The following is a 576,716-nucleotide window of genomic DNA, read 5'->3' on the forward strand; positions in this document are numbered from 1 at the left end:
TGGTGTGTCCGCTGTGCTGTGCGTGTGATCATTGCTTGTACAGCCCTCTCGCAGTGTCCGGAGCAAGTATGGTGGGTCTGGCACACCGGTGTCAGTGTGTTCTTTTTTCCATTTCCAGGAGTGTAGATACAGAAAGCTGGCTTAAGCCAGAGATAAATTCTACCGAAATTTTTACAAAGGTACAGACGGTGTTTAGAAAGAATAGATTGCATGCAACCGGTGGTGGAGTGTTCGTCGCTGTTAGTAGTAGTTTATCCTGTAGTGAAGTAGAAGTGGATAGTTCCTGTGAATTATTATGGGTGGAGGTTACACTCAACAACAGAACTAGGTTAATAATTGGCTCCTTTTACCGGCCTCCCGACTCAGCAGCATTAGTGGCAGAACAACCGATAGAAAATTTGGAATACATTTCACATAAATTTTCTCAGCATGTTATAGTCTTAGGTGGAGATTTCAATTTACCAGATATAGACTGGGACACTCAGATGTTTAGGACGGGTGGTAGGGACAGAGCATCGAGTGACATTATACTGAGTGCACTATCCGAAAATTACCTCGAGCAATTAAACAGAGAACCGACTCGTGGAGATAACATCTTGGGCCTACTGATAACAAACAGACCCGAACTTTTCGACTCCGTATGTACAGAACAGGGAATCAGTGATCATAAAAGGCCGTTGCAGCATCCCTGAATATGGAAGTTAATAGGAATATAAAAAAAGGGAGGAAGGTTTATCTGTTTAGCAAGAGTAATAGAAGGCAGATTTCAGACTACCTTACAGATCAAAACGAAAATTTCTGTTCCGACACTGACAATGTTGAGTGTTTATGGAAAGTTCAAGGCAATCGTAAAATGCGTTTTAGACAGGTACGTGCCGAGTAAAACTGTGAGGGACGGGAAAAACCCACCGTGGTACAACAACAAAGTTAGGAAACTACTGCGAAAGCAAAGAGAGCTCCACTCGAAGTTTACACGCAGCCAAAACCTCTCAGACAAACAGAAGCTAAACGATGTCAAAGTTAGCGTAAGGAGGGCTATGCGTGAAGCGTTCAGTGAATTCGAAAGTAAAATTCTATGTACCGACTTGACAGAAAATCCTAGGAAGTTCTGGTCTTACGTTAAATCAGTAAGTGGCTCGAAACAGCATATCCAGACACTACGGGATGATGATGGCATTGAAACAGAGGATGACACGCGTAAAGCTGAAATACTAAACACCTTTTTCCAAAGCTGTTTCACAGAGGAAGACCGCACTGCAGTTCCTTCTCTAAATCCTCGCACAAACGAAAAAATGGCTGACATCGAAATAAGTGTCCAAGGAATAGAAAAGCAACTGGAATCACTCAATAGAGGAAAGTCCACTGGACCTGACGGGATACCAATTCGATTCTACACAGAGTACGCGAAAGAACTTGCCCCCCTTCTAACAGCCGTGTACCGCAAGTCTCTAGAGGAACGGAGGGTTCCAAATTATTGGAAAAGAGCACAGATAGCCCCAGTCTTCAAGAAGGGTCGACGAGCAGATGCGCAAAACTATAGACCTATATCTCTGACGTCGATCTGTTGTAGAATTTTAGAACATGTTTTTTGCTCGAGTATCATGTCGTTTTTGGAAACCCAGAATCTACTATGTAGGAATCAACATGGATTCCGGAAACAGCGATCGTGTGAGACCCAACTCACCTTATTTGTTCATGAGACCCAGAAAATATTAGATACAGGCTCCCAGGTAGATGCTATTTTTCTTGACTTCCGGAAGGCGTTCGATACAGTTCCGCACTGTCGCCTGATAAACAAAGTAAGAGCCTACGGAATATCAGACCAGCTGAGTGGCTGGATTGAAGAGTTTTTAGCAAACAGAACACAGCATGTTGTTATCAATGGAGAGACGTCTACAGACGTTAAAGTAACCTCTGGCGTGCCACAGGGGAGTGTTATGGGACCGTTGCTTTTCACAATACATATAAATGACCTAGTAGATAGTGTCGGAAGTTCCATGCGGCTTTTCGCGGATGATGCTGTAGTATACAGAGAAGTTGCAGCATTAGAAAATTGTAGCGAAATGCAGGAAGATCTGCAGCGGATAGGCACTTGGTGCAGGGACTGGCAACTGACCCTTAACATAGACAAATGTAATGTATTGCGAATACATAGAAAGAAGGGTCCTTTATTGTATGATTATATGATAGCGGAACAAACACTGGTAGCAGTTACTTCTGTAAAATATCTGGGAGTGTGCGTGCGGAACGATTTGAAGTGGAATGATCATATAAAATTAATTGTTGGTAAGGCGGGTACCAGGTTGAGATTCGTTGGGAGAGTGCTTAGAAAGTGTAGTCCATCAACAAGGGAGGTGGCTTACAAAACACTCGTTCGACCTATACTTGAGTATTGATCATCAGTGTGGGATCCGTACCAGATCGGTCTGACGGAGGAGATAGAGAAGATCCAAAGAAGAGCGGCGCGTTTCGTCACAGGGTTATTTGGTAACCGTGATAGCGTTACGGAGATGTTTAATAAACTCAAGTGGCAGACTCTGCAAGAGAGGCGCTCTGCATCGCGGTGTAGCTTGCTCGCCAGGTTTCGAGAGGGTGCGTTTCTGGATGAGGTATCGAATATATTGCTTCCCCCTACTTATACCTCCCGAGGAGATCACGAATGTAAAATTAGAGAGATTAGAGCGCGCACGGAGGCTTTCAGACAGTCGTTCTTCCCGCGAACCATACGCGACTGGAACAGGAAAGGGAGGTAATGACAGTGGCACGTAAAGTGCCCTCCGCCACACACCGTTGGGTGGCTTGCGGAGTATAAATGTAGATGTAGATGTAGTCTGCGCGAGAGGTGTTTACGTTAAGTGTGTAGCGGTGTGCCGCGGTATACATAGAACGAATCATGGCCTTGTCGTTCCGCAAATCGACACTGAAATTTAGTTTTGTTAACGAATATGCTCGACCAAACGTTATTTACGGGAAGAGGTGAAAATCGAACCTGACGTTCTAGTTGGAATACACTTATCTATAGTCAGCAGCCTGGTCTACGTGAAGTTCATAAATGAAGCAGCATGCGACGAATCACTACTTCGACACCGACAGGGACTTCGTTTCTGTCATTCGGACGGGAATATTGGAGCGGTAACAGTTGAACACGCCGGCATGGGACTCCAAACGATCCGCGTCTTTGAGCTTCCATTCGAAGTGCCAGAAGAAATGGTGACAGACGCCCTGCGTCCTTACGGAACGGTCTTCTCCCACGTGGCTGAAAAAATGGGCGAGTTTCAAGACATATCCTGTCCTCAATGGCGTCAGATAAATACGGATCGAACTCCGAAAACACGTTCCGTCATACTTGTACATCGCTGGTTGTAGGGCGATTGTCATCGACGGACAACCAAGGACGTGCTCTGGGTGTGGGAAGGAGGGACACGTACGTTCTGAGTGTGCTCAACGAAGGTTATTACAGCTGCCACGGGATGATCCACCCCTCATGCCGCATCCGACTGTGCTCCCCATGACTTATGTCGCCGCAATACGCGATGACGTGGGCCGCGAGACAGACGCGTACCAGAACACACAGACAGCGGCGGCTTGTGGCGAGCCACAGAAAGACGACGATGCGCTGGACCGCCTGCAGCAGTCACAGGACGCCCTCTCTTCGGTGCCGCTTGCGCCCCCTTCAGATAAGGCTCTTGGAGACGTCGATAATACGACGGCGCACCATTCCGACGTCCCCAACGAACAACTGGAGACCATGCTGACCTCTGATTCCGAGGCCCGGCAACGTAAACAGCGATCACCAAAACGCCGGAAGAAGCGCCGCCTCACGGTGGAGAACGACCACTCTGATCTAGCAGACAATTTTGAGACGTTTACGGGTACAGAACAGACGACCATGGATACAGAAGAACTGCCTAGCGTGGATGCAACGGTGGCCAGCGGGACGGCGACACGACCTACCGCTGACGATGCTGCAGACACAGCGAAGGAGTTCGATCGACGGCAACAGGCTACTGAGGAGGCTACGGCGCCTGCACCGCACGACAACGTCGGGACACTAGGGGACTGGTCAGAAGACCCACCCCCATGGGAACAGATGATGCCGGAGGAACCGCTCCCACGCACTCTCCCGGTGTAAGACCGGAAGAGTGCCAGGAATAACGGCAGACCATATGAGGGGACGGCGGGGGACGTTAGTACGACAGCAGCCTATGTACGGAAAAATTAGCGACCGTACGGTACCCTATCTACGTTGACAGCCATGCAACAAGCTTATCGGATAGCGTCTGTTAACATCAATAGCATTGTGACTCCGGTAAAAATCAGGATGCTCAGTGACATGATAAAGGCTGCGGATTTAGACATAGCACTATTACAGGAAGTTCGGGTACTTTCCCCCTCGGACTTTTACGGTTACGACATTTACTGTTCTCCGTGTGACGAGAGAGGCGTTGGCACAGCTATACTATTAAAGGAAGGGATACGTGCAGACGAAGTAGAGTATTTGCCTTCTGCCCGTGGTACGGCTGTGACCATAGGTGGAATACGTTTGATCAACATATACGCACCGTCAGGCTCGGATAAGGGAAGGGACAGAGCAGATTTTTACGTCCATGAGGTTACACCGTTGTTCCAGGGACGATACGATGGTTACATACTCGGCGGAGATTTTAATACTATACTACTATACTACTAGCCAAGAACTTAGGGAGCTGGTCAACGGGATGGAATTAGTCGATACATGGGATCTGAAGTATCGCAACCAACCAGGATATACATTTTTGCTAGCCACTCCGCGAGCCGTTTGGATCGGATCTATGTTTCAAGGGCGTTAGCAATGTCGACGGTGGACGCAGAAATATGGCCGACAGCGTTTACAGACCACGAGGCATATATTTGTACGGTTAACCTTGATAGACAGCAGGTATGGAGACGGAGGGGTAATTGGAAGATGAACGTCTCCCACCTGCGAGATTCAGAATGCCGACGCATGGTGGAGGACGCGTGGCATGGCTGCCTCCGTCGACGAAATTCTTTCGGTTCTGTCCTACAGTGATGGATCGAGTGCGCGAAGCCAGCTTTACGGAGGACGTTAATAGGTTACGGGAAGGAGGTTTGTCAATGGCAGCGCACGACCACTGAGTTTTACTTTACGGCTCTCCGGGAACTGTTAGCTCAACCACCTACACGAGAACGCCAGACGGCCGTCCATCGAGTTAAGGCGAAGCTAGTACAACTTGCGACGCTGAGGATGGCAGGTACGATGATACGCGCGAGGTCGCAGGATTTCCTGCCCAACGAGGTTCCCTCGATGCATTATGTGATAAAGGAAAGACGAAGAAGACGCAGGAATTTAATACATGAGATCGATCTCGGTGATGGCCGTCATTTTACAACACAAAGGGGCATAGCACAGGCGTTCACGGATCATTTTCGCAGATTCTATGCGAGCAACGGGGAGGGTCAGAGGGAGCTGGAGAACGTCCTGGAAGAGATCCCAGACGCGACGAGTGTGAACGGGGAAGCGGACGGGTTATCTGCAATTACGAGTGAAGAGCTGGAGGAAGCGATTACACGAGGTGCCTGCAACAGGTCCCCAGGTCCAGACGGATTCCCGTTGGAATTTTACCGTGCCTTTGTGACCATTATGACACCGATGCGGCTATGCATGTTTAATGAGCTTCTGCAGCAAGAAGTACCGGTTCACATTCAATTCACGGAAGGGCTCATGATACCAATACCGAAGCCCCGTGGTGGCAAACGGCCTTGTGATTATCGCCCCTTGACCCTCCTTAATAGTGACTACAAGATCTTCATGCGCATCCTGGGCAGTCGTATCAAAACGTCGCTGGAGAATCGAATACATGCCGATCAGACTTGTCTTGGCGGCATCACTAATATCCACACAGCCTTGGGAGACTATCGTGACGTCGTCGCCCTCGCGGCTGCATGCCGCCTCCGGGGGGCGATGGTCGCAGTAGATTTCGATCATGCTTTTGATCGCGTGGATCATGTGTACCTCGCGGCAGTGATGAACGGGATGGGTTCAAAAATGGTTCAAATGGCTCTGAGCACTATGGGACTCAACATCTGAGGTCATCAGTCCCCTAGAACTTAGAACTACTTAAACCTAACTAACCTAAGGACATCACACACATCCATGCCCGAGGCAGGATTCGAACCTGCTACCGTAGCGGTCAGGCGGTTCCACACTGAAGCGCTTAGAACCGCACGGCCACACCGGCCGGCACGGGATGGGTGTCTCGCCATTACTGACCACTGCTGTGATGCGGCTGTTGCACGGCGCCAGATCAGCGATGGTGGTCAACGGAGGGAGAACTGAGTATTTTAAGATCTTAAGATCAGTGAGACAGGGTTGCCCCTCGTCGATCCTCCTTTATGCGATCGCCTTAGAACCGTTCCTCGTACGAAATGAGGGGGAGACTCAAACAGCACTGGATTGGCTACAGACGTATGGGATGGCAGCTGGAAGTGTGGTCAACTACCGCAAGTCACAATTCATGCATATGGGGCGTGGACTAGAACCAGGAACGGAAGGACCCTTACCTGCAGTGGAAATCCTCCGCTGTTTGGGTATCACCTTCCATAAAGAGACAGCGGGAACGGCTGTGGACAACTACCGACGGCTGTTACTCAGAGTGCGCACGACAGTACGACTAAACGCCCTACGGTCGATGGATATGCTGCAGCGAGTGTTACTCGTCAACCTTTATCTCGCGCCCATGATGTGCCACCTGACACACCTTCTCCCCTTGACGCGCACGATGGCTATGAGGATTCAGGCGTCTTTTGGGTACTATGTATGCCTGGGACAACTCTTTAAGGTACAGTACAACACGCTTACCCTCCCAGCGCGAGAGGGGGGCGTTGGTTTAGCGAACGTGCACGAGAAGGCGCGTGCCATGTATATTAATACTATGCTCAAACGGTGGCGCAACAGGAATCACTCACTTACGAGGACGATCATCAAAGAACTAGTACCAACATCGCATCTTCCTCCAGTCAGTGTCGGCCATATATCGCCGCCCCCTTTAACGTATGTGCGCACGTTCATCGTGGAACACAGTTACGTTCGAAAGCGTTTACCGACGACCCGACAGTCGACATCGAAGGACGTGTACCATCTGCTTCTTCGAAAGATCGCCCGGAATAGGGTGGAACGGAAACATCCAGCTGTTAATTGGCACGTGGTGTGGCGCACGGTCCACCGCCCCCACCTGCCTACAACAGTCAGATCAACATGGTACATCGTCGTGAACCGAAAATACCCTACAAATGATAAAAAGTACACAATACATTTGGCGGATTCGCCCTTGTGTCAGCAATGCGGCGTGCTGGATACGGACGACCATCGGCTGGTCTGCGGCGAGGCATTGGCTGTCTGGACTCTCGCAAGAAAGATAATGGCGTTCATGCGGCGCACTGTCTATACAGCAGTCTGTTCTGCCATAGTATTTTTTCCAGAGGAAACGCATTTTCCGCGTCATAAGACGAACGCAGTGGCGTGGATCACAGGTATGACGGTCCATTACATCTATAGAGACACACGTACGAACGTACTGAACGTCCTGGATTACTGGCAATACTTGCAAGATGGACACACCAAACTACAACTGCTACAAAAGTACAAGGATTGGTATGCCAATTTCCTATTAACGGTTTTTGCGGACCCGCCATATACTTGGGGTGTTCCGGGTGCGCAAAGATGAGCGGCGGTGCTTTCGTTGTGAAACCGACCAAGTAAAGTGATCGACTAAGAACACTATCTAGAAAACAACTAACGCTTGCACGGTTAGCAAATGGATGTACTTCACAATTTATTTTCATATCTATAAATACTTTTCTTTAGGGTGCTGGAGGTGGCACCACTTTGATTTTGTTGTTATTTCATGCTGCATGGTAGGACGGCAGCGAGGTTCCTTCCAGGACAGTTATCATGTGTCAGGACGTACTATGTTTATTTTGTGAATAATAAAGGTATCTGTTTCTCCTACATTCCTTAATAAAAAAAACAATAATTAAAAAAACCACACTCCTGACAAGAAAGGTGGTTCCCTTGTAAAAAATAAAAATAATAAAAAAGTGGTTTTAAAAAAAAAGTGGTCAGCGCGACAGAATGTCAATCTAAAGGGCCCGGGTTCGATTCCCGGCTGGGTCGGAGATTTTCTCCGCTCAGGGACTGGGTTTTGTGTTGTCCTAACCATCATCATTTCATCCCCATCGACGCGCAAGTCGCCGAAGTGGCGTCAGATCGAAAGACTTGCACCCAGCGAACGGTCTACCCGAAGGGAGGCCCTAGTCATACGACATTTACATTTACAGGTGGATGTTGTGTAGGTTGACGGTACCACCCCTCGTCTGTGAATAGGATGGATGACACAAATCCGAATACCGTGATGGCCTATGCGACGAACAAGCGTCAAAATCATTCTTGCAGAAGCATGTCCATAGGTACTAGATCCTCTGGTGTTATTACGGATGCGAACGGTGGCAAATGTGGAGAACCAAACGGTGGTCTGACTTACCCCATGCTGGTGGGCCATCTGCCTGATGATAATACCAGGGTTATTGTCAAAGAGTGTTCAACTCCACCTCAAAGTAGGTGTGCGTCCGGCGTTATTTCCGTACGACCTTTCTGCTCCTTATCTTCGAAGGCAACGTCTTCTGCAGTTTGCCTTCATTTAAAAAAATTACCCTGTAGCTTGAAGCATAATCTTTAAGTGATGAGTCTAGAAATGTACCGAAAACCCACTACATACGTATCTTTCCTGCAGCAATGGCGAGGACAATATTGCACTAATTCTAGTGCATGGAGAAGCATTTAAGTAATCATTTTTCTCGCACCTCTTAAGTGTACGTAACAGAAAGAAGCTATAATAACTAGTACAATGCCAAGCACCCTCTGCCATGCTCTTCACACTGGTTTGCAGGATACGGATGTAGCTGTAGATGTACGAAGGGCGTACAGTAGGGAATCCAATACATTTTTTCCTCGGCCAATTTCGCTCGAAAAACAAATGCATAATTTGTTATGAGACAACGTGGAATATTCCCGCTTCAGCCCCTACACCTTCATGAAATGAAATGGCGTCCGTAACGGACGTGCGTTCCAGCTGGAGTTCCTTTTGGCGGAAAAGCAGAGCATCGTAGATACTCACAGGAGACTGCAGAGTGTCTAAGAAGAACTGACAGTGAACAAAAGCACGGTGACCCTTTGGGCGAGGTGCCTGTCATCATCGCAACAAGGCTGTGCAACCTGTCAGATCTCCGGCGTGGCGGCCGGCCGCACGCAGCTGGGACACTACACACCGGAAGCAGCTACTAGGGTAGCAGAGTACGTGTGGCGTGCACACGGGGGTTTTTTAGGTGAGAAGGACCCCCCCTTGGGCGAAACGATAAAATACCTGACGGCTTACCAGAGAGGACATTATCATCGTTGATAAAGAACGTCCGTCCTCAGAGACCAAAAACAGGAAAAGTTAACGTAATATTGGTAAACTGCAGGAGTATCCAGGGCAAGGTTCCTGAATTAGTATCTCTTATTGAAGGAAATAGTGCGCATATAGTATTAGGAACGGAAAGTTGGTTAAAACCGGAAGTGAACAGTAACGAAATCCTAGACACAGAATGGAATATATACCGCAAGGATAGGATAAACGCCAATGGTGGAGGAGTATTTATAGCAGTAAAGAATTCAATAATATCCAGTGAAGTTATTAGCGAATGCGAATGTGAAATAATCTGGGTTAAGTTAAGTATCAAAGGTGGGTCAGATATGATAATCGGATGCTTCTATAGACCACCTGCATCAGCAACCGTAGTAGTTGAGCGCCTCAGAGAGAACCTGCAGAACGTCGTGAAGAAGTTTCGTGATCATACTATTGTAATAGGGGGAGACTTCAATCTACCAGATATAGAATGGGATAGTCACACAATCAGAACTGGAGCCAGGGACAGAGACTCTTGTGACATTATCCTGACTGCCTTGTCCGAGAATTACTTCGAGCAGATAGTTAGAGAACCAACTCGTGAAGCTAACGTTTTAGACCTCATAGCAACAAATAGACCGGAACTTTTCGACTCCGTGAATGTAGAAGAGGGTATCAGTGATCATAAGTCAGTGGTTGCATCAATGACTACAAGTGTAATAAGAAATACCAAGAAAGGAAGGAAAATATATTTGCTTAACAAGAGTGATAGGGCACAAATCGCAGAATATCTGAGTGACCACCATCAAACGTTCATTTCTGAGGAAGAGGATGTGGAACAAAAATGGAAAAAATTCAGAAACATCGTCCAGTACGCCTTAGATAAGTTCGTACCGACTAAGGTCCAAAGCGAGGGGAAAGATCCACCGTGGTATAACAATCATGTACGAAAGGTACTACGGAAACAAAGAAAGCTTCATCATAGGTTTAAGAGTAGTCGAATCATAGCTGATAAGGAAAAGCTGAACGAAGCGAAAAAGAGCGTAAAGAGAGCAATGAGAGAAGCATTCAACGAATTCGAACATAAAACATTGGCAAACAATCTAAACAAGAACCCTAAAAAGTTTTGGTCATATGTAAAATCGGTAAGCGGATCTAAATCCCCTATTCAGTCACTCGTTGACCACGATGGCACCGAAACAGAGGACGACCGAAGAAAGGCAGAAATACTGAATTCAGTGTTCCGAAACTGTTTCACTGCGGAAAATCGTAACACGGTCCCTGACCTCAGCCGTCGCACGGACGCCAAAATGGAAAATATTGAAATAAACGATATCGGAATTGAAAAACAACTGCTATCACTTAGTAGCGGAAAAGCATCCGGACCAGACGAGATACCCTTAAGATTCTACAGTGATTATGCTAAAGAACTTGCCCCCTTTCTATCAGCAATTTATCGTAGATCGCTGGAAGAACGTAAAGTACCTAGCGACTGGAAGAAAGCGCAGGTCGTTCCCATTTTCAAGAAGGGTCATAAATCAGATGCGAATAATTATAGGCCTATTTCGCTTACGTCAATCTGTTGTAGAATAATGGAACATGTTTTGTGTTCTCGTATTATGACGTTCTTAGATAATACAAATCTCCTTCATCATAACCAACATGGATTCCGCAAACAGAGATCATGTGAAACTCAGCTCGCCCTATTTGCCCAAGAAATTCACAGTGCCGTAGACACTGGCGAGCAGATTGATGCCGTATTCCTGGACTTCAGGAAGGCATTTGATACGGTTCCGCACTTACGTTTAGTGAAAAAAATACGAGCTTACGGAATATCGGACCAGGTTTGTGATTGGATTCAGGATTTCCTAGAAGAAAGAACACAACATGTCATTCTTAACGGTTCAAAATCTGCAGATGTAGAGGTAATTTCGGGAGTACCGCAGGGAAGCGTGATAGGACCTTTATTGTTTACAATATACATAAATGACTTAGTTGACAACATCGGTAGCTCCGTGAGGCTATTTGCAGATGACACGGTTGTCTACAAGAAAGTAGCAACATCAGAAGACTCGTACGTACTCCAGGAGGACCTGCAGAGGATTAATGCATGGTGCGACAGCTGGCAGCTTTCCCTAAACGTAGATAAATGTAATATAATGCGCATACATAGGGGCAGAAATCCATTCCAGTACGATTATGCCATAGGTGGTAAATCATTGGAAGCGGTAACGACCGTAAAATACTTAGGAATTACTATCCGGAGCGATCTGAAGTGGAATGATCACATAAAACAAATAGTGGGAAAAGCAGGCGCCAGGTTGAGATTCATAGGAAGAATTCTAAGAAAATGTGACTCATCGACGAAAGAAGTACTTACAAAACGCTTGTTCGTTCGATTCTTGAGTATTGCTCATCAGTATGGGACCCTTACCAGGTTGGATTAATAGAAGAGATAGACATGATCCAGCGAAAAGCAGCGCGATTCGTCATGGGGACATTTAGTCAGCGCGAGAGCGTTACGGAGATGCTGAACAAGCTCCAGTGGCGGACACTTCAAGAAAGGCGTTACGCAATACGGATAGGTTTATTATCGAAATTACGAGAGAGCACATTCCGGGAAGAGATGGGCAACATATTACTACCGCCCACATATATCTCGCGTAATGATCACAACGAAAAGATCCGAGAAATTAGAGCAAATACGGAGACTTACAAGCAGTCGTTCTTCCCACGCACAATTCGTGAATGGAACAGGGAAGGGGGGATCAGATAGTGGTACAATAAGTACCCTCCGCCACACACCGTAAGGTGGCTCGCAGAGTATAGATGTAGATGTAGAATGTTGGAAAGTGCGGTCAATTTCGTTGGAAGTGATCGACGGAGCGCAGTCGAACACCTCGCTGCTCAGCTGGACGTCTCTAGTGCTGACACACTCGTCCACCAGTTGGGGTACTCAAAGATAGGTGCCCTCTGGGTTTCTCGCCGCCTAACAGAACCCCAAAAAGAGCAACGAAAGACCATGTGTGCGCAACTGCTTGCGCATTCTGGGGCCGATCGTGACAATTTTTGTTGAACATCGTCGCAGGCGACGAATCAGGGTCTCATCATTTCGAACTGGAAACAAAACGGTTGAAATCTGGAGTCGCAGTACACAGCGGATCAGGTTGTGGAAAGGGGCCCAAATCAGTTGCTGCTAGTTGCGCAGACATACAAACTTTGTTTGCTAAAAACACTTAATCACACATGCCCTTAAAGGAATTCAGAAACAATACAGCTGAAGGCCAGAAGACAAGTTATTAAAATTGCATTAAGGAATACACAAGGCTGAAGGCCTTAGTTACAAAATAGAAGAAATGAGGGATTAAGGCCTGGATAACAAGAATTCCAGTAAGGAAATTTTAAAAGGTTTTAGACAAAGGTCTTTCAAATTTTAATTTAAGTAGGCTGAAGGCCTAATCTTAAAATATTTCACATAAGGTTCGGCTGAAGGCCATATACTGAACAAAGAACAACTCAAGGCTTAAGGCCTGGATAACAAATTAAGATAGAGAGGAAAATTTTGAAATTTAAAATGATTTTTTCTTTCACGGCTGAAGGCCGTGTCTTAAAATTCAGAAACAATACGGCTGAAGGCCAGAAGACAAGTTATTAAAATTGTGTTAAGGAATACACAAGGCTGAAGGCCTTAGTTACAAAATAGAAGAAATGACGGATTAAGGTCTGTATAACAAGAATTCCAGTAAGGAAATTTTAATAGGTTTTAGACGAAGACCTTTCAAATTTTAATTGAAGTAGGCTGAAGGCGTAATCTTAAAATATTTCACATGAGGTTCGGCTGAAGGCCATATACTGAACATAGAACAACTCAAGGCTTAAGGCCTGTATAACAAATTAAGATAGAGAGGAAAATTTTGAAATTTCAAACGATTTTTTCTTTCATGGCTGAAGGCCATGTCTTAAAATACACTCCTGGAAATGGAAAAAAGAACACATTGACACCGGTGTGTCAGACCCACCATACTTGCTCCGGACACTGCGAGAGGGCTGTACAAGCAATGATCACACGCACGGCACAGCGGACACACCAGGAACCGCGGTGTTGGCCGTCGAATGGAGCTAGCTGCGCAGCATTTGTGCACCGCCGCCGTCAGTGTCAGCCAGTTTGCCGTGGCATACGGAGCTCCATCGCAGTCTTTAACACTGGTAGCATGCCGCGACGGCGTGGACGTGAACCGTATGTGCAGTTGACGGACTTTGAGCGAGGGCGTATAGTGGGCATGCGGGAGGCCGGGTGGACGTACCGCCGAATTGCTCAACACGTGGGGCGTGAGGTCTCCACAGTACATCGATGTTGTCGCCAGTGGTCGGCGGAAGGTGCACGTGCCCGTCGACCTGGGACCGGACCGCAGCGACGCACGGATGCACGCCAAGACCGTAGGATCCTACGCAGTGCCGTAGGGGACCGCACCGCCACTTCCCAGCAAATTAGGGACACTGTTGCTCCTGGGGTATCGGCGAGGACCATTCGCAACCGTCTCCATGAAGCTGGGCTACGGTCCCGCACACCGTTAGGCCGTCTTCCGCTCACGCCCCAACATCGTGCAGCCCGCCTCCAGTGGTGTCGCGACAGGCGTGAATGGAGGGACGAATGGAGACGTGTCGTCTTCAGCGATGAGAGTCGCTTCTGCCTTGGTGCCAATGATGGTCGTATGCGTGTTTGGCGCCGTGCAGGTGAGCGCCACAATCAGGACTGCATACGACCGAGGCACACAGGGCCAACACCCGGCATCATGGTGTGGGGCGCGATCTCCTACACTGGCCGTACACCACTGGTGATCGTCGAGGGGACACTGAATAGTGCACGGTACATCCAAACCGTCATCGAACCCATCGTTCTACCATTCCTAGACCGGCAAGGGAACTTGCTGTTCCAACAGGACAATGCACGTCTGCATGTACCCCGTGCCACCCAACGTGCTCTAGAAGGTGTACGTCAACTACCCTGGCCAGCAAGATCTCCGGATCTGTCCCCCATTGAGCATGTTTGGGGCTGGATGAAGCGTCGTCTCACGCGGTCTGCACGTCCAGCACAAACGCTGGTCCAACTGAGGCGCCAGGTGGAAATGGCATGGCAAGCCGTTCCACAGGACTACATCCAGCATCTCTACGATCGTCTCCATGGGAGAATAGCAGCCTGCATTGCTGCGAAAGGTGGATATACACTGTACTAGTGCCGACATTGTGCATGCTCTGTTGCCTGTGTCTATGTGCCTGTGGTTCTGTCCGTGTGATCATGTGATGTATCTGACCCCAGGAATGTGTCAATAAAGTTTCCCCTTCCTGGGACAATGAATTCACGGTGTTCTTATTTCAATTTCCAGGAGTGTACTTCACATAAAGTTCGGCTGAAGGCCATATACTCAACATAGAACAACTCAAGGCTTAAGGGCTGGATAATAAACTAAGATAGAGAGAACATTTTCAAATGATGATTTTTTTTTTCTTTTTTACTTTAGACGGCTGAAGGCCATATCTTAAAATATTTCACTTAATATTGGGCTGAAGGCCACATACTGAACTGTTAAACATACTAAATTAATACACTGCTGAAGGCCTCGCAAAGTACCCGAGACAAAAGAAAATCACAATCCTAAACAACAGAACAGTGGTGCTCAGAAGTGTTACAAGGGTCGGCCTGGATAGGAAACTCTAACAACAGTTTAGGTGAGACAGGCAGCCAAGCGTAACACTAAACAACCGGGTGGCAGCACGACCTAGGGCCGGCTGAAGAACCAACCAACAACCTAATCAATTCCCTTCCACACAACCAATGTCACGACAACCGAAAATATCAGCTAGGACGAAGGTCGCAGCAGCACTACATCTCGATAATTGGCATCTAAACATAGTCAAGGCACAATAACCACTCAAAGAAAAAAAAGCTATCGAACTACACGCCGTGCCAAACAGCATTAACACGGGGAGTAAAACACACTACCAGAAAACTACGCTAACGACCAAGGCAGGTAACCAGAACGTTAACGGCCACAAGGCAGAAGATACCGCTGGTGCACTTCACTAATAAGTTACAATCATTTGAATAGTTAAACACCATACCCAAAGAGGGGTGAAAAATTTGCTGACTCCAGCACAGCATACGTTGCTGCTTGCAGGAACGGCCTAGGAAGGAACAACTGGCAATGAACGAAGAGATGTCACAGCAGTTGAGGTTTCGTAACAGGTTAAGTGATTACTAAACTCCAGTATCCAGGTTCGGTGGGTGACAAACTTTGCAGCTCTAGCAGCTGGTGCCTCACAACTGCGACCACACGTGCACGCCACCAGCAGCCCCGGCCTGACCACATGCCGCGGAGACTTCTTCGCTGCTCTCGCGCAACCAACCGGCTGCCCACAGACACCACCACACGGAAAATGTCGGTCACAGCAGTACTAGTATCGATAAGCGCTGCTTCCGCCACTGACGGAGGCAACTAAGCAACTCATTCAGGTAGTAACTGAGGGAGCGTAAAGGTGCCACTCGATGGTGAGAAAGTGCCAAAAAGAAAAAATGGCATCGACGCGAGCCGGCCACGGCTCAACGGTAATCCCTGGAGTGGCGCCACATCACCACTCCTCCAAAGAGAAAGTTCAAAGACGCACCCTCAGTCGATAAAGCCATGGCGACCGTCTTCTAAGACTCTGAAAGAGTCATTCTGTTTGATGTACTCTCTCATGATGCAACCATCAACTCTGAAGATTATTGTGCCACAATCAGGAAATTGAAGAAACAACCTGAGCATGTTCATCGCCACAAAAATACAAACTAACTTCCTCTCCATGACAACACAAGGCCCCATACAAGTCTGCGCATCTGAGAAGAGCTCAAAAATTTGAATGGACTGTTCTTCTTCACCCACCCTGTAGCCCGGATCTCACACCTTCCGACTTCCATATGTTTGGTCCAATGAAGGATGCACTCCGCGGGGAGCAGTATATGGATGACGTTGGCTCCGTCTTTGACCAATAGAATGGTCCGGGTGGGTATACAGGCCCTCCCAGTAGGGTAGCTCAAGACCATCGCGCTGAACGGAGATTATGTACAGTTAGTCTCCAACTGCAGAAATGATTAGTAACAATGAAAATTTGTGCCGGCCCGGGATTCGAACCCGAATTCCACACTCATCTGTAATGGTCATCTCTCCTACTTCGGATATTCGAGCCCGCCTCCAAGACCAACCTAAACTTTCATATTTCATTGTGTGTTTACGTCCTGCAGTCGCTCATTTATTGTGTTCCCCGCAAAGGGAGAGACTTTCATCATTATTATTATCACGATCTTGCCTAGGCGTTCTCGGATAGCCGAAGAGGTTAAGGCGATCTATCGCGATAAGCGGGAAATCCGGGTTTGAGTCCCAGTGTGGCGGAAATTTTCATAGTCATTAGTAACTCTACAGCTGGAGGCTAATTGTATTCGCAATTTCTTACAGTTGTCGATTGCCGCATTGTCTGTTCCTTCAGACATCCATGCATCGTATAATACAGACACTGGAAATACTATTACATGCCTAGGCAAAGACGCGACAGTAATAATGAAAGTCTCTCCCTGTGCCGGAATCACAGCAACTGTGCAGGTGCAGAAAGTAGACGCACAGTGACATATGGAAGTCTGAATCGGCCCTGGAGGTGTGCTCGATAGCTAAGGTGGTAAAGGCGATCGTCCGCGATAAGCGGGAAATTTACGAAATTTGTAAGTAGAAATTTAAACTATTATTAAGACACTGAAAATGAGGAAGTGCTAAAATTGTTTGTCACATCAATGTAAAATGTCCCATTTGTAAAACAAAATACACTGCCGAACACAATTAAATGATAACTTTTTCGAAACGCCCTAATTATCTCTCTTTTTTTTTAGTTTGAGTGTGCACTGTCCTTTCTTTCGAAAGGACAGACACCACGCAGATCCTGCAGCTGTGAAGCACAATATGTAAATTGATGGAGATCACGGCTATCAGCTGCAGCGGGACACTAAGCGGAATCAGCAGCGATGATGTGTACCGGACCAGGATTCGAAACCGGGATCTGCTGCTTACTAGACAGGTGTGGTTACCACTGCGTCACCCAGGACACAGCGTTATCATAACTGCGCGAACTGTCTTAGTACGCTTCACGGCCGATCCACACTCCCACCTATGCGCAGTTCCCGCCCATATAAATACTAATTACCTCCCCCTGCGACACATGTTTGAAATTTGGCTCAAAGGTGGGTAGACCTTTCTATCTAATCGTTGAAAAAGGTGGCGTCCTACGACGCTTCAAACAGCAACACATGCGAGAAAAGGCCACAGCTCTGAAGTAAGGCGAGTTAGTGATGTCACACTGCCACAAACTTTCAGCACAATTACGCCCAACGCCACGCGATGGGAAGGTCGGCACATCCCCTCTCACCCATATTCAACCACTTCTTTTGAACTTCCATCGTTGAAATCAGGCTGTTTTCGAATGGTTGGCCCAAGAAATCGTTTAAACGCACCGCCGCAGCTCTGAATCTACACGAAAAGGCCACAGGAAGTGCCATAAATAGTGTCAATAAAACCACCCTTTCGCTCGGGGCGTAGATTCCCACACACTACGCTGTCGAAAACGACAAATCGCCCTGTGATGAGCAATAGGACGACGTTCTTGACAACGTTTGACATGGCTCACACCCATTGAAATATTCAACCCTTCTCGAGGGCCAGCAACCTTATGAACGTGATGGCACGCCTTTGAAGTGCAATGAGATAGTAACTTTTGCTCTGGTGCACCGGATGGGACCTCTAGGAAACGTTCAAAACCATTCGTCGAAATTTCAACCCTTTCCGAAGAAACAGTTGGTGCTTGTGCTTATTAAACCCTTTATAACACTAGCTCTCGCTTGCTGTGACACAAACTAGTGTTACCCTCTGGGAGGATTTTGCGTTTTGACCGTGCATGTGTCTAACGGACAAAGTATCTGGCAGTAATTTCAAATATAATGTAATTAATACAACACTAAACAGACTTTACTTTGGGATAATGAAAGTAGAAAAGTTCATACGAATGAAACAATAAAGGGTCGCCAGCCTAATTAGGCACATTAATTTGAAACATTGTGTTCAAGGAAATTCAATATTAGTAGTTGTAGTGACTTTCTTTAAGATTCCCTTTGAATAGTACACTGGATACACACGACTACAGGGCGATCTAAGTTGTGGGTAGCAGTAGTTACCATTAATGCACAAGCCAGTAATCATAGTAGTGCCCCACCCATAATAGTAACAGTTACAATCACTATCACTACTTGAGATGTTACTACAGGAAATACTGAACTAAAGTTGGGCATGAAAAGATTTCTGACTTAACTGACATATAAACACCACAAATAAAATTAAATAATACTACATTTACACTTTTTATACTCATTTATGGACATGCGTCATATATCTCTAGTAGCTACAATATTCCATTTATCTTTCTAATATGAGAAGAATATAGTGGGGATTCATAAACTGATGTTGTCTCAAATGGTTCAAATGGCTCTGAGCACTTTGGGACTTAACATCTGAGGTCATCAGTCCCCTAGACTTAGAACTACTTAAACCTAACTAACCTAAGGACACCACACACATCGATGCCCGAGGCAGGATTCAAACCTGCGACCGTTGCGGTCGCGCGGTTGCAGACTGTAGCGCCTCGGACCTCTCGACCACAGTGGCCGGTGATATTGTCTCAATAGGCAACTCTATGATTGTTTCAGTAGGAAAGTTCAATTCAGCCAAAATTAATGTTTAACCCCACTTGGAATAATTTATCTTTTCATCCTTCAAAACAAATTACTCAGCACTGAACTCGATTAACCTGAACAGAATTATTCATGATAGCAATCAGTGCTAAATTACGTTTCAAGTAAGTTTAATTCACGTTCCTTTTTCCATCACCTGTGAAGAGGTATTTTAGATAGCAACATTTACACACTCTGACGCAGAATTTTTGCACATTTAACACACAGAAACAAATCACTATTTTGTTAGAAACAGGATACTTGGTTTTCTGCACACTTAGGAAGGACCCTGCTTCGGTTCAAGATTAGGAAAAAGTTAGGGTTGAAACACAAGTTTATAGTACTTGGATTATTATTGAAAACACACAAATTAACTGGTCCATGCTACAATACATATCAGTGTACCTAAAGTTGGTGGGGCAGTGGCGAAGTAGTGGTGGCAAGCGATGTGGTGGCAAACTGTACATATTGAATGTTCTTTAGAATTTCTTCTTGGTGACGGATTTGTATCGTATTAGATCCATTCCTTATTGCCCAGAGCACCATGCAACAGCCAAATCCACATCCTAGGCAAAATTCCATACAAAACTGCTTCCAAATGCCCTCCTTGGCACCCTCGATGTATAGTGTACAACGGCTAGCCACTGACTGCGTACCGTTCCCTCCAAGGAGCCGCCCAGATCGACTGCCAAAGCCACATTTTACACCGGGTTAAGCCACTTCCGTTGCGGAGGGAGTTCCCTACAGCTTTTACTTTTCACAATACAAGTTCCCTAAGCATGAACCAGCTTCCAATATACAAATTTTTCTTTATGCACATACATATATTATAAAATCTCACTCTTTTAAACATCAACTTTTACCGTACATGCATTACAAACTTTAAATTTCCTGTCACAAGTGAATGACCTTAACTAACAAAGAACAAACGCTTCATAATTATAGATACATAGTTACATAGTATAAACCTATTTCTAATCGATTTTGGTGTTATACATTCTGTGGCGTGATCACATAGGGTGCGACATTGTCACTTGTGTGAATAAAACAACCAAGGATTCTTCTAACACCCCTCAGTTCGAATACACTCTCGGTACTACCCACCGACCTCTGCTGACCATCTTATAAATGTGCCTACACAGACAGAACCCATGGCGAGAGTCCTAGACGCCTACAAGCAGGCCACACTGTTGACACTTTGCCTGCTAGTAGCCCATCTTGAATCGGAGGGGGTCGATGACGTTGTCTTTTTGCAATCGCATAGGACTTGGTTACAGATTATCTCTGTTCAAGTATATCTTTTAAGTGCTTGACAATGGCGGGTGCGTATCGCCGAAGGTATGGCGGAACTGGGTAGTCTTAGAAGGGCCCTTTGCCGTTTTGTTTACTCATGTGTCAATGTCGTAGCCCCCTGTGATCGCGGCAGGGGAGGGAACGAAAAGGATAAGCACCCTTTGCTGCTTCGGACAGCGCTAATATTTCGTCGAATGTTTTTGAACACCCCCTAGTGGCGCCAAAGTATACACTATAGGAAAATATGTGGTGGCGCTGCACTCCAAAGGCGTGTGATCTCCTTTAATGGGGACGAGGCTCCACAACGTCCTTAAAGAAAAGTTGAAACGTCTGAGGATACCACCAGTGTCAAATGTTATCAAGAGCGTTGTCGTGCTGCCCATCACACTTCGAACTTCCGTTTTCTATCGCGTAACTTCTGAGAATCAATGTAACGAGGGAAGTGGTGCTTTCATCGGCGCCCTTAATGTCACCTATAAGGCCATTTCGAGTCGATTCTTAGCGGGAGATGTATGAAATGTTTTCCTTGGCCAACTGAACGAAAACCGCGTGATTTCAATGCTGGGAGCCGCGGTTCTCACCTCCACTGCAGAGCCGCAAAAAGTAGGGGTGAAATGTGGGTAAGAGGGGATGTGACGACCTTTATATCGCGTGGCACTTCCACGGTGATGTTGAGTGTATTTGTGCTGAAATCTGGTGACAATGTAACATCATTAACCCACCTTACACCCCACATGAACTTCTGGGCTGTGGCCCTTTTTCCACATTCCTCGAGATCTTACTGTCTGAAGAGCAGTCAAGTTCGATAGTGACGTCACAGGGCGCCACGCTTTGGCACTATTAGAGAGGAAGGTGGACGCACCTTTGTGACGAATTTCAAACATTCGTCGCAATGGTAAATAATTACGGCGTTACCATTTCATTGTGTTGAGCAGTGTATTTTGTTATACATATTGGCCATTTTCCATTGATGTGTTAAACAATTCAGGCACTTCCTGATTTCGAATCTCTTAACAATTGTTTAAATTTCAACTTATAAATTTCGTAGCTGCTGCTTCACGTGTTATCTTATTCCGGATTTGGAACTGTTCTTCTGCTGATTCTGCTTGTCCCACTTACGGCAATAAGCAGAAGTAGAAGAGCTTTGAAACCGGAATAAGAAAACACCGATTGCCAAGTATGTGTGCAACGGTTCGAAATCACAAATTCTTCGATTTCCCTCCAATTATTACCTTACGAGATTGATACGTATAACATTTATTCTTTCGATTTTAAAGTGTTGTAAGGATACCATCTGGACCGTAACGGATCCAGTGTCATAACCTTTGACCTTGAAAGCCTAATAACGCATCTGTAAAGGAAATCGCATACAACGCACTAGTGGCACTAGTTCTGGACTACTGTTAAAGTTTTCGGAGTTCTTTTCGAGTAAACATAACAGCAGACGTCGAACGAATTCAGGGACGTTCTGTTAGGATTGTAACATGTCGATCGATATACCTCATACGATACGGTAACAGTTATGCTCGGGGAATTTAAAATGTGAACCCATGGAAGAAAGACGACATAGTTCTCGTGAAACTCTGTTAAGTATAGTGATTAAAATTCTTCTGGGTATCATGCCGCGTCATTGCTAAAACACTAACAACCATAATAAACTAAAACCGACGTTTCGGCCGAATTGCAACGGCCTTCCTCAGGGCACGACTCGGCCGAATCGTCGGTTTTAGTTTATTTTTGTTGTTAGTTTTTTAGTAATGACGCGGCATAATACCCAGAAGAAATTTAATCACTATGACACCGGCCGCGGAAGCCTACGTTCTTATACCTGTTAAGTATATTTAGTACATGAGAACAATTTTAGGGCACTTACCGAGACATATAGTCATTTCCCATGACCAATATGCGAACAGAATGGATAACATTGTTACGATGCACCCTTAGTCATGCACAATACAGCGCCTTGCAGTGTATGTATGTAAATGTAGATTTAGTGGCACAAGTCCTTTCACAAAAGTTGCTTTGGAGTGGCTCACTACTAACTTGATTATCGAGTGACACCCAGCTCGCGCTATTCGTCCACGCGACTCAGAGGGCCATAGACACGGGTTCCCAGGTAGATGCCGCGTTTCTTGACTTCCGCAAGGCGTTCGATACAGTTCCCCACAGTCGTTTAATGAACAAAGTAAGATCATATGGACTATCAGACCAATTGTGTGATTGGATTGAAGAGTTGCTAGATAACAGAACGCAGCATGTCATTCTCAATGGAGAGAAGTTTTCCGAAGTAAGAGTGATTTCAGGTGTGCCGCAGGGGAGTGTCGTAGGACCGTTGCTATTCACAATATACATAAATCACCTTGTTGATAACATCGGAAGTTCACTGACTTTTTTTGCGGATGATGCTGTAGTACTCGTATATCGAGAGGTTGTAACAATGGAAAATTGTACAGAAATGCAGGAGGTTCTGCAACGAATTGACGCATGGTGCAGGGAATGGCAATTGAATCTCAATGTAGACAAGTGTAATGTGCTGCGAATACATAGAAAGAAAGATCCCATATCATTTAGCTACAATATAGCAGGTCAGCAGCTGGAAGCAGTTAATTCCATAAATTATCTGTGAGTAGGCATTAGGAGTAATTTAAAATGGAATGATCATACAAAGTTGATCGTCGGTAGAGAAGATGCCAGACTGAGATTCATTCGAAGAATCCTAAGGAAATGCAATCCGAAAACAAAGGAAATAGGTTACAGTACACTTGTTCGCCCACTGCTTGAATACTGCTCACCAGTGTGGGTTCCGGACCAGATAGGGTTGATAGAAGAGATAGAGAAGATCCAACGGAGAGCAGCGCGCTTCGTTACAGGATCACTTAGTAATCGCGAAAGCGTTACGGAGATGACAGATAAACTCCAGTGGAAGACTCTGCAGGAGAGACGCTCAGTAGCTCGGTACGGGCTTTTGTTGAAGTTTCGAGAACATACCTTCACCAAGGAGTCAAGCAGTGTATTGCTGCCTCCTACGTATATCTCGCGAAGAGACCATGACGATAAAATCAGAGAGATTAGAGCCCACACAGAGGCATACCGGCAATCTTTCTTTCCACGAACAATACGAGACTGGAATAGAAGGGAGAACCGATAGAGGTACTCAAAGTACCCTCCGCCCCACACCGTCAGGTGGCTTGCCGAGTATAGATGTAGATGTAGATGTAATATACACTAGTTCGTCGAAATCGTAGGAGCTGGGTTCTCTTTGTGAGTCGGCAGGAGCGTAGTCCTCGGAATGCGAGCCAGAACGACTCTTTTAGAGTGTTGTACAGGTTCGAGCTAAAGATTTTACGAAGTCCTTTTGCGGCCGCATCCAGAAACCACACACTCTTAAGGAGATGTGGTGTGTGAGACGAAACTCGGAAACTCTTACTGCCGCACCAGATTAATCACCAACATTGGCCCGCAGTCTAAGGTCGCCAGTCTGCCTTTAACCCGCGATGGTGCGTCAAAGTACTCTGAATTATTTTCAGTAGAAAAAGCAGTCTAGGCTGCAAAAACAGCATAAGCTTTACTAACGGTTTCGCCTTTTTGAGACGTCTTCAAAATTCATTTAAAAACAGCGGCTAACGCATTAGTCATAAATAGTCGAAATTTTGTTGTGCACCTTCGGTGAAGGCATGCAGCTATACTTAGATAGAGCCACACTTCCAGTGTTGGCACAAATATTGATGCCAGTCTCTCGTAGCCTGCGCTCATGCGGTCATTTACGCCGATGAGCCAAAACATTATCACCATTTGTGTAATAGCGTGTTGGACCATAATGCAAACACAAAAAAAGTCCTTGACAGGATCCCAGAAGTATGTGGTACCCGATGTCTACGCATAGGCCAAGGAAGTCCCACAAATTGCGAGATCGTGGTTTACGGGCACACATCTGGGGCCCATATGTGTTCCAATCGGTACAGATCAGGCACATTTGTTGGCCAAAAATTCAATGTGAGTTCACTGTAATGCCCGTCAAACCACTGTAGTAAGATTCTGATCTTGCAACACCGATTGTTGTCCTGCTGCCTGCCGGGGTGGCCGACCGGTTCTAGGCGCTACAGTCTGGAACCGCGTGACCGCTACGGTCGCAGTTTCGAATCCTGCCTCGGGCATGGATGTGTGCGATGTCCTTAGGTTAGTTAGGTTTAAGTAGTTCTAAGTTCTAGGGGACTGATGAGCTCAGAAGTTAAGTCCCATAGTGCTCAGAGCCATTTGAACCTTTTTTTTTTTATCCTGCTGGAATGTCATTTCCGTAGGGGGAGACTTCAAGCATGAAGCGATGCAGGTGGTCCGCAATAATGTTCACATAGTTCACGGCTATCATGAATTATGACTTCGATTACCATCACAAATCCTATGGAAGCCCAACTCAATATAACCGTCAGCATAATTCTGCCCACACTGGGCTGTACCTGTGGCGCGATACATGTTTCGTGCAGCCATTCGGCTGGCTGACTGCATATGAGGACCCACCATCGATCTGGTGTAACACAAAATGCGATTCATTCGACATGCGACACTTTTCTATTGATCCACGATGAAAATTCAGTGATGCTGTGCCCACTGCAATCATAACTGACCATGTCGTTGGATCAACACAGGTGTACATAGGGGTCGTATGTAGTGGAGCTCCATGTTCAACAATGGCCTTTGAACGGTGTGCTCCGAAACAATTGTGCCTGGATCAGGATTGTACTCTATGGTCAGATCTGGCACTGATCGCTCCCTATCCTGGGTTACACATGGGGGATACTCAAACCTCAAATGGTGCAAATGGCTCTAAGCACTATGGGACTTAACATCTGAGGTCATCAGTCCCCTAGGCTTAGAACTACTTAAACCTAACTAACCTAAGGACATCACACACATCCATGCCCGCGGTATGTTTCGAACTTGCGACCGTAGGAGCAGCGCGGTTCCGGACTGAAGCGCCTAGAACCGCTTGGTCACAGCGGCCAGCTTCTCGAACCTCTACGTTACATGATGCGACGTGGTCGTTCAATACCATTCGGCCCACTGGTTGTTTTGCCATCACTTTCCATAGATACGAGAGTAGTACGTGAATAGGCGACCAGCTTCGCCATTTCAGAGATTCTAGTTTCCAGCCGCAGCGCCGCAACATTGTGCCCTTTGCGAAAATCGCTTATATCAGTGGATTTCCGCATTTTCAGCCCGTATCTTCGCTATAATGACTGCCCATTTGTCTCTCTTTCGCTTACATTCTTACTAGGCCAAGGGCCCGAAACACCACCAGGAGGCATTTAGCTCGCGGTACAGAGTGGTTATAATGGTTTGACTCATCAGTGTTTTGACGCCCCCTATAACTTGTACATCAATATTTGTATCAAAGCCGGAAGTGACCCTATAGCTGCATCCCATCGCTGAAGGTTCACAACAACAACTACTTATGACTATGTCCTACCCGCAGTTCCTAAACGAATTCTGAAGATCCTTCAAGAAGGCGAGACGCGTCAATAAAGATTATGCTGGTTTTGCAACTAGACTGCTTTTTCGACTGAAAATATATCATGGTCGCTGCATCAGGGCCACAGAGTGGGAGGATTTATGCTCCGAAGTAAGTAATTAAAGGCATGTAGCTATCTGACCACTTGTAACACTCCTAGTCTAATATTATTTCTCCAAATTGAGCTGACTGATGCCGATCTCTCTATTCATGAATTGTCCGATATCATTTTTGGACGTACTTGCGCGGTACGTGATTTTGCCAGGTGAGCTTGGACTTTTATTCCATTTATCCATTATTTCCACTTCTTTATCCCATTTGAAATTGTGAAAACATTCGGTATGCGTTTTTTTTTCTGAAGTGTGTGCACTTGAGAAAGCTAGTGCTCCTGATATTTATTACGATCAGTTTAAATAAAAATTGTTGATACCATCGTAAAATCACAGATAACATTTTGTTTCCGTTTCAATAGCGAATATGTGTATCTTTGGTGGAAGACTGTCTTTGGAGATCGCTGGTACCACGCGAGGCGAGTAGTCGTGGTTATGTGTCGGCTGTGAGAAGTCATGGCGTATGTACGCTGCTTGTTGTAATTGAAAACGAATCAATTATTTCAGTATATTCAAAAGTCTGTCACGACAGTGTTTTCAGTCAAGAAAACGTCGCAATATAAAAATAAAAAAACAAGTAATTAGCTGCCAGACATTTCATGAAACAAACCCGTATCTCTTTAACGGACAGTAATGGATAGATTGCGTAATTTCAACCCCCATGCTGCTCTTTGTCATCTCCCTAGAACCATTTCTCCGGCTAGTACAAGAGCACATGACGGGCATAACGATCGCCGGGAAGAAAACTGCAGTTGGGGCATATGCTGATGATGTCGGCATCGTCGTGAGGAACAGGGAAGATGTGATTCAACTGGAGGCAGACCTCAGAAGCTATTGTTCCGCTTCTGGCGCAAAAATGAATGAAACTAAAAGCAAATTTCTCCGTATATGGGGACTTGACGATGTCGGCCTAGAATGGGCTAACCATGTTACGGAACACAAATCTCTTGGGACGATACTGACGGTCCCCCCACAAAGGATGATAATGGCAAATTGGCGGGATGTCTCGCTCAAAATCAAGGGTGCTTTAATAGATGACGTCCATCGCAGCATGGATCAATTTCAGAGGGTTAAATTTATAAATACATGTATCCTGTCGAGAGCATATTATGTGGCACAGGTCTTTCCACTCCCCACCGTCATAGCCAAACAGACAATGAGCAAGTTGAACAATTTTCTGTGGCGGGGGGAAATATTTCGAATTGACGTGAAGACTGTGACCCTCGGCCCTCTGCATGGCGGTATGGGTCTAACCATTCTGAACGCCAGAGCAACGGCTTTGTACATTAAACGGATGACATCCTTAATCCAAAGCTACTCTGACACCCTTACGGCTAAGTTGTTTGAGGCAGTCGCGCCAAAAAGCGTAGAACCGCCGATCAATGTACAGACGATCGACTACCAGCTCTCCCACATCCGCACATATTATCTGGAAAAGAGCTACTTGAGCGAGGTCCTTCTCCAACATCGCCCCTAACTGCCAAGGACATTCTGGAGCACAGGAAACAATATGAGGGCAAGAACAAACTCGAACAAAAGCATACTGGTGTCAACTGGGATGTCCTGTGGGCGAACATCAGCACCACTGTACTTTCGTCCTTGGTCAGGTCGACGTGGTACAAAACGGTCAATAACATTATCAGCGCAAATGAGCGCCTGCATGCGATTGGGCTAAGCGACACAGCCCATTGTCCAGATTGTCACCAAGTGGATACTGTTCTCCACAGATATACTTGCAGTCACCGCATGCGCAATTGGCAATGGGTTCGTCAACAAGTCGCCCTTATAACTAGGACTTCTGAAAATAACATAGACACGAACTTACTGCACAGACCAGACATCAAATATTTTCCGACAACTAAAAATAATGCCGTCATGTGGCTGTTGGGTCACTATACAAGTCATGTATTCAATCGGCTGACGGGCGACGATTACAGCGAATTTCTATTACACATGGAAACGGAATATCGTAAAATTAAAAATTACGCGGATCACCGTCGCAAGTACGGTAATATGCTCCATTTGCATTCAGTAGGACAGGGATTGGATAGCTGTTCGAGCTCTCAACCTTCCCCCGTTATGTATCAAGCGAATAGTCTGGCTCAAAAAATCAATGTTCCTTTAGAGTCATTGTGAGTGGTGACGAGTATGGGGACGACACCGTGGCCAGGCCTCGGACTAGCTGACCCCTGACCTCCTTGCCGCCACCTGCCTGCCACGCTCGTCGCAGGTCTCTAAGTCTCTAAGCTTCTAAGCTGAACGTTACCATTCACCTAAAAAAACCGGAAATGACTCAACAAGAAATCCGTAACTGAACGCGGGAGTGCAGTTTCGAATTCTCTGAGTTTTCAGTATTATAAATAACTTAGTTAATCCCTAAAGATCACGTACTATTGACTTCAGTAATACACAACGAAAACACCACTTCTGCTCCAGAGGGCACACGATTGCTACACCCCATCAGAGCAGCTGGCTGATTCTTCGATATCACATGAGCCCAAACGCACGACGGAATTACACAGGTGTGCAAGACTTAAGGACGAAAGTAACTGTCACAAACTGTGTCATTGCCTTGTAATATACCTCGATGGAACATGGGCCTTACATAGAAAAAACTGTTATAGTATATTACAGAAGGTCACTGGAAGAAATACGCAGTGAGAAGAAAAAAACGATACACTCCGATCGAAAGTGTCTTGTCACATTGTACTCCTTCCCATGAGCTTCTTATCAGTGGTGCAATCCGCCTTGACTTCATTTTTACGGGTGACAGTGCGCGACTGCATTGAAGAGCGCAGGTGAAGGAGATCTTGGAACGAGAGGATATTTGGCAAATGGACTCGCTTGCCTGCCCCTCCCCCCATTTCCGTTCCCTTGTATTCTAGTAGCTTGCTCTGTCGTAGATCATTTCTCTCTTATCCTAACGCGGGACCCGGTACAAATCGAGAAACTGGTTGTCTTACACAAGGCTTACGATTTATAATAACTATTTATTTTTACGACTACTCTTAGCTCTCTCTCTCTGTTATATTCAAACTTCACAAAATACTATACGCCACTGCTTTTTACTGAATTTGTGATCAGGAATTAAACTTTCAACCATTTCGCGCGACCACTTTCTTATGACCCAAGGCAAATCATCTCAGAGTCAAACTCTCGCGACATATCTGGGCAATCATTCACTACGATCACTCACCGATGACTCCTCCAACCAATTCCTACTGCCCGCGGCAGTAAACACAACGCAAACCATCCCGTTGTGCTGGTCGCAGTGGCCGAGCGGTTCTAGGCGCTTCAGTCTGGAACCGCGCGACCGCTGCGGTCACAGGTTCAAATTCTGCCTCGGGCATGGATGTGTGTGATGTGCTTAGGTTAGTTAGGTTTAAGTAGTTCTAAGTTCAAGGGGACTGATGAGCTCAGAAGTTAAGTCCCATAGCGCTCAGAACCATTTGAACCAACTCGTTGTTGTGGCCAGTGGTGCAGATTTAATTACTGTCACAACTTGCCAGCGTTATAACTTGCTGTTCTCGTATGCGCCAATCGCTGTTCGGAAGAGCGGGGACAACAGTAACCTTGTAAGCTACTGTTTCCTGCCAGGACATTCAGAACTTTCTTCCTAACATGTGTTGGAAAGCATTGACCACTAAACCATCAAAGGAAATCACAAGTCTTTAAGCCAGACTGGTCTATTTCGAGCACAATACATTTGGAAGGACTATAAAATGACGTACCAATCGTTTCAAGGACGAACAAAACCCCTATTCCCGAGATTTCGGGAATCGGCTAAAGCGTCCACAATGGCGGACATGGACGTAAGCGTGGCCAGGAAATTATAAACTATCTGGTTAAAAGTAGCTGGACACCCTGTTTAATGTGGAATTGACTGCAAGGTGCATTGACAAGTGCACCCAACAGAATAAAAGAAGGCAGGGAGTATAGCTTTATCAGACGAAATGCAGTGACAACAGAATCTGTCGGTCACGAGAGCTCAATGACGTCGAATGTGGATTAATCATTGTAAGTCACCTGAGTAACAAACCCACCAGGGACATTACAAAACTTCTAAAGCTACCCAAACCGACTGTGATGTGATATAATTGTGAAGTGGAAACACAGCTAAACCAAGGCCAGGTAGAACTACCGGAGGGCTGTTGTAAAAGTTAGTAAGAAATCAGCGGAAAGAATCACTCTTGAGTTCCTAAGTGCTATCACCAGTCCAGCTAGACGACAACTGTGCATAGTTCAAAACAATAGGGTACAATGGTCGAGCTTCCCACCAGCCACACATTTCTGAGGTCAGAGCTAACCCACGCTTGAGGTGGTGTAAACAAAGACGCTACTGGACAGTGGATGACATCAGTGCAGTGCCAACAGCAAAGTACGCAGGATATGGCGTTATGGTGGAAGTACTTTTCGTGGTTTAGCAGGAGGAGGGGATTAATGTTTAACGTCCCGTCGACAACGAGGTCATTAGAGACGGAGCACAAGCTCTGATTAGGCAAGAAAATCGGCCGTGTCCTTTAAAAGGAACCATCCCGGCATTTGCCTGAAACGATTTAGGGAAATCACGGAAAACCTAAATCAGGATGACAGGAGACGGGTTTGAACCGTCATCCTCCCGAATGCGAGTCCAGTCTGCTAGCCACTGCGCCACCCCGCTCGGTCGTGGTCGTGATTTAAGTGTCTTCCTGTTGTTGTGCTTAAGAAAACGATATATTAGGAAGGTTATGAACAAGTTTTGCAGCGTTGTGTACTGTGGATGATAAAGGAACAGTTCGGAGACGACGATCATTCGTTTCAGCCCATAGTGCATCCTATAATCAGCAAGGATCTGTGATGCTATGGCCCGTGGACAGTAACATTCCTGTGATGCTGTGGTCTGTGGGTCATAGCATTCCTCAAACGGACTGCCCTGTCCAAGGTCCCACTGTCAATCCAATCGAACACCTTTGGGCTGAGTTAGAACATCGACTTCGTTCCAGAACCCACCGTGCGCAACCTTCTCTGCCCAATGGGCTCCCATTCGTCCAGAGACACTCAGACACCCCACTGAAAGTGTCCACAGCACAGCAGAGTCCAAAACTCCATAAACGCTGTGTTTTTGTATGTCCATCCTTGTGAACGATGGTCTGCAGGACTTGGCCCGTACAGTTACGTAATTAAATGAAATCCCTACAATCGTCGTTCTGATGTTATTTTATTACACTGCAACCAGTTTCGGCGACAACTACGCCATCTTCAAGCCTTAACTGACACTGAGGTGTGAACTCAAATCGCATCCACGATCGCCGCGCGGGATAAGCCAAGCGGTCTTAGGCACTGCAGTCATGGACTGTGCGGCTGGTCCCGGCGGAAGTTCGAGTCCTCCCTCGGGCATTGATTTGTGTGTTTGTCCTTAGGATAATTTAGGTTGAGTAGTGTGTAAGCTTAGGGACTGATGACCTTAGCAGTTAAGTCCCGTAAGATTTCACACACATCTGAACATTTTTTTTTTTTTCATCCACGATCTAACGTCTGCGAACTGACTTCTGCAGAATACTGTAAAGACAATATTGTGTCTGCAATCATCAACTACCACAACAAAACATCGCTTTTACGGTATTCTACGAAAGCCAGTTCATAGATATTGGCCACTGATGGGATCGTGTATACGATTTGAGTTAACACCCTCAGCATCAGTTATGGCTTGGAGTCACCGATACTGACTGCAATATAATAAAATAACATCAAATCGACGGTTGTAGGTGTTTAATTTTATTACGTAAAGGTGGAGGGTGGACACGTCCCACAGTAACATCCACTAACAGGTGACATTGTATGTTACAAGCATTAGCTGCCAATACGTTCCAACAAGTTACATACCTTGCTACAGTGTGAAAGTTTCATCTGGAGTACCAATTGCGACTGGAGCCCTGTCATGGACTATTGCCAGACCAGCCTGAGCTGTGAGCGCCGCATTACCAAACGCCCATTGCTCACTTTATGCGGCCTGGAATTCTGTTGGGCAACTCGGGAAGAGTTGAGTGACGGACGGTGTCAGCCGCTTTTCATCCGCCTGTGTCGCGAGACGTATTCTGAGCCGAGGTCGCACCCAGGAAGTAAACACCGGCCCCCTGGCTGAGGAGCGCTCCCTCTGGAGTGCCTTGTCCTCGGTGACAGCAGAGCGATGGCTGGTGGGCACGGAGCCAGACCGGCGTGCTAAACCAGGGGAGCCCCCTAACCTGCTGCCGGTTGCCGGCCCGCGTCCCCGGAGAGGGTGCGACACGCATGTCCACTCGCTACACCGCCCCCGCTCTGGTGCCTTGGGCCGAACCTGGCCATTAAGCGGGTCAGACACGCTTCACCAGCGATTCAGCAATTCGTCCCTCTTTTTCTCACTCGTTTCGACGTTAGTGTAGGTAATCGTGGTAAGCAAAAGGAAACTTGAAGGCAGTTGTGGAGTTGTCTATCTCTACATACAAAATATTGAAAAAAGTTATCATATTTTGAGATGGACGAAAACAGGACAAAACTGTCCAGTAAACAATGGCTCTGGAAAGCATACTTTAAGAGTTCTGAGAACTTGTTCATATTCGCTACTCTGAAAAACACCATTTCTGCTGCAAGCTCTTTGCTAATACGAACAACCTACAGCATTCAGTAAACAAATGAGGACCAGGGACGGAGATAACTGATCGGTTAAAATCGATACCGGTATTTTAGTTCGTAACAAGAGGAATTTTTCGGAACCTGTTTTGATTTTTTACAAATAACCCGATAAAAAACCGAAATATCAGATAGTCATAGCAGTAGTGCTAAAATTTTCCGTTTTTAAGTAACTACTGCTACTACTGCTGCTACTACTACTACTTCTATGTGATCAGACCCAGTGGACCGCACGCATCTACAAGTTTCCTCCTCCACTGTATTCTGTCCATTGCTCCTATCCGCCATCCGTTCACATCTATTGACACTTGGTTTAAATCTTCATGGAATCCATCCCTCCAACGCTTCTTGGGTCTCCCTGGCGGTCTCTTTCCTGTAGGTGTGAAATTCAGGAGCTTCCGAGGCCATCTGTGATCCTCCAACCGGGCCACATGGCCGGCCCACTGCATTCGTTTGGCTTTGACAGTTCCTGCTATGTTGGGCTGCTGGTATAGTTCCTGAAGCTCTTGGTTGTATCTGATCCTCCATTCCCCTGTATCTGCATCCAGGACCGGACTGAAGATCTTCCGAAGCACTTTTCTCGCAAAAACAAGGAGCTTATGGAAGTCCTGTTTCCGGATACTCCATGTCTCACAGCCATATAGAACAACAGGCTGGATCAGGGTTTTGTACAGTCGAATCCTGAACTGTCTGTTCAACTTTTCCCTCGAGAAGATCGTACGCGAGACCTTCCAAGAGAACGAAGGGATTGAAATCGAAGGAAAGAGACTGGCATACTTAGCCTATGCAGACGACATCAGACCTTTGTAAGTAAACCTTTTTTAAAGAACGAGTAATTTTTATTCGTAAAACTTGCATTGCTTTGAAATTTTGCGTTATTATAGAAAATACGAAAAGCGATCAGCATAACAACGCCGACAGAAACGAGCAACAAACACATGCCATAAGAACTGGTTCAGCATTGCCGAGACAATAATGTTCTTGTTATCGTGTGGTGTGACGTATTAGATGGTACAAGTGTACATCACTTGCCACATCTGCTCTATATGGTAGTTTCTCACTGTCGTCGTCGGCTATCAGTTGCATTGCAGAGTGCCACTATCCCTAGTCTAGAACTTTTTACGAAGTGCGCTATCAGTGAAGTACAATGCTCCATTTGCTTTAAAAGGTTAAAAACCGGAGGAGCCACAACAAACCTGTGACATAATATAAGGAAAAACTTAAAGTTCAAAAAATGGTTCAAATGGCTCTGAGCACTATGGGACTCAACTACTGAGGTCATTAGTCCCCTAGAACTTAGAACTAGTTAAACCTAACTAACCTAAGGACATCACAAACATCCATGCCCGAGGCAGGATTCGAACCTGCGACCGTAGCGGTCTTGCGGTTCCAGACTGCAGCGCCTTTAACCGCACGGCCACTTCGGCCGGCCTTAAAGTTCATTCACAGTTTACAATAAAAATAGAAAGCAACTGATCTGCTGCCTGTTTCTACATAACATACCTCTTCTGCTTGTAACCCTTGAAAACGGACAAATTTACACGAAAAATAGTCCTTCGACCTCAGTTTTCACTCTTTAGCACATGACATTCGTGATGTCCAAATGGAGGCATAACCCCCGATTAAGACATGATTTGTGAGTAGAATTTCCAAAATTTGTATCGATAGGTGATTTTTTTAAGTAACCACTTATCACTTTTCGAGAAAAGCAGCGAATGATGGACGGACTAAATTTTCTTTTATTTGCCTATTTAATTTAATATTTCGATTCTATGTATCTCACAACTGAGGAAGTCAACATTTTTCAGTCGTTGTTGGATTTCTACGTTTAATACAGGAAATAATCTACTCACTCTCCCCTATTGCATTCTTTTCAGATCATTATTTCTGCGGCCGGCCGAAGTGGCCGAGCGGTTCTAGGCGCTACAGTCTGGAACCGCGCGACTGCTACGGTCGCAGGTTCGAATCCTGCCTCTGGCATGGATGCGTGTAATGTCCTTAGGTTAGTTAGGTTTAAGTAGCTCTAAATTCGAGGGGACTGATGACCTTAGATGTTAAGTCCCATAGTTCTCAGAGCCATTTGAACCATTTGAGCTATTATTTCTGCGTGTAAATATTCTCACATGTACCTGTGAATTACGTTAGCGTAATAAATAAGTAGAGAAGTGTAGGACAGATGCACTTAAATGATAAAACACTAGACTTCCTGCTACACGTAATTGTTTCAAAATGTCATAACTAGGACCGGAGTGGAGCGCTTTAAGAAGAAACGACGAGATTTCTTTTTCCTCTCCTCTGTGATGCAACCATAAATGGAAAGAGTACGAAACGAGAAGGAACATAAATATTATTTCCCGTCTGTAGTGCCTCGTTGCTGTCTTTGAAACACCAGCGACAATTTGAAGAACGCCGTGAATTTGTGTGTCACGTGAGTGCAAGAGTAATAACAATGAGAGCGCAGCGTTCTAACTGCCTTGCCATACCTCCTAGAAGCGTAACAGTAACGGCGGGAGGCAAAGTTTCCCGCCGCACATCACCAAGCCACCAGGTGGCTGCGCAGTTAACCCAGTTGGCGCTTAAAGTAGCGGCAGGCCTATATAGCGGAAGAGCTCGCCCAGCCAGCAAAGCAAGCGGAGGCAATGTGACGCTGTCTTCGTTATAGTAGATTCTCATTTGTCTCATCTATTCAGTGAACATACTACGAATGTTCTTGACACTGTGACACGGTAAAATCACTCACTTGTTTGTTTTTTTTTTTGTTGTTGTTACAACAGCCAGGTCTTTCGACAAGTTTGATGTTCTCTGTCTGTTCCAGTTGTAAGTAGGCTGTTTAGGTTTTTTTATTGGTAGCGCCACGTAGCGCTCTGTATGAAAATCACTGGCTGTGCTGTGTGCAGTCTGCGGCTGGTTTGCATTGTTGTTTGCTATTGTAGTGTTGGGCAGCTGGATGTTAACAGCGCGTAGCGTTGCGCAGTTGGAGGTGAGCCGCTAGCAGTGGTGGATGCGGGGAAGTGAGATGGCGGATTTTTGAGAGCAGATGATCTGGACGTGTGTCTATCAGAAACAGTACATTTGTAAGAATGGATGTCATGAACTGCTATATATATTATGACTTTTGAACACTTTTAAGGTAAATACATTGCTTGTTCTCTATTAAAATCTTTCATTTGCTAACTATGCCTATCAGTAGTTACTGCCTTCAGTAGTTTGAATCTTTTATTTAGCTAGCAGTATTGGCGCTCGCTGTATTGCAGTAGTTTGAGTAACGAAGATTTTTGTGAGGTAAGTGATTTGTGAAACGTATAGGTTAATTTAGTCAGGGCCATTCTCTTGTAGGGATTATTGAAAGTCAGATTGCGTTGTGCTAAAAAATATTGTGTGTCAGTTTAAGCACAGTCATGTATAATTTTTCCAAGGGGACGTTTCACAGTGTTGTGTTGTAGTCTTAAGTCAGAAAACTGGCTCGGTACAGCTCTCTACGCCTGTCATTCCCACATTACTATTGCAACCTTCATCAGTTTCAGTATTTCCAACCTTTTAGCAGGAGGTCTCTGGGACGACAGCCGTTTACTATCGTGAAAATAAAAACACCTACAGCCGTCCTTATGATTTTATTTTATCTTGTCTCTACCACTTTCAACGCTTCAGTGTGTAATCTTCAGGCTGTTTTTGATGCGGTACAGGTTGATATGATCCCCATGCATAACACATCAGTTGCCAGCATTACTGGATACGCAGATAATGTGTCAGCACTCCAGCCATCAACTGCCAACTAACTCAAGTCAGTTTTTGGACCGGTGTATGGTGAAAATGACACGGAATGGAAGATAAGAAAAATGAAGAATTAAACTGAGCGAGGTTGCGCAGTGTGGTAACACAGTGGGCTCACATTCTGGAGGATGGCTGTTCAAACCCGCCTCCGATCATCCAGATTTATGTTTTCCGTGACTTTCCTAAATCGCCCGAAGAAAATGCCCATTTCCTTTTCCATCCTTAACAAAAATAATCCAGCTTCTGCTCCGTTTCTAATGACCGTGTTGTCGACGGGATGTTAAACTCTAATGAAGAATTAAGAGAGCAGTACAAACACCATAACATCGTCGAAGTCTTCAACAAGGGGAAGTTGAAGTGGGCCGGCCCCGTAGCAACAGTGACGGAAAATAGGCGACCTAAAATAAAATTCGCAGGACAGTAGATGGAACTAGAGGAAGAGAAAGACACAGAATTAGGTGGGGAGATAACATCCGGGAAGACACACCTGGAGTGAACATCAACATCGAATGGACAAACTGTGCTCTAGACAGAAAGAAATGGAAGAGTCTCGTAGAGCAGGCCTATGGCTGTTAAAGAAAGCTCTTGCCACGTGTAAAGTACGTAAGTGAGATTCGAATACTTATCAGCATTTCAACAAAAAAGCCAGTCTGCAGCTGCACAAGAAAACCTTTATCTGGTTCACTTTATCAGTTTCGACAGTTTAAACTGCCATCTCCAGAAGTGAAATAGGCTCAAATCATTGGGAAGCCAGCATCAAAATAAGAATCGGACGGTAGCAACATAAAGAAAACTAATGCCATGAATTTCAGTTTGAAGAGGAAAAATGACAACGTTAAATTAAATGTAGATGGCACCTCTATAGAATGTGTAACAAATGCAAAATTTCTAGGAATGAATATTGATTCGCAGTTGAAGTGGTGTGAACACACAAAGGTACTTGTAAAGAATGTCATTAGCATGTTATGCCCTTAGAATCCTATCGTCAGTGTGTAACATGCAGTGTCTTCTAGTTACATATTATTAGTATGTAGACTCAATTCTTAGCTATGGCATTCTTTTTTGGGGAACAAACGCACAAAATATGAACACAATTTTCAAACTCCAGAAAAGAGCCATAAGAATAATAACCAAAAATACTAGCCGAGCTCACTGTAAAGATCTGTTCAAAACACTGCTTCATGTGAATACATTTACCAGTCAGTTGCACACATCAAAAATAACATTGGTAATTACTGCACAAACAGCTCTGTCCATGACCATGCAAAAAGAGGTAGACTCAACTTACATTTACCAAGAAAAAATAAATATAAAACTCAAAACAGCATTTTCTACCAAGGAATAAAACTGTACAATAAGTTACCAAAAGAGATTTAAAAAATTAAAAAATACACTTATTTAAAAAGGCAGTTAAAAAGTACCTGTTATGCAATACATTTTATACATTGAAGGATTACTTAGATAAAACAGAGTAGGATTTTATCACAAAAATGTTATACAAATAAATAATAATTATAAAACATATAGCATTCCACATAACACCTTCACTTTATGCATTTTTCTCTTCTTTCTTCCTTTCTAGAAACACCCCCAAGCTATGCATAGCACCATACTAACACCTCTTCCTCTTTCTGAGCTCAACATCTCACTCATTATGGAGGGATGCTGACTCAGTTTTTCAGGGTAGCAACCACCAGTATGTCCTATATCCTTGTAAGAAGAGATCTACGGATGAATAAAGCTACTACTACTACTACTACTACTACTACTGCTACTACTTGTGTCCTTTGCCAGAAAATCAATAAAATATAGTGACATCGTTAAAATATTTGATATATGCGTTCAATCTATTGGTTGACATTCGTCGCACATGCTATGTACGCCGCGTAATGGAATGACAATGAAAATTTTTGCCGAACCGGGACTCGAAACCGAATTTCCTACTTATCGCGAGCGGTTGCCTTACCATTAAGCAATTCGAGCACGACTCACGGCCACACACACACACTTCCATCTGTTGTGAACTGTGTGTCTACAGCCTGAACTCGTACATCCATTACGTATATTCCCGTACAGGCGAGACATGTTTAATGTTCGGGTAGCGTAATGGTAAGGCGACCTCTCCGGTCCGGCATAAATTTTCACTGTCGTAACTCCATTCATTGTCCGTATTCGTAATTGTGAATCCGTTTCATATATTTCATAATGGCTGTAGTCGCCGCAGTGCCTGTTTGCATAGTATTTCTGAACGACATGGGCATATGTCCTTTTATTCTCCGAAACAGGGCAAGTGACTTTCAGTTTAAAATGTCTCACCTAAACGGGAATATACAAGGGCTATTTGTAAAGTAAGGTCCGATCCGTAGATAAATGGAAACCACAGTGAAAATCAAAAATGATTTATTTCTATCAGTTTGCTACATCCCCAGCTACTTCTCTACATAGTCGCCGCTCCGACGTAGACATTGTCGTAGCGTTGTATCACGTTTTTACGAGGCCCACGAGAAAGACAGGCCGCGGTGCGTACATCACGAAGGTGGTCCTGAACTCGCTCTCTCGCTCAGCTCAGCAGACAAAATGAGTTTCTAAGCCTGTTAACTCGCAGGTGGGCGTGTAAGTACTAACGAGAATTGCATCTTCCACTGGAATCTGCTATTATGAATTCTTACTAATTAACAGTACTACAGCAAAATTTAATTTAAGATCAATAATCTATATAAATGGTATAACGGCTTGTTTAGAGCATTTAGTCTCTTCTGCTTAACAGTACTCATTACATGCTGGAAGTGGTGCCTCGTGCTACTGATAATCATTTTAGCATGATTTTATTTTATTGTACGCCAGTACAGCCGTAACAAATTATAAGTAGGACCATGGACTTCCCATCATTATAGGACTAAGTTTCCATAAAAGGACTAAGTTTCCATAATAGCGGATTCGAGTAGAAGATTCCGTTTTCGTTTGCACAGACACGCCCAGTTACGAGTTAACAGGTGTAGAAACGTAGTTTGTCTGCGGATTTGAGCGAGCGAGCGCAGGACTACCTTCGTGACGTACGCGCCGCGGCCTGTCTTTCTCGTAGGCCCCTCGTTTTCAGCACCACTGTCATAGAAGGCAGCAGCCTGTGCTTTCCGCCACTTGTCTACGCTGGTCTGCAAGTTCGTTGTCTGTGCCAAAAAGTTGTTTCCATAACCACTGTTTCATGTGAGCGGAGATGAGCAGATATGAACATCAGAGGAAGCCAAGTGCGGGCTGTATGGTGGATGATCAAACACTTCCCATTAGAAACAATGCACGTACGAAATGTAGTGTTCCATGAAATCAGGTGCATCCTGGCAGCGGGCGCCCATTCTTGGCGGGAGATACTATTGTTGTAGGGGTCTTTTGTGGTAACTGTGTGCTCAGAACTGATAAGAGTGACGTGGCGCGATCGATAGGCATGCTAGAGACACTGCCCAACACATCTGTGCAAAACATCGGAGTTTCATTGTCGTTTCTGTTTCACGACCTATCGGCCGTTACTTTCCGAATAGCCCGCGTACATAGCGGACGTACGAGTGCAGATTTTAGACACACAGTTGACGACAGATGGAAGTTTGGGTGTGGTAGTGCACCGTGCTCGGATAGCCCAATGGATACTGCTCGCGATAAGACGAAAATGCGGGTTCGAGTCCCGGTTCAGCACCAATTTTCATTGTTGTCATTCCATTACACAGCTGAGGGTTGACCAAATTTGCAACTGAGAGTATATTTCAGAAAAATGCCATGTACCCTAAGTCTACAAGGAGCTCACATCTGGCACAAAAAGTACACTCATGCTCATAAATTAAGGATAACTGCAGAATGTGGTGCCACATAACGTGGAACTACACAAACCTGGCTCTAATAGCATAGGCACATAGGGAACACACGTGAAACAAATATGTAAGTCCACGGTATTGCTGATAAGTTGAGAAAACCGTCCCGAAACACATGTGCTGCACGCGTACCCCGACATCAATATGGGATATCAGCACCATGCAGGCCGCACAACGGGTTGGCATACTCTGGATCAGGTGGTCGGGCAGCTGCTGGGGTATAGCCTCCCATTCTTGCACAAGTTCCTGTCGGAGCTCCTGAAGTGTCCTAGGGGTTTGAAGACGTGCAGCGATACGTCGACCGAGAGCATCCCAGACGTGCTCGATGCGGTTTAGGTCTGGAGAACAGGCAGGCCACTCCATTCGCCTGATATTTTCTGTATCAAGGTACTCCTCCATGATGACAGATCGGTGGTGCCGTGCGTTATCATCCATCAGGAGGAAGATGGGACCCACTGCACCCCTGAAAAGGCGGACATACTGGTGCAAAATGACGTCCCTAACTGTAGCAGTTCCTCTGTCAAAGACATGCAGGGTTGTACGTGCACCAATCATAATCCCACCCCACACCAAACCAGACCTCCATATAGGTTCCTTTCAAGCACATTAATGGGTTGGTATCTGGTTCTTGGTTCACGCCAGATGAAAACCCGGCGAGAATCGCTGCTCAGACTATACTTGGACTTGTCCGTGAACATAACCTTGGACCACTGTTCCAGTGACCATCTACTGTGTTCTTGACACCAGGCTTTACGGGCTCTCCTGTGACCAGGGGTCAGTGGAATGCACCTTGCAGGTCGCCGGGCGAATAAAATTGTCTGTTCAATCGTCTGTAGACTGTGTGTGTGGAGACAACTGTTCCAGCGGCTGAGGTAAGGTCCCGAGCTAGGCTACCTGCAGTACTCCGTGGCCGTCTGCGGGCACTGATGGTGAGATATCGGTCTTCTTTCGGTGTTGTACACTGTGGACGTTCCGTACTGTAGCGCCTGGACACGTTTCCTGTCTGCTGGAATCTTGAGATCACACTCTGTGGCACACGGAGGGCCCGTTCTACGACTTGCTGTGTTTGACCAGCCTCCAGTCGCCCTAGTATTCTACCTCTGATAATGTCATCAATATGTGTTCTTTGAGCCATTTTCAACACACAGTCACCAATAGCACGTCTGAAAACGTCCACACACTTGCTCGCTGCACTGTACTCTGACATGCACCAGCACACCTCTGCATATGTGGACTGCTGCCACCGCCACTGTGCGACGACCGCAGGTCAAATGCACCGCCTGGTCATACCCCGAGGTGATTTAAACCCGCAAACCACCCTCCAGAGCATTGTTTCACCATGTACCAGCACTAGCCTCAATTTATGAGCATGAGCGTATAGTGATTCATATCGCTAGAATGTGAAACTTTATTATGTTACACTTCAGAAACATATAAACACTTGCACGTATTATATTACACTTATGAAAAATATAAACACACGAGCACTTGCCATCACTATACGTTACAACAATCTTGCAATACATTCCTTTCTCCAACAAGGTTCTTTACACTGCATCTGAAACTGAAGAAACAGGAAATCAACAACAGAAACATTTTTGTCCAAAGACACATCTGTTAAAGATTAAAAAGTACTCAACAGTACATGAGGACCTAGTATTTCTGTAACCTAACATACTAGCTTACATTGTAGAAACAATTTTGAAAATGAAATATTTTTAAATCTGCGCTAAAAGGTGTTCTTCTCCAGCCTCTTTATGTATGTTGGCAGGACAATTCTAAACAATGACACCGAAGTGGCTCACATGTTTTCAAAAAGCTACAGCGATTTCCGAGTAGATAAATTTATCTTCAGGGAGTCAGAAGCAGAAAGAGTGGCATAACCTGGTGCTCCTCCAGGAACAGCCAGTTACCGAGGTAGGGAATATGAGGAGCGTGCAGTGTAAGACAGAGAGAGATCGCACACATGCGACGACACCAAGTACCCTCCATTCCGTTCTGCGCAGAACGCATCGTGCTCCCGACGTCTTGCACCACTAAAAAGCTGAATTTCCATGAAAACTTACACATAAATTTCCCGCACAAATATCTCCACACATGTGATCAGTATTTCTGCTGTCGCTATTTCCATTTCAAGATGGCGTCAGCTCAAATAGTTCGTATGGGTGTAAATGTAATTGTCCAAAGTGTTCCTGAAGACCTCACAGAACGACGCTCTTTATTAGCACCATACTATGCTTACGCCACTCTTAAAAGTATGATTTCAAAGTTTTGTATTCAATTCTGGGCGCTATGTACAATACCCTGCGGCTACATCAGAAAGTAAGACTTACATATCAACAGTCTGCCTTGCTTTTATTCATTTAGTCAGGGTTCTGAGAGGTCATGAGCACTGTAAATACAACGTTTCCTGTACCTAATTTTGTATTCAAACATTGTACTATTGTGCAGAACTAGCGATCATTCAGTGATTACATGAACAAGAACACTGTTCCGGTGAAGAGTAGCGTAAAAGCACCGATAATTTCAACTTCATATTAATATTTATATTTAATGACTAAAGCAACACTTATTATTAGAGTCGTAGAATTGCTGTACGCTTTGGTACACTAACATAAGTAAGCGTGACTATGGTAGTTTTCCTAGTAGCTTTGGTCAGTTAATCGTAGCTGCATTACCAGTGCGTTAGGGGTGTTGCATACGTATTGGGCGTTACTTTATTTCGCTCGCTTTGTTTGCGTATGCGATCAGTTTCTCAATAGATTCCTCTACAAACTGCCAGTGTTGAATCGCCTAGAAGCTGTGTGAGGATGTGCAAAGGACCCGCATAACTTATGGAACAGTTTTGTTCTGCATAGCTATCCTCCTGTCTGTTAATTAAAAATAAACAAAATTTATAGCAAAATTTAAATTGGGATGTTTAATTCAGGTTTTATTCGAAAATTGTCGATCTGTAATTCGAAGCAGAGGGATGTTGTAGTAAAAATCAATAAAACAATACAGATTTATTATACAGCACTTGTTGTTGTTGTGGTCTTCAGTCCTGAGACTGGTTTGATGCAGCTCTCCATGCTACTCTATCCTGTGCAAGCTTCTTCATCTCCCAGTACCTACTGCAACCTACATCCTTCTGAATCTGCTTAGTGTATTCATCTCTTGGTCTCGCTCTACGATTTTTACCCTCCACGCTGCCCTCCAATGCTAAATTTGTGATCCCTTGATGCCTCAAAACATGTCCTACCAACCGATCCCTTCTTCTAGTCAAGTTGTGCCACAAACTTCTCTTCTCCCCAATCCTATTCAATACCTCCTCATTAGTTACTTGATCTACCCACCTTATCTTCAGCATTCTTCTGTAGCACCACATTTCGAAAGCTTCTATTCTCTTCTTGTCCAAACTGGTTATCGTCCATGTTTCACTTCCATACATGGCTACACTCCATACAAATACTTTCAGAAACGACTTCCTGACACTTAAATCTATACTCGATGTTAACAAATTTCTCTTCTTCAGAAACGATTTCCTTGCCATTGCCAGTCTACATTTTATATCCTCTCTATTTCGACCATCATCAGATATTTTGCTCCCTAAATAGCAAAACTCCTTCACTACTTTAAGTGTCTCATTTCCTAATCTAATCCCCTCAGCATCACCCGATTTAATTTGACTACATTCCATTATCCTCGTTTTGCTTTTGTTGATGTTCATCTTATATCCTCGTTTCAAGACACTGTCCATTCCGTTCAACTGCTCTTCCAAGTCCTTTGCTGTCTCTGACAGAATTACAATGTCATCGGCGAACCTCAAAGTTTTTATTTCTTCTCCATGGATTTTAATACCTACTCCGAATTTTTCTTTTGTTTCCTTTACTGCTTGCTCCATATACAGATTGAATAACATCGGGGAGAGGCTACAACCCTGTCTCACTCCTTTCCCAACCACTGTTTCCCTTTCATGCCCCTCGACTCTTATAACTGCCATCTGGTTTCTGTACAAATTGTAAATAGCCTTTCGCTCCCTGTATTTTACCCCTGCCAGCTTCAGAATTTGAAAGAGAGTATTCCAGTTAACGTTATCAAAAGCTTTCTCTAAGTCTACAAATGCTAGAAACGTAGGTTTGCCTTTTCTTAATCTTTCTTCTAAGATAAGTCGTAAGGTTAGTATTGCCTCACGTGTTCCAACATTTCTACGGAATCCAAACTGATCTTCCCCGAGGTCCGCTTCTACCAGTTTTTCCATTCGTCTGTAAAGAATTCGCGTTAGTATTTTGCAGCTGTGACTTATTAAACTGATAGTTCGGTAATTTTCACATCTGTCAACACCTGCTTTCTTTGGGATTGGAATAATTATATTCTTCTTGAAGTCTGTGGGTATTTCGCCTGTCTCATACATCTTGCTCACCAGATGGTAGAGTTTTGTCATGACTGGCTCTCCCAAGGCCATCAGTAGTTCTAATGGAATGTTGTCTACTCCCGGGGCCTTGTTTCGACTCAGGTCTTTCAGTGCTCCGTCAAACTCTTCACGCAGTATCTTATCTCCCATTTCATCTTTATCTACATCCTCTTCCATTTCCATAATACTGTCCTCAAGTACATCGCCCTTGTATAAACCCTCTATATACTCCTTTCACCTTTCTGCCTTCCCTTCTTTGCTTAGAACTGGGTTGCCATCTGAGCTCTAGATATTCGTACAAGTGGTTCTCTTTTCTCCAAAGGTCTCTTTAATTTTCCTATAGGCAGTATGTATCTTACCCCTAGTGAGATAAGCCTCTACATCCTTACGTTTGTCCTCTAGCCATCCCTGCTTAGCCATTTTGCACTTCCTGTCGATATCATTTTTGAGACGTTTGTATTCGTTTTTGCCTGCTTCATTTACTGCATTTTTATATTTTCTCCTTTCATCAATTAAATTCAATATTTCTTCTGTTACCCAAGGATTTCTATTAGCCCTCGTCTTTTTACCTACTTGATCCTCTGCTGCCTTCACTACTTCATCCCTCAGAGCTACCCATTCTTCTTCTACTGTATTTCTTTCCCCCATTCCTGTCAATTGTTCCCTTATGCTCTCCCTGAAACTCTGTACAACCTCTGGTTCTTTCAGTTTATCCAGGTCCCATCTCCTTAAATTCCCGCCTTTTTGCAGTTTCTTCAGTTTCAATCTGCAGTTCATAACCAATAGATTGTGGTCAGAATCCACATCTGCCCTTGGAAATGTCTTGCAATTTAAAACCTGGTTTCTAAATCTCTGTCTTACCATTATGTAATCTATGTGATACCTTTTAGTATCTCCAGGATTCTTCCAGGTATACAACCTTCTTTCATGATTCTTGAACCAAGTGTTAGCTATGATTAAGTTATGCTCTGTGCAAAATTCTACAAGGCGGCTTCCTCTTTCATTTCTTCCCCCCAATCCATATTCACCTACTATGTTTCCTTCTCTCCCTTTTCCTACTGACGAATTCCAGTTACCCATGACTATTAAATTTTCGTCTCCCTTCACTACCTGAATAATTTCTTTTATCTCGTCATACATTTCATCAATTTCTTCATCATCTGCAGAGCTAGTTGGCATATAAACTTGTACTACTGTAGTAGGCATGGGCTTTGTGTCTATCTTGGCCACAATAATGCGTTCACTATGCTGTTTGTAGTAGCTAACTCGCACTCCTATTTTTTTATTCATTATTAAGCCTACTCCTGCATTACCCCTATTTGATTTTGTGTTTATAACCCTGTAATCACCTGACCAAAAGTCTTGTTCCTCCTGCCACCGAACTTCACTAATTCCCACTATATCTAACTTTAACCTATCCATTTCCCTTTTTAAATTTTCTAACCTATCTGCCCGATTAAGGGATCTGACATTCCACGCTCCGATCCGTAGAATGCCAGTTTTCTTTCTCCTGATAACGACATCCTCTTGAGTAGTCCCCGCCCGGAGATCCGAATGGGGGACTATTTTACCTCCGGAATATTTTACCCAAGAGGACGCCATCATCATTTAATCATACAATAAAGCTGCATGTCCTCGGGAAAAATTACGGCTGTAGTTTCCCCTTGCTTTCAGCCGTTCGCAGTACCAGCACAGCAAGGCCGTTTTGGTTAATGTTACAAGGCCAGATCAGTCAATCATCCAGACTGTTGCCCCTGCAACTACTGAAAAGGCTGCTGCCCCTCTTCAGGAACCACATGTTTGTCTGGCCTCTCAACAGATACCCCTCCGTTGTGGTTGCACCTACGGTACGGCCATCTGTATCGCTGAGGCATGCAAGCCTCCCCACCAACGGCAAGGTCCATGGTCCATGGTCCAGCACTAGAAAACGCAAATTCGTCAAAAAGGGTAAAATTTTAAAGAAACGCAAAACAATAGCATATCAAAATTGCTCAATACGTCGTCGAGCTTACGTAAAACATGTTTCTGTTATTTATAAACAGCTTTCGCACTTATCAATAATAAGAATGTTACAATGAGTACAAAGTAACAATAACAGTTACATCGATTTTTTTGCTTTTTGTGCACGTATACTGCACTTGTATCAAAAGTAATTGCTTTCATTACATAAAAGCGGAAAAGTTATGCTATCAACTAATTTTTATTACTAATAAAATGCAGTTTATGTCTTGCAAGGACATAAAATACACATGGAGTAACACTGAACGATGTGGAGTTTTAATCTTGTGCAAAACAAAGGAAAGTAGTCAGCTCCCCGTTTCTGTCGCGTACTCATTTATGCTTCTTTTGATACCAATAATTACTGTAATACTACCGTTCACTAAGTCAGTTACGTACTGTACCAAAACTACCGAACCGTTACAAAATTGACAGTTCTGGAGTAATGTAACACTCACCTGGTACACAGTACTTATACAATAAGTTACATTACTGAAAATAGTGCTGTGTTATTGCACACTAAAAAGTCATTAAAAGGAATTGCTGAAGCCTAGAATGAGGTTGCTATCATACGATAAGTATTTATTTACTTAGATGAAGACAAATTTCATTCTTTACCACTACAGTATTCATAAACAAAAATAAACGTCTGAAAACGAACGACCGGAAACAGAAAAAGAACAGATCCACATAGCGACAAGCCAAGACGTGATGGGCGTGGAAGGTGTACGAGGCTAGAAAATTAAACAGCTTATGTGATTTAAATAGTAAAACACTGTACGAGTTTTTTTTTTTTTTTTCAGGCAAAGCAAAAAACTAAATTTCATGCCTGACTACCAGAAAAATAGTAGAAGTTCCTTGATTTGTGATTAGAAAAACACATAAATGTTTCAAATGGCTCTGAGCACTATGGGACTTAACATTTGTGGTCATGAGTCCCCTAGGACTTAGAACTATTTAAACCTAACTAACCTAAGGACATCACACACATCCATGCCCGAGGCAGGATTCGAACCTGCGACCGTAGCAGTCGCGCGGTTCCGGACTGAGAGCCTAGAACCGCTAGACCACCACGGCCGGCACCCATTAATGAAGACCATTTCAAGATGGACAGGGCCGTCAGAGACAGCCTAAAAAGCTTGTGAGGGTGTTGCAGAGCAAGTTGTGCTGAGAAATAATTGTTAAAGAAAAAATTCCAAACTTGCGCCGTTTCCGAGTTAATTAGCATTGAAGTTAGCCAATCAGGCCGTTGCATGCCTTAATTCGAGCAGCCCGCCAAGTACAGTAACATGGTTAAATGAATGCGTGGTGTCTGAAAGTACAGACAAAACTCATTCATATAATTGATTCGCCTCGATGGACAGTGAAGTCACCACCTTCAGTGTGGATGCACAATTACGTTCGGCCTCCTGTGGAAGTCTCAAATTAGCGGAGAACTGCGGATAGATGGCGCTAGTTGGGAATGTCTGTCGGCCGACAGGTGTCCCGAGATAGTCCAAGCAAGGGCGCAAAACATGGCGTCCTGGTGGCGCCGTGGTTAACGCAATCCTCTCATAAGCAGGAGATCTCGAGTTCAAATCCCGGTCTTTCACACAATTTCAGTCGTTGCCTATGATTCCGCATAATGTACTTGAAGCTGACATCAGTAGCCCCTTCCTCTCCCTTTCATTTCAGCCTCCGCCTACAATTTACATATTAAGTAATGTTACTGTCAGTTCTTCTCATAGAGTGGATGACAGGGCTTGGGACTGTTCAGCCTTTGGCTCGGGTTCTGTCCTTACAACCGTCACATGTCCAGTTTTCCTATCGGCCTCTTGTTCGGTGTTAGGAAACCAAACGAAAAATACGTTTGACGACACCTTCTCTGGGGGACCGCTTGAATTTGCCTGGCTGGTTAACTGCAATCCTAATTAACAAGGAAACGGCACAACGTATCGAATTCCTTTTCGTAACGGCTGAATACAAAATGTTGATACACAGAGTAAACAATATTCCTTTAAACAAAGAGAACAGTGAGGAGGAATTAGACATAATCAAGCAAATTACATTGCCTAAAAATTTCTCCAGCTCAATGGCCAATCTAAATATTTGCACTTGATAATGAAAACAAATTCTCGAAACGCCTCATGCTGTGCATGAAAAAACGTAACTGGTGCAGTGTTTTAGTATTTATATCGTGAACGACACGGTTACTGACTAACATCGATCATGATGAATGAAACTAAGTTAAATAGCTTTTAATTTTTCAGTCACTCCGGCTGTCCAATAGGATGTTTCCACAGCTTATAATATTTCTGGCTTATTCAGCCATCATATTAGTCTCCAGGAAGCTATTCCCAGGGCAGTGGAGATGCAAGAAGCATAGAGACGACGCAATGTGGGATGAGGTACCGGTGTCAGATGTTAGATTCGGTACCATTCCCGTGAGAAAGACCTCCTGCATGATGCTGCTGCTCTATGATTGGCTGCTGTGTTCGGCGGTAGGGCGCCAAAACGTTAAACTTTAGTTGCTATTATTACTTAAACCTGTCATCCAAGTTACTTCATTTTTTAGATAAACATTTCTCAACAGCCAGCTATCAATCAGTCATTTCAAAATTATTAAAATCAAAGTATTACTAAAACAAAAGACTGACGATATTACTGCCGATGCACTTCGGTGGCGTTCGGGTCACGCCTTGCTGGCTTGGCGCGCGAAGTAACTCGGGTAGTCCGGCTCTCCAGTTCTGACCGTTCCGGCAGACAGACATGTTGTCTGTTATAGTAGTATTTGATTCATATAATTTTATTCTCCAATTCTGACAGTTCCAGTAGACAGACATGCTGTCTGTGGCAGGATGTATTTCATGTTACGTTAGCCAGATATAATGACTGTGGAAAGATATGTTCAATACATTGTGATCAAGAATAGTTTCTCGTGTCTGTATCAATAAAAATGCGAGTGGCATCCCAAATGAGTTATCGTTTATTCGTAGTAGCAGTTCCTTGCGAAGTTAATTTCAGCCTCAAGAAAAAGAATCCACAACCTGTGTGCTGTTTTCTGCGCTGGGTACATCATCATCATGAAGACAGCAGGTTAGTGAAGTGTACAAGAACTTATGTATTCCACACAGGGCAGTGGAAACAACTAGGCACCTCACGTGTACTGCATGCACAGTACAAATGTGCTCAGTGACACGTCATCTGCAGTAACGCAGAGGAGGTAAAGAAGGATGAAAGTATTAACACTATCTCCATTTTGTTCCTTTTTTTCTTGCCGTAAGCTCAGTTGCTGGAAAGTGTGGAAGGACACGTGTCTTAGTTTTTGCTACCGGTGGAAATGCGGCTTAAAATACCTTGAAATGCGCTACAAAATCGGGGGCTACTGACTCGCAAAAACTGTCGCACGTGGAGTAAGAATCGCTGTTGCTGCCTCCCACGACTGCTACCAACCACCCTCCGTCGACTGCTAGGCTGCTTCCCAAAAGAAAGCGGCGGGTGTTTTTTATGATAACTCTGGTGCTATTCCCCTTGAAAGATTCTCTCAATCCAACCTGCAACAGCCAGTCCTCTCCGCTGTTTACGTCACGGCCTGGAAGGCAAGGGCGTCCGCAAAAACTTATTCAAGAGGGAGAAATCATCTAAAATCGCTATGTTTTTATATAACGTACTCGGAGTGTGTAAAAGTAATTTTGAGAGGATATATACGAAACTTCTTTTATCTGTAACAATTGATAGTTATACATTAGTATGTAGATCGGTTTGGTACCTAAATTTTAAGCATATTTCAATGGCATCTGCAAGTATATATTTTTATACTAAAACTGTGAATGTCGATGTCAGTTTCTTATTCAACGATCTGAAATTACATACTCTTATGATTCAATTCAGAATACACAGAGAGCTACGAAAATAGTTAGAAAATATTCACAAAATATTATTTCGTATTCCAGCAATGTTAGGTCGACACTGAAATTTAAAAGAGACAAAACAGTTAAGAGAACCCGGTTGAATATCAACAAAAACAACCAAAAAATAATGACACTAACGCTCCTCGATGTTAAGAAATATCGAATGAACTGTAAAAAACCCTACTGAACTTTGATGACACTTGTCTGCATTCAGAACTTCACAACTGACCACGTTAATCTGTTCATTGCATTACTTTCATTATATGTTTTTCTCTTTTACTGTAAACTGGCATGAATAAAACTGAACAAAATGCGTTTTGTGAGCTACATTTTTTGGGCGAGTATACGACTAGACGAATGTGGGAAACCTCCCAAAGCCACCCTCAGATTGCCCTCTCCTCGTACCTCCTCTGTGTCACATTACTGTGCAACCATCCCAGCCACGGTGCCGAATTCACAACTCTGTGACTGCATAGGGCACTGTGTCGCACCCCACAGAGCTAGAGAAGATCCCAATTCATGGGATGGACATATTTTCGACCTTGAATTGTCTCACTTTTTTTCGTTTCTCCTGGTACACAAAATGACATTTTATTTGCAAGAAATTCGTGAGGATCCCATTATGAATAAAAAATCTGGCCACCAGATTCCAGGAGGGGTCTAATATCCCCTCTTGTCCCCTTTCGCGGACGAGTAGGCTTGAAAGCAGCGCCTCACTGCAAGTGCAGTAACGCTAGAGAGGCACTCGACTGGAACCTCAAAGTGCCATTACCGCAGATCCGTCCACAATGGGGTAGAGAAAGCACTGTTCCTGTAATTGAGGCGTGCAGTGAACGGTTTTCCTTATACGCCGAGAAAACACCTAATTTTTCTAACAAACATCTGTATTTGAAGTGGGCATTTTGCCACTATACGACCTGTAGCAGGCCTTACAGCGTGTGGCTTTTTCAAGATGCGAGTTAGCCGTCCCTCTGCCCTGCTAGCCAACGGTCATGCGCATCACTTAAAGGCGACCCTTAAGCCATCGTCACACGGGCTGCAGAATTCAACGTGCAACACATCTCAGCTTAGTATACGCGACTGCAGCGCGCTCCAGCGCCAGTTCGGGGGCTCCAGGTAACGCACGTGACCTGCACAGACACGATTTCCCGAAATAGACAAGCATAAACTATCTGCGATGGCTTTAAGCCCTCCTCGCATGGAACGAAGCAGCTGACGTCGACATGGACTTGGATGCTAAACCAGCCATACGAGACACAGTGCCCGCGTGTGTTTAACGTCGTTTGCTTATGTACATTGGTGATTTTCGACTGCAGCGACCTCCAGCGGCAGTTCTCTGCTGTATCTGTCTCGCAAATCACGCTATTTACGAAATGGACGGGTTTAAGGTGGTGGTGGTGGTGGTTGGTGTTTAACGTCCCGTCGACAACGAGGTCATTAGAGACGGAGCGCAAGCTCGGGAAATGGAAGGATTGGGAAGGAAATCGGCCGTGCCCTTTCAAAGGAACCATCCCGGCATTTGCCTGAAACGATTTAGGGAAATCACGGAAAACCTAAATCAGGATGGCCGGAGACGGGATTGAACCGTCGTCCTCCCGAATGCGAGTCCAGTGTGCTAACCACTGCGCCACCTCGCTCGGTGACGGGTTTAAAATTCGTACCCTATTAAAAAGCTGATTTCCTCCCTAGTCCTTATGCTAGTGATGTTGTTCGGTTTGTTGTATACATAAATAAAATTTTCAGTATCCATGAACATGTTCTAAGCTGAAAAGGAACGTACCATGTCCAGTCAGTAAGGACATCAGCTTCCAAAATTTCCATTAGAAGTAGTGTTATACAAATTTACAAGTACAACCCTCGACATTAAAACCTCACCCACTAACCATGCAAGATAAATCCCTCAATAGACCAAATTATTAAAACAACGAACAGGATGGACTTAGCGATTGCATCCTTCCATTGTTGTCCACACCTACAAAACGTCAATCCAACTCATCCACTGCTATGCAAATGTTGCATTGATCTCCACGTCACCAAAGTTGTATAAGTCCCTCCAAATTCTCGAACACCATGCACTCCGTCTCACTTTCTGCATCTGTTTTCGTTCTCCCGCATGGATACGCTACCATCTCATCACATTTCCACCCCTTCGCATCCACATCGGAAACGTCCACATCTCGCATGCTGTCTGGCAACCAGATTCCAATAATCCCCTTGCCTCCCGTCTGATCACGAACCCTACATCCTGCCGCGTCTTTACAAATACGTCCCTCTGTCCCTACCTTTACACGTTCTCCATATCCTGTCCCAACGGAAATTCAACCAACTCCCTCTCCCAGACAATGAGAACCCTCTGATATTCACCCCTCCTATCAACTTAAAGTCTTCACCATCTATTCCACTCCACATCATGGCTCCTCTATCCTTTTCCCTTTCCAGCCATTCCCATCCCTTCCTCTTGTAACCACCACCCAGCCACACGCCACATTATTCCCTGTCCTCTGTCTTCCCCACAGTCTGTACTTTAACTGTCCATCTAAACTCCCGCCTATCATCTCCATATTTTTCCTACCTAACAGATCCTTATCTTTTTACCCAAATCCATGAACCCTATGGAACATTTTTTCCTCTCACAATACACTCAACCAGTGCAGGTCCTTCGGATTTTAAGTGAAAGTGAAGTGCTTCAGTAGTTTTTCGTAGAAGAATCACACCAAGTTACAATTGCGTTTTTAAACTGTATGTATTTCACGTCCTTTTAGCGCACTGTCTTTAATCTTTTTAATTTAAAAACGAATAACAGTCATCGCATTTTCTCTCATATTTGCTATATTTTTAAGAATGCACTTGGCTAAATAGTGGAGTATTGTACCACTTACAGCCCATCCTCCGTCCATATGGAGCGAGGGGTGAAATAAGAACAAAGAAAAAAAATTCGAGTAGAATTGTCTTCCATATACGACAAAAATTATTTCATAATTCTCACTTTTTAATAGAATCCAAAGGTCATTCTTACTTAATGACTGTTTCTGATCAAAGCAGACTCTTCGAAACATCTTTAATTTGGTAAAAAATTGAAACAAGGAAGTGTAAAATCTCTTATTGCAAGCAGAGCAAGTCCTCTGGTGGATGAACTCCTGAGAGAAGCATGCTTATATTTACATAACATCGAATATTAAGAAGACACTTTATTAAATTACGATGACAGTTCCAGAATCTTCTAGAAAACACGAAGACCAATTAAAAAATGTTAGATTTACCCAGACGAAAACCACAACCGGCATCATATTGCATCATAATCTGGCGACTCGCGCATTACAATACACTAAAATTTGGTAACGCGCAACCTTACAGTGATCAGCAAGAACTTTATGACCGCGTACCTAACTGCTGGTATGTCCACCTTTGGCTCGGATAAGTGGCAGCGCATTGTGGCGTGAAAGTAATGAGGCCTGAACCACACACACACAGGTGAACTATTTCCCGTAATTTTCGGAGAGCGGGGCGATGAGTTCCGACGCAACGTTCAATAACATCCCTCATGTATTCGATGGGGTTCAGATCTGGCGAAATGGGGGGGAGGGGGAGGGGGGGCAGCATATCAATTAGATCTCTCCACTGTATTCCTCGAACCGCTCCATCACACTCCTGGCCTTGTGGCATAGCAAATTATCTTGAAAAATGCCAAGGCCGTCGGGAAACATGATAGTCATTAAGGGGTGAACCAGTGCACGATACCGTTGGTCGTCATGGTGCCTTGCATGAGCTAAATTGGACTCATTGATGCTCACGTAAATGTTCCCCAGAGCATAATGGAGCCGCCGCCAGCTGGTCTTCGTCCCGCAGTACAGGTGCCAAGGAGCTGTTCCCCTAGAAGACGAAGAATTCGCACCCCCCACCGGCATGATGAAGAAGGTATCGGGATTCATCAGACCATGTTTCGCTAGGTCACTGCGCCAACGTCCTGTGCCGATGGACATGTGCCCATTTCAGTCGTAGTTTCCGATGTCGTGGTGTTAACATTGGCATCGTCACAGGTCGTCGGCTGCGGAAGCCCATCGTTAAACGTGTTCGGTGCACTGTGTGTTCACACACACACACACACACACTTGTAATCTGCCCAGCATTTAAGTCTGATGTTAGTTCCGTCACAGTTCGCCGCCTGTCTTGTTTTACCAGTCTGTCTATCAGCAATGGAGGTGGCCGCCCAAGGGCTGGACGTGTTTCACCTTGGGTTTTGCCACCTGTTGAATACAGTCACCGCAGCACTTCTCTAATACCCGAAGAGTTGTGTAGTTTCCTAAATGGTCACGCCGAGCCTCCGGGTCATCACAATCTGCCTTCGGTCAGACTCAGATAGATCGCGCGCCTTTCCCAGTCTACACACGGACAGCAAGCTCTCTCATAATACATCAACAGTGCGTGTATGTGACTAGCACTCATTCCTCGACAAGTGACGCTGCTATCGCCTGAACAGGTTTATATCGACGGTAGCTCGGTGGTCACAGTGTTCTGGCTGATCAGTGTACCTTTTATGTTAGCATCTGCTGAAGGCTTCAATCAACGGTATAGTACTAATTGAAATTTAGATGACAAATCATATGAAGAAGAAAGCGTTTTTTATGTAACTTCAGTGTCATGCCTTCTACTCAATCCATGAATTTTTAGATATACATTAGTAATCACACAATTATTAAAAAAAAAATTAAATTACGATAGGTAAAGAGCAATACAAAGCGTCGTATCAGTGATCTATCGAACAAGTATTAATCTCTCTTTCCTCGTGCCTGTGCCCCGCACTTTCGCAGGGTCGGCATGGTTATCGTCTGATTTGGCAAGGTTAATTTAAGGGGTGGCCGGATGCCCTTCCTGATGAAGGCAACACAACACGATGACGAGGACAACACAACACCCAGCCCCTCAGCCGAGAAAAATCCCCGACCCAGCCGGGAATCGAACCCGGTCCCCTTGTCGCGGCATTCCGTCGGGCAGACCACTCAGCTATCGTGGCGGACAGCGAACAAGTATTAGTCTAATCTAATCTACTTCCGTAACATGCAATTTAGAAAACGAAAATTCCTTAACCACCTGTGTGAGGTTTCCTGTCATTTTATTACAAGTCATACCAATAACGATGTGTTTCGAGAGATACTCACAGTTGTAGCGTTTTGAAAGGGCATATATCCGTATGACGTAGGTTCTTACGTAAAAACACCCACATGCGGGCTCAAACTGAAATCCAGTATGGCGTCTCAAAACTCTGTATTGAAAAGACAGATGGCCTTCATGTGACGTAGGTGGCGTTTTTCCACCTCATTGGTGTACGTTCATGTGCGCATCCAGAATATCTGACAAGATTTACATTGCGCTGCACGTCCGGAAAGACTCCGCGGTGTTATTCTTCCACGCTACGACGTCATAAACTCGGCACTCTCAACGTTAGCCTTCTAATGCACGGTCCGCGCGACGACGGTTTCGAGCCGTGTGAGACAGATTTAACGTCAGCCTCGTTGCCCCTCGCATTGTGTACGACTGCGCCAACGGAGCGGACGTTCGAGCAGCGGGCTCGCATCGCGCGCCATGAATCACGACGTGACGGGCGGTAGGGCGCGCCGGCCGGGCCATTCACTCACCTGCGGCGGCACCACGTGGGACAGCAGGCAGCAGCAGGCTGTCCCAGTCGCCGACTGTCCCAGGCCGCCTTTTGGGAGCTAAAAGCGGCCGCACCGGAAAGCGGGCCGAGCGCAGTCGGCGCCGTTCGCGATGATCGATGGTCGCCCCCGCGCCGCCAGCGCGTGGCACGTCGCCAGACCACGAGGATGCCGCAGCGGCAGCAGACGCTGGAAATGAGCTTGCCGTCGAAAATCTGGAGCCGTTCTTGGAAGTTAACTCTCCGTCACTCCATAAAGCCCATATTAGATTAGCGACTTCCATGCCTCATTCTGCTATTTGAAGAGACAGTCTGCTGCACTCACACTATTTGAGCAAAGTACTTTACTGTATACCCAATAAGAACTCACACAAAAAAATTAAATTCTACTGTATGGGAGGTGCTGCTCTAGCTCCCCTTCAGTACTACTTAGGCCGGTATTACACTATCATATTTCTTTGACAAAGATTTGACCAAATATAAACTACTGGCCATTAAAATTACTACACCAAGAAGAAATGCAGATGATAAACGGGTATTCATTGGACACATATATTATACTAGAACTGGCATGTGATTACATTTTCACGCAATTTGGGTGCATAGATCCTGAGAAATCACTACCCTGAACTACCACCTCTGGTCGTAATAACGGCCTTGATACGCCTGGGCGTGTACAGGTACAGCTGCCCATGCATCTTCAACACGATACCACAGTCCATCAAGAGTAGTGACTGGCGTATTGTGATGAGCCAGTTGCTCGGCCTCCATTGACCAGACGTTTTCAATTGGTGAGAGATCTGGAGAATGTGCTGGCTAGGGCACTAGTCGAACATTTTCTGTATTCAGAAAGGCCCGTACAGGATCTGCAACAAGCGGTCGCGCATTATCCTGCTGTAATGTAGGGTATCGCAGGGATCGAATGAGGGATAGAGCCACGGGTTGTAACACATCTGAAACGTAACGTCCACTGTTCAAAGTGCTGTCAATACGAACAAGAGGTGACCGAGACGTGGCACCCCATACCATCATGCCGTTTGATGACAAATACACGCTTCCAATGTCCGTTCACCGCAATGTCGCCAAACACGGATGCGACCATCATGCTGTAAACAGAACCTGGATTCATCCGAAAAAATGACGTTTTGCCATTCGTGCACCCAGGTTCGTCGCACCATCGCAGGCACTCCTGTCTGTGATGCAGCGTCAAGGGTAGCGAGCTGATAGTCCATGCTGCTGCAAACGTCGTCGAACTGTTCGTGCAGATGGTTGTTGTCTTGCAGACGTCCCCATATGTTGACTCAGGGATCGAGACGTGGCTGCACGATCCGTTACAGCCATGCGGATAAGATGCTAGTGATAAGAGGCCGTTGGGATCCAGCACGGCGTTCCGTATTACCCTCCAGAACCCTCCGATTCCATATTCTGCTAACAGTCATTGGATCTCGAGCAACGCGAGCAGCATTGTCGCGATACGGTAAACCGCAATCGCGATCGATTACAACCCGATTTTTATCAAAGTCGGAAACGTGATTGTATGCATTTCTCCTCCTTACACGAGGCATCACAACAACGTTTCACCAGGCAACACCGGTCAACTGCTGTTTGTGTATAAGAAATCGGTTGGAAACTCTTCATGTGAGCACGTTGTAGGTGCCGCCACCGGTGCCAACCTTCTGTGAATGCTCTGAAAAGCTAATCATTTGCATATCACAGCATCTTCTTCCTGTCAGTTAAATTCCGCGTCTGTAGCACGTCATCTTCGTGGTGTAGCAATTTTAATGGCCAGTAGCGTGCTTAGGCCGGTATTACACTATCATATTTCTTTGACAAAGATTTGATCAAAGATATGGTCAAATATTCGTCAAATTTGTCTGACAAAGATATTTGATGTAGCGCTGTCATCATATTTTTCGTCAAAGCTCAAGATGGCTGACAACAACAATTTGTTATTATGCACAGCAGTTGCATGTACCACAATTTCACTGTGTGCGCATATGGAAGACAAGTGTGTGTGTGGGAGGGGGGGGGGGACGGACAAAAAAATAAACGTACCTGGTTAAGCCGTGGCTTTTTCGACGAGACGATTTAAACCTTCAACAGAATTTGTTACATGAGCTTCTAGTGGAATGAATGAGCATACATTTCAGTATTTGCTCAGTGATGTGTCTCGTCATATCACGAAGCACATATGTCAATACGTACCTTGTGCTTTCTCGTGAGAGTAGCTTGAGCGGAGGCCATTAATTTTCTTTTTTATGTTGCCAGCCGTGCACCCGGGCCGTATCTCATGGCTAATGACCTCTGCAATTTTTTGTAGCTTTCCAGTCTTCCAGGGTGCCTCAAGTTGTAAAGCGGCTGATCAGCTTCATACATTTCTATTAATTATGTAGTTGATGGCACATACGAATATAACTTCACAGCCATGTTTACAAACCCACTACTGGTGACAGAACGCTGCAGCGATGCTAGTGCTCCTAGCGGCAACATCTCATTTGCAGTGAACAGAAGGCAAGCGACTTTTATGATCAAATCTACAGTGAGGCTGTAGATTTGATCATGTTTATTTGATGACAGGCAAGAGCTGACAAAGTTCCCTATTACACCATCAAATTTCTTTGACATAAATAATTGACATATCAACTTTGACAAAAAAATATGATAGTGTAACACCGGCCTTACAAGAACATCACAAGGCAAAGCAAAGAAGTCCCAAAGAAACTGGCATAGGCATGCGTATTCAGAGATTTGTAAACAGGCAGAATATGGCGCCATGGTAGGCAAGGCCTAAATAAGACAACAAGTACCTGGCGCAGTTGTTAAATAGGTTACTGCTGCTACAATGACAGGTTGTCAAGATTTAAGTGAGTTTGAATGTGGTGTTAGTATTGGGGCAAAGCTAGTTCTACACCACTTCCATTTTAGCCAGATGTACCCAATATGGCGGCGATGACGTCGTCCAAGATGGCGCCGATGATGTCATCCAAGATGGCGGTTGTGACATCATCCAATATAGTGGATTTTGGTGGGGAAGATAGGTCAATTGGGCAACCTCCACTAACCTAACTCCCATCCCCTCCCTTCCCCTAGAAAAAATTACAGTCTGAAGGTGATTCACGAGCTCTACATTTAAACTTATATGTCATAGTGATGGAATAGCTGATGACTCAACATTCCGTTTTAACTGATTCCTCATATTGCACTCACGTACACGAACACTGTTTTGGTGCTATCCACCCCAGAAGGTATGGCCCATCCGCCAAAACTCTTTCTGCAACTTAAACAAGCGATGTCAGTCAAGCATTATGTGGTAACCAACAGCGTACCATTGGACGGATGGGATGGGAAAGACAACATTGGTGTACTCTAATAATAAGCATCACAGTTGATAGTGCGAACAATTTTAGCTATTTTACACTAATTTCAACACCGACCTATGATGCGACAGAGTGTTTCTCAATTTCAGTATCATACTTAAAGCACCCATTCTCCACTTTGCGAGTATCATTGCGAATGTAGATAGATGACTGTGCAGTAAGTCCATTCATTGTTAATTCTCGAACACATACATAATCAACACTCTACATATTTCTAACACCCTGAGCATAGTGCATAATTTATGCTGATGGGAGTCACAGAGCATTCTTGCTGTCTTAGGGTAAAATTATAGGGTGAAAGACCCTCTCGCACTGTCTTTGACCAAACCCCCCCCCCCCCCCCTGCAGCACCGATACCGATTTAATCTGCATCCGACCAGAATAGGCCGCTACATTCCACGTCCCGTGAATGAATGGAGCTTGTCGAGTCCTAGCCCATCCAAATGAACAAGATTTCTCGAGATGCGCCTATGTCGAGGAGGTTAGTACTCCTTATCAATGTATAGTAACAGATTTGATAGTGTTGTGATGTAATAGCAGGCCGCTAAGAAGAACAAGAAACGAGCGATATTTATGCGTGATGGATGGATGTAGTTCAAAGCATTTTTGATTAAATCAATTTTAAACTATTATTCCAGAGTCTAGTATCAGGAAGGTATTGGTAAGAGAGAACATAAACACACGCACTCCTAAGGCTACAACATTCTGCACTTAAAACGGGCTATAATGATAAATCGCTTGCGTTTTCGACCTATCAGTCATTTCCACCACCCCAAGGAAATTTCGTCAGATGGGGAAACAAAAGTAAAAATCTAATGTAAAACGTGCTTAGAGCCATTTGAATCATTTGAACCTTTGGATCAAAGAGAACCACTTGCATGAGCTCAGACGGAAAACCAGTATTAAGCAAAGAAGGAAAAGCACAAAGATGGAGGAAGTATATAGAGGGTCTATACAAGGGCGATGTACTTGACGGCAATATTATAGAAATGGAAGAGGACGTAGATGAAGATGCAATGGGAGATATGATACTGCGTGAAGAGTTTGACAGAGCACTGAAAGTGCTAAGTCGAAATAAGGCCCCGGTAGTAGACAACATTCCATTAGAACTACTGACGGCCTTGGGAGAGCCAATCCTGACAAAACACTACCATCTGGTGAGCAAGATGTATGAGACAGGCGAAATACCCTCGGATTTCAAGAAGAATATAATAATTCCAATCCCAAAGAAAACAAGTGTTGACAGTGTGAAAATTACCGAATTATCAGTTTAATAAGTCACGGCTGCAAAATATTAACACGAATTCCTTACAGACGAATGTAAAAAACTGGTAGAAGCCGACCTCGGAGAAGGTGAGCTTGGATTCCGTAGAAATGGAACACGTGAGGCAATAGTGACCCTACGACTTATCTTAGAAGATAGATTTAGGAAAGGCAAACATAAGTTTCTAGCATATGTAGACTTAGAGAATGTTTTGACAATGTTGACTGGAATACTCTCTTCCAAATACTGAAGGTGGGAGGGCTCGAACACAGGGAGCGAAAGGCTACTTACAGTTTGTATAGAAAGCAATGGCAGTTATAAGAGTCGAGAGGCACAGGGGAGCATTGGTTGAGAAGAGAGTGAGACAGGGTTGTAGCCTATCTCCGATGTTATTCAATCTATATACTGAGCAAGCAGTAATGGCCACAAAAGAAACATTCGGAGTAGGAATTAAAATCCATGGAGAAGAAATAAAAACTTTGACGTTTGCCGACAACACTGTAATTGTGTCAGAGACAGCAAACGTCCTGGAAGTGCAGCAGAACGGAATGGACAGTGTCTTGAAAGGAGTATATAAGATGAACATCAATAAAAGCAAAACGAGGATAATGGAATACAATCGAATTAATTCATGCGATATGGAGGAAATTAGGTTAGGAAATGAGACACTTCGGAGCAAAATGACTGATGATGATCGAACTAGAGAGAGTATAAAATGTAGACTGACAATGGCAAGGAAGGCGTTTCTGTAGAAGAAAAATTTGTTAACATCCAGCATAGATTTGTCAGGAAGTCTTTTCTGGAAGTTTTTGTATGGAGTGTAGCCATGTATGGAAGTGAAACATGGACGATACATAGTTTAGACAAGAAGAGAATAGAAGCTTTCGAAATGTGGTGCTATAGAAGAATGGTGAAGATTAGATGGGTAGATCACGTAACTAACGAGGAGGTACTGAATAGAATTGGGGAGAAGATGAATTTATGGCGCAACTTGACTAGATCGGTTTGTAGGACGCGTTCTGAGGCATCAAGGGATTATCAATTAAGTATTGGAGGGAAGCGCGAAGGATAAAAATCGTAGAGGAAAAGACATGAGCATACTAAACAGACTCAGAGGGTTCGCAGTAGTTACTTGGAAATGAAGAAACTTGCACAGGATTGAGTAGCATGGAGAGCTGCATCAAACCAGTCTCTGGACTGATGACCACAACAATAACAAGGACAGGTCAAACTAATTAATGAGTTATAGTGGCATGGAAAAGTCGCACACATGTAAATAAATGTGTCTGTAAAGACGAATTGCCCTGCACTCGCTCGACCAGCCACCGCACAACTGCACCATAGATATCACCGACAAACAATGACACCCGTAGTATCGTGAGGTTCATTGTTTGGGAAACATTTTGATTTCTCAACAGAAAAGAGTTTTCATTGCAACAGGATCTTACAAGTTCTTCTTATGCAAGTGTTGTAGACGCATTTTGTGGGAAATACGAGACAACACAATGCTAAAAAATTCGAATAACAAGATTAATTTATCTGTATCTGGGAATGCGGGTCAGATGCAAATGAAGAAGGCAATCTGGCGGACTGGCCATTTTGACGGGCGTTGAACTGTGTCATGTGACGGACGTGATGCAGTGTCCGCCTTTAAAAAGGTTGAGATTATCTGTCGGATCTCTAATTTCGTATCCTATCGTTCGGAAAGAGATGCAGAAGTTGAAATTTCGTGCTTATCTTGTAGTAGTGAGCAACAATTGACGGTGCTGCATAGAGAAAGCCGTCTAGCGTGGTGTATATGGTTCCGGTCGTTTGTTGACATCCATGAAATTGCAGAACTGGATGAGGCGTGGTTTCACCACAAGAAAAGACAAAACAAAAGAATTTTGTCCAAAAATTTGACATATCTTTCAAGAGAACACATTACACTTTCACTATGCCCGCCCAGTTAGCTGTGCGGTCTAACGCACTGTTTTCCGGGCTGGAAGGCGTGCCGTCCCCGCCACGAATCCGCCCGGCGGATTAGTGTTGAGGCCCGGTGAGCCGACCAGTCTGTGGATGGTTTTTAAGGCGGTTTCCCATCTGCCTCGGCCGAATGCGGGCTGGTTCTCCTTATTCCCCCTCAGTTACACTATGTCGGCGACTGCTGCGCAAACACTTTCTCCACGTACGCGTACACCACGCAGACATTAGGGGTTACACTCGTCTGGTGTGAAACGTTCCCGGGGTGTGCACTGGGGGACCGAACCGCACAATAACCCTGAGTTCGGTGTGGGGCGGCGGAGGGGTGAGTGGACTGCTGTAGGCTGTTGTGAGGTTGTGAACCACTGAGGGCTACGGGGGGAGGGGGGGGGGGGGACGAAGCCTCTCACTCGTTTCTAGGTCCCCAGTTCAATGCATTACTATTAAGTACAATACAATACACTGTCGCTAAACTGGATTGTGATATGGCGTATGGCATCGTCGAATAGTGGTCCGTATTTTCTTTGAAACTGCAGTGAACATTGTTGTGTACCAGGATAACATTGCACACTTTATTTCGATTCTTGAGGGAGAATAACGTTATTGCCACTTTTCACATATCTAATGAAATAATATATGGTGGTCAAAATAAATGTTGCATTCTGCTGAAACTTTAATGTTGAACGCGTCATTGATATCAGTTGATTGGTCTGTCTGTAATGCAATTGTAACGGAAACAGTTCATGTTTCTACCGCGAGGGAGCAGCATGTGCAGTCTATAGCAACCGTGCCGCCTCCACGCATTCCTGTACTTGCACTGTATGTCATAACGAGGGTTGTGCTACTTCCGGATGGTTCGGACAACAATAACGTACAATCAGAGCCTCCGTAGCGTCACTCTAATGGAGCAGGGAATGAGACAGGTGGATGTCTCAGCGAATATCACTGTGAGTCGAAGTTATGTCTTTCGAATCTGGAACGAGTTTCTAGCGACAGGATCCATTCAGGATCGTAGCCGCAGAAGAAAAACAGCTGGTGTGAAGGATGAATATCTGCTTATAACACAATGCTACACGTCTACGGGTGTAGTTCCAAACAGCTACAGGACTGCACGTATCAACACATATCATACGAAATAGGCTGCATGAGCAACGATTTCGAACCAGAAGACCTCTCAAGGCTCCTCCCCTAAACCGTGTTCGGAGAGGGGCTCGTGTCGCATGGACACGAAACCATTCTTTGCGGACTAGGCAGCTGCGGGATACAACGCTGATTCAGATGAGAGCCGTTCCAGTCGTCATTCTGACAATACTGATAGGGACAACGCTTACACAGTAACAGTACCATAAACCGCCACTCTTATCACGGCGGTTCAGGCATGTTTTGGGGTGAAACCATACATGTCCGCAGGGCACCATTTGTGTCAGTACGTGGAAGGATGACTGGAATGTAGGATCGGAACGACACCCTTACACGCATTGTGGCTCCATTTGGTGAACATATCGGCGAAGGATTCACATTGATGGACAATGGACGCCCCCGTTGTCACAATCTTGTGAAAACCTTCCTAGTGAAGGACCGAATAAATGGGATGGAGCATCTTCCATATTTTCCAGATTTGCAATAGTTTTGTCATAAAGATGCATTACAACGCATTATAGGCTGTAGTCTTTGCAGTGAAATGTTTTGTAAGTTTTTTTTTTTGTTTTCTTGTTTGTATTTATTAAGTGGAAACGTGCTATTACGTTTATGTTTGTTTTGTTATGACTGTAACAGTGAGAAAAAAATCAGTTTTTTATCAATGTATCCGAAAAGTGTCCTCAAACAGGGCAAACCGAGTTCGTGTGTGCTTTACAGAATAGGAGACCATTTTGAGCGTATATTATGAACAATATGTGTAAGGTTATGAAATTATACATATGATTAATTATGTGCGTAATCTGGAAGATACCACTGCTTTCTTCATAAAACAATATGCATGTATAGGGGCACGGCACAGAGCGAAAGTTACCGATAATTAACTAACGAGTGCTATAGAAAGGGAAGTATAAATGGATCGAAAAAAAGTATTGATACATCGAGGTACAGAAATTTATCTTTGGTAAAAGATTGCAACAGATATTTTCTGTTGGGTCTAGTCTGTCGCTCTCTGTTTATAAAATTTATCTATAATAGAGAGAGAGAGAGAGAGAGAGAGAGAGAGAGAGAGAGAGAGAGAGAGAGAGAGAGAGAGAGAGAGAGAGAGAGAAAGAGAGAGAGGATTTTCACAAATTTTAAATAGAATAATAATATCGTTAAATCAAGCAGTGTTTATGTTTTTCTTACAGATTACAATTTTTAAAAATTTGGAACTTAAAATGTAACATGTATAATTATCCTAACAATTGTGTATCGCTCTATTCACTCTCTTATTATCCTGTTAAGTAAATAGATGTACCTTGCTGTTGTGGTAGGACGTTATCTGAAATGTTTTTTTCATGTTTGAACTATTTCCCAAAGATCTCTAACTTATAAAACCGGATTTGCCACTGTATTATCATTCAGTTTACCAAAATAGTGCCAAGCTTCACTTTCAGCAGGCATCGTTCCGCCCACTAACTCAGTAACTCTTTCACTTTAACTGTTTTAAACAACAAAAACAAATATGGAAGTCGAATTGCGGGTATTAGATTACAAATGAACGTATCCGAACGAAACCTTTACCACCACTGGCAAAGTGTGGCAAAGTTTTCGTACACTCACCCGTTCATTTGGTGGTCTGTCGGCGCTCGTGCGTACAATTGTTGAAAGTAATGGGTCTGAGTCACCCGACCAAAATTTTTGGTAGATAATAAAAATGTAATAAATCATTATTAGTATCACACCATACGATACGTCCTATAAAATAATGATATGAGTGTAAGTATCAATTGAAAAGTATCGTGGGAAAAAAATTTCGGTACCGAGACGAAAGTACCCGACAACAAGAAAAATCGGTATTTTTTACGTGTCGTTAACTGAGTCATCAAGTGAGTCACAATACCTATAATTGTATTGTCCTTCGTTTAGATCTGTATGTAAGCTGAAAATATCAGTAGCAACAATAATAATAGATTTTTGTCTCACCCGTGGTGAAACAAATTCATCACACTGATGAAGACCTACGGAATCAACAAGCTCTTTGCAGTTTGTTCGCACGTGCTACCGAACACTGCCAGTGATGAAAAGCGGTCGGAGGTCTTGAGTGTCGTTTGAACTTCAAAGAGCTACGTCACGCCCTTTGAGCTCATCTGAGCGTTTGGATCCCCGAGAGGAACGTAGCCTGATACCACAGTACGCTAGGAACGCTTTTGAACATTGCACACCTGGCTGTTGCCCGCTGCATGTTGTTCGTGCCATGGCAAGCAAGCGACGTGTTCGACCTGGTCAGCACTTTAGAGACACCTGCCACACAGTTATTTCATTTCTAAACACCACATGTTGTACTAAAGCTGATATATATTTGTCAATGAGTATATCGTTATTGTACAGTCTTACATTCGTTTCAAGGAAAATGCGTTAGGTCGCTCACAGAAACAGCGATCGGTCTTTGACTTCGCCAGTCATCCTCCTCCATCTTCTGCGGTCCGAGTATTGTTCTCTACTTGATCAAAAAAACTGGCTCAAATGGCTCGGAGCACTATGGGACTTGACATCTGAGGTCATTAGTCCAGCAGAACTTAGAACTGCTTAAACCTAACCAACCTAAGGACATCACACACATCCATGCCCGAGGCAGGATTAGAACCTACGACAGTAGCGGTCGCGCGGTTCCAGACTGAAGCGCCTAGAACCACTCGGCCACAACGGCCGGCTCTCTACTTAGTCCCATCGTATTCATGTCCTGCCCTAGTCAGTTACCTTAGAAGTCTTCTTCCGCCACCTGCCTGGTGATCTGGACTTCACGACGCATTGCTTGCCTATACCACTTCAGTCTCGTCTCTCTAAACGAAATGGCGAGTGAGGAGTTCATGGGTAGGTGACGCTACGTCAGTACTGTGTAACAGGCTGGGACTTTGGGTGAGCTCGAAAGAGTGCTCGGATGGCCGAGGCGGTTAAAGCAGTCGCTTGCGTTAAGCAGGAGATCCGGGCTCGAGTCCCGGTCTCGCAAAATTTTCATCTGTTGTCATTGATCCGTTTCAGTGCCCAGAAGCGGCTAATGTCGTTGAAAACCTTTCAACCGTTCCATTAATGTTAGACGCGGCTACAGGAAATATGAAAAATAAGTTCGCATAGGGATGCAATTTCACTCAACATATGCCACCAGCCTGGAAGTACTGCAGTACCAGTTTGGCAGCGTTCATGGTGCGACACTTTCCATTCCCGTCAATGCTTTAAAGTAAAATTACTTGACCTGATTCTTAAAAATGGAACTTAGATAACCACATACGGGTAAGGACAGAACCCAGACTGTAAAACTAGGTCCATTTTTGAAGAGGGCCAACAAAATTGAGAAACAGTTCAGACACAAAAATATAACACATTATGTAAACTTCCTGTGCTTTAGCAAACTAGAGATTTTGTTTCCTTTGGTTTGGAGCTGAGTAGATGATCTCAACCAAAGGCTTTGTCGACCTAGCTGCAGATTTCTGGACGTGCGTTATCGGGTGGGCAATTGCAAGACTCCCCTTGATAGGTCAAGGATGCGCTACACAAAGGAAGCACCTACTCGGGTAGCAGACTACTTCTGGAGTACACATGGTTTTTTTTTTAGGCTGGGCGGAAGTTCGGAGTAGGCCCTACTCTGATGAACACTCGCCAGTCGATACCCAGGTAACGAAAATCAGACCACGTGCAGACTAAAGACATATCAACTATCAAAATTTTATCAGTAAATTGTCGAAGTATTCTTAACAAAATACCCGAATTTACTGCCCTCAAGAAAGTCCTTGCGCTGAAATTATTCTCGGTACCGAGAGCTGGCTGAAACCCGAAGTAGCAGGCTTTGAGATATTTGGTGAGTCATGGAAAGTACACTGGAAGACAGATTAGACGCCGTAGGAGGGAAAATGTTCATTGCAGTTGAGAAAAATAAAGCTTCTATTGAGGTCGAAATTGAGTGTGATACTGAAGTTATCTGGTCGTATATGACAGATCTAGGTGGAACCAAGTTAATTATTGGATGTTTTTACTGGCCACCCGATTTCACTGTGACATTTCTAAAGTCATTCAAAGAAAGTCTACGGTTAGTAACGTGTAAATACCAAGATCATTCAATACTACTTGGACGCGTCTTCAGCCTGCCGAGTATAGACTGGTGTGTCTGTGAATTCATCGCAATGGGTACAGACTGACAGTCTTGCAGTGTACTATTGAACACGTTTACCGAAAACTGTCTTGAGAAACTAGTTCGGCAGCCCACACGCAATGGAAATATGGAAAGAAGACATTGTAGCTACAAACAAGCCCGACCTTACTGACTATGTCTGTATAGATAGGGGGTTTGGGGTCGTGACGTCACCATAGCGACAATGGTAACAAAAGTTAACAAACAGTCAAAAAGGCTAGGAGAGTGTTTCTGCTAGAAGGAGCAGATAAGCAGATTTTAGCATCTCACGAAGACAATGAAATTAATCACTTAGTTCCATTATCATAGACAGACGTAAAGGAATTATGGGCAAAACTTAAATAGATTGTGAATCGTGGTGAGGAAAAGTATGTGGTGAGTAAGTAGATTAAGGAAGGGAAAGACCCACAGCGGAAAATGCCTGGGAACCAAAGGCTGTTGCAGTCTCGGTTCAAAAGAGAACGCGCAAGTGATGACAGGGAAAGGTTAGCAGAAATTCGTGCGTCTATGAAAAGATCTATGCGTAAAGCATACAAATACCACCGTGATACCTTAGCGAAAGACCTGGCAGAGAACCCGAGAAAGTTCTAGTCCCATGTGAAATCGCTAGGCGGTCTAAGCTTCCATAGAGTCACTCGTTGACCAGTCTGGTGCTGCAGTTGCAGATAGCAAAACGAAGGCCAAAGTTTTAAATTTCGCGCTTAAGAAATTGTTCACGCAGGAGGATCGTACAAACATACCGTCGTTTGACCATCGAATAGACACAGATATAGTGATAAACATACAGGACGCCAGTGAGGTTATTCTTGCCTGGTGCACGATTGTTTGGAATCCACACTAGGTCGGACTAAACGAAGACATCGAAGCAGTTCAGAGGCACGTTGCTAGATTTATTACTGGTAGATTGGAACAGGATGCGCACTGATAACCGCGGCGTTGAACGCACGTAAACTCCTACTTCTTCGAAGTATTTGCGGAGATGCTTCGGGAACTCAAATGGGGATCCCCGGAGGGAAGACGACGTACTTTTCTAGGACCACTTTTTAGAAAATTTAGAGTACCGCAATTTGAAGCTGACTGCAGAATGGCTCTACTGACTGCAAATGGTTCTATTGCTGCCCACATGAATTTCGCCTAAAGACGATGAAGATAAGAAAGCGCAGAAAGGAAGGTACAATGGGTTTAATGTCTCGTCAACTTAGATGTCATTAGAGACGGAGCACAAGCCTGGATTTTGTCTAGGATGGGGAAAGAAATTGGCCGTGCCCTTTCAAAGGGAGCATCCCGACATTTGCCTGGAGCGATGTAGATAACCACGAAAATCCTATATCTGAATGGCCGGATGAGAGTTTGAGCCGTCGCCTTTGTTATATTCACAGATTACCACCCATGTGCGAACAAAAATTTTTATTAGGAGGAGCAAGGCCACCGCTTAATTTTACAAAAAGATAAACTTTCTTCGAAAACAAAAGCTTCTTCTCCTACCAAAATTTTATAACAAGGCAAAGAATATGCAACCTTATTGAATTGAAATATTTGCAACTGAACTGAATTTACGTTCCTTTGCCAGGTTTTCTCTCGACGCTTTCCCGCGAATGCCGAGGAAGTACACGGGCGCAGAGTCCGGGGTCGATGGCCGGCGTTGCCTGGACGTACCGGCTGCGTCGAAGTATCTTCTGGGCGGCAGTCCGCGGCGGGTCGGAAGACGCCTGCTTCCCTTTCTTCCGGCTGTTTAACACGGCGGCTCAAGTCTTCCTCCGCTGATTCCGGAGTGATGATTGGCGGCCATTGGCGATCCCTGACTGGTGGATGGCGATGTCATAGTGTGACCATCCGCGCCGGAAAAAGGCTCGTGCGCTTGCGTAGTTCGCGGCTGATTGAATGTTAATCGGGAACGCCTCTAGCGCCGGCTGGAGGAACGCGCGGGCATTCGCTGCCTAACTCTCTGCCGCGGTAGCCGGCCGTTGAGCGTTTGTGTGGCTGTGCTCGCCACGACAGTCTTCATAATCCGAGTCCAACGTGCTAACCACTGCGACAAAGATATTAGAAATTAAGGCTCACACAGAGTCATATGAACCGCAGCTCTGTTTACGAGTGGATCTGGAAATGAAATAACTAGTAGTTGTACAAGGTACCCTCCGCCGCGCACCATACGTTAGCGTGAAGAGTACGTATGTAGAGGTAGATGTAAACAGATCCTTTCTAGAAAAAAATAGGGCTTTTTCTGGTAAAAGTTGAATGACATGCGAATAATTGTTTAAGGAGATATGTAAAAATTGCTTGCTCAACTTCCTCTTAGAGGTTAGTTTAACATTGACTGTGATTCCGAAGTAAGGAGGGCCTACGTGTACTCCCTACAAAGGCGGCAAAACTGATGAGCTGGAATGAGGCGGAGGATAGGCTACTGTACGATCGTCGATCACCAATCGAGATACCATCATAGGGCGTATCTTTAAAAATATGTGATCGGCTCAAGTTGACTAATAGAACCCAGGATGATATACGGAATGGCGAATGTTCACCTGAAACCAAATTAACATTGGGTGTTGCTCAAAGAAAGGTAATAAAACGTTGACGAAAAAAAATCACAACACAAGAAGAAGTTGTGCGACGTAAACAAATGTTGTTAGGCGTGTTTCTACATCTGAAAGACGACGTCTATTCATATTTCACGCCAGTTGCCTAAGAGTGATGCTAGTAGCACCGCTACGAGGATGCAAATCAGGTTTGCTTTAAATGCGCGCTGTAACGGTCGTCAGCGTTAGTTACCTTGGAGATTGGACGAGGTGAGTTGTTGCTAGTCAATAATGCCTTCAAGGCGACAAACACGCCGTTATCAACACGTCACTACGTTTGAACGAGATCGTGTAATAGGGCTACAAGGAGCTGGATGTTTACTAGATGTTCTTTCTGCTGTACTTCAGAAAAACTTGGCTGCAGTGTAGCCACTGCTCCTGATAGCTGGCTTACACCAGGAAATGCGTCTGCTAGCACACCTTCGACGTTTTTCTGGTTTAGACACTGATAGTTGTGGCCTAATTTTTAGTTGTTCTGCAGCACTCTGCATTTCTCTTGCTTTCCACACCACTTATAAGCAAACCATTAGAAATGCATAGTGCTGTAGAGCAACCAAAAGTTACACCACAACTATTAGCGTCTAAAGCAGAAAAAAATCAACGGTGTGTGCTGTCAGACGTCATTTCTCGACATAAGCGAGAAATCAAATGAAAATCACCTTAAGTACAAACAAACATATCGTTGACGAACTGTTTTCAGTCTTAAAGCAAAACAAAATGTAAATAACTTAATTACAGACCACTAATGATGTTTTACATCAATAAAGCGAAAGACCTCTTGTGGGAAAAAAACATGCATTTTTGCAGTTGCAACGACAGAACAAAAATACCATCAAGAATTGTAAAGCAAATACGGACAATATGGCCACACAAATGAAATTTTATTTCCATGTCAGAGATTCTTTTTTACGACTCTTCAACACGCTAACCATCTACTTTGTAACGAACCTTCATCCATGAATAGCCGCGCGGGGTAGCCGCATTGTCTTAGGCGTCTTGTCACGTTTCGCGCGGCTGCCCCCGTCGGAAGTCCGACTCCTCCCTCGGGCGTGGGTGGGTGTGTTTTCCTTAGCGTAACTTAGATTGAGTTAGATTAATTAGTGTTCAAGCCTCGGGTCCGATGACCTCAACAGTTTTGTTCCATAGCCCTTACCACAAATTTCCAAATTTCATCCTTAAATAGCACATTTGAACTAAAATTAGGGTTGACACATTGCTGAATGAACCATTGACTAAAGTGGACACGTGCAGTAAAACAGCTGTTGATATTGCCTCTACACGCTGTACATGGTTCTGATACAGCAGGTTCTCTCATAGCTCTCTCCAGACAGTCATGTAAGGAAACTGCTACGAAAGCCATGGGAACTTCATTGCAAATTTAAACGTAACCAAAGCCTCAGAGACGAACAAAAACTAAAAGTAACCAGAATTAGCTTAAGGAAAGCCTTGCGTGAACCGTTCAACACTTCCGAATGAAATATTCTGCCTACCGACTTGACAGAAAATCCTAAGAAGTCAAGGTCTTATCTTAAATCAGTAACCAGATCGAAACCATCTGTCCAACACTTCGTGATTATAATGGCACTGAAACTGAGAACTACCCAGAAAAGGCTGAAATACTAAACATTCTTTTGCAAAAGTGACTCACAGAGGTAGAGTGCACTCTAGTGTCTCTTTTTATGCACCCACTGACGACAAAATGGCTATTATAGAAATAAGTAACTGGAATCGCTCAGCAGAGGGAAGGCCACTCGACCTGATTCCTCATAGAGTGTGGTAAAGAAGTTCCCCTCTTTTACCTGCAGTGTACCGAATGGCTTTCGAGGAGCGAAGTATTACTCATTAATGAGAAAAAGTACAAGTCATTCCCGAATTCATTAAGGTTCGTCGAACCGACGCACAAAACTAATAAGCCTCTGTCTCTGAAGTTGGTCTGTTGTAGAATTTTGTATGTTTTATGCTCGCTTATTGTGGCATTTCTGGAAGCCGAAAATCTCCTCTGTAGAAATAAACATGGGCTCCAAAAGCAATGTTCATGTGGAACCCATCTCGCTCTGTTCGTCCACGAGACCCGGTAAGCAATAGATACAGGCTAACAGGCAGATGCCCTGTTCCTTGACTTCCGAAAGGCATTCGATACAGTTTCGTACTGGCGCCTAATGAACAAAATAAGAGCGTAGGGAGTATTATATCAACCACGTGCTTTGATCGAAGAGTTTCTAGCAAACAGGACACAGAACGTCATTCTGAACAGTGTTCTGAAGTCTTCAGACGTTATAGTAGCTTCGGACATGCCCCTGGGAAGTGGTGTTACTTTTCAGAAATATATAGAAATAACTTAGTAGATAAAGTCAGAAATTTCATGACGCTTTGCGTGGATGATGCTGTTCTATACAGAAAAGTCACTGTACTAGCAAATTGTGGGGAAATGCAGGAAGACCTGCAGACGATTGACGCTTCGTGCAGGGAGTGGCAACTGGGCCTCAACACACAAAAATGTAACGTATTTTATCTACATTCACATCTGCATGGCTACTCTGCAAGTCACACTTAAGTCCCTGGCAAAATGTTCTTCGAACCACCTTCACACTATTGCTCTATCGTTCCTCCCTCCAAAAGCGCGTGAGAAAAATGAACACTTAAATGTTTGTGTACGACCTCTGATTTCTCTTCTTTTATTAAGATAATCATTTCTCCCTTTGTACGTTGGCGACAGTAAAATACTGTTTTCACATGCAAAGGAGAAAGTTGGTGATTGTCATTTCGTGAAAAGGTCTCGTCGCAACGACAAACGCCTTTGTTTTAATGATTGTCATCCCAACTCGCTTAATATATCCGTGCCACTCTCTCCCCTGTTCGCGATAATACAAAACGAGCTGTCCTTCTTTGAACTTTCTCGATATCGTCCGTCAATCCTATCCAGTAAACATCCCTTACAGCATAGCAATTCTCCAGCAGAGGACGAACAAGTGTATTGTAGGCAGTCTCTTTTGTAGAATAGTTGTATCTTGGAGGTGATCTGCCAATAAAACTTAGTCTTTGGGTTATTATCCCCACAATATTACCTATGTGATCGTTCCAACTTAAGTTGTTCGTAATTGTAATTCTTTGATATTTTTTAAAGGAACACATCGTCATTTGACTTCTTTATTATTTATTTAAGTACAACATAGGTTTCGACCCTTTATGCCATTTTCAAGTATTTCATTTTATGGTCTTCAACATATATTGATGGACACTTGACATGTTGTCAAGCTCAAAGTTGACCATAAATTAAGAAAAACATTGGCTCCCCACGAAATGCCAGATGTAAATTCATCATCTTGTAGCAGATAAGTAAATAACCGTGGAAGCACATCTAAATATTTACTGATCTGTGACAAGATGGTGACTTTACATCTGGCATTTCGTGGGCAGCGAACATTTTTCTTAATTTATGGCCAACTTTGAGCTAGACAACATGATAAGTGTCCAGCAATATATTGTGAAGATCATAAAATCAAATACTTGAAAATGGCATAAAGGGCAGAAACCTATGCTGTACTTAAATAAACAATAAGAAAAAGTCAAATTGCAGTGTGTTCCTTTAAAAAATATTGTATGACTGGGGCTCAGCAACATCAGAAATTGTTTTCTGGATATTTATTCGAACTGACACCCTTTACATTTGGGTGAATTATCATGTAATCGAAATTTAACAGATATTTTTCCTTATTAACAGAATCTTCCGTCGGTTCTTGGTAGAACATCATTATAATAAATGAAAAGCACTAGTTTGCTTTTGTTCTACAATATTGTAGAACAAAAGCAAACTGGTGCTTTTCATTTAATATTTTTCCTTATTGAGAGACAACTGCCACTTTTCGCACCATTCAGAAATCGTGTTTAAGTCATTTTGGAACAGCACAATGTCTATACCACTTCCCTGGGGAACGCCGGATATCACTGCTGTTGAACTCAATGATTTTCCGTCGATTACTACGTGCTGTGATCTTTCTGAGAGGAAGTCACGGATCCATCTCACAACTGAGACGATACTTGCTGGGCAGGCAGTTCGAAGTCTCTTGTGATGAACAGTGTCAAAAGCCTTCTGGAAAGCTAGACACATAGAATAAATTTGAGATCCTCCGTCGGTAATACTCATTACTTCGTGCGAATATAAAGAGATAGTTGTGTTTCACAAGAACAGTATTTTCTGAATCCGTGATTATTGTGTTTCAATACAGCATTACCTTCGAGATAATTCACAATGTTCGAACACAGCGTATGTCCCAGAACCCTACTGCAAATCGACCTTAGTGATACGGGTCTGTAATTCAGCAGATTTCTCCTGTTTCCTTTCGTGAGTATGGGTGTCACCTGTGCAGCTCTCCAGTCCTTTGTTACGGATCTTCCGTCAAGGGAGTGGTCGTATGTGACTGCTAATTATGGGGCTATTGTATCAGCATACACTGAAAGAATCCTTATTGGTATGCTGTCTGGACCGTAAGACTTGTCTTCATTAACCACTCGAACGTGTTCAATGAAATGAGTTCGACCTGCATGGCAGCGCTGTGATGTGTGCTCGACGAACGGCCGTCGGGCCCGCAGTTGGCCACATTCGGTACTTAGATTTTTACACCAGTCGCAAAGGTCCCCACGGTATTTTCACATTCGTTTTAGACGATAGGTTGTTCGCAATAATGAGACGAATAGCCGCGACCGCTCCGGTCGCAGGTTCGAATCCTGTCTCGGGCATGGATGTGTGTGATGTCCTTAGATTAGTTAGTTTTAAGTAGTTCTAAGTTCTAGGGGACTGATGACCACAGCTGTTAAGTCCCATAGTGCTCAGAGCCATTTGAACCATTTTTTTCTTTACTGGAGTAATTTCGGAAGACTGTGTATAATAACTCTGCTTTAGTGGCGCTGTCATCGCTTATATTACCACTGGTATCGCTCAGTGAAGCTATTGATTCTGTCTTTCCGTTGGTGTAGTTTGCATAAGACCACAATCTATTTGGATTTTCAGTCAGATTTCGGGACAGTGTTTCATTGTGGAAACTACAGGATGGCGCACGAAATGTGTTACCAATTGTTTCTTTCATAATTTACGACGCACATTAGATATCCCGCTGGGATCTCTACAGCAGTACCAGCAGAGCTTGGAAAAACAAATGAGTTACAACATGACGTGTAATTCACGCTACTGCCGCTAGGAGACTAGTAAGCAGCAATGGCTGACAATGGAAGACTGACGACGCAGCAACGATCGGCAATTGTGTTACTTTTTCATGAAACGAAAAGCCTTGTTGTGACTCAGAGGCGTTTTCGACAACAGTTTAACACACGATGGGTCCCTTGCAAGAAGACCATCCACAGGTTGTACGATAAATTTGTACGGGAAGGAACAGTATTGGAAGCGAAGCGACCTCGGCCTAAGCCTGTTTCTTCGCCGGAGAATACTGAAGCTGCACGAGTTGCTGTACAGAGAAGTCCCGGGAAATCGTGCAGAAAGGCAGAAGTGCAACTGAGAATATCCAGACGCTCCGTTCAACGCATTCTTAAAAGTGACCTCCATATGTACCCAACAAGATGACCTGTGCACAGAAGCTTACTGAAGAACACAAGCAGGAGAGACTACTGGTTGCTCAGTGGGCGGAGGATAGGGAAGAAACTCTCAACAACGTTTGGTTTTCAGACGAGGCGCATTTTCATTTAGACGGTGTGGTTAACAACCAAAATGTACGCTTTTGGGCCACTGAAAACACACAAGTGCTTCATGAACGACAACATTATGCTCCGAGGATTACAGCGTGGGCAGCAATTTCCAGTCACGGACTTATTGGACCCTTTTTCTTTGAACAAACTGTGAACAGCGAGTGTTATTTGAGCATGCTTCGCAATAGCTTCATTCCACAGCTTCTTGCTACTGCCTTGCCCTTCAACACGCAGTGGTTCATGCAAGATGGAGCTAGGCCACATACTGCAAACACTGTGTTGCAGTTTTTACACGAGCATTTCGACATTCAAATCATTTCACTCAGTTTTCCAGGTCGCTTCAATGACGGACAAAATTGGGCCCCCAATAGTCCAGACGTCAATCCCTGTGACTTTTTTCTTTGGGGGTAACTAAAGGGAAAATTTTTCCCGAAACGTCCACGTGATTTAATGGAGCTCAGAAGACTTATTCTTCAAGCTTGCAGTGAAATTACGGAAGACGTGTGCCGTAGGGGAATCACTAACATCAGTGTTCTTTTGAAGGAAGTTAGGAAACGAAATGGTGGACATAGTGAGCATGTGCTGAGCTAGAACAAATCTCCATAGACGGCTCTTCATTGTAGTATAAGTTCCTTTCAGATTGTATTGACAATAAACTTTATATTCAAAAACAAAATGGTAACACATTTCGTGCGCCACCCTGTATTACAAGTATCTCGCACTGAAGTCCGCACCAAGTTTCAGGCTGCCTTAAAACATCGTCGCCCTTGGCGATTTTGTGTTCTTTTACATTTGGCATACTTTTTTCGTTGCTTCTGCAACAGTTTCCTGACCTGTTTTGTGTACCGTGGGGGATCAACACAGTCTTTTACTAATTAATTTCGTATAAATCTCTCAATTGATCCAGAGCTATTTCTTTGAATTTAAGCCATATCTCGTCTACACTTACATAGTTAGTTGGAAAGAGTGGAGGCTTTCTCTCAGGAAGGAGTCAAGCAAGTTTTTGTCTCCATTTTTAAAAGCACTCCGTCTTCAGGCCACAAGTGGCCCATCGAGACCATCCGACCGTCGTGTCATCCTAAGCTAAGGATGCAGATAGGAGGGGGCTGTGGTCAGCACACCGCTCTCCCGGTCGTTACGATGGTTTTCTTTGAACGGAGTCGCTACTATTCGGTCGAGTAGCTCCTCAATTGGCGTCACGAGGCTGCGTGCATCCCAAAAAATGGCAACAGCGCCCGGATGGTCACCCATCCAAGTGCTGGCCACGCCCGACAGCGCTTAACTTCGATGATCTGACGGGAACCGGTGGATCCACTGCGGCACGTCCACTGTTCAAAGTGCCGTCAATGCGAACAAGACGTGACCGAGACGCGTAGCCAATGGCACCCACCCCATACCATCACGCCGGGTGATACGCCAGTATGGCGATGAAGAACACACGCTTCCAATGTGCGTTCACCGCGATGTCGCCAAACACGGATGCGACCATCATGATGCTGTAAACAGAACCTGGTTCAAATGGTTCAAATGGCTCTGAGCACTGTGGGACTTAACATCTTAGGTCATCAGTCCCCTAGAACTTAGAACTACTTAAACCTAACTAACCTAAGGACATCACACACATCCATGCCCGAGGCAGGATTCGAACCTGCGACCGTAGCAGTCCCGCGGTTCCGCACTGCAGCGCCTAGAACCGCACGGCCACCGCGGCCGGCTCAGAACCTGTATTCATCCGAAAAAATGACGTTTTGCCTTTCGTGCACCCAGGTTCGCTGTTGAATACACCATCGCAGGTGCTCCTGTCTGAAGAAAAATTTAAAGAAGAGCAGCGTGTTATGTTGCAGGTTCATTTAATAGACACGGAAGCGTCACAGAGGTGATCAAGCAACTCCAGGGGCAGACGGTGCAAGAGAGGCGTTCGCCATCTTGGTGTGGTTTATTGTTAAAGTTCCGAGAGCGTACTTTCCTAGAAAAGTCGACCAATACATTGCTTCCTCCTACGGATTTCTCAAGACCATAAAGGTAAAATTATACAGATTCGCGCCCACGCTGAGCCTACCGGCAATAGTTCTTCTCGCCAAGTATTCGCGGGTGGTACAGGGGAAATGAAAGTGGTGCACAAAGTAACCACCGCCACACACCGCAATGTGGCTTGCAGAGCGTAGGTGTAGACGTTCAAGATTACTTGTTGCAGCTGTCTTTCGTTGAAACCAGCGTCGGGTTGACGTCAACGGCACGGAGACGTTCGTCCTCCAGTTGCGGTGCCCTCTTCCAGGTGTCCACAGGTCGTGGTCTAGGGGCTAGTAGCGCTGCTGCCTCTGGATTACGGGCTCCCGGGATCGATTCCCGGCCAAGTTGGGGATTTTCTCTGCCTGGGGACTGGGTGTTTGTGTTGTCATCATTTCATCATCGTCATCATTTGTGAGTGGCTAGATTGGATTGTGAAAATAAAATGGACTGTGTAAAAATTGGAACTTTTTACAGGCGCTGATGACCGCGCAGTTGAGCCCCCACAAACCAAACATCGTCATCATCACCTTCTTCCCGGCCTCCCCCAGTCGCGAGCTGTAGGCTTAAACTTTCGGACACGTCCGAAAGAACAGACAGCATATCCATATAAGTATATAGTTCTGGCGATACCGGCAATGACCTCCTTCTTCTGTGCGGATGCATACATATTACCCGAACTCTTACGGGACTTGGTAAGAATGTCTTCCACGAGTAATGAGTGTGTTGGGTAGGAACGCTACGAATGTAGGTCGGGACATACAAGGTGAGAATGTGGGTCTCGCGGGAGGCGTGCGCCAGATAGTCCCTGCAGTCACATTATCCTCTGTGCTCTCGTTGGCTCGTCGGATTCGAGTCCCGGTCGGGGCACACATTTTCACCTGTCCCCGTTGATGTATATCAACGGCTGTCAGCAGCTGAAGGTATTAATATAAGGCGGCGATCAATTTCTTGCAACGTCCTCCTATCGGAACACTATCGTTCTGGAAATTTCTCCCAGTACTGCCATTACCATCTGTTAATTCGTACAGCAGCAAACGGGCATCTGCCAACTGCACATTTCAGTACACATCCATTGCACAGAAACTAAAACCAATTTCGTGATGAACACTAAACAGTTGATACTATGTGCTTGATATTAGTATAGAAGAGAAGATGGACCCATGTCAACATGACCAATGAAATGAGTCACCTGTTAACATTACCTTCGTTTCTTAGAACAACAAATACTGGCGGTGAACCAAAGAGTTACAACTAACTGTCCGTTCAAACCAAACGTAACCAACGAGGAGTTCTGAATATTTCATGTAAGACTGGAACATTCTGTTTCTGTGCGTTTCCCGTGATCTGATTATGTAGAGAGGTATAAACTGAGTTCTAACATGGAAATAAATCATTTAGAGTCACATGCCGGTGTAATACATTTCATTCCTCTATGTGTGAAGAACGTTTTTAAAAAGTTTGGTCGTAGCTATTCGTTACAACCTGTAATCTATTTTTCTTTCATCAGTCTTCCGAGTGGTTTCATGCGACCTGCAACGAATCATTCTCCCGTGCCAACCTCTTCGTCTAAGAATAGCACTTGCAACAAACGTCCTCAGGATATATTCTAATCTCAGTCTTCCTCTACGGTTTCTCCCCCCACAGCTCCCTCTAGTAAGTTGTGTCTTAACAGATACCCTGCCATGCTGTCCCTTCTTCTTTTCAGTGTTTTCCATATATTCCTTTCCTTGTCGATTCTGCGGAAAACCTCCTCATCGAATAGCGTATCAGCCCATCTAATTTTCAACATTCTTCTGCAGCACCACGTGTCACTTGCTTCTACTATCTACTGCTCTGGTTTTCCCAAAGTCCATGCTTCACTAACGTACAAAGCTGTGCTCCAATCGCAAATACTCAGAAATTTCTTCCCCACATTAAGACCTGTTTTGATACTAGTAGATTTCTCTGGCCAGGAATGCCCTTTTTGCCAGTGCTAGTCTGATTTTCATGGGTAATTTGGTTCTCTACGTAGCAGAATTTTTTAACTTCATCTACTTCCTGATCACCAATCCTGATGGTCAGTTTCTCGCTGTTCTCGTTTCTTTTAATTCTCATTACTTCCGTCTTTCTTCGATTTACTCTCAGCCCCGTACTCATTAGATAGTTCATGCTTTCAACACAATCTGTAATTCTTCTTCACTTTCACTGAGGATAGTAATATCATCGGAACGTAACATTGATCCCTTTTCACCTTGAATTTTAATCTCGCTCCTGAGCCTTACTTTTACTTTCGTCATTGCTTCTTCGACGTATAGATCGAATAAAAGTGGCGAAAGACTACGTCCCTATCTTACACCCTTTTTAATCCGTACACTGTGCTCTTGGTTCGTCCTTATTGTTCCCTCTTTGTTCTTGTTCATATTGCATATTACCGGCCTTTCCCTAAGGCTTCCACCTATTTTTCTCAGAATTTTTAACATCTTGCACCAATTCATATTATCGAACGCTTTTTCCAGATCGACAAATCCTATGAACATGTCTTGATTTTTCTTTAATCTTGCTTCCATTGCCAAATGGAACGTCAGAATTGCCTCTCTGGCGCCTTTACGTTTTCTTTCCGGTAATCCATACGAATACTTTAAAGAAATTCTCGAAGAACATAAATAGTAATCCTCAGAAGAAAGACATGTTTCTCGCGAAACGCTGTTGGTTAAATTCACTTATGCTGTATTCGAAATAGAGAGTGCGACTCTCGTATATCTCGCGAAGGGATCATTAGAATAAGATAACAGAGACTAGGGCAAGTAGAGAATAATTACTCTGTCACTCCATACGTGAATGGAAAAGGAAAGAAAACAAACGATACTGGTACCACGTAACCTTCGCCATGCACTGCATAGAGGCTTTCAGAATATATATGTTGACGACGTAGCCAGAATTGACGTCATATCAGTGCACTCTGTGACGTATGACATTTACCCCTCTGTGCTCAGAGCAGCTTACGTCCCATCCGCACTAATTGAACCTCCTGACGTCACAACGAACTCTCAGGTGGCTTTGAGGAGCGCTATATCGTCAGTCCTATCTACTTGCCACTCCAGAGTTCGTTGTCTGTAACAGTCGATGACCTCGTCTCCCTCGCCCCAATAACACAGCCCTGCCGGCATCAAGCCCTACAGTAATTACAGGTACAGCTGAAATAAAAGCAAGAAGAGGTAAATCTTTGAGATGTTGTGGCGGACATGTTATATTATTTACATCGCAAAAACGTCACGACATTCTTTGCGGAAGGTTACGTCCAGATGGCTGGTTGGATTAAAAAATGATGTTAGGCGTTATTGCCATCTGAAACAGGAATTGTCAATACAGCTGGGTCCCTATATATAAAGGGTGACCTTCAGATCTGCACGGAAAATCAGACGACGTACAGGTGCTGCTGAGAGGAACCAAAACGTTATCAGCGAGCGAGGAGGCGCAGTTGTAGGCACACCGGGCTCCAGGCTGTCTAAGCTGCAGTATAGGTGTCCGCCCCACCAAAATTCAAATATAATGTCTGTTTTAATAATAATGCAGACAGAATTACTTTGTATGGGCTTATACGACTGAATTTTTTAATAGACAGCTGCTACGAACAAGTCAGCATTCACCTCTGAAACTCTCTGCTCCATCGCATCAAATTCACCAGCGGCGTCCAGTCAAAAGCGTAGCACTTCTTTTTCCAAAATCGCTAAGTCCTTACGAGATTGGTTAACGTAATTTTCACTGTTTGAAATGTGTTAGATTTCACAGAAACCCTGCCTTTCCCACATAAAAAGCAAGACGCATAAAATTTTTGACGTCTTGCTGTATTTTTCAAGCTCTTGAAGCTGGGGAAAGCCATTTGTAGATTTCTTTATTTGTTACCGGGACATTGCGCGAAATGTGCTTGATGTCTTAACCGTAACGTCTGATAGACAGCTTACTGACTGATGATTTTTGCCGGTACAGAGCAATAAATTTAAGAGTTGACAGGACAGTGGGTGTTCAAAAGGAGTAGTCGAAATAAAGGAGGGAGTCACTGTCAAGTGTATTCATAGATACAGCATACAACCGAGTGCGCCCTGCGGTTGAAAAAAGATCGCCAGCCTCTCAGGACGGTCATGGAAGGTTTCGTTTTGCAGCGGAACGACGTCCGAGAGCAATCAGGAGTGAGAGGAGAGGATCGACGTCATGTTAGCTGAGACCCAGAGCCACAGAGAATGTTCAGTTCTGGCAGCGACTTAAGCCAACACATGATTGCACTCCCACATTCCTTATTGGCTGTTCTGGTAGCATGTGGACACTTCTCTGTCAGCGTATTCTATTGGAACAAACAGTTTCCGCTGATGCGATGCATTTACTTGGCACGTAGACCACAAATGTATGTAGGTCCGCGAGTACCGAAAACTAGAATTATGGTTTGATAAGTATGGTAAAAAAGCAAGACAAAATGCTTATTTCGTTAACAACTAACCTTATTTCTCGATATAGTCTCCTTTGAGGGATAGACACCTCGTCCATCGAATTGGGAAAATAGATTCCGTCAGACTCTGCAAATTACTCGTTGACTATAGCTATAAATTCCTTATTTGATGAAAATTTCTTCCAAGCATGCCAAAATTTGAAGTCAAGGAACTGGAAGAAATTACTTGGGACTAAGTCTGGTGAGGAGGGAGGATGAGGAATAATGGTGCCAATGATTGTGCAATGTCCGCTTGAACTTCATCTAGTACCTTTTTGATTAGTGCGGCAGTCCAACCTTCCGAATAAAAATTTTTAATAACAGCACTAAACAGGGTTTTATCCATTTTCAATCGCAGTCGACACTCTGACCAATTGAGACGGCGTCAACAATGAACTGTAGGTTGCACATTGTTGAAATTCTTTATACGATCCTTGAAATTATATAGCTTACCGACTATGAAGGTGCAAAAAATATTACATTCCCTCATGAAAATTTATCAGCTTTATCAAACCACCCTCATAAAGTGAGAAAAAAATTAGATCAGTATATCTTATAAAACTGAATGTGTGTATGTATGTACTTTCAACGTCTTGTAAACTACCGTATCAGTTTCAGCCAAACTGATTAAACACTTTTTTTGAGATATCAGTCTTCTGCTGGGTTTGATGTGGCTCACCACGAATTTCTCTCCTGCGGCAGCTTCTTCATCTCAGAGTAACACTTGCAACCAACGTCCTCAATTATTTGGTGAATGTATCCCCATCTTTTACTTCCTATGTAATTTTACCTTCTACAGTTTCCTCTACTACCATGGAAGATATTCGCTGGTGTCTAACAGATGTCCTATCACCCTGTGCCTTCTTCTTGTCAGTGTTTTTCATACATTTCTTTCCTCGTCGATTCTGTGGAGAACCTCCTCATTTCATACCTTATCAGTACATGTAATTTTCAACATTCTTCTGTAGCACCACATCTCACATTCTACTATTCTCTTCTGTTGCGGTTTTCTCACAGTCCACATCTCACTGCCATACTAGGCTGTGCTCCAAACGCGCGTTCTCGGAAATTTCTTCCTCAGTTTAAGACCTATTTTGGGAACTAGGAGACTTCCCTTGGTCAGGAGTGCCATTTTTGCCAGTGCTAGTCTTTTTTTTATGTTCTCCTTGTTCCGTCAGTCATTGGGTATTTTACTGCCTAGGTAGAAGAATTCCTCAACTTCTGATGTTAAGTTTCTCGCTGTTCTCATTTCTTCTACTTCTCATTACTTTCGTCTTCCTTCGATTTAATCTCAATCCATATTCTGTACTCATTATACTGTTTATGCCATGAACACTTCCTGTAATTCCTCTTCACTTTCACTGAGGATAGCAATGCCTTCAGTCAATCTTATTATTGAAATCCTTTCACCTTGTATTTTACTTCCACTCTTGAACATTTCTTTTATTTCCATTATTGCTTCTTCAGTGAATACGTTGAATAGTAGAGGCGAAAGACTACGTCCCTGTCTTACACCCTTTTTAATCCAAGCACTTCGTTCTCGGTCTTCCACTCTTACTGTTGCCTCTATGTTCTTCAATGTATTGTATATTACTCATCTTTCCCTATAGCTTGCCCATGTTTTTCTCAGAATTTCGGATATCTTGCAACATTTTATATTGTCGAACGCATTTTTCCAGGTCGACAAATCCTACGTACGTGTGTTGATTTTCCTTCAGTCTTGCTTCCATTATCAACAGCAAGTCAGAACTACCTATCCAGGGCCTTTACCTTTCCTAAATCCAAACTGATTATTATCTAACACATCGGCAATTTTCTTTTTCATTTTTCTGTATATTGTTCTTGTCAGCAAGTTGGATGCAGGAACGATAAGCTGATTGTGAGAGGATTCTCCAACTATTCGGCTCTCGCAGTCTTCGGGATTGTGTGGGTGATGTTTTTTCGAAAGTCTGATGGTATATTGTCAGTCGCATATATTCTGCACACTGAATAATCACTTTCTTGCCACATTCCCCACTGACGTTAGAAATTTGGATGGAATGTTATCCATCACTTCAACCTTATTTCATTTTAAGACTCTCAAAGCTCTTCTGAATTCTAATTCTAACACTGGATCCCCTATTTATTCCCTATAGAGTTCTGTTTCTTGTTCCGTTACATCATCGGATAAGTCCTCCACCCCCCCCCCTTACCCCCCAATGAGGCCTTCGATGTACTCTTTCCATCTATCAGCTCTCTCCTCTTCATTTGGCAATGGAATTCGCGTTGTACCCTTAAAGTTACCACCCTTGCTTCTGATTTCACATAAGGTTGCTTTGATTTTTCTGTACAGTGAGTCAATCCTTCCGGCAATCATTTCTTTTTCCATTTCTTCACATTTTTCATGTACTCATTTCACCTTATCTTCCCTACACTTCCTGTTTATTCCATCCCTAAGTGACTTGTAATTCTGTATTCCTGAATTTCCCCGAACTTTTTCCTACTTCCTTTTTTCGTCGATCAACTGAACAATTTCTTCCGTTACCCATAGTTGCTTCGCAATTACCGCCCTTGCAACTACGTTTTTGTCTCCAACTTCTGTGATTGCCCTTGTTAGATACATTATGTGAGCAAAAGTATCCGGACACCTGGCTGAAAATGACTTGCAAGTTCGTGGCGCTCTCCATCGGTAATGCTGGAATTCAGTATGATGTTGGCCCACCCTTAGCCTTGATGACAGCTTCCACTCTCGCAGGCATACGTTCAATCAGGTGATGGAAGGTTTCTGGGGGGAATGGCAGCCCATTCTTCACTTGCATGTATGTCCGAAGGAACAGGGTGCTGCTGCAAAAGACATGAAATGTACTCGCAGCTGCGAATATGGACCGCCTCCAGCAGTATAATGGAATGACGACAATGAAAATTGGTGTCGGACCGGGACTAGAACCCGGATTTTCCGCTTTACGCGAGCGGTCTACTTAACAGCTTTGGCTATCCGAGCAGGATAGACCCAGACCTCCTTATGTCGCCGTAATTTTACCTGTAATCGTACATCCCATTAATGTTATTCCCGTACAGGTGAAACACTTTATTTGTACGCCGCAAGCCCGGTATCGGCCAACAATACGAAATTGCAGTACTCGTGTTGTGCAGAAGTACGATGCAATATTCCTTCTAATAAAATATCTCCCTTGTACGACAAGAACATTAATGGTATGTACGAGTACAGGCATGACACGTGGATGGCGACATTTGGAAGTTGGGGTCTGACCGTGAGTTGTGCTCGGATAGGCAAAGAGGTTAAGGCGAGCGCCCCCTTAAAGTAGCAAATCGGGGTTGCAGTCCCCGTCTGGCACCAATTTTCATCGTCGTCATTCCATTATTCTGCTGGAGGTGGTCCATATTCGCAACTGCGAATACAGTTCATGTCCTTAATAGCAGCTCTAGTGGCCGCAGTGCCCGTTCGCTACAGAGGTGCATGCATGTCCGAAGGAAAATCGCATCGTTGTTCTCCACAACGCAAGTACTGCAATTTCGGACCTACGTTAAAAGTCTCCTCCTAAGCTCCTGGCTCGATTTTTAACGAAGCCGAGTGCACATGCTACATACTATCTGATAAGAAATACTGCGGGGGTGAAAACCACAAACCCCCCATTCTGGGTCAGGGTGGATGTCGTAATGTGGTGATGAACAGAGATTGGGAGGATGAGGAGACGATGGACATAGAGAGGGGGGATGAAGAGATGGACAGAGGGAAGGGGGCAGGTGAAGAGGGACAGAGAGAAGGAGATGGTCACAAGGGAGATGGACAGAGGTAATCAGTGATAGACAGAGAGAAGAGAAGGATGGACTAACGGAGGATTGGAATATATACCTACACGCAACACCTGGTTTCTCAGCTAGGTAAGAATAAAAATTAGCCATACCCCAAGGACTGGCCTTGTGACCGACGCAATAGCAAAGTCACGCGACCACCGTCAGCGTTTTAGTCGGATGATCAAAACTCGTTGCCCTTAGCTGGTTTCGTGACATCCTCTAGTGTATCAAATAGAAACATTGTAGCGTCACTTCCTGGAAGATTAAAACCGTGTGCCGGACCGAGACTCGAACTTGGGACCTCGAGTCTCGGTCCAGCACACAGTTTCAATCTGCCAGAACGTTTCAAACCAGCGCACACTCCGCTGCAGAGTGAAATCTCATTCTGGATTGTAGCGTCAGTTTATCACACTAAAAACCACGAAAATCGTGGAACACATAGATTGCTGTTGATTTAAACAGCCTACGGCACTACAGCCCAGCTGTTCTGTTGCCACGATTGTACCAACGCGTGGGCCAGCACGATTTTTTTTTTTTTCATCACTCTTCTGACTGGTTTGATGCTGCCGGCCACGACTTGGTCTGCTATGCCAACCTCAACTTCTGAGAGTACCACTTACCCATCGTATTCCTTGTAACACCCCACCCGTCACTTATCTGGTTTTGGCATGTCTTCACCCCAGCTAATTGACTAACAGATCAACAGAGAGTGCAAAACTGCCGCAATATCGGATAACGCAAAGAAAGTAATAAGGCCCTGTGACTCCTGATTGAACGGTGGTGGCAGTGTTGACATTGATTGATTCAGAATTGATCACTTTTAATTAAAAAAGGGGTGCACATTGATGTTATATGCAGCTATTGAACACCAGATGCAAATGTTGAACATAAAATTAATTAAAAAAGTGACTTGGGATTTCAACTACTTGATTGAAAACAGATGCAGTCGATTATCACAAATTTATTTTAACTCACTACCTCCAATCATCACATTACATGACTCTCCTACCAGACAGTGGTAATAAATTGCGTTTGAGTGGAGTAAAGCTCGATAACTCAAAAGTAATTCCTATCGACTGACCCAGGCGTAATGTGAAGTGCGAGAAGAATTCTACAGTACATGGCCCATGAAACCCTCGTGGAAACTTTGTCGACGTGATCCAACAAATTAATCAGTGGCCAGAGCGGGCGCAATATCACCGAATACAGCGTGGAGGAGCGGCGTCGTTGCGTGGACCTCGGCCGGCCTCGTGGTGCTGCAAGGCTGCACTCATCTATTCACTCCTAGCTATCTTGCTCAGTACATAGCTGAACCAAAACTTTCTATCTCCAAGCTCAATCGTTCCATTTGCTAAGTCCTAAACTGAAGAGTTGCTCACTCTTTCTCATGCAACCTGAATAAAGAACGCCACGTCCGCACTCTAGGCAAGCTGGGAATGGAAGACCTCTACGGAGACTTCTCACAGTCCACTCTTCACCTCGGTTTCCCTTCCAGAAAAATCACTTACACCAATTGCAGCACAAGTCATGTTAATTATGCATCGCCTCCCAGCACCGACCAATGCCTGCTCTGGGAAGTGAACAAATTCTCACAAAATTTCCCTTCTTCTCAACTTCTGCTATATAGCTCCTCCCAGGCCACCCATCAAGGTTAGCGTCTGCACAAACACCAAGTTTCCACGAATTCCGACTCCCAGGAGAGTACTTCAAATTCCTTGGTCCTACGTTCCCATCGGAGGCCGGCGTATTTCATGCTGTCGCTCTTCACCTGATTTACTTCAGGCTCTGCGGACCTTGAATTCACCGTGGAGTTGCTATAGTCACGAACACGCATATTTTGACCTCTGTTGACCGCTCCACCGTAGCTTTGCGCGGCTTTGTCGCATGTTTTACAGAAAACGGGACTACGGGCATTTATCAACAGGCGTACAAGTTCTCCGTCTGTTTCCTGGCACAACAGCATGGAGTCGGGGTCAACCACCCACTCACTGTCACTCATCTTAAGGTAGCTGGAGGCCGCGCACCATTACCGCTTTCTCAGAGCTTGAGCCACCCTAAGCTGCCTATTGTCACTTCCCTTAGCCGCTCTCCTGGCTGGCCACGGTCAAATACTTCCCTGGGGTAAACTAGCGTCCAGTAAAGTGACTCGTTTCCACGAAGTTTTCATGTTGTGTGAATTACTTTAAAACCATCACCCGCCATTAATTATTCCACTATGTCCATACTATACCCTCTACAAGATGCATTGTGCCTTGTCAGTCATTTTGTTCAGCCCTACTGTTCGCTCAACGAGACTTAGGTGATCTTTAATGACTTCATGTAAGGGGCATAGTTCTTGCCATCCTACATCCTGAACAGTTGTTATCTTCTACAGCTTCTAATAACATGGTAAGTATTCCCTGATATCTTAACATATACTCTATCGTCCCGTCGTTACTTCCAGTCATGTTCTTTTTCTTCCCGATTCTGAAGACAACCCATTCATTTCTTATCAATCCACCTAATTTTTGACATCTTTCTGAAGCACTTCGCAAAAGCTTCGATTCTTATCTTTTCCGACTTTCCAATAGTTAATGATTCACTACTATACAATGCTGTGCTCCAGACATTCATTCTCAAAAATTTCTCCCGAAAATTAAGGCCTATATTTGATACTAGAAGACTTCTATTGCCCAAGAAATGTCACTTTTTCTGTGCTAATCTGTGATTTACGTCCTCCTTATGTCCTTATTTACGTCTACCATGTGCTATTTTGCCCGCAAGATAGGAGAGTTACATTAATTCATCTGCTTCGTGATCCTCAGTTTTGATGTTTAGTTCATCGTTAACCTCATTTTTCCTACTCCCGATTAGTGTTTCTTCGGTTTTCTCTCGATGTATATTTTGTGATCATCAGACTGCTCATTCCATTCAACTGGTCTTGTGACTATCTCTGATATTCAGTGTTCAAGATACCTCGTGTGGGAGGGAGAAAGAGATGTGAATTTTATTTAAATTCTATGAATGAAACGCAAGGAGTGTTGTTCAACATATAAGTGGTTTATTCAGTGAAACTGCTTTAAACTGCATATGCAATAATTATTGAAATTTTATCAATTCATTTAAGAATCACTCACAAATTCTTCAAATAACTATAAACAAAAATAAAAAATTTGGGTCGCCAGATACTGTATAAAGTATTTAAAAAATAGAACTGAATTTTTGAACAGAAGAAATACTTCAGTTGATTGATGAAAGGAGGAAGTACAAACATGTTCCGGGAAAATCAGGAATACAGAAATACAAGTCGCTGAGGAATGAAATAAATAGGAAGTGCAGGGAAGCTAAGACGAAATGGCTGCAGGAAAAATGTGAAGACATCGAAAAAGATATGATTGTCGGAAGGACAGATTCAGCATACAGGAAAGTCAAAACAACCTTTGGTGACATAAAAAGCAACAGTGGTAACATTAAGAGTGCAACGGGAATTCCACTGTTAAATGCAGAGGAGAGAGCACATAGGTGGAAAGAATACATTGAAAGCCTCTATGAGGGTGAAGATTTGTCTGATGTGATAGAAGAAGAAACAGGAGTCGATTTAGAAGAGATAGGGGATCCAGTATTAGAATCGGAATTTAAAAGAGCTTTAGGGCTTACGGTCAAATAAGGCAGAAGGGATAGATAACATTCCATCAGAATTTCTAAAATCATTGGGGGAAGTGGCAACAAAACGACTATTCACGTTGGTGTGTAGAATATATGAGTCTGGCGACATACCATCTGACTTTCGGAAAAGCATCATCCACACAATTGAGAATGCGCTAGGTGACGATCAGTTTGGCTTTAGGAAAAGTAAAGGGACGAGAGCGGCAATTCTGAAGTTACGGCTAATAATGGAAGCAAGGCTAAAGAAAAATCAAGACACTTTCATAGGATTTGTCGACCTGGAAAAAGCGTTCGACAATATAAAATGGTGCAAGCTGTTCGAGATTCTGAAAAAAGTAGGGGTAAGCTATAGGGAGAGACGGATCATATACAATATGTACAACAACCAAGAGGGAATAATAAGAGTGGACGATCAAGAACGAAGTGCTCGTATTAAGAAGGCTGAAAGACAAGGCTGTAGCCTTTCGCCCCTACTCTTCAATCTGTACATCGAGGAAGCCATGGTGGAAATAAAAGAAAGGTTCAGGAGTGGAATTAACATACAAGGTGAAAGGATATCAACGATACGATTCGCTGATGACATTGCTATCCTCAGTGAAAGTGAAGAAGAATTAAATGATCTGCTGAACGGAATGAACAGTCTAATGAGTGCACAGTATGGTTTGAGAGTAAATCGGAGAAAGACGAAGGTAATGAGAAGTAGTAGAAATGAGAACAGCGAGAAACTTAACATCAGGATTGATGGTCACGAAGTCAATGAAGTTAAGGAATTCTGCTACCTAGGCAGTAAAATAACCAATGACGGACGGAGCAAGGAGGACATCAAAAGCAGACTCGCTATGGCAAAAAAAGGATTTCTGGCCAAGAGAAGTCTACTAATATCAAATACCGGCCTTAATTTGAGGAAGAAATTTCTGAGGATGTACGTCTGGAGTACAGCATTGTAAGGTAGTGAAACATGGACTGTGGGAAAACCGGAACAGAAGAGAATCGAAGCATTTGAGATGTGGTGCTATAGACGAATGTTGAAAATTAGGTGGACTGATAAGGTAAGGAATGAGGAGGTTCTACGCAGAATCGGAGAGGAAAGGTATATGTGGAAAACACTGATAAGGAGAAGGGACAGGATGATAGGACATCTGCTAAGACATGAGGGAATGACTTCCATGGTACTAGAGGGAGCTGTAGAGGGCAAAAACTGTAGAGGAAGACAGAGATTGGAATACGTCAAGCAAATAATTGAGGACGTAGGTTGCAAGTGCTACTCTGAGATGAAGAGGTTAGCACAGGAAAGGAATTCGTGGCGGGCCGCATCAAACCAGTCAGTAGACTGATGACAAAAAAAAAGGAGAATTGAATTTACACCAAGAGCTCACAACAAGTGAATTATATAACGTGCCTGCCCTGGTATTTGCCTCTCAACATGAGCATTGTATGATTTCATTCTAATTTAACATATAAATAAATTACACTAGACGGGTTGACCTGGTGTAATAAATGAGGAAGGAATACAAGAAAGACAACTGAACATATGACTCTCTTAGCGGGCAAACGGTGAATACTGTGCCTTGCTTCTTTATGAGCATCTAATACATTGCAAAGAAATTGAAGAAAGCGAAAGAACAATGCGGAGCTAGGAAAGCGGGCGTTTTCTGTATTACCATATTCATAGCGTGGTCGGCATGGCGATGGAGTTGACTGATTGCGTGCGGCTGCATCAAGACTCTGCCGGCGACGTAGTTGATAGCGTCTAACATGCCTTATGCTGAAAATAGTGACCTAAACCTGCTACTGGAAGTTATCATTACTCGACGACGGTATACGTCCATCTTCAAGTGCAAACCTACGTGAAACTGCATTAAACGAAGCTCAAAACTGTTCTAACAGTACTACCGTCATCGGACATGTAGTAAATCAAAATGTTATCCTGAGTTAAGCTCTTGATAACGCGCACAGTGAGTGAAACTCGCCTACTTGGATCTAACAAACTTTGCTCTCTACGCTGTTTGCGACGAATGCAAAGTGCATTGTCTCATGACAACTGATAAGAGAATCCTTGCGACTTATCAGAAGCACTCAAGAGTGAACTCTTGCCTCCTCAGAAGCAATATTCAGACTGCCCAATACTAGTGCGCTCCTCGTACCTGGAGAGAGAGAGCCGCTCCCCTCCAGCGTCTTGTCTCCGCCCTTCCGCAGATTACATAGCTCGTACTATTTTTCAAAGCGAACATCAGATTCTTGCCAATGAAGAGGTCTCTTTCAAAATTTCCTCCCTCCTTGTCGTCGCATTCCGCAAAGAGAGGAGAGCGATACCCTGTGTGAGACAGAGTATACAAATAAACCAAGACTTCTCCCTTTGAGTACTGCCGCTACGTTCCCAGTTGTTCTGCTCGCAGGAAACGGCCAAAATTCCCCGGGCCACTTCAGATTCTTGGACACTCAAGTCGTGCTATTACTATTCAACTCGCCGCTCTAATGGCTCTGAGAACAATGGGACTTAACTTCTGAGGTCATCAGTCCCCTAGAACTTAGAACTACTTAAACCTAACTAACCTAAGTACATCACACACATCCATGCCCGAGGCAGGATTCGAACCTGCGACCGTAGCGGTCACGCGGTTTCAGACTGTATCGCCTAGAGCCGCTCGGCCACTCCGGCGGTCTCGCCGCTCTGTCCGCGTTACCTAGAATCGTGACAAAACTGTTTTTCGCTCTAAGTTTGTAGTTTCCGCTGCCTCGGGCACTCGTGCGGATGTCCACGGCTTCCCGTGGCAGCGTGTTGATGTATGCAGCGTCTTCGCCTGTCGCTAATCCTCTGGGGGCCTGCCCTCTGTGAAAAATACCGACATGGGCGCGCGGCCGCCGCTCGTCCGTGGGCGCACTACCTGTGTCCACCTGGTCGCCGGGCTTCCCAGCTAGGAACGCAACAGAGAATTCCTTTCATGCACAAAGTGTACCAAGTTTGCAAAGAGAAGAATCATGGCCCTTTACCGATGCTTAATGACACAACAATTCACCTCCATCCCACTTCATATATTGCAATAAACTAATGACTGATTTTAAAAGCAATTATCTCCTTTGACGCTTTTCAAGTGAGATACCTGTATCATTAGGAATCTCGTCGTTGATATCCTTCCACCCTGCATTTTAATCCCACTCAAGAGTATTTTATTTTCTTGACTGATTCTTTGAGGTATGATTGAACATTAGGGACGAAAGACTGTATCCTCGTGTGAATATCGAATGGGGAAAAAAATGGTGCAAATGGCACTTAACATCTGAGGTTATCAGTCCCCTAGAAAATGGCTCTGAGCACTATGGGGCTTAACATCTATGGTCATCAGTCCCCTAGAACTTAGAACTACTTAAACCTAACTAACCTAAGGACATCACACAACACCCAGTCATCACGAGGCAGAGAAAATCCCTGACCCCGCCAGGAAGTCCCCTAGAACTTAGAACTACTTAAACCTAACTAACCTAAGGAGGCAGGATTCGAACCTGCGACCGTAGCGGTCGCGCGGTTCCAGACTGAATCGCTTAGAACCTCTCGGACACCCCGGCCGGCGACTGGTAAAAACCTCACGGGTTTGTGATATCGTGATGTTTCGACAAGTGTGATGGACTTCTGGTGAATTGTCGAGATATTGCCGGTGTCTCAGTATTTACACTACTGTTTCGCTACGGGCGGCTGGACGCTGTGCGGCGGGCGGTCGTGGAGGGGGTTGGTGGGTAACCGGAGGCTGCGCTCGAATCTCTGCATGGGCCTTCTGGCTGCGTCTTGCGTGCTGGACACCTTTGGGAGTGCTGTCGTCGTATTGCCGCTAAATCGGGATTCCATGCTGAATTATGGTGGTAACCGTCATACCTACAGACAAGATCTCGTGTATTCTTATTTCTATAAACGCCATTACAATGTCGTGCCAGTAACGTGCTGCTCGGTATAGAAACTTGGTGTTCTCTGATTCCTGGTATCCCTGTGTTACACAGTGTTAATCAGAGTACAATTTTCCATTCCTCTTCCTCCCTCTTAATTCTTGTACATATTGCGTAGCAGCGGAAAACTTCTGCTATGGGGGCACAAAAAAGGCGAATATACTCCTTCTTAAAAGACTCTGACTGAAAAGCGGAGTACCAGCTGCCTCATTCTAAACCCTTCAGCACGTTTAAAATTTTTCCCACAAACTTTGGCATGCGAAAATATTCGCACTCTTTTAACATGCAACTCACCTCCCACTCCCACAAGCTCCCCTACCTTTACCTCGCTCACATCCAGTAGTCCACCGGTTAGTTGCTCATACCCGTCCACTCCCACTTGCCCATTCTAATTCAACCCAATTCAGTGTCATTATCTCTTAGTGCCTCTCCAGTTGCCACTGTCTCCTGTCTCACAGCCACAGTCTCCCCCATTCTGTCTTACTATTATAGTCTCCTGTCTCTTGTTCTCTCTTACTGCTAGTATTTCTCCCTTCTTTCATCTCACTGTCCTAGCTCTTTTTCTGATTATCACTGGTCCTCACCCACTTCCGCTTTCTCCTCTTTGTTTCTCTCCCACTACCACTGTCTCTTCACTCATTTCCTCGCGTTGTTCTGCCAATTATGTTCCACTTACACTTTGTCCCTCTCATTCTCTCACATTGCCATTATCTTCTTCGCTCTTTCTATGCCACAAGCATTGTCAACTTTCTTCCAGCATTTATTATGTTTATGTCTCTTTCCCACTGTCAATGTCTCCTTCTCTCTGATTGCATGTCAAACTTTTTGCGAAAATTTTTAAAGGTGCTGACAGAGGTAGAAGGAGGCAGCTAGCACCACATTTTGCAGTCACAATCATTTAAACAAACAGGAGCATATTCGCTTTTTTTGTGCACCTATACGAACATTTCTCCGCTGGTTCCATTCTTCTCCCTGTTACAACAGACCATGCCATTCACATGATAAGGAAGGGTTGCACATCTGTCACGTTGAACGATTCTCTTCAGTCGTCGTTGGTCCCGTTCTTGCGGGATGTTTCTCCAGCTGCAGCGATTTCGGAGATTTGATGTTTTACCGGATTCCTGATATTCACGGTACACTCGTGAATTGGTCGTACGCGAAAATCCCAACTTCATTGCTACCTCAGAACTGCTGTGTCCCATCGCTCGTGCGCCGACTGTAACACCACGTTCGAACTCACTTAAATCTTGATAACCTGCCATTTTAGCAGCAGTAGCCGATCTATCAACTGCGCCAGAAACTTGTTTTCTTATGTAGGCGTTGCCGACCGCAGTGCCGTATTCTAGCTGTTTACATATCTGTGTGTTCGAATGCGCATGCCTAAACCAGTTTCTTTGGTGCTTCAGTGTACATAGAACGGCGTCACATGAGTGTAATCTCAACATCGGTGTTGCACATAATGAGACCATACTTACGTGATGTCATACTACGAATTAAGGCATTTTGTCTGATGTTCTGAGAATGGGCGATGCCCGAAACGCATCGAATGTAAGTTTTTTACAACAAAGGACCTTTATATGAAAAGGATCTGTGTATAAACAGCACCCATGGTTTACGTTATAGTCGCAGGCTTCCTGCGCAACATAATGCGCAAGTTGCAACATAATGATTACTATACCTTTAACAGTTCACGTCGTGCATCCTTTATTATCAAAGAAAAAAAAGATAATTTGAATAGGGTGCACACGGCCCTTGTACCTAAAACATCCTTAGCGAAGTATGCGAACAGCTCAGCTCTTTTTTCTGGAGATGTCCAGTCACTAATACCTAGCTAATGTATATCCCCAGTACTTACATCAACTATCATAATACATAAATACATAATGTATGCTTCTTTGAGGAAACAGAATCTAAATGGCTATATTGGGAAACACGGTCATCTCACTGATAGGAGCAGCAGAGAGTTCACCTCTAAAATAAACTTTGGGCTTGCAGCCAGCAATCGAAGCGCAGATCGGTGGCGAATGTTTTGAAGAGTTTAATAAACGGCCTCCAGGATTAGCGCCGTCCGGCCGCGGCCAAGCCGGAACTCTTGTGATGGCCTCTTCCCCGACTGGTTCATTGCGTCACAGCGCCAGGCTGGGAAGGACCGAGCTTTCAGTGGGAATCGCCAGGTGCGTCATTCCTCACGTCAGGCGCCAGTTCTTCAGATGTACTGACACTTCACTGCCTTCCCTTCCAAAATGTGTCACAAGTATGAACTTTACGCTTCGGCTTCATGTAGTGTTATTCGTAACGAGGGAGAACTTAATCTCCAACATGGGATTAACCCTTACAATTTATTATGTAAATTATTTCTGTGATGGGAAATAACAGTGAATATAATGACTGGGTGATACAGACTTCCAAAGGCACATATGAGTAATGAGCTTACTGGAATATATTTGTGTGGGTAACGAACTTAAATGATTAAAATTGCAAGCTCATAGGTAAGTTTAAGCGACAGATAAGCCATTGCACATATGAAAATGTGGTGCATTAAAAACTGACGTAGCCGCCAGAATATATAGGGTGGTTATAATTAAACTTTCCCTCTTTAACATGTTATAATGCAGAAACTAATCACCGTACGATGACCAAACTAGGAAGCATTAATGTCAAGGATATGGGGAAGAGAAATAATGCAGAATCAATTCAATTGAAACACCTTTTATGTGCTGCTATGATACATCATACCATTACGCTCAGGTACCATTACTGCTACAAAAGGGGCTCAATATGGCACACGTCAGTGGCCAGAAGAGTCTGAAAGCGCAGGATTGCATTCTGCGCAACAGAACGAAGCATGTCCGTAGGTCCGCAGACTACCTCTGCTGCACTTCAGATCAGCACTTGTGTGGATATTCCCCTGCTAAACGCTGTCCTTTAGGTAGCCCTACAACCAGAAATCACAGGGTTCAAATGGTTCAAATGGCTCTGAGCACTATGGGACTCAACTGCTGAGGTCATTAGTCCCCTAGAACTTAGAACTAGTTAAACCTAACTAACCTAAGGACATCACAAACATCCATGCCCGAGGCAGGATTCGAACCCGCGACCGTAGCGGTCTTGCGGTTCCAGACTGCAGCGCCTTTAACCGCACGGCCACTTCGGCCGGCCAAATCACAGGGAGTGAGGTGATCGTGTGGCCCAAGCATTTGGGAACGACTGACAATCCGATCGTTTCCAAATGTGTTTCACGAGTGATGCCCCATCTTGCATGAAAACCATTGAGTTCAGTGTTTCTCTCTCCTGTAGGGCGGGTATGACATGCTGGCGAAGCATATCGCAAATAACACTGGCCAGTCACACTGCACGCCTTTGGTCCTTGAGCGCCAACCTGTTCAAAAAAGAATGGGCCAATGATGAACGTAGCTGTGAAGCCACACCGTACGGAGGAACTTCATCCACAGTGACTGAAGGTGAAGATCCCCACTCTCAGCAACTCTGTGTGTTCACCTCACCTGCCGCAGAAAAACGAGCGTCATCTGTCCGTAGGGTGGTCCAGGGCCAAGCCTCGTCAACTTCAGTCCTTATGAGAAAGTGGAGGGTGAAGTCAAATGTCGTTATGCGTTCTGTGGTGCAAGCTGCTGTACGACATGGGTCTTGTATGGATACCATTTGAGAATGGTTCGAAGCACCTTCCGTACAGTGGACCACGGAATGTTCAACTGTCGTGACACATCAAGCGCACTCTCTGACAATCGGGAATTGGGCGCGGCTTTGTCTATCATAGCAACAGCGTCCGCCCCGGTAGCTGAGTGGTCAGCGTGACAGACTGTCAATCCTAAGGGCCCGGGTTCGATTCCCGGCTGGGTCGGAAATTTTCTCCGCTCAGGGACTGGGTGTTGTGTTGTCCTAATCATCACCATTTCATCCCCATCGACGCGCAGGTCGCCGAAGTGGCGTCAAATCGAAAGACCTGCACCAGGCGAACGGTCTACCCGACGGGAGGCCCTAGCCACACGACATTTCCATTTATAGCAACAGCGACTTCGTCAACCACTTGTAGTGCAACCGGGCGTCGGCCTCTTCTCGGAGCGATGCCCAGTTCTCCAGTTGATTCGAACTTCTTCATCATGCTCCACACAGCAGGTGGAGAAAGAGGATCCTTCCGTAATCCTTTCAGCCGGCATATTCTCGAAGTGGAGCTGCAGCATTACTGTTGTTTTGACAACAGAGCTTCACCAAAAATGCCCTGCTCCTTTCGCCCGGGCTCATGTTCACACGTCAACAAGGGCACTGCGACTGGTCAGGTGTATGAGACTGAATCATGATGACTGATCACGGCACCTGGTGGTCGTAGTTGGAACTGGACGGTGACGTTGTGACGCATGGAAATGATGCACCCCATACTCTGAACATTAATACTACCAAGTTTGGTACTCGTATGATAATTAGTTTCAGTGTTATAACGTGTTAAATAGAAAAAAAACACACCGCCTTCAAGCCACGAGCGGCCTACCGGGACCATCCGACCGCAGTGTAATCCTTAGCTGAGGATGCGGATAGGAAGGGCGTGGGGTTAGAACACCGCTCTCCTGGTCGTTATGATGGTATTCTTGGCCGAAGCCGCTACTATCCAGTCGAGTAGCTCCTCAATTGGCATCACGACGCTGAGTGCACCCTGAAAAATGGCAACAGCGCATGGCGGCCTGGATGGTCACCCATCCAAGTGCCGACCACGCCAGACAGCGCTTAACTTCGGTGATTTACGGGAACCGGTGTAGCCACTGCGGCAAGGCCGTTGCATATAATGTGTTAAATAGGGAAAGTTTAATTATAACCAGCTGTTAGAATGCAAGCACGCAGACATGCATACATTGTGTTGTACAGGTGCCGGATGTCAGTTTGTTGGATGAAGTTCCGTGCCTGTGGCACTTGGCCAGTCAATACAGGGACGGTTAATGTTTTTTGTGGATGACGCTGGAGTTGTCGTCCGATGATGTTTCACATGGAGACAGATCTGGTGATCGAGCAGGCCAAGGCTACATGTCGAAACAGCAGTATGTGGGTGAGCGTTATCCTGTTGGAAAACACCCACTGGGGTGCCATTTATGAATGGCAGCACAATAGTTTGGATCAACAAACTGATGAAGAAATTTGCAGTCAGGGTGCACGGGATAACCTGCTGTCATACGAAGTTGCATCCCAGACCACAACTCCAGGTGCAGGTCGAGTGTGTCTAGCACGGACGCAGGTTGGCTGCAGGCCCTCTACTAGCCTCCTTCTAACGCATCACTAGCATCAATGCAGAACCAGCTGTCATCAGAAAACACTACAGCTGCAGACCTCCACCCTGCTCTCTAGTTAGCTGTCGCTTGACATGACTGAAGCCGCAAAAAGAGGTGTTCTGTGGTCAGTGAAATGAACGCTACAAGCTGTCTAGCTCGGATCTCTCCTTGCCGTAGCCGATTTGTAACAGTTCTTGTGTTACTTTGGTATCAAATGCTGTTCAGTATGATGTGCCAGAGCCGTACGCCAAAATGATGTTCTCCCCTCCGGGTAGAGGGACGTGGCCCTCCGGAGTCCGGCCTTCTTGGCGACCGTACATTCCCGCGACCACTGCTGCCAGCAGCCGTGTACATTGGCTCCATTCATACCAAGTCTTTCCGCAGAATGTTAATAATGTGTGTGAAATCTTATGGGACTTAACTGCTAAGGTCATCAATCCCTAAGCTTACACGCTACTTAACCTTAATTATCCTAAGGACAAACACACACACCCATGCCCGAGGGAGGACTCGAACCTCCGCCGGGACCATTTCCGCAGTGTCACAGACAGAACATCCAGCTTCTCGCAGCCCTGTTACACGAGTCAATGGAGTGTTGATAATGGCGTCTTTGTCGCCTTAAAAGCATTCTTGTCTAACATCAACTCACCGTGTCCAGTATCAAAGGTAACTAACGCTCACGACCGTTGCAGCGTACATTTAAAGCAAACCTCAATTGCATCCTCATAGTGGCACTGTAAGCGTCATCTTGTGTGACTGGCGCGAAATCTGAATAGGCGTCATCTTTCAGATGTAGAAACACGCCCTTGGTGTTGAGATGTTTTTTTCGTCAGTTTCTTTTGGGACTGGAGAAGTGCACTGACGGTCCAAGTCTTTGTTTCAGTCTGAATCATTCAATCCGTCATTAGCATCATATCAGGAACCTTTCTTTCTTCTTTTCCAAGAGAAGCCTCTAACAAGCATCAAAGGGAAGATTATGCCAGTGTAAAATCACATTACAAACTGTGCTACAAAATTCTGAGGCAAGCCATTATCGGAATGTACATATACTTCCAAGACAAAAATTCTTCTCCAGCAACAAGGTAAGAACTATTTCTAACACAGTAAATTACGAGGCAGGAGAAACGCATCAGGAGACACGGAAATTTCTTTAAATGTCGATACTGAACTAAACAAAGATAGCCACAAACTGACAGGCTCTTTTAACATTTATTTTCTGACAGTAGCAGATCGTCTGCGTATGAACACGTCATTAGTAGATAATTTATAGTTCCAAAGAAAATCATGTCAAAATAAGTTTGGAAAAATTTAGTTACATCCTACATATCAAAAAGAAGTTTTCAATGTCACCACCTCTCTTGAAAATAATTGTTGAAGGGATTATGACAAAATCAGTAATAAAATAACAAAACATTGTTTGGTTAAATGTAATAAATAAATATTCATAGTGGAATTTTCCTAGGCAAACTTAAATAGTTTCGTCAAGCCACGCCATACAATAGGAGATACACATTAGTACAGAATTAGTGTCGCTTTTGCCAGTATTTGCAAATATATTCGAGAATATTATGTACAGGAGACTTAAGAACCACACAACAGCAAGCAATCTGGACTTCAAAAAGTTTGTCAATTGACAACGCTATATTTATCTTGAGAGATGATATACTAGAATCAATATATCACTGAAAATATTTTGTGACGTGGCTAAGGCTTGCATGAATCGTGATCTTCTTACACAGCACTGTTGGTGAAATGTTATGTACCAGTAGATACAGCAGATTATCTGCATGACAGAAAGCGTAGTGTATCATTTCCATGTCGATCACAGAGCAATAGTCACTCGGAAATTGAAGATACCAGTAATGGTGTACTACTGGGTCCTAGTTGGTTCTTTGTTTTTACTAACCAGATTCCACTTTCATTCCAGACTGAGATTTTCACCATCCTGTGGAGTCTGCGCTGATATGAAACTTACTGGCAGATTAAAACTGTCTGCCGGACCGAGACCCGAACTCGGGATCTTTGCCTTTCGCGGGCAAGTGCTCTACCGTCTGAGCAACCCAAGCACGACTCACGCCTCGTCCTCACAGCTGTACTTCCGCCACTACCTCGTCTCCTACCTCCCAAACTTTACAGAATCTTGCCCGCGAAAGGCAAAGGTCCCGAGATCGAGTCTCGGCGCGGCACTCAGTTTTAATCTTCCAGGAAGTTTGCACTTCCATTGTCAAATGACGGTAATTTCATATTTGATGTGAGCGCACGAATAAAAAAAAGTGTAGAACCAGCCTTCTTCCTGAAAAGGTGACTCATAAAGTATTTGAGAACATCAGCAAGTGTTTCGGGGCAAATGGATTAGCACTAAATTTTCGCAAGATTCATTAGAAACAATTCAGTAAATCTCACAAAATTCAACTAGATCTCAATAAAGAAATAAATGTGAGAGGCATAAAGTGTAAAGTTTTTGGGATTACATACATTCACAACCTTATTCGTAATACCCACAATCTAAAGTTAATGGAGTATCTTTGTTCAGCTGTATTTGCAGTGCTCTTGATTATTGTTGTAAGGCCTTGAAAAATCAAAAAAACTTCTTTATTCCGAATATTTTCATTCATTAATGACCCACGAGATAAATTTTTGGAAAAACTATAATATATATAATGTGTGTGTGTGTGTGTGTGTGTGTGTGTGTGTGTGTGTGTGTCCGTCCTTAAAAAATTATAGACAAGCATGAACTAGTACCAAACATAATAAATACCAAGACTTGAAAGAGGATAATTTTAGTACAGATAGGAGTCAGATAAATGGATACATATGTATTCAACAAACAGCCAGACAATATTAAATGTCTTGTAAATAATTTGGTGGAATTTAAGATGTTATCGAAAAAAACACAGAGGAATTACAGACCTTGGCTGCGAGTCGGCATTGGTTTAATTCAATGGAGAAAGTTAAAAATTTCTGCTGGACAAGGATTCGCACTTGGGTCTCTCTTTCACGATGCAGATGTGCTGTTTACTGTAACATCTGGACACAGTGGTCAGCATCCCTCTATGGTCTACCCTAGCGCATCTCCTTTCAGGTCGAAATTCTCAACTAGCACGAATCTAGTGCCTCTTGGCCATTACGCTCGTTTTTCGCGGCATTTCTCAGATTCCCGTAAGAGTTCGAACATAGTGTGCATCTGCACTGAAGATACAATTGGTCGTCCTCACTTCAGCTCCAGAGACACCACATATAGATATAATTAAAAAGTGAGATTGGTCAATGTTCTGTTCAATGCAGATATACGACAGGCTCGAACTCTTATGGGAATCGGCGAAATGTAGCGAGTAATGAGATTAATGGGTAAGGAGCACTACTGACGGAGGGCGTGCTAGTGTACGACGAGCAGTTACCTGGCAGTTATGAGTGCATGGCGCAGTGGTCAGCTTATCTGCCTAGTGAACAGCAGATGTGGGATCGGATCACAGTCCACTACAATTTTTTTTTAATTTTCACCATTGATTTCAGTCGATGCCTACTCGAAGCGAATGTTAGTTATTATTTCGCGTCTTAATTCACAGTGGCTGCTGGTTCAAAATTGTGTCTGTTCTTACAGACATGTCCAAAAGTACAGACATCGTATATATATTTATAAAAAAACCATGGTGTACAACTTCTTCCACTTCACTGAACAGTATCTTCAAACAAACTGTTAAAATTGTTGTTTAAGCCCATTTGATAATTAAGTTTAGCTCTTTTATACAATATTTCATAATTTCATCTATGTACGATCCGTAGAAAATGACTTATGCAATGTCTCACGTCAACTCATGAAACCTACCACACACAATGTCTTCAATGATCTATTTTATATATTATAGCTTTTGCATACACACATAATTTCCAACCTCTTTGGCTTCTTGCAATGTATAGTTAACTATATGGCTTGGGATACATTGTTATCGATTTATACAGGAAGAATTACATTCTAAAATTATGTATCACATGGAATTAAACCTAATTACTTATTATTGTTCTTGTTCCAGGTAATCAACTCCCTCCACAGCAGAGTTTTCAAGAGCGAGCAAAAAGGTACGAAATGTAGCAGTCAGTTGTTGAAAATCAGTGCCGGTAGAGAGAGACTGGCATTGTAAATTAGTGAGAAGCGATCTCTCTAGGAAACACTACGATCTCGTTCAGTGTAAGAATCTGCAAACAATGCTGGTAGTTCCCAGGATTATGCAACAGAAACCATAAAAACGCCATCTGTTAGGCACTGAGAGCAAAACTGCTGCTTCATCCCTGGAATTTGTATTCTCGCTTAGGACCTTTTCCTTAGAATTTTAATTATTGTATGGAATTCTCATAGATCTGATCTGGCATGATATAACATCGACGAACGTTGTAGGTCCTTATCTGCTAACAGATAACTCGAACACTAAATGTTATGCGATTATGCTTCAGAACACTGCTTTACCTACCATCAACCAGTTGGATTATACAAGAGCAGCTCTGATAACGAATATGAAAATAATAAAGCGAATAAGATTCTATGAACAGCATAGTGAACACCTTGTCGTGGCCAAGATAAATACAAATCTACTACCCACTACAGCAGCATATGTTTGCATGCCGACTAGCACCGCAGATGGTGAACTAACTGAAATGATGTATCATGAGATAAAAGAATTTAATAAGATAACTAAGAGAAATTAAAATTTAATTTTGATGGGCTAATGGAATTTGACAGAAGGAAAAGGACGGAAAGGAAAAATAGTAAGAGAACGGGGAGTGGGGAAACCGTGAGATAGAATTTTGCATAGAGTTTAATTATTACTAATACTTGGTTTAAGAGTCATTAGATGAATTTGTAAACTTAGAAGAGACATAGAGAGACCCAAAGGTTTCTGACATCACATAATAGTAGATCGAAAGGCTCAATAGGAGGTAACGAATGAAACTGGAGAAGGAAGTATTTGGCACAGTGTAAAACAAGGGTTGGATTGACAGGAGACATCTTAAAGCACCAAGGAATCGTCCATTTGATGGTGAAGACAAGCTTGAAGATAAAGAGTGAAGCGATACCATGTCTTGACAACTTTTTTTTTATTCATCAGTCTTTTGACTTTGACTGGTTTGATGCGGCTCACCACGAATTCCTCTCCTGTGTCAAACTTTCCATTTGCAACCTAGGTCCTAAATTATTTGCTGGATTCCTCTACTGTTTAACCTTCTACAGCTCCCTGGTATCTTGACAAATGTCCTATCATCCTGTAGCTTCTTATTGTCAGTGTTTTCCATATATTCCTTTCCTCGGCTATCTTGCGGAGAACCGCCACATTCCTTATCGTTTCAGTGCGTCTAATTGTCAACATTCTTCTGTAGCATCTCATCTCAGTTGCTTCTGTTCTCTTCTGTTCTGGTTTACCCACAGTACACATCTCACTGCCAAACAATGCTGTACTCCAAATGTACATTCTGAGAAATTTCTTCCTCACTATGACTGATACTAGTAGATATCTGCCGGCCGCGGTGACCGAGAGGTTCTAGGCACTTCAGTCCGGAACCGCCCGACTGCTACGGTCGCAGGTTCTAATCTTGCCTCGGGCATGGATGTGTATGATATCCTTAGGTTAGTTAGGTTTAAGTAGTTCTAAGTTCTAGGGGACTGATGACCTCAGATGTTAAGTCCCATAGTGCTCAGAGCCATTTGAACCATTTTTGAGTAGATTTCTCTTGGGCAAGAATGCCCTTTCTGTCAGCGCTAGTCTGCTTTTTATGTCTTCCTTACTCCGTCCGGCATGGGGTATTTTGCTGCCTAGACGGCAGAATTCCTTAACTTCACCTTCTTCGTGATCACCGATTACAATGTTAACTTTCTCGCTGTCTTCATTTCTGATACTTCCATTTACTTTCGTCTTTCTTCGATGTACTCTCATTCCACATTCTGTACGTAATAGACTGTTCATTCGGTTCAACAGGTCCTGTAATTCTTTTTCACTTTAATTGAAGATAGCACTGTCATCAGCGAATCTTAACATTGACAACATCCTTTCACCTTGAAGTTTAGTCCCGGTCCTGAACCTTCCATTTATTTTATTTTATTTTATTTTTTTAAATTGCTATGGGACTTAGCTGCTGAGGTCATCAGTCCCCTAGAACTTAGAACTACTTAAACCTAACTAACCTAAGGACATCACACACATCCATGACCAAGGCAGGATTCGAACCTGCGACCGTAGCGGTCGCACGGGTCCAGACAGTAGCGCCTCAGTTTGGTCCCTTTAATCCTCAAACCAACCAACCAACCAACCAGTAGCGCCTAGAGCCGCTAGGCTACACCGACCGGCTTCCATTTATTCCCGGCATTGCTTCTACGACATGCGAGCTAACATCCCATAGATGTTCGGGCTCACATGCGGTTCCTCTTTGAAGAAATGTCCCGTGGTCGAACCGCACGTGTTCCATTACACGTCCTAAATTAGACACTTGTGACCCTTTGGTTAAGTTGTCTGGCTGATGGCGAAATACAAAGTTAATATAACATATAATGACAGTAATAATAATATCGGGAACTAAATTAACGACCCGTAAATGATGTAGGCCACTCAGGAGCGATTTGGTTTGAATAATGTCTATTCAGAAAGCAAACTAATAGCGAAAGTGGTCGTATTTAGAGTTACTGTTACACTCGAGAGCATATCCATTTGCTACAGTTCAATCATTCACAATCTCATCGGGAAAAGTTAGAGTTCACTCCATGCGCGCGGCTGCTTACCGCTCAGAGGCTAAGTCCCGCGATACCACACAGCGTGAAATTTCCTAAGTCGTTTCACCTCCTACCTGCCTAAAGACCTACCGTCCGCTTCCGCGTCTCCACCAGCACTGTACCCTTTGGTGCCTACAGCCGACCTGTCCACTTTCGCGTCTGCTCCTGCGCTCCCTGCCCGTCCCCGCCCAACTGACTAGCGTAGTTCCCTTTCCTGAAGCTGTCCATCTGAGTGGCTACAGCTTATTCTAATTTATTCCACATTTTAACATATTTAAATAATCAAAGCCTAACCACTTTCGGCCGGCCGTGGTGGCCGTGCAGTTCTAGGCGCTCCAGTGCGGAGCCGCGCTGCTGCTACGGTCGCAGGTTCGAATCCTGCCTCGGGCATGGGTGTGTGTGATGTCCTTAGGTTAGTTAGGTTTAAGTAGTTCTAAGTTCTAGGGGACTGATGACCACAGCAGTTGAGTCCCACAGTGCTCAGAGCCATTTGAACCATTTTTTGACCACTTTCATGTTCTAAATAAAGTAACAATAATATCCATTGTTAAATTCTTTTACATAAAACCAATACAATTTCCTTCTTAACTTTGAATGTCACGGCCAGTAACCTTTCTGATAAATAAATAAAGAACAAAAGTAACTATTATACACTGAACTTCACAACAAATAGTCTATTACTTAATGTTTCAAAAAGTTGTCATGCTGTCATCGTTCAATGTGTTTTGTGTGGAAGAAATGATGATATTATGTTTAACTGAAAATACTGATAATTTAAATTTACTATATATTTTAAACAAATAAAGTTACAGAGTTGATATTAACAACGTTTGTCATTTTAATGATGCGCATCTATATGAAATGTCGATCGTTAAGATCGATCAAAACGTTCAGCTTTTAGCATTCAGGTCATTGTTACAGAACTTGTCAATTTTACTTTAACAGTAAATCCTAAACTATTGTAGATATGATCAATATTCAAGTTTAACAGGGATCACCATGAACATTTATGGAGGATGGCAGATTAAAATTACTGTGGCTTCACTTCTTGCATTACTACAGAGTTACATAGTTTTCATAAATGTTTCCCTTTATGTCCTATCTTAGGTCCGCCATATTTAACACTGCTACGTCTCCTTAGCCACAAACGGATTCTACTGGGTTTCCCTATACCGGAGGTTCTCATCTGTCCCACTCGCAAACTACAGCACTTAGGCCTCAATAGACAATAGACGCCTGCGAGTTTCCCCATCTCGTGGTGAATCTGCGCTCTTTGTGGCAGACAGTCCTCGACGACAGGGTTCGTTTCACAGTTCCTGTAGGCTGACTCTTTCGGCCATATATTTAAATGAGAGCGCAATTCTCGTTAACCCACAGACGTAAAGAATGAACAGCAGAAGGGAAAGACTACATCCCTTGTCTTGCACCCTTTTTAATGCGTGCACTTCGTTCTTCGTTTTTTACTCTTATTGTTCCCTCTTGGTTCTTGTACATATTGTACGTTACCCGTCTTTCCCTATTGCTTACCCCTTATTTCTCAGAATTTCGAACGTCTTGCACCATTTCACATTTTCCAACATTTTTTATAGGTCTACATATCCTATGAAAGTGTCTTGATTGTCTTCAGTCTTGATTCCATTATCAACAGCAACGCCAGAACAGCCTCAGTTTTCTTTTCCATTATTCTGTATATTATTCTTGTCAGAAGCTTGGATGCATGAACATTTAATCTGATTGTGCTCTTGCAACCTTCGAAATTGTATGGATAATGTTTTTTTTTTTTTTTTTTTTTTTCAAAAGTCTGATAATACATCACCAGTCTCATCATTCTATACACCAACATAATCGTTTTGTTGCCACTTCCACCAATGATTTTAGAAGTTCCAATGGAACGTTACCTACCCCTTCTGCCTTATTTGATTATAAGTCTTCCAAAGCTCTTTTAAATTCTGATCCTAATTCTGGATATACTATCTCTTCCTTATGGACTACTGTTTCTTCTTCTATCACGTCATCAGATAATAAGCAAGTTCAAATCTATGTAGGTTGCAGTAGTTAGATGAAGAGGTCTGCACACGGTAGAGTGGCGTAGTGAGGAGCTGGGTCAAACTAGTCATCAGGCAAGACATCACAATAACGAGGCAGCAGATTCGGAATGTATGCAGGATTAGGCGCCTTTGCATTCCATTGACCAAACTCGCAACTGACGTGTCACCCACTCTGCAGGACGACGGATATGTCATCGCGGACCAACTGAATCGTCTTCAAGAAGGGCAGAGCTTGCTCTTTCGAATTTTACAGTCTGCCGAGAGAAAATGCTTGTAATACTCGCCCACATACTTTCGGTGATAATGAGGGCAGAATCCTTAATATTTTATGCACAGTCTTCCTTGAAAAAATTTAATTCGAATCGGTGTAATTGTTCTACTGCTCTTCAGCAGAAACAGAGTTCACTTGTATGGTATACTGTTTACTTGTGCACAGTTTTCCTGAAAAGAGATTTAATTGGAATAGGTGTAACTGTTCTATTGCTCTTCAGCCGAAACAAAGATCGGCTTTCTATATTGTTTGTTTAGAAAACGTTTAAGTAGGTATTTGACTTTCCAGAAACCCAACCCTGTGTTTCTGTATTCCGTAGACCATAATCCCCTGACCTGGCCCTTTTTCTGCTAAAGGTTTTCGATATACGCCTTCCCTTCCATATTCTTTCTAATATGCTGCATTTATTACTTCAGAATTAAAAAAGTACAGTTCTACAGTCGTCTGCTACGGAATGATCTTGGTCTCCTTCGATGTAAATGTTGATAGATTCTTTCTATGGGTATATTAACAAGCAAACATCTTTCGCTACTGAATGCGGGAACTCCGTTTTACCCACACTGTTTCGGGCTTCACCGTTTAATTTCTGATAATTCAGCGGATGTTTGCGCCCAGTATTTCGTAGAAACGATCTCCTCCCTCCTGTAAGGATGAGCCAGACAGTAGGGGATTTTACCTTATTTTATTAGCTTTCAAAAGGTAACTTTATTTTTCTTGTTACGCCAAGCCTCAGCCGGCAGCTTCGGCTGCCTGCTATTTTCCCGTCCCACGGTCCACCAACAGCAAGTCAGCAAGCATCTCGATCAGAGCTTCCTTCGTGTGCAGACAAGGTAACGCCGTCTCTGCGACGCTGAGCCGGCGGCGCTCTGGAAATTTCCATGCCGCCCCCGCGGGTTTCACAGCTTCTGACCAATCAGGGCTGGACGCACGCCCTGAAGCAGTGAAGATCTCCCGCTTCTCCCTGTGCTGCGGCACTGTGGACTTCGTTTCGCAGCCGGTATGCCGCTCGAACTTGCCCGACTGGCAGACACCAACTTTCGTTAGCTTTGCGAAATATGTTTCGCCAAAGTCTACACTCTGGCTCACCTTCGCCTCCCTAGGTCTGGCTATGAGACCCATTTTTAACATGCTTTCGCCAATAAATGGCCTTTGTCTAAGTATTATCCTGATGATTTAATTACGCCCACCGCCTTCCCATCCGCCCGTCTTGTACATTGCACTACACACTGGGTTTTGATGTTGTTGTTATACTGTTTGTATTATGTATAGACAGACAAAATATTAAATAAGAGGCAAAGTCCCGGAGGTGATTTCTGACAGTAAAAGAATAAAAATATTCGCCGTATGTCCGCATATAGACGGTGAGTCTGCAGTATAACAACACAGGCACACTGCGTCGCACATTACAGGAAAATCATTGCTTCCATGTCGAAAAAGATGTCCAAAGCAACCGCCACGGTATGCAGTGGAGTCACTCACACTTTGCTTCGAGGGTTGTCTCACTCCGTCGAATGTTCCAGGCTGTACCTGAACAACGTCACAAACTAAACGCTTTTGAAGCCTCTGCACATCAGCAACTGATCAAGCTACACGTAATTCCACATAAGTGTGCCCATTTAGGCACTGTGACAAAACAAATGATCCATGAAAGTGGTCCCCAATACACTTTGACCAAACATAGATGTGAGGATTCAACAGCTCCCCGAGGACTTCCTATAACCCACAACGATGGTTGTGTAGGTTTCATTTCTGCTAAAAAATGTCTTCACTGTTCAAGAGCACTGAGCGATAGATATCCCAAAATAAATGTGGTCTGTTACAGTAACTGGCAACGAAATCTTTGTTGAGGAGGAAAATCCACTGCTGATAATCGCCACAAGAGCTGCGTACGGAAGGGATATTATTAGTTTTCATGTAGCATAACGCAACACCGTCCTTTGGCTTACTACACGCTGACGGGCCACATCCATGGAGCATACTCTGGATTGCGTCTCGTGTTAAATGTGTTGTTCCAGAGGTGGTGAACGAACATCCCGTGATCGCCCAGATTGTTCATCGCTCTGAAATGACTCTTGCTCACGCAAACACCGAAAACTAGATGCAAAGCTTTTGCGAGATGGCTTGCGCAGTCTATCAGGGTGAGTGGCTAGGTAAAGCCGTGCACTCACGCGTCTATTTCCACGTCTATGACCTTACATACACGAAAACCAACTCGCCCTGCTGCGGGAATGAGTAACTAACAGTTACACTTTGACTCAGCTGAAATCGCACAACTTGCGAATAAAATTGTTCATTTGTGCTGCCTTCGTTGGGAAATATGCATTACTTAAATAATGTGCAATATAATTCCAGAGCAATAATTGCTTTATAGCAGACTCAGCACCCATTCTCATTATTTTATTTGCGTTTTTTTTTCCTTTTCCTGACACTATATCCACTTACTTAACATTCGGCCGGTATAATGTAAACATTTATTTATTGATGAAAATGTGCACAATGTGCAAATACAAAACAAGCACAAATACAAATACAAAACCGAGTTACCGTACTCTAGTCCTAGTTTCATGATTGATATTCGCCTTTTTCTGCACTTTTTCGCGCGATATCTCTCACAGTGTTCATTGCACAATTCACACCTGTGGTCCTCATTCCTCTAGTGGAATCTCTTGTTTTCGCAGAACTTGTGGCGGAAAACATCTGTTGTGTCTCGTGCTGCTACTTGTCACAGTTCGTGGTATACCTGTTGCCACTCTTCTGTCGTTATGGCGTCATTAGTAGAAGTTGTTCAAGATAGATTTTTTTTTTTCTATAAGGATTTGGCGTGTGCTTTCTGCGTTCCGATGCGTGATATGAAGGTTTAATTCAACAAGAAGTAAGCCGGCCTTGAAGTGCTATCTTCCTGATGCCCAGTATTCGTTTCATAAACATTACATTATAAGACAAAAAAACAGCGCACGGCGAAATAATTACCCTAATGGTACGGAAATAGACAAACAAATTATTATAATTTCAGAGAAATGAATGATTTATTCAAGAGAGAGCGCTTCACAAACTGAAGCAATATATTCGATACCTTATCCAGAAACGCTCCCTCTCGAAACCTGGACAGCAAGCTACACCGCGATGCAGAGCGCCTCTCTTGCAGAGTCTGACACTTGAGTTTGTTAAACATTTCCGTAACGCCATCCCGCTTACCAAATAACCTTGTGACGAAACGCTCCGCTCTTCTTTGGATCTTCTCTATCTCCTCCGTCAACCCGACCTGGTACGGATCCCACACTGATGAGCAATACTCAAGTATAGGTCGAACGAGTGTTTTGTAAGCCACCTCCTTTGTTGTTGGATTACATTTTCTGAGGATTCTCCCAATGAATCTCAACCTGGCACCCGCCTTATCAACAATTAATTTTATATGATCATTCCACTTCAAATCGTTCCGCACGCATACTCCCAAATATTTTACAGAAGTAACTGCTACCAGTGTTTGTTCCGCTATCATATAATCATACAAAAAAGGATCCTTCTTTCTATGTATTCGCAATACATTACATTTGTCTATGTTAAGGGTCAGTTGCCACTCCCTGCACCAATTGCCTATCCGCTGCAGATCTTCCTGTATTTCGCTGCAATTTTCTAATGCTGCAACTTCTCTGTATACTACAGCATCATCCGCGAAAAGCCGCACGGAACTTCCGACACTATCTACTAGGTCATTTATATATATTGTGAAAAACAATGGTCCCGTAACACTCCCCTGTGGCACGCCAGAGGTTACTTTAACGTCTGTAGCCTTCCCTCCATTGAGAACAACATGCTGTGTTCTGTTTGCTAAAAACTCTTCAATCCAGCCACACAGCTGGTCTGATATTCCGTAGGCTATTACTTTGTTTATCAGGCGACAGTGCGGAACTGTATCGAACGCCTTCCGGAAGTAAAGGAAAATGGCATCTACCTGGGAGTCTGTATCTAATATTTTCTGGGTCTCATGAACAAATAAAGCGAGTCAGGTCTCACACGATCGCTGTTTCCGGGATCCATGTTGATCCTACAGGACAGATTCTGGGTTTCCAGAAATGACAAGATACAAGAGCAAAAAACAAGTTCTAAAATTCAGTAACACGTCTGGCACTTACACGAGCAGTTATTCGTCTTGGCTATGACTGATGTTGTTGGATGTCCGCCAGAGGGATGTGGTGAATTCTGTCCAATTGGCGCTTTAGATCGTCAAAATCCCTGTCTGGTTGGACAGCCCTTCTCCAAACGTTCTCAACTGCCGAGAGATCCGATGACCTTGCTGGCCGAGGTAGGGTTTGACAAGAAGGAAGACAAACATTTGGAGCTTTCACTGTGTTCGGGCGGGCATTATCTTGCTGGAATATAAGCCTAGGATGGCTTGCCACGAAGGGCAACAAACTGGCGCGTAGAACGTCGTCGACGTAAAGCTGTGCAAGGGCGCCATGGATGACAAACAAAGGGGTCCTGCTATGACAAGAAATGGCACCCCAGACCATCACTCCTGGTTGTAGGGCCGTATGGCTGATCGCAGTTCGAAGTGGGAGTCATTGCGGAAGACAATTCTACCTCAGTCAGTGAAAGTCCAGGCGGAATACTTGTCTGAAGACGCCCAGGGTAGCCGTGGGATACATACCGGGCTGTCGCCCGCCTTAGGCCCGTACAGCCAAGAGTGATGGTCTGGGTGCTGTGTCATTTCATAACAGGGGATCCCTTTGTTTGTTATCCGCAGCACCTTTACAGCATAGCGGTAGGTCGGCGACACTCTGTCCCGTTGTTCCCTTCACGGGAAGCCACACTTGTCTTTGAAACCTGTAGTCAAGGAAGGCAGGATTCGGTTACAATTGTGGATGGGGCCATAATCAGTTACTATTGGTTCCCTTTTGCAATTACACACATTTATTTTAGAATGGTAATTCCAGACTCAGCAATAAATAAAGAATCACATGTTATTAATGAAGGAATAAACAACTGTGTAATTAATAATGCTTTCAGTGGGTTACAATTTATTAAATGAGCATAAAATACAGACACAGCAAATAATGTTTTAAAAACAAGCCAATGTGATGCCAATTAGAATTTTAAGGCAAGTAACCACAGTCATGACTGAAGGCCTTTAACGGCAAGAACGGCAATTATAAAAAATTTAACAAACATACTGTAAAACAGCAATGTAATAGCAGGTTAATTTAAAAAGACAGGCAACTAATCACCAAACGGGTCAGACAAAATGATGGTAAACTTGGTAGCACAATTATTTAAACCTGCTGTAACGCCAAGAATGGCAATTATATAAAAAAATTTAGAAACATACAATAAAACAGCACATACAATAATCAAACACAAGGGCTAGTCACAGACGGTGTACCAGGAATCGTTCTCTGAGTAGGCCCAGCAAAAAACACTTTCGCGAGCGATGAAATAGGCAGCCAAGAATTGCATTCACTTCACAAGATGGTAGCTCAGACTAGTGGCAGTCTAACGAATGACTAATAATAATCTTGCTGAGGCTACCTATCGTCCGATAAATCAAATGCAAAGACGTAAAAATACGCCAAAGCCGGAACTGGCGGTCTGGACTCCGCCTGCGGAATACTGTGCTTAGAGCGCCTGGAACGAGAAAGGAATCATTACCACCAGAGTAGGAGAATCGCCAACCAACCTACAATCATGAAAGCTGTCAAAACTACACTCCTCACTGGACAGCAGCGGCAAGGAGAGGAAACGTACACTACCATTACATACACAAACCCCCAGGGTAGGTAAGTGGGGCAATTAGCTGCCACGAGACAAGAAAAATACCGCTGGTTGAACTTAACAAATAGTAACAAATAGAACGCAATAAATAATAATTAGAAGTCCAGGAAAGCTAATCAGATCCGCCTTCCCCAAGCACTCCACTCGCTGCTCTTCGCCTCGGCAACACTACGAGCAGCAACACAAACCCAAGTCACTGGAGAATCGCAAGAGCTCACAATGGTGGAGGTTTCTCTACTTCAAATGCACTCAACTTTAAGCTTGCAGGATCCGGTTTACGACGAGGTCGTGCATCCTCGTGACCACGTTCTCGCACTGTGCGGACCTGGCTCCACCTGAGTCCCCCCCTACTGAACTGCACTCTGACTCGACCCGGAAGAACAACAACGTCGCCCCAAAGATAGGGCCACAGTTACTACGTATCGATAACCGCCTTTGCTGCCACTAGCGGACAGGCAACGCTTGCGAAACCAAGTGGCTCCAGTCAACACGAGAGGAAGACAAACAACCGCAACCATGTCAACTAAACGATACAGTCTGGCCTCCAAGAGAGAACAGAAGCCTACAAACAGCACCAACGCGAGCCGCAGCATGGCTCATTTATATTTCAGCGGCGTAATGCCCTGCCACATACAGTGAGAGTTTCAGCTGATTGTCTTCATGCTTGCCAAACCCTACACCAGCCAGAAAAGTCGCGGGATTACTCCCCAACTGAGAACGTTGGAGCATTACTGACAGAGCTCTCCAGTCATCTCGGGATTCTGAGGATCTAAAGCGCCAACTGAGCAGAATCTGCGCGGTCTCCCTAAAGAGGACATCCAACAATTCTGTCAATTGACTTGCTCAATTTGTCGAATTTCTCCTCTTGACCAATTTTTCTTAAATTTTGATCATTTGTTTGTCCGTACTTTTACATCACATCACAGGTTTCTGCCTCATTTGGATAATTGCTTCGTGTGCATCGTTTTTATTGTCTCAGAGTGTAGCGTGACTGGACTTTCTCTAATGTTCCGATGTTAGTTTCTCCAAGACTATGTAGATTCCGTACGTTGCTGTTGGTGGTATGGCCATTGTAAACAATGTCAACGTCGCTTTATTGAGGCTTTGGGGCTGGTGGATATTGTAAATTGATTTTATTGCTGCTGTTCCTCTTTCTTTCACGTGGATTTTGAATGATGTCAGTGTTGTTTGCATAGTAACTAGGACATATTTCTGTTCTGATACCACGTTATTGGTTTGTTTTGAAGAGCCAGTGTTTCTTTTGGTGAAAGTTTTTCACCTCTTCTGAAAATCATCTGTTTTGTTTTGCTGTTTGGTTTTGTCGGTGATTTTCCAAACCCAAGACGTGAGTTTGTTAACGCCATTTGCAGTTCTCCTTTGTCTTCTGACCCTAACAATGTCATACGCACAAACTATGAGTGTTTCTGAGCTGTCCATAACGAACTTATGATGTCTGCTGTCATGATGTTGAACAGCGTCAGACTGATCGGGTCTCCTCGCAATACTCTATTTGTTTGTGTTAATTTCTATGGTACGGAGATATCCTGAGATATTTAGATGTGTAAATTTCCTTTAATTTACGTCTATGGCCACAAACTTTTTGTTCACAGATTACCGGTTTCGGTCTATAATGACCATCTTCAGATCTGCAGCAAAAAATATGGAAAAGCATATACACTCGCAAATTGTCTACAGCATAAAAACAATAAATACACCTTAATGAAAAGTGCTACTGACATATATACACTCCTGGAAATGGAAAAAAGAACACATTGACACCGGTGTGTCAGACCCACCATACTTGCTCCGGACACTGCGAGAGGGCTGTACAAGCAATGATCACACGCACGGCACAGCGGACACACCAGGAACCGCGGTGTTGGCCGTCGAATGGCGCTAGCTGCGCAGCATTTGTGCACCGCCGCCGTCAGTGTCAGCCAATTTGCCGTGGCATACGGAGCTCCATCGCAGTCTTTAACACTGGTAGCATGCCGCGACAGCGTGGACGTGAACCGTATGTGCAGTTGACGGACTTTGAGCGAGGGCGTATAGTGGGCATGCGGGAGGCCGGGTGGACGTACCGCCGAATTGCTCAACACGTGGGGCGTGAGGTCTCCACAGTACATCGATGTTGTCGCCAGTGGTCGGCGGAAGGTGCACGTGCCCGTCGACCTGGGACCGGACCGCAGCGACGCACGGATGCACGCCAAGACCGTAGGATCCTACGCAGTGCCGTAGGGGACCGCACCGCCACTTCCCAGCAAATTAGGGACACTGTTGCTCCTGGGGTATCGGCGAGGACCATTCGCAACCGTCTCCATGAAGCTGGGCTACGGTCCCGCACACCGTCAGGCCGTCTTCCGCTCACGCCCCAACATCGTGCAGCCCGCCTCCAGTGGTGTCGCGACAGGCGTGAATGGAGGGACGAATGGAGACGTGTCGTCTTCAGCGATGAGAGTCGCTTCTGCCTTGGTGCCAATGATGGTCGTATGCGTGTTTGGCGCCGCGCAGGTCAGCGCCACAATCAGGACTGCATACGACCGAGGCACACAGGGCCAACACCCGGCATCATGGTGTGGGGAGCGATCTCCTACACAGGCCGTACACCACTGGTGATCGTCGAGGGGACACTGAATAGTGCACGGTACATCCAAACCGTCATCGAACCCATCGTTCTACCATTCCTAGACCGGCAAGGGAACTTGCTGTTCCAACAGGACAATGCACGTCCGCATGTATCCCGTGCCACCCAACCTGCTCTAGAAGGTGTAAGTCAACTACCCTGGCCAGCAAGATCTCCGGATCTGTCCCCCATTGAGTATGTTTGGGACTGGATGAAACGTCGTCTCACGCGGTCTGCACGTCCAGCACGAACGCTGGTCCAACTGAGGCGCCAGGTGGAAATGGCATGGCAAGCCGTTCCACAGGACTACATCCAGCATCTCTACGATCGTCTCCATGGGAGAATAGCAGCCTGCATTGCTGCGAAAGGTGGATATACACTGTACTAGTGCCGACATTGTGCATGCTCTGTTGCCTGTGTCTATGTGCCTGTGGTTCTGTCAGTGTGATCATGTGATGTATCTGACCCCAGGAATGTGTCAATAAATTTTCCCCTTCCTGGGACAATGAATTCACGGTGTTCTTATTTCAATTTCCAGGAGTTTATATCACACAGGTATGCATCTTCATACTTACAGCGCACAAATGCATTATAAAACACAGGTATGCTTCTTCATACTTAAAGCGCACAAATGCATATATATGTCAGGAGTACTTTTCATTATGGTCTATTTATCTTTTTAAGCTTAGACACTTTGCGAATGTATTTATGTTTTTCCCATATTTTTTGATACAGATCTGAAGATGGTCATTATAGACCGAAACCGGTAATCTGTGAACAAAACGTTTGTGACCATAGACGTAAATTAAATGAAATTTATGCTATATACGGGTCACTGTTTTATTCGCGACAATGTCGGAGATTGTGAAAATATTTTGATGTTGTTGTTCTTAGGTTGTGTGAGAGTGCCGGGCGCGGTGGTCTCGCGGTTCTAGGCGCGCAGTCCGGAACCGTGCGACTGCTACGGTCGCGGGTTCGAATCCTGCCTCGGGCATGGATGTGTGTGATGTCCTTAGGTTAGTTAGGGTTAAGTAGTTCTAAGTTCTAGGGGACTTATGACCACAGCAGTTGAGTCCCATAGTGCTCAGAGCCATTTGAACCATTTTTTTGTCTGAGAGTAATATTTTTATTTGGTGTGTGTGTCACCAGTTAACAGACTGATTTTTCGGATGAGTGTTTTTCTGTAAATAGTGTCGAAGGCTTTGCTATGGTCTATAAAACTATAAAATATTTTTTTCGCTGGATGTCTTAGTGTGTCTTCCACTTGTTCTATTAAGCAGTTCACTGCATTTAGGGTGCTTGTTCCCGTTCTTAAACCAAATTGGATTTTTGGTCTTTGGCCATCTACTTCAGCGGTAAGTCTGTTGTTTAATGTTTCCACGAAAATTTTGAAAGATGATAATTGATCTACATTTCTACTTCACCCGGTCTACGTACACACATGTTACATACGAGAGACAAAGTAACTTGCGTAGTACGCTAAATACATTGCATAGAGAAAAGAACTTAGCTTTTTGGAACTGAGCTCTTGCTGTCAGCATAGACACGTCACACCGTGACTACTAATATCTTATTCGAACGCCACTGGACTTAACTTCCTACTTGCTTCGCGGAGGCCATGTAGCTCTACTTATTTTCCTTAAAAGCAGCTATTAATCTTCGTATTTTCACTGAAGACGGGAACATAGATAACGACCACTTAAAAGATTAAGTTAACCAGCCTCAAGCGTTAGCGTATATACGTACCACGAGACTACATTTAGGAACATTAATTCTGTTGAAAAAGGGTCGATATACTTGCTGATGGTTCCAAATTAATCCTTGGTCAGATCAAGACATCAGATGTGCTTAATATATTCTTGCTACGCTGAGCCGACGTTTGTGAGGTAAGGCAAAAGTTTCCTCGTTAAGTTACGGTCCTCGATATCTATATTATTAAACCACTAACTCGGTGCACCGTCGTCGGTTTCGGTCGCAGATTGCCTATCTAATGGCATACAGGGGCAACAAAACTTGACTGTCAATATTTCATGTAATTATTGACCGAATTAAAAAATTTAAAGTGTTATGGTGATCCAATCATTGTGAGGTATAATCTTATGTTAGGTACAGCAGAAACTGTGTGTTTGTCCTGAGGCAGTGCAGTTCACGGCGCGCAAATTACCCAGACCATATTTCTCCACTATTTGAAAATGAGAGCACTTAGGTACTTACAACAAACTTAACATGTAATTTCAAACGTTTAAAAATCTTTCTCTCGCTGACACCTGACACAAAAAGTTCATCGTTTACTACATTTTCGCTGTCCGCGCACTAAGACTTCAGCATCAGGCACTACAGTTTATTATTTCTTTTCTAATAAGTCTATGCGCAACACATTTTGCAGACAGTATACACACATACCACTGAATGTACCTGTAAAATTATATAATTGGATGACATGTAGTACAGGAGATATGACGTCATAAACATTGAGATAAGTGAAAAGCGAGGTTTTCATGGAAGGGAGTGCAAATTACCTAGACTACACTCATCCAGTGTTTGATGATGACAGCACTTAGCGACTTTCAACACACATTATACATAATTTCTAACCTTTTCTAAACTTTTTCAGTATTTCATGTGTGAATGATCCTAAACTAATAAAACCAACAGACTTAGGATTTTGCTTCTTCGACGGGCTTAAAGTCAAACATTTAACACAACAACTCATTTACAAAGTAATCAGACGATTGCAGTTACTTCATGCATGGGAGTTCGATTCTTTGAAGGATTTGACGTGGGTTCCTGGTTGTAACACATAACCTTTTTAGGGAGGGCTACACAGTAGACGTGAATTTGTTGTCTTACGTGTGAAGTGAAAACTGTTTCAACGTTTATACTTTTTGTGGAATGCCTCAAATTATAATGCAGCATATGTGACGTTTTTCAACCAGAACAAAAGGTCGTTTCAAAAAATCGAAATTTGACATTCTGAACATTTTAGCGAAATGAACGACGATACTCGAAATGTTTACGAAGATTGTAATGTAAAATGCTGTTTTGATAGAACGCTGCACTCGTACATGCACTCGGAATGAAGGAGAGTGACTTAATATCCTTTTACCACGATCCACAATTTCAGTTTTTCGTTCCAAATTCCCGTTTCCATCAATGAGTTAAAGTTTATTTTTCCCCCTTTCCTAGCCAAAACACAACGGTAGTTGATTCTTTAAGAAATAGAAGAGATCATTAAAGAGAAATAGAAGTTACGAAACGGGAAAAGTTATTATAATAGGATTAAAAACAGCCGACCAGTTGCAAAGGATAAAGTAATCTTCACCTAGGTTTCGATAGATTTAAATCTATCTTCTTCAGAAGTCGCTTATGCGCTCTCCAACTTACATGTACTTATTTTTATTTGTCTGACAAACCCTATTCTCAGGGCTATATTTTATTTGGACTAATGGAGCTATGCAGATGTTTGTAAAAACGATAATGACATATCACTCCATGTTAATGTAATACTGCCGCCTTCTGAAGAAGATAGATTTAAATCTATCGAAACCTAGGTAAAGATTACTTTATCCTTTGCAACTGGTCGGCTGTTTTTAATCCTATTACGTGGAACCGTTGCTGTTGCGCAGCTATGTTTAAAATACCAAAAGTTATTATGTTTTAGTTCGATGAGAACGTATGAAGTACGTTTAATTTACTACACATTATCATTTGAAATAGAATACGTTACTCGTAAGCTGAGGACATAAGATAATCTGTAATTCATGAGAGTCAATATGAAGGAGCTCTACATCGCATTTCTCGTCGTGCGTACAAGATATGGGGAGGGATGAAGAAATCCTTAGTAAAAGTAAAACATAACCAGTGCCAAAAGACAGAGCCCCCACTATAGGAAAGAGGACGAATTTTTTGCCTTTAACGAGGCCGACATTTTTACTAAGATCAGTAAAGGTCAAAACTCTCTCTTACTTTCCGTTCCAGAAGTGTCGCTCGATTGCACCTCGTCCTTCCGCCAGCGGTTCATTCACGGAAGCCCTCTCGCTCGCCTTTGATCGCAGCCGCCACTCGGGCGGAACCTCACCCTTTGGATGTTCCCTTTGATCACCGTCCTACCATTCCTCTCAGCAGAACCAGAGGTGTAACTTCAGCTGAGCAACAGTGTGTCTACGTAGTAACTATCGCGATTTTCTCTATAACCAAATTAGTCTCCTTTCTGAAATGCACGTAAGGAAACATACGCTCTTTCGGGCAGTATCCTTTGCTATACTTGAGCCAAAATGACTTTAGGATTGACAGCTACTAAGGAAATTGAGGGGTGACGCTACGCGGAGGGATCAGCACCCACTCACCCAATCCACCAGACCCGCAGCTGCGAACCCGTCCGCAGTTGCCAAACCTTCATCCCCCCACTCACCACCACAACACTATGCCTTAAGCACCTTTCTTCGTAGCGTGCTGAGATTGTTTTTCTATTTCTTGCTATTGCAGTGTTGTTACTGCTGATTATTATGTGATACTGAAAAACGTCAGAAACAAGTGATTCAATGAACAAACTTTTTGTTGTTCTCTCCGCCAGAGCATTGACCTCTGAGATCAGTAGACGAGTTGCCAAAACCATATAGGCATAGAGTTATTAGGCTGCCACCTTACCATTGCCACTTCCATCAAATAGAACTGATATGGTCACAAATTAAAGTTTATGTCGCTAAGAATGACAATTTTTTTCTGTCAAAAGTCGAAGCACAACTGACGAAGCTGTTAGGAAAGCCATCCTCGAAGATTGAAACAAAGCAGTCAGTCAACACAACCTGTCATGGAAAGTGCATGGCAGAATCAAGCCATTTTAGAAACTGAGTAGAGGTAATGATGATCAAATAACGATGGTCACAATATTACTTCAATACCTGTGACAGCGATTGCAGTAACGTCAGCATTAGTTTTTAGGTGAGAAATAAGTAGGAAGATTTAACGAGAAAAACATAAAAATAAGTTAGCTATAACAATAGCTGATCTGTTTAACATAATGAAAGCAAACGGGTAGCTGCTTGTCTTTTAACGCGCGAGATGGGCAATATGCGTAATTATTTCGTGTTAGGGATCTCTGGCAGAATTGACTACCTCGTATAGCGTAACGCGTAGCTCACGAGACAGGTAGCTCAACCAGACCCGGACCAAATCCGCAAAGCGGATCAGCGACCAGGGGCTGGCACGCAGGCCACGCTGAGCGTACATTATCTGATCAAAAGTATCCGGACACCAATTAGTGGACATTCATATGGAGTGTGTGTCCACCCTTCGCCTTTATGACGGCCAACTCTGCTGGGGACTCTTTCAACGAGGTGTTCCAACGTCTGTGGAGGAATGTCAGCTCATTCTTCATCAAGACCGAAACTAAAGAAGGCAGCGGTGGTGGACATTGGTGTCTGGAGTGGAGTAGACCTTCAGGCGCATCCCAAAATGGTCAACTGGGTTCAAGCCGGGACTCCTGACATGCCGATCCATGTCCACAAACCACTGCCTCGCAGATGATGCTTTATGACAGAGTGCTTTGTCACGCTGATAGAAATTATCATCACTTCTGTAATCTCCCTCCTCCTTCCTTCTCCCATCTATTGTCCATATTAAAAAATACGCAGTCCCAGTAATTACTAAGCGAAGTCTTTTATGAAGATTCGAGAGGAGCGAAATTACAATGAACTCTCAAGTTCACTTAGCTTGTCACGTTGAAATGGCTCCAGTTCTTCTTGTCTAGGGGTCTGATTCTTGAAGCTGAAAATCTAATATCAGGTCCTCACGGTTGGTTTGAACTAAATAAATTGGAAGGTTGTTGTTACAGAATTTTTTTACGTAAATATGTTTCCCATTGATTTCGTCACATTTTGGTATATCATCCAGTATTTTGATTTTTCACATTAACAAAGGCGAAATTACATCGGTCGCACCTGTTATACAAAAATACGTCCGATCACATCAGAGGCAAGCTTATGAGTCTCATCCTCTATGTAAATAACAATATTCTAAAGGGTTTACGATTTTTCTTAACATATGAATTCCTACTAGTTTTCATTACATTATTAATTTCGATTATTATTTCACAAGTGAATCTAGAAATAAACATAGTAGACACTACAGGATTGCGTAATTAATACTAGAAATTTAAAGTGTGCAAATAATTCGTAATTTCAAATGTTTCTAAAAAAATAATTTTAACTATACATACAGAACTTGTACTTACCGATTATAGCATCGAAACTAAAATATATTATAAAGTAATTCCTTTTCATAAATTTTAGCTTGAAATATAACATGCTGTGTATAAGATTGTATGAAAGTTTCCAGAAAAGCAAGTGAGTTAATACTGACCTGACCAAAACTCCAAAAGTAAGACTGGTATCGACAACTACTGTTGAGGAAAAGTAATGCAAGTGGAGGATGTCCCGTTAAACCTCCTAACTGTTACTTTATTGTACACAGTACACAATGCTGTAAAAAGTTTTCTTAAGTGCAATAAGGGAACCACAATCTAACCACAAGAAACAGCCCCATGTCGTAACACCACCTCCTCCGTACTTCACAGTTGGTAGTACAAATCTTCTCCAGGCATTCGCCAAATCCAGACCCTACCATCGGATTGCCATAGTGTATAGCGTGATTCACCACTGCAAATCACTCGTTCCAATCATCCACTGTCCAGTGGCGTCGCTGTTTACACCACTTCTAGTGTCGCTTAGCATTGGCTACAGAAATTTGTGACTTATGAGAAGTTGCTCAATCATTTTACACCATTATTTCTAACTCACCTTGCTCATTCACTGTGCTAGCTGGACTGCTGATGGCACTTTCGAACTCTCGAGTGATTTTTTCTACTGATTTCATTCGATTTTTTACAACCACACGACGCTATGCTCGATGGTCGCTGTCCGTCAGTACACGCAGTCTGCCCGGTCTCGGTTTAGCTGCGTTTCCCCACTCGCGTTTCCACTTCACAACCAGGTCACCAACTGTCGACTTGGGCAAATTTAGAAGGGTTGAAATGTTCCTGACCGACCCGTTCTGCTGTTACTGCTCCTCTACTAACAACAAAATACTCCCCTCCTACTTTTATACTGGCAGGTGCAGCTCTCGTCAGTTCCGCATTACATAGGGATCTCCTGATACCTTTGATCAGGTGGCCTATCCTCACGAAATATTTTCGTCCATTCAAGTTACGTTTACACACAAACCTTAGCCGGCCGGTGTGGCCGAGCGGTTCTAGGCGCTACAGTCTGGAACCGCGCGACTGCTACGGTCGCAGGTTCGAATCCTGCCTCGGGCATGGATGTGTGTGATGTCCTTAGGTTACTTAGGTTTAAGTAGTTCAAAGTTCTAGTGGACTGATGACCTCAGACGTTAAGTCCCATAGTGCTCAGAGCCATTGCAACAATAAAACTCATCAACGAAACGCACATTAACATCATTTAGTTGCAGGTGACAAGATAACGGATTACAAAATATAAAGAAGGTCCTGCAGAGGCTAACAGTGCAGCAAAAATAAGATACACTACTGGCCATTACAATTGCTACACCACGAAGATGACGTGCTACAGACGCGAAATTTAACCGACAGGAAGAAGATGGTGTGATATGCAAATGATTAGCTTTTCAGAGCATTCACACAAGGCTGGTGCCGGTGGCGACACCTACAACGTGCTGACATGAGGCAAGTTTCCAACCGATTTCTCATACACAAACAGCAGCTGTGGGTTCAGGAGGATAATACGGAACGCCGTGCTGGATCCCAACGGCCTCGTATCACTAACAGTCGAAATGACAGGCATCTTATCCGCATGGCTGTAACGGATCGTGCAGCCATGTCTCGATCCCTGAGCCAACAGATGGGGACGTTTGCAAGACAACAACCATCTGCACGAACAGTTGCAGCAGCATGGGCTATCAGCTCGGAGACCATGGCTGCGGTTACCCTTGAAGCTGCATCACAGACAGGAGCGCCTGCGATGGTGTACTCAACGACGAACCTGGCTGCACTAATGGCAAAACGTCATTTTTTCGGATAAATCCAGGTTCTGTTTACAACATCATATGGTCGCAACCGTGTTTGGCGACATCGCGGTGAACGCATATTGGAAGCGTGTATTCGTCATCGCCATACTGGCGTATCACCTGGCGTGATGGTATGGGGTGCCATTGGTTACACGTCTCGGTCACCTCTTGTTCGCATTGACAGCGTTTTGAACAGTGGACGTTACATTTCAGATGTGTTACTACCCGTGGCTTTACCCTTCATTCGATCCATGCGAAACCCTACATTTCAGCAGGATAATGCACGACCGCATGTTGCAGGTCCTGTACGGGACTTGCTGGATACAGAAAATGTTCGACTGCTGTCCTGGCCAGCACAGTCTCCAGATCTCTCACCAATTGAAAACGTCTGGTCAGTGGTGGCCGAGCAACTGGCTCGTCACAATACGCCAGTCACTACTCTTGATGAACTGTGGTATCGTGTTAAAGCTGCATGGGCAGCTGTACCTGTACACACCATCCTAGCTCCGTTTGACTCAACGTCCAGGCGTATCAACGCCGTTATTACGGCCATAGGTGGTTGTTCTAGTTAATAATTTCTCAGGATCTATGCACCCAAATTGCGTGAAAATGTAATCACATGACAGTTCTAGTATAATGTATTTGTCCAACGAATACCCGTTTATCATCTGCATTTCTTCTTGGTGTAGCAATTTTAATGGCCAGTAGTGTAATTGCTGCTACTGAAAATCTGTTTTTAGGTATAATTTCGTCAGAATAACTTGCACTTAAAACATGTTTACATTTTACAGAACTGAAAAAAGTATTATCTGCCCATAGCACAGATCATATTTGCGTATTTATAAACAACTGTTGTTGCATAATAGGCAGTCCTGAATTCCCATAATTTGGTCTGAAAAACAAAGCTGCTGCCTGAGCCTCTACGTTAATCAGAATTACCATGCAGGCGTTGCCATATTTTGTTCTTTTTGCGCAACTGCAGTCTACTGACGATTGCAAAATTCCTCTAGGCATACTGCATTCAGCACAACGAATATCACTTGTTAAAATAGTTTATTCAGTAATTTTCTAGTATTTCTACTATCGTAAGTTACCACCCATAGCCACAAAAGCTACGTCATTTATTAGCTTCTTCCCTCGATTTCCTTAACGAAGTAACAATAGAACAAATCATTTAACAGGGTAAAATGCGTAACTGGACATTCGTTTTACTAGTCATAAGAGAACTGTGAAAATTAGTTTGCCCTACAACGAACAGCCTCCAGTTACATTCCGCGTAGTCCATCCAAATAATGGAACACGATACCACGCTTAATTGGGCTTTAACTGATCACATTGCAGGCGCAATGCGAGTCAAAGTTGGATATCGAATTTAAGTTAGCGAAACTCTCTCGTCACGACACTCGGATTTAATTTCGTACTTGACATAAAATTTTCACAATGGCACAAGCCAACTTTAAAACAAAAAGAATTACATTAACTCCTGAAACTTGATTGAAACGAAGCGCAATCCAGAGAATTTAAATTAACTTAGAGGCACTTTCATAGACAACAAACACCCACAGTTCTATATATTGTTGCTGGCCACAGCAATCAGTCAAGAAAAAACGGACAGTGGAATGAAGACGATAATTATACAGTATCTTCTTAGTCATATCAGGACATTTATGAACAATCACTCAAGCAACATGGTATTACATAATTAAGAACGACTCCCTGGTGTAGCCCATCATGTCAATCTTCGTGTTACAAACAAGACTGTGTAAAAAAGACTCGATTCGAAACTAATGGAACTACTGACTCCATTTTGCTTGCATCCAGCTCACCTCTTTTTGGGTTTATAAAAATGCTAGATGAGTACTAGGCGTTGCATGAGTATGTATTTCTACTAATTTTCTATTACTCCATCAGCTCATTCCAAATCTCTCCGTCTCCTCCTGCTCCCTCTCTCTCCTTCTCACCTTTCTAACCTCACCTCCTGCCCCCTCTCTTCGTCCATCTCCTCCTCCCCCCTCTCACTGTCCATCTCTTCCATCCCCTCTCCGTCTGTGCGTGTCCTACTCTTTCCTTTCTCTGTCCATCTCCTCCTCTCCCTCTCTCTCTCTCTCTCTCTCTCTCTCTCTCTCTCTCTCTCTCTCTGTTCTTGTCCCCGAATTTCCCTTTTTGTTCATTTTCCCTCTCTCCTCTCATAATCCTACCACTAGTATTGTATTTTAGTATACTTTTACCTAAATAACACAAACCCTGTCTATGTTGCCACGTATAACACTCTTACTAAAATTAAGTTTTTTCCAAATAAAGTACACTATGGGAGAATAGTCCGGTTTATCGGAAAAACTAATCAATAGAGTTACCCTTTCTACAGGATTTGTGCTGTGTCTAATGGATAAATAAATCAGACTATTCACCTCTTTTCCTAAGGTCTTAACCAGCGGTTAGAAAGAAACGCAGAATGAACAGTATTATACTGAAGCTAGGACAAAGCAGTTACAAGTTCTTTTAGTGGTTTAAAACAGGCACTAATGGTCGCCAGCCTACCCAGGTAATGAAACAGTGAAGAATTGGAAAAGCAGAAGTACGAATTATGCCTTTTTTTTTTTTTTTGCTTCTGTTTCATTTGGTTTTTCAAATAAAAATTCCTCCACTTAAACAATGTTGTTCTACACCTTTATACATTCCGTTTTTTAAAGCCCAGTAGATAATTTCAAGGAAGATAAAAAAATGGTCCAGGAGGACCTTTAAAAATACACTTTTCATAATCAACAAACTTAAATACTAAAATACTTAGATATTAAAGCACATTTCACTTCAAGAAAGCCTCTTTCTTACTGGAGTTTACTTTCAAAAGCTATTTCTCTTTGAACTAATTCTTTATAGTCATTTAACAGATTCTAGAAACTTGGCTTCACTCTGATTGAATTTTACGTAAGCAAACTTTCACTATGACACTTTGCAACAGTAGCGTTCCAAAGGATTGGGAAAGGGCACAGGTCATCCCCGTTTTCAAGAAGGGACGTCGAACAGATGTGCAGAACTATAGACTCATATCTCTAACGTGTATCTGTTGTAGAATTTTTGAACACGTATTATGTTCGAGTATAATGACTTTTCTGGAGACTAGAAATCTCCTCTGTAGTAATCAGCATGGGTTTCGAAAAAGACGATCGTGTGAAACCCAGCTCGCGCTATTCGTCCACGAGACTCAGAGGGCCATAGACACGGGTTCCCAGGTAGATGCCGCGTTTCTTGACTTTCGCAAGGCGTTCGATACAGTTCCCCACAGACGTTTAATGAACAAAGTAAGAGCACATGGACTATCAGACCAATTGTGTGATTGGATTGAAGAGTTCCTAGATAACAGAATGCAGCATGTCATTCTCAATGGAGAGAAGTCTTCTGAAGTAAGAGTGATTTCAGGTGTGCCGCAGGGGAGTGTCGTAGGACCGTTGCTATTCACAATATACATAAATGACCTTGTATATGACATCGGAAGTTCACAGAGGCTTTTTGCGGATGATGCTGTCGTATATCGAGAGGTTGTAACAATGGAAAATTGTACTGAAATGCAGGACGATCTGCAGCGAATTGACGCATGGTGCAGGGAATGGAAATTAAATCTCAATGTAGACAAGTGTAATGTGCTGCGAATACATAGAAAGAAAGATACCTTATTATTTAGTTACAATATAGCAGGTCAGCAGCGGGAAGCAGTTAATTCCATAAATTATCTGGGAGTAGGCATTAGGAGTGATTTAAAATGGAATGATCATATAAAGTTGATCGTCGGTAAAGCAGATGCCAAACTGAGATTCATTGGAAGAATCCTAAGGAAATGCAATCCGAAAACAAAGGAAGTAGGTTACAGTCCGCTTGTTCGCCCACTGCTTGAATACTGCTCAGCAGTGTGGGATCCGTATCAGATTGGGTTGATAGAAGAGATAGAGAAGAACCAACGGAGAGCAGCGCTTCATTTAGTAATCGCGAAAGCGTTACGGAGATGATAGATAAACTCCAGTGGAAGACTCTGCAGGAGAGATGCTCAGTAGCTCGGTACGGGCTTTTGTTGAAGTTTCGAGAACATACCTTCACCGAGGAGTCAAGCAGTATATTGCTCCCTCCTACGTATATCTCGCGAAGAGACCCTGAGGATAAAATCAGAGATTAGAGCCCACACAGAGGCATACCGCCAATCCTTCTTTCCACGAACAATAAGAGACTGGAATAGAAGGAAGAACCGATAGAGGTACTCAAGGTACCCTCCGCCACACACCGTCAGGTGGCTTGCGGAGTATGGATGTAGATGTAGAACAGTTAAAAAACTTTATTATTTACACAAAACCAATTTAAATGGTGCCTCTTTATATTAACTTGGCACTTCATAAGTCTATAAAACAGGATACTCGGATTAATCAAACGCCAGGTAGGAGCCCTATATAGGTGTATGATTAGGATGAAATAAGAGGGTGAATCAGTTTCTTTAAAGTCCAAGAATGATTATTAAAACACAGGTTAAATTAATGGTTCACGCTATACAAAAGTAAAAATAGAAAAAAAAAAAATCTTATCTGGTGGCTCTAGGCTTGGGTGTGGCGAACAATTATGGCGGCTACACTACCCACAGTATGGCCGGCAAGCATCTTGCTGTATGGGCTCAATTACTCTTCTTACCGTCATTCAATTTTACATACAGTAGACCAACAACTCGCAGCTATGTCGTAAGCCGTTTGCAGTCTTCATCCGAGGCATTTTTGTGAAATTTGCCAGCGAAGCTTCTCCTACTCCACAAAGATGTTGCCTCAATCACTGCTGCCTACCCTTCCCTCGCTTGCTCTAGGTGGCGCGCCAACTGGCCCTTGCCACCCTTTCCATTGCCTAGAGCCACTTTCGTTTTAAGCAAAAGCACACTGGCTTTTACATAACACCGATTTCTTATATTGTTACGAAGCGTGACCATTTCTTAAACTGTCAAATTTACACTAACATGGACAATTTTTACACACAAATATTTTCGAATACAAAATGTCATCACGAAATTATTTAACATAATAAAAAATTTACATAGTATTTCACATACATTGTTCACATACAATACAAAGAACTTCAAACTCCAGTACAGCACACTTTACATCCAAAAAATATAGTAAAAATATGCGAAAATTTTAAAGCAAAAAATATATAAAAATTTAAATGAACCATAAACAAATAATGTTATACTGTCTGTCGATCTCCTTCTCCCCAGTCCTACCTGTTCCCATCTCCTCCGTTCCCCCCCCCCCCACCCCTCTCTCTCCACGTTATCACCCCCACCCCAACAGGGAGTTGCAGGTACTTACCCCTTCAGTTTTCCTTTCTAGATAGTATGTAGCATGTGTACCAAGTTCGGTTGAAATCGATCCAACGACTTAGGAGGACTTTTTTTACTCGTAGCTTTGCCCACGTACGCACTTGTCACATGCTTATCATTTACATTTAACATACACCGACAGAAAAAAATAGTAACACCAAGAAGCATCTACGCGACACGAACGAAAACTGGTAGGCGCGTTTATACATCTGAAAGATGACGTCTATTCCAATTTTGCGCCAGTTGCGAAAGCGTGGCGCTACTAGCACTACTATGAGGATCCAAATCAGGTTTGCTTTAAATACACGTTGTAACGGTTGTGAGCATTAGTTACCTCTGATACTGGATGCGGTGAGTTGATGTCAGTCAAGAGTGCTTTTAAGGCAACAAAGATGTTATTATCGAGACCGCGCTGAGTGTAATAGAGATACGAGGAGCTGAATGTTTTCCTGCAATATTGCAGAAAAAATGGAAGTGGGTGTTTGGCGTCATTTGCCGGGAGGCCCCTTACGGGGCAGGTTCGGCCGACTTGGTGCAGGTCTCATTACATTCGACGCCACATTGGGCGACCTGCGCGACGTATGGGGATGAAATGATGATGAAGACAACACAACACCCAGTCTCTGAGCGGGGAAAATCGCCGACCCAGCCGGGAATCGAACCCGGGCCCATAGTACGGCAATCGTCCGCGCTGACCTCTCAGCTATCTTTTTTCCTATATTGTTCGTTGCGTTTGGTCTGGGCGGACGTCACAAGACATCCGTTCAAGCTGATCGTTGATTCCTTTACTCAGTTTTCTTATTACAGAGGGCGAGCTGTCGGAGTGGACATATTGCAGAAAGACTCGACAGGAATGTAGCCACTGTACATGATTGCTGGCAGCAGTGGTCACGAGAATGGACGGTCGCAAGAAGACCGGGCTCCGGACGGCCACGTGGCACTACCGAGAGGGAAGACCATCTTGTTCGGCGTATGGCTGTGTTGCGTCTTACTGCATCTGCAGTAGCTACTTGGACAGCAGTTGGCACCACAGAGATACGACAAAACTCTTACAAATCTGAACTTCCTGGTAGATTAAAACCGAGTGCCATACCGAGACTCGAACTCGGGACTTTTGCCTTTCGCTGGCAAGTGCTCGTGCTACTCAAGCACGACTCAGGCCCCTTCTCAGAGCTTTATTTCCGCCAGTACCTCGTCTCCTACCTTCCAAACTTCACAGAATATCTCCTGAGATGCTGCAGAACTAGCACTCCTAGAAGGAAGGATATCGTGGAGACATGGCTTGCCACAGCCTAAGAGATGTTTCCAGAATGAATTTTCACTCTGCAGCAGAGTGTGCGCTCATATGAAACTTGCTGCCCGATTAAAACTGTGTGCCGGACCGGTTGAAGCCGGCCGGAGTGGCCGAGCGGTTCTAGGCTCTTCAGTCTGGATCCGCGCGACCGCTACGGTCGCAGGTTCGAAACCTTCCCTCGGCATGGATGTGTGTGATGTCCTTAGGTTAGTTAGGTTTAAGTAGTTCTAAGTTCTAGGGGACTGATGACATCAGATGTTAAGTCCCATAGTGCTCAGAGCCATTGGAACCATTTGATTTGGACCGGTTGTGGGAAGCCATGTCTGCGCAGTATTCTTTCTTCCAGGAGTGCTAGTTCTGCAGCATCGCAGAAGAACTTCTGTGAAGTTTGGAAGGTAGGAGACGAGGTACTGGCGGAAATAAAACTGTGAGGACGGGGCGTGAATCGTGCTTGGGTAACTCAGATGGTAGAGCACTTGCCCGCTAAATGCAAAGGTCCCGAGTTCGAGTCTCGGTACGGGACACAGTCTTAATCTGCTAGGAAGTTTCATATCAGCGGACACTCCGCTGCAGAGTGAAAATTTCATTCTTTTACAAATCGGTTACTCTAAGGACACCGCCGAACCAGACGACCTTTAACGTGCATTGCACTGGCCCCAAATATCGCCATTTGCGACTTCAGTGAAGTCGAGGGAGAACTCATGGGAGGGCAGGTGATGGTCTGTTGTGTTTTCTGATGAAAGCTGGTTTTGTCTCGATACCAGTGACGGCCGTGTTTTGGATAGGAGGCCAGTTGAGGGCCTGCAAGCAACATGTCTGCGTGCTAGTCACACTAGATCTACACCTGAAGTTATGGTCTGGGGTGTGATTTCATATGACTGCACGATCACTCTCGTGATTATCTCATGCGCACTGACTGCCAAATTGTATGTCGGTCTGGTGATTCGACTGTTGTGCTACCATTCATGAACAGCATCCCAGTGGGTGTTTTAGAAGATACTGTTTTTGTAACCCTACATTTTCTACAGAGTGTGGACATGTTGTCTTGGGCTGCTCGATCATCAAATCTGTCTGCAGTCGATCACGTATGGGACATCATCGGGAGACAGCTCCAGCGTCATCCACAAACAGCATTCACCGTCCTTATAATGAATGGCCAAGTGCAACAAGCAAGGAACTCGAGCAAACAAAGTGACATGCGGCAGCTGTGCAGCACAATGCATGCACGTTTGCATACTTGCTTTCATCATTGTGGGGGCTACTCCCGTTATTAAAGTACCAGCATTTCACATTTGTAATTGCTTAACTCGCGCTTACGTGAACCTGTGATGTTGTAATGTCAGTCACTGAAATATGATTCCTTGACAAATGTATTTACGAAATTTCATTTCTCTGCATTAATTATTTTTTGGTGTTGCTATCATTTTCCGTCGGTGTATTTCACCTGTATCTGTAGTGAATTTCGCGCTGCAGTTCTGTTGCCACGCAGCTCAATGTGTATGGTGTCATATTTCCTGAACTATGTATCGTACAGTTTCATCTGAGGCAGTCTAAAGAGAAAACTGTACACCAAAAAGCAATAACGTCAGGAGACTTGAAGAAGAATATTCGTCATGAAATTTTTAGAACTGATGACGCAGACAAGCGCAAAGTGTATAATTAACACGTTAGGGGGCGCGCAAAAATGCTTTGAAGCACAAGGTCATTTTCAGCACTTCACGTAATGTAATGTAAAAGACAAAATCAGTAAAGATCTTTTTAGCTGATTTTTTTATTTCTTTATTATCTAATTATGATATGTTTCTCTATGTTGTTTCTTGTGCTCGTGGCGCGCAAGTTCATGATCCGTCCGCGACTGCTGCTCCGTCGCGACTGCACTGCTGGTGCGCCTCCGACTCACTTCCAGACACACGACGGCGTAAATACTGGCTGAAATACTGGCTGAAATACTGGCTGAAATACTGGCTCGGACCCAACCATGCAGAGAAAACACGCCCACTGACCTAAATGACATCGCTGCACCAGGGAAGGACCGACCCAAGTTCCACAAGATGGTAACTGAAGGGGCCCAGAAGCGCTCAGAGAACCAGTTACACGTCGCCCGATCCGACGACCGACCTCTCAGAGCCAGTATGCCGACAACATTTAAAATAGCTCGTCAAAGGAAATCACGCCAACTACACACACAACCTGACAAACACTTGTTCGAAGACCTGAACGATACCCGACAGTAACTAAGCTCGCACGAAGACAATCGGGAGTCGATGCGCACACACACTCAGCCGACTCATGAGCGATCGAAACGCGTCGTCCGGTAGGACGACCGACCGACGATCCACCAAGACCGTGGCCCGGCTCGGGTGATGCGTGGCGGCAATGGTCGGACGAGCCATGTAGACACAGACCTCACTGCTGCTCCAACCCGACTGCACTGGTGCCGCATTGCAACTCTCCGACTGGAGGTCCGGACTGCGCTCCAGACGCGTTCCAACTGGCTGGCAGACCCGAACTCGCTACCCGAACTCCCAGCCCGAACTCCACTACGACAGTCAACGACCGGGAAGTCGTAGCAGTCAATCAAAGACACTACGCGAGGGGATATATCGATACGAGCTGCTAACGGCGCTCATGGTCAGGCAAAACAGCAACTCAGTGACAGTAGTAACTTAAATTAACGTAGTGAGGTGGAAGTACGTTAAAAACATGGTGTAAAACACCTAATGGCGGGAACATGAGCCACGCACGGCTCAGAAGCAAAATTTTTCAAACTGTTAAAACTTATCTCAGATAAAGTTTCGATACACCGGTGAACAAATTTGAACCATCAGTCCTGCTCCAGTATGGTGTTATTTAAAGGTGACTGTGTAACAACAACGACGTTGTACTATTGTACACATAAATAATTTTTTTTTCGTCTGATTTTTTGTTAAACTTGAGTAATTGATGTTCTGATTTCATTTGTTTTCTTGTTTCATGCCATTGTGTTAAGAAAACTGTAAACAATTTTCAATGTGAATATTAATGTTTATGTCACACGTCAAGCAGTATTGTAATAGAATTGAAATGTAACAAATGTTGAAACTGTTGCAACATGTTTAAAATTGTAACTGTGCGTCTGGTCCATACGTAGGCAATGTATTAAGATATGTAGAATGCAAAACCTCGGGTGAATACCCTGCCTGTAAGGGAGCGGTAAAAGGTGGATGGCAGGCGAGCGCGGGAAAATGCACGCGGGCACTGCACGGCACAACGGGCTCAGCAGTAGTAGTTGGAGTTTGGCATTGATCTGAGCAACACGTTCTGGAGCGAGGAGGCTCTCCTGGAAGACGTAGTTTCATTGAGCCTCGGGTATGCCGTTCCAACGCCCATACAGCATGGCAAAATCCCATAGGCACTAAATGGAAAAGTATTGCGACGCTATGAAGAAATAAAGTGCCGATACGTCAAGAGCCATAGCTGTGGTTGTACGTGTGCTTTGTGCCTCGCCATCTCGCCGCCTGCCAACCGCCGCATCGATACAAACAAGTTGAAACTTTTAGTACTGTATTCGTATGGACCAGTGTTACTTTTGTTCCATACTGTTCAATAACAACTTAAATTTTACCAGAAATTTCCTATCATTTAATTATCCTCACAACTAACCTAGACAGGGTCCTTTCCAAATGTTGTGCAATCCGAGTGTCCCGAAATGAAAAATTAAATTTTGTGTTAATAATAATTACTTGCAGACCTAACTATGTAAGAATGGTGTTTAAAGAACTGTTTCATTAATGAACCAGTAAATTAATAACGAAGGTCTGACAAAGTTGGAAGATAACTTTGATATTGATTTAGTAATGAAGTTTAATTATTTCGAGACAGATAAAAAGGTATTTAAATAAGCAGGAAATAAGATAAAAAGAGTAGTAACTCATATACTGGAAATCTTGAGCGCATAATGAATTCAGTAATTAATTTTTTTAATACAGTGATCACAACAGTCTCAGGTTCCTCCCCCCCCCCCCCCTTTTTATTCATTTGAATTCTGAAGTGTTCTAAACTGATTTGACCAGCAAAGTTAAAGTCAATATAAAAGCCAAAATTTATCAGTGTTTTACCTTTATCAAAATTGACATTGTGTGTGTGATTCGAAAGTGCTGTTTCTAGGGTAACCTACGCCCGATTTTAATCAGATCAATAGACAGTACGAAGTTTTGTAGTATACATTATAGTGTAGTGTTATGTATTTATGGTTTTTTCATATCAGTACAGAACGTGAAAATATCACTTCAATAGATTTTCTGGTTCTAAAATTCTACTATATTATGCAGTGTTCCTACTTGTTGCTTTGCACGAATATCTGCCAACTTGTACAGGTAAGAAACTCAGTTAATGCCTAATTAGGCTGGCGACCGTATTATTAACAAATTGGTAGCATCTTCCGTGTTGCTTTTTGTCCGTCCTTACGTGTAGTTGCATTTCGGACTTACTTGACGTATCATTGTTATTATAGAGTGGGTGTAAGTCTGATTTGCCACCATTCAGGTACACGCGGTCAATATCTATAGAAAAATCCTGTCTTGTAAGGTGAACCCCACTTACTTACCATAGTACAGGCTTTAATGAGTATTGTGCGCCCCACGCGCACGTTACAACTGTTTTCACAAGTAAAATCCGAACGGTTACATTAGCTGATCATAAACTGCAGCCGAATTAAAATATTTTGCCAAAGGAATCAACTGATTCGCACAATTTGCCTAGGCCCCAGCTCCGGTTCGTCATTCAAACCTTGCTTAACATACTGTAACACAGTTACAGTAAGGCAGATGTTCGAACGGCTATACATACCGCCGCTGCTCCTGGCTAAACAAAAAACTTTTACCCCATGCTCCTAGCTCAAATAGCCACCGTGCACCAAGACCCCTCTCCCCACCCAAACGGCGATTCTGCGCGCATCTTTTCAGCCTCCGCGCTATAACTATTGTGCAGTAGTGGATGGATATGTTCGCCTGTTAATGCGCAGAACGTTACATTTATTTACGTTGAAGGTCAACCGTCGATCCCTGCACCGATCGGCGATAAACTGCAGGTCGTCCTACATTTCCTTACTGTGTTCTGTCGTCGCTAACTTCTTATTGACACTTGCATCATCTGCAGACAGCCTCACGCAGATATCCACTAGATAATTTACGGCTTTGTAAACAGAAATCAAAGGGATACTCCTTTACATTTGACCATTTTCTTCCCTTAAGAGCGACCTGTTGAGTTCTGTCTGCAACGAAATCGTGGATCCAATCACAAATCTGGTCCGATACTCGGTAAGCTCGTATTTTTCTTCCTAAACGGCAGTCCGGAACTTTATCAAATGCCTTCTTGAAATCAAGGAAGACGGCATCAACCGGAGCGTATTTAACTGCGACTATCTGGATCTTATGGATGAACACAGCGTGCTGAGTTTCGCAAGATCTCTGCGGAATTCATGTTGGTTTTCATACAGGAGATTAGCTGATAAACCCGGCATTTCCCGGGTATTCCTTTTTCCAGTTTTCTATTAGAAACGAAACCAAAGAATGAACTATGTAATGAAGTATCGAAAAAAATTCACTTCCATTTATTCGCGAAAATAACTCTGAAATCATGAAACAGTTCTACAAAGAAATATGCAGAATGTACGAATGTACAAGGTCAGTACCGAAATTAAGATAAGTGCTCCCGGACAGTTTCTGTACGCTGAGCGTAACTGCTTCGTTTGTCAAAAACGCATTTTTAAACGACTCTACGGTAACGCCTTTTTGTACCTATATGGAAGGCAACTGTTTTCGCCTACAGCCGTTTACGCTTCGCGGTTGAAAGCTGGCTGCTAGGTGTCAGGGATTTCCTTAAGCTGACTACTGTAACGAGTATCTTAGCAGTGAAGAATAGATGTATGAAAACTTCACACATGATACGAAAATTTTTCACGCATTTCAGTGTTTATGATGTCATATCTCTTGAACTATGTGTCGTGCAGTGATATATTGGCACAGGTACATTTAGCGGCATATGTGAACACTATCTGAGAAATATGTTGAGAGTAGAGTTAGTAGCTAAGAATTAATAAATTTTAACCTCATGCACAATACGACAGTTTTTCACGCATATCGGTGTTTATGACGTCATCTCGCTTGAGCTACGTGAGGTACTACGACATACTTTTGTAGGTGCATTTAGCGAGACATGTCTGTGAAATTTATTGCTTCATACATTTCAACGTAACGCATGATGCGGCAGTTTATCACAAATCTCATTGTTTATGACGTCATATTTCCTGAATTATGTTAGGTAGGTAGTTCTTACCCCCAAGGCGATTGTTGCCTGACAGTAAACGATGTGTGTACCACACACACACGCACACACAATCAAATTTTTATAATATGTATGGATTTCAGTTCTCCAAAAACATCATAGCATAAAACACGGCTCATAATTGTACAACATACTGTCAGCGATGCAGCCCTATAATTATGTGCATCCGTCCTACGACCCTTCTTCAAAAAGACTGCGGCATTTTGTTAGCAATCGCCGTTCAAAACATCGAGCTGACACACCGCTACGTTTCGTAATGCGGTACACAGCCCAGAACCTCATCTACTGAGAGAACGCGTTTACACGCTGCATAATTGAGAGCGACAATCTAGCAGATTGCGGATCTGGGTGACAGGTGAGTGATACACGAGTTCCTAGAATAGCAGCATACGGCACCGCCGTGCCAGGCAGCCGCCACACAGATTACAGCCGGCAGCTGAGTGGCTCGCAGTGTTTGTAAACACGCAGCAGCTTCTGTGGAACACCGCTCTCAGATACTGAATGCTACGCCGTTGCCAGATTATATAGGACTCTCTGGATATAGCCTGAAGCGGGAGTTTTGGGAGAGGAAAAGTAAAATACGGTTTCATCCTCAATCCACAAGGTTACATTTCACCACATATCGTGTGTTATCGCAGAAAAAAGTTGCGAGAAAACGTTAGAAACTTCCTGGCAGATTAAAAATGTGTCCCGGACAGGGGCTCGAAGGTGGGATCTTTGCCTTTCGAGGGTAAGTGCTCTACCAGCGGAGCGATGCAAACAAGACTCACGACCTATCCTCACAGCCTTACTTCTGGCAGTACCTCATCTCCTAATTTCCAAACGTCAAGGCCCTAGTTCGAGTCCCGGTCTGGCACACAGTTTTAATCTGCCAGGAATTTTCAGATCAACGCACGCTCCGCTGCAGAGTGAAAATTCATTCGGGAAAAGCTTTAGATTTTAATCGCCTAAAGGGACAGCTTACTTTTGATGGACCAATTGCAACTTGTGCAAATGTTACTGTTTGGGAATCGTGACCGTTATGCGGTGCAGAGCGTTGATGGTACACAGCAGCAGCCAGCCACAATTTGGTTTTGTTCTACTTTATTAAAAAAGCACCGTTACCGATTTCGAATTATACGTTCGTCTTCGGATAGCGTACATGCTTTTATTAAAACCCTTGGATGTTGGTTTAAAGATGGATTGCATTGGATAAAACTTCATAATTTTAAAAGAATGACAATGCTGGTTACGCTACAGGCTCGTGTTAGAATTCAACTTACGTGAAGTGACCACCAAGAACATTTGTTTTAATGGTCTTTCTCGAACGAAAAACACTTGGGCTCTTCTCCACGTATTTGGACTCATTTACATCAGATGAAAACAAATACAGAATCGTCCCAAATTACATGAGCGTCAAAGATGCTGCAATTTAATAAAGCGCAAATACACTACCGCAAAAAAATAGTTCATCTGGAAAGACGACCTCGACCTTAATCCGATGACGGTATACGCTACCTGGAGGACAGTAGATGTACAGATAATAGTTTCAGCCTTTCTCCAGCCAACTGAGCGAATTTTAAAGAGGTCGGATTACAGCTTCACGAGTGACAGAATGGACCTTTCGGAGAATTGTAGCACAAGTTGGACGTCTTTCTCAGTTGTGCAACAATGCTGGTATAAGAGGTCAGGTGAACATTCTCACACTCGTAGATCAGGTTCTGGACGTCCACGCAGTACAGACTGCCACCAGAATCGTCGTATTTTAAGGACAGCAGTGGCTGATGCTACAGCTACTGCAGTACGGATAACAGGGGTTTGAACCCAAACAGTTCAACATGAAGTATTGGGAACTTTTTATTAGCGGTCGCACTACAGGCGCGCACGCCTCTAACGCGTCTTGCACTCACGCCACAGCATCGACGTGCACGGCTCGACTGGTGCTGTCATAGGATCACTTGGAAGATGGAATCCGTGGTCCTAAGCGATGAAAGCAGATTCTGCCTGCACGCAAGTCGCTAAAATACGATGTAAAACACTGATCTTAATAAGAATCACTTTACTATTACTAAAACTGAAAGGACTGGCCCTGGGAAAGGTTGTCTGTTGTTGAAGAGGGGGAAGGTTATTCAGGAGGGTATGAGGACTGAGGCATTATAATGAAGGATTGGTGTGTAGTATCGATGGAGTAGGAGTGGAAGAGGTGAGACAAGAAGAGTGGAGCAGTTGAGGTTATCGGTAAGGCCATAACTTGAAGTGAAAAAAGGAGGGAGGGAACAAAGAGTGGAAGAAATGGGGAAATACTGGGAGGGAAGGAGAAGGCAGCCCTGGTGTGATAGAACAGGTGGGCTGGATTTATAGTACGTAGAATGGGTAAATGTCGGAACGGAGTTCATAGTCTGGCGGGGAGAGGCGATTGAAATTTCGTTGGAACGAGCTGTAGGAGTAGTGCAGCTGTAAGGTTGCTAGGATGTATTGGCAGGGGCACAGCAGCATACTAGGATTGGAAATTAGAGGGCAGACAACAGGATTATTGGAGTCAAGTTTGCGGATGATGCAGGTTTTTCGAAGGTGTTAAATGTGAGTGAGGAGAAGTGGAAAGTCAATGAGATGATAAAGGATCCATTTGGGGGAAGATAAATGGATGCGGAATGGCAGAGGATTGCATGACGTTCTGTCTTTCTTACATCTATCTTCTATAGAAGCATAAGGTCCCCTGTTGTGGGTTTCTGTCTGTATGTTCTGATTAATCTCAGTAGCTAGTGGGAAATTAATACGATTTTCACTAACAGATGGACTTATTCACGAAGAAAGTTTGTACACATAATTTGTGAATATATCCTGCAAATTGGCTGAATTATGACGAATTAGAGCCCCTGTCTCTGTGAAATAATGCCGTTGCCACTTAGCGGTGAAAAACAGTATACTTTCGAATCATCCATATATATTACGCGCAAGGCTTCCCTATTTCAGCGCCAGGCCAACGCTACCTACAGTTACTAGGTTGCATATTTATCAGGCAAATCTATAACAGATTTTGAACTTCCTTTACAGATAAATTCAAAAATAAAGACATCATCCAGTAGCGATATATGCAAGAAACATACTACAACCATTCACTACACTCACAGTCATTCAAAATGAGTGTCCTTCGAATCCCGAGCAAAAAACTTTGCAGCTTGAAAATTGTCACCAAATAAGCAAAGAAGGGAAATATTTTTAGATGACCCTCGAGGCACGTACAAGACTTTCTAAATAATCTACTATGCGCAAAAGTGAGATCAGATGGAAAAATTGTGCCGGCCTCTGTTGTCGAGCGGTTCTAGGCGCTTCAGTCCGGAACCACGCGGCTGTAACGGTCGCAGGTTCGAATCCTGCCTCGTGTATGAATGTGTGTGAAGTCCTTAGGTTAGTTGGGTTTGAGTAGTTCTAAGTCTAGGGGACTGATGACCTCAGATGTCCCATAGTGCTTAGAGCCATTTGAACCATTCGGAAAAACTGTCCTCGTGGACGAATCGTGTTTGATTTTTTGGGAAGAGGTTTCCATATCCCATCGAACATCGAACATTCGGTGGACCGTTCTACAGCGCAGCGCGAGATTTGTGTAACAAGAATAGCACCGTTCTGTTCTCTGAAGACTTCTGCGAATTCATGCCAATTGGCAGGACTATGACGAATTAAATTCCCCTTCTATATTTTTCTGTCTGCATGTGAAGGCTAAGCTCAGGAAAAACTGTAAGGATTTTGTTATGATTTACTAAAAGGTTGACTGATTCACGAGGAAGATTTGTGTATAGAATTATTTATGACGTCGGAGAAATCGTCTGGCTATAGTTACTAAGTAATCCCCTTGTGAAGCCGGGACGGTTCGTTTGTTTATTTTACTATCTGAATACCCTGCGTTGCCCGGGTGCGTATTTATTAAAATCTTCTAATAGCCTATCTCCTCCTTCTTCGTCTGTGTGTCCGTTTCTCTCTGTCCATCTCCCCTTCTCACTCTCTCTCTCTCTCTCTCTCTCTCTCTCTCTCTCTGTTAATCTCCTCCTCTTTCCTGCCTCTGTCCATCCCCTCCTATTCTCTCTCTCTATCCGTTTCCCCTTCTTCCCTACCTGCCCATTCCCTCCTCTGTATCCATCTCCTCTCCCCCCCCCCCTGTCTGTGCCCATCTCCCTCTCTCTCTCTCTCTCTCTCTCTCTCTGTCTGTTCGTCTCCCTCTCGTCTCCCTCTCTGTCTGTTCGTCTCCTCCTCCCTCCCGTCTCTCTCCACGCTGTCACCACCACTCAATCGGATTTACTGGTTCTTAACCCCACAGTATTTCTTTCCAGACAGTAAGTAATGTGTGAACCAAGCCTGGTTGTAATCGATCCAGGGATTCAGGAGAAACATTTTACCCACAACTTTGTCCACTTGCATTTCACACATATTTCACCTATGTCTCTAGCAAATTTCGCCTTCCAGTTTTGGTTTCACGCAGATCAATTTTTATGATGTCATATCACATGAACAATATGTTATACGATATATTTTTGTAGGTACATTCGCGACATATATCGACACTGTCTGCGAAATGTGTAGCGTACAGAGTTGGTGGCAAAGAAGTAATAAATCTAAACGTCATGCATGATACGGCAGTTCTTTACGCACCTCGGTGTTTATGACGTCATATCTCCTCAACAATGTGTCGCACAATGATATATTTTTGCAAGCACATTTAGTGGTGTATGCGAGTACTGACTGCAAAATGTGTTGCAAATAGAGCAAATAGTACAGATGTAATTAATCAAAAGGCCATTCCTGATGCGGCAGTTTTACCGCATGAACAGGTAAAATGTTAGCGCTAAACCATTTTCTTTTACCATTTTGTGGGGGGTGTCAGCGAGAAAAGTCTCGTAAAGGTTTGAAATTATTTGTAAAATTGGTTGCAAGTCACTGCGTGCTCTGATTTTCAAATACTGGATGAATATAATCTGGCTGTTCGCGGGTCATGAGCTATGTATTGAGAGGTAAGTGTATCTTACGCAAGAGTAGCTCTTTCCATACAGTAAGCGGTATGTGTACCGAGTGTGGTAGCAGCCTATCGAGTGATTTAGAAGGAGATGTGGAACATACATACGAGGGAACGCTGAAAATTAATGCCTCCGAATTTTGTGTGGAAAATGTTACAGCTTTTTAAGTAAAATAAACTCTATTAACGTTCTATATTTTTATCTTCAAGTCTACATATTTATTTCTGAATGTAGTCACCCTGTCGACTAACACATTTCTCCCAACAAGAGGCCAGTTTGTTGATACCATCATTGTAGAATGTTTGGCTTTGTTGACATAGCCACAACCTCAGCTCTGCTTGCACCACTTCAGCGCTCTGAAAGTGAAGTCCTAAAACAAATTGTTTAAGCTCTGGAAAGAGATGAAAACCAGATGGGTCCATGTCAGGACTCTAAGGAGAATGATCGACGGCAGAGAACCCAAGGCGTCGGATTGTTGCAGTTGTCGCAGCGATCGTGTGTGATCTGCCATTGTCATGCTGAAGGAGATGCTCCTTGTGTGGACAAAGTCTTCTGCAGTCAGAAACTCGATTACAGCACACTGTTTCTCACACACCGACGTAGTTGCGTCATAGTCCGCCATGTTACACGATACAGTTCGAAGTATTCTAGTGGCAGAGGGCTGCAAATATGTAGACACGAAGAATAAAGATATAGAATGTTAATAATGTTTTTTTTATTTAAATGCTTTAAGAATGTTGCAAAACAATTCGGAGACATTTCTTTTAAGCACACCGTCGCATGTAGATACACACATTCACTTTTATATAAGTGGCGATCAAAAAGTGTCAGTTTGCAGGCGTTGCTGCAACGTACAAACAAATCAGCGCGACTCCGATGCGGGTATATAAGCAGCGACCTTTAGGTTAATGTGCCCTTCGAACAGAAACTTCTTTATCGCTCCCCTGTAAAAGGTATGGGTTTAGTGCTACGTACTGACTGTAAAACCCTATGCCATTCGCCGCTTTAACTCGTGTTGGAGTACATAATGCACAATGCTGAAGTGACAAACTCTGTCTCGCAATGGTCGGCTGATCGCCGTCTGGCGGTGCTTGCACCGCCAACGGTCCCTGTCGGCCTCCCTGTCTACGACGACCATGGCCATCGTGGAAGGAAACTGAGCGAACATCACCGACGTACATTAGAGCAACGAACTGAGGTGTGGGAAGACAAAATGTCCACCTTTCTGCTCCAACACCGGAACAAGTGAAGTCTTGTCCGCACCCTACGGAATCCACGGCCACTGAATCGAGCACTACAAGGTCCTGCACGACCGACGTACGGCCCGCTCCCCAAAGCAGAACTTTTCGCTTCGATTTACGAAGCTCAGAACGATGTGAACACCCCAGAGGCTGATGATGACGCAGATGGTATCAGGCAGAGAGCACAGACAATCAGGAAGACTGTCTAGCAAGTAGAACCACTTTTCACTATCCCGGCGGAAATCCGACAAATAATCACTCTGCTCCGGGACCAGATGATGTCACTCATGACCAGCTGAAGCACACCTCCTGGAAGCCACTTGTTTCGCTCACACGCATCTACAACAGCTGTAAGTTGGTGTGTGTAGAAAGGGATTTTTGCCTTCTGGAAGCCTGAAAAAGAACAAAGCCAGCCCTCCAATTATCGACCAGTGAGTGTCTTGCCGACAACGTTCAAAATTCTTGAACAGTTGCTACTCTACAGGATACGACCTGTAATCCTCGACCAGGGTGTGATAAGACCGCATCAGTTCGCATTTCAACCTCGGCTTTCGGCGCAGTTAGAACGTCTTCAATCTCACGATATATGGCCTACAATATGGATGTGTCTAATTACACCGCCGCCTTTTTTTATACAGAGAAGGCGTACGAACGGGTCTGTCATAACAAACTGATCACCAAATTGTATGACCTTCACATCCTTCTTGACTGCTATATCAAGCCAAGACGACCACGAGCTTCCTTCAGGACCGGAAGATGACGGTTAAGATACAAGGACAACGCTACAGTTTAAGACAACTTTCGGGAGGCATTCCACAAGGGTCGGTTTTGTCACCAATCCTCTTTGTCGGCTATGTTAACGGCCTACCATTTCTGCTGTGAGTAATGCTTGCCCAGTATGCTGATGATACGGCATTGTTGACGAGTAGCCGACGTGTCACTGCCGTTGTCAACGGCCTCCAGCGACAACTGGCGTTAACTGAACAATGGGCGGCGCAAAACTGTATTAAGCTCAATGCAGAAAAGACGAAAACTATGATGTTTACACGACGACGTCACGATCTCCGTGATCGCCTGATTCTGCACCATCGACCACTCGACTGGACGGTCAAATATCTCGGTATTATCACAGACAAGAAGCTACATCTTTTCCATTAGATCTGCCCTATGCTGGCCAGCATGGAACTACGGGCCAGGACTAGCTCCGCCTTTATTCAGCAATAATCCTACCCGACCTTCTTTACGGCTGCTCGACATGGGGCACAGTTTGTCCCTCGTCTTTATGTCTCCTCCAAGCAGTCCAAAATCGGTGCTTTCCGGCCATCCCCATTGAGCTCGGATCCAGGACGTCCACCGTGAGCTTGACATGCCGCTCCCCAGGGAACAGTTTCGGATCTCCACTATGAAACTCCTCAAGAAGACTGAACCATTACATCCAACACCTGCATGGTGGCGCAGGGTCGAGGTACCGCGAGCCATCGCGGAAGATCTCCATGATGGCATCGACTTGAAGCCGGGTGAAGAGAAAAATTACATAGAAATAAAAAATACAATAAATAAAGATAAAAAATAGAAAGTTAAAATAAATAAATCAGTAACCACCACATGAGCAGGGTCTACGGACCCAGAGCCAAGAACCTAGTTAAGACTAATAAAGATGAACTTGAGCCATTTATCCTTGTACGCCAGAAGTCCATCCACGCGGATGGTAGTACTCTGGAAACACCACACAATTAAAAAATAAAAATAAAAAACGACTATAGCAAAAACATAGGATCAGCTTCCTCTACAGTCAGGTGAGGAAATTTTATTAACATTAGGAGGCGAAAAGTGGAGATCGCACAAAATAAGGTGGCATCTACGAAGAAACTCATCTCGTCCTGAGCGCCTGACGATCTGCGTACTTGGAGCATTCTCGTTGCCATTTCTTTACTACATAGCAAGAAACTGCAGTTTTCGCACACAGTCGGTGCAGAGAAAGTTATTCATGATCAGGCATGTGTGATTACGTGCAGTAGATGCAATGGGCCTAACATAACTCAGCAACAAATTTAATAAAAACTGGTCAGCCAGTGTAAAGGTGAGTTGGGTTGGGTTGTTCAAGGGAAGAGACCAAACAGCGAGGACATCACTCTCATCGGATTAGGGAAGGACAGGGAAGGAATTCGGGCCGTACCCTTTCAAAGGAACCATCCCAGCATGTGCCTGGAGCGATTGAGAGAAATCACGGAAAACCTAAATCGGGATGGCCGGACACGGAATTGAATCGTCGTCCTCCCGAATGCGAGTCCAGTGCGCTAACCACTGCGCCATCCCGCTCGGTGCAAAGCTGAAATAATGACTTTACCAAACAAATTAAAAAAATAGCTTAACTGTTAATTATTAGATAGCCTTAAAAACAACCAAAGGTGCTTTGACGAACTAGTTACACAGCTTAGAGAAAAGCCCCCGAGAAGGCAATGTAGTGGGCTACTGTAATAAATACTATTGAAATATGACTGCTAGGTTCATTTAAAGTATAATAAAACATCAAGGAGATAACGGCAACTTCACAATGTAACAGCCTTAAGACTGGGCCTCACAGAATCGGTATGAATTCGATAGCTTCCGTACCTAATATGTCCCAAACGCTGCTTATAGAAATAGGATTTTTCGGTGCTCATACCTCAGGTACTATTGGTCATAAAAAGGTAGGGTCAAGTGTTCTGGGTAGATCTTGGGCTAGGGACCATTTGTATACCAAGCAGAAGAACTGTCTTAGTGCCACTACTCTACAGTACAGGGTGAAACTATGAGTATTACGCACTTCCTCCTTCTTAGACGAGTGGAGCAAATGGGTTGGTTCTTTTTGGATTTGATATAGTCTATGGTGGGTTTGATGGGTCTTATGGAGTCACCATTAACTCATGGGCGGTTCGTACGAAAACACCAAAAAGCGTTTTTACTATATTTTCGCCGCCAACAGCGGACCAAAACCCAGCTGAGGATTCCGAGACGGCTACAGCCAGCAAACGGCTTAAAGTTTTACGATGTATTCCTAAGGTTCCGATCCCAAACAACCTTGAATATTTCCTTCATATCTTTCTCCGTTTCTAGGACACAGAGGTTCCAACTTACCCGTCTTGCACACACAAAATACCCACGTAACATCCGGTGTGAGGCGAAAAAGTAGTTTATAAAGTGACGTAAAACGGAGAAATATGCTGTAAAGCGTCTCTGTTGTCATATGGGAGCCAAATATTGTAGTACTGAAGCACGTGCCAAATTTGTTTCCACATGAAATGCTGTCTGAGGTATAAAATTAATTCTGCGTTATTTCAATTTCACATAAGTAAACTTCCTAAATTTTACTGACCAATACATTTCTTTTTTATGAGTTACATGCCCTGCTGCAGGGAAAAGAAGGGAACCAGTGGAAAAATGCTCCTATTGCAGCACAAAACATGCGAATATGTTTCTGTTTATTTAAGACTGACTGAAAAGTGAGGTCCAGCTGCCACATTCTACCTTCCTCAGCACCTTTAAAAACTTTTTTTTCTTTTTTTTTTTTTTTGCCAGGAGAGAAGATGACGGTGGTAACCACAAAGGGTAGGAAAAGTAATAAATACTGGAAAACAGTGGACAATGATTTTATTATAGAAAGAGAGAAAGAGATAATGGCAGTATGAGAGAGAGGCATACAATGGCAGTGAAACATAGTTGACAATGACAGAACAGTACTAGAAAAAGAGCGAAGGAGGAAGTGCCAGAATGGATGAATAAAGGGAAAGAGAAGGTGCGAGTAGGTGAGCGCCAGTGATGATGGCAGACAGAGCATACGACAATGACCACGAGGAAGAGAGAGACAGTGTGAATGAGAAAACACAGCAGCAGTTTGAAGGAAAAATGAAATATTAGCAGTAAGGACGAGCAAGTGGGAGACAGTGATTGTGAGACGAGATTTAGCAGTAGGACCGAATTAAGGGGCCTGTAGCTATGGCACAGGGGACAATGACAGAGGGATAAAAAAAGATAATGAAGATGAGCAGGGCTGAACGAGTGAGTGACAAAGGGCTACTGGGAGTGGATGGGTTTAAGAGTTTCGGCGATGGACTAGAGGGTGGGTCATAGGTAGGGGAGATTTTGGGAATTTGAGGTAAGTTGCGTTTTACAAAAAGCGCGAATATTTTTTCATGCCAAAAAATTTTTTTAAAGATGCCGGGAAAGGTAGAGTGAGGCAGCTGGTACCACATTTAAAGTCAGAGTCTTTTAAATAAATAATTATAAGATATTCACATTTTTGTGCTCCTACAGGAACATTTTTCCGCTGGCTACTCAACTGACACTACTCAATTGACACTGCACACTGCCAGCGCAATGCGGCCAGACAAAAGACTCGCACGCTGCTTGGGATAAATGGTCGGTCTCGCCGCCATGACTAAATAATCGCACAGCAGTAAGTATTCACGTGTATTGTGCCCTGCCGTTATGGGTATGTACCGTTGAAAAATGATTCAAATGGATCTAAGCACTATGGGAATTAACATCTGAGGTCATCAGTCCCCTAGACTTAGAACTACTTAAACCTAATTAACCTAAGGACATCACACACATCCATGCCCGAGGCAGGATTCGAACCTGCGACCGTAGCAGCAGCGGGGTTCCGAACTGAACCGCTCGGCCACCGCGGCCGGCTTTATCGTTGAATAATCGGACCAACTACGTCATGTGGGTTAACCATCCCTGACAGCGACCGTACCCAGATCAATAATTATAGTCAAACCAATAAGATTAAATAGCTAATTACAGTGTTGCACCATTGTTAGGTTAACGAAGGATTAGTACAATACTTCTAGATAAGGTAACACACAGAATAATCGCCAAAGAAGACAGAGCAGCGGTACATCAGGTTCTTTTAAGGCAGTCAAGAGGGCGGATGCCACTCAGTCACGACCTTAAGGAAATCATTACAAACCACGATTCCACTCCCAGAATCGACTGTCCATCCAACAAAAAAATTTTTAGAGTAATATTGACGCATGGGTTGTGTGTGGACTGACACAAAATGCCATATGACACATGTTCTTCAGATTACATTGTCAATATCACAGTATAAGACGTTGTCCGCTAGGCTCCATTTTAAACTTTTTCTTAGTTTTACGCCCTCTGGCAGCGCGAGGTTGGACTTGACAAGATGGAAGTTGCGAGCTATCTGTACCCCTGAACTACGGTATTCATAAATGGAGAACGAAATACATTCTAAGACAAAAAAACAGGCATTGTGAAGGAATTACTTGAATGGGACAGATATCGGCAGACATGACGTACATGAACATATAAACAAGTGATTACAGTTTCAGAAAAAAATGGACGATTTATTCAAGAGGAAGAGCTTCACAAATCGAGGTAGTCAATAACCTCCGGTCCCTATGCAAGCAGTCCTTCGGCTAGGCATTGGTTGACAGAGTTGCTGTATGTCCTCCTGAGGGATATCGTGCCAGTTTCTGTCCAACTGGCGTGTTAGATCGTCAAAATTCCGAGTCAGTTGGAGGGCCCTGCCCACAATGCTCCAGACGTTCTCATCTGAGCAGCGATCAGGCGAACCTGATGGCCAAGGCAGGCTTGAAGACAAGCAATAGAAACTCTCTCCCTGTGCGGGCCAGCATGTAGGCCCAGGATAGCTCGATATGAAGGGCAGCAAAACGTGGCGTATTATATCGTAGACGTACTGCTCTGCTGTAAAGGAGCCTCAGGTGACAACCAGAAAGGTCCTGCTATGAAATGAAATGGCACCCCAGACTACCACTCCTGGTTGTCGGGCAATAGCGCGGGTGACTCCTCACTGTACACAGTTCTACTCCAGTCAATGAATTCCTGGCCGTCGACCTATCTGGAGATGCTACAGACGGTGGTGGGATACTAACCTGACTGCCCCCCCCCCCCCCCAATAAGGCTTGACAACCAGGAGACAGTTCTACTCCAGCCAATGAATTCCTGGCCGACGACCCGTCTGGGTACGCTCCGGACAGCTGTGGGATACCAACTTGACTGTCCCCCCCCCCCCCATACCCCCATAAGGTCCGACAACAAGGAGTGATGGTGTGGGGTGCCCTTTCATTTCATAGCAGGAGCCTTTGGTTGTCACCTGCTGCAGCCTCACAGCTCAGCAGTATGTCCACGATACTGTAGTCCCATTTTGGTTCAAATGGCTCTGAGCACTATGGGACTTAACATCTGAGGTCATCAGTCCCCTAGAACTTAGAACTACTTAAATCTAACTAACCTAAGGACATCATACACATCCATGCCCGAGGCAGGATTCGAAACTGCGACCGTAGCAGTCGCTTGGTTCCGGACTGAAGCGCCCGTTGCATTAATACGATTCTATATGCATTCCCTAAGAGTAGATACCTAAATAAACGTTATAGTGTCCCTTTTGAAATATTCAAGCCGATTTATTTGAAGTAAATAATAAAAGGACTCTGAATAATATTATATGGACATAAACGACAAATTAATTATGAAAATTTATTAAATTAGCTTCAAAGAAAGACTATATCGATTGCAATGTAACAAAAAGACATTATTTATATTAGATGATATCGTAGTGCATTATTATCATTGTCATTATATATAAGAGAAAAAAAGATATTTAAAATCACTTCGAGTCAGATCATTTCTTCTGCTGTATGTAAGGTACGCTTGCTATTGTAAAGCGGTAGCTTTTGTTCTATTTGTTCTCGTACGTAGCGAATAATTCAAGTGCGTATTCTATGCTTAGTGTAAATATATTTACAAAAAGTAAGTGCATTGTGTTACTTAAAGAACCCCTGCAAACAATTCTTCCTGAAGTAGCGTGTAGCGGTGATCTTTGACTGTCCACAATTGGCCGCCATTACGAGGCATATTTAAATTTATTTTTTTGTGTAACATATCACCACAGCCGGAGCAGAAAGAAACATTTCAAGTTATTCAATTAACTAAAGTTCAAAGCTTCGCCTAGAGCATTTGAAATAATGTGTAGGGAGCCTGGCGCTCATTTGAAACATAATTTAATATTTATCTTTGGCCTCCTACAAATCAATATATATATTCCCTTTCTTGTGTTTCACGTAATAATAATAATAATTAATAACCACAGAAAGGAAGGGATAATATAACGTCCTGCAAAGTTTGTAACTCCCAAGGAGTTCACCTTCGATCTTGATGGTGTGAACCTTTTGTGATCACTGTGGCGCGCCATTTTTTATTCGATGTTAATGGTGTAAGTTAATGGTTTGTTTTGAACATTTCTTGAAGTCCTCGACCTCCATTATGTGAAGTGTATTGCATACATCCCATAGAAGGTTGATCTCTGATCCTCTCGGACACTCCTTTTTCTGTCGTCCTCCCGATGCTAATAGTGAGTCATTAGCAGCTAATATTTTCATGTCATAATTGTTAAGATAACACATTCAAATGAGTTTCACTAAAGATTAAACTCGTGAGCCCGCAATCAAAGGTTTCCTTGTTAGAGTGTATCTTTCCCAGCAGAAGGTTATTTCCAGGCGCTGGTAACAGAGCATGTAGTTTCAGGATCAAGTCCCATGTCGCCAGCGAAAAACTTACGACGCTATATTTTGGAAGACTATTGCGCACAGTCACAGTAAATTCACGATAATTTCAAAGCAAAATTGTCGCCACGCACTTCTTTACAGATTTTGCCGGAGCTGTGGAGTAGCGCTTTTGACATGTCGCATGTTCATAAGTCCAGCTGCTAAAAATATTGTAACGCTTAGAATATATTTGTGTCCCAGTTCACCGAGCCACGTCAGCGAGCCAGGATTTTGTCATCCTTGTAATATAGTGTCATCCCGACAACAGCGTGCTTAAACGTGAATCATAAAGTCTTGCCTAACGCCCTGTTTCCGTATGGCATTAAACATTGTGATTCTATTAAATTTTTCTGTCAACAACTGTATGAAGTGAGATGTAAGGAACCGGAATGATATCGACGCCGAACAAATTTGTATAACCACATGGAAGCATGTTCATATTATCCACCTAACCATTACAACTTTGTGCCACTAAGTACAGCTCATTCACAGTTTTTATGACAGAACAAAGTACTTTATTGACATCGTCCCTTGTACTGCTATATAATATTTCCTAGTGTTCGTATAAAGTGATACAAGGAAGAGCTAAAAGAGAATGTTTCCGCTGTGAGAAGCATTCTGCTCCTCCTCATTACTAATTAAAAGATGTAATCAGCCCTCAAATAACCTCAGCCGTGTTCCACAAGAAGATATCGTTTCGAAATGAGAAACGTTCCGGCAAAATGAGAGAAAATACTTTGAGGATTCGACCCTTTAAACGGAGCGTTGTTCATCAACGGCTACTTTAGGCATACAGTTTAAAGTAGGACGAGGAAAGAAATAATTATTGCGGTCGAGAATCTGATTAATCCGCTGTAGTATACTAGATCATGATACAAACTTCAGTGGTAATGGTGGTGGTGGTGGTTAGTGTTTAACGTCCCGTCGACAACGAGGTCATTAGAGACGGAGCGCAAGCTCGGGTTAGGGAAGGATTGGGAAGGAAATCGGCCGTGCCCTTTCAAAGGAACCATCTCGGCATTCGCCTGAAACGATTTAGGGAAATCACGGAAAACCTAAATCAGGATGGCCGGAGACGGGATTGAACCGTCGTCCTCCCGAATGCGAGTCCAGTGTGCTAACCACTGCGCCACCTCGCTCGGTCAGTGGTAATGGAGTAGGGTGAATGTGTTAGGTATTTCTTTCGGGTGGGTACCAGAGGTAATGATTCATGAAAATCACCTCAGCTGTGTTTTTACACAGTTATTGTGTTACGACTTCAGGGAGCCTAGCGGTGCTGAAGATGTTCAGCCAACATCGATTAATATTTTGTTTGAATTTTACTAACACGGTGTCCTTTCTTCATTCATCGAAATTGTTCTCGTATTTTTCCTTCGTTTGTTCATAGTGATTTTCCGTCGTAGATGCCAAATCGTAACGTTTTCCAACGAGTATCACAGCCCTTCTAGTGTCTCTTACATTTGTATTTAATTATTTTCCTTATTTTCTTTAAAAAATCTTTTTCTATCTGCATGGTTGTCTTCCTCACATGTTTAATGAACATTACACTTCTATTGGTTGCTTGATCTACAACATCCGCAAGTGAATTACGGAACGTAAATCCTTGCAACCAATCACGAGATTTGATTCATATACTTGACAACTTTGCACTGTCAGCAGATTTTTTGCTCGAACATATTGCTTTCCTTCGTGTGCCCTTGCCGCCTGAACGTCGAATCCATTTACAAACCCTCTCCGCTTATGCATTTTCATATTACTTTGAGATATAGTTGTGTTTCCTAGAACCAACTGTATCGTGTTGTCACATACCTTTGCATGGCAAAATATAACTATACTGTGATAAAGGTTATAAGTACTTAAGTCATTGGTTCTCAGAATTGCAAGTACGTTATTCGTCGTTATACATACTATGTTGCTATAAATCTGTGTTGTCTGATGGACATTAACATAGCAAGTGAGTTTTCTTGGAGGTCTACCAGGAAGTTCCATAGCGATGTATACTCAGATGCAATGCCCATGGTTAATTCGTCCAGAGAAATTTCTATTTGTATATAATAAGTACTTGTGCCTTCACTTGACGGTGACGTTGGAGAAACGTTGCTGATTTCCTTCCCCATAATTCTGCAGTCTTCTCACGTCGATTACGTCATATGCTTCTGTTCGGAATCGTAACAAATATTGGATGGGTGTTTTAGCATATATTCTAGCAAGACTCTGAAGCATCTAGAACAATATCGTGTACAAATGTGACTATCAGGACCTAAGACACCTCTAGTACCCCTGGGAGTGATCTAGGGTTGGGACGGGTGGTATCTAATACCAAGCGTGATTGTGGAACACCTGGAAGAATTTCACCCAGACCTGATACACAAATAACTCTGTGATAAATACTGCAGGTCTTGAGCAACCTTAACGCCACTGCTGGAGCAGTGGGGGATATACACTACATTTAAAAATCTAAATGACCGATATTAGTTACCAGTCACTAGTTTTCGAAGTCGTTAGGCTGATAAAATGACACTCATAATGAGATTCATCCTTACGTGTTTGGGGCGGCGGTAGGAATAGAGTTAGGCAAAGATAATCGAAAACTTTGAAAGATATTGTGGAATCTGTAGCTATATGGGCCAGTACGTTATTTGGTGACAGTTCTGATGAAATTTGAATTTAATAGAATGGAATTAATAGAACTTTCTGAATGAATTCTTTTAGAAATGAACTTTGCAGAAATCCAAGATAGAAATAAATATGCAGGATCCCGCTGAACTAACACCACATTGTCATTTAGTTAGAGTGAGGTTATTGAAATGTAGCACTGATTCTGGGTCCACTAAAAATTTGTAATGCTAAAATAACTGTGTATAATGAAAATGCTGGGCAATATAACTGAAGCGATTAATTTAATACGAAAACGGCAGGGTGAGACTCCTTTTTAATTTTAAGAGACTCCAATTTCCAGTGAAGCTTGGGTTCCTGGCCGCGATCGATAGTATATTAAATATCGCATGGTGGTTTTGAGGTTGCGATGATTTTGGAGCGGGAAACCTTATGTTGGATGCTCGAAGGGTGGTTCTCCAAGAAAACGCTTACCACTTCTCCAGAAGGGAAAACTAAAAACGGTTTTATAACCAACTTCTGTGCTTACTTAACACTGTAGCAAGTTTGAAACCAATTTTACTTTAAGAATTTTTTTGTAACAATAAAAGTCGACTTTCCCATGTGTGTGCCCTTTTTGTACTGGCGTTTTATTTTAGTGCAGATAACTGAAAAAGACGTGTAACTAGGCGATGAAGTTTTTTAAATACCTAAAAGGAATCCAGTACCAAGTACACAAAATATTACGTTAACGTCACTTATACTTTCAGTTAGCTGCTCAAGGACAGCGAGATTTTTTGCGTACAGGTAAGCAGTTTGTGAATCACAAATGCGTTGATAGTTTACATTGGAAGACAGAAGTACATGATCAATTACAACGCAAGTTATGTCAGATTGGAGTAATACATGATTTGGATTAATTGTTGCACTTGTGGAATTCACAGCTAAATACATGTTTAAATAGGCTGAGAATGGTCAGATTGCCCTCTCATAAGACTGTAGTGTTGAAGCCTAAATTATTCACTGCTTAAATGCATTCGTAGCTTGCAAAATGCTGAAAAAAATGAAAAAATGTAGTATTCCCTCCCCGTTACACCACTATTTCGGTCTCTTGGTTGTATTTCTGCCAACAGTATCGTTGCAGAATAGTAATATAGCTAACATTTCCGTCATCTCCCCGCCTAAGAACTCGGATACTCCTGGGAACCACTGAGTGAACCTAGAAAGCCCCATTGTCTGCACAGGGGCAGCCGGCTACCGTTACTCCATTCTTGTCGCAGCAAGTTTCCCACTGAACAAAAGGGGTAGAGATGTACTCTACCTCAGAAGCTTCTAACAGGCATCGTCGTCTGTGCTGCACAGTAAGACACAACCTATTTTATGGAAGCTTACATGCTCATGGGAAAAAAAAAGAGAGTGGAGAGTGAGCTGTGTGTGTGTGTGGGGGGCGGGGGGGGGGGGGGGGGGGCGGAAATGTAGGTATGCATTTAAGTAACTCAACAAAGAGGTTATTAAAGTCTTTGTAAAAATGGTCTGAGATAAATTAGGTTAACACAGATAAAAGTAAAACTGAACCTGCTCTTTCCCATTTCAGCTCTCTCTCTTCTCTAAAACGCGGAATATATGACTGTAAAAGTTGTCTGTTCTAAAACCTGAATACAAGACTATGACAAAGTTTTAATTAAATGACCATTAACTATGACGACTGACTACTTACAACAAACGTGAATTAGGCAGCCACTCAGATAACATATTAAAATATCTTTTACAGAAATTTGGGAAAAATCGAACATTTTTTGGAGAAATCTATAATCAGATACCACACACATCTCTTTAGCTAGTAATATAGAGGGCAGATTGTCTGATGAATTAGGCGCTCCTGTTCAAATGGCTCTGAGCACTATGGGACTTAACATCTGAGGTCATCAGGCCCCTAGACTTAGAACTACTTAAACCTAACTAACCTAAGGACATCGCACACATCCATGCCCAAGGCAGGATTCGAACCTGCGACCGTAGCAGCAGCACGGTTCCGGACTGAAGCGCCTAGAACCGCTCGGCTAGGCGCTCCTGTCTTGTCTAAAAAAAATTCACAAAATAGAAGCATCGTATTGAAATCTGTATGCAATTACCAAAGTACTCCCGCCAGTGCTGGAATTCATACGGCACTGGACTATGCCCCACTCGTCGGCCTGAATGGCTGAAGAGAGGTATGTCTCTGCCGAGTAGATTTTACCAGCAGCGGCATACTTACGGTCCAACAGTTTCGCTTTCTCTTCTTGCCATTAATACATGACTCGGTATCTCAACAACGAGGAGCATGTAGAAGAATGATGCACTGAACCACATGATTTGCAGGCCAAGTTTCCTTGGCTTTTCTGAGTTTCCATGTGCCCGCTTACCGAGCAGAATGGTATCACTTTCCCAGCTTTTTTTGTGGAGAAGGGGAAGTGTCATCGGTTCTTTAAGTAGTTCGATACGACCCGACATTTTGCCGGAAACCGGACTGGTATTCATCTAAAAGTTTATTTGGTGTTAAACGATCAGTAAGCTGTTCGTCAACTCTGTATTCTGAGGCAATGGATAGTGGTAGTAGAATGCAAATAGGTTTGTAGTCGGAAGGCTGTTTGGTAGATACATTCATGCGTAATAGTTTTGAGTCTCTGCTTCCAGACCGTTGGAAAGATGCTGGGGGTCAGAGAAGGGTTAAAAATGTCCGTACGTTCTAGAAAGTTACTGTGCGATTAAGATCGGATGATTTAGCGGGTAAGCTTTTGTCAAACAAGGAACTTAGTTGTTGCCATCTTGGAAGCGGGGTTGTCCACAGCGCAATCATGGAGATGTTAAAGAATGAGCAACACTTAAGCTAGTCACCGTCAACTTTGAAATAAACATCCTGATTTGTGGTCACGGTATGAATGGGTCCAAGTGACGGTACGAGGTATACCTTCGGCCTGAACTATACGGTCCACATATTGGCGGTTGAGAATTTCACTGGACCGTCGGTCCACTCGACGCCTTGCATGATTTGAATACGTGCAAAATCGTGACAATACTGCACTCCTCCGTCAGGACATTTCTTGTGTTTCACCCATTGAAGGTTCCACTGTGAGCAACGAGATACTGAGCTCCAAGTGCCCAATGTATTGTTCGCTTGGAAACTGGTTGAGACAAACCTACATCCTCAGGTGGCAGCAATTTCATATAGATTCTCGCTGACAAGGCGTCACGTTCATCTTCTGTCCCTGTGGGTAGTAGCCATTTTACGACCATCGCCATTACGCCATGTCACACACTAGCGATTGGAACATATTGCTTGAAGATACGTAGCACAGTACGGTTCGAAACACCAAGAACTTCATTCATGGTTCGATCATTGACTCGTCCAAGCACGATTGTTCCCACATTATATAATCAAAAGTATCCGGACATCTATTAGTGAATATGCCCACATTTCGCCTTGATGACGTTTGAAGTCCACTGGAGACACTTCCAATGGAGTGTGGTAGCCCATTGACTCTCAAGAGCCGAAACTGAGGAAGGAAGTGATCTCGGACGTTGGGGTATAGAGCGAAGTCGACGTTCCAGCTCATCCCAAAGGTGTGCCATTCGGTTCAGGTCGAGACTCCGGACAGGACATCCCATTTCAGGGATGTTATCGCCCACAAACCACTGCTTCACAGTGGCTACAGATGTTGGATTGTCGTGCTGATACAATCATATTCTCTGAATTGTTCCCATATTGTAGCAATTACAAAATGCTCCAAAATATATTTATATCCTTCCGAATGTAGCGTTTCCTTAAGCACGATAAGTGGACCACACCCTAATCACGAAAACATCCCCATACCTAACTCCACTTCCTAAGTACTTCAATGTGGGCACTAAATCATGGCAGGTAACGTTCTCCAGGCATTCCCAGGCCCAAATTACAAAATGCTGTAAAATATATTTATGTCCTTCCGAATGTAGCGTTTTCTTAAGCACGATAGGTGGACCACACCCTAATCACGAAAACATCCCCATACCTAACACCACTTCCAAAGTACTTCAGTGTGGGCACTGCATCATGGCAGGTAACGTTCTCCAGGCATTCCCAGACCCAAATTCGTCAATCCGGTTTTAAAAGTAGAGCGTGATTCATCACTCCAAATCACTTGTTTCCAGTCATCTACTGTCCAGTGATGTCGCTCTTTAAGCTAACTGAAGTGACGCCTAACACTGAATACAGAAATAGGTGGCCTATGAGGAGCTGCTCGACAAATGTACCCCATTCTTTCTAACTTTCTACATAGAGTCATGCTGGTAGCACCATGGACTTCACAGTTTTGCAACCACCCTACGCAGTGATCAACTGTCCTTGTCCGTCCCTGTTTAGCCGTAGCTGTTCTATCACATTTCCACTTCACATTCACAGTACAAACAATCGACTTGGGAAGCTTTACAAGAGTGGAAATGCACATGAAAGATTTGTTGGTTAGGTGACATGCAACGACTAATCCACGGTCGAAGACACTGAGATCTGCTGACCGAACCGTTCTGCTATTACTGGGTCTCTACTGACGACACAATACTCACTGCCGTCTTTTATACTAGTGAGTCCGCCTGTCGTGACAAATACCGTATTACATAGAGGCGTCCGGATATTTTTGATTAGACAGTATGTGTGCCATTCTGTCACGTCTCCATACTCACATATCTCACTGTAGTGATTCAAAAATGTTTCAAATGGCTCTAAACACCATGGGACAACATCTGAGGTCATCCGTCCCCTAGACTTAGAACTACTTAAACCTATCTAACCTAAGGACATCACGCACATCCATGCCCGAGGCAGGATTCGAACCTGCGACCGTAGCAGCAGCGCGGTTCCGGACTGTAGTGATTCCATACAAGCGGCTGGCAAGTACTTACCACTGTATTTCCATGACGTGCATCAGCCATGGAGAGACACATAACCGCCTTGTACCTGCTCTGCACCACCTGCTTTGTTCCAAAGTCACCAGTGTGCTCTCTTATGGGGGTGACCAATATTTCGTACGGTTAGCTTACATTCATACCACGTTCAGCCGTAAAAATGGCTGTATGGATGAACAATCCTTTTTCAACACTATAAGAGTATGTTCAGGTTCTCATTACATCTAGGAAATACATACAAGTCCGCTATTACTTCGATTATTTACAGCTCCATTTTCTACATTCACTCATTCACCCTCTACAACCCTCTCTAGTAATATGGAAGTCATTTGCTGCTGTCTTAACAGATGTCCTACCATCTTGTCCCCTCTTCTTATCAGTGTTTACCTTGTAGTTCTTTCCTCGCCGATTCTACTGAGAATGTCCTCATTCTTTACGTTATCAGTCCGTCTAATTTTCAACATCTCAAATTCTTTGATTTTCTTCTATTCCGGTCATCCCACAGTCCATGCTTCACTACAATACAATGCTGTGCTCCAAACGTACATTAGAAGAAACTTCTTCACCAAGTTAAGGCCTATGATTGACGCTAGCAGACTCCTGTTGGCCAGGAATGCCCTTTTTGCCAGTACTAGTCTGCTGTTTATGTCCTTCCTCCACCCGTTATGGGTTATTTTGCTGCCTAGACAGCAGGCGACTTCATCTTCTTCGTGATCCCCAGTTCTGATTTTTTTCTGGCTGTTCTCATTTCTATTACTTCTCATTACTCTCGTCTTTCCTCGATTTACTCTCAGTACATTTTCTGTACTCATCAGACTATTCATTCCATTCAGCAGATCATGTAATTCTTCTTCACTTTCACTGAGCAGGCCGAGCGGTTCTAGGCGCTGCAGTCTGGAACCGCGCGACCGCTACGGCCGCAGGTTCGAATCCTGCCTCGGACATGGATGTGTGTGATGTCCTTAGGTTAGTTAGGTTTAAGTAGTTCTAAGTTCTAGGGGACTGATGACCGTCCCATTGTGCTTAGAGCCATTTGAACCATTTGATTCACTGAGCACAGCAATTTCGTGAGTGAATTTTATCATTGATATCCTTTCACCCTAAATTTTTATTCCGAACTTTAATCTTTAATTTATTTGCGTCATTACTTCTTCGATATATAGATCGAACAGTAGGTGCGGAAGACTAAATCCCTGTCTTATAGGCTCTTTAATCTGTGTACTTCGTTCTTGGTCTTCCACTCTCATTGTTCCTACTTGATACTTGTACGTATAGCATATTACCTGTCTTCATCTAAAGCTTACCCAGTTTTTCTTAGAATTTCAAACATCTTGCACCAACTTACGTTGTTGAATGTTATTTATAGGTCGACAAATCGTTGCTTCCATTCTCAACCGCAACGTCAGAATTGCTTCTTTGGTACCTTTACCTTCCTAAGGCCAAACTGATTGTCATCTAACACATCCTCAATTTTCTGTTCCATTCTTCTGTACATTACACTTGGCAGCAGCTTGGATGCATAAGCTGTCGAGTGGTGCGATAAATCTCGCACTTGTCGGCTCTTGCCATCTTCCAAGTTGAGTGGCTAATTTTTTTCCGAAAGTCTGATGGTATATCGCCAGTCTCATACCTTGTACACCAACGATAATGATCGTTTTGTTTTCACTTCCCCGTATAATTTTAGAACTTCCGATGGAACGTTATCTATCACCACTATCGTCCGGCAACGAAGTTCCGAGAGGATATAACACTGGTGTCTCCCAGTCTGCCGTCATCGTGTCGTTGGATCGTCTCAGGATTGATAATACAGTGTGTGATCGAACCTTGTTTGTTCCAAGTTTGTACGGAAAACCCCAAACATCTGTTACCATTTGGTCCTTAAAGTACGCCTTCCATTTTTCCACTCTTGTTTCGTGTAGTACTTCTTTATATTGTTGTTTCACTGTTTGATAGAATCTCAGCCTTTCTTGTCGTTCTACTTCCTCTAAGGACCTTTTGTAGCATTTCCTCGTCTGTCTTGCTCTTAAGGACTGTAGGGCGGTTCTACAGGGACGTTTGAGCCCTTTTGAGTTCCTAAAAAATCTTGAGATCGCCTTGTCTTTTGCCGTCTGCAACGCTAGCACCAATTCGTCCTCTTTGGCACCAACATTAAATCAGCTTCCTTGCAGTCATTGTATCTCGAATTCTGGCTTTAAAAGTTCGCAGTTCGCTTTGCGTAGATTGAATGGTTGCCTGAAATGGGTGTTGGCATCTAAGTCATTATCTCCGTTTGTAATTGTGAAATAAATGATATTATGGTCACTTATTGTTAAGTGCATCACAGACCATCCATTTGATGAAGTTGTCACTAAGTTTAAAGTTTGTGAAAGTGTTCAAATTATTAGACTGAAGACACTTTTTCCAAAACTTAACATTCATCATACATTTACGTCCACATACAGATCATATTTGTACATTCAATACTTTGTATACATGCCTTGGTCTCAATCAATATTTTTATCCTGTTTGGCATAGTTTGTATTAACTTTTCATATGACATTTTAATATCATTGTCATGGTACCATATTTCTTCTGGTTTCTCCATGAGATCTTGTTTGGTGATTATTGCAAATTTCCTTATCCTCTGTTTCACAATAGCCCATAAATTTTCAGTTGGGTTCATATCAGGGCTATTCCCTGGCCAGAGCAATACTTTCAGTTGCTTTTCTTCCAAGTACTTGGAAACACTTTTGGCTTTGTGGCAAGGTGCCCCATCACGCACAAAAATGGCATTTTTATTAGGAAACCACTCACTTATTTGTGGGAAAAGTTCCTTCTCAAGGATTTCTTTATATCGTTCTTGGCTCGTTGTCCCTTCATCAATGTGTAATCCCCCAGTACCTTTCACGGGCATCACAATCCAGACCATAACGGAAGTTGGATGCTTCACCCATTGCTGCACACACTCAGCTTTGAACTGTTCTCCAGGTCTACGACGAACATACTGGCTGCTTTCTTCCCTCATAGTGAATACAGATTCAGCACTGAAGCATACCTGAAGCATGTGTAAAAAATTGCAAGTTAGGAAATTTGGGATTTGTAGCATAGGAGACCTCACCAGTCCCAAAATTCAAATGTGTATTTCTTCAGTATCAATAAAACATCTTAATTTCAAGCCAAAACTCCTAACTTTAGCGATCAGACAAACTTAATTTACATATCATTGCACATACCTTATCCCAATACTCACTTGTCCATTCCTGAAATTGTTTAGCCCACTGCAATTTTTTGATTTTCATGGCAGGTGTGATTTTCCGTTGTTTCCTTGTTTGCATGCCTTTAAACCACATTCAAACAGCCTCCTCCTCACTGTCACAGGTGAAACTTCAACACCCAAACCTTGCAGCTGATGACTCATGTCTGTAGAAGTAAGTTTACAGTTCATTGTTGGCATGTTTGTAAGTAAGTCTTCTCATTGTTCTAGGACCGATTTTTCTTTTACATCCACATTTTCCTTTCATGTTTGGCTTGTATTCATCACCTTTCTGCACTGAAAGTTTGATTCTGCTGACAGTTTTCTGTGATATTCTCATTCTGTCAGAAATTTCTTGCTGTGTGTAACGATTTTCAGCAAGAAGTGCTACCACACCCGAAACTTTCCGAAGTGAAACATCTTTTGTCTTCCCCATAACCTCACTTTCTTTGGAAACGCCACGATTTATTCCTGTAGCTAAAAACATGCAAATTCACAAGCCATATAATGTCTTGTTAATGTAGTAAGAAATTGATAGAATAAATAACAAGCTCAAGTACACCACAGAAACATAAAACATTAGTGTAAATACAGTTTCAAAGCATGTACACAGACAACTAACACCAACACGATTTGGAGGGAAAGTGACAAATGTTACCAACTGTGAAAAATTCAGTGATCTGTGAGTTGCTTGGAAAGGAAATTTGGTGGCATCAATCAAACCATTAAAACAAATCAATTATTATTATTTAATTTAGGCTTTCATTGGACCACTCTAGTCAAAAATACAAAGTTGTAAACAAGTTGTTACACAGGAATACAAATTGGCTCAACAATAACTTAATATCATATTTAGGTAATGCAATTATTAGAGTCTATTCTCATATGAAAAATGTTTTGCTCTTCTGTCTGCCCAATAATTCTTCATTCTTTCAGATATTTTCTTTCTTTCTTCATCTGAGACCACTCTTCCTGTGCTCCTTTTATTGATTTTCATTTGTAGTCTGGTTTGCGGGTCTTGCAGTATTCTGGTTTTCTCTGTCTTGTTTTTTAGGTGTTGGCTAAGAGAGCAAGATCATCAGCGAATCCCAAGCAGTTTAAGCTAATATCATCTTTTTGCACTTCTAATTCTACTGTAATTTGGAGTTCTTATATATCTTCCTTAATTTCTGTGATCCATTTAATGTCGCTCCTGCTATTCCACAATTTTTGTATTTTTTTTTACTAATGCTGTTTTCTGGAGTACTCATCAGATGTCCAACGAATGAGATGCACTTCTTCCTGATCGTGCTGATGACTGGTTCTATTTTCTTATATACTGTTTCATTTGATGCCATTCTCCAATGTCCATTTATTTTATACTGTTTATTTATACATGTCCTAATTATTCTTCTTTCTATTTTTAGTATTCTGTCAATTTATGCTGTATTAGTTGTTTTGAAGATAGTTTCGGCTGCATACGTTATTTCTGGTTGTGTAAATGTTTTATAGTGTTTTAATTTTGCATCTATAGTTAGGCTTTTTTATTGTATGTAGTTTTGGTATTGCAATTTGCGTGTTTCAGTTTTTTTATTCTATTCTGCCATGATGGCTTCTCATTTAGATTGTATGTTATTATTTCGCCTAAATATTTAAATTTATCAACAATTTTGATTTCCTGCTCTCCTATCGTAATTTTGTTTGCAAGTGGTGGATCAGTTAGCATAATCTCCGTTTTTTCAAATGATATTCTAAGGCCTACTTTCTCTGCTATTTCTTGTAGTGATTTCACTTGTTGCCTGGCTTCTTGAACGGTGTTGGCTAAGAGAGCAAGATCATCAGCGAATCCCAAGCAGTTTAAGCTAATATCATCTTTTGCACTTCCAATTCTTATAATCTTTGGATTGTCCTTGTACCATTCTCTTATTATGTATTCCAGTGCACAGTTGAACAGTAATGGTGATAGGCAGTCACCTTGTCTTAAGCCTGTTTTTATGAGGAATGAAATCAATTATTCTCTCCTATTTTTACACCAGAAAACTTTAGACTATCAAAAATAATCGTTTAGTCTAATAATTTGAACACAACTGTATATGTAGCGTCCTAAGAGCAGAGTCCTCTTTCATCCGTTGCTGTGCTATGCCACAATGTTGATTTCCCCGAATACAGCACTGCGTCGGTAGTAGGCCGTCTTCACAGCATTAGCATTGCCACTTGCGCTAAGTCGGCTGTGCCCTTCGCCAGCGGACAGAAGTGGAAGCCGCCCGGCGAGGCCCTCGCCTTGTCCGGAAGCCGCACTGAAGACGGCGGCCCGGTAAGTGGATTTGGGCGGCGCGCCTTGTGGCGGATGAGGCTTCCGCAGTTGCTCCCCGACGGCGGCGCCGACCACAGTGACGTCATGTCGGTGCATCCCGCGCCTCTGAGCGACGCAGCTCTGCAGTGCTACTGCCCAGGTGAGAAAGCGCTCTAGCCTCAGGCAGTGGCGTGCACAGGCTCCTGCTCGTACAGTATCTCTTTCACACTCGGCGCGAGTGCCATAACAAATCTGAGTTGCAGAATTTCGTGAATAAGTTTACTGATCATCCTGTTGTTATATGGGGCGACTCAAATTCCCAGATATAGATCGGGAGAGTCATACTATCAAAACTGGAGCCGAAACTGGTTCCAAAACTGGTGGCATTATTCTGAAAATCGTGCGAAAGTCACTGCGATCAGATAGTTAGAGAACCAACTCCTGAAGGTAATGTCTTAGACCTCCCATCAAGGAACAGACCTGAACTTCTCGAATCAGTTAACGTACCATAGGGTTTCAGCGATCATAAGGCTGTGATAACATCAGTGACTATGGATATTACGAGGACTGACAAGAAAGGGAAATATTTGCTTAGAGAGAATGACAGGATACAGATTGTGGAGTATCTGAGTAGTCAACAACAAGTATTCAGTGCTGGGGAGGAAGATTTGGAGCACGAATGTAAAAAAATAAATAAATTCAAAAAGCATCATTCAGTATATCTTAAACAAGTGTGTTCCGACCAAGATCTTTTGGAATGGAAAAGAGCCACCACCATCGTGTTTTAAAAGCCATGTTGGAAAATTGATCCGTAACCAAAGAGATCTTCAGCAGAGATTCAAGAGGAAACAAAACATAGCTGACCAACAAGCTGAATGAAGTGAAAATGAGCATAGGAAGAGCAATGAGAGAAGAGTTCAATGACTTCGAAAGTAAAATTTTGTCAAGTGACCTGACTAAAATTTCTAAGAGGTTTTGGTCTTACTATAATCAGTAATGGCACCGAAAATGAAAACAATAGAGTAAAGGCCGAACTACTAATTTCGGTCTTCCGAAACTGTTTCACCGCAGAAGATCGCATCAAGGTCTCTCCTTTCCTTTCGAATTGGCAGCTATTGAGATAGCTGATCGTGACACAGAAATGCAACTACAATCGCTTTGTAGTGGAAAGGCATCAAGACCAGATGACATACCTGTATGATTCTGCAAAGATTATCCGAAAGAATATGCTACCCTTCTAGCAGCAGTTTACCATAGTTCACTGCACCAGCGAAGGGTACCTAGACAATGGGAAATTGCTCAGGTCATCCCCATTTTCAAGAATGGTCGTAGAAAACATGCACAGAATTATAGATCCATAGACGTTTTTTGGAGAATGAAAATTCCCATTGCAACAATCAGTACTGATTCCACAGAGAGAGATCTTGAGGAACACAGTTCACTCCATTCCTTCATGAAACCCACAGCGCTACAGACATCGGTGCTCCTGTTGACACCGTGTTTCTTGACTTCAGGAAGGCGTTTGATTTGTGTATTATCACCTCCATGCCATTGGTGAAGTCCGTTATCATTCCAGACTTCATGCGGACTTTCTTGTCCTATTACGTTTCTATACACACCTTCTTTAGTTATTTCTGCATTCAAATCCCCAAGGACCATTTCTGCAACATGCCTTTAACTTTGTTGATTTCCTTCTCCAGTTTGAAATAAAATGCATCCTTCTTATCTTCATCCGATTCCCTCGTAGTGGGGTAAGCGAACATCCTCATAGCATTCCAAAATTTTGCACTAAGTCTCAAAAAACACAGCCTGCTGCTAATTTCTTGGAGACTAATTATATATGCCCTCATTGGTTATGTATAAGAAAACCAGTACCGTGATGGTCTGTTCCCCTCCACTATTTCAAAATGGCTCTGAGCACTATGCGACTCAACTGCTGAGGTCATCAGTCGCCTAGAACTTAGAACTAATTAAACCTAACTAACCTAAGGACAGCACACAACACCCAGCCATCACGAGGCAGAGAAAATCCCTGACCCCGCCGGGAATCGAACCCGGGAACCCGGGCGTGGGAAGCGAGAACGCTACCGCACGACCACGAGATGCGGGCCTCCACTATTTGTCAGCATATGTTTCCCCAGCGCAATCATTGCCTGTCCCTTCCGTTGTATTTCTTGTGGTGCTGCTATTTTCAGTCTATGCTTATCCATATCTTTCTAACAAGATTTGCGTAAGTGAATAAATAGTAATTCGACCTGTCCATTTCCCAAAAGTTTTGAACTGCTAACACTGAATTATGTGTAAAGCGAAATTGATGTTGTTAGTGTGCTACGGTGCCAAGTACGTCAAGCATTCATGACCTGTTTTAGTATCATCGTTCTTCTTCCCATAAACCTTTATTATCCTGACCAGAAAAATCTCTATCGGCCCACCTTGTTTCAGTAACACGGTATTCAATTGCTCCTGGTAATATCTAGAACCAGTCTTCCTTTTATACGGCTGTAAGAAGCCTGTGCTGCGAAATTCAAATGTCTGAGCATTTCTTAACTCCTCGTAATAGTTATGCTTCCGCATTTCCGACGAACCTTAACTTGGCCTTGTGTAGCAGTAGTTCCTCTGGCCAAAATCCCATCTTTGCAGCTGTCAGCAGGTTGTCCACAAACGTTAAGCCGTCCTCCCCTGCTTTATCCGAAAAAGGAGAAACTAGAGTAGCAATACTGTGATGTGGAAAGGGTCCCGAGATACATAACGAGAATTTGCCTTGTCTTAATGCATCTACCTGCTTCCGTAAGTCTATGTTATCTGCCAGAATTTGTGCCATCTGTTCTTGCCAAGTCCGAAACGCTTCCGTGGTGGTAACAACTGACCCCTTGATTTGCTCACTGTAAGGCCTGTGTCTACGACAACAGGAAAACATACGGAAAGAAAATAACACAGATCATCTGACAGTAATATCAGCATTATTCTTCCTGCTATAAACACTACAAGTCGCTATGCTTGAGTGCTATCCTTGCACAATCTTTACATTTTCCGGCTTAATGCCCAACATTTTAAGCAGACCACTGTAATGACAAGCTGCATTCAGCACTTTTCCCCAGCAAAATACACTGTCCACACCTAACTGTGCGAAAATCACCATCTGTTTCTTTAGTGTTCCCAATAAAGTCACTTAACTGCTTTCAACCAATTCTCCAACCCAAACCCCTAGACATGTCACCACAATCAGCAGGAGAAAGGTCAATAACCGTTCTTCCGAACTCACCACGTTGTCACTGGCTTCTTCTGACACCAAGTGTAAAGGTGTCGGGGTTGTAGACACCATTAATGCCAGGACGGTTGCCTCAGGATGGCGTGTGTAGGAAGTAGGGTTGATACCACCAGCTCCGCCAGGCAGCAAGTGCTACCTTAGCATAGCACATATGGCGGAGTGCTTCGCAGCAGTAGCGCGAGGATGTCGGACAGGAGTGCTGTCTCATTGTGTTACCCACAGCTGTTGCAAATTTATAGACATCGGACTGAAATCAGGCACGTAGCAGGTGGCAGGCACACATTCTGGACAGCTGGCGACTCTGGCGTTCTGTCAGATGCTTGATACAGTGGTGCACAATCACCGAACCCAGAACCCCTTGGAGACGCCCAGAGATTGTGTGAAGCCATTCTGGAGGTGATCCCTTTTTGGTGGCACCATCTCAAGCTGCGGAAGCATCAGGTCTAGTAGCGGCTCGAAGACCAGCAGGTGGCAGATGATGCGCCTAGTCGTAGATGAAGCTGGTTGATGGCTGGAGTGGAACACGTCTCAGCGCCGGCAGAAGTCGAATACAAGGTGCTGCTAGGTTCTGAACAGCGAATACTTTTAGCTACTCTGCCCAACTTTCTTGTGACAGGGTCCCACCTTCAGTCGCGTAAGCAACCAATTCAGCCCAGCATTGCATGGAAGTGGACCGTGAACTCATGGGAAAACCAGAAAAGTAGTCTATAGAATCATTTGACATGCATGGAAGCATAACGAAAATGACATTCTGTTAAGAAAGAGCGTGCTCACCATTACACACAGATGGTAAAATGTGCCACCTTAGTTCCTTCACAGCCAAACAGAAGGAATCTCCGTCCTTCATGCAACGTCCATAAAGCATATTTGGGGTGTTTCTCATAATTGGGTTTCGGCAATTTGCACATGCTTGCAGACAATTTAAATGTGCAGAAGATGTTACAAATTTATTAAAGACGTTTGATGCCGACTGCAAAACCTTGGTTCATGCGCAGAAATGAAGATTGGATACTGCTGGAGGACAATCACCCGAAGCACCACAGCGATTGGAAAAAGGAAGAAAGATGTGCAGGTACTGGATTAGCTCTCACGATCGCCTGGCGCTAACCTATCGAAAATGTATGGTCTTATAACAAAAAGAAGTTGTAAGGAGAAAAGATTTTCACTTTAAAACAAATTTCAACGAATATTCGACGTATGTGTGGGTCTCTTCCACGTGAATAGTTGGAAAACTTGGTGTCAAATATGCCTCGGAGATGCCAAGCAGGTATCGACCCTGCGGGTGTCTGGACGTATTATTAATTGTAACTGCATTTTTCTTTTGTTCATATATGATGCGTGATATATTTTACTTTGTTGTTAAATACATTTTTCTGCTGATTAACCCGACTACAATATTACTTAACAGACTGTGAGTAGGCAGATAACATAAGAAATGGGGAGATTCTCCTCATAACTGGAGCAGAAAGGAACTTATGGGGAACCCAAGAAGAAGGAAGATGACGTTAGAACATTTGTTATGATATCAGGTAATAACTTCCACGGCACTACAGAGAGCTGCAGAGGTAAAACTCAGAGGGGAAGACAGAGACTGGAATACATCCAAGAAATAATTGTGGACGTAGGGTGAAATGAAGATACGATACGATATTGCGGTACCTGTGTTATTCTGATACCAATGCAAATTTCCTTTGGACATGCATGCATGTGCAAACGACCAGGCACTGCGGCGATTACAGCCGGTACAAAACATCTCAAATGAATTCACAATTGCGACTGAGAACTATCATCAGACAATTGAAATTTGTGCCAGACCCGGACTCGAACCCGGTCGTCAACCATACGTCTACGTCCTAGTGCATCCATTATGTATGTTCCCGTACAGGTCAGACGTTGTACTTGAAAGCCGCTTGCCCGGTATCGGCATATAAATACCTTATTCTGATTACGATGTAAAGTTTCTTTGGAACTGTATGCATCGTAATCAGAATAACACAGGCACTGCAACATCGTATTTATCTGCCGATACCGGGCAAACGACTTTGAGTACAACTTCTGACTGTACGGGACTGTACATAATGGGTGTAGGAGTGCAGATCGGAGACGCGTGGTTGACGACATATGGAAGTTTGGCTCCGGCCGCGAGTCGTGAGCGGATAGCCAAATGGTACGCCGGCACGATAGCTCAGAGTGTATGGCTGGGAGTGGTGGCGTGCTCCTGTAATCCAGCTACTTGGAAGCCAGGTGTTGTGGATGGTCTGAGGCCGGGAGCCCTGGTGCTCAATCTCCCGTGTTGATCTGGCGTCCACGCTAAGCTTGCCATCAATATGATGACCCTTGAGGAGTCTTGGGTCACTAGGTTGGTTAAGGAGGGGCGTATCAGGCCAGGGGGGGGGGGGGAACTCAGCAACCAAAACTCGCCGTGGTGGGCAGTAGTGGGACAGCGCTGGTGAGTGGGGTCTGGGTAACAGCCCGGCCAATAAGGCAACACCTACACCTATTTTCCCTCCCTCCGGAGGTTCGAGTCCTCCCTCGGGCATGGGTGTGTGTGTTGTTCTTAGCATAGGTTAGTTCACGTTAGTTTAAGTAGTTGTTGTTATGGACTGGCAAGACAGCCAATCCACTAGGACGGGAGGCCGAAGGGCACGCGTTTAAGCTCACGCAGGATGGAGTGAGGTCTGGAACAGGACTAGGTCTGTATAGTAGCAAAAATAGTACGTAGCTTCTGGAATACTTAACTTTAATCCATAATTAGTGAACATCGGTCTGACGGTACATGCATCACAGGATAAATAGCAATTGATAATGGCGCCTTGCTGGGTCGTAGCAAATGACGTAGCTGAAGGCTATGCTAACTATCGTCTCGGCAAATGAGAGCGTAATTTGTCAGTGAACCATCGCTAGCAAAGTCGGCTGTACAACTGGGGCGAGTGCTAGGAAGTGTCTCTAGACCTGCCGTGTGGCGGCGCTCGGTCTGCAATCACTGATAGTGGCGACACGCGGGTCCGACGTATACTAACGGACCGCGGCCGATTTAAAGGCTACCACCTAGCAAGTGTGGTGTCTGGCGGTGACACCACATTCCTCCCCCGCAAATCGGCGCACGGTTGTGTTATAAGGCTTCCGCCCGCCGCGGGGAGGACCCCATGTTGATGTATGCGACGAGGTGGGGAGCCTAACAACAGGCGAGGCTGTGCCACCCGCACCCTGCCATTCGGTCCGAGGGGAGCTAGGAAACGCCTGAAAACCTAGTCCAGGGTGCACGCCAATATGCGGTGTATGCAGAGAGACAGGACGGGCCGAAGGGTCGACCTCCATCGGGTCGGGGCACCCGACGGGCGAAGACGTCCTATGGTCCGGAGCGGGCAAGAAGGCCATGGCGGAGGACAACGGGTCACGGGAAGCGATCGGCGGCGCGTGACCCAGGGAGGCGTCCGGCGGCTGCAGCGAAGCGTCCACTGCGGGCGGCGCCGGCGGGAGAACAGGCGGCGGCGGCGGCGGCGCGTCGGCATGGGGCAATATGGAAGGCAGCGTCGGTAACACCTGGGGCTGAGGCGAGCCAGTAGATGGGTCCCCAGGGCGCTGACCGGACGGCACCGTCGCTGAAAGCAGACGGGGAGCGGCAGAACCCGTGCGACGACAGAGGCGCAGCTGATTGAGATGCCGACGCACCTCACCAGAGGCCCCCAAAACCAGATACATAGCGCGGCCGAGGCAGCGAAGAATGCGCCCTTCGAGCCAACGCCGTGAACCTCGATAGTTACGATAGTAGACAACGTCGCCTGGGGCAAAAGCAGGTGTCTGCCGCTGCACAAGAACCTGATGCGGCGGATGTAGCAAAGACATCAAGGTGCGATGAGGGCGACCGTGCAACAACTCAGCCGGCGAGCGACCATCTCGGGGCTGAGAGCGATACGTGGACAAAAAGAGCAATAACGCGTCCTCCCGAGAATGAGACTCTTTCAACGTCAACATCTGTGACGTGAAAGTCCTGACCAAACGTTCAGCGGCACCGTTTGACTGCGGCGAAAACGGCGCGGACGTCAGATGTTGAATACCATTGGCCTTGCAGAATGACTGAAATTCTGCGGACATGAATTGTGGGCCATTGTCGGAAACAATAGTCTGTGGAAGACCTTCAATGCAAAAGATAGCCGATAACGCTTGGATGGTGGCAGATGACGTCGTGGAAGACATCCGGACAACAAAAGGAAAATTACTGAATGAATCTACCACAACCAACCATCGAGCATTCCAGAGTGGACCAGCAAAATCGATGTGTAAGCGTTGCCAAGGGGTAATGGCTTTCGGCCATGCAAAGAATTTCCGCGGTGGCGCGGATTGTTGTTCGGCACACACCATGCAAGAAGAGCACATATTCGTAATCGCAGCATCGATTCCGAACCAAGTACAGTGTTGACGAGCAAGTTGTTTCGTTCGCACTATACCCAAATGTCCTTGGTGGAGAAGCCGTAAGACAGAGGACCGTAACGAACGTGGGACCACGACCCTGGACTGATCATTATCAGAACGCAACAGCAAAACACCACGTCGAACAAAAAGTCTCTCCTTGTGAGCAAAAAATCGGCGAACCAACGGATCCTCGATCCGTGACTTTGACAAGGGCCATTGCGTAGCAACAAAACACAGAACGGTAGCAAGGACAGGGTCAGCAACTGTGGCTGTAGCTACACGACGAAAATCAATCGGAAACGAGTCGACCACGTCATCGGTTTCCGAATCAATGAACATGCAAGCAAGTTCGGAAGAATCGAATGTGCTATCCTCAGCAACAGGCAAACGTGACAACGCATCGGCGGTTCCGTGCTTAGCAGTGGACCGATACAAGATATCGTAGCGGTACTGCGAGAGGAAAATAGACCAGCGAATGAATTTCTGCGCTGTACGTGTAGGTACAGGCTTGGTCGGATGGAAAAGCGATGTCAAAGGTTTGTGGTCTGTGATGATGGTAAAGTGACGACCATACAAGAAATCATGAAACTTTGTAACACCAAATACGAGAGCCAATGCTTCTTTCTCGCTCTGCGAATAATTTCGTTGCGCAGACGAGAGCAATTTGGACGCAAAGGCAATAGGGCGATCGTGCGATCCATCTTTGTGCGCAAGCACAGCACCGATCCCGAAATCCGATGCATCTACCATCAACAAAAGGGGTTTCTGGGGATCGAATGGCGTAAGGCAAGTAGTGGAAATCAACGCCAATTTCAACTGGCGAAAGGCGCGTTCGCATTCCGTCGTCCAGACGAACGGAACACCTTTACGGCGTTAGCGATGAAGCGGAGCTGAAACGGAAGAGGCGTGGCGCACATAGCGATAACAATAATTTATTTTTCCCAACACACTCTGTAGCTGCTTCAAATTCTGCGGCGAAGGCAAGTCTTGTATGGCACGGAGGTGCTCCGGACTGGGATGTATGCCTTGAGCATTGAGTACATGGCCCAGATAGGGTAAGTCCCGAGCAAAAAACACACATTTGTCCTTCCACAAGCGAAGACCATTTTGGCGCAAGACCTGAAATAATGTTCTGAGATTGGCTAAATGTTCTTCTTCTGTCTTTCCGGAGATCACAATTTCGTCCACATAGTTTTCTGCAGGAGGGACCGACGCACAAACAGTTTGTAGATATTGCTGAAACAATGCAGGGGCGGATGCACACCCGAATGGCAGTCGTTTGAATCGATACAAACCAAGATGCGTGTTAACCACTAAAACGCGCTGGGATTCTTCGTCCACCGGTATTTGCAAGTACGCATCTGCTAGGTCCAATTTCGAAAAATATTTACCCGGGCACAGTTTGTCAAAAAGATCTTCGGGGCAGGGTAAAGGAAAAGTTGCAATCACTAGTCGTGGATTCACTGTTGCCTTGAAGTCCACACAAAGTCTCAATTTTCCGGAAGGTTTTTGGAAAATTACTAAGGTTGATGCCCAGAGAGAAGCCTGCACACGTTCAATCACACCTTGTGATTCCAAATCGTGCAATGTTCTTGCGACCTCATCACGCAATGCGTGGGGAACATTGCACGCTCTGAAAAATTTCGGTTGTGCGTTGACTTTCAGTTCCAAATGTGCTTTATAGTTCTTAGCGCAACCAAGGCCCGGTGCAAAAATGTCTGCAAACTCTTCACATAGACGAGAAACACTGTCTGAAGGCACAGTCTGGTTCACTGATAGGACCTGATTTACTATAGACAAGTTAAACAACTGAAATAAATCTAATCCAAACAAGTTCACTGCAGAAGAAGAATGAAGGACATACAATGACACAAGTTTTGTTTGTCCTTTGTATGTTCCAAGAAGGCTGCACTGTCCTAACACAGGGATTGCCTGTCCTGAATAACTATGTAACTGAACATTTACGGCACGCAACGGAGGGGTGCCCAGCTGTTTGTACGTGTCGTGATTGATCAGTGAAACTGCAGCTCCGGTATCGAGCTGGAATGGGATCACGTTGTCATTAAAGTCCAAGTCTACAAAAAGTTTATTGTCCTGCTGACGACAAGAGCGACTGTCTCGTGCAACATGAACTGACACTGGTACAGAATCACTTGCGACGTGACAGGATTTCCGGCGATGTCGACGCACACTAGTTGTGGGACGAACATAGTCACTGTTAGAGAGAGTGGCACTGGGCGGAGTGGAATGAACTACATGAATTTCCATGGGCGAAGGTTTACAAGCCTGAGTATTCTGGGTTGGATTCCGATCCCGGCGCGAAGCAAAGGGCCTGGAATGGTTGTGAGTGTCCGATCAGAGCTTTTTCTGGCAAACACTCTGAACATGTCCTCGTTTATTACAGAAAAAGCAAATAGCTTGGCGTGACGGGCAATTCTCACGCGAATGTCTAGTAGCACACCGCGGGCATGATTTCACTGCATTTACTTGCTGGTGCGGTACACGTGGCTGAGAGCCAGGCGGCTTTGGCGCGGCCGGGCGCAAGGACTGTTTACTGTTCCATGCAGCGTGCCCGGCAGGCCGGTTAATGTGACACACTGCCGGTGAAGTTTCAAATGATTCCTGAGCAAAGTCAAGTGTGTCCTGCCGATCCAATATGTCTATCACTTGTTGAAGGGAGGGTTGGACTAGTTTCAAAATCTGTTCCCGTATACGAACATCAGAAACGTTCTGTGCAATTGCATCACGTACCATAGTATCTGAATAAGGAAGTCCACATTGACACTCAAAAGCACAATCCCTAGTAAGGCCTTGCAAGGTTGCAACCCACTCCCTATTAGTCTGACCGGTATACGTTTTGTACGAAAGAAAGTATACCTTTTTGCAACAACATTGGCTGATTCTTTGAAATATGCATCTAATGCAGACAAAATTTCTTCATAGGACAGAGTTGCTACGTCGTGTCGGGGAAATAATTTCACTATCACACGGTACATGATCACTCCGACACACGATAATAAGAAAGGCTGCCGCTCGTCACCTTGAATTCTGTAGGCGGCGAGATGGAATCCAAATTGGCGTGACCACTCCGTCCAGCTTTCCAGTGCAGCATTAAACGGACGAAAAGGTGGTCCAACAACGTGTTGTGGCTGCGTGAGCGGTGGAGCGGCGGCTGCCGCATCGTTTTGCATTGCACGTTGACCCTGGACGAGCTGTCCAAGGGCATCCAGTAAGGCCTGCGTCAGCTGGTTCTGCAAGCGATAAAATTCGGACAGTACATCTGGAGATTGTGGCGAAGCCATGACACAAGTAAATCGGGGCAATATTGGTACAAACGCGAATTGGCTCGTCGCCAATCCTCGGCGCCAAACTGTTGTGGACTGGCAAGACAGCCAATCCACTAGGACGGGAGGCCAAAGGGCACGCGTTTAAGCTCACGCAGGATGGCGTGAGGTCTGGAACAGGACTAGGTCTGTATAGTAGCAAAAATAGTACGTAGCTTCCGGAATACTTAACTTTAATCCATAATTGGTGAACATCGGTCTGACGGTACATGCATCACAGGATAAATAGCAATTGATAATGGCGCCTTGCTAGGTCGTAGCAAATGACGTAGCTGAAGGCTATGCTAACTATCGTCTCGGCAAATGAGAGCGTAATTTGTCAGTGAACCATCGCTAGCAAAGTCGGCTGTACAACTGGGGCGAGTGCTAGGAAGTGTCTCTAGACCTGCCGTGTGGCGGCGCTCGGTCTGCAATCACTGACAGTGGCGACACGCGGGTCCGACGTATACTAACGGACCGCGGCCCATTTAAAGGCTACCTCCTAGCAAGTGTGGTGTCTGACGGTGACACCACAGTTGTAACTCACCATTGGGTAAATTACTTTCGCTAGCAAGAGCTTCTTTTGTTAGCCGGCACGGTAGCTCAGCGTGTTCGGTCAGAGAACAGGTTGGAGTCTGTAATAAAAAATACTGAGTGGAAGGTTCAACAAACGAACTTGAACGGATGTCATGTGACGTCCGCAACGAACAAACACATCGATCAACAACGAAAAAAAAAAAGAAAGAGAGAGGGAGAGCTGGCTGGTGCCTGTAATAATAAAACTGAGTGAAAAGATCATCAACGAACTTCAACGAATGTCATGTGACGTCCGCTGCGACGAATTACAACAAACCATAAAGAACAAAATGCAAAAAAAGAAAATAAATGGTAAACTGACCGCCTGCAATAAGCGGGAAATTCGAGTTCGAGCCCCAGTTTGGCACAAATTTTCATTGTCGTTATTCCACTCTACAGCTGATGGTTGTCCTTATTCGCAATTACGAATTCATTTGAGGTGTTGAAATGAAGAGGTTGGCACACGAGAGAAACTCGTTGAGGATGCATCAAATCAGGAGACCAATGACTAAAACACAACAATAAAAACGGATACTCGTATAATCAACAGTGATATCAGTGGAATAGAGTAAAGCAGAAGTGATAATTTGGCATTCCTCAAGGAACGGCCTTCTGCTGTTCCTGATATATTTAAAGGATTTAGGGGACCATCTGTGCTGCCCTCTAAGACTTTTTTGCTGTCAAATCATCAGAAGACCAAAACCAATTCAAAATGATTTAGACAAGATATCTGTATGGTGCGAAATGAGCCAATTTATCCCAAGTAATAAAAGGTGTGTGATCATCGACATGACTACCAAAAGGAATCCGTGAAAATGTGGTTACACGATAAATCACACGTATCTAAATGTTGTCGATAGAACTAAGAACCTAGGAATTACAATTACCAACAACTTACTTGCAACGATCATAAAGATAGTGTTCTGGGCCGGCCGAAGTGGCCGTGCGGTTCTAGGCGCTGCAGTCTGGAACCGCGAGACCGCTACGGTCGCAGGTTCGAATCCTGCCTCGGGCATGGGTGTGTGTGATGTCCTTAGGTTAGTTAGGTTTAAGTAGTTCTAAGTTCTAGGGGACTGCTGACCTCAGATGTTAAGTCCCATAGCGCTCAGAGCCATTTGAACCATTTCATAGTGTTCTGGTGAAGGCAAACCAAAACCTGCGATTTATTGGCAGAACAGTTAGAAGATGCAACAGGTCTTTTAAAGAGAATGCTTGCACTACGCTTGTCGGCCCTCTGCTAGAGTACTGGTGTGCTGTATGCGATCCTTACCAGATAGGATTTGCGGAGGACGTCGAGAAAGTTGAAAGAGGGGCAACACGTTTTGTATTATCGCGAAGCAAGGGAGATAGTATGACGATATGATACGCGAGACAGAATGTCACTCATTAAAAAGTAGACATTTTTCGATGAGGCAAGATCTTGTCAAAAGTTCAATCCCCAAGTTTCTCCTCTGAATGCGAAAGTATTTTGTAGGTTCCCGCACATACGGGGAGAGATTATCATCTTAATGAAAGAAGATAAATTGGAGTTCGCAGCAGAATATTTAAGTAGTCGTTTTTCAAGCGCGCTGTCCGGATATGGAACGGTAGACAAATAGTGAAGAGGTGGTTCGGTGGACCCTCTGCCAGGCATTTCAGTCTGAATTGCAGAGTATTCGTGTAATGCAGATGTGGATGAGAAGTTTCAATGGGACATGACATACGTGAGGAAACTTGTTGACTCTTTTTCGCGTCGAATTGAGGAGGCCGGTCAAGGGTACAGGCGTTCTTACATGGTATTAAGGTGGTGTCCCCTGTGGGTGACTGATATTATTATACAGTACACTTTGTCTTACGAGGACATAAATTTTGTATAATCAGTTACGCTGCTATTATCATGTTATCTGTACAAAACATCTTACAAATATTCGTACATTTGTTTATGACATGTGAGCTAGTTGTGGGTAAAATGACTTTACATACGTTTTTAAGTCCTGATTTCCATGCAGTATTGTTGTTTCTGTTGCCATCTACTTGTTCACTGACAATATTCTTTCGTTGTTATTTTAATAATAATCAGTAGTGCGTCACGGTAAGTTCTGACTCTTCATTAACAATGGTCAGAATTTCTAGTTGAAATTTCGTGACAACAATTAAGTCAAATTATCAACGATATTGTGTGGCTACTTCTCCTTATTGGCAATTCTATCAGCGATGTTATTGGGCTATACTGTGGTGTTGTGTTACATAAATGTTGCCTTTGGTTTATTATGGCTCATCCAGGATACCGGTGGATAGTGTCAATAAAGTTTTCGCCGGCCGGAGTGGCCGAGCGGTTAAAGGCGCTACAGTCTGGAACCGCACGACCGCTACGGTCGCGGGTTCGAATCCTGCCCTGGCATGGATGTGTGTGATGTCCTTAGGTTAGTTAGGTTTAAGTAGTTCTAAGTTCTAGGGGACTTATGACCACAGCAGTTGAGTCCCATAGTGCTCAGAGCCATTTTTTTCAATAAAGTTTTCGATGAAGTGTTTATATTTTAGGTCAGTTTCTTCGTTGAGTGTTAAATGTGGATCATTTTTGTGTTTAAATATATCTTGATTTCCTCAACAACAACAAAAAGTTACTCATAGGGGCGTAACTGGTTGTACAGAATTTATTATTCCTTGAAAGACATTTATTAAGCCGCAGGCCTAGAGATTTACAAACTACAATATGCTTTGCTTTAACACGTACCTAATTTGTTGTGCTAAGTTTGCTTCAGATACTGCCTCGAGATAGTGGAATTTCGCAGACGTTATCGTATTTTGTGATTAGCCGACACCTAGTTTTCACACACGGCTGTTGTCGCATCGGTTACTAACCGCCGGAGCGAAGATGAGGTGAGTGCATTAACGAAGCGCCCCGGCGCGCCACATAACAGCAGTGAGATTAGCGAGCCCCCGGCGCTGGGGCCAACAAAGCATCGATTAACGCGCAGCCTGCGGCTAGGCCGCGGGCCGCGGCGCGCGCAGTCTTTCGCCGGAGGCTCGCTAATTGTCGCGGCACGCCGGCTAGCGAGCCGGCCTCATTAGGCTCCGCCATTATCCCTACCCCGCTCCACTGTCTGTGCCCGGCGGCAGGCGACGTAAATGTTTAACGCTAGCGCCCGCCCGCTAGGAGTCTCGAGACGTCTGTCAGGCGCCGAGTGCCGCATCGAGCCAGCAGAGGGCGCACTCTACATTTTTCAGCAGTGGGTCCGCACTCCGTGGCGCAAGCAGTCGCCAGGCATAGCGAAAGACCCGCACTCGAAACTCAGTTGTATTACGACACGAAAATTCCTGGACTGGCGGTTTTTAGCTTAAAAACTCCCTCACTTTCCGACCTAGCCACTTTTTTGTCCTTTTGTACAGTCAGGCGTCGAAGCTGAGTGACTGAAAGAAGGTACAAGAAGACTTAGATAAAATTTCTAGTTAGTGCAATGAACGGCAGTTAGCTCTACATGTAGAAAAATGCAAGTTAATGCGGATGAGTGGAAAAAACAAACCTGTAATGTTTGGATACGGTATTACTACAGTCCTGTTCGACATAATCACTTCGTTTAAATATCTGGGCGTAACGTTTGCAATGGAACGAGCATGTGAAGCCGGCCAGGGTGGCCGAGCGGTTCTAGGCGCTACAGTCTGGAACCCCGCGACCGCTACGGTCGCAGGTTCGAATCCTGCCTCGGGCATGGATGTGTTTGATGTGCTTAGGTTAGTTACGTTTAAGAAGTTCTGAGTTCTGGAGGACTGATGACCTTAGAAGTTAAGTCCCATAGTGCTCCGAGCCATTTGAACCATTTCTTTGAGCATGTGAAGATTGTGGTAGGGAAGGCGTATGGTCGACTTCGATCTATTGGCAGAATTCTAGGAATGTGTCGTTCATCTGCAAAGAAGACCGCATATAGGTCACTTGTCGGTCCTATCCTTGAGTACTGCCCGAGTGTTTGGAATCCTTACCAGGTTGGATTAAAGCAAGATACCGAAGCAAATCAGAGACGAGCCCCTAGATTTGTTATTGGTAATTTCGAACAACACTCAAGTGATACAGCCATCCCGGCGGAAGTTCGAGTCCTCCCTCGGGCATGGGTGTGTGTGCGTTCGTCCTTAGGAAAATTTAGGTTAAGTAGAGTGTAAGCTTAGGGACTGATGACCTTAGCAGTTGAGTCCCATAAGATTTCACACACATTTCAACATTTCTTTTTTTTTTACAGCCATACTTCGGGAACTCATATTGGAATCCCTCTTGACGGAAACCGACGTTCTCTACTGAGTAAATTTAGAGACCCGGCATTTGAAGCTGATTACAGATCAATTATATTGCCCCCAACATACACTATGTGGTCAAAAGTATCCGTACACCTGGCTGAAAGTCACTTACAAGTTCGTATCGCCCTCCATCGGTAATGCTGGAATTCAAGATGGTGTTGGCCCACCCTTATCCTTGATGACGGCTTCCACACTCGCAGGCATACCTTCAATCAGCTGCTGGAATGTTTCTTGGGGAATGGCAGACCATTGTTCACTGAGTGCTGCACTGAGAAGAGGTATCGATGTCAGTCGGTGAGGCCTGGCACGAAGTCGGCGATCCAAAACATTCCAAAGATGTTTTATAGGATTCAGGTCAGGACTCTGTGCAGGCCAGGGATGTTATTATCGTGTAATCACTTCGCCACAGGCCGTACATCATCAACAGGTGTTAAAAGATGCAATCGTCATCCCCGAATTGCTCCTCAACAGTGGGAAGCAAGAAGCAGGTGCTTAAAACTTCAATGTAGGCCTGTACTGTGATAGTGCCACGCAAAACAACAAGGAGTGTATGCCCCCTCCATGAAAAACACGACCACACCATAACACCATAGCCTCCGAATTTTACTGTTGACATTACAGAAGCTGCTGATGACGTTCACCGGGCATTCGTAATACCCACTCCCTGCCGTCAGATCGCCACATCGTGTACCGTGATTCATCAATCCACACAACATTTTTCTACTGTTCAATCGTCAGTGTTTACGCTACTTACACAGAGCGAGGCGCCGTTTGGCATTTACCGGCGTGATGTGTGGCTTGTGAGCAGCCGCTCGACCTGAAATCCAAGTTCTCTCACCTCCCGCCTATCTGTCATAGTACTTGCAGTGGATCCAGAGGCAGTTTGGAATTCCTGTGTGATGGTCTGGATAGATGTCTGCCTATTACACATCACGACCCTCTTCAACTGCTGGCGGTCTCTGTCAGTCAACAGATAAGGTCGGTCTGTAAGCTTTTGTGTTGTAGGTGTCTCTTCACATTTCCACTTCACTATCACATTGGAAATAGTGGATGTAGAGATGCTTAGGTGCGTGGAAATCTCGCATGCAGACGTATGACACAGTATCACCCGACCACGTTCGAAGTCGGTGAGTTCCGCGGAGCGCCCTGTTCTTCTCTCTCACGATGTTTAATGATTACTGAGGTCGTCAATATAGAGTACCTGGCAGTAGGTGACAGCACAATACACCTAATATGAAAAACGTATGGTTTTGGGGGTGTCCGCATAGTTTTGATCACATAGTGTACATTGCGCGTACGGACCACGATGATAAGATACGACAAATTAGGGTTCAGACGGAGGCATATCGACAGTCGTTTTTCCCTCGCTCTATTTCCAAGTGAACAGGAAATGACTAGTATTGGTACGGGGAACCCTTCGCTACAGGCGCACAGTGGATTGCTTAGTATCTATGTAGATGCAGATGTAACTTCTTAAAAATTTTGTTCCAGTAAGTAGATTGCACAACGAACCGACTTACCAGCCACAATCCTGCAACACTCATCCATATCATTCTAAGTAAACCACCTCCGACACAAATTCACCATTCCCTATAATCCTAACTTTCACGCCTTCATGGGCCCGTATGTCCACGACCAGACAGACATCACCATTGCTCTTCTCGCTCCCATCTTCCAGTACTTACACTTCACATCACAAACAAATTTAAGCACACTATTCACTGCACACTGTCTAAAAACCACCCACTGTGGTTCGGCAGCTATCTCAAAATCTTTTCAACAAGTCGTTTGTGGGTCAGAATAATCATCATAGAAACTTGTGCTAAATGAAGACCTTAGTGTCCCATATTTCATCCATTGCTTTCCTCGATCATATTTCATCCCTGCCTCACTATCATTTATATGGTGACGAAATCCAGATGTACCTAAGTGCCAGCCTCTAAGAAGATTAGTGCTGCTGTTCCAAGTATGAATGACGATCTTCGTTCAGTATCACGGTGGACACTGGCTCTTCGACTAAACCCTAATAAATCACAGGTCATCCTCATATGACACCGAATGTTGATCACCAGACGTTTTCGTGAAGCATTTCCTCCAGTATTTATGACTTGGATCCAACAAGTCCTTTCGTCATCAATCCTGGATTGTCTGAGAACAGAATCAACACACCAAAACCACTATTTACCCTTAAAACTCAATTCACGAGGAAAACTGCCACCGTTCTGACCTGAGCAGCCTGCTCTATGGTCCGGCACCGACAAGCTGCCAATGATGTAACATACTGAGCTCGGCCACCGACCACTAGGCCTCCGAACAGCACCAATCTCAAAACGACAAAAACTGCGCTGAACGCCACAGCCGCCTCAAGGACACAACACTGCTAGTGTCCCACCCAACTGCCGCCCCATCCGTTGGTCCCAAACTTCAAACATGGACTGCCGTAGACACAACACAACTTCACTCAAAAATACTAAGCCGACAACATCCACTACATGCCTCCACACCCACACAGCTGGGAGGCCAAATGTGTGCCTTCAACCACAAATCAAGAAAGCACTTTTTGGTAGATACTGAATATGACATGAGTTACGTACCGTAGGAGGACACATCAACATTCAGAAAAACGTCAGCACTACAACTCCACATGACTAATAATACCCAGACCATGGTTCAAAGATCCACCAAATGCAAACTACAACTGTCGGCCCAACATCAATTCACATGGACTTTTTACAACTCCGATTTCATAGCGCCAGTAATTGGAATCGAATTCCACCATCACTTCTGCCCCTCACCGGATATCCAATAGGCCTAAATCCTGCATCATAATAAGGGACACCATATCTCAGGGCTATTTGTCATGACAACCTCGACTGTGCGAGGTGGTACAGTGGCTCACATTTGGCAGGATAGCTGTTCAAACCACTTACGATCACCGTGATTTCCCTAAAATGCTTCAGGCAAATACCAGGATGGTTCATTCGAAAAGGGCATGGCCGATTTCCTTCCCCATCCTTCTCCAATCCGATGGGACCAATGACTTTGCTGTTTGGTCTCCTGCCCCAAACCAACTAATCAATCTGAGAACCTCGTCCCTCGACAACACAACGCACTGTCCACTCAGACAAAACAATGATGACTCTGCTTATATTGACACACTCGAGGAGAGTGTCCTGATGGCACAGGAGCTACGTGCGGTTCGTCAGCTCCACCACGACAACTACCACACACCAGTCGACACCCTTCACACCGAAAAACGTCTCTTCTACACATTGAGCAAACATCAGCTGCACTCAATCAAGTGCGCAAGCACCTTACGGCCATTTTGCACATCCACCACTCTGACAAACGAGGCATCTCACGCAGCCCCGCCCACTTTGACCGATCGTGCCCTGTGCTCGCACCCTCAACAGGAGTACGACCAACGTTACCAAACATACACAGTGATATGAAGGTTAGTACTACGCACTCTGCCTCACTCTGCGGCAGCTCATATACAGTTCCGCTCCCCTCACTACGCTATCCACAACGAAAATGAAAGCACGGTGCATATCATAACAATGGGCGGGCAGCCTATAACTCACAATGTGCGCCTCCTGGCCCCGGCTAACTTACGTACTGTTAAGGTGGCTATTGTCAAATTTTTACACGCAAGCATTGGCCACTCATCTGACAGGTCATGAGTGTCAGCAATCAAATAAGTATCGAAAAAAGGTGGGGCTTCCTGCATCTACGGCGAATACACGGTCGTCAAACACATACAGTGTATGACGGCTACACAGTGCCTAACAGACCCACTCGCTAGAACGCGCAGTCATTTTTAATGTAATAGAGTACAAAATGGCTTACCTACAAATTCCCATGTATAAATACCACATCGCTAAAACCGCGATTATAACACCATTAGCGCTCTTTGATTACCTTCTCATGTCGTGTGGGCTAAAAATCATTGCCCAGATGTGGTAACGGTTCACTGCCGGGGTTATTTTCCAGTTCGATTACTGCTACACCTATCTAGCTGACATCATCTTTTTTGCTACACTTAAAGATCATGACCGACATCTCGTACAAATTCTCACTACTCTTAGTGACGGTGGTGTAATGATCAATGAGGCTAAATCCCACTTATGAAAAACTGAAGTTACCATTTCGACCATGTGGTGCCGGAAGCACCAAGACAATACCACAAAGAGCATTTCAATGAATTCCGTCGCTTCCTTGAAGTATTGAACTTTTACTGGTGACACCTGTCGCAAGCAGCAATGCTACAACCATCTCTAACCTCCGTGTTAACGATTCCAACAAACATGGATGATGAAAGACGAACTGGACCACCGCAATAAAGGACACCTTCGAATACACAAGAGACTGCCTCATGTACACTATCATACTATCACAGCCGATTCTTGACACTCTACTGTCACCACAGACGCGAGCAACACCACCATTGATGCTGCACAACAACCCCTTCGTTTCGTCTCGCAAAAACTAAACCCCTGTCAGTCGAAACGGCCGACTTTTGACCGAGAACTCCTGACTGTTTTCAAAACCATGAAATACTCGTTTATGATACCAAAGGCCTTCATCTTACTGTTTTTTCAGGCCTAAAAACACTGGTAGAGGCTACACGTCACTGTTCAAAAAATGTCAGCCTCCATCACTACCGTCACCTGGACCTTGTCACCCAGTACACTACGGATATACGTCAGCTTTGAGGAGCAGACAATGTAATTGCACACTACTTATAATGATTCAATACCACCTCCCTCTACTATGACTACAAGAGACAAGGTACTGACCAACATAAGGTTGTGTGCATCACATAACTGATGCACAATGACACTTCCGGCCTACATACTGAACGACGTATCATCTTGGAGTCAGATACAACAATCTTCTGCAATATCTCCCTTAACAGGACCCAGCCACATGTGCGACTAATGATGCACTAAGAAATTTTCCAACAACTTCCAGTCCCTTCCACTTCACCATCAGATCGACAGTTTGTCTCATAATGGAACGCTTTGTGTGGACCAACATCAAGTGGGACTGCCACACCTGGGCACAGGCTTGCGCACAGGTCAGAAGACAGAAGACATTTAGGCTGATTCGAGGGAGGAGGAGAAGGAGGAGGAGGATCAGGAGAAGATGTGATGTACCTTTTGCATTTCTTGCTTTTATGTTTTCGTTTTCTTTAAAGGCAGATAGAAAAGGTGAAGCGGTAGCCAAGCGTAGAGCCTGTACCTACCGTCATGTATTTTTGATTTTCAAACGTTAAAAAACAAGATGTTCCTCGGTAAGAGGAAGGACTCGCTCTCTGCTAATGAAGGAAGATAGACGCACGTTACTTTAGAGCGTAATCAGTAACAGCCATTTTGGGTTGAGAGAATAAGTAAAAAAGTCTGTATTTTTGATGTGTGTAGAAAAAATAATACATTCGTATTTCGTTAGTGAAAAATTGAGTTACTATTCTAAGTAGGACTGCAATATAGAAGAGCTCAAGAAACCCACCTGTGTACTTCGGAGCTAATACGAAGTTCCGGTTACAAAAGGAATGATGGACACGGCCAAGATTTTCTAAGTGGATACGGCGATCGGACGTAGTATTGTTAATTGGTAAGCATAAATCTGCAGCAAAAGAAAGACTATTTCGTCCATGCAGAACTAATATGAACTCATTTACAGGCATAGCCCAGCTTATTGTGCTTGTCCGAGCGCCGAAAAATCTCATTATTTCCATATATCTAAGCATTTATTATATATTTTTATTATTTTATGAAGATTAGTGTTCAACGTCCTGTCGACAGTGAGGTCATTAGAGACGGAGCACAAGCCCTGGTTGGGGAAGGAAAGGGACGGAAATCGGCTGTGCCCTTTAGAAGGACCCATCCCAGCATTTGTTTGAAGCGATTTAGGGAAATCACAGAGAACCTAAGTCAGAATAGCCGGACACGTGTTTGAACCGCCGTCCTCCCGAACATGATTTCAGTGTGCTAACCACTCAGCTGCCTCCCTCAGTTCGATTCGATATTGCTAAAGCTCACTTCTGCCATGTCCAAGTAGACCATTTCGGCCCCTTCCAGAAGGTTCAAATATCTCCTGTCAATAACTGACAGTGTCTCCCAGTGGTTAGAAGCGGTACCACTCAAGAGACTTGGATTGCAAGATTTGGCACAGCAGATACGATTAGCACAGACCAAGACCATCAATTTGAGTCAGTACTCTTTACTTCCCTGTGCAACCTCTGCAGTTTAAAGCGTCACCGCAGAGCAGCATATCACGCCCAAAGCAACGGCATAATCGAGCACTAGCACCAGACACTCAAAACAGTCCTTACATGTCACGACGGATCGTGGAGTGAAGCACTACCATGGGATGGGTACTACTCGATCGAAGCAGTGCCATGGGTATTATTCGGCGTCAGAACAGCCTTCAAGGGAGACCTGCAGGTGCCCTCTCTGAGACACTGTATGATGAGTCACTAGTTCTCTCCACCGACCTTATCCTACCTGCTCAAGGCCATGAGTGAGGCACAGGATCCAACATATTCGCGTGCCCCCTGCCACCCCTCACTCAACACCTAGAGTCTTCATATATAAAGCACTTGTAAACAGCTAACATGTCAAGCTATATCTGGCCAGAATTACAGCCCCTTCGGAGTTCTTAAAAGAGACACACATGTGAAACTTTCTGGCAGATTAAAACTGTGTGCCCGACAGAGACTCGAACTCGGGACCTTTGCCTTTCGCGGGCAAGTGCTCTACCATCTGAGCTACCGAAGCACGACTCACGCCCGGTCCTCACAGCTTTACCTCTGCCAGTATCTCGTCTCCTACCTTCCAAACTTTACAGAAGCTCTCCTGCGAACCTTGCAGAACTAGCACTCCTGAAAGAAAGGATACTGCGGAGACATGGCTTGGCCACAGCCTGGGGGATGTTTCCAGAATGAGATTTTCACTCTGCAGCGGAGTGTGCGCTGATATGAAACTTCCTGGCAGATTAAAACTGTGTGCCCGACCGAGACTCGAACTCGGGACCTCTGCCTTTCGCGGGCAAGTGCTCTACCATCTGAGCTACCCAAGCACGACTCACGTCCCGTCCTCACAGCCTGCCAGGAAGTTTCATATCAGCGTACTCTACGCTGCAGAGTGAAAATCTCATTCTGGAAACATTAACTAGACTGTGGCTAAGCCATGTCTCCGAATACCCTTTCTTTCAGGAGTGTTAGTTCTGCAAGGTTCGCAGGAGAGCTTCTGTAAAGTTTGGAAGTTAGGAGACGAGTTACTGGCAGAAGTGAAGCTGTGAGGACGGGGCGTGAGTCGTGCTTGGGCAGCTCAGATGGTAGAGCACTTGCCCGCGAAAGGTAAAGGTCCCGAGTTCGAGTCTCGGTCCGGCACACAGTTTTACTCTGCCAGGAAGTTTCATATCAGCGTACACTCCGCTGCAGAATGAAAATCTCATTCTGGAAACATGAAAGGAACGTCGAGGAAAAGAGTTGAGTATTTGATAAGCTTAGGCAATCATCATACGAAAAATAGCGATGTAGGGAAATCACGGAAAACGTAAATCAGTCACAAACCTAAATCAGGATGGCCGGACGCGGGATTGAACCGTCGTCCTCCCGAATGCGAGTCCAGTGTGCTAGCCACTACGCCACCTCGCTCGGTCAAAATAGCCTTCTCTTCGTTGCTACACATGCAACGCTGGTTGGCACTAAATTAAAAATCGTTATATAGAATGTGAGAGAGTTAACGAACAGATAAAACAGGGGAAAAAATGAAAAGTTCCCTAGTGAGTCAGACGCCATAGCTAAGTACGTTTGATCAGGGAGCTGGCCCTTTTGAATGAAAAAGAAACTAAGACTTCAGCGAAAGACTTCGAGAGACGCCATGCGGGAGAAAGACAACAAAGCAACGGTTATAAAGAGGGTAAAATGCCAAACTTCACACCGAAAAGTCTTGGGATCGATCCACGGTCACGCCGGTAGGGATTTGACCCGCCTAGTAAACCACAGTGGTGTTCAAAACAACCTTCTGATGGATGACAGCTTAACTTTTTTACTACAACCATACGATGACGTAGCAGTTTCATTTCAGAACATACTAATGTAATGTGCTATCTTCACTATTTTATCCGTCAGTAAGCTAAAACTCTTATGTTGCTGTCAGTTACCGTGTTATAACTGTTGACGAGAGATCATAATGCATTCCTCAGGTCCCCCAACCGCAGTTTATATTAATTATTTGAGGAAGTAATTACCTTCTATTTTACAATTTTGCGATATTAACGTGGCGCAGTGAGTAGCAACTGACGCAAAGTGTAAAGAAATTTGATGCTAAGCACATCACAAAATGTGAACACGTGCTAGCCTGGAACTACATGAGGAGTAAGTTACTGCTGAAGCCCTCGGGCAAAGAGATGAGAAGTTAGTCTGCAGAGCTAAGTTTCCTGGGTCTTAATATGCTTATCTCTGAGTTCGGGTTATTACATTAGCACTTCTTGCCAGCAAGAGACTTAGATGGCAGAAGCGACGCCGAACGCATGCAGTCATTCGACCCACAAATGTTTGCAGAGCTCCGTTTGCCAACTCCGATTATACTCTTGTCCCATTAATATTATCCGCCACATTTGCAGGATACATTTTAAAGAAGTGAAGCATACCGCCTTTCTGATATATCTTGGTAGGAGCATTTTTGGTGAAATGGAGCTACAGTAATGTAAATATCCTCCTCCAACAACAGATTTGTTTCGTTATTGCTATTCCTTCTTGTTGCGTTAATTTTAATTTACTAGATTGTAAGATGTACTGAAATACTATAGTCTTCAATATATAGAGGTATTCATCATAGTCATCATAAACATTCACATATTTACTCCCGAAAACTACATTGCGGCATGTGGCGAAGGGTACGTCTGGTACGAATAGGTGTTTCCCTTCTTTCCTATTCCATTCGCGATCATTTCGTGAGGAATGAGTCCAGCCTCTTCTTCGAGTGTACACTATCGCAACTTCAGCAACAAACCTCTTCGTGATGCACAGCGCCTCTTGTACAGCGTCTGCCAGTGGAGTTCACTCCTCACTGTGCGACATTTTTAACCATTTTATGCACAATCGTTTCCTTCAGTACTTATAATGGCACTGAGCGCCCGTGAACTCGAAACACACACACACACACACACACACACACACACATACATACATACATACATACATACACAGGTTTCCTTGGCGTCTGCGTAATGCTCTCACGCCGACTAAAAAATCCCGTGGGGAAATGCGTCGCTTTTCGTTGCATCTTCTCTATATCCTCTATTAATCTTACTTGGTAATAGCCCCATACACACAAAATCCTGTCGGAGGAACATTTTGTGGTAGAATTTGTGTCTTCTTAATCTTTATTTTGTTGTTTGCTTTGTTTTCGTGATATACTGTTAGGTTTTCATGAGGACATTGTTCTCTTTCCTAGAAGTGTTCCCCCACAAGAGAGACGAAATACCTGAAAGATGTATACGTTTTACAACACCTCGACAAAGAAAAGGTCTACGCTTAAATAAGAATGTAAATAGATAATGCTTTAATGAAAATGTTTCAAAAGTGAAAAGCGAGACCTATATGTGTTTAACGAGAAACATAATTTTCCATGTTATTTTCTCGGTGTCGACGACTAACACTAATCTCCCTTCCTTCTTTCCTTCCTTCGATGTCATTTGACTCTTAGAAAGAAAACAATAAAGGCATTAACTGTCTTCTAAATATTGTCTGATATATATATATATATATATATATATATATATATTCCTCGAGCAGACGTAGATGTCTTGAAATTATTGGATGAGCATGTCCTATTCTTTCAGTTCTCAAGGGCGTCAAGAATTTACAGGGAATTTAACAGATTCTAGAAACTTGGCTTCACTCTGATTGAATTTTACGTAAGCAAACTTTCACTATGACACTTTGCAACAGTAGCGTTCCAAAGGATTGGAAAAGGGCACAGGTCATCCCCGTTCTCAAGAAGGGACGTCGAACAGATGTGCAGAACTATAGACCTATATCTCTAACGTCGATCAGTTGTAGAATTTTCGAATACGTATTATGTTCGAGTATAATGACTTTTCTGGAGACTAGAAATCTCCTCTGTAGGAATCAGCATTGGTTTCGAAAAAGACGGTCGTGTGAAACCCAGCTCGCGCTATTCGTCCACGAGACTCAGAGGGCCATAGACACGGGTTCCCAGATAGATGCCGTGATTTTTGACTTCCGCAAGGGGTTCGATATAGTTCCCCACAGTCGTTTAATGAACAAAGTAAGAGCACATGGACTATCAGACTAATTGTGTGATTGGATTGAAGAGTTGCTAGATAACAGAACGCAGCATGTCATTCTCAATGGAGAGAAGTCTTCCGAAGTAAGAGTGATTTCAGGTGTGCCGCAAGGGAGTGTCGTAGGACCGTTGCTATTCACAATATACATAAATGACCTTGTGGATGACATCGGCAGTTCACTGAGGCTTTTTGCGGATGATGCTGTGGTATATCGAGAGGTTGTAACAAAGGAAAATTGTACTGAAATGCAGGAGGATCTGCAGCGAATTGACTTGCGGAGTATGGATGTAGATGGTGAAAAGATCTCGCCGCAACGAAAACCGCTGATTGCCACTCCAACTCGCTTATCACATCCGTGAAACTCCCTCCCCTATTTCGCGATAATACAAAATGATCTGCCCTTCTTTGAAGTTATCAGCGTCCTCCGCTAGTTCTACCTGGCGAGGATCTCAAACTGCACAACAGCACTCCAGAAAAGGACGGATAACTGTAGTGCAGGCAGCCTCTTTAGTAGATCTATCACATCTTCTAAGTGTTTTGCAAATAAAACGCCGTCTTTGGATTGCCTTCCCCACAACATTGTTCTACGTGATGGTTCCAGTTTAAGTTATTAATGTATTTAGCTGTATCGACAACTTGATTTTTTGCGTAACTGAAATTTAACCATTTCCTTTTAGTACTCATGTGGATGGCCTCACACTTTTTATTCTTCAGGATCATTTGCACTCTTCGTATCATGCAGATACCTTGCATAACTCATATTGTAATTCGTAATCTTCTGACGAGTGTATTAGACGGTAAACGACAGCATTATTTGCAAATAGTCTAAGAGAGTTGATCAGATCGTCTCTTAAATCGTTTATATAGATTAAGAACAACAGAGGGCCTATTACACGTCATCGGAGAAACCCAGATGTCACTTTCGTTTCGCTCCATGACTTCCCTTCAATTACTACGCACTGTGACCTTTCTGGGAAGAAATAACGAATCCAGTCACACAGCTGATACTATAATCAATAGGTACGCAGTTTGATTAGAATGTGAGAAATAGTGTCAAAAGCCTTCTGGAAATCTAGAAATATGAATTCAACTCGAGATCCAAAGTCGATAGCACTCGTTAGTTCGTGTGAATAAAGAGCAAGTTCTGTGTCACAAGAACTAAATTTTCTGCATCGGTGCTGGCTGTATGTCAATAGATGGTTCTCTTTGAGGTCGTCAGAAGCTCTGCTAGCGACGCCTGGAGGAAGCAAAGTGTTTCCAATGTTACGATCCTCTTTCGTTTGCAGACTGAACTTTTCGCACTCTGCAGTGGAAGGTAGGCTGATTCAGAACTTCTTGGCATATTGAACCCGGGAACTTTGCCTTTCGCGAGCAATTTCTCACCCAACTGAGTTATCCGAGCACGACTCACGCCCGTCCTCACAGTCCGTCCCCGTGCTCGAATAGCACTTCCACGCAATGGGCCGGTCCGGCGCATAGTTTTAATCTGCCAGGAAGTTTCATATGAGCACACACTGCGCTGCAGAGTGAAAAATTCGTTCTGGAAACATCCCCCTGGCTGTGGCTAAGCCACGCCTCCTCAATATTCACTCTACCGGAGTGCTAGTACTGCAGGCTTCTCAGGAGAGCTTCTGTGAAGATTGAAAGGTAGGCGATGAGGTACTGGCGGAGGTAAAGCTGTGAGTACGGGTCTTGAGTTGTCCATGGGCAGTTTAGTTGGAAGAGCACTAGCCCACGAAGGGCAAATATAGTGTCCTGCTGTCGGCAGGAAAGAATTAACAATCAAGTTTGAACATGCTTCATTATAACTGAAACGCCTTCTTGGCGTTCACTAAATTTTCAAACGCAAAAACAACAAGAAGCACAACAGCTCTTGTGGTGGCAAAAACCAGATAAGAGTACAAGACAATGAAAAGAAAATAACCAAAATACTACTCTACACAATTACAAAGATACAACTTTCTATCGAATGCTACGGTGAGTGTCTACTATGCTAGAGCCGGCGCAGGTATGGCCGGAGGTGTCCAGGTTGTAGGTACACACTGCCAGTCTGACTCTGCTGGCCTGCTTATAACGCCGGTTCGGCGGAGTGCTACACGTAATCACATTAGTTCCAATTGGCGGATCTCTGTCACATGGCTTTTCACGAAATAGTTCCGTGTCTATGCCGAAGGTCTGTTGCTGTTTACATCCACTGCCGATGTTTCGATCTGAGCTCTTGAAGGAAGGTCGGCAGCCCACCTTGCTGGTCTGTTGTGCGGGCCCTCTAACTGATAAGGGACCGCTACGATATTTTTCCCCCTGGAAAAAGAATGCACATCACTGCTGACGTCCATAGGAGTAGGGGCATCCTGGTCAACGTCCATATGTTCGTGACCAGCAGGGCGGGAGGCGGCGGCGCAGCAGGGGCAGCTGGCGGCGGTGGCAGCGGCTGAGGGGACGGAAGCGGAGGTTCCATAACAGGGCGGCCGGGGACAGGAACTGGCATCTCCCCCAGGGTGTCGTGGTCCACCAGACAGCGACGGAGCTGGTTGAGATGCCGGCGGGCGGCGGAACCGTCGGCCCACTGGAGAGACGCCATCGCTCGGAGGCAGAGCCTGGTGATGACGGCAGGCGCACAGCGGGCCTGTGGACAAGAGAAAATTCGTGTCCAGACCTCCTGCCCGACGTGGAAGGAGTGCGTCGAAGTGCGGGCGGGAGGGCAAGATGTCTCGGGAACAAGGACAGATAAGGGAGAGCGGAATGTTCGTCTGTGAAGTATCTCTGCTGGAATGGTTCAAATGGCTCTGAGCACTATGGGACTCAACTGCTGTGGTCATAAGTCCCCTAGAACTTAGAACTACTTAAACCTAACTAACCTAAGGACATCACACACATCCATGCCCGAGGCAGGATTCGAACCTGCGACCGTAGCGGTCGTGCGGTTCCAGACTGTAGCGCCTTTAACCGCTCGGCCACTCCGGCCGGCTCTGCTGGAATATTTCCGGCATGGGGGTGGCGCAGTATGTAGCCAAAAAATGAAGACGGCCTCCTCCAGTGGGTAACGGGACAGCAGCTTATCGTGCTGGCTCTTGAACCTCTGCACAAAACATTCTGCTTAGCCATTTGATACAGGATGAAATGGGGTGGTATGGATGAGGGAAATTCTATTGGCAGTACAGAATTGCTTAAAGCCAGTCTAAGTACACTGTGGACCATTATCCACAAGATCGTTTTGGGGAGCCTCGAGAGCAAAGAGGCGCAGGAGAATTTTGATAGTCTCAGCAGAAGTGGTGTTCATCATGTGGGATACATAAGGGTATCCCGACCTGCAGTCAATCAGGATGAGTCAATGGGAACCATGAAATGGCCCTGTGAAATCCAAGTGGAGACGTTCCCATGGAGCAGCTGCATCCGTCCATAAAAAATACTGGTGTGGGGGTGCTGCCTGACTTGTTTGGCACATGGTGCAGGCCGACACGAGGGAGGCAATGTCTTTATCCAAACCGCCTCAGTAAAGGTGACGGTGGGCCAGCTGTTTGGTGAGGACGATACCCTAATTTCCAGTGTGGAGGAGGTCGAAGACGCAGTGATGCAATGCATGTCGTATGACCACCAGGGGACGTCTGAACCACTATGCAAAAGGATGATCCCACTGTAGAAAAAGAGACTGTGCCGATGATCCCAAAAATGCTTGATCACCCCATCACAGACGCTACGATTGCTGGTCGTCCAACCCGCAGCGATTTGACAGCAGAGAGCTTGCCGTGTCTGATCCTGAGCGGTGGCCCGCCGGACCGCATTGGCATCCAACGGAAGCGTGTCCAGAGCTGCGTCCACGTCCATTTCCACATGGAAACAAAGACTGGGGGAGGCGTCAAACTCACAGGCCGCCCTGGCAGGCAGGCAAGACAGAAAATCAGCGTTTCCGTGCCATTCACAGGTGCAATAGACAATATCAAAGTCGAACGTCGCCAGGAAGAGCGCCCGACGATGGAGGCGGCGCGCTATCCAGGTGGGCACTGCGGCACCCGGGTGAAACAAAGAAACCAGAGGTTTGTGGTCGGTTTGCAGAGTGAAATGACGACCATACACGAAATCGTAAAATTTCGTAAGGGCGAAAACAGCGCCAAAGCTTGCTTTTCAATTTGACTATATTTGGTTTGAGCGTCGGCCAATTTTTTGGATGTGAAAGCCACTGGCCTTTCAACGCCGTCGACCACTTGCGAGAGGACCGCACCCAGGCCATAGTCCGATGCATCGGCGGTGGCGACAAGGGGCAGGGAAGGATCGTAAGCAGCCAGACAAGGAGGGCGAGAGAGAGTCGAGACGTGTGAAAGCCTGCTCACACGCCATGTCCCAGACCCAACGCACACCCTTGCGCAACAACCCGATCAGGGGCGCCGAAATCTCGGCGGCGTGGGGTATAAAACGCCGATAATAGTTGCTTTGACCGAGGGTGGATTGCAGTTGCTCCACGGTGGTGGGAGGAGGCAGGTTTTGAATCACCTAGACATACTCCTTAGAAGCGTGTATGCCAGGGGCATCAAACGTGAACCGAAGATAACTGGTCTTGTCACTTTTCTTTCCGGCAACGCAGGTTAGCCTCGGGAAAATCCTGAAGCAGCCTATCCAGGTTGTCCACGAGGTCCACCGCGGACGAGCCACCGACGATGACATCGTCCAGATACAACCTCAAGATGATTATCGTCCAGATAATTGGCTACACCCGGCACCTGACTGGTGAGGTGATCCAAATAACGTTGGAAAATGGCGGCGGCGCTGGAAATGCCAAACAAGAGGCGGTTGTACCGGAAAAGGCCACACGGGATATTGATGACTAGAATCTGCCGCGATTCCTCATCCAGTGGCAGCTGCAAATATGCATCGCGCAAATTAAATTTGGCGAAAACGTTTGCGCCTGTAAGACGTGTGAGTGTGTCATCCACCGATAGGACAGAGAATTTACCGTGACCTTAAAATCGCCACGGATGCGTAAAGCACCGTTCGGCTTCTCGACTAAAATGATAGGTGTTCCTTCGTCGTGTAAGCGGCGAAGTTCCACCTCCAGCCTGTCTCGGAGGACAAAGGGGACCGGGTGGACCTTAAAACATCGAGGGATAGCAGAGGGAAGAAGATGAACATACGCGGTGAAACCCTTCACCCCTGGTGTGGAGGATGAGAACAACATTTCGTATTTGCTGAGCGACGGGGCGATAAGGGTATCCGAGGAGTGGATCGAAACCGCCTGTACCTCACACTCCACTGACAAACTCAGACGACCAAAAATGTGCACACCCAGAAGGTTAATAGCACCGGGAGATCCGACCACCAAAAACCGAGTGGAGAAGGAACGACTTTTGTAAGAGATCTGTGTAGGAAAAACGCTAATGACTGATATAAGGTAATTACTGAAACCACGCAAGGCGCGAGTGTATGGGGACAACGCTTGCGAGCCCAAGCGTTGGTAAGTGGCACCATCCACAATAGAAACCGATGATGCCCTGTCAGTTTGGAAGACCACCGGAATATGCGCGACCTCCAAGGTAAGGAGAAATCGGACCCCCGACTGGGGAATGATGGAGAATACCTGTCCGTCAGTGGAATGTGAGGCTTCCAGGTCCTGAGGTGACGATTTGTGACGAGCCTGTGCGTCCGCAGGAAGCGTGGCATCTACGCTGTGTTTCTGCGAAGCCTGACACACAACGGCGATATGGCCCATTCGGCTGCAAACCGTGCATCTTGCTCGTCGGTGGGGGCACACCGATCTCTGGTGAGTCAGGAAACAGTCCGGAGATGATGGAAGCCGGGGGAAAGACTTTCTGTCACGGGGTGTACCAACGGACCAATGACACTCCCGCTCGACGCTAGGCAACTGGCGAGCCGCGAAAACAGCCGGATAAAGACACGGTGGTTGTAGCCAGTGAGACTGTTCAAACGCACGAATGATCCGCAGACAGGTGCCGAGGAACGGGTGCTGTAACTTCGAAATATAAGCCCGAAGACCCTCATCTGGTGCGTGAAACACCACCATATCGCGAATCAACGAAGAGTCAACGTTGACGCACCGGAATTTGTAATCGCGGGAAAGACCCTGGAGCGTCGTAACCCATTCCCGGTATGTCTGACCTGGGGACTTTCGACAAGAAAATAAAGTCTGACGGGTGGAGGTGACGTGTATTTGTGCTTCAAAGTACTCAAAAAACAGCCATTAATATGGGTAAATGAGAGATCGCTAGGGGACTGTGGACCGACTGTTGCTAAAGAAAAAAGCCCGACTTCGATTTTCGTCGTGGATCCCATGTGCCAATAAATGTTGTTCCAACGGTTCGACATAATTTGATCATGATTCTACAGACTTATCAGAAGCCATAAACGTCGGTGTAGCCACATGCAAAGTGTTCAATTTACCCGCGATGGAATCAACTCTATGAGCTACCTCTTGCAACGCTGGGAAGTGAGGGCGAAGTTCTGACCTTGTGAGCGCTGCCTGAATCTGCTGTAGAGTTTCCACTATGGACTGAAGAAGTTCCTCTGAGAAGGCCATTCCGTTAGAAAATAAAAGTTTTATCCTCGTCGCCAGTAATTGTAGTGTCCTGCGGTCGGCAGGAGAGAATTAACAATCAAGTTCGAACATGCTCTGTTATTACTGAAACGCCTTCTTGGCGTGCACAATTTTCAAACGCAAGAACAAGAAACACAACAATTCTTCTCGTCGCAAAAACAGATAAGAGTACAAGACAATGAAAAGAAAATACCCAAAATTCTACTCTACACGATTATAAAGATACAACGTTCTACCAAGTGCTACGGCGAGTGTACTGTGCTACAGCCGGGGTAAGTATCGGCTGCAGCTGCCCTAGTTGTAGGTACACACTGCCGATCTGACTGCCGATTCGGTGGAGTGCTACACGTAGTCACATTAGTTGCAATTGGTGGATCTCTGTCACATGGCTTTCCACGAAATAGTTTATGCGGAAGGGCTGTTGTTTACATCCACTGGCGATGTTTCGATCTCAGCTCTTGAAGGGAGGTCCGCAGCCCTCCTTGTTGATCTGTTGTACAGCCCCTCTAAGTGTTAAGCGGCCGCTACGACAGCAAAGATCCCAGGTTCGAGTCCCGATCCAGCACACAGTTTTAATCTGCTAGGAAGTTCCGTTTTTCTGTTTAGTTCAGTGCTGAAGTTTTTCATGCATTCGCGATAAAGTGCTCTGCTTAGACGAAACACCATGAAATCTTTATAATCTGATTATTTTACGTTTGAATTCGTTTTACGGGCTTCGGACTTGGCGTTTGTGAGCTACAGAAATGTAGTGACAGGTCCTAAAACAATGACTTGTGTGAAAAATGCATAAATTTTCTACTTCCAAGTAGGTCTTTTGATTTTTCAGACCACATTGGATACCCGTGGCTATATAAACCGTTTGTCAAATGTTTCGGTAGCGATATCAGATTCTCCGCGCACCGTGCTGTTGTCAACAGGAAAATATCACCGTTGGACGGTCGTAAATGAAATCCAGAAAGACATAACTTCCACTGTGCTCTTTTTAATGTTCATAAACGCAAGATAACGACCAATGAGAAAACAGCTGACACTACATGATTACAAGATTAGCGGTGAGTGTATGAAGCATGCTATTTCGAATCAATATTTAGGGGTATTACCAAGGAGCTGTATAAAATACAAGAATCATAAAAATTCGGTAGTAGGAAAGGCAGACGGAAGACAAAATTGTTGCATTTTGCTGAGTGAATATCTGCCACTGAAACTTTCAAGCATTTCATTTACTGTGACATTCTCTCTGACAAAAAGTTTAGCTGGCAGTTCTTTATGAATCTCTCAAATAGCCATTTGTGGGATCCACTTCATTACTTTGTTTTCTTGCTTGTCCAGGTATACCTTAACCAAGACGTTTGTGTGACGAATGATAAAGTAGTGCTCTAAAGTTTAAAATCATCTGAATTTGTAGAAATCAGATATAGCACTGTAGGGTTCTATTTTTGGTCCTCTGGTATTTCTGATTTCTTCTGCGTTGTCAGAATAAGCAAATTTATTTCCTTTTGCAGATAGTGCGAGTATAGGAATAAAATAGCACCAGTCTTATTATTAAAGAGGCAGCTAATGATATACTTAATAACATTGATGATTTAAGAAATATGGATTACCAAATTTTTTAAGACTCCACGCATACAGTGCAGTACTCACACAATGCTGCAAGCTATAAAAATAACTTAATCAAATTAAATACAAGAAGTAGAAAGTATGAAGATTTTCGGACTACAGGTAGATCACATCCAACTACACGCACTGCACAGTGATTTTTGATTATAGATGTAGAGGCAGAGCTAACAGGTAGGTGAAATTCCCATTATCACCATTCTGATAGCTTGTCAATTGTGTAATTGATCAACATGATCTAAGACTGGGGGGGGGGGGGGGGGGGTTAAACTATCCGCCTCTCATCTGTTTAGCAGAGACCGGAAATCGAGATAGGTCTGAGTCAACCAGTAAAAGGTAAAATCATATGGTTTGGTTAGCTGGATGATTACGACGTTTAGGTTCGGCCGCTTAATTAGAAAAGTTTTTCTTCCTTTACGCACAACTTTTTTTTCGCAAAGTGTAACAGTGCCCTGAGTGCGCCTTTTGGGTGTAGGTGACTAATGTGTCCCCAGGGCTACAATGTCTACAGGTACTCCTCAATGTGCATTCACTCTAGGCCCTAGGGGCAGCGACAATTGGCTACTTGTGACCCACCTTGCTGTCCGAGATTCCAAGTCCTTAGAAACGTGAACCTTTACCAGAACAGGAGCTTACACTGCCACCCTTTGGACATTCCGATAAAAATTTTGATTCTTTGCAGCAGAAGCATAAATTCTTTTTGGACGATCTCCCGTCTGCCAAAACCAGTAAGCATGAATTTGATATTGGATTTTGTCGCTCTCGATTTCTTTGGGTAGCAAAAGCTTGTGGTCTGCCTCTCCCAGCTTATTCGTTTTGCCTCGGCAAAATACTCACAAATCGATAATGCGACTAAAGAATATTGCCGGGCACACGAACTTCTGGCTAAGGAATAATGCAATTGATACCAGTACAGGTAGGCACTAATTACGTAACAAACAATTAATAAAAAAACAGCGCCTCGGCATCTAAACATTCCCCGAGAACATACGCTCGTGAAACCCTCCTTTATATGAATTAAACTTCACAATCAGCACACAAGGTATAAATATGATAAAAATGGCTGATAAGGGTATGCAGAATTAATAAGGTGGAGCATCCAGCAATCTGATCGGGCACTAATTACAGAGTGACCCAGTTTTATAAGTTTAAATTCATATCTCGAGCGAAAGGCGGAGGAGGAACGAGCTACAAAGTTTAACGATCTGACAGAGCCAGAAACAAAGAGAACAGCAATACTCGACTTAAGAACGAGATCAAGAAAGAAGGCTAGAAACATGGAGACCGGTCAAACGAAACACTGACAACGGCCAAGTCGTCAAGCAACGGTGCCACATCCCACCGTACCAGGGGAAATACACTGCACTCCGCCCAGCTGTAACATAAATCAACTACAACAGCACACTTCAGATTGCACATTCAAATTGCATAAAAGAATAAAAACACTGAAACAGGAATGCTCGTCAAAAAAATTCTTTTTCGACTCAACCCTTAAGAATTCATTTAAGCACTGCAAGTAAGATTGTTCCTTGAAACGTAATAGCAACAGCTGAGTATTACCTCAAACGGGCAAGAGCCCACCAGAACTACGCTTTCATGGAATCTGATGTAGTATTTCGTTACTCATTAATTAAGGTGCAAATTTTGGTACTTAATTACCAAGGTTACAATAATTTTTGATATACCATCACTCAATAATGAGAAGCTCACTGGGTTTCGTTTCGTAGAGCTGCAGATCCATCATCAAATGGTAGGAAACTAAGATGGAAAGCCCAAGCCCCGTTATCATGTCAAGTGTGATATAACTTTGACATGTCGGACTCGTCACTGAAGACAGCCTTAGTTAACCATTAACAAATATATCTGTAAAGTTTGGAAGGTAGGAGACGAGATACTGGCAGAAGTAAAGCTGTGAGTACCAGGCGTGAGTCGTGCTTCGGTAGCTCAGATGGTAGAGCACTTGCCCGCGAAAGGCAAAGGTCCCGAGTTCGAGTCTCGGTCGGGCACACAGTTTTAATCTGCCAGGAAGTTTCATATCAGCGCACACTCCGCTGCAGAGTGAAAATCTCATTCTGGAACAAATATATATATTACCACACAATTGCACGTGTGCAAACTGAACACACACCATACGCCCAGGCGAACGGTCAATGTCAGGCGGCGCTCCGGCAAGCGTTTCTTCTCGACATGAACTGCGCGGCAAGAAAAGCCAAAACACCGCACCTTGTGCGGGAACCCAAAACCTTTCCGCCGTCTCCGACGACAGTCCACCAGTAATACCACGCGCAATGAGCATGCGCACCCAGTAAAGGCCAATCTCCCAACCGCGTTGTAACCGCAACCGGCAGACCACACAGTGAGTCCTGCTGCCTCGACGCTGCAGACGTAAATAGCCGAACCCGCGATGAGCGACCGATTCGCGGCCGGCCAAAGCGAAATCGACGCCAAAGATGACGCTACAAGAAAGAGGTACCGGCGCCAGCCGCGCGACGTATCACGACTATCCGTTTTCTCCACCAGAATCCTTAAAAACTCGTTCCATTTCATATCGCTTTGCAGTATCACGCCTAGATAATTAATTGACGTGATTGTGTAAAGCTGCTCACTCCTAATGCTATATTCGAATTTTACGGGTTTGTTTTTCCTACTCATCAGTAGTAACTTACATTTTTCCACATTTAAAGCTACACTATGTGATCAAAAGTATCCGGACATCTGCCTTAAAATGACTTACAAGTTCGTGGCGCCCTCCATCGGTAATGCTGGAATTCAGTATGGTGTTGGCCCACCCTTAGCCTTGATGACAGCTTCCACTCTAGCAGACAGACACACGTTCAATCAAGTGCTGGAAGGCTTCTTGGGGAATGACAGCCCATTCTTCAAGGAGTGCTGCACTGAGGAGAAGTATCAATGTCGGTCGGTGGGGCCTGTCAAGAAGTCGGCACCCCAAAACATCCCAGAGGTGTTCTATAGGATTCAGGTCAGGACTCTGTGCAGGCTAGTCCCTCACAGGGATGTTGTTATCGTGTAACCACTCCCCCATAGGCCGTGAATTATCAACAGGTGCTCGGTCGTGCTGAAAGATGCAATCGCCATCCCCGAATTACGCTTCAACAGTGGGAATAAGAAGGTGCTTAAAACAACAGTGTATGCCTGTGCTGTGATAGTGCCACGCAAAACAACAAGGGGTGCAATCCCCCTCCTTGAAAAACAAGACCACCCCACAACACCACCATCTCCGAATTTTAGTGATGGCACTACACACGCTGCAGATGACGTTCACCGGACATTCGCCATACCCACACCTTGCCATCGGATCGCCACATTGTGTACCGTGGTTCGTCACTTTACACAACGTTTTTCCACTGTTCATTCGTGTAATATTTACGCTCGTTACGCCAAGCGAGGTTTCGTTTGGCATTTACCAGCGTGATGTGTGGCTGGCGAGCAGCTTCTCAACCCTGAAATCCAAATTTTCTCACCTCCTGCCTAACTGTCACAGTATTTGCAGTGGATCCTGATGCAGTTTGGAATTCCTGTGTGATGGTCTGGATAGATATCTGCCTATTACACATTACGACCCTCCTCAACTGTCCGCGGTCTCTGTCAGTCAACAGACGAGGTCGGCCTGTACGCTTTTGTGCTGAACGTGTCACTTCACGTATCCACTTCACTAGCACATCGGAAACGGTGGACCTAGGGATGTTTCGGAGTGTGGAAATCTCGCGTACAGACGTATGACACAAGTGACATTCAATCACCTGACCACGATCGAAGTCTGAGTTCTGCGGAGCGCCCCATTCTGCTCTCTCACGATGTCGTATAATGACTACTGAGGTCGCTGATATGGAGTACCTGGCAGTAGGTGGCAGCACAATGCACCTAATATGAAACACGTATATATCTATATTTTTTTTTTGGGGGGGGGGGCGGATACTTTTGATCACATAGTGTAGCTTCCATTCACCACACCAACAAGAAATTGTGTTTGTGCCTTCTTGTATGCTCTTATAGTAACTCAACTACGATATTTAACGTACACCCCAGCATCATCAGCATCAATCGTTCCGCATTGTCACAGCTTCCTTGAGGTTGAATGTCTACCGGAATGAGCTTTTTCTTCATCTTCTCGGCCTGCTAAGAAGGACTTTACCTCGGAAAGCGAATGTTTACCATAAGCCTTTTGTAACTTTTTATGTCATGTAGAGCTTGTACTTCGAAGACATCCAAATTAAACGAATGACTCAGCTATCCTCACTGATAGAATTCCCCTGTAGTACGTAAAAGACTTCCTCGCTGAAAATCTTCTGTCCGCCAACCGTAGAGACGTCGGACCCCTTTCCGTGCTACAGGTTTTTCTATTTCCAGAATAAATGTTATTAAAAAGGAATGGGGGCAAGGAACAACCCAGTAACAGGCAAGCAATTACGGGAATTAATGTACATTGATCGTCAAAACAGAAATATGCTTGCGTGGATACGAAGAGTCTATTCTTGACCGGTAACGTCGGACAATGTAGTCATCTGTCTGAATTATAGAGTACTCTTCGATAAGCCGTTCTTCTGTAGGAAAAGTTACCAACATAACAAACATTATGAAAGAAGAATATGAGATTATCAAGTTACTAGAGAGTTATATTCAAGTGAAACAAAGTGAAGTACTGGGAGTAACTAAGAAGTGTTTGCGATTGGCCATGATAAGACCGTATACGGACGCAAAGTAGAGCAATCGCGACAGTTCTTTTCACGTCAGAATCATTGAGTGTGTGGTACCGGCAGCTCATGGCAAAAGCTGCGTGCTCGCGTAATAACGGCGGCCGAAATAGGCACGAGCATGCTATCGCTACGTGACCTAGCTACTACTGATCTGAATTTAAGCAAGAATGCTTCAAAGATTATGGAAACCAATTCATCTATGTCGGTCTCTAAAAGGAAATGTCCTCGCTGACTGACTGACTGATTCATCAACGCCCAGCCCAGACAAATGGTTCAAATGGCTATGAGCACTATGGGACTTAACTCCTGTGGTCATCAGTCCCCTAGAACTTAGAACTACTTAAACCTAACTAACCTACGGACATCACACACATCCATGCCCGAGGCAGGATTCGAACCTGCGACCGTAGCGGTCGCGCGGTTCCAGACTGTAGCGCCTAGAACCGCTCGGCCAATCCGGCCGGCCCAGCCCAGACATCTAAGGACAGAAGCTAGAAATTTGGTGAGGGTGTTGATCTTTTACCGTAGGCGTAGTTTAAGAAGGTAATTTTCCAAATTCCAACCATAAGTAGGTAAAATGGGGCATATAATTTTTTTTGAAAATATGCCATATTTGACAATTTTGAAGCTAGAACTACTGATATTTGGTTTCTCAGTCAGAACTTAAAAATAAAAAAAATAAAATAGAAAACACCTTGTTTCAGAATTTTTGGAACTTCTCTCATAAGAGGGTGAAATAGTGGATGAAAGATTTTTTAAAAATCATTATTAAAGAACTTTTACAGCATTTTTAAAGCTGAAACTATGAAAACTCTCTCAGTGTTTGTGGAAATTCATGCCCAAAGGGGTGAAATGTGGGATGTAGATTTGTTTGAAAATATATCGTTTAAAACATTTTAAGCTAAATCTGTGAAAAGAAATTTGACATCTCTGTTAGAAATAAATTAATATGTGTTAGGATATGGAAGTTCCAGTGAAAATATCAGCACTAGAGTTCAAAAGACAGAATTAATAAAAATCTCCGACTTTAACTGCTAGGATTGCTTTTTTGCTTGGAACTACATTCTAAGATCCTCAATAGTGTCAAAATTTTAGGTGTTACAATTCGTGAACTACATCAGAGAAACCTATTTGTCAGAATCGCAAAGGAAAATAAACATTAATTTTTCAACAGATCTAATATATGTTTACAAAATTATTTTTGTTACAATTGCTGCACGAACGCGAGCGAAGCAGTACAACAATATAAAGTCTTTGTTCAACGTTGTTACCAAAGCTCTCGAAAAGTACTAGACAAATTTATTTCCGAGTTTTTCACGATACTCTAATGAATATTCAGGCGGACATAGGTCACATATTTTTAAATATACGTAATATATAAATATATATGTAATATAAAAGGGCAATCGTTGTTACGAAATCTCTCGAGAAATGACTGGCCAATTTACTTCAAATTTTTACACGATACTCTAATGAACATAGGCAGACATAGGCTATATATACAGGGTTAGTGAAAATTGTGTTAACACTGAACTGGACATAACAAATAAAGTGCGGAAATTATTTATTGAAATGTATTATAATATGTATTGTATCGTATTTTCAGTTGTCTGATTTTAGTTGACGCAATGGGTGAACGATTGACGCCGGAGTGAAGAAGTAAGCCTGATCGAAGTGTATGGCTCGCCGGCTCTTGTCCGTGAAAAGTTTAGACAGGGATCTGCACGTGAGCCACCAAGCCGTTCAACAGTGTATCACATCTACAAGAAGTTTGTGCATACTGGATCGGTAACAAACAACTGCCGAGGCAATGCAGGACATCCAAGATCAGGACGATATGAACAAAACACCGCTGTTGTACAGGAAGCTGTGTTGCAGATTCCTTCGAAATTAAGTGTACGATTCAGGTCCCTCGACAAGCTGTTTGGCGCAACTTGAAACACGATCTTGGGATGAGACCATACCACATCCAAGTTTCCCAAGCTTTAACATTGGCGTAGAAACGTTAAGTGGGTGGAATGCTGTCACAGTTTATCTGAAATGACGAATATCCAGCTGGATATTCCGAATGTAATGGCATTCAGTGATGAAGCCACTTTTTACACAAGTGGATTTGTGAACCGACGTAACAAGATTTTCTGGGCCACCGAAAACACACGAGTCATTCAGGGAAATGAACGTCACTCCCCCAAAGTAAATGTCTGGAGCGCTGTGCCCACTGAGGGAGTAATTTAACCCTACTTTTTTTGATACATGAACAGCAGCTTATGACATCTACTTACAGATGTTGCACCATATCGATGAGCCGCCACTATAAATCCGCCGTGTAGGATATATCCAACAAGTTGGCGTTCCATACACTGGGCTGTACTGTTAGAGACTGTCTTCATTCAACACTTCCAGGTCGACAGATTGGTCGAGATGTATCATTGTGCTGGGTACCACAATCTCCTGACTTAACCCCATGTCCTTTCTCATTATGGGGCATGATGAACAAGCACTGTTACAGAAGGATAGTTCGCGACTTCAGTGGCCTAGAGGAGCGTACATGGGATGTTATATCATCCACTCCCACTGAAATGTGTGAACAGGCTTTAAATGCTGCTGTTAGAACCCATGCAAAATACTGTGGCCGATACATGCGATGTCGGCAGGGCAGGCATGGGGAGAGCAGTAATGGTGGGGGTTGTGGGCAGGTGCTTTGAGGAAAATGCGGAGCGCTGGAGGGGAAGTACCTCCACAACAGGAACTCATATTCTTTGAAAATATTAAGTGGAGCTCCTGCACGCCCACACTTGCATGGTGACCTTTCAAAAAGATCTGTCATCTCTGCTTTGGATAGTATCTACAAAGAATCCGCTGAAAATGCAGCGATTTATTTTTGTTTGGCTTGTTAACCATCATTTTGAGTAAAATCTACACGTTTCTATTGCAGCCGTGTTAAAATTTGCTACTTTTGCCAAGACACAGCGGAGTTTATAAACTGTCACCTCACTAGCATGTTGTACAGACAAATCGCTAGAGAATTCTGAAACAGTGGTTTATTAAACTTATGAAGTGAGGAACTGAAGAAAAGTAAGGTCAGTTGCTTATGAAAAACCACAAACTCGGAACAAAATAACCCTGTAATGTCTTACGTTGTTCCCAAACCCATAGCATTTCTCGTTTCACCACTTATCGATGACCCTTAAAAATTAATTCTTTCATTAAAAATGTCTGTAGTTAGTGGAATAACACAGTAGATAATGAAGTTTTGCGCAACAACCATATGGCAAAAATGCTCTCCTCTCTGCGAGCTACCATTTCCCAAAATCACTTTACGATGCCTCAAATCGCTTTGAAATATGAGGACTGTTGTCGATATTTCACTCAGGTTGCTTCACTGGCGCAGCGCGGCAGCAGACGAGTCTGCTATATCACTTCACCTTTCTCGAGATTGGTGACAGCTTGAGACCTCCTCCCAAGTCTCAAGAAAAATTCTGTGTGTTAGCTAAATTTCGTACGCAGCAACAAGCTATATAACATGCACCAAACGCAAAATGATAGCGACCCTTATATTTCATTGCAAACTTTTTCGAATTTCTCGCACTGTCTTACTTCCACGTAAATATCACAATAATTATGACCATTAACGAAATGATGGTCACATCATCATGAAACTGACATACAGAGCTATAAGTAACGAAAAATGAACTTTTATACCGAATAGTTTCCGTAACATTGTTTGAGAAAGATCGCAGTGAGTGCGCCTCAATTCTGTGATCGCCGACCTGCGAAAGGTGGCAACACTGTCGGATCTCCCCTTCTGAACAAACGCATGAACTCGCCCACCGCTTTGGACGAGAATTGGTCACTGCGCATCGGCCAATGAGCCGACTCTAATTGTTGGTGTTTATATGTTGTACGTGATGACGAACAGACTGAGTTCGCAGGTATTTAGCACTTGCGGCCTATCATTTAATACATTCGATGTACTTAGTTTGTACAGGTGTGTAAAGCTAATTAATTGTTTTTGCCATTTGAGAGTTAAAATAGGTTTGACTAACCCTGTACATTTTTTAATATATAGAACACATAAAAATATAGAAAGGGGAAATGTTATCAGCAAAAATCTTGAAAAGTTGTTGACCGATTTACTTCAAAAACAGGATACACTAACAAATATTCAGACAGGCATATGCTATATATTTTTTTGAACGCCAGTGTACAAGTTTTCTGTTAAAATCCATTGCGAGAAAGAATAATGCTGCACTGTGATGTGAAAATGTACAATCTCATTTTCTTTCTTGAAGTCAGCTTCAACTACAATAATAGGGCATGTAAAACATTAGGCAAATATATATGATTTTGAACAAAAAATATATACACTACAATGTGCTGTTTTGTTTTCTTTCTCGCCATTGGTCGTACAGAAAACAGGAAAGTTATATTTATGGCTTATCTGCTTATGATTAGAACGCTACGGAATCTGAATCATGTGTAACTTTATAGTTCTACCCATTCGCATATTGAAACTATGCGAAATATTGTCACTGAAGCTACTATCCTGACAGAGCCAGCAACTAGAGAGGTCGCTCTCATGCCCCATACACAAATGATAAAGTGATTTGCACATTCATTTTAAGTGACTCCAATTCCCAATCAAGGTTTCGTTTTCATTAAGAATAAACAAGACCCAGGGTAGAGACATTCTTAAGAGGACTGAGAGGGGTGGGGGGGAGGGGCATGAAATGGGCATAGGTAGGAGAAGATGGACAGAGAGAGAGGGAGGAGGAGGAGATTGACAAAGAAAGAGGGGTGGGGGTAGGAGGAGATGAGCAGACACACAGGGGAGAGGAGTTTAAGATTTGTGTCCAACTGCCATACAAAGTTAATAATTGCGAACCATTACCGGGTTCACTAGTGTCATATAAATACGGCGGTAAATTCTGCATTAACGTCGTAATGTCTGTAACTAAGTGATATAAACTCGGGGAGCTTCATTCCGTGTTTTATGGACTCGGAAACAGTAAAGTAGGATGTCTGTTCTGAGAGAGAGGATCTATTTTCTGTACCCAGTTCCCTAGTCAGCTTGGCGGTGGGAGGAAACTGAAGCCTGTTCCTAATAGCTTTTGACAAACAGACCTCCTGGCGTTATGGCTGTCATGGTGCCAGGAGAACGACCATGAGTCAGAAATGTTACATATGTGACAGATTACCAGAAGCCGAGATTTGAATGCAACGTTCGAAACCTTATACGCCATCCTTTTTGGCTTTCTTTATTTAACTGTTCAGTGAATATTGAAACTGATCCGATCCCACCGTCCATTGGTCCTTTACCTGTTCAACACATCAGAAGGCCCAAATGATTGAGGATAAATTGATTTTAACCCTAGAGCACTAAAGGCGGGAGAGTAACATTGCTACTAAACAATTTTACTACTCCAAATTTTATTCAAAGAAAGTCATCATTTACAGGTTGTGCACTAGCTAATTACAATTATTAGATCTCTAGTGGTACTCGCCAGGGTAGCCGAGAGCGCTTATGCGCTGCTTGCTGGACTCCGCCCGGCGGATCAACGACGGGGGCCGGTATGCCAGCCAGCCTAGATGTGGTTTTTAGGCGGTTTTCCACATCCCGCTAGCTGAATACCGGGCTGGTCCCCACGTTCCGCCTCAGTTACACATTTGAAACACGTTCGCACTATTCCATGGCTTACACTAAACACAGACAGCTAGGGTACACTATTTCTGTCCGGGGGGTTCGGGATGCTGCCAGGAACAGCATCCGGCCACCCTCTGCAACAAACACTGCCAAATCACTAATAATAAGGCCTCAAGTAAATGATGAAATGAGATCTCCAATGTTATTTTACAAAAAAAAGTACTAAATGTCCTGTTATTTGACGCGTAAAGACATTTTTACTGCTCAAAATGTTATTGGTAAACAATTCATAATTTATCTTATGCACTAGTAACAAATCATTGCATTCACTATAACTCCAAGAGTATTTTGCACGCGAAATCCGTAGGGAGTCTTCCGCTTTATACACTATTATTAAAAACTAACAAGACCTAGCTTGGTCCTCCACTATCGTCCAGGGATTCTTCTTCAGAGCGTTTATTTTCCACATTTGCAACTTCCAAGTCAGGGAATATATCACTGTCATCTGTACTCACAACATTACGTTATTCAAGGAACTCCTCCTTTTCTCTAAGTTTTTCATTGTCTATTCTTCATCAGCTTCAAGTAAATCACTCAGCGTGTGTCAAAATCAAACACAGCACCACCCATATTGTGACAATTTAGTAGTAAAATACGAGACTAGTACCGAAGACGACTAATGTGATGTAAAAAAACACTCTTCTAATTGTGAGTGCTTAATATTTTATCTAATATGCCACACTAAGATAAATCCTAAGCGAGAAAACAAATATGTCGACTCTTAGAAAACAGGCACACCATCACCACACGTTCGTAATATTTACGACAAGAGCTCCAGTATCAGCAAATCGTTGGAGTCAGGCAAAAAATAGTTCAGCCATAGTTAACAACAACGTTTGCCACGAAAGTACTCGAGAGCATATGTGGCTCATGTGTCCAGATTGGCGGAAACCGCGAAGAGATATCAACTACAATCGTAAATTTTACGAGGGTTTGGTAATTTAGCGTTAATGTATTAATTAGCCTATGCAGTGTATCGACTTCGCAATTAATTATGCAATAGACCCGTGATTACTACACGTGATATTGGAATTAAGTACACTGCATTAATCTGTGATTGGAAACATGATTATTACGTAATAATGTGACCGAACTGAAGAGCTGTTGAGGCTTCTCCACGTGTGTGTGATACATCGCAGAAAAGTCTGAGGTCGATGGCCAAGCGCTACTCTACTTTTGCCGTTCCATTTTCGTAGCGCACTTGACTACCGCTCTCAACAATCCTGTAGCAAGTGCACCAACCTCAAACAAGTACCAAGTCAATGGGATAAAGGGAAAGCCAAAGCTTTTTCGCTTCACTTAGGGTCTTGCCAGGTCCCGTTGCTGCTCTAACACGCCTCGGACTCACTGCCTAAAGCCTTCGGCACACGGACCGTGCTTTCAAACGTCAAGGTTAAGCGTGCCGAGTTCAATGTACTGCTGAACGTTCAGGGACGATGCTACTTGTGCATACGGTAGATGTGCCACAACATGATGTACGCAATAGCAGCGCGCTCCGGAGGCTGTTGTCGGAAGTTCACATGGTTCGAATGGCTCTAAGCACTAAGGGACTTAACATCTGAGGTCATCAGTCCCCTAGACTTAAAACTACTTAAACCTAACTAACCTAAGGACATCACACACATCGATGCCCGAGGCAGGATTCGAGCCTGCGACCGTAGCAGCAGCGCGGTTCCGGACTGAAGCGCCTTGAACCGCTCCGTCACAGCGGCCAGCTTGTCGGAAGTGCGTGGCTCACAACTTACACTGTTTACGAAATGGATGGGCATAAGATTACTACCTCAACTCTATTAAAACGCGCATTTCTTGTTTTGTCCATACGCTAGTCATGTTGTTCTGCTGTAGTTTACATAAATAAACTTTCCAATATCGATGAATATGGTGTAAGGCAAAAACTTTCAAGTACCATGCCCAGTCAATAATGACATCGGCTTATAAAAGTTCCATTACAAGTAGTGTGATGCAACTTTACAATAGTTCTCCACGTAAGATAAAAATTATTTCATCATTCTCACTTTTTAGTAAAATCCTACCGCCGTTCCTACTTGATCACTATTCCTATTCAACACCAGAAACTTTACAACACCTGAAACACAAAAATTGCGACAAGAAGGTGCAAAATATCTTACTGGGAGTAGCGCAAGCCATCTTGTAAATAAAGCCAGTGAACAGACTCACGCCTCAGAAAAAACACATGACATAGAGTATTATAGCATAGTGGCACCCGAACCAGCAATGCATTATAAGTTACTTTACTAATCTACAGCTCTAGTCATTATGGTACACCAGGCACATCTCATTTATCACCATGCGATGCATTTTACCATCTCCTGAAAGCTTTAATCGCAATATTCCCTTACACTGAAACGGTGTGCTTTCATAACAAGCAAGTTACAATAATTCTTTAACCAGCAATATGACGATCCCAATCATTTTATTACAACAAATCGTAGAATTAATTACGGATTTCCCGAGAGATCTGGAATTTGCTGGTACTTGGAAATGCCATGGGCTTCAACTGAAAGCGACAATGAGGACTCTCTATTGAAGAGAGCCGGCCGGTGTGGCTGGGAGGTTCTAGGCGCTTCAGTCTGGAACCGGCGTGACAGCTACGGTCGCAGGTTCGAATCCTGCCTCGGGCATGGATGTGTGTGATGTCCTTAGGTTAGTTAGGTTTAAGTGGTTCTAAGTTCTAGGGGACTGATGACCACAGATGCTAAGTTCCATAGTGCTCAGAGCCATTTTTTTGTACTGAAGAGAGGTGGCGTCATCTGAGGTAGCTGGCGTTCTCTCAACTCTCTGGGCTACGTTCAAACGCACGTTTGACACGCTAGATATTGCCCTGCACATTCGGAAAGATTCCCTAACGTGCTTTTTCTCGTTATGACGTCAAAAACTTGATACGCTCAGAGCTCAACATTAGGATACGCGGTCCGTGAGCCGATGGCTTAATTGTTCGTTGCCGCGCGGGGTAGCAGCGTGGTCTAGGGCACCTTGTCACGGTCCGCGCGGCTAGCACCGTCAGAGGTTCGAGTCCTCCGTCGGGCATAGGTGTATGTGTCGTCCTTAACGTAAGCTAGTTTAAGTGAGATTAAGCAGTGTGTAAGCTTAGGGACCGGTGACCTCAGCAGTTTGGTCCCATAAGACCTTACCACAAAAAAATTGTTCGTTCCGCCCCCACGGCATCAGCACTCGTCGGCGGCTGCTTATGCCGGAGGGCTCTTGTTTTCGGGAGACGGCCTCCGGCCCCTAAGACAGCGTCCGTGTGTTGTGGCGCGCCCTGGACAGCTGCGCGAAACCCGAGCGTCACAAACAAGCCGCTCCGCGACAACAGACGCTCTTGTTTGTCACTGGCCGGTCGGGTCCCCTTACACTTATAGCCAGGAACTGCCACCGCCTGGGGGGGACAACGCACCTTGTTGTTACGTTGCCTGCGGGTACGGATGGCTGACAAGGGAACTGTGCGAACTTCCCTCACTCATTTAATTCATATTGACAGGGTGCTCAGGGCACGACTGGGACTTCAACATGTATAAACAGAAAGACCTCTCAACTGTTTTCGAGAAAATCGACTTCAAAAATTGAAGCCGTACTTATATACTCGTCCTTTGTATGATCGCTGTTAATAAGGAGTCCGCAACGGAGCAAGTAATCGCTCAGTTTCCTAAACGCGAGATCTTGGAAAAAGGAGAAAACGTCTTTAGTAAGAGCCTGTGTATAAAAACACAAGAACTTTCAATCAAATCAGTACAGTCGTTTCATTTGTGTTATTATACGCTGGAGCGCCAAAGAAACTACTATAGGCATGCGTATTCAAATACAGAGATATGTAAACAGGCAGAATACGGCGCTGCGGTCGGCAACGTCTAATAAGACAACAAGTGTCTGTTGTAGTTGTTAGATCGGTTACCGCAGCTACAACGGCAAGTTATCAAGATTTAAGTGAGTTTTAACGTAGTGCTAGAGTCGGCGCACGCACGAGCGATGGGACACAGCATCTCCGAGGTAGCGATAAAGTGGGGATTTCCCGTACGACTATTTCACGATTGTACCGTGAATATCAGGAATCCGGTAAAACATCAAATCTCCTCAATCGCTGCAGCTGGAAAAAGATCCTGCATGAATGGGACCAACGACGACTGAACAGAACCGTTCAACGCGACAGAAGCGCAACCCTTCCAACCGCGCGACCGCTATGGTCGCAGGTTCGAATCCTGCCTCGGGCATGGATGTGTATGATGTCCTTAGGTTAGTTAGGTTTAAGTAGTTCTAAGTTCTAGGGGCCTGATGACCTCAGAAGTTAAGTCCCATAGTTCTCAGGACCATTTTTGCAACCCTTCTGCAAATTCTTGCAGATTTCAGTGCTGGGGCATTGACAAGTGTTAGCGAGCGAACCATTCAACGAAAGATCATCGATATGGGCTCTCTGAGCCTAAGGACCACTCGTCTACCCTTGATGACTACACAACACAAAGCTTTACGCCTCGCCTGAGTCCGTCAATAATGACATTGGACTGTTGATGACTGGAAACATGCTGCCTGGTCGCAAGAGTCTCTTTTCAAATTCTATCGAGCGGATGGACGTGTGCGGATAAGGAGGTAACCACATGAATCCAAGGACCCTGCTGTCAGCAGAGGTCTGTTCAAGCTAGTGGAAGCTCTGTAATGGTGTGTGACGTATGCATTTAGAGCCACATGGGACCACTGATACATCTAGATACGACTCTGACACGTACGTAAGCACCCTGTCCGATTACCTGCATCCATTCATATCCATTTCGCATTCCGACGGACTTGGGCAAATCCAGCAGGACAATGCGACACCCCACACGTCAAGAATTGCTAGAGAGTGGCTCCAGGAACACTCTTTGAGTTTGAACAATTCCGCTGGCCACCAAACTCTCCAGACACGAACATTATTGAGCATATCTGGGATGACTTGCAACGTGCTTTTCAGAAGAGGTCTCCACTCCCTGGTACTCCTACGAACCTCTGGACAGCCCTGCAGGATTCATGGTGTCAGTTGCCTCCAGCACTACTTCAGACATTAGTCGAGTCAATGCGACGCCGTATTGCGGCACTTCTGCGTGCCAGCGGGGGCCCTACACGATATTAGGCAGGTGTACCAGCTTCTTTGGCTCTTCAGTTTATCTACATTTGTGAAATGTATAATGTATAGCCTATGAAGCACTGCGCGAACCAGGATTATACTGATCACATGGAAATCAGTTATTACTGCAACGTGCAGCACGTGCAGTGAAAGTCGAATCTTTGCGTGGACATGGCCTGTTCATTGTGTCTGTATCGAAACAAACTTGGTTTACATTCATAAACGCTTATCCGTCATTACAAAATTTTGCCGCGTACCATTGTTAGAATTACGGAAAATGGAAAAAAGATCCAGGAAGCGAGGTTCGAGCCATAGACCTAGCGATTATGAAACTGAGCGCTTACTCGTTCGGCTGCAGATTCCTGAAATACTAGCGACCAAACGAGGTAATCAGCACACCAAAAATTTTCAAACTCGATTTTCTCGAAAAGGGTTCACATATGTTGTAGTCGAGCCCTACACATCCTTTCAATATGAATCAAATCGGTGTGGGGAAGTTCGTACTGTCCTCTTGTGAGCTTGTGCCAGGCGGCCTACAAGGTGCCGTTTAACGCTATGTAAGGCGAGAACCCTTTTTTTTTTTGTCTTGACAGCGGCACATTTTTGTCACTTCGTGAGAAAGAGTTACAAAGACTGTTGCTGAACTTTCGTGTCACCTGCTGATGTTCATTTAGAACGAAACCGAATGAGGCGCAGTGATAATTCCTAACACACAGCTGCGGTTGTTTTATTGATACTTACGTTATTCAGCTGTGATGTGTAAGATTATACATACTAGCGACAAAATTTAACTGTGACCATTGCTCTCGAAAGATGTCAGCTAATAACCCGAGCAAAGTTTAGCCTCACACAGACATGCTGATAACGGGATCCATCAAACAATGAAAGGAAAATAATAATCACTGTAACAATCTATTTTATTTCCATAAGTTATAAAAAAGATTTATACGCTGGATCAAGGATAAAAACATGTAACAAGTAGACAAGGAATTGCCAATACAAAATGTAGCCTTGGCACGGGTGGTTGGATGCATCAAACAACGATGTAAAATGATGCCACAAACATAGCCAATGATTGCAAAAAATGTTAATGATTTAAAGAAAAGACATGGAAAATGTGAGTTTCGAGATGTTTGCCAACAATCTTTCCAATTTATATATTATAGGTAAACTTATAGAACAGATAAGTTAAAAATATGTGTAGCCCATTTTTATCCGAACGTTTATACACGGTACTCTAATAAACGTTCGGATGAACATGGACTACACATATTTTTAATTTATATGTTCTATATATATATATATATATATATATATATATATATATATATATATATAGTACGTATTAAATAAAATTCGTAGCCTCTGTCTGTTCGAACGTTTATCAGATTATTGAGTGAAACTTAGAGGTAAATCACTCAAGAACTTCCTCTGATCGTTGTAAAAATTCTTTCCCCTTATATAGTGTATATATATATTTATATACCATGTAAATTAAAAATTTGTAGCCTATATCTGTTCCAAAGGTTATTAGAGTGTAGCGTAAAAATTTGAAGTAGGTAAATCTGTCAAGTACTTGACGAGATTTTTGATAAATGTTAAGCTACCACTTGTCGTCATATAGTAGTATAGATTAGAAGTATAGTGAATATATCTTGTAGTTTTGCAGTGTTAGTGCTTTTACTTGACAGACTATTGAGAGCTCCATATTAAATTATAAACCAGGTTCAGGGACAGCTTGGGAATAAACTGGAACGTAACAGTGTCAATTTTGTAGCGCGTGGTTGGTGTGTTCATAGTGCAACACTTTTTATTTCACTCAGGGTAGTTAACGTTGAAACAAGAATTAACTGTCCTTCACCAAGAAATAATGACGAAATGAGGCGGTTGGTACGACTTATTTCTAACAATAATTCTTTATATTAAGTTTTGTCTCGACCAATACACAGAGTGAGTCGTCGCTCGCTTTTGTTGTGACTGTGATCACAATTGGAACCCTACTTCCAAAAATGTAAAGTAGCGAAAGAACTTGGTATTCTTAAGGCTTTTTCCGATGTCAGTGGATAAGTTCTCCAAAATGTTATGAGTTCCACTGAAACTTACTTTCAGTGTGTTGTCTTCGCAGAGTCCAAGACATTTGTGAGAAGATTGTGTTACACCTCGTGCAGGAAAGAGAAACATTTACCACCAAGTGTCGAATCTTACAGCGGCAGATCGTGTCCTGACAAGACTGTGGTTTGTCGTTCCCTGTATTTCTGCTTGTGTCGATAAGGATCCCATGACTGCAACTAGAATGTTGAATCTGTAGGTTCAGGCGGACCATACCCAACGCCAATTATGGTATCAAAACCCCACACGATGAGCACCCAAGAGAAAAGACATATCGTTTGCTCGTCTACGCTGGATCGTACAACTCGTCCTGTGTGAGAGACCTGAAGCATACGCGTCATACCGCGGGACTGCGCAAATGTTCCAGTGATCCAACACAATGCGGAACGATGCTGTTTCTCTGTCCTACATGTGCAGTAGGACTGTTGATGTTATTCAAAATATCGGGAATCCTATATATCGATATTTAAAAAGGTATCATTATCGGCCCTCGACATGTTGAGACAATGTATCGATATAACGATATGTCGGAGGAAAAATGACGCACCGGTCTGCAACAAGATCGGCTGCACATCGTAAATACACTGCCGGTTTTAGGACTGTGTATTTAAGTATCTATCTATTATTAGATGTTCTGTACAGCAACAAGTTAGCAGACTGCTTATCCCGCTTAGAGCAAGAATTGAGTTAATGCAACTGGTGTGCTACTTCTTCACATCGGAAATCATGTTACCCATTCTCCGTTCACTCTCTCCTCCCTCAGTGCCACCTGTGTTTACTTCACACAGTCAAAGAGAAAGATTGAAAGTAAGACTGCAACTTCAAAAGAAGTTTCAAAAGTTAACGGAAAAAAATGTAACATAAAATTAAACATATCGGTACTCGATATTGCTATTTCGATATTGATACATCTAAAATCTGGGGACATAAAATATGCTGATAGATAACGATGTTTCTTGGATAAACATCGATATATCGATATTTGACCAACACCCCTTGTGTGCAGCACAGCCGCTTTGCACCGTCGGCAGCACCAATTTGCCGGCCACTAACAAATACTTTTTATGTGGGTTTGAGAAAATTATTCAGTGAAAAAAATTATTATTTCACATCTTGTTGTCTGATGTCTCGATTCTATCAAGGACTGAAATTCTTTTCGTTATTCATCATAGTTACTGTTCTGCCTCAAATTAAGTAAATCACTGCACAAAATTTTAAGTGTTTGCAGAGGTAAAAACGCATTGTGTAGACTTTGGGTGCGGTTCATTTTAGGTCTTAGGTGGCCGTATATCAAATGCTAACATATCGAAATTGTATTTAAAGGTGAGAACAGAGCGATATCTACTTCTATTCTCGAGTTATATGTTTTCATGTCCACAGGAAGGTCGCATGCAGTGCACTCAGTTCTGCCCATGCGCAGCTTGAGTTACGTGATCAACACTCATCGTATTTCATAAACGGTCCAAGTCATCGACATGAGGTTATTTTCAAATGATAGCAAGCAAGGATGAGGGTATTTTACCGCATCATTAATACTCTAAACATTTTTATACTTCGGGATATGGAAATAATCAAAAGTTTTTTTCGATAGAATAATAAACACTTTTAACATAATTAATATGTCATCAAAGAATAATACCGTGTCATTGAACACGTTAATATTGGCAATATTTTATGTGGGCTACTTAGCTTTATTCGAAATTTGTTTGTTGTTATGTCACAAGATGCAATGACCAAGTAACTAGATTTTTTGATTATTTAAGTGTTGTAGGGTATTATTTGTGGAAAAAGAATTTGGAAAGGACCAGGGAAATATTATTTAAATGGGTAAATGATTTTTAAGTATTATTCTGGAATACATTATCGAATAAAGGAGCTGTTTCGGCTATGCAGTCAGTCACCACAGCTAATGAAGAAAAGGTTGAACATTTCGTTAAGAATAAATAGATGAAAAATTAAAAATCTTCTTATGTCCCTTCTTGAAATAATTTCCCTCCACTGTTACTGGTGTCCTTGCAGGTCCCCACGATTGTCCAAAATTGTTACCGTGGATTTTGGCAGACTGATAAATAGAAATCAAACAACTTTTTTATAACTGTCTGGAATATATTTGCACACGTAACCTCTACGTAATACATTCACAATGTTACTCATACTTGGCAGGCGTACACATGTGTCTAGCCTCTTTGAGATCCCAACAGAGACAGACAGCTACTAATTAATTAGTGCGCGCTGGATTGCCCATTAATTATCATCTGTGGCCTCGCTATCTTTCATCGTTGTCACAGATAGTATCTCAATCTATCGGTCAGAGAGCGTCTCTTTTAATTGACTTAGAAATTACCGCAACATCTGTCCCCTACAGTATGATGTTTACAAAGATATACAGCACATAGTACTTACAGATAAATGATAATTGATTATACATAAAGATTTTGGCTATCACAAAAAAATTACATATACAGATATAAAAGGGGAGACATTGTGTAATCATTAGTACGGCCATGCGGACAAAGCTTTTATCTTTCGGCTTTTTGTTATCTTAATCTGTTCTCTGGGAACACACGGTGCTATGTCTGATTAATTGTGATTGGCACCTCTTTGATCATACCTTAACTCTAAATATTGCTTTCTACTATTATGACAAAAATGAACAAAAGGGAAACAAATATTAATTACATAAAAAGGTTGTCCATTTCTTGTTGAAATGTATTATTTCATTACAATTTGACACTCCACCTTATACAAGTACGAAAAAAATGTCCTAATATTACAGTTCATACACATATGTATACATGAAAAATTTTCACTTCCCCTTCCTCGGTCCAATAACTAAAAAAGCGAAAATGTCATTATTGTTATTCATTCTTTCCTTATTAGTTTTACAAACTTTGCGATTGATATTGTGAGATTACACAAGGTCATTATAGACTGCAGGAGAAAGGAAAAATTTGATTGTTTCTGTTGGCGCTTCTGTTGGGTACACTTCTGGATCTGACTGTCTCTTGCCGTGTCATTGGCCACAGCCAGCTATTTTTCATTGTTGAGTAGTCGTGGCATTGTCTTTACTTGTACGCGGTACAGTGCGAGCTCGCACACGAACTAGTTTCGTAAGCGCGCGGAGTCCGAGACTGATGCTTCATAATTTTGTCTACGTAAAGCGCAGACTCTGACGGCATCGCCTTGAGAGCCCGCCGGGACACCCGCGCCCGGTGAAATTATCCCAATATCTGACGTGAGTATCGCATGCCTTCATCAACAACTCGTTATTGTTCCACTAGTAAAGCTGGGTGTCGTTTTTAAATAAATTCCTTCTCCTGGTTTGCAGATAAAATTTGTACACTCGAAGAGCGTACTTTTAACGATGCACAGCACATAAATTTTTCACTGGGTGGTTGCCTCACCGACTTGAGGTATGTAACATTTTTGAGCTGCACTTCACCGCTTCATCGTAACACCTTTGGAGCGCTTAATCCACTGCGTCATGATTTTTTTCTGATTCACATGTTTGGATCAGACATGTTTGCATTTTCACGTAGAATATTTACAAATACATATACATGTACGGTACATGACACATAAAGCTAATTACAAAAATTGTTGGAAACAAATTCTACATACAGATATTTTTATGAAGGATTAAAGTATTTTAAATCTTACTTATTTTTTACTTTTAAATTAGAGTTCCCACCTAGCATCACCTTAGTAGCTTGTTTTGAGATAAGCTTCCTCCTTAAAAATTATATCTTTTCCCCTTTCATTAACTATATTTTTCTCTTTCAGACAAAGAGAAAATGTCATTACAAGGAGACAACATCCGCCAGCAGAGTCTGAAAATCATGAATATTGCTGTCATCATACATACAAAAATATTTCCACTAACACGAGGAGACGATAAGAAATGACTTCGTTAAGCAACTTATTAGTGAAGCTGTTGTTGTTGTCGTGATTGGTTTGATGCATTTCTTCATGCTATTCTATACTGTGCAAGCTTCTTCATCTCAGAGTAACTACTACAACTTACATCCTTCTGAATATGCTTAGTGTGTTTAACTCTTGGTCTTCTTCTACCATTTTTACCCTCCACGCTTCCCTCCATTACTAAACTGGTTATCCCTTGATACCTCAGAACGTGTCCTACCAACCGATCCCTTCTTCTAGTCAAGTTGTGCCACAAATTTCTCTTCTCCCCAATTCTATTCAATACCTCCTCATTAGTTATGTGATCTACCCATCTAATCTTCAGCATTCTTCTGTAGCACCACATTTCGAAAGCTTCTATTCTCTTCATGTCCAAACTATTTAACGTCCATGTATCACTTCCACACATGGCTACACTCCATACAAATACTTTCTGAAACGACTTTCTGACACTTAAATCTATACTCGATGTTAGCGAATTTCTCTTCTTCAGCAACGCTTTCCTTTTCATTGCTAGTCTACATTTTATATCCTCTATGCCTCGCCCATCATCAGTTATTTTGCTCCCCAAACAGCAAAACTCCTTTACTACTTTAAGTGTCTCATTTCCTAATCTAATTCCCTCAGCATCGCTTGATTTAATTCGACTGCCTTCCATTATCCCCGTTTTCCTTTTGTTGATGTTCCTCTTATATCCTCCTTTCAAGACACTGTCCATTCCGTTCAACTGCTCGTCCTAGTTCTTTGCCATCTCTGACAGAATTACAATGTTATCGGCAAACCTCAAAGTTTTTTATTTCTTCTCCATGGATTTTAACACGTACTCCAAATTTTTCTTTTGTTTCCCTTACTGCTTGCTCAATATACCGACTGAATAACATCGGGGAGAGACCACAACCCTGTCGCACTCCCTTCTCAATCAATGCTTCCCTGTCGTACCTCTCGACATTTGGTTTCTGTACAAATTGTTTACTTAATCTATCTTCTAATGTAAGTTGCAGGGTCAGTATTGCCTCGCGCGTTCCAACATTTCTACGGAATCCAAATTGATCTTCCCCGAGGTCGGCTTCTACCAGTTTTTCCACTTGTCTGTAAAGAATTCGTGTTAGTATTTTGCTGCCGTGAATTATTAAACAGATAGTTCGATAATTTTCACGCCTGTCAACACCAGCTTTCTTTGGGATTGGAATTATTATATTCTTCTTAAAGTCTCAGAGTATTCCGCATGTCTCATTTCTCTTGCTCACCAGATGGTACAGTTTTGTCAGGAATGGCTCTCCAAAGGATATCAGTAGTTCTAGTGGAATGTTGTCTACTCCTGGGGCCTTGTTTCGCCTTAGGTCTCTCAGTGGTCTGTCAAATTCTTCACGCAGTACCATATCTCCCATTTCACCTTCATCTTCTACATACTCCTTCCATCTTTCTGCTTTCCCTTCTTTGCTTAGAACTGGTTTTCCATCTAAGCTCTTGATATTCATACAGATGGTTTTCTTTTCTCCAAAGGTCTCTTTAATTTTCCTGTAGACAGTATCTATCTTACCCTAGTCATATATGCCTCTACATCCTTACATTTGTTCTCTAGCCGTCCCTGCTTAGCCATTTTGCACTTCCTTGAGACGTTTGTATTCCTTTTCGCCTGCTTCATTAACTGTATTTTTATATTTTCTCCTTTCATCAATTAAATTCAGTGTCTCTTCTGTTACCCAAGAATATCTACTAGCCCTCGTCTTTTTACCTACTTGATCCTCTGCTGCCTTCTATTTCATCTCTCAAAGCTACCCAGTCCTCTTCCACTGTATTTCTTTCCTCCGTTCTTATCAATCGTTCCCTAATGCTCTCTTTGAACCTCTTAAAACTTCTGGTGACTTCAGTTTATGCAGGTCCCATCTCCTTAAATTCCCACCTTCCTGCAGTTTCTTCAGTTTTGGTCTACATTTCATAACCAACAAATTGTAATCGGAGTCCACATCTGCCCTGGAAACATCTTACAATTTGAAACCTGGTTCCTAAATCACTGGCTTACCATTATATAATCTATCTGAAACCTGGCCCCAGAATGAGATTTTCACTCTGCAGCGGAGTGTGCGCTGATATGAAACTTCCTGGCAGATTAAAACTGTGTGCCAGACCGAGACTCGAACTCGGGACCTTTGCCTTTCGGGGGCAAGTGCTCTACCAGCTGAGCTACCCAAGCACGACTCACGCCCCGTCCTCACAGCTTCAATTCCGCCAGTACCTCGTCTCCTACCTCCCAAACTTTACAGAAGCTCTCCTTCTCCTACGCGGCTAATCCGCACATCAGTAGCAGACAAATAGCGTGAGAATCGGGAATCTCAAAAACGTCGGTATTGCGAATGCTACATCAACATTGACTGCACCCGTACCATATTTCTGTGCAGCAGAAATTGCATGGCGACGACTGAACGTCGTGTACAGTTCTGCCACTGGGAACAAGAAAAATTACGGGACGTTGACAGATTTTTTGCACGCGTTCTATTTCGCGACGAAGCGTCAGTCACCAACAGCGGTAACGTAAACCTGCATAATACGCATTATTGGACAACGGAAAATCCACGATGGCTGCGACAAGTGGAACATCAGCGACCTTGGCGGGTTAATGTATGGTGCGGCGTTATGGGAGGAAGGATAATTGTTCCCCATTTTATCGATGGAAATCTAAATGGTGCAATGTATGCTGCTTTCCTACGTAATGTTCTAGCGATGTTACTACAAGATGTTTCACTGCATGACAGAATGGCGATGTACTTCCAACATGATGAATGTCCGGCACATAGGTCGCGTGGGTTTGAAGCGATACTGAATAGCATATTTCATGACAGGTGGATTGGTCGTCGAAGCACCATACCATGGCCCGCACGTTCACCGGATCTGACGTCCCCGGATTTCTTTCTGTGGGGAAAGTTGATGAATATTTGCAATCGTGATCCACCGACAACGCCTGACAACATGCGTCAACGCGTTGTCAATGCATGTGCGAACATTACGGAAGGCGAACTACTCGCTGTTGAGAGAAATGTCGTTACACGTATTGCCTAATGCATTGAGGTTGAGGGACATTATTTTGAGCATTTATTGCATTAATGTGGTATTTACAGGTAATCACGCTCTATCAGCATGCGTTCTCAGAAATGATAAGTTCACAAAGGTACATTGGAACAACCGAAATAAAATGTTCAAACGCACCTACTTTCTGTATTTTAATTTAAAAATCCTACTTGTTACCAACTGTTCGTCTAAAATTTTGAGCCATATGTTTGTGACTACTACAGCGCCATCTATCACAAAGCGAAACAAGTAGTCCAACTTAAACATTCATATTTCTTTACGTACTACACGAATATGTAGTAAAAAATGGGGGTTTCTATTTAAAAAACCGCAGTTGATATCCGTTTGACCTATGGCAGCGCCATCTAGTTGGGCAACCATAGCGCCATCTGGTTTCTCCCTTCAAGCGAGACAAGTTTCGTTCTTTGTAGTTTTTTCGTTTGACGCTTATTTCGTGAGATATTTGGCCCGGTCACGATCAATGGACCACCCTGCATAAATTTTGCGGCTATGTACTTCTGCAGATTGCTAGACATCTCTGTTTACTTGCTTTCCTAAGAACAAATCGCTCTGTTACCTTCTTATTTCAATATTTGAAGTGAATTCACCTGCAGTGACATGTTTTCAGGATCACGTTCTGTGTCGTGAAGTTTTAACTTATCTAGTATCTACCTTCCGCTCCCTGTGCTGCGTCGAATCCGTTCACTTGTATAGTTATCGTTCCTTTCGTCAATTTAGCATAGTAGTAATTCAATTACAAATAAGTTTTGCTAGCTGCTGTTTCATGTAGTTTGTAGTCGAGTAGCTTCGTCGGTTGTAGTTCGTAGCAAACTTAGCATGAGGCGTTCTTAGATCAAGTAGGTGTAGCTAGTAGAATATAAAGCGTATTTAATTTTAGTATAACTCGTTCTTTCGTTTGCTTAATAATCTCGTTATAGATAATCGTTTCTACCCCTACCTCTGTGAGTTTCTATGCTTGTAAATAGTTCGCGCGCACGCGCGTGCGCGCGCTCGTGTGTGTGTGTGTGTGTGTGTGTGTGTGTGTGTGTGTTTCCTTTCCTCTTGTATATTTTGCTTCCCACTACCCTGATCTATTTCCTATTTTATCTACAACTTCATGAAGGGTAGCAACGCTGGCGCTACATTTATTCATTCGAATAGTCAGAACATTAGATCGTTCATGAAACTGCCAAGTGTGTCATATTCCATACTATAAAAGTGTACATAATTTGGTCCTTACTATTTAGACTACTTATCGCTACTTTATACTACAGGTGAATGTGTTAGCGCTAGCCAAAAAAGCTCTATTTACAACATTTACTCTCCAAAGAACTAAGAAATCTTTATCTGAGTGGTCTGATTAATTACTCTTGTAGTTGCGCATAGTAGCGCTTAGAGTTCTCTAGGAAGCTGAAAAACACATTGCTAGTATTTTGCAGTCCTGTGCATGCGCGAGATGATTGCTGTGTTCTCATGTAATCAAGTGAGAAGTACAGTGCTTGTGTGTTCTCTTACAAACTAATTCCTTTCAAGTCACTTTACTTACCTTACTTTACATTACATTTACACCTCAATCTATAAACAAGTGTGTTTTCACTTGATTCCTTCACCTTATTCCTTACATACAAGTCACTAATGTGTGAAATCTTAACAACAATTCGTGCCTTTATGTTCAGCTCAATATTTCGCCATCATATGTGATTTGGAAATGACCTCTCTCTCTCTCTCTCTCTCTCTCTCTCTCTCTCTCTCGTAATAGTGTTCTATGTAATTTTTAGGTCCCTGATCTACGTCTTATCGTACAAATTCCTTAAGATCTTTGCCGGCCGGAGTGGCCGAGCGGTTCTAGGCGCTTCAGTCTTTAACCGTCGCAGGTTCGAATCCTGCCTCGGGCATGGATGTGTGTGATGTCGTTAGGTTAGTTAGGTTTAAGTAGTTCTAAGTTCTAGGGGACTGATGACCTCAGATGTTAAGTCCCATAGTGCTCAGAGCCATTTGAACCTTAAGATCTTTATGCGGGCACAGTCCACCCATTTTTCCGATTTTTGGGTTAATTAATAAGTAACGTCCTTTGTGTGGTATTTTATGCATTACATAACGTCCTACATACAATAATTGTCATTTTCGGTTCAGTTTCCTATATTCTGTTGTAGTGGATGTGATCGTAACAACACTCCTTGCCCGACGTGATCTTTTTATCGTACTGACCTACCTGTATTGTGCGTTTTGTTCTGGAGTTATCAATGCTTGTCTTTCCTTTTTTCCCAAGGTATGTTTATTTCGTATAATTTTGGTAAGGCTTGACCCATTCATCACTTTCAAGCTTGTCAAACGTTAATTTGGCAGGTGTGTATCCTATGGGTAGGTGAAGCAAGTTGTTTACTGTTTGTTCGAAAGGTGTTATGTACTCTATCCATTTACTGTGTATCGTGGGGATGCATGTTCTGCTGAATGTATTGAATTCTCGAAATACCGTTCAATGGGTGGAATTTAGATACAAAAATATGTTTTGTATCATGAGATTTAAAAAATTCTTTCCATTTGTAGCCTGTAAAATTGGTAGCATTGTCAATGCCGACTCGAATAAAATAATCTCCTGCTATTCCCTTTATTATCGTTACCGCTGCAAAAGATTTCGTAGCATACATTTTAAAGTGTTTTGAAAATACATCATATAAGGCGATTACATATTTTGCACGTCCTCTGGCGGTTTGAAACTGTCCAGCCGCGTCATTAGATACGAGGTCTCTGGGTTTTGTTGGTACGATTGAACGCAGTTCATTAAGACGTGATTTATTCGGGTGTGTCGCCTTTTGACATACAGTGCGTTTCCTGATTACTAACAATACCCTTTTTCTAATACTTGGGAACTAACAGTAAGTTGTGAATTTACTAGTGTACTTTGTCACCCCATGATGTCCTCAGAGACTATGTGTGTGCCCTATAAAGGTGTCGATGCATTTTTCTGGCATGCAGACACACCAGTTAAGAGATTCGGGTGTTCTTCGGTAAAAGAATACTCCGTTGTTTATATCGTTTCCCTAGTTCAGAGTTGTTGTCCACAAGCTGTTGCCTTACCTTATGCCATCGTTCATACTCTTCTTGTAACTAGAACATGTTCGTACACATCTTTAAGGTAACAAGGTCTAAAAGAACCGCCGTGCGTAAAGAGTACCGTAGTTCCGCTTACTCTCTGTCCTTGCGGAAGCCTAGACAAGGCGTCTGCAAAATATTCTGTTGACCCTTGACGTAAATGACTTCAAAACTGAATTCTTGTAAAAACAGGCACCAGCTGGCTAACCGTTTGTGTAGTAATTTGCATGTTAACAGGAATGAAAGCTCTTGATGATCACAGAACACCACTGTGTGATTTCTCCATAAAAATACTGAAATCCTCGGAAAGCTCATATTATTGCCAATGCCTCGGTTTCTGTGACTGAATAAGCTCGTTTACTTTCTGTAAGTGTACGACTCGTGAAACTGATGATGTTTATGTTCTGACGTCCCTGTTCTGTTCTGATTTGAGACAATATTGCCCCCAGTCCTTGCGATGAGGCATCAGTACTAAGACAGAATTCTTTCGTCACGTCTGGTATGCAAAAATGTCTGCGTTTATTAAAGCCTGTTTAACTGCCTGAAAATCCTCTCGGCACTTGGGCATCCAAAATCACGTTAGTTTTTACCTCAATAAATTTAGAAGAGCATCGTTATTTAATAGCTCATTGGGAACAAATTTTCGAAAATATGATGCTAGCCCTAGAAATGCCTTTAGTTGTTTCTTTGTCTGTGGTTTAGGAAAATGTTTATTAGCTTCTAGCTTGTTGGGATCAAGTCAAATACCTGTAGGTGAGATGATGTGGCCTAAAAATTTTCTCTCTGCCTGCGCGAACTCAGATTTTTTTTTTTTCAAGTTAGCGGTAACTTCTTATTCAGAGAACCTTTCTACATCTACATCTACATCTACATTTATACTCCGCAAGCCACCCAACGGTGTGTGGCGGAGGGCACTTTACGTGCCACTGTCATTACCTCCCTTTTCTGTTCCAGTCGCGTATAGTTCGCGGGAAGAACGACTGTCTGAAAGCCTCCGTGCGCGCTCTAATCTCTCTAATTTTACATTCGTGATCTCCTCGGGAGGCGTAAGTAGGGGGAAGCAATATATTCGATACCTCATCCAGAAACGCACTCTCTCGAAACCTGGCGAGCAAGCTACACCGCGATGCAGAGCGCCTCTCTTGCAGAGTCTGCCACTTGAGTTTGTTAAACATCTCCGTAACGCTATCACGGTTACCAAATAACCCTGTGACGAAACGCGCCGCTCTTCTTTGGATGTTCTCTATCTCCTCCGTCAACCCGATCTGGTACGGATCCCACACTGATGAGCAATACTCAAGTATAAGTCGAACGAGTATTTTGTAAGCCACCTCCTTTGTTGATGGACTACATTTTCTAAGGACTCTCCCAATGAATCTCAACTTGGTACCCGCCTTACCAACAATTAATTGCCCGCATCTCGTGGTCGTGCGGCAGCGTTCTCGCTTCCCACGCCCGGGTTCCCGGGTTCGATTCCCGGCGGGGTCAGGGATTTTCTCTGCCTCGTGATGGCTGGGTGTTGTGTGCTGTCCTTAGGTTAGTTAGGTTTAAGTAGTTCTAAGTTCTAGGGGACTGATGACCATAGATGTTAAGTCCCATAGTGCTCAGAGCCATTTGAACCATTTGAACAATTAATTTTATATGATCATTCCACTTCAAATCGTTCCGCACGCATACTCCCAGATATTTTACAGAAGTAACTAGTACCAGTGTTTGTTCTGCTATCATATAATCATACAATAAAGGATCCTTCTTTCTATGTATTCGCAATACATTACATTTGTCTATGTTAAGGGTCAGTTCTAAGACTTTCATAAGTATTTGCACATGGGTTCTTGTCTCAAAATTTCTGGTCCAAGCACTGTATCCAATGCTGCGATAAATACGCCGGCACTCACATTAAAGCCAAACGGAACTACGCAAAATTAGTAACTTCTACCACTGCAGACGAAGGCAGTATACTGACGACTTTCAGGGTAGAGAAAAATTTGCTAGTACGAGGCCCTATTGCTAAAACTGGACTGCAGTATGGTGAGTGCGATGATTCAATTATATTCCACTTAATCATGCGTTCGATCTCTTTCCTGAGAGCCTCCTTTTTCGTCCATGGAATTGCGTAAGACGGTCGACAAAGTTTCATCTGGACATACCTTCATTTGATACACGTACCTCTTTATTACAACGTATTTTTCTTCATAAACCTGTGAGAATTGTTTCAGTAGGGCATGTAACCCTCATGCTTCAGTTCTTGTGTAAGTGTGGTTGACTCTTCAAGTGTTTGGTGTATATTGTATGGGATGGTCTCCTTCTCCAAACTTACGTCGTTAAATATTTCGAGTATATATAAAATGTCGGGATACATCAGTTGAAAGTTAACCTTGTTTGTCAAATAACTGTGGACGAAATGGTTCAAATGGCTCTGAGCACTATGGGACTTAACTTATGAGATCATCAGTCCCCTAGAACTTAAAAGTACTTAAACCTAACTAACCTAAAGACATCACACACATCCATGCCCGAGGCAGGATTCGAACCTGCGACCGTAGTGGTCGCGTGGTTCCAGACTGTAGCGCCTAGAACCGCTCGGCCACCCCGGCCGGCAACTGTGGACATTTGCCTTTGTTTGTAACAAATCAGCTGAAATAGGTTTTCCGTCAACACACAAATGGCACTTAGCTTTGCCTAGATCAATCCTTATCTCATACTCCGTGATAAACTCCATGCCTACCAGACAGTTAACTATTATTTTTTTGGCTACTAGAAAGGTGCATATAAATATGTTCTCATTTGTGTTAAGAGGTAAACAAGTTTTCAGCCTGACAACTTTTGATTTACTAGCCAGTGCAGTTATAATGTGAAAATTTTCTCCTGGTGAAGTAGGCAAATTGGGTTTGTTCCGCAGGTCATCAAACAGACTTTGCGAAATTAAATTCGCTGCTGTACCAGCGCCTAGCATAACCGATCGCTGTTTCCCTGTGGCGGAGGGGAGGGGAGGGGGGGTTTGTCCCTCTGTCCGTCACGTCAACTGTGTGTGTCGTGTGTTCAAAATTATTCCACGACCGGGGGCGACATGACGGTGTTTTGGGTTTCTCCCGGTCCCGTAATCACTGCTATCAGTGTAGTTACTCGGCGGTTGATTATTACTATTATCAAAATATTGTTGTGCGTTGGCATTCGGATCATAAGCATTATTCCATCCATTCTGGTTATTACGGTGTTGAGAACCGCGGTACCGTTGACTGTATCCTCTGTCGTTACGCCCTCCGTTGCCATTTCGTCGGTAGTTTCCAAAAATAGGATTCTCACCACACCTCTGGGGTGGTGCGTATGGATGACAGCGCTTGTTGCGCGTTAATATATTAGTTGCAGTGGTTACTACCATTATTGTTGTTGTAACTGCCCCCACTGTCATTGTTGTCATTATTGTTTCCATTCATGTGTGCGCCTAACTGTTTACGAATGTAATCGTTTGTCTTAGGGCTACTTTCATATATGAAAATTCAATCGACTACGGATAGAAAAATTCGAAGTCGTAAGTCGGAACAGCGACCAGTTTTCCACGTAAGTGTGTGAGTAGCCGTCCTTTAAATATTCTTAACACGTCAACTTGTGACTTCGGGTTACGCCAGTATCTCGTCTTGTTTAAATATTTTTCGAAATACTTTAGAACCCACCTTGTTTTGCACTGAAGGACTTCCATTTGAAGTCTCCATCTCATATTCCCGGCAACCAGTACTTCTCTAAAAAGACTTGGTCGAAATCTTCGTATGTGAGACAGTTGTCAGCTTCTTCTACTGCCCATAAACGGGCGTCACCCTGAATCCATCCTACAACGAACTGGATATTTTGTTGTTCGGACCAACGTCGGCGTAATACGTACCTAAATGTTCGCACAAATAGCTCTGGGTATGTTCTTTTCGACTCCTGCAAAAAGATCAGAAATTATCTGTGTTTGAGCAAATCTTTATCAATAAGGACTGACGATATTATTTGTGCTATTTCATCTGACTGTGATGTCGTTCCCCGCCTCTCAGTTGACAGCATGGCAAGTGTTTGACAGCGCTGGCACATTCACGTAATTATTTGCATATTGTTTCAGTTCGCCCGTATCATACTCTGATCGTGGCGAAACCGTGTTCGCGCGATTATTATCTTTCGCTGCCCTATTCTGGTTTGTAGCTACAGATGGACCATTTGAACTATTCTTTCTTTTATTAGCTCAGAGCGAATTTTATCTTCGATCGTTTTCATGTCCATGTCGATTTTGTTTCTCTCTCACTGATCATTTCCTCTACGGCATCGACGTAAGTCCTGTGTTCCTGGATGCATTTTTCTGCGAGTGTGATACCGTTGTTGAATATTCTCGCTTCGGATCATTCATTTCTTTACATCCTTCTTAAGCCCTTCACATTCGGATGTTAGAAATGTATGATCAGTTTTAAAAGATCAACATCTTACGTTAGTTTGCGTATGTCCTCTGGCAATGTTCCACAAGTCGATACAAATTCGGCTGCGTTTGTTTGTACAGTCGTGGTTAATTCGGTCAGATTTTTGTGCTCATGGTCGGCCGCGGTGGCCGAGCGGTTCTAGGCGCTTCAGTCCGGAACCGCACGACCGCTACGGTCGCAGGTTCGAAGCCTGCCTCGGGCATGGATGTGTGTGATGTCCTTAGGTTAGTTAGGTTTAAGTAGTTCTAAGTTGTAGGGGACTGATGACCTCAGATGTTAAGTCTCAAATTGCTCAGTACCACTTGAACCATTTGTGCTCACTTTGCAAAGCTTATGGCACCCGTACTTCACTTTATACTTGATGCGCACGTTTTTTCTGTTCCTTTCGATGTCTGATGATTTTTGGATTAACTGCGTATTCATACCAGAAAACTTCGGGTCAAGTTCGTTAGTGGTCCCTGTTAGATCTGTATTCCAATACGGCTACTCTCTCTATCTCTATCTCTCTCTCTCTCTCTCTCTCTCTCTCTCTCTCTCTCTCTCTCTCTCTCTCTCTGAGGCAGGATTCGAACCTGCGACCGTAGCGGTCGTGCGGTTCCAGACTGCAGCGCCTAGAACCGCTAGGCCACCTCGGCCGGCTCTCTCTCTCTCTCTCTCTCTCTCTCTCTCTCTCATTCCTACCATTACGTAATGATCTATCCACATTACTCATTCACAAAATTCAGTCACGAAAATTTTCATTTCCCCATTTACTAGCAAAAATTTCACCTTCGAACATTGATTGAGGGCCGGTCTCATCAAGCGTGAGCCACGTATTATCCCCAAAAGGCACGTGTGATTCGCTAATAATAGTGCAGTTTAATTGAATATTTTCATTATTTGGCAAATTACCGCCTTGTTGCGATTCATTATCATCATCATCTCTTATTGGCAAATTTGTCCATACTCCGACATAAGTTATTTGTTGCCTGTTGCTAAGTTCCATATTTGACAAACACACGTAACATTTGAATATACAAAAAAATGATAAATTCTTATAGAAAACTTTTCTTTTGTATCTTTAGAAATTACTTTTTGCTCGTAACAAGTTGGTACGTAATTGTGGTACTATAACGTCACAAACACTGCAAGAATACACGTTGCAAGGTTGGACTTCGTTGCCTGCTGCAAAGCTTGGGAAATTGAGGAAGAATTGCTCTCACATGCATAAAATTCAATAACACTCTTCATCCTACAGTGAAAGTTGTCTTGCTCATTTTTCCTCGCAGTTCGGTATTTTGTAATTTCTAGTATATTTGGATGGCTTAAATGTTTCCAGTTCAAATTCAAATGGTTCTAAGCACTATGGGACTTAACATCTGAGGTCATCAGTCCCCTAGACATAGAACTACTTAAACCTAACTAACCTAAGTATATCACGCACATCCATGCCCGAGGGAGGATACGAAGCCGGCCGGAGTGGCCGAGCGATTCTAGGCGCTACAGTCTGGAACCGCGAGACCGCCACGGTCGCAGGTTCGAATCCTGCCTCGGGCATGAATGTGTGTGATGTCCTTAGGATAGTTAGGTTTAAGCAGTTCTAAGTTCTAGGGGACTGATGACCTCAGCAGTTAAGTCCCATAGTACTCAGAGCCATTTTTTTTTTTTTTTTTGAGAATACGAACCTGCGACCGTAACAGCAGAACGGTTCCGGACTGAAGCGCCTAGAACCGCTCGGCCACAGCGGCCGGCATGTTTCTAGTTCCCAGTAATTATTGTCTTTCTTCTTCATATGCTAAAAATATGCAACAAAAAATCATTATTAGTTCAATACTGATCCTCAATATTTGATTCTATTTTTTATTGTACTTACACGTAAAATATTTGGAGATTGAGGTCACGGCCGTCATTTGTGGGGTATTATGGGTATTATCTGTGGAAAAAGGATTTGGAAAGGACCAGGGAAGTATTATTTAAATGGGTAAATGATTTTTTAAGATTATTCTGGAATACATTATCGAACAAGGGAGGGGTTTCGGCTATCCGAACAGTCATCATAGCTAATGAAGAAAAAGTTGAACATTTCGTTAGCAATATATAGATATAAAAATTAAAAATCTTCTTATGTCCCTTCTTGAAATAATTTTCTTTTTCTTCCTCTTCAACGCTGCGGTGACACATTGGTGTTTCCCTCCATTATTGCTGCTGTCCTTGCACGTTCTCACGATCGTCCGAAACTGTTACGGTGGATTTTGGCGTACTGATAAATAAATATTCCAACAACTTTTTTACATCTGTCCGGAATATATTTTCACACACAACCTATACGTAATACATTCACTATGTTACTCATACTTGGCGGTCTTACACATGTGTCTAGTCTCATTGAGATCCCAGCACAGACAGACAGACAGACAGCTACTAATCAATTAGTGCGCGCTGGATTGCTCATTAATAACCATCTCTGGCCTTGCTATCTATCATCGTTGTCACAGATGGTAGCCCTATCTAGCGGTCAGAGAGCGCATGTTTTAATCGACTTAAAAATAATTAATGCCACAGTGTCCCCGGAGGCCTTTTGTTTATTCACAACCTCTAGGCTGCTCTATAGTTAAGTGTAATGATAACGGCTTCCCAACTAGTCTTTCCAGCAACGCTACTGAGACTATCTACGTACACAGGTCCCTGATCTGATACTCTACTTCAGTTTTTTCTAACGCTGTGACGGCGAGTACCTTTCCTGTCACCATGTTCAGAATTAACATGTCGTGTAGAACAATTGCGGCGTACTATATGAGCGTTCCCACCAATCAAAGCCTGATTAGTAGTTATGTAGGGCCGTAATTAACTTTCTCGTGTCCACTTCATCTGTACTGGATACGACGCTAGAGTCATGCCCAAGGCGGATTATAATTAAAAATAGTTTCATATGAAATTAGTGCCTCCTTTTGATAAGCCTGCATCTGGTTGTATGTTTTTTGGAGCCAGCAGAAAAAGTTCCCTTGCACAAAATGCGCGAGCTTAGCGGCAAAAAGCCGTAAGTACTGTTACTATAGCATAAACCTGTCATGTGCTTCACAGTGTTTTGAATAATACACATGTATATAACGCTCTTGAACAGCACTGATCAAAATTTCAGGCACTGTAACTTGAAACACAAACAGCAATCCCTATCCACTCCGTGCGAAAATATGAAACCAATCGATTCCGACCGCTTCGTCTCGCCACTTGACGATTGTTTGATATTTTAGTGCGGTCGCCACGGCAAGTAGCGTTAGCAACAGTTCGCTCATGCAGGACAGGACGACGCCATTATTTTTCTTGTGTCATGTTATCTGTCGTTGTCTCAGATTTGCAGCCTTCAAGCACCATCCCATTTGTGCATGTACCTGTGCCCTCTCCATATGTTCACGATTTGAATGTGTAATCTTCTTTACATTGCTCCATATTTGGTAACTTACTGAGCTAATAAATCACGCCTCCACTGTTGTTTCAATTATTTGAAGTTCTTACTACAAGCATTTTCCAAGTTATTTTGTTTTGTCGATTTAGCACATTAAAGAGTATTTTGTAATATTGGCGCACATGTGCTACTCAAAAGAGTTGATATTGTATGTAAATTCATCTGTATCATATTACAGTATGCGGGGCGAGCAAATTTAATTACGACACACGGGGGCAAAGTAAAAAATTTTGGCTGCACCGAGAAAGATTGAATTTTTCATTTTTCAAAAATGCACTTGTCTTTCGACATTGTTCTCTTTTAGGTCAGTGTATAGATTTCATTCCAGAAGAGCGAACCTGGAAGATCTCCATGATACGTATTTACAACTGCTGTAATCCTTACATTGCTGTCGAAATGATTTCTGTGAAGATTTTCTCCGGAAATGGGGATAAACAGAAGTGAAAACGTGCCACATCTGTCGAGAAGGGTAAATGCTCTAATAACTCATATTTCAAAGCTGTAAATATTACCACTGGCAAAACACCTTTGTAAACGAATTTTTATTGTATTTCTCAGCCAGAATTTCGTTACAAGATGGTCAATGTTTCTCCTTAGGCTGTACATCTTGTTTGTGTACCTTTGCAAGCAGTTGCAAAGTTCTGATGAAAGATGACTTGTTAGTTCTGTGATTTTTATTTTGGGATAGAGACGTGTTTGCGCTTCTGGTCGTCCAATTGGTACAAAAAAAATCCCCACAGAATTTGCCAGTTGTTGTCTGCCCTTCACAAAGTTGTTGTCTGGGATGTCTTTCACATGTATCATCTTATAGACATGTACAGATATCTTCACCGATTTTTCTTTTCGCTGTAAATCATCGAAAACTAGGAGTTTTATATCCACGATGTACCAGTTGATCTGTTTGATAGGCAGGCATGTAACACGACTAGTTTAAAAATCTGCAGAGATAAATCTGTTCCGTAAATCAAGCCGGCACTCTATTTACTTCAATGAGCAACATAGAAAAAAATCGTTGATTAAACATCTTCTGTGTGGAAGCCCGAGAGGTTTTCTCCTCCTGCAGTTGACGTATCATCTGCGTTTGACTTGTATTGCATATACCTACGTAGACTAAGTTCGTGCCTGCCGAAGTAGGCCTCTGTTTCAAATGATTTATGCCAATTTTTGTTCCACGTGAACAAGGTTAAATCATTTTTCAGGATAACAGCAATATTATAAATTACTGAAAAATACCAGGACTCCTGACAGAAAGAAAATGAAACCCTCAGAGTTTTTTACAACTGCAAAAAACTAACGCTGAATAGAAACAGTGCGAATTTCTTGAAAAGGGAAAATATTACTGTCACGTTAAATGTAGGTGACAAATTCATATATTGTGTAATAAACACTCAATTTTAGGAATGAAATTTGTCTGTCAGTTTAAGCACAATGGGCACACACAGAGAGAACCAAAGAGAATGTCATCAGCATGTTATGCTCGTAGGGTCTATCATCAGTATGAGGCAACAGATGCTTCATACTCAGTACTAGTCTTACGTATACTCCGTCCTTGGGTATAATTCTTCAGGGGTCAAGTGCAGAAAATACAATCAGAATACATAAACCACAGAAAATGGTCATAATGAAAATAACTAGTACAGTCATCTGTTTAAAGGGTTGGAGATTCTAACTTCATCACCTGAGTACTTCTACTAAACCAATATGCACATTGGTTCAAAATGGTTCAAATGGCTCTGAGCACTACGGGACTTAACTTCTAAGGTCATCAGTCCCCTAGAACTTAGAACGACTTAAACCTAACTAACCTAAGGACATCACACACATCCATGCCCCAGGCAGGATTCGAACCTGCGACCGTAGCGGTCGCACGGTTCCAGACTGCAGCGCCTAGAACCGCTCGGCCACCTCGGCCGGCAAATAGGCACATTAAGAGAAATGTTAGTTATTATTACATTAACAGCTCTGGTCATCACCGCAGAAGAAGAGCGGTACTTTACTTATCCGTACTGAGACAAAGCAATCAAAGACTCATAAAACAGTACTTCAGGGCAGGGAATCAAATGATACAGGCAAATGAAAGAGGCAAGTAAAATCCATTTTTTTAGAAAAGCAGTTAAAGCCTGTTTGTTAAATAATACATACTATATCCTAAAATATTACCTAAATAGCACAAAGCAGCATTTCGTAAAGAGTGTTAGAAAAGATAAAAATTATAAAATAAAACGTCTCTGCCATTCCACCATATACTTTCACTGTCTAATGTATTTTACTGGAAAATTTTGCAATCGAGACCGAGGATAGAAAATATTAGCTTCCTTCCACTCTTCTGACTTCAATATCTCTTCCATAATGTAGAATGCAAATACTCAAAATGAAACCCACATACAACGTAACTGGCAGGCAGAAATATAATCGTGGTTCCTATACCAGTCGAACGGACGCCTGTGTATCTGTGTGATTAGTGCAATAATTCAAGATGAGGTGTGAATAAATATTATGATATTGGTTTTGTAATTAGCTTGATCTGTAAGTAATCGTACACCAGCATTTTTGTTAAGTTTTAAGTATGTTTTATTGTTGTATTAAGCGGACTTTTCCTATATCAGTGCAAAATGATCTGTGGATGTATAAACAGCCATGTGACTAAGCTCGAATCTGAAATGTTGCAATGACTTGTGGCACCTGTAGTCTATAGGAAACAAGTGTGTTGCAAAGTGATATGGTCAAGATGGTTCTCTACGGTCCGCTCCTTAGTTCGAGAAGGTTTTTCATTTAGTATGTGATGATTTGATGAAAATATTACGGTCGTGAAATAGTTCGTATTCTCCGCTACGTCTTGACGGTCTGTTGATAGACAGAAACAGACTACTGTGTCCTAACTTGGAGGAGACCGCGTATGAACGTATGATGTACCGTATTTCTTTTCACAACAGAGATACAGGTTCTTTTTAGGCAGTAATTAATGTATTTTACTTTAATGTCAAAGTGCTTTTTTGAATTCTTTATGCAGCCGTTTCATATTGTTATCTCTGAATAATTCAACAGTTTTTTGAAACACTCGCTCTCTTTCATTTAAAATTCAGAAAGTGATGTCTACTCTTTCATCTTCATTTATTGTTATTGTCTGACAGGATTTTACGAGTATTTCTGCTGCTGGCATTCGGTCTTCATTTGCCTTGGGGATCCCTGTGCAGTCACAATAAGATGAACAATACAGTATTGTAGTATTGTAGTTTGCGCATGTCCATGTGGAAAGCATTTACCTACAGCATGTACAGTAGAGGAAGGAAGGTAAATGTGAAGAGCTCACCCTAAACCCATTCCTGTATCTATCATGCGTGCAACGGATATGTGTGTGTGTGTGTGTGTGTGTGTGTGTGTGTGTGTGTGTGTCTGGAACACACAGCACCCGAGCGTAACTACTCTGCCGTTAATTAATTCGGGCCCCTTTCACCACTCGCGGTGTTCCCAGAGACGAAAATCAATTTAGAGCGACCACGGCACTGCAAACCTCGTTCGTGTCGGAAACGATGGGCTACCGGGATGAGTTGCGTCAAACCAAATTGTCTTTCTTCCGCTTTAGGAAGCATCTTTCAACATATCCTGTTATCTACGAGTTCTAAACCAAATTGCAACGCAAACGGGAAATCTAAAATTTGTTTCAAAGGAAACGCTGGAAATAATGAGTATATTATTCGATATTTATGTATGCACACTGAATTAATTTATTACTTTTAGAGTTTTAAAAGTAATAAATTACCCAGTACTGACGATAAGAGAGCCAGAGTTTCTGATCGACGAATTGAAATTTGGTGTGTCACTGTCAATACAAATGAATGAATAGACAACAGGTGGGTGTGTAAACGGCTGCAAACGAGATACTCCTTAATCGTATACAGTTGATATTCCTGAAACATTATCAACGATAATGATGTAGGCTGCAGCAATGAATTAAAGTTTGTACCAGGATAGGGATTTGAACCCAGGACTCCTGCTCACCAGGTAGATGCGCTATTCGTTGTGCCACAGTGGCACTACAGCTACAGCAACTGCACAGAATACAAATTTCAATTCACGCCTTTGCCCATTGCTAACCATAGTGCTAGTGTGGCACAGCAGATACCACATCTGTCTCGTAAGCAGGAGACTTGGGTTCGAATCCCAGCACTAGTACGAACTTCAGTTCATTGCTTCATCGTACATCTCTTTTTTGTTTTGTTTTAGTGTTCACCATAATGCTGAAAAGAGGTATTTCTCACCCAGATTGGGGCACAAACATAGATATCCTCACAGGGACGCGAGAGGGGCACTTGCAACCCTTACCCTGGCCACACACCCCTCCCCTTTCCCTCGATACTGGACTCTGGTGAACAAAGTTTTTATTCGTATACTGAGGGGTAAATATCAATTCCCTAGGATATAATAAGTTTTTTGTGTCACCTACAAAATTTAGCTCTTATGGTATGAAATGTCTCGAAACTGAACAACTCATTTATATTAAAAAAAAGTCAATTTCAGAGTCCAGCCTGCCCCTGGAAAAATTTTTGTGGTCACCCAGGAGCACGAGGGGAAATCCTGCCGTGGTCTTTCTCAGAGAAAATTTCATATACTTGGCTAGAGTAGAAATTCGTCAATGGAGTAGGAGTTGACCACCAATTCGTGCCTTAGGCTCCTCTTAAAGTGAACTTTAACAGTCAAATTTTTAGAGGCCACTGGCAAGTTACTGAAAGTGTGTGATTTTTGAACAATGGACTTCTCTGGCTCAAAGTAAGTTTTTATGTGGAGTATTCGTATTTCTAGCATTAATCCCACGAACTGCGCCGAAGCCGCAATATCACTACTTGACAAAATGAAACTGACGACAATGGTAGAATATCTTCCGAATTACTTGAAATGCTAGATTCTAGAGCAGGGGTCTCAAACCGAAGGCTTATTACCCCCTGAAGGGCAAAACTAAATTTTCTGAGAGGTAAAAACAATAATGTTCGATTGTGTTTCGGTCACTAAATTATTAAATTTTTCGATTAACTTCCGCAACTATAGTACGGAAAGATATCTGGGAAAAGGATGTCCTATCCATTATCTGCCGTAAAGGACAATGGCGTCCTGAAAGTAACGCTCCGATATAGCTAACACCATGGTGTGGTACATTTACGATATAACATCGCCCAGGAGTCCAGTTCCAGCTTTCCACGCCTATCGTGAAGTTCGGGAGAGAAGACATCCTGTTTTTGCGTCCAAGAATGACGAGGCCTATAACCTCTCGTTCTCCATGTGAGAGTTGGACACAGCGTTAGCTGCAGCTGGCCAGGCTTTATATATTATGGTATGCTACGGCACCTTAATCCTGAATCTAAAGAAATTTTATTTGCTCTCTTTAATAAAATATTCGGAGATGGGGAATCCGTAATGGTCCCCATTCTGAAACCAAGGAAGGACCGCACTCTCCCAGACAGCTATCGGAGTGTCGCTCTTCCCAGCGAAAGACGCTAGAGCGGATGATAAACTTCCGCCTAGTCTGGACTCTGGAATCTCGAAATCTCTCGTTTCCAGTGTGGATTGAGAAGATATCAATTCAGTTTTGATAATCCCAACCTATTGGAGGCGGCTATACAGAAGGCATTCCCACGGAAACAGCATTTAATATCATGTTTTTGACACTGAAAAGGCGTATGACACTATGTGAAGACACAATCTACTTTGTCAGCCTCCCCATTTTCCTGCCGTCCTTTTTTGCTGAACGTTATTTTCGGTACAGAGTCAGGAATACTATTTCCTATCGATTTCCTCAAGTTCGCGGTATCCCACAGGGGAGCGTTTTAAAAAATGGTTGATATGGCTCTGAGCACTGTGGGACTTAACATCTGAGGTCATCAGCCCCCTACAACTTAGAACTACTTAAACCTAACTAACCTACGGACATCACACACATCCATGCCCGAGGCAGGATTCGGACCTGCAACAGTAACGGTCGCGCTATTCCAGACTGAAGCGCCTAGAACCGCTCGGCCACAACGGCCGGCTGAGCGTTTTAAGCGCTATTTTGGTCGCAGTTGCGATCAACGGCATATCGTATGCAGTGGTGAGTCCTGTGCAGTGATCAGTGTTTGTGGATGATTTTTCTATTTTTTGTTCCACTTCCAGTCCCAAATCTTCCTCTCGTGACTTACAGTTGACACTCAACTGACTGGAAGAATGATCTGCACGGACAAGAATGGTCTGTACGGTCAGGTTTTAATTTCTCCCCAGAGAAAACAGTATGTATTGATTTTAATCGTGATCATTCTTTTTTTACATTTCCGGAACTAAGGCTGTGAGATACTGTTTAACATTTTAAGGAGACGGTATGGTTTTTAGGCCTCTTATTTGATAGCAAACTTACTTGGCTGCCTCATCTCAAGGAACTCAAAACACGAGCCCTTAAAGCGCTGGATATTATGAAGTGTTCGAATGAGAGGAACTGTGATTCAGATAGATCCTGCTAGCTGCAGTTCTATAAAGGTTTCGTGCGATCGCGTCTTGATTAAGGTTGTGCGGTCTATGGCTCTGCGCGACCAACATATTTAAAGACGCTGGACTCTGTACACCACGAGGCCATCAGACTGGCCAGAGGAGGCTATAGGACGAGCCCTATACCGAGCTTATGTGCAGAGGCAGGGAAGTTGCCATTAGCTGATCCGCGGCGGTTCCTTGCAGCTAACAGCTGCTTTCCGACTTCGCTGGCTTTCCCTGCAGCTATTAATATCTGCGAAACCTTAGAAGGACTCTATAGCAATCGACCACGAGGGACGAAACCGTTCGGTACACGGGCAAAGTAGCTATTATTGGATCTGGGAGTTGTGACGTCTCGTTTTGTCTCGGGCGGATGGTGATGGTTGGCCCAGTCGAGATGACGTGAAACTGCGTCCGTCTATCACGACAACGCCAATCTGTAACTGTTATAAAAACAAACTCCTCGCGCGGTTTGATTATTTTTCAGATACTGTCTCTCATAACTGATATCAACGTCTCGATGGAGCAGCACGCCGGAGTGTGTGCGCCACCCTTGCTTGTAATTAAAGCAATGGTGTTCGATGTCTATCGATCTTCTCCACTTATAAATATAGCGACTGTACCACTAGATAACGCGATGATCCCCTTGATCTGAAATGGTAACCAGAAGTCCTTTGGGTGTTCGCGACAGACTTTTCAGTTTACGCGAACTTGCTGACTGTAGTTCTTACGGCCGGTTTGAGATGGGTATTCAAACGTTGAAAACATAATGTCTTGAATCATCAATCCGTTACCCAAGCCGATGTCACATCATGATTATCGCGAGGATATTGAGTTGTCAATTATTATTCCGTCGTCAAGGCGTCGCTACGACGTATTTCCAGAGATAACATACCCTTGAGCAGTATTCAGAATCCGTCGTATTTCGGTGTAAAATTGTTGCTGTTTACAGTTAAATTGTCACTAAATCACTTTTATGTTATCCGAAGAATCAGTAAATTCCACAAATTCACTTTAAATGTCCATTAAATGATGTATGGGACACGAAGAATTAAAGTTAAATTAAAGTTTATTGTTCTTCTTAATTATTTGTCCCTACACTGAGCACACACACTATTTTTTTTTATTCAGGAAATTGCGTCTGTTAGCACCAGCAATTCTGACTTTGACGATAGCTTCTGACAACACGGCGCAATTGTAAGTTTGATTGCGTTTATCTGTTGTCTACTCAAGTCTAATAATTGAGTTTATGTCGGCGATCAGTCTCTTCTGTGTCCTTTGATGCTCGTGACCATTAGGTATCACGAAGGCTAAGTCCCATCACAAATCAGCAATCACAAGAGTAATTTTTCTGTCACATATATCAACTATCCCGTCATCTGTCTAAACGATAAAGATGATTTTACTTCAGTCCGACTTCTGACTGTCCCAGTGCAAAACCATGGCGTCGGTGTTTTGGGATAGGCATGGTGCTATGTTGGTCGACTTCATGCAACGAGGAACCACTATCAACGCAGAAGAATACTGAGAAAGCTGCACAGAGCGATTCAAAACAGAAGATGCGGCATGCTGACAAAGGGAATTGTCCTTCTCCATGACAATGCAAGACCTCACACTGCAGGTCAGACCCGTGATTTATTGTACAGTTTTGGCTGGGAAGGTTTAGACCACCCACCCTACAGTCCTGATCTTGCGCCGAGCGATTACCATCTGTTCCTTCACCTCAAACAACACCTCAGTGGCAACCGTTACAATGATGACGACGCGAAAACGGCAGTGAACTCTTGGTCGGAGCAGGCGGCAAGTTTTTATGTAGACGGTATTTTAAAATTGGTTGAGAGGTATGATACGTGTTTCAACAAACCTGACAACTACGTCGAAAAATAGAGTGAAATGTGTACTTTTTGAAAGTAATCTTTTGTTGTGTGCTTATGTTCAAACGGACCTTACTTAAAAAACCCGCCTCGTATACACTGAAATTCGGGTGAGCTAATCTTTGTCAGTAACAGTAAATCAAAAATGTCGTTTTGCTACGAAATAACTTGTTCCCGCCTCCCACACAACTCTCGTAACTTACGAATATTTTCAAAAATAAATGTATTTAGGGAAAGATTGTTTTTGAACGAGGATAGGCCTTCTTTTGCTAAAATTTCTAAAAGAGCACAATTTAAGTTTTGACCTACGATTGACAATGATAGTATGAATTTATCGCGGCACTCACAAATGTCCGAAATTTTACAATATACCATTATACACACGAGTACCGACCCAATTAATGAAACATTATGCAGAACCGACCCAAACAGTAAAATATTACGCTCTAGAATTTCAAAAGGCACACTAATCTGGCACACGCGGTCTCCACACTAATCCGGCACACGCGGTCTCACACAGAAGAAAATTCGGAAGTCGGCCTTTATATGTATGTAAACGTGAAAATTGCGCGGATTTTTTACTTAGTTGATACTTTGATAATTTCTACACTGGTGCCCCGAAGATGGATACGCAACCTCACTTTATCTCAGTCGAAATTGAGAAAATTGTGCGTTACCGACAAAGCACCTCTTGTGCTTGGAGCATCTAACATCGTTGGTCAGTAGAATCTAGATGGCCATCACTTACTACGATCTCACCAATCCCGTGAAAAGTACCGAGGCATATTATACATACAGCAGATGAACAGAGTACTTTTGTCTGTAGGCACAATGTCTACCAACTTTCGTAATATACTGTGTGATGAAAAGTATCCGGATAGCGCTATAAAACGCGGAACTGACAGCTGGATATCACGATATGAAGACCTGCCAGTACAAAACTAAGCGGTGTGTATTCGGGTCCCGCTCCAGGGACTTCGCCGGCCCATGCGAACGTTTCAAGGGCCGCCTCTCCCCATCCCCTTTCGCACCACCGCATCCTTGTACTTTCAGACATAGCCCTTACTCATTCATCGATGACGTCTCAATTTCACATACCACATTTACGCGTACGTCTTTCTGGAGTGCTTACGTCTTTACGACCAGTGCCAAGCATGGGGCACCAGCCAGTGAACTAGAAGTGAAACATTTACAGTGTAATAAATTTTGAGTCACAGCTCCAAATTTATTACGTCAAACAAAGTTAAGTCATGTCACTCCCAGAGTACACTGCTAAAATCTGCTCACCTTCTCCCGCTACCTGAGCAGAAGGGAGCATTCGATGCGGAGGGAGAAACTCCATCTTCACATTATACATCAGAACCAAGGAAGCCGCGGTGCGAGTGCTACCCATGCTATCCAAGTGTGGCGAACTAACGTATTAGTAGGCGATCATAGGCGAACACAGTATGCGCAACACACGGAACGACGAACTCGCAGAGGTCGCCACGCGCAGTGGAAACGTGCCTCATAGTAATACAGTTATGAGAAAACATTGCGACCACCTTGTAACACCATAGCTTAGACACTACATAACTTTTGTTGATCCATTTTGCTTTCTGTTTTGTTCAACATTCTATCGTTGAGCTTCTGTAAATGTTGTTTGATTGAATCGATAACACAATATTGTATACTCCTTTCTTTGTCAAAACTTTGATGTCATGTTTTGATCCTATGCAATGTAGTGTATCTATTATTTGAAGTCTTTGCCTCATTTGGAGGGAACAAAACTTATCGTATATAATTGTAATTTATGTGTGAATAATTTTTTGTAGAAATGTCAATATATGCAAATTTTCTGTTTTATTTAATATGTTTGGTTGCTGTTATGTAAACTGCTGACCTTCACTTAGGGTTCTGAGTTATTTTGTATGCAAAACGTGGTGTGGTGTCCCTACGGAACGGAACTTAGTAGCGCGCGCAAAATGTGGTGGGCTTGGATAGAAAGGTGAAACCAAGAGTTAGTCGGGGACGAGCTACCAAACTATCAACTGCTCATATAAAAGTTGTGTAATGTGCTGGTTCCGAGAGAGAGGCTTTTCCTGGCGCTTTCCAATGCCTCGGAAGGATGGATAAAGAGCTGGAACTATTCTGGAATTGGTATTTATCACCGCCACCAAGAAATGACAGAGTCCAGCAGTTCTACCTGCAAATCCACCTACCGACATGCAATCGGCATCACATTGTGCAATCACTGGAAAGGAACCAAGGAATTATAAAAATGTACAGTGAAGGATCAGCTCATGTGGATGAGTTATTTGTTTTGAATAATAAGGTAACCAAAAGACTATTTATGAAAACTTACCTTGATTTATCCTCTGTCACATTTCCACTTAGGATCCTTCCCATGCTAAAGTGATTACCGAGTGTCCTTATTAAAAGAACATTAAAGCTCAGTGTTTTACTAATTAATGTCACTTGAAGATACTAAGAAGAAACTAAGTTAAAGGTAATGTAGCAGAACTGAGTAATATAGTAAATGATGCTTGCTGAAAATAATTTTTCTATTAAAAATGCTTATTAATATTTTGTTGCCAACTTCTAAAGTGAATGTTCTCAAAACTGTGGCTTATAGAGTTTGGCAAATTAAATGATCACAGTGCAATCTGTTGAAAATCACCCAAAGGTGAGCTGTTGTCTTATAACCACATCAAGTTGTGTTCTACTGCGGTAAAAGTTGAGAACTATTACTATTGAAAGTAACATGTTCATGCTTGTTAAGGGTTGATTCTTTAGCGTATTGAAAGTGTGTTTAGTTTGCTCTACTACAGTGGTCAATATTAAGGGCCCCCCTCCATTGAAAGTAGTTAAAATTCACAAAGTTACTTAATTATAGAAAGTTTCAATTACTCTTGCTATTCAAGTGAAATTCTGTAAAATATTGGGATCCTCTTGTGTATTAAAAGTGCATATTAATGGTGTAACAGGATCCACAGTTTGTCTATTATGCCCATGCTAGATAACAATTAATAGAAAGACCACTATCTATGAAAACAGTAATTTCTTTATTCAAAAGACAGAGAGAAGTAATTTGTTAGTGAACTCCATTTAATTTTCATTCTAAGTAGAAAGGTGTTTATTGGTGAGAGACTTAATCTATGCATAATAATTAATTTTGCTGTGAACCATCTCCATATTTCATGTCAGACAGGAATATGTTTGAAAAAGTAATATTGAACCTATGTCCAATTTATGATTCTAAAGTGCACTGCAATAGTAATATTATTGAAACCACTCAGTTTGACCAAGCCTTGAAAGCAAAAAGTGAATGTCATTATCTCTTGTACTTACGTTAATAGCCTTGTTCTTCTATAACTGTTAACACTTTCACTTCCTTTAACGGTAACATCTGCTAATGACAGAGTTCATTGCACTCTCGTGTGACAAAGTATAGGCTGTGTTTGCCCATTGAAGTTACTTATTTTCAGTTTTTTGAACAAGAATGTTACTCATTCTTATGCCTAATAAGGCTGACGACCGTTTTTTATTATCATTTGGACACTGCGGATAGGAAAATTATTGTTTGTTGCGGTTTAAATATTTACGTAATTCTGACCTTCGCTTCCGATTAGCCACCTCCGTTAGGTATATCAAGGTCAACACAACCAAATTCCTTTCAGAGGGTAACACTGCTCTGTTTTTTTATACTACAATTGCTTTAATAAAAATGATTTCATTTATACGAACTACCACCAGCTTTGAGGTTATGGTATAAATGTGGCAGGCAGTAGTGTTATAACCTGCTTAATAGCGTTTTCCGTCTTTGGAACAAAATCATCAGGGATCTGACAGTTCATTGGCAGGTTTGAGGCGGTATGTGGTACTAGATGTCTGCACACAGGTCATGTAATTCGCATGAATAAAGGGCCGCTGATTTGCGTACTCGGTGACGTCGCCCAATAGCGACCCAGATGGGTTCCATAGGATTTATATCAGGCGAATATGGTCGCCGAGACATCTACGTGAGTTCACTATAATGTTTCTCAAACCACTGTAGCACGGTTCTGGCTCCGAGACGCAGACAATTATACGGCTGAAAGATTAAATAGCCGTCGGGGAAGACATCAAGCATGGAGGGATGCAGGTAGTTCGCAGCTGTTAGCGTGTCTTCGATTACTACCACATGCCCCATGCATGCGCAGGTTAATGTCTCCCGTAGCATAATGCTGCATCCACCAACTTGCGTCCGTGGCGATCTGCACCTTTCGATCCGCCGTTCACCTCGAAGACGACGTTTGTGGAGACGACCATCGACCTAGTGTAGCAAAAATGTGATTCAACCGAAGAGCCGACGCCGGCCAGAGTGGCCGAGCGGTTCTAGGCGCTACAGTCTGGAACCGCGCGACCGTTACGGTCGCAGGTTCGAATCCTGCCTCGGGCATGGATGTGTGTGATGTCCTTAAGGTTAGTTAGCTTTAAGTAGTTCTAAGTTCTAGGGGACTGGTGAACTATATTAAGTCCCATAGTGCTCAGAGCCATTTGAACCATTTTTTAAAGAGCCGACACGTTTCCATTGATAGACGGTCGAATCCCGATGGTCCCGTTCCCACTGCAGTCGTAATTGACGATATCGTTGGGTCAACAGATGAACACATGGGGGTGGTCTGCTGTGGAGCTCCATGTTCGACAAAGTACAGTGAACGGTGTACTCCGAAACAGTAGTGCGTGCACAATCATTATGCTCTTTCGGCAGAGATGCCGCAGACCACCATCTACCCTACTTTCCAGAGCAGACAAGCCTCCGAACCCCACGTTCTGTGAAGAGTCGTGGACGTCCAGCCATTTAGCAACTAGTGGTAGTTTCACTGTCCTTCTACACCTCTTTCTGTAGATGCTCACGACAGCAGCACGTGAACATTCGACCAGCTTCTCCGTTTTCGAGATACTCGTTCACGGTCCCTGCGTAGTAACAATCTGTCAAAGTTTCTTAATGGATTTCCCCATTTGCAACCATATCTTTGCTAGGTGATCCCCTTTCGCGTCTGTTCCGCTTATGTGCTTTGGTTACCGCGTTGCGTTCCCGCAACACCATCAGGAGGCATCAAACGTCGCGTTGGGCAGTGGTCATAATGTTTTGGCTTATCAGTGTATGTGCTCAAGGAAAGGAAGTTTTGGCTTTTTTACAATGTAGGGACTGATTCCTGAGCCGACTAAGAAACATAGTGACCTGTCAGCTAAGAAAGAAAAAATACAAAGTAAGTAAATAAAAGTGTCAACGTTTTATAGTTTTTAAATGTAGGCTACTTATCCACTGTTACAAAACCAGTACTCGATCTATCACACTATCCCTGGTTTCATTCCTCATTTCCGTGACAGAAATTGCATTTGCATCTTTGATTCAGCACTGTATGTTCGTCATCGGCTAAAATAAAATAAAATATCTTTACGAGGCGGCTGCTGGCAACTGGGAGAGGAACTGGCTACATCGCCGATGAAACGGGGTAGCAGTACACATGAGAGAACTGCAGCGCAAGACCTGGAATAGCCAGCACAGCTGAATACTGCATTGGCGGCGAAGTCGTCGACACTCCCGCTGCTCACAATGGAACGTCATACGACAGCGAACGCCTTTCATATAAATGCATTATTTGCTGCAAAAAAGTGTTTAAACTGGCAGTGGCTGTTTAGTGTGTCCGTAGTACTTAAGGGAAAACGGCTGTGGTCGAACGTCGAGAAGGCGTGCTACCTGACACGCCACGGCCACTATTTACGCCTCAAAACAAGCAATTTTGAAATAACTTTCATCTATTGTAGCGCAACGTAACAATTAAATCCTAAATAAAGTTGTTGGAACGCATCAGTGTGGATAAGTCGAATCTCGGCCTTCAGTGCCGTAGGATCATTTCATTTCACTGGATAAACATTTCGTTCTGTGCAGTTTAGTTGTTTCAGCTCCAAAATATGGTTTGATACGTTTTTTCCTTATAACATTTATGTTTATATCTACTTCAGCACCGTGAAATAAAACTTAATGAGGGAAACTTAAAGGAAAACGTCACAGCGATGCTTAAAAAAATAACCAAGAAACCCATGGCAAGCAGAAGAGCAATGTAAATGGTATTAATGCCATATCCAGTGTAGGAGTGGTGGGGGAAGGATACCATGCAGGGCTTAATCACAATGTCTGGATTCAAAAGACTATGGCAAGTGACCAGCAGTGCACTTATTTATTACGAAGTGTTTTTCTCAGCGACGCTGCCATAGGTGTAACGTTGCTGTATGGGAAATGTTGATCCATCATATGCTAATATTTATCTTTATTTCTTTCTTATTAAGTTTTTCGCTTATGTATGGGCTTTCAAGCAGACGTAGGTACATTTCACGTGTTGTGTAGCACATGGTAGAAAGTGAATTGGCAAACTGCCACTAGCAAAGCTTTGCTATTTTGAAAGACGCATCCAATGTGTCATCTGTTTCACAATACCGTTAATAATTACCAGTAAGACACTAGGTTTTATGAAAGATTTGTATTTACAACCTACTGTAACACTTCTTCATTTATGCCAAACGTTTATTGTCTTGTTTAATTAATCCTTTTTGAACCTTATTAAAATTTAAGATTTTGCCACCACCAAAAAACTGCCTCACTGAGTGGAGGCAAGGTAACCCCCCCACAACCACCACAGAACCCTCTCATCCAAGAGTCGACCGTAGCATACTGAATTGCCAGTAGAGAGACACTAACAGCAGAATAGTGGGCTAGCTGAGCTCGGTAACTTGGAACGTGTATTAGGCTTGAGCAGCAAATTCATCAATGGTATTTCAACCCTTCTAAATCCACGCAAGTCGACTGTTGGTGAACATATTATACACTGCCTTTTTATAGGCCTACCACGCACTTGGTGCAGCCACAATGGGTGTCCAGACCAGTCCCTAACATAAAGGAAGAGAGCCAATGAAATTAATTTGATAAATCCAATCACAGATTCAGAATGTCTGAAAAATTCCGAGTTTATTGATAAAAATCTCAGATCAGACGGCTCAGTAATCAGAATACCGTAAAACTTAATCTATCACTTTATGCAATTAGATTAATTTTTCCCAGCCAACAAATACCACCGATGGATTGCCTACAGGGAGGACCATCGAATGGATAAGATGAAAGTACGAGGGCTGGTCAATAAGTAATGCAACACTTTTTTTTCCGGAAGCAGTTTGGCTTTATTCACTATTCCAATACACCATTTCAGTCCCCACTCTTTTGGCTACAAAAGCTTATACTTCAACATGCATTCAATGCGGTGACCTTACGTCACCTTACTGGAACAGCCTGTATGCCCGCATGCTACCACTTCACTGGCCGACGTCGGAGGCAACGTCTTGCTGCATCAACAACATCCGCATCATCCACACAGAGCTCACTGCGGAGTGCATCCTTCATTGAGCCAAACAAATAGAAGTCGGAATGTGTGAGATCCGCGCTCTAGGATGGATGAGGAAGAAAAGACCAATGAAGTTTTGTGAGCTCCTCATGTGTGCGCAGATTTCTACGAAGCCTTCCGTTCTTTGTTTCCGGTTCGAAGCGATGAACCTATGTTTCATCGCCTGTGACAATGTTCGACAAAAAAATTGCCACGATAATCCTCATAAAGTAATCAGCTGGGCCTTCGTTGCTCTTTATCCTCCTCTCTTAAAGGATAAGGAACCCAGTGGGCAAATACCTTTGAATACCAGAACTGTTGGGCGAGTGTGTCAGCACTATCAACACAGACATCCAGTTGTGCAGCGAGGTGCCTGATTGTGATCCGTCATTCACCTTGAATGAGAGTGTCTGCATGTTCCGACATTGCAGGAGCCACAGCTACATGCGGTTGGCCGGCATGCAGGGGATCGGACAGGTTTACACAATCTTGTGATGATGACGGACACCTCGCCCAACAACTCATGCTGCCGTTGTTCACTGCCATGTTTCCATAGACATTCTGCGAGAGCCTATGAATATCTGTGATGCTCTCGTTTTCCACCAAAAGAAACTCAACTTTTCAGTCGAAGTTGACCCATTATAAAAGTATGTTGCCTTTCATATTGAATGCTCCTCGTAGTTTCCACATTCATCATTTAAATATTATAGCAAGTGCTCAAGATGGGGAAATTCTGTAAAAGTTCCAGGCCTTTACATTTGCATTTGAGTGAAACCACACTGTGGCGGAGGCATACCAGTTCCTACTTCGTTCAAGGACTTGGCGCCCAAAAACGTGTCCCAACTTGAAGAGTCAAAGAGACAGTGTCTCCACCTGAGTGACGCCATACCAATAGCTCTTTTCCACTCCCTGTCATGTTGGCTGCAGGAAACTATTTGTTTAACTGCAGACACACAATACAGGGCGGTGCCCGAGTTTACTGATAGCATGGAGAGCCACTCTCCAGACCCAATCGGTTGCTACTAATGGATGTGTGCACACCACAGACAATGGGAGTGCGGAAGTTAGCGCATTAAGATAGGGAAGCATTGTTGCCCATCAGCTTGGGACCAGCCTTGTGCTAAGATCGTCCAGTTCGGTCAGCACATTTTGGGATAGGAAGTGCACACTAACTATGGTAGTCACTTTTGGGCAGGTACCATGTTTCTCATTACAAGAATCAGGTATCACGACTCCACTAATCACAACCTTGTAAACTCTGTCGTTTGACCCCGCTTCTGTACACATAATACGGACCTCATGGCTAACAATTCTCAGTTTGATGATTCTTTTCAAACACTCTGCACTCTCTCTGGAGACTGGACATATACTCTTTTAGATTTCTCTTTGTGTTTTGATGTGTTTTCAGTTTCTTTCCTTGTCGTATAGCGAGGTGGCATCCCGCCAAGTCACTCAGAATTGTGGCTGCATGCTATAAAACATTATGACAGCGTATATTTCTGGAATATTTGTTCAAATTTAATCGCATTTGCTAGCTATCACTGATCTGTAGCTTTCTCATTATCCCATTTTAGGGTCCCATATCTCAGTCAGTAGAAACAGAACCGTTATATGGAGTAGGACCGCATTCACTATGCTTATTGAAAACCGAATTTCAGAAACCCATTTTTCACTGTCGTGTTTGCATGTTAAGGCCTGAAGCGGATTTTCTAGCCCTGTTAAATATAGCGTCTGGAAAACAGCTGATCCAGTATCTGATCTAGTCAACACGATCGTTATTTCGCTTCACATAAATATTATTGGTAGACAGCTTCATGCTCAGTCTAATATTTCTGCCTCTCCTTCACTGAACAATTAGTCCATATTAACCAAATATTCTGAAAGCAAGACATAACTTGATAATACATGCACATGTGGATATTACAAGTCGTAGATCGATAATAACACACTTTTGCAATCGAATGAACATTTATTTAAACACTGAACAAGGCAAATACAATATGGTTGTACGAACACAGCGCACAGAGAGAGCTAGAAAGAAGTAGAGTCAAAGATCTTCGGGTCCAAAGACATGACACTTCACCCCATATGCGCCACAGACATCCCTCCGCCTCCCCCCACCCCACACTCCCCCCTGCCGTGGCATGGTGGGGAGAAGCCAGCTCACTTCAACAACAAAAAATCATGGAGCCAGCACAGCAGATGAAGGCGGCGTCCAGCTCGCGAAGTGGGCGCCTCGGAAGCCACGCCGACAGGGTCACATGCTTCGGACTGCTGCGCAGGCAGTGGAGAGTCATTGGAGGCCACGTCGGCGGCGTCAGCTGGCGAGGCGTTGGCGATGGTAGGCCAGCTGGGGGCGTCAGAACATGGCACAGAGAGGAACCACGCAGGTTTTGATCGGTTAACAGAAACCTTATTTGCTCGTCCATTGAGTAGTGTCACGAAAGTATTCACTCCGCAGCATAAGATGCGGTGTGGACCAGAGTAAGGAGGTTCCAGGGCCGCATGTACGATGTCGTCTCACAGCATCATGCCTTTGTGTAAAAACACCAGTAGCCTGGAAGGAGCGTGAGGCAGGGGTGGGCGAGGGGGGCGACATGCACACACACACTCCTTCTACGAGGGCTGGAAGATCTATTGCGTCGGTCGCAGTGGGTCCTCGACGAATTCAGCTGGCGGGACGAGTAGTTCTCCATATAAGACCTCAGTCAGCAAAGCATTCCCGTCCTCCTTGTGGTTGGAGCGGATGCCAAGTAAGACCCAAAGAAGTGCCTCAGACCATAGCCCACCGTGACACATGAGTGCACCTTTTAGAGTTCAGTGCCATCATTCGAACAGGCCATTCGCCTGTGGATTATAGGTCATCATGTGGAATTTCGCTACTCCACACAGCTCACACAGTCGAGCGAAGAGTGTGGACTCGAATTGTCGCCCCTGGCCCATAGCAAGTGAAAGGCGGCAGCCAAATCTCGCCACCCACACAGGTAAGAAGGCACGAGCCATGGTCCCTGCTGTAATGTCGACCAGAGGGACATCTCAACCCAATGGGTGACGTAGTCAGTCACAGACAATATGTATTTGTACCCCTCGGAATGGGGGGGAGGACCAACCACGTCAATGTGCACATGCCGCAGGTGACCCCTGGGGACATCAAACTGTCCTAAAGGAAACTGTGTATGTCTGCTCACTTTACTATGTTAGCAAGGGACACACGTGTGTGTGCAGAAGCTGCAATAATGCCGCATGCCCGGCCAGCCAAAACGTTCAGTGACTAGTCTTGTCGTTGCCCGAGTTCCAGGGTGGACCAGATTGTGTAAAGCATCAAAGATCCCAAGCCAAAGGTACAGCTTCTGTACAGGAAGTTAAACTGTGGGCAACAAGTACTCTCATTGATAAGTTAGTCTAAGTCACACTGTTACACCTACCTATACCTCTGTGTACTGTTACAGGTGTAACAGTATGACTCAATCTTATCAGTGAGAGTACTTATTGTCCACAGTTTGACTTTCTGTGCCTTTTGGCACCACATTGTGTGAAAAGTCTCTGTTAATAGCAAGGTGTGCAGTTTGAGAATGGGCTTGTCAACCCAAAACAGGTAACCACTGCAGCAAAAACTGTACATTCATGCAACTGAGGCGGACAAAATAAAAAATTATCAAATTTCCTCGATAGGAGCAGTTGTGGACCTAACATCCAGAGGTAGTATGCCTCAAATCATCGTAGGAGGTCTAAATATGTAGTCACCAGAGCATCATGAATATAAGTGTTCATAGACAGTAACATTAGATTGTAGAGAAATGTAGAACTACAGGAGAGCACACGCTACCCTGCAGAATAACCTAACCTGGATTTAGGATCACGTCATCTAGGAATGAGACGTCCTTGCCCTCGGATGACATATATAAAAAAAGTAGAATGACGTCAAAAACTTAAGGACGAAAGTAACTTTCGCATGATACATCACTGTCACATAACATAGCTCGGTGAAACCTTGACCATACACAGAAAGAATTCCTATGGTGTAGTGCAGAGGGTAACTGAAAGAAAGATGCAATAAGACAAACAGAAATTACAGGTCTATTCAAACACAATACTTATACTGCAGTTCCCGCAATTTCTGGTGTTCCCCTGGACATTTCAAAAGATGGGTCATAGTTCTTAAAAGGGTGTGTGATTTCCAAGGGCAGCAATGTACTCCCTTGCTGGCCGCAAGGTTGGTAAACAGTTCTTGTATAGAGCGTTCCATTCCTCCACGAATGTGATTGACAACTGCTGGATGGTCACTGGTGCATATGAACGTGGTGCGTTACGTCCCCTTCCCATTCGAAGCGTGCTCGATGCTTGGTGAGATTTAAGTAAGGGGAATTGGCAGGCCAAGTCCTTTCGCCGAGTATCCTCGTGTTCCAAACCCATAACACCTGGGCCACCAAAACGGTCATAGTCGCTAATGTTCCTCTGTTCATTACATATTCCCACATCTCGCCATATGAGGGTACGCCCAGAATCATTACTGAATCTTGTCTCGCCCAAGAAGAACACGTGACACCACTTCTACATGGTCCAGTTCCTCTGCTCCTGGCCCCATTGCAAACGTTGCCACCGATGTGTAGGTGTCAACGGAACATAACGTACTGGTCGTCGGGCAAAGATTTCACCTCTCATGCAGTGGCCGTACCACTGTGGAGCGTGAGATTGCGTGCCTTGAAGTTCTGTTAAATGTGGTTTAATTGTACCCGCTGTTTGAAGTGGGTCCCTTCTTACCTGTTGCACAATGTAGCGGTCATCTGCTGTTATAGTTGACCATGTTCAACCACTCCTCTCCTTTTCGTAGGATTGCGTGTGGTTCGGAACAATCCCCATGAACGTGAAACAATGCGGTGAGCAGTATTAAACTCCTGAGCTACACTCGTCACACTTCGTCCTTGTTCCAGTTCCCCAGAGATTTTTCCCCAAGTGAAGGCATCATCTCTGGGAAATGTTTTAATGAAGAACGCCACCACAGTGCAGACATTACTGCTCGCTGATTGACACTCACTGTCTTTTCCCATTCCTTCGACTGCCTCATGTTGCAGGACCAGCCTCATTTGTCGCTATAGCCACGCTAACTTCACGCCGCATTCCAGCTTCCTGTGCACGACTGGGAGGCCTCTGGCAACTTCCCCTTCACTTTCACTCATTCCTACCGAATATTTAATATACGAGGGTCACTACAAAAGAAATGCACACTATTTTTTTAAATCCATCTTTTATTCTACAGGTTTGAAAGTTTTACAGTGTGTAGATACATCCTTTAGGAACAATATTTTCATTTCTCCACATAATTTCCATCCCTCTCAACTGCCTTACGCCATCTTTGAACCAGCGCCTGTATACCCGCACAGTAAAATTCTGGACCAGCCTGTTGGAGCCACTGTTTGGCAGCGTGCACAAGGGAGTCATCATCTTCAAACCTTGTTCCACAAAGAGAGTATTTCAGTTTCCCAAAGAGATGATAGTCACATGGAGCCAGGTCAGGACTGTAAGCCAGGTGTTTCAGTGTTGTCCATCCGAGTTTTGTGATCGCTTCCATGGTTTTTTGACTGACATGTGGCCGTGAATTGTCGTGCAATAGCAAAACATCCTGCTTTTGCCGATGTGGTCGATCACGACTCAGTCGAGCTTGAAGTTTCTTCAGTGTCGCCGCATATGCATCAGAATTCATGGTGGTTCCACTTGGCATTATGTCCACAAGCAAGAGTCCTTCGGAATCGAAAAACACTGTAGTCATAACTTTTCCAGCAGAAGGTGTGGTTTTGACACCTGGCACAAATCTTTTTTAAGGCCAACACTTTCAGTATTCTGCAAACACTTCCTTTCCCTATCCCAACGTAGCGTGACAATTCGTTCACTGTGATGCGTCTGTCAGCAGTCACCAATTCGTTAACTCTCTGCACATTGTCTGGAGTGTGTGCAGTACGAGGCCTGCCACTGCGAGGACAATCCTCAATGTTGCCGTGCCCGCTTTCATCATGTAACCTGCTTGCCCACCGACTAACTGTACTGCGATCGACAGCAGCATCTCCGTGCACCTTTTTCAACCTCTTGTGGATGTTTCCCACTGTCTCGTTTTCACAGCACAAGAATTCTATGACAGCGCGTTGCTTCTGACGAACGTCAAGTGTAGTAGCCATGTTGAAGACGTGCTGTGATGGCGCCACTCACGGGAAGAGATTGAACTAAGTTTGAAAAGAAGCAGGAAGGATGTACCTACACACTGTAAAACTTTCACACATTCAGAATGGAAACTGTATTTTTACAAAAATAGTGTGCATTTCTTTTGGAGTGACCCTCGTGTGATGTTACGTTATCTCTCTCGTCCTAATGTTTCGTTGAGCAGTGTGTCAGATCGAGCGTTGACTGCCCTGGTGCGAAAGGCTTAGTTCCTTTCTAAGGTACTCCTTCCTGGACAGCATCGGTGGTGGCATTCTAGGATAGCATGCTGGACAGCGTCGGTGGTTTCGAGTTTCTAACCGCAGAAAAAGTTTTCTCATTCACATGGAGCACACTCTCCTCCAGCATGAGAATGCCAGACCACACAAGAGTGCTGCGACATCTGTAACAATATGACGTCTTGGGTTCAATGTCTTCGACCATCCTCCATACTGTCCCGACTTGACCCCATCTGATTCTCGCGTGTTTCCAAAACTTAATGGAAACCTTCGAGAACTTCACTGCGATAGTTATGAAGCGGTGCAAGCAGAGGTGAGGTTGTGGCTACGTCAACAAAGTTACACACTCTACAAACTGGTATCTCGTTGTGAGAAATGTGTTCGTCGCTAGGGTGACTATATTGGGAAATAAATATATAGACATGAAGAATAAAGATGTAGAGTATTAATAAAGTTTCTTTTACTTAAAAAGTTTTAATAGTTTTCACATAAAAAATTCGGAGACATTATTTTTCAGCATACCATGGTACAAACCTAAACTCTGATCCTTCTTCCTAATTTCCTGCATTGTTAGTACAGAAATTGTTAATTTTAGTAGTTTGAAGTTTCTAATTAGTTTCAAGTTTACAAATGTTTAAATCTGCATCTTTGTTAAAATAATAAGAAATCAAAGGAAATTCATATTACCGGTACGATGTGTACATATTAACTCGTGAAAACACGACATATTCTGCATCTACATGGAACCTCTGCAAATCACATTTAAGTGCCTGGCAGAGGGTTCATCGAATCAACAGTCTTAGTGACTAAGTGAACGTCATTTGTAAATGGTAGGAAGTACAACAACAAACTAAATAAAAATACAAAATAGACGAATATCGCTAATATGCTTTTGTCGTAACAGTAATTTAGCTTCTCAAAGCTGGCCATGGCCTTAATCAAGGAACTATCTGGCTGAAGTGGTTTAGGAAAACCTAAATCAGGATTACTTAAAATAGGGGAATCCCACTGGGGAGGGGGGAGAGGGAGATGGGACCTTTATGGAGGATGCGTAAGACTTCCCTGAGAAACTTCTGCAGCTTACCTGAAACAACTTTTGCAGCACACGTTACTAAGGTTGTTTTTTTCCGTATGTCTCATTTCCATTTGACTACCCATTATATCTTATCATTGAATGCTTCTTTTTTCAACAGGTGGTTTCCTGTAATAGCAGTCCAGTAACTGTAGATTAGTGTAGTGCTTTTGCATAAACAAAGAAATTTAAGCGTCTGGGAGGACTTTCTAATAGCCACTGTTATCCATTTGTTTTCCTTATCTGCTGCTGTAGAAGTGGCTACTTTTGGACTTGTCTCCTCAAAAATTAATTTAATTTACTGTGCAGAATCTGTAGAACTAACCATCTACATTGTTTTCCATATACGCGTCATCCCGGGTTTTAGTTGACAATTCTCTAAAAAAAGTATGTAAGTAACATATCGCAAGGCACTGTACAGCGCATACAGCTGGGTACTTCGTGCTAACATCAGTGATTTCCTTTAGTCTACTATAGGTGTTCTAACCATTGTACACTACAAGAAGGTTTATGAGCACGAAAGGGCGCCTATAAGGCGGAGAGATATGATTGTCTATATAGATATCACAATGATCCCGAAACCAACAAATTTATTTAAATCATTTCACCAATTGGAATAACACATATTAACACGAGGAATTGCGTGTCATAACTGAAAGGCCTGTACCGTCAGTGAAGCGTTTGACCTCGACGATCGCCCTTTTGTTTCGGCACTAACAGAATCGAAGCAGTACATAAGAACATGAAGTGAAGCGTATATGAAGAAATAATACGAGTAGGCAGTATTAGAATTTATAAGTTACATGAGAGAAGAAGGTCTCGTAATTAATAGCAATAACAGTAAAATATCCAAATTTGTAAGGTTTTCCCCCCCTTGTTGCCATTCTAAAACACCGTTTGTCGAACGGAATATTTTCACGATGTTCTCTGAAAGACGTCATCCATTGCGGCGCATGCGCACGCTACGCGTCGTCTGCTACCCCGTTAGTCCTGACAAGAAGCGGTAGGTGGCAGACACTGCGTATTTACAAACACCGGTATATACCTATTGACAGATCAAAAGAAGTATGTTACTATTCTTTAAGCGTCTCTACCCCCTAGACAAAACTTGTGAAATGCTGAAATGTAGCAACAATACGTCTGTTAAGAATATATTGCCACATGAATCGTGCCATGGTTGAATTAAAAACTCCTGAAGTTCCACTTCGTCCATTGCATTGCGGGGAAGCGACTTGTTCGATGCAGTAATGCCACCCAAGTCTTCCATAAACTGAGAGTTATTGCGTTTATATTTTGGCACTGAAAACAGTGGCTCACAATCAGAAGGATCCACTTATTAAGATCTCGGTCGTTAATAGCGCACGCGAAATCGAAGCAGTCGTTTATAGACGCCGCAGTTTAGTAATGAGCGATCAGGACGTTGATGATGTCGCATTCCTGACAGGTAGAGTTTCAGAAGTGTGCAATTCGCAGTTCTTTATTGTATTTGTTATAGTTACATATATTAGTAGTAAAAATGATTTCATTATCAGCTTTTAATGGTAAGTATCTGTTTCAGGTGATAGCCAAACCGGCATCAATAAGAGGAGTCTTTATGAGCATAATGGCGTTGCGGTCTGTTCCCAGAAGAGAGCCTTGTTAATAGCAACAGTGGTATTTGCGACGCTGTTCGTAATTTCATTAATTATAGCGTATGCAGGCCCACAAAGCGGTAAGTCGTACGGATAATTGAAATTGTTTAGAAGTTAAATGTAAATTAGCACCATTTTGTGAATGAATTTATCGCAACTTTTTAGTTTTAAACGCTACATTAAAAATTCACGAAATAATTGGGACTAGATATATATTTTATCTATTAGATGAGTTGCCTGTACTAAAAAACTATGCAGAAATTGCCTCTTCCTTGGAGAGATTATATATTGCCTTCATGTTCTTGTGACATTTGTCCAAAATCTAAATGACTTTTAAACGTTTATCATTGAACATATATAATTAGTGTTTTCGATACATATAATATTGTGTTTAAGAGCTGTAATGTTAAATTAAACCAAAGTACCAAAAGTTCTATCAGTGGTGCTTAGATTGTAACTGATGAGATTAGTATAGGCCTATTATAACTTGTATTTGGTGAACAGTCTACCCTCATATGCATCACATATGCCAGACTAAGTTTTTCAGTACTTTATTGATTAATTAACTATAAACTGCCCATGTGCAATTATTTATTTGTGTTCATCTTGAGGACTGGTTGTGTGCAGATTGCCCATGTGCAGGGGAAAAACCTGAACATATGGAGAGTGAAGCCGCCCCCAATACAACAAGTTCACCACTTCCTTTATCAACAAATGGCGAAGTATTTCCTTGGAACAGTGTCAGACTGCCTACATTTGTACACCCCACACGCTACAGCATCAGCATACATCCTAATCTGACAACACTTGATGTCAAAGGTAAATTAAATTTTAAGCATACTAATTAAGATATTTATCTTCACCATGAGGCATTTAACTCTCAAAAAAATCTAAATCTTAAAGACCCTGTATGCATATGATTTTTTAAACTTCCATGTTCAACTCACCAATCGAAGTGAAACTTTTGTCAGGATAATGAACTCAGAATAGTGAAATACAAATTGACATCTAACTGTACAGTTAAGGTTTTTGATGGTGTCCATAAATCACTTCAAATGATTACTAAGATGATTTAGGAATGCCATGGCCAGTTTAACTATTTCATTTGTTCTATCCAAGTTAGTATGCTATTCAACCTGTCTCACTGTTTATGGGACTTGGAACTTGGACAGTGTATTTTTGCTAGCCATATAACCACCATAGTAATGCAGTACTTCCAGCAGATTCCATTTTATATAATTTATAAAGTGGGCCAAGATGTGGAGTCTTACAGTGAAATTCTTGGATTAATTGTGTACGCAGTGTGCATATTCTGGATGATATGTGACTCATCGTATAAAAATGTGTAACAGTTGTTGTTAAGTGTAAGTAAATATCCAATAAGCAAGTGTTTTACAAAGAAAGGTAAAAATTCCGGGTCTAGTGCAGCAGGGGATACACCCGTCAGCTTTGGACAAGGACGTCACAAGCCGCCAGAGAGCAGTTTCCCATTTTCGCTTTTGCTGTTATGTTTCAGTTTCGTTTCTTTACTGATTGCTTAATAAAGTGGATCTGTTTATTCTATCTCGTGAGATTTTTTTTTTTTTTTTTTTTTTTTTTTTTTTTTTTTTTTTTTTTTTTTTTAAGCCAAAAAACACTTATCAGCCACTGAAGGGAGCTACAACACTAAGAAGAATCACTTCTCGATTGGCCACTTGTGACGTCATTGTCCAAAGCCAACGGGTTGTATCCCCTGCTGCACTAGTCCCAAAATTCCCACAGTAGAAGCAGTGGAACTGTAAGAGGTATTACAATGTAGGCCTAAACACAATCAAGACTGTAGACCTATACCTCAAATTTCCAAAGACTGTAATATAATGATTTCATAAATTTCTGATGCATGCAGCCAGTAGTGGCATTTTGACATCCTTTGGTTTATATTCTTAAGCACTTAAAAAAATTATATTGCTGCAGCCAGAAATTTTTCCTGATGCACGACTCATTTTACTGCTAAGTGCTTGAGTGCTACTTGTTTTTATTTTCATTGAACCTCAAAACCTCTGTCAGTTCTGTCATATAAATATGTGATTTCTTATCTAATTGAAAAATTTGTATTTACAGGCCAAGTGATTATAGAATTCACAGTTGAGAAAGAAACTCCATTCATTGTCTTCCATAGTAAAAACTTGACACTAGCAGAGAAGGTAACTTATTGTGGATTTCAGCACTGTTGCACGTACAGTTGATTATAAATTGTTAGAAGCTTTACTTTCACCAGTTTGCTGCAATTACTTTGCATGTGTGCTTTGCATCAGAACAGCACCATTCCATACATTTCCCTAAAACAATGTTGAATGTCTACTCATCAGATAGTATTGCTCTCTCTCTCTCTCTCTCTCTCTCGCTATATATATATATATATATATATAATCTCATGTGTGTGCAAGAAATTTCTCTCAAGCTTGCAGCTTGTCCTGTATCAAGTCGTTCATACTCTTATTAGTAGATGACCAATGCAAAACCATATAATAGGATAAAATGTTAATGCAGTACTAGTCAACACATGGCAAAGGTACTGCCTAATAATTATGTTACTTTCATCAACTTAGGCACAAATGCATATTTTGACATTACATCAAAAACTGAAAATGCAAAATGAATATGTGTATCTGACATAAATGTGGTTTAAAAGGTAGTCATTTTATGCTGTTGCCATTAACTTTTTAGAAAGTGAAAGATGGGCTTTTTTTTTTAAAGTGCAGTTGTTTTTAGAAATTGACAGGATAAGGAGCTGGTGGAATGCTGTGTAGATTATTCTGCAATATTCGTAAATTAACTACACGTGGTTGCTGCTTCTGAACGGATCATACATTGTCTTAGTTACCAGAATCAAAAGCACCCTGTGTCAGTTGTGTACCTGGAAACATTATAGAATAATTAAATTTGTTCATTGCCACATGGATTGTAAACACTACTGATTGAAGATTAGATTGGCAAACTGAATAACTAATAAAGAGGTCTCAATTGAATAGGAAAGAAATTTATGGTACAACTTAACTAAAAGAAGGGATAAGTTGAGAAAAATGTCATAAGGCATCAAAGGGTAGTGAATGTAGTAATAGAGGGAAATTTAGAGGTAAAAGTTGTGGAGAACATAAATGTTTGACTTCAGTTAGCTTATTCTCATGGATGTGGTTTACAGTAGACATGCAGAAATGAGGAGACTTGCACAGGTAATACTAGCATGAAGAACTGCTTCAGACAAATGACTAAGACACTAACAATGGTAGAAGGAAATAAGTTGCATGGATGTGGGTCCAGAAGTTCTCTTTATCTAGCTTAGAACTCATTCTCTGCAACTCTTAAGAGTGTTACCAATATAATATTTATACTGCTCTAAATGAGGACCGTCTTCTCAAAAGCAATGCGAAATACTCGACAATCAAAAGTAAGAAACATGAATGAATGATAACTGTGAGACATCAATACTCTTAATCTGCCGGGAAGTTTCATGAATACTCTTGCCACATGAAGAATGTGAAAATGGTTAGATTCAAAGTTTGTGGTCATTCCTATATGTAAATGTTCATTGTCTTGCCATATTTTTCACTTGGAAAGTGTTCTATAATTGTAAAACTTATTTATTCCAATCATGTAGAGAGGTTGCTGTTATGATCCAAGGAGCGTGAGAATAACTAAATTAGCAATTAGCCTGTGACATCATAGATGTACAAAACCTGCAGACACTTTTAAGATTGCCAGAAATTTTCTGAGGCAGTATAATTGTTATACTTAATTTAATTCGTCTTGTATAAAATTTAAAAATGTTTTCTGAATTTCTGATGAAATATTGGCGGAAGTGTAGCTGTGAGAGCAGCATAGCTTGGAGAGCTAAGTCAGTAGCCCACCTACCTACAAAGATCCCAGGTTTGAGTCCCAGAGTGGCACACAGTCTTAATCATCCGTGAAGTTTTGTATGTAATATAGTTATACAATTCTGGTAATTTCCTTTTAGAGTAAACGGTACAAGAATTCCTATTTGGTCCTTGTATTTTTTTGTCTGAGATGATCTCTTAAACATTGGTCATTGATAAACACTTTGCTCATAGGGGACTGTTGACTGATAGTTCATTGCCTGCAAAATCACACTCAATATCAGTTATATATTGATGATTATTTTATGCAAATTTCTGAAAGTAACTTTAGTTTTTGTTTCTTTTAGCAGTATAGGCAAATTTTTTTCTGTTTCTTTCTTTTTTCCTCTTGAGTCCTGTTAAGGCATTCCTGAGGAACACTGCCTTGTCGTAGGCATCTTCAGTGCTGAGTGGGAGAGTATGCGTGACCCAATGGCACAGAGGGCTGTGACAGCAGTAGTGCGGCTACTCTGGGCCACCCAAGCCATACAGGTTCAGTGGAGGGGCCTGACGAAGAGTGTTCCACAACTTAGGGAAGGGAGCATTGTGTGTGTGGTGGTTTAGGTGCACAGTGAAACATTGTGTTGCAGAGAATGGGGGGATTTGGCTTCATCACCTGGATCACAGAAGAGGACCACCTGCTGAAGCCTCTATCCCCTTTAAAAAGTGCCAACCTTTAATTAAAGTATTGTTAAATACTCCAATTTTATGTAATTCAGCATGTGTATTGGAGATTGTAAGCCTTCAGCTATTATGAGGGCTATGCCGAAAGTTTTTAGCAGCCCGTAAACCATAAGGCAGAGGACAATGGGGTTGTTTCATTCGAAAGAGCGATGTTTTTCGACCTTGAGGCGTGCGCGCGCTGCCCCTGGCTAGCGGTGATCCCCCACAGCGCGATAAGAAAGCACAGGCAGTGCTGAGTATGGAGCTGTCGCACCGCGACTTTCACGCCATGATTTTTTACGATTATAAAAAGGGTTTAAGTGCCAAAGAATGCCATTCTTCATTGCTGCGTGTTTTTAGTGAAGCTTCCCCTTCTAGGGCCTCAGTTGGAAATTGGTTTCGCAAGTTTTCGAAGGGTCAGCAGTCAGTTGAAGATGAACCTCATCCCGGCCGGCCAGCAACAGCTGTGACTCCTGAAAACATTGATGCTGTGAGGAAAATGATCAAAGAAGATCCACATCTTACATTTTGCGACATTGAAGGGACCCTAAATATTGAATCAGCAGCAGCACAGACCGTCATTCATAGTCACTTAGGCCTTACTAAGAGACTTGCCCGTTGGGTGCCACGTTCCCTGACAGAAAGCCAAAAGGAGGCAAGAGTGAACTGGTGTCGTTTCATGCTCGAAAAATTCAATGGAGGGAAGTCCCGAGACACCTACAATATCGTCACAGGTGATGAAACATGGGTCTACCATTATGACCCTGAAACGAAGAAACAGTCTTCTGTGTAGCGCTTTCCAGGGGAGGAACCACCCACAAAAGTTCGGCGAAGTTGGAACTCTGGAAAAAAGATGGTGGCACCATTTTTCACAAAGATCAGGCATCTTACATCTGCGACCTTGGACACACGTTGTACAGTCAATGGTACGTGAATGATTGTCTTCCAAAAGTCATCGCCACATGGAAGTCACAGCATCCAAAGTCCAAGAGTGGGCACCTTCTACCGAATCACGACAATGCATTTGCACACAGGGCTGCCAGAACGATGGACTTTCTGGAGAAGGAAAAAGTGCGAGTGTTACCCCATCCCCCCTATTCACCTGACCTGGCCCTCTGTGACTTCTTTCTGTTCACTAAGACTAAGGAAAAAATTTGAGGGCAGCAGTTTTTATCAGATGAAGAGGCCATTGCAGTGTACAAGAGTGCACTAAGTGACATCCCAAAAGAAGCTTGGACTGCCACATTTTCTAAGTGGTTTCAGAGAATGTAAAAATGTATACATGCTAATGGAGACTATTTTGAAAAGTTGTAAACATAAATAAATTTTTCTTCACACATTCTGCTAAAAACTTTTGGCATAGCCCTCGTAACAGCACAAAGTAGACAGTAAAAGATTCAGTAGAAAAGTGTTTTTGCACTTCTTTCTTGTTATTTATTGTAAGTTGTTCTTTCTTTTGGCACAGTTGCCATAGTTTAATGATTCCTTCATGCTAAAGCTGTACGGAGGTGTCCAGCTTCTGTTTATCCATATGTCAAATCAGTAATACTGTGAAGCTGAATGTAAATTCTATTCAAAATTAATTTATTTCACATTTTGTAGTATACACCATTTAACACACTTCATAAAAAGAATTTCTAGCTTCCAGCCATCTTGCACCAAAACGTAACACACACTCTGAGTGAACAATGATAGCCATTACAGTTTCAAAATTATAGCAAACATACTATTTGCAATTTTGATCTCTTTGGATTGTTTTCTAAATTACAGTGTATTGATTCTCTGATTCATGATGAAAAAAGGAGATGTATTGATGAGTTTGATTACAACCTCTATTACAAAAATTCTCAGTCTCAGGTGTGCTATGTGCTGATAGTTGGTTGTTGAGGCAAAACAGTCTTTAGCAGGCAACCCCAGGGGCACCTGCCTACCCCCTCCCACTTGCTTAGGCTCACTGTGCTCTGCCTGGGTCAACATTTCTTCTTCTGGCAGCTTATGGGACCCTTGTGGAGCAACCTCAATTCACATCTATTCCTTTTGGGCAGATGGGCCATAGGGTAATATGTACACTCGCTCAGTAAAGATAGCCCAGATGGTGAATCCACCCAAGTAGTAGTATTAGAATTATAGTAACTGGCCAGAGTGGCATAACTTATCACAGACAGCAAATCAGAGGGAGCCTTTGAGGTCATCAGCCCTTCCCGCATTCACAAGGCATTGGGGGGGGGGGGGGGGAGGTATGCTGGATCCTTAAAAAGCTTTTAACAACTTTGCAATGTAATACTTTTAGTTGATCAAATGAAAATAAATGGTTACATAGACCTTTTCAAATCTTAAACTTCTATGATGTATATACATAGACTGAAGCGATGAGTAAAAATTTGTACGAAGCCTGGGATTCGAACCTGGGTCTCCTGCTCACTAGGCAGGTGCACTAACCACTTAAATTTGAAATGAGACTCGTCTGACCAGGCAACATGTTCCCAGTCCAATGTCAGTGTTGACGGACCCAGGCAAGGTGTAAAGCTTCATGTCCTGCAGTCATCTTCAGTGCACGAGTGAGCCTTTGGCTCCGAAAGCCCATATCAATGCTATTTTGTTGAAAGGTTCGCACGCTGACACTTGTTGGTGGCCCAGCATTGAAATCCGCATCAATTTGCGGAAGAGTTGCACTTCTCTCATGTTGAATGATTCTCGTCAGCCGTCATTGGTCCTCTCCTTGGAAGATATTTTTCCAGCCACAGTTATGTTAGGGATTTGATATTTTACTGTATTCCTGATATTCATGGTACACTCGTGAAATGGTTGAATGGGAAAATCCCCACTTCATCTCTACTTCGTAGATCCTGTGTACCATCACTCGTGCGCTGGCTATAACACTATGTTCAAACTCGCTTAAATCTTGATAACCTCCTATCGTAGTAGCAGTAACCTATCTAACAACTGTGCCAGACACTTGTTGTTTTATACAGGCATTGGCGACCGTAGTGCCGTATTCTGCCAGTTTACGTATCTATATATTTGAATACGCATGCCTATACCAATTTCTTTGGTGCTTCAGGGAAGTTTCAGTTGATGAAAGCACCTATGCCTGAGTCTCAGGCAGGATCCCTCATTTCACCTGATGCTAAGGTTCTGTTCCAATGCAGTTGGATAGCCTCTGCAATGCCTCAGAGTTTAGGGGGAATACCAAGCCAAGTGGGCTGAGGCGTGAATGGAAATTTGGATTGAGGAGGGAGGCATGATAGGTTGCTCTGTACAGTTGTGCAAAGCCACTGTCCCAGGGTGATGTTTTTGTTAGCACATCTGCCTGGTGAGGAGGAGTCACAGGTTCAACTCCCAGCCTCAATGCAAATTTTCATTCATCACTTTAGTTTGCATATATACTTCTAGTTGAAACTGGTGTGACAAACCGAGTATCTAAGCTCCTGGCATGCAAGGCTTATGTGACTTCCCTGTTGTGACTGAGTTGAATAACAGCTTTCTATAAAGGTGTGGTTACCTGCTCTGACGTAATGGAGGTGGACCCGAGGATTTAAGTGAAGAATGGAAAACCATGAGTGTCATGGAAGTTCAGAACTATGAGGAGAGTTACTGGCACATTTGAGAAAACTGCCACATTTATTCTAACCTTCAACACACCAAAATTAAGTGAAAATATTATTGCGAGCTATATCCATCTTAAGGTTCAGCTGTTTGTTCTCATTCCAATGCAGTGCTCCAAATATCAAAGATTTGGTCAAACCAATATGGTATGTAGTGGAAGGGCTGTGTGTGGAAAATTGTGGAGACTCTGCTCATGAGTTGGGCAATTCTCGCCCTGGAGCCAAAGACAAGCTCTTATCTTGTTTCAGTCAGATCTGGTTTAAGTTAATAACCTGTCACTTGGAAGGAAGCAATATTAATTCCCATATGGGAACCAAGCAAATATCGTGCAACCATAACTTTGTGGGTAAGACTCTAGCTCATGGCCAACCCCTGCCTTGTCCAGCTCCTCAAAACCCGGAATCACCTGTGCCACTCCCTGTGTGGTTTCAGGAGCTAGTGTACCACCACTGACAACTTAATTCTACTGGAGATGGCAATGATAGCGTCTTTATTATACCGCATCCATTTATTAGTCGGGTTTTTTTTTTTTTTTTCCTAGTAAAGGCAAAGGGTGCTGTTCTGAGATGATCCTTCACCAACATCATGAATGGGGCTTTGTGGAAATCTGCTGCTTCTTAATCAGTCCTTCCCTTAGAACAGGTGTTTTCATTATCACTTAGGTGATGATGTCTGACTGCTTCTTCCAGAAGAGTGGTATCCCTCAAGGGAATGTACTCAGTGTCAAGCTCTTCAATCACTATCAACAGCATCTCCTCTGCAGTCAGAAGGCCAGTTACTAGTTCTTTATTTGTGGATGACTTCATGATCTTGTACTCTTCCGTTGCTCATACAATGATGATCCATCTCAACACTGAGCAGGTGTTCCGGATTCAGTTCCATGTGACCAATTGGTTCGAGATCTGTGCTACCATCTTCTCATCGATATGGATGTATCATATTCCAGACACAAAGCCAGGGATGGAACAAATCACGTCATCAGAAGCCCAAAGTGACTTTCAGCCTGACACAGTGCAAGAAAATTTGTATACCAGATTATATTTTTATAATTTTATTTTCTTTAGTTTTAAGCACATACCACAGTTTTATAGTTGTTTATACAGATGGATCCCAGCAATGGAGTGCCCTTGATTTGTCAGCTGATAAGGTTTTCCAAGTATGTATGTGTCAAAACAATTTACAAAGTATGATGTGGCATTATAAGCATAACCGAGCGGGGTGGCGCAGTGGTTAGACACTGGACTCGCATTCGGGAGGACGACGGTTCAATCCCGCGTCCGGCCATCCTGATTTAGGTTTTCCGTGATTTCCCTAAATCACTCCAGGCAAATTCCGGGATGGTTCCTCTGAAAGGGCACGGCCGCCTTCCTTCCCCATCCTTCCCTAATCCAATGAGACCGATGACCACGCTGTCTGGTCTCCTTCCCCAAACCAACCAACCATTATAAGCATCATGAAGGCCCTGGAGTGGATTCAAAGCCATCACAGTGAAAGGTTTCTCATCTTAGTGCACTAAAAGCGGTCCACCAAATGCACTGGTAGACCAGTTGATTTGGCTCATCCATTACATTTTACTGTGGCTCCAACACTAAGGCAAAGAGGTGGTCTTTTGCTGGACTCTTTGCAATACAGGGAAACAGTATAACTGATAAAGCAGGTCGAGCTGGTGTTGTAAGTTGATGTGCCATCCCCTTGCACACCACCATCTCATTACCCGACTCAAGAATAATTTGTCAGTGGGAGACTGAATGGTTGGGGCTTAGGACAACAAACTATGGTCACTCAAATCGCCTACACAGCCATGGCAGACATGCCAGCCGCACGAATGAGAGGAGCTGCTGCTCACGAGACTGAACATAGGGCATAGACCTTTAACACAGTTTCCTCGTCCAGCAGGAGGATCCACCACTCTGAGAAGTTCGTGATGTGCCACTTTGGGTTCAGCATATTCTGGTGATGTGTGTACTGTACACTGCCCTCAGGACAGCCGTTGGTTTGCTTGATATATATCCACCATCCTCTCTGAATTGACCACATTGTCACTGGAATTTTCAAATTGTAGGAACTGACAGGCATTATCTTTAAAGTGCTGGTGTGGGGGATCATCACCTTCCTGTTAAGGGTCCTCCCTCCAGCCCCCTTCCAATCACACAAAGTGTGATGGCACAATCATAAGACTGGACTCGCATTTGGGAAGATGGCAGCTCAAATCCTTGTACGGTCATCCATATTCGTGTTTTCCATGATTTTTTTTATTTCTTTTCCATGATTTTCTTACATCAGTTAAGGCAAATTTTGAGATAGTTCATTTAAAAAGGAAATGACCAATTTTCTTCACTCCCAAGCTTGTGCTATGCTCTAATGACCCCATCATTGGTGGGATATTAAACCCTAATCTTTCTTCCTTCCTTCCGTCCTTTTCCATCCTACCCAAACCAACTCTCTTACTTCCCAGGAGAAGGAATGATTGTTCTGAAAACTAAGAATTTTGTTATCTGCTTTAAATATTTCTATTAGCCATGTTACGCATTGCATCTCCATCAAATTGTACACAGGAATAAAACTGTAATCACATTTTAGAATAAAGTTCCAATGATGATATTTTCTTCCAAAACAAAAAATTCTAGCAAATTGTGAACCAAAGACTGTTTGTATATGTCTTTGCATTAGTAAGAAAACCATGCTGTTACACATACAGAATAATTAATAGAAGTCTGAAAGTTACATATTTCAGGATACTGGACTTCATCTCTTGATCATTTTCTTCTATTTGCAAAGAGACATTGTACTTACCTCGAACATTTCAAAATACCAGTTACATTCATGCTTGCTTCAGATCCTGCATGAAAAAAAAAATTTCACTGCTCTTTAAAATTATGATTAATGAACTGTGTAAGATTTTAATGGTGATACTGCTACAACCACCCCATGTGGTGTAAAATAGACAGTGTTGGACTATCAACTTTCAGATAAAGAACACTTCCTGGCTTTTACAGCTATATTGATTACTTTCTAGCTCTTGGTGTTGCATGACTCAGATTGATGTGTAGGCCTAATATTTTTATGTTTCATTGCTAAGTGTTAATAAATTACTAGACCTGTATTTGTGTGTTGTTGCTCAGATTTTCTTTGAGTGTTATTTGTTGCATGGCCTGTTCCAAAACTGTGTCATTTCATTGCATCTTATGTCCGTATATTATAACAAGGTCACAAGTTGTTGTAATTTTGTATATTTCCTTGTTTGAAAACATTGTTATGAAGCAATAAAATGTTTGGAAACTGGATTATGCTTAAAGTCATGTATCCAAAATTAATATACATAAATATTGAATTGATAACTAAACTTTTTTTCAAAATTTAACATAACAAACAATAATACATTGGTATCACCTTTCCCACTTATTCATGTATAAGTGTATTTCCCGGTTTACTGATGCTGTGTTTCCTTCAAAATTATTTAGTTTAATTTGATCACATATTTTAATTGATGTTGCAATATTTACCAGCTAAAGTTCATCTGACATGTATGAGTATCAATGTAGATGATCTGGAGTGCACATGTTGAGTGAGTGCCCATAAGCTCTAAAAGATGTGGGGGCAAATAATACATCAGATTTATAGTTACAAAATATGCTGAGCTTGTAGTAAAATTACACTTTATCTTAGGTAGAATTTGTTATGAGTAGCCATTAATTTATTTCACAAATTAAAAAAAAAATACAAGTGCGCAAATCTGAAATATTTTGGTAATTCTGTAAATAAAAGAACAATTCTTGGGCCTAAGGCCAGATCTTGGAGTCTACCATGCATAATGTTTTGTCAAGCAACACTTTCACCCCCATCAAGTATTTAGCTCATCAATGGAAAAAAGTCTCAATTATGTTAATACTAAAATCTTCAAGGGTATAAAAACATTTTACAATAAATCGACCTAAAATAGTTATCTTTTTTGTGCTGAACCAGGCTGTAGTCTGGCGAGCTATGTTGATTTTAATGTCTTCAATGCTCATATGTAAATCCACATTAATTGTTGAATATTTTCTTCTGCAATTTTCAGTAGCAGATAAATGTTTCAGGAAACTCGTGGCATTTGGCTGCATTAGAACAGTTCAGTTATTTGATATTAGTTTGTTAGTGAGCATTCCAGACTCTATTGTATACATATGATTTCATCTCTACATATGCTTTTCAGAGGCATTTATTGATTCTATCAGTTTTGATGCCTCTGCAGCTAATATATTCAGAAAAAACGGGACACCTTGAATGACTAGAGATACGACATTTATGTTTATAGGACATGTACATTTGTATGTTCTGCAGAAATGATTATCATATCAGTCACCTCGATTCAGCATGTGTCGTGTTGCCTAGTAGGCAGAGGGTCCACCTTGGGCTCTGATGACTTGTTCCATGTGTGATGGCATCGGCATGTATAAGGAACAATTGCCATCCTGTGGTGTAGCCATCAGTGCTGCATACACCTGGTTTCAAAGTTCAGCTGTGGTGATTGGCATTGGGTCACAGCACTGCACCCATATCCCACACATTTTCAACTGGCAACAAGTTTGGTGATCTACCCAGCCAGGGCAAAAGGCTGACACCAAGAAGGCACACGTTCACGCAGCAGCATGTGATCATGCATTATCTTGCTAGTAAATGGTATATGGGGTGTTGTGCAGAAAGGGTATTGCTACGAGTCGCAGGCTGTCATTCTTGAAGATCACACTGGTCGTAGTGCCCTGGACACACACTGTGATTTGTGGTTGTACCCAATAGCACCTCACACCAGAAGGCCTTGAGTTGGAGCTGTGTGTCTTGTGCGAATGCAGTCGCTGTGTGATGCTCCCCCCGTCTGCGGTGAAAAAAAATTCAGCAATCATTTTTGAACAAACAGAAGCTGTATTCATCCAAAAACACTATCTGATGCCATTCCTGTCCCCAGCGACATTGTTCCGTACACCATTGCTGTTTTGACATGTTTCTGCACATTCGTCAAAGGTGGGCAGATAAGTGGATGATGCACATGTGACGTACCAGCATCCCTGACAGTGTATGATGTGTTACACTGTTCCACCAGAGCCATGGAGGAAACAGATCTGTTCTGTAATGCCATTCAGATGAGACATCAATCTTCTCGGGAAGTGGTCTGGACGGTGCAACCTGACCCATCTCGCCATGTTCTGCGGCTGTCTGTGAACCATCCTGCACGTACCTGTTGCACTGACAAAATGCTTCATCCCATAGGAGCAGCAATTTCCCAGATGGATGCATCACATTCACTCATGCCAATAACATGCCCTCTTTCAAACCCAATGATTTGACAGTACAGTTCTCGCATATGTCTGTGAGGCATCATGCATGTCTGCTCAAGTTACAGTGATCCATTACCTTTGGTTTATAGCGACAATGAGAGCTGCAGGCTCATTTAACCGGGATATCGATGTTGACCCTGAAGCGCTCGCTGACATAGTTCAGATGCTAATCATTTCTGCAGAAGATACCAATATACATGTCTTACGAATATGAATGTTCTATCTCTAGTTGGTCAAGGTTTTCTGTTTTTTGTGAACATGAGTGTATTTTGACGCAGGATTCAGTAAGTGATTTCATAATATTACTTTTGTTGCTTGTAGTACAGGATACTATAAAAAGAATTGGACATAGCATGGAAAAGAACTCAGCTGAAGGAAGGTACCTGGGATGGATGTCATTTTGGACCAAACTTGACAAAACTGTTCCACATAGTATGTAGGATGAATGAGACAGGTGAAATAGTCAGACTTAAAGAAAAATGTATTGATTTCTGTACTGAAGGCTGGTTCTGATGGGTGTATTACCAAACCAACAGTTTAACACTTCCCCAACTCTCATTTACTTTACACTGGTAAGAAGTAAATGGATTATGGGTGGTTATGCTACTGTTTTTAAAAAATAAAATGCAATATGAGGTCACTTGACAACTTTATTTCCTTTTAAACTATTTCTTGAAACTATATATGGTGTTTGTTTATGGTTGTTAACACTTTTTTTCCATATGTTACGTCTTAAAACACTCTCCTGGATTGGCTCCGGCTTCCTCCTGCATGTTTCACAGAGAAATTTGTTTCTCTTCTTCCTCCTTTGTCCTTGTGTTTGCTGCAAACCACGCAATTCTTTGTTCATTTTTTTCAATTATAAAATGTATCTTTCCAGTTAGTCTCACCTTGGTGTCAGATGATGATGGTCTTCTTCTCTTCTTTGAATTTGTATTTCTCACCTGGCTGAGTGAGTGTCTGATTGGATTCCTTATGAAGGAAAATGAAGTCTGCAGTTGTTCTCCACATTCATTTTTGTCTGTGGAATAAAGAATATAACTGTTCATTACACCAACTTCCATTAGCCACAAGAATAATTTTTTCAGCCACTTGTATGATCATCTTGTAAAAGCATAGAAACCACAGTACTGATCAGTCTGGTCCACTTCTCCTATAAACATCATGAATTCAAAAATAACAATGGATTTCAAGAAGTACACAAGCTCTTTCTTCCTACAACCAGTGATTGCTTGGGTTTGAGGACCAAAGAATGGACTCAGCGTAGTTCACAAACCTCTTGCCGGAATGAAAGACACAATTTTCATCTCATTTTGATAGCACCAGACTTATATTCAGCAAGTTTTGTCTTCTACAAATTGCATGGAAAGTCCTTCCTAGAAGTTACAACCATACTTGTTAGATGAAATTTCATTTTGTGCAATTCCTGAGCAAGTTGAGGGCACATGTAGAAACTGCCAGTAAATATGTGAAAGCCTGAGCCAACTTGCAAAAGCAAACAATTACTGACCCAAATTAAACACTATTAGGGTTGAAAAAGGTAAATCGGAAAAGATACATTCCTATTTACCGTAAAGAAGACGTGTTAAGTCGCAGACCGGTATAACACAAAGCATTTAGCCACCACCTTCATCAGCAAAAGAGAAACACAAATCATTCGTACACACAAGCAAGTACATCTCATGTACACATGACTGCCAACTCCAGGAGCTCGCACCTGAATGCAGTTGTGCCCCTCAGGGGCTCAGCATTCATTTGCTAAGTACGGGCGTGGCGATCCCGGGGTTCCTGAGCTGGGGACTGCGGAGCGCCACCTGTCCTCTGTCCCCATAAGCTCTGGTCGTGCTTCAGCGACCACCATGTTGCGCAGCAGTGGAATGTTGTGTGTTTCGGAGAACAGAGGTCTTGGCTTCACTGCCTGGACTGCAAGGAAGGTAGACTCCTCTATAAAACTCAGCCTCAAGGTGTGCTATGTGCTGAGGAGGTGAATGGCTCTTGAGGTAAAACAGTCTTTCGTGGGCAACCTCTGGGGCATCTGCCGTCCCCCAGTTGTATAAGACTTGCTCAGGCATGCAGGGTTCTGTCTGGGTCAAAGTTTGTTTCCCTAGCATCTCGTGGGATCCCTATGGAACTGTCTCATGAAACTACTACTCCTGATGGGACAGATGTACCTTACCTTCAAGCAGCACCTACACCCACTCCTCAAAGAGAGCTCAGTTGGTGAATCCTCCCAAAAAGAATTGTCAGAGTAATATTAACAGGACTTTAGGGTGCCATAACACTTTCATTGCAATCAAGCGAAATTGGGGAAAGCTTTGAGAAGATATCCCATTTCTATATTCACAAGGCATTGGAAGGTATTGCTGGGCCTCTGGAATGTGTCAAATGACTTTGTACTGGATTGCTTTTAGTTGAAACTGCTAATTCCAACCAAATATCTTAGCTTCTGGGATGTAAGGCCTTAGGTGACTACCCAGTCGAGGCTGAGGTGCTTAACACCCTTAACTTTAGTAAGGGCCTGGTTACCTGCTCTGATATAATGGAGGTGGACCCTGCAGAGTTAAGTGAAGAGTGAAAGAATGTGGGAGTCATGGAGGTGCAGAATTATATAAGGTAGTCAATTGCAAATTAGAAAAATTGGCAACGTTTATTCTAACGTTTAGTACTCGAGAATTACTGGAACATATCCTTGCAGGCTATATCCACCTTAAGGTTTACCCTTTTGTTCCTAACCCCATGCAATGCTATAAATGTCAAAGATTTGGCCATTCCACTATAGGATATAATGGGAAGGCTATGTGTGGCAACTGTGGAGGCTCTGCTCACGAGCCAGGGACTTTTTACACATCCTCCGAAATGTGTAAACTGCTCTGGGGATCATCCAGTGTGGATCAGAAAGTGTGGGGTTACAACAAGGAAAGTAATATTCAAGAGTTGAAAGTAAAGAGGTGCATGCGCTATGGTGAAGCTAAAAAGGCTTTCAAAGCCGTGCAACCACCAGTTTTTGCTACTTCTTTTGCATCAGCCCTTAGGCACCAATTGCTAAGTGTGATGCCTCCGCATAAACTCAGACCACAAATTCAAGTACGAGCACATGCACTTGTCGATGTACCTGTGAGGGAAATGCTCCACTTGCAACTGATGTCGTTCGGGAGCTGTCTGTAGTAGGCTTACCACCTAAGCCACATACCACTCCCCAACATCAGAAACCAACTAAGCCATCCCTGCAACCCACACGTCGCCTCCTGTCAGTAAAGAAAAACATCCTACGAAAAGTACTTCTAAGTCCAAGAAAGCAGTAGGTAAAGCTTCAGATCAACGAGCTCTCTTGCTTTCTGATGGAGATTATGCTCTTGATGATACGGACTTCCAGTCAGAGGAACCAGATAGCATGGAACCAGCTAAACGTTCCCCCTGACCTCCCCGATAAATCACCGCCTCTGAGGGAGAAAGAAGAGAACCACCATCGCTAACCAATGGCTTCCACAGGGACTTCTGTGTTGCAGTGGAATTTGAATGCATATCGTTCACATTTGGAAGAATTGCAGCTGCTGGTCCAGGATAAACCTTTCTGCATCTGCTTACAAGAAATGCATCTTAAAGCCACACACACACACACACACACACACACACACACACACACACATACATACATTACGAGGCTACCACATATACAGGAAGGACGATTCTACTGCAGACAGGGCTGAAGGTGGAGTGGCTATTTTCCTTGATGGCAGATGCCACTCATCTCCTGTCCTTCTTACCGTGACCATGCAAGCAATTGCTGTGAAAGCTCTTGCACCCTTTACTATCACAGTGCATTCTTTGTACCTGCTCCCCAATGACACTTTGGATGCAGACACACTGGCAGACCTCTTCCAGGCACTCCAATACCCATTTCTCCTTGTGGGGGACTTCAATGCCCACAGTGTGCTGTGGGGCTCGGCTACTACTTGCTCCAGGGATCAGATGATTGAGCAACTCATCCATTCTGAGAATATCTGCCTTCTGAACGCGGGTCAGATGACTCACTTTTCCAAAGCTACAGGTTCTTTTTCAGCTATTGACCTTTGTTTTTGTTCCTCAGCTATTGAAGACTCAGTTCAGTGGGAAGCGGCTCCAAATTTACATTCTAGTGACCACTTCCCAGTGTGGATCCATCTGCCATCTAGGACGATGGCCAACAGGAGACAACGAGTTGGATGATACAAAGGGCAAATTGGTTACAGTACAATCAACATGCTACTTTTGAACAAAAGGATTATGCACAGGAGGTGGTGCCCCATATCACTCTCAAGATCCAAGTGGCAGCTGCAGAGTCCATCCCCAGGTCTAGTAACCACCTGAGATGATGGCCTGTACCTTGGCAGAATGACGACTGTCAATTGGCCATCAGGGCCAGAAGGACAGCTCTGCAGAGCTTCAAACAATGTCCAACAACAGACAGTCTTCATGCCTTCAGGTCGGTAAGAGCACAAGCAAGGCGAGTGATCAAAGAATGGAAGAGAGCTTCCTGGAGGGAATTCATGACTTCCATTAATCGGTCCATTTCTGCTGCGCACGTTTGGGAATGCTGGCCGGAGTGGCCGTGCGGTTCTAGGCGCTACAGTCTGGAACCGAGGGACCGCTACGGTCGCAGGTTCGAATCCTGCCTCGGGTGTGGATGTGTGTGATGTTCTTAGGTTAGTTAGGTTTAATTAGTTCTAAGTTCTAGGCGACTGATGACCTCAGAAGTTAAGTCACATAGTGCTCAAAGCCAATTTGAACCACGTTTGGGAATCAATAAGACGGATTTCAGGCAAGGGTAGTCCACATCCCCTTATGGTCTTGTCAAATAATGGGGTCTTGGTGGACACGCCAGAAGACATGGCTCACATTTTAGCTGAACACTTCTTTACTGTTACTAAGTCATCCAGACAAGCTCCTGCTGTTCAGATATTTCGTCAGACTGCAGAGATGAGGAAGCTCAATTTCTTCTCGCGTAATGAGGACATCTACAACCTTCCATTCTTCATGTGGGAACTGGAATCAGCTTTATCTGCAGCCAGAGACACTGCTCCAGGACCTGATGAGATCAATTATGCCACGCTTCGTCATCTGTGCCCTGATGCGAAAGGTCAGCTCCTCTCTTGTTTCAATCAGATCTGGTTTGATGGGCAGTACCCCACGGCTTGGAAGGAGGCAATATTAATTCCATTCTGGAAACCAGCCAAGGACCGTAGCACCCCTAACAGTTATTGGAGTGTCACCCTTACCAGTTGTAGGGTAAGACTCTTGAACGCATGGTCAACCGCCACCTTGTCTGGCTGCTCGAGTCCCGAGGTCACTTGAGCCGCTCCCAGTGCAGTTCAGGCACTACTGTTCCACTCTTGACAACTTAATTCTACTGGAGTCCTTCTTGCACCAAAACCATTTAGTTTGTGTGTTTTTTGACCTTGAAAAAGCATATGACATTACTTGGAGGTACAACATCCTTCACCAACTTCATGAGTGGGAACTACGTGGACGCCTGCCGCTTCTGATCCAATCCTTTCTCGAGCACCGGCATTTTCGTTATCGCATTAGTGATGCCATGTCTGATTGCTTTGTTCAGTAGAACGGTGTACCCCAGGGCAGTGTCCTCAGTGTCACATTGTTTGCCATAACTATCAATGGCTTTTCCTCTGCAGTCAGGAGCAGCACTGTCAAATGCTCTTTGTTTGTGGATGACTTTGCAATCTTCTACTCTTCCTCTGATCTTACGACAATGACAAGGAAGCTACAGCTGACCATTAGGAGGCTGGAAACCTGGGCCCAAACAACTGGTTTTCGGTTCTCACATGAGAAGGCTGTGTGTGTCAATTTTAATCGTGCCTGTCGGAGTTTTAACCAACCAGAGCTTACAAAGGGGGGACCATATTTTGCATTCTCAAGACAATCAGCGCTTTTTTGGTTTATTATTTGACTTGAAATTAACATTGCTCCCACACCTGAAAGACCTACAAACAAAGGGCTCCCGGTTGTTGAACATTTTGCAATGCCTTGGCAGAAAAACATGGAGAGCTGACAAGTCCCGCCTCCTGCAGTTTTATAGGGTATTTGTTCAATCACACTGAGACTATGGGAGTGTGGTCTACAGATCGACCTGTCCTTGCTACCTCAGGATGTTAGACACTGTCCACCATGAGGGCATTCAGATATCGACTGTAGCCTTTCGGACCAGCCAGTTCAGAGTCTGTGTGCAAAGGCTGGTGAACCACCACTCTGGATTCAGCAACGTATCCTTTTGGCTCGACAGGTGCTGAAAATCTCAGCATTGAAAATCTTGGCATTTAGTTCAGTGATGCAACCCACCTTCGAACAACTGTTCAGGAATTGGCCCCAAGCAACCCAGCCACTTGGTATACGTGCTATGGACTGTCTCAAGGATCTGGATCTCTCGGGCATGAAAATACACACCCAGGGATGGAATGCACTGCCGCCTTGGTGTCTTCAGAGGCCCAAAGTGATTTTAAGCTTGACACAGTACATAAAAGATTGTACTCCAGATTTTGTTTTTACAACTTTGTTTTCGTCTATTTTAAGTATGTACCATAGTTTTATCATTATTTATACAGATTGATCCCAGCAGGATACTGCTCTTGGTTGTTGTGTGGTTTTCCCTGATAGGGTTTTTTAAGTGTGTCTTCCAGAACAATTTACAAATTATGATGCATAGTTATGGTATTCTAATGGCACTGGAGAGGGTTCACAGACATCACTGTATGAATTTTCTTATCTGTTCCAACTCTCTTAGTGCACTGCAAACACTTCACCAAATGTATCTGGTAGACCCACTAACTACGGTCACAGGTTCGAATCCTGCCTCGGGCATGGATGTGTGTGATGTCCTTAGGTTAGTTAGGTTTAAGTAGTTCTAAGTTCTAGGGGACTGATGACCACAGCTGTTAAGTCCCATAGTGCTCAGAGCCATTTGAACCATTTGAAGACCCACTGATTCAGCTCATCCATGAATCCTTAGAGCGGCTCCAACGCTGTGGCAAAGAGGTGATCTTTTTCTGGGTACCTGGCCACATTAGGATACAGGGTAACAACATGGCTTACAAAGTTGCCGAGGAAGCATGTTGGGATGGTGCTGCCATCAATGTCCCATCCCGTTGTACACCATTATCTCATTTTCTGACAAATGCATCATGCATCAGTGGGAGACTGAATGGTTGCAGGTGTCAGACAACAAACTGCGGTTGCTCAAATTGACCACAAAGCCTTGGCGGACTTCGTGTCAGCCTCGCCACTGGAAGGAGGTTTTGCTTACCAGACTGTGCATCGGGCATAGCCCTTTCACACATGGTTTCCTCCTCCAGTGAGAGGATCCACCATTCTGTGAAGTTCATGGTGTGCCGCTTTCAGTTCAGCATATTGTGGCTATGTGTATCCTATATACTAATATTAGGATAGCCCTCAGTCACGCTGGAGATCTGCCCACCATCCTCGCAGATACCAATACCAGTTTTGAGAGTGGTGAAATTTTGTGAACTGTCAGGCCTCATCCCTAAACTGGTGGGGAAGGACAGCAGGCCTTAGTACATTATAAACTGCTCCACATGTGGGAACAGCCTTTGTCCCCACCCATGAGATTTCATGTTGACTTTTCATCAGTGCGCCGATGACCATGATGTTGAGCGCCCCATTCAACCCTAATCATCATCTGAATGCAATTGTCATGTGGAATGGAAGCAGCAATCTGGAAGGGGCAGGGGACTGGAAAGGATAGAAGTGTATGGATGAGGAGAAAGAAGAATACTGTCTGATGGAGAGTGCAGAGACTATAATGCCAATAGGTGCAATGTCAGGAGGTTGTGAAGCAAGGGGTGAGGAAAAAAGGGACAAAAAAAGAAGAGGAGAAAGAAAAGATGGGTGGATGCATTGGCAGAGGCTGGCAAACACACAGGACAGGAGATGAGAATGGGGAGGAGGTGATATGACAGGGGGGGGGGGGTAAAAGCTGTTGGGTGGAGAGTGTGGGGGCAGTATGTCACCATAGGTGGAGGCTGGTATAATTACAGGAGTGCAGAATGTGTTGTACAGATAACTCCCATCTCAGCAATTCAGAAAAGTTGGTGGTGGAGGGGAGGATCCAAATGGCTCAGATAGTGAAGCAGCCATTTATATAAAGCATGTTATGTTCAGCTGCATGTTGTGCCACAGGGTTGTCAACTTTGCTCTTGGCCACAGATTGGTGGTGGCCATTCATCTTGGTGCACAACTAGTTGGTTGTCATAACACTATAAAAAGCTGTTCAGTGATTGCAGCAGAGCTGGTAAATGATGTGGCTGCTTTCACAAGGGCCTGGCCCCTGATGGGGTATGATAAACATGTGACAGCTGGAGTAGGAAGTGTAGGGTGAGTGTATTGGGCAGTTGTTGCACCTAGATCTTCCTCAGGGATCAGGGATATGATCCTTATGGCAAGGGGGCTGGGACTGGAAGTGGCAGAGTTATGGACTAGGATGTTGTGGAGGTTGGGTGGGTGACAGAACACCACTTTAGGAGGGGTGGGAAGGATCTCGGAAAGGATGTCTTCCATTTCAGGGATTGATGATGAGTAATCGTGGTACTGGCTGGTGAAGGGGACACTCCTTTGTGGCTGATTCTTGGGGATGCAGGGAGGATTTGGGTGTGTGCGTGGGCGGGGATTGTATGGGAGATAGGTTTGTGGACTAGGTTTGGGAAAACTGCCTGTCTTTGAATGCCTTTGTGAGAACCTTGGCATACTAGGCAAGGGAGTTCTTGTCATTGCAGATAGGCTGCCCTGGATGGTCAGGCTGCATGGGAGAGACTTTTTGGTGTGAAAGGGATGATAGCTGTCAAAATGCAGGTACTGTTGGTGGGTTTAATGTGGACGGAGGTGTGGGTGGAGCCATCAGAGAGGAGGTGGTCAATGTCTATGAAAGTGGCACACTGGGTTGAGGAGGACCAAATGAAGCAGAAGGGTGAGAAGATATTGAGGTCATGAAGGAATGAAGTAATGGTGTCTTGGCCCTGAGTCTCAATCATGAAGATAGGAGTGTGGCATTTTGGAAGGTAGGAAGGCCTCTTCTAGACAGCACATAAACAGGCTGACATGGGTGCCATGCAGGTGCCCATGGCTGTGCTGCAGATTTATTTGCATACCTTCCCTTCAAAGGAGAAGTAGTTGCAGGTTAGGATAAAGTTATTAAGGTGTATGTGGAAAGAGGTAGTGGGTTTGGAGTCTGAAGGGCATTGTCAAAGGTACTGTTAAATAGCAGTAAGACAATGGATGTGAGGAATGTTGGTGTGTAGGAAGGTGGCATCAACAGACAAGTAGGGATCCAGGAAGTAAAGGGATGGGGATGGTGAAAGGTTGGTGAAGGAAATGGTCAGTGAAGGAAATGGGAGGCTAGATTCCAGGCAACTGTTTAGAAGTGTTGGTCAGTGAGGGCTGAAATTCTTTCAGTGGGGCCACAATACCCAGCCACAATGGGGCATCCAGGATTGTTGTGGGTATGCAGGGTGTCGTAGGGGTGAGGAAAGAAATGGATTCAGGGGAGACGTTCTGGAAAGGGCCTAAGGCTTTTAAGCAGTGATTGGAGTTGTGTTGGACTTCTGGGATTGGATCACTCTGTCAGAGTTTATAGGTGGAGAAGTCAGATAATTGGCAGAGGTCTTCTGCCAGGTAGTCACGATGATTCATAACAACAGTGGTGGAACCTTTGTCTGCAGGTAGGATGATTAGGTAAAGATTTGTTTTGAGGTTGTCTATATCTATTCCTTCTTCTGCTGAAACATTGGTGTTCTGAGAAAGGGACCTTGGGAAGGATGGTGAGGCTAAGTTGGAGGTAAAGTATTCCTTGAAGGTGACCAGCAGAGGGTTTTGAATGAAAGATTAACAACAGTGTTAGGAGAATCTTTTGGCTCTGGGCTTGGTGGAGTGTTGATAGGGAATTTTGGGGATGTGGCAATTTGAAAAGGTCAGCTAGGCAGGATTTAGGTGCTGTGAGGAGTGGTTGAGGAGGAACCCTGTGGATAGGATAAGGGTTGGATAGTGGTGCCCTGAGGTGACAGTAAGATGACAGCAGGTTCAGTCATCATGTCCTGAAATGAGGGACATCTTAACCAAGATCTTTCCCACCCCTCTCAAAGTGGCGTTCCATCACCCATGCAATCTCCACAACATCCTAGTCCATCCCTATGCCAGTCCCAATACCAACCCTTTGCCACAAGGATCATATCCATATGGAAGGCCCAAGTGCACGACCTGACGAAACCACCCACCTCGCACTTCCTATTCTAGTTCTGTCACAAGTTTATCCTGCATCATCAGGGGCCAGATCACCTGTGAAAACAGCCATGTCTTTTACCAGCTCTGCTGCAATCATAGAAATGGCTTTTTGTATTGTTATCACTACCAACTAGTTGTCCACCAGTATGAACGAATGACCACTGCCAAACTGTGGCCAAGAGCAAAGTAGACTACCCTGTGGCACAACATGCCACTGAAGATAATACGCTTGATTTCAATGGCTGCTTCACTACCCTTCCACCACCCATTTTTCCATACTGCGCAGATGGAAGTTATCCTTACAACAAATTCTCCGCTCCCGTAACTATCCCAGCCTCAACAGTGAGTAGAGTAAGTAGCAATCTATCTTTTCCTACCTGGAGTTTCCATTGTTTGAACAGGTAAATATGGATGAATTAGACTTTCTATAATTGTCTTTCCATAATATGTAATGTGAGAAAAAAAACATAACCATTTTCTTAATCACACAAGCAGAAATCTCATAAACCCCACTTTGTATGCTTCTTTGGATTGTAGCACTTGAATTCTTCCCTTGAATCCTACCAAGCTGTCATTGTATCCCCATTTATTTTTGGTACATAGTGTTCTTCGCATTTACTGTCAATATACTAACTAATGTTCACCTTGCTCCCTCTCAAACATTGATGCCCCTGAGCTGTGGCAGATGGCACTAAATGCAGCATATCAAAATAATTGGGGAAGAAAAGGAGATGAGAAAAAACATCCTTAAACAATGGAGTTCGTTCTAGCCAGGTGTCCAAAATAGTCAACTAATTCTGCCTTCAAATTTAAGGCAAAGCTCAATATTGCTCCAAGAAGAGCCTTCAATTCTTCTAGTGAAACATCTCTCAAAAGTGCAACATTAAGTGTTGTGTAAGTGGAGTGACTTCATGTATCTTTTCCTTAGCATACATATTTGTGCCATTCACAATTTCATTAATAAGATTATCAGTAAAGAAGGGTTGGAAATATTGAAGTATGGATTTTGGTCGAACGTCGTGAAGAATGGTGAAACCCTGTTGCATGACAGAAAAAGGAAACTTCATGAGATCACTGGTGCCATCACAATAAACTTTGCAGGTATTTGCTACGGGTTGTCTCACATCATCACTTTCCACTCCTTCTGTAGTTCTGATTTACTAGAACTTATATCACTGCGCACCGTGGAAGCTTCTTCCTAATCACTTTCCTATTGGCTGTTATTGTACTAAAAGCATCTCAATACAACGCTATTTGAGTTGTCCTATCTCTGTACTGACTGTTGTAATGCACCTAACGATATCCAACAATGGAGCAGATAGAAAGCACAATAATGGAAACTTGTTGGACATCGTCTGACATTAGAGCCTTAGTGGAAAATTGTAGTGTCAGATGTAGTCCAACAGTGGATCAAAAAGTGTTAATAAGACCTGGTTGTAAAATACTAACTTAAATTATTTACAGAAAGATGAACCAACCCCTAGAAGTCGAACCAGGGAAAGAGCAGTTTGAGTACAGCATTTGTGGATATACAAAAAAATTAACTTTTGATGATGTGGACCTGAACACACTCTTTGGAACTCAGAATTTATTGGGGATACAATACAGGTATCAAAAGCTTATGTACAACTTGCAGCTTAACCGGACTGGAGTTGGTCATGAAAGAGAGGCAGTAATTGAGAAGGGAGTGTGGTAGGGTTACAGTCCAACCTCCTCGTTATTCCATATGTATGTTGAGTAAACAGTAGAGGAAACCTAATTGAAATTTGGAAAGGAAATTAAAAGTTCAGTGAGAAGAAATATAATCTTTAAAGTTTGTCAGTGATCCTGAAATTCCATAAGAAAGAGAAAATTATTTAAAAGAGTGTTGAATGGAATGGAGTCCTATCTTGAAAATAGGTTACATTATTAAGATGAACATCAACAGAAATAATGCTGAGGGAAAAAGATTAGTAAACGACACCCTAAAAATTGTAGACAAATTTTACTATTTACACAGCAAAATAGCAATGGCAGAAATAGAAAGAATATAAAATGCAGGCTATCAGTAGCTAGAAAATCTTTTCTGAAAAAGAAACAAATGTTAAGATTGAATATAAATAAAAGTATTAGGAAGTTTTTTTTCTGAGTGTGTCTGTCTAGGGTGTAGTCTTATATTGAAGTGAAACATGTACAATATCCAGTACAGAATAGACGAGTATTTACACTTTTGAAATGTTGAAAATTAGATGTGTGTATCAGATAACTAATGAAGAGGTAATGAATCATATTGAGAGGAAAAGCATTTTATGACTCAACTTGACTAAAAGGAGGGACAGGGTGTAAAACAAATGTTGGGTTGGGGGTGGGGATGAGAGAGGGAGAGGGACAGGGGGGGGGAGAGAGAGAGAGAGAGAGAGAGAGAGGGGGGGGGGGGTGAGGTGGGGGGGGGGAGAGAGGGGGGAGGGGGTCGGAGGAGTTAGTATCAAATTAAAAGTGGATTCAGATTGCAACAGTTATGCAGAGAATAACAAAAATGAATTTATACATTTAGCAAACAATTTTGATATGTAATGGAAGAGTAAAACTTTACCTAATTGAACCACTCTACTATTCATAAATGGAAGGGGGGGGGGGGAGACAGCTGTGTTAACTGAAAAATAGAGAAAAAAACTGCACAGCATGGTAGGTTGTGACATGAAAACTCATGCCTGTTGTAATAACTCAGCTTCAAGGAAGCTGAAAGCTTATATCTTTTATGAGTGCAGCATTATAGTCAATTACAAATTATGTTTTCAATACAATAAACAGTTAAGGTTTTATTTGGATCTCTCAAGCAATGTCTGAGTTTTATCTGAGTGAAAGCTCACCAGTGAGACTGCCACCAAAAGCAATTGATGGTCGAACCATGCAAATTGTAGAGATTAATGCATTAGATAAGGAAAAGACATTCCTAAGGTGGAAGTCGAATCATTTTAATTAAACAAGGAACGTAGAGGAGGCGGATATGTACACCTAGGTTAATAAATAAAGATATCCTGTGGTGTACCTACTGTACCAGGAGACTCGTAAGAAGTAAAGCCTGCTGCACGTTAGGTACAAATCATAAATCCATAGATAGGAAAATGTTAATAGAAATAAATTTGTCAAAAAAGCAGTATGCAAAGCCTTCAGTAATTACCACAGCAAAATTGCACAGTGGGACTGCTGTAGGAGCCCAAATAAATTTTGGTTCTGTGTGAATGCAGTCATGATCCAAAAAAATAAGTCTTCACACATTTAATAACATGGAGACCAAAATAGACATTAGCACAATGAAAAGCTGAAATGTTGATCTTTAAAGATTCCTTCACAAAAGAAAATGTGGAAATACTGCCACAATTTCCATCGCCTATAAGGAGATGAGTGACTAATACTAAAGTATTGTGTAGCTAAGAAGGCATATGGTGGGGTGACATGCACTGGCTTGTAGCAGTATACCCCTTGATAAGTGAGCCAGTAGCATAATTTTGCTTTATCTCTGTTGTGTGCATTTTGGTTTGCAAGTACAACATTGAGCTTTGATTTTAATGTTAGTTCAGATATGGTGAACTTAACCCACTATAGTGTTCATTTTGCATGGCCTAAAACAAACATGATCCATATCACATTCAGAAACAACAGTGATAGTTTTCCAGGACTATATATTATTCTAGGGAGAGGAAGAAGCAGAAACAGTGGCCTAGTATGACACTTATTCTAGTGTAGTCAGTTACCATGTTAGTCAAGGGCTGGAGCTTGTAATGTGGGGCACAGACAATAGCACAGTAATGATACCAGAAAGTATTCTCCATCCTTCTTTGCCCAGAATGTGTCATGCAGCTGCCTTCGTATTTGCACTCTACTGTAGTGGTGTTGGACAGCAGCTAAAATCACTAAAACTAAGGAAAACTATGTTGTCTAATGGAGTCCTTGTCAGATTCTATACAGAATTGGCAACTAAATTAGTTCCATGCTTAACTTTAATTTGTAGTAAGCTTCACGAGCAGAGAACTGTTTGTCACCGGAAGAGGACATGGTTTACACTCATTAACCAAAGATGTACATCCACAGAACAGCCATCCTACATCACTCACCTTCATTTGTTGCCCAATTGCAGCCATATCTGGAACAAAGTGACACCTGTATCAACTAGCACCTCTGAAAAACACATTTTGTACAAAACACATCTCCTGCTCTGCATAATGGGATATCCAAAAGCCATGTATAGAAATAACCTGACGTATTTGATATTTCTAGACTTTCAAAAAGTTTTTGATTTAGTACTAAAGCAATACTATATTTAAAACTGGTCTGAAAACTGCTGAGAAAACAGAATAAGCATTTTATCATTCATGAAAAGCAATGTACAGCTATGGAAGTAATTTTGTGGGCACCCAGGGAAATTTGATAGCCATTACTGTTCATATAAGGTAATGACAGTATTTGGTGTTAGTTTCAATGTAATACTTTTTGCAGTTCACAGTTATAGGTGAAAAAGTATGCTTTTATAAAAAGTATGGCATCTTCAAACTAGATCTAGACAAAAATGAACCCGATGAAAAGACTGCTAGTCATGTCATACAAATACCTTTCAGCAACAATGTTTAGGAGCTCAAAGAAGAGCAATGAGATAAAATCAGTTCATTTGTAAGATACTGGGGAAACTGCAGTTTGTTTGTGATGGAAATGTCTTGCAGAGTTCTTGACTGGCACTTAGTAGAGTACTGTTACAGTGTGTGTGTGTGTGTGTGTGTGTGTGTGTTGCTTTACAGTAGACATAAAGCACATAGAAAGGAGGACAGTGCAAATGGTTGCAAGGTTCTTTGTCTCACAGATGAGCGTGGTTTCAGTGCTAAAAAATCTAGTGACACTCTCTCTCACTCACACTCTCTCTCTCTCTCTCTCTCTCTCTCTCTCTCTCTCTCTCTCTCTCTCTCTCTCTCACACACACACACACACACACACACACACACACACACACACACACACACACACCTGTGAATAGAAAAAGAAAGTACATGATAAAACGAATAGCATTCTTCATCTGTGGACTGAAAAATAAGTGCATGATAAAATGAAGACCATTCTGCTGCCTCTATATACTGATTCACTAAGTGTAGATGTAGTCTTTGAAGCTATTAGACCGTGAAAGATTAGCTAGGTGTAATTATGACACTCCCAAAATTTCGTTGCAAACTTCCAGAATTACACTGCAAATATCATGAAGAACATAGACAAGTGAAACTGGGAGAGCATAGATATAAAAATTGCCACATATTTACCAAAATCGAGTCCAAATCCAAAAGCAGGGTCATTGATGAAATAAAACACTTAACCCTGGAAGCACATTTATTTCTGACAGGAATGTACGGACAGAACTTAACTGAACTCCTTGAATGAAAGTATTCCAGGATATGCAAATGTAAGAAATTTCAAGCATCTCCCAGAACTGATAAATACTGAATGGCAAATAACTGTGATTGGTTGGGTTTGAAGTGGCAACTTGTAATGCACCAGCCAGCAACTCTTAACTGCTATCCATAGTGTACACAGCACAGGTTGCAGTATTGCCCCCTTCTCATAGAGCAACAGTGATCTGCTGTTTGAGAAGTTCTCATTGGAAGCAATTATAGCACCCTGAATCTAGACATAGTCAATGGTCCTATGTATGGCAGCACTGGCAGATCCTCCATTCTGGTCATGTTGTCACAACTTCTTCATTATGATGAGATTCCAAGGTAATTCATCGTATCAAAGCTTCACATTCATAAAGTGGGTTTTCAGTTTCCTTAAACAAGTAACCCCATCATTGATCAGCACCTCAAAACAGCAACAGGGCTTCATACAGAGGATGTGGGTGCTGTCTCGTGATGAGTGGTCATAAATCTTTAACTGCATAAGTGATGTCCAACAAGCAGTGAAGGATATGATGTGGTCCAAACTAGTACATCAGTCACTTTTCTGATATTCCCAATTCCTGAAATAGTGCAAAAACCCATACCAAGTCTCCCTGACTGTATCTAACCAGTACGTGCTCATGTTGTATCATTTTCATTCCTTGACCTGAACATCCAGTCTGTACAAGAGCCAGATGTCTTGTTTCTTTGGTCTTTGTGATGGGGTGTTTTCTGTAGTCATCCAGAGTATCATCTGGTTGAAATGAGAACAATGCATCCATTGTCATTTTCAGCCTCATGAACGTGGAGCAGGAAAAATTGTGTGAAGTTCATAGTGTCTTGCTGTGCTGTGTTATGTGTGAATGTCATGACATGAAGTATTGTATCCCAGTCTCTCTGTTCGACATCAGCATACATACCTGCCAACATCTTATTAAGTGTTCTTTGAGGTCATTTGTCAGAGGATGATGATTGCCATTCTGTGGATAATGTCACAATGTGAAATTACTTCCGATAGTAGTCTGGACTGGAAAACCACCCTACCTGCAATCAGGATCACTTGCGGTGCTCTGTGCTTAAAAATTATGTATTCTAGAAGGAACCTGCCAGTTTCCAGGAATTCAGCATTCAACACAGCTTTGGTGATAATTTAACAGGTGAAATAGTAGGTCCAGACTATTATCCATTGATTCTCATTTGTTGACTTTGGGAAACTCCCAAATACATGAATTCCACTTCAGGGGAGTGGTGCTGTTGCGGACAGAACTGGTACTAGAGCCCCAGAGCTAACTGTGACATGTGTTTCTGTTGCTGGCATTCCTTACAGCAACTCACATTGTGTGTAAAGTATGGTTAGAGACCTGGCCAGTGATACCTGCATCTTATTCTGTCTAGATTGTTCATGAATCAAGATGACCATATGTTGGAGTGTTGTGAAAAACTTCAGGATAGATGGCTGTAGGTGAACTGGGATGAAAGAAACCATTTCCTCCCTATCAGATGTTGTGTCTATTAATTGGAATACTTCATCAATCAGTTCCTCCTTCAGGGTATCTGTGGTTTTCAGCAAGTTCAGATCATCCTTATGTTCAGCAGCAGCAATGTCATTTAATACAGCAATGAGTGAGATTTCGTCCATGCTTCAGTGTTCTGCGGAATGATGTCTTGAGAGACAGTCAGTGTCCTTGTGTCTGCTGCCATTTTTGTATACCACTGTGCCAAAGTGCTTCTGAGGCCAGGCAGTGCCCATCTCACCACTGAACCCTATGCATCCTTCAGGCTAGCCACCACCAGAGAGAATGGTGGTCTGTCACTGCAGTGAATAGTTCGCAAATAAATGTGGCTGGAACTTGCTGTTGGCCCAAATAATTGCAAGGCAAGTCTTCTTCAGTTGTAGAATAGTTCATCTTGGACTTTGAGAGTATGCCAGAAGCATAAACTATTACCTTCTCAGCATCTGCCTGAATTTGTGCTAGAACTACACCTTTATTGTAACCACTAGCATCAATGTGAATTTCTGTCTCAGCATTCCCATCATACTATAGGGGTTCAATCCCAGACTCTTGCAATCATCAGGAGAGAACCAGGTGGGCAATCAGCATCCAGCAATCAGTAATCAGACCTCTGTTAAGAAGGGTGGGGTATTTGTGTTGGCACTTCCCACGTGCTCTGTGGCAGTGGGGCTGGGGATGAATATGGCATTGTGTGATTGTGTGTACTCGTTTTTCCTCTGGGTCAGCTCTCTTAGTGATTTGAGACTTCTACAGCTTCACCTTTCAGAGGCTCTTTTCTGCTATAACAGCATCGGAATACTTAAAACTGTGTTGTAAGTAGCCTTTCTTAAGTCACTAGTATGACTGTGTCTTTTGGCTTCCATCACGTCATTATGCCTCGCTTGCAGACCTCGGTGCTCAGTCGTTCCACTGAGCTGTGATAGCCTCTGTGTTAGCTGCAACTTGCTGAGCATTTCCCTCTAGCTGTCTCCAATTCCACTTTATTCATACCTGTTGGTTTCCGGTGTTCATAACAGTTTACTATGACTACTTCTGGTGAAAAAAATAGGTAAACCCAATGGATGCCTGCTCAGTGAAAATATGGATACAATGGTGACACTTCCCTTTGACATTCACTTGCTTCAGCTTTTCCCAGGAATAACTGGACCTCACATCCCTGTAACAGTCTGTATCATCCTACTTGGGCAGATCATAACACTTTTCCTCTGTAGGTCTTCTAACAACAGTAGAGTATAACCATCTACTTGCTCTGAAATTATTAATACGTCTTAGGTCTGTACCCATATTCATGTTGGTATGGAAGTTGAGAGAAAGAAACCTTTATCATTCTTTCCCCCTCCCTTCAGAATACGAGATATAAAACTGGATGACATTCTAATAATCTACCCAAGACTAAATGAAATGCTGTACAAGCAAACAGCAGTCTCAAATCTTATTTATCAATGTATCGTGAGGACGTAAGGGCATTTTAGACGCACTCTGGTCATCAGTCATCTTTTTCTTTGTTCCATAAGGCTTTGTTTTCTGTACTGCAGATGCTGCTGCTATCTGTAGCAGTGCATTGATAGCTCCCTTGAAAGACTTAATATGTCCTATGTGAATAACTGAAGTCTTTGCTGACATTTGTATTTTAACACTGACAAGCGACATTGTTTCCACTACTTGGTATGGTCCATGGTATCAGGTCAGGAAATTCTTTGTTTTATCATTTCGAACAATGGAAAATCCCGAATGGAATGTAACAACATAATGAAAAGGATAGTTGCTATTCACCGTATAGTGGAGATGCTGCGTTACAGAACGGCACAACAAAAAGACTGCTTTCTGTTGCGCCTTTCTGTGACTCAGCATCTCTGCTACATGGTGAGTAGCAGCTATCCTTTTTATTATTTTGTTTTGCCTTTTGTTGTGTAAGGGGTTTGTTACTAATAACCATTAGCCAATCTGTATTTCAGTAACTTCCCTATGCATTGTCCTATCTGCTCTTGTTGTTCTATGGCTTTCGTATTTACACATTTTACTTGTTACAAAATGTCTTGCAATTTCTTAGCAAGTTTTTTCATTAATTTGACATTGGATCCAAGCTTCAGCTTAATCACTTCAAAAGATGAAGGCATTTTTCTCCTACATATTAACTTGTATGGCAAAAGACCAGTAGCTGTATGGACTTAAGAATTGTATGTGGTGGTCACAAAATTTGAGTATACATCCCAGATTTCATGATTACTGTTAATGGAACAGCTCAGTACCTTCAAAATCATGTGATGAACACACACTGTTCTCCCATTGGCTGGAGGATGGAAGGCACTTGTTCGCAGCTTGTGGATTCAGAGCAATTGATGCAATCGCTTCATAAGATAGGACATGCTCTGTAACTGACGTGTCCAGAAAGCCAAAGGTGAGCAAACAATTATTTACTCACAGTTTAGCAATTGTACTAGATTTTTGGCCAGGAAATGCAATCATTACTACACAACATGAGAAATGGTCAATTATATTCAATATGTATTTATTTCCTGCTGGTGTTCCATTAAATTGGCCTAAAATATTGAATCCAAACATTTTGAAAGATTTAGGTTCTTCCAGTAGACAACATAATGGAATCGGTTGGTGGCTACAGTCAGCTTGATGCACATATGGTACACAGTTCCTGACATATTTGCTTGATATCTTGTTTTCTAATCTTCCACCAGAATTTTTTGGCAGTTCACCTATCAGTTGCATCAGCAGTTCGAGTCTTTCGCCATTCAGCAGCTCTCCTGCCCAGTGTTGGTAGAACTGCAATTTTTCTACTCAAACTATTGGCATTAGCATACCTTTTTCCTGGGCACTTAGATGGAGTGCCCACATTGTTAATCTGCTGTAAGAGTCCTTCAAACCTAATAACCGCTTGAGAGCTGTGTGGTCCGTCACTAACTTAAATGTTTGGCCATATAAATAACAGCAGAAGTACTCAGTACCACAGATTACTGCCAGCATCTCCTTCTCTGTCATGGAATAAGTTTGCTCTACTTTGTTCAACTGTTGGGATGTGTACGTTACAGAGTACTCTTTACTATCTACATTCTGTCCTAGGACACATCCAGAATCTGTATTACTTGCACTTGCTTTAAAGTATTGAACACCATCTGACATTCAGGAGGCCACCTAAGCTTTGCTTCTTTCCATAAAAAAGGTTCAAAGGTCTGTCAATTTAAGCAAAGACCTATATGAATTGATGATGATGATGATGATGATGATGATGATGATGATGATGATGATTACAGAAACTGATGAAACTTTGCAACTGTTTAACTGTGCTCAGTGGCAAACTGGTGAGACCGAGCATGAATCTGTTCTCTCTCTTTTTCGCTGATTGTATGCTGAAAATAATTTACGTCAATTGCTGCAAAATGACATTTATCAATGTTTAGTGCTGTTCTCAGCCTTTTAAATACCTCCTCCAACTGTCGTACAGTTCTTTTGAAAACACTATTATGTCATCAAAGTAGATCATTGCTCCAGTTTCAATCCCCTAAGTACAACATCCAATAATCTCTGAAAGATGATGGGTGCATCCTTGAGCCTGAATGGCATTAAACAATTTCAGAAGTGACCTCCTGAGATGGAAAAAGCTGTCTTTGGTCAATCCTCTGGTACCTCTGCTATCTGATGATATCCTCTCTTTAAATCCATTGTGGAGAAAGTTATGCTGACCCAAGTTGTCGAGAGTCTCTGTAATGTTTGGGATCAGCTATGCATTGGAGAGCATTTGTGCATTGAGGTAGCGGTAGTTACAACAAAATCTGTATTTTTTTTGTGCCATCTGGTGACTCTTTTGGGATCAAAATTACCCATGTCTCCCAGGGACCATCACTATACTCGATGATACTGTCGGCTAGCTGCTAGTCAAAAAAATTCTTCCATTCAAAACTCAATGTGTGTTCTTGTACACTGGAGCATTACTCCCTGTTGGTATTCCATGTTGAGTGAGTGACGTTGCTGGTAACAGACCATACGGAGTAAACAAATCTGTGTACTGCAATAACAAAGCTTCCATTGCTCCTCTATCATTTCCCTGTAAATATTTCCTTTGCTCATGTAATTGATATTAAATGACAGTTTGCTTGCAGCAGAGGTCCTCACTTGACATGTCTATATCGTCTCCCTCTAGAACATCCAATTCAGCCATTAGTAAAGCTTTTGGCAGACTCAGTTCATCCTTGCCAAAATTATCAAGTTTTACCAGAACTGTAAAAATCTCCATCCACATCACTGACACATACAATACTTCTGTGTACAAAACAGTGTGACTTACCCAGTTTGTTGTTAGTTTACAGTGGCTCTACAATATATAATAAATCCTTAAGTAGGTCCATACCTATGCTCACCTAGATCAACTTACTTGTACCCTGCAGTACTGTATCATGCGAACTGTTCTTAGGTGTCAGTGTCCACAGTTTATTGGTACCACCTTCATGATTGACGAATGATGTGACAGTGTAACACTCACCACCGTTGCACCTGGTGGAAACAATGTCTCACCAAATTCAATTGTACACTGTGAAAGGTCAATTTTTGCACGTTGTTTAACAAGAAAGTTGAGTCCCACAATCACACGGTTTACATTACCAACACACTGCAATACTTCTACTTGTTCGTGGAAACTGAACAGTGTTGTCTCCAATGACTTCACATCATTATCACCTACTCTGCATAACCTATACCATGGTGAACATTTTCTCTTTCTGCCCAAGAGATCCAGACTGACTACCGACATGTGAGCTTCTGTGTCCACCAGAAATCAATGTTCTGCCATGTGCCCACATCTAAAACACTTCACTTTAGAAGAGAAAACACCATGATCACTGTGTATTCCTATTGTAATATCAGTCTCCTCCAATTGCTCATCAATCCTAATGGCAGCAGATAAGTCTAAGTCACTTGGGTTCTCCATTCTGAACCTCCGTGACATATAAGCAGAAATAACTCTTTAGAATCCCATGAAGAGCGCTGTTCTCTGCCTCATGCAGAATCACTCTCTCAGCCTCTGCATTCTACGTTGGTCATACATTTGCTAGTTCAGTTTCCTAATCCTTTCAGAGAAGGATTCTACTGATCAACTATATTTCTGCAATAGTCCATTGAGTTTCTCCCATGAGAACCTCATGCTGTCCCACTTCCAATAGTGCTGTATTAGACCATTAGCCAGTTCATCAAACATTTTAATGTTTTGAGGCTCTTATGGTACCTTATTTTATTTATTTATTCAGAGTCATCAGTCTTCTCACTGGTTTGATGTGGCCCACCATGAAGTCCTCTTCTGCGCCAACCTCTTCATCTCAGAGTAGCCCTTGCAATCTATAGCCTCCATTATTTGCCTGATTTTTTCCAATCTCTGTCTTCCTCTACAATTTTTACCCTCTACAGTTCCTTCTAGTACCATGGAAGTTATTCTCTGATGTCTTAGCAGATGTCCTACCATCATGTCCCTTCTTCTTGTCAATGTTTTCCATATGTTCCTTTCATTGCTGATTCTGCAGAAAACTACTTCATTCCTTACCATATCAGTCCATCTAATCTTCAACATTCTTCTGTAGCACCACGTCTCAACTGCTTTGATTCTCTTCTTTTCCATTTTGCGCACAGCCCATGTTTCACTACCATACAATGCTGTGCTCCAAACATATGTTCTCAGAATTCTATCTTTGATGCTAGCAGACTTCCCTTGACCAGGAGTGCCCTTTTTGCCAGTGCTAGTGTGCTTCTTATGCCCTCCTTGCTCCATCAGTTAATGGTTATTTGGTACCTAGGTTGTAAATTCCATAACTTCATCTACTTCGTGAACATCAATCCTGATAAGTTTTTCGCTGTTTTCATTTCTGATGCTTCTCATTACTTTTGTCTTACTTCAATTTACTCAGTCCATATTTTGTGCTTGTTAGGCTGTTCATTCCTTTCAGCAGATCGTATAATTCTTCTTCACGTTCACTGTGGATAATAGTTTCATCAATGAATCCTATCATTGAAATTCTTTCACCTTGAATTTAATTCCAATCCTGAACTTTCTTTTTTTCTCCATCATTGCTTCTTCAATGTGTAGACTGAACAGCAGGGATGAGAGACTACATACCTCTCTTATACCCTTTGTAATCTGAGGACTTCATTCTTGGTCTTCCACTCTTACTGTTCCCTGTTGGTTCTTGTATGTATTGTATGTTACCCAACTTTCCTTATAGCTTACCCTGTCTTTCTCAGAATTTGGAACATCTTGCATGATGTGACATTATCAAACGCTTTTTCCAGGTTGACGAATCCTATGAACGTGTCATGATTTTTCTTTTGTCTTGCTTCCATTATCAATTGCAAAGTCAGAATTGCCTCTCTGGTGCTTTTATCTTTCCTAAAGCCAAACTGATCAATACAACCTCAGTTTTCCTTTCCATTCGTCTGTATATTATTCTTGTCAATAACTTGGATGCATGACACTTGTCAGCTCTTGCAATCTTCTGAATTGTGTTGATGATGTTTTTCCAAAAGTCAGATGGTATGTCGCCAGACTTAAACATTTTACACACCAATGTGAATAATTATTTTGTTGCCACTTCCCGTAACTTTTTGAAATTCAGTTGGAACCTTATCTATTCCTTCTGCCTTATTTGATTTTAAATTTTCCAGAGCTCTTTTAAATTCTGATTCTAATATTGGATCCCCAATCTCTTCTGTACTGACTCCTGTTTCTTCTTCTATCATGTCATCAGACAAGTCTTGCATATCATAGAGGGCTTCAGTGTACTCTGCCCATCCATTCACTCCCTCCTCTGCATTTAAAAGTGAAATTCCTATTGCACTCTTAGTGTTACCCCCCTTGCTTTTAGTTTCACCGAATGTTGTTTTACTTTCCTATATGCTGATCCAGTCCTTCCAACAATCATTTCTTTTTCGTTTTCTTCACATTTTTCCTACAGCCATTTCGTCTTAGCTTCCCTGCACTTCCTATTTATTTCATTTCTAAGGGACTTGTATTTCCATATTCCTGTTTTTTGTGAACAATTTTGGTACTTCCTTCTTTCATCGATCAAATGAAGTATTTCTTCTGTTACCCATTGTTTCTTAACAGTTACCTTCTTAGTACTGTTTTCCTTTCCAACTTCTGTGAGTGCCCTTTTTTAGAGATGTCAATTCCTCTTCAACTGAACTGCCTATGGAGCTATTCCTTATCGCAATATCTGTAGCTTCAGAGAACTTCAAATGCATCTCTTCATTTGTTAGTACTTATCCATATCCCACTTCTTTGTGCACAGATTCTTCCTGACTAGTCTCTTAAACTTCAGCCTGCTCTTCACCACTGCTAAATTGTGATTTGAGTGCATATATTCTGGTGTGTGCGCCTTACAATCCAGTATCTGATTTCAGCATCTCTACCTGGTCACGATGTAATCTAACTGAAATCTTTCTGAATGTCCTGGCATTTTCCAAGTATACCACCTCCTCTTGTCATTCTTGAACAGACTATTCACTATTACTAGCAGAAATTTATTGCAGAATGCAATTAATCTTTCTTCTCTCTCATTCCTAGTACCAAGCCCATATTCTCGCTTATCCCTTTCTTCTGCTCCATCCCCTGCAACTGCATTCCAGTCCCCCAAGATTATTAGATTTTCATTTCCCTTCAAATACTGAATTACGCTTTCAATATCCTCATATACTCTTTCTCTCTCTTTTCATCCTCTTCTTGCAATGTTAGCATATGCACATGAACTGTCAAGGTCGGTATTGGTTTGCTGTTAATTCTGATGAGAACAACCGTATTACTGAACTGTTCACAGTAACTTACTCTCTGCCCTGCCTCCCATGATACCATTTTCTGACACTGTTGATATTATCCTGTGTCTTCTTTCCATTTCACTTCACCGACCTGCACCATATTTAGATTGAACCTTAGTATTTCCCTTTTCAGATTTTCTAACTTCCTTACTAAGTTCAAACTTCTGACATTCCATGCCCCAACTCTTAGAACATTATACTTTCATTGGTTATTCAATCTTCTTCTCATGATCACCTCCCCCTGGCAGTCCCCTCGCAGAGATCCAAATGGGGAACTGTTCTGGAATATTTTGCCAGCAGAGAGATCATCATGACACTTTTTTCTCAGTTACAGGCCACGTGTCCTGTGAATACACATTGTATCTTTAATGCAATGGTTTCCATTCCCCAAGGGCAAGAGGGTGTTCTGAACCTCTGTTTGCTTGTCCACTCTCTTTGACAAGGCTGTTGGTTTAATGGGATGACTTCTTATGCCAGAAATCTTCGGCCACCACTGCTGACGACTTTTATTCAAAATTTAAGTTGTGGCAAGGTTTGAACCCGGGACCGAGGGCATTGTGATTATGAATCAAAGATGCTACCCCTAGACCACGTGGGACATAACATATATTTTTGAGTCATACACTAACCCTAACCTAGACATATTCAAGGATGTTTCTTCCAACAATTTTCCCAATTTGGGGCAGCCTCTATATCACTAATAAAAATAGATACATCATCGATTACATTCCCTGAAAATGGTGCTATGAGGTTAACTGGTGTGGGATTAATGGCATGGTCTGGAACACTATCATGTTTTTATTTTCTCCTCAATTAAGGAGTCCTTGGCCCCCAGTGGCTTTCCTTTGCTCTCTTCTCCTTCGCAATGTTTCATTGTCTTGCCCCTGTTGCATTGTGGTTTGTATTGTAACAATGGAGCTATTTGCCCCTTCAATGCTTCCACCATTTCATTTAGAATCACTGGTTATGTTTCTGGCATCTTCCGTTATACCAGAAAAGAAGGAACTGCACCTATGATAGGCAAAAACAGGAATTAAACTATAATTAATCATTGTGCCGTATCATAGCCCAATGACATTCTGTGCACAGATTGTGTTTTGTGATCAATTCTTCTACATGTACTATAGTAGCTGAGACAGCTTGAACATGTGGCAAGTCATGTCCAGATAAATTGCAATACAGACATCTCACTGGCTGCAAGTAAAGTTCTCTAGTGTTCCTGTGGAACTAAGGTAAATCTGTAGGTTCCTGTAGTTAACAAACGAAACTTTTAATGTACTTTGAAGGTTCCTGTGACTCACCATGGCAATATGAAAATACAGAACTAGAAAGAAAACCACAGTGCATTTTTATGAATTTCATCTCATAGCATGTCAGAGCTGCATAGAAAGCCAGCTGCTGTTGTCCTAGATGTGTGGGTGTGGCACCAGATGTAAACATCTCTACCACTGGCAACCACTTGCCATCACCAGATACAAGGGTCTGGTCCCAGGTTTCTACCATTGTCAGGAGAGAGCCAGGCAGGATGCGGTGGTGAGGTCCTAATTATGTTTGAGAGTACCAAGAGAACATCATTAACAATAACACATTTATTTGGCAGTAATACAGGATTGTCCTGCAAAGCACTGCACCACAACCAGCATGGTGGAATAGTGCCTTATCAGTAGCAGAGGGCTGGCTTGACCTCATCTTGCAGTATCGTCAGCACAGCGAAGCATTAGGTGGCAGCTGCTATGTGACAAGGCAGTCATCGACCTGTGGATTCTGGCAGCCTCCACCTCTAAGTACTGATCTGTAAAGTGCTCTTGTTGACATCGAAGATTTGCATTCAGGAATCTTGAACCAGGTCCACCTGAAGTGTTAAGTGCCTCACAGTGGTTGGCCCTCGGGCCCCTGCTTAGGAGACAGGAGCCAGCAGCATCAACATCTGCCACAGGAATGGGATGAGCAGCAGCAGTGCAGACCCACTTGAAGGCAGATTATGGACGGAGTCCAGGTCAGGTATATCGAACCTCCAGCAGGCCTGCAGGGTGGTGGCAGCCTCCACTCCCCATCATTGTAGTTTTGGAAGTTGTCATTGCAGCTGGCGGCAGCAGCAGTAGCAACCGCCTTCCAGCCGGACCCGTGGTTCCATGGACAATCGAAAATAGCTAGACATGCTGAGTGTCAACCTTGGCTGTCATCATTTGTGAATCAGACTATAGTATGAAAGGCTTCTATTTACTGCTGAATAGAGTTACAGTGCAATTATTTTAAAGTCTTTATATCTAACATAGACAGTTAATTGGAGCCTCTGCGAGCATGTTCAAGTAATTAAAATGGGATATCTCAGAAAAATGCACATAAAACACAAAATAACATCTCTCAGGGGAATATAAAGTCTGTAGTTTCCCTTGCTTTCAGTTGCACTGCAGTAACAAAAAGTCATGGCTGTGTCTACTTATATTACAAAGCCAGATAATTAAATCATCTAGACTATTTCCCCTGCAGGCACGGAAGTGGTTGACACCCATCTTCAGGATCCAGTGTTAGACTGGCATCTCCATCCTTATGGTATGGCTACCAGGCAGTGAGGCATGGCTGATGACTACTCAGGGGGATGTCTTCAATCAAAAAACATATATGGTGTTCCAGAACAGTTAGTAGAATATTAGCTCCCTTAAGTATTTGACAAATTGTAGAATTTGAAAACAGAATAAGTTGAAGTTAAATATAGTGGGAATTAGTAAAGTGTAGTGGAAAGAGGAGCAGGATTTGTGGACAGGTGAATACAGAATTATTAATGTATGAGAGTGGTTTGATAAGTCTGATAAAAAAAAGTAAGAAAAATGTTTGTTTCATAAACAACTCACAATACTTCTCGACATAGTAAACCTGGTCCACCGATCCTCCCGCTTTATCGTCCCATCAGATAAATGGATTCTGTCAAACTTTACAAGGTGCTCTTTGACTGCAACTGTCGCTTTTTCATTTGGTGAAAATTTCTTCCCAGAAAACAAACTTTTAAGTTAAGAAACAGGAAGAAGTCACTTGAGCCTAAGAATGGTGAATAGGGTGGACGAGGAATCAATTTGAGGCACAATTCATGCACTTTTGCCTTTGTTATCAATGATGTGTGGGATGATTCATTAACCTGGTGAAAGAGCACTTTTTTGTATGTCAACCTTTGTCTTCGTTCATCCAACACAAGATACAAACACTCCAACAATTGAGTAATGGGGTCCAATTATGGTTCTACCTGTTTCCAAGTAGTCTATGAGTATTATTCCTTGGGAGTCATCATCATACCAGCTGACAGAATTGTCTTCACCTTCTTCAGTGCACTTTCACCAGCATTTGTTCACTGTTTTTCTGCCGTTTTGACTATGGTGTGTAATTACAGATGCAGGTTTCATTAAAGTCACAAATCAGAACAAAAAAATCTTGCAGGTAAACATTGCTAGACATTGTGTTGAAATGTTGTGCTTGATATGCATTTGGTCAACTGGGAGCAATTGCTGCACTTTCCTTGCACACGGCTTCTTCATAGCCAATCCTCCATGCAGGATATAATGCACTCACTCAGTTGGGGTGACTTACTATATCACGGATTTTGTCAATGATTTCCTTTGTGGTGACCTCACTTGGATGGCTAGAGATCACTTCATTTTCAGTGCTTGTCCAACCATATTTAAATTCATTAATCCAAGAGTAAGTGGTCTTCAATGGTGGTGCAGAATCCACATGAACTTCATCCAATTCTCTAGAATGAAATTTTCACTCTACAGTGGAGTGTGCGCTGATATGAAACTTCCTGGTAGATTAAAACTGTGTGCCGGACTGAGACTCGAACTCGGGACCTTTGCCTTTCGCGGGTACGTGCTCTACCGACTGAGCTACCCAAGCACGACTCACGCCCCGTCCTCACAGCTTTAATTCCGCCAGTACCTTGTCTCCTACCTTCCAAACTTCACAGAAGCTCTCCTTCTGCAAGGTTCGCAGGAGAGCTTCTGTGAAGTTTGGAAGGTAGGAGACAAGGTACTGGCAGAATTAAAGCTGTGAGGACGGGGCCTGAGTCGTACTTGGGTAGCTCAGTCAGTAGAGCACTAGCCCGCAAAAGGCAAAGGTCCCAAGTTCGAGTCTTGGTCCGGCACACAGTTTTAATCTGCGAGGAAGTTTCATCCAACTCTGTTTTGATTTGTGCAGCAGTCCAACCCTTCAAATGAAAATGTTTAATAATAGCACAAAAATAATTTTCTCCATTTTTAATTGCAGTTCACACATTGACCAATACACATGGCTGTCAACAATGAACTGTATGCTGTGCGTTGTTGAAATTCTTTATAAGATCCTTGCAATAATCGAGCTTACCAACCATGAAGGCACAACAAAAATGTTCCATTCTTTCATGGAAATTTACCAGACTCATCAAACCATCCTCGTAGAATCAAATAGAAATAACGCAGGACTATGTGTAACTGTTAGCAAGAAAATAGGAATCTAGGGAAACTACTATGAATAACATAGTGAAAGGATTATCATAGCCATGACAGCCACAAAGCCCTGATCCACAATAGTACACCAGGGAGCAGTGAAACTGGCAGCTGTAGTAGTAGATTTAGAAGGTACCCTTTCCACTTTTCCACATGCTTCTCTCACTAGTATTCCCATCCTGATTCTCAATCATCAAAAATCGGAAACTTTTAGCCCGCTTCCACCAAACTATTACAGTCGTGTCAGCAGCAGCATAAATAAACCATGTTAACGATAGGTGTTCATTTGGATGGAGAGAGTGAAACAATGTGGATGGGATAAAATAAATTATTCAGTCTATTAAGGGAGATGAAAAAATATGATGTGGAACTGGAATTTGATGGAAGGAAAAGAAAGAGAAGGAAAACAGTGGAGCAGTGACTTGGAAGGGGGGGGGGGGGGGGGATGACAGGAGGAGCCACCTGGTAGAATTTTGCAATTTTTACCCTATGACTAATCTTAAAATATAGACTAAAGAAAGAAAAACTCACATTTACAGCATTTTTACATTAAAAAAAAAACTTTGACAATGTTATCTGGAATACACTTTGAAATTCTGAAGTTATCAGAGATAAAATACAGAGTATGGAACATTATCTACAACTTGCACAAATACCAGGTGGCAGCTGTAAGAGCTGGACATGAAATGGAGGAAATAGCTAAAAGAGGAGTGAGAAAGGGTTGCAGCTTATCCCCCATTTTATTGAATCTGTATATAGAGCAGGTGGTATAGGAAACAAGAGAAATTTGGGAAAGGGATAACAGTTCTGCATGATGAAATGAAAACATTAAGGTTTTACAGATAACATTGTAATTCTATCAGAGATGACAAAGGACTTGAAAGATCAGTTGAATGGTTTGAATAATGCCTTGAAAAGGGGTGGTAGGACAGACATTAACAAAAGTAAAATGAGGTTAACTGAGTGTAATTTAATTCTATCAGGTGATGCTAGAGGAACTGAAATAGGAAAGAAGACTTTACAAGTAATATATAAGCTTTGCTGTTTGGATAGCAAAGTAACTGATAGTATCAGAAGTAAAAAGGACATGAAATGCGCACTGGCAATAGCAAGAAGTGTTTACAAAAAAGAAAACGCCAAATACAAATGTTAGCTAGCCTTTTCTGTAAGTGTATGCCTAGAGTGTAGCTTTCTACATCATCTACATCTATATGCATACACCACAAGCCACTGTGTGGAACATGGTGGAGGGTACTCTGTACCTCTATTAGTTGTTTCATTTCCTGTTCCATTTGCAAATAGTGGGGGAAAATGACAGTCTATATACCAGCATACAAGCCCCAATTTCTCTTATCTTCATGGTCCTGATGTGGAGTGTATGAGTGACAGTAAAATCATTCTGCAGTCAGCTTCAAATGTCCATTCTCTACATGCCTTCTATGGAAGTGGAGTGTGTACAATAAGTATGTACAAGAAGAAAAGCTCTTGAAATGTAGAGTTACAGAAGAATGTTGAAAATTAGATGAGTAAACCAGGTAACTAATACAGAACTGCTGAATCTGATAAGGGAAAAAGTATTTAAAAACCCTACCATAAGAGGGGAGTGGGAGAAAAATTATTTTGTGTGTGTGTGTGTGTGTGTGAGAGAGAGAGAGAGAGAGAGAGAGAGAGAGAGAGAGAGAGAGAGAGTGAGTGTTGATTTGGGGGGGGGGGGGGGGGGGGGTAAAAATTGGACAAATGCTTGAATACAATAAGTATGTTATTGTGGACATAGATTGTAGTAGCAATGCAGAGATGAAAATACTTGCACTTGATAGACTATACGGAGAGCTGTTCCAAACCATTCTCTGTGGAAGGAATATAAGTAACAAGTCACTGTATAAATGAGATGCCAAGTTATTAGTGTGTTCGGAGGGGAGGGGTTGCATATTCAAGCTCTGTATTGATGTGCTTGTTGATAGCTCAATGCCTCAACTGAATGGTGAGCCATTACCTTTACCCCTTTCCATTAAAAATTGCTGTTAGTTTTATATAAGCTTTAAAACCAAGTTAAAAGTAAATATTGTGTAGTCTCTGCTGGAGTAATACTCAAGGTCAATAGCATTACTAATGTAGTGACAGAGAAGCTAAATGAGTGTAACAAAAGACCATATAGTCAGCAGCTAGTTTCTTTGTTTAATAAGAGAGAGGAAATTTGAAATTGCACTGATAAAAGCAATATTTGTTTAATTAAAACTCTGTGAACAATGGGAGAATTTAGGAAATACTGTAATCACATTCATATTGTTGGTGTAGATAATGTGAGGACCCCCCTCCCCCCATGAGCCATGGACCTTGCCGTTGGTGGGGAGGCTTGTGTGCTTCAGCGATACAGATAGCCATACAGTTGGTAGAACTGCAACATAGGTATCTGTTGAGAGGACACACAAACATGTCGTTCTTGAAGGGTGGCAGCAGCCATTTCAGTAGTTGCAGGGGCAACAGTTTGGATGATTGACTGATCTGGCCTTGTGACATCAACCAAATCGGCCTTGCTGTGCTGGTACTGTGAACAGCTGAATGCAAGGGGGAACTACAGCTGTAATTTTTCCTGAGGGCTTGCAGCTTTACTGTATGGTCAAATGATGATGGTATCCTCTTGGGTAAAATATTCTGGGGGAAAAATAGTCCCCCATTTGGATCTCCAGATGGGAACTACTCAGGAGGGTGTCGTTATCAGGAGCAACAAAACTGGCATTCTGTGGATTGGAGTGTGGAATGTCAGATCCCTTAATCAGGCAGTAGGTTAGAAAATTTAAAAAGGCAAAATAGATACATTAAAGTTAGATATAGTGCCAATTAGTGAAGTTCAGTGGCAGGAGGAACAAGACTTCTGGTCAGGTGAATACAGGGTTATAAATACAAAATCATATAATGGTAATGCAGGAGTGGGTTTAATACTGAATAAAAAATGGGAACATGGATAAGCTGCTATGAACAGCATAGTGAACCCATTATTGTAGCAAAGATAGACATGAAGCCCTCACCTACCACAGTAGTACAAGTTCATATGCCAACTAGTTCCGCATATGATGAAGAGAGTGAAGAAATGTATGATGTGATAAAAGAAATTATTCAGATAGTTAAGGGAGACAAAAATTTAGTAGTAATGTGGGCCTGGAATACAATTGTAGGAAAAAGAAGAGAAGGAAAAGTAGTAGGTGAATACGAAGTGGGAATTGGGGGTAAGGAACGAAAGGGGAAGCAGCCTGGTAGAATTTTACACAGAGAATAACTTTATCATAACTAAATCATAGCTAACACTTGGTTTATGAATCACGAAAGAAGATTGTTTACATGGGAGAGGCCTGGAGACACTGGAAGGTTTAAGATTATATAGTGGCAAGACAGAAGTTTAGGAACCAGGTTTTAAACTGTAAGACATTTTTAGAGGCAGGTGTGGACTCTGACTGCAATTATGAATTGTTTATTGAAACTGAAGAAACTGCAAAAAGGTTGGAATTTAAGATGATGGGACCTGGATAAACTGAAAGAACCAGAGGCTGTTTTGAGTTTGAGACAGAGTATTAGGGAACAATTGAGAAGAATGGGGGAAAGAAATACAGTAGAAGAAGAATGGGTAGCTTTGGCAGATGAAATAGTAAAGGCAGAAGAGGATCAAGTAGGTAAAAAGAAGAGGGCTAGTAAAACTTCTTGGGTAATTTATTTTAATTGGTAAAAGGAGAAAATATAAAAATGCAGTAAATGAAGCAAGCAAAAAGGAATGCAAACATCTCAAAAATCAGATCGACAGGAAATGTAAAATGGCTAAGCAGGGATGGCTAGAGGACAAATGTGAGGATGTAGAAGCATATATCACTAGGGGTAAGATAGATACTACCTACAGGAAATTAAAGAGACCTTTGAAGAAAAGAGAACCACCTGTATGAATATCAAGAGCTCAGATGGAAAACCAGAAAAAATGGGAAAGCAAAAAGGTGGGAGGAGTATAGAGGGTTTATACAAGGATGATGTACTGGAGGGCAATATTGTGGAGATTGAAGAGGACGTAGATGGAGATGAAACGGGAGATAAGGTGCTGCGTGAAGAATTTGACAGAGCACTGAAAGACCAAAGTAAAAAAAAAAGGAGTTGACAGCATTCCATTTGAACTACTGATAGCCTTGGGAAAGCCAGCCATGACAGAACTCTCCCATCTGGTGAGCAAGATGTATGAGACAGGCAAAATACCCTCAGACTTCAAGAATAATACAGTAATTCCCATCACAAAAAAGCAAGTTTTGACAGGTGTAAAAATTACCAAACTATCAGTCTAGTAAGTGATGATTGCAAAATACTAACACGAATTCTTTACGGACAAATGGAAAAATTGGTAGAAGCCGACCTCGAGGAAGATCAGTATGAAATCCATAGAAATTTTGGAACACGCCAGGCAGTAGTGACCCTACAACTTAACTTAGAAGATAGGTTAAGTAAAGGCAAACCTATGTTTCTATCATTTGTAGACTTAGAGAAAGCTTTTGACAGTGTTGACTGGAATACTCTCTTTCAGATTCTGAAAGTGGCTGGGGTAAAATACAGGGAGTAAAAGGTTTTGTATTGAAACCAAATGACAGTCATAAGAGTTGAGGGACATGAAAGGGAATCTGTGGTTGAGAAGGGAGTGAGACAGGGTTGTAGCCTATCCCCAATGTTATTCAATCTGTATGTTGAACAAACAGTAAAGGAAACAAAGAAAAATTTGGAGTAGGAATTAAAATCCATAGAGAAGAAATAAAAACTTTGAGGTTTGCCGAGGCAGTAAAGGACCTGATAGGGCAGCTGAACAGAATGGATAATGACTTGAAAGGAGGATATTAGGTAAACATCAATAAAAGCAAATCAAGGATAATGGAATGTAGTCAAATTAAATCAGATGATACTGAGCGTATTAGATTAGGAAATGAGACATGTAAAGTAGTAATTAAGTTTTGTTATTTGGGGAGCACAACAACTGATGATGATCAGAGTAGAGAGAATATAAAAAGTAGACTGGCTATGGCAAGGAAAGCATTTCTGACAAAAAGAAATATATTAACATTGAGTCTAGGTTTAAGTGTCTGTAAGTCTTTTCTGAAGGTATTTGTATGGAGTGTAGCCATGTATGGAAGTGAAACACAGACAATAAACAGTTTTGACAAGAGGAGAATAGAAGTTTCCAAAATATTGTGCTACAGAAGAATGCTGAGGATTAGATGGGTAGATTACGTAACTAATGAGGAGGTACTGAAGAGAACTTGGGTGAAGAGGAATTTGTGGCACAACTTGACTAGAAGAAGGGATCAGTTGATAGGACATGTTCTGAGGCATCAAGGAATCACCAATTTAGTACTGGAGGGAAGCGTGAAGAGTAAAAATCATAGAGGGAGACCAAAAGGTGAATACGCTAAGCAGATTCAGAAGGATGTAATTTGTAGCAGTTATCTGGAGATGAAGAGGTTTGCACAGGATAGAGTAGCATGGAGAACTGCATTAAACAAGTCTCTGGACTGAAGACCAGAACAACAATGTGAGGACAGTGTTAATTTGTACAGCATTGTAGTAGTATTTATGCAATCTGTTTTGTCTGCCTCCAAAATGAAAAAGAAGTATTTTACAGTAACATTTATTTTTAACATTGATGTCACTGCTACTTCAAATGCATATGCAGATGAATATATTTGCCAGCAGGTGTCTTTTGGTTGCATATTTTGTGTATTTGTTATGACTGCTGTATGTGTATGTTGACTTCCATATTCTACTGCCTGTTATATTTTCCACTTAAAATAGTAGACAGCATCATGACTTCTAATAGAGTTAAATTATTTTCTGCTTAAACTTCAGTATAATCTTTTGCCCTGCTACTACAGAGTATTATGGTGCTTTGTGCACCAGCTGATTGTGTTACAGAGCATTCACTCCAGTGGACGTAACCATCGTATGGCAATTTCCCGTCTGCTGGAGTATCCAGCCGGTCAGCAAATATACCTTGAAGCCAGGGACAAGTTCCGAAAAAAAATTAATTATACACTCAGCCTCAGGTTCACATCACGTCTTTCTCGTGAGCTTGAAGGTTTCTACCTCAGCAGCTATGTCACCAAGGATGGCGAGAGAAAGCAAGTACATCATTCCCAACAAACTAAAACTGTTACCACCATATTTATTAAACATACTAATTTCATCAGATTTCTACATTTAAGAGTAATTGTAGTGAATAGTATTGATTGTATTCGTTATGTAATCCTTTAGCTTTATCAGATCAGTATAATATATATCTAAAATTGATACACTAGTGCCTTTTTCGGTTCACACACTTTATGTTTCTCTATATTTCCACCCACTACCATCTTTCTCCAGGCTCAATAGTTTACACTAAATTATGCATTCGCTTTTTACATTGTGTGCATAATTGATTATGATTCTGTCAAGCATATAGTCGCAACCTCATAACATATAGTAACTCTTGCATGTTTCAGCAGCTTTTTGATCACTTTTCTGTTAATAATATCAGTTTTCCTGCTATTATGCTAGTTTACTGTATCATTGATGTGTGTCTTTCCATGATGGAGCTGTGCAAGATACATCTGTATTACACATTTCTGTGGTGTTATTTAGACTTCCTGATTTATTTATAAACTACTAAAAAAAGTTGTTGAACTGTCATCAGGGCTTGCATTGTGTGTGTGTGTGTGTGTGTGTTTTTAATTGAAAGCCTCTTTCCCAATGCTAACTGCTCAAAGTAATCTTTTTAACTTATTTGAAAACTGTTTTCCCCTGAAACTAAATCCAGATTACACTGAATTTGACAATATTATGAGAAGGATAGTTGCTACTCACCATATAGTGGAGATACTAGGTTGCAGATAGGCACAACAAAAGACTGTCAAAGCTTTCTGCCAAACAAGCCTTCATCAGAACACCCCCCCCCCCCCCCAATACACAGACACACACACACACACACACACACACACACACACACACACACACACACACACACACACACACAACCATAATCTCTGGCTGTAACTATCCTTCTCTTTGTATTGTTACATTGTATCCTGGATTTTACAATATCCTTTTAAGTAAATTAGAGTATGATGATGTTACAGGAAATGCTGCAGAATGGTCCAAATCGTATATCTCTGACAGAAAACAAAGAATATCAATAGGAAAGAGACATTATTAAGCTATCAGGTATTATCCAACTGGGAACAAGTAACATGTGGTGTTCCCCAAGGTTCCAACTTAAGGCTCTTACTTTTGCTTGTGTATATCAGTGACCTTTTATCAGTAACATTACCAGATGCCAAGTTTGGTTTGTTAGCAGATGATACAAATATTGCAATAAATATTATATCAAGTATAGCCTTGGGAAGGTCAGCTAATGAAATGTTTAAGGACATTAATAAATGGTTCCTAGTTGATTGTGTCACTAAACTTTGAAAAAATATGACATATGCAATACAGAACTTGAAAGAAATCCCTAAAATATGGTGACAACTAGATACAAGAATTTGACACTGTTAAATTCTTGGGATTACAGCTGGATAATAAATTTTACTGGGAGTTGCATACTGCAAAACTGCTGAAGTCCTAAACAAATCTGTATTTGCTATGTGACTGTTGTCAGACTTAGATGATACAAAATTAAAAAGCTAGCATACTATGCTGACTTTCATTCCTTAATGTCACACGGGTCTATTTTTCTGGGTTAACTCATCAAGCCAAGCTAAAGTTTTTTTGCCCCAAAAATGTGCAATATGAATTATCTGTGATGTGAACTCAAGAACATCCTGGAGAGGGCTGTTTAAGAAACTGGAGATACTACTGCTTCCCAATATATTTATTCCTTAATGATATTTGTCAATAAAAAATATATATTTTTCAGACCAACACCTCAGTGCATGGATTCAGTACTAGAAATAACTTACACAAAGATTTAAAGTCACTTTGGTCCAGAAAGATGACCAGTGTTCAGCAATACCCGTTTTCAGAACATGCCTGCCAGCAACCATAAAAAGTTCAATTAATAATAAAGTTTAGTTTCAGGAGAGTCAAAGGATTTACTGATGGCCAGCTCTTTCTACACCATTGATGAATTTCTAAGCAGGATCGATTGATACATATATGTTATTAATAATATCACATAATGCAAATATTGCATACAATCTGAATTCTGTACAAATTTTGTGCAGTAATGTGATCATTGTAAATAAATGCTGTTAAATATTATTTATTTATTATTTATTTACCTTTTTTTACCTCATCTGTGAAGTCAATTTCATTTGAAGTCTGTGGAAGATTCATTAGCGTATCTGTTCTTATTATGTAAATATTATTTGTGTACTCTTGTTTTCTACTATGTTGCACATCCCCAGGGATATCCTCACCATGGATCATTTCGAATGAAAAATACATCTAATCTAATCTCCAAAAAATAGAAACTCCAAGTAGGAATATCAACAGTGTAGGAAAAAATAGAGTGCTTATTACCATAAAGAAGACATGTCAAGTTGCAGACAGGCACGATTAAAACACACTCATGTAGCTTTCAGCCGCAGCCTTTTTTAAAAACACACACACACACACACACACACACACACACACACATACACACATACATACATGCGCGCGCCCTTTCCAGATTGCTGCTTCCATCCCACATGATGATGTGTTCCAGCCGAGATGCTGGAGTTGGTGGGCGCACACTGTGTGTGTGTGTGTGTGTGTGTGTGTGTGTGTGTGTGTTTACTTATGAAGGCTGTGGCCAAAAGCTACAAGTGAGAGTACCTCTTAATCGTACATGTCTGCAAATTGACGCGTCTTCTTTATGGTAAGTAGCAATCTGTTTTTTCCTACATTGCTAATCTAATCTTCTCATCACAAATGTTGGTGCTGTTGCCATAAATTCAACACAATGTCATAAAGCAAAGTCAGAACTCCTCCACTTCAGGCACATAAGGGCACAAAAAGAAACATTTCAGTATCCGGAAGGCTCTCCGTTACTGCCACATATCTTTGAGGCATATTCCTGATGGATCTGCAAATATTTTCTAGTGCGATTTTTTTCCCATTCCTTAATAAGGACCTCTGCAAGCTGTTACAGAGTCTGAAATGCTGCAAGATGGGCCCAAAGTTGTCTTTCCAGCATATCACATATAAACTGAATAGGACTGAGGTCAAGACTCAGAGGAGGCCTATCTAATAATTGAATGTCTGAGTATCTGGAAGTCCAGTTGACCATTAGTTGTGATGCCACCACACACCATTACTGTGCCACATCCAGATCTGTCCATTTCCCGGACTGCTGCTTCATTATAACATTTACCACAATGACATTATACATGTGAACGTCCATTGCACTGTGTTAGATGGAAATGGGACTCATCTATAAACAATACATCCCACCACTGATACAACTCCCAGGGTCTTTGTTCCTCAGCAAATAAGTCAGTCTCTCATGTTCCAAGCAGTTACTCGAGGGCCATGATGAGTTCTTCTTGGTCTTAAACCTTCCTCTCATAGTCTGTTGCGTGTTGTTTGGTCATTGACACTGAACAAGTCGTTGCTCTTATACCATTTTGTGTGCTGGTAGAGAGAATAATTAACCACATATCAGTCATCTCTGGCCAATTTTTTGTTTTCTCCTTTGCCCTGGCTCCCTTGTGTATAAGAAAAATAATGAGACTGCAGGAGATCTGGCAGTGCTGTGTTGTTCTGCTTTTGTAGACCAGTGTGTTCATCGCAGATGCTCAGTCAGAGTTTCAGCTCCATACAGCCATCAAATGATTTTTGAGTGTCATCAGTGAAGTTGTGTTTTTATTGTGTGTTACAAAAATGGAAGAGTGGAATTTAGAGCAACATTATGCAATCAAGTTAATGTGTTAAACTTGGGAAATCTGTGATTGTGACCTTTGAAAAGTTGAAACAGGCCAGTGGGGGAACATTCCTTCTCAAGAGGACAAGTTTTTTTGCTTGGACAAATCATTTTTGGAAGGCCAAGAACACAATGAACATGAACCTTCAGCTTCAAAAACAGATGAGTGTCAAATGTGTGCATACTCTTGAGATCAGACCGACGTTTAACAATAAGGATGATTTGCGGCTCGTTTTTTTAAATGCTCAGGAAAAGGATGAATCGAGCAAGACCGGACATTGCTGACAAGTTGGATGCTCCATCATGACAACACCCCACATCACTCGGCCACTTCCATCACAGAATTTTTTATCTCAAAACAGCATTCCTGTTGTTACACAGCCTCCCCCCCCCCCTCCCCCCCCCAATCCCCCAATTCCCTTGATCTGAGCCCTTGTGGTTTTTTTCTTTTGCCAAAATTGAGATGTGTTTTAGAAGGACATAATTTAGGATTCTGGAGAATGTGAATGACATGTTAGAGCGCCTGTCGGTCGAAGCCTTTCAGTGCTACTCTCAAGCCTGGATCAATGACTCCGCTAGTGTATAATTGCCTAAGGGGACTACTTTGAAGGTAACCATATTGTTGTTTCAAAAAAATAGAAACTTTCGCGGATAAAAAATGAGTCTCATTATTTTTCTTACTCATCTCCTATGTACTAGTTTCACAAAATGATTTCAAAGCAGTTCCAACAATAGGTGAAACCACTTCAAGACCTATAGACACTGCACGAATAGTTCATCCTTCCTGCAGTAATGACATTACTTGAACACTTTCTGCCTCACTAGATTGCAGTGTGAGACACTGCACATCCACTTCACTCTTAGATATAACATGATACAGTTGAATACTGCTACTAAGTCACTGCTTTCAAATGTATTCTAGAGGTTTGTTTGCATTAATAAAACATGTCAGAAGACTAAGAGCAATAGTATGTATCTTAATCATGGCCTGTGTTTATGGTACACTCGATCAAATTATTGTCCCTCTAATTGTTTTGAGCAGTGTATTTCGACCATTGGAAATTGTGACAGACAGCTAGCTATGTAACAGAAGAAAAAGTAAACCTGCATGCAGTAGGATGCACTGTGTCTCCAAACAAACAGGTTGCAGCAGCTTGTGTACAGTAGGCTGGCCAGAAGAATGCCTGTGACAGGTGAGGGAATTGATAAAGCAGCCATTTCCCTCATTTCCTTCTGCCTCGCAGCTGTTTATGGTTTGTGTTATTGGCCATTTGAAAAATTATGCCTTGCCAGTAGACTAGATTGTCAGGATTGTCACTGTTTATGATCTCCCATTTTCTTTATTTACAACATCAGTGCCAAGGGGAATTTCCCTCTTTGGCAAGATTAAAGTGAAACATGTATACACAAGGGGCATTCAGTAACTAATGCAACACATTTTTTTTTTCTGAAAGCAGGCTGGTTTTATTCAGGATTACAATACACCATGTTATTTTGCTCTCTGTTGACTACAAAACCCTATTTTTCAGCATAATCTCCATTCATGGTGACTGCCTTAGGCCACCTTTCCGGGAGGCCCTGTATGCCTGTGTGGTACTGCTCTACTGGTCAATGTCAGAGCCAAAGTCTTGCTGCATTGATAACCTCCCCATCATCTACATATTGTTCCTTGTGGAGTGTATCCTTCATTGTGCCAAACAGACGGAAGTTGGAAGGTGCGAAACTGGGCTGTATGGTGGATGAGGAAGAATAGTCCAGTGAAATTTTGTGAGCTGCTCTCAGATGCACAGAATTGTGTGAGGTCTTGTATTGACATCAAGAAAGAGAATTTCATTTGCACTGTTGCTGCGGCAAACTTGCTGAAATCATTTCTTCAGTTTTGTGAGTGTAGTGCAATACACTTCAGAATTGGTCGTTGCACTATCAGGCAGAACATCAAACAGAATAACCCCTTCATGCAACTTTGACCTTTCCCTTCAGACGAAAAGTAGTGTGGCACCACTCCATGGATCATCATTTTGTTTCCAGTTCAAAGTAATGAACCCATGTTTCATCACCTGTAACAATGTTTGGCAAAAAAAATTTCTTCATCAGCCTCTTAACACACAAGTTATTTTGCACAGATGGTCCTTTGTTGCTCATTATGGTCTTCTGCTAGGTGGTGAAGAACTCAGTGGGCACACACCTTTAAATACCCTAACTGGTGGACGAGTGTGTCAGCATTGCCAACAGAGATGTCCATTTGGGTAGTGAGGTGTTTCATTGTGATTTGTTGATCACATCAAATGAGAGTGTCTGTACGTTCCAGCATTGCAGGAGTCACTGCCGTGTGTGGCCAGCTGGCACAAGGGAGATCAGTGAGGTTTGTGTGACTTTACTGCAGTGATCAGATTACTCGCCAAATGATTCACCGTACTTTTCTTCACTGCCAGATCTATGTAGACATTCTGCAGGCATCTATGAATATCTGTGTGCTCTAGTTTTTTTTGCCAAAAGAAGCCCAATGACAGCTCTGTGCTTTGGAATGCACCTTTGTTACAAATGCCAATTTGAAGGCCACACATAGTGACACCACATATCTGAACTTAATGAAATTATAGAGGATGAAGCAGGAGTATTCCATAATGCCCCACAACATATTCCACATTTTTTCAACCAAAGTTGGCCAAGGAAAAAAATTTTGCATTACTTATCGAACACCCCTTGTACAGTCCCCTTCGCAAGCAAGACACGAGTGAGGATGTCCAACAATTGGCAATGTTTCATCTTAATAAAATGTATATTTACACATAATTTGAACCTAGGCAGAGTTACAGTTATAGTCGTGAACATTTTTTTTAGAATGATGCATACTGCTGTGCTCTAGATCACTCAAAGAGTGCACACTGAACTCACTTCAGCAATCCTGTTTCGCACTTTCTTCTTATCAGAGTACTGTTGCAAGCTTAGCTGTGCACATACTGTCACTTTATGCAAAGGAAGATTATCAGCAAGGGTCACCTTCGGCCAAGAACATCAGCTGATGACAACTATTTACAAATTATGGAATATAACAGAACTGCACCTGCCATTTTGGCAGCAACTAGTAGGGATGTGTCAACCCAAGCAGTATACAACCCTTTTCAAGTGATCTGTTTGACTTCTGGGCATCCATCACAAACAAAAGTACGACCCCCACCTCACCACGATGATGCATGAAGGTGAGTTACGGAACACAAGTAATAGAGCCTGGATTAATAGCATCATATTCTCTTCAATGAAGAGTGCAGGGTGTGTCTGATGCTTGTTGATTGTCATAGAATAGTGTAAAGATGGCCAAATACTAATGCACATCCCAAGTCTGCCAATTCCTCATCTCTCTCAAGTGTGATTTGAGGGCTTTGCAGTATTGAGACAAGATCCTACAGTCTATTGTGCAACATTACTGTATACTTCTTGGCAGGGGTTCATCCTTCAAGGCAATAATGCATTAACACACCACACCCACCTTGTAAAATACTTCCTCCAGGAGGTAGGTGTCAAATGAATGGAATGACCTGCATTGTCAGTTGACAGGAACGTGATCAGGCATGCTTTGGACAGTTGAAACTGTCACACACTGGGTGGTCTCAGGAGAACGACATTCAAAGAATAGCATAGACTTGAGCAGCAATGTCTCCACTACCTTGTGGACAGCATACCAAAGAAGATGCAAGAATGTTACAACTCACAGGATAGAACCACATTATATTGAATTTTACCAAGCAGTTGATTTCACAGGTGTTGATTTTTGAACAGGCTGGCTTAATTTTGTTTCTATTGCACAGTATTTATTTATGTATTTCCCACAGATTTTTTTCATACCCTGCACACATTGTATCTGTGCTTTTTCAAATTAACAGGTAGGCAGGCAATGCAAAAGTTTCTGTTGAACTATTTAGATATACAATATATTGTTGGAACAGTTCTATAACTTATGACATCCTTTCCACACTTACAGTTGTGCCATCTTCCTTCTATTACTTTTTTTCTGTGTTACATGTCTCATGTTAATTCTAGGTTTTAAGTCTCTGTGTTCTCACAGTTTCTCTTTGTTCAGTACCTTATCTTGTCTCTAGTAGTTATTACTAAAAACTTCAAGTACTGAATTTCAGTCAAGTACCAGAAGCTCCCACAGATATAATTTATTGCATATGCAGTTGAATTGATTCACTGTGGTCAGGACCTTTACACACTACCTCTACCTTTCAGTTTTATCACCGAGCTTAGTAAAATATTAACTTCACGGACACACCAGGACATCACTTTCGAAACAGCAGAAATCTGAAAACTTGATGTTGATACACTGAATAATGGAACAGTTGCAAACTGCCTTCTTCAGTAACTTGAAGATGATGCACTGGCAGTAGGTCAGAGTTGTAAGGACAATGATCGAGATTACCTATGTGAATCACTACAACAGTTCGTGTTGAGTAGAACAATTCATATGACTCCTAGAAATCTCTCTCTTCATCCTATCAAGAAACTATTTCACTGATAGGTTATTCAGAACTATTTTCCAGCACGTTGTCATAACATGACTGCTTTAACTTGACATGATTTCTTATAGACAGCCATCAGTGTGTTGTTGTGGGAATGCAGCAAAAGTATTTGGACATTACTGTGTACACTATTGAAAAGCATTACATTGTAATCTGTCAGTGTTGATTGTTTTGAGTAGTTAAGGCAACAAGTGACTGAATAGTTGAGGAACTGACCCATCGATAAGCACTGAGAATGTTGCTAGCTTTCAGAGGAATTCTTCAAAGCTGTAGAGTACAAAGGCATGTGCACCTGTTGTATCCTGCCTACTCATCAAATATGGGGTGTCTAGGAAACATGCTTTCTCATATCGCTAGACAACAATTCGAGCAAATCATATTAAAGAGTTTTATTCTGAAATGAGTCAATGACAATACTTAACTTTAGGAAATACATAGATGTAACGCAAGCAAAGGGCAACATGCAACATAATCAGTGTCCTTCAGTATAACAATTTCAATACAAGCAAAGTAATACGGTGGATGCTTCTATCCAGGTTGCCGGTCTTGACACTTCTGCAGAACTGGGCCGCAACCAGTCGACGCAGCGTCTATGTCCTCTTCGCCAGACTGGATCACAGGGTCTCAAGTTCAATTCCCGGCCAGGTTGGGGGCTTTTTTTCTGGCCGGGAACCAGGTTTTTATGTTGTCCTCGTCATTTCATCATCATTTGTGACAGTGACTAGATTGGATTGTGAAAAGGAAATGGACTGTGTAAAAATTGGGACTTCGTACGGGTGCTTATGACCGTGCAGTTGAGTGCCCCACAAACCAAACATCATAATCATCATCTTCTCCTAGATGTCACTTTTGTTGCGTTGTCTTCATGGAGAGGGGTCGGTCAGCTTGCAGTTGGCTGATGTCTTTTTCACAGGCCTCTCTGCTCTATCGTTTCAGACTGCCATTCCAGCACTTGACTTTACGCTGTAACACACAGTGATGTGGCGGAATGGATTGGGAGGTGGAGATAGAGTGGAGGAAGAGGGAGACTGCAGAGAGGATGGTGTGTGTGAAGGGTGAGTGAAGTTAGGATCCTGGGGCAGGGGCTAGCAGAGATTGAAGCTAGGAAGATTGTTTGAGATGGAAGGATGTGTCACAAGGACAATACCTATATCTGCAATTCAGAGAAAATGGTACAATTTATTCTTTCTCCCTAATTGTAAAGTGGTTTTGTTAACAAGCATTTTAGTCAGTTTGGGAACTGTGTGCATCTGAAAGATGATTGATATTTGTAGGTGTGTTTGTGAAATATCTTCATATACATGTGGGTCTTAATGCTTCACTGATTTAATAACTTATTCAGTTTTCTGTACCTGTTTGGTACAAAAGTGTCTATAAACACCAGATAGTAAAAGTTCTGTGCACTTGCCTGTGCCCAATAAAGTTTTGATTTACCTTCCCAACTACTGATAACATTTGTAGTGGATAACTAACTGTTTCATTCTCCTTCAGTAAATATTTAATACTGTACATGAGAAGATATAATCTTATTGAGCAGTCATGATCACTGTAATTATTTAAATTGATTACCATCTAGATAACCACAGCTGCTTATGTTAATGACTTGTTCTGATCTCTATCACGAACTGATGAAGTGTAAGCATTCAGATCCATACCATGTTGTGCAATGTAATATGTTAATAACCCAACTTCTGGTTTGATGCTTGTTTCATCTCTGACAACATATCTAATTTTATTCCAAGACCCCTCTATCCTTCCTATGTAATGCGTGGCTTTTGCCTTTCTGTCTACATTCTTCAGTACTTTCTGTAGAGAAATTCTGTAACTGGGCTGTGATTGTTCATCATATTATAGTGCAGCTCCCATTTCCTCTTACATGATACTCTTAACACTATTATCAATTAAAATAATCAGTTTTTGAAAATTTAATGTAATTGGGTGCATAAAAAATGTACTCGCTAATAGCAGCAGGAGAACGCACACATAAGAGTATTTAAATGCAATCTTTTGGAGCCAGTGGCTCTTGAAGAGGAAGGAAGAGGGTTGAGGTTTAGGAAATGGGGAGAATGAAGAGAAGTTGCCCAGACCCCTGGGCTGGGGGAAGACATGCTTGATGGGATGAGAAGGAAAGACTCCAAATGGGCTGGTGTAGAGTAGGATTAAACCGAGTAATGGGAACTTCCAATGTTAGGCCTTTGAGTTAACTCCCAGAGACAAGTAGGTTTCCTTCTCATTTCCTACTTATGACCTGACAGCATATTACAAATTTTTCTCATGGCATGAGTCTGCTCATTATAGAGACCTTTTTTCCCTGAACTGAGAGCAGGGCTATCTGCAACAAACAAAATTTGCATGAAAAGCTGCTCTTTGTATGTGTGTGTAGAATAAAGGTTTTACTAGCCCCAGTAAAAGTATCATGCCTGTTAAGACTCTGAATGTTGAATATGCCCAGAACATAATTATTGAAGAGTATTTCTAAAACTGTTTCCCTACAAAACAGATAGTGCCCTAGCAAAACACTGGACCTGATCAGTATTTAATGACTTTATATTAGTCTCCTGTTGGCTTACTTAATTTGTTTAGGTAAATACATGAAGAATTCATGAGACTACCAGAGATTTGCCTTGATTTTCATGAGACATGAACAAGTGCCAAGTTTCTTGCTTTCCTCTTGTCAATAGTAATATTGTTAGCGTTGTGCAGGATTTTAGTGTAGATTTCTTGATTTGACTTATGCCAGTAGAGATTTGTTTTGGTACATGCTTAACTACTAAATGAAAGAACTCATTTACAGACAATAAACCTGAAAAAAACTACAAATTTGCATAAACAATTAATGTTGCATGGCACTGTTTTAATTCATTTCATTGTTAGCATTTTGCTGCTATTGACTCTAAGAAAAGCAATGGCAGCAGCTACATACTTACCGCATGTGCAAAGTAAAATGGCTGATAGATCTTGCATAATTAGATGTTGGTTCCATGTTCCACGACTCATCAGCATGGTATGAAGACAGTTTATTAGACCCATTGAACACAGTCCATTTGAAGGATGTCTGAAATATATTCATGCCAAAGATTAGAATTCTGTAACTTGTATACTGATGAACAATAGGTCATCGCAGCACTGTAGGTTATACAGTGTTTTCACTAATATACAGTGCTTTGAGAGTTTTGTGGGGCAAGAAACTATGAGATAAAAACAGAATTAGAATAAAAAATATATACCTGTTCAAGTGCAACTCTGAGAATACTGTGAAACAGCAGAGATAATAAGAATAATAAAAGCAATGAGATCTGCTAATGTATAATAGGTTTATAAAATTTCTCAAAATGTGACCAGAAGGTATTGTGTTGTATTGAACTTCCTCAGTTCACAGTAAATGTTTATTTGATAATTTTGTAAGCATAGGTTTCTGGGATTTGCAAACTTAAAAGGAACACCATATTCATAAAACTGTGCATTTTTATCAGTTTAAATTGTTTCTTTAGCATCTGAAAATGCAGCGTGTATATATGCAAAATACATTCTCTGCATTTTCAGATGGTGTTCCAGGTGGTGTGTGTATTTGACCTGAGAGCAACATGATAAGAGTGAATGTATTGTTAGTTACAAACAAAAGATTACCAGAACAGTATGGGTATGTAGATAGCTCCACATACACGAGACATTAGATGCTGCGAACAGGATAAAGATGATGTGCTGACTGTGTAACACTGGGGCAGTTAGTGCATGCAGCCAACGTTTGTACCGAACAAAACTTTAGAATTAAATAGGTTTTTGACTACTTTCATTTTTAATATGATGTAAGATACATATTATTTATATGTTGTAAGCATTTTATTAAACCAAGAATTAATGAGTCAACAAGATGATTGAATATTGTAACCACCAAATCCTCCAAAAATAGGTGTAAAATATACCTATTCAAAAAAAACTTCACTTGACGCCTTCCTGAGAGACGATCTCTACTCCTTCCAAATTAACAAAGTAAGTGTAGACCAGATGTGGTTCAAATTCAGAGAAATAGCATCCACAGGAATTGAGAGATTTATACCAAATAAATTAACAAACAACGGAGCTGATCCCCCTTGGTACACAAAATGAGTCAGAACACTGTTGCAGAAACAATGAAAAAAGAATGCCAAATTTAAATGAACGCAAAATCTTCAGTATTGGTGATCTTCTACAGAAGCCCAAAATTTAGCACAGACTTCAATGTTAGATGCTTATAGTAGTTTCCAAAATGAAAATTTGTCTCAACCTGACAAAGTCCAAAGAGACTCTGGTTGTGTGTAAAGTAAGCTAGTGCCAAGACCCAGTCAGTGCCTTCTATGCACAATAGCAATGGAAATACTATCGACGACATTGCTGCCAAAGTAGAATTACTAAACACAGTCTTTCAAAATTCACCGTTGAAGACAAAGTAAATTTTATAAAATTCGAATCAAAAACAGCTGCCAGCATGAGTAACTTAGAAGTAGATATCCTCGGAGTAGTGAATCAACTTAAATCACTTGATAAAATCAAGTCTTCTGGTCCAGAGTGTATACCAATTGATTTCCTTTCAGAGTATGCTGATAAAGTAGCTCCGTACTTAACTATCATCTGCAATCACTCGATCAATGAAATATCCATACCCAAACACTGGAAAGTTGCACAGGTCATACCAGTATTCAAGAAAGGTAACAGGAGTAATCAAATAAATTACAGGCCCTTATCAGCAATGTCGATATGCAACAGGCTTTTGGAACATATAATGTGTTCAAACATTATGAATTACCTTGAAGAGAATGGTCTATTGACACATAGCCAACAAGGTTTTAGAAAACATCGTTCTTATGGACCACAACTAGCCCTTTACACACACGAAGTGTTGAATGCCACTGACAAGGGATTTCAAATTGATTCTGTATTTCTAGATTTCCAGAAGGCTTTTGACACTGTACCACACTAGCGGCTTGTAGTGAAGTTGCATCCTTGTGAAATATCATCTCATTTATGTGACTGGATTCATGATTTCTTGTCAGAGGGGTCACAGTTCATGGTAACTGATGGAAAGTCATCAAGTAAAACAGAACTGATTTTTGGCATTCCCCAAGGTAGTGTTATATGCCCTCTGGTGTTCCTTATCTATATAAATGATTTAGGAGACAACCTGAGCAGCCGTCTTAGGTTGTTTGCAGATGATGCTGTTGTTCATCATCTAGTAAACCCATCAGAAGATCCAAACAAATTGCAAAATAACAAAAGATATCAGTTTGGTGCAAAAATTGGCAATTGACACTAAATAATGAAAAGTGTGAGGTCATCCACGAGTGCTAAAAGAAATCCATTAAACTTCTTTTGCACCATAAATCAGTGAAATCTAAAGGTCATAAATTCAATTAAATACCTAGAAATTACAATTACGGATAACTTAAATGGAAAGAACACACAGAAAATGTTGTGGGGAAGGCAAACCAAAGACTGCATTTTATTAGCAGAACACTTGGGCAATGTAACATATCCACTAAAGAGACTGCCTGCACTATACTTGTCAGTCCTCCTTTGGAGTACTGCTGTATTGTATGAGATAGGATTAATGGAGTGCATCAAGAAAGTTCAAAGAAGGGCAGCACATTTTGTATTGTCCCGAAATAGGTGACATCACTGACATGATACAGGATTTGAGGTGGATATCATTAAAACAAAATTGTTTTTCATTTCGGCAGAATCTTCTCGTGAAATTTCAACCACCAGCTTTCTGTTCTGAATGCAAAAATATTTTGTTGACACTGACCTACATAGGGAGAAATGATCATCATAATAAAATTAGGTAAATCAGACCTCACATGGAAAGATATAGGTTTTCATTTCCCTTGTGCACTGTTAGGGACTGGAATAATAGAGAATTATTGTGAAGGTGGATCAGTGAACCATCTGCCAGGCACTTAAGTGTGATTTACAAAGTATCCATGTAGATGTAGAGGTAGATGATTGGTGTGGCTTACTTTTAATCACCTTTTTTATAGTTGCTTTGTTCACAGTCGGCATACATCATAAGTCATGTTCCAGGTACATTACAGTCCTTCTTTTTTGTTTCTTGCTATCATAGTCAAAATTCTACTTAAACATATTTAAACCTTTACTCCAACATTTCTTTTCAAAGAGCTGTTTCTCTGTAGTTTGTGTGGTAGAATAAATAGTGAAGTAACTCTTAGTGCATCACAAATGCTACGTGTAATTTCTCAGAATAGAAAGCTGCACCACTCGCCTCCCCAGTGAAGCTAGTTTCACTCACACCCAGCATCGCCATTGAAAATCAACTATAATTACTGTTGTAATGACTTGATTGCAGGACTCCATATTTCTGAGCTGGCTGAAAATGGTAGACTTTGGTCTGCCATTGCTTTGTTGTAACCACTGCCACTAATAATGATGATATTTTGAAAATAATTTAGTTTTATGAGAGACACAGTCATATCCTTTTGATTTTTACTGCTCAGGAAATTTCATTTTACCATTCAGGGAGGAATTACCCACAGTTTGGGAACCTCTGCAGTAGGATGATCACAGTGTGTAATGGTCAATGTTGTGGTAGACCATTTATGTATGCTTGTATAGAAACAGGTTAAGACTGCAGACTAATTATCAGATGAGAAACAAATGCAGATGTGGTTCTTAAAAAAAAGAGATGGTTTATCAATATCTTTCCTGGGAAAGATGAGTATCATACCTTGTCATTGACAAAAAGTTTCAAAGCCAACAAGAATTGCTGTTGTCAGTGAATGTTGGCGAGTATCAAATACGTGGCCAAGTGAACATCGTGAAGAGAGCTGCATGCAGTGATTACCACATAAAATGCTGTTGTTCATAGTGGCATTTAAAGCTGTGCATATTATGCCTCTCTTTAAATGATGTAATGCTTTAAGAGCATCAGCTGCCCAATGAGTTGCTTAAACTGTAATTTATGAAGTGTGTAAATTAGGCCAGAGGTATTTCTGCGATGGTTTAGAGCTGTTTTGGCATAGTAACTTGGGCTCTCATGTTCAAATTATCAGGAACATGGAAGAGGATAATTATTTCTACATTCTTGGTGACCAAGTGTGGCCCTTTCTTCTTCATCTTCCTGATTGATATGCTGTGGAAAATCTCATCTTCCAAGTTTACAACAGTAATGTTCACAGAGCTCCAGGGGATAGACTAAAATACTGAAACACTAGAATCACAAGACATTACCATGCCTAATACAGGTGTACTAAAACCATTGGCTTTCAAAACAGCTTCCAGTCAGCTCAGAATGGATAAAGAAAAGTCCTGTATGGTATCCAAGGGAACCTTACACCATTCTTTCTGCAAAATAGTGCCAAGTTTAGGTAACAATGGTGGAGGTGAATAGTGATCATACACTTCTCTCTCCAAGGTAGACTGCAAAGGCTCAATAATGTCGATATCTGGTGACTGTTGTGGCTAGAGGAGATGTGACAATTCATGCTCAGCCTCATAAAACTAGTCCTGGGTGGTGTGAGCTATGTGGGCAGTGGTCCTGTCATCATGGGGCACAGCGTCACCATTTGGGAACAAACATTGTACTATGGGACGGACCTGATCAGCCAGCATTGTCACATAAACCTTGGCAGTAAAAAGAGCTTACAGAGTAACCATGGGGCCCATGGAATACCATGATATGGCTGCCCAAATATTCACCGAATACCCACCCTGTTTCACTCTTGCAATGTTAATGTGGGCTGAAGTTGGAAACAGTGTGAAACAAGACTTCTGTTGCTCCACAGTCTGGGTTTTATGCCTTCAACACTGTCTTCTCGATCTCTGGTGAGTGGTTTTGAAATTCCAGCTCATCTTGCAATTCCCTGTTTATGGTGCTCCCTTCATGTTGTTTTGATGCTGGCAAGGTACATGGGTGTGGCATTCAATTATATAATGACTTCTGCGACTGCCATTCTCTTATTGCTCATCACAATTCTCTTCAATGAGCCATTGTCACTTAGCACATGATGGTTTTTCCCCTTTCCCCGTATGTGGTATATTGTGCAATACAGTGCCTCTTGATAAACCAAACATTTCAGCTACCTTGCTTATAAAAGCATCCACCTTACAAGCAACAACAATTTGTTCACATTTGAATTCACTTAGCTCTGATATAATACACTCACAACTACATAAGATACTGTTCTTACCATGATAACACTTGCACTGTACTGAAGACATTGGACAGGTGCCATTCATGGTCAAATACAACATCACAACCTGCAGTCGTGGCTAACATCTGCATTTATGTTCAAGGGCGCATTTATTGCAGTGTTTAAATATTTTTGTGTTTTGCCCCTGTACATGCACGTGTTCATAGTTGATGAACACTTGGGCACCTATCACACATTGGCTGGTCTCCTAAATCACTCAATCTTAATCCCACAAAAAATGTTTGGGACTGTTTGGAACAATGAGTGAAACATAGCAATCAGTATTCCTAGTTTGACAGCTCCACAACATGCAGTATTAATAACTGGCCTTATCTAGGTGTAGCATATGTGAAGAATTTATGGTCCTGCTTCGCTGCTGAATTGAGGGCATTACTAAAGTTGTCTTCGGGGCGGAAGGGACGGGGGGGTTACTAATGTTTTGACTGGTATGCTTACAGATATACATGAATTTGCCAGTGTAACTTGTGTGACTAATAACCTAGGCTGAGGAGATAGCAAAAGAAGAGGTAGTGAAATGGTTACACATTAAAGATATCTGAGAGAAACAAATTACCAACAGTGAGATTAGTAAAATATGTTACTACTGAAAGAAATTGCAAAACTTCAAACAAAGCCTTTTAAAATAAAGTGTGATAAATGTAAGAGAATAATAATAATAATAATAATAATAGGGCAACATAGAAGGAAATCATTAGCAAGTTATGGATCTCATACACCTATGAAAAGATCTATAAAGGAATTATCAGATGCTTTCAACTGGGGTGCATACCACAAGATTACATGAAGTAGAATAACAAATGGTCATCAGATATTTACTATTATGAAGACCTACTAGATAATGAAACGTGTTTTGCAGGGACATCAGATAACGTTCAGATCTTTTATTAGGGCCTGAAGATGAGGTAGAAAATGGAGGAAAAAAGAAAAAAAGAAAATGTAAACAAATGGACTCATCAGTGTTAACCATGTTTGCACCATAACTAGCAACAATAGCAAAAAACCAATTTTATACTGTTCAGTAATATTAAAATTAATGTTGTTCTTAGGTGACATTCAGCAGCTGTTAACTAATTGTATTTTTCCAAGTAATGTTAAAGTTTGAATTACATTGAAATAGCTACACTTATCAACCATGAAATGATTTTTTGTGCCCAAAGTTTATAATTTATTTAGTATAAGTAGGTTTTAATAATATGTATTCATTTTTATTTTCTTGTGTTTCAGATATCTTGCAACAACTCACTTTGAGCCAACATATGCAAGATCAGCTTTTCCATGCTTTGATGAACCACAGTTTAAAGCTCGCTTTAAAATGTCCATCTTCAGAGACAGGTTTCATATTGCCCTGTTCAATATGCCTGTTAAAACTACAGAAGATGCTGGTTTTTATATGGGAACTGGATTAGTGAGTTTGTGTAATACATAATACTCTGCATTAATAACTTCTGTTTGTTCCTTTTGACGATTTCAAATATATCAGAAATAACTTCTACTGTTCCAGCTGAGAGATGACTTTTGGGAGTCTGTTGAAATGAGTACATACCTCGTTGCCTTTGTTGTATGTGATTATGACTATATCAGCAGCAAGACAAACAGAAGAGATATTAATGTATCAGTATATGCTCCAAGGGATTTGATACCACAAGCAAAATTTGCACTTAAGACTGCAACTGATATCATGGATTACTATGAAGACTTTTTCAGAGTTCAGTACCCATTACCTAAACAAGGTTATTACTTTTTTGTAGATCAGCATGGCTATGTTAAAAGTAATATTGTCTGGTGTTAAATGTTGTTGCATCTTCATTCTGTGCCTGTATTAAGACAAATGGGAGAAAAAACATGAGGTGGCAATGAAACACGGTGTGTCCATCTAAAAATGGGCCGTTTTTGAATGTAGTCCCCTTCAGGGTTAATGTACACTATAATAATTAACAGAACAAATTCTAATAGTCAGCCATCAGTGTCACCTAAATTCAAACAACAGGAATTAAACATAACTCTTCCTGGTCTTTTTTAAAAGCCTTCTGTGATAAAGTATTATTATTATTAAGGCAAGTGCCACTTCAGCTGCATCAGAATCAAAATTTGTTTCTAATATAGATTTTTTTTTAATTACGCACATTCTCTCTCTCTCTCTCTCTCTCTCTCTCTCTCTCTCTCTCTCTCTCTCTCTCTCTCTCTCTCCATGTTTTTTAGGCTGATTCCATGACTGTATGTTTAAACTATAAAATTAATAAGCAACCTGTAACAAGTCACTAAACTTTAATTCTTCACTGATATTGTGTTTCAGAAGCTTTGCTACAAGACTCATTTATGTAGGAATATAGTCTGCAAAAATAAGTAAAAGTAATGTCCACTAACATACAAAATCATAATAATTACTGCACACTAGAAGGAAAAAAGACTTATAACATCTGTGTAAATCAGAAGGTGCTAATACGCGTAATGCCTTTGGTACCATCTGTTAGCATTTAGTGTGTGATGCTCAAATGCAGAATTCTTGAAGGAAACATGCAAAGTGGATTCACAGGATTGCAGATATGCAACATCAGTGCTAAGTCTTTGCTTTTATTAAACCACAAATGTAGATGCAATCAGAGTGACTGATGTTTAAAAAACTTAATTTTAATATTTTGCCATTCTAGGAGCAATGTTTGTGATCTTAAACTCAAAACTGACACCTAAAGATGGAGCAAAGATTCCACAGTATGTCATAATTGAAGGTTTAAAGTTTAGTGACTGGTTGCATTGGACTTGGTTGTTTATGGTCTAAATATGTTGCTATTGTGAAGAAGAGAAGATTAAAGGTACAGGCAGGTTAATTTCGTTCATTTTAGTTCCTCCTCAAGCGTTGTTTCTTTTTAGGCACACAAGGGCTCTATTATATAAGACAAATGGAAAGTAAGTGTGTTGGAAATTACTAATATTTCCTAAAATAATTTGCCTATTTTTTGAAACAAGATTTATTATGATCAGTGGGAAGATACAAATTGTTTTTACAGTATACACATAAGTGCGAGCATATTCCAACAATTTATCTAATAGTTTGACAATATTTTCAGATGGACTTCAACAGGAGCTCTTGTCTAGCATTAGTAAGAACCATCTGGATGTGATCTTTCAAATCACCCAGCATATGTGGTTTGGTCTGGTAAATTTTCTCCTTCACACATCTCCATAAGAAGAAGTCACACAGTACAGGGTGTACATAAAGTCCAGGAACACTTTCAGTTGTTTATTGCACAAGAACCAAACATTGCACAGATATCATACATATATCATTTTGAAGAGAAGCCCTGAAATTTTTTTTCATGTATACTGCCACAGCATAGATTGGTAATTTGCCGATAGTCATCTCTAGTCACAAACATGGTGAGTTCAGGTGCGGAGCGAGCTTTCTGTGCATTGGAATTCGACAAAAACAAGTATGCTACAACTGTTCAACGGATGTTTAGAACCAACTTATGGTAAGAAGCCACCAACAAGGAAGGCCATTTACCACTGGCACAATAAATTTGTTACGACAGGTTGCTTGTACCTGGCAAAGAGAAGTGGATGCCCCAGTGTGAGTGAAGTGAATGTGGAGCACCTATGAGAAACATTTGTAAGGAGTCCAAAGAAATCGGTGTGTCGTGCATCCCGCGAACTCAAAATGGGTCCAATGACAGTGTTGAAAGTCCTGCGACAGAAGCTGTCTATGAAACCATTCAAATTGGAGATAGTGCAGAAGCCCAATGACAACGACAAAGACAAGCGTTCTGAGTTTTGTTCACAGTTGCAACAATTGAATGAGGATAGGGACGACATTGTTGGTCGCTTAATTTTTAGTGATGAAGCCACTTTTCACACTAATGGGAAAGTGAACAGGGATATTCGTCATATCTGGGGTACAAAGCATCCACATGAATGCATTGAATTTGAGCGTTATTCCCCAAAGGTAAAGGTTTTTTGTGCCGTGTCAAGTTGCAAACTGTGTGGGCCTTTCTTCATCGCTGGGAGCACTGTCACTGGATGTTCCTACTTGGACATGTTGCAGCAATGGCTGATGCCTCAAATGCAATCGGACTCTCTGTTCATCTTTCAACAGGATGGGGCTCCACCTCATTTTCATCATGAAATCAGTGCGTACCTGAATACGTAGCTGCCGCATTGATGGATCAGCCATGCTACAGAAGAGGACAGCTGTTTCATGAAATGGCCTCCCCAATCACAAGATCTCACTCCATGTGACTTATTTCTGTGGGGACACATTAAAGATCTGGTGTATGTGTTGCATCTACTACGTGATGTAGCAGAGCTCTGGGAGAGAATACGGCAAGTGACTGCCACAGTCGACGATGTCATGCTGGGATGGGGATGGCAAGAATTCGATTACCATATTGACATCTGCTGGGACACTCGTGGTTCGCATATTGAATATTAGTAAAAAAAAGATTTCAGAGTTTCTCTTCAAAATGCAATATGTATGACATCTGTACAATGTTTAGTTCTTGTGCAATAAATAATTTGAAATATTCCCGGACTTTATGTAAACCCTGTTTAAGAACATGGCTCTGAACTAGCCAATTCTGCTGCCTGCAGTAGCCACCTGAGCCCACTTGTGCGTTGACAGAAATCATTCTACGGAAATAAATTTCTACCACTGCAAAGAAAGTAACATGACAGTCTTAATAGGCATTTACCTCCTGTCCACCCTGTGGTTTTCTGTACGCCAATGTTTGTTTCATAATAAGAAAAGGGATGAGATTGTTCAGATATTTCAAAGTCATGCAGCTATGTCATAAAGCTCACTGTAAGATGACATTTTTAATCATAAAAGTTACAAAACAACAAAATTATGAAACTTTCTAGAGGAACAAGAGCTCAGAATGAACCTTTGCTTTTTGGAGACACACAGTAACATCAGTGGAAATATCCACTGTCATAAACCTTCTGGTTGAAGATTTTGCTGTCATTGTCTCAACATGATCATGAGTGAAGATAAAAGGTTGATATATTAACGTTTGCAGTCATTTTCATTGATACAGACAGAACATAGTGATTTACACTTCAAATTAAAATGACTTTATTTTAAGTTGCAGGAATAAAATTAAATTTACCTACATGTGAAGTTGCAGTTTTAGACAGATAACGGGTGACTTGACAACACACACAGATTTTTACCAGTTTCCCATAAAATTAGCATGTAGAGAATTATTGGTATAAAACTATGACCTCCCATTAAATAGTGTCTGTGAGGGCTGGAGAACAGAGAGGTCAATGGCTGAGAATGAAACAATAGCAGTACCGAAGTGAGTGTGAGCACTTATGTTAAGGGTGAACAGCTCGCGAGAGGTCATGAGGCTCTCCAAAACTCGACCCTGAGGGCAAGTAGAAGTCAATCCCCACAAAACATTATGGGGATTGAAGTCTCCCAGTAGGAGAAAAGGTCATGAGAGTTGTTCCACCATATCTATGAGAGCCTCAGAGTCAATTGCATCTTGTGGACTGAGATACAGCAAGCAAACAGTGATTGTCTGACACCCATAAATTTAGACAGCAACTGCTTGCATGTTGGTGGCCAAACACTGCAGCACCTCCCTTGGCTCTGTCCCCAGTCAGGTCATCCTTTCAGTGAATCTTACAGCCACGTAGCACAGGGGTGTCAGTGGCCTTAATGTGTTTTTCTCTCCTAGCAGGTTCAGTTCATCCACAGATGTCCTGAATCCATTAATGTTCCACTGTAATATGGGAGCCATCTATCATGGGGGTTGCCCAGTCAGACATCAAGCTCAATTAGTTCTACCAAAGAGTCAAGTGTTACATCAGATACTAGCATGTCAACATCATCAGACTGTTTACTTTCATACACCATCAGTGGTGGTTGCTTGGCCTTTGATATTTTGCCTGGGGAGGCTTCAGAGCCAAAACTTGGCATTCATCTGGGGAGTGGTATTACATTGTTTTTACAGGGCACACTAAACTTATGAGTAGAGTAAGTGAAACTATCTCTGTAAATATGAAACTTATTTTGCAGGGGAGGGGGTGGGGGGGGGGGGGGGGGGGGAAATACCGGAATACCTGTTTTCTACTGTTAAGAGTACTCAGAAATAACCATCACTACACACATCTACATTCACAACATTGTTCCTGCGAACAAAATTAAACTAAATGCAAAACTAGAAGTTTACACTGATTCTCTCTCTCACTCACACACACACACACACACACACACACACACACACACACACACTTACTTTGTCTACAGATAGGTACAAACTACCATATCGTCATTGTCAAGATAGTTGTAGATCCATGCACACAAAGAGGGGCTGTTAAACCTTATAGTGTGCCATATAATATTAACAAACTAAACTCTGACCATGGCTAGATTTTACTTTTTGTACTCAGTTTACAGATATCAAATGCCTACAGTTCTGTAAATGTAATTCTTAACCTTTTAGGCAATTTGTTTTTCTGTACTTTTTTTCACACATTGGTTCACTTAATTGAAACTTTCTTCAACAGATCTTATTGCTATCCCTGATTTTGCTGCTGGAGCAATGGAGAACTGGGGCCTGATCACTTATCGTGAAACATCTATCCTCTATGATCCAGATGAAACATCTGCTCCTGCCCATCAGTGGGTTGCAATAGTAATTGCACATGAACTAGCCCACCAGGTAAAAAACACTTGCAGTAGTCAGTTAAAAATTGTGTTATAAAACAAGAAAAGGTAAAAATAAGGAAGAAGAGGAAAAAGAATCATGAACAATTTGTAATTATTGAGGCTAACCTTTTATGAAATGATAGAAAAAGTTTTTTGCATAATTTGTTCATTAGAAAAGTTGTTTGAATTTCCTTGCTGTAAGTTAACTCTATAACATGTTGTATTTAGACAATATGATATTTTCTATAACTTAACATATAATAAACAATTTCAGATGAATAATGATTTGCATAACCACAAGATCACACACACAAAATTAACTTTCATGTAGGCTTTGTTTCCTTGTCTAGCGTTCACAGTGGGTTTGTGCAATCATTCATTCATTTTCACATTATGTTGCTACAGTCTTTAGTAAGTTGCTAGCAAGAAGACACAGAACAAGAAACTGGATACTTGGCAGATTCAAAGGACATTATAAAAATATCTTGTTTGAGACTTCTAAAAACTATATGGTTACCTACATTCAGGAACTGAAAGCCTGTGTTAACAGCATAATAAGTAACACACTTAATTGTAAATGTATGTATAAGGTAGGAACATGTTATTGTTTGATACATTTCAGTATAGTTGACAAAAATATGAAAACATCATGAGAAATGCATGCTTGACATAAATGTAGACGTTAGCCAAGCCTGTAGGTTGCACTGTTGTATGTAACCAAAAATAGCGTCTGTGCAATAGCTCCAATCTTTTGCAAGTGTCAGTCATGGTCAGAATAGTGCTCTGTGTAGTTATGGGTGCATTATGTCACAATTAAGTTAATTCAAACACGAGCGGTTTGTTGGTGCTCGTCTGGCGAGTGCAATCATAATGAAGGTAGCCGAAGTATCAAAGTGTTATACCACATACAGAAAAAGCAAAGAAACATCATCTGCTAAATCACAATGTGGATGAAAGTATACATGAGTGATTATGACGGATGGTCATTGAAGAAGATAGTGGCGAAAAATAAGATAACAACCACCACAGAAGTCACTGCAGAACTGAATGCTGCACTCATTTACCCTGTCAGCACCAACAACCTGAAAGGAACTCCATAAGCAGGGAACTGCAGGGCAAGTTATAATGCCACAACCATTTGTCAGTGATGCAAATGCCCTTAATATAAAATGTGGTACCAACGCCATAAAATCTGGACTGTGGAGCAATGGAAGAATGTCATTAGGTTGTATGAGTCTTGTTACACACTGTTTGCAACTTCTGCCAAGTTCGTCCCAGAAGTGAAATGTGGCACAAGGGGAGGTGTTGTTTAGTGATGATTTGGGCAGCCATATTGTGGTATTCCATGGATATTCTGCAAGGTCGCATTACTGCCAAGGATTATTTGAACATTATGGCTGATCAGGTCCGCCCATGGTACGATGTTTGTTCCCCAATAAAAATGGTATGTTCCAAGATGACTGGGCATCTGTTCACACAGCTTGCATGACTCAGGACTGATGTTGTGAGCTTGAGGATGAAGTGTCACATCTCCCATGGCCACGGCATGGTCTACTTTGGAGAGAAGTGTCAGTGATCACTAGCCACCTCCACATCGCAGGAAAACGGTATAAGGTATCTCTGAGAACCATACAGGACCTGTATTTATCCATTCTGAGATGATCTAGGCTTTCTTAAGAGCCAACAGGTTTCCTAAATCATATTGGCTTGATAGTGTGTTGTGTTTTTGGTGTCTCCATATTTTTGTCCAAACCCTTTATAGTAAGCAGGTAATAGTAAAGAAACAAAGTTTCTTAGTATAACTGAAGAAGTACTAGTTTTTTTCATGGTAGTAACTTTGATACTGGATTGATTGTCCCTATTTTGGTCTGTGAAATCAAAACACGTATGAACAGTTTAGTGTGTACATAACTAATATCTAAGGGCTGCTATTCTTGGTTAATGTATACTTTTTATTCTCCCACATCCCTGAAGACTCTCCTTCATGATGGGAGCGGTGGAAAATGATGAAAGACAGAATGAATTAATTTTGTGTAACTGCCCTTCGGGTACTGATACAACACTACAAATTGTAAAAATTATTAAAAAACTGAAACAAAATTTTCAGCCATTAACATGAAAAGTACAAGCAATTCTGACAAGTGTGGGAGTGTGAAGAGTCATTCAAAGACAGACTAAATTCAGTAACACAAAAAAATCTCTAATCATACAATAGTAATAGTCATAGTAGCTGAAGTTAATTTGCCTGATATAACTAGGAAAATTAAACATCATGCAGTAAAGGTTAACAATCTCCCAAAGTAATACTGAACATGTTATTAGGCAAGTGGCTCAAACAACAAATCTGACAGCTCAGACACAGAGATATTTTATATCTCCTTAGTACAAAAAAATCCAGCCTTCTTCAGAGAGAATCTGATCATGATGCCGTTGCTGCAACAAACATCATTATAGGCAAAAAGTTTATCCAAGAAGTTAGGAGAGTGTTTATCTTTGGTAGAAATGATAGTGACTGAACTCCTACTTAAAAATGAGCTGCAAATATTTATTTCTAATTTAAACAAAATATAGGGATGTTAGTGTTAAAACTCTCGCACATTATAAATCACATTCTGTGCTGCTTGCAAAAAAAGTGAAATACCCAGAAGGAGAGAAGAAAAGAAAATTAAATTTCACATTGAGAGGGCATGTGATTTTATTTCAGTGACTACATACTCTAGTCAAATTTACAAAGAACTTGGCGGTATCAGCCAAATTATCAGTATGATGTTGCGCCTTCTCTGGCTTGGATGGTGGCACTGATTTGGTCAGGAAGGGTGTCAAAAAGTCATTGTATCCTTTCCTGAGGAAAGTATACCCATAACTCTTGTCAGCTTGGAAAACCTTTAAGAAGTCAATTCCAGTCTGATAAAATGGAGCAACTGCAGAGGAAATTAGTACCAGATGTATGGGGGTGACATCCTGCATACTGGCACTGGGACTGCAACGTTTTTTACAAGCATTGTCCTGTTGAAAAATGGCATCACCGCAGTGTTGCATGAGTGGTGACACATGAGGACACAGGATGCCTTTTATGTGCTGTTGTACTATCAGACTTCCCATAATCACTACTGACTGTGGCCTGAAGTCATATGTAATGCCTTCGCACGTCGTAATACCAGGAATAACATGCTGTGCCTCTCTAAAACATTGGAAGAATGGGTGCTCTCCCCAGGTCACCTCCATACTTGCTGACAATGGTCTGAAATTGATGCATTGCCATTGGCCAGCAGTCTATGCTTTTTAGTCATGGCACCACTCCAAATGCAGCATATTCTGATGTTATGGCAAGCTACACATGGTATGGTAATTCCCTAGTCCGGCTGCTGCTACACTCTCACCAATGTTGTGGGTTGGGACAAGGGGTCCAGTGCTTGTTTTCAGATGAAAGGCACGGTTGTGAAGGGGGTTACATTGTGCTTGCAACCATAAGTGACACAGTATGGTGACTGGAGCCTTGACGACGAGTATGCCTGCCCTCATATTCCATGCAGTCCATCAGGTCACTGTAACATGTGAATGCCCCACAAATGTGGATATTGTGTGATTTGGTCAGCTGGCCATACGAGACCCACAATGAGGCTCCTCTCGAACTCTGTCATGCACTAATGATGATGTCTCACATGACTACACAGCATTCCTGTATGGTTATCAGTCTGTCATCATACGACATCTTACGCTGTTCACACCCCTTATGTACCCTCCCTGGCCTAGTAACAACACTAAATATGAACAACACTATCCACAGTGGTGACCATTCTACCTTTCACAGAGAACTGCTGTTGTAATCATTTACAAACCTCCTGATGTTGTGTCTGTGTACCATGTTACATTGACATCCAACCATGTCCTCTGGGCTTCAAGTTTTTTGTCAGACGATAGACGTAACTTTCTACAAAAGAAGAAGAAGACGAAGGTGGTGTTGATTATGACTACGACAATGATTGTAATGAAGATACGAAATTTCAGAAATATCAGTCTTGCTAACATTGTGTTAAGCTATTTCCTCATCAGGTTCTTGTCAAATGTCTTAACTTCAACAGTAGTGTAAGGCAGGAACACAGAAGGAATCCAATGTGAAGTAATTGACTAGTCAGAAAAAAAAGATGTCAGCTTATCAAATGATAAGAAGAAACATAATAGAGAGGTGTGAAGAAATAATGGATACAAAAGGTTAAGGCTTTTGTATCCACTTGTTGACAAACTGCCGGTTGGCTTCTGTCTCGGGTTCTTCGGCCAACAGTAGTCTGTTGATTTTTTGGATGTATGGCCAGCATGAGTGGCTGGCATTGTCAAGGTTTCACCATCTTTTGCTGGTGGTAGACCAACATCAGCAATGGAGGGTGAAACTTTGACAATGCCAGCAACTGTGCTGGCAAAACATCAGAAAAATCATCAGACAAACTTTGGCCAAAGAACCCGTGACAGACACCAACAGGCAGTTTGTCAAAGCATGGATAGTTTACAGTGTTTTACTGGTTTACAGTTGTATAGTACAGGGAAATAATGATAATGTCATGAAAAGGATAGATTACAACTCACCATATAGGAGAGATATTGAGTCACAGATAGGCACAATAAAAGACTGCCAAACACTCCCAAATTCAGCCACCCATGACTTGTTAAAGACCATCTCTCCTTTTCCTGGTCCCAGCAATAGAGACTTTTTTGCCACCAACTCTACTAATCAGACTCGAACAAAGACCAATTTTTAACCCTGCTAGACTTATTTCACTCCTCCATCCAGCTGTGATCCACCCCCACTGCCTCCAAATCACCCCCTGTTAACTTTTCCCAGCCCTCCGTCTAAACTCTTGACTGCACCTAGCTACTGCTTCATCCTCTCTTCACCTCGTCCTTGTATACTCCCATAAGCAGCACTTTACTGTCCCCCACCCCTACCTTACTATCCCTCCCCCTCCCCAACTTAGCCTCCTCCTTATCTCCACCATACAGATTGCTGCTCCCCATCATGCACAGGTGCTCACTGTCTGGTTTGGCAGCCACAGACAGTGGTCATGTTCATGTGAACTTTGCATTTGTGCACATACATGTCCGCGCATGCGCACGCAAGTGTGTGTGTGTGTGTGTGTGTGTGTGTGTGTGTGTGTGTGTGTGTGTGTGTGTGTGTTTGTGCGTGCGTGCGTGCGTGCGTGGGTGTGTGTGTGTGTAAGAAAATAAGGCTTTTGTGGCTGAAAGCTTACTTGTTTGACTGTCTTTTTGTTGTGCCTATGTGCAACACATCTTCTCCACTATATGTTGAATGGCAGTCTATCCTTTTGATAATATTGTCTTTATTCCATCCTAGATTTTCCATTGTTCATAAAGGTAAATACCAAAGATATGCTTGACTGCAGAGTGTTTTAATGATACCATTTCGAGAGTATTTCCAAAGAAGAGATTGATACTTTGTCACAGCTAAAGAAAATGTAGGAAATGAACAGTAAAGTTATTGGCAACTTGAGCATCTGTAATGCTTGAAGTCAGTAACTGTTACCACATCAGGTACTGAAGAAACATTTCTCAGAAAATCTAAGAAACTTATAGCGCTATTCAAAACCAGTGAACTAATCCCAGCCATCCATTTTGTCTGTTGTGGATCAGTCCAGCATTAAAATTACAGAAACAAGTAAAAGTCAAAGTAATGAATTTTACTGCCACATTCGCTCACCCATAAGTGATGGTGAAAGCAGTCCTCCCAATATTGAAATACAATTGGTTACATTAAAAGTGAAATAGGCCATCAAGGCATCATAAATTCATATTAGATGTTAAAGTGAATATGCTGTCCAGCTGACCCTTTCCTAGGTCACACAGAATCTGGAATCGAGTACCAATTATGATAACAGGGTCATCAACAAGGAGTTACATGTCAGATTGGAAGTACATTTATTAAGCTCACAATAAAGTACAGATGGAGCTGCACTATCTGCCTCAGCAGTGTGTTCTTATTTACATCTATATTTGTAGAACATTCTGGTATGAAAACAGGATCAAGAAACTGCCTATCAACTGGGAAAAATTTGTTTCCTATGCAGGAGACCATATAGAAAAATTACTGTGCATGTAGGAATTCTTCTGAAGCTTAAATAAACATACCAAAAAATGTGGTTTATGTATGGTTGTTACAATATCCATGGAAGAAAGGAGTTTTTTATGAAACAATCAGCATTAGTTTATCTAAAAACAGTTGCAAGAAACATGTTTCACTTATTTCACATTCAGTATCTTATAGATAGTATCTGGAGATTTAGACGAGCCACAGTGTTGAAAGATAAGGAGAAGCATCTTCACAAATATGTGATTGATTTGGAACCTTTTTGGCTGATAGAACTGTGTGTGTTACGCTGGTTGGTACAAGTTCAGGGAAAAGAAAATGACATTAAATGTGCCCCAAGAAAGCACAATAGGGCTATTGGAGTTCACAATGTACATAAACAATTTATGAGAAATACTCAGTAACATCCTCAGATGCTTGCTGGTGATACTGTTGTCTACAGGAAAGATAACTGAAAGGAAATATAGACTGGTATTAAATACAACCTCTGACAATAAAGTTCGGTGAATGAAGTCAGAATGGTCAATCGAGCAATACTGGTGACTCACAACGCTGCACCTGCATAGCGGGCAGTGTTGATAACCTGCCTTCACCTTAGTTAAGTGTGTGTTCCATGTTAGACCTGTTGGATGAAGTGCTTTTTTACATGTTGGTTCTGAACTGAGACCAGGACAATGAAAGAGCAAAGGATCAATTTAAAGTTTTGTTTTAAGCTTCACAAGGCACCATAATAAATGCCTGCAATGCTGGTACATATTTATGGGGATAGAGCACTGTCCATGAAGTGAAGAGAGTGTGTGTGTTGTGTGTGTGTGTGTGTGTGTGTGTGTGTGTGTAAGTAAGATGTTTTCCCATTTTCGAGGAGGCCAGTAAAGTGTTTCTGACAATCCCCATAGTGGACGACTGGTGACCATCGCCTGTGATGAAAACATTGAGAAAGTGAGGGCATTAATCATGAACGACTATGGATTAACTGTGCGCATGATAGTGGATGAACTGTACATGAGCAGTGAATCCATGCAACAAATCCTTATCACTAGTTAGGGAAGAGGAAAATGTGTTGTCGTTTTGTGCCACATCACTTGACTGGTGATCAGAAGCAGGCACATTTAGAGCTTCACAGGATTTTGTCAAAACGGTGGATGCGACACCCAATTTCTTGAACCACATTGTCACTGAGGATGAAACCTGGTGTCTCCGGTAAGACCCTGAAATGAAATGGCAAAACATGGAATGGCCTTCTTCTACATCACCTTGGGAAAGAGGTCAGAGCCAAAAAATCACGCATCAAAATGATGCTCATCACCTTTTTCGATAGTGAAGGCATTATCTGCAAGGAATTTCTACCTGAGGGAACGATGTTGAACACTGCGTGGTATGTTGAAATTTTGACCCATTTCATGGAATGTCTATGCAGGGTATGACCCCAGTATGCACAACAAGGTTCCTGGCCTTTTGTTCACAACAACTCTCGCCCACACACAGCTAATATTGTCAAACAGTTCCTGGCAAAAAAGGGGATGGTGCAATTTGAATATCCACCATAATTGCTGGATCTCAAATCTCCATACTTCTTCCTGTTCCCTCAACTCAAACTCGCTTTGAAAGAAGAGAGATTTTATGATATTCCTGACATCCAACGAAACGTGATGTGGCTTTTGAACACCATCCCTAAGGAAGACTTTGTGCAAGGTTTCCAGGACATGTATCACAGAGTCTAGTAGTGCATAGTTATGGGAGGTGACTATTTCAAAGGAGAATAAGGTAACTGTAGTTCATAGTTCATCTACGCTAATGTTACAGGACTATTCACCAAACTTCATTGTCAGAGGTTGTATCAGTAAATGTAAAATAATGACCATAACACATAGGAAAAATCCTGCTTATACAATTACAAGATAGTGGTAAGTTTCTGAAGTCTGTCACACCATTAAAATATCTACAGGTTAGATGTGCCATTAAAATGTATAGGAGTTATACTACAGAGGCGTATGAAATGGGATGAGCATATGAAATCAGTGGTAGGGAAGGTGAACAGTAGATTTAGATTTGTTTGGAGATATCTAGGATAGAGTCACCTGCAACAAGTCCCAGAGAAATGAGATACACACGTCCAATGAATGACCTTTCACCTCTAGTTTTGATTACAGCTGATGTATTGCATACCTAGACTGTTAACAAAACACCAGAATTAATTGACTAATTATTGTAACCATGAGATAGGATCTAATAAATCTATATAATCTTTCAGAATTTTCCTCAATAGAGTAACAAAAGTGATTTAATACATATTTTATAATTAATTTTGTGCTTGAAATTTGAAAATTAAATTCTGTTCACATACAAATAGATCAAAATATGTTAATGTGACACACCAGTGTTTGTTTGAGTTTCAGTACCATTCTGCACAATAAAGAACAATTCATTGAGTATGATTCAGTGTCACAGAAGTAATCAGTTTGTGCTTAAGATAAGAGTTCACATGTTGTTTCATGCATAACACCTTCTGCTGATAGTTTCCACTCCAATCTATAATTTTTTTTTAATTTCTAATGTGCAATATCTTGTCCTTGCTTTCATTGTAACACAGTTTAGAATATTTTACTGTTGTTCATCTTGTCATTTCAGGCATTTGTAACTAATGTTTTAATTTACAGTTATATCGAACATCTTATTCTGATCCAAAGTACATCTAATCCCAAAGTACATCTAATCCCAAGTTTATTTACTCTTTCATGCTTTAAGGGGAAACTGCTTTAAAAGTTCTTTGCTTGAAACAACTCTCCTCAGTGCTCACCTTACTTCAACATCTGTCTTTAGCTATAATGTAGCAATGAAAGTATTCAATTTGTGACAATATAATGTAACTGGATAGATAAAAAAGTACTCACCAAGTGACAACAGGAAAAGCAGCTTTAGGAAAAGGGATAGAGTTTGGAAAAGTCTCCTCTGACCCAGGGTGACTTTTCCAAACTCTGTCCCTTTTCTTAAACCTATCCAGTTCCTTCCCCTTCACCTCTCTTTCTTCCACTTCAACCCTTCTGCCAGAAGAAGGAGCCACTGATTAAGAAAGCTCGCATAAGTAAAATCTTTGTTTATATGTGTGTTCCCCTTCTGCCACTTGGTGAGCAGATTTTTTATCTGTAAGTTTTGATTGAAAAATTGTGATGAATTGAGTTACAAACTATTTTATGTATTTCTTTGCAGTGGTTTGGCAATTTGGTAACAATGAAATGGTGGAATGATCTGTGGCTAAATGAGGGATTTGCCAGTTTTTTGGAATACCTGGGTGTTGACCATGTGATGCCTGGATGGAAGATGATGGAGCAATTCATTCTTGATAAGACACAGCCTGCACTTAATCTTGATGCTCTTGCCAGCAGTCATCCAATTTCAGTTGACGTTCATGACCCAGTTGAGATAGAAGCCATATTTGATACTATCTCTTACAGCAAGGTATACACTTAACAGAAAATTCAGTAATTCTATGGCTACTTACTGCTGAGTCATCAAACTATTAGTTATGTTTCTCCGATGGAGCATTTTATCGTAAAAATGTGTCTGACGTAACACCGAGGAAAATAAAATTAAGTGAAATTAATGTTATACAGAACTGAATAGTTAAAAGTACCTCTGAAGCAGCGTATGTGTAGGAGAAAGTGGTAGCACATGTAAGCGCAGCAAAATAGTTATCAAACTGTGTCACTATCTTCATTACAATTACTAACTGCCACATGCTGACCACCAAAACTTCATTTTTTCTCTCTTCCTTTTATTCAGCTCCAGAGCTATTGCATTTCTTTGGCTGTACAGAATGAATATGTTCATGGAATGAAAAAAAATTTCTTTTGCTTGATGAGTAAATCTTCTTTATGTATCTAGTTGCATTATGTTTCCAACATTTGTGCACCTTTTTCAGACAGTATTTAATTATAAATAACTGCTTCTTCTGCAAAAAATCTGCTGTTGATGATGTGTGCAGCAAGAGTCTCAGCACTCTTCCCTGGAGCACCCCTGAAGTTACATAAACTTCCGTCACTGACTCTCCATCCAGAATAAAATATCAAGGAATCCTCTGTCTAGTCATAAATTTTGTTTGATACCTCATCTTCCCATACTTCCATTAATAAGCTTTGGTGAGACACTTGAGTCACACACTTTTTGGAAGTCAAGAAACACTTCATCTTCCCAGCTGTCATGATCTTCAGGTGGTTGCTGGATTTTGCATGACCATTGTTTTCAGAACACATGCTGAGTTCAGAACATATTCAAAGATTCTACAACACCCAGTGATGTTGGACAGTAGTTTTGTTTAATCACACTACTTCTTTCCTATGGAGTAGGTCTTCAAATGACGATGAAGTTGTCTTCAACCTGAATGTGGTTTGGATGATACAGTAGTTTACGAGGTGTCTTTACCAGGTGTGGTCCAGTTGGAGGGGTAAGCCTTTTTTTCCTGTCCTCTGATCTTTGAACTGGGTTACTCAGCCAGCTATAAGGGAATTCTCAGTCAGTGGCACACCATGGCATTTCAGAACCTGGGGCAATTTAAAATGTTGTGCCCCCTTATAAGCTGTTACAAATCCAAGTATTAAAACTATTGTTTTTTTAAACCTACAATTACAATTATAATATCAAATTACTTCTCTAAATTTACTTCAAAACTGTACCAGTGTATAGGTACTAGTAGAAATATAACAAAATAGGAAAACAAAAAAACATTAAATATTAGACATTTCAGTAAATAAACTGCATTTGTTTAAAACCTTTATTCTCGAAAATTGCTCTAGTATGTGGTTAAGTTAACATTTATTTTTTATTTTTCTTTCTCTTGATGAAATTGAAATTGCAAGGTTACTTAACCTTTCCTGGATTATAGGCAAACTCTGTTAGGTCTTTACTAGCTTTAATTTGGAAAAACTTCTTTCACAAGTAGCATTCGACAGAGTGATTCTTAAAAAGTTCATAATGCCACAAAAATGTTACTGAAACTCTTGCATCTTCCACGATTTTATGTAACTTAATAATTCTAAAGTTATCCATGCAAAAATTTTTCTTTCTCAATGAACATCTTTAAATAAAGAAATGTGGTGTCTAATACAATGTACTTCAGCAATCACAGCAGAAGCTTTCAATTTGGAATATTTTTCATATAAATGCTGAATGTTTCAAACAATGATTTCATCTTTTTCTGCTTTCAGTAGTATTTGATTTTGAAGGAAGGCAAATCATTCAGGGAGTATATTAATTTGTAACATACATTTCTTTTAATACTGATGTTAGCTACTGCCTCAAGTTGTACTCTGAGTCTCCTGAATTAGATTTAAGCCAGGATGGATTTGTTTCTTACCAAATATTTTCTTTCATCTTCTGTTTTTATTTCTGTTGAAATATCAAATATATTTCATATCTCTAAGGCTCTCTCAACTACGTTTGTGACTAGAGAGTCGTGCATTTCCTCATAAGAGTCAGTGCTTTCAACTTTTGATCACATTGATCAAACCCAAGTACTCTTTTGTTGTTGGAATATATGAGCATCATTCAGTAAGCACTTAACTCCAAAAATAAAAGAATGCAAAGAAATGGTAGGTCATAATGCAAGCCAACAAATTGGCTGCATCTGCTTTGTTTTCTAGGGTTCCTTCTGATCTATCACTCAAGACTTCCAAAGCTGCTGTTGTGCTTTTAAGCTACTCAGCAAGCACATGTACAGATTCATGCTTTGAACTCTGTCTTTTGTCACAGGAGCGTTTCACATTAATTGGAACATGTTGTTTAAAAACATACCACCTGTGTCAAAAAAAAGTCACTGGTTTTGTTCCAACAGGAGCTGCATGTGCTCCAACAAGATTACGTGAGTGATTGTTACGGGGCACAAACACTGCTTTGGGGTTTATACTCAAAATACATCTCTGAACGTTACTAACACATCCAGCCATGGTCGCAGTATTATCATATCCTTGTCCACGGCAGTACTCGAGTTTTAGACCTTCTCCTTGCAGCTTGTCACAGATTTGTTCTGTGTTTTCATTAGCAGATTTCTGAAGTAATAGAATCAAGTCAATAAAGGATTCCTCTATTGTGGCTTCTGAACCTTCAATATGTGCAAAATGTATTAACTGAGACATTTGATTGGTATGTAATAGATCTGGTGTACTATATTTAGCCATAAAAAAAATTTTTTTAACTATCTCTATTCTGACCTCATCACCAAGTACTTTAGTGAATTCATTTTGGCTTCATTGAGGAAGATAAGGCGCAACATAGCCATCTGCTTGCTGAACTTATACTTAGAGAGTGCTTTCCATCTGGATCATATTTGGTAAGTTGCTTGAAAGTTTCAAGGAAAGTTTTGCAGTTACCACTTTCACAAAGGCTTTCTGAGGACCATTCAAGGGTAAGGATTGTCTGGCTAAATGCAATAAACAATCAAGACTTCTTGTTAATACATATTTTGTAAAAATGCATCTTTATTTTGTAATTCACACATTCGTCTCTTAAGAGGTTAAGTTTTCAAAGTCTTACTTACGTTTTCTCGCCAACAGCTAATACCAGTGAAAAACTTAAAATCAGTCTGCTCTCAGAGTGTGATTTTCTGCATAGATGTTGAAGCATTTTGAGACAACGTTGTTTGTCTCTGCTTCCACTTAGAAAGTAAATGGCTTACAGACTCTGGAGTACATGAGCATGTAAATTCTGGTGTATTTCCAAAGCTGGTGCTACCAGTGGTTTTCACAATAAATCTGTCAAGATTTCCAGCTAGTTCAGCAAATGGCTCCTGTTCTATTTTTCATCTGTTGCTGCATTGGACACCAAATTCCTTTCTCAAGGCATTATACACAAGATAAACTCTGAAAAAATATTAAATAATTGTAAACAATGCTTACAATCATGTAATAAATGAATACAACTATTAGGTAACTAGTGCAGAAACTTTTTGGTCAACATAATGGTACTATTGGAGGCAAGAAGACAGCTGTAAATGTCGGTGGTCTGGACATCAAAGCATGGAGTGCATTTGTGAGGTCCTGTCAGGCATAAGTGGTTTTGAAATTTATTAGTTTTGGTTTCATAGTTGAATCATCATTTCTGTAGCAGCAGCAAGGACAGCGGAGATGCCATGAAGCGTAGGAATGTGGTGATGCATCCACCTCAGCAGTCTTGAGGTGGTTGGGGAGATCACGTGGCAGAAACTTCTACATCTACATCGATACTCCTCAAGCCACTGTATGGTGCATAGTGGAGGGTACCTTGTACCACTAATTGCCATTTTCTTTCCTGTTCCACTGGCAGATAGAGTGGGAGAAAAACAGCTATCTATATGCCTCCAAATGAGCGTAATTTCTCATATTTTATCTTCATGGTCCTTATGTGTAATGTATGTTAGCCGTAGCAGAATTGTTTGGCAGTCAGCTTCAAATACTGGTTCTCTAAATTTTCTCAGTAGTGTTTCTCAAAAAGAATGTCACCTTCCCTCCAGGGATTCCCATGTGAGTTCCTGAAGCATCTCTGTAACACTTATATGTTACTCGAACCTACCAGTAACAAATCTAGTAGCCTGCCTCTGAACTGATTCGATGTCTTCCTTCAGTCTGACCTGGTATTGATCCCAGTCACTCGGGCAGAATAGGTCAAACCAACATCCCGTATGTGGTCTCCTTCACAGGTGAACCATTCTTTCCTAAAATTCTCCCACTAAACTGAAGTCAACCATTCACCTTCCCTACCACAATTCTCACATGCTCGTTCCACCTCATATTGTTTTGCAACTTTATACCCAGATATTTAAACGACTTGACTCTATCAAGGAGGACACTAGTAATACTATATCAGAACATTGCGCAATTTATCTTCCTACTCATCTGCATAACTTATATTGTTCCACATTTAGGGTAGCTGCCATTCATCACACCAACTGGAAATGTTGTCAAAGTCATCTTGTATCTTCCTACAGTCACTCAACTTCGACACCTTACCATACACCACTGCATCGTCAGCAAACAACTGCAGATTGCTGCCAACCCTGTCTGCCTAATCATTTATATACATAGAGAACAACAGTCATCCTATTACGCGCCCCTGGGGCACTCCTGACAATGCTCTTGTCTCTGAACTCATACTGGGTGCTATTACTTAAGAAGTCTTTGAGCCACTCACATATCTGTGAACTTATTCCATCTGCTTGAATCTTTAACAGCCTGCAATGGGGCACCGTGTCCAACACTTTCCAGAAAACTAGAAATATGGAATCTGCCTGTTGCCCTTCTTCACCCATTGTTCAAGGTATATTGTGTGAGAAAAGGGAAGATGAGTTTTCACAAGTGACACTTTCTAAAATCATGCTGATTCATGAATATAAGCTTCTCAGTTTCAAGAAAGTTTATTACGAGGGTGAGTTAAATGAAAACCTTAAATATTTTTTTAAATATTATTTATTGTGCAGAAGTGGTACAAAGCTGTATCACTTTTTAAGATAATCTCCCCCATGCTCAATGCAAGTCCTCCAGCACTTACAAAGTGCATAAATTCCTTTAGAAAAAATTCTTTTGGTAGTCCGCACAACCACTCATGTACCACGTGGCGTACCTCTTCATCAGAACGGAACTTCTTTCCTCCCATTGCGTCTTTGAGTGGTCCAAACATATGGAAATCACTTGGGGCAAGGTCTGGTGAGTATGGTGGATGAGGAAGACGCTCAGAATGCAGGTCTGTGATTGTTGCAACTGTTGTACAGGCAGTGTGGGGCCTTGCATTATCATGTTGCAAAAGGACACCTGCTGACAGCAATCCGCGTTGCTTTGATTTGATTGCAGGCCACAGATGATTTTTTAGAAGATCTGTGTATGATGCACTGGTGACAGTGATCCCTCTAGACATGTAATGCTCCAAAATGACGCCTTTTTTGTCCCAAAAGAGAGTCAGCATAACCTTCCCTGATGATGATTCTGTTCGAAACTTCTTTGGTTTTGGTGATAAAGATTGGCGCCATTCCTTGCTCCCTCTCTTCGTTTCCGGTTGGTGGAAGTGAATCCAGGTTTCATCTCCAGTAACGATTCTTGCAAGTAAGCCATCACCTTCTCATTCAAAGTGCCAAAGAAGTTCTTCACAAGCATCAACACGTCATTCTCTCATTTCAGGAGTCAGCTGCCATGGCACCCATCTTGCAGACACTTTGTGAAACTGGAGCACATCATGCACAATGTGGTGTGCTGACCCATGACTAATTTGTAAACATGCTGCACTGGCATTCAGTGTCACTCGACAGTTTTCCTTCACTATGGCTTCAACTGCTGCAGTGTTCTGTGGAGTCACAACTCGTTATGACTGACCTGGACGAGGAGCATCTTCCACTGAAGTCACACCATTTGCGAACTTCCTACTCCATTCATAGACTTACTGCTGTAACAAACATGCATCACCGTACTGAATTCTCATTCGTTGATGAATTTCAGTAGGCTGAAGAGCCCAAAAGCAGCTGATCGTAGGGCTTCACGCTCATTCCCAGTCCCAGAGACTGATTCAGTGAAGTCCTCCCAGCCAGGGAAACCCAAGGAGCAGCCAGAGAAATCCAAGAAGGAGATCCCCAAGACCAAGGGAATTGCGGTGGCATCCACACCACCACTACCTATAAGCTCTGCATCTGTGGATGAGGTGGAGATTCTGGCATCCGCTGAGGACCTAGATCTCGCTGGACCCTCAGACACAATGGATATAGACTGCTCAGGCAGGAAGTCAGTGGCAGCAGGTGACCCTGAGGCATAAACTGCCTCATTGAATGTTCCACGCCTTCCCACTCTCATGATGACATGAGACTGGGAGTGGAATTGCGCCAGTTTTTTCCACCAACTAGCTGAGCTACAGCAACTGTTCAGCTTTACACCAGCTTTCTGCATTGCTGTCCGGGAAACCTGGTTCCTGACAATGCGGACCCCTGTTCTCCGCAGCTAGAAAGGATATTACAGGAACCATAGTGACTATAATCAAGTGTCAGGTGGAGTTCACGTTTATGTCCTAAACTCAGTCTGTAGTGAAACTGTGTCCCTTCAAACCCCTGTTAAAGCTGTGGCTGTCAGGATATGGATGACACTGGAAATAACTGCAATGTATACCTTCATCCAAATGGTGCAGTACCGCTGAATGTATTAGCTACACTGATTGATCAACTCCCTAAACCTTTCCTACTATTGGGAGATTTTAACGTGCATAACCCCTTGTAAGGGGTGGGGGGGGGGGGGGGTGGGGGGGGGGAGACTTTACTGTCTCAGTTCAACCTCTGCCTCTTAAATACTGGGGCCATTGATTTATCAATTTGCAGCCCAGAACTTCTCCCATCTATCTGCTGGAGAGCACATGATGACCTGTGTGGTAGTGACCACTTCCCCATCTTCCTGTCCACTACCCCAGTGTCAGGCTCATGGACACCTGCCCAGATGGGCTTTAAACAAGGCGTACTGGGAAACTTCCATCTCTGCTGTCACTGTTAAATCCCCCCCCCCCCCACCTTCCCCCCCTTCCCCCCCTTCCCCCCTCCCCCCCTCCTCCCACACACACACACACACACACACACACACACACACACACACACACACACACACACGGGAACATCAATGTGATGGTTGAGCAGGTGACTACAACAATCCTTGCTGCAGCAGAAAACACAATCCCTCGCTCTTTAGGGTGCCCCGTTGAAAGGTAGTCCCTTGGTGGTCACTGGAAGTCGCTGAATCAGTTAAGGAGCATCGGCGAACTCTATAGTGGTATAAGTGGCACCCTTCCGTAGAGCACCTTGTAGCCTTTTAACACCTCTGTGCCTGCGTTCATTAACTTATCAAATGATGGAAGCAGGAGTGTTGGGAGAGATACATCTCAACCATTGGGTGCCAACATCTGCTTGCCATCTTTTTTGATTTACGAAAAGCGTATGACATGACCTGGCGATGTCATATCCTTGCCACTTTATACGAGTGGGATCTCCGAGGCCCGCTCCCAATGTATATCAAAAATTTCCTGTCTATTTGTACTTTCCATGTCCAAGTTGGTGCCTCCTATGGTTTCCCCCATATCCAGGAGAATTGGGTCCTTCAGGGTTCTGTATTGAGTGTATCTCTATTTTTAGAGGCCGTTAATGGTCTAGCAGCAGCTGTAGGACCGTCCATGTCACCTTCTCTGTATGCAGACGACTTCTGCGTTTCGTACTTCTGCACCAGTACTGGTGTTGCTGAGCGGCGCATACAGGGATCCATCCACAAGGCGCAGTCATGGACTCTAGCCCACAGTTTCCAGTTTTCGGCTGCAAAGTGGTGTGTTATGCACTTCTGTTGGCATTCATTCGGAATCAGAACTTTACCTTAATGATGATCCACTCACTATAGTGGAGACATATCGATTCTTAGGACTGGTTTATGATGCCTCATTAACTTGGCTTCCTCACCTTAGTCAGCTTAAGTGGAAGTGCTGGCAGTGCCTCAATGCCCTCCACTGCCTGAGCAACACCAACTGGGGTGCAAATAGCTCTACGCTGCTGCAGCTCTACAGAGCCCTTGTTAAATCCCTCCTTGACTGTGGGAGTCTGGTTTATGGTTCAGTGGCACCCTCACTGTTGCATTTACTCAACTGAGTGCACCACTGTGGCATTTGTCTAGCGACAGGAGCTTTTAGGATGAGTCCGGTGACCAGTGTCCTGGCGCGCTGCGGGTTAGGCATGCACAACTGCTGGCAGTTGCATTGCAGACGTTCATAGTTCTCTTGCGTATCTGAATTACCGTCTCCTTTTCACACCCACGGTGGTTGATCTCCTGCATCAGCGGCCCAGGCAGGGCTCCCAATTGCACTTCATGTACGATCCCTTCTTTCCGAACTGGAGTCCTTGCCTTTACCACCTATACTTGTGGTTCATTCACAAACACCTGCATGGTGTACACCTAGGCCATGGTTTTGCCTGAACCTTTCACATGACCATAAGAGCTCTGTTAACCATGCAACTCTCTGCTGTCACTTCCTCTTGATTCTCGACATGTACCAAGGCCATGAAGTAGTTTTCACCAATGGCTTCATGGCTGATGGTCACGTTGGCTTTGCCTATGTTCATAGAGGACATATAGAACAGCACTCCTTGCCAGATGGCTGCAGTGTTTTCACTGCAGAGCTGGCGGCCATTTCTTGTGCTCTTGAGCACATTCGTTCATGCCCTGGGGAGTCATTTCTTCTGTGTATTGACTCTTTGAGCAGCCTACAAGCTATCGACCAGTGCTACCCTCGTCATCCTTTGGTATCGACCATGCAGGAGTCCATCTATGCCCTGGAATGGTCCACTTGTTCAGTGCAGGTCACATCGGAATCCCAGGCAGCGAATTTGCCAACAGGCTGGCCAAACAGGCTACACGGAAACCGCTTGTGGAGACTAGCTTCTCTGCAAATGACCTGTGTTCAATACTATGCAGCAAGATTTTGCGACTTTGGGAGATGGAATGGCATAACCTTAGTATGCACAACAAACTGCATGCCATTAAGGAGACTACGAATGAGTGAAAGACCTCCACGCGGCCCTCTTGCAGGGACTCTCTAGTTCTCTGTTGGCTCCTCATTGGCCATGCTTGGGTGACACATGGCTACCTCCTGCACCATGATGACCCACCTCAGTGTTGCTGCGGTGCCCGGCTGACAGTGGCCCCTTATCTTCTTTGACTGCCCTGCGATGGACTCTTCAGTTACCAGGCTCATTGCCATTAATTTTAGCTGACAAAGCCTCATCGGGTAATTTAGTTTTATGTTTTATATATGATGGTGGGTTTTATCTTTCTATATAAGTTTTTGCGCACATCTTTTGTCCCTTTGTGTTCTCCACTCTAATGCTTTTAGGCTGGATGTTTTAATGTGTCACAGAGTGGCTAGCTTTTCCTTATTATTCTCAGGGTTGGCCAGCCACAGTCATCTGATCTCTTGTTTTTATCCCGTCCACCTGTTTCTTGCTTCTCGCTGTGGTTTTCTTTTCCTGTTTTGTTCATAGTAGTGTTGGTTGCCCTTCAATTGTTCTTATGGTTCTTTCATTCTTCTGCTATTGTGCTGTGCATCTCCTTTCTTTTCTTCTTTGCCTTGTGTAATTATTTTACCAGGAACAAGAGTCCAATGACCTCGCTGTTTGGTCCCTTCCTCCCCCCCCCTCCCCCCCCCCCCCTCTTTAAACCAGCCAACCAACCAACCAACCAACCTACCTTCAGAATTTGGAAGAGAATATTCCAGTCAACATTGTCAAAAGCTTTCTCTAAGTCTATAAATGCTAGAAACGCAGGTTTGTCATTCCTTAATCTATCTTCTAAGATAAGTCGTATGGTCAGTATTGCCTCACATATTCCAACATTTCTGTGGAATCCAAACTGACCTTTCCCGAGGTTGGCATCTACCAGTTTTTCCACTCGTCTGTAAAGAATTCATGTCAGTATTTTGCAGCCATGACTTATTGTGCTGATAGTTCGGTAATTTTAACACCTGTCGCCACCAGCTTGCTTTGGGTGGGAATTATTATGTTCTTCTTGAAGTCTGAGGGTATTTCGCCTGTCTCATACATCTTGCTCACCAGATGGTAGAGTATCATCGTGGCTGGCTCTCCCAAGGCTAACAGCAGTTTAATGGAATGTTGTCTACTCCCAGGGCCTTTTTTTAAATTAATTAATTTATTTATTTATTTTTTTTTTTAACTTAGGTCATTCAGTGCTCTCTAAAATTCTTCACGCAGTATCATATCTCCCATTTCATCTTCATCTGTGTCCTTTTCCATTTCCTTAATATTGCCCTTAAGTACATCACGCTTCTATAGACCCTCTAATACTCTTTCTACCTTTCTGCTTTCCCTTCTTTGCTTAGGACTGGTTTTGTATCTGAGCTCTTGATATTCATACAGGTGATTCTCTTTTCTCCAAACATCTCTTTAAATTTCCTGTAGTCAGTATCTATCTTATCCCTAGTGATATATGCCTCTACATCCTTACATTTGTCTTCGAGCCACCTTTGCTTAGCCATTTTGCATTTCCTCTTTATCTCATTTTTGAGATGTTTGTATCCCTTTTTGCCTGCTTATTTCCTGCATTTTTATATTTTCTCCTTTCATCAATTAAATTCAATATCTCCTCTGTTACACAAGGATTTCTACTAGCCTTTATCTTTTTATTTACTTGATCCTCTGCTGCCTTCACTATTTCATCTCTGAAAGCTACCCAGTCTTCTTCTACTGTATTTCTTTCCCCTTTATTTGCCAATCATTCCATAATGCTCTCTCTGAATCTCTCTACAGCCTCTGGTTCTTTCAGTTTGTTCAGGTCCCATCTCCTTAAATTTGTACCTTTTTGCAATTTCTTCATTTTTAATCTACAGTTCATAACCAATAAATTGTGGTCAGAGTCCACATATGCCCCTGGAAATGTCTTACAATTTAAAACCTGGTTTCTAAATCTCTGTCATACCAATATATAACATATCTGAACTCTTCTAGTGTCTCCAAGCCTCTTCCACATATAAAACCTTATCTTGTGATTCTTAAACCAAGTATTAGCTATGATGAAGTTATGCTATGCACAAAATTCTACAAGGCAGTTTCTTCTTTCATTCCTTAACCCCAGTCCATATTCACCTGCTGCTTTCCCTTCTCTTTCTTTCCCTACTATCGAATTGCAGTCCCCCAACACTATTAAATTTCATCTCCTTTAACTATCTGAATCATTTCTTTTATCGCACCATACATTTCTTCCATCTCTTCACCGTTTGCGGAGCTAGTTATCGTATAAACTTGTTCTACTGTGTTAGGCATGGGCTTCTTGTCTATCTTGGCAACAATAATGCCTTCACTATGCTGTTCATACCAGCTTACCTGCGTTCCCATTTTTTTTTATTTATTATTAAGCCTACTCCAGCATTAGCCCTATTTTATTTTATATTTATAACCCTGTATTGACCTGACCAGAAGTCTTTATCCTCTTGCCACTGAACTTCACTAATTCCCACTATACCTAACTTTAACCTATCCAATTCTCTTTTTAAATTTTCTAACCTACCTGCCAGATTAAGGGATCTGATATTCCATGCTCCAGTCCATAGAACGCCAGTTTTCTTTCTCCTGTTAATGATGTCCTCCTGAGAAGTCCCCACCCGGAGAACTGAATGGGGGATTGTTTTACCTCCAGAATATTTTACCCAAGAGGATTCAGACTATACATAAATCACCTCTGACTCGTCAAACTTACAATGATTGTAAGTCATATCAACAAAAGGCATACTAGACCTAAAGTAAGATGTACCAATACCTTATGACACACCTCATTATCTGAAAAGTACACTAAGTAAGAACATTACGTCCATTAAAACTCTCCAGACCCCTGAAATTTTCAGTAGAACCGTATCAAACAACAGCCATAATAACCAAATGACAGCCATGTGAAGCAGCATCATTCTTCATAAATAAAATTCAGTACTCCACATACAAAAACTGCAGAATAAGTTTTAATAGTTACTTTTATATTGTCCACCCCTTTATAAACATTAGCACTTGAGTGCCTATTCACCCTACAGCGTGGCATCTCGTGAGTCATTCAATGCAGTTGCATATGCAAGAACTCGATCCAGACTGGCAGTGCGTGATGATATCACACGCAATTTATAGTCTTGCGTGGTCATATACAGTTTTAGCACTACCGCCACATATGGCTTCAGCAATTAATAGCCTCCGGCAGCAAGCAAAGCTAATGTCATGGCGTGAGGCAACTGTACATAGGCATAATGATGTTTTAAGCAATGGAAGCTCTGGGTTGGAATAACACAGTATGAGGAATAGGACAGATTGCTACTCATCATAAAGATGACCCACTGAGTTGCAGATAGGCACAACAAAACGAAAGCACTCCACCTTCTGATACTGTGCCTGGCAGTCTATAGTCCCTGCACGCCCTGCCAAACAGTGCTCTTTTCTCATCCCATCTGTACCCTGCTATCCCTCCCCTTCCCTCTTCCTTGCCCCATTCCAAATTGCTATTCACATCCACTCACTTTCTGATCGGATCTGCCGGTGTTGACAGCAGGAACTGAATGTGTGTGTGTTTCCTTTGCTGAGAAAGGCTTTGGCTTATAGCTGCATGTGTATTGGTATTTTTGTTGTGCCTGTCAGCAACTCAGTTGGTCATCTTTGCGGCGAATAGCAATCTATCCTGTTCTGTATATTGTTCATAATTATGTTTTGGTTAATCTTCCTGTTTTGCTCCCATGTCTTCTGTTCAATTTGATTGCCTTCATTTTAATACCTATCATGATTGCAAAATGATCTGCTGGTGTGGAGTTTATTACCTGTGTGTCACAGTGACATGAAGGGATGTTTATTGTTATGTGATCAGTGGTAGTTTCACTATGTTATTGTTATTCTGAGCAGTTTATCTGTTTTTATTAGGTTCCAGGTACCCAGTAAGTCCAGTAGTGTCTTAGTGTTGCCTGTACTTTTCTTTTCCTTGTGTCTGTGTTCAAATCTGTAATACTTATTAAATAAACATATTTTTTGAAGATTCTTGGATTTTACCTTTCAGCTGTTGAAAAAAAGTTTTTATTTCAGCATTTGGTGATCAGTACAGGCCTGATACGCACCACATCTCCCAAGCATTTTTTATTTCTACTGCTGTAGCTTCAAACCTCACTTCTCAAGTATATTTTGTGGTATTTTGGGAGGCTTCAGTTGACTCACAATTAGAGAAAATGACACTAACACCTTTATGCAGTTCTCTACAAAAACTGGTTTCCTTCGCATATTTTTTAAGTTCTAACTTACCTCTGATATTCTTTTAGCCCATGTACTGTTGCTGCTAGAATGTTTGGCTTATATTCCTGCAATATCATCTATAATTCTGTACTGAACATTCCCTTGAAGTACTTTAATTAACACTGATAAATCATCATCCAGGAAGTCAGATCTCTGCCTGCTGTTTTCTAATGATACTTGCACAGAAGTTTGTTTAAACTAAGTATTGGTTCAAGATGATTTACTGAATGTAAATAGCATGACTTGTGTAATTAGAATGGACATGCGTTAACGGTGCCAACATCTTTTTTTTCTATTTATTGCTAAAATAGAAGTGTAAAAATGTTAATGATACTGGCATTTCCAAGAAGTAAGGGAAATCAGAAACAGTCAGTTCCAATTAGCTGGTAAGTTCGGAATGATAAAGGCATCTTGAGGGAAATCTTTTAATATATAAAGATAGTATTTGTGGCTCTTATGTGGTGTTTTTTACATCTGAATAACTTCATTTTGTAGTATTTATTGTTGTTCAAGGATTTGTTTGTTCTGCATTTTATTATATGTATGTTGTTACAGAAAGAACACAAAATACATTGTTGTCATTGCCCAAAAGGAATCAGACTGTACACTCCATAATCACAGATGATTAAAATAATTTCTTGTCTTCTGCACAACACACATGGTAGTTCATGAAGAAATAATGCTGTTTTTAAGGACAATGTGTGGCCAAACCAGATTCGTTATGACCTTCCTTACTGCTTTCGTGAGCACAATAACAAAATTTCATAACAGGAGCTTGATATTCCAGTACTGCTGACACACACACACACACACACACAGTACAAAACACTGTCATATCTTTTGGAACTACTAGTTCCTCCTCCAGGAGAAAGGGGTTAGTTACAGAAGGTTAGAAAGTAATGGCAGATCACTCATGTCCCAGGATGACACACACACCCCAACTTTCGTCAGGGAAAGGGGAGACAGGGTAATAGTTGAGACACACACATTTCTGTTCCTTCTTGTTACTGTAGATGTTGCATCCATGTAATACAGAGGTGTATCAAAATCTCTGAAATTGGTTAGTGCTCTAGTCTGCATAGTATGGATAGTTTTTACCTTTTTTGAAATACTATTATTATTTCAGTGTAAAAAGCATAAATATATTTATCTCAAAATTCATCAGCTGAAAATTGTTTATCCATTTTTGTGCCTTTCTAGAATTTCTAAATGTCATAAAAGAAGGCAGAAGGTATAATAAAAATAGATAGGGCACAGATAAGACAAGATTTTCAAAGCTATTATTAATGTCAGTGATGCATTACCCAGTGGGAAAGGTTGTGAAACGTCTTTGTAAGTTCTTAAAAAAATTAATGAAACTTGTTTTTTCTGATCAGTTTCATTTATTCTCAGAATATCAATAGTATCAAAATACAAGGGTAATCTAATACAGTTTCTGCAGTTCCTCAAACATATCTACAGACTTTTATTGACTACCATATTAATATATAACCATATGTGAATGAGATTTCCATAAGCAGTTATCAAAAAATAAACAAAAAGTGTGGGCTTTGGTGTCACTTGCCATATACACGCCTTTCTCATAGTCGGTGAGTAAGTGTATGTTTTACTGTGAGGGCATCAAATTTTAGATTTAACATACCCTCTGGATAACTAAATTGTGACTGCTGGAGGATTGCCCACACTCTGTATACAGGCTTTCAAACATGTATTCCAACCTTTGGTGTGACTTGGCATTATTCATATTAACATACCATTGCTGGAAATGAAAGAAGCAAATGTGAAAAATCCTAGGAATGATCAAGGGTTGAACACCAGGTCTTTAGACTACTAATATGAAACTTGCCCTCTGAACCACAGAGCTTATTAGTGTGTTCTGTTTTGTTTCATCTTGTGTTCTTTTAGCGTGTCTCAAAAATAATATTTGAAAAATCTTCAGATTTTGATTGTTGCAACTTTTTGTACTACTTTTTTTTCCAGGGTGCCTCGATATTGTACATGCTGGAGAAGTTTTTACACCAAGATGTTCTGAGGAATGGGCTTAATGATTACCTCAACACCCACATGTATGGCAATGCAGAGACAAAAGACCTCTGGAATGTTCTGAGCAAGAATGCCAACCAGTCTTTGGAAGTGAAGGTAACTCTGACAATGAAAGTTTACCTAATTTTTTTGATAATGTTATATGTACCCCATATGTAACAGCAAAAATTCTGCTTTTTAGGTTGTGGTATTTCAACATGGTTTCAATTTTTCATTCATATTGTTATTCTAGAATGAAAGTTACATGTGCAAGTTGAGTAAACTATAATATAATATAATATAATATAATATATATATATATATATATATATATCATTTTTGGAAACATGGAAGTCTTGTGTAATGAAACTTCCTGGCAGATTAAAACCGTGTGTCAGACCAAGACACGAACTCGAGACCTTTGCATTTTCTTTGCAAGTGCACTACCGTCTGAGCTACCCAAGTATGACTCACGCCCTGTCCTCACAGCTTTACTTTCACCAGTACCTCATTTTCTACATTTCAAACTTCACAGAAGCTCTCCTGCGAAACTTGCAGAACTAGCACTCCTGGAAGAAAGGACATTGCAGAGACGTGGCTTTACCACAGCCTGGGGGAAGTTTCCAGAATGAAATTTTCACTCTGCAGTGGAGTGTGCGCTGATATGAAATTTTCTGGCAGATTAAAACTGTGTGCCAAACTGAGACACAAACGAGGGACCTTTGCCTTTCACGGGCAAGTGCTCTAACAAGTCTCCGCAATATCCTTTCTTCCAGGAGTGCTAGTTTTGCAGGAGAGCTTCTGTGAAGTTTTGAAGGTAGGAGACAGGGTACTGGTGGAAGTAAAGCTGTGAGGACGGGGTGGGAATCGTGCTTGGGTAGCTCAGATGGTAGAGCACTTGCCCATGAAAGGCAAAGGTCCCAAGTTGGTGTCTGGGTCTGGCACAAAGTTTTAATCTGCCAGGAAGTTTCATATCAGCACATACTCCGCTGCAAATTGAAAATTTCATTCTGGGCACAAAGTTTTAATCTGCCAGGAAGTTTCATATCAGCGCATACTCCGCTGCAAATTGAAAATTTCATTCTGGGCTTGTGTAATGGTTTAGTGATACAGCTTTTCCATGTTCATTATTTCATTTTTCAATTTACATCAATTTTCTCTAATGTTTCCGAACACTTCGCTTCACTGTTTCATTTTTTTCTGTTTCACATTCTTTTCTTATCTTCCTACTGACTCTTTTGCTTCTCTAGTCTCAGTGGCAACTCAAACATCATTTTTGTAAAGTAATAAACTCTAAATTGGTTCTTGCAATTTGTTGCCATTCCTTTTTATCCCTGTACTTCAAAGTTAATTAACCCATTCATAAACGCACATGCCTGTGTTTAATGTGTAACCTCTGGAAGTTTCATTGTTGTATATTTGTTAGTTATTTTACAGTTCTGTATTGAGTAGAATACTGTGTCGCACAGTTTGCGAATTTTGAGATGATAGAGTTAGAGGAGCAAAGCATTTGCATTAAATTTTGCACGAAACTCACCTTGGAATGCATCGTGTTGCTGCCAAGTTCATGCCATGGCTCATAAGTCAAGACCAGAAAGACCTTCCCCTCTTCACCTCGCATTCTGTGAAGAGGTTTTGGATCATGCAAGTGAGAATGAGATGTTCCTTAAGCTAATCATAATTGGTGATGAGACGTGGGACTACAGTTAAGATATTGAAACCAAGGTTCAATCTTCACAATGGGTTGGAAAAGGTTCTCAAAGACCAAAAAAAGCTCATCAGGCCAGGTCAAAGCAATGCTGATTGTTCTCTTTGGCTTTGAAGGATTAGTTCATTGTGAATTTGTGCCACATTGACAAACTATCAGGATGTCCTGCGACATCTGCGAGAAAAGGAAATGGCTGAAACGTGGCGAGACAGTTCATGGCTCTTGCATCATGATAACACAACTGCGCTTTCATCCCTGTCAGTGCATGACTGTTGCATAAGAAACAAAATTACTGTGCTGTCTCATCCTCCTCACTCTCAAGACCTGGCCCCTGCAGACCTTTAAGGTTTGCAATAATAGACAAGATAAAAGAAAATTCACAGACGGTGCTTCACACAATCCAGCAAGAAGCATACCAAGACTGCTTCCAGTAGTGGAAATGGCATTGGGAGCAGTGTATCAATTGTGGAGAAGAGTATCTCAAAGAAGATGTTGCACAATAAGTAAACGATATGTGTAGAAACATTTTGTGGACAAAGTACCGGAATTTTTTGAACAGACCTCATATGTGTGCCTAAATACATACTCGAGCGTGCGTGCATGCACGTCACCCCCCCCCCCCCCCCCCCCCGTCACACACACACACACACACACACACTAGCTATTGCATTTTTAATTTTGTACTTATCCGTCACTCAATACCTCCATCGCATGAGGCCTAGTGGTCTTGACTCTTTCATTATTTCTTTTTGTTGTCCTCAGTTTTAAAAAAAAAGACACTTTCTTTTATTCTTAATGGGTGCAATACATTCACCTTTCAGCCAGTTCCTTGTGTGCTAATGGGCCATACCACATTTATTTTCTTATTCTGTGTTGTGTTGAGACTAGACATTTCACCAAATAAGATGGAAAATTTAGTATATTATATTTGTGTAATTATAAGACTTAAGTGACTTGGTGTGTCATGAATAGCTAGCAAATAATTGTAAATATACTATCAGTACACGTTGAATTAGAGCTCTCTAAAAATCTTGAAGGAAGAGATATTACCATCACTATTAATTGAATAATCTACATTTTGCTGCTGCTGCTGCTGCTGTTGTTGTTGTTGTTGTTGTTGTCTTCAGTCCAGATGCAGCTCTCCATGCTGCTCTATCCTGTGCAGGCCTCTTCATCTCTGAGTAACTATTTCAACATACATCCTTGTGAATCTGCTTAGCGTATTCATCTCTTGGTCTCCCTCTATGATTTTTACCCGCCACTCTTCCCTCCAATACTAACTTGGTGATTCTTTGATGTCTCAGAATGTGTCTTACCAAGAGGTCCCTTCTTCTAGTCAAGTTGTGCCACAAATTTCTCTTCTCTCCAGTTCTATTCAGTATCTCCTCATTAGTTACATGATCTACCAATCAGCATTCTTCTGTAGCACCACATTTTGAAAGCTTCTATTCTCTTTTTGTCTAAACTATTTATCGTCCATGTTTCACTTCCATACATGGCTACACTCCATACAAATACTTTAGAAAAGACATCCTGACACTTAAATCTATACTCTATGTTAACAAATTTCTCTTTTTCAGAAACACATTTCTTACCATAACCAGTCTACTTGTTATAACCTCTCAACTTCGACCGCCATCAGTTATTTTGCTCCCCACATAACAAAACTCATTCACTACATTACGTGTCTCATTTCCTAATCTAATTCCCTCAGCATCACCTAGTTTAATTTGACTACATCCCACTATCCTCGTTTTGCTTTTGTTGATGTTCATCTTACACCCTCCTTTCAAGATATAGTCCATTGTGTTTAACTGCTCCTCCAGGTCCTTCACTGTCTTTGACAGAATTACAATGTCATTGGCAAATCTCAAAGTTTTTATTTCTTCTCCGTAGATTTTAATTCCTACTCCAAATTTTTCTTTTGTTTCCTTTACAGCTTGCTTAGTATACAGATTGAACAATATCGGGGATAGGCAACAACCCTGTCTCTCTCTCTCTCTCTCTCTCTCTCTCTCTCTCTCTCTCTCTCTCTCTCTCTCTCTTCTCAACCACTACTTCCCTTTCATGCCCGTGACTCTTACAGGTGTCATTTGGACACTGTACAAATCGCTCTCTGTACTTTACCCCTGTCACCTGCCTAATCTGCATAGAAATAGATATTTTGGAATGCATTACAGAAATAAATACTTCAGCTTAAAAAAATCACCAATGAGCTATTCATTAACTTCTATTTGGTGTTTGCCTGTCACAGGGTCCCAAAAACCATTGTTTGTTTGAATTTTTTATTTTTACCTTGTCTACTGCATTTGAAGTAGATATTTTAACTATGTAGATAATTGTTTATTCATTATGAAACTCCTTTTGCTTGTAGAAATTCATAATATTAGGCAGACAGTAACAGATCCTGAATGGAATTTCGTTTGATGTTAGTAACATGACTTTTGGTTCAAAAACAATGCCAAAATTTGTCTGTGATAGTAAATATATTAAGCAACTTTTACCCACTTAGATTTTCTGTCATTTGCAACAGGCAATCATGGACACCTGGACTAGGCAAATGGGGTTTCCATTAGTTACAGTTACCAAAAAAGATGGTATTGTGACAGCAACGCAGAAGAGGTTTCTGCTTACAGCTAGCCTGGAGAATGACAGTAAAATAGCATTAGATGAAGGAAACTCACCCTTTGGTTACAAGTGGTATGTGCCTCTCAGTTATTATACAGACAAGGAAGCATCAGAAGTACATCATGTTTGGATGAATCTAACTGATGGTAAGTATAAAGACAAGTTACTGTTACCAAAAATCTCTTAAAGTAATTGACCAATTTATTTCAAATTTTTACATATGCAGGTTTGCTGTTAAAACTGACTGGATGAAAGAAAATGCCACACTATGGAACGGTGAGATTTCATTTTCTTTCTCACAGTCAGTTTTAATTACAACAGCAAGTTATGTAAACCATTAGACAAGTGTTTTTCCTTTATGTATTCTTTCCCCTTAAATATAATTTTAAACACAAATTTTATACACAACAATGTAATGCTCTGTTTTCTTCCTTACTATCAGTTTTTAAGAAAACAGGAAAGTTGTGTTTTAGGGCCTACTGGATTATGATTAGAATACTACTGCAGAATCCTACCCATTCGCTGATTTAAACTATACTGCCATTCATCTCAGAGTAGCACTTGCAACCTACTTCCTCAATTATTTGCTGGATGCATCCCAATCTCTGTCTTCCTCTATCATTTCCCCCCCCTCTTAGTACTGTGGAAGTTATTCCCTGATGTCTTAACAGATGCCCTGTTGTACTGTCCCTTCTTCTTGTCATTGCCACCTATTCCTTTCCTCATTCATACTGCAGAGAACCTCCTCATTCATTGGAAAGCGACCTCCTAGTTTCCTTTACCACTGTGATGCGATATGCAGATGAACTATTTGCTGAACTCAGAATTCCATTATAAATTTCCTCAATGCAATTATTATGTGCTTAATGACACCTCACTATGCAATCCCAGCCTTTGTTGAAGAATCGGATTGGGTGAGGTTGCTTGCCTCATAGAAAGTAGTAATGCATGTAAGTTATTAACATGAATGTAACCCCACCAAAATCTGTGACTTGGTTTTAGGAGAGGATTGATGTTTCAACATATGTGTAGTCTGAAATATCGGGAAAGATATCCAGATTTATTCCATTTGATAATTACGTATACTAACAAACTGAATTAATAAGGTAATGCCTCTTCAGTGTGGACAGATTAATATCTTAATAAAGGAAAGCAGTACAGGACTAATCTATAACTATGAAACGTAGCAATGCGTATGGCAGTTCCCCTTAATTGAATGAGAGCACAAGATTCCAGGTCACATACTTTACATCTGTATCTAATCACAGAAATAAAGTGAGAAAGTGCTGCTATGCTCAATAGGTCAATGGCCACCTGTGTAACTTCTATGTACTCCAAGGCTGATCGTGCTACAGCTGGAGCACTGATCTTGTGCTCCATGACAGGGTCCCCAGTCGGCTGTTCTCATCATGTTGCTATGCCAATCAGGTGTGATGTGTCTGCAACCACAGCGGTGTGCGTATATGACACAATTCTGCGAAATTATCCAGAGATCCAGAGAATATACACAGCTACTCTGCAATTACTCTGTATCATCCGGCATAGAGTTCTGCATCCTTATCGGACGGATGGCGAAACGCAAGTGTCCTTTCTACCAAAAAGCTAGTGTGGCATGCCGCTCCACTGGTGTGGCTGTCCAGCCGCAACATTTTAACAAATTTTTTACCAATGAGCACTACTCCCACTTGACTGCGACTGCTTGGAAACATTGCTTACATCACATCGAACTGGCCAATCGCAGTCTCCTGTGGGAGTCACCACTCATCCGAAGAACTTTCCAGATGCTTCCTTGGTGCCAGTGTCTGTCCCAAGCTCAAAAAATATGGAATGGGGAATTCCATGGAGGTATATTCCTTGCCGTTAATGTTGCCCATGACGCTTTTGTGAGCTCAGGGCAACACAGCCGAGGGTAAAACAGTGTCTCCCTGTATTATTCACGTTCGGGAGACATTCTGCTTCCCTTGCAGTGTTGTTCTGGAAATATTGCCTGCCTGTTGGGTGGCATCAAAGCCCTACCACTGGAGACTGTCCAGACTGTGCCAACACCCCTGGGATGCTGAATTCAATCCTACCTGAAACTCTATCTGCAAAAATTATTTGCACTTAACGCAATGCATCACATTCTCATTGCTCATCCCTTAGCTATCTCTGTTAGCGTAGCATGATGAACCACAAATTTGTTCACATCCATGCTGTTACTTGTCATTACTGCCTTAATTAATTATTAAAAAATGCAAAGTGGTAATTGATGTGAGTGTTGCACTCTCAGTGCATAGCCCATATGAGTTGCCACCTTACATCTTTACCTTATCATACTACATAGTTTTCAGCATTCTTCTGTAGCATCACGTCTCAAATCTCAAATACTTCTATTCTTCTTATATTCTAGTTTTCCCACAGTCCATGTCTCACTACCATAAAATGCTGTGCTGCAAAAGCACATTCTCAGAAATTTCTCTCTGTCAGGAAAGCCCTTTTTGCCACTGCTAGTCTGCTTTTTGTGTTCTTCTTGCTGCCTAGATACCAGAAGTCCTTAACTTCATCTACTTCGCGATACCAATTACGGTAAGTGATTAATGGAAAATCTCATATGAGATGTGAAACAAATACTAACAAAGAGATAGAGGGGCTGGCCAGTACTTACCTCAGCTCAGTACAGCCGATAGATACACATAAAACACATAAAACAGAACCGAAAATTTACGTTCCTAGCTTTCGGAACAAATGTTCCTTCATCGGGGAGGAGAGAGGGGAAAGAAAGGGAAGAAGGGAAAGGAGATTCAGTTACTCACAACCCAGGTTATGAAGCAACAGGGAAAGGAAAATAGGGAGGGTAGCAAGGATGGAGGCATGGTTGTCAGAGGGAAGCCAAAGATATTCTACTGTAAGTACTGTGCCAGCTTCAAACCAAAGAGGATGCATACAGAAGTAAAGAGGTATATAGTATAAAGATAAACACAACTATGTAGGATGAAAAGATGCATGAATGGCTAAAGAGGAAAGGGAAAGAGGAGAAGACTGAAGAGTAAATGGGATTGAGGTTGTTTAACGTAGATTCAGTCCAGGGGGATGGCGGGATGAAAGGATGTGTTGGAGTGCAAGTTCCCATCTCCGCAGTTCAGAGGGACTGGTGTTGGGTGAGAGAAGCCAAATGGCACATACGGTGTAGCAGGTTCCTAGGTCCCTAGAATTATGCTGGAGGGCATGCTCCGCTACTGGGTATTGGGCATCTCCTAGGCGGACAGTTCGTCTGTGTCCGTTCATGCGCTCAGCCAGTTTAGTTGTTGTCATGCCGATGTAAAAGGCTGTGCAGTGCAGGCATGTCAGTTGATAAATGACATGTGTAGTTTCACACGTGGCCCTGCCTTGAATTGTGTATGTTTTACCAGTAGCGGGGCTGGAGTAGGTGGTTGTGGGGGGGATGCTTGGGGCAGGTTTTGCAGCGAGGTCGGTTACAGGGGTAGGAACCGCTGGGTGGAGAAGGTAGTCTGGGAATATTGTAGGGTTTAACAAGGATGTTACGGAGGTTAGGGGGGCGACGAAAGGCAACTCTGGGTGGTGTGGGGAGAATTTTGTCAAGGTGGTGGTGGTTGTTAGTGTTTAACGTCCCGTCGACAACGAGGTCATTAGAGACGGAGCGCAAGCTCGGGTTAGGGAAGGATTGGGAAGGAAATCGGCCGTGCCCTTTCAAAGGAACCATCCCGGCATTTGCCTGAAACGATTTAGGGAAATCACGGAAAACCTAAATCAGGATGGCCGGAGACGGGATTGAACCGTCGTCCTCCCGAATGCGAGTCCAGTGTGCTAACCACTGCGCCACCTCGCTCGGTTTTTTGTCAAGGGATGATCTCATTTCAGGGGTTGACTTGAGAAAGTCATATCCCTGGCGGAGTAATTTGTTGATGTTTTCGAGGCCAGGATAATATTGGGTGACAAGGGGGATGCTTCTGTGTGGTCTGGGGGTAGGAACATTGTTGTTGGACGGGGAGGAATGTATTGCTCGGGATATCTGTTTGTGGACAAGGTCTGCAGGATAGTTGCGGGAGAGGAAAGCACTGGTCAGGTTATTGGTGTAGTTGTTGAGGGATTCGTCACTGGAGCAGATACGTTTGCCACGAATACCTAGGCTGTAGGGAAGGGAGCGTTTGATGTGGAAAGGATGGCAGCTATCAAAGTGAAGGTACTGTTGTTTGTTTGTGGGTTTGATATGGACAGAGGTGTGGACGTGAGCTTCAACAAGATGAAGGTCAACATCCAGGAAGGTGGCTTGGGTTTTGGAGAAGGACCAGGTGAAATTCAGATTCGAAAAGGAGTTGAGGTTATGGAGGAAATTAAGGAGTGTTTCTTCACCATGAGTCAGACCACAAAGATGTCATCTATAAACCTATACCAGGCCAGGGGAAGCAGCTGTTGGGTCTTCAGGAAAGCCTCCTCCATGCGGCCCATAAAGAGGTTGGCATAGGACGGAGCCATCCTGGTTCCCATGGCCGTTCCCCTGATTTGTTTGTAGGTCTGGCCTTCAAAAGTGAAGTAATTATGGGTGAGGATGAAGTTGGTAAGTGTGATAAGGAACGAGGTTTTTGGAAGATCTTCGGGTGGGCGTTGGGAGAGGTAGTGCTCAAGGGGAGAGAGACCATGGGTATGTGGGATGTTTGTGTAAAGGGATGTAGCATCTATGGTGACAAGAAAGGTTTCAGGTGGGAGAGGAGTGGGAATGGATTTGAGGCGTTCTAGGAAGTGGTTTGTGTCTTTGATGTAGGATGGGAGTCTGCGGGTGATAGGTTGGAGGTGCTGGTCTACCAGAGCTGAGATACGTTCGGTTGGGGGCTTTGAAGCCTGCTACAATGGGACGGCCAGGATGGTTCTCTTTGTGGATTTTGGGTAATAGGTAGAAGGTAGGGGTACGTGGCTCAGGTGGAGTGAGTAAGTCTATGGAAGCCATTGTGAGGCCTTGTGAGGGACCTTGGATTTTTAGGATTTTTTGCAGCTCAGTCTGGATGGAGGGAATGGGATCCTGGGTAACAGCTTTGTAGGTTGAGGTGTCGGAGAGTTGACGCAGTCCTTCTGCCACATACTCCACATGGTCAAGTACGACAGTTGTGGAGCCTTTATCCACCGGGAGGATGACAATAGAGCGGTCTATTTTCAGCTCCTTAATGGCACGGGATTCAGCTTGGGTGACGTTGGGGGTTGTCGGGATGTTCTTCAAGGAGGACTGGGAGGCAACACTGGATGTGAGGAATTCCTGAAATGTCTGCAAGGGATGGTTTTGGGGGAGGGGAGGAGGGTCCCTTTGAGAAGGCAGTCGGAACTGTTCTAGACGGGGTTCAACACTGGGTCTAGTATTTGGGGGCTGTGTTTGGGTAGTGAAGTGATACTTCCAGTTGAGGTTCCGGGTGAATGAGAGGAGATCTTTAACCAGGGCAGTGTGGTTGAATTTAGGCGTGGGGCTAAAGGTTAAGCCTTTTGATAGAACAGATGTCTCTGGAGGAGAGAGGGATCTGGATGAGAGGTTTAGGACTGAATTGGGACTGGTGATATGTGGCATTTGACTGTGGTTATAGTTGAGATTTGGTCTGTGTGGGGTATGTGCTGGGATGGGGAGATTGAGTAGGGTGGCTAGGCTAGGTTTGTTGGCTATGAGGGGGGTTTGTTGAAGGTTCTGTTGTGGTTGGTGTTTGTGAGGGATAGGGAGAGGGACCCCACTTCTTAGGTGTTGCACTAGCACTGTGGATAGTTTTTTCAGGTGGTGTGTGGCATGAAACTCAAGTTTGCAGCTGGCTTCTAGGATGATGTTCCTCAGTGTGTTCTCCAAGCAAGGGTTTGAGAGGTCGAAGACTTTGAAGAGAGATAGGAGCTGTTGGGAGTGGTGGTTACATGAAGTAGTGTAGAGATTCAGGACAAGTTGGGTAAGGGCTAAGGATTGAAGGTTCTAGAAGTCCAGGAGAGACTGGTGGAAGGAGGAATTGCACCCGGAGATGGGAACTTTTAAGGTAAGCCCTTTAGGGGTAATTCCAAAGGTTAAGCAGGACCGGAGGAAAAGTATGTGGGATTGCAGTTTGGCTACGGTGGATGCATGTTTCCGGAATGAATGTAAATAATGTGGTATAGGATTAGGGTACATAGTGGGTAACTGGTGGGTAGGGAAATTAAATAACTAAAGTTGAAATAGTAATCATAAGAAGGAATAAAACGCGGAGGGAAGGCCGAGAAGGAAAGAAGTTGTGTTGGTAACTGTTCAATACCAAAGGAAGACCACTATACAAGAAAAATACGGAAAAAGTTGACCAGACCAAGCAAGTATGTCCAGATCAGGGGAAAAGAACACACGTTGCTTAAAAACAGAGATAGCGAGTGCCGTAAAAAAGATCGCGCGTGCCGTAAAAAAGATCGCGCGTGCCGCAAAATAGATTGCGGGTGGCGCAGAAATGTCCCAAAAAATTTTCTTGTGGCAGAGAAAGATAGCCAATGGCACAAAAATATTGGCAGCAACAAGAAATCGATGGAAATGGATGATACTGGTAGGTGTGGAAGAGATTGTTGGCAGTGATTGTTGGCTGGAAAACAGTGGATAACGAACGTTAAAACTATGGAATGTTGAATAAATAAATCAATAAATAAAAAAGAGAACAGGACTATAAACGGAACAAGATAATAGGAGGAAGATGAAACTAGCACAGTTGGTGACGAAAATATTTATTTATGTAAATATAAAACACTGAAGAAGAGAAAGTGTTAAGATGACAGACGTAAGTGATAGCTAACAAAAGGGACAAAACAATGAAGGATGTGGACCCTATAGGTGATCTAAATGATTAATGGAAAATCTCATATGAGATGTGAAATAAATACTAACAAAGAGATAGAGGGGCTGGCCAGTACTTACCTCAGCTCAGTACAGCCGATAGATACACATAAAACACATAAAACAGAACCGAAAATTTACGTTCCTAGCTTTCGGAACAAATGTTCCTTCATCGGGGAGGAGAGAGGGGAAAGAAAGGGAAGAAGGGAAAGGAGATTCAGTTACTCACAACCCAGGTTATGAAGCAACAGGGAAAAAAAAATAGGGAGGGTAGCAAGGATGGAGGCATGGTTGTCAGAGGGAAGCCAAAGATATTCTACTGTAAGTACTGTGCCAGATTCAAACCAAAGAGGATGCATACAGAAGTAAAGAGGTATATAGTATAAAGATAAACACAACTATGTAGGATGAAAAGATGCGTGAATGACTAAAGAGGAAAGGAAAAGAGGAGAAGACTGAAGAGTAAATGGGATTGAGGTTGTTTAACGTAGGTTCAGTCCAGGGGGATGGCGGGATGAAAGGATGTGTTGGAGTGCAAGTTCCCATCTCCGCAGTTCAGAGGGACTGGTGTTGGGTGGGAGAAGCCAAATGGCACATACAGTGTAGCAGGTTCCTAGGTCCCTAGAATTATGCTGGAGGGCATGCTCCGCTACTGGGTATTGGGCATCTCCTAGGCGGACAGTTCGTCTGTGTCCATTCATGCACTCAGCCAGTTTAGTTGTTGTCATGCCGATGTAAAAGGCTGTGCAGTGCAGGCATGTCAGTTGATAAATGACATGTGTAGTTTCACACGTGGCCCTGCCTTGAATTGTGTATGTTTTACCAGTAGCGGGGCTGGAGTAGGTGGTTGTGGGGGGATGCTTGGGACAGGTTTTGCAGTGGGGTCGGTTACAGGGGTAGGAACCGCTGGGTGGAGAAGGTAGTCTGGGAATATTGTAGGGCTTAACAAGGATGTTACGGAGGTTAGGGGGGCGACGAAAGGCAACTCTGGGTGGTGTGGGGAGAATTTTGTCAAGGGATGATCTCATTTCAGGGGTTGACTTGAGAAAGTCATATCCCTGGCGGAGTAATTTGTTGATGTTTTCGAGGCCAGGATAATATTGGGAGACAAGGGGGATGCTTCTGTGTGGTTTGGGGGTAGGAACATTGTTGTTGGATGGAAAGGTTATGGTTATGGAGGAAATTAAGGAGTGTTTCTTCACCATGCGTCCAGACCACAAAGATGTCATCTATAAACCTATACCAGGCCAGGGGAAGCAGCTGTTGGGTCTTCAGGAAAGCCTCCTCCATGCGGCCCATAACCTCAACTCCTTTTCGAATCTGAATTTCACCTGGTCCTTCTCCAAAACCCAAGCCACCTTCCTGGATGTTGACCTTCATCTTGTTGAAGCTCACATCCACACACCTGTCCATATCAAACCCACAAACAAACAACAGTACCTTCACTTTGATAGCTGCCATCCTTTCCACATCAAACGCTCCCTTCCCTACAGCCTAGGTATTCGTGGCAAACGTATCTGCTCCAGTGACGAATCCCTCAACAATTACACCAATAACCTGACCAATGCTTTCCTCTCCCGCAACTATCCCGCAGACCTTGTCCACAAACAGATTTCCCGAGCAATACATTCCTCCCCATCCAACAACAATGTTCCTACCCCCAAACCACACAGAAGCATCCCCCTTGTCACCCAGTATTATCCTGGCTTCGAAAACATCAACAAATTACTCCGCCAGGGATATGACTTTCGCAAGTCAATCCCTGAAATGAGATCATCCCTTGACAAAATTCTCCCCACACCACCCAGAGTTGCCTTTCGTCACCCCCCTAACCTCCGTAATATCCTTGTTAAACCCTACAATATTCCCAGACTACCTTCTCCACCCAGCGGTTCCTACCCCTGTAACCGACCCTGCTGCAAAACCTGCCCCATGCATCCCCCCACAACCACCTACTCCAGCCCCGCTACTGGTAAAACATACACAATTCAAGGCAGCGCCATGTGTGAAACTACACATGTCATTTATCAACTGACATGCCTGCACTGCACAGCCTTTTACATCGGCATGACAACAACTAAACTGGCTGAGCGCATGAATGGACACAGACGAACTGTCCGCCTAGGAGATGCCCAATACCCAGTAGCGGAGCATGCCCTCCAGCATAATTCTAGGGACCTAGGAACCTGCTACACTGTATGTGCCATTTGGCTTCTCCCACCCAACACCAGTCCCTCTGAACTGCGGAGATGGGAACTTGCACTCCAACACATCCTTTCATCCCGCCATCCCCCTGGACTGAACCTACGTTAAACAACCTCAATCCCATTTACTCTTCAATCTTCTCCTCTTTTCCTTTCCTCTTTAGTCATTCACGCATCTTTTCATCCTACATAGTTGTGTTTATCTTTATACTATATACCTCTTTACTTCTGTATGCATCCTCTTTGGTTTGAAGCTGGCACAGTACTTACAGTAGAATATCTTTGGCTTCCCTCTGACAACCATGCCTCCATCCTTGCTACCCTCCCTATTTTCCTTTCCCTGTTGCTTCATAACCTGGGTTGTGAGTAACTGAATCTCCTTTCCCTTCTTCCCTTTCTTTCCCCTCTCTCCTCCCCGATGAAGGAACATTTGTTCCGAAAGCTAGGAACGTAAATTTTCGGTTCTGTTTTATGTGTTTTATGTGTATCTATCGGCTGTACTGAGCTGAGGTAAGTACTGGCCAGCCCCTCTATCTCTTTGTTAGTATCAATTACAGTAAGTTTCTCACTGTTCTAATTTTTGCTACTTCTCATTACTCTTGCCTTTCTTCAATGTACTCATAGTACACATTCTGTACACATTCGACTGTTTAATTCATTCAACTCATCCTGTAATACTTCTTCACTCTCACTGAGGATTTTAATCCCACGCTTGAGCCTTTCTTTTGTGTCCATCATTGCTTCTTCGAAATAGGTCGAACAGTGGGGACAAAAGACTGCATCCCTGTCTTAAGTCCTTTTAATCCATGCACTTCTTTCTTGGTCTCTTATTCTTATTATTCCCTCTTGGCTCTTGCACATATTGTATATTATGAGTCTTTCCCTATAGCATACCTCTATTTTTTCAGAGTTTCATACATCTTGCACCATTTTAAATTGAGCACTTTTTGCAGCTTGACAAATACTATAAATGTGTCTTGATTTTTATTCCGTCTTGCTTCCATTGTCAACTGCAACATCAGAACTCTCTCTCTGATGCCTTTACCTTCCCTAAAGCCAAACTGATTATCATGTAGTAGAACCTCAATTTTCTTTTCCATTCTTCTGTATATTATTCTTGTTAGCAGCTTGGATGCATGATAAGTTAAGTAGATTGTGCAATAATTCTTGCACTTGATTGTTCTTTCAGTCTTGGGAATTGTGTGGATGATGTTTTTCCAAAAGTCTGATGGTATATTGCCAGTCTCATACATTCTACATACGAGTGTGAATGTCATTTTGTTGCCACTTACCCCAATGATTTTAGAATGATATCAGTCCCTTCTACCTTACTGGATTTAAAGTCTTCCAAGGCTCTTCTAAATTCTGATTCTAATACTGGATCCCCTATCTCTTCCGTATTGACTCCTGCTCCTTCTTTCTTCTTCTTCTTCTTCTTCTTCTTCTTCTTCCATTTTCCATCAGGCAAGTTCTTCCCCTCGTAGAGGCCCTCAATGTGCTCTTCCCACATATTCGCTCTCTCCTCTGCATTTAACATTGGAATTCCCATGCTTTTAATTTCACCGAAGGTTGTTTTGTCTTTTCTATGTGCTTAGTCAATCCTTCCAACATACATTTCTTTTTCAATTTCTTCACACTTTTCATATATCCATTTCACCTTGATTTCCCTGAACTTTCTATTTATTTCAATCCTAAGTGGTGTATTTCTGTATTCCTGAATATCCCTGATCATTTTTGTACTTTGTTCTTTCATTGATCAGCTGAAGTATTTCTACTCTTACCCCAGGATTCTTGTACCTACATTTTTCTCTATAACTTCTGTGATTGCCTCTTTTAGACTTCATTCTTCTTCAACTGCACTGCCTACTGAGCTATTCATTATTACAATAACTATACCCTCAGAGAACTTCAACCATACCTTAGTACTTCCGTATCCCACTTCTTTGCACATTGATTATTCCTAACTAGTCTCTTAAACTTCAGCCTACTCTTCATCATTGCCAAATTGTGATCTGAGTCTATATCTGTTCCTGGGTATGCCTTACAATCCAGTATCTGACTTTGGAATCTCTGCCTGACCATGATGTAATCTAACTGTAATCTTCCTACATCTCCCAGCCTTATCCAAATGTACTTCCACCTCTTGCGATTCTTGAACTGCCTATTCTTTATTACTAGATAAAATTTATTGCAGAACTCAGTTGATTAGTCTTTCTCCTCTTTCGTTCATAGTACCAAGCCCATATTGTCCTGTAATCCTTTCTTCTACTTCTTCTCCTGCAACTGTATTCCAATCCCCCATGACTTAGATTTTCATCTCCCTTCACATACTGAATTACCTGGTCAATATAATGTTATTCTCTCTCTCTCTCTCTCTCTCTCTCTCTCTCTCTCTCTTCAGCTTGCGATGTCGGCATGTATACATAAATTACCTTCACCAGTGTTGGTTTGCTGTCAGTTATTACAGTTATTATAAGAACAACTCTTATCACTGAACTGTTCACAGTAAGTTACTCTCTATCCTACCTACCTTTTAATAAAAAGTCTTACTTATGTTTACCATTTTCTGCCACTGTTGATATTACCCTGTATTCATCTGACCATAAATCCTTGTCTTCCTCCCATTTCACTTCACTGACCCCCACCATATCTAGGTTTGTTGGTTATTCAATCTTATTTTAAATGGTCACCTCCCCCTTGGCTGTCCCTTCCTGGAGATCCAAATGGGGGACTGTTACATGCCACATGTCCTGTGGTTACACAGTATGTGTCTTTAGTGCAGTGGTTTCCATTGTTTTCTGCATCCTCATACCATTAATCATTGCTGATTCTTCTGCCTTTTAGGGGCAGTTTCCCTCTGCAAGGGCAAGAAAGTGCCATGAACTTCTGTCCTCTCCTCAGTCCTCTTTGACAAGGTTGTTGGCAAAAGGAGGATGAGTTGTTATCCTAGAAGTCTTTGGCAAGCATTGCTGATGATTTTTATTCAAAATTCAAGCAGTGGGGGTTCGAACAGAGCCAAGGACATTTCGATTAGTAATCAGATATGCTACCCATAGACCACAGGGGTCTTTAATTTAAGTGACTTTAGTTCCCAATCAAGGTTCCATTTCCATCAAGAGTAAACAAGGGTCAAGATCAGAGTGAGTAGAGAGGAGGAGAGGGACAGAGACGGGGGAAAGAAATAGAGAGGGGGGAAGGAAGCAATGGAGAGAGGTGGGAGGGAGGGAGAGAGTGGGGGAGGGGGGAGGGAGAAGAGAAAAGGAAGGGAGGAGGAGATGGGTGGAGATAGGAGCAGGGAGGTGATGCACAGAAAGGAGGCAGGATGGAGAGGAGACAGACAGACAGCACAATGAATAATAGAATGCTATAAATATTTCAGTTTCCAGACAAAACCCTTTTACAGAAGTAGAAGAAGACACACACACACACACACACACACACACACACACGGAAAAATCACAACTCGCAAACACATGGCCACTGTCATCTCCAAGCACAAAGGCCTGACTGCAACTGCTAGTTGTAGATAGTAGGAGTAAGGAACAGGCATGGAGTGGCTGATTAGGGGGGACAGCAGGGTAGGAGTGGGGGAAGATCCTAGTGCTGCTTGTGAGAGCATGCAGGGATGTGGTGGGGCAGGACAGAGAGTTGCTAGGTGTAGCAGCAAGAGGCTCTGCTGAAGGGTGAAGGGGATGAGAGGGGGGTTGAGGGTAGGAGTAGAGAAGGGGAAGCACTATGTAGGAGTACTGAGGGAGTACGAGGCAAGTGTAGTGCTGGAGCAGGAAAGAGGATAGGCAGGTGGAGGACATCGACTAACAAAGGTTAAGGCCACCTACATAGTCCTTCGTACTTCTCTCCTCTCCCTCTGCCCCCCCACCCCCCACTTTCCCCTCCTCCCGCCACAATGTCCTAATATTGCACCTAGCAGCCCTAACACACCGTAAAACATCCTTGCACACACACACTCACAGGCAGCACTAGCATCCACCCCAACCTCTTTCCTGCTATCTTTCTCTTTCTCACCCCACACCTTTTCCTTATCCCTACTACCTATCTCATTTATACTGCTCATGTCAGACACAGTCACAGTCAGGCCTTTGCATCTTTAACTTGGTGCCGAGGGGGGGGGGAGAGGGGGGGTGGTTTGGAGGAATTTTATTTTGTTTCCTTTTTGTTACCTGCCTCTTCAGTTTTATCAAAGACTTTAATCATTTTCATAAGTCTAATTTGATTCTAGCAATATTTGAAAGGTGTTGCTGTAAGGATTCTAGTATCCATGCGGAGAGTTAGAATTGTAGAAGGATGACCTCAAAATGGTGTTCTCTGGCACCTCGTCTGGCATTGGAAAGTGGGGCCACCTAATATTTCCATGCAGAAGCCCAAAAAAAAGATGTTGTTGGAATGTGTTGGGAGGATCCACTCTCACCTCAGGTCTTCCTCAGTCTAGCAAACATTCTCATTGGGACAGTCTCCAAGAAGTATCTAAAGTGTGTCTGTGGGCCATAGTCAAAAGCAAATACTATGAAAAGGAAAGTTGCTACTCACCATATAGCGAAGAAGCTGAGTCGCAGATAGGCACAACAAAAAGGCTGTCACAAATACAGCTTTCGGCAATCAAGACCTTCGTCAACGGTACACACACACACACACACACACACACACACACACACACACACACACACACACACAAAAAAACCACAAACATAACTACAGTCTCAGGCAACTAAAACCACACTGCGAGCAGCACCACCAGTGCATGATGGGAGTGGCAACTGGATGGCGGTAGGAGGAGGCTGGGGCAGAGAAGGGGAGGGATAGTAAGGTGGGGGTGGCAGACAATGAAGTGCTCAATGAATGAAGATCAGAAAAAAATTTCTCTCAAAGGTACCCAGCAGCAGATACTATAAGAAAAAAAATCATTTTGTATTAAAAAACTATCACACTGGCTAACTGAGGGAGGACAGGGGAGAGGTGGGGATGGGGAAGTAGCGGAAAAGGAGAGAAGTAAAGAGACTGAGTGTGATGGTGGCATGATGGCTGTGTAGTGTTGGAATGAGAACGGGGAAGAGGCTGGAGGGTGAGGACAGTGACTAACGAAGGTTGAGGCCACGAGGGTTAGGGGAACATAGGATATAATGCAGGGAAAGTTCCCACCTGCGCAATTCAGAGTACCTTTTGTTGGTGGGAAGGATCCATATGGCACAGGCTGTGAAGCAATCATTGAAATGAAGAATATCATGTTAGTCACAGTCATCACCCATCCAGCCCTTTCCCTGTTCCCATTCCAGTGCTACACAGCCGTCATTCCAGCATCACACTCAGTCTTGTTACTTCTCTCCTTTTCCGCTACTTCCCCCCCCCCCCCCCCCCCCCCCCCCTCCCCTGCCCTCCGTCTAACCTGCAGCACTTCATTGTCCGCCACCCTCGCCATACTATCCCTCCCTCTCCCCGCCACAGTTTCCTCCTACTCCCACCCAGTTCTCACTCCCATCATGCACTGGTGCTGCAGCTCCCAGTGTGGTTTCAGTTGCCTGAGACTGCAGTCGTGTTCTCCACTATATGGCAACAAGCAACTTTTCTTTTCATAATATTGTCACATTCCATCCTGGATTTTCCATTGTTTGATTAAAAGCAATTACCATTCATCTCACTAAATTCATACATTCATGTTGGGCAGAGGCACTGATAGCAATGTTGTTGAGTGTCCTGAATCTAGCATCAATATCGTCATCCTTCAAGTGTGAATGTGATTACACATCCACTTGCAGTGAAAAAAAATTCATAATCATTGTGTCCGTACTCCTTGCTCTCTTCATGTCTATCAAATAGATATTATAGGGTAAGGCTCATGACTACCACTTCACTTTTGATACAAGTTTGTACAGTTAGATTTTTTCACCAGCTTTATTGACTTTTGCCTTCTACAATCGTACATCAGACAACAAACCTTGATCTTCTATCCCTCAGTTAGCCAGTGTGATAGTTTTTTAAAATAAAATTATTTTTTCTTACGATATCAGTTGCTGGGTACCTTTTAGAGAATTTTTTTCTGATCTTCATTTATTGAGCTAATGAAAGGTCATTGCCATGGATGGCAAATGCAATATCTCAAGACACTGATTTGTACACCCACTAGCTTGTGGATTGTAAAAATTGTCATTGCACTGAAAAGACCCTTGTTTCAACTCCTTGGCTGATTTTGTGAAATAACATGCAGAACATGACAACTGGAGATCCTTACACCATTTCTAATAGTTACGCACTGTCGGAGCTTACGAAACTAGATCAGATTGTTTACTGTTGTCTTATCTACTTCTTGGAAGTGCCACATTGGCCAAGCCACTCTTAAAACTTTGATTATTCTTTTTACCAGATGATTAAGTATCTTTGTAACCTTTATTGACAGCCAATGTTAATGGAATGTGTCTGATGAAATATAAATAGTTTAATGTGTAATGGCAGCACCTCACCAAATAGTTGAGGTACTAACTTGCATATAACACATAAATAAGATTGAGAACATTTCTGGCTTTGATGAATCCTCCTCTGCAGCTGTAGAGTACACATATGCACCCTTACAACAGCGCAGTTGCATTATCCCAACTGACTGCGTTGTGCCGACACTGCAGCTCAGCTGGGATGACGGACTGTGTGAGGTGAAGTTGGCAGGGAGAGAAATGTGGTAGTTAACAGGAGAGAGGATTAGGGATGAATGTCAGGTGACTGGGAGGGAGAGGCAATGGGCACACAGGAAAGGAATGTGGCTGCAATCAGAGGGAGATGCACACGACATGCAGTGACATGGAGGAGTGAATTGGGAAGTGGAGATATAACAGAGGAAGATGGAGATTGCAGAGAGAATGGTGTGAGTGCCAGATGAGTGAAGTTAGGGCCATGGGCCAGGGGTGGAGGTGAATGTGGGGAAGTGGCTAGCAGAGATTGGGTTCAGGAGAATTATGGGACCAAAAGTTGTGATGCAAGGACAATTTTCATCCATGTAATTCTGAGAAGTTACCGTTGAGGGAAAAGTCCAGATGACATGGGTTGTGAAGGAGCCATTGAAGTCAGGCGTGCTGCTTTAGCAGCATGATCTGCCACTGCTCTTTGCCACAGTTTGTTAGTGACCATTCATACAAGGGTGACAGCTGGTGGTCGTGCACATAAAAAGTACTGTGCAGAAATTACAGCAGACCTGATAAATGATATTATTGTTTCACAGATGTCGCTGCCTCTGATAGCATAAGATAGCCTGTAGTGGGATGGGAATGGGATGGGTTAGGTGGGGTTTTAGGACATATCTTGCATTTGGTTACTCCAAAGATGGTGTTGCAAAGACAATCTCCATCCAAGTAATTCCGAGAAGTTAGTGTTGAGGGAAAAGGTGCAGATGGCACGGTTTGTGAAGGAGCCACTGAAATCTGGTATGTTGCATTAAGCAGCATGATCGGCCACTGAGAGGTTGCTGTACTCTTTACCACAGTTTTGTGTGAAGGTTTGGTAGTAGGTGTGACATAAAGATGGGCTACAATATTTTGTGGCTTGGGTAGGTAGTGGAATATCACTATGACAGGGATAAGAAGGATTGTGTGTGAGACATTCCTCATTTTCAGGCATGGTAATGTGTAGTTGAAGGCCTTGTGAAGTGTTCAGTTTTTCAGTCTGAGATGATGCTGATAATGAGGCAGGCACTCCTTTCCAACTATTCCTGGAAGGTGTTCAGAGTCTGCTCTCTGCACCTTTTCTACCTTCACACACTTTTCATCACAGTCGAGATGCATTGTTGGCAGGAAGTAGTCATCCTGGACTATGAGTATTCTATTAGCTGTGAAGGAGGATTTGTCTCAAAGCTAGCAACATTATCAGTTTTGTTTGTGTGTCTAATCACGAGTCAGTGTCTCAGCTATTCAATGAGTTTTTACCTTTACTTATTCAATGGTTCATTATGAACTTAGATTGAAATAATATATGCTCCAGTAATATCTAACTTATAATTATAAATGATAAATTGACTAATACCGAATTGAGCTTATCTGAAATGAAAGTGGTTGTTTACCATCTTTGTATTTTTTTCAGTGAAATTTGAAGTCCCTTCAGATGTGGAATGGATCAAAGTTAATGTAAATCAGTCTGGCTTCTATAGAGTAATGTATGAGGAATCAATGTGGATGTCTATAATCACCACACTTCATGAAAACCACACAGTGTTCAGTCCTGCTGACAGAGCTAACCTCATTGATGATGCTTTCACATTATGCAGGTAAATGCTTTCCAAAATAGTTTTATTATTGCAATAAATGTGGAGAAATTTCAACATCACTTCTGTTCTACACCCAAATACATTTCCTTGCTGTGTTTTGTCTCTGATGGACTCTTTCTGTGCATTGGTTTTTGTCATTGCTCTCTGTAAACCTGATTTTCTTGATGATCAGCATTAATACACAGAATATAGTGTGGATTATCACAAATCACTTATTTAATATTTTTGTTGGAATCCTCACAGAGCAGTAACTTAATTCAATTTCTTCATGCTCCTTTTGCTACTATGGATTGGAAACAAATGAAATAAGCTGCACTGTTAGTTGTTTTTCTGTTAAAAGTATACATTTTTTTTGTCACAACGAATGAGAGCTAAAACACAGTAATACTGGATTTCTGAAATTTGATTGTTTATTCCATAGTCTTGATAAGCAGTAATATTTCCTTAATTACAATTTTTTAAGAAAACGCACTTTTCACATGGTATAGAAATGGGGATTTTGAATGATGTAGGTGAATTCTAAGACACAGTAGGGGCGACAAAGCCTGGAGCTATTCTACATTACTACATTTCAGTGAGAGAGTGTCACAGAAATTTTGCAAAATCTTAATTGGGAGAGATTTGATTAATGACAAAAACTAACCTGTGGTAGCATACAGTGTTTCAAGATCCATTATTGGGTAAGGCATCTACGAGTACACTATAGCCTCTCATGGTTCATTTGCATAGGGACTGCAAAGACAATGTTAGTCTAATTACAGTGAGCATAGAGGCATTTACCCTGTCTTTGGTACCATACTTCACATGCAAATTGAATGGTAGGTATAGTGTCTCTCTCAACATTTAGCCTTTAGATCATGAATGGCCCTTTAATTTTACCTTCAGATATCAGTATCAAATTGCAAGAGTGCTGTAAATAGGAAATTGAAAGTTATTGGTTGGTTGGTTTGTAGGGAAGCAGCCTACTCACGCTGTAGTAAATTCACATCAGTTTTCATTGTGTGCCAGCCAGTCTGCTGTAACTAGCTCTGACGTCATAAATGTTGCGCAATACCTTAAAAATCAAGCAAATGAACTAAAACTTTTCTAGCATGTCAGGAATGATACTAAATTAATGTGTGTTAAATATCAGTTTGATAACTTCAGCCATTTTCGAAATTTGGACGTTTTTCTAAAAAAATCATTGGCGCAACAGAAAAGAGCTAGAGACTTCAAAATTTATATTTAGATTCATCTTTCATAATGATTTAATAAAAACAGTACTTTGGATTTCACAAATTGAGACTTTAGTGGAAATTCATGATTTTCTGGTTTTCGTCTCAAAACTGAAGGAAGCAAGATAGATTAAGTAGGCTAATAAATAAGGCTAGGATGTTTAGATTTAAATAGGTTGGAGGTCCGCTATGACTATGAAGATGTGTAAAGTTTCTTTTTAATACCTATAAAATTATAGCGATAGCGGATCTCAAAAGGGCCAGTTCAGAGCTCATCTACTGCGTGCAGTGTAATTTAATTAATTCTCTCGCCCAAAATATTTAACTTAGCCACGTCAAAATCTTATTATCAATACTTACCTGCGTGCTGAATGCACGTTTAAATTAAGAGCTTCTTCGGCCATCAGCAAAAGAAGCTATAAATTATTATGTAACTTGAAGTGGTGCGTTACTAGCCCAGCGGCTAGTCGGGAGAGCGGATTTGATCAGGCGTTCCCTCAGCCGTCCGCACCGCGGCTTTATATATAAGAACGCTGCACGAGGAAGAAGGCCCCAGTTCTCTCCAGATGCTGAATGACACGCCATCTGTGTCGGTAGTCGCGTCGCATCAGTGTATCTGCTACAAACAGCCTCGGGTGCCGTATTAAGTTACTAGAGATACGCGGAACCATGAAAACATTTCATGTGAAGTGTTAATTCTGGAATGATTTTCATTATCTAGCTTCAGTTTGCGTATTGTCGTATTTTCAAGTGCCGTCGCGGGACAGACATTCTACCAAATATTTAGCGTGGCGTTTGATGAAGTATTTTCATCAAATTATGGCGAGCATTCTTTTTAACATTTAATTCGGACATTTATAGTTGCATCAGCGCATTAGACTCTGAACTGCTCTGTTAGTTAGGTTGTAGGGATACTTGTGTTTTTTATCAGTGAATTTCAGAATATACTCAACTATTTTGGAAAACCGTTTTTGATTAGAAATCCCGGACAATCTCCTAATTCCTCAGAGCTATAAGCTGCAGCTATAATGGTATCTCAATTGAAGTGGGCACTAGGATCTCTAAATACTGGCTCCATGTTTTATTAAATCACTTTCTGGGTGCCAAGAAGTAAATAGAGAGCCAGTGTTGAGAACGGCGAAAGACAGCATTAACAACATTCTAAAAGCCAGAAACTGATTCAACATGCAAGCATTTATACAGCAAACAGCAATTAGATTATTTTTACAAACTTAACCGCCGCCCCACAGGTTGATTGATTTGGAGAGGGGACCAAACAGTGAGGTCATCGGTCCCATTGGGTTAAGGAAGGAAGGGGAAGGAAATTGGTTGTGTCCTTTCAAAGGAACCATCCCAACATTTGCCTGAAGTGGATTAGAGAAATCACAGAAAACCTAAGTGAGGATGACCAGATGCAGGTTTGAACCATCGTCCTCCCAAATGTGAGTCCAGTGTGCTAACAACCACATCACTTCGCTCAGTGAAAGTTGTTCTTCCCTTTTGAGATAATATCTTTGAATTAAATTTAATTACTTTCTCTCACTAATTCTGAACTACAAGTATTTTGATGAGTGAAATTTTCTTTCATGGATTTTCCTTTCATTAATTCAGTACAGACTAAAGGCTGTTGCAAGTATGGACATTTATAAGCTGAAACAATTGGCCGCACATGAGTATGACACACACATTGAAGGTTCCGTTCAAACTTAATTATGTATATAGACAGTTCATCCATTGCCATAATTGAGAATCTTGAAGATTTTTGCCTGTAATAGACATTGATACTGGCAAGACATAGGGCCCATGAACTCCAAGGTTTTCAAGAATATTTTCAATTTTAAGGTGGATAGCAAATGAAAAATGAATTTATTTATGTGATATAATTACAAATCAATAAATTTCAGATTTTTTGCTTTAGTTGTACTGTGAAGCCTTGTTTCTTGCCAAATTTCATTGTTCTAGACCAGTGGGAAGTACCCTATAGGTTTTGATGAGTGTGTATGTGAGTATCAAAATATGTGACACAAATGGCCATATCTTTTGATTACATTGACTTAGAATCTTCAATTTTTGACACCACCAAGGGACAGTAGACCTTATTATATGACATAAATTTCATCTTTATACATATATCCATTCCCGTGAAAAATCACCTTAAATTGCTTAAATTTGAATTGGCTTGATACTAATTATACTAGTACTAGCAGCTGCTGTTACACTGAAAAGCTGGAAAGACTTGCATATTTGATATGGAGAGGATGCTTACGTTACTTAAATGAATACAAGGTGAACTTTTAACACACACATTCAAAGTATTTTGTAAATTGCAGACCTTGACACAGCAGTTCACATACAATGTGACTAGCTATGATCACAAATACAGCGAGAGCAATCCTCATACATTCTTACATGAAACAAGACTTAGAGCATAAATTAAAGATACTCCTCCATAAAGGTTAACATAATCTATTTAGTCCATGGTTACATAACTAACACCCTTTTGTTCACTAAACATTACGTGTTACACTTTTTCCTGTTATATGTGAACAAAAATTTGTGACTCGTCTACATTTTATTTTGACCTTTGGTTGCTTCCACATTTAATGTTCCTTAACTTGGGGCTGCTGTAGAAGAAATCCTAACATGTTGAATAGTGAAATTACTTTACGGTGGTTTGCAGAGTATGGATGTATATGCTTCAAACCACCAAAATGGAATATACCACAAAAGTTTAACATTCATTTGCTGTCATTGAGCTAGAAGCAGGTCTTGTATACTCACAATAACCAAGACAAACCTTGAAAGTTATTTTGAATGATATTGAAATTGCATATAGAATCTAAATGAGGCAGGGGCACTCATGCACTCAGTTTGATGGTCAAGTGTTTTGTGTCAACACTTCGCTCTTTTTCAACTAATTTTTGGTGATGAAAGTGTGTTCCACCACCACTCACTTGGTTAACTAATATCTTAATGACTTTTAGGACCCTCCACCTTACACTTACAGGTAAGTGAGAACTGAAGTTGTTTTGTATGGAACATGAAAACATTTTTAATATCAACATTATTCTGAAATAACTTCAGTGTATACAGGAACATGAATGCCATAATACTTTCGCCATTTCCATCTATAATGCATGACATTTACACAAAATAGGTCTAACACTGCCTCATACCAAGGTTTTGTGCTGTTCAGCTACAGATAAGGCTATATAAAGTGAATCTACAGTTCTGCTCAGGAAACTAAGTTCCTCATACATGTGATTTGTCACTGTAGTGATAGTAACTGAAGAGAGATGCAAAAGCATCTTCTGCTTGCTCACAGCATTGACTTGGTGCTTCTTTCCTGTAGACTGGGTGAATGAAATCTCAAAAGGATTTGGTATGTTATTTGCCAGTTGCTTCTGGACTACAAATTTCCAGTCTAACTTCAGATATGCAGGTGGAACTCAGTGCTGTGTCTCACGGCTTTGCTTCGGAAGAACAACTAATAGTTAGAGATAAGTGTTTTTTGGAGCAAAGGAACACAGCTGTACAGATGGTGGCAGAAAGTGTGTGCCCTGTTCAAGTTTTTGCCAGGTTGAAAGCCTCCTCATCTATCAATTTTTTTCTCGCTGTTTGAAAATGAATCTTATGAACTACTTAAACCAAAGTTACATCCTGTTGCTACAAGTTTGGTTTTAATACAATCAAGGTTTAAACTTCACCATTACCTTATTACATTTCAAAACGTACACACAAACTAAGTCTTTTTATCTTAAGTTGTTACAGAAACTAAGTGACACAGTAAAACAATTCCGACCACTAGGGTCATAAAGACCTGAACTCTATCTACTGCACCACTATATTGCAGATGAATCAAGCTGATGGGTTGCAGTGGTCTATTAAGTTTCATTTTGTAAATGTACTTAGTCTGTCACTCTTTGAAAAATAAAGATTATAAAAAATACACCTTGTAAAAGAATTTTGGTAGCATTCAGCAAACTAATTAATTTTTATTAATTAAAAACTCTAATCTACAAATAAAATTTGGCGTATCTCCTCTTTCATGTTTTCTCCAAACTCCTGCCTTTGTCCCATATATTTATCAAAACATGCTTTCTCATCCTTCAGCCACAAACTTCATTAACAATGGTCTGATTTTAATAAAATAATGCTCATGCTTAAGGATAAAAGCAAACAAAAAGCTGAATAATAATAAGGCCTTTCATTAATGAATTAGTACTGTAATTTTTTAAAAAAATCTGTGGCAATAACCTTCACCAATGTATGTTTATTTTACAGAGCTGGAGTGCTGAATGCATCAATTGCACTGGAGTTATCTCTTTACCTATTGAAGGAACAAGATTATGTACCATGGGCAGCTGCATTGGAGCATTTTCAATCCTGGAGTAAACGTTTGTCAGAAACAACAGCATATAAGCTCTTCCTCGAATACCTGAAGCACCTTCTGGGACCAGTCACACGCTATGTTGGCTGGGAAGACTCAGGCCCTCATCTTCAAAAGTAGGTAGTGAACCAATGGCTGATTAGGTTACTTGTAAGTAACATTAGTTGTTACTCTCCTATTACTGCCTTTACCATGTTTTTCATGGTATTCACCACATACAGTCAGATGAAATGAAACTGAGAGTTCTCAAAGAAAACAAACAACTTGGTAAATATTGTATCTGCAGACTGATAGACAAACAAATTTTAGAATGCTAATGTTTACTGAGTACCACCGCTGCTGTGTAACAAAAATAAAATCACGAGAATGTGTTCAGCTGAAACAGAATGAAAATAAATTGAAAATCCTTTTTGTCTTCTCTCTACTAGACGAAAGTTTGGCTTAATTTATTCCAACAGCAGCCACTCTAATTCATTTGTATGCAGCACAAACACACCAGCAGCAATTTCAGACAATGTTCATAATGTTCACTTACACACGCATTGTCGGATTGAGAACAACATGCGTACTTCAATCTATATATAATTCCTGCTACAGGTATTGCTCAAATTAGTGGACAGTTGTTAAAGGCACTTTTCAAGAAAATATTATTTAAATTACAAAACATTTATTGTTTATTTTGTGCTTTTCTGTAATAAACCTCTAGTTTTAAACTAAAAAGTGCAGGATTATTGTAAGAAAATCAAAATTTATAGTTATTCAAAGACATACTGATAATGTGTGTTCAGATGGATGAATAATGCAGTTGGTAAATGTTTAGTAGGGTATGAACCTATTAAAGGAAGAAAGGTAATCCTGTTGAAAGCCATCCTACATTAAGAAAATAAACAGAATTCTCTCAAGATTGAGGATCAAAAACAATGTGGAAGGCAAAAAGTGAATCATTAACTAGTCTTTTACTATACTGGATGGCAGAGTGGCGGATTGTTCCTTACATGTAGAATACTATTCTCCTTCCATCAGTGTGATACTGTAAAATCATGGATGGAAAACAAACAGTGGAGTGAAAAAAATGTGTTGAGCAAAGCATGGACACACATAAAGAAAATTAGTATTTGAAGTCAGCTTCCAAGCTTTCCATTCTTCTTCAGTACAAGGAATATGAACAAATCCTTGTTATTCAGCATCTTGGTTATATTCCTATCCACTGCTGAATGTTTTGTCTATGTTGTGAGTGGTTGCCTTTATTCATTTCATTGTTTGAAATCTTTCCATTCAAGACATCATATTCATGTTGCGAATAAACAAATCATGAATGTTTGGGATTAAGTTACATTTTAAAAATAGCTTTTTGAAGTGAATGTCCACAAAAACAATCAGTAGCAATTACTGTTTTACATGTTTTTTGTAAACTGTGCACTTTTTATCTGGTCTTCTTCTTACCACTCGTATAAAATAGCACATCATATACTATGAAAATGCTACTATCCCACAATCATACTAAACCTTCAGCAAAAAACAAAATATCAAAATAAACTGTAAAAAGACATATGTACAAGGGTAATTCAGAAAGTTTTTTTCGTCCATTCATTCACACGTTGTGTTTAGTAAGTCCAACCATGAAGAGACGGATGAGTCAAGTTATAATATCAGGTAACTTTTTTAAAGAGAATATTCTGATAACTGAATGAAATTTTTTGTTAAAAATTCTCTTATGTTTGTTAAAAGCCATGGCTAAATTTTCTCAGGGCACAATCGCCAGAAATATCATATGTATTCCAACTTGAAGACATCCGTCTTACGATGGATTAAAAAAAAAATCTTCCTTTGATATTACATGATAAGCCAATTAAACACAATGCTTAATTATTTTTTCAGTGAGGCTTGATGTTCCAGAATAGCTGCCCATGTGCAGTGGCAGCATACACATTTATAGAAATTACTCTTAGTAGAACTGTACCTCTGGACAAATATGAATGAAAAATATTACACAATGCCATTTTGTATTTATTGAGATTATTCTTTTTAATACCTTTAGCATTAAATGACAATTAAAATAGCTTATATCATTTTTATCATTAATGGCGTCGCTACAACAATGAGCCTATACAAAATGGCCAGGGCAACATTTAATTATTATGTAACTAAATGATGGGCGGGAAAGGTACTTGCTACTGACAGAAACACAATTTTTATAAGCAGTAGTTTCATATATATTCAAAATATTACTAATTTTACTACAGACAATTGTATTAGTTGCAGACCGTGAACAATAAGCGCCCGTCAGCTAGAACGTCAGAACCAAGAAGACAGTAAAAAAAAGGGTCATCCCTTTTGTACCAAATGACAAAGATACTACAAATTACTATTCCGAGAGTGCATATAGCGCTTCCTTTGTTGAGTATCGATAATTTAATTTATACTCTCTTTTTTTCCCAGAGGCTATGCTATAATACATGCTACACATTAATAGGCAAAATTAACTATTTCTGGTTGCCTCTGTATAGTATGTTGTGCATGGTGCTGATCTATTTACACACAGATAATTACGGTAGTTATTTTTAGATTACTTCATACATACGAGGTGTGATTGGAAAGTTTTAAGAATGGGCTTGTAATTGTATAATGGTGGTACGTCCATGCCACTGTGATCTATCTCCTTCAAAACAGTCCCCTTCTGACTGAACACACTGACTCCAACGGTGTTTCCACTTTTGGAAATAGTCCTGGAAATTTTTTCCTGAAGTGTGTTACGGAGGCTCTCCGTATTTGTCTGGATGTCTTCAATCAAGTCTAATTGCTTCCGTTTCAGTGAAAATTTCAGTTTAGGAAGCAGGTAGAAGTCCACAGGGGCCAAATCAGGGGAATATGGTGGTTGTGGAAGCACAGGAATGTTGAATTTGGTCAAAAATTCAACTATGGAGAAGGCACAATGAGCTGTAGCATTGTCACAGTGTAACATCCAACTCCTGTCTTTCCACAATGCAGGCCTTTTCTTCTGCACCGTTTCACGCAAACACTCAAGGACACATTTGCAGTATTCCTGGTTAATTGTCTGTCCTGCAGGGGTAAATTCATAATGCACAATACCAGTAGAATAAAAAAAATAAAAAAATAAAAAAAAAATTAAAAAAAATAAAAAACACCTACATCTACATCCATACTCCGCAAGCCACCTGACGGTGTGTGGTGGAGGGTACCCTGAGTACCTCTATCGGTTCTCCCTTCTATTCCAGTCTCATATTGTTTGTGGAAAGAAGGATTGTCGGTATGCTTCTGTGTGGGCTCTAATCTCTCTGATTTTATCCTCATGGTCTCTTCGCGAGATATACGTAGGAGGGATCAATATACTGCTTGACTCTTCGGTGGAGGTATGTTCTCGAAACTTTAACAAACGCCCATACCGAGCTACTGAGTGTCTCTCCTGCAGAGTCTTCCACTGGAGTTTATCTATCATCTCTGTAATGCTTTCGCGATTACTAAATGATCCTGTAACGAAGCGCGTTGCTCTCCGTTGGATCTTATCTATCTCTTCTATCAACCCTATCTGGTACGGATCCCACACTGCTGAGCAGTATTCAAGCAGTGGGCGATCAAGTGTACTGTAACCTACTTATTTTGTTTTCGGATTGCATTTCCTTAGGATTCTTGCAATGAATCTCAGTCTGGCATCTGCTTTACCTACGATGAACTTTATATGGTCATTCCATTTTAAATCACTCCTAATGCGTACTCCCAGATAATTTATGAAATTAACTGCTTCCAGTTGCTGACCTGCTATTTTGTAGCTAAATGATAAGGGATCTATCTTTCTATGTATTCGCAGCACATTACACTTGTCTACATTGAGATTCAATTGCCATTCCCTGCACCATGCGTCAATTCGTTGCAGATCCTCCTGCATTTCAGTACAATTTTCCATTGTTACAACCTCTCGATACACTACAGCACCATCCGCAAAAAACCTCAGTGGGCTTCCAATGTCATCCACAAGGTCATTTATGTATATTGTGAATAGCAACGGTCCTACGACATTCCCCTGCGGCACACCTGAAATCACTCTTACTCCGGAAGACTTCTCTCCATTGAGAATAACATGCTGCGTTCTGTTATCTAGGAACTCTTCAATCCAATCACACAATTGGTCAGATAGTCCATATGCTCTTACTTTGTTCATTAAACGACTGTGGGGAACTGTATTGAACACATTGCGGAAGTCAAGAAACACGGCATCTACCTGTGAACCCGTGCCTATGGCCCTCTGAGTCTCGTGGACGAATAGCACGAGCTTGGTTTCACACGACCGTCTTTTTTTAAACCCATGCTGATTCCTACAGAGTAGATTTCTAGTCTCCAGAAAAGTCATTATACTCGAACATAACACGTGTTCCAAAATTCTACAACTGATCGACGTTAGAGATATAGGTCTGCACATCTGTTCGACGTCCCTTCTTGAAAACGGGGATGACCTGTGCCCTTTTCCAATCCTTTGGAACACTACGCTCTTCTAGAGACCTACGGTACACCGCTGCAAGAAGGGGGGCAAGTTCCTTCACGTACTCTGTGTAAAATCGAACTGGTATCCCATCAGGTCCAGTGGCCTTTCCTCTTTTGAGCAATTTTAATTGTTTCTCTATCCCTCTGTTGTCTATTTCAATATCTACCATTTTGACAATCTAGAGAAGGAACTACAGTGCAGTCTTCCTCTGTGAAACAGCTTTGGAAAAAGACATTTAGTATTTCGGCCTTTAGTCTGTCATCCTCTGTTTCAGTACCATTTTGGTCACAGAGTGTCTGGACATTTTGTTTTGATCCACCTACCGCTTTGACATGGACAGAAATTTCTTAGGATTTTCTGCCAAGTCAGTACATAGAACTTTACTTTCGAATTCATTGAACGCCTCTCGCATAGCCCTCCTCACACTACATTTCGCTTAGCGTAATTTTTGTTTGTCTGCAAGGCTTTGGCTATGTTTATGTTTGCTGTGAAGTTCCCTTTGCTTCTGCAGCAGTTTTCTAACTCGGTTGTTGTACCACGGTGGCTCTTTTCCATCTCTTACGATCTTGCTTGGCACATACTCATCTAACGCATATTGTACGATGGTTTTGAACTTTGTCCACTGATCCTCAACACTATCTGTACTTGAGACTCTGCTTTTTGTCCTTTTGCTAAACAGAAAAATCTTCCTACCTTTTTTAATATTTCTATTTATGGCTGAAATCATCGATGCCATAACCGCTTTATGATCGCTGATTCCCTGTTCTGCGTTAACTGTTTCAAATAGTTCAGGTCTGTTTGTCACCAGAAGGTCTAATATGTTATCGCCACGAGTCAGTCCTCTGTTTAACTGATCAAGGTAGTTTTCAGATAAAGCACTTAAAAAACTTTCACTGGATTCTTTGTCCCTGCCACCCGTTATGAACGTTTGAGTCTTCCAGTCTATATCCGGCAAATTAAAATCTCCGCCCAGAACTATAACATGGTGGGGAAATCTACTCGAAACATTTTCCAAATTATCCTTCAGGTGCTCAGCCACAACAGCTGCTGAGCCAAGGCGCCTATAGAGACATCCAATTACCATGTCTGAGCCTGCTTTAACCGTGACCTTCACCCAAATTATTTCACATTTCAGATCTCCGTCAATTTCCTTCGATACTATTGCACTTCTTATTGCTATAAACACGCCTCCCCCTTCACTGTCCAGCCTGTCTCTGCAGTATACATTCCAATCTGAGTTTAGGATTTCATTACTGTTTACGTCTGGTTTCAGCCAACTCTCTGTCCCTAGTACTATATGGGCGTTGTGACCGTTTATCAATGAGAGCAGTTCTGGGACCTTTCTATAGACGCTCCTGCAGTTTACTATTAGCACATTAATATTGTTATTCCCTGTTGCATTTTGCCTACTCCTACCTTGCCGCGTCTCAGGAGGCGTCTTGTCAGGCCTAGGGAGGGAATTCTCTAACCTAAATAACCCCCATGTGCACTCCACACGTACTCCGCTACCCTTCTAGCTGCTTCCGGCGTGTAGTGCACGCCTGAACTATTCAGGGGGACCCTACATTTCTCCACCCGATAGCGGAGGTCGAGAAATTTGCACCCCAGATCTCCGCAGAATCGTCTGAGCCTCTGGTTTAAGCCTTCCACTCGGCTCCAAACCAGAGGACCGCGATCGGTTCTGGGAACGATACTACAAATAGTTAGCTCTGATTCCACCCCATGAGCGAGGCTTTCCGCCTTCACCAATTCCGCCAACCACCTGTACAAACTGAGGATGATCTCTGAACCCAGACGGCAGGAGTCATTGGTGCCGTCATGAGCAACAATTTGCAGTCGGGTGCACCCAGTGCTCTCTATCGCCGACAGCAGGGCCTCCTCCACATCTTGGATGAGACCCCCCAGCAAGCAGACAGAGTGAACACTGGCCTTCTTCCCCGACCTTTCCGCTATTTCCCTAAGGGGCTCCATCACCCGCCTAATGTTGGAGCTCCCAGTAACTAATAAACTCCTCCCCCCGTGTGCCTGCTCAGACCTTGCTGAAGGAGCAGCCACATGTCCACTCACAGGCAGAGCGGGCGATGCCACACGGCCAGCCTCCACATTTACCCTCCACCTCGTGCGCCGCGAACGCCGCTGAACCCGCCACTCCCATTCGGGAGAGGATGGCCCAACTGCGCCCGGTACCCGTGAAGATGTCTCGACAGCAGGGAAGTGGGTGAAGCATGTAACACCTGGGGTGTACCATGCGGTGCACCAGACTCCCCACTGCCGCTACACTCCGAGGCAGCAGCCTGAAGACGGCTGACCGTGGCCATCAACACGCTCAGCTGTTCGCGAACAGTGGCCAGCTCCTCCTGCTTCCGTACACAGCAGTCACGCATCCTATCCATCCTAAGGAATCAATTTACTGTAGAGTTAATCAACTTTTAACTAGACTGCTAGTTCACTAAAGGCGGCTGCTTGTTGACTAAACTGTGATTGCTCGCCACTTCTTGTAGAAAACAATGAAAACAGCACTACCTGTCTTTGGACTGTATTGAAAACAAACACTAGCACTACTGGCACTATGGTTGACTAAAGCGACTCTCTCTGACTGTATTCAAAACAAACACGAAGTCTATGGAACACTATTACTAGCACTCGACAATTAAAGCTTCCTAAAAGCAAAAACACATGGAAGAAGAAGAGACAAGTAAGAAAAATACAGTTAATACTTAAATTAAGGTAGCTCGCTGCACAGCAGATGTGAAGCAGACGGCAGTTACGATGACACCAACATTGTCTTCATCATTGACTGACTTTACCGTGCTTTTTTCGGTCTTAATGAACCTGGAATCTTTCGTCACCTGTAATTACTCTATTTAACCAATCTGGGTCATTTTTAGCCTGATTAATCAGTTCTTGGCACACCTCAAGTCGGTATTGTCTCTGGTCACGTGACAACAGTTTTGGAATGAATTTTGCGGACACTTGACGCATGTTCAGATCTACAGTTACAATTGACTTAACTGCATAGCCATCTCTCTAATTGTAAGTCTACGATCAGAGTGCACTAAGTTGTGAACTTTCACAACATTTTCATTCATTTTTTAGGTGGAAGGATGGTCAGACCGTAGTTCACCTTTAAATGATTCGCGGCCATTTGTAAATCTGTTGAACCAGACAAAAACATTTGAATGGCTCATACAATTACCTGCAAAAGCTGTTTTTAATAGTCCATAAGTCTCAGAAGCTGATTTCCTGGTTTTATAACAAAATTTCACACAAACTCATTGTTCTGTTTTTACGTTCATTTTCACACAGACAGAATCTGGTAACAAGCCCTAACCAACGTGCACTCAACCAGCTGCCACAATGAAATGAACAAAGAAAATGCAGTTTCCTGTCTGAGGGCTTTCAAGGACAAGGCAATGACTCACTCCCCACCCTCCGTTTACCTGCCCACCAAACCAGTAAGCAGTAGCGGATCCATTCTTAAAACTTTCCAGTCACACCTCGTATATACCAGGAGAAAAATAGCTACTCTGAAGAAAGGCCACTGCTCCCTGTCCTAACTGTTAACCTACTGTTTCTGTCTAAAACCTTTATGTAACTTTAAACATACATTGTGATGTATTCCTTCCCTTTTGATGCGCTCAGTTCCCTGTGTCTGAGAAATCTCATGTCTCAATAGACTGAAATGATATGCTGTAAACTGATCTCTGTAGGATAGTGCCAAATGATGTAGACCAAACAGCATATGAATATTAAAAGTGACTCCTCCCACTTCATTCACACTATCACATTGTGAATAGCCAATTCCAGTTATACAGAACACAGAGCCACAGATAAAAAGACCCACATCTTTTCCTTTGTAAACATATCCAGTAGAGAATTAATTCAACCATTAATCAGAGTCATAGGACTTGTTGCACTTCACAATGGCATAATTTGCAATTAATAGTGCACACAATATAACTTGCCATACAGTCAGCAGAACGAATTACACTATTCAGTAAATAACAGTGGTTGAACATTAACACTTTGAGGTTACAGATATGATACATAAATGTTACCCATATGATGTCAAAGCACAGATTTTCACATGAGATGTTTGTGTTGAATAACTTCCTTAGAACTCTAACCAACATAGTTATATTACCCCAATGCTGGCCAATCACAGACTCCCTTTTACTGGAATAATTGTTGTCTATTCACTCGCCCAACTGAGACTTGAGCACTATCCAGTGTAGAAATGTTACTCAATTACTTGCCAGTCGCAGACTTTTTCTTTAATCAACACAGAGATGTGAGCATTGTGCTAGCTCGGTACAGAGTGCTGATTTTGGAGGAGAGGTGGCTGTATAAAGACAGCCATAAAAATATGGTGTAATTTCTGAAATAACTTACTGTTTTGAAAATCAGCTACTCTAGATTTTACTATATTGCATGGATTCTAGGACTTTACTATTATCTGGCTTCTGAAAAATGTTTCAGGTTAGTAAATCATAAAAGTATATGGAACATTATTATGCTTCCCTAGTCTGAAATCCCCTACTTACAAGAGTGGTATCCTCCTTCAAATCAGTCTTTTAATGAATCTGTCAAACATCAGAATTTTATACGTGTTAAAGCAAAATAGGTAATCAAAATTATGAATGTTCAAACTTTTAATGTCAATTAATGTGCAAATTACTTAGTTCCAAGTAATTTAAAGTATGATCTCAGATAGTTGGAAAGTACACTTTTGAATGAGTGGTAAAAATACCTCCAATGCTGTCTGTTACGTCAAAATATTGTCCCATTACACAAAGTTGTTGTTACTTTAAGTAGCCATAATTTTCAATTACTCAGGCTTATAACAAAACTAATTCCGTAACTGTAATCAGGACAATAAATATAAATAATTGAACCATAAATTTAAATGAAATTTCATATAAATAACAATTTGACATATTCCTGTATGTATTACATGTGTAACTGCATTAGATATATACAATGAAACAGAAAAAGAAATAGTTACTCATGGGAACATAAAATGTAAAAGGTAGAGTAGTTTCCAGCTTGCTACATTTCAATCTCTGTCATTCTGTCATTTGTCTATATACTGGCAAAGTCAAGACTTGTGTAGCAAAAATATTAGAGTTGCACCAAATTTACAACCCTGAGTCTGATTATTCTGATAAATTGTGCAAGGAATGTCTAATGAAGTACTCTTTTACTTTGTCTTTAATTGTTTGGGAATTTTTCAATTTTGTATGTGATATCCAGTGCAACAGATTATTGACATTTACACTAGAGTATAAAACTCCATTCTGAACATTATAGAGGGATATATATAGTCCATATCAGAATTATTTATACTTCTAGTATATTGGTTGTGAATTGCGGAGTTTATTCAAAATTCACTCTTGTAATTAACAACAAACATCATTAGGGAGTGAATGTATTGCCATGTAAATGTAAGAACTCCTGGGTTCCAGAAGAGGCTTCTGCAAATTACCCACTTTTCAATTTAACTAATCTGTATCACTCCCAAGGTCTATAAATAATTTTAAGCTTGACAAGAACATCTAACTCACTAGGTCCACTCAGCGTGAGGATGATCATAGTCATAAAGAAGCCAAATACTACACAAAAGCATTCCACACTGACAATTTTGGCTTGCTCCTTGTTTCTTCGGAGAGTCGTAATGTTTATCTGCTGATCGTAGTTCCTTTTGGCACAAAACCCACCAAATGAACACCCTCAAGATACCAAAAAAACTATCACTGTGAAATTTTTTCATAGGAAAAAGCTTAACACGTAGTTCTTCAGAAACTCACAATATGCAAATCCAAACTAATAAAAATGACCAACAAGAACCAGAAGTAGACATCAGTGATCAAAAATGATCATGTGCCGGATGAGTCTCCATGTGGGAAGTTCCTGGGCAACCAAATGGATCATAAACTGAAGCAGCGCCAATATGCGAATGAATGAGGCAAGAAGCTTAGTTCAGTGTGGTTTGCACTCAAATAAATCTCTTATTGTGTTGACTAGTAGACAGTCCTGCTAGGATACTTTCACACAGTTCTGTCCTACAGCATAATCTTCTGCAACAATGTGAAGGTGAAAAGGTACAGAAGTGTGCAGAAAGAACATTGCATAAAGTTGAAAAGTGGGTAATTTGCAGAAGCCTCTTCAGGAACCCAGGAGTTCTTACATTTACATGGCAATGCATTCACTCCCTAATGATGTTTGTTGTTAATTACAAGAGTGAATTTCGAATAAACTCCACAATTCACAACCAATATACTATAAGTATAAATAATTCTGATATGGACTATATATATATCCCTCTATAATGTTCAGAATGGAGTTTTATACCCTAGTGTAAATGTCAATAACCTGTTGCACTGGGTATCACATACAAAATTGAAAAATTCCCAAACAATTAAAGACAAAGTGAAAGAGTACTTCATTAGACATTCCTTTCACAATTTATCATAATATTTGGACTCATGGTTGTAAATTTGGTGCAACTCATTCATTTTTAAGCTGTTTCCCACAAGTCACTAGGTAAATACCACACCAGTACCCAGGTTCCACCTCAGTTACATGATCTGCAAATTAAAAAAACTTTTGCCCATTTCCACATGCAGATAGTTGGGGTACACATTTCATCCCAGAAGTAACAAGGTGGTGACGAGAAGGGCATCTCGCGACCCCTTATATAACCATGCCAAATCTGTAAATAACCAAGCTGACTCTGTGCACAAGAAAAAAAAATGATCAAATCATTACATCTTTATTTTATTTTAAATAATACACTGTTATTACACTGACCATTGATGTTATTTGACAATGAATTAAATATTTCAGTACTGCAATGCTGTACACCTTTCTGTACCTGGAGTATATCTGCAAAGCCACAATGGAAGTCACCTATCTTCCTGTTTTGTTATCATGGTTCATTATGACCGAAGATGATGAGCAGGAAACCCGTCAAACATTGTAATAGCACCCTATCATGACGGGGATGATAAACCAAGATGATTTCATCAATGAAGTTCATGAGGAAGCTTGCAGTCTACATTTTACATTATTTTTCATAATGATTTATTTGGGTAGTTTTGCCTAATTTTTTGATCTAATGTACAATCTGCATTTTTGTTTTCAAAATATCCTTATCCCCTTTGTGACCCATGGCTTTTTTTGTGATTTCTATGAGCCAGTCCCTGTAAACTCTTTTTGGAAAGAAATTTTCAAATATTATTGTAATTTAATTGCAAAACAGATTGTATTTGAAACTGACATCTCTTCAGTTTACAGTGTGGGGGCATGATTTAAAGGCCTTAATCATTTCTTGCTCTGACTGTCTTTCAGTGAGGCTCAGTTTTATTCTGGAAAATATTAATAATCATTAATATTAAGTTTCTGACCATCATTGTCAGAGAGACCATTCAATATTTTACTAATAATGATACTGCCAGCTTTTCTTCAATCTGCAAAAATATTGTCAATCAGGGTGCTTGAATTTGAACCTACTGTGATAGAAAAATTGACTACTAGTTGAGGTTGTGCATGTGGATCAAATTTTCCAAGTCCATCTTCCTGCTACTCTGTTAGGAAACTCACATTGAAATCTCTAAGTACTATGACATCTCACTTACATCTCCAAAGGTGCGGTAGAAATTGATCCAGGTCTTCCAAAAAGAGGTCAAGATTCCTTGAATGTGCCCAACATAGTGCTACAATTAAAGAGGTTGGGTTATTTACAGGCAGTTCAGTGGCACCGGCACTGTTGATCCCCACAAAAATCGTGCACTTCCATTGCAATTCATGTGGCACCGTTCTTAACAAAGATAGCAACACATCCTTTTTTTCGGTCGTGTAACATCAACAAACTGCAACTGGATGTTAACAATCAAATTCCAGAACAGGTGTGGTGCTCAGTGTAGCAATTACAGGGGTGTGTTCTACACTTTCTTGGCTGTGCACATTGATTTTGAGCTCATTTAACTTATTACAAAGGCCTCTAATATTGTGGTGGAAAATAGCCAGTTTAAGCTATCCAGAAACAGTTACAGTGCTTTGTCTAAAACAGAACTAGTAGCCAATGAATTCAGGGATGCATTTTTGTTCTGTGATTTCAAAAACCATTTGCCGAATGCAGTCTAAGCCAATGTGTTTTGCAGAGTTCATTTCATTTAATAAGTGATCTGTGTAGGGGCATTGGTTTCGACTGTTCCCTGTTTCTCATTCTTTTGAGAATATTACAGTTACTTTGGGTAATTTCTTTTTGGCAGACGAGTTAACATGCAGTTCATGGTTTGTGTAATGTGCTATATTGAAGCCTTTACTTTCATCATGTTCACATTCATGCTGCTACAGATTTCTGCATATTACGTATTTGTGTCTTACACTCACTGGTGGCCGGTTATCATACGCTAATGTGCTACAGCACACTGTAAAATTGTCATTTCTCTTTGAATGCAAGCTGGAAATCACACTGGAGTTAATGCCATTCCTCTTTGAATGTGTGCTGGTATGCAAATGAAACAGGGTAACACTTTGTGTAGTGCTCTCTTGGTGATAACTAAAAACCACTGTCAGGTGCTGAAATGATGGTCAGCCACACTACGATTAGCTCAGCGAAGTGATGCAGCTGTGTGTTTTCTACTGTGCATGCTCTGTTGTGATGTCATTCCTTCTGGCACTGTGAGTGCTACATTACTCACAGCACCACATCAGTACTTTTCTTGTAAATCACATGTAAAGTGTTGTGCAAGCTTTTTAAAGTGCCGTTGTCTTAAAGGCACTGTGGTCGAGTGGTGTAAAGTACAGACTGGTAATTTGTGGGCCTGGGTTCCGTTCCCACTGACATCAACATTTATTCCCGCCAACCCAACCTCCTCACAATGTTAAACTACTAATTATAAAATTAAAAAATAACAGTTCAGTTTATACAAATAAAGTTAATATACTCAATATTATGAAAAGTATAGTTGCTACTCTCCATATTGTGGAGATAGGCACAAGAAAAAGACTGACAGAAAGTAAGCTTTTGGCCAACAAGGGCTTCACTGAAAAAACACACACACACACACACACACACGCACACATACATACACACAAACGTGCGCGCGCGACCACAGTCTCTGGCAGCTGAAACCAGAAACCAGACTGTATGGTGCTGTGAGTAATGTAGCACTCTGACATTGGTTTTAAGTTATCACAGAGAGAGCACTACAAAATGTGTTCCCCTGTTTTATTTGCCTCTCCCACAATGCGAGCAGTAGTGCATGATGGGAGAGGCAACTGGATAGTGGGGGTAAGGAGGACATTTTGGTGGGCTGGGGGAGGGATAGCAGGGTAGAGGGGGGAGACAGTAAAGTGCTGCTTGTGGGAGCATAGAGGGGCAAGATGGAGAGGGGGTACAGCAGCTACGTGCAGTTGGGAGGTTGTATAGGGGCCGGGGAGGGTGGTAGTGGAAAAGGAGAGAAATAAAAAGACTGAGAGTGCATTGGTGGAATAGAGGGCTGTATAGGGCTAGATGGGTAAGGACAATGACTGACAAAAGTTGAGGGCAGGAGGGTTAGGGGAACATAGGATATATTGCAGGGAGCGGTCCCATCTGTGCTGTTCAGAAAAGCTGGTGTTGGTGGGAAAGATCCAGATGGCACAGGGTGTGAATCAGTCATTTGAAATGAAGAATGTGTTGGACGATGTGCTCAGCAACAGGGTGGTCCGGCTGTTTCTTGGCTATGGTTTGTTGGTGGCCATTCATGTGGACAGACAGCTTGTTGGTTGTCATGACCATGCAGAATGCAGCACAGTGATATCCGCTTACCTAGTAGATCACATTATTGGTTTCACTGCCTTTCACTGCCTTTGACCAGATAGTTGATGTTCATGAATGGACTGGAGTAGGTGGTGGCGGGAGGATGTACAGGGCAGGTCTTGCATCCAGGCCTTGCATACAAGCCATGGGGCAAGGGATTGGGAGCAGGTGATGTGTAGGGGTGGATGAGGATATTGCGTAGCTTCGGTGAGTGGTAGAATAGCACTTTGGGAGGGGTGGGAAGGACAGTGGATAGGGCACTTCTGATTTCAGGGCATGAAGAGAGGTAGTCGAAACCGTGGTGGAAACTGTAATTCAGCTGCTCCAGTCTTGGTTGGTACTGAGTCATGAAAGGAATGCTCCTCTATGGCCAGACAGTGAGACTTCTGGAGGTGGACTGTGTTTGCACAAGGTTGGGAGGGTAATTACATTCTGTGAAGGCCTCAGTGAGTCTCACAGTATATTCTTGGGCTTCTTGGTGTGGAGTGAATGGCAGCTGTTGAAGTGGAGGTATTGCTGGTGGTTGGTATGTTTGGTATGGACAGAGGTACTGATGTAGCCATCTTTGAGGTGGAGGTCAACATCAAGGAAGGTGGCTTGTTGGATTGAATAGGAATAGAGGAGGGGGATGGGCAAGATGCTGTAAGATTCTAGAGCAATGTAGATAGGGTGTCGTCACCCTCGATCCAGATCACGAAGATGTCATCAGTGAATCTGGACCAAGTGAGGGGCTTGGGATTGTAGGTGTTTAGGAAGGATTCCTCAAGATGGCCCATGAATAAGTTGGCATAGGCTGGTGCTGCACGGTGCCCATAGCCATGGCCTGGATTTGTTTGTAGGTAATGCTTTCAAAGGAGAAATAATTGTGGGTGAGCATATAGTTGGTCATGGTGACTGGGAAGGAGATTGGTTTGGAATCTGTTGGACACTGGGAGAGGTAGTGTTCAATTAATATAGTCAATTAATATATTTGATTTAATTATAATCACTACTCTTCTAAGTCAAAAGGCTATAGACATGGGACAGGAGTCAACAATTTGGCTTTTGTATCACTGAAAATTTTAAAATATTTGCAAAATATTTTAATTACCTTCTTAATTGTCCAGAACCAATCCATGAGCTCAAATACTCAACTGCTCATGATATCCAGAAGATTATTTACCCCAACTATCAAAGAAACTGAACAAGTTATTAAAACCATATAAAGCTAGTTACTGGAGAAGATTATTACAATGGAGCCTTTGTAGTGGTCTGTACCAAAAATTTAAAAAAAAAAGGCTAAAATTTATCTTTCATAAAACTTGGACTCTACCAGGAGAGTGGAAGGTGGCCTCTATACATCCACTGCATAAGAAAGCCAATAAACAAGTTGTTAACAACAGAGGAATTTCTTTACAACCAGTTGCTTATAATATACACTCCTGGAAATGGAAAAAAGAACACATTGACACCGGTGTGTCAGACCCACCATACTTGCTCCGGACACTGCGAGAGGGCTGTACAAGCAATGATCACACGCTCGGCACAGCGGACACACCAGGAACCGCGGTGTTGGCCGTTGAATGGCGCTAGCTGCGCAGCATTTGTGCACCGCCGCCGTCAGTGTCAGCCAGTTTGCCGTGGCATACGGAGCTCCATCGCAGTCTTTAAAACTGGTAGCATGCCGCGACAGCGTGGACGTGAACCGTATGTGCAGTTGACGGACTTTGAGCGAGCGACTTTGAGTGGGCATGCGGGAGGCCGGGTGGACGTACCGCCGAATTGCTCAACACGTGGGGCGTGAGGTCTCCACAGTACATCGATGTTGTCGCCAGTGGTCGGCGGAAGGTGCACGTGCCCGTCGACCTGGGACCGGACCGCAGCGACGCACGGATGCACGCCAAGACCGTAGGATCCTACGCAGTGCCGTAGGGGACCGCACCGCCACTTCCCAGCAAATTAGGGACACTGTTGCTCCTGGGGTATCGGCGAGGACCATTCGCAACCGTCTCCATGAAGCTGGGCTACGGTCCCGCACACCGTTAGGCCGTCTTCCGCTCACGCCCCAACATCATGCAGCCCGCCTCCAGTGGTGTCGCGACAGGCGTGAATGGAGGGACGAATGGAGACGTGTCGTCTTCAGCGATGAGAGTCGCTTCTGCCTTGGTGCCAATGATGGTCGTATGCGTGTTTGGCGCCGTGCAGGTGAGCGCCACAATCAGGACTGCATACGACCGAGGCACACAGGACCAACACCCGGCATCATGGTGTGGGGAGCGATCTCCTACACTGGCCGTACACCACTGGTGATCGTCGAGGGGACACTGAATAGTGCACGGTACATCCAAACCGTCATCGAACCCATCGTTCTACCATTCCTAGACCGGCAAGGGAACTTGCTGTTCCAACAGGACAATGCACGTCCGCATGTATCCCGTGCCACCCAACGTGCTGTAGAAGGTGTAAGTCAACTACCCTGGCCTGCAAGATCTCCGTATCTGTCCCCCATTGAGCATGTTTGGGACTGGGTGAAGCGTCGTCTCACGCGGTCTGCACGTCCAGCACGAACGCTGGTCCAACTGAGGCGCCAGGTGGAAATGGCATGGCAAGCCGTTCCACAGGACTACATCCAGCATCTCTACGATCGTCTCCATGGGAGAATAGCAGGCTGCATTGCTGCGAAAGGTGGATATACACTGTACTAGTGCCGACATTGTGCATGCTCTGTTGCCTGTGTCTATGTGCCTGTGGTTCTGTCAGTGTGATCATGTGATGTATCTGACCCCAGGAATGTGTCAATAAAGTTTCCCCTTCCTGGGACAATGAATTCACGGTGTTCTTATTTCAATTTCCAGGAGTGTATTTTCAAGTTTATACTGATCTGAGCAGAAACAACACTGGAAAGCAACGTAGGTGAATATCAAGGTGGTTTTAGGGAGGGACCAAGTATTTAATCTGAAGTCAACCAAATGTCACAGATTACTGAATTTGGAAGCTCAGTAATTTTCTTTGAAATTTCTTGTAATGTATTTTGCTAGCATAAGGTATAAGGAAGTTTTAAAGCATCATTCTCGTGATTCAAAGGTGGGTGAGTGGTCTGAAGCCTATATTGGTAATTTGTGAGCACTGGTTTGATTCCTGCAGCTACCAACTTTGTTTTTCTTTCCATTTTATTTTATTCCTCGTACTGTTAAACTATTAATTGTTAAATTTAAATGAAACAATGGGAAATCCAGGGTGGAATGTAACAATATTGTGAAAATGGAAGTTGCCACTCACCATATAGCAGAGATGCTGAGTTGCAGAGAGGCACAACAAAAAGAATGTCACAAATGCAGCTTTTGGCCAATAAGGCCTTGATACATCCACTGTGTGTGTGTGTGTGTGTGTGTGTGTGTGTGTGTGTGTGTGTCATTTAATTTTGATGAAAGCCTCATTGGCCAAAAGCTATATTTGTGGCAATCTTTTGGTTGTGCCTGTCTGCAACTCAGCATATTTCTGCTATATGGTGAGTGGCAACTTTCCTTTTCACAATATTGTTAAATTTAAATATATTTAAATAGTCGAATATAATAGAAGGAAACATTCCACGTGGGAAAAATATATCTAAAAACAAAGATGATGTAACTTACCAAACGAAAGTGTTGACATGTTGATAGACACACAAACACACACACAAAATTCAAGCTTTTGCAACCAGCGGTTGCTTCATCAGGAAAGAGGGAAGGAGAGGGCAAGACGAAAGGATGTGGGTTTTAAGGGAGAGGGTAAGGAGTCATTCCAATCCCGGGAGTGGAAAGACTTACCTTAGGGGGAAAAAAGGACAGGTATACACTCGCGCACACACACGCATATCCATCCGCACATATACAGACACAAGCAGACATTTGTAAAGGCAAAGAGTTCAGGCGGAGATGTCAGTCGAGGCAGAAGTACAGAGGCAAAGATGTTGTTGAATGACAGGTGAGGTATAAGCAGCGGCAACTTGAAATTAGCAGAGGTTGGGGCCTGGTGGGTAACGGAAAGAGAGGATATACTGAAGGGCAAGTTCCCATCTCCGGAGTTCTGGCAGGTTGGTGTTAGTGGCAAGTATCCAGATAACCCGGATGGTGTAACACTGTGCCAAGATGTGCTGGCCGTGCACCAAGGCATGTTTAGCCACAGGGTGATCCTCATTACCAATAAACACTGTCTGCCTGTGTTCATTCATGTGAATGGACTGTTTGTTGGTGGTCATTCCCACATAGAACGCTTCACAGTGTAGGCAGGTCAGTTGGTAAATCACGTGGGTGCTTTCACACGTGGCTCTGCCTTTGATCGTGTACACCTTCCGGGTTACAGGACTGGAGTAGGTGGTGGTGGGAGGGTGCATGGGACAGGTTTTACACCGGGGCGGTTACAAGGGTAGGGAAGGTGGTTTGGGGATTTCATAGGTATGAACCAAGAGGTTACGAAGGTTAGGTGGACGGTGGAAAGATACTCTTGGTGGAATGGATAGGATTTCATGATGGATGGATCTCATTTCAGGGCAGGATTTGAGGAAGTCGTATCCCTGCTGGAGAGCCACATTCAGAGTCTGATCCAGTCCCGGAAAGTATCCTGTCACAAGTGGGGTACTTTTGGGGTTCTTCTGTTTGAGGTTCTGGGTTTGAGGAAATGAGGAAGTGGCTCTGGTAATTTGCTTCTGAACCAGGTCGGGAGGGTAGTTGCGGGATGCGAAAGCTGTTTTCAGGTTGTTGGTGTAATGGTTCAGGGATTCCGGACTGGAGCAGATTCGTTTGCCACGAAGACATAGGCTGTAGGGAAGGGACCGTTTGATGTGGAATGGGTGGCAGCTGTCATAATAGAGGTACTGTTGCTTGTTGGTGGGTTTGATGTGGACGAATGTGTGAAGCTGGCCATTGGACAGATGGAGGTCAACGTCAAGGAAAGTGGCATGGGATTTGGAGTAGGAGCAGGTGAATCTGATGGAACCAAAGGAGTTGAGGTTGGAGAGGAAATTCTGGAGTTCTGCTTCACTGTGAGTCCAGATCATGAAGATGTCATCAATAAATCTGCACCAAACTTTTGGGTTGGCAGGCCTGGGTAACCAAGAAGGCTTCCTCTAGGCAACCCATGAATAGGTTGGCGTACGAGGGGGCCATCCTGGTACCCATGGCTGTTCCCTTTAATTGTTGGTATGTCTGGCCTTTGAAAGTGAAGAAGTTGTGAGTCAGGATGAAGCTGGCTAAGGTAATGAGGAAAGAGGTTTTAGGTAGGAAGGCAGGTGATCAGCGTGAAAGGAAGTGCTCCATCGCAGCGAGGTCCTGGACGTGCGGAGTATTTGTGTATAAGGAAGTGGCATCAATGGTTACAAGGATTGTTTCTGGTTACCCAGGCCTGCCAACCCAAAGTTTGGTACAGATTTATTGATGACATCTTCATGATCTGGACTCACAGTGAAGAACAACTCCAGAATTTCCTCTCCAACCTCAACTCCTTTGGTTCCATCAGATTCACCTGGTCCTACTCCAAATCCCACGCCACTTTCCTTGACATTGACCTCCATCTGTCCAATGGCCAGCTTCACACATTCGTCCACATCAAATCCACCAACAAGCTGCCACCCATTCCACATCAAACGGTCCCTTCCCTACAGCCTAGGTCTTCGTGGCAAACGAATCTGCTCCAGTACAGAATCCCTGAACCATTACACCAGCAACCTGAAAACAGCTTTCGCATCCCGCAACTACCCTCCCGACCTGGTACAGAAGCAAATTACCAGCACCACTTCCTCATCCCCTCAAACCCAGAACCTCAAACAGAAGAACCCCAAAAGTACCCCACTTGTGACAGGATACTTTCCGGGACTGGATCAGACTCTGAATGTGGCTCTTCAGCAGGGATATGACTTCCTCATATCCTGCCCTGAAATGAGATCCATCCTTCATGAAATCCTCCCCACTCCACCAAGAGTATCTTTCCACCGTCCACCTAACCTTCGTAACCTCTTGGTTCATACTTATGGAATCCCCAAACCACCTTCCCTACCCTCTGGCTCCTACCCTTGTCACTGCCCCCGGTGTAAAACCTGTCTCATGCACCCTCCCACCACCACCTACTCCAGTCCTGTAACCCGGAAGGTGTACACGATCAAAGGCAGAGCCACGTGTGAAAGCACCCACGTGATTTATCAACTGACCTGCCTACTCTGTGAAGCTTTCTATGTGGGAATGACCAGCAACAAACAGTCCATTCGCATGAATGGACACAGGCAGACAGTGTTTGTTGGTAATGAGGATCATCCTGTGGCTAAACCTGCCTTGGTGCACGGCCAGCACATCTTGGCACAGCTTGAATTTTGTGTGTGTGTGTTTGTGTTTGTTTGTGTGTCTATCAACATGCCAACACTTTCGTTTGGTAAGTTACAATATCTTTGTTTTTAGATATATTTAAATAGTTCATTTTATGTACCTAAAATTAATATATTCAGTTGAGTTACAGTTACTATCATTGTAAGTCATAAAACTATAGGCCACCACATTGCACCACACTCATATAATTTTGTGCGGGGCACCACTGCTTGCACGGCTTTATTTACACACAAGAACGGAGTTTAGTCATACCTGTTGAGATCATCCAACACAATCACGTTGTTGCGTTTCAACCTTTTTATGACTGTTTTTAATGAACAGCATCTACACCTTCACTGTGGGTAACAATCATTAGAACTAGTACAGATAACAGCAAAGTCTGTCTTTGTTTATTCTTGTTTCAAATAGCAGTTGATTCATGTGAGCCCTCTGGCTTCATGTAACCTAACTTACTCACTTCACTATCAATGCTTTTTGTTTCCTCAGCAAACGCCTCAGATGTGACTGTCACATGAATAATGACAAATGCTTTAATAACAAATGTGATTATGAAAATGTATAGTATAATTGGATAGATAATCCGAGTGGTGGCAAGAGAAAGATTAAAGAAATGTGCATACTATCAGAGTCAATGGCTCCCCCTCATGGCAGAAGGGTTGAAGGGGAAGGAAGGGGGATAAAGGAAATGAGATAGTGAGGTTTAGGAAATGAGGACCACTCAGAAAAATCGCCCAGAAGGCCAGGTCAAGGGTACATACCAGTTGGGATAAAAAGGAAGGATTGATTGTTGGGAACTCCACTGGACAAGTTTCAAAAACCTGAGAGCTTAAAGGTGGAAAATAGAGCAATAAGCAGGACAGAGATTACTGACAAAATAAAATGGAAGAGTTCATAAAAGCAGAAATCTAAGTACATTATACTTGGTAGAGGTGAGGACAGGCAAAAATAGAACAGGTCAGAAAATAAGAGGTACAGAAAAGCAAAAAGGAATGAAGAAAGTAGTTAGTGAAAAGAAATCCTGAGACCAAGGAAATTAAAGAACATAATTAATGTAAATTAAGACCAGTTGAGCAGCAAGAACCAAGGACATGTTTTAATACCAGTCCTCACCTGTGAAGTTCTAAGAAACTCGTGTCTGGGGGAAGAATCCAGAGGGTGTGTGTGGTGAAGCAGGCATTGAGGTCATGACTGTCATTTTGTAGAGCATGCTATGCAACAGGATATTGTGTCTTGCCAATATATGCCCTCTGTCTATATCCATTCATCCTAACTGAACTTAGTGGTAGAACGCCGAACAGTGTTCACACGAGAGCTGCCACATGACATGGGTATCCATTTGATAGTGTTTTTTGCCAATTACAGGGCTGGTTTAGGTGGTGATAGGAGGGTGCATAGGGCAAGTCTTACAGGGGATGGTCACAGTGTTAGGAGGCATAGGGTAGGAAAATTGGGGGGGGGGGGGGGGGGCAAAATGTCAGACAGCATGGACCTCATTTCAGGACACCAGTGTAGCAAGTCATAGGCTTGCCAAAGCAGCTGATTAATACATTCAATACCTGAGTGTTACTGAGTGGCAAGAGATGTACCCCTTAGCTTATTTTTTTGGAGGGGATCAGCAGTACCAGGATTGGATGTGATGGCCTGGGAAATCTGCTTTTGAACTGGGCTGGTGGGGTAATTAGTCCAGTGAAGGCTGAGGTGGAAGTGGTGGTGTACTGCTGTAGAGTCTGCATCCAAACAAATATCTTTGCCTTGAATGCCAAGGATGTATAGGAGGGAATGTTTGGCATGGAAAGGATGGCAACTGTCAAAATATAGGCACTGTTTTTTGGTGATTGGTTTAATGTGAACAGCAAAACTTTGTGACTTATAATTAGGAGTATGTGTTTAGAAATTCAAAAAACTTTAACAGGTCAGTCTCACCCTGATTCCATATGGTAAAGATCTCGTTATTGTATCTAAACCAAAGCAGAGACCAAAGGCCTACAAATCCCAGGAAACATTCTTCAAAGCGACACCTGAAAAGATTGGCACAGGAAGGAATCATCCTTGTTCCCATGGCTGTGCTCCCAAATTGTTTGTATGTCTGTCCCTCAGAGGTAAAGTAGTTGTTGCTAAGTATAAAGTTGATTAAGTTGGGCAAGAAGGATGTTGTAGGTCTGGAACCTGGTGGGTGCTGGTTGATGTAATGTTCAGCAGCAGACTGACCATGTACACAGCGTGTGTTGGCATAGAGGGAGGTGGGATCAGAGGTGACAAACAATGTATTTGATGGGTGTGGAGTGGCCACAGATTTCAGATGGAGGAGGGGAGTCTTTGTACTGTAGTCTGGAGGTGTTGATCAACTAAGGCAGATATAAGTTTGGTGGGTGCTTTGAAGCCACCAGCTTTGGGACAGCCAGTACGATTGGGTTTGTGAATCTCAGGAAGAAGGTAAAACATGGGAGTCTGTGGTTTGGGCAGCATAAGAAGTTCTGTGGATTGAATTGTTAATCCTTGTGAGGTTTTAAGGAGGGATGTAGGTCAGTTTATATTGCAGGGATGGGACTTTGGTGGCAGGTGGTGTATGAAGAGGTGCCAAACAGCTGGTACAGACACCCACTTACGAACTCCCATTGTTCAAGTACCACAGCGGTAGATCCCTTGTCTGCTGGGAGGATAATGATGGAGTCATCAATTTTTAGAAAATGAAGAGCCAGAAGTTTTGCAGAGGATAGGTTAGGGTCGTGTTGTACAGACATAAGGAAGGCCTGTGAGGCAATTGTGGATGTTAATAATTCTTGGAATGATTGTAAGGAGTTATTTTGAGGTTGTAGTGATGGATCAAGATGGAATTGTGGTTGGAACTGTTCAATGCAGGGTTCAGTCTCAGGTTTGCTTTTCAAAAGGTTTTGGGATTGGTTTGCAAAGTGATATTTCCTGTTTACATTACATGTGAAGGAACATAGGTCTTCACCAAGACAGCATTATTAAATACAAATTTAGGGCTGAAAGTGAGACCCTTGGAAAATACAGGTAATTCTGGAGGGAAGAGTACCTTAGATGACTGGCTGAGAATACTGTACTGTTGTGGCTGGTTCTTATGATCATGAATTATCGTTGTTCTGGGAGACAGTGGTGAAGGCTGGGGAATGTTAAGAAGGTTGGTGAGGGAGTTTGTAGAAGAGAAATGCTGGTTGATGCTGTGGTTATTTACAGAGCTATAAAGAGATAGGAAAGGAAACACATGCTGTTGCAGGGTATTATATGGTAGGATAGCTTTTTGAGGTGAAGTCTGGCCTGTTGTTGCAATTTGAAGTTGGCTTCATGGATGGTACCATCCAAGGACTCATCAGGAACAGATAACTGTATGATTTTGTAGAAATAGAGAAGTCATGTGGAGTGGAAATTGGCAGAAGTAAGTACGGTAGTTGCTGTATTTGTAATCTGTCAGTAATCTCTGTCATGCTTCTTGACCTATCTTCCACATTTAAGCTCTCAGGTTTTCAAGTCACGTCCATTGTACCCCAAAAAATCAGTCTTCCCATCTCATCTCGTCCAGTAGAGCTGCCCTTATCCAGAGTTGTGGGCAACTTTCCGAACTCTCAACCATTTCCTAAATCTTGCCAGTCCTTTTCCTTCATCCCTCTTCCTTCCCCTTCAACATTTCTGCCAGGAGGAGGAGCTGCTGACTCTGAAAGCTTGCACTTTTCTTTAACCTTTGGATGTGTTTTTTCCTGCTGCTGCTGCTTGGTGAGTGGTTTTTTTACCTATCCAATTTATGTTACATATTTTCAAAAATTGATTATTTTTGTTGATATAAAGGTGATTGAGTAAGCCTGTGTTGTGATTGGCACGTTTTTTGTTTGTAAAATATATTTATAGAATTTATTAAAGCCAAATTTTCTCCATATCACTCATAATAGATACTGAAAAAGTTTCCACAATAACATCTTCCAGCCTCAACAGCATCATAAATAAGCTATCTCATAGAACATAATTAATTATGAAGGATGACTACAGTGTGTAAGAAATGTTAACTAATTAGTGTAATAATATTTTACAAAGAAATAACATAATGTGGGTAATATACAGTTGATATTTTCTGCAGTGAAATTCCCCATTTTATTTTAATAATTACAATTAGAAATGTTTCCTACATATCTTCTTGTACATCAAGAATTCATAATGAATATTATTTCTCATTGTTACAGACTGATGCGCTCAGATGTTCTGGCATCAGCAATCTTATGTGATGTGAAAGAAACAGTGAAGGAAGCAACAGCAAAATTCAGAGACTGGATGAATAATGGCACACACATCCCTCCCAATCTAAGAGAAGTTGTCTATGTTGCAGGTTGTTATTCAAAATCTGAATATCTTAACATAATAAAAACTCACAAATCTTTTCTCTTTTTAGTAATCAAGCTTGTCTTGCAGAGTAATAATAAGTGTCTTTTAATATAAATCTGTGGTATGTGCACCATTCAGAAGTACATCTTGTATCGGGTACACTGAGATTCGTGACGGAGTGCAGCAACTAGCCACAAACTAGTTTTAGCTTAATTTATTCAAAAAGTACTTTTTGAGTAAAGTAACCAAAAACCAATTGGTGGCTGGTTGCTGTACACCATCAACAATTTGTCACTTCATAGCCATGTTCTCCACCTATGTTTTTGACAATTTTGTTTTGCATTGAGATTCTATTGTATATTTTTTTCTCCTAATAAACGAGCCATGATCTTTTTGTACTACTGCCTATGTTTCATACGTGTTCCAGCTTAAATTTCTGCAATTTACCTCTTATTTTAGTTTTTATTTTATTTTATAATACTGACAAATATTTACACTTAACATGGATAAAAAAACATATGATGTTGCAGTAATATGATAAGATCTCTTTTTTCTGTGATCAGTATGGTGTGATAATTATTTTTACATTATTATAGAAGTGTTATTACTTAGCTTCTGCAGCTGCTTTGTAAACTGTCCAAATTTTAGTTCACTGGAAAGATGAGATGAAACCCCCATTGCACTAACTTCCCATGAAAAGTTCTTCTCTACTGCATTGTTGAGCTGCTTAAGCATCAGATGCAGTATGCATGATGAATTGTCTCAAAAACCTAAGGCATGACATTTTTTTCTCGAGGCGGAAAGTGTGACAGGTACTTAAAATTAATTTGTGTGGGGTTGGGGCAGGAGGAGAGCATTGTGTTCATATAAGAAGACTAATGTAGCACTGCAGACGGAATTTGTAATAATTTTTCATATTACATATAGCATTCAGTGGTGTGTTTTTTGACTGTGAACACAATCTCTTCACCTCTTCACCTTCATTTATATTTTGCAAATTATTTTAAAGTATGCAGCAAAGAGTCAGGTGGCAGCCACCAACCGGACAGCATTAGCAGAGAAGTAACTGATTTTGTGACATTTTACAAGCTCCTAACCAGGAGTGAATTGTGTTCATTACAGTTTGCAGTAAAGTTCAGTTAGTTTAGTGTTTAGTGTATAGTTTCCCACCATCTTTAATACGGATGGAGACTGTGATTGCTGTGTACCGATGCACAGCTCCAGGCTGTGTCGGCTTCAGTTACACGGCTCAAGACTTCAGTGGATGGACATGACTGTTGTGAACCAGCTGTGGGGATCCAACAAATGTCCAGCAAGACCTAAGAGCCCACAAATCAGTCTGTACCAGTGGCCAACCCAGTTACTGCTCACATTGAGGTTCACCTCTCACCTGTGTTCAGCCCAGTCACTGCTCACATTGAGGTTGACTCCTTATCTGTGGTCAAATGGGAAGCCACCTCAGGGCATGACAAGCTGCAAAAGTCTTCTCAGGGGACCGACTGTAAGGCCTCCCCAGTTAGTCTGACAGACAGGTTTCAGGTGCTAAGTGTGACAGACAATGTCCCTCAGCCAGATGCAGTCGCCTGCCCTAACTCATAGAAGCCTCTCAAACTACAAGATCCAGGCAGTCACAGAAGATGGGATTATTGGTAGTTGGGAGCTCCAATGTTACGTGTGTTATGGGTCCCCTGAGGGACATGGCTGCCAAGGAGGAGAAGAAAGCCAGTGTCAAATTGGTGTGCATCACACCAGATGTGGAACAGATCCTTCCAGGTGCCATGGAGAGCACAGGTTGCAGCCAACTGCAGGTGGTTCCTTATATCAGTACCAATTAAGTGTGTTGCTTTGGATTGGAAGAGATTTTCTCTGATTTTTGTGGCTACCTGAGGTTATAAAGGCTGATAGTCTTGCTTGTGAGATGAAAGCAGAGTTCACTGTTTGCAGCATAGTCGACAGGCCTGATTGCAGACCTCTAGTACAAAGCCTATTGGAGGGCCTGAATCAAAGGCTCAGTTGGTTCTGTGACCATGTAGGGCTGCAGATTCCTTGACTTGCACCATAGGATTGTGGGGTTTTGGATTTCGTTAAATAGGTCAGGAGTCCATTATACACAGGAGGTGGCTACATATGTGATCTGTGTGACATGGACTGAGCAGTTTTTAGGTTAGAGGGTCTCAGGGAAACACAGCAAGTTCTTCAATCTCAAAGGGTGCAGGTAAAATATGCAAAGAATGTAGATACAGGAACCATTGGTATACAGTTGTAAATTGTCGTAGCTGTGTTGGGGAAGTACTAGAGCTCCAAGTGCTAATAGAAAGCACTGATGCTCAAATTGTTATAGGCACTGAAAGCTGGCTAAAGCCGGAGATAGGATCAACCAAAATTTTTGCGAAGAACCTAATGGTGCTCTAAAAGGATAGGCTAAACACAGTTGGTGGTGGCATGTTTATTGCTGTTAAAGGTAGTTTAGCTTGTCACAAAATTAAAGTAGATAATTCCTGTGAGTTGGAATGAGCAGAGGTCATTCTTTGCAACTGGAATAAAATAATAATTGGATCCTTTTACTGACCTCCCAATTCATAAGATACAATTGCTGAAAGGTTCAAAGGAAACTTGAGTTTGATTTCAAGCACATACCATAACTCCCAAATCCACCACCACCAAAACAAAAAGAAAAATATATCTATTTAAAAAAGCAAATAAAAAGTCACTTGACACGTTTCTGAGACACAGTCTCCACTCCTTCCAAATTAAGAATGTAAGTGTAGACCAGATGTGGCTTGAATTCAGAGAAATAGTATTGACAGCAGTTGAGAGACGTATACCAAATAAATTTAAAAAAAATGGAGCCGATCCCCCATGGTTCACAAAAAAAGACAGAACACTGCTGCAGAACAATGAAAAAAGCTTGCCAAATTCACACAAATGCAAAATCCCCAAGATTGCCAATATTTTACAGAAGCTCAAAATTTAGCTTGGACTTCAATGCAAAATGCTTATAATAATTTCCACAATGCAATTCAGTCTTGAAACCTGGCAGAAAATCCAAAGAGAGTTTGGTCATATGTAAAGTATTCTAGTGGTAAGACACAATCACTGCATTCTATGCACGATAACAGTGGAAATACTATCAGTGACAGTGCTGCTAAAACAGAGTTACTAAACACAGCCTTCTGAAATGGTTTCACCACTGAAGATGAAGTAAATGTAACTTAGAAGTAGATATCCTCAGAGTAGCGAAGCAACTTAAACCACTTAATAAAAGCAAATCTTCGAGTCCGGAATGTATACCAGTTAGGTTCCTTTCAGTGTGTGCTGATGCATTAGCTTCATACTTAACAATCGTAATGACCGCTCTCTTGCCAAAAGATCTGTATCCAATGACTGGAAAGGTCACACCAGTATTCAAGAAAGGCAATAGCAGGAATCCACTAAGTTACAGCTCCGTATCATTTTGTTCGAACATTGTGAATTACCTCAAAGAGAACAGTCTATTGACATGCAGTCAACAGATTTAGAAGACATTGTTCTTGTGAAATACAACTGGCTCATTACTCACACAAATTGTTGAATGCTGTCGATGGGGGATTTGAAATTGATTCTTTATTTCTAAATTTCAACACCGCACCTCACAAACAACTTGTAATGAAATTACATGCTTATGGAATATTGTCTCAGTTATATGACTGGGTTAATGATCTCCTGTCAGGGAGGTCACAGTTCATAATAATTGACAGAAAGTACTCCAGTAAGACAGACATGATGTCTTGCATTCTCCAAGGTAGTGTTACGAGCCCTCTGCTGTTCCTTATCTTTATAAACGATGTAGGAAACAATCTGAGCAGCCAGGGTCTGCAGATGATGCTGTCATTTATCATCTAGAAGAGCCATCAGAAGAAGAAAAATTGCAAAACAATATAAAAAAAGATATCTGTACGGTACGAAAATTGGCAAGTTACCCTAAAGAATGAAAAGTGTGAGGTCATCCACATGAATACAAAAGGAATCCTTTAACTTCAGTTACACAATAAATCAAATGCAGACACTAAATGCATCAATCTCCACTTAAATACATTTTTAAACCCTAATAAATCATGATACAGAAATGCCACTGTTCCAGTTCTATGTCCAACAGCAACTGAATACTTTGTTTCTTCCTGGGAAGTACAGCAATGAACCAGTGAGAATCATATCATGTTACTGAGCTCAGGTAAATCAGAATACACAGTCAATGCATGATTGCTAGAAGTATATTGTGAAATCGATTACAGCAGATGCAGAGTAGATGACTAGAGATAGACATTGCCATTTGGTTCAGTAATGTAAACATACAAAAATAATAATTGTTGGGTTCAAATTAATGATATGAATATAATAGAGGGAAACATTCCACGTGGGAAAAATATATCTAAAAACAAAGATGATGTGACTTACCCAACGAAAACGCTGGCAGGTCGACAGACACACAAACAAACACAAACATACACACAAAATTCAAGTTTTCGCAACCAACGGTTGCTTCATCAGGAAAGAGGGAAGGAGAGGGAAAGACGAAAGGATGTGCGTTTTAAGGGAGAGGGTAAGGATCCATTCCAATCCCGGGAGCGGAAAGACTTACCTTAGGGGGAAAAAAGGACAGGTACATACTCGCACACACTCTCACATATCCATCCGCACATACACAGACGCAAGCAGACATTTGTAATTACAATTTTTTCCCCCTAAGGTAAGTCTTTCTGCTCCCAGGATTGGAATGGCTCCTTACCCTCTCCCTTAAAACCCACATCCTTTCGTCTTTCCCTCTCCTTCCCTCTTTCCTTATGAAGCAACCGTTGGTTGCGAAAGCTTGAATTTTGTGTGTATGTTTGTGTTTGTTTGTGTGTCTATCAACCTGCCAGCGCTTTCGTTGGGTAAGTCACATCATCTTTGTTTTTAGATACAAAAAATAATAAATGTGATAGCTGAATCTCTCGTATAAATATGGCTGCACTATACAACTCACTTCAAACAAGAAACATAACTCAAAATAATACCTCATAAGATAGCCATTGTTTGTCAAAAAATGATACCATGTGTTGACTCCATTGTTGCTCCAAGAATTGTAAAGAGGTTCTGTCTCACCGTGCATAATACTGGTCTTTATAGAAGATAGACTTTTTTGCCTTGGGAATTTCTTAGTAAATATGTTGATTTCTTTCAATCCTAGTGATCGAGCCTTGCACTTCCGTGCATATGTCATCTTTCTTCCTTCTGTATATTGAGCCACAAATAAATCTCTGCTAGCATATAAAATGAGCATGTGATTCACTAATAGATAATGTTACTTTATTTTTGTCTAGGGATAAAATATGGTGGTGTAAAGGAATGGCAATATTGTTGGCACAAATACAACAGTACTGGAGTGCCAAGTGAGAGAAAGCTGCTGCTAAAGGCCCTAGGTGTCGCATCAGATCCATGGATTTTACAAAGGTATTTGTCTTAATCGTTGATTTTTCCATGCAACTGAATTCCAGTAAATTAAACCAATTACAAATAGTTCTGTCACTTCTACTCTAGTCAGCAGCTCAGTCACAAATACATGACATTTGCAACCAAGAAATTTTTTAATTTGTTAGCAATCAGTATGAGCTTCCTGACTAATTATTCAGCCTGGATTGTTGCTCAATTTACACCATGAAGCTTTATAATCATTATTCCAACCCTTACATCAACTGATGAGGATAGGGATAAGAAATTTCTGCATCATAATGTTTTTCACATTCATGAATAGTTTTGCTATCATTGTAAGGAAATAATTTTCAATGCTGTGTGACTGTAGAAAACACACACATACACGAGAGAGAGAGAGAGAGAGAGAGAGAGAGAGAGAGAGAGAGAGGGGGGGGGGCTGATTTAATGTACTTTTATCAGTACTATGGGCCTTTAGTCAGTTTTTTTATGATTACTCTGGATCATCACTGTAGTCTAGAGGTAGCAACATTGATCACCTGATCCTTAGTTCCACATTTCATCCCAGCCACTGCTTAGATTGAATCAAAATCATCAGCTATGGTGGTCAAAGATTTTGGTATGAGTCCTTCTCTTTTTTCAAAAAGCTTGTCAAAAGAGAGCAGAGGAGCAGGCACCTTCTTGTCCTTCAGTTAAAGGTGGAAGACTCATCAGTAATCAACAGCATGAGGATGCAGAAGGCAATGGGAACCACTGCATTAAAGACACATTAAGTGTATCCACAAGAAATGCAGTCTGTAATTGAAAAAATGTTGTCTTGACACTGACAGAAGGTTCTGGCTTAGTTCCACATTCAAATTTCTGGGAAGGAATTGCGAAGTAGGTGGTGACCTTGAAAAAAGATTGAAAAAACCAATGAAAGGGTAACATTCTGTGAGTCAGAACATGGAAAGGCATTCGTCTGAATGTGAGAAGCATGCTAGGGGATCTAGCTCCATCTAGGTGCAATAGAAGTGAAAAAAAGATAAGCATTCCTGGGTAAATGAACATAATTTCAACAGCAGAAGACAGGAGTAGGATTCATTGTAAATAGTATAGTAGGATACAGAATGAGTTATTGTGAATGGTTCAGATATAAGATTATCATCATCGAAACTGAAACCAAACCAGTGCTAACAGCTACAGTTCAGATATACATGCTGACATCACAAGCCGATTATGACAAGATATACAATATGAAGGAACTTAGTAGGTCATTAGTAACTCATGAAAGATTGAAATGGTATGGTACAGGATGAAATGGAAAGTACAGTTATGGAAGAATATGTGCTTGGAAGTAAAAACGAGACCAGAAACACTTTTTGAGTTCTGCAATAAATTTCAGCTAGAAAATCAGATAGAGTAAAAGTCCAATATAAAGCAACAGTCAGGGGACATTCTTTACTCCTGTATTACAGTTTAACCACAGTAATCTGAGAGTTAGTTATGCAATAATAAACTACACATGGAAAGTTTGGAAAAGAAAATAATGAGATGTTGTACTGTACCTACTATTTATTGGACAGCATTGAAATTTAGAGAACATTATAAGTGTAACATTTAAAAAGCATACCAAAAACAGCAATTTGATAAACTTCACTCAAACTGCTATCAAACAGTGTTGCTACAGTAGTTCCACATAAATTGTTGTATTGCACTATGATATCTAAAATACATGACTATCTACAGCGTGCTCCGCACACTACTTTTCTTTCATTTTTCCACCAATTTGGAGCAGTCTGTTAGCTTTTTTTGCCCATTTCACACTTCTCCTTTTGTGTGTGTTTTATTATGTTCTTCATGTGCAAAATCTGAATGTGGCTGGGTTCACTTTGCCTTTTCATGCATGTAATCACTTTATTTGTATGATCCAGTCTTCCCACATGAACTGTGAAAATCTTGTATACTTTCTTCTTCTTCTTCTTCTTCTTCTTCTTCTTCTTTGACTGCTGATTGGTTACAAAACATAAATGTGATTAACCATTATCTTTCATTTAAAATGTGATGTAATTTTTTATGTACATGTTAGCCATCCCCCTGTCTCTGTCTCACATTCACCATAAGTGGAACACGTTATTATTTGAATAGAATCTTACCCTGTAAAATTTGTTGTCATAATATGAGAGAGAGTTTTCACATTTCCTGTTCACAGATTCTTAATCCAGTCACTGGATCGTAATCTTGTTAGACCACAAGACATCAAGGTCGTTCTGGCAGTAGTTGCTGCCAACCCTGAAGGAAGGCTTCTAGCATGGCGCCATCTCAAGGCACACTGGGATCTCATGAGAGCTACATTTGGCAATGGCACATTCACATTAGGCAGCCTAATATCGGCAGTGACTTCACATTTTGCAACGGAGTATGACTATCAAGAGGTGAGAAAAACTTCGGCACTCTTAATCAAATTCTATGCAGACAATGGCAAAGATAATATCTGAGTTCACTGTATAACTTCCTCATACAGAAACAAACGGCTCCATATGCAGAAATAGTGCATTATCCCAAACTTCAACTGATATTACACACATTACATTATGTAAAAAAGTCAATGCAATTAGGAAGTTCAGTAGTAAATGAACAATAATAATACATAGTTTTTGTATTCAGCCAGAATGATCTCAATTGTTTCCGTTCCATTATAGTCTTCGCCTAGATGCATTTTCTAAAATGATAATTATGATCCACAGGTCATTGGTGTTGCAGCAAATCTTTCTTCAAATACCTTTTCACATTAATTTCTTTTATTAATTGATGTTGAAAATTATATGCATGTTAGAATGTGTTATTGACAATTCTGCACATCTCGTATTGGTTACATCCACTGTCCATGACATCTCACAAAGATGCATCTGCCAAAACTGGCACCATAACTAAGAGAATAGATAAAATTGGCTGATTTAGTGACTGATCTAATTTTATAATTTACTGACTTTTTGGCATTCATAATATGTTGTTTTTTATAAGCATTCAGTGATAAATCATCATTATAAAATTTGCTTCATAATATTCGTGTATGATTTTTGTGAGATATTAATTTGACACTCTTCTCCCAGTTATGATTCATTCTCTTTTCCTTTCTCTCTCAGCGACACCACTTTCTCTTCACTTACAGCCATTAACTGTGTTTTATCATGTACCCTCTGTGATTCTCTCTTCCATTCCCCTTTCTCATGCCTGTTGCTGCCATCATTTGTAATTAAAACCTATCTTTCCACAATTTCTGTTTATTGTTGTACTTACCACTTATTATTATTATTATTATTATTATTATTATCATCTAGTATTTTGCCTAGTGGCAGGTCCATGTCTTCGTATGGAGAATTTCTGGTTCCACTGTTCCCTGTCTTTAGCTTCTTCCTTCAGTCTGTTGTATCTCCTTCCATCTTTCATGTCATCCAGATGTTGAATTCTTCTTCTTCTTCTTCTTCTTCTTCTTCTTCTTCTTCTTCTTCCTCGTCCTGCGTTTCCTCTGAGTTTCCCTTCGATGACATCATGTATGAGTCCCTTGTGTCTAAGTACATGTCCAATCCAGTTGGCCTCTCTCTGAAGAATTGTACACAGAATACTTCTCTTCTCTCCTACTCTTCGCAGTACATCATCAGTACATATTCGATCTGTCCACTTGATCTTTCCCATTCTCCTCCAGCACCACATTTTAAAGTTCTCTAAGTATTTTTTTTCCCCTTCTTTCTCATGGTCCATGTCTCTGCTCCATACAGTGCAATGCTCCAAATGTAGCACTTTTATCAGTTTTTTCCTCAATGCCAAACTCAACTAGCTGGTCAGCAGAGTCCTCTTCTTGTTGAAAACAGCTTTGGCCATGGCGATTCGTGCTTGAATTTCATTGGTGATAAAACTTCCCAGGTACTTGAACTGATTCACATTTTCCAGTTCCCGATTGTCAACAGTTATCTTCAAGTGTTTCTCATGTTTTGATATGCGCATCACTTTTGCTTTTTTGATGTTGATTTCCATGCCGTATTTTCTTCCCGTTTCCACCAAATTGTTCATGTCCTGCAGCTTGCCAGGTTAAATAAATCAAAAAATAAATAAATCACTAAATATAATAGAGGGAACCATTCCGCGTGGGAAAAATTTATCAAAAAACAAAGATGATGTGGCTTACCAAACGAAAGCACTGGCAGGTCGAAAGACACACAAACAAACACAAACATACACACAAAATTCAAGCTTTCGCAACAAACTGTTGCCTCATCAAGAGAGAGGGAAGGAGAGGGAAAGACGAAAGGATGTGGGTTTTAAGGGAGAGGGTAAGGACTCATTCCAATCCCGGGAACGGAAAGACTTACCTTAGGGGGAAAAAAGAACGAGTATATACTCTCTCTCTCTCTCTCTCTCTCACACACACACACACACACACACACACACACACACACACACACACACATCCATCCACACATATACAGACACAAGCAGACATATTTAAAGACAAAGAGTTTGGGCAGAGATGTCAGTCGAGGCGGAAGTGCAGAGGCAAAGATGTTGTTGAATGACAGGTGAGGTATGAGTGGCAGCAACTTGAAATTAGTGGAGATTTAGGCCTGGTGGGTAACGGGAAGAGAGGATATATTGAAGAGCAAGTTCCCATCTCTGGAGTTTGGATAGGTTGGTGTTGGTGGGAAGTATCCAGATAATCCGGACGGTGAAACACTGTGCCAAGATGTGCTGGCCATGCACCAAGGCATGTTTAGCCACAGGGTGATCCTCATTACCAACAAACACTGTCTGCCTGTGTCCATTCATGCGAATGGACAGTTTGTTGCTGGTCATTCCCACATAGAATGCATCACAGTGTAGGCAGGTCAGTTGGTAAATCAAGTGGGTGCTTTCACACGTGGCTCTGCCTTTGATCGTGTACACCTTCCGGGTTACAGGACTGGAGTAGGTGGTGGTTGGAGGGTGCATGGGACAGGTTTTATACCGGGGGCGGTTACAAGGGTAGGAGCCAGAGGGTAGGGAAGGTGGTTTGGGGATTTCATAGGGATGAACTAACAGGTTACTAAGGTTAGGTGGACGGCGGAAAGACACTCTTGGTGGAGTAGGGAGGATTTCATGAAGGATGGATCTCATTTCAGGGCAGGATTTGAGGAAGTCGTATCCCTGCTGGAGAGCCACATTCAGAGTCTGGTCCAGTCCCGGAAAGTATCCTGTCACAAGTGGGGCACTTTTGTGGTTCTTCTGTGGGAGGTTCTGGGTTTGAGGGGATGAGGAAGTGGCTCTGGTTATTTGCTTCTGTAACAGGTCGGGAGGGTAGTTACGGGATGCGAAAGCTGTTGTCAGTTTGTTGGTGTAATGGTTCAGGGATTGCGGACTGGAGCTGATTCCTTTGCCACAAAGACCTAGGCTGTAAGGAAGGGACCGTTTGATGTGGAATGGGTGGCAGCTGTCATAATGCAGGTACTGTTGCTTGTTAGTGGGTTTGATGTGGACGGACGTGTGAAGCTGGCCATTGGACAGATGGAGGTCAACGTCAAGGAAAGTGGGGTGGGATTTGGAGTAGGACCAGGTGAATCTGATGGAACCAAAGGAGTTGAGGTTGGAGAGGAAATTCTGGAGTTCTTCTTCACTGTGAGTCCAGATCATGAAGATGTCATCAATAAATCTGCACCAAACTTAGGGTTGGCAGGCCTGGGTAACCAAGAAGGCTTCCTCTAGGCAACCCATGAATAGGTTGGCGTACGAGGGGGCCATCCTGGTACCCACGGCTGTTCCCTTTAATTGTTGGTATGTCTGGCCTTCAAAAGTGAAGAAGTTGTGGGTCAGGATGAAGCTGGCTAAGGTAATGAGGAAAGAGGTTTTAGGTAGGGTGGCAGGTGATCGGCGTGAAAGGAAATGCTCCATCACAGCGAGGCCCTGGACGTGCGGAATATTTGTGTATAAGGAAGTGGCATCGATGGTTACAAGGATGGTTTCCGGGGGTAACAGATTGGGTAAGGATTTCAGGCGTTCGAGAAAGTGGTTGGTGTCTTTGATGAAGGATGGGAGACTGCATGTAATGGGTTTAAGGCGTTGATCTACGTAGGCAGAGATACGTTCTGTGGGGGCTTGGTAACCAGCTACAGTGGGGCGGCCGGGATGATTGGGTTTGTGAATTTTAGGAAGAAGGTAGAAGGTAGGGGTGCGGGGTGTCGGTGGGGTCAGGAGGTTGATGGAGTCAGGTGAAAGGTTTTGCAGGGGGCCTAAGGTTCTGAGGATTCCTTGAAGCTCCGCCTGGACATCGGGAATGGGATTGGCTTGGCAAACTTTGTATGTGGTGTTGTCTGAAAGCTGACGCAGTCCCTCAGCCACATACTCCCGACGATCAAGTACCACGGTCGTCGAACCCTTGTCCGCCGGAAGAATGACGATGGATCGGTCAGCCTTCAGATCACGGATAGCCTGGGCTTCAACAGTGGTGATGTTGGGAGTAGGATTAAGGTTTTTTAAGAAGGATTGAGATGCAAGGCTGGAAGTCAGAAATTCCTTTAAGGTTTGGAGACGGTGATTTTGAGGAAGAGGATGTGGGTCCCGCTGTGACGGAGGATGGAACTGTTCCAGGCATCCATCAGATTCACCTGGTCCTACTCCAAATCCCACGCCACTTTCCTTGACGTTGACCTCCATCTGTCCAATGGCCAGCTTCACACGTCCGTCCACATCAAACCCACCAACAAGCAACAGTACCTGCATTATGACAGCTGCCACCCATTCCACATCAAACGGTCCCTTCCCTACAGCCTAGGTCTTTGTGGCAAACGAATCTGCTCCAGTCCGGAATCCCTGAACCTTTACACCAACAAACTGACAACAGCTTTCGCATCCCGCAACTACCCTCCCGACCTGGTACAGAAGCAAATAGCCAGAGCCATTTCCTCATCCCCTCAAACCCAGAACCTCCCACAGAAGAACCACAAAAGTGCCCCACTTGTGACAGGATACTTTCCGGGACTGGACCAGACTCTGAATGTGGCTCTCCAGCAGGGATACGACTTCCTCAAATCCTGCCCTGAAATGAGATCCATCCTTCATGAAATCCTCCCCACTCCACCAAGAGTGTCTTTCCGCCGTTCACCTAACCTTCGTAACCTGTTAGTTCATCCCTATGAAATCCCCAAACCACCTTCCCTACCCTCTGGCTCCTATCCTTGTAACCGCCCCCGGTGTAAAACCTGTCCCATGCACCCTCCAACCACCACCTACTCCAGTCCTCATTGGTAATGAGGATCACCCTGTGGCTAAACATGCCTTGGTACACGGCCAGCACATCTTGGCACAGTGTTACACCGTCCGGGTTATCTGGATACTTCCCACCAACACCAACCTATCCAAACTCCGGAGATGGGAACTTGCTCTTCAATATATCCTCTCTTCCCGTTACCCACCAGGCCTAAATCTCCGCTAATTTCAAGTTGCCGCCACTCATACTTCACCTGTCATTCAACAACATCTTTGCCTCTGCACTTCCGCCTTAACTGACATCTCTGCCCAAACTCTTTGTATTTAAATATTTCTGCTTGTGTCTGTATATGTGTGGATGGATATTTGTGTGTGTGCGAGTATATACCCGTCCTTTTTTCCCCCTAAGGTAAGTCTTTCCGCTCCTTGGATTGGAATGACTCCTTACCCTCTCCCTTAAAACCCACATCCTTTTGTCTTTCCCTCTCCTTCCCTCTTTGCTGATGAGGCAACAGTTTGTTGCGAAAGCTTGAATTTTGTGTGTATGTTTGTGTTTGTTTGTGTGTCTCTCGACCTGCCAGCGCTTTCTACATCTACATCTACATTGATACTCCGCAAGCCACCCAACGGTGTTCGTTTGGTAAGTCACATCATCTTTGTTTTTGATAAATCACTAAATAAATAGATAAAATATGTATCAACAAAAATAATCAATGTTTGAAAATATAACGTAGATAAATAAAAAAATCTATTCACCAAATTCCAGCAGGAGAAAACACAATTAAAAGATACAGAAATACACAAACTCGTGGAACCAGTGGCTCCGTCTTGGGGAGAAGGGTTGAAGGTTCTCGCACACTCATTACATCTTCTTTGCTTTTGTCTGTTCTCATGAATTTCCTTGAATTTTTGTACATTTTTCAATTTTTCCAATCTTTAACTTTGCAGCTGTTATTTTCTTTTTCTCTCATTTTCCTTCCTTTGTTTCGTTCTCACCACTGTCACCAACCCTCACATATTATACTTGGTCCTTTAGAAAACATGCTTTGCATCACCTCAGCTAAGGCCCCATATTCTGTTTTTTGAAACCTGTTTGTCCCTGTGAGCTACCCTCAAAAGCTTAACTTTGAAAGCCCCTATTTCTGGATGTAATCCCACTCTTCAGCAGCCCTTGTTACAGTTTCAAATACAGCAGTCTGTTGCACTTACCTCTGGTAACCTGTGATGCATATACCTCATCTGCCAATTTGCACTCCACCAGATTTAACTCCTCTATAAAATACTGCATTTATTTTCCCCTCATGTTTCCTTGGATGGTATCATCTGCCAACCGAACTACAAACTGCAACATCAGGTCAGACTTCACGTCAAGAACTTATCCTACCTTTTTTAAATTACCTCAACAGTGGTGTTTCCATCCCTGTCCCATTTCAGCTCTCTCAATAGCCGCACCATGTACCACCACTCCTCTCCTGCAAACTGAGCTTCACCAACCTTTTTAATATCCCCCAACCTTCACCACTGACTCTCAGAGCAATGGATACTTAGGATTACAAGAACTAACAACAACACAAGAGTTCGCAACTCTCCTCTAAGGCCCTCTCCCCTCCTAAATTATATGTATTATCTGTGGGTCAGTATCTATGGGTCTCCCTTTCAGATATAACTGTATTTAATCATGGTTCTTTGGTTAAGGGCCTACTTTCCTTCACATGTGATGTCAGCTGGAAGTATCATGTTGCAACCCAATCTCAAAACCTTTCCAACAAAAAACATGAGATTGCACCCTGCCTTGAACAGTTTCAATCAAAATCCCAACTTTATCCACCATCACTACCTCAAAATCACTCTTTACAAGCTTTCCAAGAATTCCTTGCATCTATCATTGTTTAACCACACTTTTTCTGGTCCCTACAACATTATTCTAACCAGACCTGTACAGAATCCCTATAAACTGATGACTCCATCATTTCCAAGTGGACAAGGGATCTACCATTGTCACTTGCATTCTGTAGTACACAGACTTCCCATCCCTCCTACATTAAAAACACAGGAAATCTCCCCTTCTTTCTACATGAAAAACACCAGCCATTTCCTGAATTGTCAGAAATTTTTGCACATCACACTCCCACCACTCACCTTGCTTGTGACTAGTGATGCATCTCTCTCTATACTAACATCACCCACATACATGATCTGTATATTGGTGAACGTGATCTCAACTAGCACTCACTTTATTCCAAACTTACGATATCTTGCTCACCTTAATCACTCTTATACTTAAAAAACTATTTTACCTTTGAGGGGCAGACGTACAAAGAGATGAGGGGTACAGTTATGGGAACCAGGATGACTCCTTCCTAAGCCAAGTTTTTCATGGGTTACTAGGAGGGGGCTTTCCTGGGATCCATAAGCTTTCAGCCCCTAGTTTGGTTTAGATACATGAATGTCATCTTCACAATACAGACTCAAGTTTAAGCTTAACACAGTCTCCCAATTACATTTCATACACTCCTTCTGTTCACATTAAACCCACAAACAAACACAGTCCTTATACTTTGGCAGTTGCCATTCTTTACATTTCAAACATTCCCTCCCACATTTCCTTCGCATTCAAGGCAAAAACATTTGTTCAGATGCAGACTCTGCAGCAGTCATTCTCATCGCAGTCTTCACTGTGTGTAATTATCCCACATACCTAATTCTAAAGCAGACTTTCTGGGCCAGCGCATCCTATCCTGGTAATACTGATCCCTCCAAAAAACAGCTGCAAAGTAGACCTCTTGTTGCTCAGTACTATCCTGGTTTTGAATGTATTAATCAGCTACTTTGACAAAGCTATGACTTCCTAAAATTGTGTCCTGAAATGAGGTCCATTCTGTCTGACATTTTGCCCATCACACCTAGAATAGCTTTTAGTCCCCCCCCCTCCTCCTTTTCCTTAATCTCCACAATATCCTAGTCAAATCCTATGCTCTGCACCCATTTCTCTACTCTGTGGCTTCTATCTCTGTGGCTGTTCCTGCTGTAAGGCTAGCTCAGTGCACCCTCCTGTCACCACATACACCACCCCTGTAACTTGCAAAACATATGTGATAAAAGGGATAGCCACCTGTGAAATGACACATCAGGTACCAGCCTTTATGTAAACACTGTTTGGCCTTCTGCATTGCTGTAGCTACTACAAAGTTATCAGTTAGGGTGAATGGGCATAGGCAGAGAATGTATACAGATAACACATGATATCCTGTTACAGAGCATGCTTTACAGCATAAGTCATTACATGTATAAAATGAATGTTCAACCATCAACTGCTTTTATTTTAAACCCAAATATTGGCCGGTTTCAGTCAAGGACCATCTTTATGAATAAGGGTTAAAATTGTTTAAGCCACAACATTGTATTTGTCATTACTTAAATAATGTGTAGTGCATATCATGAATATCAATTACAACACAGGACTTTTAGAAGCAAGCACACTAATACCCAGCCTCAGATCTATGATATTTCCGAACCTTGATTGTGGTGCCCCCTCCCCTTTGAGCATTTGAGATAGGATGTCAAAAATTTTAAAAAAACTGATTTATCGGAAATATGTCCATTCTGTAATGCACATCTTTCTGAAGAGTTTGATAACAAAACATATATGTTAAAGAAAACGTAAGACAAGTTATTTGGTTTAATGTGCCAGAAAGCAGTGTATTTCACTCTGTGGAATTCAGACATGTATATTTTGTAATGGAAGCTGTTAAACCTATATTCAGAGCAGTGGAAATTAAAATGTTTTGTGGTGCCTCTCCTGCTCCCACTTGACCAATTTGACATCCTACCCTCGTTAAAAAAAAAAAAAAAAAATCGCGTTTAATACTGAGTGGGATTATTTGAGACCGGGAGAATAAGAACTCTTCAGAAAATTTCTTTATTGCCTATTAGCTAATAATTTCTCTTTTGTGTGACACAAAATAAAATAAAGGAAACATAAAACCAGAAAAGACAAGACACAAGCAAGACAGTACGGTACACATTTCTTAGGTCCCAGCATTTCTTTCTCTCTAACCTTGCTACACCTTTACATGGTGTGCTTTCCTTTCTGTGAAAGAATCTATTACCTCATCAAAGTTTGTCAAACATTCTGCTACGTGAAAAATCAAAATGTCATCGTCTAATACTGAAAAAGCTGTTAATATGTGTAGTACCCAACACTAGTGTGGTGTCTTTCTAATATTGCAGCAATTGTAACACATGCCAAATAAGTGAGACTGTTTTGGCACAAACTGTCATTTTTATGTACCTCATTTACATAAATAACACAACAGAATAAATTCGTGAAGTACCAGTATAAAATGCCTATTAGGCCTACTACAAGCAAAAAGTTTTATGTTAGGAAATAATTCCACATTTCATTCAAACACTCTAGTTTCTCAAACATGAGATTGAAATACAGTAGCACAAAATTTTTATACAAATTTGGAATCGTCATATTCTTCCATATAATTTGTGTGATATGCCTGTTTCTTCTCCTTCCTATTTCTAACAACCAATCTTGTCATCTCTAATTCTGCAACTATTCCTGCCATTGTCAAAACTTGTTCTTCAGTTAACTTCACTGGTTCAGTTACCCTGCATTTATTCTCCGGTTAGGCATTATTACGTGTTTGTACAAGGTGTTTCCCATGCTACTCTGAGAATAGAACTAAGTGGCTTCTAACTGGGCTTTGCACAACTGGCCCTTACTAGTGCAGCGACCTGGCAAAATTTTCTGTCAGAATTTCATTTTCCTAGATACACCGAGAAGATAATATGTAATCTTTCTTTTTATTCCTGTTAGTTGTTTATTTCCACTCTGGAAGTCGGAATCTTTGGATTTCACTAGTAATTATACCAGTGCTGACCATTCGAATACCCAATCAACCACATAAACAAACAGAAGTTGGCATTCACCTGTTCAGTTTTATTCAGCTCAGCTCATATAGCACCATCCCTTTTGTCTGCCGGGAAATCTTTTATTGCTAGATGCGATGGGGATTCTCCTAGCGGAGACATCATGTACACCATGCTCGCATCCAAAAATCAATTTATGATTTGTTCAGAAATCAACTTAGAATGTGTTCAGGGATGTATTTCAAGCTCATATGAATAATCAATAGACCAACTTGCGCTGGATGCTAGGCGCTTTGCGAAACAAGGCTGCTCTCTGGTTTTTTTTTTTTTTTTTTTTTGTCAAGATTATGAATTTGGCGCCCCCTGGAATTTGCACCTGGAACAGATACACCAGATCCCTCACCCATATGCAGGCTGGCTAATACCAAGTGTACACAGAGCTGTACTGAGGAGATGATCAGGACTATAAATATTACATTGTCAATGTAATACTTATAGTCCTGACCTTCTCTTCTGTATTGCTCTGTGTATACTTGGTATTAGTATGTTTGCTTCTAAAAGTCCTCTGTCGTATATTGATATTCGTGACTATACATTATTTAAGTAATGACAAATGTAATGTTGTGGCTTAAACCATTATGTTAGTCAAACATGCATTTTATACATTACTTTATGGCTGTTGATAATCACCTTCCAGAAATGTTAATAAGTCATTACCTTGGTGCCTGCTTCATCATACATGCCACGTAGATTTCCCTTCCTGACACCAATCTCTCACAGCTCCACAGGCAGTAACAGTACTAGAACATGTGCTTGGTTGTCACCACCCACATGCCCTAAATTTACATTCATTTCTGTGGTCTCAGCATTTCTTTTTGGTAACTATTCATTTCCTTTGCTCCCTTTTATTTTTCCTTATCTTTCATTCTAGGACTTATCGAGTGCTCAGCACCCCCTTACCTGCGTACCATGTATAAGGCATTTAGGTTTCCACTTCTATTGACTCTTGCACAGTGTTTTTTCAGTAAGCTGTGTCTTGCTTATTACCCTGTCTTCCACCTTTAAGTTGACAGGTTCTCAGATTTCATCTGGTGCAGTCTTTGTCCAGTAAGACTCCCCTAACTGTGGATTTTAGGCAGCTTCTCTGTAACTCCAGCATTTCTTAAATCTCACCATTCCCTTTCCTTCATCCCTCTTTCTCTCTCCTAAACCAAAAATGGCACCACCAGCCCTGAAAGCTTCCACGTCTTTATATATTTTATTTGTTTTTCTCCTGGCACCATTTGGTGAGCAGATTTTTTAATCTATCAGCATTATGTAAGCAAAATGAGTGATACCTCACACATTGAAAATTATAAATGAACTGTTCCATCATCAAGACAAACTGTCTTGAACCATATAAACTGTCATGAACCATCCGATATTCCCAATAGCATTACAACTACTTGATTAATAAATCTAATATCATTTACATATAAAGAACAATATGAAGTGCACAGCATTCATGAGATTGATGTTTGAGCACACAGTATCAAGTTATTTAGTGCCTGTATGAAAATCTAATGAGATAGGTGTAATTATAATTAAAAATCACACACACACAAACACGCTCTACATCTGTCAGTTTGAAAACTTCTGCTCAAAATTATCTTTCAACAGTGATTGATCTTAAAGAACACAGCTTCAAAGGTTCGATAGCTTACCACCAGACTGGCTGGTTTGATGCAGCTCTCCATGCTACTCTATCCAGTGCAAGCTTCATTATCTCCCAGTACCTACTGCAACCTACATCCTTCTGAATCTGCTTAGTGTATTCATCTCTTGGTCTCCCTCTACGATTTTTACCCTCCACGCTGCCCTCCAATGCTAAATTTGTGATCCCTTGATGCCTCATAACATGTCCTACCAACCGGTCCCTTCTTCTTGTCAAGTTGTGCCACAAACTCCTCTTCTCCCCAATTCTATTCAATACCTCCTCATTAGTTATGTGATCTACCCATCTAATCTTCAGCATTCTTCTGTAGCACCACGTTTCGAAAGCTTCTATTCTCTTCTTGTCCAAACTATTTATTGTCCATGTTTCACTTCCATTCATGGCTACACTCCATACAAATACTTTCAGAAACGACTTCCTGGCACTTAAATCTATACTCGATGTTAACAAATTTCTCTTCTTCAGAAACGCTCTCCTTGCCATTGCCAGTCTACATTTTATATCCTCTCTACTTCGACCATCATCAGTTATTTTGCTCTCCAAATAGCAAAACTCCTTTACTACTTTAAGTGTCTCATTTCCTAATCTAATTCCCTCAGCATCACCCGACTTAATTCGACTACATTCCATTATCTTCGTTTTGCTTTTGTTGATGTTCATCTTATATCCGCCTTTCAAGACACTGTCCATTCCGTTCAACTGCTCTTCCAAGTCCTTTGCTGTCTCTTGATAGAATTACAATGTCATCGGCGAACCTCCAAGTTTTTATTTCTTCTGCATGGATTTTAATACCTACTCCAAATTTTTCTTTTGTTTCCTTTACTCCTTGCTCAATATACAGATTGAATAACATTGGCGAGAGGCTACAACCCTGTCTCACTCCCTTCCCAACCACTGCTTCCCTTTCATGCCCCTCGACTCTTATAACTGCCATCTGGTTTCTGCACAAATTGTAAAAAGCCTTTCGCTCCCTATATTTTACCCCTGCCATCTTTAGAATTTGAAAGAGAGTATTCCAGTCAAAAAAGTATAATCCAGGTATTCTACAACACAGTGTAACCTCCAGCCTTAAAGCTTAAGCAGGTGACCAGACAATGTACAAAATGCTAAATGTTTTAACACAGTTTTCTCGCCACAAGTTAATATCGATGACAGGTTCGATTCTGCTCTCAGATTTGTATGTCATGAGTACATCTGCATACTCTGCAAGCCACTGTGCTGTGAATAGCAGAGTGTACTTTGTACTGGCGGTATCAGTATTTTGTCCTCCTATTTACAGATTTAACTACAGAAATACAGATTCTGTTCAAAAAATTCCTGAATGTTCGTAATTTTGCACCAGTGGTGTGTTGGAGTGAATGTGGTTGGCATCCCTGCTCACACCTTTGTTTAATGTGTAATTGCTGTAAGTTTCATTATTGTATGTCTGTTAGTTATTGTTTGGTGCTTTATTGAGTAGAATGTTGTCACCTAGGTTGTGAATTTCGAGATGGCAGAGGTAGAGGAGCATGGCATCTGCATTAAATTTTGTGTGAAACTGTAGAATAACTTTACAGAGATACATCAAATGATGCAGGAATTCTATGATGATAGGTGCTGAAGCCACATTCAGTGTTGTAAATGGTTCACAGATTTTAAAACTAGCCAGATAGAAGTTAAAGATGACCCTTGTTCAGGACTCCCTTCGATATCTACTGATAACACCCAAATCAGTAATGTCAACAAAATTGTATGTGCCAATCGAAAACTGACTGTCTGAGAGATTGCAGAAGAATGTAACATTTCAGTTGAATCATGTCATGAAGTCCTCGCACAGCATCTTGCACTGCATCATGTTGCTGCCATCCGTCCCACAGCTCATGAGTAAAGACTAGAAAGACCTCCACCTAGCAATTTGTGAAGAGCTCAAGGATCGCACAAATGAGAACAAGATGTTTCTTAAGAGAATCATAACTGGTGATGAGATGTGAATCTACAGTTATGATGTTGAGACCAAGGTTTAATCTTCACAATGATTCAGGAAAAGTTCTCCAAGACCAAAAAAAGCTCGTCAGGTCAGGTCAAATGTCAAAGCCATGCTGATAGTTTTCTTTGACTTTGTAGGTTTAGTTCATCATGAATTCATGCCACAGGAACAAACTGTTAATTGATGGTACTATCAGGACGTGTTGCAATGCCTTCGGGAATATGAGAAGGAAACAACTTGAAATGTGGTGAAACAAGTCATGGCTCATGCATCATGATAATGCACCTGCACATTCATCCTTATTGGTGCGTGACTATTGCACAAAAAATGAAATTGCTGTGCTGCCTCTTCCTCCATACTCTCAAGACCTGGCTCCTGTGGACTTCTTTTTATTTTCAAAGTTGAAAGCCCCATTGAAAGGATGAAGATTTGCAATGATAGACAAAATAAAAGGAAATTTGCAGACGGTGCTTCGCGCGATCCAGCAGCATGCATACCAAGGCTGCTTCCAGAAGTGGAAACGGCATTGGGAGCAGAGTATCAATTGTTGAGGAGAGTATTTCAAAGGAGACAGTCCACAATAAGTAAAATATAAGGTAGAAAAATTTTTTGGACGAAGTTCTGGAATTTTTTGAACAGACCTCGTATGACTGTGTGTCTCTGTACGCATCCTAAACTCCCTTATCTTATTCTCACGATCTGTAAGAAAGATATGTGATGGCAGCAACAAAATTGTTTTTCTTGAACAGTTTCCTAAATTTGAGGCAGGTGTTCACAAAAACATCGCCACCTTTCTTTCAAAAATTCACATCTAAGCTCCGCTGAACATTTCAGTTAAATTTTCATGTGGTCTGTACCAAACTGTTATGATCCTAACAGCACACTTCTGACTTCATTCAATTATGCAGTCATTACCACTTCATAAGGACTCCAAGTACTAGAACAATACTCTATAATTTGTCTGTTTAATCTATAATTGGTCACAATAGCATCATGGCTGTGATTTCCTTTACAGATGCATTTCCTCAGAGCCCTTCAAACAAATATAATTCTTCCATTTGTTTCCCCAGCAACTGATTTCATATGTTAGTCCCATCTCATATCAGTGTGTAGTATTACAGTTAGAGACAATACTTATATTGTCTCTAACTGTAATACTACATGCTGATATCAGATGGAAAATGTGACAGGCTCCAAAAGTTTACTACTAATCTGATATTACTGGATTCTTTCACTTCTTTCTGGCCATTAACTTGCATTTACATACATTTAAAGAAAACTGCTATTCCTTGAACCGGTCTTTCCACATCATCCAATGATACTTTTATTTGGACAACAGCTCTATCATGTAACAGCCTGACAGTACAACTGACCCTAACTGCTAATTTGTTTATGTGCATTGAGAGCATTAATGACCTTGTTATGCTTTTTTTGTGGCTCGCCTGATGATACTTTCCTGATATCAGACATTTGCATCCCAGTGTAAAGTTACGTGTTTTTATTAGTCAAAAACTGATCTAACTAATCACACATCTATGAAGATATTCTATGTGACTGTGTGCCAGTTGTCAGTTGACAACGTGGTACAATTTGAAAGAAGTTAACTCTCATTCATAAACTTTCAGAAAGGTTTTGGCTCAACTTCAACAGAATCTGTACTACCAGCTCTTGAAGAGCAAGGCATTTATTCATGCTGTGTTGGTATACTCAAGAATATATTCATCAGGATAGTGGGAAATTTAGAACTGAAAGAGGAGTCATGGATCAACAATCCTTATAAGCTCTAGTCCCTTGAATATTGCTAAAGACACTACATCATTATGAGCTGCAACATATACACTAAATCCTGTTTAAGAATAAACTTCATTTTTGTTCATTGAGTTTAAGACATTCTGTGATTAACTAGAGTTGCTCATGTTTTCAAGTGTATAAATGTTGTCAGTAAAGTATTGATATTGAAATGTGCCACTTTTTGTGATGCTTCAAGCTATGCCACATTACAGGCTAAATATGAGGCAACGTAATTCAGCATCGACTATCACGTACCTACAAATGCTCTCATGAGCCATATAAGGGTTAGAACTCAGAAGATTTGGCAAGAAAATCCTGTTTTATGGTCTGCACAATTTGAAAGTCAGTTTGTGTTATCTCACACAACTTCCAGTGAAATGAAGCATAGTTAAGTCGTTGCTGCTCTCAGTGAGGTTATGGCTACTAAGTCTCGGATATCTTGGCCTGACCTCCAAGTGCTGAAAAATACACTGCCATTAAAAATAATCTGTTCAGTTATTTGTCTCAGTCTGAAGCCAAACAATTGGAAAAGTTCCCTCCACACAGAGGGGATGAGTGATCATATGCCTTCCCAATTGCTGCATTGCTTACAAACCCTGGCTTGCAGTGCCATTAATGGAAGCATTCTGCGAATCAACTGGCTCCTGTGCTTACCACCTGACACACAAAAGATATTCAGCTGCATAGCACAAACAGCGGACTGCGAGGTGTCTCCGCCTGCATACATTGCAGCCTTATTGTCATAATCAGACAGTTCCCTGGCTAGGCATAAATCTCTCAGCTTATTTTATAAGTCACCACTCTTCAGAAACAACATCCCAGTTGCCTGTCACAGTGCTAATGCTCTCCGAGGAAATGCCACCATTTGTCTTCAGCTGAAAAGGTATGCTGGTACCACAGGTGATTTGGCTCAGAAGCTCAACAATGCTGTTCCCCGTGTGAGATAGGAAATTTGCTCAGAAGTAAGTAATGACAGCAACTGGCTTCCCAGATGCCAGCTGCCAACTGTTTGTCACTGAACCTCATATGAAATTGCAGTTTGTAGACGCAGGTGCCAACATATCAATGTATTCATCTTCTTGACTACCTTGCCCTAGTGGTGATGAATGTTGCCCCTATGCTGCTCATGGCTACACAATTGAGACACATGAGTTTGTGTGAAAATTCATAGTGGCAGATAAAGTAGATATAGCATACCACATCCTTGGAGCATAAAATTTATCATTTTTCAGCCTGCTATTGGACCTTCACTACTGCCAACTTCTTGATACAACTAACTAACTTAGTGGGCATTTACACTAAGTAGAAAACACTGCCGTACACTTGATCACTGGTGATTCTCTATATCTGGTACTCCTTAGATAGTTCCCAGAGATCACTCATCAGCTACCCATCTTAAGGCTTTTACAGCAGTTAACAACACTTTATATTCTAACAACACAAGGAACAACAATTCACACTTGACTTCATCAGTTACCATCTGAGGCACTGAAGTTAGTTAGTGATGCAGGAATTTTCTTTTATTCTGAGATCCGCCAAACAGCAGCTGAATCTCACATCTCCAAATCATTTCAAAGAAGACAAATGGATGGTGCCCATGTCATGATTACTGGTAATTTACCACCGGAACGAGTCCTGATTGATATCCTGTCTCTCATTCAGTATCCGTGGCAGCCACATTTTCTTAACAATAGACTTGGTCCATGCTTTATATAATATACCCATTGCTCCAGAAGGCATACCTGAAACAGCTGTTTGTACTCAGTTTGGCCTATTCAAGTGGACTAGACTACCTTTTGGATTATGCAGTGCTTTATGGATTAAGGCACATGCAGTCTTGACTTGTGCTGCATCTGTATTGATGAATTTTTAGTGATATCCAGTTCCGAAACAGAACATCTGGATCACATACATCAAACCTTCACTCGCCTCCATTCATATGGTTTAGTCATCAACTCACCAAAATGCAAGTTAGGAGCACTTAAAGTTTCTTTGGTTATATCATTAGTGCCCAAGAAATTTGGCCACTGCACTATAGAATGGAAGCCATAAACAATTTCTCACAGCCTATAACAGTCTGTGAGTTACAAAGGTTGCTTGGCTCAGCTAACTATTATCGTTGCTTTGTGTGCTATGATACTCTTCTCGCTGCTCCATTGAATGACTTCTTAAGAGATTCATTGAAATCAAGTGACAAATTTCAGTGGACTAGCGAAGCAGAAACCATCTTTAATTATGTGAAGAGTACTATTGCAGAGGCCACACTTTAGTATACCATGTTCCACAAGTGTGTCTCATTTTGATGGTTGATGTGTCTACAGCTGCAATATGTTTTGCGCTTCAACGACGGATAGATCAACATTGGTTTTATTCAGTAAGAAACTATCTCTGTTGCAACAGAGATGGTCAACATATGAACACAAGTTATATGCGGATTATGCCTCTATAAAGAAATTTTGCTATATGCTTGAAGGCTGATCCCTTATCACAAGCCACTATCTATGTTTTTTGTTAGAGGCCAAACAAATCATTGCCATGTCAACTGCAAAATTTACATTATGTAGTGCAGATTATGACTCGAATCATCCATGTTGATGGGGAACTGGATGCATCTAGGGACAGCCTTTCCTGTGTAGACGCAATTATTGTTAAAGTCAAAACTTCCAGACGTATAAAAACTGTGTGCATACTTGCTGCATGATTTGCCCCATCACAGAGTCCAGAATACAATAAAGCAGGTTAAACAAGTTTTTGTGTGGTTAAATATGGACAGAGTGTTTGTGGACAACTGTTTGTGCATCAATGTGTGGCCTGCCATCGATCGTAGTAATATCTGTTGCCTTGTTGCAGCTATCTTTGCAGATGGGTTGCTCATTTCAGAATGCCTCTACATAATACCACTGACCAAGGAAAGCAATTTGAGTATGTCTATTCAAATGACTCATTATTTTCGTAGGCACGAAATATATTCTAAGTGCAACTTATTATATAACAGAAAATGGTTTGGTTAAATGTCTCCATCACCAATTAAAAGCCTCTCTAAGGTGTCATGAACCACAATGTTGGACAGAAACTATGTGAATTTACCTACTGGGTGTTTTCATTACCGTCAAGGAAAATCTTAATGCCACAGCAGCCGAACTGTTCTGTGGTAAACCAGTCTGATTACCTAGTGAATTCTTCAGCAATATGCCTAATGATCTCATTGAGGCTTCAGATTTTGTTCAAAAATTACATTCATACATTCACTAAATATATCCAATTATACTGAGAGCGCAGCATACTTGCACCCCTTTCATTTTTCCTATATTTGGGACATGAAATTAAGTTTTTGCTAGGCATGCCACCGTGCACAGGTCTCTCCAATCACCATAAAGTGGGCCAAATACAGCTCTTAGCTGAGACGAGAAGAGACCCACGAAGTCAATGTACCACAACCATGATTTTTATTGATTATCTTAAACCTGCTTTCTGCACATCTCATGTTGCTGCTTGCAAATCAGACAAGCCACAGTGGACACCAAATAAATCACCTGATGAATCTATGAAAAATCTGGAAGAATCTCTACCACTCCACCAACTGTCAAACAATCTGGATGCCACATCCATTTCAGTAATAGTAGAAATTGGAAGTGACAAAGATGCAATGTCCTTATTCTGTTTGTTCTATGATTTCATTTGTGTTAGTTGACTTTCAGATATTTTATGATAAGCTTGCATGGACCATATTCTTGTGTGTGTATTATAAATTTTGTCAATAACATATCTGTACCAAAATGCAACTCCCTGAATTGAGAGTAAGCAAGAATGAATGTGAGTTGATGAAACTTACGTGAACCATCTGTGTTCTGATAATGGCATTGTAATCCTTGTCTTTTGTCCAAATAAACTTTTACAAATGATGGAAGACCTTAATAATGTAAGATTGAAAGTGGGCCTGAAAAATTAGTTATAAAACTAAAATAACATATAAGCAACATACTGAAAGGAAAACAGTGCAAATTAATCACACAATTATCGCAGCAGTTGGAGGGTTTCAGTATTGACTAGTGACCTCGTCCAGCTTCGCACGAGTGCGTTTTCTTCCAGATGACTTGATTTGCTTAGCGTATTTTGTTTGGGGGCCACGAATAAAATTTAGAGAAGAATGTTAAATCAATATCACCATCTTCATATAACTTACACGATGTAAGCAGTGCACACCAGGAAAGTTGTCTGGAGGCATGATTATTCTGTGTTCCATATTCAGTTGGTGTTTGGAGTGACATCTGAAGGCAATGATGGGAGCATATCGTGATGTAAGTAATATGTTTACAAACCAATGTAAATATTGTATACAAAATGTGTGTGCGTGTGTGTGTGTGTGTGTGTGTGTGTGTGTGTGTGTGTGTGAGAGAGAGAGAGAGAGAGAGAGAGAGAGAGAGAGAGAGAGAGAGTATGAGTGTTGCAATATGTATAAAAGGCTGGCTGACATGGCACAAATAAAAGAAAAAGTAGGAAAAAACACACATGAGTTACATATTAAGGTCACGTTACAGTACTCCTACTGTGAGGTTTAGTTAGCACTGTGATGCCTTTTGGAACCGACAGACCGCTGCAATTTTTTTGTCCAAACTCTTTTACGAGGCTGCTTTGCTGTGACACACAAAGAATCATATCTGTGTGGGGTTTGATCCAATGAAGGCAGAAAGCTGAAAGTTGAGTCACCCACTGTGCTGCTGAAAGAACATACTGTACGTAAGCAGAGCAAAGTTGCTGAAGTACTTTTTCAGAAAAGTTTCATTTGAAGCACAAAAAGTAAAATGCCACAATTTGGATTCACCTGTTTTTTCACTACGCAAGTGTTCTCAAATGATTGCAGGGAAACTATTGATTACAAATATTTGATTATAAAACAGTAAATCTTACATCACAGCCTGATGACGAAGCGGTTATTGTTTCTGTTGTGTCTAGGAATCCTGGATACTCAGTTCGCTAGACAAACAATTGAACAACTCATATTAATGAGTTTTATTACAACAAGACAAGTACAAATACTCAACTTAAACAGGTATGTTGCAAGCAAATGGCGTCATACAAAATAATCAGTCTTCTTCACAATAGACAAACACAAGTCTGTGCTATGTAGAGAGTGGTAATGAACAGGCTACGATGCATCAGTTAGTGAAGTGGCTGCCGCTAGTCGGGCGTGACGGTTATGTCCTCTTCACCAAGGGGCCGCTGCTGTTGAGTTGTCGTCCTGGAGGGAAGTTGGTCAGCATGTGATTGGCTGACCTCTTCTCACAGCCATCTCTTCTCTGTCATTCCCGACTGGCATGCCGACACTGACTTCACGCCATAACAGTTTCATTACTGGTTATATTCATTACAATACCTCAAAGTTGAATAACTCACAGCCCAGTGTTAAAAGAATTTTCAGTGAATTAAGAGTACAAATTCTGACTGGTAATCTGAGAGGTGGGAAATTGGAAGTCTGAAATTGCCACACACCGTCAGGTGTCTTGCGGAGTATGGATGTAGATGTAGATATTTTGAAGTGCGCCTCTCTACCTTCTGTAGGATTAGTTTGAAATCTTATGTATTCCTCTGCAAGAGATTCCTTAAGTCCATTCAAGAAGATTTTACTCATGTCTTTACAATCTTTAGAAGGTCTAAATCCCTTTCTCACAGAGGAGATTCATTTACCAGTCTTCTGTGTAATTTGAAAGTGTCCAAACAAATAATATGTCTCATCGCACAATGCAGAGAATTGGGTTTGCATCTATGTTTGACTTGAGGAAAGCAGGAAGCTTTAAGTTGAGTCATTTGCTGCACTATTGAAAAACTTTCTTTATATAAAATGCAGTATAGCTGCATCCAATACTCTGTTTCAATCTATGCATAAATAACTGAAAATCCCACGTTTTCGACTCGCAATTTTTTTTAATGCAGTTTTATGAAATAATTACAATCAGTTAGATGTCACTTAGGTGACTTGCATATCCCTAACCAGGGGAGCTACAGTGTAACAGGGGAACCAAGTCATGTTAGTTTCTGGCAAATCTCCTCCACATTATTAAGAGGTGAATGTTAAGTTAAAAAGCAGTGTGAAAAAAGTTGACCCAACCAGGGTTCAGTCCTACAATCGGTTCCCAACCAAATGCCCTGTCACTAGACCATCAGGCCATTTGTAAGTTTGGTCATGCTTTCTCCTAACTCATGCTAATGCTGCTGCCATTAGTTATGGCGGCTGTTCAGTAGGCGACAGTGACATCATTTCCACAGCTTAACTTTGATTCCTCATAATTCAGACAACTTTTGCAAAATTTTTATAAATTACATACAACATTCCTCCTGAATCAGTGTCTCCATGAGTGTGAACCAGATCAAAATCTCTACAGCAGTGACTGCACGTGCACATGCACATTCAGATGCTAGGAGGCAACTTCAATTTACATTATCATTCAAAAGATTTTGAATATTAGTGATTTTCAGGAAAAAAATGCAAATTGGAACCGGAAATGTTAGAAATACTCATAAGTCAGATTTGGAGTTATCTTTTATTGAAACTAAATACATGCAGTCAAATTTTACTCTCCTCACAGTAGCCTCCTTTGGCTTTAATCACTGCTCTGCACTCTCGATGTCAGCTTCATCAAGGTTTCCTCGGTGATATGCCGCCATTCCTCTTGTAGTATGGTCCAGAGATGATGAACGTTGGTAATAGGCCTTAATTTAACTGGTCTATCAAGTGATCCCAAAACAGTTAAATAGGATTACAGTTGGGGGATAGGGGTGACCAGACCATATTTTTCAGTTCCTTCTTTTTTTCTAAATTTGCCAAATACACTATACACAGTTTTGAAGTGTGTTTAGGTTGTTATTTTCTATAGGACGAATCCCTTGCCAATCAAATGAGTTCCACATGCTTTGCATGATACTGTAGAATGCGACGGCAATCTTTTTTCTTCATTGTCCTGTTTATTTGTAAAAGTTCACCAGTCTTACCACCTTCAAAACATGCCAGACCATGTGGGAACCCCTTCTGTGCTTTAATGTTGGATATACACATCGGTGTAACATTCATTCGCCTGGCAACCAGTGAACAAACTTGCTTTGTTTTGTGCCAAACGCCTCAAATTCGGATGTGTCAATGAAAAGTACTTTTTTCCATTGATCTTCTGCCCAACTTTCATGTTGTCTTGCCAAGTGTAGACTCTTCTGCGTATTAATAGCTGTCAGTAATGGTTTCGTAGCTGCCACATCCCCTTTAAGGTTCACTGCCTGAAGACGTATTTTCCAGTACTTACACTCAGCGGCTTTTCTCTGTTGTGATTGAGTCCTGCCACTAAAAGGGGCACTGTTTTGAAGCAATCACATTTACTTCTGACTACTATATATTTTTCATCAATTTTGATGTGACTTTTGGCCTATCCTTTCAAGATCGGTCCATATTTTGGACAGTATCCGCATGCCTCTGCACGGGATAATGGACACATCCCAAGGAAATATTTTCTTGACATGTTATTTGTCACACAGTAAGACCGGCTGCACATAAAAACACGATTGCAGAATGTTTTTCTGTTCAAAGCTCCTTTCTTTGTCCCATTATTGGTGTTTACACTGCACTCACTGAAGTTAACTCTTTGATTTCTCATGCATAACTACATGCCCCTTTCTTACCTGTAACCATGTTTACAGATTTGTTGATGTCTTATGAACGCCATCTTCTGAGGAAAGATTATATTATGCCACCACAATACAAAATTAGTGGCATGCAATGGTTGGAACTAGAACAGCATAACAATGGGAAGTTATGTTTTGAATGATTTCGTTTTTAAAAATGTAGAACACTACTCTTAAACGTTATCTTAATCGTGACACTGGGGAAACAATATAGCTAATTCATATTTGAATCTAATAACTAGCTTTTTTTATCTTACTTGCACTGTGTTAGAAAACTTTTGAGCGATAGTGTATTTATATAGAGAAGATGACAACTAAAGACAACAACTGGAAGGACAGCAAAAGAAACAAGCAGAAAAGTAAAATTGATCTGGATTATTTTTATGAACTAAGTAGAAGTTTCCAAACTAGCCTCAGACATGTTTGAAATGAAGAATTTCTTATTAGTGTGTTGACTATTTTTGAGTTATGGCTGCGAAATATGGACTTGTTAAAAAACTGGGAACTACTCTGCAATAAATGGAGAGGCGCAAGTCGAGGACTACTAGGAGAGTTTTTAACTACGAAGTGTATCAGGAATCAAAGAGGTGTGAAAGACTTAATAGTGACTGTAATGAAAATGAAATGGACATAGGTGGAATGTGTAGCCTGAAGTGTGACGTGTCATTCTGGGAATGAGAGGCTCCCCTCCCTGTTCTCCATTGGCCAACAAAAGGTGTTCATAAGTCAAGGTAATTACAGGGCTATTACAAATGATTGAAGTGATTTCATAAATTCACTGTAGCTCCATTCATTGACATATGGTCACGACACACTACAGATACGTAGAAAAACTCATAAAGTTTTGTTCGGCTGAAGCCGCACTTCAGGTTTCTGCCGCCAGAGCGCTCGAGAGCGCAGTGAGACAAAATGGCGACAGGAGCCGAGAAAGCGTATGTCGTGCTTGAAATGCACTCACATCAGTCAGTCATAACAGTGCAACGACACTTCAGGACGAAGTTCAACAAAGATCCACCAACTGCTAACTCCATTCGGTGATGGTATGCGCAGTTTAAAGCTTCTGGATGCCTCATGGTTTAAAGTTTACGGCCCCTTTTTCTTCTGCGAAAAAAACGTTACAGGACACGTGTATCTGGACATGCTGGAAAATTGGCTCATGCCACAACTGGAGACCGACAGCGCCGACTTCATCTTTCAACAGGATGGTGCTCCACCGCACTTCCATCATAATGTTCGGCATTTCTTAAACAGGAGATTGGAAAACCGATGGATCGGTCGTGGTGGAGATCATCATGATCAGCAATTCATGTCATGGCCTTCACGCTCTCCCGACTTAACCCCATGCGATTTCTTTTTGTGGGGTTATGTGAAAGATTCAGTGTTTAAACCTCCTCTACCAAGAAACGTGCCAGAACTGCGAGCTCGCATCAACGATGCTTTCGAACTCATTGATGGGGACATGCTGTGCCGAGTGTGGGAGGAACTTGATTATCGGCTTGATGTCTGCCGAATCACTAAAGGGGCACATATTGAACATTTGTGAATGCCTAAAAAAACTTTTTGAGTTTTTGTATGTGTGTGCAAAGCATTGTGAAAATATCTCAAATAATAAAAGTTATTGTAGAGCTGTGAAATCGCTTCAATCATTTGTAATAACCCTGTAGCAAGTAGGAAGCATCTCACTTTCATGAGGTGTTTTATGGTCTGTGTAGATCGGAGTTGTATAGTTCCTGTGCTATCTGTGAGGAGGGGTGCAAATGGAAACTTCTACTAGCTGAGTGGAATCATCTGCTCTCAGGTGCCACAGTTGAATGGCATAAAGAGAATGTGATCGCCATGATGTCAAAGGAATGCTCACCAAAGAACAAATGATACTGAAATATATTTGCACTTGTTGTTATTGCCTTGATGGACTCTGATAGATACACATTCTCTTGTCTGATTGAATTACATGCAGATGTAGTTAGTCTGTCATCATCTAGAAATCCATATTACGGGCAATACAGTGAATTCAGACTATCTTGGTGTGTTGTTCCAGTGTTGTTGTTGTTGTTGTGGTCTTCAGTCCTGAGACTGGTTTGATGCAGCTCTCCATGCTACTCTATCCTGTGCAAGCTTCATCATCTCCCAGTACCTACTGCAACCTACATCCTTCTGACTCTGCTTAGTGTATTCATCTCTTGGTCTCCTTCTACGATTTTTACCCTCCACGCTGCCCTCCAATACTAAATTTGTGATCCCCTGATGCCTCAGAACATGTCCTACCAACCAGTCCCTTCTTCTTGTCAAGTTGTGCCACAAACTCCTCTTCTCCCCAATTCTATTCAATACCTCCTCATTAGTTATGTGATCTACCCACCTAATCTTCAGCATTCTTCTGTAGCACCACATTTCGAAAGCTTCTATTCTCTTCCTGTCCAAACTATTTATCGTCCATGTTTCACTTCCATACATGGCTACGCTCCATACAAATACTTTCAGAAAGACTTCCTGACACTTAAATCAATACTCGATGTTAACAAATTTCTCTTCTTCAGAAACGCTTTCCTTGGCATTGCCGTCTACATTTTATATTTTCTCTACTTCGACCATCATCAGTTATTTTGCTCACCAAATAGCAAAACTCCTTTACTACTTTAAGTGTCTCATTTCCTAATCTAATTCCCTCAGCGTCACCCAACTTAATTCGACTACATTCCATTATCCTCGTTTTGCTTTTGTTGATGTTCATCTTATACCCTCCTTTCAAGACACTGTCCATTCCGTTCAACTGCTCTTCCAAGTCCTTTGCTGTCTCTGACAGAATTACAGTGTCATCGGCGAACCTCAAAGTTTTTATTTATTCTCCATGGATTTTAATACCTACTCCGAACTTTTCTTTTGTTTCCTTTACTGCTTGCTCAATATACAGATTAAATAACATCGGGGAGAGGCTACAACCCAGTCTCACTCCCTTCCCAACCGCTGCTTCCCTTTCATGCCGCTCGACTGTTATAACTGCCATCTGGTTTCTGTACAAATTGTTCATTTAACCATACAGTAAAGCTGCATACCCTCGACAAAAATTACGGCTCTAGCTTCCCCTTGCTTTCACCAGTTCGCAGTACCAGCACAGCAAGGTTGTTTTGGTTAGTGTTACAAAGCCAGGTCAGTCAATCATCCAGACTGTTGCCCCTGCAACTACTGAAAAGGCTGCTGCCCCTCTTCAGGAACCACACGTTTGTCTGGCCTCTCAACAGATACCCCTCCGATGTGGTTGCACCTACGGAACGGCCACCTGTATCGCTGAGGCATGCAAGCCTCCCCACCAACGGCAAGGTCCGTGGTTCATCAACAAAAGAAGTCTCTTTCAGCATCTTTTGATGCAAAAGGAGAAGCAGCCCACTAAGAAGAGCTGATACACTGTTAAAGGGGCACTGACGAGCAGGGCCCTTTCAGCACAAGAAATACAGCAACCGATAAATATATTGCGAGTAGTTTGAAGAATTAACCTACGAAAATTTTACAGATCCATTAATAAATTCTCACCTGTCAACACCTATCACCAAAATAAGAAAAGTAGGAAGAAACATTTCAAGCCAAATAAATGGGTGGTAGATGGACTGTAAAAGATCTTTGTATGACAACATGAGATACAAAGACAGAGGCAGTTCCCTAATGGTGACAGAATACTTGCAGAAGGAGTGTGAAAGCATATAGCTGAACACTGTAATGCTTGGATAAATAAGTCTGGAGGAGGCCAAATGATTGTTGTTGATGATGATTGCAGTTGGAATGACGGAAATTCCTGGGAGGAATATAAATAATGGAAGGAGTAAAACTAACAACATGCTCTATAGTTGAGACATTGAGTGGTTGATGGAAAAAATAAAAAATGAAAATATTGCTGATGTTTTGGGTGATGTCCTCCTTCAGTGCTAACTAGTGTATAAAACAAAAAGGAACACATGCACAGGACTACTTTTCCCTGGCCAACTACACTGTATCAGCAATAGAGATCAACTGGGATGTGGGATACTGTCATGTGGAGTGGGCGAGGGAGAAAAAAGGAGTTTGATAGAGGAGGGGGTGTTGATAGGAGGGGAAGGTAGCAAGCATATGGGATAGGAATGTGGCGTTGGTGTGTTCGCAGCTGCATCTCGTACACAGTGGATTGGAAGGGGGAGACGCAATAAAGGAAGAGAGAAGCTGGAGAGAGAAGAGTGTGCATAGAATTATGAAACTGGGTGGCATGGAGGTAGGGCTGGAGGTGGGTGTGTCAGAGGGTTTACTGGAGACCAAGACCAAAAGGATTGCAGAATTGAAGGATGTGTTGCAAAGATGAGTCAGCTCTACATAGTTCAGAGAAGTTGGTATTATGTCTTGGTTCAGGAAGGGGATGGAGGTGGCTTTCAGATGGTGTAGGTTGTGAAACAGCCACTAAGTAGGGCGTATTATGTTCAGAAGCTTATTTCACCACTGAGTGATGAAATCTGCCCTTGGCCACAGTTTTAGATGCCTTTCATTTGCATTTTAACCTTCTCTGATTCCTGTGTATTAGGTTAGGAACATTTCATAGAGTTATTCTATACTCAGTGTATGCACTTGATATTCTAAGTTGCAATGCCTGTAACATCTCACTATTACCTGCTTTCGCCATTCCTTTGCCCCTCTTCCCCCATCAGAAAATGACACACATTGTCAGAATGAATTTGATAGTTCTCAGATTTATAAATTCCATGAATTTATTTCTGCCTCTTTGCTCATAGGTTTCACAGTTCTTCAGTGACATGAATGTTGGTTCCGGAAGTCGTTCATTGATGCAGAGCCTTGAAACAATCCAACTTAATATACACTGGGTAAAAAACAATGAAGATGACATTTATTCCTGGCTCAAAAATTATCTCAGTAGATAATACCTACACAAATATGGACATTATTGCAATGCCTAGGCATTCTGGATAAGATAAGTGACTCAAGGATGGCCTTCCTTAAACTTTGTGATTTTTGTCAACCTTGTGTAATATGTGTCGATTGTTGTTAAAAAATGTAAGTTTGTGATATCTGTCTATATGTTGTATGTTTCTGTGTGAATTTAAATATTTAAATTAATGTTACAAGTGAAATGTTTATGAATGGTAGTTGTTTTTATGTAAAATTAATTTGTATGGTTGGAAAGTATGGGGAGGAGAAGGGGGAGGCATATGTAAATGTGACTTTCAGGTTCTGTGTAGTAAAATGCTGCTGTTGATTGATTTGTTACCAGTGACTGGTTGATTTTAACACATTCTATTGGCTTTTTCAGGAATGTATTATGTATGCCTAGTATGTTTACACCACACCAGCAGCTTGTCCAAAAACTGATATTCAAATCTGCTCTGTGTTCATTTTACTGATTTCTTACCAAAACTTATGTTACAGTCTAATATTTCCTTTAATCAAAAATTTCTTCATTTTTACTGTAATTATTTGTTTTCACAGACAGTGTACATGTGAAACACCTTGTCATCATGTGTTGGATGAATCACATAAAAATGCTTTCTTGCAATAACTATCAGTCTTTTTCTTGCAATAATTTATTCTCTTTTGCAAATAAAAATTTTGTGCATAATGCTAAAATGAGAATATTTAGAATCATTTCTACTGCAAACCTCAGGCATGCACACTTCGAATTGTTAGCAGCTTATTTTTTTACACACTTGTCAGTCTCAGGCAAGCTGTTTCCCTGTTTGTCTATCAGCTACCACTATGATTCCTCAACTAATACATTAGTTATTATAATGCTCTCCCCTCTGAATGCAATATTTTCAAATTGCTGGAAGCATTTTTATGTTATGTAGTCTCCTGTTGGTTGCAAAACATTATTATGCTTAATTGGCTGAAACTACAGCAACTCAGTTGCTGTCTCAGTATTATGAATGGTGCAAATAAATTAAAAGTATCTGGATTACTTTTTGAGGCCTTAAGCTCACTTTTCACCAGCGAACATTTCATCCACTAAGACAGCCATTACTGCTTGTTGCAAAGTGTAATCTTTATTGCCCATATTATTAGCAAAATAAAATATTTCAGAACAAAATACGCAGTTAACAAGGTGATTTCAATGAATTCTCATTTCATTACTATTCATATAACTAAGAGACAACATAAAATATGTTCCTGCTTGTGTTGCCACCTGAAGTTTTGTGTGTATCAGTTTCAAAGATATTTGAGTCTCATGACTTTGTTCCTAATGAGTGATCTTGTTTCACAGGGTCCTAATCACTTCTATACAAAGAACATACTTAGAACTTTTTTAATGCTGTATTAAAAATCTATTCACATAATTCAGTATCCAATTATCAAGGTCTCTTTACATCACAGAGCTCATAATCCCTTAGCCCAGGGAAATCACATAATGCCCAGGTGTCACTTGAATAAATATGGACAGCACTTTTGTTATGACAGTACATTAGATTACAATAAACTTAAAAATGTCTTCAGTAAGGGTGCCCTTTTCACTGTATATCACATCAAAAGTTATATTTTACACTTCTCAGAGTATAATCTTAATTCCAAGTAAGATGCAATCCTTGTGTGTGGACCCTTGAATGCCATTCAAAACTGTCTGAATGAATGTGAAACCATTTCACTAACTGTGCCTTTCTGGTGATGTTAAAGCATGTTTTTCACTTCAAGGTCATCTGTCACAAATACTGATCAAGCTGTGATCTATGCTTCAACGACCTTTGCGTGTTAACACAAATCCATTATTCATATTGATACAAACTACTTAAATGTGTGATTTATATATTTATAAAGTGCATTTAAATGTCGTAGAGCTTAATTAGTGCTGGATGTGGTTTAACTACTTTATACTGTTGGCTATGGTAACACAATATGCAGTTTGCAAAAACATGTTCCATTTTTATTGTGCTGCTTTAATAAAATCAGGTGTAACTACTTTATACTGTGGTACATGACACACATTATGAGCTGCCTAATCTGAGGCCTATGTACTTGTATTTCCATAACACAAACATAAAAACTGGGATCACAACAAAATGTAATCTACATTAAGAATTGAAAAAGGTCTTTTAAAGTTCTTTTGAGGTAACCAGACTGATTTAACATAATCAAGATTTTATAACATGAACAGGTATTTACAAAAAATTTTAGAAAAAAAACTGCCAGTACATATTTTGCTAGGTGAAAGGAACTATGTAGAATGTGTTAGTCATGAAAATCTGCGTACTGGATGTATCATTTTTATCCTTTGACATAAACTGTACTGAATATTGAAGTAAAAAGAATTTTTATGGATTTTATTTGTCTTTATGTAAAATGAAGGAAAATTTTGTATGCTCTTCTCTGTCAATTTTCTCTAGTATGTTAAAAGTGGAAGCTTTGTTGTGGTTAGTCAGTAAGACAATATCTTACAAAAGCTCAAATAGCTTTCATTATACCAATTCTTACATTTGTTCTCAGTATAAATGCATTATTTAATTTAATCTGTACAGTTCTGAGAATTAATAGCACTGTCTGTGTCGCAGGCTATTTATATCTGTTCTCGTAAATTTCTTCATGCATGGTGAGATGTAAATATTGCAGATTTTTCATTGTTGCATGTGAATGTGTTCATGAGTTGTAAAATTTGTCTTGTCTTTTCTAAGGAGCTTATAGGTTTTTTATTATTTAATTTTGAAGATACTGAAAAAATGTTTATATTAATGTTGTACAAAAATCTTTATTTTCCATACTAATTTAACATTAAGCTGTATATTTTGTACTGTCAGGCCCACTATGATCTTTACATACTGTTAATAGAATGTAATTCTGTACCCAATTGTTAACAATATGGTACAACAGCATGGAGTTTTAACTTGTTTACCTTATAGTACAAAAATAATCTGTTATGCAGGAAGAAAATGGGTGAGCAGCACCATCTGTTAGTATTACTGAATGAATATCATACAAACAGTGACATAGCCAAAGACCGATGTAAGATTAAGATTTAGTAATTGTGTTTACACAACCTATGGTTTGTATTGCAAACATGAACTAAATGTATATGCTTTATACAGTCATATAATTAATGTATTTTGTATAGTGTTGGAAATAAAGATGATATTTTTGTTAGTATTTGTGAATTCATTGCATAAATAGCAGAAGTCTTTTCTCCAAAATTTCAGTCTTTCTTAATGAGAGAATGATAAAACATACTGGTATTTGTAGAATATGGTCTTGGTGCAATCACTGTCAGCTGATTCTGATGTGAATCTTAAAAATGTTGAACGTTTGACTACAAGAGTCACTACTGAAATCAGGCACCATGATCACATGCGGTGCTAGAATTTGTAAATGAATGTACTTGGGCACGATCCACTTTATGTAGGAACAATTACTTTCATTTTTCACAAATGCACTAAATTGTTTTGATATGCACACAGCAGTATTTCCACTCAAAAAGAGAAGGAGCATGAATGAGTTTCTCACATCACACACTTCAAGTATCAAGGCAACTGATTGTTCTGTCTGGATATAATGTAAGGTACAAAACAGTTTTATTTATATGCTAGCAAAGTGAAGGTGGACATGAAGCCCGTTAACATCATACTGAGAGAGAGAGAGAGAGAGAGAGAGAGAGAGATATTAAGATGATATGATTAAGCCTCATTACATGTGGCAATTTCATTATTGATTTTCTGTTTGATAGCACTAATTGAAACACACAAAGTTGGTGATGCTCTTCTTTGGATCATTTTTCACAGCAAAAGTCCCACTGAGAATTAAGGTCATAACGCAAATATCTATTTACTACCCACCCTCCCCGTACACTCTAATATCTTCACAGTGAAGTTTGGAAGGTAGAAGACGACATACTGACAGAAGTAAAGCTGTGAGGATGGGACATGAGCCTGGGTAGCTCAAATGGTAGAGCACTTGCCCACGAAAGGCAAACGTCCCGAGTTCGAGTCTCGATCTGGCACACAGTTTTAATCTGCCAGGAAGTTTCATATCAGCGCCTGCAGAGTGAAAATCTCATCCTGGAAATAAAAAGGAACCTGCTGATACCAGAAGCAAGTATTAACAGTTACACACTAAATGGACTCCAAGGAATTTTGTTCAAAAGATTTCAAGTGGATAATGCACTAAAACCAGTCAAAGAAAAAAACCTAAACAAGGTGCTTAATGTGGTACATATTACATTGTGTTGACCTGAAGACCAAGGTAGTAGGTTAATTTGTGCACATTCTCTCCCTGTTGTCTTATAAAACTATTTTAGTGTAGTTGAAGTAAATCAAGTATTCATTCAATAAGACAGCTGTAAACTACTGTATGGAGTATTTGTATTTATTTAGCAGAGCACGTACATCATACAGGATTTGTTTGATTTTACACAGAATTAAAAATTAAATAATCATTTTACAAAATGCTGCAATACTGTTCATAAATCTAACTGAAAATAGCAGTAAATAAATTTAGTAAATACACTAGTGTCAAATTAAAGCAACAAACCAAAATTTTGCACGGATGTGTTTATTTTGCCACAAAACAGTATAACAGGTGATAGTAAAGTACACTCATGCTCATAAATTAAGGATAATTGCAGAATGTGGTGCCACACAATGTGGCACTACACAAAACTGGCACTAATAGCATAGGCACACAGGGAACACACAAAACACAGATCTGTAAGTCCATGGTATTTGTGATAAGTTGAGAATACCATCCCGAAACACATGTGCTACAAAACACCACTGTTTCCTGTGCATGTACCCTGACATCAATATGGGATATGATCACCATGCACACATACACAGGCCACACAACAGGTTGGCATACTCTGGATCAGGTGGTCGAGCAGCTGCTGGGGTTTAGCCTCCCATTCTTGCACCATTCCCTGTCGGAGCTCCTGGAGTGTCCTAGGGGTCTGAAGATGTGCAGCGATACGTCAACCGAGAACATCCCAGACGTGCTCGATGGGGTTTAGCATGGGAGAACAGGCAGGCCACTCCATTCGCCTGAGGTCTTCTGTTTCAAGGTACTCCTCCACGATGGCAGCTCTGTGGGGCCATGCGTTATCATCTATCAGGACGAAGGTAGGACCCACTGCACCCCTGAAAAGGCGGATATACTGGTGCAAAATGACGTCCCGATACACCTGACCTGTTACAGTTCGTCTGTCAGACATGCAGGGATATAAGGCACCAGTGATAATCCCATCCCACACCATCAACCCATGACCTCCATACAAGTCCCTTTCAAGGACATTAAGGGGTTGGTATCTGGCTCCTGGTTCACACCAGATGAAAATCCAGCGAGAATCACTGTTCAGACTATACCTGGACTCGTCCGTTAACATAACCTGGGACCACTGTTCCAATGACCATGCACTGTGTTCTTGACAACAGGTTTTACGGGTTCTCCTGTGACCAGGGGTCAGTGGAATGCACCTTGCAGGTCTCCGGGTGGATAAACCATGTCTGTTCAGTCGTCTGTAGACTGTGTATCTGGAGACAACTCTTCCAGTGGATGCGGTAAGGTCCCAAGCAAGGCTACCTGTAGTACTCCGTGGCCGTCTGCGGGCACTGATGGTGAGATATCAGTCTTTTTGTGGTGTTGTACACTGTGGATGTCCCGTACTGTAGCACCTGGACACATTTCCTGTCTTCTGGAATTGTTGGCATAATCTTGAGATCACACTTTGTGGCACATGGATGGCCCTTGCTATGACCTGCTGTGTTTGACCAACCTAACACCTGCAACATGCATAATGGTAGACAAAAATGTTCTTTGTTTTACAGATTTGCACACACACTCCAACAACTGGTTAATGTGCTCAGTAAGGGGCATGACCACCACTGGCAGCAATACAGACCTGACAACAACAGGACATGCTATGAACGACATCATCAATGTCATGTTGAGTTAATACCACCCATTTTTCCTGCAGAGCTGCTCACAAATCTTGGAGAGTGGTCATGGATGCTGACATGATGCAATCAATCTCCCTACGGCAGCCCAGACATGCTCTATGGGATTGAAATCAGGAGAGCGAGCAGGCCACACCATGTAAGCAGTTTCTTCCATTTCCAAAAAATTATCAACCACCTATCTCATCAGGATACCTGACAGCAGTTAAACCTTGTTGATTCACCAATAAAACTTCATAAAGAGGTGTTTGAATGGTCAACACACTCTCTGCCTACACCATTAGGGGTCCTCCTCAATATCAGTCTATTTCCACAATTTTTGGGTCCTGAAATCTTGTTCCACATTCCATCCAGATGCAAATCTGTTGAGAATCACTCTTCAGACTAAATTGGGATTAATTGGTGAAAAGAGCACTGGCCCACTATTCAACTATCCAGGTGGTATGTTGATTCCACTCTAGATGTCCCCTTCTGTGAAGATGCAACAGAGGTACACATACAGCAGGTCTCTGACGTAAGGGCCCTTCTGCCAATGCCTTCTGAACAGTTTGCCTTGATACAACATGTCCTTGATACATGTCCTGTGGATGCTGCAAGGCCAGATGCCAACTGCCATGCAGTACTAAGGTGGTACCATCATACCCTTACAGCCAAATAACAGTCCTCTCTTTCTGATTTCATACATGGCCGGCCCTGCCCTGGTCTTTGGGATACAGTGTCAGTCTCTATATAAACTGTCACCACATCTGAGAAACAATAGAACAACTCACATTAAGCCATCGGGCCACATCAGTTTGCGATTGTCCAGTTCCCATTTTTCCTACGGCCCTCCACTGCAAAGTGTCTGGTAGACACCTTCTCTGTACCATACTGCACTGTCTCTGACTGTGTACCCAGCGAATGTGGATGTGGGACTACCTGGCAAACACTACCCCATTTGAAAGATGCCCTGTAATAATTGTTGTCATGGTTGTCTGTTGACTGAAATGCCGTTTTCCATGCACAACACAACTGTCCAGATGCTTGTTGACAGTTTGTATGGTTACAGTGAATCAGATACAGGACAAGGTAATAGCAGTTAGTTGCTTTAAATTTGGACACCAACGTAGTTAATACACACAGATATTTTAATACACTAAATTTATGGATTATTTTTACACACAATTATACTATATTATTACAATTATCATCATATACAAGATACCTTATATTCTTAAACCTCACTCAGGTGTTGGTGTTACTTTGGGGTGTCTGACAGTGGGTTGGGATCTCATCACTGTGCCATCAGCATGGGATGCTGAGTTTAGATAAATGGAATGGTATTAGCAAATATTTTATAAACTGTGCTAACAAATATGAAATTATGAAACAATCTTAATACTGATACGTAAGTTATGCACAGAAAATTTGTACAGATGTCTGTACTGAGCTGAATACTTCTAACTTACTGTCAATTATTTGTATATTCATAAATGATTTGGAAACTGTTTCAATACATGTTGTAATTCTATTCTAAATCTTTGTTGCAAAGAGTTGAATTAAAGTTTCTGTTAATATAGCACCTTTTCTGACACAAGGTTGCCATAAACATTTCCCTACAAAAGAGTCATTGTTAGGCCTACTTCTCATTTCATGATAATGAATATGGTCATTAGAAAACCAAACATCTTGCAGAAGACTATTCAAAAATCTTTGAATTCTTGCACTCACTTCCCATTGTATGTTTTTCCCTTCTTTACTGTGTTTGTTGCTAACAATATGAATTAGTTTCAAGTAAATTATCTGCATAAGCACAATGTAACACAAAAATAATTTGCACACAGGACTTTGCCTGCTTTTGTAATTCAGGGTGAGGTTCTGCATTCCGATGGAAAGATCTTCAGCAGACTATCATCTGAAATAAAACAATACACTGATAATTCTGTAAATTAGAAGAAATTTAAAAACATACATCATCAGTTTTTTCACAAATTATGTGATTATCTGGCGGTTCAAAAATAATTAATTATTAATGCTATTTCTAACAGCTGCTTCAAGTTGTAAATTTATACCTTGCCTCATTACACATATATGAAAGCTCTCCTTCATGACAGAGTCAAACAAATATGATGAAGAATGTTGTGTGAAGAATATAATGAACTCACTGGAAATACTGCTTGACAGAAATTACAGAACAAATGGAATTAGCAAAAATAACAACATCAGATCGTTCTAACTAGCAACAAAAAGAAACACATGGCCCTAAAAGAGATACAATTTATTGTATCATGGAGTGACATCAACAAGAATATAATGAAAGAAGTCTACACTTCTTGAATGCATTTAACAACTGAGAGCCTGGAAGCTAATGCATGGCCTTAAAAGACGCTATCCACGTCAGGTCCCCCCCAAGAAACATCCATGGCATCCCAGGTGGCAGCCAAAGGCACAATAAGTTCCCGATCCACCTGGACCAGCACACACAGATGAAAGTAAGTGGCTAAGGGCACCTCCATCACCCACAGATTCTGGGGCAACGGAAAGCAGGGGGGGAGCAGGAACCACCTGGATTTGAGTCCACAACGAAGAGTGCTGGTACGGGTAGCAGCAATGATGGAGTGGAGAGGAGAAACTCTGGTGATGGAGACCCAACTTCCATCCCTGATGATTTGATGGTGGCACCTCCTCAGTGCAGTGGGAGGCACCTGCACCGACACCACCCACAGGAAGTAAAGCCAGCGTTGGTATTTAAAAAGTTGCAACCACTGGGTCAGGTGGGCATGACCAGGCCTGCTCGAACCCACGACGGCCAAGGCCACTGAAGAATGCGGTGTCACAGGAACGGCGTGATGAGGCGGCCCTGTGTCCATCCTGGGATACAACTTATTCTGATGGTGTGCCACGAGTGGATCCCCAGTGCAAATCATGAACACACAGCAACCGCACTGGCTGTGGAAGACAGCTGGAATCCAGTGAGGGCACCATCCAAACACCATGGACCAGATTGGTGTACCAGACAAAAACATTGATGAAACTAGAGCTGTTTGGGAATGCCTGCCTGGCTGCAAGACGCTGAGGAGAGTCCACTACTGATAGCCAAGCAGGAGCTCAGTGGGACTCTTGGCTCCAAATGGTTTCATTCTATAAGAACCTCCTTAGCAAGGAAATCTTCTACATCCATGTGCATCTGCATCTTATAGGGCTGTTATCCAAAATCAGGGTACAAGGCAAGCCTTCCATGGAGGAAATCTTTGACAGGGCCTTGATAATCGCATTTGCTGTCACTGACAGGCAATGAAAATGAGAGAAAGATCAATTACCAAGAACCAAAAAGTGTCTAAAAAAGGATCAGCAAAATCAATGTGGACTCTTTCCCAAGGCTGTGTATGGGCTGCTTATGCCGAAGAAACAATGTGCAGTGCTACATGCTTACCCAAACACTTGGGGCAGGCCGCAACAAGGTATTCCACCTCCCAATTGATTCCCAGCCAAAACACACGTGGTGGCACACAACCAGTCTTGTGCAAGAGATCCCCAGTGACCCTGATGTAGTAAGTGAAGGACCTCCTGCCACAGAGCTACTAGAACTCTTCCATCAATAAAAGAATAACACCATCCAAGAAGGAGAGGTGATGGCACAATGCATAAAAAATCCAAAGCAGGTCCAATGCCCTTCCCTGTGTACAGTCGGGCCATTCATGTTGTACCATGTGTACGACCTGCTGGAGCACTGGACCCTCAGGCACAGCAGAGGCAATAAGGGAACTGGTGATGGGGAAGCTACACAACATGTGCTTCGCTTCATTTCCAGCTGATAACAAAGCAGTGCCCTCTGGTTGAATGAGCTGAACGAGGAGTCAGGGCCCATGGGGAGCCAGAACAGAGCAATCTTGTTTGCATGTTACAATGTGGGGCAAAGACAGAGCTCATAATTGTACTGGAACAAGAACAGATTGAGTATAAGGTCCCAGACAAGAACAGAACCCAACACCGAAGACGATGAGCAGCTTTGTCTGCTAAGAGTAGTGGCAGGCTAAACAGGGAAACCAAGGACTTTTGATCAGTAATTAAATGGAATTTTACACCATACAAGTACTCATGAAATTTTTTAAAGGCATAAACAATACACGATATTTTCCCACCTGAGAATAACATTGCTGAGCCAAATTGAGTGTTTTCAATGCAAAAGCCCATAGGCTGTTCAGAGCCATCCAAATGGCAATCGGCCAGGAGTCCCCCTCTCCACACTGAGACATGTCCGAGGCCAGGACCAGATGCTTGCCAGGTTGAAATGTTGCAAGAGATGGCACAGACCACAGACTATCCTTAAGCCACAAAATAGCATGCTCAAAGGCTGCACACCAAGATAGGGGATCTCTTCTAACACAGGGTCCTCAAATTCAAGGACAAGTTGATGCATTCGACAGTGATCTCCTGTAGTACATCATCATCATCATCATCATCATCATCATCATCATCACTACTAATGATAATGATGGACAGAGTCAAGCTGATTGTTACAGGACTCAGTTGTGGTACTGTGTCCATCCCCATCACTTTGAGCTCACTGAGGAATTCTACAAACAAAAAGTGTATGGTTAGATAAATGCATACACACATGGAAAGGGGGAGACTCGTACTTCCTGTCACAAGAGTCAGGATTTATGTCAGTGCAGGGATAGCCCATGAAAAGTACCAAAGAGTAGCTTTGAACAGTCCAGTACATTAGCATGAGGATGTGTCACCTGTACCTGTCATGAACAAGCCTCAAATGAGCTGTTGCGCTCAAGTGATCCTTCATGTAAAAGAGTGCTATCTATTCCAAGAATGTGCTGTTTGAGGCTTTCCCGGCGCTGCATCTGCTTGATAGGTTCCCGGGACTTACACCGGATAATATTGTAGAAGCCGCATAATATTTCAGCGAGACAACTGCCTGCCATCTTCAGGTGCTACTGTCGCGTCGCTGAGAAACGCGCCAATTTATATGCTGGCTTTCTAGAACAGCGCAGGCGCCAGCGGGGCATAACGTCATCGAAGACCAATCGTAGACAGCGTCGAATACCAGAGTCCTCTGCTGGAGAAACGGGTCGCGGTCTGCGGAAACGCGCCGCGGCGCGGGAAAATGTGGCCGGGAGCGACGGACCCCGTTCGCGCGCGTGAGGTGTTGGCGCATGATTTAAGCATCTACGCTAAGGCTTCCCATCTGCGTTGACTCGGTGCGGTTGCTAATCTGTGGCTGACGATTCCTTAGTGCCGCCAAGGCTGGTTCCCAGGCTTTGCTCAGGTGAAACCCCGTGTCTCTGTTTATTAGGTCACTGCATACACGCATTTCGACCGCCTCTTTGATGATGGAGTCCCAGTATGCGGAAGCATGCAAGAGGATCTTGGTTTCTTCATAATTCATGCCGTGTCCCGTGTCAAGGCAATGTTCAGCAACCGCAGATTTCTCTGGCTGACCCAACCTCGTGTGACGTTTATGTTCGTCGCATCTGTCTTTGACCATATGACACGTCTGGCCAATATAAGATTTCCCACACTGGCACGGGATTTTGTATATTCCTGGTCTCCTCAGGCCGAGGTTGTCTTTAACAGAGCCCAGCATCGATTTCACTTTTGCTGGAGGCCGGAAAACACATTTAATCCGGTGTTTCTTGAAAATTCTGCCCACCTTAAAAGACACTCCACCGACATACGGTAGAAAAACCAACCCCGTGGTGTTATCTGCTTCTTCAGGTTGTTCTTGAGGTTTGGAGCGTGCTGGTCGAAACGCGTTCCGGATCTGCTTCTCGGAGTACGGTAGAAAAACCAACCCCGTGGTGTTATCTGCTTCTTCAGGTTGTTCTTGAGGTTTGGAGCGTGCTGGTCGAAACGCGTTCCGGATCTGCTTCTCGGAGTACCCGTTCTGGGCAAATACAGAGCAGAGATGGTTGAGCTCTGCCGATAAGCTGCCCTGATCTGAGATGGCTCTAGCCCTGTGCACTAGCGTCCGTAATACACCGCTGTGCTGTGAGGGATGATGACAGCTTGTAGCTTGTAAATACAAGTCTGTGTGCGTAGGCTTCCGGAACACACTGTGACCCAAGGAGCCGTCTCCTTTTCTACGCACCAAAACATCCAGAAATGGGAGCTCACCATCTTTTTCCACCTCCATGGTAAAACAGATACTTGGATGGATGGAGTTCAAATGTTCCAGGAAAGAAGGAAGCGTTGCTGTCCCGTGCGGCCATACCACAAACGTATCATCTACATATCTCCAAAAACATTTGGGTTTCAGAACCGCCGTCTGAAGTGCTTTGTCCTCAAAATCTTCCATAAAAAGATTTGCTACTATGGGAGACAAAGGGCTAACCATTGCAACACCGTCAGTCTGCTCGAAATACTGGTTGTTAAATAAAAAGTAAGTCGAGGTAAGCACATGTTTGAAAAGGTGTAAGACGTCCCCTTCCAGCTTGGCTCCTATAAGTTGTAATGAGTCCATCAGAGGCACCCGTGTGAACAAGGAAACCACATCGAAACTCACTAGTAAGTCTGTAGATTCAAGACGCAGTTTCTTCATTCGCCGTATAAAATCTTCTGAGTTTCGAATATGGTGTTCACATTTCCCCACCATGGGACTCGGAAGAGAAGCCAGATGTTTAGCTAGATGGTATGTTGGGGCACCTATATTACTAACGATAGGGCGAAGCGGAACATTCTCCTTATGTATCTTAGGCAGGCCATAAAGTCGTGGCGGAACTGGCGCTCGTTCTCTTAAACTCTTCTTCAGATGGTCAGGAAGTTGGCTGGATTTGAGGAGAGTGGATGTCCTCCATTGTACGGCATCCGTCGGATCTTTCTGGAGTCGACGATACGCTGTATCCTGTAGTAGGTCCATCATCTTTCCAAAATAAGATGTAGCAGGCATAAGAACAGTGGCGTTACCCTTGTCAGCTGGTAAAATTACTATATCATTGTCTTCTTTTAAAGAACGGAGCGCTCTTCTTTCTTCAGTGGTGACGTTCTGCTTGGGTGCAGGCATCCTGGTTATTGATCTACAAACCTCACGCCTATCTCACAGAAAAACCACTGAGTGACACTGCAATGTCAGTGTTAGAAAAGGGACTTAATTTTGCGCCTACTCCCAAGACCTTGCCCATCGAGGAGTTCATCAGTGCCGTTGAACAAGGTGTTTTAAAACTTCCGAATGATGTTGCTGAAGAAATAAGGCGAGAGGCTTGTAGATAAATAACCACGATGCCTGCACCCAAGCAGAACGTCACCAGCGAAAGAAAGAAGAGCGCTCAGTTCTTTAAAAGAAGACAATGATATAGTAATTTTACCAGCTGACATGGGTAACGCCACTGTTCTTATGCCTGCTACATCTTATTTTGGCAAGATGATGGACCTACTACAGGATACAGCGTATCGTCGACTCCAGAAAGATCCGACGGATGCCGTACAATGGAGGACATCCACTCTCCTCAAATCCAGCCAACTTCCTGACCATCTGAAGAAGAGTTTAAGAGAACGAGCGCCAGTTCCGCCACGACTTTATGGCCTGCCTAAGATACATAAGGAGAATGTTCCGCTTCGCCCTATCGTTAGTAATATAGGTGCCCCAACATACCATCTAGCTAAACATCTGGCTTCTCTTCCGAGTCCCATGGTGGGGAAATGTGAACACCATATTCGAAACTCAGAAGATTTTATACGGCGAATGAAGAACCTGCGTCTTGAATCTACAGACTTACTAGTGAGTTTCGATGTGGTTTCCTTGTTCACACGGGTGCCCCTGATGGACTCATTACAACTTATAGGAGCCAAGCTGGAAGGGGACGTCTTACACCTTTTCAAACATGTGCTTACCTCGACTTACTTTTTATTTAACAACCAGTAATTCGAGCAGACTGACGGTGTTGCTATGGGTAGCCCTTTGTCTCCCATAGTAGCAAATCTTTTTATGGAAGATTTCGAGGACAAAGCACTTCAGACGGCGGTTCTGAAACCCAAATGTTTTTGGAGATATGTAGATGATACGTTTGTGGTATGGCCGCATGGGACAGCAACGCTTCCTTCTTTCCTGGAACATTTGATCTCCATCCATCCAAGTATCTGTTTTACCATGGAGGTAGAAAAAGGTGAGCTCCCGTTTCTGCATGTTTTGGTGCGTAGAAAAGGAGACGGCTCCTTGGGTCACAGTGTGTTCCGGAAGCCTATGCACACAGACTTGTATTTACAAGCTACAAGCTGTCATCATCCCTCAGAGTGCAGCGGTGTATTACGGACACTAGTGCATACGGCTAGAGCAATCTCAGATCAGGACAGCTTATCGGCAGAGCTCAACCATCTCCGCTCTGTATTTGCCCAGAACGGGTACTCCGAGAAGCAGATCCGGAACGCGTTTCGACCAGCACGCTCCAAACCTCAAGAACAACCTGAAGAAGCAGATAACACCACGGGGTTGGTTTTTCTACCATATGTCGGTGGCGTGTCTTTTAAGGTGGGCAGAATTTTCAAGAAACACCGGATTAAATGTGTTTTCCAGCCTCCAGCAAAAGTGAAATCGATGCTGGGCTCTGTTAAAGACAACCTCGGCCTGAGGAGACCAGGAATATACAAAATCCCGTGCCAGTGTGGGAAATCTTATATTGGCCAGACGTGTCATATGGTCAAAGACAGATGCGACGAACATAAACATCACACGAGGTTGGGTCAGCCAGAGAAATCTGCGGTTGCTGAACATTGCCTTGACACGGGACACGGCATGAATTATGAAGAAACCAAGATCCTCTCGCATGCTTCCGCATACTGGGACTCCATCATCAAAGAGGCGGTCGAAATGCGTGTATGCAGTGACCTAATAAACAGAGACACGGGGTTTCACCTGAGCAAAGCCTGGGAACCAGCCTTGGCGGCACTAAGGAATCGTCAGCCACAGATTAGCAACCGCACCGAGTCAACGCAGATGGGAAGCCTTAGCGTAGATGCTTAAATCGCGCGCCAACACCTCACGCACACAAACGGGGTCCGTCGCTCCCGGCCGCATTTTCCTGCGCCGCGGCGCGCTTCCGCAGACCGCGACCCGTTTCTCCAGCAGAGGACTCTGGTATTCGACGCTGTCTAAGATTAGTCTTCGATGACGTTATGCTCTGCTGGCGCCTGCGCTGTTCTAGAAAGCCAGCATATAAATTGGCCCGATTCTCAGCGATGCGACAGTAGCACCTGAAGATGGCGGGCAGTTGTCTCTCTGAAATATTGTGCGGCTTCTACAAAATTATCCGGCATAAGTCCCGGGAACCTATCAAGCATATTCCAAGAATGCTTATCATTGCATTTCCAAGTCAATTCTGGTGTGCATAGGATGGATGCTATATGTAGATTTAATAGGAAGTGAAATGGCAAGAGTAAAAAAGACTTTTCATTGGTAATTAAGGACAGATCAGGTGTGAATGTCAGAACCAAAGTTACAACCATTATGGAAACATAACTGAGGCACAAAAGAAATAATCTGTGTAACCACTATTCTTTTGAGAATTTAAATTAAATTTACCCTAACAACAATTTTACAACTTTACAAGATCTTGTCTGCTGAGTAATACATAATGCCAAATATATTTATTCAACAAGAAAGGAAGTGAACAAAAATAAAAATTTTAGTCTTATCAACAAAATTCACAAGCTTTTCACTAAAATTATCTCAAACTGTGCAGACAAAACAACATATCTGGAAAAGTCTTGCGTAATGGAAAAAAATTTAATTATAAAAAATGGGGAAAAAGCAGATATTTCAAGATCTGGGTAAGTTCATCAGTTTAGGTTGCAGCGATATGAAATCATTCAAGTTCAATGAAGCAGAAGCAATGCACAAATTCATGAACATAAAACAATTTTAAAACAAATTTCTGGTGATACTCTCGATTCAACACAATTTCTGGAAATAAACAGGTGAAGATAAACACAACACAAATGAAATAAAAAACAATATTACATAAATACAGCTAAGTGCACAACACAGAAAAAGTAAACATGGGAGAAACTGAAGCAGAACTTATGAATGACTTTGATATGGTAGAGATACAGTGCTTTGTATACGAGACAGGAGAGCAATGACATATTTTTGGTCAAATAATGCTGCAGGTTTCAATGAAATAATTCATCAATAATTAAAAGCACTACAGATCTAGGAACTAGAAGGTTAATCATTATAGTGACAAAAAACAATGAACAGAAACACGCCATCAGGTTTTCAGAAAAGCATTATCTTTATTTTAATGATGAACACACATCCCAATATAGACGAGATTTACTGCATTATTAAGGGTAACTGGCCACAGAATGAAATTGGTGACCAGAATAATAAGTTATAGTATAAGAAGTATAATAAGTATAAGAATAATAATAAGCAGAAGTTAAAAAAGAAAAAGTTATGAGATACTAGAAAATTACAAACACCTTTTATAAAGGTCAAGAAAAATTTATTTTGAGATGGAAGGAAGAATTCAAAAACCCATGATACCCTCAGGCAATTGTGGATGTATTGAAAGCTTTCAATAGCATAAAGAAGAGACAAACACATGACATAGGACACATTTTAAGATACAAAATCATTGGATTAACAGCAATAGGTGCTACTTAGGGCAGGATATGCAATGGACTACTAAGACAGCAGTGTCAAGAAGTGTGCTGCACATACAGAAACACAGACAACGTCAAGCAAAAGAAAGGAATAGCATATGGCTGCAGATCAAGGGCTGAACACAACTGAGATAGAATGTTAACTACAAAGAGGCAAGAGTAATTTGGTCATCTATCAAACACTATATGTTACTTGAAACATGCAGTACTGACTGTAGGTTCCTGTAGCGTAACAATGTTGTGTTATGTGATGTCAAGGCTGGGTGGTCTACTTAAAACACAAAACGTTTGAGGGGAGTAGTATGTGATGATGCTCTCTAGTGTTGAGTATTGATCTTTTGAGAGAGAACTAGCACTTGTAATCCTGCTACAATACAATGTAGCCTCCGCTACATACTGCACAATGATTCACACAATGATAATGAAGATGTGATGTAATGCAGATAACAGAATTACAGGAATTATAAAATAGTCAGGGTATGCAGCTTAGCACATAATTCAGATTAACAACAAACAATAAGGAAGATCAGAGTGCAACGTCCAGTCAACAATGAGTTCATTAGTGACAGAGCACACACTCAGAGTAGGGACGGACTGGGATGGAAATTGGCCATGACCTTTTGAAAGGAACCATCCCAGTATTTATCATACGTAATTTAGGGAAATCACAGTAAACCTAAATCTGGATGACCAGATGGTGATTTGAACCATCCACCATCCACAATGTGAGTCCAGTGTGCTAACCACTGTGCCACTTCACTTGGTAACACCAAACAAGGCAGAAATAGGTGTAATAAATCACAAGTAACAACAAAAATCTAAACACCAAAACTGGAGCATACAGTAGGAGAAGAAATGAACAAAATGTAAAAAGTATCAGGGGAGAAAAAAGATGTAAACTGCACATTTACACACAAAGAAAGCTTTATTGAATTACGTAAATCTGCTGGTGCAAAGCATTCACCTCAGACTTATACAATGACATCACAGCAGTACTGGAAGGGAAATCTGATGGTCCAAAAACGTACGAGAGAGTAACCAGAAGAAACTGTAAATGTAGTGCTTCAGAAGGATGCATAAAATAAAGTGGGTACTTTAAGAACAGAGTGATCCGAAAGTAAAGCCCATATAGAGTGAATGATAAACACTGTACTCATTTAGTAATGGTAGAAAAATTAAGATAAATGCCTACACTTTTTTCATCTGTTTGTAAGTTAGATGATAACAGGTGTTAGTGTGTACAACTGTGATGCCCAAAACGACACATAGGTCTTTTATAGACTTTGCATGAATAGGGCCTGTTGTTACAATGCAGAATTACAAGTAAATTCAGTGAGTCTGTACTGCACAATAATTGCAGCAGATATTCAAGTGTTTCAACCCTGGACATGGAATTCACTGACCACAGAGTATTGAAGCTACACTACCTGACAAAAAAAGTAAAGTACGTAAAAGAGGAGGAAGAAATGAAATCCAAAATCTGGGGTTGCGAGGGTATTAGATTCTATTTCAGTGACAACAAAACCAAGTAAAATTCAGAAAGAACTTGGCTGTTTGAGCCCACTTAGTATGATGTCACACCCCCTTTGGCCAGGATGAATGCACCAATTGAGATAGGAAGGATATCATAAAGCCGCTGTATCCTCTACTGATGCAAAGTGGCCTCAACTGCTGTAACTAGTCCTCAATATAATGGATACTGGCACTGGGGCTGATTTGATGTCTGAGCTTGTCCCAAACATTATCTACCTGGGGATCTTGGTGGCCCTGGGAGTACTCCAAGGCTATGCAAACAGTTTACACAGACATGTCATGTGTGGATGAGCATTGTTGTGTTGAAAAACAGCTCCATAAAACTGTCACATGAGAGCTAATACATGAAATGAAATAAAATGATTGTGTGGAATTGTTGGTCAGGATGTCCCATTCGGGTTCGGTCACCAAGTGCAAGTCTTATTTCAGTCGGCACCACATTGGGCAGCTTGCGGCCGATGATGAGGATGAATGTTGATGAGGATAACACAACACCCAGTTCCCGAGCGGAGAAAATCTCCAACATGGCCTGGAATCAAACCTGGGCCCACCCAGCTAAGCAGGCACACAGCTAATACATGAGGTCACAGGACGCCCATTACATACCACTGTGCCATCAGAGTTACCTCAGTTACTGACAGCCGTGCCTCAGAGTTGTACACAATGACTCCCCATACAATGATACCATGAGTAACACAGCTACACCTCTCCAAAACATGGGAAGAATGGGATACTCTCCAATGAAGGTCATCTGGGGTTCACCATTGAACACAATGTGATGCCATTTGTCAGCAGTCCATGGTACCCAGTCACAGTACCATTCCAAATACAGCTGTTGGTGTTAACGGCAGCCTATGCATGAGCTGGTGTTTTCCAAGTCCAATTGTTGCTAGTCTCTGTCCAATGGTGCAGAATGACACAAAATGTTGCAGGGAATCCTTTACTTATTCTTGGATGGCATGCACACATGGCAAGGGGGGTTGGAATGTGCTTTGTGCACAATACAATGATTCTCCCTTGTGTTTGTCAAAAGTGTTTGACTCGAACCTTAATGATAAACTCAGCCCTCGCATCCCCGTGCAGTCCAACATCAGGACACTGTCACAATTGAATGCCCCACAAATCTGAATATTGCATGATTCAACCAGCTGGCCAAATGGAGATCCACAATGATTCTTCTTTCAAGCTCTATCAGGAGACCAGATGAAAAAAGAGCACAAGAATGTTGTGAAATTTTCATAGCAGACAAGCTGCACAGGACAGGAAAAAGTCTATCACAGGACCATGCCAATCAAAATGTTGACGACTATAATCATCTATGTTTCCCCCAATGTGGGAAGTTGTAAGGAGATACTTGAAGTCATGGGAGATACTCTGTGAAAATCTTTCACCTTTGGGAGTCAGGGGAGGACATAAAAATCTGTGAAAAAAAGATGGCATACAAATCATGTATCTGTGCACAATATTTGAGGAAAGTGGTGTCCAGACATTATTATTATTATTATTATTATTATTATTATTATTGGTCACAGTAGCAGCAGCACTCATATTGGCATAGTCAATTCAGTCAAGTGGTGACTAGGCAAAAATACTGGACAAACTCAGAGATATGTGGCCAAGTAGAATGTTAATTCTTATGTTGTTCAACGACTCTGACAACTAGTTCCAACAACATGTGACAAACTAAGGAAGTTCAGTCAATGGCACAATGCAGAACAACAGACAATATTCACACTCAAAGCGAACAGAACTGCAAGTCTAACTAAACAACAGCCTGCCTTTGCTGTAGCTACCAAAATACATCATCAAGTACCATACACAGCAGGCTTTATCAACGAAATATGTATGCAATGTGACCAACAATGTATGTACTGCTCACTGTTCATCAAGAGAAAACACTTACAGAGGGCATAGCAACATGCACAATGGGCTGCAAAAATATAAGGAGCCATTCCTTTTATGGAGAATGAATGTACAGGCAAATCTCTGTTTAAATTGTTATTTGCCTGCAGATATGTTCTGATCCGATGAGAAACCAGAACCTGTTATCAACCTTGACATATCTTTTGGTAAGGTAGTGTCTTCGTAAGAATCAGTAATACAGACATCCAAATCTTTCACTGTAGAACTGTATCTGTCCAGCTGTCAAGCAGTAAAGCATGGATGATTTTTTTCCCAAGATTTAGAGAATAAGTGTACTTTAATGGTGTCAGTAAAATGTCTTGCCAACTTGTTAACTTGGGCACAAAACCACACAGTTTCCATAACAAAGCATTATGCAGTCCACGGAGCTAACTACACGACTAGACAACCAGTAGGCATTAAGAATCAGTACAGAAATGGAAAATAAAACAATTTACTGGTGTTTGTTACACGGGAGTAAAGAGTAGTTCCCAATATTTCACTCATTTCTTCTACACATTTATTGTGGCAAAGAATACAAGTCTGAAAGCAGATCTGACATGGAATAAACGTTTGAAAGCCAAACTTCACTATTCAATGCCTTCTCTATGTATCTCTCTGCTTATCAACTTTGATTCCATTTTCAGCTACACATATCAATCATTAAAATACAAAGAAATTACAAAATCAGAATGGATTTATAAAATAATAACAATAAGTAAAACACCACATTATTCAACAGCAGTGATCCATTATAGTCAACATACCATTTGGGGGTGATATAATCCTATGAACTCACAGTTATAGATGTCACCATATGACATTACTAGAGTACAGGTGGAAAGAAACTGAGGTGGTTTACCACAAATATAGCAGCCTCAGTTTGTGCAATGTAGTGTAAGTTATATTTTAGGTATTACAAACTAACTAAATTTGTTTCTTTGCAAACAAATAGTTTAAATCTCTCTTGTTTTTAATGAACTCAGGAAATCTAGTTGTGTATCACATTTCAAAATACATCAACAAATGCTAACTTACGAAGTGTTTGTTCTCATATTAGTGGTGAAATGATTCCCCAAATCTTATCAAAAAGGTCATAATAGGATCATACAAATGTCCTATACAGAATTGTTACTCACAATAAAAAATAATTTTTTTAGATCATCTTGATAAAATATAGTTACATACCCATTTGAAAACTGTCAAGAAGCTAAAATCTAGCATAGTCACTCATACCCATAATAGATAAGTGATCCAGTAAATGATTAATATAAAAGAAATTTAAAACTTCATACAGTTTGTTTTTATGAAGACCTATTAATATCACAGCAAAATACTCAATATCAACATGACAAGACTAATTTAACCATGTACAATTACTAAAAACATACTAAAGTCTTCTACTGATAACGTGCTGCTTACAAAGAATGATATAAAAAACTTCCCTAAGGCTATTAGTTGAATAGTGTTTTATTTGCTTGTTGGTAAAACCGATGTAGCATGTGACAGTACCAACAAAATGGAAGATAAATTGATCCACTGATAACAGTAACTTATGTTTCACATACTATCACACCTAGTGTTGCCAAATTAAAGGCAGACCAAAATTTCAGATCAGTTTCCTCCTGGGTCATGACATTTCCTGCCCTGAAGCAGGAGACTGTCAGAGAGTTCCAAAAGGTGGCTGCTCTTAACCAACACCTGCTCAGTGAGTAGTCAAATGCCATACGACCTCTTGTGGCAGTATATCTCCATCTTCCCCAGGAGATCCATGAATCTTTTTCAACAACATGACAACCGCAGGATGGAATGTCCAGACTGTAATGCATGTTACATGGGACAGACAGGTAGAACACTTGAGATCAGATTTGGTGAGCATGCAGCTTTAGATACATGGGATATAGTTGAAAGATCCAATTTTGCTTCTCACCTGGTTGAGAGTGGGCACATCTTCCCCTCTTTGAGGTCAGCTGTCATGTTGTTGCACAAGGCTGAGAAGGGCAGATTCATGAGCCTCTTAGAGGAGGTGGAGATATACTGCCATCTGAGGTCATCTGGCATTTGCCCGCTTAATGAGTGGTCGCTGGTGAAGAATAGCCAGTTTTGGGAGCTCTTTGACAGTCTCCTGCTTTGGGGCAGGAAATGTTACGACCCTGGAGGGAACTAAAATGAAATTTTTGCCTAGCTTTAACATCATAACACAAGGTATGTGAGAACATAAGTGACGAGGATGGTTTGAAAAGTTCTCAGAATCACCATGAGAGGTCAGCACTAGCACAATGAATCAGTCCTGTGATATTCATTGGATGTTTCCTGTAAACACGTGCCACGTCAATGCTCTTGGAAGAGAGCTGTGGCAGTGACATGGCTCTTTTGTTGTTCCCGCATAGTGATTTGCGAAGATGGAAAAAACTGAGATTCGAGCAGTGATTAAGCACTTCGTAAAGAAAGGTATGAAAGCAAAGGACATTTCAAGCCGATTTCCAGAATACACTGGGGGACTCTGCTCCTTCATATTCAGCTGTTGCCAAGTGGACAAATGAATTTAAATTTGGTCGGGAGAGCTTAGACGATGATCCGGGCATTGGTCAGCCAAGATGTCACTACACCAGAAATCATTGTAAAAGTGCACAAAATGGTCATGGAGGACCGCGATTGAAAGTGCGTGAAATTGCTCACACTTCCCAGATGTTATCTAAAATGGTATATCACATATTAACTGAAGAATTGTAAATAAAAAAAATTATCTGCAAGATGGGTGCCGTGGCTCTTGACACTGGATCAAAAATGCATGAGAATGGACATATCGGATCAATAATTTGGCCCGTTTTAGGAGAAACAAACAAGATTTTCTGTGCCGGTTTGTGACCACAGATGAAACTTGGGTGCACTACTATGCCCCAGGGACAAAACAACATTCAAAGCAATGGAAACATGCTGATTCTCCACCACCAAAGAAAGCAAAGACAATTCCTTCTGAGGAAAATGTCATGGCATCAGTTTTCTGGGATGTGAAGGGGATTCTGTTTATAGATTATCTCCCCACTGGGCACACAATCACTGGAGAATACTATGTTAACCTCCTGGACAAATTGCAACAAAAGAGATGCGAAAAAAGGCCAGGTTTAGCATGGAAGAAGGTCATCTTCCATCAAGACAATGTGCACATGCACACACGTGCTGTTGCCATGGCAAAATTACACGAATTAAGGTATGAATTGTGGCCACTCCCAACTTATTCACCTGATATGGCACTGTTAGACTTCCATCTCTCCCCAAAACTGAAAATTTTTCTTCGAGGATGAAAAACTGATAGCTGGAGTTGACAACCATTTTGCAGGCCTGGAGGAAACTCATTTTCAAGATGGGATCAAGGCACTGGAATACTGTTGGACCAAGTGCATTAATCTACAAGGAGACTAAATTGAAAAATAAAAAATGTTTCAGTGATGTAAGTACTTTTTTTCTAATCCATTCCAAGAACTTTTCAAACCATGCTCATATTATATAGGTGGATCTATTTGTCACCCATTTTGTTGTTACCATCCAAGGCTACATCAGTTTTCCCATCAAACAAATAGAGTTCTATTCAACTAATAGCCTAAGAGGGTAGGTATATGGCAATTTGTTATACCGTTCTTTGTAAACAGTATATGACAACTGGACCTACTTCATATATTACATAAGAAATTTACGTCAATAGAGGACATCAATAAATTTTTATTAATTGTACCTGGTTAAATTAGCTTGTTCATGACGATCTTCAGTATTTTACTATAAAACAGTATGTATGATTTTTATATCTTTTCTGCAGGGTGTTCGGAAACTTCAGTTACAAAGTTCTAGGACTTGTAAAAGGTAGTGGGTACATAAAATTTTGTATAGAAACCCATCTCTGGAAATGTACTGCTTCCATGCTACAACCATTTGAGAACATATTGGTAATGTGACCACTTTTGCAAGTGATTTATTAAGCAATACCCATTACATCACTTGTTTTACAATTCCACTCATTAATAACCAAAGAACTTACTTGTGTACCTGTTGACGGATTCTCTACAGTACAGCCTCTTCCACTTTGCATGTTCGGCATCTCCTGGGAGCATCAAGTCATGCTGAGGACAAAAACGGTATTTCGATGGAGTCACATGTTGTGAATAAAGATATTTACAAAGGCAATGAGCAGCTCCACCATTACTGTGAGCTTCGCCGTACTGAAGGATCATGCCAGTGTATTCTGCAAATGTGTACTCAACCAACTTGCTCTAACTCTCAAAGACATGTGAATGAGGCTCAAACGAGGTTGGAGAGGGAGGACAGAAACCAAATGACATCAGACAATCTGACATAAGAACCCCTTACCACAACTACCATGTTGCATACCTGCCTAGCAAACATATTGTTCCAATTCAAAATATTGTTTACTCAGCCACCTCTTCAAGTCTTAGAAATTTGTTATGAGAATTTGCAAACATGCTGAATTAATTATTTAGTAAATCACGTAACCACTATGGTACAGGTGACTATGGTGATTTTAGTTTCTTGACAATTCTCAGATTGATATACAACTATATTTTAATAAGATGGTCTTCATTTTTTTTACTTATATAGTGACACAACAATTCTTTATAGGACAGTTGTATGAGCCTATTAATAATCTTTTTTATAAGAGCTGGGGGATTGCTACACCATTCATATATGAACAAAGACAGTGTAAGTTGGTATTTCTTTATGTATTTTAAAGGTTATATGCAACTATTTCACTTTATTAAAAAAAAAAAGTGTTTCGAACTACTACATTTGCTATGTTTGAAAGAAACAAGGTCAGTTAGCTCATAATATAGAGGGTGTAAGTTATATTACATGTCACAAACTGAGGCTGCTGTACTTGGTGTAAACAACCATCTCAGCTTCCTTTGTCCATACACCAGTAAAATCATAGGGTGACACATACTGCTGCCAGTTTATTGGATTGTAACTCACTCAAATGGTTTGTTGACTATAATGAGTCATTGTTATTAGATAACATGATGTTTTATTTATTGGTTTAGATAAATCAAAACTGATTCTGTAATTTTCTTATATTTCAGCAATGAAGCTGGTTGTTTATAGCTGAACAATCTGGATATGCAAGAATAATAAAAAAACATAATGGGATTGTGACTGACTGTTGTGTTCCTATCCTTCCTTATATCACTTTCTTCGCGTAGAGTGGCTGTTATTTCATTACCTATGGTACATTTCAAGTACTAGGGTTCTGAGTTCCTAAAAGTGGAGCTTTTTTCCAAGATTGAAGCAACCATCATCTGCAACTCAACATTACCATGTTTGCTGGATATATTATAAATCTTTGTCTCCTTTACAATTATCTGTGATCTATGGCTGTTCATTCTGAGATGGTTCCTTTCAAAAGGACATGGCTTTCCCCATTCCAACTAGTGCTCTACATCTAATGACCTCATTGTCAACAGGCTGTTAAACACTGATCTTCCTTCTTTTCATTGAGGCTGTTCACTTAAACTGAATCTTTCAATTATCTTTATCAAAAAAATTAAAACTGGGCTGCCAAACATTTCAACACAGAATTCTTAGTATTAGCTTTCTCTAGATATTTGCCTTATCAGTACTCCGGGGAAGCAATTATTCACCCTCAAAGAGAGACTATGCAGATATCATGTGATACCATTTCTAGTATTGATAATGGCATCAGTGTGGCAAGGAAAATGACCCACAAGTTTCTTTGGGTATGCCATATCCAGATGAAGCCACTAATTGCTTATTAGATCCTGGATGGCTATCAAACTGCAGAAACTTTGTTCGGTACATTTCACCCTCTGCTCCAAATAGTCTCAAATATTTGCTGTGGGATTAAGATCAGTTGATTTGTTAGGCCGATTAGATGTAATAGTCTGCCTGAGAGTTCATCAAACCAGAAACGAATGTATGCACAACTCTGAAAACACAGCTTTTGTCACCCTGAAAGATGTGATAGGCCACAGTAAACACACAACATGAATTTATAAAACAAAGAGTAATACTTGGTGTTACACAGAATGTTGAAATTAACATCCTGATTCATGTAAATGATAATCTGAATGAGCCACTCAAGTCATGGTATGAAACACAGTCCCTAAACTCACAGACTCATCTCTTGTTGGCCTGAACTACACCCACCGTTGATTAAACCTGGCATGTTCCCTCAATGTACACCATACCTTGCATAATTAAAAACAGAAAGACAAAGGGGTGGAGTCAAGAGGGTGACAGAGAGAGAGAGAGAGAGAGAGAGAGAGAGAGAGAGAGAGAGAGAAAGTCACAATAGAAGACCCAAATGGAAAAACATTGTAAGTCCATGAACAAACTATCTGAGGAGAAACAAAAAACATTATAACTGGAGATGGTTTTGTTGTATCAATGTAATTTTTAGTCATCACTTATGAATTGTTCACTTTTATATTTCCTGCAAGTTTCAGACAGTTGGAGTGCATACTTTAAGAGAAAATTATTAATATATAGTCACATGGACTTGGGATGTTTTTAATGCATGGTAAAAAATAGACATTGGTGAAAGAAAGAAATATTATTTTTAATTATATTTTTTGACATCATAACATGGTTTATGGCACTGAATATATGAACAAAACATCATAATCTTTGGAAATAAAAAATATAATGTATACAATTGTTTTTTCTACAATGAAAAAGAACTTATTTTTCTTTCACTTTGTTTCTTCTTCTTCTTCTTCTTCTTCTTCTTCTTCTTCTCCTCCTCCTCCTCCTCCCAATCCCATCACTGTTACTTCGGGTGTGGAATATTCTGTGAGGGATGAATAAAAGGTTGCACCCTCTGATGATAAGTACTATACCACACATTTCAGATTTTTCAGCTTTTCTGATTTTATGGGCAGTGCATTTGTGTACAAGGGGGGACCCAAAAGTAACCAGAATCGTAATGCTGCACATCGTGTACTTGTAGTAGCAGGTTGCGCTGCCAGAGGGTTGTAGTAGGAGCTCTGGTGAGTCATTCCACCACGCGGCGTCACCCAACGGTGAGAAGTGTGGTTTCTTTGGCAGTGTGCGTACAGTGCAGACGTGACACGAGGAAATGGTTAGTTCTTACGAACAACGTGCGGCAGTCAAGTTTTGTTTCTTGCTCGGCAGGAACGCAGCAGAAACTGTTGCGATGATTCAGACAGCCTACAAAAACCATGCTCTTAGTAAAACGCAAGTGTATGAATGGTCTTCTGAGTTTAAAAAGGGAGAAATGGTGGTTGAAGATCATCCCCATTCCGGTCGACCTTCAACTGCTCTAAGTGAAGACAACATCGAAAAAATCCATGATTTCATCAGTGGAGATCAACGCAGGACAATCAACCAACTCGATAACCTGTCCAGGTTGTCTTCGAGCTCAATTCAGCGCAGCTTGACCATCGATTTGGGGATACGAAGAGTGGCAGTAAAATTCGTGCTGAAGCTTCTTACCAGAGATCAAAGGGATTGTCGCATTCAAGCCTGTCTCGAAAAGGAGGACACGTTCAAAGATGATTCACATTTTTTCAGCAAAATCATTACAGGTGATGTGTCATGGTGCTATGAGTATGATCCAGAAAGTAAACAACAGTCATCACAATGGAAGTCACCTGGCTCACCTCGAGCAAAGAAAGCTTGACAAGTGAAATCAAATGTGAAAACGATGTTGATCTGTTTTTTTAGCATCAAAGGGACCGTACACTCTGAATTTGTCCCTGAAAACCAGACAGTAAACCAACAATTGTATTTGGAGGTTATGAAACAGCTTTGCAGAAGTTTGTCGCAAAAACGTCCGGCTTTGTGGGATTCTGGTGTGTGGTCCCTGCAACACGACAACACTCCTGCGCACACAGCTCTCAGCGTTCGCCAGTTTTTGACCTCAACGAAGACGACTACATTGACCCACGCGCCCTATTCACCGGATTTAGTACCCTCGGACCTCTTCCTATTCCTGAGGATGAAAAGAGACTAGAGAGAGAGAGAGAGAGAGAGAGAGAGAGAGAGAGAGAGAGAGAGAGAGAGAACACAGAAAGGCAAAAAGGGGAAGAGATAGAAATTATTAACAGTATTTTATATAAAAGTTCAGAAATTCAGAAACCGAGAACCATGTTTGATCATGGACATAGATATAAAAAAAGCACTAACATTTTACTTACATTATATTTCATTGTAAAGGTTTTCTGGGAACATTTGTCCATGCGGAGCCTTTGACGAAAAACAACCGTAGGATACATCAGACCACAGACATAAAAATCTTGCTTATTTTTCACAGCTAAACCATTGAAATTACATAAAACAGCTGCCTTTTCTTCATCATCAACACATCACAACATGTTCTTCTGCACTTGCTGTTACGGCCTGTTCTTCGACCTGGATGTATTTCTCCTGTATTTGTGGTATATTCTTCTCTCGCAACACGTTTTCGTTTCGCTACAGTTTTTCCCCCCAATTGTCAGGCATTTTATGTTTTTTACCACAAACATCTGAATTGCCATCACTTGAAACCACCTCCATATTAGAACGGAAAAAAATACCAACTTTCACAAATGATGCGTCCACTACACAGGCTTCATGCAAACTGAGTGGGTAGAAAATATATAAAATATCATCAACTCAACTCAGTATGTAGTAAGCCCGTCCGTTGTTGAAAAAAATACTTTTTATTGATTGTTGCAGTTGCCATGAGGTACTGAAAACTGCATGTGGCTTCCAAGATGTTACTGAATGGAAAAACTGTCCAAGTCCATGGATTTGGGATGTTATTTCATTCATTTGAAAATGTATTGTGGCATTTTAAGGGGAATGAGCTGGACTTGGAAAGTTCTTCTTGGCAGGGATGTAGCTCTAGGCATGTACATTCACTTTAATATAAAAGTGAAAATTGACCAAAGGTGGACTTGGGATGATTTTCCATTCTGGTCTTCAAATTGTTGTTGGTATACCATATAGAAATTGCCTGCATTGGCTGCTTCTGCCTATTAACGTACACCGATAACATAGAAACTGAATCATTCCACAGCCCTGAAGACACACCCCTTCATGATTGGATTATCACAACACAATATGTTAATGAATTAATGAAAAACTCTGTTATCCAACAGAAAATGAAATATTTTTTTTTACATCATTACTCCCAATTTCTTTTAGTTAGGCCCTATTTATTTGTTTTCACTAACTGAAATTGATGAAGACAAGACAGCCAGGATAGTTTCATGGGGAGGTGTGTAAATACACTTCTGCTGAGGCTGACATTGCAGCCTTGTTAAAGATACTTGAAACCAACTCATCTTCAGTAGATATGCATACCGAGTGCAAAAACAATGTCAAAGAAAACAATACACTATATGTAAGTCCACTACTAGTGACTCCCCAAAAAACGCTGTTGCCGCATTCATAGAAAATAACTTTGTTCAGAACTATTGTTTATGAAAATATTTGTCTGCAATGTAGCATTGTAAATGGAGGATAAAACAATAAAGACAAGAAGAGAAAGTAAGTTTTTTAAATGAGGTGCTACAGAAGAATGCTGAACATCAAATTGGTAGATTTGATAATTAATGAAGAGGTACCAAATCAAACTGGGGAGAAAAGAAATTTTGCCATAATTTGACTAAAAGAAGGAAAAGTTAACTTGGTTTTGGAGGAAAATAGTGGGCTGAAAACAGTAGAGGGTGACCAAGACTGACCGCAGTACTCAGTTTCAAACAGTTGTAGTCTCTAGTAGTTATGCAGGGATGAAGAGACTCGCACAGCACAGGCTTGAGTAGTCTTGAATAGTAAGCTGCAGAAACCCATTACGTGTACTGAAGACGACGACGACAGCACTAAGCAAAGAAGTGAAAGTTTGTCAAACCCAATATATATGAATTTAACATTAAGAAACAATGGAGAATCACTAAGTCTATGAGGGAAGAAGCAAGCATGGAACAGTAGATAAAGAAGTCTACAGGTTAAGGAATAAATATCAATAAAAATTTAAACTGCAAATTTTCTTTTCATATTCCTATCTCTTGTGGTCCCACTAAAAAAAATCTATAGAGGAGGAGGAACTGCAGGCTACCTAAGCAACTGAGTTACAATGTAATACTAGCAACAGTCAGTCATTCATGATGAGTTATGTGCACTCTGATAAAGAATGATCTACTACTAAGACAATCAAAGTGACACTGAAAATTTGTAGATTAACTCATACAGTATGCATAAGCAGCTGTCCATGTATTTATGGTTTCAACATGTTGTTACACAGATGTGAAAATGTTTGTCTCTGAATGAAATTAATTATCTGTGATGAAATAAACTGCTCATGCCATGAGGTACATAATCCTTTTTTGTCCATTTCACAATACCCAAGTGCTACAATAAACTGGAAAATTTGTTGAAGACTGACGACTAAGTATCCAATGTACCATACAATTAATATCAAAATGCAGAAATAAATCAGTTCCATTATCAGTAATGTCATACTTATTAGAGATAGAAATTTTGTACAATAGTGCTACAATAGTAAAAGCAATACCCCACCCTCATCTGGTGAAGATATTAATGAAATGACAAAGATGTATGGGCCCTGATGCGGTTTTAAAAGTAAACGTCACCTCAATAGCAACAAAATGTAATTCGTGTAGAATATTCCCTGAAAAATATAGGATTCATGTACACACGTTCATAAATGCTATACTGTCTGGCAAAATACAAAACCATTTATTGTCAAATATCTACCTAAAAATTAATCTTGACAATCATTGAACTACAAGCGACACAGTACTCTACAAAAGCTTTACAGTCAAAGCATATCGAAATTTCAGGCCTTTAAATTCTTCACAAGGTGAAAATTCTACCCTAATAATGCAGAAATGCACGTACATCCTTTATTACACAGTGGTGTTTCTTGTTGTTGGGTACATTACATTCACAGCATTCATGTAAACACATTTCATGGCGGACGAATACTAAGATCATGCTATCAGCTGGCTCAGTTCGAGAATTCAATGACGTCATTATAACCTTGACTGCTACTAAGCAAGCTGGTACACGGAAGCTGACGTCCGAATATTTTTCATTTTTTTAGTGGCTTCTAAACAATAGTTTCTTGTGACAGTTTGTAAACGATTATATCAGTGCCTCAGAATACATTGTACGTCAGATTTTCGACAAATCATCAAAGTTTAGTGTTAAATCCGTACAGCACAAACTGTTGTTTCCATAACCTTAACGATGTTTTAGGCTCTAACATGATGCTTGGGGTGGAAGAACTACCACAGATGAGAAGTCTCTCTCCAGGGTTGCCATCCCCTACACCGAAGACAGACACATCAAAGGTAAGAAATTATCTTCATACATTTTTGCACAGAAAATGTTTTGTGTCGATATGGCAACTACGCGGCAAGCATATATTTCGAAACAAAATTCGAATAACACGATTATTTAAGCTCTTTGTATGAAGTTGTCTTGGAAACTTCATAGCAATGTGCAAGCTTAGTTATGTCAATGCTAATATAATTACATCTTAAGGGTGCGTATTTCCACAGAAATAAACAAAATACGCACGGTGTGTCGATGTCGTCATACTCCCGTGATGCTCGGCGTTCCACGTGATCACAATGCCTAACCTGCTGCTGACTCACATCAGCAGACGACTCCGTAGTGGTAGTGTTTAAGTTGCGGAGAAATGTTGACATTGCGTGTGCGTGAATAAACATTGTTTATTTGTTGTAAACAAACGTGGTAGTATTGATGTGGTGGTCGTTGTTATTGTGTTTCACATATTTCTGGAAGAGTTTTATGCTTGCAATGATAGAGTAAAATAAATGCCGGTTTGACAGTTCGCAGAAGTAATTGTTGTGTGTGTAACGAGAAGTGCAAACTGTTTTCAAGAAATTGGAAATCACATACCTCTTGTACTCGTGTTATCTGTGTAGGAAGTCTCTCTTAAATAGCCGCAAGAAGAAGGACCAAACGAATCCTAACCTCTTCATTGATATTGTGCGTGTTCTTGATAACAGCAGCTACAATTTATGTTGTGTTTTGCTTTAAGAGAAACGAATACCGCCTGGCATGTGTGAAACACGTATCAAACTTTCCTTACTTCATTTGATTATGTGTGATAGTAAAATACTGCTAATGTAAAGTTCTGTGCGAAGGCAGCGGTTGAGCGTGCCACTTGTTGTTTTATGTCTTTTCACGAAAGTGTGAATTTCGAGGAAACAGATATTCCGGTTTCGTAGACAGGCTCCGTGAACTATTGTTTACATGTGTACCTTCAAGAATTACCGTACTTTTGATTGGTGATAACAATAAATATTTATTGAGTTATTTCGAATGTGTCCTCATTGTTACGAGTACAAAAACTCACACTGAGCCCTCGTGGGCACAAATAAACGATTCTTTCTTGCACTCGTTACCTGCAACAGCCGGTAAGGTAGGAATAATAACTGCAGTGGCGTGTTTTCAACAGCTGCATCATGGTTTGTCTGAAGAAATCCAAGTGCGACGAGTTGCTGCAACTGGCGTTGTTGCTCAGCTTGTTGCGTGCAGATCCAGACACTTACTTACGTCGGGAGGCTCCGGAAATCGTGGGCGTCCGCGTGGAGACTGGCCAGGCGTGGGCCCTGACCGGTCCTAGGGGTCCTAACTTCGATAATCGCAGACCCTACATACACCCTAAAAGCCTCGACTCTGAACTCATTAATTACGAACGGGAGGTCTTCGAGGAGCTCAACGCCCTAGGCCGGTACAACAGGATAAATGCGGGAATATATAATGTTACCGCATATCTTCTAAATGTGGATGGAAACAGTCCTGATGATGATTTCGGAGCGGACAATGCATCGAGCTCTGGGTTGCTTGTGGACAACGAAAGACCAACGGTATCTACCAACGAGGATTATGCGGAGGCGTCATCTTCTGGACTATCCGGATTTCCTTTCCTGTTCGATGACGACGAGAGTGATCCGAGCTTGGCGGATACTGCAGACCTGACTCAGGAGGTAACAAGAAAACTAAATATTTCTCTTTTCGTATTAAGATCATCCCCTTTTCTGTCGATTTATCATTTGATAGGAGTTCCACAAATGAAACGTGAAAACGATCATCACATATCCTTTTTGCCTATGTATGTCGATGCGCCGTCACCCTGTAATCATTTATTCCATCTTAGAATTCATTAAAATGTTTACTTCACTGCGTTTAACTTTTGTTTGTGTTCGCAAGTTGCTTTAACTCAATATCTCCAAAAATAGAATCATGCCAATCTAAAAATGGTATTGAAAAATGAATTGTTTTAAAAATGCAGTTACAGTTGTCAAAATTTACCTATTAAAATTACGTTGTCGCTTTAACCGTATGCTGTAATTGTGTGTTTTGTGTTCCATCAGAAACAGCTTGACTATCGCCTATAAAAGGTTTGAAGAGTCTAAGGATTTCATAAAAAGTGCTTCAACTTTCACAAGCCATATTATAAACAAGGTTTTTTTTCGTCAATTTCTTGGGTTACATCAGAACTTGCCGACAACGAAACTTAACACAAAAAGTTAAAGCCATACATGCACAGTTTTACAAATGGGCAAGTTGCATTCAGGGGTTGCCCGTCGGTAAATAAAGTAATTCCTTATAGTGCATAGAACACTGACTGGGTTAATTTAATGTAATTACTAAGCAACTGTAGTTGCTTGGAAACAGCGTATATCGTGGGTAACTGCCGTATATCTACCATTTATACAACTGTGAATCACGTATAAACGCATTCGCACTCATCCTCCACACAGCAGCTCATCCCGAGATTTGATGCTGTCATCAAATAATCAGTTGCGCAGGTTGCCGAATTCCACGCCGCGTTTGAATTACGAATTTTTCGAAGAAATTACAATCGCATGCGAAACGCAATTGTCTACAGTGCGAATTCATTCATGTTAGCAGCGCAAAATCCGATTTCTATAGGATCTTACACATTCAAAATTTCAAACTCCATAGTGAAAACGATTGAAAATATATAACGGCGTATCGCTGTACATTTTTACGCTTCGTCGGTCACAAGCCGTTTTCTCGCGGGAAAGGTGCAGTCATTACTCATAAATCTGTTCCTAAGAAGGAAACCAGTAGCTATTAATTGAGGAACGCTTGACACGAGTTACATTCTCTTCAGCAACAGCACTACGACGTACTTTGCTAAGGTAGTCAGTAGTGAGAAATTAACTTTTCGATGTTGTGAAGTGTCGCGTCATTTTGTTTTTAGGGTGTGGGCATCTCATAGTTACAGTGAACTACTTCGAATTTAGTGAAATTATGCTCTTCCCCCGTGGTGGAGTGCCCAGTTAATAAACGAAATAAAATACTGCATACCTGGCAAGAAATCACACTGAAGAAAAACAATTGCAGGCTACGTTTTAGTGCTCGTTGTTAACTGTGGGTGCATTTCATTCGCTTGCTTCATTGCATTTATTTGCACCTCCAACATATGGAAAAAAAGTTTGTATGGGTATTAGGCTACTATAATGAAATAGTGTCCTAAATTATTCTTTGTGTGTTTACGATTAATAGTTTTTATATGTCTGTTCTTTCGGGCATGTCCGAGAAACAGACACCGCGCGGAATCTGTAGCTGTTATAAACATTACGTAAATAGCTGGTTTCCGAATTCATATAATTGATTCGCCTCTGTGGGTAATAATCCACTCCTTCACTGCGGATGCTCAATTACTCCTGTGGGAATCCTAATGTAACGAGCGTTGAAGACATAGACAGGGGACGGCGGATAAGTGACACTAGGTAGGAATGTGGGTGGCCGGGAGGCTGAAACGAGATAGTCCGCGTAGTTGCGATAAACAATGTGTACGGGTGGCGCAGTGGTTAACACAATTGCGTAGTAAGCAGGAGGTCGTGAGTTCTGGTCCGGCACACATTTTCACTCGTAGCCGCTGATTCTGCATACAGTTCCGATGTAGCGCGCATAAAAAAATCCCTTTTCTTTCTCCTCCACCTTGAATTTACACGTTGTAAATTCGCAAGAAAGAATTTTCAGTTTACAGCATGGCGTGCGCCGATTTGAAACTTTCTGGAGGATTAAAACTGTGTGCCGGACCGGGACTCGAACCTTGTACCTTCGCCTTTCGTGGGCGTGTGCTCTACCGAATAAGCACTCTAACCACAACATACAATCTGCCATCAGCTTTGCTTCCACCAGTACATCATCTCCTACCCGCCAAACTTCACAGTTCTTCTGCGCACTTTGGCATAGCCACAGACATTTCTCGTCGTAATTTTTTCTTCCAAGGTGTGCAGGAGAACTTACGGTAAGTTTGGAGGGCAAGAGAGGGTTAAATGGCGGGAGGAAACCAGATCTCAGGTCGGGTCATGAGTCGTGCTTGGGTAGGTAAAAAATAATTATTTTCTTGTGGATTCAGAATATGTGCACATTGGTATTGTCTTTTTTTTTTTTAAATAATAATAATCGAAGACTGTGTTGATAGTGCTTAAACTTTGCATAAACATATGTTCAGTGCTGTAGTTCATTGTATTTCAGGACAGTAAATGAATTTAGTTACAGAAAAAAATAGCTTAGGCGCTAGACCACTTTCTCGCGAAATGGAAGTGTCCAGGTTCGAGGCCCGGTCTGGCACACAGTTTTAATCTGCCTTGTGAAGTCTTCCACAAATAGTTTCTTATTGAATAATGGCTCAAAACTGTTTTCGAAGTTTTAGACCATTCGCGATACTGACTCTCGAAACCGGAAACTTTTAACGCCGACTCAGAGCTTCGTCTTCCCGCTACCGCCACCGTGGGAAATGAATCAGTGATCACGACACTTGATCTGTGTCCAGGATTAAAATCCCCATCTGGCCGGGGTTTACCGCTGTTTCCAAGTAGGATAATGCAAGAAACAGATAAAAATGCAGTATTTTTTCACAAATGTGTACGCTGGGCCGTTCATGTCCCAAGTACAGCACGTAGTAACGAATCTGATCGCTGGTGCATTCGTTATCCAACAGCGTGTTTTCGGTATTGCATCTGACGCAGTTAATTCTATGGTGTAGAGATTCGGCATTCACAAACGAGTTAGAAGTGAGCGGGATTACCGATTGCTTCATTGCCTTCTGGAAAGTAAAAGAGATATGACACTTGAAAATACACTGCCATAAGCAGTTCAGCGAGTGGCAAATTCTTCCCCTCGATGTTATTGCCAACATTACTGAATGGCCTTTGTCTTTTTCTTAAGGATCCGCCTCTGACAACGACTGTTCGGCAGTGCGTATAACTGTTTCGTAAAATTTATAAACAACTATTTACTGCCGCTTCACCGACTACCAAGCGAATAGTTATAGCTATAAAAAGCTGGAATAGCAGCATAAATCAGCCGTTCTTTTCGATTTACGCTCATTACTACGTGTCTACATTCTTCGTGAATGATATAAATCGCACTTTTTTAAAAATGAAGATAATCTCCGGAAGAAAAGCTAAGTCTCTGTTATCTCATTATCTTCAAGTATAATGCGCACAGAGTCCAATGAATTACGTCTCCCTGTAAACACCATTGACGTCTTCACAGCAGATGGATAAGGAACTAAAAGTTAGTCTTTTAATGTCCATGATATTTTACATTGAAATTTTCACACACAGACACCGTTACATACTTAGTATCGATTACCCGTACGTGCAAAATCAGTAAGCGTGGTCACCTAGGTTTGCATTAGTAGAAGTTTCATATTACTGGACACGTTACTGAAGTTCAGTTTTCATGATATCGAAATACCGTTTAAAAAGTGAACAGTGGAGGTAAAAACGCTATAGTGTTTATATCTCGGTAGGTAAAAATTTAAATTGGTAATTGTACTGAAAAATTATCCCCGCTATGTGTAATACCATTTTCCAAAACCTCATTTCGATATGTTGAACCGATTATGAAATACCGTAGGTATAATGAGTTTTGTGCATATTCACACGCTATCTGAATTCAGTTACATTTGTTTGATGGCCATAGACACGATAATTTGATTTATTGCAACGCACTGTGATGTAATATCAGAAGGAAGCGCGGCAAGTTCGTCCGTTGTTAGGAGGAACGAAAATGTTTTACACTTTTAAGAGAAAGGAGAAAGCATTAAGGGAGAATATAAGCTGGCTAAACGTTCCAGTCGTGCATTTCCTGATGATGGCTTTCTTGTAATCATAGAAACTACGAGAAAATTTTTCCTGCGTTATGATCGCTACTACGATAAAATACCCTAGCTTCTAGGTTTTCTCGTAGTTTTTCCCTGGCTGATTGATTCAGCTCTTACACGATGTAATATTCTCGTTCAGAGTCGACGGCTTATTACCCTGTTAAACATTCTTGGTATTTTTGTCCTTCGCCTTTCTTCCGAAATGCACTGGTGTGCCAAACTTATGAACGAAAGTAACTCTCGCATGATGTTTGTCTTCCAAGTAACATAGCTCGCTGAAACCAGGACCTTAGATAGAAAGAACTGCTATAACATCGTACAGGTGATTAATGAAAGAAATACGCAATGAGATGGCCAGAAATGATACTTTTATTCAGAGATAATATTACACTGAAGTCACCTCGACTCATGGTGATTCCCCGGAAGTTACAAAAGGTGGGACCTGGTTCTTAATACGGCAATGCGGCAGTAGTGCAACGTGCTCTCTTGCTATCCACAAGGTTGGCATGGAGTTCCTTTGGTAGGTCGTTCCATTCCTCCATCGCGTGGTTGACAACCAAATTGTCCATATGTTTTTTGTAGCCTAATCTAAAAATGGAGATACCTCTATCTTAAGTGTTCGTGACGAGTCATAAATGTTGTATTCAGACGTTGCATCGCCAATTTGTGTGCCGCTATTTGAACAGGATTCATCCGCCGACGCAGAGCTTTAATCTAGCATTAGCTCTATATTACCAAACTGTTCTCTGCTGTATCATTTCTTCGAAATTTTACGTCAGTGAATCCTTGTGAAGTATGCGAATGTGACAGAAAACTACTTGCTTGCGTCTTCATGACGTGAAGTTAAGTTAGCATCTGACAGTAGATTTGCTAAAACGTGAAGTTTAAAACTTCATCACCGTATGGATTGTTCCATGAAATTTCGAGCAAACTGCCGGATGCGTGTGATTTGCTACCACGATATTTCGGCGCAGTCTCTTACGGCGATATTCAGGTGAATATTGGCTCACTCAGCTTATTTTCGCGTTTTCACCTGAAGATCGCCACAAGACTGTGTGCCGAAATAACGTGGCACCAAATCACAGCCATTTCGCCCAAAATTTCTTGGAACTATTTGCCAACAGATTATCACAACAAACGCTTTACTCAATTCATCTCACTCTTATCATCTTGGAACAAACGATTTGCTTGTGTTTCTCAAGTTGTTGGTGCACACGCTCAAACATCTTCAACCCTCCTCTTTTAGCAAACTCATTTCGAGAATATTTTACGTCCTTTGAACTGAGTTCTCTCACGAGAGCCACTACTTCTTGAAACGCCTAGCGCCGCCTTCTCAGCAGACGTAAGTTTATGCTCTGATGGCGCACCTTAACTTAAGCGGCACGTACGATTTTTCAACACACAACTCTCCTCTCCTCTCTGTTCTGCTATCTCTCTGGCGGAGGAATTCGCCCTTTAGCTTCGACGCGTCGGAGGCTGCTGGAAACCTGTTTATATAGCTTGTCTGTTTCTAGTTTTTCACACTATGTTGTAGGAATCCACATAAACAAATACAGCGTTTATTTGTAGAAAAATATAGTGAGTAATTATTTTTCGTGTTAATGCTGGTTGTGCTCCTTGGCTCTGGATTGAATTACTTAAAAGAGAGCAGCGTCCTGTGGTTGGTTCTTCAGGTAATATAGTAAGTCTTTGGTTTGTGATATTAGGTATTCATAATTGCTGGTGAACTGCCGAATCAACAACACCCCCGCCCCGCTCCTTCGTTGTGTACCACCACATACGGAATTTTCCTCAAATTTCAAGACTGTAATTGCTATAGTTGTCAATAGATTGTGCGCTAGTGCCCTGTGTTAAAGTGCTGTACTATTGAGATTACCTGACGGGGCGATAGGATATGACGCCATCAATGGTCACCTATCGTCGACTGTGGCGTTAGACTCGGTTGCCACATTTGCCTATCCGATAAGCACGACGAGTTTCACCATTCTCGCTCCTCTACCTTCAAAACGCGCCTCTCACGCCCCACTATCTGTCCACAGTACCGGTAGCACATGTTACCCATTGGAAAAACATATACACGATCTGGTCAAAAGTATCCGGACACCCCAAGAACGAGCAAGGTGGCGCGTTGGTCAGCACACTAGACTTGCATTCGGGAGGCCGACGGCTCAAATCCTCGTCCTGTCATCCTGATTTAGGTTTTCCGTCATTTCCCGAAATCACTTCAGGCAAATGCCGGGATCGTTCCTTTGAAAGGGCACGGCCGACTTCCTTCCCCATCCTTCCCTAACCCGATGGGACCGATGACCTTGCCGTTTGGTCCCCTCCCCTAAAGTCAGCCAACCAACCCCCGACGTAACACGGGATTGAGCATTAGATGTCACGGGAGGCGACACGACAGTGCAAAAGGATGTGGAAATACTGTTTTGTCAGTAGAGAAGCAATAACAGCACAATGGATCGATCAGAGAACATGCACTAGACTTTGGACACAAATTCATCAGGGAGATTTCAAGTGGAAACGCGAAGGAATGACCACAGCTAAACCAAAACCTTTACTACTGACGGAGAGTATTGCGGAGGGTATTTGTAAAAAATCTCTTGAAATCAGCAGTGGTGAGTTCCAAAACCCTATAAACAGTCCATCCCAGTTAGCAGAATAACTGTGGGTAGGGAGATAAAACAAACGGGTTACAGTGCCGAGGCAGCACTTGATGGTGTGTAGAGCGAAGCCACTGGGCAGTGGATGACTGAATCGAGTGATTTGGACTGATGAATCGCGCTGTAGCGTAGCTGTTTAGACCACCTCAAGCATCCCTGTCACTATTTGTTGGAAGGGTTCGTGTTTGACGAATGCCTGGAGGAAGTTACCTGCCACCACGTGAAGAGCCCACAGTGAAGTACAGAGGAGGTAGTGTTAACGGTACGAGGGCGTTTTTCGTGGTTAGGACGTGATCACCTTATTGCACTCAAGAAAATGCTAAATGCAGAAGGATATGAACACGTTTTACAGAGCCAGTGGTTAGCACACTGGACTCGAATTCGGAAGGAAGTCAGTTGAAAACCACGTCGACCATCCTGATTTGGGTTTCCCGTGATTTCCCTACATCGCTTCAGGCAAATGTCGGTATGGTTTCTTTGAAAGAGCACGCAGACTTCCTTTCTCCATCCTTGCCTAATCCGATGGTACCTCGCTGTTTCGTCCTCTACCCCGAATCAATCAACCACCAACATTTCACAGAATCGTGTACTGCTTACAGCAGAGAAACCGTAGTTTGTATCAGCATGACAATGCACCGTGTCAGAAAACATCATTGGGGCAATGTTTTGTGGATGATAAGCATCCCTGAAATAGACCGGCCTGCACAGAGTCCCAACCTGAACCCAACGGAATCCCTTTGGAACGAGTTAGAATGTCGAATTGTTCCCAGCAGAGTTCAAACCGCCATAAAGACGAAGAGTGAACACGCCTCATTATAATGTCCACTACTAGGTAACTGGATACTTAAGATCCTATAGATCACACACTTGACACACAATCTTGAGTTAATAAAGGACTGTACAGCAGTGTTTCAGGATGGCCCTCTAGGACTATGAAATTGGTTAAAATAATTAGTTAGTCCATGAGAAACACTCAGATTATGTATCAGTTAATTTTCCGGTATTGGGTCGTTTTTACCCCTGTCGTACTTTTGGGGAAGGTTTGACAAGCCTTTTCGTACATTTATCGCCCCACTAATCGGCCACTGTAAACTGTAGACGAAGAGTGTAAAATTATCCGCGAGTATTCATTTCACGTCTAAATAATGGCAGAAACTCTAGAAACAATCTTCGTCTTCGACAGTGAAGCACCAGTGTTGAATGACAGGAGCTTTGAAAATCCCGCTACCGTTTTTGTTCCCATAGTTCGCTCTTCTTTCCCAGAAAGTAGGAAAGGGAAATACATACACCGTTGCAAAGCTCGGACGCCACTGCATCCTTACTCTATAGCTTACGAAGATATTACTTATCACTCTCTGTAGCAGCGAGCCGATCTACATGTAACCCTAATTTGGTGGAGAACAATTTGTGTTTGAGGCGTCTTTGGAAGACTTTCTCCAACTGTTTTGGGCCTGCGCCTTATCATCTCATTAGTCTGTCGCTTCTACATCCGTGTTTGCAGGTGCAGGAGCGTATGTAAAAGCTGTGTTGGTGCTGAAAGAATATAAACAGCGTGTCTTTTCATTAAACGCACGCGCGCATGCGCGCGCACACACACACACACACACACACACACACACACACACACACACACAAAAGCGCGCGCGCGCTTATACTTGAAATAAGGAATCAGTTGGGTCAGCGTTGAAATTGCTGGCCTACCTGCACGAGTAGAGTTTCTTGTGGTCCTACGAACTCATTCTTCTCTGCAGTTCTCAAGATACTACCTGTTATTGTGTATGTTGCTTCAAGACTTGGAAACAAACGAAGGTATCAGATAATCACCAGATACTGACATATGTGATTGCGGAGTAGAAAATCAACCGACACTGCTCAGCAAAGGAAAGCCCAATGGCCCTTACGAACAAAATACGATCGTTTGGAATATCAGACCAGTTGTGTGCTGGTTTGAAGAGTTTGTAGGAAACAAAAAACAGCAAGTCATTCTCAAAGGAGAGAAACCTTCGGACGTAAAAGTTACTTCGAGCGTACTCCACGGTTGTCATAAAACAACTTCTTTTCACAGTCTATATAAATGACCCAGTGGATAATTGTAGAAGTTCCATGAGGCTTTTCGCAGCCGTTGCGTTCTATACGGAAAAGATGCGACGCTAAAAAAATTGTAGCGAAATTCAGGAAGTCGTGTAGATGATCGACGCTTGGTGCAGGGATTGTCAGCTGACCCTTAACATAGACAAATGTAACCTATTGCGCATACATAGACAGAAATGCCTATTATTACATAATTACACGATTGTAGAACGACTACTGTAAACAGTCACCCACATAAAATATCTAGGAGTATGCATACGGAGTAATTTAAAGTTGAACGACCACATAAAACTACTCGCAAGTAAGGCAGAAACCGCCACACTGAGATTCATTGGAAGAGCACTCATAAAATGTAGGCCTCCCCCCCTCCTAAAGAACTTAACTTACAAAACCATAGTTCTGCCAATACTTACCGGCCGCTGTGGCCGAGCGGTTCTAGGCGCTTCAGTCCGGAACCACGCTGCTGCTACGGTTGTAGGTTCGAATCATGCCTCTGGCAGATTAGTTAGGTTTAAGTAGTTCTAAGTCTAGGGGACTGATGACCTCAGATGTTAAGTCCGTAGTGCTTAGCGCCATTTTGAACGTACCAATACTTGAATATTGCACGTCGGTCTGTTATTCGTACCTGATAGGATTGATAGAGGAAACAAAAAAAAGTCCAAAGAAGAGTAGCACATTTGTTTACAGGCTCTTCTAGTAAGCGCGAAAGCGCCACGGAAATGCTAAGACAACGCCAGAGGCAGACGCTGCAACAGGGGCGTTCTCCATCACGATATGGTCTACTGTTAATGTTCCGAGAGCGCACGTTCCTTTAAGAATTAACAAATATATTGCTTTCCCCCTACGTATATCTCGCGAAAAGATTATGAAGGTAAAATTATAGTGACCCGAGCTTAGAGGGAAGCTTACGATCAAAGAAAGGCGCAGGTTTTCAAAAATGCTCTTGCGATAGATGTGCATAATTACTGTCTATATCGCTGACATCAGTTTGTTGTAGAACTATGGAACATGTGTTGTGCTTGCGTTTTATTAGCCTACAATTTAGAACAACAAAAATATAATCTATAAAAATCAACATAGATTCGCAGACTGTGATAATGTGGAACACTGCTAATTTTGTTGGTCTGTGACATCCAAAGAGGATGCACTGCGGCGCCTAGGTTCATGGAGCGTACCTTGACTTGCGGAAGGCACTCCATACAGTTCCACGTCGTCTGCTTGTGAACGAAGTTCGAGTTTATAGAATATCGGACCTAATTTGCGTCTGAATTCAGGATTTCCGGACGTACAGAATCAGAGATGCCCTTCTTGATGAGGCTAAATCGTCGGAAGTAAAGACGGATCGCCATAGTGTCATTGTTATAGGACCTGTACTGTAACAATATACGTGCGTTAACTAGTGGATAACGTAAGAAGTTCGATAAACCGTTTAGCACTTGATACTGCAGTATATACGAAAATCGGAGCCTCAAAAAAATTCTAGCGAGATGTACACTACTGGCCATTAAAATTGCTACATCAAGAAGAAATGCAGATGGTAAACGGGTATTCACTGGACAAATATGTTATACTACAACTGACACGTGATTACACTTTCACGCAATTTGGGTGCATAGATCCTGAGAAATCAGTACCCAGAACAACCACCTCTGGCCGTAATAACGGCCTTGATACGCCTGGGAATTGAGTCAAACAGAGCGTGGATGGCGTGTACAGGTACAGCTGCCCAGGCAGCTTCAACACGATACCACAATTCATCAAGAGTAGTGACTGGCGTATTGTGACGAGCCAGTTGCTCGGCCACCATTGATCAGACGTTTTCAGTTGGTGAGAGATCTGGAGAATGTGCTGGCCAGGGCAGCAGTCGAACATTTTCTGTATCCAGAAAGGCGCGTACAGGACCTGCAACATGCGGTCGTGCATTATCCTGCTGAAATGTAGGGTTTCGCAGGGATCGAATGAAGGGTAGAGCCACGGGTCGTAACACATCTGAAATGTAACGTCCACTGTTCAAAGTGCCGTCAATGCGAACAAAAGGTGACCGAGACGTTTAACCAATGGCACCCCATACCATCACGCCGGGTGATACGCCAGTATGGCGATGAGGAATACACTCTTCCAATGTGCGTTCACCGCGATGTCGCCAAACACGAATGCGACCATCATGATGCTGTAAACAGAACCTGGATTCATCCGAAAAAATGACGTTTTGCCATTCGTCTACCCAGGTTCCTCGTTGAGTACACCATCGCAGGTGCTCCAGTCTGTGATGCAGCGTCAAGGGTAACCGCAATCATGGTCTCCGAGCTGATAGTCCATGCTACTGCAAACGTCGTCGAACTGTTCGTGCAGATGGTTGTTGTCTTGCAAACGTCCCCATCTGTTGACTCAGGGATCGAGACATGGCTGCACGATCCGCTACAGCCATGCGGATAACATGCCTGTCATCTCGACTGCTAGTGATACGAGGCCGTTGGCATCGAGCACGGCGTCCCGTATTACCCTCCTGAACCCACCGATTCCATATTCTGCTAACAGTCATTGGATCTCGACCAACGCGAGCAGCAATGTCGCGATACGATAAACCGCAGTCGCGATAGGCTACAATCCGACGTTGACCAAAGTCGGAAACGTGATGGTGCGCATTTCTCCTCCTTACACGAGGCATCACAACAACGTTTCACCAGGCAACGCCGGTCAACTGCTGTTTGTGTATGAGAAATCGGTTGGAAACTTTCCTCATGTCAGCACGTTGTAGGTGGCGCCACCGGCGCCAATGTTGTGTGAATGCTCTAAAAAGCTTACCATTTCCATATCACAGCATCTTCTTCCTGTCGCTTAATTTCGTGTGTGTAGCACGTCATCTTCTTGGTATAACCATTTTACTGGCCAATAGTGTAAAAAGACGTAAGCACAGAATCGACTTGTTGTGTCGGGACTGGAAATTAATCTTCGACATAAACGAATGTATGATATTCCACATTTAGGGGACTAGATAAAAATACCGCGAAAAATGCATGCTTGAACATAAAGGCAGATGCTAGGTGAGCGTGGAGGTTGCGCTGTTGTATTTGACCAGATCGGCACGTGTGCAGTGTCGTTCAAGTGTCAGTCGTGGTAAGGCCAGTGTTCTGTGTAGTTGTGAATACATGATGTCGGAACTAAGTGGTTTTGAACATGCGCAAACTGTTGGTGTGCAGGGTGCATCTGCAACAAAAGTGGCCGAAGTGTTTTGTATTTCAAGAGGCGCTACATCGAAGATTTCTACCGCATACAGGCAAATCTGAGAAACATCATCCGCTAAGTCACTACACTGACGAAAGTGTGTGTTTAAGTGATTGTGACAGACAATCACTGAACGGGATTGTGACGAAAACGTAGAGGATGACAGCTGCAAAAGTCACTGCAGATGTGAATGTCGCCCTCGCGAACCCTGTCAGCACCAAAACATCACGGAGAGCTCCATAAGCAGGGAATTGTAGGGCGAGCTGGAACTGCAAACCCACACGGCTGTGATGCAAATGTCCGTAACAGGAAAATGTGGCGTCGAAGCCTCAGAAGCTGGACTACGGCGCAATTTTATTATTTACTTATTCGTACTGCTCACATGCAGTTTAAAATTACAAGCATATAACGTTAGTAATACTATATAAAACAGGAATATGAAAATACAAAACTACTTATACAAATAACTAAATGTCAATGTCTAGGTTCGTAATCCATATAAGAGCCGTATCATCAGCTTGCGTAATGGTGAGTTTCTTGAACGGAGTCCGTTTCGTCGTAAACTTGGTATGTCTTTCTGTATGGGTAATTGCAAGTTCTCCTGTAGCTTGCGGTATTCCCTACGCAAGGCCTCGCTTCTGCGGATTGCAGGTGGATAGTTGCTCAGCAGAGGAACCCAATAAATCGGTGTTGGTCGGATGGCCCTAGTTATTAACCGCATAGTGTGGTTCAACTGGACGTCGATCAATTTGATGTGGCAGCTGTTGAGCCACACCGGGGCACAATACTCAGCTGCTGAGAAAACCAGCACGACGGATGATGTGCCAAAGGTATCTGCAGAAGTTCCCCATGTCATTCCACTTAATTTTTGAAGAATATTGTTACGAGTTTCTATCGTGGCAGCAGTATTTTCAAGATGTTTTCTATAGGAAAGTGAACGGTCAAGGCAGACACCAAGATACTTAGGGTTCTTGTTATGGCAAAGAATGTTTCCGGTAAGTTTCACTCTGAGCTCCGTGTTTGCTTGTTTGTCAGATGGAATGTACATACTTGAGTTTTACTTGTACTGGGTCCTTGATTCTACAAGCAAGAGCGATATCATTCGCTTAGCAGAAGTTTGTTAACCAGGTATTGTGGAGATCGGAGATATGCTAGTTTGAATAATAGGGGAGGGGGCTAAGATGGAGCCCTGTGGTAGACCATTACTTAATTGGAAGGATGTCATTTGGTCGGATGGTCTTGTTTCACACTGTTCGCAACTTCTGGCCGAGTTTACGCCCCAAGAGAGAAACATGGCGTTGGTTCGGTGATGATTTGAGCAGCCACACCGTGGTATTCCACGGGCTTCATGGGTAGCCTGCAAGGTCATATTACTGCCAAGGATTTGTGACAATTTTGGCAGATCATGTCCATCCCATGGTACAGTGTTCGTTACCCAGTTGTGATGCTGCTCGTGTTCCGATACGACATAGCCCCTGTGCACACAGCTCGCATCGTATGGGATTGTTTTTGTGAGCACGAGGATGAATTTTTAAATTTCCAATGGTCACCAAAGTCACCAGATCTCAATAGTATAGAGTCCTTGTGATCTGCTTATGAGAGAAGGGTTCGTGATTGCTATCCATCTCTATCATCGTTATCTGAATTTGTCACTATTTTGCAGGAAGAATGGTATGAGATCCTCCTGATAAGCATACAGTACTTTTATTTAACCATTCCGAGAAGCCCGGAAGGTGTTTTTAATGCCAATGGGTTTGTTACACCGTATTTGACATGGTGGTCAAGTATTTCCTCTATTGGCAGCACGAGCTGAGTACATCCCGTACCAGTCATCCCACCTAGGAAAAATCCTTAGCAGTATCGGGAGTCGAACCCGTGTCCTCCGCATAGCAGCCATGCATGTTCGACACTCTGCTACGGAGGCAGACTGTCTACTCAAAGGCACGCCTATTTTCGAGGATCTCCGCAGTTAATTTCTCTTCCATATTTAACGACTCATTTCCGAGGTGGGAGCACCTATTGATCCTTAAACGCAGTCATTTCCTTTAAAAACAACCATCAGAACTGCTTTGGAGACGTTTCGAAATGCTCGTTACCTGGAGAAGTAAACCTTCACTTTTACCTGCATACCAACATTCTGCCGGACAGAAATGCTCATTTGCTAACATAATGCCCGAGTTCTCAACATGAAGAAACAGAACTAAGAAAATTACAACTCTACGGCCATTTTTGTTTTGAAATGGGCACGGCTAAACTGCTAAAAGGCCGTATTTTTGTAGACTGAAAATCACATTTGCATCCGAGAAATACTCGATCTGGCACATAGATTCAGTTGAGAGGCCAAAAGTCGTAGAAATGGTTGTCTCATATGAAGGTGTGGTGTGTTGTGGCTTGATGCGGCATATAGAGCTAGTCTATATACGGTATCTGAGCAGTCTGTTACGGAGACTCGTGTGCTGAGGTCACAGAGTTTAACGGCATTGAATGTGTGATGATAATCGGTCAAAGACATGTGGGGCGGTAGCATATCGGTGATTACACGAGGATTCGGGTTTCTTATTCAGCATTGCCTAGGTTGCACTTTTAATACCGGAAAGGCAATGTTCAGCACACGTGAACCGCCGACCTTCTTTGAGTCAAATCACTGGCGATTTGAATGTGGGACGCCAGGAACCGGTTTGTACGTAGACTGTGTAGAGACAAACGTGTTACATCGCTTCAGTAACCGACGATCGATTCACGTCCACGTCTTTTCATGACTTTTGGCCATACAGTGCTGAGCGGTGGAATGTATACAGTTTCTTGACAATAATTTCAGTCTCCCAGAATGGGGAACGGCTTCATAACTCCATTGACATCCAGTAAAGTGGCGCATTACGTGAAGACGAGAGTCTTATTGGGTAGAAACGGGATTTAAATCCGCTTTCCGATGCGCGTGTTTAATTTTCCAGTGTTTTACTAAAAACACTTCAGGCAAACGCATGAACAGGTCGTTCATCGAGACCGTCTCCGATTTACTATTCGTCCGTGCCCCGCTGAGTCAGCGCGTAGTCTCTAACAACCCTGATATCGACAGCAGGATGAATGCTGCGAATTTGTAGGGATGTTAGACATCACTTCGAGGCTGCGAGTTGATTATCCGTATGAACGCATTCTTGTTGTGACTGGCCATCATCACATCAATAATGACTCAGAAATCCGTCCCAACATTTCCTAGTTCTGCTGTAGCTCGTACCGCCCAGTAGATAAGGTATCAAAAGAAGAATGAATTATTGCGCATCAGTGTCGTCCATAGTACCTAACAGCTAAACCGGCACACGGTCATCCGTTATCAATTCCGGGTTGCCTACCGAACGGCTTCCAGGGGCAATAAAAAAGTTTATTTTCAGTATTTCATGTAACTGTTGAGCGAATTTGAAAATTTAAAATGCTGTCATAATGTACTCTTTAATAGTTGTGGACTGCTTTATCCGTCGTTGATCTCTTAGATAAGCAGATGTCGTTCTGGAAGGGTGATAAAGGAGTGCTGGGACTCCTGCTTACTTCTGTCGTCAAATATTCAGTATTGAACTGAGAAACAGCTTCTAAAAGACCCAAAATAATCTTTCTTTTTCTTTCCTTTGAGCTGCTTGGACCAAATAACACCGTGAGAACTTCCACTCGCATTTTATGTCGTGCCATCAGTGCATCTTGCCAGCAGTGCATTAGACGCAAGTGTCTAATACACTCCTGGAAATGGAAAAAAGAACACATTGACACCGGTGTGTCAGACCCACCATACTTGCTCCGGACACTGCGAGAGGGCTGTACAAGCAATGATCACACGCACGGCACAGCGGACACACCAGGAACCGCGGTGTTGGCCGTCGAATGGCGCTAGCTGCGCAGCATTTGTGCACCGCCGCCGTCAGTGTTGGCCAGTTTGCCGTGGCATACGGAGCTCCATCGCAGTCTTTAACACCGGTAGCATGCCGCGACAGCGTGGACGTGAACCGTATGTGCAGTTGACGGACTTTGAGCGAGGGCGTATAGTGGGCATGCGGGAGACCGGGTGGACGTACCGCCGAATTGCTCAACACGTGGGGCGTGAGGTCTCCACAGTACATCGATGTTGTCGCCAGTGGTCGGCGGAAGGTGCACGTGCCCGTCGACCTGGGACCGGACCGCAGCGACGCACGGATGCACGCCAAGACCGTAGGATCCTACGCAGTGCCGTAGGGGACCGCACCGCCACTTCCCAGCAAATTAGGGACACTGTTGCTCCTGGGGTATCGGCGAGGACCATTCGCAACCGTCTCCATGAAGCTGGGCTACGGTCCCGCACACCGTTAGGCCGTCTTCCGCTCACGCCCCAACATCGTGCAGCCCGCCTCCAGTGGTGTCGCGACAGGTGTGAATGGAGGGACGAATGGAGACGTGTCGTCTTCAGCGATGAGAGTCGCTTCTGCCTTGGTGCCAATGATGGTCGTATGCGTGTTTGGCGCCGTGCAGGTGAGCGCCACAATCTGGACTGCATACGACCGAGGCTCACAGGACCAACACCCGGCATCATGGTGTGGGGAGCGATCTCCTACACTGGCCGTACACCACTGGTGATCGTCGAGGGGACACTGAATAGTGCACGGTACATCCAAACCGTCATCGAACCCATCGTTCTACCATTCCTAGACCGGCAAGGGAACTTGCTGTTCCAACAGGACAATGCACGTCCGCATGTATCCCGTGCCACCCAACGTGCTCTAGAAGGTGTAAGTCAACTACCCTGGCCTGCAAGATCTCCGGATCTGTCCCCCATTGAGCATGTTTGGGACTGGATGAAGCGTCGTCTCACGCGGTCTGCACGTCCAGCACGAACGCTGGTCCGACTGAGGCGCCAGGTGGAAATGGCATGGCAAGCCGTTCCACAGGACTACATCCAGCATCTCTACGATCGTCTCCATGGGAGAATAGCAGCCTGCATTGCTGCGAAAGGTGGATATACACTGTACTAGTGCCGACATTGTGCATGCTCTGTTGCCTGTGTCTATGTGCCTGTGGTTCTGTCAGTGTGATCATGTGTTGACCCCAGGAAAGTGTCAATAAAGTTTCCCCTTCCTGGGACAATGAATTCACGGTGTTCTTATTTCAATTTCCAGGAGTGTAGACGGGTACTGTCTCGACGACTTTGGCAGCTGTCAGTGTGTGATGGCCAATCGCGCAGTCCGCATTTAAAATATTTCTTAGAACTACTTGTAATTCGAATACAGCCAAATCGTTGTGGAATCTAAGAGTGAACAGTTCAATGATATGATACAGTCACATTATTTTTTAAATTGAGTTTTAGGGTGGAGTGTCCCCTTAACATCAAATATTTAACACATTAACTAATCTGTAAAGTAATCAGACGTGTGAAGCCATTTTATACATGGAAATTCGATTCTTTTAAAGACTCAGGAGTTTATTGGTTCTTTCTGATCAGTCATATGCTGCCCACTGAGGTGGCTACAAAGCGTATGTTTTCCCCAAAGATTTTTTAAAAAAAGTCGAATAATTTACTACTGTCGTCCTTCGTACTTTCCGTGTTCGTTACGCTGTCCTGTTTGGGCCTTTCGTCGAACGCTGTGCATTCTTTCCTTCGCCATTCTCTGGAGTGGGTCTCTGTTGGTCGTTGTAGTTTTGTTATCTGTGGGCACGTCACAGTGCGCGTAACACACTTTCCCTTCTCTTGCTGCAACTGTTTTGTTTTCTCTGTTGTTTCTAAATTAGGCAGTATCAAGCCGAGCCAGAGCTTTTACCTTTTTCGCAATTACCAAGTAACGGAAGACAACTACGAGGGGAGAAAAGGAGAGCAGAGTGACAGATTGCTGGTTTTAAACAACCTGTGCATACAAGCAGACTAATTCCTGCAATCGATGACAATATTTTATCTGTGATGAGAAAAAACTAGTTCATTTGATGAAACGAGATATTTCACTGTAATCGAATTTGTGTTTAAGTCCCTCTCCAGATTACGACAATAAATTTGAAAAATCGTGAAATAATTATGCATAAACGAATACTACATTACATTCAGAGAACATGCTATTGGCACAAAGTGTGTCCACGTCAATGGGACGTTATGTCATTCCTTTCCTGTACGCGAAGTGGAAGCACTTTTCCATTACATTTGTAACCGGTGTCAAGCAGGTGATTGGGTGTCACTTGTGTCATACGTCTGTACGCGAGATTTCCACACTCCTAAACTTCCCTAGATCCACTGTTTCCGATGCGATAGTGAAGCGGAAACGTGAAGGGAGACGTACAGCACAAAAGCGTACAGGCAGACCTCGTCTGGTGAGTGACAGAAACTGCCGACACTTGAAGAGGGTCGTGATATGTAATAGGCAGATATCTATCCAGACCATCACACAGGAATTCCAAACTGAATCAGAATCCAATGCAAGTACTATGACAGGCAGGCAGGAGGTGAGAAAACTTGGATTTCATGATCGAGTGGCTGCTCATAAGCCACACATCACGTCGGTAAATGCCAAACGACGCCTCGCTTGGTGTAAGGAGCCTCATCATTGGACGATTGAGCAGTGGGAAAACGTTATGTGTGACGAATCACAGTACACAATGTGGCGATCCGATGGCAGGGTGTGGGTATGACGCATGCCCGGTGAACGTCATCTGCCATTGTATGTAGTGCCAACAGGAAATTTCGGAGGCGGTGGTGTTTTTCAAGGAAGGGGCTTGCACCGTTTGTTGTTTTGCGTGGCACTATCACAGCACAGGGCTATATTGATATTTTAAGTATCTTCTCTCTTCCCACTGTTGAAGAGTAATTCGGGGATGGCGATTGCATATTTCAACACGGTCAAGCACCTGTTCACAATGCACGGCCTGTGTCGGAGTGGTTACACGACAATAACATCCCTGTAATGGACTGGCCTGCACAGAATCCTGTCCTGAATCCTGTTGAACATCTTTGGGGTGTTTTGGAACACCGACTTCGTGCCAGGCCTCACCGACCGACATAGATACCTCACCTTAGTGCAGCACTCCGTGAAGAATGGGCTGCCATTTCCCAAGAAACCTTCCAGCACCTGATTGAACGTGGGCCTGCGAGAGTGGAAGCCGTCATTAAGGCTAAAGGTGGACCAACACCATATTGAATGCCATGGAGGGCGCCACGAACTTGTAAATATCATTTCAGCCAGGTGTCCGGATACTCTTGATCACATTGTGTACGTAGGAGGAAGCAAAATGTTGGTTGACTCTTCCAGGAACGTACGCTGTCAGAAAACGTGGTGAAGGAGAAAGCTTCTCAAACAGGGTCTCCCACTGGAATAGACTGAGCATCTCCGCGCCGCTTTCGCGCTTACTACGTGAAACAGAAGCGAAATGCGGTGCATTTCCTTGGATCTTCTCTATTTCCTTTGCGAGTAGTCTACATTTCCTCAGAATTCTTCCATCTAATCTGTCAGGCATCATCACATTGTTCCAGAACAAGGCAGCATTGAGGCGGCGGTACGTGTAAAGTAGGATGGACATGGACGGTACTGTGCGTCGGGTGGCCACGGGTAATGCCGCGAACCAATGAGCTGACACCTCGCTCTGTATACTGCGCTCGACTGTCACTGCGACAGCCGGTAGTATAGCCTGTCTGCAGACTGAAGTGCGATCAGGCGACTCGCCACACTGTCTACTTAGCTCCGTCACAAGAAGCACCTTGGAGTTTTACCGCAAGGTTATATGCGACACTTCCACAGCGAGCCTTTTGAATCGGTGACGACACTGTACGTAGACACGCTCGGGTACGCGTATTTTCCTTCAGAATCGCTAAAAATAATAGGGAGGAGTTGCAACCCAGCGACTATTCTAGCCAGTCTGTGGGGTCCATGAGTTGAGAGACGTGCCCTCAGACTTCCGGAAAAAATATTGTTCACGCAGTCCGGAAGATTGCAAGGGCAGATAAATGCGAGAACAATCAGCTTGACAGTTCATGCATCCAAGTTGCTAACAAGAATGATATACGGAAGATTAGAAAAATAATGAGGATCTGTCGAGGACGATGAGTCTGGCTTTCGGGAAGGTATGGACACTAAAGATGCAGTTCTACGATTGATAGTGGAAGCAAGACTCAACAAAATCAAGATACGTTCATGTTTTGTGGACTTGGAAAAAGCTCTCGGCAATGTAAAATGGTACAAGATGTTGGAAATTCTGAGAATAATAGCAGTAAACTACAGGGAAAGGCAGGTAATGTACAAAATGTACCGTCATCAGATTGATGGCTCCAAAAAAAAGAAAGATAACACTGTATGGAATACAACAATTTATATTAGTAAGCGACTATCCCGATATCAGTTGCCGGCTGCCTTTCTAAAGGCTACAAGAGAAACAGAAATTTAATTTAGCGTAATAATATTAACCGACTTAAAATTTTGAACACTATCGTAATCTACTTATTAATAGGTACAATCTTACGTTAAAAGTTTAACAGAATAAGAGAAGTATGACAACTTCATGTTTCAATATTTTGAACATGGCTGTGCTTCCGGAACTGTGCATGCAAGAGCTTCAGTGGATTGGAAATAACAGCCGGCTAGTTGTAGTTTTTTTACCACCGTTTCGGCGGTTGTAAAACCGCCTTCTTCAGAAGATTATGACATTGTGTATGGAACGAAGATGGTAACATTATAATAAGGAAAATTACAGGAAATGTTTACAAAAAATTTTTAGTCGCCATTTAAAATACATTCTGTAAAAGTACTAGCCGTGATTTGATTTGATTGTTTGGGGAAGGAGACCAGACAGCGAGGTCATCGGTCTCATCGGATTAGGGAAGGAAATCGGCCGTGCCCTTTCAAAGGAACCATCCCGGCATTTGCCTGGAGCGACTTAGGGAAATCACGGAAAACCTAAATCAGGATGGCCGGACGCAGGATTGAACCGTCGTCCTCCCGAATGCGAGTCCAGTGTGCTAGCCACTGCGCCACCTTACTCGGTACGTACTAGCCGTCTGCAGTAGGACTTGTCATGAAAGATTTGTGTAAAACTGACATTTAAATGTAAAACATGGCATCAGGTCCTATAGAGCGTAAATATGCCCATTCAGAGTTAGTGACGTGCACCAACTGGCAGAAGAGCAGAGGCACTAATCTCAGGTAGTCTCTGGTAGGTGGCGCTCCTGCGCGTTCTATGTGGTTTTTTCCTCAGTATTGACGCAGCTCTGTAGACGAATGTTGTTTCTGCCTGCAGCCGTTTGCGCTCCGTACTTCAAAGCTGGCAACAGCACTGCCACCCGTCAGTGATCTGACTACTGTAGGTATTTCGGTTCTCTTCCGCCAGTCTTGCTTTACAAGTAATTACGTTCTGGAATGCAGTTGATACTGAGCGAAAATGTATTTACCTGACGGCGTATACTGACATAAAGCGCCAACAGTTATCTGAAATGAAACTTTCTGGCAGATCAATACTGTGTGCCGGACCGAGACTCGAACTCGAGGCCTTTGCCTTTAGGTATGAGAAGAGGAACTGGCGAAAGTGAAGCTGTGGTGAGTCGAACTTGGGCAGCTCATTCGGTAGAGCACTTGTCCGCGAATGGTAAAGGTCCGAGTTCGAGTCTCTGCCCGGCACACAGTTGCAATCTGCCAGGAAGTTTCATATCAGTGCACATTCTGCTGCAGAGTGAAAATTTCATTCTGGAATTATCGGAAAGCTTGGTTTCGTGTGACTACTAGCGACAGTTGTGATGGTCCTGTCGAAGTTGCAGATTGGCAAAGACTGTTGTTGTTGTTGTTGTTGTGGTCTTCAGTTCAAATGGTTCAAATGGCTCTGAGCACTATGGGACTCAACTGCTGAGGTCATTAGTCCCCTAGAACTTAGAACTAGTTAAACCTAACTAACCTAAGGACATCACACACATCTATGCCCGAGGCAGGATTCGAACCTGCGACCGTAGCGGTCTCGCGTTTCCAGACTGCAGCGTCAGAACCGCGCGGCCACTTCGGCCGGCTGTGCTCTTCAGTCCTGAGACTGGTTTGATGCAGCTCTCCATGCTACTCTATCCTGTGCAAGCTTCTTCATCTCCCAGTACCTACTGCAACCTACATCCTTCTGAATCTGCTTAGTGTATTGGTCTCTTGGTCTCCCTCTACGATTTTTACCCTCCACGCTGCCCTCCAATGCTAAATTTGTGATCCCTTGATGCCTCAAAACATGTCCTACCAACCGATCCCTTCTTCTAGTCAAGTTGTGCCACAAACTTCTCTTCTCCCCAATCCTATTCAATACCTCCTCATTATTTACGTGATCTACCCACCTTATCTTCAGCATTCTTCTGTAGCACCACATTTCGAAAGCTTCTATTCTCTTCTTGTCCAAACTGGTTATCGTCCATGTTTCACTTCCATACATGGCTACACTCCATACAAATACTTTTAGAAACTACTTCCTGACACTTAAATCTATACTCGATGTTAACAAATTTCTCTTCTTCAGAAACGCTCTCCTTGCCATTGCCAGTCTACATTTTATATCCTCTCTACTTCGACCATCCTCAGTTATTTTGCTCCCTAAATAGCAAAACTCCTTTACTACTTTAAGTGTCTCATTTCCTAATCTAATCCCCTCAGCATCACCCGATTTAATTTGACTACATTCCATTATCCTCGTTTTGCTTTTGTTGATGTTCATCTTATATCCTCCTTTCAAGACACTGTCCACTCCGTTCAACTGCTCTTCCAAGTCCTTTGCTGTCTCTGACAGAATTACAATGTCATCGGCGAACCTCAAAGTTTTTACTTCTTCTCCATGACTTTTAATACCTACTCCGAGTTTTTCTTTTGTTTCCTTTACTGCTTGCTCAATATACATATTGAATAACATCGGGGAGAGGCTACAACCCTGTCTCACTCCCTTCCCAACCACTGCTTTCCTTTCATGCCCCTCGACTCTTCTAACTGCCATCTGGTTTCTGTACAAATTGTAAATAGCCTTTCGCTCCCTGTATTTTACCCCTGCCACCTTCAGAATTTGAAAGAGAGTATTCCAGTTAACGTTGTCAAAAGCTTTCTCTAAGTCTACAAATGCTAGAAACGTAGGTTTGCCTTTTCTTAATCTTTCTTCTAAGATAAGTCGTAAGGTTAGTATTGCCTCACGTGTTCCAACATTTCTACGGAATCCAAACTGATCTTCCCCGAGGTCCGCTTCTACCAGTTTTTCCATTCGTCTGTAAAAAATTCGCGTTAGTATTTTGCAGCTGTGACTTATTAAACTGATAGTTCGGTAATTTTCACATCTGTCAACACCTGCTTTCTTTGGGATTGGAATTATTATATTCTTCTTGAAGTCTGTGGGTATTTCGCCTGTCTCGTACATCTTGCTCACCAGATGTTAGAGTTTTGTCATGACTGGCTCTCCCAAGGCCATCAGTAGTTCTAATGGAATGTTGTCTACTCCCGGGGCCTTGTTTCGACTCAGGTCTTTCAGTGCTCTGTCAAACTCTTCACGCAGTATCTTATCTCCCATTTCATCTTCATCCTCTTCCATTTCCATAATATTGTCCTCAAGTACATCGCCCTTGTATAAACCCTCTATATACTCCTTCCACCTTTCTGCCTTCCCTTCTTTGCTTAGAACTGGGTTGCCATCTGAGCTCTTGATATTCATACAAGTGGTTCTCTTCTCTCCAAAGGTCTCTTTAATTTTCCTGTAGGCAGTATCTATCTTACCCCTAGTGAGACAAGCCTCTACATCCTTACATTTGTCCTCTAGCCATCCCTGCTTAGCCATTTTGCACTTCCTGTCGATCTTATTTTTGAGACGTTTGTATTCCTTTTTGCCTGCTTCATTTACTGCATTCTTATATTTTCTCCTTTCATCAATTAAATTCAATATTTCTTCTGTTACCCAAGGATTTCTATTAGCCCTCGTCTTTTTACCTACTTGATCCTCTGCTGCCTTCACTACTTCATCCCTCAGAGCTACCCATTCTTCTTCTACTGTATTTCTTTCCCCCATTCCTGTCAATTGTTCCCTTATGCTCTCCCTGAAACTCTCTACAACCTCTGGTTCTTTCAGTTTATCCAGGTCCCATCTCCTTAAATTCCCACCTTTTTGCAGTTTCTTCAGTTTCAATCTGCGGTTCATAACCAATAGATTGTGGTCAGAATCCACATCTGCCCCTGGAAATGTCTTACAATTTAAAACCTGGTTCCTAAATCTCTGTCTTACCATTATATAATCTATCTGATACCTTTTAGTATCTCCAGGATTCTTCCAGGTATACAACCTTCTTTTATGATTCTTGAACCAAGTGTTAGCTATGATTAAGTTATGCTCTGTGCAAAATTCTACAAGGCGGCTTCCTCTTTCATTTCTTCCCCCCAATCCATATTCACCTACTATGTTTCCTTCTCTCCCTTTTCCTACTGACGAATTCCAGTCACCCATGACTATTAAATTTTCGTCACCCTTCACTACCTGAATAATTTCTTTTATCTCGTCATACATTTCATCAATTTCTTCATCATCTGCAGAGCTAGTTGGCATATAAACTTGTACTACTGTAGTAGGCATGGGCTTTGCGTCTATCTTGGCCACAATAATGCGTTCACTATGCTGTTTGTAGTAGCTAACCCGCACTCCTATTTTCTTTATTCATTATTAAACCTACTCCTGCATTACCCCTATTTGATTTTGTATTTATAATCCTGTAATCACCTGACCAAAAGTCTTGTTCCTCCTGCCACCGAACTTCACTAATTCCCACTATATCTAACTTTAACCTATCCATTTCCCTTTTTAAATTTTCTAACCTACCTGCCCGATTAAGGGATCTGACATTCCACGCTCCGATCCGTAGAACGCCAGTTTTCTTTTTCCTGATAACGACGTCCTCTTGAGTAGTCCCCGCCCGGAGATCCGAATGGGGGACTATTTTACCTCCGGAATATTTTACCCAAGAGGACGCCATCATCATTTAATCATACAGTAAAGCTGCATGTCCTCGGAAAAAAAACGGCTGTAGTTTCCCCTTGCTTCCAGCCGTTCGCAGTACCAGCACAGCAAGGCCGTTTTGGTTAATGTTACAAGGCCAGTTCAGTCAATCATCCAGACTGTTACCCCTGCAACTACTGAAAAGGCTGCTGCCCCTCTTCAGGAACCACATGTTTGTCTGGGCTCTCAACAGATACCCCTCCGTTGTGGTTGCACCTACGGTACGGCCATCTGTATTGCTGAGGCACGCAAGCCTCCCCACCAACGGCAAGGTCCATGGTTCATGGGGGGCAAAGACTGAGAAGGCATATTACGGCAGGTTTCAGCTTAGCGGGGCAGCTGTACACGTTGCGTGTTTGGTCCTGTACCGCGTCAGTGAGTGGAAATCCTACAGGGCCCGTCTGTAGAGGCTGAAAAGAAACTCCATTTCAGCAGAGCGCGGAACAACTCCTACCAGATTTCGAAGAATAAATTTTCGAATAAACTTCAGGGAAGGAAGACACAGTTACTATGTAGGGATCTTAGTGGCAGGAAAGATGAATCTAATTGCGAGAAATCTCGTAACTTCCTCTGGGAAGGTAAAATACAGTTTGCCCTGGGAATCATTTCCGCAGTCAACATGTTCGCCAGATATCTCACTTGCTAATTATCACCTTACTAAGTTTCGCACCTTCGCAGTTAATTTTCGCGAATAAAGTTCTTCCAGCACAGCGGTAAACAATATTGCCTCTTACCAAGTACTTCCTATGGAAATTACGTACTAAATTGACATGACTTGTTGATAAAATGATTAGTCAAGAGTTCTTCGTTGCGTATTTTGTTTACTGAGTCCGCAGGTCGTGGTCTAGTGCAAGGGTTCGCAAAGTTTTTCCGCCGCGCCCCCCCTTCTGAAATATTAACTATCTCCCGCCCCCTCCGATTTCTCTTTCCTTCCTTAACATTTCTCATACTTAGCACAAAAATGGCCCGATATATAAATTCCCGTCTGACTAATTATTACAACTATGAATTAAAAGAACAACAATAACAGTGATAAGTGTCCTTCGATCATATCAGAGTTAAGCATTCTTTTTTAAAATTCTAAGACGTTTGTTTTATTCAGAGGTAGTGAAAGTTAGTAATTACTGTACAACTAGTCCATAAATAACTGCGGCTGCATGACATGTTATTGAAACTGAGCAAATATGTGTATTCCACTGCGTATTATGTTTTTATAAATTAGTTCACAAATTAGTTCGGTATTTAAAGTTAAACAGTTTCCATGTGTATTGCTTGTAATTAATCTAGAATGTTGTAATGTGTGAAAGATCACAATGTACAAATGACGAAACAATAGTCAGCACTAAAATGCCTGTATAGAAACTGTTACGCTCAAACTGCTCATCGAAAAAGAAACAAGTGTAAAAGTGCACATGGTTCAGAATTGGGAAATTTTCTTTCATGTGCACATTTCATATGATGTGTGTGCTTGAATTTGTGAAGAAAGCAGATCTAGTCTTGGTTTATCTTTGAAACATCAAGTAGCAGATCGCCTTCCAGATACATTGGAGACTGATGTTTCGTCTTGATTAATGCCAGTGCGTAAAATGTTGTCTCACAACAGTAAGTTGAAGCGAAGGGTAATAACACGTTCACTGTCCTTCGTGCAAAATTAGAATATTCATTCAGAGACTGCACCCAAAAATTTTCAAGAGACTACGATTTAAATTCATTTCGAAGTGTTCTGTCACGTGGGAGTACTGTTAGCATCTCCTTTTCTGCTCTTGACAAGTGACCTTTCATGATCGTATCGAACGGATTGTGGATCCAGTCACACTCAGATGAAGGTTCTGGAAATTTATCCTCGAGTTATTGATTAAGGGCTTGGAGATGTTCTATGCCAATTCTGCTAATTTTACAAACATCCCAGCTATTTTCCTTCGCGAAATCATTGAGACCAGAAAAGATCTCGCCGTTGCTTTTCTCTATCTGGGTTTCCCAAAGTTTTTTCCTCAACGCTTAGAAAGAGGCTATTACACTTTCGGCCTTTTGAAGTTATACGTTAAGTTCATTCACTTTCTGAAAAATATCGGCCAAGTCGTACAATGTTACAAGCCAGTTTTCACTCAGAAACAGAGCCGCCTGTGTGGGTTCAAATGGTTAAAATGGCTCTGAGCACTATGGGACTTAACATCTATGGTCATCAGTCCCTTAGAACTTAGAACTACGTAAACCTAACTAACCCAAGGACATCACACAACACCCAGTCATCACGAGGCAGAGAAAATCCGCCTGTGTGGGATTGCTGTTCAGTAGGAAAAGACGAAGTTCATCCTTCAGCTCCACAACACGACGAAGCTTTTTACCTCGAGACAACCAACGCACCTCCTTGTGCAATAGAAGCGAATCATGTTTAGAATCCATCTCCTCGCAAAGAATGGAAAAATAGCCTACTGTTTAAAGCTCTTGCTTTCACAAAATTTACAACACTGGTTGCATCGTTCGGCACTTTATTGACTTCCGGTTGTATTACCTCAGAAGCCAAAGCCTTCCGGTGTGTCATACGGTGTGTGAATTTTGCAAGAGATACAGCACATACTCTTACCATGAACCCCTCTTTAGTTCCAGTAAATGCTGCGGCTCCATCGGTGCATATACCAACACAGTTTGTCCATGACAGATTATTGTCAACAACAAAGGAATTTACAAGGAGAAAAAGAATATCTTTGCCTGTAGTCCTCCCTGCCAGAACTTTGCAAAGTAGAAAGTCCTCGTGCATTTCGTCTTTATTACAGTAGAGCACAAAAACAAGAAGCCGGGAAAGGTTTCCGATATCAGTACTGTCATTAAGCTGCAGGGCAAATTTTGGGCCATCATGAAGACGTGGCAACAATTACTTTTTCGTGTCAGTGGCTATCGCATCAACACGAGTCGCAGTATCATTTGAGAGTGGTATCGACTTAAGACACTTGCCAAATCCCTCCTTCTCGGTGCATTATTTAGCAAATTTTTGACGGCTGCGGGAAGAAGTACTTTCTCACCAACAATGTGTGGTGATTTGGATTTTGCAGTTAACTAGGGTACCTCTAGGGATGCTCTTAGGGTTTCCTAAGAAACTGGTACCTGTTTCTTGAGGAATCTGACATTTATTGTTGCTCAAACACTTAAAAAATTTGATGAGCATACTTCCATGGCCTGGGTGTTTTGTCTGCAGGTGTCTCTTTAATTTTATAGGCATCAGGTCATCATTGGCTAAAATCTCTAACCAAAGAACACATTGTGGTCGTACCTCAATTTTCAGTAGAATGCTGGTAAAGCCTTATAGCACGTATCAACTTGATATTTACGCACTTTGGTTATGCGTTTAGAACTAGTGTTACTGATGGGAACTGCGGTAAACGCTCAAGGAGAACGTACTTTGATTAAATTTTTCGAAGGAGAAGAGACACTCGGTGAATAACTTCCACAGGAGATAGGAGACCAGATACTGGCAGAAGTAAAGCTGTGAGGACGGGGCGTGAGTCGTGCTTGGGTAGCTCAAAGGCAAAGGTTCCGAGTTGGAGTCTCGGTCTGGCACACAGTTTTAATCTGCCAGGAAGTTTCATATCAGCGCACACTCTGCTGCAGAGTGAAAATCTCATTCTGCTTCCACAGGATCTCTTGTTACCACTGCGTGGGGTTATCATCCGTCCCGATATATCCGAACTGTCACCTTCTTGTCCCGACTTTCTAAAAGACCAGTTTTGTCCAGATGTTAAGAGATTGGCTCAGGTAGTGAAGTAACGTCATCTGTTAGAAAGCAGTACTTAAATGCAGCCTCAGTTAGTTTCATTTATGTCAGCGAGTTTATGTAGGCAAGGTCAGCTCACAGATGGCGTTGCATGCTGCGTACTCTATATCGACGATGCAAGCACCTTCTAGGTCTACCGCCATCATTGGAGAAAATACCAGGCTTCTCCAGTCGGACGGGGCTGTAACAATTTAAGCAGCACCATGCAGTAGAATCGGGCAGTTCCGATTTGAATAGAGATTTTATAAGACGATTCTTTCTAAACGTAATACGAACAATGAGTGCAAGTTTGCAGTGTTCAATGCGGTGATATGGGGCATGAAGTACATAGTGACGTGTACTTGGATGACTGAAGTGTTATTGTCGACTGTTTACCTTCTAATTTACTTCTATTGTCGTAGCTTACGAAAATTCATAAGGATGGAAAGAGAAGGGTCACTTTTCGGTTGATTACATAAAACAGTGATCCTTTTTTCAAGAAAGGACGTAATGATCAGGAAGCGTTGTGTGAGATTTGTAGTTGTTTCGTCTCAGTAAGTCATGGAGGTAAGGCAGAAGTGAGGCATCACATTTATGCGAAGAATCAATCAAATAGATTCGCGGCAGCATGGACATCAAATCCTGTTTCTACATTCGTATCTAGAGAAAATAGCTAGGAAGAATTGCAAGTTACTACTGCAGAACTATCAACAGCTTATAATTTGTTAAGCATCGTCAATCCTTCCGTTCTCTTGACTGTACCGTAAAACTGAATGCCGCTGTGTATTCTGACTCCAAAGTCGCCGCAAAGCGTTCTACAATCAGAACCAAAGTTATAGCGATTATTAAAAATATTTTCCCACCACACTCCGTGTCTGAATAAATTAATCGCTTTTTATGGAGACAATACCAGTACCAATTTCGGATGGCTTCATCGACGCGACCTGCGGAATGTTTTTCAACAAATTAAAGAAGAACTGAGAAAACATGTAGAAGGAATTGGATGCCCTGCTCATATTCTCCTCAGTACTATATCAAGGGCTGCTGGGATCTTACCTGTCGACATTGAATAATCGTCATGAAGATATTTGATTATTTTTCAGTATACACGTAAGGACAGAGAATCTAAAACAGTTCTTCTTAGACTTTGATGTCAATCATCAGACTCTTCTACCGTGCTCAAAAACAAGATGGCTCTCGTTCATGCCCGTAGTTGAGAGAATTCTTAAGCTTTGGATTCCATTGAAACAATTTTTTGACGCCGAAGACAAGCCACCTAAAATAATTTCAGATTTTTTCAGTAGTCCGATCAGTGAAATTTACTTCATGCTTCTGCAGTCAAACTTGGCTCTGTTTGAAAAAAAGAAAAATAAAGTCTCGATAATTGAAATAAGAAATGCATTAATCAACACTCAGAGATGTCTGAATGAAAGGAAGACCGCTGATTTTATTGGCACGCAAACCTAGATGAATTTGAAGAAATTAAAGAATGAGAACACTAACCAAGAACTAATTAATTTGATATTGAAATTTGTAGAAGAGCAGCGGCTTTCTGTTCTGTAACATTTGAATACTTAGAGAAATATGTTATTTTTTAAAATAAATATCAAGTATTTGATGGGATGATGCTATCTGAAACCCCAAGTAACGATTGAAAACACTATTATATACCCAACTAAAAATGGTGTGAAGATTTCAGGCGACTACTGGTTTCGGAAATGTATATGTATCTGAAGAGCCCTCTCGGAGGAATAGAAGTCTAAACACTCCGAGGAAGACAGGCGGATTTATTTTCTTAAGAAGACCGAAAATCCTGAACGCAAATGCCAACAGCTAAAATTATGCGAGTGTTCCCGCACACACCGCCACTGCGGAAAAAGTATTTTCGTTGTTGTCGGTCCATTGAAATGATAAAAGAAATCGACTGCTACCAGGGACTGTGGAATCAATCTTGCAGTGCCCAGTTTAACTACAGGCTGACTTGCTAGAAGTCTTACAAATACACAAAAGTGGAAGAAGACTTGCTGAAAAAAATAGTGCGCCAACTACTTCTGCTGCAACAAGTACCGGGTAATTGTGCTCTAAATAAAAAGTAATTATATTAAATAAACTTTTTACTTCATTTCTGTACCCCGTTTCAGAATGCCCCGACAAAGTCCCAGCTAGGTACGGCAGCCCTACCACTGCGAATCAGGGCGGAGCTTGGATCACGTTATTTTAAATCTGGTTAAGTACTTTCACTGAACACGCACTAGAATTCAACTTCTAGCAAACACTCCAGAAGCCTGGCTGAAATCGAGTGGATATTAAAACTGCTGTGATCAACAGTCTATTCTTGTAGTCAGTGTTGCAAGGAAGTGGCAGTCACATTGTCATAAGGCTAGTTGTCATTACTGATTTTTAAATGTTTGGTAAGTAGCTCATCCTGGGGTGATTGGTGACAGAGGCTGCGCGATGAAACATTACTCACTACTTTTCTGAGAATTCCTGCTGACACGATCTGCTGGTCAATTCTTGTGAAACAAGACAGCAGATTAACACTGGGGCAGCTTCCTAACTTGGTTAATGGAAATGAGAAAGTTGGTTCACCGGGAGTCTCTTTCGTACGTAATATGAAACATAAATACTTCAGTGAAATCCGGCGCCCCCTTCCCCTCTCCAACACTTTGAGGACGGCTGGTCTACCGGTTAACTTCGCTGACTCTAGATCTGGGGTTCCCAAACTTTTCCTTCCACGGTACACTTTGAGAATCCTGGTACTTTGATAGAACTCCGTGTTTATTTTGAAGGTTAATAAATTTTTTAAATATGAGAAAAACTTGTTTTATTCAATGATTACTTCAATTTTATATCATAGCTAATAACACACAAATTACAATAAAATTTAAAAAGAAACAGTATCGTCTAAACGTCGAAAAAAGCGCCATATTAGTAGTAGTTTTTGCGGAGCACTTATTCACTTCCTGTGGAATAGGGGTGTTCCGCGAAAAACAGGTTGTGAAACCCTGGTCTATACCATGACCTCCCGGGTTCGATCCCCGGCCGCATCGGAGGTTTCCTTCGCTCGGGAACTGAATGTTTGTGTTGACCCGCTCATTTCATCTCATCTTTATCACAAGAAAATGGTTCAAATGGCTCTGAGCACTATGGAACTTAAATTCTGAGGTCATCGGTCCCCTAGAATTTAGAACTACTTAAACCTAACTAACCTAAGGACATCACACACATCCATGTCAGAAGCAAGATTCGAGCCTGCGACCGCAGCGGTCGCGCAGTTCCAGACTGTAGCGCCTAGAACAGCTCGTCCACCACGGCCGGCTATCATAAAAACGTCTAAGTCGCCGAAGTGGTATAAAGCAGACTTGCACCCAGCAGCCAGTAGTGCCAAGCTACTGTTTCATTTCATTTTTGTTACCATAAATTCATTCCAAGCGATATCTCAGTAGAATGTCAAGTCATTCATGTGCAACACCGTGGCAGTTCCAGCGCCCAGCAAAGATGCGGTCGAATGAGAGTTGGGCGGCTAGAAGCAGTGGTTTCAAGGACGCGCGTCAGATCAAATTACGAGAAAGCAGACACGCGGAACCTGTTGAAGTGAGTGCTACGTAACTGGCGGCTTTTACGTCGCTTGCTTTTAGATGTTTGCCCCTGATCTCTCGTGCACAAAGCGGGCACACCAACACTCTCAGGACCAACTGGTTAGATATGTTCGTTCGCTGAACGTCAACTGTTCGAAAGTCAGTGTCGTTAATAATGTCACTGTTACATGGTCGAGCAGCTTCTCATAAGTCACATATTTACTCATTTCTCAAGTCAGTGTTAAGCGACGCTTGAGGTAGTGTTAAGAGCGACACTACTGACAAGTGGATGACTGGAAACGAACGAGTTATTTGGAGTGATGAATCACGCTATACCCTGTAGGAATCCCATGGGAGGGTTAGCTTTGGCGAATGACTGGAGAACGTTGCCTGCCATGTGGTGTGCCAACAGTGAAGTACGGAGGAGGTGGTGTTACAGTATGGGAGTGCTTTTCGTGGTTAGGATACGGTCATCTTTTGCACTTCCGGAAACGCTAAATGTGCGAGGATATGAAGACATTTTGAAGCATTGTGTACAGCGTTATATCAGCACACTGTTATACAGCAGCGTCTGTGAGGGAATGGTCTGTGTGCACAATAACATTCCTGAAACCGACTGGCCTGCCAAGAGTGCCTACCTCACACCAATTGGACGCCCTTGTGTCGAATTCGCTCCAGATCTCAGTGTCCAACATCACTATCTTAACTGGTTTGAGCTCTTGAGGAAGAATGGGCTGCTTTTTCTCCACAGGCATTCAGGCACCTCACTGAAAGTGTCGCCAGGGGAGTTCAAGCTGTCATAAAAGCGAAAACTGGACACACCCCATATTAAAGTGCACTAATAGGTGGGTGGAGAAGCCACCGGCCCACACATTTACCACTGCTTGCCTCTTGTTGCAAAGCACAGATTTTAGCACGGTAGCAGAAACACGGCCTTTTGACGGTCGGAGCATGAAAAGGTCTTCTACCGTAGGTAGACAATCCAGTGCCAAGGTATGAGTACTTAGAAAGCCATAAGAAGCGGTGGATACCACTAGCCAAGAAAGCTTCGGTTAGGCTGGTGGTCGAGGCGTTCTCATAACGGTGATGGATACATGTGATTAAGTGGCGCCCATGTTGTCTCTGGCGTCGCCTCACCGACTGATAATTCAGGGACCTAATGTCCTATAATGTCACTCTTTTCAGTTTCTGTTCGCCTATAAGTTTAAGGCCGTCAGTAATGAGTGTCAGCCCGCAAAGAGCATTTCCGTGAACACTTTCCTACTTGCTCTGAGCGAGAACACCGCCCACTTCTTTGAACATTTTCACTCGCAATATCCTTCAACAATGTGGCTGCAGGCCAACAGCCACACTATACAACTGTAGATATCCGGAAAGCTTTTGACACTGTACAACACTGTAGACTGGTAACAAACGTCCGAGCATTTGGAAAAGGATGTCGAATGTGTGGCTGGCTCGTACACATTTAGAGTAATACAGTAGGTCCCACTGCGTTGTCCTGGACGCCGAGTGTTCATCGCAGACAATAGTAACACCAGGATAGCTGCAGGAAAGCGTGCACGTAAACTGTGTATCGTATGGGATTCGCAGCAATTTGAAATTCTTTGGTGATAATGCTGTTGTGCACAACGAATAGCCGGCGTTGAGTGACTGTGGCACTGATTTGTGATAACTTGTACAGAATTTCTGTGTGATGCTATGAAAGGAAGTTTGTTAAATGTGAAAATAGTACATTCATTCGGATTAAGAAGAGTCCTGACAAAACTCTACCATCTGGTGAGCAAGATGTATGAGATAGGCGAAATATCCTCAGACTTCAAGAAGAATATAATAATTCCAATCCCAAAGAAAGCAGGTGTTGACAGATGTGAAAATTACCGAACTATCAGTTTAATAAGTCACAGCTGCAAAATACTAACACGAATTCTTTACTGACGAATGGAAAAACAGGTAGAATCCGACCTCGGGGAAGATCAGTTTGGATTTCCTAGAAACGTGAGGCAATACTGACACTACGACTTATCTTAGAAAATAGATTAAGGAAAGGCAAATTTCTAGCATTTGTAGACTTAGAGAAAGCTTTTGACAATGTTTACTGGAATACTCTCTTTCAAATTCTGAAGGTGGCAGGGGTAAAATACAGGGAGCGAAAGGCTATTTACAATTTGTACAGAAACCAGATGGCAGTTACAAGAGTCGAGGGACACGAAAGGGAAGCAGTGGTTGGGAAGGGAGTGAGACAGGGTTGTGGCCTCTCGCCAATGCTATTCAATCTGTATATTGAGCAAGCAGTAAAGGAAACAAAAGAAAAGTTCGTAGTAGGTATTAAAATCCACGGAAAAGAAATAAAACGTTTGAGGTTCGCCGATGACATTGTAATTCAGTCAGAGACAGCATAGGACTTGGAAGAGCAGTTGAACGGAATGGACAGTGTCTTGAAAGGAGGGTATAAGATGAACATCAACAAAAGCAAAACGAGGACAGTGGAATGTAGTCGAATTAAGTCAGGTGATGCTGAGGGAATTAGATTAAGAAATGAGATTTAAAGGAGTTTTGCTATTTGGGGAGCAAAATAACTGATGATGGTCGAAGTAGAGGGGATATAAAATGTAGACTGGCAATGGCAAGGAAAGCGTTTCTGAAGAAGAGAAATTTGTTAACATCGAGGAGTATAGATTTAAGTGTCAGGAAGTCGTTTCTGAAAGTATTTGTATGGAGTGTAGACAAGAAGAGAATAGAAGCTTTCGAAATGTGGTGCTACAGAAGAATGCTGAAGATTAGATGGGTGGATCACATAACTAATGAGGAGGTATTGAATAGAATTGGGGATAAGAGGAGTTTGTGGCAGAACTTGACAAGAAGAAGGGACCAGTTGGTAGGACATGTTCTGAGGCTCGAGGGATCACAAATTTAGCATTCGAGGGCAGCGTGGAGGGTAAAAATCGTAGATGGAGACCAAGAGATCAATACACTAAGCAGATTCAGAAGGATGTAGGTTGCAGTAAGTACAGGGAGATGAAGAAGGTTGCACAGGATAGGGTAGCTGCATCAAACCAGTCTCAGGACTGAAGACCGCAACAACAACAACAACAACAGCAACAAGAGTGTAAGAAATGGATATAGTCTTTCGCCGCGCTACTGTTTAATCTATACATTGAAGAAGCAATGACGGAAATAAAAAAAAAGGTTCAAGAGGGGAATTAAAATTCGAGACGAAAGGATATCAATGATACGATTCGCTGATGACATTACTATCCTCAGTAAAAGTGAAGAAGAATTGCATGACCTGCTGAATGGAATGAAGTCTAAAGAGTTCAGAAAGTGGATTGAAAGTAAATCGAAGAAAAACGAAAGTAATGAGAAGTAGCAGAAATGAGAACAGCGAAAAACTCAACATCAGAATCGATGGTTATGAAGTAGATGATGTTAAGGAATTCGGCTACCAAGGCAGAAAGATAACCCACGACGGACGGAACGAGGAGGAAATAAAAAGTAGACTAGCACTAGCAAAAAGGCATTCCTGACCAGGAAAGACTAATGGTATGAAACATAGGGCTTAGTTTGAGGAAGAAATTTCTGAGAAATTACGTTTGGAGCACAACATTGTATGGTAGTGAAATTGGACTGTTGGAAAACTGGAAAAGAAGAGAATCGAAGCGTTTGAGATGTGGTGCTACGGAAGAACGTTGAAAATTAGGTGGACCATTAAGGTAAGAAATGCGGAGGTTCTCTGAAGAATCGACGAGGAAAGGAATATGTGGAAAATACTGACAAGAAGATGGGACAGGATGGTAGGGCATCTGTTACGGCACCACGAAATACACTCCTGGAAATTGAAATAAGAACACCGTGAATTCATTGTCCCAGGTAGGGGAAACTTTATTGACACATTCCTGGGGTCAGATACATCACATGATCACACTGACAGAACCACAGCCACATAGACACAGGCAACAGAGCATGCACAATGTCGGCACTAGTACAGTGTATATCCACCTTTCGCAGCAATGCAGGCTGCTGTTCTCCCATGGAGACGATCGTAGAGATGTTGGATGTAGTCCTGTGAAACGGCTTGCCGTGCCATTTCCACCTGGCGCCTCAGTTGGACCAGCGTTCGTGCTGGACGTGCAGACCGCGTGAGACGACGCTTCATCCAGTTCCAAACATGCTCAATGGGGGACAGATCCGGAGATCTTGCTGGCCAGGGTAGTTAACTTACACCTTCTAGAGCACGTTGAGTGGCACGGGATACATGCGAACGTGCATTGTCCTGTAGGAACAGCAAGTTCCCTTGCCGGTCTAGGAATGGTAGAACGATGGGTTCGATGACGGTTTGGATGTACCGTGCACTATTCAGTGTCCCCTCGACGATCACCAGTGGTGTACGGCCAGTGTAGGAGATCGCTCCCCACACCATGATGCCGGGTGTTGGCCCTGTATGCCTCGGTCGTATGCAGTCCTGATTGTGGCGCTCACCTGCACGGCGCCAAACACGCATACGACCATCATTGGCACCAAGGCAGAAGCGACTCTCATCGCTGAAGACGACACGTCTCCATTCTTCCCTCCATTCACGCCTGTCGCGACACCACTGGAGGCGGGCTGCACGATGTTGGGGCGTGAGCGGAAGACGGCCTAACGGTGTGCGGGACCGTAGCCCAGCTTCATGGAGACGGTTGCGAATGGTCCTCGCCGATACCCCAGGAGCAACAGTGTCCCTAATTTGCTGGGAAGTGGCGGTGCGGTCCCCTACGGCACTGCGTAGGATCCTACGGTCTTGGCGTGCATCCGTGCGTCGCTGCGGTCCGGTCCCAGGTCGACGGGCACGTGCACCTTCCGCCGACCACTGGCGACAACATCGATGTACTGTGGAGACCTCACGCCCCACGTGTTGAGCAATTCGGCGGTACGTCCACCCGGCCTCCCGCATGCCCACTATACTCCCTCGCTCAAAGTCCGTCAACTGCACATACGGTTCACGTCCACGCTGTCGCGGCATGCTACCAGTGTTAAACACTGCGATGGAGCTCCGTATGCCACGGCAAACTGGCTGACACTGACGGCGGCGGTGCACAAATGCTGCGCAGCTAGCGCCATTCGACGGCCAACACCGCGGTTCCTGGTGTGTCCGCTGTGCTGTGTGTGTGATCATTGCTTGTACAGCTCTCTCGCAGTGTCCGGAGCAAGTATGGTGGGTCTGACACACCGGTGTCAATGTGTTCTTTTTTCCATTTCCAGGAGTGTAACATCCATGTTATTAAAAGGAGCTGTAGAGGGGTAAAAACTGTAGAGGAAAACAGAGGGGTATTGTACGTTAATTGTACGCCGCTTGATTCAGTCACGTTGATGAAATATAACTTTGCGAAACAACATGAGCTGGAACAAGTACATTAGGTCAATTGTCGGGAAATCGAATGGCTAACTATAGTTATATATTGGGTGTTTGGGGGGAAGTTTAGCGCCCGGAGAGGCCGCAAACAGAACTCTTACATGACCCGCTTTCATTGTTCGAATGTTTGGGATCGCTACAAAGTTGGATTAAAGGGAGGCATCGAATGAATGAGGAGGCGGCTGCAAGATTTATTACTGGTCGGTTCGATCTGTACGAGAGTGCTCCGGTAATTCTGCGTGAGGTTAGGTGGGAGCCCATGGAGGGTAGATCTTTTCCGGAATCGGTGTTCTGATAGTTAACGACATCTAGCATTTGCAACAGAGAAGAAAGGTTCTACTGCCTCCCACAATCACAGAGTACACTTGTGGGACAAAACACAAGGAGCACCTGCATAATATTTTGTTGATCCGCCTTTGTAACGTAGTGCGACAGCGATTTTACGTGGATTGTAGTCTGTAAGTCCTTGCTAGGCTGTCCAAGGTTTGTGGCAGCACGTGTGTACTCAAGGTGATGCGTTTTCCGTAAATTACGAGCCGGTAGTCTGTGGGCGTGGTGCCGGCCGCGGTGGTCTAGCGGTTCTGGCGCTGCAGTCCGGAACCGCGGGACTGCTACGGTCGCAGGTTCGAATCCTGCCTCGGGCATGGGTGTGTGTGATGTCCTTAGGCTAGTTAGGTTTAAGTAGTTCTAAGTCCTAGGGGACTTATGACCTAAGATGTTGAGTCACATAGTGCTCAGAGCCATTTGAACCATTTTTTTGTGGGCGTGGAGCTGTCGCCGGATAGCGTCCCATATATGTTCCACTGGGTTAAGATCAGGGCGAGTTTGATGGCAAAGACCTCAACTTTATTGCACCATCATGCTCCTCGAACCATTGTAAAGCGATTCTGACACTGGGACATTGACAATTATTCTACTGGAAGATGCCGAGTATGAAGGGATGCGGGTGGTCCTCAATCACCTTCACGCAGTCTACAGCTGTAAGGATGCCTTCTATTGCTGCCACAGGTTCCAAGTAGACCCATGTGAACGTTCTCCTCCAACGGCCTGCATTCTTGGCGCGGTGCATGTTTAGCAGCCGTTTGCTGGATGACTGCGTATCCGGACAAGACGGTCGACCTGCTGTAACAAGAAACTTTATTCATCCGCCAGGCGACACGTTTCCATTGACCCACTGTCAAATGTCGATGATCCCGTCTCACTGCAAACATGATTGACGATGTCGTTGGGTCAACATGGGAACACGTAAGGATCAAATGATAATTAAATCAAGACTTTACGCTGTCGACGGGCGTTGGTATACGTCAACGGGGACAGTTTAAAATGTGTGCTCCGACCCTGACTCGAACCCGGGATCTCCTGCTTACGTGGCAGAACCTCTATCCATCTGAGCCACCGAGGACACAGAGGATAGTGCGACTGCAGGGATTTAACCCTTGTACGCTCCCCGTGAGACCCGCATTCCCAACTTAATGTCCACACACTACGTTCGTTCAAAAATGGTTCAAATGGCTCTGAGCACTATGGGACTCAACTTCTGAGGTCATCAGTCCCCTATAACTTAGAACTACTTAAACCTAACTAACCGAAGGACATCACACACATCCATGGCAGGATTCGAACCTGCGACCGTAGCTGTCTCGCAGTTGCAGACTGTAGCGCCTAGAACCGCACGGCCACTCCGGCCGGCCACTACATTCGTAGTTCACCTGCCCACTACACTCATTACTCGCGGCAGACGATCTTGTGATTTCATCGTCCTTCAAAGATATTGACTACAGAAGCATGCGAACAGCAGACCAGCTTCGAAGTTTCCAATACGCTCGTTCCCAGTTAATGTACCATAAGAAGCTGACCTTTATCAAATTCGCTTATGTCAATGGATTTCCCCATTTGCAGCCTGTATCTTCGCTAGAATAATAGAATGATTTCCCTTCCATCTCTGTTCCGCTTATACACGAAAGTCATGGGATAGCGCTACACATATATACAGATGGCGGTAGTATCGCGTACACAAGGTATAAAAGGACAGTGCATTGGCGGAGCTGTCATTTGCGTTCAGTTGATTCATGTGAAAGGGTTTCCGACGAGATTATGGCTGCATGACAGGAGTTGGAGCTGAAAAATGCATGGGACACTCCGTTTCGTAAATCGTTCGGGAATTCAATGTTCCTGCCGAGAACACATTCGGGCATTTCTTCTAACCACGGAGAAGGCAGTGGCCAATAGCCTTGACTTAACGACCGAGAACAGCGGCGTTTGCGTAGCGGCATCAGTTCTAACAGACAAGCAACACTGCGTGAAATAACCGCAGAGATTAATGTGGTTTGGAGAGTGCATCGAAATTTGACGTTAATGAGCTATGGCTACAGACGACCGACGCGAGTGCCTAAGCTGACATCACGATATCGCCTGCAACGCCTCTCCTGAGCTCGTGACCATATCGGTTGGGCCCTAAAAACTGGAAACTGTGGCCTGGTTAGATGAGTCTCGATTTCAGTTAGTAACAGGTCATATTAGGGTTAGAGTGTGGTACAAACACCATAAAGCTATGGATCTTAGTTGATCAACAAGGCACTGTGCAAGTTGGTGGTGGTTCCATAACGGTGTTGGCTGTGTTTACATAGAGTGGAATGGGTCCTCTGGTCCAACTGAACCAAACATTGACTGTTAATTGGTATGTTCGGCTACTTGGAGACCATTTGCAGTCTTTCATGGACTTCGTGTTCCCAAACAAAGTTGGAAATTTTATGGATGAGTATGTGCCATGTCACTGGGCCACAACTGTTCGCGACAGATATGAAGAACGTTCTGGACAATTTGAGCGAATGATTTGGCCACCCAGACCGCCCGACACGAATCCCGTTGCACATTTATGGGACATAATCGAGAGGTCACTTCATGCACAAAATCCTGCACTGGTAACTCTTTCGTAAACGTGGACGGCTATAGAGGCAGCATGGCTCAATATTTTTGCAGAGGACTTCCAAACACCTGTTGAGTCCGTGCTATGTCCAGTTGCTGCACTACGCCGGGCAAAAGCAGTTCAGACACGATACGAGGAGATATCCCATGGCTTTTGTCACCTCAGTGTACATTTCCCTTACCGGCAGCGTCACAAGATAGGATTAAACTTGGCAGGGGACAGTGTCATAGTGCTTTGACTCGTCACTGTAGTGAGATTAGGGCTCGTACAGAGGTGTAGAGGCTCCTTTTCGAAGAAAATTACTGGCATTGGTACAGAGTAACCTTCACCCTACACTGCAGTGACTGGTCGAGTAACTATGTCGGTGTAGAATTGTTCGTAAACGCTGCTGATACTTTGAGCACATATACTGTCCAGATGACTTCCATCTGAAATGCTTGCTCCAGGCCATGGTCCACAAGTAAAGTAAATCCAGCATTTTCGTTTCTATCTTAAGTCCAAAAGGAGAACTTACTGTTTGGATCCACTACCCCCTGTACATACCGGCAGATGCTGCAGGTACGACGTGAGACTAGTCGAGGTCGGGTGAGGATGCATCGCGGCCCCGATTCAAGGCCAGAACGTCGGTGCTGGAGGCGTGCATTTCGCCTCCGATGCGTGGAATTAGATCGGACTTGCGTAAGCAGGCCAGGCACCGCGGCCGACAGAGCGAAGGCGCGCGCGACGCCGGGTCCGGAGTCCAGCCAGCCAGGGTCTTGCCCAACCCGCGCTCACGTGACGGCCGCAAGCTGCTACTAGCGTTTCGTCTCCTCTCCAGCTACGGACTGTCATTATCGTTCCTCCCGCTGCGGCCTTCGGCGTCCGTGCCTGCAACACCGCTGCCCCTTCCTATGTACGAAATAAAGAACTCGTTTTTGTGACACCGCGAGAGTTGTCACGGTCGCTAAGGATCTTGACTCTTGTTCAGGGAGAACAGGGTTCAAATGCCCGATTATACAGGCGCGTCAAAGAAACTGCTATAGGCATGCGTATTCAAATACAGAGATGTGTAAACAGCCAGATACGACGCTGAGGTCAGCAACGCCTATTTAAGACGACTAGTGTCCGGCGCAGTTGTTAGATCGGTTACTGCTGCTATAATGACAGGTTATCAATATTTAAGTGAGTTTGAACGAGGTGTAATAGCGCACGAGCGGTGGGGCACAGCATCTCCAGGGTAGCAATGAAGTGGGTATTTTCTCGTACAACCATTTCACGAGTTTACCGTGAATATCAGGAATCCAGTAAAACATCAAATCTCCGACTTCGCTGCGGCCGAAAAAAGATTCTACAACAACGGGATCAACGATGACTGAAGAGAACCACAGAAGTGCAACGCTTCCGCAGATTACTGCAGTGTGAATGCTGGGCCATCAACAAGTGCCAGCATGCAAACCATTCAACGAAACATAATCGATATGGGATTTCGGAACCGAAGGCCCACTCGTGTACTAGTTGACACAAAGCTTTACGCCTCGCCTGGGCCCGTCAACACCGATATTGGATTGTTGATGAGTGGAAACATGTTGCCTGGTCGGACGAGTCTCGTCTCAAATTATATCAAGCGGATGGATGTGTGCGGGTTTGGAGACAACTTCATGAAACGATGCACCCTGCATGTCAGCAGGGGACTCTTCAAGCTGGTGGGGTCTCGGTAATGGTGTGGGGCGTGTGCAGTTGGAGTGATACGGGATCCCTGATACTTCTAGATACGACTCTGACAGGTGATACGTATGTAAGCATCCTGTCTGATCACCTGCATCCATTCATATCCATTTTGCATTCCTATGGACTTGGGCAATTCGAGCAGGACAATGCGACACGCCATACGTGCAGAAAATTGCTGCAGATTGGCTCCAGGAACGCTCTTCTCAGTTTGATTACTTCAACTGGCCACCAAACTCCTCAGACATGAACAGTATTGAGCATATCAGGGATGCCTTGCAACGTGTTGTTCAGAAGAGGTCTCTACCCCACGTACTTTTACGGATTTATGGACATCGCTTTAGGATTCATGGTGTCAATTCCTTCCAGAACTACTTCAGACATTAGTGGAGTCCATGCCTCGTCTTGTTGTGGCACTTCTGCTCGCTCGCGGCGACCCTACACGACATTAGGCAGGTGTACCAGCTTCTTTGGCTCTTCAGTGTATATATATCCAGACTAATGGTTGCCGTGGTTTTCTCTAAATTCTGTGATGGTCCGTCTGTAGAAGCAGCCGGCAATTCCCTGCCCCCATTCTTGTTCAATCCGAGCTTACACTGAATCTCGAATGATCTCGTACTCCTTTTCTCGCACGATTTCCTTCGAACCACGGATGAAACGCAACAATTATAGTCCGTATTCCAGTATGACAAAGTGTCGTTGTTGAGTGACTGTAGGAGGATACAAAATCGACAGAATTTCTGTTCTGTTCGGTGAATGACATCTTGCTAAAAAAATGCGCATAAATGTTATCAGTGTTATTATAAAACCTGACTAATATGTGTGCCGGCCTCTATGGCCGAGCGATTCTAGGCGCTTCAGTCCGGAACCGCGCTGCTGCTACGGTCATACATTTGAATCCTGCCTCGGGCATGGATGTGTGTGATGTCTTTAAGTTAGTTAGGTTTAAGGAGCTCTAAGTCTAGGTGGCTGATGACCTCAGATGTTAAGTCCCATAGTGCTTAGAGCCATCTGAACCATTTTTTTGAAAAGTTAATGCAGACAGTAGGGAAAACAATCCTGTAGTGTTCGAATACTGTATTACTGGCGTGATGGTTGAAACGGTCACGTCGGTTAAATATCTACGCATAAAGTTGCAAAACAATAGTTGATGGACGAGCACGTAAAGTCGGTTGAAGCGAAAACGAATCATCGACGTGGATTTAGTGGGAGCATTCTAGGACAGTGTAGTTCATCTATAAAGAAGAACGTTCACTGAATATTGGTGCGACCCGTTCTTGTGTTCTGCTAGAGTGTTTGGGATCCCCATGTCGATTTAAACGAAGATGTCGAAACAGTTACAAGGTGTGCTCCTAGGTTTGTTACAGGTAGGTGCGACTGAGTAATACGAAGGAGCTTCATGAGCTCAAGTGGGAAACGGCAAAGGGAACACGACGTTTCCACGAAAAACTATTCAGAAAATTTAGAGCAGGCATTTGAAGTTGACTGCTGAACGATTCTACAGCCGCCAAGGTATATCAATTTAAGGACTGCGGGGACAAGATGGACTGGGGCTGGCACGGTGGCATATAGACTGATGTTTTTCCCTCCGTCCGCGAGTGGAACAGAAAAAGGAATGTGTAGTAGCGGTACAAGGTACCCTGCTCTGTGAAGTAGCTAGCAGAGTGCATATGTAGATGTATAAGTTAAACCGTTATCTTTCTTCCGTTTTTTTTGAAACACGTGCCGGAGAAATGTTCCTCTTTTGAGGTTTAGCTCCTTTCAGTTTCTGGCCATCTCAGAATTATTACCAGAGAGATACACTGCCAAGTGCTACCCCAGTCTCCTGAATATTAATCCCAGCATACACTGATTCAAATGTAATTATCTCAACGCCCAACTGAACTCAAAGAGAAAGGCAGAAGTATGTTCATAGGGTAGACTGATGCATTTCGTCTTGAATCATTTTGGTAAACCAGCAACTGTTAATCATTTGTATACTTCTATTCCGAATATGTCTGCTAGGTAGACGAAATATCGTTCGTTATAACACCTTGAGGCTTGTGTATGTGTTTGTGGGGGGGGGGGGGGGGGGGGGGAGTAAACGTAGTGAAGGGACACCAAAGCTTGACTGTAGTAAGCAGATCCAACAAGGACATAGGTTTCAGTAGTCATGCAAAGACGACGAGAACTGGCAAAGATAGACTATCGTGGATAGCTTCATCAAACCAGTTTGTAGTTGGAATCCCCCAAGAAGACGACGACGGCATTAACAACGACAAAAACATGTATCGTGAGTGCTAAATTACGTTAATATGTACAATGTAGGTGCTTCTGAGGACATCGTCGAGCCATGAGGACTTGTTTGTGCAGTAGAAGGTAGGTAATCTACTGGCAAAATAAGGCTTTGCGGTTGATGGTGAGGTACGCCTGCCTGGTTCAGTTGACAAGAGCGTCGCATACGAAAGGCAAGTGTCTTGGTTCGTCTCTGCCCAGATTATCAAACATTATACATGATGTTTCAAAAAGAAGGCTCTGTCTTCCACATGAACGATGATATAAACTTGAGGTGAATTTGAACGCGTAGAACTAACAAGTTTTTATTGTCAAAAGAATTACTCGATTTTACAAGAGCATATCTTTTACATGAATGGACGCATGAAGTTGGTTTTTTATTTCAGTTACACTTAGGATCAAAGTTTTCACTTTTCGCAAATATTCAGTGTGCCCACAACCAGTCGCACGACGGATATTCAGCCGAGTGTCAAACTCGTCATATAGTTTTGCTAGTATGTCTGGAGTTGGGGCGTTCACTGTTGTCGCTATGCTGCCTCTTAGTTCCCAGACTTGGAAGGGTTGTGGCTCATAAACGGAGTATTTCACAAATTCCACAAAAGAAATCACATACCATGAAATTAGGCTGGGTTGGAGGCCAGTGGTGTCTTGCGTAATGCGTAAGCTCCTTTCGCTGTAGGACGCGGCGGATATCATTCTGCACTGTTTTGTAACTGAACTGCCACTGTTGCAACGCAGAACGGAAATCTCCTTTTGTTGTTGTGGTATCATCACCTCGAATCGACACACACTGGATAATAAAAGAGCGAGTTGTCGTCAACAGGGAGACACCTACCGGCAACGAAATGAAATGGCAAGTTCCTGGCGGCAAAGTAAACTTTTATTTTCGGTGCGTAAGTTAGAGTTCACCCCCAAGTTTCTGTCTTCATTCGCGTAGATGATACACTCTTGTGACGTCGGATGGATCTCTTTGAAACATCCTGTAATTCGAGGCTCATGATTGCCGGTTTGTGCAGTGTCCTCAGCATCTCGTACAGTGTTTCCACATCGGCGCTCTGGTAAAACGTCGTCTCGCCCACAGCAAACAGATGCAGGTGGGTGTAATTCGAGCTGTTTACGCAGTGGAAAAGAGTTACGCGACGCACGCTAACGTTGAGACTTGTATGAAACCATTCTTCAGTCTGACGACCACGTATGATCATCTCGAATGGAGATCGTCGTGTGTAGCGAGAAACGTTCTGAAAGCATTGCACGGATTACGTAAGAAGGTGGAGACAGCTTTTAGGTGGACACCTTTAAGTTATCAAAACGAGCCACGTCCAACTCTTCCAGTTGCGGGGCCCGCTCTAGGGGCGGGCAACCTGGACATTTGTCCGTGACACCAAACTTCCGGGGCGCCATTTTGGCTGTAAGCGTGAGAAAAATATTGGTTCGTTAAATATTCAGTAATAGAACAACATTACTGCAGGCAAATATAAAATGTAAACTGTAGTCATGCGAGTGGTTTCCGCACCTATATGTTTGTTATTTTGATGACGTCGCTCCCTGCGGTGGCGAAGTTTCTGCGCTCGCTCGGAGACAGCAGTGTCGCGATTGTGAGACCTACTGTCACGTGATAGGTTGTAAGTCGAGTGGCACGCCGTGTGTTATTTGCATAAGAATTCGCCATAAAAATGAAAATAAACTTCCGATACGAAGCGTGAGATGAACCCATCAAAGATTCAAAAGAGCAATACAACAAACAATTTTGTTTTTAAATTTTTATGGCAGAACAAGCAATAAAAGCATTTGATGATAGATCTGAGCAACTTAGTAATCATAGTAAGTATATACACTGAAGGGCCAAAGAAACTGTTACACTTGCCCAAGACCTTGTAGGACACCTACGAGCACGCAGAAGTGCCGTAAGACGACGTGTCGTGGACTCGACTATTGTCTGAAGTAGTGCTGGAGAGAACCTGACATCAAGAATCCTGCAGGGCTGTCCATAATCCGTAAGAGAACGAGGGTGGTGGAGATCTCTTCTGAACAGCACGTTGCAAGGCGATCCCTGATATGCTCAATAATGTTCATGTCTGGGGAGTTTGGTGGTCAGCGGAAGTGTTTAAACCCAGAAGAGTGTTCCTGGAGCCACTCCGTAGCAATTCTGGACGTGTGGGGTGTCGCATTGTCCTGCTGGAATTTCCCAAATCCATCGGAAAGCACAACGGACATGAGTGGATGCAAGTAATCAGACAGGATGCTTACATGAGTATCACCTATCAGTGTCGAATCTGGACTACCAGGGGTCCCGTATCACTCCAACTGCACAAGCCCCACACCATTTCAGAGCCTCCACCAGGCTGAACTGTCCGCTGCCGACATGCAGTGTCCATGGATTCATGAGGTTGTTTCCATACCTTTACACTGCCATCCACTCGCTGCAATTTGAAACGAGATTCGTCCAACCAGGCAATATGTTTCAAGTCGTCAACAGTCCAGTGTCGGCGCTGACGGGCCGAGGCGAGGCGCAAAGCTCAGTATCGTGTAGTGGTCAAGGGTACACGAGTGGGCCTTCGGTTCCGAAAGCCCGTATCGATGATGTTTCGTTAAATGGCTCGCACGCTGACACTTGTTGATGGCCTAGCATTGACATCTGCAGTAATATGCGGAAGGGTTGCACTTCTGTCACGTTGAACCATTCTCTTCACTCGTCGTTGGTCCCATTCTTGTAGGGTGTTTTTCCGGCCGCAGCGATGTCAAAGATTTGATGTTTTACCGGATTCCTATTATTGACGGTACACTCGTGAAATGGTCGTGCGGGAAAATCCCCACTTCATCGCTCCCTCGGAAATGCTATGTCCCATCGGTCGTGTGCCAACTATAACACGATATCCAAAGTCACTTAAATCTTGATAACCTGCCATTTGTAGCAGCAGTAACTGATCTGACAACTGCGCCAGATACTTGTTGTCTTCCAGGAAGTTTCACTTGTTGTCTTATATAGGCGTTGCCGACCGCAGCGCCGTACCCTGCCTGTTTACGTACCTATGTATTTGAATACGCGCGCCTATACGTTTTTTTTGTGCTTCGTTGTAATGATTTAAATATCATGTTCAAAGAAATGCTACTAAAATACTGTAAGCTTTTGGAACGTATTTCAAATGATGTTAATCCTATTGACATTTATGGGGTAGAATTTGCAGAAGAAATTTCAGCAGTGTGTGCGCTTTTGGCAAACTAGGAAAGCGTAAGCAATGTACTAAGTTCATTTACAAAGTTAAAATTTTTCCGCATGCCTTTCTAGTCCGTTAACAATATTGCCAACGACACCAATAACTGTAGCAGGTAGCGAAAGGAGTTTCGATAAGTTATAATGAGTTTAAAATTTTTACTTTTAGCTACAGAAAATCCTCTTAATCGTTTGGCCATTTTGATAACTGAGTATGAAATTGCTGATCAAGGGACTTTAAAAGATGTAATAAGGAAATTTTTAGAACTAAAAGTAAGAGAAAAAACAGGTTTTTGTGATTTTAGCGTGGTTATGTTACCTTGTTTTATTTTCAAAAAATGTCATTTTAAAATGTAAAAGTTATAGATTAACAATTTGCCGCTAGATACAGCTTCGTAATTTATACCGTTTTCTACAGCTTGGTTATCAGTGTTACGTAACATGTTACAAAAAATACGCCTTTATCAAACTGATATTTTTTTTATTTATTTTTTTTTTTAAAGGCTTGCAATTTATCCTTTTGTCCGGGGCGACGTAACCGCTATAGCAGGCCCTGCCTATTACTGTGCAGGCCGTAAATGGCAGTTATTCCAAGAGTAGTAGGTGGCCACAACGCTGTGACTCAACAGCATGCGTCATAATAATGACATAGAGCCTGTATGTACCGGGAAAGTTCTGTGAAGTCGCCTTCGGCCTGCAGCGCGCCGTGGTCTATGTCGTGGTCCGTGCTCCGTTATCCACATCTGGTCGCTTCCCGTTCCCTCACGGCCTCCACGTGCCCCAGGCGTCAGTTATCTGCCAACAGCGACCAGCGTGCACCGCCCGCCTCTGTACTCGTCTCGCTGTGTACGACCTGCGCGCTTCGCTCGATACCCCTGTGATCGTAACTTGTACCCATAATGCAGCAGCTCGCGTGTTCATCGACCCTGTCGGAACCTGCCGGCACGAAGGGCATCGAAGTAACCGAAAACTGTTGTTGATTTTCTGCGCATTACGGCCGTGCCTCTCTGCTCGGCGTCGTCCTACGGGCAGGATTTCGATGTCCGTGATGCATAAGTCACTGTATCCTTGTTGGCCAGTTCAGAGATAATCGAGTAAATGTTCTCAGGCTGAGCGATACGCGCATGTACAGATGGCGACAGTATTGCGTAGCCAAGGTATAAAGCGGCAGTTCATTGACAGAGCTGACATTTATACTCATGTCATTCCTGTGTAAGGGTTTCCGACATGGTTATGGCCGCACTACGGGAATTAACAGACTTTGGAAGCGGAATGGTAGTTGGAGCTAGACACATGAGACATTCCATCCCGGAAATCATTAGGGAATTCAATATTTTGAGATCCGCAGTGTCAAGAGTGCGCCGAGAATACCAGATTTCAGGCAGTGACTGACAGCCTCCACTTAACGAGCGAGAGTAGCGCCGTTTGCGTTTCTATTGTCAGTGCTAACAGACAAGCAACACTGCTTGAAGTAACCGCAGAAATCAACGTGGGACGTACGAGGAACGTATCCGTCAAGAAAGTGCGGCGAAATTTGGCGCTGATGAGCTACGGCAACAGACGACCGACGCGAATGCCTTTGCTAACAGCACGACATCACCTGCAGCGCCTCTCCTATGCTCGTGACCATATCTCTTGGACTCTAGACGACTGGGAAACCGTGGCCTGGTCAGATGAATCCCGAGTTCAGTTGTAAGAGCTGATGGTAGAGTTCGAGTGTGGCGCAGACCCGACGAAGCCATGGACCCAAGTATCAACAAGGCACTGTGCAAGCTGGTGGTAGCTCCATAGTGGTGTGGGCTGTGATTACATAGAATGGAGTAGGTCCTCTGATCCAACTGAACCGATCATTGACTGGAAATGGAGACCATTTGCAGCCATTCATAAACTTCATGCACCAAAACAACGATGTAAGATTTGGCCACCCGGATCGTCTGACATAAATCTCATCGAACATTTATGGGACATAATCGAGGGGTTAGTTTGCGCACGGAATACTGCACCGGCAACCCTTTCGCAATTATGGGCGCTGTAGAGACAGCATGGCCCAGTATTTCTGCAGGGGACTTCCAACGGTTGTTGAATGCGTGCCACGTCGGGTTGCTGCATTACGCCAGGAAAAACGAGGTCCTACACGATAATAATAGCTGCGCCATGACATTTGTAAGCTCACTATATTTCTGGGACTGCTAGTTCCGCGAGATAAGCGAGAGAGCTTTTCTGAAGTTTGGAAAGTAGGGAGACAGGTAGAAGAGATAAAAGTCTGTGGCGGAAGCCTGTTATCGGACTACTGGCTTCACTGCAGGTAGTATGCTCCCTTTCTATTCTCCGTGTAACTAGAATGGGGAGGGTGGCGAGTCCCTCGCTCCGGCCGCCTTGTACCTCCAGAAAATTTTGCCATCAGATTATGTGGATCTGGGGCCATACTGGAGGAAATTGAACGAGGAAAAATTCCGGCCACCGAACCGGGATTGAACCCGCTACCTGCTGGGAAGGAGGCTCGTGCTGTTCCCGCTAGGCCACCACGGCTACAAGGAATAGAGGTACTGGCGTAAGTGAAGCCGTGATTATACATCGTAAGCCGAGTCTGGTAGCTCAGCTGGTAACTGCATTGCCCGCAAAAAGCATGGTACCCGGTTCGAGTCCAGATTCGGTTAACATACAGTTTTGATCTGTCAGCAAGTTTCAAATCGAGTTAACGTTACATGTAGGTCATTTTTCAAGGTGTTCACTGGTATACATTTCAGCCTCATATAGTGGGCATTTGTTCGTTGCACAGGACGACTGCGTGATGATGTTAAAAACTCCTAGAAATGAATGAGAAGGGTAAGTATCAATCTAGAAATGCATGAGAAGGGTAAGTATCAATCAGAAGTAAGGTGCCCTGATCCGGAAATGACAGTCGACAGTTATAAGCCAAAATCGTTTTCATACCTCTGACAATGGAATACGTGTATTGGTACAGTTGTTGCTTGCATCGTGGGTCAGACAACTTTCAGGGCTGACACAATGGACCAAAACAAGAAATAAATGTAGAGCAAACATGGGCTCTAAAATGAGTACCTTAAAAGCTATGAGCACTTGTTCTTTTTCGCTACTCTGACACACTTCTTACACTGAACAAGTCCACCTGGCTCTTAAGGTTCCGTTATGCATTTTAAGCCCATATGTACTAGACATTTTGTCGTGTTTTGTTCCATTAAACCACCTGTGAAAGTTGCCTATCCTGCTATCTTGTACGTCTAGTAAATAACTAATATTAGTAACGTCTGCTGAGATATTGAAGCAACTTTTAAAAAAAAAATTATCTCCTGTTTTAACGACAGTCAGGACTTTTAAGCTGGTGTCTGTAGTGTTACGGTAGGTGCACTATCTCCCAAAAGGAAAGTTTCGCTTTCCAGACTCACATCGGTGTGGATTTAAAAAGCATCTTTGCGGTTTGTTAATACTAACACTATGTCAAAACAGTGTTTACTTAGAATGGGATCGCACATTTCACACGTTTTCTACCACTTTTGGAGACAAGTTTCACTGGGAACATTTAATATGAGTTACATAAATGTAAGTTTCTTATTAAAAATCTCGAATACCATTTTAAAAAAGACGCAGTCCAGTTAGAAGAGATTTAGTTCCATGAAACGTAATTATAAGTTTTAGCGTTGTTTTTCATTCTTTTCCACCTTGAACTGTTAGGTTACCTTCATACAAGCTGTGTACTGTGAGTGAGTAATTGGTTCTTCCATAGGCACCAACATCTTTCTCTTCTTGCATACTATAATTACTTTTTTCGGTCATTTAGTCTTCTGGAGACCTGTAAAAGATATGGCAAGCAGACTGGTTATCTTTTAATAAGCAAAGTAGTTTCAGTATGATGTTGGTTCAGTACGGATTTTTGCATTATGCTTTGTAATAGTCATTTTTAACTCACGGAGTAAAGCTTCCACTCCGTGGGGCATGTGAGACATAATGAAACTACTCGATAGGTAATCTGTAACCAGAGTCCGGTTTCGATCCACGGTACTTGATTTGATAAGTCGGTATGAGCTTTGACTGTCAGAGGCACAAAAGCAGCTGGTAGAGAATCCATATACAGCTCTCACGTTTACTCTGTCCTGAATATTTAATGAATTGTGTCGGTAAATGATAGAGACAACAGTTATTGTCCGCGAGAGTAGGTATATCTTTAGCTTTAAGTGATTTTGTGGCTATTAAGAACGTCTCTTCTGTTTTGTAAGTTCTCGCAATGCTTTTCCAAATTGTAACATAATCCAGTAATTTTTTTTTCGTGATGCGTATGTTCTTCCTTTCATACCTTTGTATAGAGACCTGTGTTACTAAAAATATGTTACTTTTTTAGCTTGAAGAGGTGCTGTCGTCTGTTGTTACTGAAGTCTGCCCTCCTCCCCTCTTCTCCTCCATTTTCCTTTTCTGTTTTGTGTTTCGCATGTGTGAGTGATGTGATAATAACAGCACCTGTCAGAGTACTAGCTTTCCATATTCCAACTGAAGCATCTTCTTCTGAGTTATTAGTTATTTATCTCTAAATGAGCTCAGTGTGCGCATTAAACGGGTGATGTGTAGTCTGATATTCGATAGCCCACAATTTTACTATCGTACTACATACATGCTTTCTGAACTATTTTTCCTTGTCGCTCATAGAACCTTCATCAGAATATACTTGTTAATAGCAAATGGTGCAAATGGCTCTGAGCACTATGCGACTTGACTTCTGAGGTCATTAGTCGCCGAGAACTTGGAACCAATTAAACCTAACTAACCTAAGGACATCGTACACATCCATGCCCGAGGCAGGATTCGAACCTGCGACCGCAGCGGTCGCTCGGTTCCAGACTGTAGAGCCTAGAACCGCACGGCCACTCCGGCCGGCTGTGAATAGCGATTTCTTTATTGTAAAGAATATAATGCTGCCATTATGCCATTACGAACATGGTAATTCCTGCCCCCCATTTTCGTTTCTGTCTATACTGTACGTAGTAGATTTCTCTTCTAACGGCCTCGTTAAGGAGACATAAGGAAAACTTTCCATCATTCTCGGGAAGGTGCCGTTAGCGGCAAAAGTTGGTATACTGCGGAAATAGATCTTACCCTAATATTATAGTGACCCATTGATTCATTATGAGGTTTCGATGTCTATCACATTTTTTGCTCATTATGCTTAACTCTTCTCTCTCCGTGTTATACCAGTTAAATTGTTACGTTTTCATTTCAACCGCTTATAATGCACTAATAAATGATTTTCAGTGTCCATGTTATTTATATTTTTCCCCTGAAACAGCTAAATTGCTCTGTAGAAGTAAAATTTCTGTGAGCGAGGTATTCAGTATCAGTGTGGTGACGATCGATTTGGAGGTAGCCAGTTGAAATCATGGAGGTAAATGAAATGTTGACCTCAGAGTACGGAGGTGGTGGTTCAAAGCTTCTAATAGTCAGACTCTCTATTATGTCCTCGATTCAGTCCATAACCTCACGACAGTGCCTCTTGATCGGCTGTTACGTGACGCTGTCTGTTGAGGTCGTTAGGCTCGGCGACTCTCTTGCAGACATTTGCCGACTCACAGTTTCAACCTACCACCACCACCACCACCACCAACAACAACAACAACAACAACAACAACAACTCAAACCCAACACTACGCTACACGCTTACTATGTCACAGTCAATTATATTAAACACACACTTAAAATAACACTCTCGCAATGGGAGAGAACGTATACTCACATGAAAACGAAACCGCACAGTTGTTTGAGCACCATGTTGAGCTATGGAGTACCTCATCCCAACCCCAGGCTCGCAATAACTTCTGCAGTGAGCGTACGGAACCATATGGCACAGTGGTTAGCCCACTGAACTCGCCTTGTGAGGTTTGTGTTCTGTTTCCCGTCCAGCCACCGATATATAAGTTTTCTGCCTTCTTCCTGATATCGTTTAAGGTTAGTTCCGTTCAAAAGGACACGAGGCATTTCCTTCCCTATTCTTGCCATATCCGGCCTAGTGCTCCGTTTCAGTTGACCTAGTCGTTTGCGGGACGCTAAACGCCGATACTATTCTCTTTCCGAAGTGAGCTAAGGAAAGCAACATAGCACTTCTGAATAAACACGGTGTCCGACATTATCTTCTGGTTGACGCCAGCCATACTTCTGTCTTGCCAGTAAATGGGTTTTTAGCTGTCAGTCGACAAACGAAGAAAGCTTTTTCTGTTTCCATCATAATGTTCATATCTCTTCGTGATAGCGAACGCGACCCATTAGGTCGCAGCGTGTACCATGAACTGATTAACGGCTGCGTCATCCTTTGTTTTTAAATGTTATCTGCCGGCCATCTTCTTCTGCTTTATTATTTTAAATTTTTTTCGTGTCCGGGACATAAGATAATTACAAAAACTAATAAGTATTGATTCACATAACAAATTTGCAAAATTAAATATGTGCAGTAGTATTTATGACACAGATTCAATAATATATACAAACAAGCAGCAGATAAACAAGCAGCAAGATGATTATATTTTTTGACGGGCCCAGTATTCGGCGGTTATCACAGCAGTTTCGCTGGCTGCAGCAAGATCACAGATAGTGCATGCAGCCGGTAGGTTCCTGCAGAATAGCAGATGTCGTTCGTCCTGTACGACACCACACTGACAAGTTTCCTCCTCATTACTGAAGCCCCACTTCCTGAGGTTGGCTTTGCACCTTGACACCCCAACGCGCAGTCTGTTCAAAGCCTTCCAGGTCACGTATGACAGGTGTGAACCTTCGGCTACTTCCTCCTTGACCGTTATGTGATTGTCTTCAGCTGGGGAGTCTCGCCAAAGCTCCTCTCTGCGAGTTCTGGGAGATGAACGAATTGCCTTGGATTTTTTAATTAATTTTAATCAATATCAATTCCTTCTACTCGATTTTTAAAAGAGAAATTTTATCCAAGATGTAAACAGCCTTTAATTTTGTATGTAAACGTGTGTTTATACAAGTTGATACTGAGGAAGAATTATAGCGAGAAATCTTCCAGCCTCGATCTAATGCTCCGAGCCGCATTCACAAACTGTTATCTTCTGGCCGTGGTCATGCGTTCACAATATGAGAAGCTTCGTTGAGATTCAGACCTATCGTCAGGCGTATGTAGAACTGAAATCAATCGCACCAATTGAAGCTGTCACGGCATCAGAGTAATACTGGACAAGCATCAATTACGATACAGCTTTCAGCTGTCGTATTTGGATTATCTGTTTGTCTGTTCTGTACGCTTGTAACTTTGGTATCGTGCCAACTCATGCCTCTTTGCGTTGTAACACGTCACGATTACGAGGCGAGTCTGCATTACTGCAGTTACTCGAGGATCGAAGGTGGACGGCAGAAGTATCAGTGGATACATTATAGTTTCCCCAGCTGCACATCCGACATCTAATAGTAACATTACCATGCGGAAAAGAAAATAAAACACACAAATAGTAACTGGCTTTTCATTCCTTTGTCTCGTAAGTCTCTCTGTGAAAATCGCTACGGAGGTACGTGAATTTTGCGATGGAAATTCCTTGAGGATTACTTCTAAATTGGTGTTCCGCGAATATATGTCCTTTTTTATTTTCGGTAACGTTTTCACGTGATTTCGATTCAGCTGTTGGTTAGTTTCTCCGTAGTATATCAGTCATTCATTGAAGTCTTGAGATAGAACACAGGTTTACCTTTCTTTTGCGCGACAGTTTCACAGAAAAGACAGTGATTTGAAGACGCTGATCTTCAGCATTATAGTGTACGTGACTTTTAAAGTCATATTGATGGCTGTTTTTTTTGACGTGGAAACTACGTTGGTGGCAAGATTTTTTTCTGCAAATGTTTCTTAAGTTGAAGCAGGCACTGGCATCGACATCAGTTGAACATCAGCTTTGGAATATCACACAGTATTTTTAAGTAACTATGTCAATCATGAATAGAATATGACAATAATACGCCGGACAGATTTCGAGAGGTTGTGTAACGGGACTTCAGGAACAAAACGAGAACAGAAGCCGCCATGTCCGGAAATGTTCAAAAATGGTTCAGATGGCTCTGAGCACTACGGGACTTAACATCTATGGTCATCAGTCCCCTAGACTTAGAACTACTTAAACCTAACTAACCTAAGGACATCACACAACACCCAGTCATCACGAGGCAGAGAAAATTCCTGACCCCGCCGGGAATCGAACCCGGGAACCCGGGCGTGGGAATCCATAAATGTCAAACAATGCTACATAGCGACGAAGTGATGGGGGGTGAAAGTAAATATGCCGGCAGTTGAGCTGCCTTGGGTAGCCGCGCGGCCTTGGGCGCCTTGTCACGGTTCCCGCGGCTCCTCCCGTCGGAGGTTCGATTCCTCCCTCGAGCATGGGTATGTGTATTGTCCTTGGCGTAAGTTAGTTTAATTAGAGTAAGTAGTGTGTAAGCCTAGGGACCGATGACCTCAGCAGTTTGGTCCCATAGGATCTTACCACAAAATTTGCTGGCAGTTAGGCAACCATAGCGACAGCAAAAGTGAGTAGGTGCGCTGTACGGATCATAAGTGGAACTCGTGGCAGTGGGCCTTCATCATGTTAATTGGCATCGATAATCTCCACGCCAGATACAGAAATAACGGACAGGGTACGAACTCACGTTTGCTGCCCAAATGATGGTCTAGTAGCACAGGTTAATCCCTTTTTTCGTTGTTTCAAATGGCAGGCAATCGCAGCCAAATTTCCACATTTTCAATGAAACGACCCGCAGTGGCCGTAAAACACTTTTACGCAAAGTCACGACCGATTTTGCATCAATTGGAGACGCATCATCGGATCTGAGGATGCGTGTTTAATGCAAAATGAGTCGTGACTTTTATTCAGAGTATTCTACGGCCTTTCACTTTCTCTATGTAGCGTCGTTGGATGAAGTTCCCGGACAAGAGTTGTTCCTTACACGCCCTAACTTCTTGCGAAGTTTATCGGTACAGTTTACTTTTTTTAGCATAAAAGGCGAGCCCCCTTCGTCAATTCCTCAAATCTAGTACTCCCTAGATATACTAATTTTACGGTCGTTCATCTATCCAAGGTTGCAGATGTGCAAATTCATGTAGACCACCTGATCTAAAGTATCCGGAAACCCCTTAGAAGCGAGGTGATGGGTCCCATCGGCTTGGGGAAGGATGGGATAGGAAGCCGGCCGTGCCCTTTGAAAGAAAAGGGCTGTAACTCTTCACTGCATGACGTTGTTGCCTGTGCTCGGCATCTGAGGCCTTGTAATCGCACTGTCCGCTACAAGTCCGTGCTTGCATGCAACAAGGAAAGCTGCGCGGCGAGGGTTGCTAAGAGACTTCGTGGAAGTGCTGCGTGGTCCGTTTTGGTACGTGCATTTGTATTTTCGCTCCTCTTTGTTCCTCGAATGCCGCTGCCTGCGATAATTCTTTCCTAGCCAGTATGCCAGGAACGAGTAAATATTGTTTTTGAGATTGTGTTCGTTTTCATTCTCAGAAATCTTATGGGATTCATGGATATATTTACTTGTGTGTGTGTGTGTGTGTGTGTGTGTGTGTGTGTGTGTGTGTGTGTCAGAGAGGAGATTATATATGAGAGAAACATTTTGGTGATTGGGAAGCAGAATAATATCTTGAGCCATGTAGTGATCTCTTGTACTGCGTTCTACGGTGTGTGCTGTTTGTGTTAAAAGGTCCGACTGTAGGTTTCACTTTTTCCGTCTAATTGTAGAGCTTATTATCTGTGGGTCCGCAGCTCGTGGTCTCGCGGTAGCGTTCTCGCTTCCCGAGCACGGGGTCCCGGGTTAGATTCCCGGCGGGGTCAGGGATTTTCACCTGCCTCGAGATGACTGGGTGTTGTTGTGTCGTCTTCATCATCATTCATCCCCATTACGGTCGGAGGAAGGCAATGGCACACCACCTCCGCTAGGACCTTGCTTAGTACAGCGGTGCGGGTCTCCCGCATCGTCCCCTACGCTCTGTCGACGAGTATGGAACTTCATCATCATTATGAGTGGACGTACGGGATAACGCCATTTGATGGCAATATGGGGCGCTATTACGCATTGATATACTCCACAATGCTGTGTTCATCATGACATGCAGCTTGAAAATCACTACATATCTCAAGCTGACAGAATGGATTACGGGCACACTAATAAAGACATATTTCTGAAATTTTGCTGAATTACTCCTCGGGCATGTTCGCAATGAGTAACAGGCTAATTCATTACTTATTGCGAAAAACGTGACCAAAAACACATGACAAAATTACATATTTATTTCAAACGCACGCCATTTTATAATTTTTTCAAATTTCAGAAAACTGTGCTCTTTTCCCATGCGGCATTGTCTGATTTGAGATAAGATATGCAGACTTTCGTCACCGACATCTCAGTTTGTCGAGAGTAACTGTAACTCCTTGGAAGGGGGGGGGGAGCTTAATTATGATTGAATTTCTTGAAAAAATCAGAAAATCTCTTTTTGTATAGATTGACTGAGGAGAATGGCCCCTTAACGAAATAAATGAACACTATAGAACATCCACAATTTTGTGCTTTTCATTTATAATTATGAAATTGTTCTATCAAGAAGACATCTATGTAATTGTTACTGTGTATGCTGATACTACGGAAACTGATAATACTAAGAGAAAAAAATAATTCTCTCCCTCCCCCCCCCCCCCCCTACAACAGTAAAATTGATCGCGTAATCAATTAGCCAATCACTAGTAATAATGCTTGTACTAATAATTCTGTGATTACTATTGCCATGCTATTTTCATTTGGTCATTCGTTTATTATAGTTTCCGCGCGTATCTAGTGTTCCTAAGCTATTGAAGGTTGTTTTCCACTACTGGATCGATACTAAAACTAAAAGAGCCAACAGCCATTGGCTGCTGGATTTCTTTGACAAAGAACTGAACGTCAGTAGTGTTTCCAATGTTACAACGTACTGCACTATTCAGGGTACCATCTCAGAATAAATATTTTTGTAATCGCTCTTGCTAACATAGTTGATATTTGTGAGACGGTTTCTTTCAGTGGTAGCTGGACGCAGTTGTCTTCCCTTCATCTGTACATTAATACTGAACGACAGGCTGTCGTGAGACTGAATATCTCGCGGAGTCCACCCTGGCCTCTTGGATATACCGGATGCAATCTAGTCAGATGTGTAAGGCTTTCGGCTCTAACTTCCTTTTGCCTCCCAACCATGACCTACGGCATCTTCGTAGATCGTACAGTTCCACTGCGTGTGTTGCGGAATGTCCACGCTGCAACAAGGGCAAGTATCATTCATCTGTCCTTCGATTTTGTACATATAGCGTTTTTTAAAAAGAGTCATTTATTCCTACAGGAGGTAGGTATGATGTAAACTAGAAGAGAAGTTCCTCTAATGATATGTTAGGGAATGAGTATCTGTTCAGATATGAACAATTCCCATCTGCTTATTACGCAGAAGTAGACACTACAGGCAGTGCTGTATGAGGTTACCACGCATCCTGACATATCGTTCATCATTCAGGCTTTCTTCGTCGTGAATCGCGCACTCTCCAGATTCACCTGGCTACATTCAGATTGAACACGTGCGTCAGGCACACGCTCCTTCAACATCTGCATCAAACACCAATGCCTTTCATTGTCCCCGTGGTCAGAAATCAATCGAATTCTGGTCCCATGAAACGTTGCAGTATCGCACGTTCCGTAAACAATTGGGTGATATCCTGTCGAGCATAAACCACAATCGTTGCCTTTCTGGAAGCCTAACATTCTGCATCGCGCAGAAATCGGTGATACAAGGCACCCGTTCACCTGTTTGATAAAGTGTACGCGCCTGTAAGTGTGTCACCGACAATTCCTGCCTATACATTGATAGTGAAGTGTCTTACCTACATGACTATTCCCACCGTGCTTATTGTGGTTATTTACTATGCTGCAGTGAAACTTCCTGGCAGATTAAAACTGTGTGCCGGACCGAGACTCGAACTCGGGAAGGTAGGAGACGAGGTACTGGCAGAATTGAAGCTGTGAGGGCGGGTCGTGAGTCGTCCTCGGATAGCTCAGATGGTAGAGCACTTGTCCGCGAAAGGCAAGGGTCCCGAGTTCAAGTCTCGGTCCAGCACACAGTTAATCTGCCAGGAAGTTTCATAACAGCGCACACTCCGCTGCGGAGTGCAAATCTCATTATGCTGCAATGGTAAGACGGCCAACATCACCGAATACGCCAAATTACTCGACACAAGTAAAACAGCCCATATCATAACATATATTGTTTTCCGGATATACATAGCACCTTTCCTCCTAGTTTTGACCAATACTTCCTCCTGCCTGTACGTTACGACACTTTTTTAAATACTCTGTATACAATGGTTGGACAAAAATATGAAACAGCGCTAGAAATGCATGCTTGAGTATATAATGCAGATGCTAGGCAATGCTGCAGATGGTACTATTGTATTTGACCACGAACATCATGTATACAACGACCTCAATACGTTGCTTGCAAGTATCAGTTAGAATTGTGTTGGGGGGGGGGGGGGGGGGGGGTTGTGCGCGTCTTATGTCGGAGCAAATCGATTTCGAACGTGGAGAAGTTGTTGATGTTCCTGTGGTGGGTTGTTCCGTAAGCAAGGTAGCTGAAGTGTTTGCTGTTTCAAGAGGCGCCGTATCGAAGAAAGATTCATACCGTATACAGGGAAAGCGGAGAAACATCATCCGGTAAGTCACAAAGAGGACGAAAGTGTATGTTGACTAATCGTGACAGACGGTCATCGAAGGAGACTGTGACCAAAAATAAGGAGACGATGGCTGCAAAATTCATTGCAGAACTGAATGTCGCGCTCTCAGACCTTATGTGCATCAAAACAACACGAAGAGAGCTCTGTGCGCCCGAAACTGCACGACAAGCTGAAATTCCAAAACCACTCAAGCATTGTTCTTATCAGGGAAACGTGGTGCCGAAGCCATAAAGACCGACTGTGGGGCAATGGAAGAAAGTCATTTGGTCGGATGAGTCTTGGGCCACACTGTTTCCAACTTTTTTACGTCTAGATTACACTGTTCCAAGCCTCTGATGCTGACTGCTTATTGCCGAGCGTGAAACATGGCGGGGATTCGGTGATAATTTGTATTGTGATGATTTGTATTCCATGGGCCCCGTGGCTACTCTGGATGGCCACTTTCCCACCAAGGTATATTTGACCATTTTGTCTGACCACGTCCATCCCATAATACAGTGTGTTTTCCCCAGTGCTGAAGCTGTGTTCTGAGACGACAGGCCCCTGTTGACGCAGATCTCGTCCTCCAGAACTAGGTTTGTGAGCATAAGGATGAATTGCCGCGTCTCCTCTGGCAACTACTCACTAGATCTCAATATTACTGAGCCTTTGTGGGGTACCTTCGAGAGAAGGGATGTGATCGCTATCCACGCCCATCGTCATTACCTGAACCTGTGCACTATTCTGCAGGACCAATGATATAAGGTTCGTTCCCGGGTTCGATTCCCGGCGGGGTCAGGGATTTTCTCTGCCTCGTGATGGCTGGGTGTTGTGTGATGTCCTTAGGTTAGTTAGGTTTAAGTAGTTCTAAGTTCTAGGGGACTGATGACCATAGATGTTAAGTCCCATAGTGCTCAGAGCCATTTGATATAAGGTTCCCTTAAAACCTATGCAGGATCTGTATTTATCTATTCTGAGTCGATTGGAAGCTGTTTTGAACGACATCGGTTTCCCTCCGCGTATTAGGCATGCTAATGTGGTTTTGGTGATTCCGTATTTTTACCCACCCTGTGTTCCTCGAAAAGAACTTCACCTTCCCTCCAGGATTTCCATTTGAGTTCCCGAAGCGTCTCGGTAACACTTGCGTGTTGTTCGAACCTACCGGTGAAACACCTAGAAGCCTGCCATTGAATTATTTCGCTGTCTTCCTTTAATCCCAAACATTCGAGCAGTACTTAAGAATAGGTCGCACAGGCGTCCTGTATGCGACCCCCTTTACAGATGAACCGCGCTTTCCTAAAATTCCCCCAATAAACTGAAGTCGACCATTCGCCTTCGCTACCACGATCTTCATATGCTCGTTCCATTTCATATCGCGTTGAACCATTCCGTATAGAACAACGGTGTATTATGAACTCTGTACGGAAGCGTGCGGGTTTTCCTCTCGTTTCCAGCAGAAGCCTGCTGCCGTAACGCTGGCGGCGAGCAGCTCAGACCAGGAGCCAAGGACGCCCACAGCAATTAACAGGAGCGCGTGCGCCCCAAAAAAAAAAAAAAAAAGCGACCAGTGCCTCCCCCAGGTGCTGTTGTTTCTCGCTCCTCGCCTCTACCATGTCGCAAAGCCGGTCTATTATTCGCGAGTGACCCCGACCGCACGTCACGCTATTGGGAAACGGCGCGTGGGGCCGTCGCGATTAGTCCTGCCGCGGGGGGACATTCCCGTTTCTCAATCCACTTCGCCCCAGATATCCACATTGGAGCGTTCTGGACGAGCTGTGGCAGCTTAACGATAACGTGCAACTTTTTCATACTTCCGTAGGCTGTCTCGCACAATTTATAGATCTATTTCCTTACTTTGAGTCAAAATCGCCATGTAGAATATCCATACAAATTATACGAGGCGTGTTGGAAAGTAAGGGCCGTCGCTTATATTTGTATTTAACTGCTGGTATCCCAGGTCGAAGATGACCCGCCAGGTTAGCCGAGAGCGCTAATGCGCTGCTTCCTGGACTCGGATAGGCGCACCGGCCCCGGATCGAATCCGCCTGGCGGATTGCCGACGTCGGTCGGTGTCCCGGCCATCCTGGATGTGGTTTTTAGGCGGTTTTCCACATCCCGCTTGGTGAATATCGGGCTGGTCCCCACGTTCCGCCTCAGTTACACGCCCCACAGACATCTGAACACGTTCGCAATATTCGTTGAATTACACTAGACGCAGACAGCAGGGGTACACTAATTCCCCCTGGTGTGTATGGGGTGGGGGCAGGAAGGGTATCTGGCCACCCCTTTCCGCTAACCTTGCCAAATCCGTTCCTAATAATGCCGACCCTGCGTCAGCGCGGGACATGGCACCAGTGAAAGAAAGAAAGAAAGAAAGCTCCCAGGTCGAAGATGCACGGTTGCAGCGCCGTCTTTTGATTGTTTACAACGCCAGATGTTCTTAGTATTAATGTTTGCGTTAATTCTCTTTGAAAATTCGAGTCTTAGGTAGTGATGATAATGAGGTCCCATACTCCGAGGAGCGTAGGGAACGATGCGGGAGACCCGCACCGCCGACTAGGCAAGGTCGTAGCGGAGGTGGTTTGCCATTGCCTTCCTCCGACCGTAGTGGGGATGAATGATGATGATGAAGACAACACAACAACAGCCAGTCATCTCGAGGCAGGGAAAATCCCTGACCACCCGGGAATCGAACCCGGGACCCCGTGCGCAGGAAGCAAGAACGTTACCGGAAGACCACGAGCAGTAACTACCATTATATTCGGCAAGAAAACAACTAACTGTCGAAGAAGTAACGGAACTGCACGTGTATAGCTTAGACTATTAGTATCTATGGAGTACGCATTCGGATGTGCAGAACGAGAATATTATCCGAAGCACTCCTGCAGTTAAAGTCAATTTTTGAACGGCGCGTTTTAGCCAGTACAGTAATTACCGCATTTGAGTGTTATTACTTCTCTGCTACAGATAGACCACCTTCAGAAGCATCGTGAAACTTTGTGTACATGTTTCATAGATAATTTAACATTTTGACACCAAGAACGGAAGTTGGCTTGAAGATGTGAAGAGCAATGGTATTGTTTCTTTCGCAACAGTATCATAGTTCATATTGCAATTTATTTACGATTTGTCAGTAACGGGATAAGAAATAACAGCCAATTGTCGAACCTCTGTTCTGACTAATTACGTTACAATGACACTGTAGACGACGCCGAAGTGTCACGAAAAAGCTTCGGAACTATGAAATTGTTACAGTAAACACGGTAAGCGATTTGCAGCAACTGCTTGTTTGTCCATTGTTACTTTCAATTTTTCTTCACTTGTCCTTCTGCTTCTTATAGGCAAGTAAAATATCTATAACATTTTTTCGCCATCTCACCAGAAAATTAAAACCATACGTCACGCACAAAAAATAAAAAATAATAGATATGTGCTCGAATTTTGTAGTGATAAAAGAAGTGACTGTCATCAATAGTTTTTTTACATTTTCTATTGCACTGAATCATTTTGTCAAATCTGTTCTAATTTATCTGTATTGGGAACTGTCTCATGCAGAAGTACTTAGATACAGTTCTGAATCTGCATTGAATGTAGGAAATTAATCAGACTGTCGTGTATAAATTTTATCCGCAAATGAACATAGCACCGATATGTATACGCTGGCTGACAGTTTACTCAGACACACTTCCAAATTTATCTAGGACTTGTCTCGTGAACAATGATCTTAAAATCACAGAAATTATGTCTACAGTACAAGACTATTATACCGTTTCTCGATGTTTTTCAATGTATAAACTGCCTTATATCAATATGACATTTGCAATTACACCTTCTTTGTACATATGAAAAGTAACTGGTCCTTCTTTGACATAAGTCTCTTTTTATCCGTAGCAACGACAGTGCACCACTATAGCTGTTTATAAAACTCAGACGTGAAGAAACCAATATAAAACAAGATGACTAGGTGTAATATTCAAGTTTCGCCATTACTGCAAATTGTAAACAAGCAGCGTCGTCTCTGAATCAAATGACCTGTTTGGTGTGACGCTGAGAGCATGCGCATTAGGCTATGTTTACCCCATAGATATATATACTCTATAAGATATAATCGGTGATCTCTATACTACGTGGATGTAGATCTCTGATTCCAGAGCATGGAATTTCGGCGTGCCTGCACGTTCTTGTCATCTGCATAGTCCTCCGACTTGCAGTTATGCAAAAATATTTCCACTGGTCTGTTCAAAGTAAAGAATGCGTTACTTATTTCTGGCTTTGAACTTTATACCAACATGCGATGTAATGGGCTGATGTTGGAGAAGGATCGAAAAAATGTTCATTTTGGGTTGTCATGACATTTCTTGGCAGCCACGTTGTAATTAGGCAAGAAACGAAATACGATCATCTTTCGGCGGCACTTACAGACAGCTGCAGTTCGACATTCAGATAGTGTAGAGATCACTGGATGTAATCATGGATATAACAGTGTCTTCTGCGACGAGAGATAAATATTCGGTGCCGACGAGAGATAATATTCGGCGCCAACTTCAAGAAGAATATAGTAATTCCAATCCTAATGAAAGCAGGTGCTGACAGATTTGAAAATTACCGAATCATCAGTTTAATAAGCCACGGCTTCAAAATACTAACACGAATTCTTTACAGACGAATGGAAAAACCGGTAGAAGCCGACCTCGGGGAAGATCAGTTTGGATTCCGTAGAAATGTAGGAACACGCGAGGCAATACTGACCCTACGACTTATCTTAGGGAAAGACAAACCTACATTTCTAGCCTTAGCGAAAGCTTTTGACAATGTTGACTGGAATACTCTCTTTCAAATTTTGAAGGTGGCAGTGGTAAAATACAGGGAGCGAAAGGCTATTTACAATTTGTACAGAAAGCAGATGCCAGTTATAAGAGTCGAGGGGCGTGAAAGGGAGGCAGTGGATGGGAAGGGGGTGAGACAGGTTTGTAGCCTATCCTCATTGTTATTCGATCTGTATATTGAGGAAGCAGTAAAGGAAAAAAAAACGTTGAGGTTTGCCAATGACATTGTAATTCTGTCAGAGATAGCAAAGGACTTGGAAGAGTTGTTGAACGGAATGGACAGTGTCTTGAAAGGAGGATATAAGATGAACATCATCAAAAGCAAAACGAGGATAATGGAATGTAGTCGAATTAAGTCGGGTGTTGCTGAGGGAATTAGATTAGGAAATGAGGCACTTAAAGGAGTAAAGGAGTTTTGCTATTTGGGGAGCAAAATAACTGATGATGGTCGAAGTAGAGAGGATATAAAATGTAGACTGGCAATGGCAAGGAAAGCGTTTCTGAAGAAGAGAAATTTGTTAACATCGAGTATAGATCTAAGTGTCAGGAAGTCGTTTCTGAAAGTATTTGTATGGAGTGTAGCCATGTATGGAAGTGAAACGTGGACGGTAAATAGTTTAGACAAGAAGAGAATAGAAGCTTTCGAAATGTGGTGCTACAGAAGAATGCTGAAGATTAGATGGGTAGATCACATAACTAATGAGGAAGTATTGAACAGAATTGGGGAGAAGAGAAGTTTGTGGCACAACTTGACTAGAAGAAGGGATCGGTTGGTAGAAAATGTTCTGAGGCATCAAAGGATCACCAATTTAGTATTGGAGGGCAGCATGGACGGTAAAAATCGTAGAGGGAGACCAAGAGATGAATACACTAAGCAGATTTAGAAGGATGTAGGTTGCAGTAGGTACTGGGAGATGGAGAAGCTAGCACAGGGTAGAGTAGCGCGGAGAGCTGCATGAAACCAGTCTCTGGACTGAAGACAACAACAACAACAACAACAACAACAACGATGAAACGTCACTCACAGAGTCTGTGTTTCGATCACGATGCACATGACACGACGTGCTTCTGTGCAGCCACACTAAAATTGGGACAAGAATTAACACCATAAACGAAAGGTAATTATCTTGGACTAACTATGAATATTACATTACCATGGAAGGCTCACATAGACACCATAACAAGAGCAAGTGGTCGACTAGGACTCTTAAAGCTAATTAAAGGACCCATAAACGGTGCTTCAAACGAAACATTAGTACATACACATCACAGTTCCGTTAGACCAGTATTCAAATACGTTGTGCCTGTCTGGGTGGCTAACCGAAATCAAACAAAAAGATTATTCAGCACAGAAGGAAAAATATTAAGATTAGCTTACAACGTCTACTACGGAAACGCCAAACAACGTCACATACGAAGTAGCCAATACAAAACGATTACAACACACTCATCTAAATAAATGTTAATGTAGGGTTAACAGACTAAGCACCTGTACACCGACGACGGAACTGCTTAAAGATAAAATCGCAATGTTCAGTATTCCACAGTATTAGTGCACTTGCCCGCCACATACAGTGGTCCGGTGCACAAAAAAAGGATGAATGCAATGAAATAGAACTGCAAACAGGATGAGACAGCAATTTCAAACAAAGAAAGACAAACTAGGAAACAACTATCCAGTCTGTATGTGAAATAATCCCAGGTGGGTTTTAGAGGGGTTTCACCTCATCTGTAAGATAAACCAAACCCATAATCAATATGTTCAAAATCTCCTTTCTCCCCATCAGTATATAATTAGAGCCAAAACAGCAAACGTCTAAACCAGTGGACGAAAAGAGCATCAGCCCACTGTTTCCCTTCAGGAGTGAGAACGAAAGATGAATGATAAAACCACACAGTCACACAATAGGTACACTATCGATCAAAAGTTATCGATAAACCATGGAAAAAAGTTATAAACTTTATTTCAGTGTACAGACGCTTCGTACAAAGTAAATAGACCAAGAAAAATAAATATTTTCTCTTTCTATCATGAAGTACAATATGGTTTAGATTTTAGCCTCTTGAAAAGCGCCCACCCTTGCACTTACAAAAGCTGCACAAACTCTTCTCACTCTGGAGATAAGAATTCGTAATGTTTTTGCAGATATTTCAGTTCAGCACGTTTGTAAATTATTTCATAGATATTCAACGTTATATGACAGCAATTTTGTGACTTCCCTGTCAAGTTCAGCCCATAGGAGTTCAATAGGATTTAAGTCAGATGAATGGCTTGGCCAAATCGTATTCATCAATGTCACACATTTCTCTTTTTTATTGACGTGCTCTCTGCACAGTTTAGACGCATGTTTGGGATCATTATCCTTCTGTAGAATAAAACCACGACAAAGAAGTCTCATGTCATATGGGACTGTATTAATGACATATCCTTCCTTCTTTTATGTTCCATTGATTCTGACTAGATCACCGACTTCATCACCCGCAAAACATCTCTCTCCATGACTGACTCTCCACCACGCTTCACCTTTGGCGTCATACACTGACTCTTCATACGTTCTCCACGATGTCTAGGAACAAACGTTGGCGATGGCTTCCAAATACCTCAAACTTAGGCTCGTCCCTAAATAACACCTTGGGTCATTGCTGCACGCTCCAGTTATTATGTAGCTGTGCCCACTGCAATCGTTTCACCTTATATTGTTCCCGTAAGATTTTTTTTTTTTTTTTCGGCCGCTTTGCACTCTTTTAAACCTTGTTCACAGAGACAGCTCGCATACTATTTACTACATCCTCGCGAATTTCAGGTACAGTTTATTCCGTACACATATGAACTGATCTTTCCTGTATGATGATTTTCGATATCTTCCAGATCGTGAAATACTAGCACGAGGTTTCTTGAACTGCTGCAACATATACACCACTGTAGACCGGACTAGGCCACCTCTCGTTGCTGTAGTCTTGCTAGAATAGCCTTCCTGAAGCAAAGCTACGAGTACAGCAGGTATTTCCATTCCAATCTCCTGCTTCTCTCCCATTAGGAACTAATATTCAATGAACCTAATCAGGTGTACAAACACAGTTTACTATAAAATAATGAGAACTAGTTGCTATACATACGGCAGAAGGAATGAGGCCTATTCGAATGGAACTGTCGTAGGTAAAGGCATCTCAGTGTTGTGGATTTTCATCATCGCACCTCTAGACAAACAACCAGCCAAATACGCAGCAGACGTGCTTAGTATTTACATTTTTTACCCGTTTTATTACCAGAATGGGAATATGATATAATATTGAAAACGAAACCCCTCTTTTAACCACAAATCAATAGTTGTGAAAGGTGATCGAAAACTTTTGACCAGTAGTGGTCATGATCATAAATAAATGTTTCACATTGTCACAGAATTAAATTAAAAATAGTTTCCATCTCCTGGTTCTCACAAAGGTTTGTAAGCGACCTGCCTGCGGATACTGTACATTCAGCAGGAATGCCTATGTTTTACGACCCGCCCGGATAGCCGTGGGTGTTACAGCGTCGCTTCCAGGACGAAGAGGTGCGCAGGCCCTGGACTGAATACACCCGGCGGACTAACTACGAGAGTTGGTGTGCTGGCGTGCCTGGATGTGGTTTTTAGGCGGTTTCCCACATCCCACTAGATGAATACCGGGATGGTACCCAAGTACCGACTCAGTTACACGATTCGCAAACATTTAGAACACTTTGGGTCACTTTAACATAACACTACACGGGCGCAGTTGGGATACATATATTCTGTCCCAGGAGGGGTAATGGGAATATCCTGCCACCCCTTAAATTAATCATGCTACATCCGTTCATAACCATGCAGACTCTGCGCCTCTGTGGGACAGAGGGACAAGAAGAAGAAGAAGAAGAAGAAAATTTCTTTTACTATGGCCTGTAACTTACCACCTTTCTGGAGCCTCATCACAGGCTGCTCCTTCCTGCGTGCCACTGTTGTTTGCAGATGTTCTGAAATGCTTCAGTACAGTATAACATTCGACAAGGTGCTGTTATGCCGATTAAGGTACTCAGTTCTGGTGTAAGTCAAACCTAATCTGAAATTCCTTCTTCCTCAGAGCAGTAGTGCTCACACGTTTATATATCTGAGGCCACTGATTGCTCTCTCATGTGCATAATTGCGATTCTGCTGGTTCAGTCAACGCTGCGTGGCAGGTGCATACGAGTATATGTTTACAGCACACACAAATCAGCTTAATTTGTCCACTGGACGTCTAGTTTTCAATATTACGCTGGACACACGTACACGCACCACCAATAACTTCCTTTTACCATTTAAATCAAAATTTTAGTTTCACTTCTCGCTCCATGCTCGGGCGTTCGAGCAGGGCTATCATTACTGTATATGTCAGTGAAACCCAAAACACTCTTTCCGCAGAAACCGCCACCGCCTGCACGCCAAGAAGACAAATGCAAGGGAAGAACATTGGCCACCTATACCACTAACATACCAAAGCCACATTAACAGGCCGACCCCGTGTAGATACAGGATAAAGGCCAAAGAGAGAGGAGGAGGAGGAGGACAAAGGTCGAAGCAAAGCAACGGTACACCTACTTCAATAGAAGACCGTACCAAATGGCTCAAATGGCTCTGAGCACTATGGGACTTAACTTCTGAGGTCATCAGTCCCCTAGAACTTAGAACTGTTTAAACCTAACTAACCTAAGGACATCACACACATCCATGCCCGAGGCAGGATTCGAACCTGCGACCGTAGCGGCCGCGCGGTTCCAGACTGTAGCGCACAGAACCGCTCGGCCACCCCGGCCGGCAATACTGTGGTGTTCAAGAGCTTCTGTGAGGTTTGGAAGGTAGGAGACGATGTACTGGCAGAATTGAAGCTGTGAGGATGGGTCGTGAGTCGTGCTTGGGTAGCTCAGTTGATACAGCATTTGCCCGCGTAAGGCAAAGGTGCCGAGTTCGAGGCTCGGCCCGGCACATAGTTTTAATCTGAGAGAAGTTTATATTTGTCCCATTTAGGGTTGAAGGTTGTAGGAATTTCCGATTATTCTGGATAATGAACCTAGAATAACCCACCAGTACCGCTTGAGTTTTGGATGTGTTGAGCTTTAACCCTATATCCTGCGTCGCATGCAGTTATTGAGATTCTGGATAGCTATCTTCAGGTTTATTGGTTTTGCACTTACATACAACTGGAGGTCTTCTGCGTCGTAGATGTCACTGCCAAATGTAGAAGTTGGCGTGCGGTGGAGGAATGTTGGACGTGGATGGAAACTGTCAGGATGCGCTGTATTAAAACTCGGCAGTGATCTTCAAGTGTTTTATTATTGCCAGCTACAGTGCCTCATTCCTCTCTGTCTGCATCACAACGTCCCACGATGCCGAGGACGCCATTTCGCTATCTGCAAAACAGTTTGTCGTGGAAGGGCTACCTCAGCGACCTGTGCAACGTACTGCGGCATGCCCGCCATGTACAGCTGCGGTGTTTTGACGTCAGGATGCGCCGGCAGCCGCCTCAGTGGCCTTCTTCCCCGTTGCCTCAGCGCCGCTCGCTGTGAGTTGCAAGGCGGCCCGCTGAGTGCTTCTTTGCCGTCGTGCTTAAGATCGCGGGCGACAACAAGCGCCTGCGATCCGACAGCCAAATCTGCGGCCCTCGCCTCAGAATGCCTCGGGTGTGTGTTGGGAGCCAACAAGACTGCCTGCGGTAGTTAGCCGTCAAGTGGCCCGCCGCTGGCTGGCTACGGACCGCGCTTTGTCCTCAGAGGGTCGAACCAGCGACCCGCCATGGATTGGAATGCTGGCGCCTCATCTGCCGCTGCGTGTAGCCGGTGGTGTGACACGCCCCGCCGTCCGGGAGAGCTGCCACACTTGAATCCCCCTCGTTAGAAAACCGGCACCTATTTATACGCGGCTGGGCACCTCTATTTTACTAACACCCCGTTCCTAGTCATGTACTCATAACACCTAGGTTGGGCCAGTGGCCCCTTCTGCCTGTAATTTTCCCCATGCAAACCGCTGCATTTACTCTTTTCAGCAGTTCTACGGCCCTGTGGCCTCCATTCTACTTCGCAACCGCTGGTAAGCGTAACTTACTGTCAACAGCGAGTACTGGCTATAAATTGTGCGCTCAGAAATATTGCACCGAATCCAACTTTTTCCTGTCTTAAACTGTGGTGCCGCTACAGCGTACATGTGGTATTTGCAGTGGGATAAAGTGATGGTGCATCCTTGACACACGAGGAAATTAATGTAGAACCTAATTCCGAATTCTGAGGGAGGCCTGATAGCTACCTGCCTCCATTGTGCCTTTATGTATGGTGCTGGACATGGCGTGTTCCTGGAGAGACGTTAGATGTGAGCGAAACCGTTGTACTACACTTAGCGAGAAATTTAGTCTGTGAAATCTGGCAAGTAAAATGTAGAACTCGACAGATCAAAGGCTTTGCTGAAGTCTAAGAAGTACATGATAGTCGCCTCTTGTGCATCCAGTGCAAGCTTCAGGTAATGTGTTACCTTTATTAAGGCAGAAGTTGTGATATTTTCGGAAAACAGATTGGCATTTGTTTAATAGATTATTTCTCGTGAGCTAGCGTGTTAGCTTGTAGTGGACTGTGTATTGTAAGGCCTTACCAAGTGCAGAAATAATGACAATAGATCGGTGATCAGAGGATCCTGTGGCAGCGTCCTTTTTAGGTAGTGGGTAAAATAGTCCCTGTTTCCAGGCCTCAGGGTAAACACTTGTTGTTGAGGAGTGGTTACAAAAATGGTTCAAATGGCTGAGCATTATTGGACTTAACTTCTGAGGTTATCAGTCCCCTAGAACTTAGAACTACTTAAACCTAACTAACCTAAGGACATCACACACATCCATGCCCGAGGCAGGATTCGAACCTGCGACCGTAGCGGTCGCGCGATTCCAGACTGTAGCGCCTAGAACCGCTCTGCCACCCCGGCCGGCGAATGGTTACAGATAACTTTTGTAGTGGGCAGTAGAGTCAGTAATAAGCTTCATCATTTAGTCTGTGATGTCATCGTGTCCAGTTGATGCTGATCTGATACGCATGATGGTTTTCTTTGACGGTATTGCTTTCGATAGTCGGTTCGACAAGAGAAGATCCGAGGCAGTTAAAGCAGACTCGGCGCGGCTGCTCCACACATCTGCATTTACCCCTATACTCAGCAAACCACCGTACGGTGTGTGGCCGAGGGTACTTCTGGAACAATTCCTGTTCAATTCACGAATGACCCCTGGGAAGCATAATTGTCGGCAAAACTGCGTATGCCATCTCGTTTCTCGGATTTTCTCGTCGTGGTAATTTCGCGAGATGTATGTAGGAAGGTAGTAATATGTTGCTCTATTCTTCATGGAACGTACGATGTCGAAATTCGAGCAGTAAACTCCTCGGTGATGCACAATGCCTCTCTTATAGCGTCTGCCAGTTGAATTTTTTGATCGTCTCCCCAATCTCGCGCCGAACACACGATCCCGTGATAAAACGCGCTGCTATTCGTTAGAACTTCCATATATGTTCTATTAATCCTACTTGGTAAGTATTCCACACTGATGAACAATACACGACAATAGCTAGACTGTGTGTTCTGTAAACCATCTCTTTCGTGGATGAATGACATTTACTATGTGCACTGATCAGTCAGGACATTATGACCACCGACCTGTTATCGATATAAACCTGTCTAGGCGATAGCAGCGTCACCTGGCGAGGAATGACTGCTAGACAAACACATGCACGGCGCATGTAGTGTCTGAGCTTGCTGTCCGTGTGTAGAATGGGGAAGGCGCGAGAACTATTCAAGTTTGACCGAGTTCAAAAAAATGGACCAAATGGCTCTGAGCACTATGGGACTTAACATCTGTGTTCATCAGTCCCCTAGAACTTAGAACTACTTAAACCTAACTAACCTAAGGACATCACACACATCCATGCCGAAGGCAGGATTCGAACCTGCGATCGTAGCGGTCACGCGGTTCCAGATTGAAGTGCCTAGAACCGCACGGCCACACCGGCCGGTGACCGAGTTCAGATTGTGATTTAGCACGAGAATTTTGAAAACTGCACAGCTTATCGGGTGTTCGAGGAGTGCTGTGGTGTCTTCAATACGTGGCGAAACCACTTCCAGACTTCGTGGAGTTGGGCGGCCACGCCTCGTTACAGATGTCGGATGTTGTAGGCAGGACAGACTGGTAAAACAGGACAGGTGGCGAACTGTAGCGGAACTAACATCAGAATTTAATTCTGGACACAGCACAAGTGTGTCCGAACACATAGTGAACCGAACACTCCTAACCATGGGCCTCCGGAGCCGAAGACCCAAGTATGCGCCAATGTTAACACCAGGACATCGGCAGCTACGACTGAAATGGGCACGTGACCGTCGGCACCGGACGTTGGCGCAGTGGCAGAGCGTTCCACGGTCTGATGAATCCCGATACCTTCTTCATCATGTCAATTGGGGGGGGGGGGGGGCGGCATGCGACATGTCACAAGGCCAGGAGTGTGATGGAGTGATTCGAGGAATATAGTGGCGAGTTCCAGTTGATGTGCTGGTCTCACAACTTGCCAGATCTGAACACGAGCGAACACATGTGGGATGTGACTGAACGTGGCGTCAGAGCTCATCACTTCCCTTCACAGAATTTATGGAAATTATGCGACGTGTGTGCAGCCGTGGAGCCAATTACCTACCAAGGCCTCATTGCTTCCATGCCACGACGCGTCGCCGCTGTTATCCATGCCAAAGGTGGACATACCGGTTTTTGGGTAGGTAGTCGTAATGTTATGGCTGATCAGTGTAGATTTTGTGCGCGTTTCTAGTGTTCTCGCAGTTCTAGGAGACTGTTGTGTTTACTTGCTACTGACGGCAGCCTTTGACACTTCGCAGCAGAATTTTGACAATAGCACTGTCAGATGGCAGGGATCTTCTGTCGCCCTAGGAATATAGCAACGTTGCATTTCCATGTTAAATGCGTACCTCATATCGCTGTTAATACTATTTTTTTTTTGCAGTTTCGCGTCATACTTAGCTTCGTTTTAAGTACTAATTAAACAGTGACCACTTTGTAGGACAATGCACCATTTTTGCCTTCTCCTCTCACATTAACCCCGAGAAGGAACACTCTCCATTATGTTTGTGATTGCCAACAGTTTCAGTGCTCCGCATCCTGTGCTAGATAAGGACAGATAAAACTTGACAAGTATGCAGCTCCGAACAATGCTCGCTTGCTGCTTAAGAATTCCATTATCTGAACCGGAAATAGCTGCTGAGTACGGGAAAGCGAACGTCCAGCCACGTGGTAGACGACGTCCATTATACTAAGAGTCGCTGCTTACCCTGGTCCCGGAGACAAAATCTGTTCCGGCAGTACTTTAACTTGTGGCCTTCCACCAACCCGTCTGCTCCCTAGAGACTGAACTCTCGATTTTAGCACACGCAAAGAATGTATTTATTTCATTCGTGATTTTTTATTTCGTTCATTATTCCTCCAACAAAAATGATTCCTTTCCCCTGAGGACCCTTACTGCCTTTTGACGCAAATAATAACCTTCCTAGAATGTACAGGCAGCAGCGATTATCTCAGTGTGTTAGAAAGCTACAGGAAAATTTAAGACGGCTCACACTGTTGCTTCATGCAGACAAAAATTGTTAGATGAACTTGCTGCTTCTTTCTCGAAGGCGTAAGACAAACCATTTATGACTGCAAACTAAGTGGAAATACTGCCAGCTAAGTGTACAACGAAAATCCCACATTAGACTGAAAGTATTAGCCGGCCAAACATGAGATCCAGATCATTAAACCGTCCTCCACACTTACAAAGCCGTGTTCCCACACATGCCCTGCGGTGTCAATTTCACCTGCCTATCCGCAATATCGTCAGTGAGCAACAGCGTTCCTTAATAATTGATGCGTTGAGATAAAAAAGGGGATATGTCACTGAATTGATGTTCTAAGACATATTGAAAAAACTCTATAATTCTGAATGGCGTTATTCCCAAACCTTATAGTTAGTCCCACAGACTCGTGAGGAAGAATGCAATGTTACACCAAAAATCTGCAATCATAGGATGAAGGAAACTAATAGAAAATGACTGACCTATCCCCGATTGATTTAAACAACATTCACTGTACTGAAATATTGACTAAGATGCACAGTATTTCCACTCGGCGTTTTGATATACCATGTAGAGCGATAATTAAGCTTTCTTGCATACTACAGTTTCCTTGAAGCCAACTTCAACTCCAGATACAAGTGAATTAGCATCATAAAACAAAAATCTACATAATCGTAATACTGTAATCGTATTAAATATATGCCTTAACTATTTGCCTTAAAGATTTTACAAAACGTGGATCAAAGATGTGCATAGTTCGGGAACGAAATAGTTAATAAAATAATATTACAGTTGTCATGCCAGTTACCTTATAATAATAATAATTTGCTGTCCTTCCACGATTGGTAATGGAATCTCGGCGTGAAAGAAGGGAAGAATGTGAGCGCTCAAGTACCCATCCTGTCTATCTTTATTGGGCATATTGTTGAATTCTGTCAACAATAGCTCCTTCTCAGCAAATGGGAACTTCTCAAAACAGATATTAATGTATTATTAACCTATATACTCAGCGAATAACATTTTTACCGATTTCCTGTATTACAACTAAAACATAAATTTAAAATTTGCGTCCATGAAAGGAATTTATATTCACATTTTAGTACAATGTTTCTACACAACTTGCCTCTGCTACAGAATATTACATTATGTACAGAGAATTCAAACAATGAACACTGTATGACTATTTACCTGCAATCTGCACCTGTTTCCCTCCTAGGAACAATGTTCCTTTTCGTGTTGGCATGCTCCAAACCCTTGACCTTCTTTTGTTTAATCACATTCCTCTTCCACAATTCGGGGCGTCTTTTCTTTCTTCAAAATTCATGTAAATCGTCTTCGGACTCGTCTGGCGGTTCCGTCACCGAAGCCATTTGGAAATCTCACAGCTGATTACTGCAAACTGCTACAAGTGCTGCCCTCACGTTCTTTCGTGCAATATGAGGACTTGTCTCTGTGACAGGTCCTCTTTCTGCACGAAACGTAATTTCAGCACTGATTTTGACTGGGAAAAATCTGTGAAAATGTCCCATTTTAGAACCAACTGATGCGGAATCTTGTGAAAATACCAATTACAGTAATAACTCATACACCCCAAAAATAATTACAAGTCCCGTTTCTGATCTCAACGGCTCAATTAGGAAAACGGGTACAAGTATTGTACTTTTAAATAACAAGCTGATGAGGTTTCACACAGCAACTTCTCTGTATAGCTGCATACGTGAAAATCCACCATGGAGACATCACAGAAGATGGTATACTGGTCTTGAAAGCCTTTCTTATACACAGTCGAGTCACATTAAAGTTACCGCTTCATGTGTTCGACGTCAGCGTGCAGTAATCACTAACAGAAGGTAGGTGGTAGTATTAGCAGTGGAGGGTATATACGTAAAGCGTCTCGGGAAGACAAAATGTACCAGCAGAAAGAGGGCCTGGCTGTGGGTAGCTGCCTTGCCAGTTTGCTTGCTGATATTTTCATCAATAACTTAGAATGTAAATTTTTTAAAGAAAACCCCCAGATAGTAAACAAGATAATTTATTACAAAAGGTATGTTGATGATATAATAATCTTATTTGATGGCACAGCAGAAGAAATTTATAACCTTGCAAAAGAAATGAATAAAATGTATCAGAACTTCATCTTCACTGTAGAGCACCAAACAGAAGTAGGTTTAAATTTTCTGGATCTCTGCACAAGTAGCTCCAACAACAAACACAAATTTCTAGTATACAGGAAACCAACATACACAGATAACACAATTAATAAATCATCCTGCCACCCAGATAAACATAAGATGGCTTCATACAGAGCAATGCTAAACAGAATGCACAAAATACCACTAGAACCAGCTGACCAAATAGAAGAACTAAACACCATCAAAGCAATTGCTTACAATAATGGTTACAATCCAAAATTAATAGATGAACTAAACTCTAAGATAAATCCCCACGTAACCAAGTACAATAACAAAACAGCATTAAAGAATACCACAGCAAAGCCAAAAGAAAAATATGTAAGCTAGCGATTTGTAGGAAAACTGTCATAAAATAGCAAACCTGTTCCGAGGAACAGATATCAGCATCAGCTACTATACAAATAACAAAATAAAGGACAAAGCTATCTATAACATTAAAAATAATACCAAACCGTACAATCAATCAGGAATATACAAGCTTAACTGCAACTCCTGTCCAAAAACATACATAGGCCAAACAGGTAGAAACTTCAACACACGTTTTCGAGAACACATAGATGCTCTTCGTTTAAAAAACTTAAATAAATCCACATTTGCCCAACATGTAGCAGAAGAAGAACATCAGGTAACAAACGTATCCCATAACCTACAAGTTCTCCACCTAGCTAACAAAGGAAAAAGAATGAACCTCCTGGAAGAAATCGAAATTTATTCACATAAACATTCATCCCCTTCTGACATACTTAACGACCAAACAGTTACCAAACCGAATATTTCTGAAAAACTTTCACACTCTACTTATCAAAGCTTTTACTAAGCACAATCAAGAAATAACATAATCTAATATAAACCCAACAAATGCATGTAATAATATACAACATAAAAATCTTAATTCTATTTTTGTTATATTGTAAATGTATGAATTACTGCTTTGTATAAATGTGTTATGTTAGTTTATCATCTTAAATACTGCCTTCGTAAAAAAAACACACACACACACACTTAGTACACATCGTACTTAGAATGCTTCTATCACCCAAGTCAATGTTTAGTAAACAGTAGCTTAGCTAGAACCTCAAAACTTTCGTAAAATATAACTCTCTCCATAGATAAACGCCGGCCGGTGTGGCCGTGCGGTTCTAAGCGCGTCAGTTTGGAACTGCGTGACCGCTACGGTCGCAGGTTCGAATCCTGCCTCGGGCATGGATGTGTGTGATGTCCTTAGGTTACTTAGGCTTAAGTAGTTCTAGGTTCTAGGGGACTGATGACCTCAGATGTTAAGTCCCATAGTGCTCAGAGCCATAGATAAACTGCTCTTGTGTAAACAAAACTGTCCATCGACAACATTGCGGATAACGCAGTGCGCCTGTGTAAAATACGTGACAAAAAGTGTTTGTGCTGTTACAAAAAAGAAGAAAAGCCAAGAAAAAGAAAAGGACAGGAGAATGTAAGTAAAATGAACAACTGATAGTGCGTAACTTTAAACTCGCGAAATTGAAGTAAATGGTTGGAATCGTTGCTTTTTCACAGGCCAGCTGCAGCATCCAAACTGCTGTCGATATTGTACCACTGTAGAAGCTGAAGATACATGTAATTTGCCAGCTGAAGATGGGTGCAGACCCGAAATGCATATTGGCATAAATAAAACGCATTAAAAAGAGTGACTGGTCGCTGTATTTTTATAGTAAAATATCATTATCCTCGGCCACGGAGCTCAACAGTCCAAATAAAATGGACAAATTGTTACTTCATATGGCCGTCGGCAGCAGGCACCTAATGCATGCACCCAAACTGTTCGTCGGCGACGAAAGCTGGAATTTGCTCGCCAATGGCACAACTGGATGCCCACTGAGTCGCCACTGAGCGGACATCCAGTTGCGCTATTGGCGAGCAAATTCCAGCCTTATCAGATGAATCATGTTTTGTGCCCCATCGGACAAAAGTAAACATCCTGCAACAATCATCAGAAGGATCAAGACCGGGGCAGGGAGCGTTATGGTCTGGGGAATTTTTTCCTGGCGTTTCCAGAGTGAATTCATCATTCCTGGAGGCACAGTGGATAAACACAAGTTTGCATCCGCCCTTGGGGACCATGTCCACGCCTACGTGCAGTTTATTTTTCCTGGACACGATGACATGTACCAGCAGGACAGTGCAGCGTGTCACACAGCTGTCAGTGTACGTGCATGGTTCGAAGGGCACTCTCATGGCCACCAAACTCCCTAGATTAATAACCTATCGAGAATCTATGAGACTTCCTCGATTGAGCTACTCGCGTCGTGGATCCTCAATCGACAGCTCTAATGAAGCTGGTCACGGCACTGGAGTCACCGTGGTTGCACATCCCTGACGGTATCTTCCAGAAGCTCGCTGACTGTCTTCTTGCATGTCTCGCTACGGTCCGCGTTCCTAAAGTTGGTTATTTAGACTTTTGACAGTTGGTCACATTGGTGTGACTGAAAAATGTATAAAGAATGTAGACGTTGTTACTTCTATTTACCTTTTACGGTTCCGCCGAAATACTAGTCATTTGCATATCCAAGAATGCGGTACGCATCATGTGAGTTCATATTGCAATTTCAGTGGGCAGCAATGTATAACATAATTCTTAAAGATGTGGGACACCCTTTGTTGAAATGGTTCACCAATAATGCTGCCGTTGGGGAACTGATGCATCTACGGGAAAGACTGGCAACTGCTAAAAGCAGTGCGGTTGTAATGGCCCGGATGTAGAGAGTTCGCCCTATGTATTCTGGGCACCAAGTGTAACGGGCTGCAGTTGTAATTCGCTTCCCAGTGCAGCGCCCGCTGCCTTGTGCGTCACGCCGTACTTTCGAAGCCTTTCAATTTAGCACCACTTCTATGTCTTGCGTGTCGATATCAGCATTAGTCAACACACTCCGTTGGTTAATGTAAGATTGAGTAGACACCGTTCCAGAAAATTGCGCAGCGTTAGATTCTTAAGGCAACAAGTATCTAACACTGAATTTCAGTTTAAAGAGCCAGTCACCGTATAAACTCCTGAAACAGTCAAGAGTACAGCAGTGGTAATACCTTTTCATGTTAACTACAGCCTCTCAAAGTGTGCTACTCTTTGTCAAAGATGATTATACCCTCGAGTATGATCATTGTTTCTTACTTTCAGATTTCAATGTAAGACACGTTGCTTCTCTGACTAAATAAAGCTAAACACAAACCCCAATATTTAAGATCCGTGATTGTTGCAATGAAATTGTTGTTCGTCAGCAATGCCGTAACTGCGAGTAGCACACACAATATTATTTTAGGAGGTTCAGCCGGCCGTTTATGATTATGATTATTATAATTATGATTTAGGGCGCTGAAAGAGCCACCAGCGCGCTTACATAAACCACATAGAGACGAGTGTGGTTAAAATGCACTAAAACAATGATAAGGCCGCAAACCAGACAGGAACACAACACGAAAGCTGAAAAGGTTTTTAAATGCTGCCCTGACAAAGAGGTAGTCATAAAAACAATAGTACGAAACTTTGATAAAAACGACGTAGAACAACAGTTGATGGAATTCATTATAAAATAGTGGGATAAAAACATTTGAGAAAGGTCCAGGTTGCTGAGGGATCACTTAGTAATAGTGAATGACCTACCGATTTTGCAACACACTAAAATAGCTCTCCAAATATTTTAGAAAGCAGATCAGACAAGATACAAAACCTAAAGGCCACAGAAAATGAATGTCTTTTTAATAGCATTCCTGAAGTCAATAAAGTAACTTCAAATGGTTCAAATGGCTCTGAGCACTATGGGACTTAACATCTGAGGTCATCAGTCCCCTAGACTTAGAATTACTTAAACCTAACTAACCTAAGGACTTCACACACATCCATGCCCGAGGCAGGATTCGAATCTGCGATCGTAGCAGCAGCGCGGTTCCGGACTGAAGCGCCTAGAACCACTCGGCCACCGCAGTTTCTGCAGCAGTAACGAGCAATTCTTCCTAGCTATTGTCTCTAGTCATGAATGTAGAAACAGGCTTTGATGTCCGTGCTACCGCGAATCTGTTTGTATGATTCTTCGCATAAATGTGATGGTTGAAGTCTTCACATAGCTAGTTGTTCATTTCTTCAGTTTTTTGTTAGTTCATAAAATGACAATATGATTAAGTAAATCATATGGTTAAGATTACATACGGTTGAACTTTGGTAACGAAAAAGTACACAAACTTGCCAAGGGGGAGAGTTCATTTTTCTGAGAAACGACTGTTTCGGATTGTGTGATGTGAAGCAAATTTCATAGAGCAAGCTATGCCTCTTGTTTCAACGTTTACATGAAGATGAGGAAAATCATCAGGGCATTAGATTCCTTCGTCTTACATGTAACTTGTGAAACTTACGATTTACTTCACATTAATGAGCATTTCTCGTTTACTACGACCAGGAGCATAACCAATTTTCACAACGTTGACACACGTGACACACACATTTAATTTGGAAATTAGTGTTTTGAATTCAACTTCGGACATTCTTTCTTCATATTTTTCCATCTCTTCATCAGATCATAAATACTGTCCTTCTAGGGCGTTTGAGGTTTCGAAATCACTGGGATTGAAATCTGTGGAGTATATCTACATTTATATTACGCAAGCCATTATGCAATGGATGGTGGGAGGTCCTTCGTACGGATAACGTCTTTTTCGTGTCGCATCTCATTCGTGTTTGGAGCGAGGGAAAAAGACTGGATTCATTTCTCGGTGCGCGGCATAATCTCTCTCATCGAATTCCCAAGATTCGCGGGCGAGATTGAAGCAGTGGAATTACTGCACGGCCTTTCCCGAATACGGGTTCTCTAAATTTACCAACAGGTTTTTCGCAAGAACAGTGCCGCTTTCTACTCGGGCATCTACGAGGGGCGTTTGAAATGTCCATCAAAAGTCCGAGAGATGGCACCAACCGGGATGTATCGAGGTCATGTTTAGTTAGTAGCATCTTTGGAAAGAACGCACACCAATTTCCAGCCATATTGGTCTATTTCTTTGTGTTTGGCATTCGTGTGAATCAAGGAAGTCGAGTGATTGTCAAATAATGGACAAAAAAAATTCGTATGGTGATTAAACATTTCTTTATGAAAGGCAAAACGCCGCAGGAGACAAAAGAGAAGCTTGATAAGCATTACGATGACTCTGCACCTTCGATTAGAACAGTTTATAAGTGGTTTCAAAATTTTCGGAGTGGCCATATGGGCACAAGTGATGCTGAACGTTCTGGACGCCCTGTGGAGGTTACGACTCCATAAATCATTGATAAAATCCATGATGACAAAAGAGTTAAGGTGCTTGAGATTGCTAGTGCTGTGGGCATCTCGAATGAATGGGTACAGAATATTTTGCACAAACAATTGGACATGAGAAAGCTATCCGCAAGATGGGTTCCGCGATTGCTCACGCTTGATCAAAACCGGAATCGTGTGAAGTGTTGCAAGGATGGTTTGCAGCTGTTCAGGAAGAATCCTCAGGACTTTAAGCGTCGTTTCATCACTGTGGATGAAACAAATATACATTACTGTACTCCTGAGACCAAACAATAATCTAAACAATGGGTTACCACGGGAGAATCTGCACCAAAACAGGTGAAGACCATTCCTTCGGCCGGAAAGGTTATGGTGACTGTCTTTTGGGATTCGCAAGGGATAACCCTCATCGACTTACCTAGAAAAGGGTAAAACTATTACAGGTGCATATTATTCATCGTTATTGGACCGTTGGAAAACCGAGTTGCAAGAAAAACGCCGGCGATTGGACCGCTAAAAAGTCCTTTTCCATCACGACAGTGCCCCAGCACACACCTCAGCAGTTGTGGTCGCAAAATTAATGGAAATAGGATTCCAGCTAGTTTCACATCCCCCCTATTCTCCAGACTTGGCTCCCTCGGACTACTATTCTATTCAAACGAAGAGTTGATTGCAGCAACTAATAGCTGTTTTGCAGATTTGGACAGTTCCTATTATTCGGAAGGAATCAACAAATTAGAACAGCGTTGGACAAAGTGTATAAGTCTAAAAAGAAGACTATGTCGAAAAATAAAAATGGTTTACCCCAAACACGCAAGTAGTTTTTATTTTTGCACGGACTTTTCAAACGCCCCTCGTACATCCCTACTCCGCAAGCCATCGTACGGTGTATGAGGGATGGTTTTTAGTGTACCAGTTTCTTCTTCTCATTATGTCCCACTTCCTATTGCATTCGCTGGTGGTACGCGTGAAGAAGGCTGCCAGAAGCCATATGTATAAGCTCGAACTTCATTAATTTCAACATTACGCGGAGTATATTCGGAGTTGGATTATTACAGGCTGAAACGACGAGGAGGAGGAGATTAGTGTTGTAAATCTCGTTGACAACGTGATCATTAGAGACGGAGCGTGAGGTCGGTGTAGGGACTGACGGAGAAGGAAATCAGGCGTGCCCTTTCAGAGGAACCATCCCGGCATTTGCGTGGAACGATTTAGGGAAATTACGGCAAACCCAAATCTGGATGCCTGGACTCGGGATTGAAACGTCGTCCTCCCGAATGCAAGCCTAGTCAAGCTAACAGCTGCGAGGTAGAAACGAGTGGGGAGAATAGAGGGTTCTGAGAAAAGCAAATGATCCTGATAAACATCGGTCCTGAAACGAATGGTTTCACCACTACGACATATGCAGTCGTGCCAATGTTACAGCGCTATTACTGTCGAACACCCCAAATGAGACGTAAATTACAAAGTGATAAACTGCCCTCGTTTGACTATATCATCATTTGGCCGGCCGGTGTGGCCGAGCGGTTCTAGGCGCTTCAGTCTGGAACCGCGTGACCGCTACGGTCGCAGGTTCTAATCCTGCCTCCGTCATGGATGTGTGTGTTATCCTTTGGTTAGTTAGGTTTAAGTAGTTCTAAGTTCTGGGAGACTGATGACCTCAGATGTTAAGTCCCATAGTGCTCAGAGCCATTTGAACCATTTTTATCATCATTTCGGAGTGTCGATGACCTCCGCCAACGCATCGTGGATAGTTATCAGTCGTATAGGAATACGAATGGGATTTTTAAACGTTCAGACTCATTGATGAGGACACGTGCATGAGCCTGCCTTCACATGAACGGTGGCCATGTGGAACACTTGTCGCAATGTATTTGTCGTCAAGTTCATATCTTCTTCTCTGAAGTAGCGACGTGGAGTCGCGTAGGAGGCTTGGGACCATAATGTAAATCGAGTGAACTTAGTATATCACTGCTGAATGGGTCGGTTGAAATAACCAGATCACTCGTTATTCAACATATTATAACGGAAGTTGGGCGGCGTCCGAAACGCGGCATTTTTGAACAACACATTATCTCCAGAGTGAGATTTTCACTCTGCAGCGGAGTGTGCGCTGATATGAGGCACTTGCCCGCGAAAGGCAAAGGTCCCGAGTTCGAGTCTCGGTCCGGCACACAGTTTTAATCTGCCAGGAAGTTTCAACACATTATCTGTTCAATTCAAGCGACCCAGTCAGGAGTGATACAAGAAGTGCTCTCGATTTATGTGCCTGCTGTTTAGATCCACGGTGACTCTGTCACAAGGTGTTCATGTACTCGAAAATGTCGCACTGGGGAAACAGTTGGTTTCCCGATCTATGTTTATTGGGATTATTTGCTTGCTTCGTTGTCATCCACTCGCCTCCTTTCGTTTTTACAACGTGTATGTTGGAAGGAGACATATGTTTCCTGACTGGTATGGAACTTGGACTCTCAAAATTTTATAAGTAAGATTCTCCGCAACGCGCCGCCATTCTTGTTGCATCTCCCACTACAGTTAGTTGGATGTCTCTGTGATACACTCTTTGAATTCATTCTTGCGTTAATCCAACTTGATAGGGCTTCAAGACAACGAACCGTATTTATGAAGGCCTTTTTGGTGGCTTTTTCATCAAAAGCTTCAACGAGTAGTGCGAATCCGGAAGAACAAGGGTGAACTAGTGATTAACTAGTTTCATACCATGGGTTGGCCGGCCGCGGTGGTCGTGCGGTTCTAGGCGATGCAGTCCGGAACCGCGGGACTGCTACGGTCGCAGGTTCGAATCCTACCTCGGGCATGGATGTGTGTGATGTCCTTAGGTTAGTTAGGTTTAAGTAGTTCTAAGTTCTAGGGGACTGATGACCTGAGATGTTAAGTCCCATAGTGCTCAGAGCCATTTGAACCATACCATGGGTTGCTGGAGTAGCTGAACCGTTAATATAGTATGGGCTATTACTTTACATTTTACAGAAAAAAATGCCTCTAATGTTCCAAACAAACCCTGTCTTTTGTCCCAGAAAAAGTTGGCCGTAAGTTCTCTCGCTGGTGGAAGTATCTTTACTAGGAATTATTTTCGCCCTAAAAATATGCAAAAGTCCTACTCAGTCGTAGACGTTTCCGTACTATCGCCATTTGACAGGACAGGCATCATGCAAATTCGAAGACATTTTATGGACGTGCAGAACTTCATTGACGGCGTGGTGTGCTGAACGAACACGACTACCTGTTTAAATTGCTGGTTCTTACATTACACTTCACTGCTCGATTTTGATGTCAGAGTGGAGTGCCGCAGTGGTAAGGCTTTGGACTTCCATTCGGGAGGAGGGCCGCACAAATCCCCATCCGGGTATCGAGACTTAGCTCTTTCGTGGTTACCCGAATCCGCTAAATGCAAATACCGGGTGGTTGCTTGGGAAAGGACACAGCCGAGTTCTTTCTTCAACTCAGCACCTGTGCTCCATTTGTAATAACCTCGTCGTCGACTGGACATCAAATCACAATCCTCATTCGATTTGCCTGGACTAGTCGCACAGTGTGTGTCATAGAAATGATAACATTCGTAAGCTTCTTGCTCCACTGATACGCATCCTGCAGGGACAAATATGAATCAGCGAATTGCGCATGCACTCTCGGTTCAAATGGCTCTAAGTACTATGAGACTTAACATCTGAGGTCATCAGTCCCCTAGACTTAGAACTACTTAAACCTAACTAATCTAAGGACATCACACACGTCCATGCCCGAGGCAGGATTCGAACCTGCGACCGTAGCAGCAGCGCGGTTCCAGACTGAATCTCCTAGAACTGCTCGGCCACAGCGGCCGGCTTCACTCTCGGATGTTTTACAGTTTCAAAACTGTTGTCACTCATTCCGAGTTTTTAACGTACTTTTAAGCTTAACATCTACCCTACCCAAGAATACAAATTACAAACACTCGGTTGTGCGTTTTATAGCTTTCGTAATACTCCCGGCAGATGGGTAAGTACCTACTCAAAAAGCAATGAATGGCGAGCAGAGCTTATTTTTAGTTTTCATTAACATTAACAGGCCCCTTATGGAAGAAGAAATGCTTCCTCATTTCCGTGTCCCAGGCTTATCTCATGCGGAATATCTTCGTAGGCCTACTCCCGATGCGGAATAGGTAGAACCAGACAGCTACATGAGGCAGCGTCAACTACGATAATGTGTTTAACAGTAATCGTAACATCGAAACTTGCACGGCTTCCGTTCTCTGTAAGCTGCTCTCGCCACCAGAATACTTACCGACTCTTTCGCATCGTATACGAGAGTAATAGAAATCAGTGTAAAGACACAGTTTCACGAAAAGTTATAGTACAATGTCTGAAGCATACATGTATCGAATTTATTATGAAAGTAGTAGATACATGTGACATACACAGTCCTGACAGAATTACGTAGTTTTTCACATAACACGAGTAACAAAATAAGACGTTTTCATTTCCTGGATAGAAATTTGTATAAAGGCATTTACTGTCCTGTTGGGTTATAGCATTGTTACTAAACTGTCCAATCTCTGTCCTTCCTAATTGCCTAAAAAATTCTCTTTGGCATTGATTTGTTAGGATTAATAGTTCTTGCAGTGAAATTGTCGCCCACACATCCCTCACTCTTCTCAGTTCACATACGACCTCAAATTGCCTTCCATTGCGATAAACACGCCTTGCAAGTATTCCTCGAAGGTTCAGATCCTAGCTACGTGCGGGCCACGATAAAACATCGATATCTTTATCTTTAAACCACTTTTTGGTCGTAGCGTAAACATACACAGATGAATTATCTTGTTGACTTTCGTCCCTTAGCTCCTCATACGCTCTACTCAATTCTGTATCTAGCATGTCAGTGTAAATGTTAGAGTTCATTTTACTGTTCAGCCAAGCGTTGCATGACCTACCTTTAGCGCAGAATGCTGCCCAAATCATAAAACGTCGTCCACTATTAAAATTTCTGCTCATTCTTACTTGCTACTTTTTTCTCAAATGGTTCAAATGGCTCTGAGCACTATGGGACTCAACTGCTGTGGTCATCAGTCCCCTAGAACTTAGAACTACTTAAACCTAACTAACCTAAGGACATCACATACACCCATGCCCGAGGCAGGATTCTAACCTGCGACCTTAGCAACAGCGCGGCTCCGGACTGGAGCGCCTAGAACCGCACGGCCACCGCGGCCGGCACTTTTTTCTCAGATCATGCCAATACTAGTGAAACACATCCTAACCATCGAAATTAAACTTTGCTCATCACTAAAGACGACTTTATCGCATTATAAAGTCCATGACATGTTTCTCGGCGAACTCAGATCTAGCCTTTTTATTTTCGTGTGTTATAGCGCAGTCGCCTCTTGAATGCAAGATGTTTGTCCTGCGGCAAAATTCGACTTACATGTCTGGCAGTTACCGACAACTATAAATGACAACAAATTGAGAAGTGTAATGGTTTGTGGCTCTTGCTTTGCGCAGAAGTAATCCTTTCTATTCGTCAGATATTTTTCTACTTTGCGTATATTTTTCGTTCTGTCCATATCGTGCGCCCAATCTAACAAAATCATCAATCACTGCTCTTGAACGGTTCGACGTCTTGGTAATTTAACTGTTAGAGAGTTGCATTTACTTTTGCGTACTGATTTTTGCTTTTTCATCGCATGGTAACTGTTTTCCGCCTGGCATTGTCACCTGAACACAACACACACTATCGTTAATGGCGTCTGTTTCCACATTCTACCAACTGAATCGTTGCTGTGGTGTTATATACACAACTACTAACATTAAATGCGATACCATTTCACTGCATTTGTCGGCATAGTAGATTCAAGCTGCTGCGAATGCACACAGACAAAAAGTTTTGCATCACCTCGGTTCTGAGAGTTCCGGAAAATTGGAATAAAGATCAACACAAACATCATTTCCGCCTTTTTTTACTGCTCATGAAAACCACACATTGCATGTTGTACCACCATACAGCGAGACCTTCAGAGGTGGTGGTCCAGATTGCTGTACACACCGGTACCTTTAATACCCAGTAGCACGTCCTCTTGCATTGATGCATGCCTGTATTCGTCATGGTATATTATCCACAAGTTCATCAAGGCACTGTTGTTCCAGATTGTCCCACTCCTCAACGGCTGTTCGGCGTAGATCCCTCAGAGTCGTTTGTCGGTCACGTCGTCCATAAACAGCCCTTTTCAGTCTATCCCAGGCATGTTCGATAGTGTTCATGCCTGGAGAACATGCTGGCCACTCTAGTCGAGCGATGTCGTTATCCTGAACGAAGTCATTTATAAGATGTGCACGATGGGGACACGAATTGTCGTCCATGAAGACGAATGCTTCGCCAATACGCTGTCAATATGGTTGCACAGTCGGTCGGAGGATGGGATTCACGTATCTTACAGCCGTTATGGCGCCTTCCGTGACCACCAGCGGCGTACGTCGGCCCCACATAATGCCACCCCAAAACAGCAGGTAACCTCCACCTGCCTGCAGTCGCTGGACAGTGTCTAAGGCGTTCAGCCCGACCAGGTTGCCTCCAAACACGTCTTCGACGATTGTCTGGTTGAAGGCATATGCGACACTCATCGATAAAGAGTACGCGAGGCCAATCCTGAGCGTTCCATTCGGCATGTTGTTGGGCCCATCTATTGCGCGCTGCATGGCGTCGTGGTGCAAAGATGGACGTCGGGAGTGAAGTTGCTCATCATGCAGCCTATTGCGCACTGTTCGAGTCGCAACACGTCGCCCTGTGGCTGCACGATAAGCATTATTCAACATGGTGGCGTTGATGTCAGGGTTTCTCCGAGCCATAATCCGTAGGAAGCGGTCATCTACTACAGTAGTAGCCCTTGGGAGGCCTGAGCGAGGCATTTCATCGACGGTTCCTGTCTCTTTGTATCTCCTCCATGTTCGAATAACATCGCTTTGGTTCACGCCGAGAAGCCTGGACACTTCCCTTGTTGAGAGCCCTTCCTGGCACAAAGTAACAATGCGGACGCTATCGAATCGCGGTATTGACCGTCTAGGCATGGTTGAACTACAGACAACACGAGCCGTATACCTCCTTCCTGGTGGAATGACTGGAGCTGGTCGGCTGTCCGACCCGCTCCGTGTAATAGACGCTGCTCATGCATGGTTGTTTACGTCCTTGAGCGGGTTTAGTGACATCTCTGAACAGCCAAAGGGACTGTATCTGTGATACAATATCCACAGTCAACGTCTATCTTCCCGAGTTCTGGGAACCGGGGTGATGCAAAACTTTTTTTATGTGTGTACATTAGTGCTTAGCTATTCCATCTGACAATGTTACATGCCTGGAAATAACCATGCCTTTGTACTGATTTCCACTATTTTATATGCTTTGGCACAGACAATAAGTCATGGATGCAAGTACAGGAACTACTCCTGTTTATGAGCTCCGCGATATCCTGCAAGAAAGGATGTATGCCTCCAACCACACGAGAACGCCCAAGAACGTGCCCAAGTTACATAACCGAGATTTTCCGGGGAAAAAAATGTAAAGGTTGTGTTCTAATGTTGCCTAGCAAGCCACAGGTATCTGAGCCGAGCGGGATAGCGCTGTGGTATTCGGAAAAAGCTTCCTTTAAACACATGTTCGTTCGACTATAATTTACGTTTTCTTAGTTCTCCAGAATGAGCTTGCGTTAATGCCACTTCTTCCTCTCATCCTATTCCTAATGCTGATCTGTTGTTGTTGTGGTCTTCATTCCTGAGACTGGTTTGATGCAGCTCTCCATGCTATCCTATCCTGTGCAAGCTTCTTCATCTCCCAGATGCTGATCCGTATCTAACGAATTCGATGCGTGAGGGGCGTACTTGCTTCCTTTCGAGATTCCGAACAAGATAACGCTGTGTTTTACGTTACAGCGGCTGCCAGGCTATTAGTTGTGCAGCATTAGTGAGTTCGACAAGCACGAGACTCTTCTTGCTTATGAATCAACTAACCATTCGCTGAAAACAACTAACTCTTCGCCTAATGAGTGAAAGCGTAATGTCTTACAAATACACCTTGTCAACTCGTCCAATTGTTTTATTTATTTTTAGGGTCTTTCATACACACAGGTATAGGATGCTAAAGGTCGAGACTAGGTAGGACCCTGATATTCAGCGCAAAATGGTTCAAATGGCTCTAAGCACTATGGAACTTAACATCTGAGGTCATCAGCCCCCTAGACTTCGAACTACGTAAATCTAACTAACCTAAGAACACCACACACATCTATGCCCGAGGCAGGATTCGAACCTGCGACGGTAACAGCCGTGTTGTTCCGGTCTGAAGCGCCCAGAACCGCTCGGCCACAGAGGCCGGCGTTATTCAGTATTATTAATGTTTCAGAAACTACAGTTAGGTTCAGTGTTGGTACATGGTTAGGGAATGAATGAATATTGCAGCATGTCAGTCTTCTAACAGTTTGGATCAGATATGTACGGAATGGCCAAAATAAAACTAGGTCAAAAAATTTTGGGCTTTTCTTGAGAACGTGATCCAAACAGCAAAGATATCGTTTGAAAACCATCCGAAACAAATCTGGACACTAAAAAACATGTGTAGAAGAGTCCTACAAAATCGCAGCGTAGTTTGCTGCGCAAATGGGAACCAAAAGATCGTCGTATCAGAACATTATCAGAACGGACCTTCGTATTTAGACCAACAAATTAAGTGATCCGTGAGAATTAAACCTCATGGGTCAACTTTCAATTGTTCATTTCTGTTGATGATTTCTGAATTAACTTTACTGGAACTTTGGTATCGCACTTTCCAATTTGTACATCTGCATACACAGGGTGAACCAGAACGCCAAAAATCGTGGTCTCTAAAATGTATAACTTAAAAAGAATTACGAGCGCTTGTTCAGCTTCGCTACTGTGGGCCTAATTTCTTCGTTCATAACTCGTAAGGTACACATTTTAGAACCCACGGTTACTGGCCATTTTTCCTCGTTTTGGTCCATACTACATCCTCCCAAAATAAGGAAACAAAGAGCTTGCAGTAGAAGACATCTGTTTCACAACATCGAAGATGAACAAGGGCTCATATCTCTGAAGATGTGCACTTTGGAGCCCATATCTACCAAACTTTTTTGTGTTGTTCCATACTACCACTCGGAAAGTTTGTCGGTGGAGCTATGGTTCGCCCTATACACTTCACAAGCCACCACATTGTACAGGGCTAGTTGTTCCCTTCCCTGTTGCATCACAGTGCCAAAAGTCAACACTGATTGTAAACTTTGCGCTACTAACATATCGTAAATTTGGTTTGAAAACCCCGTTTTGTGCCCTTTGTGCAGTCCAGGTCATTTTAAATCCTCTGTTTATGTATTTTCCTCCCCATACAATCATTGTATTCAACTGGCCTAAACATGAATCCTCGTCAACTCGTACTATAACATCACTATTAATTTATATTACTTCGTCTTCGATGTGTTATACATTATTTAGTCTCATTATAAGTGATTTAGAGGCGTAATTTAAAAATGTCGCCGTTGACGTCCCTATATTTGATGTTAAAATTGTCCACGTTAAATGCAAATCCGCTTACTAAGAGTTTCGTCATTGAAATAATGTAATTCCTCGCAAGAATACAGCCCTTTTTTTTTCCCGGGGGTCGCTGCCAAACACGCACTTCCTGGGTCGCAGTGCGTCACTTATTACTCCCCAGTGTATGTGTGCGTACAGAGAAGCCGCGGCAGTTGGCTGCGGCTGTGCCGAGGGAACCGCTACGTTTCGGGGGCAGGCTGCTAGGAACGGCGTTCCGTCCCGCTACGCACAGCCTGCTGCGTGTTGACCGAGGCGGCGTGGCGTGCTGGCCGGAACTTTCACAGGCCTCGCAGGAAGGCTGCCTGTCGTACTTAATTGCCCCTGCACCACGCACGCCGGTGGACATACCGTCGCCACTTTTGCACGCAGTGTAATTTGCGGAAAACGGAAATCGAATATAGGAAGCCCATTTCTGCTCGAACAGATATTGCTGCAGTCGACTATGGACAATTAGATGTTCAGCTAACTAAAAGTTCGATTTAACGAAGTATGACTGATAAAGATGGAATGGGTGAAAAGTCGAAATAAGATTATAAACTAAAAATTGTACTATAGTTTCAACAGCATAATATATATATAGTTAAGGCTCACCGGCCACTTGACCATCTTTTTCTTCTGTGCGAATGCATAAACAGTGCCCGAACTCTTACGGGAATCGGCAACGCGCCGCGAGTAATGAGTATAATGGGAGGGGGCACTACGAATGTAGTGCGGGACAATACGTTGAGAATGTGGGTTTCGCGGGAGGCGTGCCAGAGATAAGTCCCTGCAGTGGCGCTATCCTCTGTGTCCTCGGTGGCTCAGATGGATAGAGCGTCTGCCATGTAAGCAGGAGATCCCGGGTTCGAGTCCCGGTCGGGGCACACATTTTCATCTGTCCCCGTTGACGTATGTCAATGCCTGTAATCAGCTAAGGGTGTTCATTTCATTGTAAGTTCAGCATAGTTATTCCTTTACAAAGGGAGCAGAAAATAAGAGCTACACCATATAATTAAAAGTATCCGGACACCTGGCTGAAAATGACTTACAAGTTCGTGGCGCCCTCCATTGGTAATGCTGGAATTCAGTATACTTTTGGCCCACCCTTAGCCTTGATGATAGCTTCCACTCTTGCAGTCATATGTTCAGTCAGGTGCTGGAAGGTTTCTTGGGGAATTGCTGCATTGAGAAGAGTTATCGATGTCGGACGGTGAAGCTGGCACAAAGTTGACGTTCCAAAACATCCTAAAGGTGTTCTACGGGATTCAGATCAGGACTGTGCTGGCCAGTCCATTACAGGGATGTTATTGTCGTGTAACCACTCCGCCACAGGTCGTACATTATGAACAGGTGCTCGACCGTGTTGAAAGATGCAATCGCCATCCCCGAATTACTCTTCAACAGTGGGAAGAGAGAAGGTGCTCAAAACATCAATGTAGACCTGTGCTGTGATAGTGCCACGCAAAACAACAAGCGGTGCAAGCCCCCCTCCATGAAAAACGCGACCACACCATAACACCACCGCCTTCGAATTTTATTGTTGGCACTACACACGCAGACAGATGACGTTCACCGGGCATTCGCCACACTCACACCGTGCCATCGCATTGCCACATTGTGCACCGTGATTCGTCACTCCAAACAACGTTTTTCCACTGTTCAATCGTCCAATGTTTACACTCCTTACACCAAGCGAAGCGTCGTTTGGCATTTACCGGCGTGACGTGTTGCTTATGAGCAGCCGCTCGACCAGGAAATCTAAGTTTTCTCACCTCCCGCCTAACTGCCATGGTACTTGCAGTGGAACGTGATGCAGTTTGGAATTCCTATGTGATGGTCTGGATAGACGTCTGCCTATTACACATTACGACCCTTTTCAACTGTCGCCCGTCTCTGTCAGTCGACAGACGAGGTTGACCTGTAGGCTTTTGTGCTGTACGTGTCCTTTCACGTTTCCAGTTAACTATCACATCGGAAACAGTGGACCTAGGGAAGTTTAGGAGTGTGGAAATCTCGCGTATAGACGTATTACACAAGTGACACTCAGTTATTTGACAACGTTCGAATTCCGGAGAGCCCCATTCTGCTCTCTCACGATGTGTAACGATTACCGAGGTCACTGATATAGAGTACCTGGCAGTAGGTGGCAGCACAATGCACCTAATATGAAAGACGTATGTTTTAGGGAGTGTCTGGATACTTTTGATGACATAGTGCGTAACTCAGGGAACAAGAAAGTAGGTTTTTAACCTACTTTATTATTTCTGGTTTATTTTAAAATTTCAGTCAAAAACCATGTGCTAATTTCCAGACGCTTTCATTCATTTTTCTGTGCTGAAGAAAGTGTGTCTTCAACGTTCTCATTTTCTCGACAAATTCAAGTGTAGAAGATCTACTGTTCTGATGTATTTACATCACAGCCGCCATGAGTGAATTATAGGGCGTTTGTGGAGCAATCGGTCATGACAATGCCTTCAGTTTATCGAGTGTACCAAAAGCCACAAATTTTCTTCGAGATTTTTTTCTAGGGATTGTAGCACAAGTTTATTTATGGATAAATTTGATTTCTCGAGATTCGAATTAGCAAGACTTGACTATCAAATCGATATTTCCCCCGAGGGTCAAATGTTTCACGAGGGAACTTCAAAAAAGTATGTTATACATGTGATTCCAATCGAAGACCATGGCGAAACAAGAGTGGCACATCGTTGGAAAAGAGTACATGTTCTAGGTTTGCTGCAGTCACAGTTCTGCTGCGGTTCGTTAACATGTGCATCACAGTGTGGAAGTGAAATGGCGCGGCAACTGGAAACGTGATCCAGAGTTGAAGTACGCGAGACAGAAATTTGTGGTAAGTTCCTATGGGACCAAACTACTGAGGTCATCGGTCCCTAAGCTTACACACTACTTAATCAAACTTAAACTAACTTACGCTAAGGACAACGCACACACCCATACCCGAGGTAAGACTTGAACCTCCGACACGGGAAGCCGCGCGATCCGTGACAAGGAGATTAAGACGGCGCGGCGCGAGACAGAATGACATTATTGTTCACGTAGGCAAAACATCCAAACTGCACAAAGATCCACTGTGAAATTCCAGCGATTTGTGGATCCAGTCGCAAGATCACTTAGGACAGTCCACGCTATTTAGAGAGACTTGATGACTACGATGAAAAATAGTGTAATATATCGGTGCCACTTTTAAGTGGAGTGCAGCATTCACTAAAAGTTGCTTCGCCTGCCATGATAATGAATAACTTACTTTTTGAAGTCCTCTCGTACATGAATAGTGTCCGTAAAGCAGCTGTATGAAGTTAAAGTTTTAGTGCACATTCCTAATACTCCGTGTAAAGAGAGTATGTCTACATTAAATTGTCCTGGAACGCGTAAGGAGAAGGAAATTGTTGAAGAAATGATGCATAAAAAATTTATCCGCCCCAATCAACACATGGAAACTGTTTCAGTAAACCCACCCAAACTACGCATCACTGCGGGAACATTATTGTACTCCATTTTGGAGACTGGGATTGGCTAGAAAACTTTTGTGCACAGAATTGGAACGAGCTCTGTCACCAGCCGTATTAGTGTAGAAATTACCAAGCTACGTAAAATACAGATTTGTTGCCAGTCAGTTCGATTTGCTAATTTAACAAATTTACCATCATTTTTGTGAAGATATTTGTTTCTCTTCAGTGAAATAAAGGAAACTAATAACTCCATAATAAGTATAATGCTGTTTTCTTCCTTCACTTCACACAAAATCGTTTTGTCCACATTAACCAATTCTTCATACAGTAAATAGCAACCAGATAATACAATCACAACTCATAAATCGATAGTGTGTTTACTTGATACGAATACAGTTTGGGGAAGCTCAAATCCAGCAGCTACATCCGCATTTGCAGAATTTCTGGTGATGTTTTTACATGACAAGCCATAAGCAGTATCGAGAAAGCCAAAAAAGTGCACCGATTCGACTATTGCACAACGAGACCAGGGCAGTAACTCCATCACTGAGCATAAATTGTCCAGTTAATGAAATTCGATGGATTCATCATCACTATTAGAAAAGAAAACTGGTTAAGCAGAGAGACTACGGCTAAGAAGTTGGACAGAAACGGCGTTGGAAAATAACTGTATGGCAGGATAATGAGATGTTGCATTAAGCGGTAAGTAAGAGGTTGACAAAAACTGTTTGCCGTATCGGTCACTTTAATTTAAATCTTTATAAACATTGAGGCTCCTAGACAATGCTTTTGTGATATCAACTCTGAGGTCTGACGTAAAAGAATTTCGCTACTTAGGGTAATATCAGAATGTGATCAAAATACTGATGCACTGAACTCAGTCCTCTTTCTACAACTGAGCCAACAAGAGTAAACTGTAGTTACAATGCTGATTTAGAACACCCCGCTAAGGAAAACGACAATCAGTTTCTCGTACGTGTCGTAAGATATATACCCAAGCTTTTTAGATTTTCTCTTGTGTTTATAAAGACATATTTACGGAAGAGATTCCTTAGCGTATATAGTAGTCACTAATAATTACATGAATTAAAATCGGAAAACAAGTTTTGTGTATGAAAGTGGGCGACTGTTAACATTTGAAAGTACTTAGCTGCTAACGCAACAGCCTTGAGGTCGATACAGATATAATATCAGCGTGGCAGCGTTTATACTTGCTGTGGTCTGGAATTTTTGATAAAAGGTGCCGACATTATCGATGTGTAACAGAAAATAAAGATAGCACACGTACTTGTAGCATCTACAGCTGTCCATATCTGTCGGCCGGCCCGCTTTAAAGATGTAATACTGGTAATCCTCGTACCTGCGTTCAAGCGAGTAACTGCGGTTTCTCTAGCTTAGCGTGAACTGAGAATCTTCTCCTTTCACACATTTCACAGTAAATATATATGCGAGACAGTGGCGTATTCGTGTGATGTGAGGTAATTATCGTTTGTGCTCTGCATCTGTATTTCGCAGAGTACCCTGCCGTTGCTATAAAGTGCACTAAATCCCTTTCACTCGCCAAAATGTAGCAGAAAAACGATTACTTATATCAGATCTATGTGCCCGTTGCCCTCACACGCTATGCGCGTGGAAGGTAAAGTTCCATTCATCCACTTTTTTAGGACTATGGGTTCTATGAATGTTATTCGTAATCTTTCTCTATGTACTTAATGACATTTTTAGTTCCTTCCGCTGCAGTAGTTTAGCGTATGTTACAATCTTGCAGTGAGAATACATGTGCGTGATTAATACTGCAAGCTTTTTCCGTGTTTGGTGCGGCCTACAGAGAGATAAACAATGCCATCAGGTGGCTCGGAAAATAATTTTGTAAAAAAGCCTTGCACTCGAGTTCTTCTTTGTAAGAAGCCTTCCAGGCATTTACGATTAAATATTCGACTGCTGTTAGTCACAAAATTACGGATATTACGTAGTCAGAAGATAGAGCATTTTATTTTGGCCTTATTGACTGTATGCCGTGATTAAAGATCTCTTTTGCTCCATGGGCGTTCTCTTGCAAACTTCGTTCTGTCTTAAACAATTAATTTACTTCTGTTATACGAATTCAATGTGTGTAATGTCTCGACATAAAAAAGAAGAATACCGTGGAATTATTTGGCTTGGCATATTAATGTGCCAATATTTCTCGACGATAAAATGTGTCTTTGCCGACCCACCCGGGGTAGCCTGCACGCTTAAGGCCACAGCTTCCGGGATACGGGGTGACGTGCAGGTCCCGGATCTAATCTGCCCGGCGGATTAATGACGAGGGTCGGTGTGCCGGTCTTGCCTAGATGTGGTTTTTACGCGATTACCAATGCCCGACTAGGTGAATATCGGATACTCTAATTCTGTGAAGGGTTGGCGACAAGAAGGGCATCCCGCCACCCTCTACCACAATTGTTGCCACTTCCAGATTGTCATGCCGGCCGCGGTGGCCGAGCGGTTCTAGGCCCTTCAGCCCGGAACCGCGCGACTGCTATGGTCGCAGGTTCGAATCCTGCTTCGAGCATGGATGTGTGTGATGTCCTTAGGTTAGTTAGGTTTAAGTAATTCTAAGTTCTAGAGGACTGATGACCTCAGATATTAAGTCCCATAGTGTTCAGAGCCATTTGAACCATTTTGTCAGCCGACTCCCGTCAACACACAGGATAAGGCCAGAAAAAAGAAGAAACACTGTCCTTGCGCTTTGATAATTCTCATCAGAATCGATCAACCCATTGGCAGTGTTCGAACAACTTGCCGCGAACACAACCGCTGACACAAAATTAACTAGACTGATTCTGTAAATTTGTCTACTTAGCAGATGTGTTCATTTAGCGGTGGTCGCCTTCGGAGTGAGCCCAGATGAGTCCACATACACTGGAATTGGTTTCTTCCATTGCTCATACATGACACTTCTGCGGTCTTTTCTCGCGAGGCTATGCAGAATTCCGCCTCAAGAACACATCTATAGTAAACTGCTCGTCCACTATCACTAGGCTACCAGTTCTCGATTAAACTTTTCAGAGATTACGCACACAGTTCGAAGTCGAAAGCAGTTGCTTACTAATACGACCAACACAAACAGTTCCTGCGTAATGGTTGCAGCCTTGTTTCCCTTTTGTCGTTTTCTAGTTTAATGTTACGTGTGATTCTTGATTAATCCATATTCTTCTGTTTAACACTAACCGTTTGAGAAAAGCATGAGTGGCCTTGTTAAGTGGTAATTGCAAATTCACTCGATGTTCCTTCCTGCTCCATAGTGTAAGGGGGTCTTCTCTTTAAAAAATGCTCTCCAAGGAAAGTCATATTCCCTGTACAAGACAACCACGTAAAACAACTTGTAATGGAAACCTCTTCGAGTGCAGAAATAAATAAATAGACAATACTTCTGCGTAAAGGCTAAAT

At 42.5% G+C, this 576,716-nt stretch overlaps 1 protein-coding gene and 1 non-coding gene across 5 annotated transcripts; both read left to right on the forward strand.

Moving 5' to 3' along the window:
- Positions 1–165,017: 165,017 nt before the first annotated feature.
- LOC126480848 (glutamyl aminopeptidase-like) lies at positions 165,018–447,844 on the forward strand. Of its 4 annotated transcripts, none has more exons than XM_050104204.1 (17): positions 165,018–165,097; positions 259,697–259,849; positions 260,397–260,588; positions 261,870–261,952; positions 308,626–308,846; positions 326,556–326,736; positions 326,833–327,061; positions 331,842–331,996; positions 341,288–341,536; positions 356,850–357,008; positions 361,133–361,373; positions 378,310–378,493; positions 383,992–384,213; positions 408,929–409,071; positions 414,407–414,536; positions 416,707–416,929; positions 444,496–447,844. In XM_050104204.1, exons 1-17 carry the CDS (start codon positions 165,043–165,045, stop codon positions 444,640–444,642), a joined length of 2,967 nt encoding a protein of 988 aa, XP_049960161.1. In that variant the 5' UTR covers positions 165,018–165,042; the 3' UTR covers positions 444,643–447,844. The 4 variants fall into 4 exon arrangements, with proteins under 4 accessions (XP_049960161.1, XP_049960162.1, XP_049960164.1 ...); XM_050104205.1 differs by having other exon boundaries at positions 308,641–308,846; XM_050104207.1 differs by lacking the exon at positions 165,018–165,097 and adding an exon at positions 259,141–259,582.
- Positions 447,845–570,627: 122,783 nt separating this feature from the next.
- Positions 570,628–570,701, forward strand: Trnat-ugu (transfer RNA threonine (anticodon UGU)). Its single transcript has one exon. It is a non-coding gene; the product is annotated as a tRNA-Thr (tRNA).
- The last annotated feature ends 6,015 nt before the right edge of the window (positions 570,702–576,716 follow it).

This window comes from Schistocerca serialis, chromosome 5 (genome assembly GCF_023864345.2).
Source record: "Schistocerca serialis cubense isolate TAMUIC-IGC-003099 chromosome 5, iqSchSeri2.2, whole genome shotgun sequence".
Taxonomy (NCBI): Eukaryota; Metazoa; Arthropoda; class Insecta; order Orthoptera; family Acrididae; genus Schistocerca; species Schistocerca serialis.

What these genes read in the sequence shown, in the direction of transcription:
- LOC126480848 (XM_050104204.1), top strand. Translation starts at nt 165,043, where the DNA reads ATGTCGGTGCATCCCGCGCCTCTGAGCGACGCAGCTCTGCAGTGCTAC. An exon ending in TTTATATGGGAACTGGATTA is followed by an intron (nt 326,737 to 326,832) that starts GTGAGTTTGTGT and finishes CTACTGTTCCAG; the next exon opens with CTGAGAGATGACTTTTGGGA. An exon ending in ATACTATCTCTTACAGCAAG is followed by an intron (nt 341,537 to 356,849) that starts GTATACACTTAA and finishes TTTTTTTTCCAG; the next exon opens with GGTGCCTCGATATTGTACAT.